The following is a 559,311-nucleotide window of genomic DNA, read 5'->3' as shown; positions in this document are numbered from 1 at the left end:
TTTATTTGCCCCCCTCCTTGTGTTCTTTTTTGCTGCTCTCTTGTGCTAATCAGCAGGTTGCAGAGAGAAGGCATTTTAAACTATTTACCAGTGGGCCTGTTACACAGTTTAGTGTTGGATTGACAAGGTGATTCTGAAAGAGTGCCTAAAATATTTCAGTGGGGCACTGGAAATGGGAAAGGCAAAATTCCACTTGCATCAGCTGAGTAAAACTAGTATTTTCCTTCTGCTGGCCATGACATGGATTATCAGCTTTCTGTTTGTCTGTCCTAGCAGAGCAAGCCATTGAAGACGTTGCAGAGTTACACCAAGGGCTTGCTAAGCTTTGTGAACTGTGAATCTCTCTCAGCATGTGGTAACTGCAGCAGCTCTGCTACTGGTCATGGTAGTCGAAGGTATCTTCTATTACCCTAAACTGGCATTCTGTGTTAACATTTGAACTTTTTTACCTGTACCATTCAGCGTGGCAGAATCTAAGGGATGTAGCCTGTAGTCATTTTGCCTCTGAAATGCAAGGTGAGATGAGATGTGCGTTTAGCAGTGGCTCCTAGCATTGCTTAGTGCAGAATGGGAACTGCATGACTAAAATGACCTGAGAAGTGTTGGTAGTAGTATCTGCATTGGAGTTTGGCCTACATGGCAGTACCTTTAACTCTATGAGCCACAGTAGTGGAACTATTCAGGTGATAACAAGTGCTAATTTCCCTGAGGGATTTCTTCAGGAAGCACAAGCAGCAGGTTGAGAACACTTTAAAGCCAGTTGCACAGGAGAGGACCAAACAGGCCAAATAATTAGCACATTGCTGGACTTGCATTACCTTTAACCCAGGTTTAATATCTCAGGTTCCCCTGTCAGCGTTTGTCAGTAAGGGTCAGTTTAAGGGAAAAACCAGGAATCTGTACTCTTTTGCTTGAATAGGATGGCAAAGAGCTTTAGAAAACAATCTCTGTTGTACTAAGGAACAGTAATTGCTGTCTGTAGATCAGCGACTCTCCCATGCTCTCCACTGACAGTTCCATTAAATTTTCCAGTAGAGGGATAGATCTTTTTGTACACTTGTTGCTGTCAATGGAAATAGGAATTTGCATTTTTAGCTGTCTTTCCCCTCAAAGGCTAAGGAAAAGCTTTTGTCTGAGACCATCCAGGTTGAAAAAGCAGCATTCCAGACAAAGGGGAGGAGGACAGCATCTGTTCCTTGAGAACAGAAGGGATTTGAGGAGGGTCTATCCATTTGCATAACCTTTGCAACATGGCAGCATATGCACATTTTCTCACAGAGATACTTTAGTGGACTGTAGAATATAAAACTGAATTTAAAAGGAGGAGAGGCAGTTCCAAGGCTATAAATCAACTAACCAAAGAAGCATCTCTAGCACAGAGCATTGGGAGGTAGGGCATAGTGTGCTTTGAGTTTGCCCTGAAAGCAATCTGCAGGAGTCTAACCTTCCAACATTCCCCCTCTCTTTCCTGACCTGTTTTTACTGACTGGTAGACAGTGGAATTTTTTAGTTGTATATTTAGGAGGCTAAACTATACTGAGCAGAATTTTATTTAAATATTTATGATAGCTGGGTATTTATTTGCAATAACTTGAATTTACAGCATTGTTTTTGTTTGGTTTTCTTTTTTCCTTCAGACTTGCATCATTGGAGTACAACTATTTATTGCATCAATAAGTTGGGTACTTGGTAGTTTTATCTGAGGATCTCTGGGATACAGAATAAATGGTCAGAAAAGCAAAAGAAACCATCAGTTCAGTGGTGAAAAATCTTGACCGTAACGGACTAAGATAAACTTTTCCTTATATGTTGCATTTCTGTGCTATCCACAAGTGCCCAATAATGGTTTTTTGGTTTTGTTTGTGGGGTTTTTTCCCCAAAAGAATTCAGATACATTCATAGCTCTAGTCAAATTGGCTTAGACACTCCCTAAGAAAACTTTTTGTTTGCTTTCATAATGGCTAGGTTCTAGTTTCAGATTCTAGGTTCTAGATTCAGATTCTAGGTTCAGCTTCTACAAGATAACATCTTGGGTTGTTTGTGTTGGTTTTTTTACTGTGACTTTTTAGTAAGTATTGTTTTCTTTAAAAAAAAAAAATCAAACCACCAACTTCTTTTGGTAGCCTCAATTTGTGTCAGTCACTCGTTCAGTCCTTTCATGGATCTCTAGATGTAATTGTTTTGTCTTCCTCACTTAGGTTTATGGCTGCAATTCCCGAGGCTGTAACGAATTCTGTCGAATTGTTTTCACTTTGATACATGAAATGTTGCATTCCTTCTGGGTTTGATTGTTCAGTAGCTTTCATGTTCTCACAGCTCTCCTTGCTGGCCGTGCATGTTCCGTTGTAGCTCAGCAGTCAGCGTTGTTCAGGTTTGAAGCTGTTGCTCCTTTTTTTTTCTCCCGGCGGCAGTGTGTGTTGCTGGCTGTTGTGAATGAGGAATGTGATGGATTGTTTTCTTCTCTCAAAGCCACCCTTTGTACAAATGGGATATTAAAAAGCATTCAGAGTTTTGGCTGTACTGAATGGTAATGTTTATCTACACCATGGTATTATACCCTAAATAGAATCACAGAACTGTCAGGGTTGGAAGGCACCTCAAGGATCATCCAGTTCCAACCCCCCTGCCATGGGCAGGGACACCTCACACTAGATCAGGTTGCTCAGAGCCACATCCAACCTGGCCTTAAAAACCTCCAGGGATGGGTTTATATTTGGTAGCCTATCCATTGCCATTGGTGTTCACTAGTTGCACTTCAGTCCAAGAAGTGTTGCCTTGCCTTTGTTTCTTTTTGGGTTTAATGCTGACTATTTTCCACAGGAAATTACTAAAGAATTCTTCTCTTTCCAGGTAAGCTCATTATATGTGTTTATATATCTAGAAGATATTTTTACTGGGAAAAACAATGCAACAAAATAAGTAGGGTTATTTAGATTTGTATCTTCTGCTCCAGTTGCTGTGAATTCAAATTCCCTCTGAAGTTCAATTTACAGCCTTTTAAAATTGTTTTCCATTTATGTGGAATTTATAACTGAATTGATATAAATTCCATTTACATGGAATTTGTGGCTGAATTTATAACTCCTTCCAGAAGCAAAAAAACATGTGTCCCAAGGTGCCATTCAGTGCTCATTCTGGAATGTCTGCTGTGTCTTTGCATCCAAGAACAGGCCAGGACATTTTTAACTCTTGCTTTCACCCTCCCAGCATCATTCTGACTGTAATTAGCCATATTCCTTAGCAATTTGTAGCTCAGTAAAAACTGCTTATGTGCTGAGCAGATGCTTGCATTTTCTGCCACGAGTAATACTTTTAGCCTTTTCTAAAGGTTTGTCTTTATTGTCAGGTCTGTTTTAAATTATTTTAGATATGAGACCAAATAGAAATAAACAAATGTTGTAGCAGCATTTTAAAGGTAGTCTTAGGATTTGTTTATCTGTTGATGTTGATATTTTTGTGTGTGTGATCACACTGAATACACTTCTAATATACAGTGTTTCCAGACAGGTTGGGAAAAGGTTCCTTTTTTTCTGGTATAACACTGATGAACCATAGACTCATAGAATTGTCAGGGTTGGAAGGGACCTCAAGGATCATCTAGCTCCAACCCCCCTGCCATGGACAGGGACACCTCACACTACATCAGGTTGCTCAAAGCCACATCCAGCCTGGCCTTAAAAACCTCCAGGGATGAGGCTTCTACCACCTCCCTGAGCAACCTGTTGTCACCACCCTCATGGGGAAGAATTTCTTCCTAATGTCTAATCTAAATCTCCCCTCCTCTAGCTTGGATCCATTCCCCCTAAGTCCTGTCACCAGCTCTCTTGTAGCCCCCTTCAGATACTGGAAGGCCACAATAAGGTCTCCTTGGAGCCTTCTCTTCTCCAGAGTGAACAACCCCAACTCTCTCAGACTGTCTCCCTAGCAGAGGAGCTCCAGCCCTCTGCTCATCCTCATGGCCCTTCTCTGGACACGTTCAGCATGTCCAGATCCTCCTTGAAATAGGGGCCTCAAAACTGGATGCAGTAATCCAGTTGGGGTCTCACCAGAGTGCGTCTCCCATGACCTAATATATGATTTCTTTTTAATCCATATTGAGATAAAGTGCTGTGTTTTTTTCTTCTTCTGTATGTGTAGATAATGTCACCATGTTAATAAACTGTTTTAAATTAAGCACTGGCTTTATGAAGAACATGATATAAAACTGAGAGCTCTGTAACTGGAGAGGGCTGCCTTATGCATATTTTAGCAGAAATAAAGCAATGTTTTAATTAATGTTTGTTATTTCAGAATATGATATTTTTGGGTATAAAGAAAAGGCTATTGTGAGATATGTTAATGGTGTCTTACAGCATACAGAACTTTGCCTGAGACACGCTTCTGTGTGACCACTGCATCGTGACTTCATGTGATCTGCATTTGAGCACTGCTCCTGAGGCTTGCTGTCTCCTCACTGTTGTGGTCTGAAAACCCTCTCATCTCCTTGCTCAGAGCTGCAGCTCCTCAGCTGGAGGTGGGAAGGAGCATCTGGGTATCAAGTACCAAGTTAGTGTCGTGTGCCGCTTCAAAACATTACAGTCCTCTGTGGAAGAGTTTATTGCCGCACGTTACCAGGAGGCAGGTGGTGATTCACTTGCTCACCACCACCTGCCCATGTTAAATATTTAATTTTGATAGCAGTGGGCTGTACTCTATACTATACCCTTTAGAATATTGATCCATTGGTTCATGATACAAGTTAGAAGCTGAGCTTTTCTATAGCTGCAATTTACAACCTGCCAAAGCCCTGAGCAGAGGGCACAAAGGCATTGCTGTCACTGGTGGATGACATGTTTCCCTGTCCTCTCCAGAGGTGGAGGTAATAAAGTCAGGTAATTTCACCAGTTATGCACCAGTAACTTTCAGGACACTTCATTCCTGACAGCAACTCTTGTCAGTTCTATTCTGGTTTTGGTGATCACACGCAGCATGCTTTAAACGGAAATGTGTAGGGAGTAGGGGACAGAAATTAATTATTCATGAAGCAGCCAAAGGAGCATAGCTGGAACAGAGGACTGGGCTGCAAGGGACAGTGTTCCTCAGATTTGGCCTAAAAGTGGTCCTAACTGAGACCACTGAAACCATCACAGAATCACAGAATTAACCAGGTTGGAAAAGACCTGAGAGACCATCAAGTCCAACCTATCACCCAGCTCTATCTAATAATCAACAAAACCATGGCACTAAGTGCCTCATCCAGTCTCTTTTAAACACTTCCAGGGATGGTGACTCTACTACCTCCCTGGGCAGCCCATTCCAATGGCCAATCTCTCTTTCTGTGAAGAATTTCTTCCTAGCACCCAGCCTAAACCCCTGGCACAGCTTGAGACTGGATCCTTCTGTCACTGTTGCCTGGGAGAAGAGACCAAACCCCACCTGGCTACAACCTCCCTTCAGGTAGTTCTAGAGAGCCATACGGTCTCCCCTGAGCCTCTCCAGGCTAACCACCCCCAGCTCCCTCAGCCTCTCCTCACAGGGCTGTGCTCCAGACGAGGCCCAGCCTTCTTGCCCTTCTCTGGACACGTTCCAGCATCTCTGTGCTTTAGAATGAAGGGCTTCCCTTGGGGAGATGAAAAGTACACTGTCCATCTTCAATCTGCTTCCACAAAGATGGCAATAATCTTCTGCAACTAGTGGCTAGTGTTATGTGTTTACTTTGTGTACAAGTTCGAACACTATGGGTGTTTAGATGTGGCAGACAATTGTTGTTTCTCTTCCAGGATTAAATGTTTGTCTCTCAGTCAAATAATGGCAGCTAGAACTTGAGCAGGTAAGTGGAGCTTGGCATTTGAAAAGGTATGGCTTGCTGAAATCAATGACAGCTACAGCAAGTCATATTTATCCAGCATTTATTCCACATTCAAGAGTTTCTACTTGAACTGTCTGCTCAGCCTACATGAGCAAACTTGGTGTTTAAGATGCACTTAATTTGAGACACTAACAGGGATTAATCTAACATGAAGATGTAGGTAGAAACCCCACTGTGTAATCAGCCTAGTTAGTGAAATGGCTCTGCTGAGATGTAGTTAACTTTTTAATGCGAGTTCCTGCCGTGTCTGTATGTGTTCCCACCAAAATGTAACAGCACTGTCTCCACCAGTAGACTTGAAACCCTGCCAGATTTTTAGGATCCCTTTCCTTTTCAAGTGAAAGCACTGAGAAACCCTGAAACAGATCTGTCACATGCTTGGCGTAACTTAGTAAAACTTGTAACAAATGACTGATGATAGCAATGGCTGCAAACATCCTTGTTCCCCTATGGATAACCCAGCAGAGCCATCCTTCCTGTCATGCGCTAGAGTCCATTTGCCTTTGTCTCACTGTAAGACCAGATTAGATTCATTAGTCTGAGCAGGGCTACACTTCACTGAAGTCTGAATGCCTTGAAAGCTGCATCATTATGATGAGATAAGAGGGTGCTTGGTGTTAAGGCTATTAAGCCCACATGATCTTAGGTAGTGAGTGAGTGCCGTAAGGGAGCAAGAGAGCAGGTCTGTAGGGTAGGGTTGAGCTTTGGCAGAGCAGCCACTGTTGATGTGGTCAGGGAAGATGTCAATACATGACCAAGGTTTTAAGGGAAACAGGGATGTCACAGAGGCCTGGGAGATGATAGGCATAGGCAGTAACAGGGTCAGAAGGTGGGAGGATGGTGTGAAAAAGTGTAAGGACTGGTATGTGGCCACAGAGAGGCATCTGAGTTTGTGAATTTAGTAGTCCTGGATGTGGACAGATGTTGCTCCACTGCAACAGCAGTAAGGGAATTACATTTAAAAAATAATAATAGTACACGTTTCTAAAAGATTTCCTCTGCTAAGATGTGTGATGCTTTGGGAATGCTGGTATGTTACCATGTGCAGGCAGTGTGGTAAACCAGAACCCGAAATGGCCCTGCCCCTTTCAAGTTGTGAAAGCTTTCATAAACCACCCTTACAATGTAAAGAAAGCAGAGAGTCCCCACGTTGCATTCTTAGGATGGATTAGATCTGTGGTTATGTACTTTGAAAAAATCTTCTGATTCCTAACAGGCATGTCCAGCGAGAAACACTTCCCACCCCCTTTTTCAGGCTGAGGGAGCGAGGGAAAAGCTGTAAACAAGCCTTTAGGTTCTGTTGAGAAGGGGCAGGCACAAGCTCTGAGGATTGAGGGGTACGAGCCGAGGCTCCTAAAGGTAACAAAAGGTCTATTTTGAAATGCCATGGGTGGCGGTACGGGGGGGGTGAAAGGTGTCTCCAGCAACGGAGGCGGGGGTCAGTGTGCCTAAAGATGGGAGTTTGGTTCAGGGAGAGGTGGCACAGAATGCCGGGGGGGTCTGTCATTTCCTGGGGCGCTCCGGCCGGGCCGGCTGGCCGGGCCGGGGCAGGCACCGCCGCTGCCAGCCCGCTGCCAGGGCCCGGGGCGAAGCGCAGGCCGCCGGCAGCACAGGGCCCCATTTCCCGTACATGTGCGGCGCTTCCCCGGCTGCGGCCAGCGAGCAGGCGGAGGGGCGGCCGCGGCCTTCGCGTGCGGCACGTCCTGCGCACGTGAGCGGCGCCGGCCAATGGGGCGATCGCGTGATGCGCGGCGGCGGCTGCGCCCGGGGCTGGCCGGGCAAGATGGCGGCGGGAGCCTGAGCGCTGCCGGCGGCCGCGCGGGGAGGGCAGGCGAAGGCCCGGCTGCTGGGGAGGGTCCGCTGCTGCCCCCGCTCCCCCCCGGGGCTGTAGGATGGTAAAATGACCCAGGGGGGGAAGAAGAAGAAACGCGCCGTGAACCGCAGTATCATGTTGGCCAAGAAGATCATCATTAAGGACGGCGGGACGGTGAGGCCGGGCGGGGCCGGGGAGCGGCGGGTCGGCTTCAGGGCATGGGGGGCGGGCTGGCTGTGGGGCTAGCTGGTGGCTGTGGGTCCCAAGGAGTCGCGGCCGTGCGGAGGGCTGGCAACGATCGGGCAGGGTGCCGAAGCAGGTGCGGCTGGGCCCGGTGCGGGGATGGGCGGGCGGTGGGCCCGAGGGCCTGTGGCAGTCGCGGCTGGCGGCCTGCGAGCGGGCCGAGCTCCCGCCGCGGCTCCGGGCGGAGTCGTGTGGCGAGCTTGCGGTTTCCTCTGTGCGGAGAGTTGCCGCAGCGCCGATAGCTTGCTTCCGGCGTTTCGGGCTGGCTGCCTTGAGGCAGGAGCCCGAGAAACACCTGTGAGGGTGTCATGCCCGTTCCGATCGTTCTCGGAAATGCTCCTTCTCAGGGCAGGCCGAGTTGTAGGGCTCGGGAGCAAGCGTCGTCTTCAGGAGTTTGTCATCGCTAAGAGCAGATCGCCTGCGTTTGTCCGCGATCACGGACAAACTGCCGTGCGGCTGCGTGTCCAAAGCCAGCTGTACGTTGGAAGTTATTTAAATGAATCTTTGCGTGAGGAATCGCTGCTGGAAAGCCAGCTGCATGCTTGGGAGCAGCAGTTGGCCGCACAATAGCCTGGGACGGTGCGAGCTGGCGGTTGGCCATTGTAAAGGGAGGCAGGAAGCGCCGAGTATTGTTGTTAGGACGCAGTTTTGGTGGTGCGAGGGCCAGCTGGGATGGGCCTTGACCGCAGGCTGAATGAATCGCCATCGAAGCAGCCTTCTGTCCTCATAGTCAGAGAAGGAGCAGGGCAGTGAGTGGTGGGACTATTTCTTGAATTGGAGAAGTCCACAGAGGGTGCTGGGCAGGAAGTGCTGTTCAGTTGCCTCCCGGTATCTCGGCTTCCTCTTAAATGTATGAATTTTTAAAAGAAAGGAGGCTCTTAAGTGTTTTAACTGCTGGAATTTGTTTGGGGTTTTTAATTGTTGAGTAGCAGTACTTCCAGCGTATCACTGGGGTTGGATTTCTTTTTTTCCCTTCTGTGTAGCATTGTGTCGCTTTGATACACACTTTTCTAACTGCAGTGTCAGTGTTTCAAATAAAGAGCCATCCTGACAGGCTGGATCACAGCTGGCCCTTCAGTTTGTCTTTGGGGAACAATAGCAGACAAGAGGGAGATGTCTGAGGGGGTTGTTCCCTGAACTGGTGACCGGCAGTCTGGACTGCTTAGTGGTAAGAAGCAAAACTAATGCCAGTGATGGATGTTGATGTTTTCAAGACACATGTCCCTGCTGTTTGTGAAGATAGAAATGTGTGGGATTGTCCTGTACCAGTGTTAAATGCAAATAATTGAGAATGAGTGACAGAAGCAGAGTAAATGTTGTTACTGGTGGGACATGGCGCTTCAGAGATTTCCTCTGGAGTAATCTTTGATTGAAATACTTACAAGCATCCTTTATCTCTTAACTTTGTTAACTTTCTTTTGCCAAGAGAGGAGAAAGGAGGTTACAGTAGCTGCACTCAGTGATACCTAGGGTACTGCATTCATTGCCTCCCACCAGTTTCAAAAGCAGAGTGCAAACTCATCTGAGTCCTGTACAGTTTTCAGCTGTTTTTAAAACGGGGGGGGGGGGGGGATATGCATTGCATAACAAAAATACCTGTTTGATATTTTTCTGCCTTCAAATAAATTTTTCAGAATTTATTTTTAATGTGTTTTGAAGTCAGGTATCACAGTAATTTTTTTATAATGACAGCCAAACTGTAAGCTCTGGCAGGGGGGGGTTGGAGTGGATGATCTTTCGAGGTCCCTTCCAGCCCCTGACATTCTGTGATATTTTGTTTGGTCCCTTTGCAGAAACGTTTAAGTAGCCTTCTGCACTCGGTTTCTTTCTTAGTTTGCTTACCCAACGTGCTCTGTGACATTATGGGAAACAGGTAAATGAAAATGGCCCGTGTGGTGAATGTCTCTGTCAAAGCAGTCATTAATCAAGCCTCTGTGTGTACAGTTTCCAGCCTGATCGGTTTAATTTGAAACTGTTTGGCACCAAAGAAGGTTGTGTGAGTCTTGCTGGCAAGAATGCACAGCTGTTTTAACAAGGCAGTGTCACAAGCAAGAAGAGTTTACTGATGGGCAACTTCAATCAATTTCATTTGCACTTCTGACTGCCGATGCTGTTAGCAAAGGCCTGCAGTGACAGGATGAGGGGCAATGGCTTTAAGCTGGAAAAGAGCAGATTTATATAGGATGTAAGGAACAAGTTCTTTACTATGAAGGTGGTGGAACACTGCAACAGGTTTCCCAGGGAGGTGGTTGAGCCCCTTCTCTGGACATATTCAGGGTGAGGCTGGACAGGGCTCTGGGCAGCCTGATCTAGTTGAGGATGTCCCTGCTGACTGCAGGGAGGTCGGACTGGATGACCTTTGGAGGTCCCTTCTGGCCTGGCCCATTCTATGATTCTGCTGTGGAAGCTCAAAAACAAGCAAAAGAGGAAAAACTCTGCCTGCCTCTGCAAAGCCTTTCCTCACGCTGCAGGTTATGCTGGATCCCCTTGGCGAAGTGGTGGGCATGCAGGGGGTTGGGTGCATGGTGGCATTTTTGTGTGAGTCATCTCTGAAGGCTTTGCAGCTGCATCACAAACCCCCCATGTAATGGTGTGTGTTCTCAGCTCTGTGTGGTCAGCTTCACCGGAGGAGAAGCACTAACCACCAGTGAAGCGGTTTCAGCAGTCCCAAGATTTTGCTTTCCTTTATGACCAGTTGGAATTAACCTTATGTAAGATTGTGCTTTTTTGAAGTGGTCATGAAACGTACAGGGGGTACAGGCCTGGGCAGTGCTGCAGCACATTAGAGCTTAGTGCTTTATTTTGATGTCTCCTCCTTTGCAGCAGAGGAGCAGCAGCTGTGCTCTTGTATCTGGCACGCCGTCGCTTTGATGGTTACTCTGCTGTTGTCAGTTGTGTGTTCTTAGGGTTGCCTGGCATATATACTTTTTATCGCTGGTGTGACTGACATTAAAGACATTTCCTCTCTACCTAGAGAAAGGGGCATTCTTGGAGCATTATTTTATGCCCCCAACTCTGTACAACATAAATCTGCTCAGCTCTGGCTCCGCAGTTGCAGGGCAGGGTTGCTATTACTCTGATGGGAACATCTCATTTCCAGGTTGTTCACAGAAAGCCTCCTTATCTTTTATCTCCAGGTGCAAGGCCTTTTGATTCGGTTGCACTTAGGTTGTTACATTACACTCCATTAGCCAGCTTGTAAAGCACAGCAGGGCAGGTTTACAGAGTAAGACAGGGCTGAAAACCCAACACCTGTGCTGGGCAGGTTGCGGGAGGAGGACCAGCACTTAAGTCTTGTGGACTGAATGCATATAATGTACATTAATGCCCAGTAATGTAACCACCTACTAATCTCCTTCCCTCTTTCTTCCACCTCAGGAACACTTTTGCTACTTTCCAGTTGCAGTCATCTTTAAAAATGGCTGGAGGTGATGATGTGAATGTGACTACATCTTTACTGGTTTTTTTCATCTAGACAAGACCAGTGTGTGTGATAAGCAAGCTGCACAGGACAGGCACAGCTTTCAGTCTGTGAAACTGATTTGTGCACATGGTCTCCAAGTAGCTGCCCTGAACTGGACAAGGGCAGCACCGAGACAAGTGGCTTCTGAGCTTGCATTTGCTCTGTATAAACAGAAAGGAATACTTTTGACCCCTAGTGCTTGGAAGGGCAGGGACAGTTCATGATTTCTGCTTCACCATCTGCAATACCTGGGGAAGGGGAGTGGTGTTTTCAGTCTGTAACTTCACAGGAATCTGGGAACTGTGAGAATGAACCTGATTTGCTGTAGCTGACTGAGCCAAGCAGCCAAGATTGTTACTCACAGTTTGTGCAGAGCTGGATAAATTTTTAACCCAAAACTAGAGTAATGGTTGTGAGTGGAAAGGGAAAAGAGTTGGGGGAAATGAAGGTAATTACAGCCACTTTCTGTACCTATAAAGACTGTCAATTGAAATAGGCTAAAAACCCAGCAGAAATACCTGTGTGGTGTTACTGAAGAGAGCTTAGGAAAGAAAAACATCACATTGTTGAGGCACTTTTGTGCCTCATCTTTTACATATGGCTATGGTTACTTTTGCAACTTATGATCATTCCTAGCAAAAGGGGGGAATGGTTTCTGTAGCTGTTTCCTAAACTGCTCAAAAGGCTTCTCCCCTCCTCTGCCCCCCCAGCTTCTCTGTTGGAAATACTGGAATCTGGAGGTGTGACTTGCATAAAGAAAGAATCTGTTACCCAACTGAAACTTAAAGTTGTGTAGTATTTGAGGTTGGGAGGCACCTCTGAACATCTCAAATCCAGCTATCCACTCTTCCTCAGAACAGGGTCATCCAGAGCAGTTTGATCAGGGCCAGACCCAGTCAGGTCAGTGATGGAGACTATACAACCTCACAGAGGTCTGTTTTGTTCGAGATTTAAGTAGAATTTTCTGGTTTTCAGTGTGTGCCTCCAGTTCTGTCACTGATGCTTCTGAGAAGAGTCTTTACTTCATCCCATCAGATACTTGCACATGTTGATAAGATCCCCCTGAGCCTTCTTGATAAGTAGCTGAGGGCCTTAACCTGCATGTGTTTGCTCAGTAGAAGTGCTGGGTCTAATCACTGATTGTAGCTCACCTTCACACAAAGCTGGGAAAGTAGATGTTAAGGCAGCACTTGTAAGCTTGAAGCAAGTGTGTGATGTTTCTGATGAGTTATTTATGAAAATAGGAATGTGAAAATTATTAGTGCAGTTTGCCCAGCTTGCAAACGATGAGCTGTGGCATGTTGTTTAACAGGGTGGCATTTACAGTGTATGAGAGGAGCAGGTTGTCCCACTTAGCCTCTTTTTGTTCTCTTCAGAAGTTCCTTCTGAATATGCTAAACCACTGAAGAATTTCAGGTTCCTTGTTTCAGATCTGTTATGCAGACCTCTACCTACATCTGAAGCAAGCTGTAGCTAATGGGACTGCTCTCAGTGTTCGGGAAGCTATCAGTGCTGTTCCCAGAACTCACCTCTGGGATTCACTGGTTCAGGTTTTTCTTTCCTATCAGTGTTTTGTATGTAGCCATGGTGCCATTTACTATCAGAAGGGCTATAGAGCAGGTGCTTAGACTTTGGGATAGCTGAGTGTGACCACTGCCATGTTTGAAAGGCACGAAAACTTGATTTGCATGCAGCATTGTGTTGGCTTAGGCATTCTTCTTAAGCAACTAATGCTCAGGAAGAGTCTGCTTCCGCTTGCAGTCGCACCCTCGTTTCCCACACTGGCAGTGTAAGTGGTTTGTTTTGTCATTGCAGGTGGGAGTGTGCTTTGTAGTCTGTAGAGGACTAAGACACTTGAGAATGTTAGCAGCAAAGGGTTAAAAAAGGAATTCCACTCAGTACCTGATAGCTTGAGTAACAGTTTTCTGGAGTTTTGAGACCTGTTTAATTTCTTACTTCTGTTTGTAATGTTCAGATGCATTCTTATGATTGTGATAGGTGGTTACCTGTTTTCATCCCCTGTTGTTCCTCTTGTTTCAGCCTCAAGGAATAGGTTCACCTAGCGTCTACCACGCTGTTATCGTGATCTTCTTGGAGTTCTTTGCTTGGGGACTTTTGACAGCACCCACTCTGGTGGTAAGTGATAGGCCTGAGCGTTTGCCTGCTGTGTTTGGGAGACAGGGCAGTTACTGGGGAGGCACTGAACACCTGAATTCAGTCACCATTGTGCAAGTGAAAAGTTCTGCGTTTTCCCGTGGAGCTGGGAGTTTAAAATGACTTCCTTGAAGCAGTGCAATGATCCAGCAGAGCTGTTTGTCTGCTGCTGTGCTGAGACTCAAGCTTACATGTAAATATTTTCTGACTTTGAAACAAGTAAGACAGTAATTAAATCTTTCCTTTCAAGATGCTAGCAGAAGTTGGCACACTGCAAAAGTAAGGACAAAAACAACACTTTGGTAACATTATGCATGCGTTGTCTGTGTGTAGGTAGGACATGGCTGTGCTCTAAACAGAGGCTTCCAAGTGCAGACCCTGTTATACCAGTCAAAGCTGCCCTCTGATGAGTGAGACACACCAACATGCTTGTACCAAATCATTTTCTGATGTGGCTGGCTGCTTTCCATTTGGATTTAATCTTGTGAGAGTGATACATGCTTACAAATTAAAAGGAGGAGAAGCCTGAAAGATTGCTAAGTGGGCTCCACCTAAAACGCAGTCTCGGTGAGCTCTGTAAGCTGATGTTTGTGGCAATGCCAGTGATGAGCAGTGTGAGCAATCTGGCAGTGCAGGCCTAGAGCCTGACATGGTGGTAGGCCATGCTCAGCATAAGTGCAGAGCCAGCTAGCAGTGTACCAAACAGTGCTGTACCTGCAGCATGTAACTAAAGCAGGATGCTGGTAGCTATAAACACAGCAAGTTATCTTGGGACAACAGGACATGCACCCGCAACAACAAACCTCGTGTGTCATCAGTAGTTGGACCAATAATCTATAACAGTGTGATGTGTGGTCACTCATAGGCAACCAGTGAGTCCATGCCAACAAGGCACTCTGAGTTTGTGTAAGTTGTAGCAGTTTCCTTGCTACGCACTTCTGCCTTTCCTATCCCCTCTTCTTCCATGCTTTACTGTGCTATACTCACAAGTTAGGCCTGTGCCATAGGCCTGCAATACTGGAACAATAAAGGATCGATACTTGATCACATTGGTCAGCTGTATTGATTCCAATCATCTCCGCCGCCGATAGAGGTTCATAAAGAGTCTCTTGCATACAAAAGATGGAAGCCATCTCATGTAACACAAATCAGACTGAAGGAGGTGCATACATCAACCCCTGTATCTAGGCTCTGGTCACCAAATTGAGAGGCACTACAGTGTGACAGTGTCTCTTCCCTGCAGATGTCAGAGTGGTGTGTAGAGTCTGTTCTGAGATAATTTTCTAGGATCTCTAAAGTATGTTCAGATTTCAGACACTGAAGTTGTGAATCCTTCCCAAAGTTGAGAGAACTGAAGCTTCTACCAAGTAAATCTGAAATCTCCAAGTAACCTCCATGTGATTTAAGGATTATTTGTGGTGTGCCACCGTAGAAGTTGGATGCATTTTGAACCAATACTTCCAGTTAATATTGTGTAAATGACACTGCTTGCATTTCTCCTCCAGGTTCTGCATGAAACCTTCCCAAAACATACCTTTCTAATGAATGGTCTCATTCAAGGAGTAAAGGTAAGGCAACAGGAGCCACAAATTAAAGTGAATGGTGGGAGGAGTACAGGAATGGTCAGGAGGTTTTTCAGTATGGCATTCATGCTATAAATAAAGTGGGAATCAATTATTGCTAAGAAAGCAAATGTGCATCATCTTACTTCTAGTAAGATACTGCTTGGCCTGTAGCCACTGCTTGGCTTCAGCAAGTAAGAGGTGGTTGACTAATCCCAAATGTGAGAACTTGTTACTTGGAGCTTGTTGATCCAGCAGAGTACGTTCAATTGCTTAAGTTTATGTGAATGCTGACTATATTAAGCTATGAAACATGTTTTGTAATGCTGGTAGTGTTGCTGGATAACCTATATTTTGCATTTTGTGTACTTCTGAAGTAATAAATCTCAAATTTGATGTCATGGAACGTGGGACAGCAGATCAGTAATGCCTGACCATGCATTTGCGCTACAGTCACCAACGTTACCAGAGCCCAGGCCGCTGTCGGATGTGGTATGCTCTGCTGTCACCATTCTAACTACTGAATTCCACCTTCAAATGTTTTCTGTCATTTAGGGCTTATTATCGTTCCTCAGTGCCCCACTCATAGGTGCCCTGTCTGACGTGTGGGGTCGGAAGTCCTTCTTGCTGCTAACAGTATTTTTCACCTGTGCACCCATACCACTAATGAAGATCAGCCCATGGTTAGTAAACTCTTTAACGCTAGGTTTGTGGTTCCTTCTCAAGGTTGCCTAATGTTTGTAACAGTGTTGGTAAAACACTGGCTGTGCTCCACGGAAGTTTTAGGCTTTTGTATTCCTTCTGTGCAAAGCTGGAACAGCAGAGTCACTTGGAAGTAGATGCTGTAAGGCCAAGCGCCACGCACAGAACTTGAAGAGCTTCTGGTTTTGAGCTCTGTGCTGTAGGTCTCACTTCCTGCTTCAGCACCCTTGCAAAAGGTACTGGAATGCCATCCAGTAAGCTGGAGGGGGGTGTCTTCATTGTGGCTGTGTTACTCAAACAGTAACCAACTATAAAGAAATGGAAACCTTAGCTAGTGCTAGCTAGTGTGGGAAGTATCCATTTGTAGCCTAGAGCGTGGCTGCAGTTGTATACTCTTCTTTCTCAGGCTTTAAAATCCACCAGCTTTGAGGCTGTGTGCAGGTTAGTCAGCTCTCAGCTGGCACCTACGTGCCCCAGGTGGTGCCCCTGTCAGAACTCCCAGTGGTGCTGGACAGCCCATGTGCTGCACCTGAGGGTGCAGCTGAACTAACACAGACTGCAGCACTCCAGATAGCCCCATCAGCCTTCTCTCTTTGCTCTTCAGTCACACAGAGTGTCCATGGACTCTTTGCCCCTTTTCAGGGAAGCAGCTTGTTTCTAAATGTAGATCAGTTTCACATGGCAAGGGCTGGGGTCTGCAGCATAAAGGCAAGGCTGAAGCTGAGATCCCTCAGTGACCAGAGTCTCACAGAGTGTTAGGGGTTGGAAGGGACCTCAAGAGATCATCCAGTCCAACCCCCTGCCAGAGCCGGAGCACCTAGAGCAGATTACATGGGAAGGCACCCAGGCAGATCCCCAGAGAGGGAGACTCCACAACCCCCCTGGGCAGCCTGTTCCAGTGTTCTGTCACCCTCAAAGTGAACATTTTTTTCCCTCATGTTTCCACAGAACTTCCTATACCTCAACTTCCACCATTGCCCCTTGTGCTGTCATTGGGCATCACCCAGCAGAGCCTGGCTCCAGCCTCTGTGCACTCACCCTGCACACCTTTATAAATGTGAATGAGGTCTGCCCTTGAGTCTTCTCCTCTCCAAGTTAGAGAACCCTCAGCTCCCTCAGGCTCTCCTCATAAGGAAGATGTTCCACTCCCTTAATCATTTATGTAGCTCTGTGCTGGACTCTGAAGCAGTTCCCCAAGGTCCTTCCTGGACTGAGTGGCCCAGAACTGGACACAATATTCCAGATGCAGCCTCACCAGGGCAGAGTGGAGGGGGAGGAGAACCTCTCCTGACCCTTCTAATCCACCCTGGGATGCCAGTGGCCTTCTTGGCCACAAGAGCACCGTGCTGGCTCGTGGTCATCCTCCCATCTGCTAGGACCCCCAGGTCCTTTTCCCCTTCACTGCTCTCCAACAGGTCTCAAAATACTGAAGTTGCTAACTTGCTTTGGACCCCAGGGAGCCAGTTGAAGTTAGTCTAACATCTCACTTCCTTGAAGTACTTTTTATAGTCATTAGAAAATGATGCTGTTTGGTTTTGTACTCTGGGCACTAAGGTGGAGCAGGTTCACCTCTGGCTCTACCCAAATTTATCTTAATCCTTGTCAGGAGAAGTTGGATGAGATGTCTTGCTGTTGAATTGTACTTGGACTGTAAGTACAGGCCTTTTGTTTCTGTGTAGCTGTCTTACTGTTTCTCCTGCTGTTCTCAGGTGGTACTTCGCTGTCATCTCTGTCTCTGGAGTGTTTGCAGTGACGTTTTCTGTAGTCTTTGCCTACGTAGCAGACATAACCCAAGAACATGAGAGGAGCATGGCCTATGGCTTGGTACGTATGGCTTGGCTCTGGCCCTCTGGGGGGTTCAGTAAAGCTGTTCAGAATTCTGGATCTCTTTCTTCTGGGGCGAGTTGATTTTTAGCTTGCAGTAAGGCTTTCCTGTTTAATTGTTCTGGGCATCCAATCCTCTATCTCCTGTACACTCTGCTTCTAACTTAAAATACCACCATATTAAAAGCTGTCTTTCAGATGTCTGCTTTAACAGCTGTTATCAGTGCAAATGACACCACTTGAGGGGCTGTAGTTTTTCTTCCATTGTACTACTCCATCGTCTTTTGAAAGGATCATTTTGGAGCTGCCATTGTATGGTATCTTGACTATTACTGCTCCTGTCTGCAGTCACACTGCCCTTCAGAGCAAACACAGTGCAGTAACTTCTCTGTCTCAAATTCTTGCAACTCAGCTGCATTTCCCCATCACCTCTCGCTAACCCCCAGGTCTCAGGAGCTTTCACAGCCCTGTGAGAGATGGATTAGCAGAATTTTTGTTGCATTCAAGTTACAGAATCCTTTATCTTCAGCAGGAAGAGCCCAGAGGAACAGATACAGAACTACAGTTTCTGTCTGCCTGTACACATCAGGGATTGGGATATGCTGAGACAGTTCCTTCAGTTGTAGAGCTAACATCTTTCACAGCAAGGCCAACTAGTTAACTGGAAACTGCTTTCTGAAGATGCTCTGTGCTGGCTGGGATTAACCAGTACAAGTAATTTAATATGCCCTTGATAGATGTGCTTGTGTCATCTACTGCGCTGGGACTGTTGGGCTTGCTTTCATTCTCTTTTATATGGCCATTCCTATGTGTCAGGATCTGAGCAGAATATGTCCAGTGCCAAGCTACTCCATGGTCTGTTTTTCTGCATTCTCACATTGAGAAATACTAAGTCACAGCAAACTTTAAGCTTGATCTTAGACTTGATCTTAGAAAGAAGTTCTTCATAGAAAGAGAGATTGCCCATTAGAATGGGCTGCCCAGGGGGGTGGTGGGGTCAGCATCCCTGGAGGTGTAAGAAAAGCCTGGCTGAGACACTTAGTGCCATGGTTTAGTTGATTGGTTAGGTTGGGTGATTGGTTGGACTTGGACTTGGTGATCTTGGGGGTCTCTTCCAACCTGGTTGATTCTGTTAATTGGTCTCTTTTTTTAATTGCATATTTCACTAATCCAAAGATTAAATACAGTCCTCACTTCCCAGAGATAGCACCAGGCTGTGTAGTTAATTAGGCTTGTTTGGGGCACTACTTGCAAGAGTGCTGTGAGCCTCCACTGCTGTCCGGTTTTCCTTGTGGAACTGGCTGTCTGAAACACAGAGTTGCTGCCATGTAGTCACAGGGGAAAGGGTGCTGTTAGGCACTGCCTGACTGCAGTGGTTAGGCTTCTGACAACCAGAGCAAGTGAGACTGGTGCTGTTGGTTCTGTGGTTGGACATCTCACCGACCGTTCTGTGTTCCAGGTTTCAGCAACTTTCGCGGCAAGTTTAGTTACCAGCCCTGCAATCGGTGCCTACCTTGGTCGAGTCTATGGAGACAGCGTGGTGGTGGTGCTGGCTACAGCAATAGCCTTGTTGGACATCTGTTTCATCCTTGTTGCCGTGCCAGAATCGCTGCCAGAGAAGATGAGGCCAGCATCCTGGGGAGCACCCATTTCGTGGGAACAGGCTGACCCCTTTGCAGTAAGCTGTTCAACGTGGAGTATTTTGTCATTCCCAGATGCTGAGCTTCTGGAAGTTACTGTGTTTCAAGCTCCAAAAACAAAGCCTGTGACTTTACAGGTGTAACGCTGCATTGCACTAGTACTTTTGCCAGCAGCCTTGCTAAGCATGCAGGGAATGGTTTGGAATGACACTGATGAGGGGATAGGCAGACAGAGTCTGCTCAGCAAGTTTGCTGACAATACCAACTGGAAGGCTTGGCTGAGACACCTGAAGGCTGTGCAGCCATTCAGAGACTTGGTCAGACTGAGAGCTGGGCAGAGGAACCTAATGAGGTTCAACAAGGATAAGTGCAGAGTCCTGCACCTCCTGCACCAGTACAGGTTAGGAGGTGATCTGCTAGAGAGCAGCCCTGTGGAGAAGGACCTGGGAGTCCTGGTGGACAGGTTCTGCCATGGGTCAGCAGTGTGCCCTTGTGGCCAAGAAGGCCAATGGGATCCTGGGGTGCATTCAGAGGAGTGTGTCCAGCAGATCCAGGGAGGTTCTCCTCCCCACTCTACTCTGTTCTGGTGGGGCCTCACCTGGAATATTGCATCCAGTTCTGGGTTCCCCAGTTCAAGAGGGAAAGGGGTCTGCTTGAGAGGTCTACAAGGATGATGGAGGGACTGGAGCACTGCCTGATGAGGAGAGGCTGAGAGCCCTGGGGCTGTTTAGTCTGGAGAGAAGACTGTGGGGGGATCTGATCACTGTCTACAACTATCTGAGGGCGGGGTGTCAGGAAGGAAGGGGCAGGGACAGCCTCTGTTCACTTGTGCCCTGGGATAGGACAAGGTGCAATGGATACAAACTACACCTCAACATGAGGAAGAACTTCTTTACCGTGAGGGTCACAGAGCACTGGAACAGGCTGCCCAGAGAGCTTGTGGAGTCTCCTTCTCTGGAGCCTTTCCAGCCCTGTCTGGATGTGTTCATGTGTGACCTGAGCTAGATTCTGTGTTCCTTCTCTGGCAGGGGGTGGGTGGAGTGGAAGATCTCCAGAGGTCCCTTCCAACCCCTAACATCCTGGGAGCCTGTGGTGTGCACCTAACAGCTCCATTAGTGGGCCTGCTCTGCAGATTTGTGCTGGGTACACTTCTCTCACTATGAAGATTAAAGGGTTTATAACTTTTCTCTTGCCACAGTCACTGAAGAAAGTCGGCCAGGACTCAGTTGTGCTGCTAATCTGCATAACTGTCTTTCTCTCCTACCTCCCAGAGGCAGGTCAATATTCCAGCTTCTTCCTATACCTCAGACAGGTAACTTGAACATTTTCATAGACTTTAACGAAAGTAAATTTACAGGGAAGTTTGTAATGTTGCTGAATCAACCCAGAAAGTGTAGATAACTAAACCACTGTAATGCCAGCAGCTACTCTCAGTCCTATGGCTGTTCTGTTTGGCTGGGTGGGGTTTTTTTAGAGACAAAAAGATTGATGAATGAGTTATAAGGGTTTGCCTTATTCTTGGCCTGTGGGGTTTGCTGTTAACCGGTTTGGGGTTTGTTTGAGGGAGCCATTTTCTTGTTTTCTATTCATGCCCCTTTATTTATGTATACTTGCTTGATTTAATGGGGGGAAAAGCCACCAAAACACAACTCTCTTTGTGTAAGTTAGGGAGGAGTGGAGTATACCAGAGTTGTGCACTCCTCCCCTGCTGAGCTTTGCGACATCATGGCACAGCCAATAATCACACTGCCTTTTCTTGACACAGATCATGGGGTTTTCCTCTGAAAGTGTTGCAGCATTTATAGCTGTCCTTGGGATTCTCTCCATCATTGCACAGGTGAGTCACTGCTCTCCATTTCCAAAGAGCTGAGCACTGTGGAGTCCCAGCAGAGGGGCTCTCCTTTGCTGTGGCTGCGTGTTGAGTCTCTCGCAGTGCATTAGCAGCCTTACTGTAACTTGGCTGGAACAGCAGCTCAGCTTTGCCAGCCAGGCTCTGCTTCCTTTGGGTCCTTTGTGCAGCAGGGAGGGGGTGGGTGACAGGTTGTTAATATTACTTGCTAAGTGGGTGCTGTTTGCAGGGTAGAGGCTTGGCAAATACTGCTTTGGGAGATGTTTTTGTTACTATTTGCATGCATTTAGCATTTCAAACAAAATGTGTTTGTCTTTGAAAGTTTTTTACTCTCCTCCTTTTTTCCCCCTGTCAGACAATAGTTTTGAGTTTACTTATGCGTTCCATTGGAAACAAAAACACCATCCTGCTGGGGCTGGGCTTTCAGATACTCCAGCTGGCCTGGTATGGCTTTGGATCAGAGCCCTGGTATGTACATTTTCTTTTCAAAGCTGGATGATACAGGAGCTTTCTCTTTAATTGTTCCTGGCATCCAGTCCTTTCTCTCCTCTGCACTCTGCTTGTAACTTAAAATATCACCATGGTAAAGGTTGTCTTTCAGCTGTCTGCTTCAGCAGCTGTCATCAGTGCTAATGACATCATGTGAGGGGCTGTAGTTTTTCTTCTGTTGTTTCTCACACTAGTTCTACCCTGTCCTCTTTTGAATGGATCATTTTGGTGCTGCCTTTCTATGGCATCTTGACTACTACTCCTGTCTGTAGTCACACCGCCCTTCAGAGCAAAGAGTGGAGTAACTTCTCTGTCTCAAATTCTTACAGTTCATCTGTTTCTCCATTACCTCTCAATAACCCCCAGGTCTCAGGAGCTTTCACAGCCCTCTGTGCCCTGACACAACCCATTTACTCTGAGCCTGTCTCTCTTGCAGGATGATGTGGGCAGCTGGTGCTGTTGCAGCCATGTCCAGTATTACTTTCCCAGCTGTCAGCGCACTGGTTTCACGAACTGCTGATGCTGACCAGCAGGGTAGGTTTGCCTCTCATATTTTGAATTCTGGTCAAAGAATACTGTGAAGACAGACATGTCAGGATGATGGCTTAGTGCTAGTCAGCCAGCCTGATTCTTGGCACAGAGTAGCCCATACAGCTGAGCACAGGTCACAAAACATGAGGATCATAGAATGATCACAGGATGTTAGGGGTTGGAAGGGACCTCTGGAGACCTTCCACTCCAACGCCCCCCCACCCCGAGCAGGACCATAGAATCTTGCACAGGTCACACAGGAACACATCCAGACAGGCCTTCAAAGTCTGCAGAGAAGGAGACTCCACAAGCTCTCTGGGGAGCCTGTTCCAGTGCTCTGTGACGCTCACAGTAAAGAGGTTCTTCTTCACATTGAGGTAGAACTTCCTGTACGTAATCCAAGTTACCTGGAAGTTGTAATAGGGATGTGCATACCACCTGCTTCTGGCACAGAGGGCAAACATTCATCAGGTCCCAACAACAGCTAAGTGCCTCTGGTGCTGGTGTTCCTTGCTTTGGACACATTGCTCAGCTGTCCAGGTTGTGCTTTGTCTCCCAGGTGAGGCGCTGAGAGCAGGGCTACCACGTGTGTGCTGCTCTCTGAGCACAGAGCAAGCTGTACCACCCTATGGTGCTGGGGAGACAGAAGCAAGCCTTGACCCGACCTGGGTTTCCAAGCCCCTTGGTGGTTGCTCCCCACAGTGCAATGCCTTCCACCAGCTTGAAGTGGAAGTGACTTGTCTGATCCATTCAAAATAGCTAGTTGTGTGTGTACAGATACAGAGAGGTGACTGTGCTTTCCTTCTCCCAGGTGTTGTTCAGGGGATGATAACAGGAATTCGTGGGCTGTGCAACGGTTTGGGACCAGCACTTTATGGTTTTATATTCTATATATTCCATGTCGAACTGAACGAGCTCCCCATGCCCGAATCGCCAGCAGGAGGGAGCGTGGTCACACAGTACCACCTACAACAGGTATCTGCTTAGTTATGATGGAAAAAAAGAGGAAGGGAGCCTCTGCCCACCAGTTCTTGTCTTAGGTAGATGGTTTAGTTCACCTTCCAAAGAGATGCAGCCCATAGTCCTGCACAGTACAGACAAGCCCTGACCCTTGCAAAGAGACTGGAATGAGGGAAGGATGGGCTGGCAGCAGCAGCCCCCTCTTCTCCTCTCCTTGCTGTTCTATTTACCTTTCATGTGTCTGCTTTTCTTTCATTGCCCTTTCACCAAGTTCATTTTTAAAGTTTTTTAGTAAGCAATAGACAATAATTTGTTGAGGACACTCAGCAGGAACAACCTGCCCTAGCCAAGGAAGCTGGCACACATCAGCAAGAACCAGATGCTCTTTCTCTCCTCTACATCTTACAGGGTAACAGTCTCTACCTTTCCTCTAGAAGACTTTTCCCTAGGGCAAGTCACAGAATCACAGAACGTTGGAGGCTGGAAGGGCCCTCAAAAGCTCATCCAGTCCAACCCCCCTGCCAGAGCAGGTCACACATGAACACATGCAGGCAGGTTTTGAATATCTCCAGAGGAGGAGACTTTACAACCCCCCTGAGCAGCCTGTTCCAGTGTTCCACCACCCTCAGGGAAGAAATGTTTCCTCATGTTTCCACAGAGCTTCCTGTGCCTCAGCTTCCACCCTTGCCCCTTGTACTGTCATTGGGCATCAGCCAGCAGAGCCTGGCTCCATCCTCTTGGCACTCACCCTTCATATCTTTATCAATATGAGTAAGGTCACCTCTCAGGCTCCTCCTCTCCAAGCTACAGAGCCCCAACCCCCTCAGGCTCCCCTCATAAGGAAGATGTTCCCACTCTTCTTGTGTGTAACTAGCACCTCTTACCCTGTGTCTGCAGAGTCATTAATGGTTTGTTCCTGTTCTTTCAGAATTCTATAATCCCTGGGCCCCCCTTCTTATTTGGAGCCTGCTCTGTGCTGCTGGCACTGCTCGTGGCCTTGTTTATCCCTGAACACACAAACCTGAACGTACGCTCCAGCAACTGGAAGAAACACTGCAGCAGCCACGGCCACCCCCACAGCCCGCAAGCTCCTGGGGAAGCTAAGGAACCATTGCTGCAAGACACAAACGTATGACACACATCACAGGGGAGCTTTCAGACTCTTTCATCAACGGTTTGGGATACACATTCCAATGCCATCCAAAATAGAGTTTCTTAAGGTAGTCTTAAGAAGTTTCTTTCTGCATGAAATCCATAGGAATTTATCAAAACAAAGTTTCTCCAAAGATGTTGCCATTGAATTCATCATTTTCTTTCAAAACCGGTTCCATCCTGGTCCCTTGCCATGAAATCCTGTTACTGCTCAACTTTCCATTCTCAGAGACAAGCCTAGAGCCAAGGCATGAGCATGTGTCCTTCTGTTTCCTTAAGGTGGTGAGCTTTAATCCTAGTCATGCTGAGTCTCAATGAGACAGGTGAGCACCCACATGGACCCATTCATTTTAACGTTGTAAAATCTTGGGTCAGATGATTCAAAGCCTTAATGTAAATGTAGTGGAGGAGGGAGGAGGCGAGTTGGTATCCTTTGTTTTCAGAGTCCCAGGGCAGGTTGGGTGGAAGTTTGTCCTGCTAGAAGAATCACACAAGCACGCTGGCTGCAGTTGTTATTCTGTAAGTGCATTTACTCTTTCTCAATGAACGGTAGTAGGGAACACTTAAATTTGAGTACCAAGGAGCAGGTGTTTTGAGCCTGCAGCTTTGAATGCTGGCTCTGCACCTCTGCTTTCCTCAGCACCGTTTGTTGCACCACTCTCTCTCTGCTGTGTCATCCTAAAGGACCTCGAAACTTGAACACAGACTGAAATACAAGCTGATAGCCTTGAACATGTCCATCTGCTATACAGTGGCCTTTGAGGACTGTCACAAGAACCCTTTTGCATTACAGAGATGATGTTTTAGTCCTAACTTTTCAGGACCCTTACTCTAGAGAAGAGAGCTTTATACAATGACTGATGTGAATTTCTCTCAAAGTGTATATTTTTGTGTCCAGTTGTATTATTTAAGTGTTCCTTTGTACAAATTTGTGTATAAAGTACTGTATAGGTTTAAAATGTTTTCATCTTGTGGTTATTGCTTAATGCTTTTTTACCTTTGAACATTCACCGTGGTTGACCAAGAGCAGAAAGGAAAAAAAAAGTATATTCTGTAAATAGAATGTTAATAAAGTTGAATATTTTAATGAATTTTTAAATCAGTGTTAATGGCTCTTTAAAGCTTAACTGAAGCTGCTGTACTGCAGCAGGCAGGGAAAGAAGGCTCAGTGCATGTTGCTATCCTCCCTCCTCTTCAGCAGCACAGGCTGGCTGCAGCTTGCTGCCGTTTTCCTCAGGGATCTGATGAGATGGGAGCGAGATCCAGGCTCCAAGCCTGCCAGTAACAGAGGAGTCACCTTTACTAGCTGCAGTTGCTGCCTCCCCAGCATTATGAGGCTGTTAGTTTTCCCAGGTCATTGTAGGTATGAACAGGACTGGGAGAGCTGGAAGGCTACCTACCACCTTTAATTGCCTGCATCCTGCTTGCCAGCAGCTTCAAGAGAAATTAGACCAAATTCACGTTGCTACACACCTATTAAAACTGACCTAGAAACAGCATGAGCACAGACCTTTGCAGGGGGTGGCTGCTGTCTGGGAATTGTACTGCATCAGTGCTGGTCCAGGAGTGCTGCCTTGTGTGGGGAAATCAATAAGCTGGGAAGAACACTCTAGAAAAAGCTGAGGTGAATAAAAGCAAGTACTGTTCCACACTGCTTCACTTACCTCCTTTGGGTTTACTGAGCAGAGGGGTTGGATAAAAACCATTTAATGTTTCTATTGAAACTTACAGGTGCCAAAACAAGCGAACATACATAAACACTGTGCTCATTTACAAACACACATTTTGCACTGCAAAACCAACCACTTGCACAGCCAAGCCCCTGGATGCACTTAAAACAGCTATGGTAAAAGGTATGAAATATCTTCAACAACAGTAGGTAAAGTATGTTTTGTGTTACAAATACAGGGGTGCCAGCTCTGTATTGGGACAGCAAATGGGAGACGGCACCGAATGAACTCGTTACATGATTCCCTCAGGAAAAGCTGAACAGGCTCAGTTCACCTACACTGGAACACTTAACATTTCTGTATGGTTTTACAAGCTGCAAAGTGGGATTAGGAAACATAAAGCAGCTTATGGAAAACAATACTGAGAATGTTCAGGTAACCGAGAGTGAGAATTGTAAATGATGATTTTATACCATCAGTATAACAGTTTTGCTGTTAGATGTTTGTAAGTCCACATGCAATCCAAATCAGCTGGTTTCAAAATGAATCAAGTTTTTAAGTTGAAAATGGTGAAGGAGTAGTGAGACATGAAGTCATGCTGAGCCAGGAGCTTGATCACTTAAGATCAATGGTATGTCCCTGTTCTGCAGCACTTTGTTTGCATCATCCTTTCTCTGAAAGGAGTCAGGAGAGCTGATCCCAGAGAAATGGGGTGTCTCTCAGGGATGCTAGGGTGTACATTTCATCTGTTACAGAGCCACGCTTCTCAATTCCTGTAACAAAGCCAGGGCCCTTGGGTGGGCTTTTAGGAAGACTACAGGGTCTCTGGTGTGCCAAGAGAAAAGTCTACACAGCCCCCGTGACAACTACAGTGGTGTTCCCACTAAGGCTGGGGCTGCTTAAGAGTTTATCTTCTTTCTGTTCCTCCATCCTGGAAAGTCAAGATACACTCTCTCTCAACCAGATTCAGACTTACAAGATTATGTCAGTTCACATCAATACTTTACTAATACATTAAAAGACATCCAAAAATCCCCCAAATGGTTAAAACAAGACTCTTCCTTGAAGAGCCCTGTCTGCTATCCAGGAAAATAAGCTGAGGCAGGTGTTCCTGCAGCTTTGGGTGATGGTTGGGCTTTTGTTGCTAGGTAGGGTTTCAGGTACTCTGTGGAAGAGCAGAAAGAGAACACCGTTCATAGTACCTTAGCTATCATTACCTCTTTAAGTACATCGCCAACAAGGTGTCCTGGCGCTCTGCCCATACCTACCTGAGCTAAGTGTATTCTGGCTGAGCCCTCGTAAAGGAATGCTGTCATCTTTTTTCTTCAGATACTTTGATTCCAGCCCCAAATTGCCACCACTAGAAATGAAAAGACTAATTAACATTTCAAAGAGGTACTTAGTGCATTAACAAGCGTGGATACAGAAAAGTCTGCACTGCAAGTGGAACTACTGCATTCCTAGCCTGTTTATTGTTTAAAGGTGAGCCTTCGATCTGGCACCAAGAGGGACAATGAGCTTTTGTTTCTTGGAACCTACTCTGGAAACCATGGCTCTTCACCTGCTATCTACAAACCATACTCAGGGACCAACAGAATCAACCAGGTTGGAAGAGACCCCCAAGATCAGCAAGTCCAACCAATCACCCAACCTAACCAATCAACTAAACCATGGCACTAAGTGCCTCAGCCAGGCTTTCCTTAAACACCTCCAGGGACGTTGACCCCACCACCCCCCTGGGCAGCCCATTCCAATGGGCAATCTCTCTCTGTGAAGAACTTCTTTCTAGGATCAAGCTTAAAGTTTGCTGTGACTTAGTGTTTCTCAATGTGAGAATGCAGAAAGATAGACCATGGAGTAGCTTGGCACTGGACATGTTCTGCTCGGGTCCTGACACATAGGAACGGCCATATAAAAGAGAATGAAAGCAAGCCCAACAGTCCCAGTGCAGCAGATGACACTCACTTCTCCTTGTTTGCTGGATGGCCAGTTGCAGTCACTGTCTGGCCATCTGGACCTCGATTCATCCTGGAAAGCTGAATCTGCAGAACCAGAAGAGCTGGAGGGTTAAAAAAGAGCTACTCCTGCCAAATAGGAAGAGTTTTTGGAGAGGGAACTCAGCAGGGATTAATGTCTCTGTACCTTGCTACAGCACTTCTGTGCAGCAAAGCATGAAGAGTAAGCAACCTAAAAACAAGCACTGGCTCTTACCAACACTGATGACATTCAAGAAGGGGAGTTTCAGAGTGCTAGGATATACAGGAGTACATTTGGATGTGTTTAGAGACACACACTGAACATGATACTTTACTATTCTATGCTATCAGAGTTACATGCACAGTTCAAATGGTTCTGCAAATGTAACTTTAAATACAGCACATAACAGAATCACAGAAAGGTAGGAGTGGGAAGGGACCTCTGCAGATCACTGAGTCCAACTCCCCTGCCAAGATCATCTAGAGAAGATCACACAGGAACATGCCCAGGCAGGTTTGGAATGTCTCCACCATCTCTCTGGGCAGCCTGTTCCAGGGCTCTGTCACCCTTTAGTTAAATAAGTTCCTCCTCGTGTTCAGATGGAACTTCCTATGTCCAAGTTTGTGTCCATTACCCCTTGTCCTGTCACCAGGCACCACTGAAAAAAAGCCTGGTGCCATCCTCCTGCTACCCACCTTTTAAGTCTTGGTCAGCATTGATATGAGATCCCCCTCACTCTGCTCTTCTCCAGACTAAAAAGCCCCAGTTCTCTCAGCCTTTCCTCACAGAGATGTTCAGTCCCCTAGTCATTCATGAACTCTCATACTCTTACTCAAACAGCAAAGTCAAAGGGCTGACCTTTGGTACTGCACATTGTGAAGTGATGTTTCTGTTGTGCACTGGTTCTGGAAGGCTCTGGAAGGAGTATGGAGAAGAAGTGTGGTGACTGATTCCTGAGCTGGGAAAGTATGGTCGGTCAGGCTGCAAGAGAAACAGAACATAGCCATGAAGGAGAAAACCAAATCCTTGATGCAGTTGTGGAGATTCAAAATGGGAAAAGTAATTAGGAGAAAGCTAACACTCCTTTGAGCCTCCCTGATGGGCAGATATCACTTTTCCTAGATGCACATCCTTAAGAAGCTTTTAACTTCAACAAGTAGATGAGGTGAGCACACTTTAGCTAACAATTACAAACTTGTTATAGCCAGGCACCCTGTAATGGATTCATACAGAAAACCAGAGACTCCTTGGGGTACATGTGCCCTTCCACCACTGAAGAAGCAGCTCATCAGCTGCTGAGGCAGGAAGAGACCTCTGCACACATGGACAACAAAGTAAGAACCAGTATGGTATGGAAAAGGACAACCCTGTGGAGCAGCATAAGTTGGGACTGACCTGTTGGAGAGCAGTGAAGAGAAGCTGGGAGTCCTAGTGGATGGGAGGTTGACCATAAGTCAGCAATGTGCTCTGGTGGCCAAGAAGGACAATGCCATTCTGGGATGGACAAGGAGTGTGGTTGGTAGGGTTGAGAGAGGTTCTCCTTCCCCTCTGCTCTGCCCTGGTGAGGCCACATCTGGAATATTGTGTCCAGTTCTGGGTCCCCCAATTCAGGAAGGACCTCAGGGAACTGCTTGAAAGAGTGCAGTGCAGAGCCACAAAAATGATTAGGGGAGTGGAACATCTTCCTTATGAGGAGAGCCTGAGGGAGCTGAGGGCTCTTTAGCTTGGACAGGAGGAGCCTGAGAGGTGACCTCATTCATGTTGATAAAGATGTGCAGGGTGAGTGTCAGGAGGATGGAGCCAGGCTCTGCTGGGTGATGCCCAATGACAGCACAAGGGGCACTGGGTGGAAGTTGAGGCAGAGGAAGTTCCATGGAAACAGGAGAAATTTTTTTGCTTTGAGGGTGACAGAAGACTGGGACAGGCTGCTCAGGGGGGTTGTGGAGTCTCCCTCTGGAGATACTCAAAACCTGCCTGGATGTGTTCCTGTGTGATCTGCTCAAGGTGCTCCTGCTCTGGCAGGGGGGTGGGACTGGATGACCTTTCAAGGTCCCTTCCAGCCCCTAACATTTTGTGACTTCAAAGACAGGAGTTAATGTTTCTCACCCCTTATTTTCATGTGTGCAAACATCACTAATCAGAGCATTCAAACAGTACCCTCTATACGAAGCTGATTAGTGTGCAAGTTAACCCCACACCAAAAATGCCTTCTTTCTTTCCCCCTCCACAGTGTGCCTCATCTTTCAAAAGCCAATTTTGCATTGCTTTGAATGTTTTAATAAATGCCACTTTCAAAACCAAAACCAAACCACACCCACTGGAAACTATAGTGCCCAAAGACGACAAAAGTTTGGGGCTTTACTTCCTTTTGGGAGCATGCATTTGAGGGAACAGTGATCCCACCACAACCAGGTGATTTCCAGTCGTATCTTACCATGGCATGAGGCGAAATGCCAGTCCTAACACCGCCATGAGCGCCACCAGGAGTCTCCAGCTTCTTAGCCATCTGAATTTCATTCATCTGTTTGTTTAGCCATGTGATTACTGAAGAGAGAAGGAGAAGGTCAAGCTCACTTCCTACCTCTTGTGAGCTGTCTGAAACAGCAAGTAGCCCTTCCTCAAAAAACATAGCAGCCTGGGGGGCTGTTTTTCCTCCCTAAGCTCAAGCATCACTAGAAGTCCTACTCCTATGAATAGCTTTTAGTTCAAGCTTCCCATATGCTGCCTACATTTGGTTCCTTCCTCCGGTTAGCCCACCACATGCACACTACTCCAAGTATCCACAAGCACCAGCTGCCAAAGAAGTCTTCCCTGCTTGCAGCTGCGGGCTGCTGCATACGTGCAACAGACAGCAGCTTATTTTCCACCAATGACAGCAAGTGTGGCTCTTTCCAGGAAACCAAACAAAGGGAAGGCAATGCAGCTGCTTCCATTGATTTTCTGCAGCAGCTAGGATACCAGGGCACTTTCACAGGGAGAGAGATGAAATTGCATAAACCTACCATTTTCATTGGTTTTCAGCAGCTGCTTACTTTCTTCCAGTTTTTGCAGTGTAGTTTCAAGCTGTTCCTGCAGCTTGCAAACCTGCAAGATTCCCATGATAATTATTAACACCATCAGGACCTACTAGTAACCACAAACTGAAGGGGAAAAAAAGAATGTAAAAATGTAAAGAGTTCTAAAATTACAGAATGAGTGTGTCCAGCAGATGCAGAGAGGTTCCCCTCCCCCTCTACTCTGCCCCAGTGAGGCCCCACCTGGAAGCTCTGGGCTCCCCAGTTCAAGAGGGACAGGGATCTACTCAAGACAGTCCAACAGAAGGCTACAAGAATGATGAAGGGACTGGAGCACTGCCTGATGAGGAGAGGCTGAGAGACCTGGGGCTGTTTAGTCTGGAGAGGAGAAGATGAGAGGGGATCTAATCAATGTCTATCAATATCTGAGGGCTGGGGGGTCAGGAAGGAAGGGACTGCCTCTGCTCACTTGTGCCTGTGACAGGACAAGGGGCAATGGATGTAAACTGCAGCACAGGAAGTTCCATCTCAACATGAGGAAGAACTTCTTTAACTGTGAGGGTCACAAAGCACTAGAACAGGCTGTCCAGAGAGGTTATGGAGTCTCCTCCTCTGGAGACTTGCAAGCCCTGTCTGGATCATAGAATCAACCAGGCTGGAAGAGGCCTTCAATATCATCAAGTCCAGCCTATCCCCCAGCCCTATCCAATCAATCAGACCATGGCTCTAAGTGTCTCATCCAGGCTTTTCTTGAAGATCTCCAGGGACAGCAACTCCACCACCTCCCTGGCAGCACATTCCAATGGCAAATCACTCTCTCTCTGAAGAACTTCATCCTAATATGCAGCCTGAACCTTCCCTGGCACAGCTTAAGACTGTGTCCCCTCATTCTGCTGCTGGCTGCCTGGGAGAAGAGACCAACCCCCACCTGACTACAACCTGCCTTCAGGTAGTTGTAATGAGCAAGAACGTCTCCCCTGAGCCTCCTCCAGACTAAACATCCCCAGCTCCCTCATGAGCCTCTCCTCATAGGGCTTGTGTTCCTATGTGACCTGTGCTAGATTCTGTGGTCCTGCTCTGGCAGGAGGGTTGCACTCAAAGCACCTCCAGAGCTCCCTTCCCACCCCTACCATCCTGTGAGCTCATTTTTTCAGCAGTGCAATTCTTCTAAAATAAGCCCTACTTCTAGCTAGGGTCTTCCCTGGAGATATTCATGGTGAGGCTAGACAGGGCCCTGGGCAACCTGATCTAGTTGGGTACGTCCCTGCTGACTGTGGGGAGGTCAGACTGGATGACTTTTGGAGGTCCCTTCTGGCCTAGACCATTCTGTGTTTCTAAGATGACAGCCAGAAACTTTGTCAATCTCAATTCTTCTGTGACTAAACAAGCAAGGACTCTGAACAGGGGAATATAGTTAATGGAAGAAAAAGTGCACTCTGTTTTTGGCTCCCTCACCAAGTTGGACAGGAATCTGCCTGTTAAAGAATGCTTATTCTTTTGTACTCAATACAGTTTCACTTCCCTTCAGCACGGATGGGCTGCACTTACAAATCACTAACAAAAAAAACCAATCAAAAACTGATTACAGATTTAAACACAACATTAACCAAGAGCAGATTCTCTGCTGGACCTTAGTAAAACATCCACAAAGCACCACATGCAGTGGCGTTTACAGGACAGAGGATTAACCTCACAGTACCTCCTGCTCTTTCACTCGAAGAGATTGGCCCAGCTCCTGCAATTCCCTCTGCTCTTTCTGAAGTCTCTCCTCCTTCTCTGCCAATAGTTTCTCCTGCTGGATTGTTACTGTATTTTTCAACTTCAGTTTACCCATGAGAGTCTTCAAGTCTCCTTGTAACTTCTTGATAATTTCATTAGCCTATTCAAAACAACAAATAAAATCATAAATCAGACATTCCCAACAAGAAAGAGCTGAAGATGAGGAAGGAATTTCACAAAGACAACGGCATGCTCAAACAAACCTTGAGAAGTTCAGCTGACAGTGACTTAATTGTTGACTCCAGCTTCTCAACGTGACTTCGTTTTTTCTCAGTGCTCTCTTCCAGTATTGCCTTTAGAGAGTATTAAAAGCATTCAGGCTGTGAGGGTTTCAAGTAGAACCTCAGTAATTCTCTGAGAAGTAATCCCTGCTTTTCAAGTGACACAGGACCTCAACTAGTCCATGGGGCTTGTTAACAAAAAGTTGCACTAACTTCCCTCTGGTAGCACAACACTGAAACAGCAACTTCACACTTTGTAAAATTGAATCCAATAGACTTTTGAAGCCATAATTGAGAATAGAATAAACCAGGTTGGAAGAGACCTTCAAGATCATCGTGTCCAACCTATCATCCAACACCACCTAATCAACCAGCTTATTTACACAGAATTTACCAGGTTGGAAAAGGCCTTTGAGGTCATCAAGTCCAACCTATCACCCAACACATCTAATCAACTAAACCATGGCACCAAGTGCCTCATACAAGCTGTTTTTGAACACCTCCAGTGACAGTGACTCCACCACCTCCCTGGGCAGCACATTCCAATGGCCAATCTCTCTTTCTGGGAAGAATTTCTTCCTCACATCCAGCCCAAACCTCCCCTGGTGCAGCTTGAGACTGTGTCCTCTTGTTCTGTCACTGGCTGCCTGGGAGAAGAGACCAATCCCCACCTGGCTAAAGCCACCCTTCAGGTAGTTGTAGACAGCAATAAGGTCTCCCCTGAGCCTCCTCTTCTCCAGACTAAACACCCTCAGCTCTCTCAGCCTCTTCTCATAGGGCTGTGCTCCAGACCCCTCCCCAGCCTTGTTGCCCTTCTCTGGACACATTCCAGCAGCTCAGCAGCTTTCTTAAATGAAGGGGCCCAGAACTGGACACAGGACTCAAGGTGTGGCCTAACCAGTGCTGAGCACAGGGCAGAATGACTTCCCTACTCCTGCTGGCCACACTATTGCTGATCCAGGCCAGGATGCCATTGGCCTTCTTGGCCACCTGGGCACACTGCTGGCTTGTGTTCAGCTGCTGTCAGTCAGTACCCCCAGATCCCTTTCTGCTTGGCTGCTCTCCAGCCACTCTGAACCTAGCCTGCATGGGGTTGCTGTGGCCAAAGTACTCTTTTGCTGCATTCATAAAAACTGCTCAGCTGCCAATCCATAGAGACTGCAATTAGAAGGTTCTACAGAGCATTAGAGCAAATCATTTTGAAACTGGAAGGAACCTTTTGTTCTTGGGTGGCATCTAAGACTTCTTTGGTTCTGACCACGAGCTGATCTTTATCCTTGATCTCCTGTTCCAGGACAGCAACCCGTGTCTGTAACTGATTAATGAGCTTCTCCTTCTCGTGGCATTCAGCATCCAGAGTGGTGTTCTCCCGACGCAGGGACATCACCTCCTGCTTTGCTCTTTGGCATTCCTAGCACAGTGGGAAAGAATTTAATTTAGAATTGCTTGGTTGCTGTGTTGGTTTTGCCTTTTTTTTAAAGCAACCCTGTAATTTCAGCAGCTATATCTGTACAGCATGCAGTATGGCATGAAGGGGAGCCGAACAGACTCCATCTGCTGATATTTTCTGTTACATGCATAGGCAGGCTGTAAAAACAATCAAGTTTGCTGTGGAAATAAGCAAGCCATACATCTTCTACTCCAGAAAGCTTTGCTTTCAGTTCTCTGACTGTGGAGTCTCCTTTGTATCTCCTTTCTGTCAGATCTTTATTGATGACCTCGAGTTCTGAAAGCCTGTTCTGCAGCTGCTGAATACTTTTCTGGTGCAAACTTTCCAGCTCCTTTTTCTGTTGTTCGTGCTGCTGTTGGTACTGAGCTTGTGCCTGGGAGAGGCAAAGGAACAAAGAATGTGTTAAATGAATCTGAAAACTGAGCCTGAAACTGCTCACATTGTCAGTTCTTTTCTGCTGTCATACCTGGAGAGCTCTCTCTTTTTCATTTGTCATCTCCTGCGTGTGTTTGTTTGTCAGAGCTGCAGTGTACGAGGTCCATTCATTCTTCAGTTTGTCTAATTCTCGGCTCTTCTCAGACAAGTTCTGTGGGACAAAGCAGAGAGAGGTTTTAACAACTTAAGCATCAGTCCATACATTCACTCTTTACTGCTATTTCCTTAAAAGGACATGGAACTGTTTTAAAAGAACAAATTTCAGCACCAGATGCCAAAGTATCTGTCCATTCTGCAACCAGGAGAAGCTACAGAGCACTTTTCTGACACTGCAGAAAATAACTTCATTTCCCATTGTATGGCAGCCACTGTAAGAGTGAAAACACACCACAAAACAGGCTGCTGATCTTCCTTCCTTCTGTAACACAAAGTAAGGGGAAAAAGCTCATCAGCATCCTCTCCTCTTGTTGGTTTGTAATTCTGCATTCCAATTCGCCAAGCCCATTCCAGCCACTGCAATTCAAACTGCACAGATGAGGTAAATGAGCATTCCATTAAAAAAGCCACCCTCCATCATATAACTAATGGAATATGTCTGTTTCACTCTAGTCAGAGAGGTCACCTTGACACAAATCATCCTCTTGAAACACAAAGGTGAAGTCATTACTGGGCTGACTGCAAAACAATAATCACAAAGAGGCAGAGTAAGAGGAACTCCAAGGCTTCTGATTTATTTACCCTGGTTTCACAATTTTTCCAAATACAAGGATTGCCAACTGTTTACAGAATACACAGAGCACACATTTAGCTTCACACCACCATACAGCTGTGGCAGTATACATGACTATTGTCTGTGTGTGCATTTACAGACCCTGTCCTAAATAAAGTTAAAATTCTGCTTAGTGTTGTAAGAATTCAGTTTTCTTCTTTGGTTGCACGCTTCACTCATTCTTAAGACAAGCTACAGCAGATCACTTTTCTTCTGTTCACTCACTCCCAAGTCAACTACCTTGGCTAGGCAGTGGCTCCACAATCAGCCCACAAGAAGATACATGTCACAGAATGTCAGGGGCTGGAAGGGACCTCAAAACATCATCCAGTCCAACCCCCCTGCCAGAGCAGCATCAGCTAGAGCAGATCACACAGGAACACATCCAGGCAGGTCTTGAATATCTCCAGAGGGAGAATCCACAACGTCCCTGGGCAGCCTGTCCCAGTCTTCTGTCACCCTCACAGAGAAAAAATTCTTCCTCATGTTTCCATGGAACTTCCTCTGCCTCAGCTTCCACCATTGCCCCTTGTGCTGTCATTGGGCATCACCCAGCAGAGCCTGGCTCCAGCCTCCTGACACTCACCCTGCACATCTTTATCAACATGAATGAGGTCACCTCTCAGGCTCCTCCTCTCCAAGCTAAAGAGCCCTCAGCTCCCTCAGGCTCTCCTCATAAGGAAGATGTTCCACTCCCCTAATCATTTTTGTGGCTCTGCACTGCACTCTTTCAAGCAGTTCCCTGAGGTACTTCCTGAACTGGAAGTCCCATCCACTAGGATCCCCCTGGTCCTTTTCCCCTTCATTGCTCTCCAACAGGTCAGTCCCCAGCCTATACTGCTCCATGGGGTTGTTCTGTCTCAAGTGCAAGACTCCACCCTTACCCTTGCTGAATTTCAATTTCTCCCTGCCCTGTCAGCTACTTCACCCAGTTTTGTGTCCAATTTGCTGACAGTGCTCTCTGTGCTCTCATCCAGGTCATTGATGAATATATTGAGCAGCTCTGGTCCCAGTACCAACCCCTGAGTGGCTCTACTAGACACAAGTCTCTAACTGGACTCCACCCCATTCACCCCAACTCTGACTTCTTCCCTTCAAGCAGTTCCCATTCACTTCACTCCCTGATCATCCAGACCACACTTGCTCAGTTTAGCTGTCAGGATGCTGTGGCAGATGGTGTCAAATGCTTTACTTAAGACAAACCACATCCATTGCTCTGCCATCATCTACCCACCTGGTTATGTCCTCATAAAAGGCTATCAGGTTGGTCAGACTTTTTCCACAGATCAAAAAAAAGTGCAACTTACACCAGGCACATTAAAAACCTACATTACCTGTTGAGTGTAGCTAAGTTGTCTGGTAAGATCCTCCTCAGTCTTTCTAAGTTTTTCTTCCAAGAGGGTTTTGTCTTCCTGTGTACAAAGTGACACAAAGACAAATCCTTAGCTCCCAAAACACAGGTAGTGTTTAGCTCCCATTTTATCAGCATACCCTGCCTAAGCAGCCACATAACCACCACGTTTGAGGAAAGTTTGTTTAATAAACTGTTTTTAATATTGACTAAGATATAGTAAATGTAAAAAGAAAGTGCACAGGCTAGCATGGTAAAAGCCCTGCATTAAATGCTTACCAACTTTCTATAAGGAAATAGTATCATAAACATCTGTTTACAAAGCAGTTGCATGAACAGCAAACAGATGCTGCAAATTGCTTTCAGCTGGCTGTAAACATGACAGCACAGGAGCAGAGACAAATCCCAGGTTATGAAACTGGAACAGACAACAGTGAAGCCATGAGGCCATTCATTTCTCATTAAGTAAAACCTAGCATGCTACCAACTGCATCAACATTCCAATTCAATCTGTGGTTAATAGCTACTAGCCCCTTTGAAGTCTACAAAGCCTTATAACTCCAGGCACAAGCAAGCTTTCCTAAAGCCAACTGCCATCCCAATGTCTGTTCTCAGCAATCAGCACAGGGCTATGAAGCAGGAAACACTGAAGTATGAATAAACATCCCAGAGCTGCACAGGACATACACTGCAGGTATGAATACCCTGTTTGCTGCCAGCTGAAACTACAGTGCTTGGCTGAACAGACAGAACATTGTCACTGCTAGAGTGACAGCAACAGTTTTATAACATGCACCCAAACAACTGCATGCAGTTGGCTATTAAGTACACACAGAGTCAAGGCTTTCATTTTACCTTAAGGCATTTCAAACAGCTGGCTAAAAACTTCTTTATTTCTGTGTCATTTCCTGGTAGGAATTTGAGAGAGAGATGGGTGAGATGTTTAAAAGGGTTGGTTTCCACTATATTCAGACAGACAGGTGTGTGATCTAGGACAGATGCTGAAGAAACCAACTGCAGCAAAAACCTAGGGGGAAAAAAAAACAAACCAATATTTAGCATATTTCTTTTGGTGAAATTACCTGTGGATTGGGCAAGCTATTTTCAATTCAAGTAGGCTATTATACATGCAGTAAAAGGTTGTCCAGCTTTTGATTGAAAAATAACTATGAATCTCAATCCCTATGTCATAGTTAATGCCATGAACAAATAAACTGCTTGCCCCTTCTAGTAAGAAATGTACAACACCAATGCCTTTGTCTATCTGTACATTTTCAAAAGCCCTTCTCAGACTTAGGAATTCAAAACATGGCCAAATTCAAAAGGAAAACAGACTCCTGACTTTCACATATCCTACAATCTAGTAAAATTCAGTGCCACACATTTTCCTTCAGGAAATGGCCTGACTACTGGAGTAGGGAAATCACAGGCTCACAGGATGTTAGGGGTTGGAAGGCACCTCTGGAGATCTTCCACTCCAACCCTGTGCCAGAGCAGGACTGTAGAATCTAGAGCAGGTCACACAGGAACACATCCAGACAGGGATGGAAAGTCTCCAGAGAAGCAGACTCCACAACCTCTCTGGGCAGCCAGTGCTCTGGGACCCTTACAGTAAAGAAGTTCCTCCTCATGTTGAAGTGGAACTTCCTGTGCTGCAGTTTACATCCATTGTTCCTTGTCCTATCCCAGGGCACAAGTGAGCAGAGGCTGGCCCTTCCTTCCTGACCCCCAGCCCTCAGATATTGATAGACATTAATTAGATCCCTTCTCAGTCCTCCCCTCTCCAGACTAAACAGCTCCAGGTTATCTGCAAGCAAAAGATGCACAACAGCAGCAGATCTAAACACTAACCTCTTTTACTCATTGCCACCCTGCACTGGAGCCTAAACTCCAATGCACACCAACAGCACCCCTGTAAGCCATGCCTGGATTTCCTCAGTACCCACATGAACAAAAATAATTTATGAGAAGGCCACTACAGGGAAGAGTGGACCTCGGGTCTCCCCCTGCACATCTTAACAGCTAAGCAATGACATTAAAGGAAACCAGCAACAGAAGAAAAATCCTTGTCAGAATGCCTTAAAACTTTGGCTTCTGCTGTGAGACAGAATGATTTACACCTTGATCCCTCAAATTCAGATTAACTCTCCAGCATTAACTAAAAAACAATGCAAAAATAAAGAGACCAGTGCTGCATCCTTGCACACCTCCTCAGGTCTGAAGATTGCCAGCTTTAACTTGAACTGGAGATTTCATACTAGACAACTCCACTGCTCACTTCTCCCAAGACTTAGGTTTTGTCACTAACATCCACTGACTGATGCATCCAGAGGAAGGTTGAATCACCCTTGCCCTACTGACCCTTCTCAGTCTGTGTGGCTGACAAGTGCTTTAAGAACATGGCACTCGCTTATTACCTACCTTGGCATATCTTTGCTCTGCTCCTGAATGCATTGCTGAAGCAGATCTATGAATTTTTGTGGGAAAGCAGAGAAGTCTACCAAGAGACCTTGCTGGGATTTTAAACTGTATGAACAAATTGGAGAAATAAAGTCTTAGCAATGTATTGAAAGTGATTTATTTCCTATCAAAGCATTTTGTTTACACTCATAGAAAGAATGAATTCTGAGAGCATCACTGAAGTGTGCTAGCATGCTATCCTCAATCCTGAACACAGAACAAATCATGTCTTGGATGACCATCAGAGAACATTTCTGATTATGAGGGTTCTTGAAAAAGGTTTGCACAAGGGAAAAAGTTACTGAGGCCAAACAAATGTGCTCCTTTGAGTGGACTTCCTTACAGCAAAGAGTGGTACAGTTAGTAGATGGGGGTGCAAGGGAGAAGCAAAACATGAGGGGATACTCAACCATTATCAAGACTTTACCTGCCTGCTTATTTAATTGTGCACCTTCACCACTGACACAGCAAAGACAAAACCAGACATTCATGTATGCACAAAGGCATACCCACCATACCACCACACTTCTTCTGTGTATCTGTTCTACCAACACTGTTTTACTTTTGACCCCCACACAGATCACTTTAAAATCAAAAGAAAAAAAATCAAATCAAACAAACAAACAAAAAACCCCAAACCACAACCACCAAATCACAAAGCAGAAAGCTGAACTGTTTGTGCCTAGTGCCCAGATTTCATCAAGTCCTGAGCAAATAAAATGAGACCCAAACATACAATTACTGTGCAGCAAACCCTTTAAGGCAAAGGCTCTAGTCTGTGAATCCCCATCAACAGGCTTTCCTGTTGCAAGTATTCCTTGGAATAGTTCACACATACAATAGTCTGTAAGAAGTAGCTGTGATACACAGAAAATGCAAATAGCAACACAAACTGTGGCACTGTTACTGTGCAGGGAACTTAACTGCAGGATTCCATCACTCATCTGCACAATCCTGAACCAATCACCTTTCTTTGCTTGGCTGTTTCACCACCTGGTCAGAGAACAAACCCACCAAAACACTGCCAAAACTCCAGGAGTGAAAAATGCTAGAATCTAAACTCTAAGATGGACCATTCTAAGCTAAAAATACTACCTTCCCCACCCCCCCCACCCCCATTTAGAAACACCTCATGGACAAGACATCACTGTACTTACCTTTGAAAGTCTTCCTCAGATATGACAAGGTTATAAAGGAAAAAAGGATCAGTATCATCAGTCAATCTAACAGCTAAATCCTGGAAAAGACAGACATTTAAATAAGATTTAAAAATACTGTAAGCCACCCTGCAGGATTGTTTAAATGTTGTAAGCCAATGATGCAAACAGGATTTAATGTGGGGTTTTTTTGCTGCTTAACCAAAAATATGACAGAACCCATTTAGAAAACAGAAAACATTAATGTTTTGCACAACTTCAGCAGCGGGACACACACACACACAAAAAATACTTCTCAAAACCCATCCCAAATAAAAGCCTTCCACTCTGAGCAGCAGTTCTCAAAATTCCATGTGTCTTCATCAGAAATAAAACCCTTTGCTATTTTTTCCCTATCATGAAGTAGAAGTGTAGCACTAGCAGTCTGTTGCAGTGGATGACAAAAACATCATCCCCCATAACTGGAAGCTTTTCAGAGCATACTGCTCCTGAAAGCTTAAGAAACCATCTTCTGAAGAGTTTGTGTATTTGAACACAGAGCTTCACAAAGCAAACATAAAATGGGCACAGCTGAAGCTGGTAAGGCAAACTGTAGCATCATGCTGCTTAGCTTTTAAAACATAAACTCGTTGGCCCCTCAGTTTAGGAAGGACATCGAGACACTTGAACATGTCCAGAGAAGGGCAACAAGGCTGGGGAGAGGCCTCAAGCACAGCCCTGTGAGGAGAGGCTGAGGGAGCTGGGATTGTTTAGCCTGGAGAGGAGGAGGAGGCTCAGGGGAGACCTTATTGCTCTCTACAACTACCTGAAGGGTGGCTGTAGCCAGGAAGGGGTTGGTCTTTTCTCTCTAGCAACCAGCACCAGAATAAGAGGACACAGTCTCAAGCTGCACCAGGGGAAGTTTAGACTTGAGGAGAGGAGAAAGTTCTTCACTGAGAGTCGTTTGTCATTGGAATGTGCTGCCCAGGGAGGTGGTGGAGTCACCATCCCTGGAGGTGTTCAAGAGGGGATTGGATGTGGCACTTGGTGCCATGGTTTAGTCCTGGGGTCTGTGGTGACAGGTTGGACTCGATGATCTTTGAGGTCTCTTCCAACCTTGGTGATTCTGTGATTTGCTGGAAGTCTACACAGTGTTTTGTCATTAAAGGTTCTGCAGAGCACCTGGCATCAGGCACCAGCTCTCTTTAACGAGGCACAAACCTGTGTGAAGACTCTAATACTCCTTCACAGAGGGAAAATGAAATCTAAACCTAACAGCTCTTCTAACATAACCAAAGTGTGATCACAGCACATGTGGTCACACAGAACTGAAGTGTGTTTCAGTAGTTTAGATACCAGTAACATGAACTCTCAGAGATGCATAAACAAACTTGGGGATCAACACATGCAGCTAGTTTATGTTAAAACTAATGCCAGCTGGAGCATGGCTATGGGGTAGGACAAGAACACCTGCTTGGTTTGGTGTCCCATTAAGTGATCCAAGCATGTAAATTTAGTTACCTTTTTAGACTGATCACTCACCACTGTCTGTAGCCAGCTTTACTTCCACACTCCTCCTTACAGAGGCTGCAACTTGGGACACACTTCTTAACTGAACTGCTTCTTCACACTTAATACTGTCACAACCAGCAGAACCATGCTGTACTCCTTTTACAAACAAGTCTTTACTCAGTAATACTGTACCCAACTAACAACCACTCTTAAACTGTACATCCACCTACCACAACATTAAGTAACAAATTAGACACTAAACAGAGGTTTTATAGTCTACAGTAGTCACACCACTGATATTTTTCCTGAGAAAGAAGATTGTATGTAGTTTTTTACTGCAAATTAATGACATTACCTCCTTCCAAATACTCAAGGACTAACACACTTATCAATAAAAAGCAAAATGATAGATTAAGAGACAAGCTGTCATTTTTGCTAGTTAGGATGAGGACTTTGCAAAGAGAACTGCTGCTCTACATTCTTAAATAGCATTGACTTCAAGTGAGACTCCTCTTCAACTTGCAACACAGGTTTTTCTGAGGCTTTCCAAATACTTTTAATTTGCAAGTTTATTAAGACCCAGACTAAAAGAGAGGCATAAAAAGGCTAAGGAAAAACAACCAAACCCAAACCAACAAAATTACTCAAGAAGTGATATCAAAATAAAGTGACAAACATAGTGAAATGCTATTTTGCTTTTCCTTTGCCAATTCATCCTTTTAAACAACAAAAATGAGATAATACCTAAGGAATGTTACAAATATAGCAAATCCACAAACCTTTTTATGGACAGGATTTGAAATTGACAGCAGCTCGATATTCACTCGAACATTTAGCCTCCTGCATGCAAAGAGATGAAACTTAGTAACAAATGGAGAAAACATTCTCTCAATAGCATATGTTGCCAGCCACCTTACAGGAAACAAACGATAGCCTAAAACCAAACAACTTTAGGCTGATAGCTGGAGGTTCCCCTTGATGACTACTAGCAGTATCTGAAAGCCCCCCAGTTTCAGTTACTATCACAGCTCCTCAGTCAGCTCAGGGTTTTTCTGGGGTTTTTTTTTTGTTGCTTATTATCCATAGCAAGGCAGAATTTTTGTAACTTTGTCCACAGCCTAGAACCTATTGAAAAGCTTGGTGACATTTATTAGCGATTGCTGAAACTTTTGCTGATCACCTGTACCCTGTACCCTGTCTTCATTAACTTCTTGCTGAGTACCTGTGAAGTTACTGGCACTACAAAACACAGCCACAGACACCAGCCTTTCTGTGCCTTCCACCGCAGGCGAGCCGCAGGAGCCCCAACGCCTGCACACACCATCTAATCCAGACGAGACCTGTGTCACTCCACATCACCGCATTTTGAGCGAGCAACGCACGGAAGATTCCTGGGCTTGCCCAAACACCACTGCTAAGCCGTGCGCATGGAGGAGCCCAAACCGACCTACTCCTCTACAAGCCGATCGCGACAGATACGTGGGCCGGCCCCTGCCGTAGGGACAGTAAAGAGGGAGCTGGCAGTGCCCAAGAGGGCCTCAGTAAGGCTGGTGAGGAGGCGAGGAGGCCGGGCCTGCCGCGGGGCAACCGCCGCGGCCCGGGAGACGCGCAAACATCAGCCCGGCCTGCCAGCGCTGCCAGGGCCTGTGCGGGGCCGGGACAGACATCCCGGGACAGAAATCCCGGCCCTCGGATCGCCTGCGGAGGAAGCGAGTTTGTCCCTGAAGCCCCACAGCGCTTCTGCAAAGCCCCCGCGCGTTTTCTCCGCTCCTGGAGCTCCCTCCATCCCCTCTGCCCTGGCAAGGCACCCGCGGCACCCGCTCCAGCCCTCGCTCCCTACCTCCCGCCTTGCTGCGACCACGTCCCCTCTCCTCTGACCCAGAGGATCCTGACTACCAGCAGCCCCAAAGGACGAGCAAAGCGGGCAGCTAGTCAGCTCACCCCTCGCAGAAAGCGCAGGGCCCCGGTAAAGAGCCCCGCAGCCTGTCTCCTAAGGAAAGAGACAAAGCTCCCGCACAGGTACCGAGGAAAGCGAGCCAGAGCCCGCCGCGCAAGCCAGCGCCTCACCTCTCCTCGCAGCCCTGGCAGCGCAGCTGCACACAGACCGGCCGGTTGAACAGGCTCTCCACCGCCATCTTGCGCTTCGAGTTTGGCGCCCGGCTCCCGCGGAGGAGGGGCCTCAAGATGGAGCCGAGGCGGCGCCCGCAGGGGATGCTGGGACGGACATGGCGGCGCAGCAGCCGGCGCCGGGCCGCGGCTCCCCGCTCCCGGGACGATGTGCCTACTTCGTGCAAAGGAAGAACCGCTTCTGCAAGATGATCCCGGCTCCCGGGAGGCGGTTTTGTGGAGAGCATGGGCAGCAGGAGGTACTGGGCCATGCCGGGCGGTGTAGCGGGTCCCCTTCTCCGGCGGGGGAGGATGGGGAAGCCTTAGGGAGAGCCTCGGGTCCCTGCGAGGCGCTCGGACACACGGGAAGCGCCGGTGACACGCCAGGGTGCCGGGGGGGCATGTCCGCCTCACCCAGCCCCCCAACAGGCAGGGGAGGCAGCGCCCGCACCTTCCTTTGAGCCCTGGATGTGCTAAAGCCATCGCTTCAGCCCAGCAGTAGCGTTGCCATTACATTATAGGTTTATTCTTTTAGGATCCCTTGAGGTATTAAAGTCGTGTCTCAGTTTCTCCATTCCGATTCCCTCCCCTACATCAGGCTAGATGTTTTATGAAACTAAGATGTCCCACAACAGTTTTTTCTAAAACGGGAACACTGAATGCATGCTGAAGTGCTGTCTTAAAACTTTTCTTTCATAACTAGAAAGAAAACGACAGAAAAAGAATTCCCTGCCCTCTTGATCCCAAACAGTAAGTACATGTAAATGCTTTTCTTATGCTGTCTCCGAGCTCACGTGATGTGTGCTGGTAATTGACTTCTCTTTCCATCTGGATTTTAGCACTGTGTATGAGGACCAGCTGCAGAAGCATTTAAAAAAATGTAATTCAAGAGAGAAGCCAAAACCTGTAAGTGTGGCATGAATTCAGCACTACTTCCTCTCAGATGAAAGCCCTAAACAGTGCAGCTCTGCAGAGAATTTCCTGTGCTGACAGTAACTGTGAACTGGAGGGCAGAAGCCTTAACAAGCCCTACAGTAAGGACAGTGTTGAAGCTGATGAAGGCCAGGCTGGATGTGGCTTTGAGCAACCTGATCTAGTGTGAGGTGTCCCTGCCCATGGCAGGAGGATTAGTCATGGAGTCTGTGGTGACAGGTTGGACTTGATGATCTTTGAGGTCTCTTCCAACCTTGGTGATTCTGTGATTGGAACTAGATGATCCTTGTGGTCCTTTGCAACCCAGACAATTCTATGATTCTATGATAAGTGCTTGCTGAAATGAAATTCACATTCCAGTCTCCTCATCCTCTATGTTCTCCCCTCACTCTATTTCAGTACAGCTTTTCAGTTCTCTTAGTTACAAATGAAAAGGATGAATTAATTTTTCTCAGAAGCATGCTCTAAGAAGTATCACTTAATGCCATTGATTTGAGAGACTTGATGAGAAATTGTCTTTGGAAAGCAGAACTAGGAGGGAGGCTCTAGGCTTTTTCCCACCTCTGTCTGCTGCCCTAGCCCACTGCCAGCTTCACTCAAGCTTGCAACGAATTATGGAAGTCTAGGCTGACAGCTGCTGAGGGTTGGATCAGGATCTATGTCTTAACAGACATCTGCCTTTCTGCCTTCTCAGTATTATGTGGAAACCTTAGAATAGTCTCTAGTCCAGCAAGCATCAACAGCTTATGAACGTGTTCAATCATGTGAAAACAGAACAAGCATTTCTGCTGGAGATTTGGGATCAGATTACCAAATTACTTGGAACAACTTCTTCTGCTATGTCCCTTGATAAAAACACTGAAAGATGCAGCTTTTTGTTTCCTGGTAATTAACAGAATCCGGTTGCTTCTGATTTCTAAAGGTCTACTTTGTTCAAGACATCAATGCAGGTTTAAAGGATGCAGCAGAAATAACAGAAAAACAAGTGAGTATATTTATTTGTCCTAAAATTCAGTTCCTGCATGCCATGTTGATGATCTGGATGAGGGGATAGAGACAGCCATCAGCAAATTTGCAGATGACACCAAGTTAGGAGCAGATGCTGGTCAGTTAGAGGGCAGAAGGGCTCTGCAGAGGGACCTCGACCAACTGGACAGATGGGCAGAGTCCAATGGGATGGCATTTAACAAGTCCAAGTGCCAGGTGCTGCACTTTGGCCACGGCAACCCCATGCAGAGCTACAGGCTGGGGTCAGAGTGGCTGGAGAGCTGCCAAACAGAGAGGGACCTGGGGGTGCTGATTGACACCTGCCTAAACATGAGCCAGCAGTGTGCCCAGGTGGCCAAGAGGGCCAATGGCATCCTGGCCTGAATCAGCAATAGTGTGGCCAGCAGGAGCAGGGAAGTCATTGTGCCCCTGTACTCTGCATTGGTTAGGCCACACCTTGAGTCCTGCGTCCAGTTCTGGGCCCCTCAGTTTAGGAAGGACATCAAGACACTTGAGCGTGTCCAGAGAAGGGCAACAAGGCTGGGGAGAGGCCTTGAGCACAGCCCTGTGAGGAGAGGCTGAGGGAGCTGGGGTTGTTTAGCCTGGAGAAGAGGAGGCTCAGGGGTGACCTCATTGCCCTCTACAACTACCTGAAAGTAGAGGACACAGTCTCAAGCTGTGCCAGGGGAAGTTTAGGCTCAAGGTGAGGAGAAAGTTCTTCTCAGAGAGAGTTGTTGGCCATTGGAATGTGCTGTCCCTGGAGGTGTTCAAGAAGGGATTGGACGTGGCACTTGGTGCCATGGTTTAGTAGCCAGGAGGTGCTGGGTGACAGGTTGGACTTGATGATCTTGGAGGTCTTTTCCAACCTTATTAATTCTGTGTGATTCTGTGTGTGAAAGTTGGTTGTAGCCAGGAAGGGGTTGGTCTCTTCTCCCAGGCAACCAGCACCAGAACAGGGGGACACAGTCTCAAGCTGCACCAGGGGAAGTTTAGGCTCAAGGTAAGGAGAAAGTTCTTCACTGAGCGAGTCGTTCGCCATTGGAATGTGCTGCCCAGGGAGGTGGTGGAGTCACCATCCCTGGAGGTGTTCAAGAGGGGATTGGATGTGGCACTTGGTGCCATGGTCTAGTCATGAGGTCTGTGGAGACAAGTTGGACTCGATGATCCTCGAGGTCTCTTCCAACCTTAGTGATACCTTGATACTGTTGCAGTTTCCCCTGTAACTAAAGAACTAGCAAAACCAAAAAGATCTTCTATTTATGGGTGGCATTGTTTGTTTATTTGCTTTTTTGTCTTCAAAAGGTACCAATCTCTTTTCTGTCCAAAGAGGATCTGGAGAACCTAATTATCAAGTTGCAAAAAGCAAGTAATGGTGAGCTTATTTATTACTGAAAATGAGATGCTTTAAACTGAATTAAATATTGCATTGTTATTTTTCTTGTTAGGCATCCAGGAAAATGTCAGACATTTGGCACTAAACACATCTGAAGTAATTACCACCAAGATGTAGGCAATCCTCCAATAGCTAAATTCTACTCAGAAGAATAAACTAGATCAAGAGAATGACAGAACACTGATCCTTTATTGATATAGCTAATTTCCTTTCATTTTGTGTTGTTTCCCACTCAGATATCTGCAAAGGCCTGCAGTGACAGGTAGAGGGGTAATGGCTTCAAACTGGAGAAGAACAGATTTAGGTTGGATGTGAGGAAGAAGTTCTTTACTATGAGGGTGGTGGAACACTGGAACAGGTTGCCCAGGGAGGTGGTTGAGGCCCCTTCCCTGTAGATATTCAAGGTGAGGCTTGACAAGGCCCTGGGCAACCTGATCTAGTTAGGGATGTCCCTGCTGACTGCAGGGGGGGTCAGACTGGATGACCCCTGGAGGTCCCTTCCAACCCAGACCATTCTGTGATTCTGTGATCTCAGTACAGGCAAAAATGCAGCTGTTATAAACATGATGACAGGTTTATGTTCCCAATAGACTATTTTGTTAGTGCTTGTGTCTGAATATCCTGACATCTGTGTGGAAAACCCAGGAACTCTTGAAAACCTGTGCCTACAAGTTTTGCATTTGCATGCAGGCCTGGAACGTAGCCTGAAGGAACAAGTACTGTCCCACCAAGCCCTACAAGAAGCCTTAAATGACCCAAAGAATGGGGAATCTGCTTTCAAGCACTTGAAGCAACAGGTATGTTTTATCTTTATTTGTTATCTTTACTAGGTTGTGCTGATTTTAGGCTGGAATAAAGTGAATTTTCTTCATAGTAGCTCGTGCAGTGCTGTGGTTTTGGTTTAGGATAAGAATAATGTTGATAACACCCTGATGTTTTAGTTGGTATCTAACACTGCTTAGCTGCAGGTCAAGGACTTTCCAGCTTCTCATATGGCTTTGCCAGCAGAGGCTGGGAGTGCACAAGAAGGCAGATCACAGCCTGGACTGCATCAAAAGATGCATTGCCAGCAGATCCAGAGAGATGATTCTGACACTTTGCTCTGCTCTAGTGAGACCTCACCTGCAGTACTGTGTACAGGTCTGGAGCCCTCAATATAGGAAAGACATGGAACTGATGGAGCAGGTCGAGAGGAGGGCTACAAAAATGATCAGGAGGCTGGGGCACCTCTGCTGTGACAGGTTGAGGGAGCTGGGGGTGTTCAGCCTGGAGAGGAAAAAGCTCTGGGAAGACCTAATAGCAGCCTTCCCATACCTGAAGGGAGCTTATAATAAGGATGAGGAGCAGTGGCTTCAAGCTAGAGCAGAGCAGATTTGGATTGAATGTGAGGAACAAGTTGTTTACTATGAGGGTGGTGGAACACTGGAACAGGTTGCCCAGGGAGGTGGTTGAGGCCCCTTCCCTGGACATATTCAAGGTGAGGCTGGACAGGACTCTGGGCAACCTGATCTAATTTGGGATGTCCCTGCTGACTGCAGAGGGGGTTGGACCAGATGACCTTTGGAAGTCACAGGATTGTAGAATCAATCAGGTTGGAAAAGACCTCAGAGTTCAAGTCCAACCTATTACCTAATACCTCACACCTCATGACAGCTAAACCATGGCTCCAAGTGTCACATACAATCCTTTTTTGAACACCTTCAGGGTCGGTGACTCCACCACCTCCACTGGCCAATTACTCTTTCTGTGAAGAACTTTCTCCTCACCTTGAGCCTAAGCTTCCCCTGGCGCAGCTTGAGACTGTGTCCTCTTGTTCTGTCACTGGTTGCCAATCCCTCCCTGTCTTGTAATTTACTTTTTTTCCCCACCACACTGAGGGGCAGGGGAGTGAGTGATGACAGTATGGTGCTTAACTGCCAGCTGGGGTTTAACCATGACATAGCTCTAGATGTTTTGAAACCTGTAACTCTGCTGCTGTAACTGTGGGGGACTGTGCATGCATGATGCTAGTTACTCCACACAGAGGCAATCTGGTAACACTATGTAACTGGTAACTCTATAACTATGCTTTTCAAATAACAGCATGCATATAACCTTGAAATGGATGCTTTGTTAAATACACAGTAAGAAAAGTTTATTAGGGTACAGAAATGACAAGTTGGGTGGTGTTCATCTCAATTTTTGCTTGTATATTATAGCAACTCATAATAAACCTGAGCTACAAAAGGCAGAATAGAATAGAATAGAATAGAATAGAATAGAATAGAATAGAATAGAATAGAATAGAATAGACCAGGCCAGGTTGGAAGAGACCTTCGAGATCATCGAGTCCAACCTATCATCCAACACCACCTAATCAACTAAACCATGGCACCAAGCACCCTGTCAAGTCTCCTCCTAAACACCTCCAGTCATGGTGACTCCACCACCTCCTCGGGAGCCCATTCCAATGGGCAGTCACTCTCTCTGTGTAAAACTTCCTCCTAACCTCCAGCCTAAACCTCCCCTGGCACAGCCTGAGACTGTGTCCTCTTGTTCTGGTGCTGGTTGCCTGGGAGAAGAGACCAACCTCTGCCTGTCTACAACCTCCCTTAAGGTAGTAGTAGAGAGCAATAAGGTCACCCCTGAGTCTCCTCTTCTCCAGGCTAAGCAGCCCCAGCTCCCTCAGTGTCTCCTCACAGGGCTGTGTTCCAAACCCCTCCCCAACTTCATTGCCCTTCTCTGGACTCGTTCCAGCAAGTCAACCTCCTTCCTAAACTGAGGGGCCCAGAACTGGACACAGTACTCGAGGTGTGGCCTAACCAGTGCAGTGTACAGGGGCAGAATGACCTCCCTGTTCCTGCTGGCCACACTGTTCCTGATGCAGGCCAGGATGCCATTGGCCCTCCTGGCTGCCTGGGCACACTGCAGGCTCATGTTCAGCCTACCATCAGCCAGCACCCCCAGGTCCCTCTCTGCCTGGCTGCTCTCCAGCCACTCTGACCCCAGCCTGTAGCTCTGCATGGGGTTGCTGTGGCCAATGTGCAGAACCTGGCACTTGGATGTGTTCAATCTCATGCCCTTGGACTCTGCCCATCTGCCCAGCCTGTCGAGGTCCCTCTGCAGAGCCTCTCTACCCTCCAGCATTGTTGCACTTGCTAAAAAAGCACAAGGAATTGTTTACATTTTTCTGTAAGAGGTGGTCCTAGATTTCCTGGTAGTGTAACAGATGCACCAAAAAATGTATATTGAATTCTTCATGTGTATTGAACAGCAGGAATGTTAAAAGGAGATGGGTTCCATACTGCAGCAAAACAGAAGGTACTGGGAAGAAACATTTGAAAGTGAAAAGCATCTGTTTTCTCTACTTTCTTCCCATGCTCTACACTCCCAAAATGGGTAAATGCAGCAGAGTGAGTGAGCTCTGGAGGCACTGATGCTTCACAGAAAACCCACTGTTGTACTCTATTTTGGATGGCTACTTTGAGAGTCAGCAGCAAATAATGTTATGATGTGCACTTGATCCTAAAAAGCCATTCCAAAAACTTCTGGGTGAGCAGTTGTGTGAGCAGTGGAAGAAGAGCAGGGTGATGCTGACCAGCCATAATTCATAACCATTTTCCTCACAAGATCTATTCCCCAATCCCTCATGGAAGGGAAGCCTCGATAAAGTTTTCTGCAGTTTGGTGAAGCAATCATTTTCTATCAGTGTGGTGGATACACTGCAATACACAGTGTACACATTTGCATGCTTCAGAATAACCTTTTGATATTTATAGGCTTCTATTTTAGGTAACATGGAAAAATTACATTTACTTGGCCCTGGAAGATGCTTTGTTGAGTTTGGAGCTGGACGAGGAAAGCTGTCTCACTGGGTTGATGTTGCCTTGCAGGATGCTGACAACGTTCAGTTTTTACTCGTAGAAAGGGCAACTACAAGATTTAAGGTATGAAAGGGCATTGCCACATTAGCAGAGCATGATTTTTAAACCTTTGCCATGGAAGCTGTTAGTATTTGCTTTTTTCTCTCCCAAAATAACATAAAGCCTTTATAAATGTTAAGGTTTGGAAGGACAATTGCTTACATTCCACACTTTGCCAATAGCAAATGTGTTAGAAGAAAGTCCAGGTGTATAATGATGGAAATGTGCAAATGTTAGCTTGGCAGGAAAAAAGTCTGCCATGAATACCTGGAGCAAAGTTAGGGGTTGGAAGTGACCTCTGGAGATCTTCCACCCCAACCCCCCCTGCCAGAGCAGGACCATAGACTCTAGTGCAGGTCACACAGGAATGCATCCAGATGGGTCTTGAAAGGCTCCAGAGAAGGAGGCTCCACAGCCTCTTTGGGGAGCCTCTTCCAGTGCTCTGGGACCCTTACAGTAAAGAAGTTCCTCCTCATGTTGAGGTGGAACTTCCTGTGCTGCAGTTTACATCCATTGCCCCTTGTCCTATCCCAGGGCACAAGTGAGCAGAGGCTGGCCCTTCCTTCCTGACCCCCAGCCCTCAGATATTGATAGACATTTATTAAATCCCCTCTCAGTCTTCTCCTCTCCAGACTAAACAGCCCCAGGGCTCTTGGCCTCTCCTCATCAGGCAGTGCTCCAGTCCCTTCATCATCCTTGTAGCTCTACATTGGACTCTCTCAAGTAGATCCCTGTCCCTCTTGAACTGGGGAGCTCAGAGTTGGATGCAATATTTCAGGTGGGGCCCCACAAGAGCAGAGTAGAGGGAGAGGAGAACTTCCCTCCATCAGCTGGACACACTCTTCTTACTCATCTTACTCTGTTTGTGTAGGTGGATGGAAAACATAAAAGGAAAGATTCTGTGTTTGAAAGGCTTCAAGTTGACATTCAACATTTATGTTTGAGTAAGTTCCTTCACAGCTTGCACAATGCTGAAGCAGAGGCTTAATTTTAGATTTATGAATGCTGGAGCTTAAGTCAGGTTGTCAGTAGCATGCTCCCCAAAGTACTTGGCTTTGAAGCTTATTCTTAGTGCTAACAAATAAATACCCAAACAAAACCACGATGAAGGTCTTTGAGAGCTTGCAGGACTAAACACCCTTGCCTTGTTTGTTTTAGATGTGCAGACTGAAGCAAGTCCTGCATATCCTTGATGTGTTAAGCATAGCTACTATGTGAGAGTGCCTTTTATCAGTAGATGTATTCATTGCTTGTTTCATATGCAGAAGAGAAAAGCTGAAATGGTTAAATAGGCTTCTCAGCCACAGCACCCAATTCCCTTCATTTGTTTTAGAAGAAGAATCTTTCTTTTTAATAGCTTATAACTGCCTGTACAGACCACTGTGTTGTTCCATAGTGGGAAACATTTGTTTTAAGTGTGCTGAAATTGTATCATCCAGGAAAAATATTGCTCCAACTAGAACAACAGAGTTTCTGAGGTGGTTGTGGATTCTCTGTATGTTTCTTTTTCCTTTCTTCCCCCCCAGATAAAGTACCTGTTCTGGTGAAGAAAAAGCTGCCAGTGGTAGGAATTGGGAAGCATTTGTGTGGTGCTGCCACAGGTATGAATTATACATGTGTTAACAGCAGGAAGTTAGGATACTCAGTGTTAGAATCTGAATGGACTGATCTTCCAAACTCTCCTTTCTAAGCCCTTCTTGGCCTCTAACCCTTTGTCTTTTAATGTAGCAACTACATTCTAAAAATACCTATGGACTTCAGTGGAACAGCAAATGAATCACAGAATTATTGAGGCTGGAATAGACCTCTGAGATCATCAAGTCCAGTCTATGACCTGACCACACCATGGCACAAAGTGCCACATCCAATCTTTCCTTAAACACCTCTAAGGACGGCAACTCCACCACCTCCCTGGGCAGTCCATCCCAGTGTCTGATTCCCCTTTCCATGAGGAAGGTTCTTCTCCCCCTCTACTCTGTCCTGGTGAGACCACACCTGCAATCCTGTGTCCAGTTTTGGGCTCCCCAGTTCAGGAGACACAGAGACCTGCTGGAGAGAGTCCAACGGAGAGCAGTGAGGATGATCAGGGGGCTTGAGCATCTCCCCTGTGAAGAGAAACTGAGAGCCCTGGGGCTGTTCAGTCTGGAGAAGAGAAGGCTGAGAGGGGATCTGATCAATGTCTATCAATAGCTGAGGGATGGGTGTCAAGTGGAGGAGGCCGAGCTCTTTTTCACTATTGCACAGCAATAAGACAAGGAACAACAGGCACAAGCTTGAACATAGAAGGTTTCAGCTCAACATGAGGAGAAGCTTCTTTACAGTGAGGGCAACAGAGCACTGGAGCAGGATGCCCAGAGTGCTTGTGGAGTCTCCTCCTCTGGAGACTTCAAAACCCCCTGGATGTGATCCTGTGCAGACTACCCTGGGTGATCCTGCTTTTGTCAGGGGGGTTGGACTGGATGATCTCTGGAGGTCCCTTCCAACCTGTAACATTCTGTGATTGTGTGATTCTGTAGTATTCATTTAGCATTTAGGGCTTTCATGTTTTCAAAGCATGCTTGTTAATTTTTAGTCATCCTTAAAACTGCATTTTGGCCCAGTCTGTAATGTATACTTCTATTCTTCCTGTGGGAAGTGCATTCCCAACCATGATAGAGCCTGTATAAATAATGGTATGCTACTCATTGCTCTCTTTTTTTGGTGGGTATATATGTTGGGGTTATTTTTTCCCCCCCCCCAGATCTTGCTTTGAGATGCTTGGTTGAAAGTTACACAGCTTGCTGTGATGGGGAAAATGAAGAGCCTGCACCAAAGCGCTCCAGGAGTGATAAGGCAGAGGAGGCTTCAGACAGTTCTTCTGATAAGGAATGCAATCAAGACGACTGTAAGCCTGTAGCTGGAATTGTAATAGCACTGTGTTGCCATCACAAGTGTGACTGGACACATTATGTAGGCAGAGAGTTCTTTAAATCAGTAGGACTGGGGCCAGTAGAATTCCATTATTTCCAGAGAATGAGCAGCTGGGCCACTTGTGGCATGCGAGAAACCACAGCCAAAGCCTCTAAAAGTGAAGAATGCGAAGAGCAAACTAATGACACAGAAGAACATGACCAAACATTCAGCAACACAGAGAGTGCTTCTGACACTTTACAAGGGTATGTAAGTTGGTGGGGTTTTTTTCATGTCAAATGGAGTTCTGCAGAAAAGCAGAATGATGTATAGTGGTATGGGAAACTGCTTTGGGTCCACAAAATCACTCAGATGACACCAAGCTGAATGGCGCTGTTGATACAGCAGAGGGACAGGATGTCATCCAGAGGGACCTGGAGAGCTGGGCCCAGGTGAACCTCATGAAATTCAACAAGAGCAAGTGCAGGGTCCTGCACCTGGGCTGGAAGAATCCTCATTATCAGTACAGGCTAGGGGAGGAGGTGATAGAAAGCAGCCCTGAGGAAAAGCACTTGGGGGTGCTGATGGATGAGAAGGTGGACCTGAGCAGGCAGGGTGAGCTTGCAGCCCAGAAGGCAAATCACATCCTGGGCTGCATCAAAAGATGTGTTGCCAGCAGATCCACAGAGATGATTCTGACACTTTGCTCTGGTGAGACCTCACCAGAGGTACTGTGTCCAAGTCTGGAGCCCCCAATATAGGAAGGGCATGGACACGATGGAGAGGGTCCAGAGGAGGGCCACAAAAATGATCTGGGGGTTGGAGCACCTCTGCTACGAGGACAGGCTGAGGGAGCTGGGGGTGTTCAGCCTGGAGAAGATGAGGCTCTGGGGAGACCTAATAGCAGCCTGCCAGTACCTGAATGGAACTTAAAGAATTGGGAGAGACTGTTTACAAAGGCCTGCAGTGACAGGATGAGAGGTAATGGCTTCAAACTAGAGCAGAGCAGATTTGGATTGAATGTGAGGAACAAGTTGTTTACTATGAGGGTGGTGGAACACTGGAACAGGGTGCCCAGGTAGGTGGTTCAATCTTCTTCCCTGGAGATATTAAAGGTGAGGCTGAATGAGGCCCTGGGCAACCTGATCTAGTTGGGGATGTCCCTGCTGACTGTGGGGAGGTGGGACTGGATGACCTTTGGAGGTCCCTTCCAGCCTGGACCATTGTGTGATTTTACAGAAAGCCTTTCCTACATGTGCAGAAATCTCCCACTTCAAAAACGCATCTGTGCATGGACATGTGTCTCAAAACATTTCAGCAGTCATGCTTGCCTGAAGAGTAGTTTTTCTACACTTAATACTAACTAACAAAACTATTGTGACACATGTCATTTGTTCTTGCCTCCTCTTCATGAAACCAGGATTCTTACTGTTGAAGAACGGAAGCGAATAGGCTGCCTCTGCAAACTGCTGATTGACCACGGGCGGGTTGAATACTTACAGCAACGAGGATACCAAGCTGCACTGCAGTATTATACAGAGCCTGCTGTGTCCTTGGAGAATGTCCTGCTGACAGCTGTCCCAAGTTCATCTTTGGTACCAGAGCCAACTAAGTGACAGGAGATAGATTTTTTAATTGGCAGGAAAAAAAAAGAAACTTAATCTGGATTTTTGAAGAAAAGCTAATGAATTGCTTACAAACCACCACCACCCCACCTGCCTTCATCTTTCAGATTACTGAAGCTGAAACAGACCTCTGAGATCACCAAGTCCAGCCTGTGACCCAACACCACAACATGGCCAGACCATGGCACTGAGACAGATCCAATCTTTCCTTAAACACCTCCAGAGATATCAACTCCACCACCTCCCTGGGCAGTCCCAAGCGATCTTCGGTGCTACACAAAGCTTTCTTGACTAGATCCTCAGCTGATTTACACAGTATGGTGTCCACCTCTCCAACTTTGCATAGGCCTCTCCCACTTCCTTAGTATCACTTTATGATTATACAGCTCAAGGTAGGCTTTAAAACCTATCTTCTAGTATTTTTATCTGTGTTTCTGTTGTTTCTTCTTAACTCAGATTTGTCATATCCTTCATACAAGCTGGAATATCTTTTAAAGTTTGTTGTTGCTGAGAATAAGAGTATTAAGATTCTTCATATTCTTCAATGGTTTCTAGCAAAGAGTTTTAGGAGCCATAAAGTGTGGAGACTTTCCATTCTGTAAAATAGGTATTTGGGCAGTTGTCCAGGTTTAGAAAATTAATCTCATGAATTGTTAATATAAAGTAATTGATTCAACTTTACACCCCCAAGAACACAGCAATTCTCCAAGAACCCCAGATACCCAAGATAACCACCCAGTGAGGTATCACTGGCAAAAAAATGATACCAAATTGATGGGGTTTTGAAGGTATTATTGCAGCTCATCCAAAATCATACAGGACCAGAGGATGTTAGGGGTTGGAAGGGACCACTGGGGATCTTCCAAATCCAACCCCGCTGCCCCAGCAGGACCATAGAATCCAGCACAGGTCACACAGGAACACATCCAGACAGGGCTTCAAAGTCTCCAGAAAGGGAGATTCCAAAACCCCTCTGGGCAGCCTGTCCCAGTGCTCTGGGATCCTTACAGTAAAGAAGTCCCTCATGTTGAGGTGGAACTTCTGTGCTGCAGTTTACATCCATTGCCCCTTGTCCTATCCTAGGGCACAAGTGAGCAGAGGCTGGCCCTTCCTGACACCCAGCTCACAGATATTTGAAGACATCGATTAGATCCCCTCTCAGTCTTCTCTTACCTACACTGAACAGCCCCAGAGCTCTCAGCCTTTCCTCATCAGGCAGTGCTCCAGTCACTTCATCATCCTTGTAGCTCTACATTGGACTCTCTGCAGCAGATCTGATCTCTGACCCTCTTGAACTGGGGAGCCTAGAGCTAGATGCAGTATTCCAGGTGAGGTCTCACTAGGGCAGAGTACAGGGGGAGGAGAACCTCCCTCAATCTGCTGGACATAGTCCTCTGAATGCACCCCAGGATCCCACTGGCCTTGGCTACAAGGGCACATTGCTGTCCCATGCAGAACTTGCCCACCAGAACTCCACATTAGAATTGGTAAATCTTAAGTTTGCAGCGAGCTTAATATTAAAACAATATTTTGAAGTAGGATTTAGTAATTATAACTTCAACGCAACGAAACAGATGAAAATGTGGGCTTTGGACTTTATTTACCTGTAAATTGCATCAGGAAGCTCCCGGAATCCTGTTGCACGTTATTTCCTGGGAAGGACTTGGAGGGCACAGGGGTGACACTGGGACCATGGGGAGGGAGGTGCTAGGCACTGGAAGCACCAGGGAGGGGATCTGGGGGTTAATGAGAGCACTGGAAGGACACTGGGGCCATACTGGGACCACCACGAGGGACTGGAAGAACATTTGGGCCATACTGGAAGCACTGGGAGATCACTGGGAGAAAGACTTGGGTGTTAGTGGGAGCACTGGGAAGGAATTTTCAGGTTACTAGGAGTGACTGTGTAATATTGGGAGGCAGTGGCAAGACTGGGAAACAAAACCAAATATTAAAAACCTGCTGTGTCTGGTCTGGGCAAACAACCTGCATCTGCAAACAGCCCAAAGTGCTCTTTGAGAGCAGAGAGCAGCGCGGTTCGCTTAGGGCAGCGAGCAGTGCCCGCCCGTGGCCACACGGCGGCAGCAGGGAGCGCCACAGCGCCCAGCACGGGGCCGCAGCAAGGCGCGGGGCTGTACCCCCTGCAGGGGAAAGGGCCCCTAGGGGGCGATCGGCCCCAAATCGGGAGGCGAAAGGAGGAAGTGGAGGCTTTCGAACGGGTTTCTTTATCTGAGAGAGAGGGTCAAGGGTTTCAATCACAGAATTAACCAGGTTGGAAAAGACCTTCGAGATCATCAAGCCCAACCTATCACCCAACACATCTAATCAACTACACCATGGCACCAAGTGCCCCATCCAGGCTGCTTTTAAACTCCTCCAGCGATGGTGACTCCACCACCTCCCTGGGCAGCACATTCCAATGGCCAATCTCTCTTTCTGGGAAGAATTTCTTCCTCACATCCAGCCAAAACCTCCCCTGGCACAGCTTGAGACTGTGTCATTTCTGTCACTGCTGCCTGGGAGAAGAGACCAACCCCCACTTGGCTACAACCTCCCTTCAGGTAGCTGTAGAGAGCAGTAAGGTCTGCCCTGAGCCTCCTCTTCTCCAGGCTAAGCAACCCCAGCTCCCTCAGCCTCTCCTCACAGGGCTGTGCTCCAGACCCCTCACCAGCCTAGCTGCCCTTCTCTGGACATGTTCCAGCATCTCAACATTGTTCCTAAACTGAGGGGCCCAGAACTGGACACAGGACTCAAGGTGTGGCCTAACCAATGCTGAGTACAGGGGCACAATGACCTCCCTGCTCCTGCTGGCCACACTGTTCCTGATGCAGGCCAGGATGCCATTGGCCTTCTTGGCCACCTGGGCACACTGCTGGCTCATGTTCAGCCTACTATCAACCAGTACCCCCAGGTCCCTCTCTGTCTGGCTGCTCTCCAGCCACTCTGTCCCCAGCCTGTAGCACTGCATGGGGTTGCTGTGGCCAATGTGCAGAACCCAGCACTTAGACTTTTTCAGTCTCATGCCCTTGGACTCTGCCCATCTGTGCAGCCTGTCAAGGTTGCTCTGCAGAGCTCTCCTACCCTCTAACAGACCAACACCTGCCCCCAGCTTGGTGTCATCTGCAAATTTACTGATGATGGAGTCAATCCCCTCATCCAGATCATCAATAAAGATACTGAACAAGATTGGGTCCAACACTGATCCTTGCCATAAATAGCATTTGTGGGCAGTTTAGAAACCTACCTACAATATCAGACAAGCTTAATTCTGTAGTTTCACTTATCTACAGTCTCTAGGCTGCACAGAACAGTGCAGCCAGCTCTGTTCTGACGTTTTTTTCTGTTTAAACTAACAGGAAGCTATATACAAAGCAACTTCACAGTCCATTACTTACATCAGTTCTTCTAAAACGTGTCTCATACCCATCACATCTGATAACTGATTTGCTGAATCCTTGTGTAAGGGAGAAAAACACTTCTCTCAGTGAATGTGTGAGGTCTTCCTTACCCCCCTGAAAGGACAGCAGCTCACAGGCACCCAGGGCTGCTCAGAACCCTACCAGATCACAGAATCCCAGAAACATTCAGGTTGGAAAAGACCCTCAGGATCACCAAGTCCAACCCAGAGCCCTACTCTGCAAGGTTCACCCCTAAACCAGATCCCCAAGCACCACATCTAAACCACCTTTAAACACATCCAGGGTTGGGGACTCCACCACCTCCCTGGGCAGCACATTCCAATGCCTGACCACTCTTGATGGGAAAAACTTCCTATTGTCCAGTCTGAACCTCCCCAGTCACAGCTTGAGGCCATTCCCTCTTGTTCTATCACTAATCTCCTGTGAGAAGAGACCAGCACCAGCCTCTCTACAAACCCCTTTCAGGTAGTTGTAGACAGCCATGAGGTCTCCCCTCAGCCTCCTCTTTTTCAAACCAAACAGTCCCAGCTCCCTCAGTCGTTCCAGATGCCGGGGCTCTCCATGATCCCTCTGCTCCCATGGCAGAGGATCCCCCATAGCAGCACGGGTTTCCATCTTGTAAAATGCTTTTTAGAATACAGTAGATTCAGGCTTTTTATTTTTAGACCTTTTTCAACTCTAAATTAACACCATTTTTTTTAATGTCGAGATAAAACCAAGAGCTTTCTGTCCAGTTGACTCCTCACACTATTATCTACAAATTTAAAACATTTTTTTTAACCTCTCTCTCTCCTTCCTCCTCCTCCTCCTCCGTCCCCCCAAGAATTTTCAGGCATTTGACGCATTGCTGGACAGATGGGCAGAGTCCAAGGGCATGAGATTTAACACATCCAAGTGCCGGGTTCTGCACATTGGCCACAGCAACCCCATGCAGAGCTACAAGCTGGGGTCAGAGTGGCTGGAGAGCAGCCAGGCTGAGAGAGACCTGGGGGTGCTGGTTGATGGTAGGCTGAACATGAGCCTGCAGTGTGCCCAGGCAGCTAAGAGGGCCAGTGGCATCCTGGCCTGCATCAGGAACAGTGTGGCCAGCAGGAGCAGGGAGGTCATTGTGCCCCTGTACACTGCACTGGTTAGGCCACACCTTGAGTCCTGTGTCCAGTTCTGGGCCCCTCAGTTTAGGAAGGAGGTTGACTTGCTGGAGCGTGTCCAGAAAAGGGCAACAAGGTTGGTGAGGGGCTTGGAGCACAAGCCCTATGAGGAGAGATTGAGGGAGCTGGGGTTGCTTAGTCTGGAGAAGAGGAGACTCAGGGGTGACCTTATTGCTCTCTACAACTACCTGAAGGGGGGTTGTAGTGAGGCGGGGGTTGGTCTCTTCTCCCAGGCAACCAGTATCAGAACAAGAGGACACAGTCTCAGGCTGCGTCAGGGGAGGTTTAGGCTGGAGGTTAGGAGGAAGTTTTACACAGAGAGAGTGATTGCCCACTGGAATGGGCTGCCTGAGGAGGTGGTGGGGTCGCTGTCGCTGGGGGTGTTCAGGGCGAGGCTTGACAGGATGCTTGGTTGTATGGTTTAGTTGATTGGGTGGTGTCGGATGATAAGTTGGACATGATGATCTCGAAGGTCTCTTCCAACCTGGTTAATTCTATTCTATTCAATTCAATTCAATTCTATTCTATTCTATTCATTCAGAGCGTTGAGAGACGAGGCAGCAGCGCACCCGCAGTGCCGACAGTTAAACGGCAGGCGGCAGCACTGAGCGCGGCAGGCGGCAGCACTGAGCGCCGCCGGCGCATCTCCGGCGCCCCTTAGCGCGGGGAGCAGCTCGGCTGCTTCCCCTCGGGTTCTTCTAGTCACATTTCAAACAAACAAAAAGACCAAAAAGGAAAATCCACTCACTTTCATTTTTATATACACAATTCATATTTCAAAACCCTACTTAAGGGGTTTTTTATGTTCTAAAAAAACTTTAATACAGGGGATACAGTGGGATCATTTCAACATCTTTTTTTTACATCTAAATTAACACAGTTCTTCAGTAGCTACGTTAAAATGGTATTTTTCCCCCTCCATTTCCACATTTCACACCCATACTTACAGTTTTAAACATCTGTCGACCTCCTCCTGCAATGTTCACACATTTCAAGCATTCAGGGTTGCAAGCACCCTTCTTGGGGGGTGTCCCCATCCCTCACTCACCCGCTCCTGTGCTGCATCATCACCCTCCCCCCCCCAGATTTGACATCATCACTTCACCCAGAACCCCCCACTCCTTTTTATTCACCCCCAGAAAAAGGCACAAAAGGAGGGAAACGACCCAGCCAGCAGCTCATTATGTTACATAACGCACGCATCCTCCCCCCGTGCAAAAGGGGAGCTCTGCTAGAGAAATAAAGGACTCCAGACCCTGTCCCACAGGCTGGTGGCTGCCCCAAAGGAGGAAACGTGCCAGAGGATGGTGCCACATCTCTCACACCCTATTTTGGTTGGACTCTTCAGCAGCCACACTCATCCTGAGGCACCCGTCACACTTGCCAGGCAGGATGCTCCTGCAGTGGTGCCCAGTATGTCCAGTGGTGCCTGGCTCAAGAGGACAAGATTTTAATCCTCCAGCAGCCTCCACCCATGCACCAGGTCTGCAGATCAAAGAGGAAACTGCAGCAGGACCAGACTCCCAATCCAGTTCCTGGCAAAAACTGGGGACAACAGTGGGGCGAACACAGACATGTCACCTGCACATGCTGCTTATCAGAACCATGCTTTGCCTTGGAGGGGAGCTTCAGAGGTCAGCACCAGTTTTCTGTTACCAACTACATGTGCTTCAAACTTCCCTTCAGTGGAGCTCCCTGCCTCCAGTATCTAGAGGAGCTTTGGAAAGACAACCAGAGGCATCTCATCAGGCTTTTAGCCTCTGTTGGTGAACCTGAACATCATCTGACACGGAGGTGGTGTTTTACAAGTGTTCTGTTTCATTTGGTTCCCACCAGCCACAGCTCTTACACCTTTTTAGTGGGAGTGCACAAATAAATGCTTGCATTGATCCCTCAGCTCAGCCACCTTTTGTTCTGGTCACGACTTAAGAGATGTGTGCCACTAACAAGTGCTTCAAAGCCACAGAGAGAAGGCTCTGACTAATGCTTTTGGTTGTTTATCTCCAAAACGGTTTAGCACTGTCCAGAAACACCATCAGGCTTTTGGATTGCTAATTACACAAAGCCCTTTTCTTGACCATTCTCTTTGCCTTCCTCCTTTGGTTTCAGGCATGAATTCTACGAATCCTGCAAGTCCAAGGGAATTTACTCCCCAGAGCCCCTCTCCTGTGGTTCTCCCTGGGGCTCCCCCCAAAAGCAAACCTCCCTGAGGTGACTTGGTCACCCTGTACAGAATCCACACAGACAGATGTCATTTCTCAAGAACATCATCTCTGGCTGAACACTGCTCAAATTGTGTCCCAGCATAGTCTCCTCACTATAGCATCTTCCTGAGCTCCAGCATTCCCAGGATCTGCAGCCACAGAGCTTTTCCCCACCTAGTACTATCACAGTATCACAGTACATTAGAGATTGGAAGGGACCTCAGCCATCATCTGGTCAAATCCTCTGCCAAAGCAGGATCACAGAGGGTAGTCTGCACAGGAACACATCCAGGTGGGTTTTGAAAGTCTCCAGAGGAGGAGACTCCACAAGCACTCTGGGCAGCCTGATCCAGTGCTCTGTCACCCTCACTGTAGAGAAGCTTCTCCTCATGTAGAGGTGAAACCTTCTGTGTTCAAGCCTGTACCTGTTGTTCCTTTGTCTTATTACTGTGCACCACTGAAAAGAGCTTGGCCCCTTCCACTTGACACCCACCCCTCAGATACTGATAGACATTGATCAGATCCCCTCTCAGTCTTCTCCAGACTGAACAGCCCCAAGACTCCCAGTCTCTCTTCATAGGGGAGATGCTCAAGTCCCCTAATCATCCTCCTGCCTCTCTGTAGGACTCTCTCCAGCAGGTCTCTGTCTCTCTAGAACTGGGGAGCCCAAAACTGGACACAGTATTGCAGGTGTGGTCTCACCATCAATATTAGTCACTTGTGATTTAGAGATAAAGGTGGCATTTCAGGGGACACCAGGTCTCCTCTATTTAAAAGGCTTGAGCTAGAGGATCAGCTCTTTGCCCAGTGCTTTCTTCTGGTACCACTTGATGGCACAGTTGCATCAGCACACAGCAGGCTGAAGGCAGGACAAATCAGCACATCCTGTCCACAGCTGTTCCAATTAATTTTGCATCACAAATGAACCTGTTTAATTAAAAGAACCTCACACTGCAATACTGACTAGGAACAAGCAGGGCATGCAAAAAAATTACACTCTGTATTTAGCCACTTCAGTCCCAGAGATTGCCTTGATAAGTCAGTGCTTTTTTTCCATGCAGATGGGGCTTGAAAGTCTCCAGAGAAGGAGACTCCACAGCCTCTCTGGGCAGCCTGCTCCAGTGCTCTGTGACCTTGACAATGAAGAAGTTCCTCCTCATGTTGAGGTGGAACCTCCTGTGCTGTAGTTCATATCCACTGCCCCTTGTCCTATCCCAGGGTGCAAGTGAGCAGAGCCTGTCCCCTCCCTCTTGACACCCAGCCCTCAGGTATTTATAGACATTTATCAACCCCCCCCCTCAGTCTTCTCCACACTAAACAGCCCCAGAGCTCTCAGCCTCTCCTCATCAGGCAGTGCTCCAATCCCTTCACCATCCTTGTAGCCCTCCATTGGACTCTCTCCAGCAGATCCCTGTCCCTCATGAACTGGGGAGCCCAGAACTGGATGCAATATTCCAGGTGAGGTCTCACCAGGGCAGAGTGGAGTGAGAGGAGAATCTCTCTCGATCTGCAGGACACACTCCTCTTAATGCACCCCAGGATGCTATTGGTATGAGAATTCCTTGTTCCCCAAACTAAGCAAGGGAAGCAAAACCCAGAGAGAAGTGAAATGGTGAAAGTGTCCTACGGTTCTGCTGGAACTGAAGAACTGCTCCAGTGAACCACATCCTCGAAACAAAAGAGGCCATATAAAACCTACTTGTGAGCCTCCAAATCTGTATGGAATGAAGATCTCCTACAGCATGACCACCTCATAAACAGGGGCCAGTTTTGGCTTGGTCTATATGCTATTGGGTTCATAGTTACCACTACTCCCTGCATGTGTAAGGATCACCTCTGTGTCCATTTCCTCAACACCAGATCCTTCTAAACAGTCTCTGTGCTGATTATCTACAGAAAGCAGGTACAGCGAAGCTTCCCAGGCCTGTTCAATTTTCTGTAACTTAATATCAAGAAATGGTGAAAACATTTTCATGATCTAGCCAGGGAGATCAAAGGGAACAGTAAAAATTTCTACAGGTACATTAATGGTAAAAAGAAGACCAGGGAAGGTGTGGGCCCCCTGAGAAAGGAAACAAGTGAGCTGGTGGCAAGTGACATGGAGAAGGCTGAGGCTCTCAATGAGTCTTTACCTCAGTCTTCACTGGCAAGGGCTCCACACACTCCCAGAATAATGGAAGATAATGGCAGGGACTGGAAGAAGGAACTGCCCATGGTGAGTGAAGATCAGGTTCATGACCATCTGAAGAAAGTATTCAACTCCATGGGACCCGATGGGATACACCCATGGGTGCTGAGGGAACTGGCAGATGAGGTTGCTAGGCCACTCTCCATCATATTCCAAAAGTCCTGGCAGTCTGGGGAGGTCCCCACTGACTGGAAAAGGGGAAACATAACTCCCATTTTCAAGAAGAGAAAGAAAGAGGGATGACCCAGGGAACTATGGGCCTGCCAGTCTCACCTGCAGTGTCACAACATCAATAGATGAAGGCCAAGCAACTGATATCATTTACCTGGACCTGAGCAAAGCCTTTGACACTGTCCTGCACCACATCCTGGTCTCCAGGCTGGTGCAGGATGTGTTCCATGGATGGATCATTCAGTGGATACAGAACTGGCTTGATGACCACACTCAAAGGGTGGCTGTCCTTGTCCAAGTGGAGGCCAGTGACAAGCGGTGTCCCTCAGGGCTCAGTCCTGGGCCCAGGCTTGTTTGACATCTTTGTTAGTGACATGGACAGTGGCATTGAGTGTACCCTCAGCAGGTTTGCTGATGACACCAAGCTGTGTGGTGCAGCAGACAGGCTGGAGGGAAGGGATCCATCCAGAAAGACCTTGACAGGCTGGAGAGGTGAACCCATGACAACCTCACGAGGTTCAACAAGACCAAGTGAGCCTCCAAATCTGTATGGAATGAAGATCTCCTACAGCATGACCACCTCATAAATAGGGGCCAGTTGTGGCTTGGTCTATATGCTTGGTCCTGCATCAGGGTCGGGGCAATCCCAAGCACCAATACAGGCTGGGCAGGGACTGGCTTGAGAGCAGCCCTGAATAAAAGGACCTGGGGGTGCTGGTGGATGGGAAGCTCAACATGAGCCAGCAGTGTGCACTTGCAGCCCAGAAAGCTAATCACATCCTGGGCTGCATCAAGAGAAGTGTGGTCAGCAGGTCGAGGGAGGTGATTCTCCCCCTTCTGCTCTCACTCTGGTGAGACCCCACCTGGAGCACTGTGTCCAGTTCTGGAGCCTCTATTACAGGAAGGATCTGGAGGTGCTGGAGCATGTCCAGAGAAGGGCCACGAGGATGATTAGAGGGCTTGGAGCTCCTCTCCTGTGAGGACAGACTGAGGCAATTGGGACTGATCAGTCTGGAGAAGAGAAGGCTCCAAGGAGACCTAATTGTGGCCTTCCAATATCTGAAGGGGGCTACAAGAAAGCTGGGGAGGGACTTTTTAGGGTGTCAGGGAGTGACAGGACTGGGGGGAATGGGAAAAAAAACTAGAAACGGGTAGATTCAGATTGGATGTTAGGAAGAAGTTCTTCCCCTTGAGGGTGGTGAGACACTGGCACAGGCTGCCCAGGGAGGTGGTAGAAGTCTTATCCCTGGAGGTTTTTAAGGCCAGGCTGGATGTGGCTCTGGACAACCTGCTCTAGTGTGAGGTTCCCCCTGTCCATGGTAGGGGGCTTGGAACTGGATGATCCTTGAGGTCCTTTACAACCCTGACAATTCTGTGGTTCTGCAAGTTTTGAGCTGGTGGCTCAAAGCCATTACTAACCATCTATTGACACTACAGGAATTAATGGCTTAGAAAAACAAGTGGCTTAAACCATCCCTCCCCTGAAGAACCCAGTAATGACTGGGAAATAGCTCTTCCTTATTCAGAGCTCTCAGTGGGGCAGAGCCTGCCATGTTGCAAAGTTGAACATGAACTGCTACTTCCTCTTCAGTCTCCGAGTCCACCATGATGTTCTTCCAACATCTGACAAGTCTCCATCTTTCAAATGTCTGGCTCCCAGATTAGACCCATCCTGTACTTACTAATGGGAAAGTTTTAGCTGGGCTTAGCAGTTACTCCTTTTGGAGATCCGCCTCAAGGTGAGTGAGTACATCTGCACTGTGGGACCCCAGAGCACTCGCCAGGATGAGGCCAAAGACTCATGCTTGCAGGCTGGTTTCCAAAGAAAGGAAATCCTGGCATGCCAGCCAGCAGGAAGGCACCATACATTCCCACAGGACTTGCACACTCTACAGGATCAGGATTGCAAGGCAGACCGCAGCACGTGCCCGTGGTCTTCGGAGCGCTACGCCAATGACGCAGGCTGAGGTTCCACACAGAAAATAAACCATTAAATGACAGCTGAATAAGTAAGTCTCTCTAGCTGCCAGTAACCTTGTCCCTGATGTTGCCACTTCACAACTGAAAATACCAGTCACTGAGCTGGAGCCTCACCACCAGGCTCTCACAGCAGACAGCTCGGACATTGCCTTAACCTTGAAATCAGGACCGGGTGAAGCAATGGCTCGCTGGATCCTCTCCAACAATTGCTTGCCTAATTCTCCTATTAAACTGAGTCAACACACTCACAGGATAAACACTCACATGACCAAATAATCTACAGCCATCATTATTATTTACAGTAGGCCACTGCAAAGCCTCTCCATCATGAGCCATGCACCCAATTTGTGAATAACTTTTATTCTGTTTCTTAGAGTAGCCTAAAACTATGTTTGAAGCCCACAGCTTTTCTGCTGTTACAGACTTCACGCTGGGGCTGTTCAGGTTATCCACTGAGAAGCAGCAAAACAAAGCAATGAAATTAAACATTCAGGGAAGAACATGGCAAGGTCTGTTCCCAGGCTGAGAGGTCCACCCCCCGACCTCCTGAGTGCTTAAGTAAAGGCTGTAGAGACAAATATCTCATCGTGGGCAACTGGTTTGTAGATACTTTGACCCGAGATGGAAGCCTGAGTTCAAACCAGGGCTGACACTGATCACCAGAGAAGACTGTGGTCGAGACTGGCCATGCTGTACTGCATTATAGCCCATACCTCCCAGCTCTACCCATCTGCATGGAATTTACTTCACTTGAAAAAAGGAACTAGAGCACCAAAAAAAAGATTTAAAAATATACTCCACAGTATGAATCTGAAAGCTGAGGGAGGATTGTGAGGAATTGTCCTCCATGCCAAAGCTTTAAAGGACACTGAAAGGATCACCTTGCAATGAAATAGCGCCGTTCCCTTCTGTGGGGGTCTGCACTAGCATGTAAAGAGGGGCACTCACTTAAAAGTTACATTTATACACAGGTATATACATATATACACACACACAGATGTATATACTTGTATTTAAATCCAAATGTATTTTTTTTTTCTATGGAGGAAAAAAAAATAAAAAGAGCTAGGTAGGTTTTATTTTAGTATCTACTTACCACATACAAAGCCTGAAGGGCTACCTTCAGAAACACAAAACTGCTACGAGAAGTGCCTGTTGCCTTTTTTGCTTCTCACTCGGGGTTCAGTGCCCTGCCCCTCCAGTTACAAAGTGTGTCCACCCTTGTAACGCCAGCGACAAGCACCAGAGGAGCCTCTTTTTGCCCGGAGAAACAACCCAGTGATGAGCCGCGGGCTCCTCGGCCTCAGACCGGGGCGGGCTCCCCGGCCCCGCCGCGCCGCCATGCCCGGGAAACAAACAACTACAAAGCGCTGCCGGGGGTGGAGCAAAGCGGCACCCTCCATTTTGGGGGCAAGGGGGAGCCCACCGCGCCGCAGGCGGCAGCAGCTGGACAGGCCCGGCCCGGCCTCCCCTGCCCCACTTCGCCTCGTCCCGTCGGGGGTGGGCAGGGCTCGCCCCGCCGTGAGGCCGGGGCCGGGCGCGGCAGAGTGGGGCCTTGCGGCTTCCAGCCTGCTCCGGCGGGGAGGAGTGAGAGGAGGAGCCACAGCGGCCTGTGCGACAAAGCTCAGTGCGCAGGGAGTTGGTGACCAGGAAGCAGAACAGCGCCGGGCTGCCGCGGGGCGGGGGGGACCCCGCCGGAGCCTGCTGCCCCACGCCGCCGCCCCCCCGGGGGGTGGGAGGCCAGTCCTGCCGCCCCCCTGGCTCGGGGGTCGGGGCGGCTGCGGAGCGAAGCGGGAGGCGGTCGGGCTGCTGCTAAGCCGCTTAGGGCCGGGGCTGGCATGAGCCTCCCCGGCGGGGCGGCTGCGGGCTGCGCGCTGCGGCGGGGAGGCTGAGGGCTCGGAACCGCCGCCGGCGGGGGCTGGCGGTCTCTCCCTGAGGAGGAGGCGAAGAGGGAGCCCTGCTCCCCGGGGGAAAGATGGGGAACTGCCTCAAGTCCCCCACCTCCGATGACATCTCGCTGCTGCACGAGTCCCAGTCGGACAGAGCCAGCTACGGGGACGGGGCCGAGCCGGATCAGGAGCCGCCGCCGCCATATCAGGTAGGGAAAGGGCAGGGAGGGCCGCGGCGGAGAGCGGAGGCTGGAGGGGGCATAGAGGAAGCGGGATAGGCAGCGGGAGGCGACGGGGGCCGGGGGAAGGGGGTGAGGGACGAGGGGGCCGCGGTGCGGGGCAGCGACAGGCCACTCGCCGTGAGGGCCGGGTCGGGGTCTGCCGCTGACTCCCTCCCTCTCTTCCTCCTCGCCGCCGCTCCTGCGCTGGGCGGCCGCCCGAACCTCTCCCTTTCCGCTCACGCGTACCGGGGGGAAGCCGCTTTGTCTCTTCCAGGCTCCCAGCTTGGGCCTCTCGGCAGTGGGGAGGCGAGGTTCTGGCGGCGGTGAGAGTCGGCCGGGCCAAGCCCGGCGGGGGTCGGGGAGGCTCGGTCGCGCTGCCGGTCGGGGGTCAGCTGCGGGGTCACGGGGGAGAAGGAGGATAGGGGCCGGTCCTCAGGCCAGTGCCGCGTCCTTTGTTGCCTGTCTGCGGTGACATCACCGTCTGGCGTTGCGCTGCTCGGGTGACGCTCCGGGACGGGCACCGCGGGCGGGTGCACTGCCCGGGCTTTGTCCGGGCGCATTCACGCTCGCCCGGGCTTCGCTCCCGTATTTTTAGCACCGCCTGATACCCAGTAAGTAACTCTCCCAGCCCGGTGGATCCTGTTTCCCCCGGTCGTGTGGGGCACCGGCAGGGAAGTTACTGCCCATTGTTCGGTTTCTCTGTCTCTGCGAGAATCTGTTAATTTGTATCTTGGTGATGAAGCGGCGGGGGGAAAGGTCGGGTGTGTTCCTTTACCCCTTTCCTCGCAGCCGAGGATCACGCTGATGTCGAGTGCTGATGGCGTTGGTACAAAAGCCCTGCTCTCGGCCACTTCAAGGAGGGATGGACGTGGGAAGGAGAAGTTTGAACTTGGGGTTGCACTTGTCTGCTCCTTATCTTCTCCATCCCTATATATATATGAGAACGTATATTACCCGAAACAAATTGTCCACAGTAAACATTTTACAGCACTAAAAGAAAACAAAACAACACCCACAAGAATATAAGTAGTACCACTGGAATTTATTTTAACGTTTTGGAGTAACAGATTCACAGATTGTTTTTTGTTTAAGTTCTAAAAGTATTTTCCTGTCTGAGAGAATAGGATACATTCCCCAGAAACATACAGGAGTGACAGTTGAGACACAAATTCTGCAGGGTGACTTGAGTGATCTCTTTCTGAGGCTGGGAGTCATTCAGTAGTTGCAGCCTTGATGTATAATTAGTAAAATCGCAGGAAGTGTTTAACTGGGCAGGTGTGTGATCTACAAAATGCTTTAACAAGTTTAGGAATTACAGCCTTGATAGGACGCTCTGTACGTGTTCAAGGGGAGCCCCACAAGTAGCAGCCCTTTCTGAGGCGGTGAAGCTCTGCTGGTGTTGGTTGGGGGTGTGTGCCTGTTTATTTTGTTTTGGTGCAAAAGCTTAATATTAGAAGAGGTTTCATGATGTGGGGGAATTTTTTCCCGAGTTCTGAACTGCATCTGCTGAAGTCCACTAAACTGAAAGAGCTAGGTGGCAGATTAAAGGTTGTGTTGTTCTAAATCAAGCCTGAATTGTCCTTGCGGATTAGGAACGTCAAGTAAACAGCTGAAGTTTGACTGTTTGCGCTGTTGTATTTACATCTGTGATTCTAGGAAGACTTGAGGAGTTGCTTCCCCCCTCGTGGAACCAACCTGTTAGCTCTTGTAAGAGTCACAGATCAAGCATGTGCCTCACACAGGCCTTCTTGTGTGGATTTCAGTATAAGTGCTCTTCTTCTGTCAGTGTTTGGTTGGTTTTTCCCTTGATGAGGAACTTCTTGTTCATTGTGGATGCTTGACTGAGAACATAGCAGACAGTAAAATAAAATCAGTTAGACAGTAAAATAAGTTAGAGGTGTCTGATACCCAGTAAGTGTATTCTAGCAAATCCTCCCTTGCTTGAGCAGAGCTGTGTAGTATCAGGTGATGTGCCCACAGGCGTTTTGCAGTCTTAAGCATCCCTGGCTGTCCAGAGAGTCTCTCTGCTGATCCCAGCAACTCCTAAAGCTTTGCCTTAAGGTGGCACTTTGTGGCTCACACAGTCAAAACTCAGAGCTGTTCTTTCCATAGGCTTTTGAACCACAATGGTTTGTGATTATTTCAATTTTTTTTTAATCACAATTTATTTATTTTTAATAACAAGACCTTCCCTACAATATTACATAGCATTTTATGCACTTTGGGCTCAAGAGGATTTATAATTTGGGGTTATACGAGATGCATAGTTGAGACTCTGAATGTGAGCTGATTGCTTATGCTCTGTTATTGCAGTAGGTCGCTGTCTTAGTTCTAACTTTCCTGTGGCACCTTGGATTCTGTGTTACAAATGGGCATTTAGGAGTTTTGGCCTTGTTTGTGCTAATTACTCCTTTTGCAGTGTCTCTCCACCAGAATTAGTGTGTGTAACAGAAGTAAAGGAAGTAAAGCAAGGAAGAGGATACAGAACTCAGAAACTTGCTGGTGGCAACTAGTAGTGTGTGCAAGAAACTAGGAAAAGAACAATTTGAAATCTAGCTGTTGAAATTTCAGCCAGGGAGAGTAAGATTTGGTATGCTTGCTTCTCTTGCAGCAAAGTGTCTGCTTCCTGAAGAGCTCTTGCAAGGCACACAAGCTAGGAGAAGGAATCTTGTTGGGTGAAGATACACAGATGTAGAAAAATCACTTCTCTGTCTCTTGTAACTGACCTCTGTATTATTCTGACATATTGGAATACTAAGAAGTGTTTTATGGGATTGTGCTGTGGACATCCATATGGGAATCTTGTTAAGCCATAGTTCTTAATTAGCTATTTATTTCTAACTGCAACTTGTGCCCCCATTGCATGTCAAGCTTGTTTTATTAGTGAGTGCTATCGAGCCACCTATGTGAAATTCTTGCTTCTGAAAATGAGATAGAGAATTGGAATTGGGGCAATGGACACATGGAGTAATGGGGAATATGCCTGGAAATCAGAATCTCTGCATGTACCTGTCTCTGCTGTCAGTTCCTGTGGCGGCAGGTGTTGTATGCTGCAGCAGAAAGGCTTCTGGGGGAAAGCATCTTTTTAAACAGGTATCGGAGTTAATGAGGAAGTGGTCCATTAAAGCACCCAGACATTTCCCAGTGCATTAAACTTAACGTCTAACATGGCAAGTCATTAAAACATGCCCATAAAAGAGTGTGTCTGTGCGATGGTAGGGAAAGGAAGTGATTTCAGGAGTGGACCAGCATTTTCACGAGCAGATGCTATTTTTGGATGCCTCCAGTTTAGAACCCAGGAATTACAACTGCTTTCCCAAGTGCTAAGCACATGCAACTCCCATTTTTACCCAGCAAATCTGTGATTAGGAGTTTGGTTTTTTTCCTCAAGTCCTCAAAACTGAGTCTGCTTTCGAGTTTGTTTTCTGAGTGTGACTTCTTTGCCCTCTGTTGGCAGTATGCCTCCTGCTGTTTTTCCCTACACGTTGACTTTTTTCCTGGTGTATCTTCTGTTAGTTCTCCTCAAAAGACTGCTTTGCACAACAGACGTACCCCTTAGCTTCTGTATCCTGTTTCTGTTCTTAAATAGTTCCTTAATAGTTGCAGGAAGTAATTTGCCAGTTTATTAAACCCTGGAACTGTGCCAAGTAAAAGTACGGAATACCTCAGAAACTTGGGGAGAAAAGCTGCTAAAAAGTCTGGCTGTGGACAAAATACACTGCAGTCTTCTAAAAACAATGTATACCACTTGCTAAATGAATAAGCTAAAAGCATGAGAAGGAATCCCAAGTTCTTGGTGTTGATGCTGAACTTGTAAAAGCACACTTAATACGTTGACGTGGCAGGCAGACTAATAAGATATTATCCCTTTACCTGAAGAGATCCAAGGCACACTCCAGCACTCGGCACTACCCTGTGTTTTCTTACAGGCTCAGTTGAAATATTTCAGTGGATCTAGTGGACTTTATTATTATTATTTTTTCCTTTTAATTATTATTCTTTGGAGGGATTAATTTAAAACCTATTGACCTGGATACTCCTTTCGTTAGGCTGCAAGCACAAAAGGGATGAGGGATCACAAACGTGAGTTTAATCCAATGTCGTGTTCCCATAATCTTCCAATAGCTGTTGGGGCCAACAAGTTTTGAGATCACAGTTTAGAATGTCTCTTGGCATCTCTTAACCTGAGGTTGCAGTACCCTCCTTCAGCCTTCCCTGTTAACTGAGCATTGCCTGTAGGCTTTGTACCCTCATCCCCATCCGTCTTTCTTGTTGCTCTTTGTTCTAGCCATCTCCAGTTCACGGTGGTGGCACAGCAGCTTGCGATGATGGAGCCCTAGGTCCCTAGCAGACCATCCTCTAGGATCCCCTCACCCTAAATGTGCAGCCCTGGAGTGTCACTTATCCAAGACACTACTTAGTCTACAGTTTGAACAGTCAGAAAATTTTCCTGAGACAATCTGCTGCGTTTCTGTGTGAAACTTGCTCCTGCAGATGCATGCGGTGGATGTGTTTTGCTCAACAGAGAAGCAAAAAGTTGGTTATGCTCTTGTCCTGACTTAAGTAATACACTATCTTGGTGTTCCAGTGCTGTCTTTTCAAAGCCATGGTAATAAATAGCTTTCAAAACTGCAAACCAAATTAATTCTGATATAGGAGTTGCACACACACATATATATATATAAGCATTTGTATGAAATTCTCCTGGGCCACAAACGAGAGGATTTCTCATCTGTGGTTGCATGTATTGGTAGAGAAGGACTATAGCCATGTAGCATGTTAGGATTTACCACTGAGTGATTGCACATTGAACTGTTGGCATACATGGAAGCAATGTAAGAGGAGGAAAGATGAAATGGGAATACCTTACTTGCAGAAAGCTAGCCATGGGAAAAAAGGCAAACCAGCTGGTACATTTTACTGACATGTAAGAGAAAGAAGTGTATTTAAAAGTTGCCTGTGCCAGCCTTGCCCTTTCTTTTCTGCCTGTCTGCCACATCACAATGGTGACACATCTGAGTTACAGCTGTATTGGTGGATGTGGACTGTAATACTGCTGCAGTCCACAACTCCTCAGTCTGCTTGAGACTTCAAAGGGCTTCAGTCAAGAGTTTCTCTTTGTTGTTGTGTTGCTGGTTAGTGCTTACTGGCAGTAGTGCCCTAGGTGAAGGATCAGCTACAGTAAATGATGGAGGAGTGTGCTGCATGGGTAAGAAATGGTAGAGCGAGGCAGTGACATTTTGTGTTTAACTCTTGTCAAGAACGATTGCTGAAGGTACCTTATACACCCCCTGCTCAGAAATGGCCAAGGGCCATAGTAGTATTAGGGAATAATATCCCTAACTGTGAAGGCCCAAGTACTAAGTGTTAAAGTCACTCCTGTTAAATAGTTATAAAATCAGATGGCTGCATTTAGAAAATCTCTAAACCCTCCATGTCTTATGGTGCAGTCCTGGTAAATTATTTATATATGCAGAGCAATAATAAACTTTTTTTTTTTTACCATCTGTGTGGGGGTGTACAATTTATTTATCCAGACAGTAATGAAATATGTATTAGGAACTTCATTGTAATAGCATTCAAGATTCTCCCAGGCAACTTGTGACAAGACGAGAGAGCATGGCTTGAAGCTGTGCCAGGGGAGGTTTAGGTTGGATGTTAGGAAGCACTTCCTCAGGGAAAGGGGAATCAGACACTGGGATGGACTGCCCAGGGAGGTGTTTAAGGAAAGGTTTGATGTGGCACTTCGTGACATGGCCTAGTCAGTGTGGTGGTATTAGGTCATAGGCTGAACTTGATGATCTCAGAGGTCTATTCCAGCCTCAATAATTCTGTGATTGCTTGGTTAGTGCACAATATGCCATGAAACTTCAGACTCCTTCCGTGTCTGTAGAACTTAGCAAGTTGCCTAGAGAGTTGTGTACCTGGTGATCAGTGCTAGGTAGAAAGTTTACTGAAGAGTGCTGATCAAACCTCTTTTCTAGATAACAGGTAAAAATGTGTACCTGTATTTCCTGTCCTAACTCATACTGGTTTCAGCATATCCTGACAGCCTGGCTGATAAGCACTGTCTTCCATTTTACTAGTGAAAAAAGCTGGGGGAGAAGAGGAGGGAAGGCAAAACCTGACAATAAAAGGATACCATCTGGTGATGGTGTCAGAGTTGAGTAGCTTTGTTCTTGAAAATACCCATTCATAAACTGGTTTTAATGACTATTTTAATAAATATTGGCTGAATATTGCATTTCTCCAGCTGCTTTAAAACAGTTTCTTAACTCCAGTTGGTTACAAATAGGTGTTTGACATGGCTGGAGGTAATGAGAAGTGTATGCTGATGTTCAAGTTCTCTGTGTTGCCATCTTTCTATTACCTAAATTAGTTCTAGTTTCTGGACATAGTGCTGTTGGGTTGGCAATTGGCAAAGATCTGTTCCTAACCATTCTGACCACAAGGCCTTCCAAGAGGGATTTTGAAAAGAAGAGAGTGTTTGTGACATTTGATGGAGTACTGCTTACTGTTTTACCCAGATTGCTGGAAGAAATGTTTTAAGTTAGAGATCAATGTTCTGTACAAGGTTCTCCCCCTGTCACGCCATGTCCCTGTTATCACTTCAACAAAGGAAAGAAGCTTGGTTTAATGAACACTTCTGCAGAGCTTGATAATGGTTGTAGTCAAACTGCTTGCAGAATGTGAGGTCAGAAAACCAGAAATGCCACCACTTGCTGGTGGCAGCCAGGTGTCTTCAGCCGTCGTGCTTGTCCTTTGTATTGCCTCCCTATAGACACACAAAGATAAACATGTTTATGTTTTGAAGAGGTAACGATCTGTGGAATAGACTAAAACAAATCAGCCCTGACTTTTTTATCAGCTAATGAAACTGTTCCTGAGAGGCCAAAGAATCAGAAAATGAGCAGGTTTTTCAGGATGTTATGGCTGAGTTAGATTAAAACTTCTTCAGGGGGAAAAAAAAACAAATGCAGAGTCACTTGTTGTTTGACTCTGAATTGCAAAGCAAGATTCAGTCTTTATTTAGACTGTAAGAAAACTTTGCCCTGACATTGTGCACGTCTCAGAGGTGAAGGTATCTTGCTTCTTGAAGGTAGGATGTGGCTTTGTAGATGATGCTATCTTTCTTCTTGTTCTGCCAGCCTTTTGGGGACAGCTGTCCCAATAGAGCTAGAGTGGTGTGTAGCTTCTTGTTGGCTAGAACTGCATTGTGGACTTCAACTCCCTCCCAAACTAAACAAAATACACCAAACCATCGCCCTAGCAGCCCTAGCATAAGCCATTGTCATTTCTAGTTCAGTCTTCTGTTTAGTCTAACTTTAACCAAATCACTTAACTGGTCTGTGCCTTCGTTTCCTCACTATGAAATGAGGAGTAAAGGACTAATAAAGTTTATCTTCAGGGCAGGCATGCTTAGTGATTTGATTAATGTTTGTAAAGTGTTCCCTAATTTGATTTTAATAAAATATTCCTCCATTATAAGATCAACCTCTGCAGGAATTCATAAGAAGCCTGCTGTAGAGAGGGATCTTTATCAGAAGATCTGTTTAAGTCAGTAGATAAGTCTCCTAAAATCTGGTTTGGAATCTGATAGTTCAGCATTTATTTGGCAGCCCTCATTCCAGATGCTGGGTTGATATGAGTGAAGTGGCTGTGGAGATGGTAATAAGAAATCTTGCCTTATCTTCATTTTGCTGGGAGATTATGCACTCTTTCAGCCAAGCCAACCTAAACAAGGACTACCACCCTCCCCAAAATCTACGACCACCGTGCGTTTTGGAAGCTCTTGTGCTTCCTGCGGACGCCACTGGCTCGTTGCTGTGAGGAGCAGCTGTGACTGGCTGCTCATCTGTGCTTCACTTTCTGAACCACGGAAAACAAAAGTTAGTTTTATGGACTGAAGCAAATCACCTTTGACTTTCCTACCAAGTAATGAAGCAATTGCCAAGAGTCCAAACAGTTCTAAAGGGGTGGTGGTTGTATTTTCCAGTCCTCTACCAGCCGCTGTTTCTGATCAGTGAAGAGTAAGTCAGAATGCCAGTGACACGAAAGCCGCTGAGCTATCCGCGTACTGTGATATGGGCAAACAGCAGATGCGTGCAGCAACTGGAGGAGGAGATAAAAGAGCTGTCCTTTCCACCACAGTTGCATCAGCCAAATCACAACCAGCTGCTTTGTTGCATGGGGCACTCATTTCTGCTGATGCCCCAGAACGCTTACGCCCGTTCTCCACCTTGCACGCGCATGCACCCGTACCCTCCCATCTAAGCTGGGCTGAGTTGTGAGCCTTCTCATCCTGCCTCTGGCTTTAGCCACTGCTTTAGTATAGGGATGATGTAGACTTGAGGTGCCTGGGGGAAGAATGAGAGAAACTGACTCAAATTCAGTTCCTCCCTTAGCCCCAGCGTGCAGCGATGAATGTGCAAACTGCTGTCCCTGCAGTACTGAAGCCTGTTTCCCCTGATAATATTTTGTGGATGTTGGAGGGGTCTCTCTGTCCTCTTACCTGCTTTTTCCCTGCTTGGAGCAATTTGTGTATCTATAGGTATAGTTCAGATGTAGGCCTTGGGTGTAGCTCACTGAACTCCAAGGCCAAATGCACAGACAGGGACAACCACATCCTTTGTCAAAGACAGATCTCAGCGGGCTGACAATGTCAAGTTTTCCAGCACTTGGGACTCTGGCTAGTCCATGTGCCATTGTAGTTTGGACTGCTGAAAAGTCACAAAGCATTAAAGAAATGCCTGATTTATGACTAATAAAATTTAATGAAGTCCCATGAACATCCAGTGACAAGCGAAAAACATCATCACTCAGTCACTGCAGGTTTGGAGAGCAGTGAGGAATCTGCTGTCTTGCAGCCATGATTAAAACCATTAAATGTACCACTTGCTAATCTTCATGGGAGCAAAACTATTTTTTTTTTTTAAAATGAGGCTAGAATATAATCCAGAAACACATCTAGCTATATATACACTGGGGCAGTAGTTCAGAGTCACAGAAACGGGTTGGAAAAGACCCTCAGGATCACCAAGTCCAACCCAGAACCCTATTCTACAAGAGTCACCCCTAAACCATAGCCCCAAGCACCTCATCCAAACTCCTTTTAAACATATTCAGGCTTGGTGACTCAGCCACCTCCCTGGGCAGCACATTCCAATGCCTGACCACTCTTGCTGGGAAAAAATTCTTCCTAATGTCCAGTCTAAACCTCACCACTCACAGCTTCAGGCTGTTCCCTCTTGTTCTGTCACTAATTACCCATGAGAAGAGACCAGAACCAGCCTCTCCAGAGCATCCTTTCAGGTAGTTGTAGAGAGCCATGAGGTCTCCCCTCAGCCTCCTCTTCTCCAAACTAAGCAGCCCCAGCTCTTTCAGTTGCTCTTCATCAGATTTATTCTCCAGGCCCTTCCCCAGCTCCCTTGCCCTCCTCTGCACTGGCTTCAGCACCTCCACATCCCTCTTGGATTGAGGTGCCCAAAACTGGACACAATACTCAAGGTGTGGCCTCCCCAGAGCTGAGTACAAGGGGCTAATCCCCTCCCTGCTCCTGCTGGACACAGCATTTCTAATCCCAGCCAGGATGCCATTGGCTTTCTTGGCCACTGCTGGCTCCTATGCAGGTGCTTGTCCATTAGAACAATCAGCTGCAGAGACTATAATGTTTCTCTGTAGTCCTCACCATTCTCACTCTGTCTGGTTCCCCTGATGATTTGTACACAAGCTGTAGCCAGAAGGAAATGGAGCAATATTTATCTAACTTTATTGACGCAGGATGCATCTTGGTGGCAGGGGCATAGGAAGCTCTGACTCAGTGTGAACGCTGCAGATTTGGTTGAGCCTGGGTGCTCTCGGCCTTTCTGTTTCAGAGCTGTGGGAGGCTTATCCAAGAGATCAAAGTGCATTGGATTCCATTATATCAGTGTCTGTGGGACAGTGTAATGCATGACTACTCCAGGGTGATGCCTGTGTCTGACATCTATTCGTCACTGTAACTAAACCCAGATGCAGAGTTTGTTCTGTGCACTGGGCGTTAATCGCAGTGCTGTATTAGCACACTTGTCAAAGTCTAATCCAGGCAGAGGTAGAATTTTGCAGTATAGATTAAAGCAAATGTTGATGGGTTATTTTTTTCACCTGAATAAATTTTTATTAGAAGTTTAGGAAGAGGAGTGATTGGTCTCAGGTTTTGAGCAAAGGGCTGCAAGCATTGCTTGACTACAGACATCCCAAACTGCTAAACTGGTTTGGGCTGTACTGCTGCTTAACAGACAGCAGTTAAGGTCTGTATTGAGTAGGAACTGTATAAAAAGGCTCAAATCAGCAAGCTAATGCTCTAAATTAAGGTTTAGTTAAGAGACTGGAGTTAACATTTCAACACATGTAGACTTTAAGCGCTGTAGCAGCACTTAATTGTCATTGCAGTGGGGGCTGTGAAAGGGGATTTCTCTTCAGGTGTGATATGTATTGCAGTTGCATTCATATTTCTTCAGTTTAGCTTATGAAATATGCCAAAGTCATTGCTCTAGTGTCTGCTTTAGAGGTCTGTTATGTTGTATCTATATACTTGGACACCGTAAGGCAGTTATGGATTGTCCTGGTGAGAGTGGCATCCTTGGAAGTATATTGCCCTTTTCAGAAGGAAACAATATCGCTTCTAAAATCCAAGCAGAAACTCATGAGTTAAACTAACTGTTGATTCTTACTTGGATTACTCTTCTTTCACTTCTTTGTTCCTGGGTATCTTGAGTCTCTGTGGGCTCTCCAGAGCTAATAAAATCCCAGCTGTAGTCACTAAACTGGGAATACACAGAATCACAGAAACATGCAGGTTGGAAAAGACCCTCAGGATCACCAAGTCCAACCCAGAACCCTACTCTACAGGGTTCAACCCTAAACCAGGTCCCCAGGCAGCACATCCTAACCACCTTTAAACACATCCAAGCTTGGTGACTCCACCACCTCCCTGGGCAGCACATTCCAATGCCTGACCACTCTTGATGGGAAAAAATTCTTCCTAATGTCCAGTGTAAACCTCCCCAGTCACAGCTTGAGGCCATGCCCTCTTGTTCTATCACTAATCACCTGTGAGAAGAGACCAGCACCAACCTCTCCACAAGGTCCTTTCAGGTAGTTGTAGAGAGCCAGGAGGTCTCCCCTCAGCCTCCTCTTTTCCAAACTAACCATTCCCAACTCCTTCAGTTGCTCTTTATCAGATTTATTCTGCAGGCCCTTCCCCAGCTTCCTTGCCCTCCTCTGCACTGGCTCCAGCACCTCCACATCTCTCTTGGATTGAGGTGCCCAAAACTGAACACAACATTCGAAGTGTGGCCTCCCCAGAGCTGAGTACAAGGGGACAATCCCCTCCCTGCTTCTGCTGGACACAGCATTTCTGATCCCAGCCAGGATGCCATTGGCTTTCTTGGCCACCTGGGCACACTGCTGGCTTCTATTCAGCTGCTTGTCCATTAGCACCCCCAGGTCCCTTTCTGCCAGGCAGCTTTCCAGCCACACAGGTCCATTCCTCTACTTGACAATTTTTAGGGATCTGCAAATTGGAAACTAGTAAGGGGCACTACACAGGTGGTGCCTCCAGCAGCTGGACTGAGTTAGCTTATGGCCTTTGGTCCAAACAGGAGTGAGATGCTCGGTTGCTTTCCCACCCTGCTGTTGATTGGAAGTAGTAGTGTTTCACTTTCATCTGTCAGAGTGGATTCATACAGTAACTGGCCTGGAGCTCTGCTGATTTGTATCTAATCCTTCCAGTCAGTCGTCTGTAAGAGCCAAAAGTGAAGTGCAAGGAAGGCTTTTACATTATGTCTGAATTTAGGCAGTCTGGGATTTATAAGAATTCAAGCTGTAATTATTTTACTGTGTGGCTAAAGCACTGAAAGTAAGTTGATCAGAGAATGCCCTTTCCTTTTGTTTTGGTTCCTTAGTCTACAGTAGATGGAGTCAGGTAGAGGCACAGTGTTAAATGACCTTTTTTTGGTGTGGGTTTTTTTAACTTCTGAAAATCCTTTAGAAAAAACCCCACAAACCAACTACTATGCTCTCAGGATGTCATGTTCCAAGTAATCTTCATTTTCCTCCATAAACTGTATTCCTGTTCAATAAGTAACCTGCTTCTCCCAACCTCCTAGAAGCAGCAAGGCGACCTAGATCTGGAGTTTCCTGGGGAAAAGTTCACTTCAGCCTATATATAGCTTCTCCTGAAGTGTCTTTATGGAGCTGTCACCTACTCTGAGCTGAAACTCAGGAGAAGAAAGCTGTAGTTTTAGGCTGAGTTAGGAAAGTAAGGTGTTTTATCCATCCTTCTTCTGGTTTTGAGTCTATTAAATACATCTTAAGCACACGCCACTATCTGATGGATGAGAAGCTGGACATGAGCAGGCAGTATGATTTTGCAGCCCAGAAGGCCAATGGCAGCCTGGGCTGCCTCAAAAGCAACGTTGCCAGCAGATCCAGAAAGGTGATTTTGATGCTTTACTTGGCTCTGCTGAGACCCTACCTGGAATACTGTGTAAAGGTCTAGAGCCCTCAAGATAGGAAGGACGTAGTCCTCATGGAGAGGGTCCAGAGGAGGGCCACAAAAATGATGAGGGGGTTGGAGCACCTCTGCCATGAGGACAGGCTGAGGGAGCCGGGGGTGTTCAGCCTGGAGAAGAGGAGGCTCCAGGCAGACCTCAGAGCAGCCTGCCAGTAGCTGAAGGGGGCCTACAGGAACGTTGGAGAGAGACTGTTTACAAAGGCCTGCAGTGACAGGATGAGGGGTAATGGCTTCAAACTAGAGAAGGGCAGATTTAGATTGGATGTTAGGAAGAAGCTCTTTACTATGAGGGTGGTGGAATGCTGCAACAGGTTGCCCAGGGAGGTGGTTGAGGCCCCTTCCCTGGAGATATTCAAGGTGAGGCTTGATGAGGCCCTGGGCAACCTGATCTAGTTGGGGATGTCCCTGCTCATGCAGGGAGATCAGAGTGGATGACCTTTGGAGGTCCCTTGCAGCCTGGACCATTCTATGATTCTGTGAATTCCAGCAGGGTGAAGGCCAGGTTTCCAAACTCCCCAGCTGCAACACACAGAACTTCCTGTGTCTCCTGTGGCTGAATAATGCCCAAGTTATCTCTTGGTTAATGAGGAAATTCAGTCACATCTTCATGCTGCAGGAGTTTCTGCAGTGGGCTCTGGACAGGGTATCCACATGGTCAATGTGTTCTTAGCTCTGGTCCGATCACGCAGGTGGAGATTCCTCCAAGCAGCGCTGCTGGCACCGTGGTGCTTTTATTGGAAAGCAAAACCTGGGAAAAAATGGTACAGTAACAACTATGTAACAGATGCTACCAAACAGGCTGCTGGTGTTGAGGGATCAGACAAATTTTTCCACCTCAGGGTAGCAAGTCAAGTGATGCAAAGTACTGTAGGCTGAGGGAAACTGCCCCATCCCTTTTTTCTTAAACACAGGGAGTTTACCTCAGTCAGTGCATCAGCAGCTTGGGCTGTTTGGACTTCTGCAGCCTTTCCAGGGATGCAAGGGTGATGAGGGGCAGTGGCTTCAAACTAGAGAAGAGCAGATTTAGATTGGATGTTAGGAACAAGTTCTGTACCACGAGGGTGGTGGAACGCTGCAGCAGGTTGCCCAGGGAGGTGGTTGAGGCTCCTTCCCTGGAGATACTCAAGGTGAGGCTGAACAGGACTCTGGGCAGCCTGATCTAGTGGAGGATGCCCCTGCTGACTGCAGAGGGGGTTGGACTGGATGAGCTTTGGAGGTCCCTTCCAATCCAGACTATTCTATGATTCTGTGTCCTTAAACAAAGTGCCACTGTCTAATGAATCTTCATTCTCTTCTCTTGGGCCTCCACCGCACAGGGAACAGGTGCCCGTAGAGCCCAACAGTGCTGCTGTGTCGGGGTGCACACACCTGGCATGTAGGGAAGCTAGCATCTGCATTTGCTTTTCCTTGATTTGAGACAGGGTTCTGTGCCAGCACTTAAAACAAATGGCTTTGACAGACTCTACTTGGGAGCACTGAGGCCACAAGAGAGGCTCGGGGGTTAGCTTTGTGTTCAGCAGACCATGAGATGAAACCAGGCAAAAATGCACTGTGCCTCGTGATTGGCATTGTGTGCATCCATGTTTCTGGCACAGGGAGATCTGATCTAACTATCCACTGCTGCCAAAAGGGATTGCTTTGCTTTGCCTTTCCCTCCTGTTTTCCACTTGCTGCCATGTACTCTGCAGTTGCTTTGTGGTGGCTTCGGTGCTTACCTGTTCCCTTAGTGCATCAGCTCCTACCCTTCAAGTGCCAGAAATGGGTGCTCTTGCACTTATTTTCCTCCTGTCAGATTAGTGAACTGCTTTCCTGGTGAAGATTTGGTTTATCTGCACTCTTTACCACCTGTACAGCATTTTACTTGGTGACATCTGTGGAAAGGTCTGGAGGTGTTGGGTATTAGATGTGTGCTGTTATCACCAAGTATTACAGGAGTGTTGGCTTCTCCAAGTTGTAATTAAGGATATACTTGGACTTTAAGTACCAGAGCATGCACAAATGAGTATCTGATACTGGTTGGGGCTGAGTGTATTTGGGAATGGTCTGTACAGGAACTGCAGTCTCCAGGTGCTGTCTCTAGCTGCAGTGTGGTGGGGATTTCAGTTGGAGGGACTTCAGCACTGCAGAACAAATCTCCAATATAGAAAAAACCAAACCACCCAACCCAACAAACTTAAGGAAAACAGAATAAAACAGAATTAAATGCAGTCTTCATGAATGTCACCTAAAAGTTCATGAGCATATTTGGTGAGCACAGGAATGGGTGAAGACTTCCACAGCCTGCTCGCCTTGTGCAGCAGGCTGTGAGCTCCCTTGGGACGCGACTGAGTACAGTAACATCATTCATCCGCATCGTGGGGTGCTGCTGTGCCTCTTCCTTCACACAAGCCTTCCAGTTTTGACTCCATGGATAGCTTCCAAAGTCTGAGCATTACTTGGCAAGTTTTGTCATTGCTGTTAGGAGTTTGATTACCTTTGTGCATATGTATGTGAGGGCTGCCAGTTGATGTGGCTTCCAATAAAACAACCATTCTGTTGTCTGCAATGTTTAGAATGAAGAAGTCGTCGAAGCGTGCAGGAGCAGAGCTAAGCTGGCTACCTCAAGCTGGTTGTCCTGTTTCAGCTGTTATGTCTCCTTACTACAGTTCAGCATTCCTTAGGACAGGCCACCCTTTTCCTGCTGAATCCAGTCTGTCTTCGTGCAGCTTGAGGAACAAAACGCTGTTTCATGACATAAACTTGGGCATCAAGTCTTGCTGCTTCTTCATGCATCCACTAACGCAGTGTTGCCAGCTCTTGTTCTTTCTGCAGTCAAGCCATGCTCTTGCATAGCTTCGAGCCCTCTTGCTCAGCACCTTTCTGTTCAGTTTTGTGAATTCAGAACCAGTAATACTGAACATGAACAGTAAAAATCGAGAGTGTTTTTGGGTCTTGTGAACTGAGTCAGGTAAAGCTCAGTTGTTTGTCTTGGAGATGTAAAAAGCCACAGGCAATGCGGCTGCTAGGGCAGTGAGAGACAGCTCTCCTTGTCTGGCCCAGCATGTTCTTGGGGCTGTGGGGCACTGGAAAGCTGTAGAAATGGTTTTCTGAATGAGGCTGCTTGCTCCCATTAAGCTTTCCTTCGTTATTTGACAAAATATGCTGGCCATGTCTCAGTTTGAACACTGTGAGGCATTTCACCTGGGCAGAATAAGCTTTGCCCTTGCTGCTCTGCTCCTACAGGAGGTTTCTTTTGATCATCTGAGAACTAAGGCTTAAGAAGCTCTTTCACATTTCTAGATTATTTATGGCAGACTTGCACCTGTTATTCTTGTACCAAACAGATCTTGAGTTGTTGGGGTTTTTTTTTTTCTGATGTTTTACTCCTCTGATTTATTTAGATACCAGTCTTTGCCTGCCTTTCAGCTTTTGTTTTTCTAGGCTAATGCTGCTATTTTTATTTTGTTTGTTAGTGAATCTGATAGTCAGGTGACTTGGTTTCCCTGAAAAACAAAATCTGCCTCATCTACAGCCAGTGAAACCAAACTGAAAAGCAACCCCCCCAAAAAAAGCAAACCAAAAAACCCCAACCCTCTCCAAACCCCTCAAAAAAAAACCCCCAAGCAATAACTACAAAATAACCCCACACAAGGAATATTTAAAGTGATTAAGGGATCACTGGCTGACTGCTCAGTATCTTGCAGTGTTTTTTGTCATGGTGACTGATAAAGCAAATATTGTCTGTGACTTCCATTAAATTTGCAGCATATGCAGCCCAGGAGTCCAAGGGGCAAGTACCTTTTCATGCACTGTTAGCCATTATTCTTACCCATTGAGGTAAAGGCTCTGAGGTGACCTGATTGTGGCCTTCCAGTATCTGAAGGGGGCCTACAAGAAGGCTGGGGAGGGACTTCTCAGGATCTCAGGTAGTGATAGGACTAGGGGGAATGGAATGAAGCTGGAGGTGGGGAGATCCAGGCTGGATGTGAGGAGGAAGTTCTTCCCCATGAGAGTGGTGAAGCCCTGGAATGGGTTGTCCAGGGAGGTGTTTAAGCCCAGGCTGGATGAGGCTCTGGCCAACCTGATCTAGTGTGGGGTGTCCCTGCCCATGGCAGGGGGGTTGGAACTAGATGATCCTTGTGGTCCCTTCCAACCCTGACTGATACTACCATACTAAACCATTCCATCCCATGCTGAAGACCTCACCAAGTTAGTGTTACATGAGAAGTGAATTAAAAATCAGGACCAGGCCTATAAGTTATTTCAAGGCTAATTTCTGTGCAAAGCTTCAGTGGCACAAAGAAATTTTCTTTAACTTGATCTGCCAGTCTGAAATTGCTCCACAGGGTACTTGCTGTATGGCTTTCAGCAGATTTCATTTGATGAACATCAGACTCATTTCTGCCAAGAGTTTATGGAGACAGCCATGCCTGGCCCCTTCTCTGCCCTTAAGGAAGCCTCTAAGGCTGCCCATCTTCCAGAACAATTGGCTTATTTCTGCTTCTCCTGTCTGATTCACAACCACAAATGAAGGGACAAAAGAAGTTGTTTGCTGCAATAATTTCTGTTCATGCAGTGGAGATCCATCTACAGGGAAGGAGGTATCCCAAATAAAGACAGGAATTGAGACTCATCCTGTTACCCTGCCTTTTTGTTTCAGAGATTACATGAGAAGTCTATCAGTGTCCCCAGAGAAGCACCTTCCCTGACTTCACTTGGTTGCAGCCAGGAGACAATGTGAATTCAGTCCTCTAGGTCCTCAGGCTTGGAGAAGCGATGCTAAATGCCATCTGCTTCCCTGTCTGCTGCATCCACTGCCTCTCAGTGATGGATTTGAGAGGTGTGCTTTCAGGGACTGCATGGTGAATGAAAAAGGCTAGAAAAATCACTACCTTTTTTGAGTGATGATATTCTTGCTTATGGAGAAGCTTCTTTTTCTCTTTGAGCTTATGTAGCTATTCATTACCTCTGTAGTTAGACCCAAATGGCTCACAAGATAACAATCATACAATTGTAAGGGACCTCAAGGATCATCCAGTTCCAAGCCCCCTGCCATGGGCAGGGACACCTCACACTACATCAGCTTGCTCAGGTTGCACATCCAGCCTGGCCTTAAAAACCTCCAGGGATGAGGCTTCCACCACCTCCCTGGGCAACCTGTTCCAGTGTCTCACCACCCTCACGGGGAAGAACTTCTCCCTAACATCCAATCTGAATCTACCCATTTCTAGTTTTGCTCCATTCCCCCCAGGCCTATCACTCCCTGACACCCTAAAAACTTCTTGTAGCCCCCTTCATATACTGGAAGGCTACAATAAGGGCTCCTGGGAGCCTTCTCCCTTTCAGAATGAACAGCCCCAACTCTGTCTGTCCTCAGAGGAGGACAATGAAAATAATTAGGGGTTTGAAGCACCTCTGCTATGAGGACAGGATGAGGGTGCTGGGGGTGTTCAGCCTGGAGAAGAGGAGGCTCCAGGGAGACTTAATAGGAACCTGCCTGTACCTGAAGGGGGCTTACAGTAAGGATGGAGAGAGACTGTTTGCAAAGGCCTGCAGTGACAGGAAGAGGGACAATGGCTTTAAGCTGGAGAAGAACAGATTTAGATTGGATGTGAGGAAGCAGTTTTTTACTATGAGGGTGGTGGAACACTGGAACAGGTTGCCCAGGGAGGTGGCTGAGCCTCCTTCCCTGGAGATACTCAAGGTGAGGCTGGATGAGGCCCTGGGCAACCTGATCTCGTTGGGGATGTCCCTGCTAACTGCAGGGAGGTCGGAATGGATGACCTTTGGAAGTCCCTTCTGGCCTGGACCGTTCCATGATTCTATGATGTTAATGTCATCAGGCAATCATTTCTGCCTCTGGGGAACATGGAAAGTAGCATGTAGCTCACCTAAGGTGGGGTTACACTTCAGTGCAGGGCCTGAGTGCTTTCCTTGTACCCACCTGTCTAACTTGGAGCGTTTGAAATTCACAGGTAATGTTCTTGGGACATTAGTGCTTTAAAATTTGTGTAGATGGCCTTTGTGTTTCCATGTGATCTTCTCAGTTCCAGCTGTAAAACTGTGTCATATCTATCCCTGTATGAGGTGTCTGGGGTCTCTGGTGAACTTCACCCGGCCTTACAGATCTCTATTTACATGAATGAGCTAAGGCTGGGAATCTGCAGCTTCGCAGCTGCTGGCATATGGCTGTGTTGGGGTGAAGCAGGGCTTTGTCTGCCAGCCAGTCAGTCCATAGTCAGAAAAATGAGCTCTCTGTTTTCATGTGCCTCCTCTCAAATGCTTTTCTGTTCTGCTGAGATTTGGTAGCAGGCTGAGCCTTAATTCAAGCAAGTACTTAAGTAGATGCTCAAGTGCTGTGTCCCTGGTAGCATTCAGCGTCCTTACTTAGCATGCTACTGGGGTAGTTGTGGGGACATTTGGAGATCTCACTATCTGACACTTGCAATCAGCAGGATGAATCCATTGCAGAAAGCCAGTTTCAATGTAAACTGAGGGAACAAACAGCACTGTCAGCAAGTTTGCTGATGACACAAAACTGGGTGGTGTGGCTGACACACCAAAGGGCTGTGCTGCCATTCAGCCAGGCTTAAAATGTCCAAGAGCTGGGCAGGGAGACATGGAATGAAATTCAACAAGGGCAGGTGTAGAGTCATGCACCTGGGAAAGAACAACCCCATGGACCAGGATAGGTTGGGGACTGACCTGCTGGAGAGCAGTGAATGGGAAAAGGACCTGGGATTCCTAAGGGATGGGAGGTTGACCATGAGCCAGCAATGTGCTCTTGTGGCTAAGAAGGCCAATGCCATTCTGGGCTGGATTAGAAGGGGTTAGTAGGTCCAGAGAGGTTCTCCTCCCCCTGTACTCTGCCCTGGTGAGGCCACATCTGGAATATTGTGTCCTGTTCTGGGTCCCTCTGTTCAAGAGGGACAGGGAGCTACTAGAGAGAGTCCAGCACAGAGCCACAAAAATTAAGGGAGTGGAACATCTTCCTTATGAGGAGAGCCTGAGGGAGCTGAGGGCTCTGGAGCTTGCAGAGGAGGAGACTGAGAGGTAACTTCATTCATGTTTATAAAGATGTGCAGGGTGAGTGCCAAGAGGATGGAGCCAGGCTCTGCTGGGTGATGCCCAATGACAGCACAGGGGGCAATGGTGGAAGCTGAGGCATAGGAAGTTCCATGTGAACATGAGGAGAAATGTTTTCCCTGTGAGGGTGACACAACACTAGAACAGGGTGACAGAAGACTGGAACAGGCTGCCCAGGGGGGTTGTGGAGTCTCCCTGCATGTGTTCCTGTGTGATCTGCTCTAGGTGCTCCTGCTCTGGCAGAGGGGTTGGACTGGAGGAGCTTTCAAGGTCCCTTCCAGCCCCTGACATTGTGATTCTGTAAACAAGGCTCTTGCCACCTTCCATGAGAGTGGGTGTAAGCAGATGAATGGCCTGGTGAAATAGAGAGTTTTCTTCCTCCCATTGGGGCTGAACAAGGTGAGACGGAGTCCTGGCAGCTGCAAGGGCTGGGCTGAGCTCTGTGCTCTCCATCTTCCCCCCTGGCCCTTGCAGAGCCTTGGACCTGCTTCTGTTCCCCCTTCAAACCACCTACTCCGAAAGCAGCTGTGTTGAAAGGAACAGGAATGTTTTTCATGTGAAATTGGCACAGGCAAGAGTCAGAGAGAAGTAGTTTAAAAAACCACCAAACCATAGACTGAAAATGCTGATTGGACAGGTGGCTGCTTGCTTATACAGTTGGCAGTGGATGTTGTGCTTTATTCATCTGTGAAGTCAAACCTATGTGGTCTGTCCTGGCTGCATCAGCAACTGGCTGTGTTTCATACACAGCAGTAATATGAACCTGTGTTTTCTGCTGACAGATAAAAGAAATGACCAAGTGCTCTCTGAACTGCCTCTAGGAATTAGAAGCTTCAAAAAAGTACAACCCCCCCCCCATATTCTGGAAGCATTTTGCTTGTATCACCAACTCCTGAGAGAGCTGCTTATGGTTTTTCTACCTGCTCTTGGCACAGACTTCTTCTTTCTGTTGGAGGAGGTCTGACAGTTGCATGAGGTCACACTTGGATTTATGCCCCGAGAGCTGAAAACGCAGAGTCACTGCTTGTAAGGACAGGACTCTGCTGGAAAAAATAGAAACACTGCCCTTCTGTTCACTGCTAATACTGCATGAAACAAAGTGTGGAGCTTCTCTAGTGTGCCTTAAACTTCTTACAGTCACACCTGGCATTTTACAGAGAGCACTGCCTTAAAAAAACCACCACTAAACCAGCCATCAGCTTCAGTAATGATTTCACGTCTGAGGCATTCCTTCAAGATTAATAAATGACCAGCAGAGATGAACTGATAGCTTGAATCAATGCCTCTGCTTGATCACAGCAGCTGCTTATTGACTCAGACTTGAAATAATTAATGTTATTACCAAGTGATACTAGACAAATACCTGCATGGCATTTTTTGTGTGCTCACTGAAGGGGGAGATGGCAGTGAGTGTGTGCTCAGGAGATGTGACTGTGTCCACCCCCTGCAAGCATCCTGAGGTGTGCCCAAATCTCCTGTCTGCAGCCTACCCATTCATAGAAACATAGAATGGGCTGGGCTGGAAGGGACCTCCAAAGGTTATCCAGTCCAACCTCCCCACAGGCAGCAAGGACATCCCCAACTAGATCAGGTTGCCCAGGGCTTCATTGAGCCTTGCCTTGAATATCTCCAGGCATGGGGCCTCAACTACCTCCCTGGGCAACCTGTTGCAGTGTTCCACCACACTCATACTAAAGAACCTGTTCCTCACATCCAATCTAAATCTGCTCTTGTCTAGTTTGAAGCCATTGTCCCTCATGCTGTCACTGCAGGCCTTTGTAAACAGTCTCTCTCTGTCCTTACTGTAAGCCTCCTAAGTACCTAAGTACTGGCAGGCTGCTATTAGGTCTCCCTGGAGCCTCCTCTTCTCCAGGCTGAACACCCCCAGCTCCCTCAGCCTGTCCTCATAGCAGAGGTGCTCCAACCCCCTGATCATTTCTGAGGCCCTCCTCTGGACCCTCTCCATCAGGTCCATGTCCTTCCTATATTGGGGGCTCCAGACCTGGACGCAGTACTGCAGGTGAGGTCTCATGGAGCAGAGTGAAGTGGCAGAATCAGCACTCTGGATTTCTGGCAACACATCTTTTGATGCAGCCCAGGATGCAACTGGCCTTCTGGGGTGGATGCTGTCATTACCCTCTGACTCAAGCCCCATTTCTAGCTTCAAAACATGGAAGAAATTGCAGAAGTGTCCCCTTCCAGTTGCCCAGGATCTGGTGGAAGGGAGGAGCTGCTGGCTGAGCGGATGGTGAGGACATCCTCACCAAGTCAGCAAGCCACCACAGGCAAAACCTGGGACAGCTACACACAGTCTTATGCTCTTTGAGGTACCCTAATCTATGGCAGGTGTATGGGAGGCTTTTGTCTCCCTGTGGCTTTCTAGCAGGCTAATGCAGAAACATGCTTTAAAAAAGCTGTGCTTAGGCTGTTTCAAAAGGCAGCCTTGATTATATCCTTTAATTGGCCTCAGGAAGCCTCCTGGCTGCCTCTGCCCAGCCCAGTTCCCTGCTGCACTGTCTAAGCTGTGACTTGATCCTGTGGCATCCACTTAGTGTTAGAAAGTCAGGCACCACTAAGAAAAGAAAAAGGGCTGTGGGTCAGGGTGTGCCATCAAGCTGCCAAGCTGGGACAGCTTCCTGCTCAAGAAGGCCTTCATAATTGAATATGGCCTTGTCAAAAAGGCAATTAAAACATCTCAAATTGAGCTCTAAGTTATGAGCAAGTGAAGGGTAGCAGATTCCTGCATTTGTAACCTATCCCTGCTGTCATGGTCTCAAAGCAGGTGCCCCACACCTAGTCTCTCTGCTTCATCTGTTCTTGTGTTCTCTTGTCACTCAGACCCAGCTGATTGTCATCAGTCCCATCTGATTTTTGAAGCTGTTCTGCAATGGGACATGGCCTGGTCCAGTCCATGGGCTCAGCCTGGTGTAGCTGGGGATGTCCTTGCTGACTGCAGTGAGGTTGGACTGGAGGAGCTTGGGAGGTCCCTTCCGGCCCAGACCATTCCATGCTTGGGTAGCCTTTCTCCCCTCGCTCATTTGCCCTTAGTAACCTGTTTTCTCTCCTTTCTTTGTGGTCTGGCAGGGGTTTGTACTTTTCAAGAGTCCCTCTGCTGAGTCCCTGCTTTCTGTGAGGCCTGATTAGGTGGTGTTGGATGATGGGTTGGACTCAATGATCTCAAAGGTCTCTTCCAACCTGGTCTAGTCTAGTCTATTCTAGTCTATTCTGATGGCAAATTGCTCATTAGGTTTTTGCTTGTCTCACCTTGCTGGAGGAAGCTTTTTGCTGGGCCACCAGAATGCTGAGATAAGGCTGAGCCTAGAGGTGAGATCATTTGTCACTGGATTTCACTGACCCTTTGATATCCTGCTCATACCTATCTAAAACACAGCCCTAGTTAAGCCTAATATTTCTCTGCTACATGTTACTATGTTCATTACTAGTTCAAACTAGTACATTAAATATATCCATCTTCAATTGGCACACAGAAGCAGGGCCTGTATTTGCACTTCAGCAGGCCTCCCCTGATGGATTGCTCATGCCTTTTTGTCTTTACTCCCTCTTTTGGCCCTTCCCTCTTCCCCTCCCTCCCCCCCTGCTTTTTCTTCTTGGCTAATTGGGGCCATTTCCTATAATTCTGCTACCTTGTTCTTGAAGTGCTCAGAAGGGCTGTTTTGCTCTTAGGATTGCCTTCAAGCTGACCCCACTCCTGCCAAAAGAGACATTTTAGCACTCTTGCTATTTTTAAAGTGCTTGGAGTCAGGATTTCACAATTGGCTGAAGTCCCAACAGGGGCACTCCTTCCTTTGCCTTGCAGTGACTCAGAGGGATCACACAGCCAATGCTAATGGCTTGGTTTGCTCTGCATGAGGTGAAGAATTGGTCAGAGCAGTGTCCTCCCAGCCAGTGCAAGGGAAGCAGCAGGACCTGTTGGTTCAGAGGCAGCAGTGCTTTAGTCATCTGGAGTCAACAGCATGAGATTTAACACATCTAAGTGCTGGGTTCTACACATTGGCCACAACAACCCCATGCAGAGCTACAGGCTGGGGACAGAGTGGCTGGAGAGCAGCCAGGCAGAGAGGGGCCTGGGGGTGCTGGTTGACAGCAGCTGAACAAGGGTAGTGTGCTCATGTGGCCAATGGCATCCTGGCCTGGATCAGGAATAGTGTGGCCAGCAGGAGCAGGGAAGTCTTGCCCTGTACTCAGCACTGGTTAGGCCACACCTCTAGTCCTGTGTCCACTTCTGGGCTCCTCAGTTTAAGAAAGATGTTGAGATGCTGGAACCTGTCCAGAGAAGGGCAACAAGGCAGGGGAAGGGTCTGGAGCACAGCCCTGTGAGGAGAGGCTGAGGGAGCTGGGGGTCCTGGAGGAGGCTCAGGGCAGACCTTATTGCTGTCTACAACTACCTGAAGGGAGGTTGTGGACAGGTGGGGGTTGGGCTCTTCTCCCAGGCAACCACCAACAGAACAAGAGGACACAGTCTCAAGCTGTGCCAGGGGAGGTTTTGGCTGGATGTGAGGAAGAAATTCTTCCCAGAAAGAGAGACTGGCCATTGGAATGTGCTGCCCAGGGAGGTGGTGGAGTCACCATCACTGGAAGTGTTTAAAAAGAGACTGGATGAGGCACTTAGTGCCATGCTTTAATTGATTAGATGTTGTTGGGTGATAGGTTGGGCTTGATGATTTCACAGGCCTTTTCCAACCTGGTTAGTTCTGTATTAGTTCTGAGTCAGCTGCACCCTGACCCCAAATTTCCCTGAAGCAGCACCAGGAAGTTAGCAGGGGCCATATGTGCTTAGCTTGGCTGTGCTGACTCTCTGGGCTCAGGAGACAGGTGAGGGCACACGTGGTGCTGCTCCTAGTGTGTTGTGTTGCCCACCTGAAGTGAGTGCTCTGGATGCCTTTACTCTTCACTGGGTGCCTGCCTGTCCTGTAATTTAGGTCAGCCCTTCCCTTAAAGGACTTGTATGGAATTGTCTGAGTGATGCAATGGTGTGGGGGTTATAGGATGGTAGATTTGGGCCAACTTGGTGTTTTGGGAGGCAGAAGCACATGCAAGCTTTAGCTTTTTCTTCTGCTGTAGCCTGAGGTGTGAGTCAAAGCCTTCAAGTGTGTGGTTAGGGCAGTTGTGCCTGAGGGACAGTGACCAGGACAAATCCCATGTGTGAGACGAGGGGATGAGCAGGACAGGTAGTGAGCAAGCTTCTGCTGCACTGCCTCTGTCACCTGGCACAGCGAGGCTCCAGGCTGCTTGCAGACCTTGTTGTTCAGGGTGATCAATACCTGCGTTTTTAGCTGTTCTCCCTTTCATTTACCCTGCAATCAGATGGCACTGACTGATGTTTACCCTTTCCAGAAAGGGAAAGGAAGTGTGAGTGATTCCCCTGCTTCTGTGTGCACTGTTGGCATTCTGTCAGCTTTCCCATCCTAGCTCCAGAGAGTTTCTCCCATTTCTTGTGCTCGAAGGCAGCTTCCAGAACACACATGGTAACTGGATTGGGTTTGGGGTTTTTGTTCTACTGCTTGCTTCCTGCTAGCCAGCAGTTGCACAGCACTGAGTGAACAGGGCACTTTCACTCTGTACCATCACAGAAGCACCAAGGTTGGAAGAGACCTCAAAGATCATCGAGTCCAACCTGTCACCACAGACCCCATGACTAAACCATGGCACCAAGTGCCACATCCAGCCTCCTCTTGAACACCTCCAGGGATGGTGACTCCACCACCTCCCTGGGCAGCACATTCCAATGGCGAACGACTCTCTCGGTGAAGAACTTTCTCCTCACCTTGAGCCTAAACCTCCCCTGGTGCAGCTTGAGACTGTGTCCCCTTGTTCTGGTGCTGGTTGCCCAGGAGAAGAGACCAACCCCTTCCTGGCTACAACCACCCTTCAGGTAGTTGTAGAGGGCAATGAGGTCACCCCTGAGCATCCCCTTCTCCAGGCTAAACAATCCCAGCTCCCTCAGCCTCTCCTCACAGGGCTGTGCTCAAGGCCTCTCCCCAGCCTTGTTGGCCTTCTCTGGACATGTTCAAGTGTCTCAATGTCCTTCTTAAACTGAGGGACCTTTCAGCAGAGGAGACTGACAGAGATTTTTGGGTTTTTTTAAGCCTCTTCCACTGCAGAACTGTTTTCTTCTCCCCAAATTTGTATTTGCTGTTCATTCTGCTTCTCATGTCTCCAGCAGCCATCTTAGTTGCACCATAGGTGCTGCATTTAATGTAGCTACAGCACTCTGTTAACCCTCTGTGCTTGCCAGCCATGAGAAGGGCTTTCTGCAGAGATAACCACTTGGCATGGCAGGAGAGAAGGAACCAGTAGTGCAGATGTTGTGGTGTGCTTATGGGGCAGGGTGACCCATGTACATGTGCTGGTCTTCTACCACCAGCTGGCCCCTTCTGATACATTTTTCTCCTTACCTGGCTGCTTTGCTTTATAGTCCCTGGGGCCTCCAAGTCTCAGGAGGCTGCATTTTGTGCCTGATTGTCCTGAACAAAATGTTGAGGGGTAGCTGTTCTTTCCTGGCTTTGCTCACTGCAGCAACTTCACAGAAAAGCATGAATTTTTGTAGTTGGTTATGGATCTCTTCCCTTCCTGTACAAATCCCCCAACCCTATTCAAAGAAACATGCCAAGAGCTGTAATAAGAGGACTTTGTTATCACTCAGAAGTTGTGGCCTGGTGCTGCAAGTGGAGCTGTCAGTGGGACTCTTTAGAGAGATGGAGTCAGTTCTCTGGTGAGCAATTTAATGGCCTGGGAGGTGTTGGTGTTTGTGTTATCCACTTCCCTGAAGAAATTCACACTCTGAGGTTTGATGAGGTCACTGCAGAAGGAAACAGGGGCAGCTCAAACTGACATGAAGCTGGTGAACAAGAATTCAGTTGGTGGAATTGTACCCAAGGAAATGGCCCTTGAGTCAGAGAACCCTGCCATGCAGTCTGCAAGTGTAAAATCTGCTTGATTGTGTCAGGAGCTTGTGCTTCCAGGGATTCATTACTGTTTTTTAATTACTGCTGTTCTTCTACACCTCCTCCTTGCTAATCTTCTGTATTTAGGTTTGCATTGGTGGTTTCAGAGCAGCAGGTGATTTCCATCTGCCACACAGGGTTGGGTTTGCACTGGCCAAGCTGAAAAGGGCACCATCAACAGTTTGTCTTGGGAGTCAGTAACCTTTCTGGGTTTGTGTGGCAGCACAGGGAAGGAAGCTTGAAAGCCAAGTAGCTTTCTCTTGTCCCTGTCTAGGAAAGGAGCAGGCAGGATGCATCTGGTTTGTACCTCCTCTCTTTCTGCCCCAGCTCTACTTTGGTAGCAAAGCTGAGCTCAGGGTTTGTTTTTTTTTCCAGCTCTTCAGATACACTTATTGCCCAGAAATTTCAGCGGGATAACCATGAAAAATGCAAAGGACTATTTTACAGTTGTAGTAATAGCTTACATGAGGCTATGCCATCACTGCAGAACCACTGTGGCTTTCCCTAAACCCTACCTCCCTCTCACATGATCACAGGCTCACAGGATGTTAGGGGTTGGAAGGGACCTCTGGAGATCCTTGAGTCCAACCCCCCTGCCAGAGCAGGACCATAGAGTCTAACACAGGTCACACAGGAACACATCCAGACAGGCCTTCAAAGTCTCCAGAGAAGGAGACTCCACAACTTCTCTGGGCAGCCTGCTCCAGACCTCTGTGACCCTTACAGGAAAGTTCCTCCTCATACTGATGTGTAATGCAACCTGGGTGTTGCTTCTTCCTTGGTGTTAGCAGCTGGAGAAATGCTGTGCAGGTTCTGCAGGTTTGTCTCCTCTGCTGCAGCCTGGTTCCTTAGTCTGCAGTGTTAATTACTGACCAGACCTACAGTGCCCAGTTCCTACAATGCCAGACCTTGTTAAAATCTTCCTGAGGAGCATCCTGGTGGGAAGCACCTATGAACCTGACCCCATTCCAGGAGCAGGGGCACACTTGCTGAGTTTTGGCACGTTACTCTTGTGTTGGCTGTGGCTCCAGTAAAATGTTAGTGTACCCTTCTATTTCTGCATGAAAACTCTCTAGTTAATATTGGTGCCATGGGTTAGTTGTTAAGGTGGGTTGGATTGGTTGATGGGTTGGATGCGATGATCTTGAAGGTCTCTTCCAACCTGGTGTATTCTATGTATATTCTATTCTATGTAAATTATAAATCTCAGAATCATAGAATTGTTAGGGTTGGAAGGGACCTCAAGGATCATCTCGTTCCAAGATCTCCACCAGGGGCAGGGACACCTCAAACTACATCAGGTTGCTCAAAGCCACATCCAGCCTGGCCTTAAAACCTACGGGGATGAGGCTTCTACCACCTCCCTTCCAGTGTCTCACCACCCTCATGGGGAAGGACTTCCTCCTAACATCCAATCTGAATCCACCCATTTCTAGTTTTGTTCCATGCCCCCTAGTCCTATCACTGCCTGACACCCTAAAAAGTTCCTCACCAGCTTTCTTGTGGGCTCCCTTCAGGTACTGGGAGGCCACAATAAGGGAAGCCTGTGATGTGGCATTTTGTATGCTGTGGGTTTCAGGGTGTTAGTTGGTTTTTTGTCCTTCATTTGCCCTTCAGTGCTGACAAACTTTCCAAGGAATCTGTCAAGCAAAGGGAAGTACAAAGTGAAGTGGCTTTGTTCAAAGGGGTCACAAAGAGTTAAACTCTCTCCAGCAAGCAGTGGTACCAGAACATATACTTCATTTTTAAGATTAAGTTACTATTTATTGGCCATGGAGTCCCAGATGAGTCAAATACACTTTTGAAAGTGTAAGTTATGTGGTCAGTCTCCCTAGGAAGGAATGTGGGAATCCTGAGAAGTGCAAGCACTCAGAACTGCATTCTAGAGGTGGGGGTGTATTTAGTAGAGTAGTGCAATGAATCCCTTTGGAAATGTGTTATTTGTTGGGAGAGAGCTACTTGCATCTTCCCACTCTTTGTATGAACAAAGGGAATCAGTCTCTGAAAACGTGGTGAAGGGTCAGTTAGAGTTTTGCTTCACACAGTGTGAATTTAATGCTTCATCTGCTAGCCAAACCCATGCTTCAGATTACAGCTTGTACCAGAATGGGTCCTCTTGGACCTGTGTGTGTCTCTGATCTGGCTCTCCATGCTAGGAGTCCCCTCTAAATGGGAGAGGTGAAAGCAGAGGGTTTTTCTTTCAAAAGAGCTTTTCAGCCTGAGCCTTCAGCTGATATTTATACTGAGTGGCTACCTGGGAGCAGGGAAAGACTGGGTAAGGGTTTCATTGCATCGTGTTTTATAGCAGCTGGCATTCAGCTTCATAAATGAGCTGTTCTCTTCTCTGGGGTGGAAAAAGGGTTTTTATAGTTGGCAGGCTGCTCACAATACTCTAAGGGTTGTTAAAGTAAGCTGCAGTTGTCGTTTAATACACGTTATGGCGGCGAATGGGCTTACATTCAGGTGTCTGGGGGAGGCTATTATTCCAGCATGTGGAGTCACACACAGGTGGGGGTTGAGGTTTGCTCTCAGATCAGAATGGCATTCACAGAAAAGGCCTCTGCACCATCACCCCAGCAAGTTCCTCATGAGTAGTGAGTAGAAACTGTTTCATAAAACTGAGCAGAGGTTTTGCAGAAACAACAACAAAACCCCAACCAAACAAAACCCCCACCCCAAAGGCCCCAACCAAGCAAAACCCCACCAAAGGCCCCAAAACCCAACCCAAAAAAGCACCATTTCTTCTTTCTTTTTCCTCACCTCCTGACTTTACAGACTTCACAGTTGTGCTTGTCTGGATCAGTGATTTAGGCTTCCTGCTAAGCATCTCACCTTAGAGGTGAGAACACGGGGGATGAGCGAGGCTGAAGGATTGGCGTAGTGCCGATGAGCGCTGCGACGGGCGGCCATGCTGCTGGCCAGGCCACTTCGCGGCTCAGTGTTGGAGGGGGCTGGCGAGCTGTGAAGCATCTGTGGCCCTGCTGCAGCTGTATGGGAACCAGTGCAGCTGCTTTCAGACAACAGGTTTGAAGGCAGACATTTGCATATTGAAAGGGGTTCCAAAAAGGAGCCGTGGGAATGGCTGGGGACATTGAATCGGAACTGTGATATTGGCATTAATGAATCGGGCGGCAGCAGCCGCAAGCAGCGCGGGCACTGTACCTACTCCTTTCAAAACATGGGAAAGACTTAGCATTGACAGAGCTGGGGAGATGTTTGTTTCCTTTGGCAGACTCAAGTAGCAGATAGGCTGCTCAGCTGGTGCTAAAAGGCAAATATTTCAGGGTGAGGCACGCCGAGAGTGGTGGATGACATGAGGAAGAAAATTTAGAGAGAGGAACTGAGCAAAGCAGTCAATAGTGCAAAGCAGGTGGCTGTGGAAGGGACCTTGAGGACAGCAGTGAAGCTTTAACCTCTGCAGTCATAGAATTGGAGGTCTGTTCTGGCCTGGACCAAAGTCATCCAGTTCAACCTCCCCACAGTCAGCAGGGACATCCCCAACTAGATCAGGTTGCCCAGGGCCTTGTCAAGCCTCACCTTGACTATCTCCAGGCATGGGGCTTCAACCACCTCCCTGGGCAACCTGTTCCAGTGATCCACCACCCTTACAGTGAAGAATTTCCTGATACCCAATCTAAATCTACCCTTCTCTAGTTTGAAGCCATTGCCCCATGTCCTGCCACTGCAGGCCTCTGCAAACAGTCTCTCTGCAGCCCCCTTCAGGTACTGGCAGGCTGCTATTAGGTCTCCCTGAAGCCTTCTCATGGCTTTCCTCTGGCCCCTCTCCATCAGGTCCATGTCCTTCCTATATTGAGGGCTCCTGTACACAGTAGTCCAGGTGAGGTCTCACCAGAGCACAGTGGCAGAATCACATCTCTGGATCTGCTGGCCATGCTTTTGATGCAGCCCAGGCTGCGATTGGCCTATTAGATGTTAGGCATTATTTGTCTGACCTTTGACCTTCCACGTTGGTGCCATTACTCAAATAGATAAATAAAATGCCAGAACCAGCCCAGAGCCCTGACAAGGCACTGCCGAAACGTGGCGTGGAGGGATCTTAAAATAATCTTTATCCGGGGATTAAGAGTTTCTGATCTAGCACTGACCTGTTTTCAGAGCATTGCAAACTCACTGCACTTGCAGAAACACCATGGAAGTGCTGCAGAGCAAAGAGGAAAGCAGCTTTGCAGCAGCACAAGTACCCAAGATACGTTGTGTGGATGAGAGAATGTCACATGGAAAACGATGTTTGCTGGAACCTCCTTTCTCCCGGGGAAAACCCGAGGGGAACTCGAGAGTCTGCACGCAGAAACAGAGCGTCTGGGCCTCTCGGGCCCTGTGTGACAATGTTTTCATTAGAAAGGAAAAATGCAGGCCTCCAGATGCACTCTGACTCCCCCACCCCTCTAAAGATGTTAACTCGGCTCTCAAACACAGGATTGTAGGGGTTGGAAAGGACCTCTGGAGATCTTCCACTCCAATCCCTCTGCCAGAGCACAACCACAGAATCTAGCACAGGTCACACAGGAACACATCCAGACAGGGCTTCAAAGTCTCCAGAGAAGGAGACTCCACAACCTCTCTGTGCAGCCTGTTCCAGTGCTGACTCTTAACAGTAAAGAAGTTCTTCCTCACGTTGAGGTGGAACCTCCTGTGCTGTAGTTTCTATCCATTGCCCCTTGTCTATCACAGTGCACAAGTGAGCAGAGGCTGTCCCTGTCCCTTCCTTCCTGACCCCCAGCCCTCAGATGTTTATAAACACTTACTAAATCCCCTCTCAGTCTTCTCCAGACTAAACAGCCCCAAGGCTCTCAGGCTCTTCTCATCAGGCAGTGCTCCAGTCCCTTCAGCATCCTTGTAGCCCTCTATTGGACTCTCTCCAGCACATCCCTGTCCCTCTTGAACTGGGGAGCCCAGAACTGGATGCAGTATTCCAGGTGAGGTCTCACCAGGGCAGAGTAGAGGGGGAGGAGAACCTCCCTGGATCTGCTGGACACACTCTCAATGCACCCCAGGATGGTGATGGAGACACACACCCTGCTGTAGTCCTGAAGTGACACTGTTGTTCAAGGGCTGCATAAACATCAGCAACAAATGATTTCTGTGCACAGAAAGCCAGGGAAACTTTTGCTGACACCACTTTGAGAACAAGAAAAATGTTGTGTTTCTGCAGGACTGTGGCCATCTGAGTTGTTCCATCATTGCTGAATTAATATGGGGGGTAAGGAACTGATTGAGGCAAATTAAAGCGATAGGATGTGATTCTTATTTCATTGCTTGATGCTAATACTTAAGTATTTTGAGACCTGTTGGAGAGAAGGGGAAAAGGACCTGGGGGTCCTTGTGGATGGAATCTGAACAGGAGCCAGCAATGTGCTCTTGTGGCCAAGAAGGCCAATGCCATTCTGGGCTGGATTAGAAGGGCTGTGGTTAGTAGGTCCAGAGAGGTTCTTCTCCTGCTCTGCTCTGCCCTGGTGAGGCCACATCTGGAATACTGTGTTCAATTCTGGGCCACTCAGTTCAGGAAGGACCTCAGGGAACTGCTTGAGAGGGTCCAGTGCAGAGCCACAAAAACTAAGGGGGTGGAACATCTTCCTTATGAGGAGAGACTGAGGGCTCTTTAGCTTGGTGAAAAGGAGACTCAGAGGTGACCTCATTCATGTTTATCAAGATGTGCAGGGTGAGTGCCAAGAGGCTGGAGCCAGGCTCTGCTGGGTGATGCCCAATGACAGCACAAGGGGCAATGGTGGAAGCTGAGGCATAGGAAGTTCCATGGAAACACAAGGAAAAATGTTTTCCCTGTGAGGGTGACAGAAGACTGGAACAGGCTGCCCAGGGGCATTGTGGAGTCTCCCTCTCTGGAGATACTCAAGACCTGCCTGGATGTGTTCCTGTGTGACCTGCTCAAGGTCCTCCTGCTCTGGCAGGGGGTTGGACTGGATGATCTTTTGAAGACCTTTCCAGCCCCTGGCATTCTGTGATTCTGTGACTGATTGTTTTGGCCTTTTTTAAGGTTTTTTGGATGGAGGACTAGAGTTAACATGAAACTTCATCTTAGTTTGAAGTGCTTGACATCTTTATCAAATCCTAAATAACATCCTTTGGCTGTAAGTTCAGCACTTCATAACTGTGACTGCAGAAAACCCAACCATTTTCCATGGTAGATGGGCAATGTGAGATGTAAGTGCAATAAATTTCTGCTCATCTTTGGAGCAAGATACTATCTGCTTGGGCATTACAGTATCTGTAGATGTCAGGAAGCCTCCTGCTGCAAATGTAAGTTGACTGAAGTCTGAAATTCTCACGTGGTTACCCTTGCACATTCCTTGTGGAGTGGGCAGGACCTTGCCTTAGCATGGGCTGATAAAAGTCACCATTGTAAACTGTGGAGGCTTTGCAGAGGGTGATTAACCTGCACGGACACGGCTGCACTCTGGCCTGGCAGGCAGCTTCCAATTGCTGCCTGACAAGCTCAAGTTCCAGAACTGCTTCAGGGATTTGGTGGTGGAGAAACCAGAGGATGCAGCTGCCAGTGTGGTGATGTGGTGGCTGCTGCAGGTGGGGCCAGGCTGGGTGCGTGCCAGCAAGTCTGCCAGGGCTGGAGCAGCCCTGAGGAGCGGTGCTCAAATGTTAGGGTGGTGGCCAGGGTGTAGTTGCGAGGGCATTTCATGCAGTCTGTTCCATCCTGTAGTTTGACCCCTCTGGGTATAGCAGCTGGCACTTCAGTGAGGTAAGTCAGAGAACTCACAGTATCACTGAGGTTGGAAGAGACCTTGAGGATCATCAAGTCCAACCTGTCACCACAGACCTCATGACTAGACCATGGCACCAAGTGCCACGTCCAATCCCCTCTTGAACACCTCCAGGGATGGTGACTCCACCACCGCCCTGGGCAGCACATTCCAATGGCGAATGACTCGCTCAGTGAAGAACTTTCTCCTCACCTCGAGTCTAAACTTCCCCTGGTGCAGCTTGAGACTGTGTCCTCTTGTTCTGGTGCTGGTTGCCTGGGAGAAGAGACCAACCCCTTCCTGGCTACAACCACCTTTCAGGTAGTTGTAGAGCGCAATGAGGTCTCCCCTGAGCCTCCTCTTCTCCAGGCTAAACAATCCCAGCTCCCTCAGCCTCTCCTCACAGGGCTGTGCTCAAGGCCTCTCCCCAGCCTCGTTGCCCTTCTCTGGACACGTTCAAGTGTCTCGATGCCCTTCTTAAACTGAGGGCCCAGAACTGGACACAGGACTCAAGGTGTGGCCTAACCAGTGCAGAGTACAGGGGCACAATGACTTCCCTGCTCCTGCTGGCCACACTATTCCTAATGCAGGCCACGTCTCGTGAATAAATAGTTTAAAAGGTACAAACAGCTTCTCTGGAGGGGAGGGGACTGGTTTGAACAGGTCCTTGTCTGTGTGTCTGCAATGTGTGCAGCTGTGCTCTTCCATGTCACTGCTATGCTCAGATGCAGGGGACTGCTAGCACAGTTCAGGCAGGCCTTGACTGGCAGCTGGGGGAGGAGCCTGAAGTGCCACCCCAGAGTCTGTGAAGGAAGTGCCCCCCAGGATGTGTACTGTGCGGTCACTTTGTGCCCTCTCCTCAACAGCTCGGCAGCCACACAGACCCAGATGGCTTATATTCACAAGCATGAAACTGTGGGTGAGAGCCCACCCCCCATGTTTGCCCAGGGGTACTCATCTGACAAGAGATTCTGGTCTAGTGTGTGAAACTGGAGAAGCCCACAGCTGGCAACTGCACATTTCTGCCTGAAGTGGTTACATCAGACATGCAGCACAGGGTGGTGGCTCTGTGGGGAGGGAACCCAAGACCGGACCCAAGAGGAGTGTTTCCATGCAGCACTGGGAGTCAGGAAAGGAAAAGGATCTGTGTATTTGGCATGGGAACGAGGTTAGCAGACCCCTCTTCTTCAGGTCTCCACAGGGAAGATGAGAAGGGTACTTGGATTCTCCAAGCACATTGTCCCTGGCTGGTTGCTTGCAGCAAGTGCCTGTAAAAAGATTAAGACATGAGGAGGAGGTTTCTTTCTTGTTTGGCTTATTACAGGCTTAAAAGCCATGTTAATTTCCTGTCCAAAACCCAACTGGAGCAGCTGTCAGTCAGTGTGACTGATTTCTCATTTCAGAGTTGTCCAAACGTGGTAGTTTGAACTTGCAACCAAGTCTTACTCAGCTGTAGTTTCCTTCTGCCCTGGAGCTGCTGCCCAGAAGATCAACTGTTGCCCTTCTGCTGCAGGCAGTTGCTGCCACTTGTCACTGCTGCTTTGAGGCATTTGGAGAGTTTCTTTGATCTTCTTCCCTTTTCCTGTTCTTGCCTTTCCTTCTATTTCTGCATCATCACTGGCAGTCAGTGTTTTGCCAAGGGGAGCTATATTAACTACAGCAGCCTCTGCCCCTTGTGCCCTTACTGGCACCTGCCTGTGCCATGCATGCAGTCAGTGACACTGCTGCCCTTTCCCAGTGAGCTGGGACAGAAGGTGCAGCTCTCTCTCCAGGTGCTAAGAGATGTGTTTGGCTTTGTAACAAAGAAAGGAAGTGCAGTAATGTATTCTGCTGCTGATTTGATCATCTGTCCAAAGAAGTATAGCAAAGCCTTGGGGAAAAATTAGTTACTGATGGTTTGTGGTGTTAAGTTCTTGAAACTTAAAACCAGGACTGGACTCTTCCTTTAGTTGATGTGTTCAGTGCAGAGGAGCTGCAGCATTTGGGAGGGGAAAAAATGCTTTTGTTTTACTGGCACCAAAGGTTGCAGAGCCACATCACAGATACTGTCACATCTGATAGGTCCCTACCTTCAGCTTGTGCTTTTCCATGCCCAAACAATGATTAGGGTGTACTTGAGATAACTGAAACCATTAAAAGGCAGCTGATTTGAAGTTGTCTGTGAGTGCACTTTAGAGTAGTCAGGAAGTTAAATCAACCTTGCAGATCTGCCTGCAGTCTCTCGTAACCCCTCTGAGTTCTGCTAGGAAATCAGAAGGGAAAGTCCTAGCATGGATAAATGAACAGAAGGCTGTGAATTTTACCCCCCAGCTGAGCTGCAAGTGATAGGCACTATGTTAGAAGAACAACTGCCAGGCAGACTTGGATTTTTCATTACTACTTCTAGTTAGCAAAGACTTCCACTGCTGGGTACCCCCAGCTCCGGCTGGTGAGGGGCTGCATGCTCCTCACACTGCTCTCTCCCAGCCTTCAAGAGTCCTGCCTGTCCTTCCACTTGCCCTGCTTCCTAGCAGTGAAGGAAGAATGGCTTAATCAGGTTTGACTAGCATGGTGTTAGGGGTGCTCAGCCCCGTATCTGCCCCTTGTCAGGTGCTGCTATCAGTTGAGCACTGCATGCTCTGCACTGGACCGGTGCCGGAGCAGCCTGAAAGGCAAAGGGAGAAAGGGAGATGCCCACAGCAGTCCATGCTCTTTAGGGACACACATTCAAGCAACTGAATATGAGCCAGCAGTGTACCCAGGTGGCCAAGAAAGCCAATGGTATCCTGGCTGGGATTAGAAATGCTGTGTCCAGCAGGAGCAGGGAGGGGATTGTCCCCTTGTACTCAGCTCTGGGGAGGCCACACTTCGAATGTTCAGTTTTGGGCACCTCAATCCAAGAGAGATGTGGAGGTGCTGGAGCCAGTGCAGAGGAGAGCCAGGAAGTTGGGGAAGGACCTGGAGAATAAATCTGATGAAGAGCAACTGAAGGAGCTGGGGATGGTTAGTTTGCAGAAGAGGAGGCCAAAGGGAGACCTCACAGCTCTCTACAACTACCTGAAGGGACCTTGTGGAGAGGGAACAGCCTCAGGCTGTGACTGGGTAGGTTTAGATGGGACACTAGGAAGAATTTTTTCCAGCAAGAGTGGTCAGAGTGGAATGAGCTGCCCAGGGAGGTGGTGGAGTCACCAAGCCTGGATGTGTTTAAAGGTGGTTTGGATGTGGTGCTTGGGCTATGGTTTAGGGGTGAACCTTGTAGAGTAGGGTTCTGGGTTGGACTTGGTGATCCTGAGAGTCTTTTCCAACCTGAGTGTTTCTGTTTTCAGGGGGGGTTGCTCTATCAGACAGCAAAACCCCACACCTTCCCCAAGTTGGGGATGAGCAAGCAGGCAGTGGGCAGCTGGTGGGAGGTGGTGTGTGCTGCATCAGTGCTTCCCGTGGCGCAGGTGCACGCTCCTGCAGTCTGCTTGTTCTGCAGCAGTGTCCTCTGAAACATCAACTTCTGCATTTTTCAGACAGATGAGTCAGTGGTGTTGTCTGTGATGCACCAGGTGTGTTTGGAGAGCGCATCTAACAGCTGAATGTTTAATTCCTGCTGTTCAAGTACCACCATTAAAACAGGCCCCTTGCAAGAAACGGGCTCACTCTGAACAGCAGATTCATTGCTACAGGCCAGCACGGTCCTAAGAGCCTCTCTAGTTTGTGGTTTAAAAGGCAAGTGAAATTATTCGAAGTATTATGTTCATATACATGCAGGTGAAGATATCTAAAGCTTGTCCCTAGTCAAAAGAAGCTGCTGAGGAGGTGACACAGGAAGGGATGCCTCATAGCTATGTGCTGCCTCTTTTTCCTTTGGGAAATGTGTGCCTTAACCATAGAGCTGTGGAAGTCCAGCTTGGGAGGACTTGAAAATACATGTGAATGGATTAGAAGAAACATAAACCTTGGACTCCTTACTTAAGCTTTGCTCTTCTCTGGGTGACATCTTTTGAACACACAAGAATGAAAACTACAGTTACAGGTTGGAGCTTGTGTGGCCCAGAACAGTTCACATCAATTTTAGTTACTACAGAACCAATGAAGCCTCCCTCTCTAAAGGCCTTAAGAACAGCCTCCCTCTCTAAAGCCCTTCAGTACAGGCATTTTCCTCATCTTTGCAAATAACTCTTCCTAAATGTCAAAAAGGCAAATCTACTTTTCATTGCAGATCCTGGGGACTCAGTATCTGCAGCCTTCTGTGGACTGTGGCCTCCCACTATCTGAAGGGGGCTATAAGAAAGCTGGGGAGGGACTTTTTAGGGTGTCAGGGATTAATAGGACTGGGGGGAATGGAACAAAACTAGAAATGGGTAGATTCAGATTGGATGTTAGGAAGAAGTTCTTCCCCATGAGGGTGGTGAGACACTGGCACAGGTTGCCCAGGGAGGTGCTGGAAGCCTCATCCCTGGAGGTTTTGAAGGCCAGGCTGGATGTGGCTGTGAGCAACCTGCTGTAGTGTGAGGTGTCCCTGCCCATGGCAGGGGGGTTGGAACTGGATGATCCTTGAGGTCCCTTTCAACCCTGACAATTCTATGATTCTGTGGCTTTCCCTTTGCCATTACAGTGCTCAGTTCAGTATCTTAGCACTCCTCCAGGTGCCTCTCCAGGTGATTTTCCTGCTGTTGGAGTTTCTATGTGTGCATGATGATTCTTGGAAATAAAAACCTTTTGCAGAGGAAAGACTATAAGCAGACACTAGCTTGAGATACTGCGCTCAATTCTTCATCCCATTCTCAATATAATTATAGCCTCCAAAATTGCAAAGTAGGAGTGAGAGATCCTAGAAGCATTTGTAGTCCTAGGAGGAAAAGTTCACTACTCTGCCTGTACTGTGCTACAATGGAGGGGGTCCAGAGGAGCACATGAGAATGATCAGGGGGTTGGAGCACCTCTGCTACGAGGACAAGCTGAGGGAGCTGGGGGTATTCAGCCAGGGGAAGAGGAGGCTCTGGGGAGACCTGATAGCAGCCTGCCAGTGCTGTTTGCAAAGGCCTGCAGTGACAGGAGGAGGGCCAATGGCTTTAAGCTGGAGAAGAGCAGATTTAGATTGGATATCGGAACAAGCTCTTTACTATGAGGGTGGTGGAACACTGGGGCAGGTTGCCCAGGGAGGTGGTTGAGGCCCCTTCCCTGGAGATAACTCACAGTATAACTAGGGCTGGAAGAGACCCCAAGGATCATCGAGTCCAACCTGTCACCACAGACCTCACGACTAGACCATGGCACCAAGTGCCACGTCCAATCTCCCCTTGAACACCTCCATGGATGGTGACTCCACCACCTCCCTGGGCAGCACATTCCAATGGCGAATGACTCGCTCAGTGAGGAACTTTTTCCTCACCTCAAGTCTAAACATCCCCTGGCACAGCTTGAGACTGTGTCCCCTTGTTCTGGTGCTGGTTGCCTGGGAGGTATTCAAGGTGATGCTCGATGAGGCCCTGGACAACCTGATCAGGTTGGGGATGTCCCTGCTGACTGTGGGGAGGTCCCTTCTGGCCTGGACCATTCTATGAAATGCTATGAAAGCCTCTCTGTTTGCTTTAACTGAAGTATTTCAATTTTAGGAGCAGGTCCCTGTTCCTGTTTATCACCCAACTCCTAGCCAGACTCGGCTGGCAACACAGCTGACAGAAGAGGAACAGATCAGAATAGCGCAGAGGATAGGCCTTATTCAGCATCTACCCAAAGGAGTCTATGATCCTGGAAGAGACGGCTCCGAGAAGAAGATCAGAGAGTAAGTGACAGAAGCACAGCTCGGCTCATGTGGCTGTTGCACTACTTTATGATGCCTGGTCTTGTCCTCCTGGTTTTGCCTCCTTTTCAGGGACTGTAATTTAATGTAGCTTTATGGAAGACCATGACCATACAGCAGGCTCTTCCCTTTATCCTTGCTGCCTTTCCTGTTCCAGGAGGCCCATGGAATTGACACCCATACAGGTGTTTGGGGTTTTCCTATTTATCCTCCCTTCATGGGGAAATAATGTCAGTTACTCACCGTTATGACTCCCCTTTCTAACTTGATGCTCTCTGCCGAGGTGCCCCTGCCCTTCCTGCAGGAGGCTTCCTGCCCTCCCTAAGGCTGTAACCGTGGGCGGGTAATGCTACAAACCACAAACAAATCCACCACTGACAGAGCTCAGAACTCCTCCTCGTAGTCACCTACAAGTACTAACAGTTTGACTCAAACATATCATCCAGGAGTGAAACACTGCTCTCTTTTCACGGCTGTGTAACGTTTTTTGTTCCCCCAGATGTGTCATTTGTATGATGGACTTTGTTTATGGGGACCCTATCCGATTTCTGCCCTGCATGCACATTTACCACCTGGACTGTATAGATGACTGGTTGATGAGATCCTTTACCTGTCCATCCTGCATGGAGCCAGTGGATGCAGCACTGCTCTCATCTTATGAAACTAACTGAGCCAGGGGTTTCTCCGCTGAACCTTCGAGGACACCATCCACTTCCAATGGGTTTGATCCTTTTGTCATTCAGCCCACAGAGCCAGGAATTAGGAAATTAAGATCATGCACAGAGTATACCTTTCCTGATAAATAAAACACACAAAAAAATCCTGAATGGCTGCAAATATTGGAGAGGAAAAAAAAACAACACACAACAACATAGTATTTTAGAGACTCTAGAGAAGTAGGTTGTTATTTTTAATGTAAAGCCTTGACCCACCATTGTCTTTTAATGTTTGTTCTTACACCCATATATAGGAATTGTGTAAAGTGTTACAGCAACTGTAGATGTTTGAACTGCCTGTAGCCAATTTTATTAGCAGAAAGATAAGAGTACTTTTTTTTTGCCCTTCCTCCCCCCACCCCCTTCCCCAAATAAAGTAAACCAGTTTTGTTCTGATTTCTTTCCACAAGTCCTGGCATTGGGGTCAAGGCTTTATTGAAATCTACATCCATTTTATAACACTGGCACAAAGAAATAGTTTTAAGCTTGTTTGCACAGTTCCCTTTTTTTGTTGTTGTTGTTGTTGGTTTTTTTGTTTGTTTGTTTCCCCCCCCTCCCCCTTCCATTGGAGATGGAATTCATTGCCTTAGGTCTTTTTAATAGTGTATTGTTACTGTTGGGCTGGCTCTATGCTTGAAAACCAGTTTATTTATAACCTGTTTAAAAGTGCTATATATTTTGTTTTGTTTTGTTTTGTTTGCAGTTAGGAATATGCAGACTTTAAAGTGATCTCCTAGCTTGTAAGCAGACTTGAGATGCATTATCCCTTTTCTACAAGCCACGTGGCATAGGCAGGTCTGACACAAGCCCGAGGGGGGAAATTGTGGGTTCGTGATTTTCTGATGAAACAACAGGCCTGAAACCTTTACTATGTCACCTTGAACTTGATCAGCTTAAATGTGGGCCAGATGGATGATAAATAGCTAAGCTGCCACGACTGGATAAAAATTGGAGCTAATGTAGTGTTGACGTTGATCACTTCCTCTGCTTCCCCCCCAGCCCCCCTAAAAATGGTTGTCTTGAATCATAGTAAATGGATACTGCATCTCTTGTTCTTGTAGTTCTTAGGTTACCAGAAGTTAAGAATAAACATACTGTATCTCAGTCTCCTGCATTAAATGTATCTGTTAAGCCCTGCTGGCTGACACATCAGGCCACCAGAGATGAAATCAGAGATGAGAAAAATGTCTTTTGTTCTGCTGGGAAATGCAAAGTGTACCTAAGCACAGGCTGTCGTGCTGGCAGCTGAGGGGGACAACAGGACTGCTGTAGTGACACAGGGAGCAAATCTCTGTGGCCAGCAGCGTCTGCTTGTTAAGAGATGGCCTAGCAAAGATGGGAGCTGTAAAGACCTTTCAGCCACTTAACAGAGTTTCTTTTCTTTTCATTTTCTCTTTTTCCTCCCTTACCATACCCTGCTGTGACTGGTAATGCAGGGCTGACACGTTGAAGCCCTGCTCTTGCAAAATCAGCTGCAGTCTGAAGTTAGCCACAAGAAGTTGAGGAACATTCTTGATTTGGTTTTCATACAGAGTTTGAGTACTTGCTAAAAGAAGATCTGTGCAGAGCCCCAAGTACTTTGATGACTCCGTGTGTGGCAGAGCAGAACCCTGCCTGGTGTGGCTAATGTTTGAAGGGTTGCTCAGCCAAAGGGAGAGTCAACATCTTGATTGGTTATTCCTGCAGCTGACAGCAACCTGCTCTCTTAAGAGGAGAACTCCAAGTAGCAGTCAGAAGAAACTGAAGGCAGCCTGCAGTTCTAGATTCACTCAAACTGCTACACATTTATCTGGACAGAGTGTTTTGCTGGCTTCATTCATACCTAATTCCATGGAACAAAACCTGGGAAGAGAAACCTGAGATTGTGCAATATCACTGTTCCTTTTCATCATTCCATGTGTGTTCCTTTGTGTCCTTTCTTTTGTGTGTCTGGGGAGTTTGGTTTCTTTTTTTCTGGTAAAACAATGTCCACATGAAGTATCATTTCCTTCTCTTTCTCTTGTTAAAAACTGGCAAATGAACAGTTTGACCAAACCCAATTGCCAACCTTGGTATTCACTCTTTATTTGCTACCTGACTTACTGAAGAAAGATTTGAAAGCAGCATGAAGTGACCAGTTACTGGTAGGAATGCTTTCCTAGGTGCTTTGTATAGCTGAACTCAAGTGATCTGCTTACTGGCTAAGGGGAAGAAGTTACAGCACTCAGAGCTGATTACAGGGGGGAGGGGGAAATCCAGAAAGTTAAAATTTGAGCTTAAAGAAAAATGTGTAAATATAACAAAGCAAATGATTCCCCCCTCCCCCCCACCCCCAGTCTTTAGGTGTAACATTATTCTGGATGGTTTCTAATTCAGAGAAGTAATTGAGCACAAAATAATGATGTGTAACCTGAATTTCAGCTACAGTTGTGAAGCCACATCTGTCTGAATTCCACCATGTGTAAGATAAAGATAATGTTTGCTTCCTGGCTCTGAGGTGTCTAATAAATTACTGTTAGATGTTCCACTTAGAGCACAGCTCTTCCCTAACTACAGTAAGAATGAGGGCTGACTCCTATTCATTTAGACCTGTTTCCTCACCTCCCTTCTTGGAATCATAGAATGGTCCAGGTTGGAAGGGACCTCCAATGGTCATCCAGCCTGATCTCCCTGCAGTCAGCAGGGACATCCCCAACTAGATCAGGCTGCCCAGGGCCTCATCCAGCCTCACCTGGAATATCTCCAGGGAAGGGGCCTCAACCACCTCCCTGAGAAACCTGTTTCAGTGTTCCACCACCCTCATAGTAAAGAACTTGTTCCTGATAATCCAATCTAAATCTGCCCTTCTCCAGTTTGAAGCCATTGCCCCTCGTCCTGTCACTGCAGGCCTTTGCAAACAGTCTCTCCATCCTTACTGTAGCCCCCTTCAGGTACTGGCAGTCTGCTATTAGGTCTCCCTGGAGCCTCCTCCTCTCCAGTCTGAACACCCCCCAGCTCTCTTAGCCTGTCCTCATAGCAGAGGTGCTCCAGCCCCCTAATCATTTTCAGGTGCCAGGGCTGTATGTTCCAGGGAGGACAGGCCCATAATAAAATGACTGCAAAGCATTTTGAAGGGGGAAGGTGTGGGGGCGACACCAACCAAACCAAACCACCCAAAACCAAACAAAAAAATCCCCTCTCCCCTCTGCTCTAAGTAGCCAAGCAAACAGCCATCCAAAAAAATGTTCCTTTCAGGCACTACACACAGGCTATGCAATGCAATGAAAACCTTTCATGAAACAGTATTTGTATTTCAGAACCATGACTGCAAAACAACTCTGGCACAGACTTGGAAGCAGCCCAGTGGATCACCATGCTCAGCTCTCTGCCATTTCAGGCAGCAGCACAAGAGACACTGAGTGTGAAAGTGCACACATCCCCAGTCACTGACAGACACTGCAGCATCTCATAGCACACTCCCCCTTAAAGGGTAAGATCTGCCACAGAAGTAAGCAGAGCAGGTGGGGACCAAAAGCACCAACAACATCCCTGAAGCTGCCACAGCAGGCAAATTCTTAGGTTACATCTCTGTTGTACAGCAGGCAAACCCCAAACCCCCACGACTGTGAGGCAAGAGCAATGCAATGACAGGTAATGAATACTCAATTTTCTGGGGACCTTTCTGCTGAAAAACTCCTGCATGCTGCTTGGATTCTACCTAAGGATGCTAAACCCTTGTGACTTGTGCTCAGGTCATTATCTAAATCTGTGAGAGCACTGTAAAATGTAAACATAAAGCAGTCCAAAGAAGGTCGAGAGAATGTCTGTGTGACGAGCTAGTGCTGCAGAGGAGTTTTTAAGCACCTTGGTTTTAACAGTTCCAACTGGCTCACAGCTTCCCAGGATTGAAAGCAAACAGGTGTTGGAAAGGCTCTTCACAGTGGCAGCAGTGTGCTTTTGGAGGCTGAGGGATTGTGAAATACCTGAACTTACTTCAGCTGCCACAGTTTCAAGCCTGCCACGTTTCCTGTCCTTGTGCAACGGTGGTGAAGATGCCAATTCTTCCGAGTCAGGCTGTGGGGGGGTCAGTAAATGGCAAGAAAGCTGAAACAAAACACACAGAACCTCCCATCAGCTAAATCCTGGGTTAAAAGGGACATGGAAACAAAAGGGCTGCTGGCTGATTACAGACAGAGTTTATTGCAGACACCTCATTTTTATTTAAAACATATAGAGTAGTGGATGACCTATAAAAACAAACAACCCATGCAGAAAATCTGTGCTGAAGAACCTTTCTTAAGACCCAGAATACAATTTCACTGCAAGGATTAACTTCTCCTTTTATCCAGCATTTAAAGAACATAATTTATGCTGTCCCTCCCTTGAAGATGATCTTGCTTCTAGACTTGTTCTGGGATAAGAGTTAGGGGCTTGGGCATTCTTGGTATGAAATGCAAAGGTAATTAATGCCTTTTGGGAAAAAAGAAGAGGCTAAGCATAGTCTCCAAAAGCCCATTTTTGATGTAGACAGCCACAATTTGCATGCTGGCACCTAATTTATTAGAGTCTCCTCTCTGCACTGGCAGTTAGCTAAGGAAAAGCTGCAAAGAGAAATGTGGAATGAAGAAAAGGTTTATGCAGATGCCTGCACACGTTCCCAGCAGCATGAAGGGGTTTCCTCAGCAAGGGGGCACTGACCATGCCACAAACAAACCTGAAACCCTCACTCCTCCTATCCTCTCAGCTGGACAACAAGCAGCAGTAACATCATAAACCATAGACTCAGAGAATTGTCAGGGTTGGAAGGGACCTCAAGGATCATCCAGTTCCAATGCCCCTGCCATGGGCAGGGACACCTCACTACATCAAGTTGCTCAGAGCCTCATCCAGCTTTGCATTAAAAACCTCCAGGGATGAGGCTTCCACCACCTCCCTGGGCAACCTCTTCCAGCGTCTCACCACCCTCATGGGGAAGAATTTCTTCCTGACATCCTGACATAAACTTCTTTGCAGTACCAACCCCTCAAATATTTTTGCCTTCATTTAAAATAAGGCATTTCATCAACTCAGCACCCAACAGTGACTGCTCAGTCCACTGCACATGCCGCAGGCAGCTTGCCTGGCCAGGCATTTTCCATGGACACTACAGGCCCTGCTCTTGCTTACTCAGAGGCACTTTTGCCAGGGTTCTCACTGCAAAAAGACAAATTTCCCTTTTTTTACCATCTTTTCCCTACCTGTGGTGGTGAGTGTGACCTAAAACAGTCACACTGCCCTTCTGCCATGTGAGTGTTAGCTGCTTGTCTCATCAAGAATTCACACTGGGTAAGCAGATGCAGATGGACAAGGCAGAAATCCAAGGGGCAGGGGGGAAAATCTCCAGCCCTCCAAAACTGTTTTCTGAGCAGGATGGAGCTGTCTCAGGCACTGTCCCTCTGAGGCAGAGCTCTGCCCTTACAGAGTAAAAACTGATGCCCTTCAACTGTGCAGCCTAAAACTGCTGTTTTGGTGAGGTTACCTCACTGAGGGGCTCTTGGCTAGACTGCCTGTCTTGGGATTTCTCCCTGCAGAAGGCTATGGACACTGCACACCATCTGCATGATCCCACAGCAAACTGTTAGCAAAGGTTTTTAACTTCCCCATGTCCTCCTCAGCCATCACCTGCAAAGGTGTCAAACCTTTGTCAAAACTGTACCTCACCTTTTTAAAGTGCTGAGTGTAACAGTTCCAGTGGTTCTGATACCTCTTCCAGCAGCTTTGGCTACATCCCTGCATGCCCTTTCTTCACCTGTCCATGTGACAGACCACACACTTCCATGCACATGGAGCAAAGGCACTGCACCTGGGATTGCTGCTGATCCTCACAATACCAACCATGACTTGCATCAGCAATGAGCCCAGCACCACAGAACCAACAGAAACTGACAGAGGACCCAGATAGCCAGCCACAAGCCAGAATGAAAACAAAGCAGGTTTTTCACACCAAGTACAATCAGCCATTGGAATACTCTCCCCTGGGCAGTGGTGGAGTCCCCAACATTGGATGGTTCTAAGATTTGGCTGGACAGGGTACTGGGCTTTTGCCGGGAAAGGTTGGGCCAGATGATCCTTGAGATCCTTTCCAACCTGGGATCCTATGACTGAAATACCAGAATTGAAACTGCCCCTTCTGGGTGCTTCTAAAAGGCTTTGCAGCTGCCCAACAGAAGGTGTGCTGCAACCTGGGTAGTGATGCCAGCAGTACTAGGTCCATGAAGATGACGGTGAACATGAGCCAGCTATGTTCTCTTCCAGTGTTAAATGACATTGCTTCAGCTCCCTCCACTGATGTACTGAACTCTGCTAACTGCTGGAGATCAAGTTCCCATTCTGCATTTCTGGATAGCAGAGACTGTCTTCAAAGCTCACACCACCACCTTTCCCAAGATGTCAGGAAAAGCATCACATTCTCCAATAAAACAAAACACCAGCTCAGCCTACAACTGCACCTGTGACACCAACAGCACCAAACAGCAGCCCCTGTGACTCCAGCACTGCAGACCACCAGTGCTAAGGAAGCTGATTCTATGGCCCTGCTCTGGCAGGGGGGTTGGACTCCAAGATCTCCAGAGGTCCCTTCCAACCTCTAGCATCCTGTGATCCTGTGTGCCTTCCCTCCACACCCTGTGTGCTGCAGGATCACAGGAACAGTGAGAGGAAACTGGCCAGAAGATTACAGCTTCTACCTAGCCTCTTAGTCTCACCACATTGCTACACTGATTGTCAGCCATGGGCCTGCAGCTGTTGTTATGGCACCTAACTAACATGAGAGAATTTGGGGGGTTGGAGGGTTTTTTCCCCCTTTTTTTACCCTTTTAAATTTAAGCAGCCCATAAGGAGAACATGCCAGGGGTGGGGCTCGTGACTGTTTTGGTTGTGTTCTTTCTGTGAAACAGCCAAGGAGACAGCAGAATTTACATGCAAGCAGAATTCCAAATAAACATTTTTAGCCTATGTTTAGCCAGCAATGCAAGGGAAAAGGGCCAGAGATGTAAAAACCCCAGAAAATTACAGAATCATAGACTGGTCCAGGCAGGAAAGGACCTCCAAAGGTCATCCAGTCTGACCTCCCCACAGTCAGCAGAGACACCCCCAACCAGATCAGGTTGCCCAGGGCCTCATCCAGCTTCACCTTTGAGTATCTCCAGGGATGGGGCCTCAACCACCTCCCTGAGAAACCTGTTTCAGTGATCCACCATCCTCATAAGTAAAAAACTTGTTCCTAACATCCAATCTAAATTTGCCCTTCTCCAGCTTAAAGCCATTGCCCCTGGTCCTGTCACTGCAGGCCTTTGCAAACAGTCTCTCTGCAGCCTTCCTGTAGCCCCCTTCAGCTACTGGCAGGCTGCTATTAGGTCTCCCCGGAGCCTCCTCCTCTCCAGGCTGAACACCCCCAGCTCCCTCAGCCTGTCCTCATAGCAGAGGTGCTCCAACCCCCTCATCATTTTTGTGGCCATCCTCTGGACCTGTTCCATCAGGTCCATGTCCTTCCTAATGGCACAGCAGCCCAGTCCTAGGCTTAAGAGCAAACACCACACAGAATGTCACCACAGTGCAACACAGGTATTGGCTGCTTTGCTGTTCATACATCTTGGAGACAAGGGATTGTCTTTTGTTAAACACCTGCAGGAAACCTAGATAGCATCTTTAAAAGAAGTATTTTGTGCTGCCAAAGCACACTGGCATGCAGCCTGTCACAGGGCGCCAGCTGCAGACGTCACGAGAGATGCAGCAAGCTCAGGTTTTTCCCTCTTGTTCACGGGTGACATTTCCAGCTGTTAACCATTCCCCTGTGCAGCAGTAAACAATGTGACTCACCTCTTTATCTTCTCCTCTTCCTCCCCGAGGGGCAGCTGTGCCTTGGTCATCTCCTGGTCATCACATTTGCTGCTGTGTTCTCGTGCTTGAGGAGGCAAAGAAATGCATCCCGCAGGTGGAAGCGGAGGGCGAGAGAGTTGTATTTAAACTCCTGGGAGGGCCATTTGCATTCTGGGACCGACCTCTAGGCAAGCCCTGTTCAACACTGAGGAGCAGTACACAATGCTTCTGTTGGGCCAGAGGCATGCAAGCTGTCAAAGCTACCATCCCATCACCTTTGGACCCAGTAATCTAGGACCCAGGCCACAGATAATTGAAAGTACTAAAGGCACTCAGTGTAGAGTTTAATGCTCAACCCAGTGTGAAATGGGAGGAAATGTTTGCTCTGCTCCTGTTCTGTGCTGCTGTGCTTTTTAAAAGGCAGTTTCCCAAGCAAAGCTTTGAGTGCTGTATTACTACAGTGGGAGGCAACCTGAGGCTAGGCACTGCCAGAATGGGTGAGTCTGTAAATGAACCATCCGTGACAGGATGTGTTCAGTGTAGATTGTAATAGAGCTGTGTCAGTAATGAATCAAAGCATGATCCTGTGCTACTGGTTTATCTGAACAATCACAACTGGGTGTTTCCAAGTCACAGTAGTTGGATCCAAGTTTATGACTTCATCAAAATCTCTCCTGATTGTCAAGGAAACCTGTGACCAGGTTCAGCTTCAGCCCAACATTCTTCACCCAACAGCTTACCTCACCTGGTGTTATTTGGGCTCATCAGACCTCAGCCTCCCTCAGCCCATATCCTCCCTTCAGTTTAATGCCAGACCATACATACATGGATTCCATGGAGTAGATAGAATTGATGATCATTTCATTGCTCTTTCCTTCCAGGCCACTTGAATTTTCTGACGTGGCTGCACTATCACTTGGGGCATCACAGCCACTGCTGCAGACATCCAGGAAACTGAGCAGGAATTTCTACCCCTCCTCAGTGACTGGATGGAAACCCCTTTGCAGTGCTACTAAAAAAAATACACAGAAAAATAAATACAGTTTCTAAACTTTCTGATAAATATCTAACTAAGTGCAGTAAACTATTTTCTACTAATGATTTAGTAGCTTCCCTTCGGTTAACTTCTCCAGAACTGCTGAGAAGAGTTGCTAGCAGCAGCCACTGGCTAAAGCCTAGTAGGCTTCCCTAGCATTCATTAGTCAGACAAGTCAATGTTTGAAAGCAGAAGTGCTCCTTCTGCAAAGGCCATGATGAAAATCCTTGATTTGTTATTCCAAGAGGGTATCTGCTGGTTTCTGGTAGGTGAATATGGGAATACTGAAGCTGTCCAAGAACTTGCACCAGTTGTGCTCTCCCTAACTCATTGTACCTGGGACTCCTTGTAGCTGGGACTCCAGACTGATGAAGCAATTTACCACACTGCAGAGCTGATTCAGGCAGACTGCAGCAGCTTCAGGAGAAGCAATAATGGGCAGACAACCCCAGCACAGACCTTCCAGCCCAGGCTGACACCTGAGTTTTAGACCCCTGCCATGCAAGAGCATCAAAATGAAGTATGTTGAAGAACAAAGAGTAATGGTGAGCAACTCAGTATCTAACACATTGAAAAAGGTATAGTGACAACATTCCAGGCTTTCTGCTCATCCTTTAGCAAGCAAGATGTTACTCTTCCTCAGTGAGTTCACCATGTTAGTCCACAGATCTTTGTTGTTGAGTCAGGAAGGTATTTCCTATTGGTTGGGAGTTAAAACGTCAGAGTGAAAGCTATGTGCTCATGGGTAATGACAAAGTTCTCAGCTGCAGCCAGAGATCAGGTCCATGATGTAACTGGTGCTGATGCTCCACCAAAGCTGACTATGAAAATGGGAGGATCTCCATTGCTGCAAAGACTGGGGAAAGCAAACTGCCTGCTGCACAGTGTGTCCTTTGTGCACTGCAGCTCAGATGAGGCAACACTTGAGCGTGGGTGACACTTCCAAGAGCTTTTCAGTGGCCTCAAGAGCTGAATCCATAGTCAGAAGGACTGTTCATTTGCTGCAGAGTGCAATCCATGCTAATTTTCATGGCATCACTTGCTTCCAAGGTGCTAAGGTGCCAAAATATTTGGAAAGGACACAGCTGGAAGAAGAGGCATCAGAGGCATGAACTAGAACAAGAATCTCTTTTTATTCTGTACAAAGAGCAACTGGATTTTTACACTTAAGCTTTGCTGTGCAATGTGTAAGTAAGTGTAACTCCTCATAACTAGTTTTATCTGAACTGAATTTATCTGAGAAAGCCATTTAAAAGAAAAACCAAAGGGCATTTTTCATCTAACTTGGGAAGACTTTTGTAAAGGGTGTCTATTTTTAAGACAAAGCAAGTTCCCTGCGCCGAGGAACAAGCGGTTCTGTCTCCTTGCATATTCATTTGCTATGATACAACAGTGTCATTTCCTTAAGGGAGGTAAAAGCAGAGCTAGAAACTGCCACTCTTTTCTTCTGGTGGGAACAATCACTTTAGAAAGAATATTCAGTGTGAGGTACAGAGACAGCAGACTTCCTGAAGAACATCTCCATTGGAGAAAAAGGGCTGTCAGAAGACCTCCCATCTCCACGTATCATAATGGATCACGGGGAAGAAGCTCTTTCAAAAGGGAGGTAGAAGTGTCCCTTGAAAACCAACAGGCACACAAACATGGAGCTAGCCTGGAGAACAGTAAATAGGAGTCAAATATGTCTAACCACCAGTCCTGCAGAGATGCCTGGCCACCAGTTCTGTGGGGAAGCAGCAATCCTATGGCAGACAGCACTGGAAAGCAGACCTAGATCACCACTCTAGCCTCAAAGCCCCTTCACATAGAAATTCCCCCCTCAAAAAAATCAAGACAGCAAAAAGATCAAGGGCTCTCCTTATGAAAAGCAGAGCACTTGTGCCACAGGAGCTCACTCCAACCCCAGCTTCCTAACACAGGAAACACTACCACACAGTCTCCTTAAACCTGGACAACTCCAAGTTAGGCAAACCTAAGAACAACCATTTCAACAAAGAATCAACTGTCACAGGAACTCCTGTGCTGTTGTGCAGAGGTGCAGCATCACTGGTTCTTAAGTGACCTTCAAGGACTTGTGCTTCAAGTCTGATATAAACCTCAGATCATGTTCATCCTGATGAAAACAAACCCCTGTTTGCTAAGGGCCTCCCATTTTTAAACTTGTCAAAGAAGAAGTGATGCAGTTTTGTACTTTCACCACCTTCCCCCCCCTCCCCCCCACTCAAATCCTTAGGCAAATTATTCAGCAGACTTGACATGAAAATAAAATTAAGGGAAAACGGAAGCTACTTCCCTAAGGGAGACCATTGTTTTCACCTAAAGGTTTCTTCTAGAAGCAAAAATGTGACTGGTTAAAAAAAAAAGAGAGAGAAAGAGAAGCTTTCTGTCCACAACTAGAAATGCCCAAGCCTCAGAGCTCCTCCCTGCTGTGTTTCTGGTGCACAGAGATTTTTCTCACAACATTTCAACTAAGCAGGCCCTTGGAAAAAGTGATGCTTCCTTCTCAGGTGCTTCAAACAAACTTTTACAGCTAACTGAGACTACAGCTGTGAACCTTTCAAGTTTAGCTTCTTTCAGCTGTTCCCCATAATGCTGTAGAGCTTGCTGAGTAAGCGTGGTGAACACCAGGAAAAGGCAGACAGGACTGAAAAAGGAGTTACACAGCTGTGAGCATTCAAAATGCCACTGCTGGCAAAACAATGCTGTCAGGGTGGGGGTTTGCCATGTTATTACACCAGATTCATGTTTTATGCATCAACCTTGAAAGTTTTGTAAATTATTTGGTTTCTCACTGACTTGAAAGAGAAAGGGGGGGGAGGGAAAAATAGTCTAAAGTGTCAGTGATTTTCTGCACTGAAATCTGCAACAAACAGGACATCAAAGAAGAAAAAGTTACGACACCGCTGAGGCTCCAGAGTGCATTCCATTTTCTGGGGCGGATTTGGCTTGGTGCAGGGCAGCTTGAATTCTGAAATGTGTTCTTGTTTCCATGGAGTAATTCTTGTAGTTTTGTCTGAAACAAAAGCAGACCCACTCTGATCAATAGGCATTTTAGGAACGTGCTCAAGTTATCTTTTATGTTACTGTTCTAAGCAAAACAACTGTAAGGCAGCAAAAAAGCCTTTCTTCACCAGCTTCTTTGTTGCCTCCTCTAAAATACCAGCCATGTGTTCCTGGCCAGACAATGCAGCTCTTTGTACTTCAATGTGGCTCCACTGTCTGACAATTACCAGAAAAATACAGCTTCATAAGAAATTAAACCTGCTCCACTCAATCAAAATAGTGACTGTTGAGCTTCCCCTGGTTCGGGGGCCGTTGGGTGAGGAATGAAGGCACAAACTCTGCTGCCACAGAGCAATGAGATTCCAGAAAAGCAGAGAATCTCAGAAGTTCTCCCAGAAGTCTTTTATTGCAGCATTGAAGAATTCCTTGCATTACAGAGTCTTCAAGTGTCCTTAAGAGCAGAAGTCCTGGAAGCCCTCAACAGACAAAGCATCTAAAAGTCCTGAGCATATCCCTAGCAGCATCCCTACGCTGAAGCCCTGACCAGAAGTAGCTCTCCGTTGCACCCTGTGATAGGACAGTATCACAGTATCACTAAGGTTGGAAGAGACCCCAAGGATCATCAAGTCCAACCTGTCACCACAGACCTCATGACTAGACCATGGCACCAAGTGCCACGTCCAATCCCCTCTTGAACACCTCCAGGGACTGTGACTCCATCACCTCCCTGGGCAGCACATTCCATTGGCAAACGACCCTCTCATGGAAGAACTTTCTCCTCACCTCCAGACTAAACTTCCCCTGGCACAACTTGAGACCATGTCCTCTTGTTCTGGTGCTGGTTGCTAGAGAGAAGAGACCAAGGGGCAATGGATGGAAACTGCAGCACAGAAGGTTCCACCTCAACATGAGGAAAACTTCTTTACTGTAAGGGTCCCAGAGCACAGGAAGAGGCTGCCCAGAGAGGTTGTGGAGTCTCCTTCTCTGGTGACTTTCCAGACCCATCTGGATGTGTTCCTGTGTGACCTGTGCTAGATTCGATGGCCCTGCTCTGGCAGGGGGGTTGGACTCGAAGACCTCCAGAAGTCCCTTCCAACCCTTAACATCCTGTGATGCTCTATGTATTGTACACTGATGGGTAGGCTTGTGCTGAGGGTGGTGGAACACTGGAACAGGTTGCTCAGGGAGGTGGTTGAGGTCCCTTCCCTGGAGATATTCAAGGTAAGGCTCAATGAGGCCCTGGGCAACCTGTTCTAGCTGGGGATGTCCCTGCTGACTGTGGGGAGGTTGGACTGGATGAGCTTTGGAGGTCCCTTCCAGCCCAGCCCATTCTATAATTGTATGATTCTCCTGTGGGATGGATACAGAATCCAGACACCAAAGAGGATTAGACCATGTTAATTTTCTTTCAGAAGATACTGGTCAGCTTTACACCACGCTTTAAAAGCATTTCACTGCAGAATTCATATGGAGCACAGAAACATGGCATCTGTCACTATGGCAGCAGCAGTCTCTTGGTGAAAACAAGGGATTCCACATCCATCCTACACCAGCTCATCATTTTCTGTGTGCAGCACCCAAGAGGTTGACTGAGGAAAGGAGGTGACTGGGTTCTGCTGCATGCTGAGCTGACAGAGAGCTGTCCTTAAACGAAGCAGATTTTGCCATGCAGGTATTGTACTTCTCATCAGGAGGCTGACAGCCTTGCTTGTAGCTTACAGTTACACAAATAGAAATGCATGACCAAGCCAAAAGTGTTTATCATCTCATTCCACTCTTTCTCCCAGAGCTGCAACGGTCCAGCCAGCAGCACTCTGTGGATTTAGGTCAAGCAAATCAGGCGTCATGCACAAGCCAAGCTCTCCTCTGTGCTCCTGCCAATGGCAAACACAGTTCTGCAGTCCTGACCCCAGCAGGGACAAGGCATCCTCCCTCTGCCGGCTGCACAGGCCAGCAGCCTTTTCAGCTGAAAGCTTATCAGCCACCAGCATTCTGATGAGGTGCAGCAGCTACTAGGACTGCACCTTTGGTTTTTTTACTGACTGATACCAGGGGGAGGTTGTGGTGCTGGGGGTTGTTTCGTGTGTGTATCATTACAGCTTCCCTGAGTGCTTTCAGCAGAGCAAAGTCTGAATATTAGCTTTTCATACACCATACACATACATCATACACATACAACAAAGTTTTAAGAGCTGCTGTCTGCTGTTGCTCTTTAAGGCAAACATTTTCCCTTGAGAGGGCCTGTGGCTGGGCCATGTGGAGCCACCAGGAAAAAGGTGCCATGGCTGAGCAGGAAGAGACAGAAGAAAAGTACCAGCTGGAACTGGAAGCTCAGAATCACTGATTTCTAGATCTCTCCTTTAGAGAGATTTGAACAAAGGAAATGAGGACAGGAGGAGAGGCATGCTTTGAGGAATGTGAAACCAAGTGAAATATTTTCCATGGTGTTTTGCTAAAGCAATCAGGGTCATAAGCACAGGAACCTAAGAATTGCAATGCTTGAATTTTTGTGTTGACAGGCTTTTGGCATAGTCTCTGGCAGGCTGATTCACCACCCTCTGCCTCGCAGAGGGGACTGACTTGGACAAAAGCTCAACACAAAAACTCTGACCCCTTCCAAGCTTGGGGCCAGGCCTCAGTTTTGTAGCTACTCACACCTGTGGCAGTGACTGGCATGACTCTGCACTTGGAAAGATGCAGACATCTGCACTGAATCATTGTCTAACCTGCTGCAGGATGCCTGAAGAGGGCAGGGGCTGTTGGGTTTGGATTCCCTCCCCTCAAGAAATTTTGGCTCATTGGAGAAGTAAAGCCTGAGAGAGAGGCAAAAATGGTATTTTGATAAACAGCACTGCCAGCCATCAGTGTGAGTAATGTTAGCCAAAGCACAAGAGCTTGGACTTCATTGACTACATCTGTTATGAATAAGTAAATAGACTATAAAGATTATTGCATTTTGCTACACATGGATTATTTCTCATGGAAGCCTTTGACATTCCTATTAACATCTTGTTTTTCCTCTTAGCAGAATGGATGTGTCAGTCACAGGCTGAATAAAGTCTAGCAAAGAGTCCCAACAGAAACCAAGGCCTCTGTGCTTATACCAAAAAAAATGCAATGAGTTTCCATGGTATTCATGAAATGGTTCTGCTTCCTGCTACCCAGTGAGACACCAGACTGACCCAGCAGACATCAGCACAGAGCTTTTCACTCACTTACTTTGCTCTTTCCAGCAGTTTTATTGCTTCTTCTCTTCTGTCCTGGTCTAGATACAGTATTGCCAGCTCCAGCATGGCATTTGGAATTAGATAATGATCATACTTTATCTTCTTCTCACTGCATTGGAAAAGAAATAGCCTCAAGACCTTGAAATGATGTTTCCCTCATGTAACAGCTCCAAACACAAATGAACAGGAGATTAGTGAAGCTCAGAAAGAGTCATCAATCTATTACAACACTTCTCTATCCAAAGCCACCTTCCGGCTTGTAAATGTGCACGGTGCACAACCATCCTGCACGTCCTACTGTTTCTCAGGATTGCAAAACACTGCCTTTGTTATCAGGGAAGAATTAGAAAAGATGAAGTATTATGAGCTCTGTACATGTGATCTGACAAAAACAGATGCCATGAGGTACAGAAGTTCCAAGTGTAATCATCTGTCTCTGCAGACTGCATTTGTGTTTTGGGTACAGCTTTCTCAACCACTAGTAAGAGGAACAGGGCACAAAAAGGGAAGAGGTATCTCAAACATTTTATGCACCTATAGTTCTTTAAAAGGAGAAAATATATCAGCAAAAGGTTCATCTTCTTCCATACATGGCTAAAATTTCAATTCCTTGACACCACAGCAACTGAGATAAATACTACAGCCACTGTAGTGCTCTCCCTTCTATTCCTATCATGGTTGCACCTCTCTTTGCTTGAAATGAACAGTTACTGAGAAATTCAAGAGCTCTCCTGTATGCCAGGCATCAAAACTTACTTGAAACAGATGTAATTAAAATGGTCTTCTGCGTCTGAGATCTTGCCCAAATGCTTGAGGCATAAGCCCTTCAACAGCTTTATCACACACTGGTCGTCTGCTAGCAATTCTGTAGCTGCAAGGGAAAGCAAATGGCATATTTCAGAAAACTCCAGAGCAGCAGGGACTTTCCCACCTGTAGATAAACTTTTACACAGGTAGGTGTGAGCACAATGGGTTTCTTGGAGCACAGGACAGAAGGAACTAACTGATCTATTTAGTTCCTTTAACGCAGACAAACACACACCAAGGTTTTCATCAAAGGATCAAACTTGCTCTACAAATTGCTGGGCTGCTCTTTCCTTCCCTACACTCCCTGAAAGGCTATCCCACAATCTTCTTGTTCTGCCTCCTAAACACTAATTCAAGGTGTCCACTTTGGAAACACTGACTCACCTGACCTCTTCATATGCATGAGTTTCAGAAGCTCTCCATCTTTGTTTGCCTAAATAAAAATGCTCCAGGCTTTGCTCCCTGCACCTCACATCCCTTCATCTTCTGATTAATAGCTGCTTCCCTTTGGACTGTGCAGCTGGAGGTCTTGATCCTGTAACTGGAGTCACTCCTATTGCTAAGCCCCACAGAGACCCCTACATACATAGGTCACCAAAGCAAAGCCCAGGGAAAATGCCCAAAAGCCATGGAGCAAACTAAACTGGAAGGAAAAAGGAAGAGGGCAGAAGTTGGCACAGTAAGTATGTACAGAGTGAGATGATTGAGGGCCACAGAAGAGTTACTTCATAAGAATTAAAAAACCCCCAAACAGATCAATTGTCTCTTCTGGACATCTGGCCCAAGAACATGCTCACTTGTCTCTACTTACAACTTGCCCTACAAACTGTCCTGGTCTGTCTAAGCAAACATTTAGGGACCTATCCTAAATGCAAAACTGATCTGCATAGGACTGGATTTGTACGTGTTACTTCCTCTAGCAGACTTCCTTTCACCATCTTCTACCACAGAATCATAGGATGGTTTGGGTTGGAAGGGACCTCCAAAGGTCATCTAGCAGATACCATAAAAAATAACATTGATACAAAAAAATCTGGGTCAAACTATTTACAGTTCTGCTTTTAAAGGTTCAGGCACTCAGTTGTGGAATTCTATACACAAAATAGCCTACAGTTAGCAGTTCAAAGCAATCTGGAGCAAATGGAAATTTAATACAATCATTAAAGTCCTGGAAGGAAAGGAGGCTGCAATTTTAGAGGGTAGGAGGGCTCTCCAGAGGGACCTTGACAGGCTGGACAGACGGGCAGAGTCCAACAGGATGGCATTTAACAAGTCCAAGTGCCAGGTGCTGCACTTTGGTCACAACAACTCCATGCAGTGCTACAGGCTGGGGTCAGAGTGGCTGGAGAGCAGCCAGGCAGAAAGGGACCTGGGGGTGCTGGTTGACAGCAGCTGAACATGAGCCAGCTGTGTGCCCAGGTGGCCAAGAAGGCCAATGGCATCCTGGCCTGCATCAGAAAGTGTGGCCAGCAGGAGCAGGGAAGTCATTCTGCCCAGTACTCAGCACTGGTTAGGCCACACCTTGAGTCCTGTGTTCAGTTCTGGGCCCCTCAGTTTAAGAAAGATGTTGAGATGCTGGAAGGTGTCCAGAGAAGGGCAATGAGGCTGGGGAGAGGCCTCGAGCACAGCCCTGTGAGGAGAGGCTGAGGGAGCTGGGGTTGCTTAGCCTGGAGAAGAGGAGGCTCAGGGGATACCTTACTGCTGTCTACAACTACCTGAAGGGAGGTTGTGGACAGGTGGGGGTTAGTCTCTTCTCCTGGGCAACCAGCACCAGAACAAGAGGACAGAGTCTCAAGCTGCACCAGGGGAAGTTTAGGCTAGAGGAGAGGAGAAAGTTCCTCACAGAAAGAGAGATTGGTCATTGGAATGTGCTGCCCAGGGAGGTGGTAGAGTCACCATCCCTGGAGGTGATCAAGAAGGGATTGGACGTGGCACTTGAAGCCATGGTTTAGTTAGTCACGTGGTGTTGGGTGATAGGTTGGACTTGATGATCTCTGAGGTCTTTTCCAACCTTACTGATTCTATGACCTAGTCCAACCCTCTCTGCAGTTGGCAGGGGCATCCTCAAGTAGATCAGGTTGCCCAGAGCCCTGTCCAGCCTCACCTTGAATATCTCCGGGGATGGGGTCCCAAACACCTCCCAAGGCAACCTGTTCCAGCATTCCACTACCCTCATAGCAAAGAACTTGTTCCTAACATCCAATCTAAATCTGCCCTTCTCTAATTTGAAGTCACTGTCCCTTGTCCTGTCACTGCAGGCCTTTGCAAACAGTCTCTCTGCAACCTCCTTGTAGTTCCCTTCAGGTACTGGCAGGCTGCTATTAGTTTTCCCCAGAGCCTTCTCTTCTCCAGGCTGAACATCTCCTGTTCCCTCAGCCTGTCCTCAGAGCCCCCTGATCATTTCTTCATGACCCTCTTCTAGACTCTCTCCATCAGGTCCATGCCCTACTGATGCCGAGGGCTCCAGAACTGGATGCAGTGCTCCAGGTGTGGTCTCACCAGAGCAATGTGGCAGAATCACCTCTTTCAACCTGCTGCCCACGCTGCTTTTGATGCAGCCCAGGCTGCCATTGGCTTTCTGGGCTCCGAGTGCACATTGCTGGCTCACACCCAGCTTCTCACCCACCAGAAGCCACAAGTCCTTTTCCACAGGGCTGCCTTCTCTGACCTCATCCCCCAGCCTGTATTGAGGGTGAGGATTGTTCTGGCCCAGAACTGTTAGCACTGATTACCTGAACTTTTTGCCAATGCTTCTTCTGCTTCATTTAAAGTCTCTAACATGCCTTCTGTTAACTTGGGACATTTTCCAATTACAGCATAGCCATTCCAGATATACATCATTTCCTAGGATCAGGGAGAAATGATAGCATCATTAATTGCAGCACCAGGTAAATGCAGTTATCAAAAGCTTTCGTTTGTCTCAGCGTGATGAAAAAGTTACAGATCCCTTAAACAAACAGGCAGTCTGTCAAAACATATTTTCATTGCAATTGAAATCTTGTCACATTGGTTTTCAGAACAAATTAGCCCTGGAAGACAACTAAAGAGCCAGTTACACAATGCAGGGATTGCTTTAGCAGAATACAAACACAGTCTCGCTCGTAGATGAAGGCAAATACCAACAAGATAGGCAGACTTAAAACATTCATGTCATATGGCTAAGTGTCAATGGGTTAAGGTACTTGGCTTTCTGTTGTGTCCTACCCAAAGCAGTAATCACAGAATCACAGAATGTTAGGGGCTGGAAGGGACCTCGAAAAGTTCATCCAGTCCAACCCCCCTGCCAGAGCAGCATCACCTAGAGCAGATCACACCAGAACATATCCAGGCAGAGTATCTCAGAGAGGGAGACTCCACAACCCCCCTGGGCAGCCTGTTCCAGTCTTCTGTCACCCTCACAGGGAAAAAGTTTTCCTCCTGTTTCCATGGAACTTCCTATGCCTCAGCTTCTACCACTGCCCCTTGAGCTGTCATTGGGTATCACCCAGCAGAGCTTGGCTCCAGCCTCTTAGCACTTGCCCTTTACATCTTTATAAACATGAAGTCAAATAATAATAGTAACTGACTGTAATGTAATAATAACTGACTGTCATGCATTGCTGTCACAGGAAAACAAAACAAACCACCCAAATCTCAGGACAGCAAAGCAAAATAAAACCCAACCTTTAGGCCAGGCTTCCAAACAACCAAGAGTATTTGAAAGCTGAACTGTATATCCCTTGAATTCTTCAAGTCTGACATTCCCACAGAAAGTAACTTTTCTTATTTGACTGTTCTTAAGAGCAAATGTTACTAAAAACTACTGCTTTAATTCCAATTGAAGTGCTCCCTTCAGAGTTTAGTTCCAGATCAAATGTGCCCCCTACCCCTAGCAATCATAAAGATGGAAATATTACATACACACTTACCATTGGTCCTCATGATGAGCTATTTGTTCTGTTTGATTATGCATATGACCTAGTCTGCATTTGACAATTTCAAGCTTTTTGATAAAAATTCTGTGCAGGATAACTGAGTTTTGGAACCACAGTAGAAAAAGGTGTCAGCCTAGCAGAGCTGGAACGGCATGCTCACCCCAGCGCTGCTGCTCTCAGCATCTGGAAAACAAGTACTGAACTTACTGTATCCAGGGCAGATTTGTTAAATGGTTTTGAAACAGAATCACAGAATTGTTAGGGTTGGAAGGGACCTCAAGGATCATCTAGTTCCAACCCCGCTGCCATGGGCAGGGACACCTCACACTAGAGCAGGTTGCTCACAGCCACATCCAGCCTGGCCTTAAAAACCTCCAGGGATGAGGCTTCCACCACCTCCCTGAGCATCCTGTTCCAGTGTCTCACCGCCCTCACAGGGAAGAACTTCATTGGAACATCTAATCTAAATCTCCCCTCCTCTAGCTTGTATCCATTCCCCCCAGCCATATCACTCCCTGACACCCTAAAAAGACCCTCCCCAGCTTTCTTGCAGGCCCCCTTCAGATAGGCCACAATAAGATCTCCTCAGAGCCTCCTCCTCTCCAGACTGAATAACCCCAACTCCCTCAGTCTGTCTCCATAGGAGAGGAGCTCCAGCCCTCTGCTTATCCTCGTGGCCCTTCTCTGGACACGTTCCAGCACCTCCAAATCCTTCTCGTAATAGGTGCTGCAGAACTGGACGCAGCGCTCCAGGTGGGGTCTCACGAGAGCGGCGTAGATGGAACCAGAAGGATTCAGGATTCACACGACATTTACTCTAGGCTGCATCTCCGAGCTGTGACTCGCCTGAGGACACGCTTCCCTCAGCAAGGCCATTCCCAGCGCATAGAAAATCCCAGCCGTGGGATTCTGCCCCCTGCGCTACAGCCTCGGACGGCCGTTAACTGCTCAGCTGCGCCACCTGCTGTCTTCGAGAAGCAACTGCAACGGCACCAGGGGACGCGGCGCCCAGCCCCGCCAGGGAGCGCGCTGGGTGCAGACTCCCCTCTGCTAAACCCCAGCCCAGCGCGAAGCGCGTTCGATTCCTCTCTACAATCTCTGAAACCTGCACCAACCAACAACGTAACCTGAGCATTGGTCTCATTTCAGATTTAAGACTTAGGGGAACGTGACCCCCAGTGAAGAAGAGCGTGTCCAGCAGATCAAGGGAGGTTTTCCTCCCCATCTGCTCTGGCCTAGTGCGGCCACATCTGTAATACTGCATCCAGTTCTGGGCTCCCCAGTTCAGGAGGGATAGGGCTCTACTTGAGAGAGTCCAAGGGAGGGCTACAAGGAGGATGAAGGGACTGGAGCACTGCCTGATGAGGAGAGGCTGAGAGACCTGGGGCTGTTTAGTCTGCAGAGGAGAAGACTGAGAGGGGAATTAACAACTGTCTATATAAATATCTAGGGCTGGAGGTCAGGTCAGGAAGAAAGGGACAGGGACAGATTCCACTCACTTGCAACCTGTGATTAGACAAGGGACAATGGATGCGAACTACAGCACAGAAAGCTCCACTTCAACATGAGGAGGAACTTAATTGTGAGGGTCACAGAGCATTGGAACAGGCTCCCCAGAGAGATTATGGAGTCTCCTTCTCTTTCAAGACTCTCAAGCCCTGTCTGCATGTGTTCCTGTGCGACCTGTGCTAGATTCTATGGTCCTGCTGTGGCAGCAGGGTTGGACAGGAAGATCTTCAGAGGTCCCTTCCAACCCCTAACATCCGGTGATCCTGCAAAGACCCAGGCTGTGCTGTAACAACTGCATCTCTTCAGGAAGCACAATGTCACATGCCCAGCTGCTGGGCTGGGAAATTACTACTCTGGTGTCTCCAACAGGCTCTCCTTCTTCAGGCATTTTCTTGAAGAGCATCTATGGTTATCATGTTTCTACAAAGACAATGGCTCAAAGCACTGCAAATGTTGACACCACTACACTTGGCAGACCTTTGGACTCTAAGTTCTTTTATACTCTTCTACATGTTCTTTGCAGACAGATTGTTCCAAGTGCACCATAAGCAAGGGAAGAGGTGTTTTATGCAGCTGTTCTCATCTGGCCATAGCAAACTGGCCAGCATGATGGGGGGGAAATAAATACATACATACATACCAACAAAATAAGCAACAGTATGCAATAGTTTTCTGGAGCAACTAAAGGAATTTTTTCATCCCAACACTCCTGAGAGTTCTGGAGAGCACTGCATTGCAAACACTCAGTGGCACCTTAAGCAGAATCTTACACAAAGTCCTCACACCTTGCATTGTTTCCATTGCATTTCTGCCCCCATCCCCCAACAATTTGTACCTTAAAGTCCTCTTAGTAGCCTCAATAAATGATACAGGATCACAGGATGTTAGGGGTTGGAAAGGACCTCTGGATATCTTCCAGCCCAACCCCCCTGCCAGAGCAGGACCATAGAATCTAGTGCAGGTCACAGAGTAACACTTCCACAACACTTCCAGACAGTCTGGAAAGTCCCCAGAGAAGAAATCTCCACAACCTCTCTGGGGAGCCTGTTCCAGTGCTCTGGGACCCTTACAATACAGAAGTTCTTCCTCATGTTGAGGTGGAACTTCCTGTGCTGTAGTTTACATCCATTGCCCCTTCGTCCTATCCCAGGGCACAAGTGAGCAGAGGCAGTCCCTTCCTTCCTGACCCCCAGCCCTCAGATATTTATAGACATTGATTAGATTCCCTCTCAGTCTTCTCTCCAGACTAAACAGCCCCAGGTGTCTCAGCCTTTCCTCCTAAGGCAGTGCTCCAGGCCATTCATCGTCCTTGTAGCCCTCTGTTGGACTCTCAAGTAGATACATGACAGAAAAGACCTAGGGCAAACTTCCTCAAAACAGAATCCAAAGCAAGCTGTTAGGAGCATGCTGTTCTAGAGCTGGAACGATGAGCTACACAGGAGCACATTGATGTGTCACAACCAGCTGGCTTAGCTCCCGTGGCTGGTGCATGCCCCCCATTTTACAGCATTCCTCACATTCATTTGCCTTTGCCTTGGGAACATTCCAGTCTCCTGCAGAGGTTTTACCTTAGAAACGTGGAAAGATGCTATTCAAATTATCTTGATTTTATTTCCATACATTAAAAACATGGTAATAAGGAGGAGGGGGTGGCTATTTCTAACTCACCAGAGGTGGAACGGGCAAAGGAATGGGGTTTGCAGAGAGATACCGTCGTGCTTTCCGAATTGCAAACTTCTCTGTAGGGAGAGACTTCCCTGCAATTTTCAGTTTCAAACTGGGAACAATCCTGAAAGTTTAAAGGGAAATGTAAGGAATTTTTCCTCTGTAAACCTCTGGGGGAAAAAGAAAAGCCACACACATTCAAACTTTAAAGAAAAAAACAAAACCCAAACCAAGCCAACCCACACCAGAGAGAATTTAAACTGTAACACACTGCTGCTACCTCTGGGGAAGCCAAGCAATACATATTCACAACATCTGTCTTAATTCAGGGCACACATATCTCCAGGCTTCCTCTTCAACCAAGCATGAGGAAGAGGGACTCTTCCCCACTCAAAGAATAAATTAGATGATGCCCCTGACTTAAAAAGGGCACATCTCTCTTCACAGACTAAGAAAGGTTTTGTCACTGTTCCTCCCATTCTTTCAAAGATCAAAGCTATTCCATTCGTAATGGATCCCAAACCCAGTGAGATCTGCTTGTAATGATTATGTAAGAGACAGAAAACCCCCAAAATATCAATATGTTGTAAACACAAAAAAAAAAAAAGATATATATTTCCATTTTATAGAAAGATTGTGAAAATCAGTAATCACTTTTCTTTGCCCCAGCAAGGTCTAGGCTTTTTTGAGCTTGAACCTTCCAGCTGGGTTATCTCATGGTGTTAATAATGCATGCATTCACTTGTATATTTAACTATTTCACATCTTCTAGCATAATCCATTGAAGGCTTTCACCTCTTACATGCCATTTTCATTAAAGGAAATAACTGGAAGAGAGTGTGAACATTACATGCACCAGCAGCAGCCACTGCATGGCTGACAGACCTAATGGTGCTGCCCGTGAAGTATTTCCAGCCCAGGGGAAATCTGCTTTCTGAACCCAGGGTCCACTTTAGTGTAAGGGTCTGTTCCATTCTGCATTTTCTCACAAAAATCCCATGCTATTGTTGCTCAGATCTTCCAAACTGCACAATGAATCCTTTTGCCTTTCTTCCCCCAGCACTGTGACAGGAAACTGTAAACTGGGAGCTTACCTAAACAATTCAACTTCACTGTCGCCAAAAGGACTGCAGTCTTCTGGTCCAAACATACTGAGATAAGCAGCTTTCATGTAAATGTAAGTAGCCTGCAAGTGCAATCAAGAACATCTATACAGAAAAACTGCATTTACAGCATCCCCAGTATTGAGATAGAGCACAAAAACAGCAAAGAGGAAGAAGCTGATGCTTTTGAGCACAAACAGAAGTAACCTTAGGAAATTCTGAGCACGAGGTGCATTATTTCAGAGAGTGAAGCAAACACATTATTATCAGGTGTGTCTTCAGAGGATCAAAGGATGTTAGGGATTGGAAGAGACCTATGGAGATCATCAAATCCACCCCCCCTGCCAGAGCAGGACCACAGAATCTAGCACAGGTTGCAGAGGAATGCATCCAGATGGGTATAGGAAGTCTCCTGAGAAGGAGACTCCACAACCTCTCTGGGCAGCCTGGTCCAGTGCTCTGCAGCCTTCAAAGTAAAGAAATTCCTCCTTATGTTGAGGTGGAACCTCCTGCACTGTAGTTTGTATCCACTGGTTTACTTTGCATCATCTTAGAATTTACGTCCAAATTCCCAGAACAAATGTTCTGTTTGTGTAAAGTTAACTTTTATTAGTGTCAGGAATACATGCTGGAAAACTTACAAGAAGGTGATGCTCAGAGGAAAAAAAGAAATAAATTACTCTACAGTCTCTCTGTGAAATCACAACTTGGTGGCATATCTGAAAGGAGGCTGGTGGGGGACTTTTTGGGGTGTCAGGGAGTGATAGGATTAGGGGGAAGTGGAAAAAAACACTAGAAATGAGTAGATTCAGATTGGATGTTAGGAAGAAGTTCTTCCCCATGAGGGTGGTGAGACACTGGCACAGGTTGCCCAGGGAGGTGGTGGAAGCCTCATCCCTGGAGGGTTTTAAGGCCAGGCTGGATGTGGCTCTGAGCAACCTGCTGTAGTGTGAGGTGTCCCTGCCCATGGCAGGGGGGTTGGAACTGGATGGTCCTTGAGGTCCCTTCCAACCCTAACAATTCTATGATTCTAAATTTTAGGCTCTAGAGGGTTTTGAAGTGTTTCATTATTTCAGTTTATGAAAAGTACTGATTCCATGGAGATTCCTGAGCAACTAAAGAAAGCAAAGCAGCAGACAACCTTACAACTTTTCCAATAGCAGAGAAAAGCAGTTGGTGAGTTCTCAAGTGCTGCCTTGAGGAGTCTACAGTAACCATAAGTTCCAGGACTTTTCTGGACCATTTTAAGCTGTGATTATTTATTTACACTGGAATCTAACAGTGCATACACATGATCACCTTTCCTTTAGCTCATGAAGTTACTAACATGCTACTTCTACGTATTTGTGTGTCTGCAATTGACAGTGGTCTCTAAGAGCCACAGCAGGCCACTTTTGTTATACAATCCTTGTCTTCAAAGCTACACAAAATATCAGCCCAATCTGATTGAAAGTTCAGAGACACTTACAGGGTGTTCTGCCCTTCTGTTCTGCTTAACTCACCTTTGACCAAGTGTTTTCTTTGCTTAGCAGGTCTGCATAGAAGAAAGCCATCTTCCACTGACGCTTGTAGGTGAAGCACCACATCAGCTCCCAGTAACACATGTGGTGAAACTGCTTCCAGTACTGCTGAGCCTCACAACATTCTTCATACCTATTAACTGCCTGAACACAGAGATTTCCAAACACTGCCTTAGTAAATGCACAAACACCAGTGTTGTAACAGATCTGCCAGCATGGTTCCTGCAAACTATTGGTAGCCCAATCAACATCTGTTGGCTTCATATTCTTATTCATATTCTTGGCTCCACAGTCATCTTGGTGCTAGCAAGTTCACCCATGCTACAGAGCTTCCCCCTTCCTGGAAGTTACATTAAGTAGTAAGCATGGGAAGAATGAATTTTTGTCTCTAGTAAAATTAGAAAACTGAAGTCAGAAGACAGATGCTGAGATGACATTTATTGTTGCAGCTCCAAAGAAGCCCTTTCAAGGGAGCTACTGCACTGCACACCAGCTGATACTCTGTGTCAGCATATTATGGACCTCCCTACTTCTTTCAAGTCATGTATGACTCCACTCAGACTGATGGCAAATGATTATGACTGGATGCTATCAAAGGCACAACTTGCCACAGGACAGGAAAGACAGTGAGAAAATTGTCATTAATACTGGTGGAATAGATTAGCACCAGAAATTAGGAAGGGCAGCAAAACTAACTGGTCAAACAAGTTAGTCAAAAGAGGTTTCAAAACTCCTACTTGTAATTCATAAACTACAAATTACATGTAGACCAAAATAACACCAAGCACTAGCCAAAAGTGAAACATTGTTCCTGTAGGAGTTTTTTTTCTGAAGCTTGTGAAACTGCCTTTCCCCAGAGCAAAAGGATTACTTACCTCATCAATATTACCCTTCAGTGTCTCTATCCTGCCTGCAAAAAACAGGAATATGGCTCCCTGTAATAAATAATAATAAAAATGCAAGTATTCCATAACAGTTCTCAAGCTGACCATACAGTCCAGATCTTTGTTATTTGGCAAGAAAACATGAAACAATCATAGAATTGTGAGGGTTGGAAGGGACCTCAAGGATCATCCAGTTCCAACCCCCCTGCCATGGGCAGGGACACCTCACACTACATCAGGCTGCTCAGAGCCACATCCAGCCTGGCCTTAAAACCCTCCAGGGATGAGGCTTCCACCACCTCACTGGGCAACCTGTGCCAGTAACTCACCACCCTCATGGGGAAGAACTTCTTCCTAATGTCCAATCTAAATCTACCCATTTCTAGTTTTTAGTATTAATTTTATTTTAATCTTATTTATTCCTTTTATTATTTATTCCATCAAATTAAATTATGATTCATTTTACCTTTGGATAGCGAGCCAAGTAAGGCTTAAGTAGTTTTTCTGCCTCTTCAACATCTCCTTTCCCTGTCCCTAGAATGCATAAAAACACAAGTCATAGGAACAGTAAGAAAAGGATAAAAACCAACCTAACACAGCCATCCTCATCTGGCCACTGTGTCACTTCCCCTCTCTGCTAAGGAAGGTGTAAATACAGTTTGGTGATGCACTGTGCCAGCCACCAGCACAACCTGACAGCACTGCACTTGTGTGCAGACCTGCATGGGCTTGCAGAATGCTTCAGCTGGAGAGAAGAGGGTAGTGTCTCAGTGGCAGGTTATCACCTCCCAAGATGTCAGAGACAACACATAACATGGAAACTTTCAGCCATTATTTTACCCTCCCAAATAACACACCTGACTATTTGTTGCAGTTTGAGCTAGTCCCCAGCTTAAACACTAATTGTAAATGGGAAATTTCCAGATACTTCAAGTAGAAGATAAATTATGTGAGGATTGGACACAGAATTATAATAATAGATAGGTTAATATAATTCCATTAGACTACTAGCAACATTATCTCTTGATCACAGTTTGTTCCTTCTCTTGGATGCTTGCTTTCACTGTTTTGCTTTGCATTTCAGACTGTGCTATTCTCCCTCTGACCTTGGGCTTCTCTATTTTGGATGCTCTAAGGCACAGCAGAGGTGGAGAGGGAGTGTGTGTAGTTTAATAGCCTTCTGGAGGCCCTTTTGTCCCTAGGAAGGGATAGAAGAGCTACTTGGGGTGCAGGGATGGGGGCTGTGATGTTGTTAAGCTGTGTATATATATGCAAATACACTTTGTACATGGCTATTACCTTTTATACTTCTACATGTATATCCTTTTGTAAACACAATTCCATATTTACTTCCAAATTCTGACTGTGGTGAATTTGCTCTTTGGGGCAGATTCTAAAACAGTTATTGGGGGAATCCAATCCAACCCACAACACTACTGAAGCCAGATTCAGTTCTCAGAGCTTCCTCTGCTATGCCCCATTGTCTCCTTTCTTACATGTTGAGCCTCCACCTTTAAGATTAAACACTCTCTTCAGCTGTGATCAGTACTGTAAAACTACCCACAAATGAGTCATATTTAACCTGGTCATGGACAAGTAATTCACCAACAAATAGGTGATGGAAGCATCTTTTTTTTCCCCCGCTGGGTCCCACAAGAACTAAGCAAATCCAAGAGTTATTATAAACAATCTTACCTAACACAAAGGTCATGAAAGTATGATAGCAAAGCAACAGCATGGTACACAGCACCGACCTAAAGCTGTATGATGATGCTCCCTCTTGAAGCTGCAGCAGACCACGCTCCTGTGCAAACAGAGATGAGGAGGACAAAGTAATGGGAAAGAACCAAAGTTATGTTTCACTCATTTGTTAAGGTCTGCAGTGGCATCTACAGACTGCTACAGATTCCTGGAAAGCACTGACACACTCTGAGATAAAAATACATATATGAAGTTATCTTGCAATAATTCATGGAGCCGCTGCTTAGCCTGGAACACATCTGATGACATAACAGCAACTTAGGAGGTTATTGCATGGTGAACGTTAACAGAAGGTGAGACAACTTATCACCATCATCCAAGTGCTGCTAAACAGCATTCCAGGAACAAAAATCAGGGAGCTTTGGAATGCCAGGCAAATAACCTATGGGCACTGTGCAGCGGATCCGTGTTGGGTAGTCACTGCACGAGCTAGGTAAAGAGGCGAAGAAAAGCAATTGAATCTGCAACTAGCTAGGCAAAGGATGACAGGGCAAGAGGACAAAAGGACAGGGCTAAGAACAAAGGAGCTTTGCAATGATGCTGGTCTACTACCACCAGTGAAAAAATATGATGAAAAGAATACATCTGTTTGGGAAACGATCATGTCTAAGGCTGCATTCGTATTCAGCACCAACATCATGGATAATCAGCCCTAAGGATTCAAGCTCCTGAGGCAGTAGCCCACTCCTGCACTAGATTTATGATAGCAAGACTATAAATATACAAATGTATTAAAATTGAGATCTGCCTGCTAGGAAATATGTACAGTGAGGTGTCCACTGTGTGCTGGGGAGAATTCTGCTTAAAAGTTACACCGTGAGTGCAATGGAAAGTTACTGGAACATGATCTGTGTGACCCCACGGACATCCCTTCCAATCAGCTACCCTATAAATAAGGACCCTGGGGGATGTCTATGAGAATCACTGCAAAAAGTATCAGAGAGAGCACTCAAAACATGACTTGCACACAGATTCTCATCTTTTCTGTGTCCTTGCTGATATAAAGGTGAGCTACCTCACCTTTACCACTTGCTGTGTAAACCCTGACACCTGTAATCATAGAATCGTCAGGGTTGGAAGGGACCTCAAGGATCATCTAGTTCCAATTCCCCTGCTATGGGCAGGGACACTTCACACTAGATCAGGTTGCTCAGAGCCACATCCAGCCTGGCCTTCAAAACCTCCAGGGATGAGGCTTCCACCACCTCCCTGGACAACCTGTGCCAGTGTCTCACCACCCTCATGGGGAAGCACTTCTTCTTAACATCCAATTTGAATCTGCCCATTTCTAGTTTTGTTCCATCCCCCCTAATCCTATCACTCCCTGACACCCTAAAAAGTCCTTCCCCAGCTTTCTTATAGGCTTCCTTAAGATACTGGAAGGCCACAATGCAGTTTCCTCTGAGCCTTTTCTTCTTATTTTCACCACAGATCTATGTTTTCACTTAACTAGCATGGTTAAGTGTTTTCACATAAACACACTTATTTTATGTTTTAAAAAGCCAAACCAATAATCTTCATTTATTACATTCAGTACTGCTACAAGGGAAGGTACCATTAGCACACATATTTGCAGGTCAATTAATATAACATCCAGTCTGGACAGAATAATGAAAATCCTCACTTGCATGGCACTTCAGAGGAAATTAAGAGAGAGTAAAATCATTACAGAAAATTAATGACTTGTTGGAAACAGAGCATTAGTCAAAACAAAGCCAACTTCTTTCCCTGCTGAGAGCATAAGTTTCACTGATACAGGTTGTGGCAGTACATCCAAAACCTCTCCTCTCCACCCCCTGAGCAAAGATGGGATGGAGGGAAATGACCTGGAGGAGAGCACAGAGGGCACTGTCAGCAGGTTTGCTGATGACACCAAGCTGGGAGGAGTGGTTGACACAGGAGGGTTGTGCTGCCATTCAGCCAGACTTAGACAGGACGGAGAATTGGGCAGGGAGAAATTTAAGGAAGTTCAACAAGGGCAAGTGTAAAGTCTTGCACCTGAGACAGAGCAACCCCATGGAGCAGGATAGGTTGGGGATTGACCTCTTGGAAAGCAGTGAAGGCAAAAAGGACCTGGGGGTCCTAGCGGATGGGAGGTTGACCATGAGTCAGCAATGTGCTCTGGTGGCCAAGGTGGCCAAGGGCATCCTGGGTTGTATTAGAAGGACTGTGGTCAGTAGGTTGAGAGAGGATTTCCTCCCTCTCTACTCTGCCCTGGTGAGGCCACATCTGGAATATTGTGTCCAGTTCTGGGCCCCTCAGTTTAAGAAGGAGCTCAGGGAACTGCTTTGAGAGAGTCCAGCACAGAGCCATGAAAACTATTAATGGAGTGGAACATCTTCCTTATGAGCAGAGACTGAGGGAGCTGAGGGCTCTTTAGCTTGGAGAGGAGAAGACTAAGGGCTGACCTCATTCATGTTTATAAATACGTAAAGGGTGAGAGCCCCCTCAAACCCCCCTGTCCCAGGAGAGAGAATGGAGTTGAGAGACAGCAGAGGGTTACTTATCCCAAGGTCAGCCAGAAGCACGTTCTCTCCCAAGCAAAGCAGTAACAGCCAAGATCAGAAGAAAAGACAAAAGGAACAGGAATGTGAAATGTGAAGAATTGTTATGATACAGCTTCTCTTATCCCAGACATTTATCCAATGAATTTGTTTAGAATAGTATTTTGTTTTCCTTTGTACACCCAATAGTGATTTATCTATATTCTCCTACTTTTCTGCTCAAAATCTGCAGCTAAATTTTAAAGGCATAGCCTATAACCACCACACTGGGTGATGCACAATGACAGCACAAGGGACAACGGGGGAAGCTGAGGCATAGGAAGTTCCATGGAAACAGAAGGAAGAAGAATTTTAGTGTGAGGGTGACAGAAGACTGGAACAGGCTGCCTAGGGGGGTTGTGGAGTCTCCCTCTCTGGAGATATTCAAGACCTGCCTGGATGTGTTCCTGTGTGATCTGCTCTAGGTGATCCTGCTCTGGGAGGGGGGTTAGACTGGATGATCTCTCGAGGTCCCTTCCAGCCCTAACATTCTGTGATTCTGTGAAACAGAGAAGCTGGGAAGAGGGGAGACAGAGGAGCTAACCTCACAGGGCTGTGGTCAGTGGGCACACATGGGCCCTTCCCCAAAGGCACAGAATCCCATGGTATGGCAACTCTGGGCATATTTGGGTAGAGAACTGATGGTTATTGGTTTCTGGCCTTTTGATTCAGCTTTGGGCATGCTTTATGGTAATGTGTGACATAAAAACAAGCCTGGCTTGATAAAACAGGTAAGCTGCAGAGCACAAGGCTCATCTCTCTCAGGTCTTTGCCCACTGCCCGCCCCCACCCCATGGATTATAAGCAGCAGCAGCAGTTCAGGAGAATTTAAAAAGAGACAATAAGAGGAATTACTACAAGCAGCAAGCAGCATTGTGAGTAACTGACATATTTCTTAAAGTCTCTGGGAACTTCCTCTCTTTTGTTATGGGGTAATACTGACTGCTTTTAGAGTCATCTTTTCCCCAATACTATTCTCTAACCATCTGTAACCATGCCTGTTCTGAAGGTAATCTCAACCAAATACCAAACCTTTATAACCTTTCCAACGTAGTTACGTGGGAGGCAGCGTCAAACTAATAAATGATTCATATATTATTATGAACTTCTCACCCTATTACCCCTTTATTTGTAACCCAGGTAAGTAACCTTTATACATAACCTTTATACCAAACCTTTACAACCTTTGTTACATAGTTATGTGGGAGGCAGAGTCAAACTAATAAATAATTCATGTATTATTATTAACTTCTCACCCTATTACCCCTTTATTTGTAACCCAGGTAAAGTAACAAAATATGATGCATTCAGCTCCTTTAATCTGCCCAGATGAAAACCACAAATGTTTGGGTTCAAAAACAAGTAGGACTACAGTAGTGCAAGGTTCAAGACAGACAGAACTGATCTGTGGCATGAACTGCTGGCAGGAAAAAAAACTCCAAAGTAGATTTCCAAAGTACATTTATTTGAAGTGAAAAAAATCTTCAGGCTGGATTATTGCACTGAGCCTTTACTGATATCAGTACCAAGCCTTAACATAATTATGAAGTACACAGGATATAAAACTGTTACCTACAATGACTGGTGATCACATTTGTGAGCAGCACTAAGTGACACAGAAACTCTGTTAGTCATACAGGATAACAGCATCTCTTGCCAAGGTGATCTCACTTACATATTTTGGTCTCAAATGTGTGTTTTTAAAACATCCAAACACAAAGTTAGCATCTGTACAGACAAGGAATGCAACCCACACTCACCCTCCATAGGGCTGCACCCTGTAAAGGAGCAACTGTGAAGTAACTACATTAAAATATTGCCCATTCAGCCGAAGAGGGCTGCAAACCTGGCACACTTGAGCCTAAATTCTTAAACAGAGTAGCTGCACAGGTATGGGAAGCTCTCGGAGAAGTCAGTTCACTCTGTGGTATGTCCATAATCCTATTTTGTCCATTAAAGAGAGCTTAATTTTTGTTCAGTCCCAGGACTGTCCCTACATCATATTACATGAGCATCTTACCAATTTGACCCTTCTCCCCAGGCACCTGTTGCTGCATTCAGGAGCAGTGGGGGGGGATTCCCACAGTGAATGCAGGATGAACAAGGACAGTGCTCAAAGCCATTATCAGGCAGTGCTGAGTGTTTCTTTCAGCTGCCATTGACTAAAATCCATCTACTTTCCTGAAGTGAAAGCTCTCCAAGGGTACTTTTACATCACTGTCTTTTAATTAGGGATCTTGACAATTAAATCAGATCAAGGTCATCATTCATGTCCCATGACCTGACCACAGCACTGCAAATTTAGCAAGAAGGATGGATACCACTAACAGCTTTTATGAAGAGCAAATTGAAGTGGTAGATGGGGCATTTAAATGCCTCCTACAAATAACTGCAGCTGTAACTTCTAAAGTCTGCAGAAGAGAGCAAAATGCAATCAAAAAAGACACTCAGTGGGAAAATGGAATCTAATTTATTACAAATTGACACATCAAAAATATTCTTCAGCTCAGTTGCTTTGGGAAAAATGTCCTCCCACATCAGACAGTATAATTTGGAAGAAATTAGTTCTATCTGAGAGTTTTCCAGCCTTCCCCTGAAAATGTGCTGTCATCTGACCCTCTGAGAGATTGCACTAACAAATGGTGGGCTGATGGCAAATGTTTCTGCAGCTCAGGAGCATGGTATCTGCAAGTCCCTACAAAATAACACCATCAGTAAATATCAGCCTGAGGCCTGACAGAGGAATCCTAGAATTGTTAGGGTGGGAAGGGACCTCAAGGATCATCCAGTTCCAACCCCCCTGCCACAGGCAGGGACACCTCACACTACAGCAGGTTGCTCACAGCCACATCCAGCCTGGCCTTCAAAACCTCCAAGGGATGAGACTTTCACCACCTCCCTGGGCAACCAGTGTCTCCAGTGTCTCACCACCACCATGGGAAAGCACTTCTTCCTAACATCCAATCTGAATCTACCCATTCCTAGTTTTGCTCCATTCCCCCCAATCCTATCACTCCCTGACACCCTACAAAGTCCCTCCCCAGCTTTCTTGTAGCCCCCTTCAGATACTGGAAGGCCACAATTAGGTCTCCTCAGAGCCTTCTCTTTTCCAGACTAAACAGCCCCAACTCCCTCAGTCTGTCCTCATAGCAGAGGAGCTCCAGCCCTCTGATCATCCTCATGGCCCTTCTCTGGACACCTTCCAGCACCTCCAAATCCTTCTTGTAATAGGGGCTCCAGAACTGGATGCAGTGCTCCAGGTGGGGTCTCACCAGAGTGGAGTAGAGGGGAAGAATCACCTCCCTCAACCTGCTGGCCACACTTCTCTTGATGCAGCCCAGGCCCTGGTTGGCTCTCTGGGCTGCAAGTACACACTGGAGGCTCATGTTGAGCTTCTCATCCACCAGCACCATCAAGTCCTTTTCTTCAGGGCTGCTCTCTCAAGCCAGTCACTGCCCAGCTAGGGTTTGGTGCTTATATGGAAGACAGTGCAGGGACACTTCTGATCTGGCATCAGCAGTCAGTTATCACTACAGACATATTTAAGTGCAGATGGGACACACAGTGCACTTCCTGCCCAGTGAGTGAGTCGGGCATGCCTCTCCAGCACAGCCTACCCATCAGTGTACAATACATACAGCATCACAGGATGTTAAGGGTTGGAAAGGACCTCTGGAGATCTTCTACTCCAACCCCTCTGCCAGAGCAGGACCATAGAATCTAGCACAGGTTGCACAGGAATGCATCCAGACAGGGCTGGAAAGTCTCCAGAGAAGGAGACTCCACAACCTCTCTGGGCAGCCTCTTCCAGTGCTCTGGGACCCTTACAGTAAAGAAGTTCTTCCTCATGTTGAGGTGAAACTTCCAGTGCTGTAGTTCACATCCATTGCCCCTTGTCCTGTCACAAGGTGCAAGTGAGCAGAGACTGTCCCTTCCTTCCTGACCCCCAGCCCTCAGATATTTATAGACATTCATATTTACATACTTTTGCCCACAAAAAATTTCTCACTAAAGGGGGGGCAAAACTGCATTGACCCTCCATGTTCAAATGCAGAGCCTATGCCATGAAACATAAATGAGGCTGTATTTTGATTAATGATACAGGGGAAAGGAGCTTGAGCAGTGAGAAGGGCACAACTGGCACATATTGGACTGAAAGGGAACAAACACAGCCTTGGGCAACTTCTATACTTCCTTATCTTATCCTACCTACTATTTTGAGACTCCAGACTGCTGTTAAGTTGATCATGCTGTCCACAGTGCCCACAAATGGCTTAGGAATTAATGGAGCTTCAGGCTTGTCCTCATTTACTATCAGACATGACATGTCTGAGAGACAAGAAGAGTCCCTCAGGGCAAACCTGCTGGCGTCAGGGCAGATTAATGCTGGGGAAGATATCGCAACACAATTTCTACCACTTTGGATAAATGCAGGGACCACACCTGAAGCAGGCTGTCCTCCAGTGCAGGCTCAGGCAGACTGTAAACAGCTCACAACACTAACCATGATTCTCTTGACTTTTGCACAATCTGATGCTCCCCATGAGCACTTAATGGAAACGACTGCAAGATGAGCAGGCAGCCTGAGCTTGTGGCCTAGACGGCAAATCACATCCTGGGCTGCATCAAAAGATGCATTGCCAGCAGATCCAGAGAGGTGATTCTGCCACTTTGCTTGGCTCTGCTGAGACCTCACCTGGAGTACTGTGTCCAGGTCTGGAGCCCTCAAGATAGAAAGGACATGGACCTGATGAAACATGTCCAGAGGAGGGCCATGAAAAATACCAGGGGCTTGGAGCACCTCTGCTACAAGGACAGCCTGAGGGAGCTTGGGGTGTTCAGCCTGGAGAAGAGGAGGCTCTGGGGAGACCTAATAGCAGCCTGCCAGTACCTGAAGAAGACCTTTAAGAAGGAAGGGGAGAGTCTGTTTGCAAGGGCTTGAAGGGACAGGACAAGGGGCCATGGCTTTAAGCTGCAGAAGGGCAGATTTACATTGGATGTTAGGGACAAGTTCTTTACTGTGAGGGTGGTGAAACACTGGAACAGGTTGCCCAGGGAGGTGGTTGAGGTCCCATCCCTGGAGATACTCAAGGTGAGGCCCTGGGCAATCTGATCTACTTGGGGATGTCCCTGCTGACTGCAGGGAGACTGGACTGGATGACCTTTGAAGGTGCCTTCTAGCCCAGACCATTCTACGATGCCCATGTATTCCAAACTCCTTTGGGATACACAAACTCTCCCTCTCCTCCTCTGTCACTGCTTCTTCACCTTCTACACTCTTGCCTGTACTGCAGGGGACAGCTGGAAAGGACTGCAAATGCAACTGCAATTTTGCTTTTGCCTTTAGACACCTGACTCACAAATGTTAAATGCAGAAGGCCTTTTTTTTTATAATAGCATTTTAAAATAAAGGACCATCAGTGACCTTTGAGCAATGTATTTAAAATACTCCTTTTTTGTTGTGTGCAGAGAGAAAGGTTTTGCTTAAATTTATGGTAATTTAGGTCATGTTTCAGTGTATTATTAAAAGCTGGAATCAGAAGCTGACTCATCAGCACAAATATCAGCCCACTCATAGCCATACAAGAAATCCCAGGGCCAAATGAAAACAACAGAAAATCAATTAGAGAGGCAATTTTCATCCAAAGCAGTAAGATGAGTGCTCAGCAAGGTATTCTCAGAACTCTGCTGGTACATGAATTGCCCTTACAGTTCCAGAATAGTGTTTATATATATTATATATATCCTGAATATATATATTCAGGAGCAGGGAAGTCATTGTGCCCCTGTACTCTGCATTGGTTAGGCCACACCTTGAGTCCTGTGTCCAGTTCTGGGCCCCTCAGTTTAGGAAGGACATCGAGACACTTGAACGTGTCCAGAGAAGGGCAACGAGGCTGGGGAGAGGCCTCGAGCACAGCCCTGTGAGGAGAGGCTGAGGGAGCTGGGGTTGTTTAGCCTGGAAAAGAGGAGGCTCAGGGGTGACCTCATTGCCCTCTACAACTACCTGAAAGGTGGTTGTAGCCAGGTGGGGGTTGGTCTCTTCTCCCAGGCAACCAGCACCAGAACAAGAGGACACAGTCTCAAGCTGTGCCAGGGGAAGTTTAGGTTCGAGGTGAGGAGGAAGTTCTTCACCGAGAGAGTCATTCGCCATTGGAATGTGCTGCCCAGGGAGGTGGTGGAGTCACCGTCCCTGGAGGTGTTCAAGAGGGGATTGGATGTGGCACTTGGTGCCACAGTCCAGTCATGAGGTCTGTGGTGACAGGTTGGACTCAATGATCTTTGAGGTCTCTTCCAACCTTGGTGATACTGTGATACTGTGATTTTGCTTTAGATGCTCTTTGTTTTCATTGCTGACAGAGTAGAACTATTTGACTTTTTGCCCATACTTGTGAAATTGCTCCTGGTCAGCTCCTGGAACTTTTCAAGTCCTTAGCTTTTAAAGCAGGCATTGTATTTTCAGATTTAAGATTCTTCCTGTAAACGAACACAATGCTGATGACACTTACCCACTTACAGCCCTGGCTAAGGAAACATTTTTCTCCTCAAAATCTAAATTAAACACCATCACTAAACAGTTGAGTTTTAACTTGTTGATACAGCTTTTGTTGGGTCTACAGGACATCAAACATTTAGATGAACTTTTGAGGTCCCTTCCAGCCCCTAACCTTCTGTGATTCACCTTACCCAGCAGCTGTTGAATGAATGAGAGTAATGGTTTAGGTTAAAGGGACTGGGTTTTCTTTATCCAGGAACTCGGCTCTGTGTGAACCTCATGTTCTGTTGCTAGAATGAGAGACAAGATATCAAACTAAGATATTACCATCAATTTAGTGCCTTATTTTGAAGCAAAAAAAAAAAATCCACAAAAACCTAACACAGCTCTTTCTGTGTATCTGTCCTGAAGAATAACTCAGGCTCAGGCAAGTTCACTGCTGCCTCATCCCTAAACTCTTGTCCTTAAACTGCAAGCACGAACAACACAGGTCAGACTGGTTAGTCACTAGGCAAAAAAAGTGCTTACTCTTTAAGCAAATAGAATGTAGGTGCCACCCTCAAGTTATCAGTTGCTATTAAAGACATGGAGAGGAAAAAAAAGGAGAAGAAAAAGAATGAATCAGAAATTAAATTGATTGGGTTTTTTTCCCCCCAATTGGATGTCATGCAGGAACCTGTCAGGGACATTCAGATACCATAATGATAGCAACTATCAAGTCAGCTAATATATTAGAGCCTAAGAATGCACTTCTGGCTATGGATTTCAAAGCACAAGCATACATCACAAGATCAGTGACAAAAACACTAAATATGTAGACACCATTGTATCAGCCACTGTCATTATCAGGCTTCACAAGTATATCATCCTTTTGAACAATGGTATCACAGTCACTGTTATCAGCCACTGTCTTTATCAGGCTTCACAGGTTTCACAAGCAGACATGCTGGAGAAAAGGCATGCCCATCCAGAGGGACCTGGACAGTCTGGAGAGGTGGGCCCAAACCAACCTCATGACGTTCAACAATACCAAGTGCAACATACTGCATCTGGGTCAGGGCAATCCCAAGCACCAATACAGGTTGGGCAGGGACTGGCTTGAGAGCAGCCCTGAAAAAAAGGACTTGATGGTGCTGGTGGATGAGAAGCTCAACATGAGCCAGCAGTGTGCACTTGCAGCCCAGAAGGCAACTCACATCCTGGGCTGCATCAAGAGAAGCATAGCCAGCAAGTTGAGGGAGGTGATTCTCCCCCTCTGCTCCACTCTGGTGAGATTCCACCTGGAGTACTGTGTCCAGTGCTGGAGCCCCTATTACATGAAGGATCTGGACATGCTGGAACATGTCCAGAGAAGGGCCATGAGGATGATTAGAGAGCTTGGAGCTCCTCTCCTGTGAGGACAGACTGAGGGAGTTGGGGTTGTTCAGACTGGAGAAGAGAAGGCTCCAAGGAGACCTAATTGTGGCCTTCCAGTAACTGAAGGGGGCTACAAGAAAGCTGGGGGAGGGACTTTTTAGGGTGTCAGGGAGTGATAGGACTGGGAGGAATGGAAAAAAAAAACTGAAATAGGTAGATTCAGCTTGGATGTTAGGAAGAAATTCTTCCCAATGAGGGTGGTGAGACACTGGCACAGGTTGCCCAGGGATGTGGTAGAAGCCCCATCCTTGGAGGTTTTTAAGGCCAAGCTGGATGTGGCTGAGAGCAACCTGCTGTAGTGTGAGGAGTCCCTGCCTGTGACAGGGGAGATGGAACTAGATGATCCTTGAGGTCCCTTCCAACCCTAACAATTCCATGATTCCAAGTGTATGGTCCTTGAACAAGGGTGTCACAACCACTGTCTTAGCCACTGTCTTTATCAGATTTCACAAGTGTATCACCTTTGAGCAATGGTGACACAATCTCTGAAGTGCAATACTTCAGACAAAAAAATAAAGGACAACTGAGCTGCAGAAACACATCAGTGCCAGCAGTGCACATGTGATCCCAATCAGAGTGTTTCAGAGGGTTCAGTGCTGATGTGAGGAATAAGACAGAAACTCCTGTCTCCAGTTTTTAATTTAAGAGGGCAATATACCAATAATACTTCAGCTGACACTCACCTTGTTTCCAGAAAACCCAACAAACTCCAGTAGTCTCAGAATCCGTGCAGGAAACATGGACAATGTCTACAGAGAGAAACGTGGCAGTTATACAGTAAGAGACTTTCTGCCCCTCAGCTACCAGCTGCCTCCTACAGCTTCTCCAAACACAAGAAATGATCACTACAATTACTGGAAACATCTTCATATGGCTGACAGTTTCCTGGGTAAATGCTGACATCTGCTGTATTTTACATACAAATGGAACAAAAACATGTGTTCAACAGAGAGCCCCTGCCCAGGATTCCCTGCACAGGGATACGTTTACACAGCGTGTGCTTAGTAACTCCACTACCTCTCAGCTGCTTCAGAAACAGTGGGTGCAGACCACACCTTACACACAGTTATTTGTGCAGGAAATCTGACCCCTGGGCACATGCCAGGTTCACATCAAGTAATGCAAAGAAGTGAAATCACCATGCACTTTCTACAGCCCATCCCCTGAACAGCCATGTCACCCCTTGCCATCTCTGGGTCAGAGCCTCTCTGACACACCAAGAGCCACCCTGTACCATTTCTGACCAGAACACAAGCAACAACAGCCAGCAGCAGCCTGACCATCAACTGCCCTGCTAACAGCCAAGTCCCTGGTTACTTACATAGAATACATAGAATAAACCAGGTTGGAAGAGACCTTCAAGATCATCACGTCCAACCCATCAACCAATCCAACACCACCTAAACAACTAACCCACGGCACCAAGCACCCCATCAAGTCTCCTCCTGAAAACCTCCAATGATGGTGACTCCACCACCTCCTCAGGCAGCCCATTCCAATGGGCAATCACTCTCTCTGTATAGAACTTCCTCCTAACCTCCAGCCTAAACCTCCCCTGGCGCAGCCTGAGACTGTGTCCTCTTGTTCTGGTACTGGCTGCCTGGGAGAAGAGACCAACCTCCGCCTGTCTACAACCACCCTTCAGGTAGTTGTAGAGATCAATAAGGTCACCCCTGAGTCTCCTCTTCTCCAGGCTAAGCAACCCCAGCTCCCTCAGCCTCTCCTCATAGGGCTTGTGTTCCAAACCCCTCACCAACTTTGTTGCCCTTCTCTGGACACGCTCCAGCAAGTCAACCTCCTTCCTAAACTGAGGGGCCCAGAACTGGACACAGGACTCGAGGTGCAGCCTAACCAGTGCAGTGTACAGGGGCAGAATGATCTCCCTGCTCCTGCACTCCGTAGTGCCAGTCCAACAGTAACTATAAGTCAACAAGCACAGGCTCCTGCACAAGACTTCTCCAGCTCTCATGCCACTGGGTCCTGTTCATGAGCCTTCCCAACTACTGGTTGCCTGGCTACTGAACAGCCTTACTGGCAGGTGGGCACAGGCCCTCAGCAGCATTCTCAGGAGCATGCCCTTAGCCCTTGTCAGATGAGCTCATTTCTAGGCTGAGAATCTCCCCACAAGGCTGGGTCTGCAAACACAAAGCAATGTTGCCCATGCTGCAGGTAGTAGTTTCTTTATTTCTGAAGTGTATTTGCTATCTATTGTTCTTGCACCAGAGGCTGGGATCCTACAAGTGCCAGCACACATACCTATGTTTAATTGCAAGATTAGTGACACTCAGGTCAGCAGAACTTCTCAGGTGTTTAAGTAAAAAACATTTTCACAAGGTTGCAGAACTTTAGCTCAAGAGGACTGTTGGTACATACCAGATTAAATGCTCCAACTCCAAGTTTTACACCCCCCTCAAAATGAAGATGGTTTTCTCCTTTGACATAATGTGGAGACTGTATGAGACTGTCCAGCTCCCTGCAAACACACAGCATTCAGTCTGTCAGTAAATAAACTGATTCACTACAATTCAGTAAGAAAGCAACCCCCACTAACTTGAATTACACAGTAGTTCAAAACAAACAGGTCACCAGCATCAGTACAGGTTGAGGTGATCTCCTAAAGAGCAGCACTGTGGAGAAAGACCTGGGAGTCCTGGTGGACAACAAGTTCCCAATGGGACAGCAACGTGCTCTTGTGGCCAAGACGACCAATGGGATCCAGCAGATTGGGGGAGGTTCTTCTCCCCATCTACTCTGCCCTAGTGAGGCCCCACCTGGAATACTGCATCCAGTTCTGGGCTCCCCAGTTCAAGAGGAACAGAGCTCTATCTACTCAAGAGAGTCCAACAGAGGCTACAATGATGATGAAGGGACTGGAGCAGTGCCTCATGAGGAGAGGCTGAGAGCCCTGGGGCTGTTTAGTCTGGAGAAGAGAAGACTGAGAGGGGATCTGATCAATGTCTATCAATATCTGTCTGAGGGCTGGGTGTCAGGAAGGAAGGGACTGCCTCTGCTCACTTGTGCCTTGTGATAGGACAAGGGGCAATGGATGTAAACTACAGCACAGGAAGTTCCACCTCAACATGAGGAAGAACTTCTTCCCTGTAAGGGTCCCAGAGCACTGGAACAGGCTGCCCAGAGAAGTTGTGGAGTCATCTCCTCTGGAGACTTTCCAGCCCTGTCTGGATGCATTCCTGTGCAACCTGTGCTAGATTCTATGGTCCTGCTCTGGCAGAGGGGCTGGACTCAGAGATCTCCAAAGTCCCTTCCAGCCCCTTAACATCCTGTGAGCCTGTGATCTGTGACCTCGCCAGGTGAACAGCACCTACAATAGTTTGTTGGATTTAGTTGACAAAGTATTTACAACTTCTCTCACAGGACTATCCATGAAAAACACATGGAGTCTTGGAGAGCAATTCCTGCCCAACAGACACAGCCAACTTGCAACCATTTGTGCATGATAAAGAGCATTCCTCTGAAGATCACCCTATGGCGACTGGATGTGTAATGCTTTGTGTTCACATGCACTTGATCAGAACCCCTCTTGGTCTTCTCCTCACCAGACTAAACAGCCCCAGGTCTCTCAGCCTTTTCAACATCAAACACCCTCTCCTTAGAGCAGAACAACTGCCATACTTAACCAGATCAAAAGTCTGGATAACCAGATGTTTCACTCAGAGAGTGGCATAAGCTTGGAAAAGCATCCTCTAGGAATTGCCTGTTCAGGGACTTTGTGATGCTGAGAGACTGCATCTGTTCTACTGTGCTAGCCAGCCCCTATAAACCTATTTCCTGTAACACTGATTAGTCTTTGTTTTAAGCCAATGTCTGAAGCCATTTATACTTTCCATTGCAAGCTCTTCAACTTACTCTCTCTTTAATTTTGTTTGTGTTTCATCCATTTTTTAATGGGATTACTTTTGCTTCAGCTACTGGTTTTGAATGTCCCCAAAAGCTGCAGCTAGGACTATAAAGAAATGCCCTTTCATATACCTAATGCCTGCCAAGACCTCCAAAATGTGCTCTGCAGTCACAGGCAGCACTACACCATGGAGAAGAATTATGTTTTGCCATAACGTCAGGATACAGTATTTGGGCAAACCCCAGGAGTTAATAGGGATAGGGTCCACTACCTTTACAACCAAAATCAACTACAATATGCAGTGGTCTTTGCTATGCAGAGGAGGAACTTGTGTGGGATGAGAAAAGCCACAGACATGAGGTCCCAGTGAAGGCTGCAATAAATTGATCAGTTGTGAAGTAGACAATTTGTCCAGCAGCACTTTTTACTGAGCGAGCATCCTAGCTCACATTATCCCCCCTGCCACTTACCTGTATGTTTGGTAACTGTTTCGGACTTTGATGCCTCCTTTGATGAAGCTAACCATATTCTCATCCTGTAAGAGAGGAAATACATTAGCAAGATGAGTTACAAGCATTAGGAAGAGGTTTTGTCTTCTTGAGGTGGAACTGTGCCTTGAGCATCTCCATTGTGACACGGACAACGTAAGTCTCTGAGAACCAAAACATGGATTCAGGATTTCCTCTCTCTATTAAAGTATTGTTACCCTGTTCAGACATACAGACTTTATTCTGATGCCTTCTGGGATTATTTTAGCCCTTGTGAGCTTTGGACCATCTGAATTTGCATCATTGATGGGGATTATGCTAATGAACAGCACTTCAAGGTACTGATAGCTTCCTCTCACCTGTCCTACAGCACAGTTAGGATCTGACTATCAGAACTAGAGACCAGCACTTACTTGTCCTCAGGAGACTACAGTGTAGGGTTTAACATCCTAAAAAGGAAACAGGGTAAGTGAAGTTGTGCAGGCTATGTCCTTTCTGGATCAATTAATCAAGTATCTGTGAGATCCATGCTAACATGGGTGGTGCTCAATGGCTCGAAGGCCAGATGAAGAGCAGCGACAGTGGTGTCCCTCAGGGGTCTGTACTGGGACCCTGCTCTTTAATATTCTTATCAATGCTATGGACAGCAGGCTCAAGACACCATCAGCAAGTCTGCAGATGACACCAAGCTGTGTGGTGGTGTCCATACATCAGAAGGACAGGATGGCATCCAGAGGGACCTTGACAAGCTGGAGAGCTGGGCCCAGATGAACCTCATGAGGTTCAACAAGAGCAAGTGCAGGGTCCTGCACCCGGGCTGGAACAATCCTCACTATCCATACAGACTGGGGAGGAGATGATAGAAAGCAGTCCTGAGGAAAAGGACTTGGGGGTGCTGATGGGTGAGAAGCTGGACATGAGCAGGCAGGGTGAGCTTGCAGCCTAGAAGGTAAATCACATCCTGGGCTGCATCAAAAGATGCATTGCCAGCAGATCCAGAGAGGTGATTCTGCCACTTTGCTTTGCTCTGCTGAGACCTCACCTGGAGTACTGTGTCCAGGTCTGGAGCCCTCAAGACAGGAAGGACATGGACCTGATCCATAAGAATCCATACCTGGAGGAATGTGAGTGCTGCTCTCTGAAGTAAACATTCAGCATAGCAAATCTCTGCATGGATTTCCTCTAGTATCACACAGAAGGGAGAAGAAAAATCAGTCAGGAAAAAAAAACTACTTAGAAAACACAGCCACTTAACACAGGAATAAAATCTCAAAGTTCAAACTGAGCAAAGCCTTTCCCACATTCACTGTAGTCTCTCAGCTCTGGGTTACTGAACTAACTCCAAACAGAAATAACAGAGTTCTAGAAACTTTGTAGGATTTTGTTTTTCCTAGTGCATTCCAAGAACTCCTGGATCTAGAACATTTCTAGGCATTTCAAGACTCCTTTCTTCTTCTGGGTATTTCTTTACGCAGGAATGTTGGGAAATGCTGAGTCAGCGCTCAACAAAATAAAACAGTGCTCTGGGATGTGGTGGCACAGCAACTGCCACAACACTGATCCAGCAATTCTGGAAATACCCAATCATCAGTTGTGCCAGTGAACTCACAACCTGCAAAGAAAACACTGGGTGAACAATTCTACACAGTTCAAACTGCAGGGGAAAAGAAAACAAGAGGAAAAGAGGATGCATTGAGGGATGATGTTACCTTCAGTAAAGTGTTCAAGGCTTTGTCTATGCACAAGGTTGGTGATAGAATCAGCTACTGTAGATTTCTTCCTAAATCTGCACAGAAATTGTTTGGTCATTCCCCACATGAAGCATCAACAACACAGAACCACTTCTTTCAGCTGGCCACCCATACAGTCACTAATACACCTCCAGTGCTGCTCACCAACCCTCTGTCATCTTACCACACATTCAGCACATTCCATACAGAAGTTAGTCAACATGATTCTCCTGGGATCCATCTTTTACTCTTTCTGTGCAGAAATCTGTCTTGAGGAAGGAAGGGGCCAAGGGGGCTCTTTTGCTTTATTCTGTATGTGTGCTTGTGCATGTGTGTACAGAAGCATGGTGGACTCAGGTGGCTTACAGTACAACCATCACCAAGTGGGAGGATTCTGTAGTGTCTGTAAATGGGAAAGAGCTTCCAGACATTGCAGAAGTGGGATGGGGCTACAGTTAGGACAAAAACCTAACTGACAGGAAAAATCAGATATTGCAGTAAAACAAAGTTTTCAAGACTAGACTGCTGAAAAACCTGTTATGTGGTGTGACCTCACAACTGACCCTCCTCTGAGCAGGAGGCTGGACTAGATGACCTCCTGATGACCCTTCCCACCTCACTTTTCCTATGACATTTTCACCTCCTATTCCTTAACTTGTTAATCCTAAAGTCAAATTAAAAAAAACCAACCAAGACCACCCCACTAGCTAACAGAAAACATTTCACAGCTAGAAGTGGGAGCAAGGTAAAGGCTCTTCTCTGCTTTAAAAGCCCCTGTATGTCTTTCCAAACTTTCCCATGAAAAAACTCTTTATTGACTGAATTGATCCACACTTACTTTTGACAAGTGGCTTGAGCTTCCTTCATTGTGTTTCCAGCATTTAAAATGTCCTGAGGATCAAATGTCATCATAGCTTGCATTTCCAATATGGTGGCATAAGTCAGTGCATGATACATGCTATCTTTAGTTCTGAAAGGAAACATCAGATGCAAAGCACAGCTGATTGGATTGCATTATTGCTTTGGAAAAAACATTACTACAAATCCAATTCCAGCCTGGGATGGCCATGAGGTCCAAAGGAACTGAAGATCAAACACGAAGCACACAAAATAATCAAGAAACACTAACGCCTAGAGATTTGTACCAGAAATCACATCTGCAGCTCCAGTTTCAGTAACTGGCCTAAAATGTTCCAATTGTGAGTTGAGGGTAGGGTTTTAACATAAAGGAAAGGAATCAACCATGTGGCCAACCATCCAGAAATGACAGAATCATAGAACTGTCAGGGTTGAATGGGACCTCAAGGATCATCTAGTTCCAATTCCCCTGCTATGGGCAGGGACACCTCTCAGTGGAGCAGGTTGCTCAGAGCCACATCCAGCCTGGCCTTAAAAACCTACAGGGATGAGGCTTCTACCACCTCCCTGGACCACCTGTTCCAGTGTCTCACCACCCTCATGGGGAAGAATTTCTTCCTAACATCCAATCTGATTCTACCCATTTCTAGTTTTGTTCCATTCCCCTTAGTCCTATCATTACCTGACACCCTAAAATCATGGTGGGATTTTTAATGGAGTATCTAATGACTACTACAACATGGGATACAAATCCACACATTCCTCTTCACATCTGAGACAGTTTCTCAGGACAGAGTCAGGGAGATAAATAATACAATACTGTAACAGGGCCAAAGCAGAATCATTGTCAAACAGATATTCCCACCAGAAGCATTCCAGCCTGTATCAAACATTATTACATCATTGTCCTCCTAGCCAACCTTTCACCGCAGTCTGATCACCTTAAATATTACTCTGTGGGATTTCAGATGGTGCCACTTATACAGAATGTAAAACAGTCTGACATTGCTGCAAGGAAAACAATCAATCCTACTTGCAGCTATCACCAGCACCTTTCCCCTGGCAGGAAGCAGGGTTTATATATTGCACATAGCTGCTGCAGCCAGACAGTACCAGTGTGTGTGGCATCATCCTCTGCAAATGAATCAAAATAGCTTCAGGCATAGAGGGTCAATAAAGATGACTTGAAAAATATGTTAAAAGGCAAGCCCAGATGAATTCCTGCCACAGAAACTCTTTGCAGACCTTGCTAATCCACCCTTGACAAACAGCACGACTTAGACAAACACTGCTAAAGAGCAACAACTGCTGTTTCAATTGTCCACCCTTTTAGGATGGATCAGATGGTTCTACATGGCAGACCACATTCCAAAATACTTGCAGTCAAACAAGGATGTGCTTTCAACAAAAGCTCCACCCTTAGCACACCTGTTCTTAAGATATGTAATCCAGGTGTTTGTTCTTTAAAATAAGCCACTTCCTTCTCTTTCCAGGAGAAAGCTGTGTGCCAGCAGTGCACCCTTGCTTCAGAGAGGGCTCATGGGCTGCATTAAGAGGAGTGCAGCTGCCAGCAGGTTGAGGCAGGTGATCCTTCCCCTCTGCTCAGTACTGGTGAGGCCAAGCCTGGAGTGCTGTGTCCAGTTCTGGGCTCCTCAGTACATGGACATACTTGAGAAAGGGTGATGAGGATGATCATAGGACTAAAATATCTCTTCCATGAGGAAAGGCCAAGAGAACTGGGACTGCTCTGCCCAGACAAGAAAAAGCTCAAGGGAGTCCTGTAACATAGAAATACCTGAAGGGAGGATGAAGCCAGGCCTCTTTTCATTGGTGCCCAGTGACAGGAAGAGGCAATGGGCACAAACTGCAACACAGGAGGCTCATCAGGAACATCAGGAAACGCTTATTTCCTACCAGGGTGACCAAGCGCTGACACAGGTCGCCCAGAATGCCTCTTAGAGTCCTGGCCTCTTAAGTACCCTCAGGAGCTCCTGCTGTTGGATTCATGTCTTTCCAGAAACAAAAAATAACCTTGTCTACAACTGAAGTCACCTCTTCTCAATGACAGCATGCAATAAAATCACCAAAGCAAAATTCATGTGATGGTATGAGCCTGACTTACTTTGTGTATGTATTTTTTTGAGCACTGGGGGTTACAATAATAGCCAGTGCTGGCACAGACACCTGGTGCTTCTGTTTCCAGACTTCATGCTGACATTTTCCAACATACCCAGCAAAGAGCAGGTTGGCTGTACTGCAGAAATTTGCAGTGTACATATTTAAATCCCACTGCAGTCTCCGTTTTCTGGCTGCCCTTAATTTGTGTTTGCCCTCCCCATGCCCACAGGTTACCTAACAAGCTGCTCTAACCAACATCTAAACCAGACTAGCAAAAAAACAACCAAACATTTTGGTAATTCACTACCACTGTAAGTGCCAAGAAACCCACACTCCGTGCTAACACCCATCTCATCTCCAAAAAGAAGAGCAGACAGATGACAATGAAATTAACAGTGAAATAAAGGACTTAGGGGTACTGATGGATGAGAAGCTGGTCATGAGCAGACAGTCTGAGCTTGCAGACCAGAAGGCCAATTACATCCTGGGCTGCATCAAAAGCAGCATTGCCAGCAGATCCAGAGAGGTGATTCCACCACTTTGCTCTGGCAAGACCTCACCTGGAGTATGTGTACAGGTCTGGAGCACTCAAGATAGGAAGGACATGGACCTGATGGAGCAGGTCCAGAGGAGGCCACAAAAATTATCAGGGGGTTGGAGCATTGGGGGTGTTCAGCCTGGAGAGGAGGAGGCTTTGGGAAGACCTGAAAGCAGCCTTCCAGTACCTGAAGGGGGCTATAGGAAGGATGGAGAGAGACTGTTTGCAAAGGCCTACAGTGACAGGCAATGGCTTCAAACTAGAGAAGGGCAGATTTAGATTGGATATCAGGAAGAAGCTCTTTACTATGAGGGTGGTGGAACACTGGAACAGGTTGCCCAGGGAGGTGGTTGAGGTCCCTTCCCTGGAGATATTCAAGGTGAGGCTCAATGAGGCCCTGGGCAACCTGATCTAGCTGGGGATGTCCCTGCTGACTGTGAGGATGTCTGACTGTATGACCCATGGAGGTGCCTTCCTGCCCAGACCACTATGTGATTCTGTGAAATTAGTTTAAAATCCATCAGAGTCAGGACAGCTCTTCTAGGCCTCCTACACCACAATTCTTTCAGTAGATTGATAAAGCTGATTGACACCCGCCTAAACATGAGCCAGCAGTGTGCCCAGGTGGCCAAGAAGGCCAATGGCATCCTGGCCTGCATTAGGAATAGTGTGGCCAGCAGGAGCAGGGAGGTCATTGTGCCCCTGTACTCTGCATTGGTTAGGCCACACCTTGAGTACTGTGTCCAGTTCTGGGCCCCTCAGTTTAAGAAGGACATTGAGACACTTGAACGTGTCCAGAGAAGGGCAACCAGGCTGGGGAGAGGCCTTGAGCACAAGCCCTGTGAGGAGAGGCTGAGGGAGCTGGGATTGTTTAGCCTGGAGAAGAGAAGGATCAGAGGCGACCTCATTGCCCTCTACAACTACCTGAAGGGTGGTTGTAGCCAGGTGGGGGTTGGTCTCTTCTCCCAGGCAACCAGCACCAGAACAAGGGGACACAGTCTCAAGTTGTGTCAGGGGAGGTTTAGACTCGAGGTGAGGAAAAAGTTCTTCACTGAGCGAGTCATTCGTCATTGGAATGGGCTGCCCAGGGAGGTGGTGGAGTCGCCGTCCCTGGAGGTGTTCAAGGGGAGATTGGACGTGGCGCTTGGTGCTATGATCTAGTTGTGAGGTCTGTTGGAACAGGTTGGACTTGATGATCCTTGGGGTCTCTTCCAACCTTAGTTACTGTGATACTGTGATACTGTGTGAAAGCAAGGGGGGGCGGGAAAAGGAGCATAGAATAAAATGCCAGCCTGATGAAGTGTTCCTGTTCATTCCATTACTCATCAGCCTCAGCGGGCACAGAGAAACACTCTTCATCATTCATTTATTTAAGTAAAACCCTTCCAAAGGTTCAAACACAAGGTACAGGGAAGGCACTGAAATAGTCCCCTTCCAAAAGTATGGAAATTTGCTTTCAAAATCGTAACAGAAAAATCAAGAAATTGATTGCACTAAAAGTTTCTACTTCTCACATATATATATAGAGAGAGATATGGTGAAGAGGGATTTCCCTCTCCAGTAATTCACTTCTGATCCCAAATCCCCCCTGCTCTAATCAATGGTTTCATCTACGTTGCTTCTGATATTTGAGGGAGATAACAACGTCTATCATTAGCTAAGGAGGGTTTATCAGCACTCAAATGAACTCTGCTTTTCCAGGGGCTGGGAGGTGCGCAGGAGCACAGCCCATAAAATAGTCACCCCTGCTGTTTACACTAACCACACAATTACAGTTGCCAGTTACATCCTGGCACACTGCCAGACGTTTTGAGGCCTGTGTTTTACCCAGCCCATATGGAATGGAACTTGAGACCTGTGTGCTTTTTCCTTTGGAGTCCTCAGCAGCACTTTCCCCACAACACCGCTGGAATTAACAAGCCTTTACCACATAACTACAACCAATACTCTGATTAATGCCTTATCCCAGCAGTTGGTATCAGGGTGAGAGGTGGGTAAGAGGATTATGAGTAATATCTTTAGGCCCCTATGGAGTTATGCCATGAGCCTCTTCTCCTGCTAAGGTGCAACCACCACCATCTTGCAGCACTGCCCTGCCTCAAGAGCTCTTGGAGGACATTTTCATCTCCGCTTGAAAACAAGTACCTAAGCGAGGATGGTGACAGCTCTCCCCCTCTTGCTGAAGTATGAAAACCACAGAATCATGGAATTGTTTCAGTTGGAAAAGACCACTAAGATCATCGAGTCCAACTGGCAAGCTAAGACCACCATGGCCATTAAACCATCTCCTGAAGTGCTGTGTCCACACATTTCTTGAACACCCCCAGGGATGGGGACTCCAGCACCTCCCCGGGCAGCCTGTTCCAATGCCTGACCACTCTTGCAGCAAATCATTTTCCCCAACATCCAGCCTAAACCTCCCTCAGCAGAATTTCAGGCCAGACTGTCAGGTCACACAGAGAGCCAGCTTCACTAGCACTGGTATGTGCTCCCAGGGCTGGAAGTGCTATGGAGAAGACATCCAGCAGGCAGGACATGCACCACCAGGTTACAAAGAGCCCAGGTTCAAGCCCAGGCTCTGATTTAGTAGCAAGATGCTTCTAACAAGTAAAACAAATCCAACAGCACAGAAAGATCCTCCACAGAGCAGCCAACAGTCCATTCATCCCAGCATATCCAAGACTGAGGTGTCAAGGCCCAAATCAAATGTGCATCAGGAGGATGTGGTCACGCGGGGCCTGAAGGCTTTTGTCACCCTCCATCAGAAGTTCCACCCAACATCCACAGAACACACCAGACTCTCTGTGCAGGCTCTCTCTGGTTGGATGGATTGGCATTTTCCAAGAAACTCCTGTTTCCTATGAAAACTCCTCACTAGCAATAATTTTACAACTAGAAAAGACTACTTCCATCAACCTGGTTCCCTGATCACCACAAGCCACCATAATGGTCTATGTCTGGTCTAACTCAAAAGCTGCAGTTCACGGAGGAACACCTCAGCCTTTTTGATCTAAGCTACTCTGCAAAGCTCAGAATTCAGGATGTTTTAACAGCTAGGAGGTGAAACCAGGAAGTAAGCCACGTTGTGGCAGAATGGTATGCATTTACAAAGATTACAGAAGCTGTGCTCTTCCTAACTCCAGGCATAGAATGATGAAAACATCCTAGAAGTAATTCCCTTCTTGCTGTTCTTGACATGCTTTACAATAGATAGCAGCAGTATGCACCATCTTTATCCTAACACTGTCTGGAGTTTCACTCTACCTCCATGTGCTTTCCTTTACTCTTTCAACACTCTCAGTTGAACAATTACACACTATCTTCTCTCCCAGAGAGAACCTTTCCACCCTACTGAACAACCTCATGTTTGATTTTGTTCTACGAGGGCAAGAACATTTCACTGCATCATGAAGGCAGCCATTACAAAATACTTCCACTCCTTAGTACCCTCTGTAAAATTTTTGCCTACATTTAGCCCATATCTAGGGCTACACTACAGCAGTTGCGCTATCGCCCCATGACTCCTCCCGAGCTGAGAAGGGAAACTGGGAAAGGACAGAGGACCCCTGGGTTGATATTAAGCACAGAATCACAGAATGGTCTGGGCTGGAAGGGACCTCCAAACCTTATCCAGCCTGACCTCTCTGCAGTCAGCAGGGACATCCCCAACTAAATCAGGTTGCCCAGGGCCTTGTTGAGCCTCGAGTATCTCCAGGGAAGGGGCCTTAACCACCTCCCTGAAGTGCTCCATCACCCTCACAGTTGTTCCTAACATCCAAATGAAGCCGCCAAACTGACACCAATACCAAGATCAAGTTTACAAAGTTAGGCTCAGCCCAGCAAAAGTACTGTGGTCACAATAAATGGGGAGACAGTCCTCAAAAGCAGCAGAAAGGGTGAGGAGAAGCCCAAGCAGGAAGAACCACCCTGTGGTCCCCCATTTTCAGCAAATTTCCTCCTTTCCAAGGAACATGATGCATATGGTCTGGGATATACTTGTAGCCAACTCACTTCAAAGAGCAGAATACACAGACAACACTGAATATTGTACACTTGCCTCACGTTAACAATTCCAGTGACAGCACATAGGTAGCAGCCTAATTCCAGTCAGACCTGCACGAATAACTAGCAGAGCAGTAACACCACCTCTTCACATGCCCCTGTGACGCTCCATCAAAGGACTGAATTTACTTTTCAGACACAGTCATTCTAGAATTAAGATTCCACCAAAGAACCCCAAATGTTCCTTGAGACTCTTTCAAGAAGAAAGTCAACTTCCCAGAATGAATCATTCTCATATTGTTCTTGTAACACCACAAGCAGCAGCGCAGATGTGCTGCAGCTCACCCAACGATCCAGATTACTCCACACCATGAATTGATCTTTACTGTTTACCATTCTTCCAAGCAATTAGGCATCAGCAAACTATCAGGTGATCCATGCCATGCTTTCCCTCAGGATAATTATTAAAGCATTAAACATTTCTCTGGGGGAAGCTAAGAGGCTACTTCACCAGAATCAGCTCCTTTATTTGTGATGATCTGTGCTCAATCATGTCCTGGGTTTGAGGACAAGCTACTCAGGACCAGAGGACAGAAATTTAACTCCTGTTGGGGGGAGGAAAAATGCAGGGGGGGGGGAAATAATGCTGCACATCTGGATTGGAAGTTTAAATGGAGATTCTGTTTACAAGTATATATACAAAAGGCAGTTGGGTAGAATGAATACATTCACAAACAAGGCTGAGCCTACCAGGCCAAAACACTTGCAGAAGCCTCCATTCCACCCAGGCTCCTCAGGCCTGGAGGAGCACAGGACTGGATCCCCCACCTCAGCCCTACCAGGTTTCACCAGACCCTGGGGCAGAGCTCAAATTCCCCTAACAGCCAAAGCCATCTCTCCCACACACAAACCATGACTCTCTTCCCCAGGAAGAGAGAGAAGAGAGGGATATCAGTTATGTATTCCCTTAAATAGAGGAAACATCAGGAAATCTTAGAATCATAGAATTGTCAGGGTTGGAAGGGACCTCAAGGATCATCCAGTTCCAACCCCCCTCACTAGTTCCAACACCTCACACTACAGCAGGTTGCTCACAGCCACATCCAGCCTGGCCTTAAAAACCTCCAGGGATGAGGCTTCCACCACCTCCCTGGGCAACCTGTTCCAGAGTCTCACCACCCTCATGGGGAAGAATTTCTTCCCAACATTCAATCTGAATCTACCCATTTCTAGTTTTGCTCCATTCTCCCCAATCCTATCACTACCTAACACCCTAAGAAGTCCATCCCTAGATTTCTTGTAGCCTCCTTCAGATACTGGAAGGCCACAATAAGGTCTCCTTGGAGCCTTCTCTTCTCCAGACTAAACAGTCCCAACTGTCTCAGTCTGTCCTCATAGCAGAGGAGCTCCAGCCCTCTGATCATCCTCGTGGCCCTTCTCTGGACACCTTCCAGCACCTCCAGATCCTTCCTGTAATAGGGGCTCCAGAACTGGACACAGTGCTCCAGGTGGAGTCTCACCAGAGTGGATTACAAGGAGAAAATCACCTCCCTCGACCTGCTGGCTATGCTTCTCTTGATGCAGCCCAGGCTCTGGTTGGCTTTCTGGGCTACAAGTGCACACTGCTGGCTCATGTTGAGCTTCTCATACACCAGCACCCCCAAGTCCTTTTCTTCAGGGCTGCTCTCAAGCCAGTTCCTGCCCTGCCTTGATCAGTGCTTGGGACTGCCCTGACCCAGGTGCAGGACCTCGCACTTGGTCTTGTTGAACCTCATGAGGCTGTCACGGCCTCACCTCTCCAGCCTGTCCAGGTCCCTCTGGATGGATCCCTTCCCTCCACTGTGTCAGCTGCACCACACAGCTTGCCGTCATCGGTGAACTTGCTGAGGGTGCCTCATTGCCACTGTCCATGGCACCAACAAAGATGTTAAACAGGACTGGTCCTAGTACTCATCTCTGAGGGACTCCAAATGGAACAGAAACACATATCACAATACTCTGGGACGACTTGTTTGTCCCTGTGACTTTCTGTCTTTTGGAGGACTTTGTGGTTATCCTAAAGGCACCTGAGCCTCAAACCCACCACAAATCAGACGAGGGATAAAATCTAGCCTGCTATTAATTGATTTACTCTATGCATCTTGATGTGCAGAAGGAAGAGGATTTTTTTTTCCTCCCCACTTCAGTGACTAGACAGTTTCAGTGTTATTCACTGTCATGGTTAACAGCTCACAAACTGAAAGCCACCACTGTGTTTGGCAATTAAATCTAAGGAATTTCTTAAAAGCTCTTAGACCTCCTGTGAACACTACAGATAAAAGATTAATTAAACTTACTTCAGAAACTGCAAGATACTTGGAGTCCACTATTGTATACTGATTGCTAGTGATAAAGAAAACTGACTCAAAAACCTGAAAGATAGATGAGGATAACAGGATCATGCTAGGGGTTGGAAGGGACCTCTGGAGACCTTTGAGGCCAACCCCCCTGCCAGAGCAGGACCATAGAATCTAGTGCAGGTTGCAAAGGAATGCATCCAGATGGGTCTTGAGAGTCTCCAGAGAAGGAGACTCCCAAACCTCTGTGGGCAGCCTTTTCCAGTGCTCTGGGACCCTTACAGTAAAGAAGTTCTTCCTCATGTTGAGGTGAAACTTCCTGTGCTGTAGTTTACATCCATTGCCCTTCATCCTATCACAGGCACAAGTGAGCAGAGGCAGTCCCTTCCTTCCTGACACCCAGTCCCCAGATATTTATATTGATCAGATTCCCTCTCAGTCTTCTCCTCTCCAGACTAAACAGCCCCCAGTCTCTCAGCCTCTCCTCACCAGGCAGTGCTCCAGTCCCTTCAGCATCCTTGTAGCCCTCTGTTGGACTCTCTCCAGTAGATCCCTGTCCCTCTTGAACTGGGGAGCCCAGAACTGGATTCAGCATTCCAAGTGGGGCCTCACCAGGGCAGAGTAGAGTGGGAGGAGAACCTGCCTCAATCTGCTGGACACACTCCTCTTAATGCACCTCATTGGCCATCTAGGCCACAGGGGCACATTGCTGTCCCATGCAGAACTTGTCCACAAGGACTCCCAGGTCCTTCTCCACAGGGCTGCTTTCTAGCAGATCACCTCCTAACCTGTACTGCTGCAGTTTACTATGTATTGAAAAACCAAGAAAAACTATTTAAAACGAAGCAAAAACATCAGATCCATTTTTTTAATGAAATCAGATCTCTTCCTGCTGCATTTGCTTTTACAAGAGGAAAAGCTTTGCTTCCACACATGTCTAGATATCCTCCACAGATGTTTATTTTAAAGCTGCTAAGAAAGATTTATCGATTTTAACTCGTGTTCATTGCCAGATCTGCTCTCACCTACAAATGGCACAAATCAGTTGAAAATACACTTATTGTGGAAGCCAAAAGTGAGCAACTTAGTGACTCTGCAATGATGTGACACAGAGCAGAGTATGTCCTCCAGTGTAAACTGCGAATCTGAGGCATCTAGGATACAAATCACAGAATTGTCAGGGTTGGAAGGGGCCTCAAGGATCATCCAGTTCCAAACCCCCTGCCATGGGCAGGGACACCTCACACTACAGCAGGTTGCTCACAGCCACATCCAGCCTGGCCTTAAAAACCTACAGGGATGAGGCTTCTATCACCTTCCTGGGCAACCTGTTTCAGAGTCTCACCACCCTCATGGGAAAGAACTACTTCTGAACATCCAATCTGAATCTACTCATTTCTATTTTTTTTCCCATTGCCCTCAGTCCTATCACTCCCTGACACCCTAAAAAGTCCCTCCCCAGCTTTCTTGTAGTCCCCTTCAGATACTGTAAGGCCACAATTAGGTCTCCTCAGAGCCTTCTCTTTTCCAGACTGAACAGCACCAACTTCCTCAGTCTGTCCTCTTAACAGAGGAGCTCCAGCCCTCTAATTGTCCTTGTGGCCCTTCTCTGGACATGCTCCAGCACATCCAGATTCTTTACAAGCATGTGAAAACAGAAGAGTCACAGAATCATAGAATGTTAGGGGCTGGAAGGGACCTCAAAAGCTCATCCAGTCCAACCCCCCTGCCAAAGCAGGGTCACCTAGAGCAGGTAACACAAGAACACATCCAGGAAGGTTTTTGAGTATCTCCAGAGAGGGAGACTTCACAACCCCCTTGGCAGCCTGTTCTTAAAACAAAGATCGATGGTTATGGTCTGTCAAAATTGGTTTCAAATCTCAGCATGCTAAAAGGCAACAGTGGGGAACTGGTGACCCCTAAAGAAAACACTCAGCATTGCCACACATGCCCCCACTACAGCTTTTTCCTTCCCTAAAGAGGTGGACTGTGTCCATAACGGATATCATCTGCAGGGAAATTTTGTATCCTGTTTCTGCATTACATTCACAAATCTCTTAAGTCTGTGCTTCCCTCACTGCCAAAGGCAACAGGAATAAGGACCCTCTCATAACAACAAGACAAAATGAAAAAAAATCAGTTTCAAAATGGTTTTGAAGCACGGAATTTAGTCAGGTATAAAACCAGAGGATCAGCTCACGAAATATGTTATGCAGGGCCCAACAAAAGCTGAAGGAAACCCTGTGCAGTAGAAGCAAAACAAACTCCCCAGCCTCCCTAGCTTTTGCAGAGCTTTGGAAACCCCCTTCAATAAAACATCTCCCTGTTTTCAATTAAGCACCTAGTAAGCATTTCCAGATGGGCACAGGGGCTTTACTGTCAGAATTTAATGACAACAGTTACTCTTCTTACCATTTTTATGATCTCCTCTGATGATATAGAAACACAAAACAACACTGCTGTGAATAAAACCAGTATTATTAATGTATCTCAGCCTCCAATTTATCATCAATGTCTGTCACAGAGTCTGCTGACATGGTTAAGCTACAGCTTTGTGGCAGTAAAAAAAAGGGAGGCTGGTACCTCAGCAAAGCAAATGTGGTGCACTGACTACAGTTACCTGTGAGGCCTATCAGACACACTGTACTGCATGACCTATGAATTTGACTTGATTCAGATTCCAGGGGTCTGAAAGAAGGCACAATGTAATTTGCCTGTGGCTCAGAAAAATACATGGAGCAAATCAGAAAGAAAACTGAATTAAACATAGACTCAACAAGCCGAGAACACAGGTAGCTTTAGGACAGGGTATGAAAAGTGACAGGTGCTGCAAAGACACAACAATTCTGAGAAGCCATTGCATGACTTCACGGCTTGCAGCTGGGCCACTCCCTACATGCTGCCCTGCAATGCAATCAGGAAAAGGCCTGCACAACCACAACACCAAGTTGCAAAAGAAGCTGTGAGAAAGTTTCTGCCAGGGGTTATTTAAAAATAACAGAAAGTAAATGTGTCTCAATTCTTGGTCAGTTTTTCTTCTAGATACAAACCTATACATTCTCAAATATGAAAACAAAAAATACTGGGGGAGAGTGGGAGAAGCAACAGAACTTACTTTCCTTTTAAAGAAGCCAAAGCATCCGAGAACTTGTTGTTAAGAAATAAATCCAAAGCTGCCATACACTCATGCAGTGCCACATTGAGGTCTGATGTAGGTGACCTGTCAGGAGAAGAGAATAAACTCAGCACATCTGTCCTACTGCATTACTGCAACATTTCACAGAATCACAGAATGTTAGGGGCTGGAAGGGACCTCCAAAGATCATCCAGTCCAACCCCCCTGCCAGAGCAGCATCACCTAGAGCAGCTCACACAGGAACACATCCAGGTGGGTTTTGAATATCTCCAGAGAGGGAGACTCCACATTTGAACTGATTTTATTTCTAGGCTTATTCCCATGTATAATCTGCTATTATATTTCTAGTGACTGCAAGAACTGAAAGTGACTTCCATTCTGTCTTTGTCTTGGGGTTTTTTAACTATGCCCTTACCCTGTGACATGTGGAAAGCAAATCAAGTTCCGTACTTTCTGACAGTAAGACAAACTGCACTTAGTGTAACTAAGAGCCTGGCCATGCTGAAGTTATCATGTGGGAGTGTTGCAATTTGATACTCAGGCATCAGGAACATAGAAGCACTGGGTGACAACATCACACATCGGACTTCAAGGCTGACAGAGCCTACAGGCTAGTGACATTCTGATCATGCTGTCACTTTAAGGATGAGACACTGTTGAACTGCATTAGGTTAGGATATCGACTGCTGCTGGAACATCCGCTGCAGGTCACTACAGACTTACAGGTGGGTTAAAATTTCACATGGTGCATGCTCCTAGGAACATCACTGTCCCTCAGAAGTGCAGTATCTCAAAGTCTGAAGATTCTCAGTGGCTTACTCTGGCTGTACTTCACCCCTTCACAAGATTCAGATGTCAGCCTGACCCATCACAAGGGTTCTCAGCTGGTCTTTGGATTACTGGCAAGAGTTTGGCCCAATTTCATCACCAGAACTGCTGGACAAAAAAAGCCCACAAATTAAAAAAAAATCCACAGGAAAAACAGGAAGGCCTTGCACTAACAAAATTAAGGCCACATGGCCAAGGTTTGGGCAGCTGAAACACCTGTGTCTAAAGATGAGAGAGCTCTACTACACCAACATGTCGTACACCAGTCTGTACAAGAAAAGTTCCCCCAACAAAATACAAACAAATCCTCATCATACTCCTAACTCCAAACAGCTTTAACTGATGTCATCTGTCTTGTGATTCAGAAACTATGTTACTTCCTTAAAATAATGGCACGGCACACAGCTGGCTGCAAGGAACACCAGAAAGCAAAGTCTCAGTATCTCTTAAGGAAAGGACAGAGGAGCACAGAACAGATAACATCATCAATAACCACTGACTGCAGCAGTTGTTTGCATGTGAAGAAAAAAATGACTGCAAAGGGAAGGGGGGGGAAAAAAGAACATAATTATGTATGTAAAAACAGGATTATAAATGAGAGAAACATCTTCTGACTCTTCATAGTGGTTGTTGTCATCACACTTCACACACACTGTAAACCCTTCTGGACTCAAGAGACTCTCCGAGTGCTTTGTAAATGCTGTTTAACCAAGTCTTGGCATCTGTTTCACACCACATGCAGTACCCTGCCTGCCCAGCTATTCTGAGCCTTGCTTACCGTAGTAATTACAACTTTGCCAATTATTGTGGACATGGACTGCAACTCTTACCTGCCTTTTCAAAAATCTGTGCCCCTGAACCCAACAGCACATTTGGCACTATATGAAACACATTCTCAGCTGCTTTACAATGTTTAGACTGGCATCATTTTTCCTGGTTGGTTTGTTTCTTGTCATGCAGGAGAGTTACCCCATTCAATACAAACCAACCTTTTCAAAATACTCCTTTGAAACAGAAAGGTGGCAAGCAAAAATACACTGTTGAAGCTCAAAGCACAAGTAAGACATATTCACTACCTGGCATCTTTTCTGGAGTAGGAATTATTAACACCCCCAGCAGCAGCAGCCCCAAATACAAGTTGCACGCTTCCCTCACGCTCCGAGGAAAGCTGACATTTGATGCAGGTCCCAATTAAAGGGCTTAAGATCTGAACACAATCTGCACCCTATATAAATGCTACAAATCATCGCTTGTTGCCGTTAACAATGGGGCAGAAATACTTTAACCTGGAGAGTGCTAAGCACATGAGCAAACTGATTAGTCATGCTTCAGTGGGCTGCAGATTCTCTCCTGCTTTCAACAGCAAGATCAGAACTGCCTCCGAGGCCAACGCAAAACGCTGTGCACTGCTACTTACCTCTCTGCCACACCTCTCGTGTTTTCTGACATCGTCATTTGTGTGCCCGCTCAGCACCCTGGGCACGATCATCCAGCAGCAGCACTCGGTGCTACTAGCCCGGCTCGGAGCGGCACTCGCTGCGAGCACAGGGCAGGGAAGTGCCTGCCTGCGACGCCTCCTCTCTGATTGGTCCTCACGGATGACAGGAGGAGAGTTCCGAGCACGGCCAGTTCGCTTGCAGCGTACTACAAACCAGTAAGGTGGAAGCCAGTCCGAGACACGTGAAGTTCATATATCTCTGCACACACTGTGCCGTGGGACAGCAATGTGCCCTTGCGGCCAAGAGAGCCAAGGGGATCCTGGGGTGCATCAAGAAAGTTTGTGGTCAGCAGGTTTAGAGAGGTTCCTCTCCCCCTCCACTCTGCCCTGCTGAGACCACGCCTGCAAAACTGTGAGCAGTTTTGGGCTCCCCAGCTCAAGAGACAAGAGACCTGATGGAGAGAGCCCAAGGGAAAGCCACGAGGATGATTAGGGGATGTGAACATCTCCCCTGTGAAGAGAGACCGAGAGCCCTGGGGCTGTTTAGTCTTGAGAAGACTGAGAGGGGATCTGATCAGTATCTATAATAAACACTTGACGGGTGGGTGTCAAGTGGAGGGGGACAAGCTCTTTTTAGGGGTGCACAATAATAAGACAAGGAACAACAGGTACAAGCTTGAACATAGCAGGTTTCACCTCAACATGAGGAGAAACTTCTTTACAGTGAGGGTGCCCAGGCTGCCCACAAAGGTTGTGAAGTAGTATCCTTCTCTGGAGGCTTTCAACACGTACCTGGATGCATTCCTGAGTGGAATTCCCTGGGTGATCCTGCTTTGGCAGGGAAGCTGGACCTGATGATCTCTGGAGGTCCCTTCCAACCTCTAATGTACTGTGATACTACTAATGCAGGAGGTGCTGGCAGCTGCCAGTGTATCTTGGATCTATGGATCTGTCTGCAATTAGTGGCAGCATCAGCTGTCCTTTCTTCAGTACATGCCAGGCACAGGTCAAGCATCCCCATCCTTACAGATGTAGAACAACAGAGTTGTTGTAGTGTGTTTAAATTACCCCCCAGTTGATTTGGAGAATCTACCCCCAGAAATAAAATCACCAGATCAGCTCAGTTTGGGAGGGAAGCAAACGAAGCTCTATTTACAAGCAAACTTAAATATATATATGTGTATGTGTGTGTATTTATATATATATGTGTGTGTGCGTAATTTTATATATATATATTTACAATTTATAAACAACACACAAACTCCTCAGACCCCCACGGGATGGCTCCAGGGGGACTGTTCACCTGTTCCCCCACTCCCTTCCTCCTTCCCATTACCTCACACAGTAGTCAAAACAGAGATCCCCTGCAAGGCCACCAAAAGGGAGAGAGGAAAGTTGCAAGCAGAAGTGACAAAAAGAAAAGAGAGAATTGTTTATGCCTTTGCTCTATATCCCATTAGCAAGTCAATGAATTATATAGACCATATAACTATTTTTCTTCTAAATCTGATGGTAATTTATTTTACTTTCACTCTTTGCAGTCAGGGACTAGGCTAAAGTTCCCCCTTCAAACTGTAGCAGCAGTGAACCAGAACCGAGTCAAACAAGGTTGGCTGGCAGGCAGAACAGGGAAACACGAGAGAGAGGTGAGAGAGACAAGACAGTCTGCCCAGCCAAGGAAAAACAAGCTCCCATCCACCAGCCAAAACACTGTTTTCTATTGGTTCCGGTAACTTCAGGGAGTAGCAAGGCTTTGCATGTTCTTGGTAAAAGCCTCTCTTTAATGTCATGCAAAATGAAGTTGGTTAAATATTTTGATCAGGGGAGCGAGCTCATCGAGCTGATTTTGTCCCAAATGAAATCACCTATACGCTCCCAAACTGCTTGGCTGGCACAGTGGCAGTACTGCTCCCGCCACAAGAGCAGTTACACGCAGCAGAAGCAGTCATCTTTGCTCATCACAACAGCTGGGCTGTGGAAGCTGATCAGCTATGATCTACTTAAATAAGTTGGCTCCTCCAAGAGCATTTAATGTTAAAAATTACACACCTCTTTTCTCCTACATGTGGTCTTGTTCGTGAGATTACACAAAGCGGTACCAATAAGAAGACATCAGCTGCCGAAGGAAGAGCCAAAAATGATAAACAAGTGAAGCATAATTTCTGGAAGGTACTCTCAAGACATTAATATCCCTGATGGTATCTTTCACTGGTTTTATGACAACCTGCACAGGAAAAACCTCTGCTGCATTTGGCATAAGAATTATTGCAAGAGATCCACAGGCTGCCCTGTTAATGACTCAATTACATGACTGTAACAACACGATGTACCTGGGCCACAGCAGGAGATAAAAGATGTGTCTGGCTGGGGTTTTTTCCCCCCCAGTTGGGAATAATTACTAGTGACAACTTAAAATTAAGCAGAATGCTTCGATGGCAGTATCATGAGCTGCTCTGAAAAGATTATACCTCATCTTCACCAGCTTTTTATAAAATTTCTAACTGACTCTGCACTTCTCCAAAATGTCTTTGAAGTTCTGCATGGTGAAGGCTCAGGCTGTTTCTGCCAAGTTCTTCAAGTTTTGAGCTGGCAGGTTTTTACTTGAAACAATTATACAACCTCTCTGTCTTTATTAAGAGATTGTAGAGGGTTACTTAGAATCACAGAGTTGTCAGGGTTGGAAGGGACCTCTAATTCCAAGGCCCCCTGTCATGGGCAGGGACTCCTCACAATAGATCACCTTGCTCAGGGCCACATCCAGCCTGGCCTTAACCACCAGGGATGAGGCTTCCACCACCTCCCTGGGCAACTTGTTCCAGTGTCTCACTACTCTCATGGTGAAAAACTTCTTCCTAACATGTAACTGCTTCCAACCACATAGTCAGAAAAACCAAATTAATAAATTCTTAAACTACTTCTTCACAGACTATGAAATGGAACCAAAGAGAAACTAGACTCAGGTGCTCAAAGAGGCTCCATTTCTTCCAAAGAGGAAGGAGTAGTAAATCATATTGCTCCCTACAAACACCGTGCCACTTGGGCTACAAAAGCTTCACCAGCACAAACACTTCAACCATTCACAGGTATGAAGAGCATCCCAAAACACATTTCAAGGGTCTGCATTTCAGCTCTTAACAAAGAAACATCTAAAGACACCTCCACCACAGGAACCCAAACTGGCTTGCTGATATGCAGGCCACCATGTGGCTGACACCCAGGTGCCCCTCTCCTTCCATGTTACCAGAAATAGCACCACTGACACAGAAATTCTTGCCCTGGCAAGGCTTTCTGTTCTCACCAAGGCAGGATAACCACACAGCCCTTACCAGAAAGCAGGATGCACCAGGGGTTACTCTCCTTAGCCTTTTCAGATTTGACAGGTCACTCCTGGATTGATGACTCCTGTTTTTCTGAACAGACAACTGCTCCCAACAACACAAATGGCCTGAGCCTGACCAAAGGACTACACAAAGAAAACAACAAGCACCTCACTTGGGAAGAATGCTTTTCTCAGAACCACCGGAGATCAGAAACCTCTCTCTCATTAGCATGAAAAGGAGAAGCAGTTCTCACAATAATTTGTTACTATTCAGTTTTCAGACAATATAGGAATCTCTTCACAATTCAAAAGCAAGTAAGTTAATGCAAGAAAATGAACGCTATCATGACCTGTCCTGTTTTCTGTGCCAAGCCACTAACACTTCTTTTTTTCCCCTTCTCCCCCCCACAATTGTTTTGGTTTGTTTTTTTTGCTGTTTCTGAACAGGTTTCTGGTCTGTGCCTAAGACTCCTCTGCGATGCAGACAAGCCATTACTCCTAACAACAAAGCAACTCGAAAAGTTTCGGTGTTTCAGTTCTCCAAACACTCCCCATAGAGGCATAACAGTGATGCAATTCTGGAATTCAGAAGATCTTAGTATTTCAAGTTGTACGTGGAGCAGAACAGAGTTTATTTTAGATGTTAGCTCTCAAACACAGGATTACAGGATGTTAGGGGTTGGAAGGGACCTCGGGAGTCCAAACCCCCTGCCAGAGCAGGACCATAGAATCTAGCACAGGTTGCACAGGAATGCATCCAGACAGGGCTTCGAAGTCTCCACAACCTCTCTGGAGAGCCTGTAGCAGTGCTCTGGGACTCTCACAGTAAAGAAGTTCTTCCCCATGGTGAGATGGAACTTCCTGTGTTGCAGTTCACACCTGTTGCCCCTTGTCCTATCACAAGGCACAAGTGCACAGAGGCTGTCCCTTCCTTCCTGAAACCCACCCTCATATTTATAAACATTTATTAGATCCCCTCTCAGTTTTCTCTCCTCTCCAGACTAAACAGCTCCCAGGCCTCTTAGCCTTTCCTCACCAGGCAGTGCTCCAGTCCCTTCATCATCCTTGCAGCTCTCCATTGGACTCTCTCCAGCAGATCCCTGTCCCTCTTGAACTGGGGAGCCCAGAACTGGATGCAATATTCCAGATGGGGCTTCACTAGGGCAGAGTAGCGGGGGAGAAGAACCTCTCTCGATCCGCTGGACACACACTTCTTAATGTACCTCAGGACCCCATTGGCCTTCTTGGCCACAAGGGCACATTGCTGTCCCACCCATGGAGAACTTGTCGTCCATGGGACAAGTTATTGATGGGTCAGCAACGTCAGAGGTCTTTCATTAAATGGTGCTCAGGGTCTCAGCCTTTCTGTTTCAGCAAAGGCTCACAAAACACAGGGATGTGGCAGAGCAGACAAGTGAGCAGAACAAAGTCCAGGGAATCAGTAGACTTGTGCTCTGCCCTTGGTTCCACTGATGTTTAACTTGCATCAAGCAGGATCTAGGTTGCATTACGTTCACAGTTAGGCAAACAATGCAATAAATTCATTAGAATAGGTTTGCTTGGATAAATAAAAAGCATTGGTGGTATTTCTGCAGTTCCCTTTCCGTGTTGTACTGCCATGAATGCACCACGGTGGGCTAGTATTCCCAGTTAGTAGGACTGGCTACATCAAATGGTAAGGAAAACAAACAAGCAACAAAAAAGCCCAAATCATGCACACACAATGTAGTCTGGCAAGCTACAAGCTATCAACCCCAGGATCCTGGACCTTCACTAACCTATTGGAATGTATGAAGAAAAATTTAGCTCTCACAGGGTCAGAATTAAACCAAATTCATCCAGCAGCACACAACTTCACAGGACCGCAGCAATTAAAAGGAAATTGTGATGTGCTTTACATAGAATACATAGAATAAACCAGGTTGGAAGAGACCTTCAAGATCATAGCGTCCAACCCATCAACCAATCCAACACCGCCCAAACAACTAACCCACGGCACCAAGCACCCCGTCAAGTCTTCTCCTGAAAACCTCCAGTGATGGCGACTCCACCACCTCCCCAGGCAGCCCATTCCAATGGGCAATCACTCTTTCTGTATAGAACTTGTTTCTAACATCCAGCCTGAACCTCCCCTGGCGCAGCCTGAGACTGTGTCCTCTTGTTCTGGTACTGCCTGCCTGGGAGAAGAGACCAACATCCGTCATTTGCAACATCCGTTTATTGCAACATAAAAAGAACTAAATATGCCTTTGTTTCACAGAATCACAGAAACATTCAGGTTGGAAAAGACCCTCAGGATCACCAAGTCCAACCCAGAACCCTACTCTACAAGGTTCACCCCTAAACCACAGCCCCAAGCACCGCATCCAAACCACCTTTAAACACATCCAGACTTGGTGACTCCACCACCTGCCTGGGTAGCACATTCCAATGCCTGCCCAGTCACAGCTGGAGGCTGTTCCCTCTTGTTCTATCACTAATCACTTGTGAGAAGAGACCAGCACCAGCCTCTCTACAAGGTCCTTTCAGATAGTTGCAGACAGCAATGAGTTCTCTTCTCCAAACTAACCATCCCCAGCTCCTTCAGTCGCTCTTCATCAGATTTATTCTCCAGGCCCTTCCCCAGCTTCCTTGCCCTCCTCTGCACTGGCTCCAGCACCTCCACATCTCTCCTGTATTGAGGTGCACAGAATTGGACACAATGCTCAAGGTGTGGCCTCCCCAGAGCTGAGTACAAGGGGACAATCACCTCCCTGCTCCTGCTGGGCACAGCATTTCTAATGCCACCCAGGATGCCATTGTCTCTCTTGGCCACCTGGGCACACTGCTGGCTCCTATTCAGCTGCTTGTCCATTAGAACCCCCGGGTCCCTTTCTGCCAGGCAGCTTTCCAGCCATGCTGCCCCAAGCCTGTAGCATTGCTTGGGGTTGTTGTGACCCAAGTGCAGGCCCTGGCATTTGGCCTTGTTGAAGCTCATCCTGTTAACATCTACCATGGATCCAAGTCCCTCTGTAGAGCCTCCCTACCCTGGTGAAGATCAACTCTGCCACCTAACCTGGTGTCATCTGCACACTTACTGCTGACACACTCTGTGTCTTCATCAAGGTCATCAAAGATGTTAAACAGAAGTGGTCCCAACACTAAACCCTGAGGAACATCACTTGTGCCCAGCTGCCAGCTGGATTTAACTCCATTGAGCACCACTCTTTGGGCCTGTTTGTCCAGCCAGTGCTGTATCCAGCAGACACCACACTCTGCTGGATAAATCCATTGTCAAACACTATTCTGGGTTTTCATAAAGAATAGAATAAATCAAATAAACCCCAGGAATGACCCAAAAATACTTGAACAAATGGGGCATTGTTGCTTTGCCTTTAATCGCTGCTTTACATGACATTTCAGATTATGCTTCCCTGACAGCTTCCAACAAAGTGACTTCATATTTCAGAAGTCATCTGCACAGCATACTTCACAGCACCTTGACCAATAACAATGCCACCTTCTCTCCAATTAAATAAAAACTCAAGCACAGCACTTCAATAGGCCTTTTAACTCCCTTAGATCTGCCTATTGAACCAATCATAAAAATCACAGAATGTACTGGGTTGGAAGGGACCTTTAAAGGTCATCCAGTCCTACCCAGGAAGCAGGGACATCCCCAGCTAGATTAGGCTGCTCGAACCTCAATCAAGCCTGACCATGAATATCTCCAGGGCTGGGGCCTCCACCACCTTCCTGGGCAACCTGTTCCAGTGTTCCACCAGCCTCATAGCAAAGAGCTTCTTCCTAATGTCCAGTCTAAATCTACCCTGCTCCAGTTTAAAACCATTGCAAAATCATTACTCAAAACAGGGAAACAGTACTAGTAGGAAGCTTTCTTGGCACTCCATATTTCTAAAGCCACATTGTAATGCAGACTGGCTTCAAGAAGCAGACAGTTACTATCCCCTCCATTTCAGAGTGCAAAAGCAACTAAGCAAGCTACCTGAGGAGGAAAAAGACAATTAAAACCACAATCAAGGAAAAATAAGCACCAACAACCAAACAAAACCAACACAACAACAAAAACACAAACCAAAACCCACACAACAACCCACAATAAAACCCAAAGAAACAAAGCCAGGCTGATTTTGAACTCTGCATCAGAGGAGTTCAGGATCTTTCTGGCCTGTTTTTCACCAGAGTTCCATTTCCCAAATAAGAAACTTTTATGCAGATGTAGTGAGAATGTGCTGCCCAGGGCGGTGGTGGAGTCACCATCCCTGGAGGTGGTCAAGAGGAGATTGGACGTGGCACTTGGTGCCATGGTCTAGTCATGAGGTCTGTGGTGACAGGTTGGACTCCATGATCCTCGAGGTCTCTTCCAACCCTAGTGATACTGTGATTGAACATTTCATCAGCACAGGACAACAAAGCAAAGAAAGATAAAATTACCTGCAAGTGCAGTACTGTATTCTATTTCAGCTGCATTTGTGATTCAAGCCATTAAATCAAGAGCACATGGAAGACCATCCCAACATTCAGGCTCTCTTCAAGCAATTGGGTGATGTGCAGTAATAAGACAAGGAACGAGGGACACAAAATTGAACATAGAAGATTTCACCTCAATACGAGGAGAAACTTCTTTAGGGGGAGGGTGACAGAGCACTGGAGCAGGCTGCCCATGGGGGTTGTGGAGGCTCCTTTAGAGACTTGCAAGACACATCTGGATGCATCCCTGTGTGGACTACCCTGGGTGATCCTGCTTTGGCAGCGGGGCTGCACCCGTTCCAACCTCTAATGTTCTATGACCCCGTGAAATGGTTTTTCCACAAAAGATGAATCAAAGTTTTATTACTGATGTGAAGACAAAAGCTGAAAACCTGCAGACTGGGAGGTCATTTTTTATCACTCCTACTAAAAAAAATAAAAGCTGACATTTACTTTTCAGTTCCAACTGCTGCTAGTATCATTAGAGTATCATACTGTGAGGGTCACAGAGCACTGGAACAGGCTGCCCAGAGAGCTTGTGGAGTCTCTTCCTCTGGAGAGTTTCAAGACCCATCTGGAAGTGTTCCTGTGTGACCTGTGCTAGATTCTATGGTCCTGCTCTGGCAGGGAGGTTGGACTGGAAGATTTCCTGAGGTCCCTTCCAACCCCTAACATCCTGTGACCCTGTGATTGCCCTCTGACTATGAGCTAATAATGTCAATCTATTCCCCAAATGCATCTGAAACCTAAGAAACCACAAGCTCAGCCTTGCAGAAACATTGTCCAGGAGCCTGACTAGAGATTTTTAAAAGCCTTTTAAGTAAGATGCAGACTAGAATAAGGGGAATAGCAGTATTTTAGGACAGAATAGAATAGACCAGACCAGGTTGGAAGAGACCTTCGAGATCATCGAGTCCAACCTATTATCCAACCCACCTAATCAACTAAACCATGCAACCAAGCACCCTATCAAGCCTCCTCCTAAACACCTCCAATGATGGTGACTCCACCAACTCCCCAGGCAGGTTTTTTTTTCTAAAACAAGCAAACAAACAATTCCTGAGGTATATGCTTTTAGCATTTTGTGGTACAGTAACTGAACACCTGAAGCGCTCCTCATCCTGGCGCGGCACGGGAAGTGTGGCAGCTGGCTCCAGCAGATGGAGCTGCAGAAAGCTGATGAGGACCCAGCACTTAGCTAAGCTCTCCAGCAGTTTCAGCAACACAGCCTGCACAATCCAGCCGAATTCAGCAAACTCCTTCCTGCTTGCTTCTGAACGTTTTCGCAAACGTTTCTCTGCACATCCAAAACCGCCAGAAGCACAGTGCGACTGCAATTGATCAGCCTTTCTTTGCTGCCGCTGCTATTGCCAGTACAAGCACAAGACCTGGAAGTCATTTCATGATGTGGTTTAAAATCATTATTCCAAACATGCAGAAACAGAGTTGTTCGGGTTGGAAGGGACCTCAAGGATCATCTAGTTCCAACCCCCCTGCCATGGGCAGGGACTCCTCACACTATAGCAGGTTGCTCAGAGCCACATCCAGCCTGGCCTGAAAAACCTCCAGGGATGAGGCTTCCACCACCTCCCTGGGCAGCCTGTTCCAGTCTCACCACCCTCATGGGCAAGAACTTCTTCCTAATATCCAATCTGAATCTACGTATTTCTATTTTTTTCCATTCCCCCCAGTCCTATCACTCCCTGACACCCTAAAAAGTCCCTCCCCAGCTTTCTTGTAGCCCCTTTCAGATACCAGAAGGCCACAATTAGGTCTCTTTGGAGCCTTCTCTTCTCCAGACTGAATAGCTCCAACTCTTTCAGTCTGTCCTCGTAAGAGACGTGCTCCAGCCCTCTGATCATCCTTCCCAATGTGGAGAGTTAAAAAAATGTTAATTAAAAAGCTGCTGGCCCATTAAAGAGCTTTCAAGACAGGACAGGCCATCAAAGCTGAGTAAAGCTACTACAGATGCTAATACAGGTGCAATTCTGGATCATTATCAGATCTACTAGTGAGTGGTTTATTTAATCCTACAGGACTTTGCTGGTTTAAGTGGTACTAAGCCACCTCCCTCCACTCTGCTCTGTCATAACTCTAACATTAATATAGCTTCCACTTAAAGTTGAGCGCTATTGTGTGTCTTATACAATCTAAAGTTCAGAGAACATTTTCCATTATGGATTCTCCAGGCCAATTAACATCTTTGGCTGATGCTTACTGCTGTCAACTTTCACAAAATCACAGAAACATTCAGATTGGAAAAGACCCTCAGGACCACCAAGTCTAACCCAGAACCCTACTCTACAAGGTTCACCCCTAAACCATAGCTCCAAGCACCACATCCAAACCACCTTTAAACACATCCAGGCTTGGGGACTTCACCACCTCCATGGGCAGCTCATTCCAATGCCTGACCACTCTTGCTGTACTAAAATTCTTCCTAATGCCCCGTCTAATCCTACCCAGCGGCAGCTTGAGGCTGTTCCCTCTTGTTCTATCCCTAATTATCTGTGAGAAGAGACACAGGGAAAGCACGTTGGCAAAGACACTGCTTCCTACACATCACAGAGAGCCACAACGGGGTCCTTTACCACTCTTCTAAGCAGCAAACGGTTTGCTGGCCTCTCAAACACCTGCACCTTCAGAAGCTTCTACTCCTGCGTGGCTTACCAAGCAGATAATTTCAAAAGCCTGATGTCAGATGGGGAATCCACAAACAGGCCTTTCACACAGCCACGTCTCAGTGCTAACATGCCATTCTCACCAGGGAAGAACGGTATTTGCACACTGATTCAGCCTCTGGAAAAACAACTGCCTCACACGCACACAATGGAAGTTGATGTATTTTATGGGCAGCGGGACTGCACACGTGGAAAGGAGGAAGGGAAGTTAAGCACCTGCAGCTCGTCCAGGAGGGCGAGCACAAGGCATCGAGTTACAGCCGTTCGGGATCAGCGTTTGGCGGTCAAGGCGCGGCGCGAGCTGTGCAAACAGGAGCCCAAGGAAAAGGGCTTGAGCCGCCCCGCGCCTCAGAGACACCGCGCCGCGCTTAAAAATGCCACTTTGAAAACCAGCTAGTTTGCATGTGCCTGTGGAAAGGCTGCCGCACAGGTACGTAATTTGCTTAATGGTTTTGTCTAAGATTCACCAAAAAAAAAAAAAAGCCCTGAAAAGTGCAAACAAGAGGCTCCCGCCCCTGCAGCTGCTGCGCGCAAATGGAGAGAGTCCTCTGCCCTCTGCCCCCAGACTGTGTGCAGTCTGGTGGCAGAAGAGGATCCATGGGCGGCTCGGTCCCGCTTTGGGCTGCACCTGGCCAGCACTTGCCTGGCGCTCCCCAAACCCACAGCGACCAGGCAGGCTGAAACTACAAAGGCACCGACTCGTCACTGCCCGCCAGAGCGCTGAAAGGTAACGAACTCGATTTACAGGCTTCGAACCAAGGCAGGCTGTTATCCGGGAAACAAACTGCCCTCAACCCCCTCCACCGGGGCACTTGGCGCCTCTTGCGACCAGCCCCTCGGCTTCGGCCGGCACCGGGACAGGTGTACCCGCCACGCCGGCCAGAACGGAGCACTCCCACAGCCCCAGGGAAAGAAGTGATGCTCCCAAGGGAAGTCCCATCCGGCCCCTGCAGGCGTTGCTTGTGACGGGAGAGACCCCACTCCTACTCCAGGCCCGAAGTGACAGCCGCAACCCTCCCGCCCCGCCTGAGCCCCGTACCGGGCGTCGCCGCTCCCGCTGCTGGCCGCGCGGGAGTCCATGAAGGCGTCGCGAAGCGCTCCAGAAGCCGTGAGAGGGGAGGCCGGGGCCGAGAGCTGGCAACGCTACTGTTCCCCGGCGCGGGCTGCATCCGCAGTCACCTCGCATGGTGTGAAGCAGCGGCGAGCCTCGGCGCATGTTCGGGCAGGGCCGGCCCCGGGCGCAGGAGCCGCCTCCGCAGGTGAGCGGCTGCGGCGGTGCCCGCCCCTCCTCCGGCTCTGCGCCCGCCCCGGGAGCCTGCTCGAGCCCGCGGGGGGCGGCGTAGGGGGTCTGCTGCCTTCGTGCCAGAGGGGAGGCTGCGGGGCGGGGGAAGCCCAGGGCAGAGCGCGGGGCTGGGTTACGATGATAAGGCAGCGCTTGGGCTGGAGCCGGACGGTTCACTGGTGCGGCCCAAGAGGCCTTTGCTGGGGAGAGCTGTTACATGAGGGGAGGGAGGCCTGCGGTGAGCCTGGGCGAGCCCCGGCCCAGGTGAGCGGAAAGCGTGGCGTTAGTAGTGGTGCTGGAATGGATTCCTCCTGGGAGAAGGAAACAATTTAAAACTTGACTAAATAGCAATCCTATTCGTTCGTGCTATACTGAGACCCCCGGGGCTGTTTAGTCTTGAGAAGACTCAGATAGAATATATAAATATCTAAGGTTGGGTGCCAAGTGGAGGGGGCCAAGCTCTTTTCGGTGGTGCAGAGTAATAAGGAACAACAGGTGCAAGCTTGAACATGGAAGGTTTCACCTCAACATGAGGAGAAACTTCTTTACAGTGAGGGTGACAGAACCCTGAAGCAGGCTGCCCAGAGAGATTGTGGAGTCTCCTTCTCTGGAGACTTTCAACACGTACCTGGATGCATTCCTAAATGGAATACCCTGGGTGATCCTGCTCTGGCAGGGGGGTTAGACTTGATGCTCTCTGGAGGTCCCTTCCAACCTCTAATGTACTGTGATACTAACCTGCACCTGAGAAAGTGGTTGCCTGGGTGGCGTTCGCTGCCCCAAAACACAATGGTCAGGTAATTAATTGTACGTGAGCAACAACACCCAAGGGTGTTTACTCTTCAAGTTTCTCAGTTTACAAACAAATAACACACGGAGTTTAAACCCTAAACCAATTGAAATAGTGAATAGGTATGCAAAGCAGGAGAAAAAATAAGCTATTTGGCCATTTCCTGTATTACAATCGTACCAATGATGCAGGGATAATAACACTTCAGAAGAGATTAACAAAAGAGGCTGTCGAAGGAAGTTAACAGGGAGAGAGAAGGCAAAGGTATACACAGGGCAGAGGGAGTGGCAGGGCAAACAGAAGACCTTGGCTGACATCAAGAAACAATGGGCACGTTAATGAGAACAGTGGGTGTATAAGGGTAAAAAAAGGGGGAAAAATGATTAGCTGAGCACCAACAATGCGGTTCGTGATGCGCGGAAGGGGAGGTAGGCGGCAGGCCTGCCGCACGCTCCGGTGCGCGGGGAGCAGCTGCTCCCAGAGAGGAACAGAAGACCTTACTGATTCACTTCAGCATGATCCTCTAGGCCAGCAGCAGGCAAAATCAAACGTTTTAGAATGATGTGGGACGTTGGAAGGAGCGGTGACAAACACCCTTCCAAGAGCTGCGAAGCCACGTTTTTTTCAGCACAAAATATCTGTTGGATTTAGTTCTTTGGATTGTGAAGCTCGCACGTTCCAGCTCACAGCTTTTGGGATGGAGAGGGACTTAACCATCTTTTTCTGCTCTTCAGATGTGACTGTTTTCAACAGCCTGTGACACTGAACCTAAAGAATATTTTTATTAGGAACCACCTGTGGGCATTTAGGCTTCAAAGTTATTGTCTCTCTCTTTTTTCCCCTCTCTGCTCCCGTGTGATAGAGATTCTCTCCCATATCTGGTAATAATGGAGGAGTATCCCAGGCCTCTTTGGCCTGAGTAACTCCTTTTTTTCCTGTGCAATCTTAGCCTGTTTAGGGTAAAAAGGGGGGTAGGGGGGGCAGTTCAGGCCTGGCCAGTGTGAAACCAGCCTAGCAATGGTGAGGGTTGAAGAAAGAGCCCTGAGGCTTTTGGTGAACCTCAGGTGGGGACAATGGGAGTGCTGGGTTTTTTTTTTATCTGGTGTAAAGGAACTTGTGTGTTAAGATTAGACTGGGGATTTCTTTGAACTTGATATGCTCTGCTATGCTCACCACTATGCTTTGTAGTTTTTGTAGTCTATGAATTGGTTTTCCAGTTAACCTTTCCATGACTATCCAATCCATTTGTGTGAGCATTACTCTTCTGGCCCTTTAGGAGCAATAGAGCAATCTGTCCCAATCTAAACTAGGACACCACCCCAGAATGTACCCTAAATTGACTTTTAGGAATTCTGTGTTGCAGAGACTAAGTTGAGAAAGCTAAACCAGAAGGACAAATTTGCATCATTAGCTTAAGTACAGCTTAAATTATTCTCCTGAGCATATTACTGTAGGTTCATGAACAGAACAGTTGTGCTTTCTAGGATCTGATGCTAAAACCTAAGTATTTTAAGATAAAGTGGTAGCATATTAAGGAGACAGAGAGAGTTTAAATCTACAACCCTTATCATGCAACCAGCACTTTTACATGTGATTTTCAAGATTCTGGGTCACTGCCTTGAACCCTGAGTTATTTATTGATTAAAAGTTACTACTGGATGGGGGCCTAAAATGGGATTCATACTCCAAACTCTCCAGAACTGTTTAGAACTCAAAGACTAAAGAAAAGCATTTAAGAACAAAGAGGTATTAACAGATTTGGTTTGGTTGGTTTTAAGGGTACCAGAGGGCTTTTATCTAAAAATCCCTTGAGCCTTTCCAAATTAAGTCTTTGGTAGTATTTTTTCATTCCAAGAGCCCCCCACCTGTTCATGTGAACATTTCAAGAGACACTGCATTCTGGGGAAAACAACCCTAAAGACTTTGTCTATTTTATTTGAGTATAAGAAGTTGAATACTACATAGCTCAGCAGAATAAATATTGAATCTGTCCATACAGGAAGATGAGTGTGTGGATCAGGAAGGATGAATCCTGTTATTGACTTGATACAAACTTGAGACAGCTGACAGCTTGCAGACAGTGCACCAAGGATCTCTTGCTGACCAATGCCAGCCTGTACAGACCTCTGAAGTCAAAATAATTTCACCCTGTATTATCAGCAAACTAAATCTTCACTGAGCAAGATATTTTCCTTGCAGCACTTCTGTCAAATTCTTATTTCCAGTTATTTGCATAGTCCTGGAGTGTAACTACCTGCTCATACTATTTAGGTTGGACATGATGATCTTGAAGGTCTCTTCCAACCTGGTCTATTCTAATCTTATTCTATTCTATCAGAGAAAACACATTTTCACACCTCTCCTACCTATAAGATACAAGTCAAATAAAATTGCTTTACTCTGCACAATCACCTTTCCAAAGCCCAGCACTGAGGTTAATGTACTACCAGACCCATTGTCCTTCAGAAAACAGGAAGCAGATTACCATGAAGAAGAGGTTTGTCCAAAAATCACTTAATAAATCAGCAAGAGATAACCAGAAACAACATTCTGACCTCTTGAATATACATCCAAACAATGCAGCATTTTCCCCTTTATCTGCTAGCTACCAGATCACCTGCCTTAAATGCCTTAATGCCCACTTGTTTCTAATTATTTTTTTTCAGTTTAAAAATCTAAGGTCCTAGCAGCTCTAGATCACTCAATTTTAGCACAACAGAAATTCTTGAGTATTCTGGACAACTGTCATGATTTATGGTGGTGGAGGTGGTTTGTTTTGGTGTGTTTTTTGTTTTGTTTGGGGTTTCTTGTTCATGTTTTTAAAGAGATTTCAGGAAATTATTTCACTTTGAGGATTTTACTGACCTACACCCAATGGATTATCACCTGAGAAATTAAAAGTTCTTTCCCATCTTGTCTGGGATAACAGACAGGCCAAAATTTACTGTGAAGCTTCCCACAGAAATCTACAACCAAGGTATTCTCACACTCATCTACAAGTCTGTAAGCACAAGAGGAAAGTATTTTTACTCCCCCCCCCCCCCCCCCCCCCCCCCCCCCCCCCATATGGGACTCCCCAAGATGCTGCTGCCTTCCCTCCCTGCACAGATAAGAGTTACAGTTCTATAATGAGTGCAGACAGCAGCTTCCTCCATTTCAGCCTCAGAGCTCCCTGGAAACACAAGCATGAGAGTTCAATAAGTGCAACAAATTGCAGAGATGTAATTGGGGCAGAAAGATGCAAAGACTGTTTGGTTGTTGAACTAAGGCTTAGGTGCTACAAGCTTGGAAAGTCTGTCTCTCTCCAGTTGATACCTGTCCCCTTCACCACCACTTCAGAGATCAGTTTCACTTCCTTCTCTCTTGCTTTTAAATTTCAATACCTGCACCTTGCTGGGAACAAGGAAGACAACAGAAGCAATCTGTTCTGCAGGGAGCTCAAGAGTTCAGTAACACACTAGAGCTCCATTCTGCCTACCAAAACATTCAATCTCAAGCTTGCCTCAAGAAAGATCTTCATTTTGTGACAATTAATGTCTACTTCCAGAACATACTCTGTTTGCTATGTGCTTTTCATTTGACATTGTTTTACATTTGGTAATTGCAGGAGGCAAACATCATCTTCCCCTTTATAATTAAAACAAAACAAAATGGATGCCTCTGGAAGGCAACATTCCTGTATGTTCCAGCTGGCAGTCAGACCTCAAGAACATGTGTGAACCTCACAGAATTAATGCAGATGTTACATAGCCTAATGCAGCTGATGTCTCATTGAAAGAAAACAGGCAAAGAGGTTTGGGTCCACTTAAATGAACCTATTGGAATCTAGCACTACTGTAACAAAAGGATCAAAACCACATGTGAATGGTTGTTGTGCCTTCTAACCCTCTGAGCAAGCAGTCTGTGCCTTGACATAAGAGACATTATTAGAATTGTAGCCTTGTTAGGGTTGGAAGGGACCTCAAGGATCATCTAATTCAAACACCCCTGCCATGGGCAGGGACATCTCACATTAGAGCAGGATACTCACAGCCACATCCAGCCCAGCCTTAAAAACCTCCAGGGATGAGGCTTCCACCACCTCCCTGTGCAACCTGTTCCAGTGTCTCACCATCCTCACGGTGAAGAACTTCTTCCTAATATCCAATCTGAATCTACCCATTTCTAGTTCTGCTTCATTCCCCCTAGTCCTATCACTCTCCATATACCAGCATGCCAACACCCTAAAAAGTCCCTCCCCAGCTTTCTTGTAGGCTCCCTTCAGATAATGGAAGGCCACAATAAGGTCTCCTTGGGGCCTTCTCTTCTCCAAGCTGAAGAACTCCAACTCTCTCAGTCTGTCTCCATAGGAGAGGCGCTCCAGCCCTCTGCTCATCCTTGCGGCCCTTCTCTGGACACATTCCAGCACCTCCTCTTTCCTGTAACAGGGCTCCACAACTGGACACAGTGCTCCAGGTGGGGTCTCATCGGAGTGTAGCAGAGGGGGAGAATCACCTCCTCCTACCTGCTGGCCACACTTCTCTAGATGCAGCCCAGGCCCTGTTTGGCTTTCTGGGCTGCAAGTGCACACTGCTGGCTCATGTGAGCTTCTCATGCACCAGCACCATCAAGTCCGTTTCTTCAGGGCTGCTCTCAAGCCAGTCCCTGCCCAGCCTATATCAGTGCTTGGGATCACCCTGACCCAGATGCTGCCAGTCAGAAGAATCGTATATGCTGGCTCAAACTGCAGGTCTAAGCCCTGTATGCTGACAGCAGTAGAGAATGCTTACATCTTCAGACAAATCACAAGTATCTAAACACTGGGGCTCTGCAACCCTCATGCAGGCAAAAAGCTTTGGGCAAGAGCAGCCTGAGGTTTTTTCTCTGAACCTGCCACAACTCCTAGTGCAGGAGGTGACAGCTGGGATTAGTGTGCACTGCAGCTAACCTCAAGATCCAGGCAACTTTTTTCACTGAAAGTTAACCCACTCCCATCCAGCTACAGTCAGACCTCTTCATAACTGTCTATATTGTCTGCATTTCCTTTATGCGTTGCTCTGCAGGTCACAGCATCCTTTTGGAAAGAAAAACAAAGGAACCAAAAACCAGGCAAATGGTTCACACTTTATGTACTTAAACTTTATTTATTCATAATTACAGGCTATTGTTAGAATTTTTAAACAAAAGAGATGTCTATAAATAGAGGCTAAATCCCACCCTGAACAAGTTGTTTTAAAAACAAACAAACAAAAAAGCCCCAAACAACAAATAGTTAAAACTTCATAAAAGTAATGCCATTTAGCTCACAGCAGTGGTTCGTTGGTAGTCTGAGTAAAAGTACTATAGTCAGAGTCAGTAACATGAAATGTAACATCCAGTGACTCAGAAGTTGACATCCCATAAAGGAAAGCAGGCACATATATATAATATATACACAGGGTAGCGTGTTGGTCCACTGAGGATACATTTTGAACACAAGGTAAGAAACCAGGTAATCCAGTTCAGCATACGATTGCCAAGATTAGTGTACACTCCTTACAAAGATGTATAGATAAGTTATAACTATTTAATACGTTGCAAGATTTTAAGTTACTCTTCTTTTTTTTGTTTGTTTGTTTTGAGCAGGTGTTTGAATGCTCATTTCCCAGTGCAAAAGGACAAAAAAAAACCAACCCCAGAAACAAAAAACCCACACACATCCCAGTCAGGTTATCCATTTTTCCTGAAAAGAGCTGAAAGCTACCCTCAACAAAAATTATAACAATAATAAAATCACAACACAGCAACATTGAGAGGTAAGGGGAAGAGCTTAAATATAGTGAAGCATGGCTGAGACCTCCCCTTCTCCCCCTCAGTGCTGTGTGTTGAAACACTTCCATTTCCTCAACAGAAATACCACAGGTTAAAAGTGCAAGGAAAACCAACATTTTTTTTAAATGCTTGATGTTTATGCTGTTGCCATCCATTTTTCTTAGGTAGGGCAAAACTTTTCTTTTTGAAAAGTATTTAGTGAAACTGCCTTTTCTAGAATAGAGTTCTTTCACAAACAAACAAATAACTTAATTTGCATTAACATTCTATCCATCCTACTCTGAACTCAGTGACCATAAAGAAATCATTCGGTTTAAGGTGCAACTCTTCAGTTGGCATACAATAAATTACACAAACAGAAGACAACTGTGGGTTAAAAGAAAGAAAGAACAGAAAGAAAGAAAGAAAAAAGCAGACTGCCTGTTTCTCCTTTCTATTCTCAGTCCTATTTCAAATTGATCTTAGGAAGTCGCCAGTCGAGCTGCGTATTTCACAGGCAAAAGTGGTTCACACAGAAGTGGGGTCTCCTTGGCGGTCATCCTGGCCAACAGCAAGCACAGGAATCTTCAGCTTACTTGCTTTACAAAACAAAACAACAAGTCTGGCTTAAAACCTATGCCCATGCAAGAGAAGCACTGAAAGGTTTCAGAAAGTCTCACTCTTTCTGACGTAGACTTGACGTAGATGTGAAGCTTGTTTCAAATCCAAATGCAGAATCTTCCATGAGGAGGAAAAAGAAATATGAATCTATATTGCATACATACAAAATGAATCACTCCACAGCTCTGGCATTACTAAAGTTTCTTTAGAGGGGTAAAGGTAACAAATGACTAACCGCTTGATGGGCGACAGTCAGCCACGGCAGAGTAATCGCTGTGTTCACTTTACGCTCAATTACCAACTGCTGGCAGATCACAGTCAAGCTACAACCTCACTAACTGCATTTTAAACTGATTTGTTTACAGCTGGGAGAAGTACTCCTGAAAACTTGAGAGAACTTGAATGTTCAACTTAACCAAAAGGATTAAATTTAGCAGAAACATTCACACCACTTCCAGGAATTTCAATCTTTCCATAGTTTCTCCTATAGGTTAATTTTCTGATTAACATTTCAATAGGTTAGGTATTCAGAAAAAAGGACAAAACAGTTGATTTCAGACAAAAATCTTATTCTAAACTTCATGCTTCTGATATTTCAGATTTACTCAGTGCAATAGCCAGTTCCAGGTCTTCTTGCTCCTGCTGTTTTAACCTTGCCAATCTTTCTTTCTCTTCTCTCTCGCTTTCCCTCTTGGCCCATTCAATCATGTCTTCCTCAGTGGAATACTGCATTTTTAAAAGACAAAACAAATGACATGAGTAGCACAATGGTAATAATACTGTCCAAGCCCTTGGCTTAAGGCACTGCTGCACTTGTATCTATTCTAGTCTTCAGGTATTACTTATTACTTCAGATTAGTTTAAGGTTTAGCTATCAAGAACTGCAACTGAAGCCACAAAACAGATGTATTACTCTGAAATATGACACGTTTCAAAACTCAGTTTCTAAGAAGTTACTGAGCAGAAAACATCATTTACATTCAAACTAACTTGGATAAAACCCAGTCTATACAAGAAAAAACTTTGAGTAAATCAGGAGAACACTTTGCAGAACACCCACGCCCATCCACACTGTGGGACATCCCGATTTAGCCTGCTCTCAGTGGGGATGATTTTTCCAGGTGACAATAACTGCACAAGTTAGCTGGAGAATTTTAATGGTTTTAACTGTGCAGATGAAAAATACTTCTACCAATGAGCAGCAAAATAAAGGTGACTGTACAGTTAGAAGCCTAGCAGGAACACAAAGAAAGGTCAGTGTGATACAAGGAGAAAATAAAGAACAGATCCTTTCCATGTATGCGACTAGAACGTGAGCTACTTTTCTGTGGCACAATGATTACAAATCAGAGACAGGTAAGGGTATGAAATAAAGTGCAAAAAGATTATGCTACAAGTTGTTTCTATTCAGCATGCAAAAAGGAAAAAAAGCTAAGAGGCAGGTGAAGCCCACAGCTTCTTGGGACACCCCACGTTAAGTCCGAGTGTTACAATGAACTCCAGCTAGTTTTTGCTTTGAGTTGTTTCTGTGGGAAACAGAGAGCAAAGCTTGGCTTTCCACCACAGTTCCCTTACTATTTTCAGTAACTGCAGCTGGAAAAGAATAGTTTTTTTACTTTATAAAGATAATTAATATTTTTGCTTTCTCTTCTACATTTTCAGATGCTCTCCTCCAAACTGGCTTCTCAGTCCCTTTAACTAATAACAGTGTTCCAGAAATTCTGCTGCAGTGCAAGTCAGTTTTGAAAGCCTGTCAATCATCACTTTGCTTCAATGAAGCACATAGCTTATTAGACCTGAAACCAAAAATAAGCAGTATGATGAAGACACTGTCAATGCAGTTTGCATTTAACAGGTGTCCTGGCTTGAGCTGGATCTGCTGCTGCTATTCAGTCCCATGCTGTGTCATGCCATCTTCAAACTCCAAAGTGCTGGTTGCATCAAAGCACCCTGGGGCTTGAAGTTCAGGTTGGAACATGAGAGCCTTCCTGGTTGGGTTGCTGCTGCCAGTTTCTGTGTTTGGGGGGTTGGTTGCTGCTTCTGCATTTTGCTGCACTTCTCTGCAATTAGGCTCAAGTCACTGTGCACTGGATCATTTCCAGTAAAACTTTTCATTACAACTCTACCTCAGCCCAGAGAGTATTTTCTGTGTTACTTTCCCTCCTGTCTGTGGTGGGGAGAGAGGGGGGCTTGTGAGAGCAGTGTTAACCCAGGACAAGCAGGTATGGAGCTTGAAAGCAAGATGATGCCTTTCAAAACTCCTACTGGCAAAAGCTCAGGGGAAAAAAAAAAAAGGGAAATAAATATATAGGCATGCACAAACCTTTAGATTTGCTTCTACTGCTTGGGCACCATGCCTTCTATGGAATGGATTCTGGTTATAAAGAGACACTTACTACTTTTTACTTAATTGTATATAAGTGTGGCATATCCTAGCTGTTCAAAACTCACCACATGGTATTCCTTAACACACACCTCCCGACCCCCACCCCCATTGTGAGGCTGTTGATCAGGATTTTAGTACACTGAAATGATGGCCCAACAGTTGGGGGACAGCTAAACTAAAAATCACACCTTTCAGTTTTAATAGGGTCATTAATATGCTTGTTAGAGACCATTTATATCTGATGCATGCAGTGATCAAATGCCTATCACTAGAGCATGACTTACACCTCCTATTTCCTAAGAGCTAGGAGGTTTTCATTAAAAAAAGACTTGCAAAAGCAATGCAATTTAAACATTACAACACTTGGCAGTATTTTGGTCTAGGACAGCCTCAGCTGTAAAGGAAATGTCAATCCTGCTTTAACTGCAGGTGATCTCCCTTTTGTACATGGGATACGATTTAGTATCTGAAATTAGACTGAAGACTTCAGTGTGAACGATTCAAAGCTGTCATTATACTGAAACAAATGGAAAAAGTGTTTACTCACAGTACTGAAGTTTGCAAAATTGTTGGGGTCAGCCTCTTTACTGATGCTGGTGGGAGCAAATGGATCACAGAATAGATCTGCTTCTTGTTCTTTGGGAATGTCTGGGGTGGGGAAAGGCTGAAATGGATCGCTCGGTTTAAAGGAATCTGAAGAGTCTATTTGATTGATAGGTCTTTTCCCTTAGAAAATTTAAAATGGATTTAAGATAGTAGGTAGCAACGTGCCAAAAGGAGAAACAAACAGAAACCAAAACCCCACCAAACCACAAATTCAAAAGCTACTTGGAAAGCAACCTCATCTAGTGGAGTTGCAGTGAAATCAGAGGAAGCCAATTTAAAAAATGAGGCTATGGTCCCCCAGTTTCTAAAGGAGTGACTCGGGCATGTTAATGACTCAAGCACCCAGTTATGTGCCTCTCAGCTATGTGGGGAGGAGTTTTGAACTCTTATTCTATCAGCACTACATTTCTTTGATTTGCTTATGAGCTGTCTGTGATCATTCCAGCAAGGCTTTTTTATTTGTTGGCTCAAGTTAACACAATTTCATTCAGAAGCCAGAAACAGCTTTGTAAGTCTTCAAAGCACCCTATCCCCTCTCTCTGCTAACACCTGGAACTTCTGTATTTTCTAAACTAACAGAACAAAAGAACAGGAGAACAAGAACACAAAGACCTATTTTGTTAATCCTTGCCAAAGGAACCACAGATAGAACAGAATAAGGTCTAAGTCCCCACTTTTTCAGCTTCCTTTTTCAGCTTAACCATAGTCAGCTTTCATAGAATCATTAGGGTTGGAAGGGACCTCAAGGATCATCCAGTTCCAACCCCCCTGCCATGGGCAGGGACACCTCACACTACAGCAGGTTGCTCACAGCCACATCCAGCCTGGCCTTAACCTCCACCACCTCCCTGGGCAACCTGTGCCAGTCTCTCACCACCCTCATGGGGAAATGTCTTCTTCCTCACATCCAATCTGAATCTACCCATTTCTATTTTTTCTCCATTCCCCCCAACCCTATCACTACCTGACACCCTAAAAAGTCCCTCCCCAGCTTCTTGTAGGCCCCTTTTAAGATACTGTAAGTTCACAATTAGATCTCTTTGGAGCCTTCCCTTCTTGCAACACCAGGGGAGGATTAGACTGGATGTTAGGAAGAAGTTCTTCACATAAAGAGAGATTGGCCATTGGAATGGGCTGCCCAGGGATGTGGTGAAGTCACCATCACTGGAGATGTTTAGGAAGAGACTGGATGGGGCTTGGTGCCATGGTTTAGTTGATTAGATGCTGCTGGATGATAGGCTGGACTCTCTGATCTCAAAGGTCTTTTCCAACCTGGTTTATTCTATTCTATTCTCCAGACTGAACAGCCCCAACTCCCTCAGTCTGTCCTCATGGCAGAGGTGCTCCAGCCCTCTGCTCATCCTCATGGCCCTTCTCTGGACATGCTCCAGCACCTCCAGATCCTTCCTGTAATAGGGGCTCCAGACTTGAGGACATTAACCCAAATACTTCCAAGCAAAGTTTCATCCAACCATTCTCTCCCTATGTTACTGCTTACAGAAAAGGCTTCATTGCAGTTTTTTTGAATTCAACTAGTGGGTTTGCAAGAGGTTTGACACTTCAAATGGTTGTACATCAAAACTTGCTTCTGCTGCCAGTTTAGACTAAAACTACAGAATGAATCCCCAGTGTTTATTATTTTGTGTATCACTGGTGCAAGTTAGCAAAGGTCTTCTTTCACAGACCACAGTGATTTAGGAAATGGGATTTACTTAGACACTTCCCAGATAGCTTTGCCACCAGAGCTCTCACTCCCTGTTAGGTTCTGTTACTGGAAAACAAAGCATGTGGAAGAAGGAACTTCAAATGGCATGTAGGTAATTTTATTTCTACACATTAAGGATTAGTACTGTAGAAAATACAAAGTGTACAACCTCCAAATCTGCCCCCAAAAAAGCATTGAATGAAGATGGCTTATCAGTATCTGGAAAAGCAGTGGATTTCAGAGGCAAGCAAACAGCTTGCTGCTGCACACTGTCCCACAGCACGACTCTCTTCTGGAAACACACCCGTAGGAAAAAGGAATTCGGGGCTAAGCAATTTTCCGAGCATGACAAAGAACAGAATGCTCCAAGGAGACCACCTTGTGGCCTTCCAGTATCTGAAGGGGACTACAGGAAAGCTGGGGAGGGACTTTTTAGGGTGTCAGGGAGTGATAGGACTGGGGGGAATACAGCAAAACTAGAAATGGGTAGATTCGGATTGGATGTTAGGAAGAAGTTCTTCCCCATGAGGGTGGTGAGACACTGGAAGAGGTTACCCAGGGAGGTGGTGGAAGCCTCATCCCTGGAGGGTTTTAAGGCCAGGCTGGATGTGGCTGTGAGCAACCTGCTGTAGTGTGAGGTGTCCCTGCCCATGGCAAGGGGGTTGGAACTGGATGATCCTTGAGGCCCCTTCCAACCCTGATGATTCCATATTAAGAGAAAGATTTTGGGCTATCTCTTTGAATAAGTGTTACCTTGTGAATCAGAGCAAAGGAGCAGTTAAATCACAGAATGCATCAGGTTAGCAGGGACCCTTGAAGGTCATCTTGCCCAACCCCCCCTGTAGTGAATAGGGACACCTCCAGATACACTTGGGTATCTCCATCAGGAAAATAATTTGCTGGGAATGATTATCAAGCTAGCCCCAGTATAATACTACTCAGCTAATACTTGCTGATTGAACAGGCCACCTCTCTCTCAGTCATCTATGCTCAGGAGTCTGTTCCACTGGCATTCTAGAAGTGGATCTGCATACCACATCACAGCCACTGACCTCAGAAATCCTTCTTTTGGCTTAAGTAAGGACCAGCACAAGGGAAAACACTTGCAAACAGTCAAATTACCATCACTTGTCATGCCAGCTGTCCTGAAGTTATCTGCTATGGAACTGATTATGTGCATGACAAGCATGAACCAGGTGTCACAACAACACTGGAAATCAAACAGCAGAGTTTAGACTTCTGTGTTGTTACTTCTACATTTACTGTGTTCCCTTTCTTTTGAGGACAAAGATGAATACATTTTTAAGTTTCATGCTATAGTTTTCCAAAGGACCTTAAGATTCATCCAGAAAGTGTAAGGGGGAGAAAGTGATGCAGTAGAGGCTTTGAAGAAAATGAAGCAGGACAGAAACTTCAAAAGGAACTCTAGTGATGCCAGTGCACTGAAAAAAATCTGAGAGTGAGGTGTGTGTTGTAACATTGGCCTGTCACAGCCACAAGAAGGTATGGTTAGAATGATGGCCTTTTCTGGAAAGCAGAGTGGCTTGTGTCATGGAGTAGACCAGAGAATTCAGCTATCACTAAACAGAAAAGCCACTATAGGAAACTGGGTTTATTACTCCTACATGGGGAAGGCTTACATCTACAGACCTTCAGAAAGGCCACCTGGAAAAAGCTTGTCTGAAAACCTGAGGCAGTCATTTAACCTTATTGAATTCATTTTGGCATCAAACCCAGAGGTCTTGCAATAATAAAACACTGAACTCTCACTTTAAGCATAATTTAATGCCAGGTTCACATTGTAGCACATTGGCAACCACTTACTGTGCAGCCATGCTATGTTTTTGCAGATCTTTTATTATCTACTTTTTCCTGGTTTCTAAATCCTTCATCTCTTAAAAAAAAAAACCAAACTACAATCCCAAACATCAGGCACAGTCTAGCTCTGAGAAAAACCCCAGTGGCTCAGGAACAGACCCATTTCCCATCGTGCTCATTCACTCTCAATTCAAAAGACTTCACCATCCCCTCCCAATTATTGCCCCACTGCTAATATTTAACAAGCTAATTGTTAACAACACCTCAGTGTCTTACCAGGTGGTGGTGGACAGGGCCTTGTGGGAGTTCCTGTTTTAGGGGGCAATGCAGGAGGCACATCCTCATTTTTAGCTGGTGGCTCCTCAAACACATTTTTAGTTATGATCACATTGCTGACAGAACTTGATGTGGCTGAGTTAAAGGGATCCTCGTTGTTGGCCTTCAACAAAGAAAAACAGCAACATACACATTTACACAAGTGCTGTACTTGCCTTCAGGACAATAATGCAGCACTTAGTTAGAACTGAACTTTGGGACCAAGATAAAACAAAACCACTTTTGTTTTTACACCTATCATCCACGTAAGTCCAGAAGACTGAAAATAGGCAACTCAGAGATGGTGTAGTGATTTAGACTGGATGCCTCCAAAAAAGAAGCCAGAGAGTTGAGACCTCCAACGTGTAGACTGCCCAGCCCAGTGGGTGGACACAGGCAATAGTCTATTTCTACCCTTAAATCCTGCACCCTTATCAATCTGGCTGCAAAGTTATTGTCTTGCTCTTTCTTCCCTCTGCTTCTGGGAGAGACACTCTCTTGTCCAGTAGCAATGGGGGAGTATCAGGGGTCTCTTTGCATTGAATAATTCTTTTTTTTCCCAGCATAATCTTGGCCTGTTTCAGCTTAATGCCAGGGTAAAAAGCAGAGGGCAGCTCAAGCCTGGCCAGCCTAGCAATGGGGGAGGGGGGGGGTGCAGGGAGAAAGAGCCCTGAGTTTTTTTGGTGAACCTGAGGTGGGGACAAGGGGAGTGTTGGGTTTTGTTGATCTGGTGTAAAGGAACTTGTGTGTTGAGATTAGACTGGGGATTTCTTTGAACTTGATAGCTTTGCTATGCTCATCACTGTGCTTTGTGGGTTTTGTAGTCTATGAATGGCTTTTCCATTTATCCTTTCCATGCCTCTCCAATCCATTTGGGTGAGCCTTATTCTTTTGCCCCTTTTGGAACAATAGGGCAATCTGTCCCACTCCGAACTCGGACACCCAGTGCAAGTAAAACATGCAAAAGTAGTTTCACTCTTACACATGGCCAATTTTAAAAACAAGAATTAGGACAGCACTTCAAATAGAGAAGCAATACTTAGAAGGCCACAAAGGTGACTCTGCATTCTTCACACTGGAGTTGCAGGACAATTTACTATGAAGTTGGCCATTAGCAATTCTTAGCAGCAGCCAAATTGTCTCGAAGCGGCTGTGTCTTGTCACCGCAGAGCGCGGCAATTAGCAGTAGCTTCTTATTACCTTTGACAGGGTGGTGAAGTCAGCAAAGCCACTTCCAAAGGATTCACTTCCAAAGAGAGAGGCAAAGGGATCTGCAGCTAAAAACACAGAAATCAAGCAATCAGAATGAGAAATTAAATAGGAAAGGGACTGGAAAAAAAAATCCCACAACAAAAAGCAACTGTTCCATGCTCTGCAGCACAGAGAACTAACTCAAGAGAAATGTTTTATGAGCTGGGCACTTGAAGTTCTTAGGCAGCCTTCACAAAAAACTGTCACAAATGTGCTCTTGGGGCCAAGAAGGCCAATGCCATTCTGGGCTGGATTAGAAGGGCTGTGGTTAGTAGGTTGAGAGAGGTTCTCCTCCTCTACTCTGCCCTGGTGAGGCTGCATCTGGAATATCGTGTCCAGTTCTGGGCCTCTCAGTTCGGGAAGGATCACAGGGAACTGCTTGAGAGAGTCCAGTGCAGAGACACAAAAATGAAGGGAGTGGAACATCTTCCTTATGAGGAGAGACTGAGGGAGCTGAGAGCTCTTTAGCTTGGAGAGGAGGAGACCGAGAGGTGACCTCATTCACATTTATAAAGAGGTGAGCAGATGCCCAATGACAGCACAAAGGACAATGGTAGAAGCTGAGGCAGAGGAAGTTCCATAGAAATATGAGGAAGGTTTTTTTCCCTGTGAGGGTGAAAGACCACTGGAACAGGCTGCCCAGGGGGGTTGTGGAATCCCCTTGGGAGATATCCAAACTCACCTGGATGTGTTCCTGTGTGATCTGCTCTAGGTGATCCTGCTCTGGCAGGGAAGTTGGACTGGATGAGCTTTCAAGGTCACTTCCAACCCCTAACATTCTGTGATTCCATGAAATAACAACTCTCTGAGCAGGGAGCCATTCAAAAGAAACACTGATGTTCTGGTTTGCTACATTAAGAAGTTAAACTCCACTGTGAGTATCAATACTACTACTGGATGTTCTGCCAAGTATGCATATACACACAAGTATTTTTGTGTACAGACCTCTGTTTTATATGGAAACAGGAATAAGGGGTCACTCTGGACTGCAGACCCTTGTAGAAGTGAGTGTCTAAACCTCACAGGATATTAGGGGTTGGAAGGGACCTTTGGAGATCTTCAAGTCCAATCCCCCTGCAGGCACAGGGCCATAGAATCTAGCAGAGGTCACACAGGAACACATCCAGATGGATCTTGAAAGTCTCCAGAGAAAGAGACTCCACAACCTCTCTGGGGAGCCTGTTCCAGTGCTCTGTGACCCTTACAGTAAAGAAGTTCTTCCTCATGTTAAGGTGGAACTTCCTGACTTCCTGTCAGCTCAGTCTAATTCAACAGCAGCCTTTCATTCTTATGTTCCTCAAAGTATGTGAGAACTGCTTGTGTGCTGTAAAGCAAGAGTGCCCTATCCATATCAGTGCCTGCACACAGTGTCCTGTCAGTATCAGTGCTCTCTGATACTGCATCTCTAGAAAATGACTTTTTTTCCCTACCATTAAACTGAACAGTTCAGTTTAACTGAACTGTTACCAAAATACTTCCCAAATTACCCATCTTCATGAGGGTAGAGAGGCTCTAGAGAGGGACTTGGATAAATTGGATCTATGGTCAACGTTAACAGGAGGAGCTTCAACAAGGCCAAATGCCGGGTCCTGCACTTGGGTCACAACAACCCCAAGCAATGCTACAGGCTTGGAGCAGTGGGGCTGGAAAGCTGCCTGGCAGAAAGGGACCTGGGGGTTCTAATGGACAAGCAGCTGAGCAGGAGCCAGCAGTGTGCCCAGGTGGCCAAGAAAGCCAAAAGCATCCTGGCTAGGACTAGAAATGCTGTGTCCAGCAGGAGCAGGGAGGTGATTGTCCCCTTGTACTCAGCTCTGGGGAGGCCACACCTTGAGTGTTGTGTCCAATTTTGTGCGGCTCAATACAGGATAGATGTGGAGGTGCTGGAGCCAGTGCAGAGGAGGGCAAGGAAGCTGGGGAAGAGCCTGGAGAATAAATCTGAGGAAGAGCAACTGAAGGAGCCGGGGGTGGTTAGTTTGAAAAAGAGGAGCATGAGGGGAGACCTCATGGCTCTCTATAACTACCTGAAAGGACCTTGTGGAGAGGTTGGTGCTGGTCTCTTCTCACAGGTGAGTTAGTGATAGAACAAGAGGGAACAGCCTCAAGCTGCAGCTCAGTAGGTTTCAACTGGACATTAGGAGGAATTTTTTCCCAGCAAGAGTGGTCAGGCATTGGAATGTGCTGCCCAGGGAGGTGGTGGAGTCTCCAAGCCTGGGTGTGTTTAAAGGTGGTTTGGATGTGGTGCTTGGGGCTATGGTTTAGGGGCGAACCTTGCGGACTAGGGTTCTGGGTTGGACTTGGCGATCCTGAGGGTCTTTTCCAACCCAAATATTTTCTGTGATATTCAGTTAAAAGATTACAAAGAAGAGTAAGCAAAAGCAAACAAAACCCAACTCCAAGAAGTCTGTGTCTTGTCTGTTTTACCTAAATCACTTGATGCAGCAACAGCTGTTCCCCCAGGAGCAAAAGGGTCGTTCTTCTTCGAGAGCTCTGCCTAAAAATAAAAATAAGGCTCTGAGAGGTAACTTTGGTTTTCATCTTCCAAGATTCCTCTTTTTAAGAGTACAATCACAATTTATTTTAGTTTAGAAATTGTGGGAGTAGCTTTTATCAGCAACAAGTCTGTCAACAGAACATCCTCAAAACCTTAGGACCCTTTGTACTTTCCTAGGGCAGAAAGAAGCTACGAAACTTTTAACGTGCTGAGTAACCACTAATGCAATGCTAGAGAGAGTATCTACCACTCATTTTGGGCTCAGATTTCTACCACCAGAACCACCTTCAAGAAGGTGTAACTGCAAGTTACCAACACCACAAAGCTGCCTTAAAGTACTTCACATGAATGAATAACTTCACCTGATCTCCAGAATCCACTGCTAAGCATCCCCCCGCTTTGTTTCCTTCTCTTCTGTACTCTTACAGCGTACTGTGGCCAACAACTGCTTCTAGCAAAATGTCAAGACTTGGGAGAGAACAGTTGTGCTAAGTATTGAAGAGTGGAGAAAAGTAATTGAAGGCTGGAGGTGTAGGCTGTGTCGTATAGGATGATCTGTGAAGTGTACACACCACACAGAAGGACACCACCACTGTTAGGTGCAGTGACTTCTCACCGTCGTGGCTGTGCTGCTTCCCACCAGGCAGTCCCTGCAGCCACTTGTCTCCTAATCCACAAGCATAGCTTTAACTTTTGTGTATGCAGAAAAACTGGAAGCGAGGCATGAAGAGAAGCAGCCCCAGGCAGGAAAGGAGGTGTCAAAGAGAGATGAAGACAAACTTCCACCATGAAGAACTTCAGCTTCCTGCTTTGTTTTGTCTGTCAGCCCTAAATATTACCTCGTCTTCATCACGTTCTGTCTTATATCAGAGATTTCATGCCCAACTCTACCCTTATTATGGGCTCAAGACTAATCAAGCAACTGCTTAACTATAAAGTGAACAGCTAAAAGCTACACCCCAAGGACACCTGAAAGAGGTACATTCAGTTAGAAATAATGCCCACACGATAAGAGGGCTTCAGTGACTTCCTGAAAAACCATCCCAACAACATCCAAACAACAGACAGCTACTGAACAATTTATCTTCTCAGAGGGGACCCCCATACCACATCAGACTTCAGACAAGACACAGAACATACTTATTAACATATAGCACATACTTATTAACCCTGTAAGCTTCTCAGGCAAAAAATCATGTCCTGACACATCTTGGTCAGCTTAATCTTGGGGTTTTTTCAACGTTATTTAAGTTCCACCAGCTACCAACTGAGCTTAGCTCATTGTTCTCAAAGGTTTTTAACCTGTGGAGCAATGAAGCTCCTCACTAAAACATTTTATAAAACGTTTGGTATTTCATCTGTGACTGTTTCTAAAAGGTAGGACACGTTGACAAGGCAGAGCCATGGGGTAAGAAGTAACCTTCTATCTATGCGATTTCGGTACATCAATTCAGCGTTTCCAAGCATCACGTGCAAGTACACAAAGCTGCTTATTTTGCCCAGATCACATCTGGAAGTGAAAGGTTTGTTACCCAACTTACTGTGGTATTATTGCTGTTGTCTGCAGTGCTAAATGGATCAGTGCCAGCAGTCACAAAGGGATCAGTGGAAGATTGCTTGAAAAAACAGTCGGCTGCAAAAGGATCTGAACCTTTGAAGGGATCACCACCAAAGGGATCTAAAAAGCAAGCATCTCATTATCACTTCTGGCTTCACTGAATTCGATGTCTGCAAAATGAAACACTGTATTGCTTTTTTCAGATGGCAATAAGGCAACACATCTAAGACCAAGGATCTTTGACGTGTGAACTTCGTCTGTGAATTAATTTGTATTTGTGATTCAAAACATTAGAGATAAAGCCAAAATTTTCTGTACGTCATGAAAACTTGGGATAGTGCCAGTGGTTCAGGTCCAGAAATATCTGAGCATTTAGGTGCTTGAACCAAGCCCTTCTTTTTACCCTAAAAATAAAGAATCTTACAAAACCTAGCAGTTCTCTCAACTCTCCTGCCTTCCTCTTTCCTTCACTCCCCCCCCTCCCCTCACAGCTCATGTTTTGTTATTCAGCTGTTGGCACTCAAGCCTGTTTTGCCATAAACCTTCCTTCTGGCCATTCTGCTGCTTTTGTCATCAGTGACTCCATTCAGGGTCAAGCAAATAATGCAATGGCACTGTCTGTACAGCCAGGCTACAGAGAGGCCTCCCACCTTTCTCAGTATTTAGTTCTAAAGAAAGTTGGTAAACTGAGAGCCTTCAAAAGAGCACAATCCTGCTTGGCATGGAAAACAGACAGCAGGAGACTGAGGTCTTCTGTTCACCACCTTCACATTCTTGAATCCCAATTGAGGATGCTTCAAACAGCTATTCTGAAAAGGTTTAACTCAGCTGGCCTGCTGCTACTGCCATGTATGTGTCTATCCATGGAGATATCCTACAGCCTAGCCACCTTTCTGTGTTGGAAGTGTGATAATTGTCCCATAGTCAGGATCATTTAGAACAACACATGAGAAGTTACAAAGTTACTTACCAATTTTCCCAAAAGGGTCATCTTTGAAGGGATCACCTGTTGTGTTTGGGGGTTTTTGTTAAAAAAAGGAAAAGTTACTTGTCATGAAGCATGCATTCAGTTGAAGTCTTCTGGACACAAACTCACTTCTACAGCTTGAATTCAAAACTCTCAGAGGAGCAGTTTCCCTGTTTGCAGTGGAACTACAAGAGCTAGCATTACATAAAGCAAATACTCATTAAGCAGCACTTTACCCTGCTGAAACACAGGAGCAGCTATCTCGGAGACGTTGCTGCTGGCTGTTGTCCAGAAACACCCACATTACAGCATTCACCACCACAGCAATCCAGGCTAGCCACTGGTACAAGCTTAGCCCCGCTTTTAATTAATTCTCACAGGCGCCATGGATCTTAGCTCCTCTGTGTTACTGTCTGGACTGGACGCAAGGGCCTAGTTGCATCAGCTCATAGGATTACTGGATGTCAGCAGTTGGAAGGGACCTCTGGAAATAGAGTGCAACCCCCCTGCCAGAGCAGGACCACAGAATCCAGCACAGGTCACACAGGAACGCATCCAGATGGGGTTTGGAAGTCTCCAGAGAAGAAGACTCCACAACCTCTCTGGGCAGCCTGTTCCAGTGCTCTGGGACCCTCACAGTGAAGTTCCTCATGCTGAGAGGGAACGTCCTGTATATCCATTACCCCTTGTCCTATCACAGGGAGCAAGTGAGCAGAGGCTGTCCCCTCCCTCTTGACACCCAGCCCTCAGATATCTATAAACATTTATTATATCCCCTCTCGGTCTTCTCTTTTCCAGACTAAAAAGTCCCAGGGCTCTCAGCCTCTCCTCACTGGGCATGTGGTCCAGCTCTGCTCTCTCACTTACACTTGAGAGACAGAGGTACCATCTCTCAGCTGTAGGTGTCTGCCTCTGAACACAGTGAGCACACAAAGCCCAAAAGGTTGGCTACCAACACATAATAAATATCCTTTTCCTCTGAAAGAAAGGCCTTGTCGTGCGCTCTACATAGGAACACCAGCTGAGAAAGAAATAACACTCAAGCAATATCTATATGGAAACATTCAAGATGTTTTAAATTTGATTTGTGAATGAAAAGTATTGCATCTGCACTGACAGTCTTTCAAGAAGCCAAATCATCAAATTTTGTTTAGTTTAAATTTTGATGTGATACAAGCTAAACTCATCAGTCCACACCGATTCTGAAAGCATAGAAAAATCAGATTCATGTGGCTGAAAACATCTGCTTGAGGAGCTAATCCCAATTAACTCTCCAAGTGGTTCCACACAGACAGACCACTGCCTCCAATAAAAAAAAATACAATTAAATTTAGAAAAATAATAAAATTAAAGCTGAGCAACAGCATTTGTAAGTGGCAAGTGCTTAAAATAAAGCATAGCACTTCCATGGCTGAGCAGATGGTGCAGTTCCACATTACCTTTTCCCGAGTGCCAAACTCGCCCTAAGTAGGCCACAGCCATTCATTCTCAACCACCCACAGCCACCCCACACCACATCTCTACTGAACCTTCAGCTGATCTGTTTGGGGAACTGTGCTGCAAATTACATTAGAGACACCACATGCATCACAAGTATGCCCACACCTTTAAGACCAAAATGCAGCTCAGGAGGCAGAGGGGCAAGGAAAGCAGTCAGGAATAGCAGGAAGGGAAGGGTGCCATTTTCACAGCCGTTTAGAAAGTCCACAGATGAAGGAGAAAGAAACGCCCTGGAAAGATCACTCCTGTAATTTCTATTTTTGTAATGCTGCTGGCTCTACACTCCTGTCACTCAAACACCTTAACCTATATTCTAGAAAGAACAGCTCTGAGGTGAAGATTAGTCTGAGATGTGCTTGTGCAAGACCTGTTTCTGCAAATCTGCACTTAGAAAGAGAAGTTTACTTACTGCCAACAAAAGGGTCAGACTGGAAGAACTCTAAACTGCTTTCAGAAACCAGATCAGGCAATGGATGAGATTCAGCATCAAATGGATCTTCCTGGGAAGTGCAAAAGTAGAGAAAGGTATTAAATTTTTAAAGACCTACAGGGTGGAAAACACTTCTGTCATCTTGTGTTACCACTTAGAGGCTTCTTAGAACTGGGAGAAAAAACAAAAAGAAGAACCCACACACAACAAAGAAAGAGAGAGCTAGAATTCTTCATGGTTCATCAATGAAGATACAAAGAGTTTTCAACAACTACTTGCTTGCTGTACCAGATGAAATGTTTTTCAAGACATCGCACTCTAAATAAAAACAACAAAACCCTGAAAATGTTCTTTCCCTATAGCTCTCTAACCATGAGGCAAGGGACATGCTACAAGCCTGAAATGGTTTAACTAGCTTGAATTTCTTCTTTCCTTCCCTAGATCTGAGCACACTCACTTTTTTGGTAACAGTTGCAGCTGGGGTCTCTTTCTCTTCTTCCACAGCAGAGGCTGTCGTTTCAGGACTATTCCGTATCTATAGAAGGACAAAATGAAGTAAATAGAACAGAATTTGAAGTATTAAATAGCTAAAAGAATATACTGAAAGATACTGCAAGAGGTTCACACTTGAACAGAACACATTGGTGTTCCCTGGGAAAGTTTCTGGGAAACAAACACTACCACAAGGTAGCAAGAATCTGCTTGGGCATACAGAGGAGCACTGAAAGGAGGACAGCTTTAGATTCTCTGTGCTGTTCCTTACTGCATTGTTCTTGCACCATCAGCAGACAGCTGTTCTCCTTTAATGTTAGTTCTACTATTCAATTTGGGGTATTTTTTAATGTATGTCTCTAAAGCACATCCTTATTGCCACTTTCTAGCCAAGCTAAATTTGCCTCTTTTTCTGTTTATCAGCTTTCTGCAATCTGAAACTCAATCCCCTCAGGAACACCAGAAGCACAGCCCCACCACCTCCACCCCCCACCCAGAACACCCTGACATTCCACTTGGTGCAACTGTTTAAAAACATGCTCAATCTTGAGCCATTAACTTATTCCAACTTCACAGCTGCATTGCATCATGATCAAGCAGGCAAAACAACTCACTGAAGACACACTGTTAATTTGTTCCTCTTCTGCTATACTTTCCCTTTCAGCATTCTCGTTGAGGTTGGTGGTTTCGCTGCTGCTGTTGCTAAGACTAGGGTGATCCACAGCTCCATTAACCAGTGCATTCTGTGGCTTAGAGTTCCAAGCAAGCTGGTTATTTTCCAGTTCTTTCAGCTCAAGAAGTTTTGTCTGCACCTGTAGAACACAAATAATTGTGTGTTCGGGAGTACACAGAATCACACAGGATCACAGGATGTTAGGGGTTGGAAGGGACGTCTGGAGATCATTGAGATCTTCGAGTCCAACCCTCCTGCCAGAGCAGGACCACAGAATCCAGCGCAGGTCACACAGGAATGTATCTAGACAGGGCTAGAAAGTCTCCAGAGAAGGAGACTCCACAATCTCTCTGGGCAGCCTGTTGCAGTCTTCTGGGACCCTCACAGAGAAGTTCCTCCTCATGCTGAGGTGGAACCTCCTGTGCTGTAGTTTATATTCATTACCCCTTGTCCTATCACAAGGTGCAACTCAGCAGAGCCTGTCCCCTCCCTCTTGACCCCCCAGCCCTCAGATATTGATAAACATTGATTAAATCCCTTCTCAGGCTTCTCCTCTCCAGACTAAACGGCCCCAAGGCTCTCAGCCTCTCTTCATCAGGCAATGCCCCAGTCCCTTCAGCATCCTCTTAACCCTCCATTGGGTTTTCTTATGCAGATCCCTGTCCCTCTTGAACTGGGGAGCCCAGAACAGGATGCAATATTCCAGGTGGGACCCCACCAGGGCAGAGTAGAAGGGGAGGAGAACCTCCCTGGATCTGCTGGACACACTCCTCTGAATGCACCACAGGATGCCATTGGCCCTCTTGGGCACAAGGGCACATTGCTGTCCCATGCAGAACTTGCCCCCCAGGACTCCCAGGTCCTTCTCCACAGGGCTGCTCTCTAGCATATAACCATCTAGCTAGCATATATCCATCCCCTCTGAAATGTAAGGCAGAAGATGTGTCCAAAAGTCTCAATTTCAAAAGCAGATGCAACAAACCCACCATTCCTTCAGTCAAGGGGTGCAATTTGAGACTTGAACCCAAATGTCATCCAGAAGAAATGCAATATGGCTGTTGAAGGACAGACCTGAGAACCTTCTGCAGCCTGCATCAGTGGCAGCATAGAGACTTTTTGCTTTATTTCTACCCAAACTCCCAAAATAAGCTGCAAAGCTTTCAGGGCTTCCTTCCTTCAGTTTTACTTGGGGCTTTTGTTGGAGGAAGTGCTCTGGGGGGGTGTTAATTATATATTGGCATATGTAAGGCTGCTTCCAAGAAGGAAAATTACAAACCATTATTGTCTCTTTCAGGACTTTTGGAGTCTACAAAGCCCCCAGTGTTCCTTCCTGAGCAGAGAGTTACATTCACCTGCTACTGTTTCAGCAACCTGATTCAAGAAGGAAGGGCCTTACAGCAAATTTTTCCAACCAACCTTTCAGCTATAAAGAAATTATTTGATTTGGCAGATTATGCAGAAGGAGGGGCATATAGCACATATTTAACTGTCTGAATTCCACTGACTTCTGCTAGGTCAGTCACCTTAATAGAGTTTTTATAGCCTTGCACATGTCACAAGCCAGGTGGCAAAGACAACATCAGGAGTCTTTCAAATACACTGTTCTCAGACCGACCATTAGAGGATGGAACCTATTGCTCATCATTTGAGAGCCAAGAGCAATAAAATCAGGAGTACTGATATAAAACCTATAAAATAAAGCAGCTTGTAGTAGAGTCAAGCACACTCAATGATCAGCCTCAAATCTGTGCACGACAGGTACCTCTTGCTGCTATATTGAAACAGCACAAACCTTCTCCCCACCTGCAGTGAAACAATGGAAAACCCATTTGTTTACTTGCCAGTTCCTAAACCTCAAAGCCAAACTGAAAACTTATGAATGTGTTCTAAGGCCCTTTGAGAGAAGAAAGTGTTCTTGCATGAACACCAGCTGGGAGTGGGGGGAAAGGAATTGTTAGCAAATTACAGACATGAATTGTGTGAAATGACCAAGCCAAAAAAAATCAACCATTTCCAGGGTTCAAAGTTAATAGGAAGGCTTTTCATTTTGTTTTTCACTTGGTAACAAGGTGACTCTGGCTAATACACCAGTCAGAAGGCAAGTTAGAGAAGGAGAAGAATGAGGAGGAAAGGGTGTGCCAACTAACACATCACTGAAGTAATCAATCACTGGTTACAGACAGGAGCTAAAAGGGTTTCTTTAAGGCATGAGCTGACCATTCAAAGCACAATGCTTAAAACCCAGTTTGAAGCTTCTCAGTGTCTAGTCTCAATCCAATTTAGTCTTGCATTCACTGCACTCTCCCCCTTCAACAATGCACTAAGTAAATGTTATATTACTAATTTTATATTAGCTTCACACCAATTAAAGATTAGTGAGAACATGCCCCAGGCCACAGCTAGGAAAGAAAGCTTAAGTAACTACTGGACAGGATTTAAACAGGCCTCATGCATTTTGCATGCATTACAGTAAGACAAATTATTTATGAAATCTAATGAATTAATCCCTTTTTATTAACAAAACATGGGAGAAAAATCATGAAGTACCTTGAGTGACTTGAGTCACCCTCTAAGAATCCTAACAACTACTGGCACAGAACACAAATGTAAGCAACTAAAGACCAGCAAACAGAGAAGAAAGAAACTTTCCCTTTAAAGAAAACCACGCTAAAGGTTGTCAGCTACAACTTTTTTGGGGGGTGGTGGTGGGGTGTGTCGTCCACACTGCCTTACTGAATTGATTTCCTGTTGTGAATCCTGCAGATGTTGCTGCAGAGGTCCCAGCTGTGCTTTCCCAGACTCTATGCAATGCTCCAGCTCTGCAGTTTCTTGCTGCAAGCGACTCAGCTCCTCTTGAGCTTTGGTCAGTTCATCTTCATAGGCTGAAATCTTTGATTCCTGGCTTGTTATTTCAGCCTTCAGCATAGCAATCTAAAGCACAAACAGTATTTCAAAAGCCAAGCAAAAAACCCCAAAATAAAACAAAACCAAACCCCACCACAATTTCCAAATACCATTAGTTATGACCAGAAAAACAACCTTATAGCTATTGTAGGGACTAGACCTGAACAAAAGGTTAAGTCCCTCTTGGTTACAAGATCACAGCACTCTGTTTTCCTGAGCAACACAGATATTTCTAACACTGAAAATACCATTTTGCACCTCAAAAAAATTACTGTTGTTTTATATTAGACAAAAATCTACATAGTTATGACTTGTTTTAAGCATTAAACACATCATTCCCAGTACTTAATGCTTCTAACTACACTCACAATCCTACATGGCTTGTTTGCACTTACCCTTGCTTTTGTGCAAGTGTGTCTCAGTGTATTGATTGACAACACACTGATACCAAATCAGGAGGTTACTCAAGTGAGTGAACATTTCCTCTTCTCTCTTGGGCATACAGTCTTGACACTGACCATATTAAAGTTTTTTTTCCTGCCCCCACAACTCTGACACTGCAAGGCTGAATTCTTCAATATGAGGCCTAAGCCACTAGACCTTACCAAACGGGCCTCCTCTGCACATTTTTGCCTGATATCATTCAGTTGCTCTTCCAACTTGGCCTTCTGCTCATCAAGATCATTGAGGATTTCCTGTGCCTCCTGCTTCTGAGCTTGCAGCTTTTGCAGGTTACTGCTCTCCTGCTTTACTTCATCTTGTAGATCCTGTAACAAAACAGAGGAGCTTTGTGCTTGTTCCCTCCTTCCTCCTAGATACTAAACTACAGCATAAGCTGCAGTGCTAATTCAAAGCATCAACAAATTATCTTCCAAAAGCTAGAATTTATGACATGCCACACAAGGCAGCATTCTCTAACATGCAAAAATAATCAGGTGGGTCGGGGTTTTTCCTTCAGCAAAAGCATCCTCTCTTAAGATTGTGCATCAACACATTAACTACTTCACTCAGGATCACAGGATGTTAGGGGTTGGAAGGGACCTCTGGAGATCTTCGAGTCCAATGTCCCTGCCAGAGCAGGACCATAGAATCCAGCACAGATCACAAAGGAACACATCCAGATGGGTCTTGAAAGTCTCCAGAGAAGGAGACTCCACAACTTCTCTGGGCAGCCTGTTCCAGTGCTCTGTGACCCTCACAGTGAAGTTGTTCCCCCTCACGCTGAGGTGGAACCTCCTGTGCTGTAGTTGATATTCATTACCCCTTGTCCTATCACAGGGTGCAACTGAGCAGAGGCTGTCCCCTCCCTCCTGACCCCCAGCTCTCAGATACTGGTAACCATTGATTAGATTCCCTCTCAGTCTTCTCTTCAGACTGAAAAGCCCCAGGAGAAAGTTGGTATTTCATTTTGGATTTAAAGTTGTCTTTATTCAGGGTGCTACATTGTCTCTCTCCTGTGTTTTAGCAGTATGTTTTACTGAGCTCCTTAATAACAGAAATTCTTCATTCTGCTCCTTCCCCCTTCAAAAAACACTGCCAAAAATAGGAACCTGTTTTAGCAACACAATAAAACCCCCCCAAATTGGTGCATTATTAACCCAAATCCACTCTCTAGAATGTTTGCCAAAAAAATCAGCCAAAACCTTAAATTTTCCACATAACAGCACTGGTAATAAATGTAAACTGCATACACAGCAGCATGGCATCTTTTAATTTATGAAAGACCAGTAAGCATGTCCCATGTGTGCCAAGTACAGTAAGCAGCATCACATCACTAGTTCATTTCTGAGCCACAGGAACAGTTATACCCCAAACTGCTGGGACAGCACTGAAAAAAAAGTCAAGAAAACACTTGGGGAAGAAGAAAGAATCAAAGTCAAGAGGAAGAGATAATGCAGGGAGATTTAAAAGGATGTATATAAAAGGAAAAGTATTAGATGAAAAGAGAAGATTGCAGCCTGAGAAAATGTAGCAATTGAAGGAAGAATCATGAACAGTTAAAAACTGATAAGAGATAAAAATCAAGGAGGATAAGAAAAACTGACATGAATTTGGGATTAGATCATTGTGTGCTGCTCTAAGCTAAGACCCTGTTGTCCATTCTTAGTTTGGCTGGTGGTAGGTTTTTTTTGTTTGGTTTGGGTTTTTTGTTGGGTTGGTTGGGTTTTTTTTGGTGAGGGCTGTATTTTACCCATCTGTGCTAGCACCTTCAGATGATCAGGCCAAAAAACTCCAGACAGAAATAGAAAGAAAGGCATATGGTGCAGCAGACAGGTGCCAGAGAAACAGGAAACCTCAGGATAAATGGAAGACTACCTAAAGGGAGAGATTAATAACAACAAAGGGGAAAAAAACCCCAACAACCACCACCACAAACCACACCCAAAACCACAACAGCAAAAACCCCACACAAACTCTCTCAAATCAAATCTGGAGTTCAGTAAAGGGTGTATGAGTGATATACAGCAGGCAGACCAGATGCATCACTGGTTATTTCTAATCCATGAAAGAAATAGCTCCTCCAGCAGCTACTAACTTGGATAACTGGGGCACTCTTGATCCACTCCTCTTTTTTTACATCACTTTGAAAAGCCAGTATCTGATGGCCTCCAATGAAGCAGCAGGGGGAAAAGTAACAGCTTAAAAGAGATTTCAGTCTCCTTTCTTTGAAAGGAAGCAGGAATTCACATGCACACAAGCTAAATATAGATCACCTCAAATCTCACTGCTCCTGAATCCCAATGTCTGTCCTAGGCACAGCAGCGGAGCAGCACTGTGGAGACCTGAGTAGGCCTCATGGGGCTGCCAGGAAAAAGAAAAGGAAAAAACCCAACCAAAACAAAATACCAAACACATTCAGATAATCACCCCAAAAATTAAAGGTTGAAGTAAACACACAACTAAGGATACTCAAAGATGTCAGAAAGTAAACCAGGCTCCAACTAAGCTTCGCTTTCAAAGAACACTCTCAGCAGAGAGGCATCATCTTAAGTGTTCAAGCACTGAATGAGATTCATAACTGCATTTGAGGTGGCATAAACTAACACTTTGACAATAATAGTAATCTTTCTATTAGATTTATAATCATTAATCCTCCATGCTAACTTAGGAGAGGAAAGGAAAGTCCAGAGGTCTGTATTTCCCAGGGAGGTGGTTAAGTCCCAGGGAGGTGCTTGAATCACCAAGCCTGGATGTGTTTAAAAGTGGTTTGGATGTGGTGCTTGGGCATATGGTTTAGGGGTGAGCCTTGTGAAGTAGGGTTTGCAGTTGGACTTGGTGATCCTGAGGGTCTTTTCCAACCTGAATGTTTCTGTGATGCTGTGATTTGCACACATAGTCAGTGGATTTCATAGCTTGCTAGTCTGTACTTCACCAAACTTAGGTGCTAAGAACTGTTAAGCCTGAAGGAGCCACTTTCCAATGGCTTTAAAGACTAGAGAAAATTCAATGCTGAGTGTGATACCTGAAACAAATCTGATCTGAAAAGCCTCAGGCCAACAGGAAGATTAAAAGGCTGTAAGAGAAGACCAGAAACATTCTGGAATACTTAGAAGCCCACAATCCCAAAACACTTCAACTTCTCATCCCTTCACCCCTGCCCTCCTTGAAGTAGTGTCTGCCATGCAGCTCCTTTTTCCCCCCAGCTGACATAACCATGCAGTGTGCTTTGCTCAGGAGTTAGAGGCTTTTGTTCTGAAGATTTCTTTACAAAGTTCCATGTTGTACTGACAAGCTAAACAGACCTTTTGACTTCAGCTGGGTAAAAATTCTAGGGCAAACCTGTTGGAAAGCCAAGAGAATCACCACTTATTTGCAGAGTCTTAGCAAGCAGACAGTCTGACAAACCATGCCCATGGATTTTAAGTGCTAGATGGAAGATGAGAGCCTTATGACTGTGTCCAAAGCCCAGTGCCTGAGGCAGTGTTGTAGCTGCTGGAGCTCCAACATTTGTGTCTGGAAGAGCCGGTTAGAGATGAGAATGCAAGGAGACAGCCAGGTAAAGGCACTGACAGATGCCACTTGGTCAAAATCTTATGATTTACACATTAACTCTGAAAAAGTTCTCTGCTGCCAAGAGGGGCATTTTATATCTGAGTTTTTTACTCTTATATTTATAAGAAAATACTAATCCAGTCACTTGAGTGAATGAATGAAATGGTGTTTTAGAAGTTTCTACTCCCTCATAGTCTGCCCATAACTAGGAGCAGCAAAGACTAAGAAGTGATTTGTCTTAGAGAGTTGATAATTTAATAAACCTATCAGTTCACTCTGCTTTCTTTCCAAGTCTTTGTCTTTGCTTTTTAGTAGGTATTTACACAGTATATAAATTAACTTATGGAAGAAAAAGCTGTCATTCTCTCCCTCCTGCCATGTAAATCAATTTGTTCCATCACAGACCAAGGCTGTATTTGAGGTTATAACCTGTGCCCACAGAAATCGTTCTGGTATGGGAAACGCTGGTGTGTGATGTCACAAAATGAGCTTGATCCAGGGTCTCAGGTTAAAATGCACTGGTTTTGCACATCTTCAGAAATATCACCATTAGAATAAAACCAGAAGGAAGGGGGGAAAAAAAACAAAACCCAACAAACAACATGATGTAAAGATCCTTTGCCTGTCACCACCGTTCTCTGAAGTTCTAGAAAGTTTCCTGAAACATACAGGTCCTCTAACATTTGGAAGCAAGAAAGAGACCAGAGATAAAAGGGCCACCAGCTTAAATAAATGCTGCAGCCATTTCCTCTTTGATCCTGACAGCTGCTCCTTTTCCTGACAAGCCAGTATAGACTGCTCCTTCTCTGTAGGGCTGACAGAGCTCTGTAACTCTGTTTAACAAGGGACAAGCAGCCTGTGTGAGCACTAGGAGGTTAAAGACCTGAGATGGTTGCTTCCATCATGACTGCTGTAGATACAATGACTTAACCACTTCTTTATCAAACACTAAACTGACGTAGAAAGCTATCGGATGACACCAACGCTGTAACATCAAAGGGAAGGGATTTATTTAGCTTTATGCACCTTTTGGACAAAGGTACCAGAGCACTTAGCCTACACACACACAAATTCAGGACACATCAACAAAAGCATCATCTTGTGTGCAAAGCCGGGAAGCCCCATAAGGGTTTTGCAGCGTGAGAAAAGGCAAGGCGCAGAGCAGGAGCAGAATCACAGGCATGGGCAACTCCTGTGTGCATTCCTGCAGCCGCTGAATCCGGCTGCTGCCGTCAGGACTGACAGGCCAGCATCTGATTAGCATCTTAAAGGTCAGACTATTAATTATCACCCAGGCTTGAAGGATATTAAATAGCCAAGCCCAAAATTCAGACAATTTTAACACATTGGCTCTCCTGCTCTTTCACCTTGTGTCGGGCAGGGAAAAACCTTGCGTTTGCTCTTAATCAAATAAAGATTATTTAAAATGATAAAGACTCCTAAAATAAATGCAGACATAAATGTAAATGATCAGGTATCACAATGAAGGTTTGTTGGGTTTTTTCCCCTGGAAGCAGCAACTCCAGCTGCTTTTGCAGCTCGAAATTCGACCGAAATATTGCCTTGCAGCATTTTATTCAGAGCCTGGCTAGACTGTAGCACCCTCAACGCTGATGCTGACTGTAGCATCTTTAATCCCTGTCAAGCACTTGCAACATTTCACATTTTCCAGCATTATGGAAAGTCAATGTAATCCTTTAAAAAAGATAAAATAAAGAATCAACCAGATTATTTTTTAAATTCACTTGAGGCAGCATCCCTGCCAAGCTGGTAATTACTGTGGCTCTTAAGAAGCAGCCCCATATACAAGCCCTTTGAATTCAGCCACTTAAGTTTACTGATTGGTACTGCCAGTGTCTTTCTTCAGTTTTCATTATACATTAGAAAGCCTTGCTGAAACAAACCACCACCAAAACAACCCCACAAACAACCAACCCAAAAAAACCTGTTCCTTTGTAATATTTTCCATTTACAACTTCATGCAGGCTACCAAATCTGAGAAACTGGCACACAGATATAAATACACACACCTACACCAACCCACATTCGTCTAGAAAACACACTTCAGAGTGCTTTCATTTTCTTAGCCGCCGAGATTTTTCATAGCACTAATTGATGTGCTCTTAAAAGACTCAGCAATTCCATTGCCATTAAAGCACCACATGGGGCAGTTATCAGGTGCCCAAACAGGAATTTTTGTGTCTTATTTACCTGGACCTCACTTGTCCTCTGCTTGATGGTATCTTCTTTCTCCTTCAGGTCTTGCTCTACATTAGTCTTTTCCCTAGAAGACCAGCAAACAATGCAAGAATACTTCAGAACATCAGCTACAGCAGGTACAGTTATCCAGCCCCCTAATCCTGCGTCTCTCTTTAAATACATAGCGGAACATTAAACACAAAGGACGTGAGGGATTTCTGCTTCCCAAATGATTTACAAGACAGAGCCCACGCGAGTGTCCTGCACAAACCGGCCCCCTCCTCTCTTCACCCAGCTGCACTTGGGCGATAAGGAGGCTCAGAAATGGGAGGGGGCGGGAGGGCGGAATCAATGAAGTGCTGTCTGCAGTGATCTCACTGTTGCTATGGAGCCTCCTCTAATGAAGCTGCTGGCCAAAGGGGGAGGGATTGCATCAGATTCCAGCTCTTAACCCCTGCAGACACGGCGATTGCTATGCTAAGGGCAGCTGGAGAACACTTCCAGCAGGCCAGCCTTGCTGCTTACCCAGCTCTGCCTGTCAGATTTCAAGCACAAGAGAGGTTGGCTTGCAGGGGGGCTGGCTGCTCACAGGCTCTGCAGGGAGGGCTGTGCTGTGTCATCGCAAGGCTGGCTCTACAGACACCTTTATTCAAGTTTAACAGTGACTACTGATGACAGGGAAATTATCTGCAATAAATTCTTGGCAATCAGAGATAAAAATAGCTTTAAGAATGGGGGGGGGGGGGGAACAAACAAACAAACATAAGACTGGAAGAAAGTTCATGTTTTAAACAATGAATGTTGCTCTCCAGACAGCCCAACGACTCTCTTTTTCCCCTCACAGGTGCAGGAAAGTATTAAGCTTCACAGTTTTAAGACTACCTTCTGCAAACAGGTATTTGCTTTCACAAAGAGTTTGTTGGCAATAACTCAGCACACACCTTAAAAGTTAAAATTTGAAAAATGATAAGCCTAACACTTCTAAATGAAAGAGCAGAGTGAAATGCTATCAAATTACAGCATACTGAAATTCAGTTAACTTTGTATTTTAATAACAGCAGGTTAATAATTAAGCTGAAATGATTAATGTTATTGTTTACTCAAATACAGCAGGAAAGCATTTCTGTCTCCAACATGAAGCAGGTCTACCCTAAGTTCTCTTTACTCAAGCTGAGGAATTCTTGTTTACTGCTAAACCAGGTACAATGGAAATTAAGAGAGAGAGAAGTAATAAATTCAGGTGTCACAGATCTTGAATGCAGAAAAAGGAGCTTTGAAGGAAAAAGGAGTTTCGAACCTTCCAGTTCCATCAAATTCTGCACTCTCCATTCATCAGAAAAAAACATCACAGAAATTCCAAGCAAGTCTTTACCATTTCCAAAGCTACAGCACACTCCTCTAGCTCAACAAACTAGTACTTGTAGCATAACTAACTCCATATTTAAAACATTGAAACAACTTCTGTTGATTTTGCCTTCCACATCTTTGCATGAACCAAGGGCCTCAATCTCCATAAAGCCCTTCCACAGATCAAGATGAAAAATACCTTCAAGCCCTCAGACATGCACCAAGCACAACAAACATTCAGGCATATTATTCCTGATTGAAGATAAAAGAGACTAACTGAGTAGGTAAACAAATGCTTGTCACTTTGCCTGCTGAGGTATGAAAAGTGAGCAAAAAATAGCAATGCAAGCATCTATAAATGCTTTAATAGACAGCCTTTCCACACTACTGTCACTGACCTGCCTAAGGGACTGTCAGAGATCAAGATCACTTCCCTTTTAATTCCAATGGAAGCCAGGTACCAAACCTTGCCACGTGGACTATGCTAAGCAAGCAACAGGATACAATACCCACCCACAGTAGCTTACTCTGGCCAAATCACAACACAAACAATGAACTTGAAAAAAAAAATCCAATCAAGTGAAAGACGTATTGTCAGGCAGAACAAGAAAAGCTAAGGCAGCAGTCTTGGGCAAAGCAAAACAAGCTGAGTGTACATAGTCTGCACACAACACATCCCCTCCTCCCCTCCCAGTAAGGCCTCTTTGTTTCAAAAACAGAAAGACAACACAGACCTACTTAATTCACTAATTCTTCTGAATGCCTCCATTTCTTTTACAAACTATCAGTTGCTGAGCATTCCTACAGGGCATACCAGAAAGAACCAAAAAAACCAAGTAACAGAAGTTGATTTTTTGGACAGGAAAGATTTCCTAGATCAGAAAATCCCTTTCCACAGGAGCACTTGAAAAAATAAACAACAACAACAAAAAGCCACAACAGAAAAAAGAACTGTGGTCTCACCAGTAAGGGGCAGGTGTAACCAATTCTGTTCCTGAACACAAACCCATTTCCTTATGGATTCTAATAGCATTCGTGTCAGAGGAATTCAGAATCATAGCATTGTTAGGGCTGCAAGGGACCTCAAGGACCATCCAGTTCCAACCCCCCCTGCCATGGACAGGGACACCTCACACTACAGCAGGTTGCTCACAGCCACATCCAGCCTGCCCTTAAAACACTCCAGGAATGAGGCTTTCACCCCCTCCCTGGGCAACCTGTGCCAGTGTCTCACCACCCTCATGGGGAGGAACTTCTTCCTGACATCCAATAGGAATTTCACATCAAAGAAAAAAAGCAATGATTAAAAACAAAGATATCCACAACTAATAGATGGGTTTCCAAATACAGGCATTTGATGGTTTCTAACCAAATAGTATAAAACTGAGAAAAATCCCCCAGATGAATTTGTGAATGGAGCAATTTGTAAATGGGATCCAGTGCATGGCAAACGTTCATTGAAGCTGACAGCTGCAGAGTCCCCAGGGCAGCAGAACACTGAAACCAACCAGGAAACAATCCTGGCCAGGCTTCTTTGAACACCTTAGTTAGGGGGGGAAAAAAAAACAACTACACTAACCAAACTTTTCCATAAGCATTTTTCTGAGGGTGTTTGGCTTCTTCCTTACTGTTGAGAGGCAAACCTAGCAGTTTTACAGTCCTTTTAACCTGATCTATACTCAAACTAATCTTACTGTTGCTGTCCAAGATATGTATCCTTGGTGAGATACACCAAGTTCTTGAACTCCAACTACCTCACATGCTTAGAGAGAAATGGAGTACTGGTAAAGCTTGAATGAAACCTAATGAGGTTCAACAAGGATAAGTGCAGAGTCCTGCAGCTGGGAAGGAAGAATAAACTGCAGCAGTACAGGCTGGGAGGTGATCTGCTAGAGAGCAGCCCTGTGGAGAAGGACCTGGGAGTGCTGGTGGACAAGTTCTGCATGGGACAGCAATGTGCCCTTGTGGTCAAGAAGGCCAGTGAGATCCTGGGGTGCATTAAGAGGACTGTGCCCAGCAGATCCAGGGAGGTTGTTCTCCCAAATCTACTCCGGAATATTGCATCCAATTTTGGCTCCCCAGTTCAAGAGGGACAAGGATCTACTGGAGAGAGTCCAATGGAGAGCTACCAGGATGACTGAGGGACTGGAGCATGTGCCCTATGAGGAGAGGCTGAGAGCCCTGGGGCTGTTGAGTCTGGAGAGAAGAAGACTGAGAGGGGATTTAATAAATGTTTATAAATATCTGAGGGCTGGGGGTCAAGAGGGAGGGGACAGGCTCTGCTCACTTGCACCCTGGGATAGGACAAGGGGCAGTGGATATGAACTACAGCACAGGAGGTTCCACCTCAACATGAGGAGGAACTTCTTCACTGTGAGGGTCCCAGAGCACTGGAAGAGGCTGCCCAGAGAGGTTGTGGAGTCTCCTTCTCTGGATACTTTCCAGCCCCACCTGGATGCATTCCTCTGCAGACTACCCTGGGTGATCCTGCTTTTGGCAGGGGGTTGGACTTGATGATGGCTGAGGTCCCTTCCAACCTCTGATGTACTGTGATACTGTCAAGACCTGTCTGGATGTATTCCTGTGTATCCTGTGCTGGATTCTATGGTCCTGCTCTGGCAGGGGGGTTGGACTTGATGATCTTTGAATGTCCCTTCCGACCCCTAACATCCTATCATCTGGTCTAACCTCTCACAATGCTGATCAAGAAAGCTTCAGCTTTCTAATCATGTAGGGCTTCTGAAACAGAACTCACAAGCAGCAGGGCTAGAAGGCCAGAAAGATGCAGATACACAATGGCCCTAGGCAAATCACTGCCCCTACCACAAGGGAATTATCCTCACTAATAAGTGAGCATTTTAGGCCTTCATCTGATCCTCAACCTCCACCTTCCTGATGTTGTTTCTATTGAATCAAACTAAAAAGCTCTTTGCTAACAGAAACCTTTTCCAAACAAACTGAGCCACAAACACACCTTGCTCAGACTCCAGAAGCTGTGTTTTCCACACACACTCATTCCTTTGGGCGCTTCTTCTGCTGCCTTTCAAGTACACTTCAAAATCAGGTTCAACTTCTAATGCTCTCAAAGGAATCATGGATCAGAATTATCTTGCACTGAGTTCAAAACCTGAACAAGGCATCTTGTTTAATAACAAACAAGAAAAATTTAAATTACATTTTTAGATGATAACTATCAAGACCGAAAGCACACTTCCCCATTTAGAACAGAAAGGTAGATTAGCCAAAGACAACGAGAATAGAATAGAAGAAGAATAAAATAAACCAGGTGGAAGAGACCTTCAAGATCATCACATCCAACCTATCAACCAATCCAACCCACCTAAACAACTAACCCATGGCACCAAGCACCCCATCAAGTCTCCTCCTGAACACCTCCAATGATGGTGACTCCACCACCTTCCCAGGCAGCCCATTCCAATGGGCAATTGCTCTCTCTGTATCAAACTTCTTCCTAACATCCAGCCTAAACTTCCCCTGGCACAGCCTGAGACTGTGTCCTCTTGTTCTGGTGCTGGCTGCCTGGGAGAAGAGCCCAACCTCTGCCTGTCTACAACCTTCCTTCAGGTAGTTGTAGACAGCAATAAGGTCACCCCTGAGTCTCCTCCTCTCCAGGCTAAGCAACCCCAGCTCCCTCAGCCTCTCCTCACAGGGCTGTGTTCCAAACCCCTCACCAACTTCGATGCCCTTCTCTGGACATGCTCCAGGCAAGTCAACATTCTGCCTAAACTGAGGGGCCCAGAACTGGACACAGGACTCAAGGTGTGGCCTAACCAGTGCAGTGTACAGGGGCAGAATGACCTCCCTGCTCCTGCTGGCCACACTGTTCCTGATGCAGGCCAGGATGCCATTGGCCTTCTTGGCTGCCTGGGCACACTGCAGGCTCATGTTCAGCCTACCATCAACCAGCACCCCCAGGTCCCTCTCTACCTGGCCACTCTCCAGCCACTCTGACCCCAGCCTGTAGCTCTGCATGGGGTTGTTGTGGCCAATGTGCAGAACCTGGCACTTGGATGTGTTCAATCTCATGCCCTTGGACTCTGCCCATCTGTCCGGCCTGTCGAGGTCCCTCTGCAGAGCCTCTCTACCTTCCAGCAGATCAACTCCTGCCCCCAGCTTGGTGTCATCTGCAAATTTACTGATGATGGACTCAATGCCCTCATCCAGATCATCAATGAAGATGTTAAAGAGCATGGGGCCCAGCACTGATCCAGCACTGAAAACCACGTTGCCTACATTTACCACAAAGATCAACCTGCCGCTGAGCACTGCAGCCTGTGCTTAGGAAAAGCACAGAGAAGTAACATTTAATCTGCTACCAAATTAACTCTTCTGCAGTGGCTAAAAGACTTCCAAGTAATCAAAAACTAATTTCCTCAAAAAAAAATTTAAAATGAAAACAATTTTGTTTGAGCCACAACTTGTTTCATGACACTGAGAGTTTATTGCATTCATTCTCAATGAACCCACACAAACCTCTGTTTTGCTTCAGTTTGACCACACAGGCTTAAGCCTCTGTCTGTGAGCCTCTAAAGCACACCCATGCAAATTTCAGCTTTCTAAAAATGCATACATACTAGCAGTTGCCCCTACCATCCATTCAACAACCTAATCACATTCAAATGTCTCTTCAAGAATGTGCCTGCAGAAACAGAAGCACTGACTGTCAAAGGTTGTGGGTTCCTGAGACACAAACAGAGCAGCTTGCATGGATGGCTACCACAAACCACCTTCACTTGAAAACTCATGCTAGTGAACAATCTATTTCCCTAAGAGCAAATACATATGGTTGTAACTGATATTCCAGGTTATTAAGTGTGAGAGTCCAAAACTGGAATGAACACAACACAAAGAACAGCAGGGGAAGGCAGAGCAGGGAGTAGCGAGGAGACAGCGGAATAAGAGAGAGAACAAGCAGCTGAAGTGCAAAGCATTTCTGTATTTAGGAAACAGACTGTGCTGTGGCACAGTGCCAAATTGAATCATTCCTGCAAGTGACAAGGATAAGGCAGGCAGATTTCATCACGACAAAGCACCCTCACTTATAAATTAGCAGAAATAACTGTGCTTAGTAGAGGTTCCAGTAGATTCATGATAGACTGAAGGCAAAGATCTGCTGTAACTTGAGAGTATGAGGAAGACAGTGAGGACTTGATTTCTTCTAGTATCTTGAAGTTACCTTCTTAATTACCTTAGAACTAATTAATGGAAGGCTCTGCAGACCTCAATTAAAACATTTTTTCTCAGTGCAACAGTTTTTTCCTAAACATGAGAGGCATGTCTCTCTTTACCACCACCAAAAGCCTAACACACTCTACATACTTTTTAAATCTTTCCCTTCTCACTTCATTACTGCCACCAGAAAAAAGTCCTTAGAATTCCCACTGCAAATCAGACAACTAATACCAATTCACATCATAGTTCCAGCATCCAAAAGATCTGCTGCATTCTCATCTGCCAATAAAGACAACAGGGAAAAGTATCTCAAGATCCTAAGATGTGCAGAAGGCATGATGGACAGACTTTTCAGTGTCTTACTGTTATTAAATGCACTCATCTGAGTGAGCAAAGAGTAGAAATGTTAAACAGCATCACAGACATTTACAGACTTGATAAGCTTTTGTTTTAGCAAAGCAGACTACTGCCACCTCATACGCATTGAGCTGTGGTTTTCTACAAGAAACAGTCAATAGTACAACTGAATTGAAGGCAGCTATGACTATTCCCCCTTCACCTACCTTTGCAGATCTACTATTTCATTGTTTAATGTATCCAGTTCTTTAATTGCAGAAAAATCTGCTACAGAACTCGGTCCTTGAGCAGCCTGAAAGATAAAACAATCAATACTGTTAGCGTAGTGTTGGTGCACTCCGACATCCTTATTCACTTCACTTTGTGACAAGTGTTGGCAGCATTGCGTTTCAAATCCTCAGTCTTAAAAACCCCCAAACAGTCCAGATGCTATATTCACAGAGCAAAACACATCCAATGCAGCTCCTGTAAATTCTTGAAGGCAACTTCCACAACAGCACAGGACTACCTGAGCATACTAAAAAACCCAAACTCAGCCAAGCCAAAATCTAGTTCTAAAATCAGATTTATCTTACAGTTAACACTTAGCTTGGCTTCCTTTAAGAGCAGTTTGGTTTAATTTACTACTTGTACAGATTTTTTCACCTTGGTGATCCTCCTGTTGCAGAGCATAGACCCCCTACTTGCAATGCTTTAATTGATACTGAGCTAGTTTAATGTGGATCTCCAGAGTACTGCAGGAAACTTCAATAATGGTAAATTACATCCACGAGTTCCCATTTACTCAATGGCTTCATAATAAGCTGACTGCAATTACTCATTTTTACTTTTTGAAGTACACAAATACAAGAGAACAAATTAAGACAAATTAGCAAATGCTGTAAATTGTTCTGCTGGACCTTAGAACACCACAAACACGTTTAGGAAGCCACAGTCACTTTATCTGCCTCCTATAAATACATCAGTTTCTTGAAGTCCTGAATAAAGTCAGCCAGGACCAAACAAAACTCAGAGGCAAAGAACATAATTAAATATATATATATATATCCCCAAACAACACAGGAGTCTTTAAAGGATGAAGTTTCTCTAAAAATAAATCAAGGTGTCATGAACCACATTTATGCAAGGAAGAAACACAACAAACCAACCCAACAAGAAGAGACTTAAGCAGGAAATCCGAACACAGAAATTATTACTCAAACACAGCTATAGACCAATCCTGCATATTTTACTAGAACAAATAGCATGAACTGAGGTAAAAAACACTGGCAAGGCAAGAACAAGGCAAACCAGCTACAAAGGTCAATCCTGTTCTAAAGGAACTACACAGGAGTTTTGCAGAGTTTTCCAATGAGAAAGTTTTTACTTCCCCTAGGAAGGGAACAGAAGGAAAATGTGGAGCTACTAGCTGCAAGACCAAATTCTTCCCAGGCTTCCTCCTCTCCTCAGTTAGAGAAATTTTGCACACTACAGCCAGCAGTAAACTCCAAAAAAGATGTAGTTCATTCTTATTTTCAGTTCAATCTTATGTTCAGGACAACAGTATCTTAAGGGGGCCTACAGGAGAGTTAGTGAGGGACTTTTTAGGGTGTCAGGTAGTGATAGGACATGGGGGAATGGAGCAAAAATAGAAATGGGTAGATTCAGATTGGATGTTAGGAAGAATTCTTCACCATGAGGGTGCTGAGACGCTGGAACAGGTTGCCCAGGGAACTGCTGGAAGCCTCAACCCTGGAGGTTTTTAAGGCCAGGCTGGATGTGGCTGTGAGCAACCTGCTGTAGTGTGAGGTGTCCCTGCCCATGGCAGGGGGGCTTGGAACTAGATGATCCTTGAGATCCCTTCCAGCCCTAACAGTTCTATGATTCTATGGTGTGGGGGAAGAACATGAGCGCAAACAATTTTAGCTTCAATGCACAAAGTAGCAAAGACAAAGGTTAGAACTATTTGCTATGTTAGAACTATTTGCTATGTTAGAACTATTTGCTATGTTAGAACTATTTTGCTATTTGCAAAATGCATACAAACAGCACTTGGAATTTTTAACTCTAAATAGTAATAAAAGTCAATTCCTGTCAAAAATCCTTGAAGAAAAACTTTCATGCAAGTTTTGCATTTGCATCACCAGCTGTGAAATGTATTTGGTGACTATAAACAGTCCTAGGTCAGGAGAGAGCAACAAGCACCAGACTGCTGCTCTCATTCATGGCATCTGCCTTCAGCCCTCAAAACTGCAAGAAGAATTACCCTGCCATAGAAACAGAACTCTGCAAGGAAACCAAACAGCAGGTAACAACAAATGCATACACAGGCATTATGAACATCTACCAAGAAGGATCACAAGGTAACTTTCCCTACATAAACATAAGGGATGACCATGATACTTACTGATGCTGGTTGTACCTTTATAGAGGGCAGTCCAGAAGACGCAGCCTAAGTTGGCTTCTGGGGGATTGCGGGTTTTAGGGGGAGGGGGAAGCTGGCTTGTTTGGGTCTGGTTTTCATTTGTTTATCTTGACAATGTAAGCCATCACTTCAAGAACACAAGCAAAAAAAGCCTATTGCTGCCTAGCTCTCTTATCCTTGGGGCTCGATTCTTGAGCTGTAATCTTGGGCAAACGGGTTCTTTCATGTCAAAAGGCAACATCTCTTTTGAAAAGCTCAAGATGAACTGAAGGTTCAGCTCCATCTACTACAACAAATCCTTGGTGAAAATTTACAGGGCTATCTAAAAGCTAATTTACCTCCTTGCACAATATTCTACTCTTACCCTTTATGTTAGCAATGGGAAACCAAACAAAACACACTGAAGTCTTCAAGCATTCCATAAAACCAGCTTCCACAGAACAGCAGCTACCAGCACTGAGCTCATCTAATATGGGCTAATCACTGAATCTTTGCAATTAGTGAAACCATGGGTATTAGCCCTAATAACAACTGTCACATCAGGCTACTACTATCATCACTTCCCCAATATTTGAAGCAGGAGAGGACATAGCATTTTCTCTATTTAGTCTAAGCAGCACAGATTAATTACCACAGGTAACAGGCACAGAGGTCTGGGCTCAAGGAAGAACCCTGGGGCCCTTCCAGATGAACAACACTGGAAATCAGCAATAATCTGACATCATAACACAACTGTGACACCTCAGAGAAGTGCTGTGCTACTTCAATGGTTAGGCAAGAGTCTTAGAAGGCTGTTCATTATTAAACCAACAGACAGTAAATATTAGAAAAGCAAAGATTCTCTAACCTTGAGAAAGCAGAGTTAACAAACTGACAGAATAATAAGGATGAAAAGCAGAGTGGTGCAGAATGGAAAAAACAGTCCAAACTAGAAAAGAGACATAGAAAGGAAAGCAAACATACAAAAAAAAAAGATTAGTAGAGTTGCAAATAAAGCCATTACTTTTTAAAAACAGAATGTAAAAGGAAGTTAGATCCCAGTTACAGAAACTCAAAAGCAGTGCCAAAATCTGAGTTTCCGGTTTTGGTCAGGAGCGAATTGTTCATTCTGTTTGAGAAAGTTGTAGAATTAGGTCAATGTTTTGCACAACCAAGAAAAGGTAACTCACAGCAGACTTCACATGTCAAGTAAGAATTTGAGATGACTTCTACCACTCTGGTAACTACCACTTGGACTGCTGAGGGACAGTCTGCCGCTGGATTATGATACATGGCAATCAACAGACTATGGAGACAGTTATGCTATCTGTGAAGTACAAAGGGAGGACCACTTACTTTTAAGACTTCAAATGATTCTAAACTCTATTTAGTCCACACTGTTTCCAGACCACTTAAAAAAGATCAATGTGAAAAAAGTAACTGTGAACACATCAGGGGAAAGACAGTGAACTTGTGCAGGTTATTTCAGGTGCAACCCAACATCTCTTTAGATACTAAGGCAGCAGAAGGATTGTTCTATCAAAAGAAACAATGATGCTTTCTCAACATAAGATCTCTCTGCTTGGTTAGCAGACATAATAAATGGCAGCTTCATTTTGGAGCATGGATGGTATAGTTTTTTGTCAATTCTCTGCACTTAAGACTTGGGGGTTTTCTCACTATTATGATAGATTTAAGGCAGGCCAGTACTTGAGGTGCTTCTTGCATGGCTTTGGAACTTAACATTTTTTGTTTGAGATATATACCAAAAATGCCAACCCCCTCCTTACCTTCTGTAAACTGACACCCCTGTCTGAAGGTGGAATCATTTCTGGAGTCAGAGCCTGAGGTGGATCAATACCCTTTGTTAACTTCTGATTAATCAAGTAGAAAGCCAAAGCAAACTGTTCCTTTGAAAGCTTTCCACAGTCCTTTGTGTCACAAAGAGCCCTGTAGAGAGATGCACATGAAATAAATCCCTATTTGTGCAAGTGCAGCCCTGTTTACTTGCTGTCATGTTAAGATGTGAAAAACACTAGTGTGTACCACAGCATCACAGAATGTCAGGGGCTGGAAGGGACCTTGAAAGCTCATCCAGTCCAACTCCCCTGCCAGAGCAGAATCACCTACAGCAGATAACACAGGAATACATCCAGGTGGGCATTGAATATACAATCATAGAATTGTCAGGGTTGGAAGGGACCTCAAGATCATCAAGTTCTAATCCCCCTGCCATGGGCAGGGACTCCTCACACTACATCAGGTTGCTCACAGCCACATCCAGCCTGGCTGCAAAAACCTCCAGGGATGAGGCTTCCACCACCTCCCTGGGCAACCTGTTCCAGTATCTCACCACCCTCATGGGGAAGAATTTCTTCCTAACATCCAATCTGAATCTACCCATTTCTAGTTTTGCTCCTTCCCCCTAGTCACTCTAAAAAGACCCTCAGCAGCTTTCTTGTAGGTTCCCTTCAGATATTAGAAGGCCAATAAGGTCTCCTCGGAGCCTTCTGTTCTTTGTCGTGCCAGGAAAATTGCTTAGCCCCAAATTCCTTTTTCCTATGGGTGTGTTTCCTACAGAACTTCCTATGCCTCAACCTCCACCATTGCCCCTTGTGCTGTCATTGGGCATCACTGAGAAGAGCCTGGCTCCATCCTCTCTCCTCTAAAAAAATGCAAAATAGAATAATGGCATGGGGTAATAAATAGACAACATTACCCAAACATACACAATCAGGGCTCTAAATCACTAACAGCAACGGAGCACCTGTAACTGAAGTTCCTTCTAAATGCAAGAACTTTTCACAACCTTCACAGTTCACCTACATTTTCCTACATTAGAGGGCTGTGTTCACCAGCCTTTGAAATAGGAAAAAAATGCTCTGTTTTTTTTTAATCTGAGTGCCCTACAATAGCTTAGAGTGGGGAAAGAATCAAAAAGCAGCAGGTGTCATTACTAGCTGGAATGAAAGACAAGGGAATTGCAGAATGAGATGGGACATAAAAGTCTCACATGGTAAGAATTCTACACAGGTAATTCTCTTTACCACTGCATGGACAGCATCAGTGTTCAGATACACAGCAACACCATCATGCCCTGAATACACAGATTTAGCTGTTACAACAATCTGCGTTCAGGCACTTCACCTCCTCCCCTAAGACACGACATGCTGGAGTGTGTCCAGAGAAGGGCCATGAGGATGATTAGAGGGCCAGAGCACCTCTCCTGTGAGGACAGACTGAGGGAGATTGGGCTGTTCAGTCTGGAGAAGAGAAGGCTCTGAGGAGACCTTACTGTGGCCTTCCAGTATCTGAAGGGGGCCTGCAAGAAAGCTGGGGAGGGACTTTTTAGAGTGTCAGGGAGTGATAGGACTAGGGGGAATGGGAAAAAAACAGAAATAGTCAGATTCAGATTGGATGTTAGGAAGACGTTCTTCCTCATGAGGGTGGTGAGACACTGGAACAGGTTGCCCAGGGAGGAAGTGGAAGCCTCATCCCTGGAGGTTTTTGTAGCCAGGGTGGATGTGGCTGTGAGCAACCTGCTGTAGTGTGAGGTGTCCCTGCCCATAGCAGGGGGGTTGGAACTGGATGATCCCTGAGGTCCCTTCCAATCCCAACAATTCTATGATTCTATGATGCATAGCATGGACCTGTTTACCCTTCATTTCTGTCAAAAGCAGAATCAACTGAATTTCCACTGCTTATACAGAGGCCATGCTAAGATACACAAAGCACAACTTCCACTTCCCAGAAATGTCAACACAACACTTTGCAGGAAAGCTACAAGGCAGGAGCCAGAACCATGCCATCATCTGAACAGCTGTCATGGAAAAAAGGGGGGAAAAAAAAAAGCACCTACCAGATATGTGCAAGAAGAGCAGAAGGCAGTCCTGTCTTCAGGAATAGCTCTCTGGCTTCCACACCTGACACAAATCCATCCATGTCCTTGTCAGTCTTCACAAAGATCTCATCATACTTCATTTTGTCTGCAGGCGATACAACCCACTGGGGGGGTAGGGGGGAAGTAAAACTCAAAGCCACAGTACTAAGAGAAGCAGCTCTGTCTGCAGTTACAGGGAATCAAGGACTGCAGCACAGACCTAACAACTAGTACAAGTGCCTAGTTCATGAACTAGTTTCACCCACCAAAATAGAGACACAGATCCACAAGCAACACCAAAAGCAGACACAGTATTTACAGCAGTGAAGCACTGAGGCTGGCTGGCACAACTCTGCCTCCATCTAGACATTGAAAGTGCTCCCTGGAGCCAGATCTCTCAGCATGAGTTTGTGCCCTCATCACTGTACTCAGTCACAGTCCTGCTTACTGTCTGGCTCTATCCATTTTATTCCTCTTTACACAGCTGGAGAGCCTTCTGAAGAACTGCTCAAGCCCAGACTGTTCAGAGTTGGCACCTTCTAAATTGTACAGTTTACCTCCCATGAGGTTAAAGAAGGGAATTAAAGCTACTTCCCTTATTTCAGCAACTCTTTCAGACACTGAGCTGCTATAAAGATGGCTGGGATTTTTGGAGTGAAAATGGCTTCAAGTGCATGCTTATGAACACTAATTAATTTCAGCACACAAGGACACTTAACAGATGAATACCAAATGGTGCTCTACACAAAATACTGCAACATGCATCCAGAGTGGCACTGCTTTGTGCTATGTACAGCAACACTTACCATTACCCAGTAAACTGCCACATGAAAACCTTGGCACCTCCAGAATTAAAAGGCCAGTTTCTTACTGGTGACTCAAATATGGATCACCAAATGTCCAAGCAGCATCTTATGCATTAAGTACTGCAGTTCTTACCTTAGATCCCCTTCTCAATTTTCTTTCTTGTTTTGAACAGAACAAGTTAGTTATCATCTACTTGGAAAGATGTTTTCCCAAACTCTGGATTCTAACAGAACCAGCATTAAACAAGATGCCTGGGAGACGGGTGGAAGGCATCAAGCTTCATAATAATCACATTTGAAGCAAGCACCAAATCTGGTTTGTTTAGGTGGGCATCCCAGACTTTTTGCTTCCTTGTCCCACTGCTTGTATTTCTCTGTTCCATCTTCACTGCTGGAAACTGCATGCCTGCTGACACACCAGACTGCACACACACACACCTGCCACAATTTAACAACCTCCCCATATTCAAACCAGGCTTCAGCCAGAAGGTTCTGCAGACCTCTGCCTGCAGCACATTTTTGGAACTGCTTCCTTAATATTCTGACCTTTGGGGCGAGCTTGGTGCCTTCAAGACTCTTTGTACTGGCAGTCTCCAAAGCAGAGCATTAAAAGCAAGAATCAGTCTCACAACCCCAGGTTAACTTCAGAACCCTACCTGTGTTAATGGTGTTTTGGCAGCTAGAATGCCTACAGGTGGCAGCGACTGATGAGACTCTTTGGTAGGTGCTGAAGATGGAATTAATGGCATTGCTCCTGGAAAACTGATAGGTTTTCTCTTGGATGGTGGCACCAAAGCTGCAGGCAAGGACATTGGCACCGGCTCTTTCTCCAAAGCACAGTAGACCAAAAACATGGCCTGAATGAGAAAACACAGCATGTGGATGGAAAGAAATAACAACTATGTACAAAGAATCAGCTAAGATACCATTCAGGAGTGGGGTTTGCATTATGCTTCTCCTTTACAAGCACCCTCAACTGAACTGCAGCCTACTGCCTGTTGACCTGTGTTTTCCATTACTCATGTCTTTGGAGGTTCAGTGCTCAGCATGTGAAGGTCTGCATCTTTCAGAACATCAAAAAGATTCTCCTAAATACTACAAAGCCTGTACCACCAGTCTGGGAATTTTGTTTGAGAAAACACTTCAAATGCTTGATTTTAATGCATTCAGTGCTTTCCCCACCCCCCAGGAATTGCTTCATTTACCATTTACTCTTTTGTGGTGGCTGCACGTTAACAATTTTATGGCTGCTGTTCAACATGGAACTGCATATTAAAGGCATTTGATAACTGATCTCAAACATTTCCCTAGAGCACCTCAATCCTCTGATCTCAAAGCTAAATTTCTGCAGGATGACAGCATAAAGGCAGGAAATCAGATATACCAAGTGTTAACTACTAGGGTCTTAAGAGGGTTTGGTTTCAAAAGCAACTGAAGCGTACAGGTGCCTGAAGATGACCAGAACAGCATGCAAGAAAGCAAATTTTGACACTTTTATCATTTCTCAAAGACTGCAGAAAAAGGAAAATCCATGGCATTTATATGACAAAGGAACAAAGCAAGGGTCTGATGTCATCCATGACACATTTGTGGCAATTAAAGAGTTGGGGTTTTTTTTAATTGTATTTATTTTCTCTTTGACTCTGAAAGGATGAGAAGTTTAGCATGTAGAAATTCAAAGTGAAGGCTGCCTTCAGTCCCAGCTGAGGACAGAGATATCACATGACTTGTTCAAGAGTCCTGCAGTGCAAAACACTGGCTTGATATTTCTCTACATCAAATCAGAGCCTGTCTTCCAAAAGGGGAATACATAATTACTTCCTCTTCAATTCACTTCCATAGAAGAACAAGCACCAAGTTTTGTGACAGATGAGTGAGTACTATCCCCTTGAAAGCTTGTCAAAAACAAAAGCCCCTCACTCTCTTCTCACATTATCACAGTACATTACAGGTTGGAAGGGACCTCCGAAGAGCATCAAGTCCAACCCCCCTGCCAAAGTAGGATCACCCAGGGTAGTCCACACAGGAATGCATCCAGGCAGGTTTTGAATGTCTCCAGAGGAGACTCCACAACCTCTCTGGGCAGCCTGCTCCAGGGCTCTGTCACCCTCACTGTAAAGAAGTTTCTCCTCACGTTGAGGTGAAACCTTCTATGTTCAATTTTGTATCCATTGTTCCTTGGCTGATTACTGTGCACCACCAGAAAGAGCTTGGCCCCATCCACCTGACACACACCCTTCAGATATTGATAGACATTGATCAGATCCTCTCTCGGCCTTCTCTTCAGTCTAAACAGCCCCAGGGCTCTCAGTCTCTCTTCATAGGGGAGGTGCTCAAGTCCCCTAATCATCCTCACGGCCCTCCATTGGATGAACATGAGTGAACCTCATTTACTGCTTCTCACAGTTACTTAACCAGTCCTGCCATTAAGAGTGTTAAAATTCTACCTTGCTACACACTTTTGAAGAGTTCTATATACAAGTTCTTTAAAGCTTTCCTCAAAGGTATCTTGAGGCATCCAAGTACTTATGTACACTGACAGCTAAGGCGAAACTTCTTCAGTGAAAACACTCAGACTCTTGTAGCACAGCAGATCACAGATATGTTTTTAATGGCACAAAAATACCATCCCTGCTGTGTACTGAGAGACACTCATCCAAACAAACTAATAGAAATGTTAAACAGTACTAAAACTTGATTAAAGGTCTCTGAGTAAAGGCAGTAAATGAACCATACAGTCAAAAAGGAACACACAATGCATCTGGTTTAAATCCCTGCCATTAGGCTTTCAAAATGCCAAGGGACAAAAGATACTTACGACTGCAAACTCATCTCGATCCAACATTCCATCACGGTCAATATCACTCAATTCCCACACCTACCAATAAAAAGCAGATTATATGGATGCTTGCCTGAACTGCAGCAGTTTCCTATTTAAAACCTCCTTATAAAGAAATATGAAAGCAACCTCCCCTCCAACATATCCTCAGTTCTCTTACTCTTAACAGCCTTAGTCTTCACTGAGCGACACACAGTATCACAGTATCACCAAGGTTGGAAGAGACCTCGAGGATCATCGAGTCCAACCTGACACCACAAACCCCATGACTAGACCATGGCACCAAGTGCCACGTCCAATCTCCTCTTGAACACCTCCAGGGATGGTGACTCCACCACCTCCCTGGGCAGCACATTCCAATGACCAATGACTCCCTCGGTGAAGAACTTTCTCCTCACCTCGAACCTAAACTTCTCCTGGTGCAGCTTGAGACTGTGTCCCCTTGTTCTGGTGCTAGTTGCCTGGGAGAAGAGACCAACCCCTTCCTGGCCACAACCACCTTTCAGGTAGTTGTAGAGGGCAATAAGGTCTCCCCTGAGCATCCTCTTCTCCAGGCTAAACAATCCCAGCTCCCTCAGCCTCTCCTCATAGGGCTGTGCTCAAGGCCTCTCCCCAGCCTTGTTGCCCTTCTCTGGACACCTTCAAGTCTCTCAATGTCCTTCTTAAACTGAGGGGCCCAGAACTGGACACAGGACTCAAGGTGTGGCCTAACCAATGCAGAGTACAGGGGCACAATGACTTCCCTGCTCCTGCTGGCCACACTGTTCCTCATGCAGGCCAGGATGCCATTGGCCTTCTTGGCCACCTGGGCACACTGCTGGCTCATGTTTAGGCAGCTGTCAATCAGCACCCTCAGGTCACTCTCTGTTTGGGAGCTCTCCAGCCACTCTGGCCCCAGCCTGTAGCTCTGCATGGGGTTGCTGTGGCCAAAGTGCAGCACCCAGCACTTGGACTTGTTAAATGCCGTACACTCATATAAACCATGCACAAGCAGAGAGATTCTCAAGCTCACAAGAGCACTATAGGCAGCCTGCCCCTAACCCAGTGTTAAACAATTAACCAGCACAATGTGTGGCCACTCCCTAAGACAGCTTTTAACAGTTCAGCTCAGTACTACAATCTTCAGTTAGAAAAAGAGATATTGCTGAGTGTAGCACAGTTATCACTGGTGAATGAACTATTAAAAAGAAAGATCATCTTACTCGTCCTAAGATATCCACAGGCAGTTTTGAGTTCAGGAGCACAGGTTTCACCTTGTCACCTGACAACAGTCCATTAACAGGATTTAGGCTGTCAAAAATAGAATCATACTTGGCCTTGTCTTCCAGCTGCAGGAAGAAAAAGAAAGTTACTTATGGAAACAGTCACACTCGTAGCCTAAGCAGCAGTAGTTCATTCAAAAGTGTGAACTTTTAAGCTATAGGGGGAAACACACACATTGCAGTTCCTGATCCTTCTGAGTTGGCCAGAAACACATCCAAAACCCAGCCAGATTTACTACAGAATGTTAGGGGTTAGAAGAGACCTCCAAAGATCATCCAGTCCAACCCCCCTGACAGAGCAGCATCAGGTCACACAGGAACACATGTAGGTAGGTTTTGAATATCTCCAGAGAGGGAGACTCCACAACCCCCCAGGCAGCCTGTTCCAGTGTTCTGTCACCCTCACAGGGAAATAATTCTTCTACATGTTTCCATGGAACTTCCTATGCCTCATCTTCCACCCATTGCCCCTTGTGCTGTCCTTGGGCATCACCCAGCAGAGCCTGGCTCCATCCTCCTGGCACTCACCCTGAACATCTTTATCAACATGAATGAGGTCACCTCTTAGTCTCCTCCTCTCCAAGCTAATGAGACCCAGATCCCTAGGTCTCTCCTCATTTATTCTTCAAGTACTTTCACAGCCCCAGGTAACTATTCTTTTTTGTTGTTGTTATCTTCCACATCTCTAAATGTGAAGAGATTTCCCAAGGGTCAAGTGCTTTTATCCCATTAGGTCTACCAGCCCAATTACAGATCTGACATGAATGGTAATTCAGCACACTTTATAAACTACATCTACCAGCAGCACTCTATTTGTCTCAAAAAGATTCAGGCTTTCTTGCAAGCCACATCACTGTTCTAGGTGGAGCTTGAGCTTCAGTTTACCTTAACAGCCCATGGTACATCACTTGATGCTGATGCACTGAGTAGCAAAGGACTATTAGTATCAGTCTGAGGAAAAACAGGAAAAGAGAAACATGAACAGAGATGCAGTTCTGACCTTGCAAAGTCACTCCCTCACCCTTCTCAAAGTCACTTCAGGCACTCTTATCTTAATTAGAGTAAGAAATTTAAAGTGTTTCCTCCTTGGAGGATAACACTAAGCAAACCAATACCATATAGATATATTCACAATTGTACACCAATTTATATCAAATCCCCACTAGAACACGTGGCACTTGATTCCACATTGCTTAATCTTCCCATTGTAGAGGCCTATCGCCCTTCAACATCACTTCCAGCAGGGTTTGGTGTTTATATCACACCTTCCTAACTGTTCCCTTCAAAGCAATTCTTACTGATGAGTTGGTATGTTCAATTGGGAAAAAAAAAAAAAGAGAGAAATCTTACAAATCTTGGTGGAGGAACAGGCAAACTAAGACTGCTCAGGGAAACATCCAGTCCATTCTGTGCACATGCGACGAGTCGTAAAGCCACAAAGAATTCCTAAAGGAAAAATGGAATTTTAAAGGGTTGAATAAATGAAAACACTCAGATCTCAGGAGAGCCAAGAGCTTTGTCAGGGTGGCTGCAGAGGGCTTCAAAGGGGGTGGGCGTGGTGTCACAAAGTGACAGAGAACAGCAGTGAAGCACTGCTGCATTCCTCCAGCCCGGCAGTGTTTGTCATTACTAGCTCCAAGCAGGCTGAAGCTTCCTGGCTAGCAGAGTCAGTTCTCAGCATTCAGTTCTGTGCTCATCTTGGATGAGCTGAGTTGATCCCAGAGATGCAGTTATAGAATCACAGAATGGTCTGGGCTGGAAAGGACCTCTGAAGGTCACCCAGTCCGACCTCCCTGCAGTCAGCAGGGACATCCCCAACTAGATCAGGTTGCCCAGGGCCTCTTTGAGCCTCACCTTGAGTATCTCCAGGGAAGGAGACTCAACCACCTCCCTGGCAACCTGTTCCAGTGTTCCACCACCCTCATGGTAAAGAACTTGTTCTTATCATCCAACCTAAATCTGTTCTTCTCCAGCTTAAAGCCATTGCCTCTTGTCCTGTCACTGCAGGCCTTTGCAAACAGTCTCTCTCTATCCTTCTTGTAGTCCCCTTAGTGCACTGGCAGGCTGCTATTAGCTCTCCCCAGCGCCTCCTCTTCTCCAGGCTGAACACCCCCAGCTCCCTCAGCTTGTCCTCGTAGCAGAGGTGCTCCAACCCCCTGATCATTCTCGTGGCCCTCCTCTGGACCTGTTCCATCAGGTCCCTGTCCTTTGTTTAAAGAAGGGCTCCAGACCTGCACACAGTGCTCCAGGTGAGGTCTCACCACAGCAGAGTAAAGTGACAGAATCACCTCTCCAGGTCTGCTGGCCACACATCTTTTGATGCAGCCCAGGCTGCCGTTGGCCTTCAGGGCTGCAAGCTCACACTGCCTGCTCATGTCCAGCTTCCCATCCATCAGCAGAGGGGAAAGGAGTCAGGGGGAAAAAAAACCCAACCACAACCACAAAACACCACAACCCAAAACAACTGAAAGCCTGTTTTGATAGATACTACAAGCTCCTCCTTTTCCTACCATGGGATGGAGCACTTTCCTCTCCACAAGCCATTATTTGAGTAACTGTACTTCAGCCAAACAGCAACACACATCAGAGCTTTCCAGCAGACCACCAACACACGTTTGACTGCCACACTGCTCATTACTGCAATGTTGGGAGAACAACTCCAAACAACATGTGCTCACATCAAGGCCAGCAACACGAGAAAAGGAAGAAGTTTTAAGATTTGACTACAATTTCTTCCTTGTTTCCTCCAAGACTAAGAAAAAAAGTCAACCTTTGTAGCAAACAGAGCTCATCAACCCTCAAATCACTTCTCAGTATGCTGTATTTCACAGCTATGCAGTAGCTCATTTTGTGATTCAAGGGAAGACTGCTGAGGCAGCTGAAGGCTGCTTCATTTATTGTAGCTTACATTTAAGTGGGAAGTACAAAACACAGAATTGGGAGGCACATAACATGGAAGTGGGAAGTACATATTTAGTTCCAATTAGAAAACTCTGAAAGGTGTTAGTGAGAAACCCTGCCATCCTGAACCAGCAATCTTATGTCAAGGTTTGCTAATGGTTAAGAGTACCCTCATATATGATATAAAATAATCATACCTGCTTATTCAGGATACCTTTGCCATCAGTGTCGGCCAAGTCCCAAATCTGAAACACAAAAGCAACAGACACAAAAGTGGTGCACAGCACTGAAAAGAAGCTGGCAAGTTCTCACTCCATTTAACAATGTGTTCTTGGATCAAAGCTTAGATCTTAACTGTCATTCTAGCACTGATTTGGGTGACAAATTTCAGCAGTGTTTTAACTTCCCCCAGAAGCTGCACACACAACCGAGTTAGCAAGGACACCGACACTGGAAATTACCAGACAGCACAGCTGCAAACACAAGGGCAGATGAAGTATCCTGCAGTACCACCATGGATTTTAATTCACAGTGGCTACTAACTGAAGCGAGACAGGATAATTAATCAAGTGTTGTTAAATACCTTTCCAAGTACCAAATCTGTCAATCCAGATCTCTTCAAGAAAACAGCTGCATCAGAAGCTAACACTCTTCCAGTATTGGCAGAGTCAACCTGGGGAGAGAAAAACACCCTCAAACAAAACAGCTTTGGAACTGATGTAACCTCTCCACCCAGGCTCTCAAAAACTAAAGAAGAATGAAGAATGTCCAGTGAATGTGGTCACTTTGAGAACAACCTTCAGACGTCTTAAAAAACCACAGAATGTTAGGGCCTGGAAGGGACCTCAAAAGCTCAGCCAGTCCAACCCCCCTGCTAGAGCAGATCACACAGGAACACATCCAGGTGGGTTCTGAATACCTCCAGAGGGGAAGTTCCACAACCCCCCTGGGCAGCCTGTTCCAGTGTTCTGTCACCTTCAGAGGGAAAAATTCTTCCTCATGTTCACATGGAACTTCCAATGCCTCAGCTTCCACCCATTGCCCCTTGTGCTGTTATCAGGCATCACCGAGGAGAGTCTGGCTCCACCCTCTTGGCATCCCCCCTTTAAATAAACTCTCTTTCATTAAAATCTCTTCTCACATTACAATTAAGACATTTTGAACTAGGGACTCCAGATTTAGCATTAACAGACAGGCTTTGAAAGTTGGTGTCTTAAATGAACACTGGCAAATTAAAGATACATCTGTAGCTCAGCTTCTTTCACACTCTAACACATTTTCCAGTGCACCAGAACAACACACCACTACGTTCAACTGTATGTACACAACTAAAACACAGGGAGGGACAAATCTTGCCTAGGTGAATCTGTTTGGGGCAGAAGCAAGGAAGGCAACCCAGGTCACCCAAGCCACAAAATGGCATCCCAGCACTAGCTTACTCTTTCAAGTCATCAGTGAAGATTTAGATTAATTCCAATTACAAATAGGGGGAAAACCTTTAATAGACATGCAAACAATCAAATGTTCACTGCTCAGTTTCCAAGAATGGCCTATGCCTGGATTTCAAGGTCTCTAGCAGTAAGATTCAACTACAAAGGCCCAGGAATTTCTCACATTATGCCGTAGATAGGAAGTCATAGAATGGTCTGGGTTGGAAAGGACCTCTGAAGGTCATCAAGTCCAACCCCCTCCACAGTCAGCAGGGACATCCCCAACTAGATCAACATTGCCCAGAGCCTTATCCAGCCTCATCTTGAATATCTCCAGGGATGTGGCCCCAAACACCTCCCAAGGCAACCTGTTCCAGTGTTTCACCACCCTCATAGTAAAGAACTTGGTCCTAACATCCAATCTCCATCTGGTCTTCTCTAGCTTGAAGCCATTTCCCCTCATCCTGTCACTGCAGGCCTTTGCAAACAGTCTCTCTCCAGCCTTCTTGTAGCCCCCTTCAGGTACTGGCAGGCTGCTACTAGGTCTTCTCCAGAGCCTCCTCTTCTCCAGGCTGAACAGCCCCAGCTCCCTCAGTCTGTCCTCATAGCAGAGGTGCTCCAACTCCCTGATCATTTTCATGGCCCTCCTCTGGACCTGTTCCATCAGGTTCATAACCTTCCTATATCAAGGGCTCCTTGCTCACATCAGGCCATCATCTGAACCTATCTAATTAACCCTTCACAACCACAGGATTTTCTTTTTGATGCCTGCAAAACATTCTATTTGTAAGGGAGAAATCTCAGTGTTTGGCTACATTTAATTTTCCAGCTTTGAATTCATTACTCTTATGGTCTATAAAAGAAGGCTCTGCTTCCAGATATCTTCCCTACCCTAAGAAGCAGGGAGTGGTTACTCCCTAAAGTGAAAATGATGTACAGAATGAAGTTGTTGTTGATAGTTTTGTCAGAATATCAAACAGCATATGCGTGTTTTCTGCAGTCAAGAGGGAGGTCATTAAAAAAGATCCTTATTCAAATTCCTCACCTACACCTTCAAGGGGAAGAAGTGAGCAGTAGCTTGTGTCAGCTACGCAAGGACATGGGATAGAGAGGAAAAACTGCCAGGCTTTGAGAGTCTAAAGCAAAAGGATGTCTAAAGAGGGCACAGAATAGAGAAGATGACTAAGGGTATCTTCAGTCAATTCAAACTGTCAAGCTTACTGCATCAGTCAGGTAGATGTACAGGGTCTATAAGATCTAGAGATCAAATAATACATTGCATTTTATAGATAAAAATGATATAGCATTATCTAATAAACAGTCTTCCCATCTATGATCAGCTGAGATGCCCTGAAACTCTGATGAATTTGTAACCTGACAAACATTTCAAAGGACAGGAAAGAGGCAACAGAGGTCATTAACTTTCCAGTCTTTCTGGGCAGAAGGAGACAGAGCATCAGAACCAAAACGGTTCACATAAACAAGCATGCATGGACAGCCAAAGCAATGCACAGAAGGAATAATCTGATGCTAGCATTAGGTTTCCCAGTACCCCTTTTGAAGATAGCTTTTGAAAGATAACTGGTTTTGGAGCTCTTGCTGAACACTGAGTCATCATGGCTGTCTTTGAAATGCCTAGTGAAAACTAGTGCTTCAGAGAGGACAGAAAATGTGGGTACTCAAACAGCCCACAGACAGGCTTAGAACTAGCTAGTGGAAGACTGTGGGGAATTGATCATCTGGAAAGCATGCTGCAGCAGACAAAGCTTGCCTCTAGGCACTTCTGAAACCAAAGAGGAGAAACTCACAAAGCAATCCCCAAAGCATCATTTAATACGGAAGTGAAAACATCCTTTGTTTCCAACAGACCTGATGTGATTTTAATTAGGAGTGGTTGTTTCCTAGAACTGAGGAGTCCCAGGGCAAGGCAGCAAGATTACCCACACAACAAAGGGTAGTCAGCCTGCTCCTCAGATTTTTAGAAACAGCTAAGTCAATCTCCATGGGAGAGTTCATCATGTTACAGGAAAAAAGTAGCCAAGGCTCTGCACCAGATCTTCTTTTTGGTTAGTGGAGCCAACCTTGCAGGTTAGCACAGCCACCCTGGCACCCACACAGGAACCCTCCAGCCCAGGACTTCTCTACTCTCTAGCACAAGTCACAAAGCAACACCGCTGCATTTACTTTTTACTGCTCCATCTCCAACCCAGAGGGAGGTGATTTTGATGGATTTAGGCAGGATTCTTACTTAACCCAATGTGGATACCATTAAATTTTGAGCAACTAATTACCTAAATTTCAGTAACTTTTTTCAACCTTCTTGAACTTAAGTTTCTTTATAAATTCCTGGAGCCTTGCAGGCTGGGATGGGAGTACTTGCTAGACACTCAAAACACTGCAGAAAACTGGCTGTGGCAGCTAGTAACTCTCTTGCAGCAAGTTGTCTCCAGTAGAGTCAGAAACAATTAAAAATTCCAAAGTGGATCTGATGCCATTAGGTCACAAGGGACCAGTGAGAAGGACTTCAGCTCTACATTCATCAAGAATTAATCAGCAGCTCAGGCATCCTGCTTATCTGCTGCACTAGATCACATGAAGCAGTAATTTCCTACTACTTTATCAAACTTTAAGTTTATCCTTTAACCTTGCTGTGCTTTACTACTTTACCATAAGTACTTAAACATACCCTTTCATCTCACCCTGCTTTGACTCAGTCTAGAAAAGGTTAAACAGAAAACCAAACTTATTTGAAAGAAATACATCCCCCACTGAAAAATGAAACTTTCAGTGGGTACCAAGCACAAGGGCCAGGGTTTACAGCTCTTGCACAGCACGTTCTGCTAGTTACTTGAAGACTCTGACAGAACTGAAGGTGTACTAAGCATTAGAGCTGTTTCAGGTGATTAACTTGAGATTCTCGAGTTGCATGGAAGGCTCTGAAGTGCTTCTGGCACAGAAGAACAAACAGCATCACAGGACAACACGTGGCATGTCTTTCTAAGGTTTCTGTTCCCAAAGGTGACACGTCCTTATTTAAGGGAGAGAAGGAAAACGTCACCTACTGCCACTGGAGGCTTTCAGACAGTACATTCGAAAGCTACTCTTTAGGATGAATGCCTGCAGAAGAGAGTTTGGATGAGCAAGTAACAAAACTGATCTTCTGGAATGCAAATGCATTGGCCCTTCACTAACAGTGACACCAGGTTTAAGGAATCCCCATGCCTATATTGAGACTGCAGGGCAACAAACAGTGCTCCAGTTTCAGGAGGCTGTAAGTTCCAATGAATGCAAGACACGAAGTGACTTAGAAACATATTTGTGCTTAAATACAGCTTCTTTATCCAAGCTTGTGCATAACACTTCAGTGGTTAGACAACTCCAGGCACATGGCAAAAATGATAGGGGACAGCAACAGTAGCATTGAGCTAGGAAATCTAACATGCAAAGCAATTAGTTGCTTGACTTTTCTGTGACCTTGTCACGGCTTGAAGGGGGAACTTTAGCCTAGTCCCTGACTGCAAAGACTGAAAGTAAAATGAAGTACCATTGGATGTAAAAGGAAAATAATGATAAGGTCTATATAGTTCATTGGCTTGCTAATGGGGATATAGAGCAGAGGCATAAACAGTTCTTGCTCTCTCATCTCCTTCTGTCGCTTATGCTTGCAATTTTCTCTCTGGGAAAACAGGGGATCTCTGTTTTGACTATTGTGTGAGGTAATGGGAAGGAGGGAGGGAGTGGGGGAGGAGGTGAATGAACCCTCCTGAATCCATCCAGAGGGGGTCTTAGGAGTTTGTGTTGTTTATAAATTGTGACTATATATAGTAAATCTATTGTACATGTATTTTGTACATATTCATTGCATTTCATATTCCTAGATTTTAATTTGCTTGTAAATGGAGCTTCATTTGCTTCCATCCTAACCTGAGCTGGTCTGGCACTTTATTTTGGGGGTAGTTTTCTCCCCATTAGTTGAGGGGTAATATCAACCCACCACACTTGTAATGACCACCACGATGTCAGAGACTCTCCTAAGGCCTTTAATCCAATGCCTACCGATGGATACACAGTGGATTTGTCCACCAAACAGGGGGAGAAGGTTGTGAGGGTGGTACTGTCTTCTTCAATCTTTAGGAGCTACCTAAACTTGGACCACAGTAAACTCTCTTCTGGTTTAGCAATTTCAAACCTGCTACTCTCCTGTAGTGGAGAACAACTCTTGTTCAAATCAAACAGAGAGCATAAACTTCCCAGGCATTACAGGACATGCTTTAACAGCTGATTTATGTGCTAATCCTCCAAGCACAATCCAAAACTCGAGTGTGGGCAGAAATCATGGTCTTGTCTCTTCCCCAGCTGATAAGCTTACATTCTAATGTTGACACTCCAAAGAAATAAAGAGGTCATGCACAATATATCCTGGTTTAGGACAAAGAGGCAGGAAAATTGGCAGCTGCACAATGAAAAGAACTTCCCATGTGTTGTTTGGTTTTGGTTTTGTTTGCCCCTCCTCCCCTTTATTTTATTCCCCCCTCCCCCCACCCAGGGTTCATCAATTACTCATCAGATCCTTCTATTAAGAAAATAAATCTATTGAGCTGTTTTAGACAGTCACTGATTCAGTTTGCTTTGCCTAAAAAGCTTTCACCTTACCTGTTTGCACAACGGTGTGCATTATGCACAGAATACAACACACTGCCAATGACCAGAGTAGTTGAAAAGAGCTCTTTCTGAACAAAAGTTTCATTTGAATTACTACACCTTATTTATTTTTGGTGTGCCTGAATATGAAAGTGAGGTGATAAATAAAATCAATGTTATTATTTTTACATTAAAGTCTGAAGATTTGTATCTTTTGAGTGAAGCTGCAAACACTGCACACATTCCTTTGGCATTCAGTGGCCTTCCATCCAAATTCCACTTCTTACAGCATCCTGTAAGAATCCCTGGGGATCCTCTGGGAAAGAGATACAAGACTTGTGTAACACTAACTGCACTACAAACTCAAGAAACCCAGCTTTGTTTGTACAAAGGAACAAAGAATGTGCCAAGAGAGTATTTTGCAAGAGTCTGCTCCACTCCAAGAGCTAACAGCCTGCTCTAGCTGTAAGGTGATGTATGTCACACATACCTGGTGCCTAGGAAAATTCCAGAGACCCTAAGTAGAAAACAGCTAAAGGTAAATAAATTACCACTGGATATAAAAGAAAAATAATGGTAAGGTCTAAATAATTCTGTTGGCTTGCTAATAAGGATAAAAAGTAGTTGCATAAACATTTCTGTCTCTTTTCAACTCTTTAGCTGCTACTAGCTGGTCCTTTTGCTTAGCTTTGATGACCTTGGCTGTGTTCCTTGGTGTTGCTAAGTACTAGCAGGCCATACTAACTGCTTTCTCCTCTTTCCCTTGTACAGGGAGGAAAGGGAGGAATGGTGGGGAGGGAGAAGGAAGCTGTTGGTAGCCCCCTGGCTTGTCCAGAGGGGTCTTGGTGTTATTTATAAATTGTGAATATATTTGGTGCATACTCATTGCATTTCATATGTCTAGATTATAGTTTGCTTGTAAGTATAGTTTCATTTGCTTCCAAACCTTCTGAGCTAGTCTGGTGATTTATTTTGGGGGTCATTCTCAAAATTCATGGTGTGGGGGGTAATTCCCAAACCCACCACAGGCAGCTCCTCAGCAAAGTAAGCAAGCCATCATACAACCAGTATTAAAGTTCCACTGATACAGCCCAGACATGTCAGTTACTACAGAAATAACTTGTGAAGCAAAACAACTGTCCTTGAACTTTTGTTTATGTACATCTGGCCACGCTGCTGTCCACAGCCAAAGAATCTGACTTCACCTCAAGCCAACCCCAAGGAGCAGATACACACCTGCCGGTAGAACTTCTCATACACCGGATTTGCACTCGACAGCTGTGAAAAAGAGAGAGAGAGAATTAACCCTAAGGATCCATATTTCTGTTTCACTCTCCCTAGATAAGTAGCTAAACCACTTCTCACTAGTCTTCAAACAAGCATTAAGCATTTCTGTAATGGTGTTCGAGGTCCACCACAGCTCTTCATGCTGCAGCTTCCACAAGACTAAGGTCCTGTTGTGAGCTCAGTGATACTGACCAGTACCAGATCATCACCAGACAGGTCGGCAGGGTAAGCACTACGAAACAAGGATTCCTGAGCACGATCATCTACAGGCAAAAGAAGAGACCTGAAATGATGCAGGCTGGGAAGCGCTCTCTAATGAGTGCAAAGCAGTAAAGTTTTACTTTGGTATCCACTACATCATTCTTTTGATTTCAGCATGATATGCAGCTGGCTGGTACGCAGTTCTCAGATACACAGAGGAACTCCTGGATTCATAACCGAACCCACAGCAATGCTACCAAATAAAGACAGAGCAGCATTTAAACCGAGGTATTTTCTAACTGGAACCCTTGCAGTAATGTCTCCCTTAACTGCACTGCCATCTAGCAGGCACAGTGCTCACCTGAACAAGGATGGCACAGACCTTCCTTACCAGCTTTTTAAAGCACTCAGTCTGTGAGGCCTGAAACCTCGGAAGCCTTAACATCTTGGCCTACACCAAATACACTCCCAGGAAATGGGCTGTCAGGGGCACAAACCCGGACGCTGTTTGCATGAGGCTCCTGCTGCCTAGCCCCAAGACTGCACACACAGCTGGGTGCATTTATGCAGAAGATAACCCTGGAATCATTGCAATGTGCTGCCCTCACAAACCCAGCTGGAAGAACTGAGCATAATACAAGTTTATTACACAATACCCACAAAAAAACACCCCAAACCACCTAACGCAAGTACGATCCAAACTCCACGTCTCTCCCTCTAGGGGAAGACGATCTTAAACCCTAGGCTTTACAGACCTTGGTACAAACCAAAGCCAACAAGCTAGCTTGACTTGAAAATTTGGAAGCTTGCACTGAAATATGGAGTCCAAGAGTCCTGCAGGTCTGTAAATCACACAGCTGTAGGAGACACTTTGCTACAGCAGGCACAAACGGTTACAACTCAAGAAACGCCACACACGTTCTCGCCCGGCGACAGCTAGCGCAGCTGCTCTTTCCGCCAGGCTCCTGGGTGTCCCCAAACGCCAGGTAGCAAAGAACACTGGAAGAGGATGCTTGGTAGGAGTCAAGGGTTTAGCGTGATCCTGCTCAACTACAGAAAGCATGCAGTATCACCAGAACATGCTGAAAGAAAAATGACAGAGAACTGCTAGAAATCACAGAACTTTCATTCGGAGCTCGGCACCTGCTTGCTCAGTAAGCACACTGCCCTTGGGACAGGCAGTTTCTTCTAGAGACACACCATGTTTCTGATTCTCTGCTGTTTTGGGCTTTGTTGCTTGCTTGCTTATGGCTGCAGAGGGATCACAGGGTGTTAGGGGTTGGAAGGGACCTTTGGAGATCAAGTCCAATGTCCCTGCCAGAGCAGGACCATAGAATCTAGCACAGGTCACACAGGAACACATCCAGATGGGTCTTGAAAGTCTCCAGAGAGGGAGACTCTGCAACCTCTCTGGGCAGCCTGTTCCAGTGCTCTAGGACCCTCACAGTAAAAATGTTCTTCCTCACGTTGAGGTGGAATCTCCTGTGCTGTAGTTTATATCCATTGCCCCTTGTCCTATCACAGGGTGCAAGTGAGCAGAGGCTCTCCCCTCCCTCTTGACCCCCAGCCCTCAGATATTTATAGACATTTATTAAATCCCCTCTCAGTCTTCTCCTCTCCTGACTGAACAGCCCCAGGTCTCTCAGCCTCTCCTCATCAGGCACTGCTCCAGTCCCTTAATCATCCTTGTAGCCTCTGTTGGACTCTCTTGAGTAGATCCCTGTCCCCTTGAACTGGGAAGCTCATAACTGGACACAATATTCCAGGTGAGATCTCACTGGGGCAGAGGGAGAGGAGAATCTCCCTGGATCTGCTGGACACAGTCCTCTTAATGCAACCCAGGATCCCATTCTCTCTTGGCCAGAAGGGCACATTGCTGACTCATGAAGAACTCTTTGTCCACCAGGACTCCCAGGTTCTTCTCCATAGGGCTGCTCTCTAGCAGATCACCTCCTAATCTGTACTAGTGGGGGAAAAGCCAGTGAGTTTGTCAGGAGGGGTGAGGGAAGCATCTCCTGCATTATTATGTCTGCTGAGAAACCATGATTGGTATTCACTGTAACACCTCCATTTACACAGCTTAACCTGGGTCTGACTTTGCTGTGGTACCCAAAGAAGTTCAGTCATCAAGGAAGCATGCACTGACACATCCCTTAAAATAGCTAAATGAATACACCCGAGTTCTGCCAAACCTCTCACCACCACACCACCAGCACAACAAACACCACTTCCAATCCCTTTCTGGCACACTCCAAACCACACTGAATTTTCTGAACAAAACCCCAAACACTGCACTGATGTTAAGGGTCAAGGCTGAGCCAGGCACTAAATGATGCTAACTCCTCTCTCTTCCCAGAAGGGAAAAGATTAAGGGATAGAGACTAACAGGTCAGGGGGGGTGTGGAAACTAGAACAGCTCTAACAAAATAGTATCCACAGAAAGAAAATGATGTTAATAAGAAAGTAATTAAATATTTACAAATATACACAGAGAACAAATATCAAATTCCCCTAGAGTCCAGGCTGGACTCAGCAGCAGATGGGAATGGGATTCAGAAAATGGATCTGAGAAATGGATTTGGGAGCTCACAGGTGGGCATCAAAGGCAGAAGAGAGTCTTCCTCAGACACTGGCCACAGTACAAGAGGCTTTGACCCTCGTGATCCCTCAGGTTTATACTAAATATGACACACATGGAAGGGAGTATTTTGTTCATTAGGTTTGGGTCACCTGCCCTGTCACTCCTCCCCACAAGTGCAACTGGTTTACATACTTATGACCCTCTTCCTTATGACCCCCATACCATGGCACACAAGATTTAGCACTGAGCTTGGTCTCTACAGAAGCATAGGCAAGAGCCTTTCTACATACCAGCCCTTGGTAGTTACCATAAACATCAAACACCACCACTTCTGGAAGCAGACACTGACTGCAAAATCTTGCTATTAACTACAGAAAGCAAAGTCACTTTGAGAAGAGATATACCTGAAAAGTAAAATCCCCGAATAGAGAACCGGTTCTGCTCTAGCTCAAACCTGTGAGCACAGCTCACCAACTCAGCCACACTTTGAGCAGCATTCTAGAGGGAGAGTTCTAAATACTCACATCTTTTATTTACCAAGTCTTATTTCATTACAGTGTGAAAATACAGGCAGAGAATCAAATCAAAGCTATGAGAAGAAAAGCAGAACAGAGCTGGCCAGCACATGTGCTGAAAGTCTCAGCTGTCATGCATCATCCCTCTTGCCCAGTATCACCCTTTGTTCAGCCAAATGTTTCTTTCATTCCTACAGCCAAACTGATCATTGGCACTCCTGAACAGGAAACATTCTGTTCAAGTCCTGCAATGAAAACAACTACAGGCAAAACAATCTTTTTGTTCCGCACTTGAGAGCGCACACCAGTAATTCTTTTTCATTTCATCAGTGTTCCCAATATTCATTTTAACATGTGATGTGCCCTTGAGGCCAACAGGGACAACCATATGCTGGGGTGCATTAACAGGAGATTAGCAGATCCAGGGAGGTTCTCCTCCCCATCTACTCTGCCCTGGTGAGACCATGAGGTCTGTGGTGATAGGTTGGACTCGATGATCTTTGAGGTCTCCTCCAACCCTGGTGACACTGTGATACTGTGACCTCACCTGGAATACTGCACCCACTTTTTGGGCTCCAAGCTCAAGAGGGACAGGGATGTACTCAACAGAGCGCTACAAGGATGATGGAGGGACTGGAGCACTGCCTGATGAGGAGAGGCTGAGAGACCTGGGGCTGTTTAGTCTGGAGAGGAGAAGACTGAGAGGGGATTTAATAAATGCCTATAAATATCTGAAGGCTGGGGGTCAGGAAGGAGGGGACAGGCTCTGCTCAGTTGCACCCTTGTGATAGGACAAGGGGCAATGCATATAAACTACAGCACAGGAGGTTCCACCTCAACATGAGGAGAAACATCTTCACTGTGAATGTCCCAGAGCACTGGAATGGGCTGCCCAGGGAGGCTGTGGAGTCTCCTTCTCTGGAGACTTTCAAGCCCTGTCTGGATGTGTTCCTGTGAGACCTGCGCTAGATTCTATGGTCCTGCTCTGGCAGGGACATCTCTGGAGGTCCCTTCCAACCCCTAACATCCTGTGATCCTATGAACACCAGTATCACAGCAGTCACTAGAATTTCCTGTGACACCAAATAAAAGAACAGCAGTGAAGACGTTTCCCAAGGTGTTTTACTAGTGACAGCCTTGGTTTTCCTTCAAAGTACACATCACAATAAAACAACAGATACAACTATAGACGATATGGGTGCTGTGCTGAGCAACTGAGTACCCTCCATGGCTGCTGTGGGCCTATCATCCCTATGAGAACTTTCTAGGGGTGAATATGGGTGCTGTGGTCCCAACTGAAGAACTAAGCACCTGCTATGGATGCTGTGGATTCCCTCCTCATGGTCCCATTACCCCAAGAGGCACTCTCCACACCAGCCCAGTCCCAGGAAGGACCCTCAGCAGAAAGTGAGGCTGGGAACGTGCCAGTTAGGGGCAGGTGGAACAGCAAACCCCAGCTCTGGGGAAGCAGAGCTGGACAGCACCCAAGCCACAGTTACATAAATATCCAAGGGCTGGGGGTCAAGAGGGAGGGAACAGGATCTGCTCAGTTGCACCCTGGGATAGGACAAGGGCCAGTGGATATAAACTACAGCACAGGAGGTTCCACCTCAATGTGAGGAGGAACTTCTTTGCTATGAGGGTCCTAGAGCACTGGAACAGGCTGCCCAGAGAGGTTGTGGAGTCTCCTTCTCTGGAGACTTTCAAAACCCATCTGGACGCGTTCCTGTGCGACCTGTGCAAGATTCCAACCTGGTATTCTGTGATTCTGTAACTATAGTCTAAGATACTCTTCTGGGAGAAGAAGAGCAATGCTCAAGATCTTTCACAGTGTTGCTGTACAACTTACCTGGCAAAATTCTTTTCACAGGATTTGTAACAACCAATTGCAGAGAGCAAATTCAATCCATTCACAATGTGGAAAGGAAGGAGATAGAAGAGTTCAGACTCCACAGTACAGGAAAACAGAAACATTATGATGATTCCATCTAAAAGTTTCTCACTTCATGAGAGCAGCATCTGTTCCAGTAATTACAACCTTTGCAGCAAACCTATGAACTTGAGAGTACTGACCTAGAAATCAAACCACCTTCAGGAACAGCAGCACTCAGGTTTTTCATCTTCTGTTGTCAATCAAGCTTTTAGAGCCCCATGTTTTCATCCCTCTGGCACACGAGCATTTAAGTGTAATAAGGTATGACTCCCAGTCTGCCCACTCCATCCATCCACAAGCTTCTTTGCACAAAAAAAGTGTAACAAACAAACAAAAGCTGTCCACTGAGGCAAAAACCCAAACCACCAACGAAACCACACCTTTCTCTTCCAACCCGAAGGAGAAAGAGGAGAAACAAGCTATTCCATCTTGATTAAGATCAAAAATACTCTATCGTGATGCAAAGCTCTAGGATTCATTTTAGGAGTTTCCAGGTCAAAATACACAATCTGGTTGTAAGTGTTCCCCAGGCAGTCAGCCAGACAAAATCAGGGAAGTTCAGGGCAAGCTGGTTTCCTTACAATGCCCTTTACAAACAACAATTTGTCTTTGCCCCTCTCTTGCTTTACTGTCTCATCTGAAGTTTCACGGCAAAGCTTTCTAGCACTTTCCACTATATAAGCCTTCACATCTCCTACAGCAAGAACATCAGTAAAGATAATAAAGTATTTACTACAAATTTGTGTACAAAAATTACCAAGTACTTCTCAAATTCAACACTTTCATTCTCACTGAACAGCTGAACCATGCACAGAGACTCCACTGCCTTCTCTCTGCTTAAGTATCTGTCACTGCATAATTCAGAACGGTTCCGTTTCATTTCCAAATCGCTCCAGGAAACCTCCGTCGTCTTGGACTGAACAAAGCCTGGAGGTATGAAAGAGTAGCATGAAAGAGTTGCTCCATCTCCTCTCTAGATGTAGCTACTCTAACACAGTTGATACAATACCCATCACAAAATTAAGTCCTACCTGCCTCCACTACCCACAAGTTAAAACACGCACACAACTGCGTACTGGGATTGTCTCACCTTCCATGGAGGACAGAAAGGATCTCTGCAGTAAAGAGAATAAGCCAAGGTCTTGATTTTACCATTTTGTTGGTACATTAAAAAGAAATTAAGGTAAAATAAAAATCAGAACTTTGCCAGAGACCTCAAAAGCTTTGGCTCTACACTGCATGTAACACATACATGACTGTGGCAGTGTCACTCATTCTGCAGCACTGACATCCTGCACCAAGACATTAACCTGGCTCTGTGTGCATTAGACAGGCATCTGTCCAGCTTAGCCTCAGCTTAAGCTCTGGGCCCCTCAGTTTAGGAAAGATGTTGAGTTGCTGGAACATGTCAAAAGGGCAACAAAGATGGTAAGAGGTCTCAAGAACAAGCCCTATGAGGAGAGGCTGAGGGAGCTTGGGTTGCTTAGCCTGGAGGAGGCTCAGGGGAGACCTTATTGCTGTCTACAACTACCTGAAGGGAGGTTGTAGCCAGGTGGGGTTTGGTCTCTTCTCCCAGGCAAGCAGCACCAGAACAAGAGGACACAGTCTCAAGCTGCACCAGGGGAAGTTTAGGCTGGATCTTAGGAAGAAATTCTTCACAGAAAGAGATTGCCCATTGGAATGTGCTGCCCAGGGAGGTGGGAGTCACCATCACTGGAGGTGTTTAGGAAGAGCCTGGATGAGGCACTTGGTGCCATGGTTTAGTTGATTAGTTGGTGTTGGGTGACAGGTTGGACTCGATCTCGAAGGTCTTCTCCAACCTGGTTAATTCTATTCTATTATGCTTCCCTTCAACAGCACAGCACAATGATCTGGGCTGAGGTTTAAAGTGAGACCTGCAGTTCATCGGGATACAAACTGGCATGACTTGGGTGCATTAAGCAAGTTGGCTCCTAACCACTTTAAGATGACCACATTTTTCACAAAAAGTGTTTCATGATATCAGGAAGACAAACACCAGAAGTTACCATCCTATTCTCCCTAACTGAACTGTGAGCTTCCCCCTCCAGCACACAGAGGCAGTTTTTCCGAAGAAGCCACAAGTTCAATTTTCAGGAGCAACAAGAAGCTTTTGAATGTCCTCATCCAACAGCAGCAACTCCCCCACTCTCAACATGCATCTTCCACATCTTCACTTTTCACAGACTCACAGGATGTTAGGGGAGGGAAGGGACCTCTGGGGATCATGAAGTCCAATCCCCCTGCCAGAGCAGGGCCATACAAGAATGCATCCAGACAGGGCTTGAAAGTCTCCAGAGAAGGAGACTCCACAGCCTCCCCAGGCAGCCTGTTTCAGTGCTCTGGGACCCTTACAGAGAAGAAGTTCTTCCTCATGTTGAGGTGGAACCTCCTTTGCTGTAGTTTATATCCATTGCCCCATGTCCTATCACAAGGGTGCAACTGAGCAGAGCCTGTCCCCTCCCTCCTGACCCCCAGCCCTCAGATATTTATAGGCATTGATCAGATCCCCTCTCAGTCTTCCCCTCTCCAGACTACACAGCCCCAGAGGTCTCAGCCTCTCCTCATCAGGCAGTGCTCCAGTCCCTTCAGCATCCTCACAGCCCTCCTTTAGACTCTCTCAACTAGGTCCCTGTCCCTCTTGAACTGGAGAACCCAGAACTGACTGCAATATTCCAGGTGGGGCCTCACTAGGGCAGAGTAGAGGGGGAGGAGAACCTCCCTCAATCTGCTGGACACACTTTTCTGCTCTTCCTCCCTTAGTGACACAGGCCAGGTAAGCAACCATACAACTTCTCATCTTGGCTATAGCTTAATTTGAGTTTTCTGACAACAGATGACAATGTGTGAGACAGGAGGGGTTCCTCCTCACCGATGGTGCTGCCACAGTTAAACTTTCATTTGGTAGAAGTTTCCTTAGAGGTTCTTTATTAAATTGACAGTCATGCTCAGACCGTAACCCTTACTGAACAAATGCAAGTGGCAACCAGATGCTGCAGGATGGGTTCAAAATGGGAAGACAGAAGATGCCTCTGATTATTACTGAACTGGGAGGAGGAGGGGGAGATCATCGCCTTCAGTCTGCAACACTCTTTCAAGCATAGCTGATGTAATCAATTTTACTACAGCTGAAGTGAATACAGTCCTGAAGTACTTTTTGATGCTAATTTTATTCTGTTGGTTGATTAGTAGAACTTCCAAATTATTTAAACAGAGCTTTGAAACTCAAATGAAGGATGTGCAGCCCTCTCAGGCACTGCAGCTGCAAAACCATCTGAAAGTACCCTAGTCTCATTTGGAAATACCCTACTTCCTAGCCACCTTAAATGGCAGTCAAAACAAACATGGGGAGGGGAAAAGAAAATGTGACAGTTGTGAGCTTGACTGCAGGTTAATATGCCTTTTACTCTCTGCATGTGGTCTTCCCTCTTGACACCCAGCCTTCAGATATTTATAAGCATTTATTAAATCCCCTCCCTGTCTTCTGTTCTCCAGACTAAAAAGGCCCAGGTCCCTCAGCCTCTCCTCATCAGGCAGTGCTTCATCATCCTTGCAGCCCTCCATTGGACTCTCTCCAGTAGATCCCTGTCCCTCTTGAAATGGGGAGTCCAGAACTTGATGTAATATTCCAGGTGAGGTCTCATTAGGACAGAGTAGAGGGGGAGAAGAACCTCCCTCGATCTGCTGGCCCTATCTGCATACTTTTTATTGCCGGTGTTAGTAACTGATCTAACTGCAGTCAGTCTCCCTGCCCCCATGTCATTTTCACTTCCTCATACCCATATAAAATTTAGAACACTTGATTTGTTAGGGTTTTTCACAAGCCTGAAATTCCAGAAGTCAGAGCCCCCCACAAATGGTCAACAGAGAAAGCTTCCTCAATTGAGCCACTGGTGTAAGCCACAGGCACAATGGTTTTAAGGATACTGGTGATTTTTTCTGCTTCTGTCAACATTATCACACTTGTATTTAGTTCCCCTTCCATGTGACTAAAAAAAGTAAACAAACTCTACAATGAAAGGATTACAGAGCCTATAAGCAGAGCCTATGTCTTGCTGTAGAACACACCAGAGCAGACACTCCTCTCCCCAGATAAAAAGCCAGAATATCCTATGACTTTAGACTAACAGAATTAAGGTTGCTGGTGTATGAAAACACTTTCTGCTCCCCAGTTAAGGAGATGTTTTAAACATTGACCTTTTGTTTGAAAATAATGTTGGAAAAGAAACACAGAAAAGGCTAACCTGACTTTTAATATTAAAGCAGGCACTACACTTCATCAATAGAAATCTTTACACCTTTAAAGGCACTTGCTTTCTCCACATACTGGAAGCTCATCTCTTCAATGTCTTGAAAAACTAGTGACATAAGAAACTGCAAGTTGAGAAGCCTTGCTGCCACCTCTGAAAATTTACTTCTGTATGCTTAAGCCATTCACCCCCATTTACCTGCTGCAATTTCTGTACCTGTGACAACTGATTGTCACAGCCAAGCATCCCAAAGCAGTAACTCGAGCACCCACAGGCCCACCTCAGGCTTACGTCAGGCAAAAATGTGAATTCCACATGTCACTGCTAAAAGAAACAAACGATCCAATAAAAAGCATCAAATCCTACAGTTTATTAGCAATCAAATCTCCAGGGAATTAAGTGTAGTCCTAACAGCATAGAATAACTTGTATGAAGAGATGCTACTACCACGAGGAAAAAAATGAAAGCAATGAAGGTTTTGTCAAAGGGAGAACACCTGAGCATGAAATGGTGCCAAGAGTCTCCAAATCTTAGGACTATCACCCCAAAAGTTGTTCACTACTAGGCACCTGCACAGGCAGTCTGCAAACACGGCGTCCTTACACCATGGCTCCCTGTCCCGCTCCCCTCTCCAAAAGGGTAAAACGACTTCCAAGCACTATCTTCGGAGTCAAGCTTCTGTTAAAACAAGGAATTAAGCTCTCCCTTACAAACTAATCTTGCATACTGCCCATTAACAGGCTGCCACTTGCCTCCAGAGCACCCGTCCCGGTTCCTCCCCGCGCTGTCAGCTGCCGGGCTCCGGGAAGCGGGCAGGGAGCTTGGGCAGGCGGCTGCCCGCTTAGGCACCGGGGCACAGTTACCCAACCCAGGGGTATCGCGTTTCAAACCCTCAGCGAACACTGCCCCCGCCTCCAACTTGACCACCTGCCTTCCAAATCTACGGGGCGGATTTTCTTGTTCTTTAAACCTGGCGCCCCATACCTAGAAGACAAAAAGACCAACCGCGATTACAGCCGCCGCAGCCCAGACCTCTGCGGGCTGCCAGGCGCGACCGCGGTGTTGCCCGGCCGGAGAGCCGCTCCCCAGCCAGGGGGACGCTGGCGGCTCCTCCACACTCCGGCGGGCCGGGTTCCCCCCTCCCGGTCCCGGGCAGAGGCAGCTGCAGGCGGGCACGATCTCGCTTACCGCCCCGCGGCACCCCCGGGCGGCGGCTCGGGGCTGAGCTCCCAGCCGCCGCTGCCCCTCTCTCCCACAGAGACACCGTGCCCGCACCAGCCGCGCCTCAGCCGCCGCCTGACAGCGCCGGCGGCAGTTAGCGCGGCCGTTAGCGCGGCGGGGCAGGGCTGAGGGGCGGCGGCGGACAGCACACAAAGCCGCGCCGCCCGGGGGCCCCCTAGCAAGCACCCAGCCGCTCCCCGGCGGCGTCCAGGCGCCCCGCCACCCACCCCAGCGCCACGGGACCCGGGCAGTTCCAGGCCCTGCTCCTGTCCCGACCCCGGGAGGCACCAGGCCTCGAAGCACACCGGCGGAGGGAGGCGAGCGGCGGGCAAGGGCGGAGAGCCCCATGCCTGCGCGGGGGGAGGACGCCGGGAGGTACCTGTGTCAGGGAGAGGTGGGCGGCCATGCTGCTTCCATCATGCACCGGCCGGGCCGCAGGAAGGACGCGCCGCGGGCACGGCACTCACGGCCCAACTTCAGCAACTTCCCCAGCCGGCGCCGGCCAAAACCCGGCACCGGATCCACGCCCGCCCGACGGCCGGAGCTGGCGCCTCCTCCGCCCGCTCACGGCAACGGGAGCCGCACGCAAAACCGGGCGCCGGAGCGCGCTCGGCGGAGCCGGAGCCTGCTCGGGGCAGCTGCAACAAAAACCCGGAGCCGGAGCTCTTGGCCTCCCATGGCAGCTAACAGCCCCGCCCCCAGCGCCCAGGCTTTCCTTTACCTTTTCTGTTGGCCCAGCTTCTGCTGGAAACGCTTCAAGCATTTTGAAGGGTTATAGTCTCCCAACTGAGTCATGACACAGGTAGGAGAGGTCCCAAAACAGGAGGGGCATCAGGTCTGGGCTCAGTTGCAACAGAATTGGGCACAGGGCCCAGGAGGAAGCGTGTGAGCCCAGCAGGATGTGCTGACCCAACACATCCTCTCCTGGCTCAGCAGAAGCGAGGGGCAGCCCTGGCCCCTTGTCTCTCTCCACTCAGGAAGCTGGTGTCCTGCTCCTGTCAGGCTGCGCTGGTGGAGCAGCTTGGGGAGCAGTGGGTCTGCTGGGCCCTGAAAGCAGAAGGAATGGGGCACAACCCCTGTGACAGGAGAAGCCGTGACATTCAGCAAGTGACAGAGGAGCAAGCTGGAGTGGGAAGCAAACTGCGCCTCATTCTCTTAACCTGTGAGAAAGTTGAGTACAACCTGACTGGAAGCTGTATTTGTGGGGATGCTTATTTTCCTGCTCTCTCCCACATAGGGCTTTGGCTTCACTGAGGCAAACCTCCCTCTGCCGCAGGAGCCAGGGGACAGAAGAGCAGGTGCTGATCCTCCTGTACCTGCTCACACCCACACCCTGCCTGTTTCAGCTGCTGTTGTGAGCTGCATCATGCATCATTACCAGGCGTGGAGGGAAAAGAACATTGCCTTTTTTCTATTTTTTTTTACTTTACCCCAGGAAGAATTAGGCACAAATTTAAACCTGAAATGCACGTTTGGGCCAGTAAGAGGAAAACACCTAGAATCAGACTTGATCATTGGAAAGGTTTGACAATGTGCTTTGGTTTCCTTCTTTGTTCTTCATTCTCAATCGCTCTTCATTTTTCTCCTGTGCTTTCCAGCTCAGTTTCATGCTCATGCTGATGTTCATGCCCCACCTCTGAATCCTGTCGTTCCCCAGCTGGCTGTCATTTTGAGCTGCTGCTTCTCATCATTCCCATGAACATGTGGGATCACTCCTTCCCACCTGTTCTCTAAAAAGGGTTTTCAGAAGCTCTGCTTCACCAGCCTGTTTCTCAGTTATTGTTTCAGCAAGAAGAAGAAGATATGGAGAATATAAAAAGCAAACAGAATAGATGTAAAACCATTCACACCATTCACTTATTCCCTGCCATACCTCACACTCATTTCCTCCTAAATAAAAACAGCACAGACTGGGTTGATGTTTTCTTCTTTGATTACAGTTGGAATACTATCCCACAGTAATTAACGCCTGCAAATTAAACCAGAAGACTGTCAAAAGCACAGCTGTGTCTCCTGGGGACAGCAATATTTGAGGAGGGGTCATGGAGATTCAGAGGGCCTGGGTTCCTCTCAGCTCTGACCTCACGTAGATGCCCTTTGCTCTGGCAATTTGTTTTCTGTTTCTCTCAGTCTCCTCTTCCCAGGCGAGGAGAACAGCTACAGCTTGGCAGCAGGCTGGTGGCGTCTCAGGAGAGAGGTTACACCCAGGCTGCTATCTCCTCACAGCAAACAGAAGGAAAATGGCTGGCTCTGGAGTCAGAGGCTTGATGTGCAGAGCTGCTGTGAGCAGGGTTGTGTAGGGAAGCTGATCCAGCTGCTGTTCCCTTTGCCAGGCATTGCATCAAGCATTTCCCATCTGGTTCAGGACTAGACCCACAGCTGCAGTAAGGCTACTGAAATAAGGGTGTTTGGTCAAGGAACACAAGGGACTTGAAGTTACAAGTACTCACCTCTCCCAGCAGAGCCCTTCATGCAGGGCAGCCTCACCCAGACGACAATTAAATGTCTCCACTGAGAAGAATGTTGTGGTCTGGGTGAATGACTGTCACTGAAGGCCTGATACAACAAACCCCACAATTTTTCTCCCTCAACCTGTGAAGTGCACAGCAGTCCAGAGAGACTTTTCATAGTGATTTGGAGCTCTCCTAAGCAGCAGCAGCAGACTATGAGTTGCACTTGCTGCTTAGGAACCAGCAGGCAGTGACAGGCATCTGTTTACACCCTGAGTATGTATATAGCACATGTGGCTCCTCTGAGAGGTGGATGGAGATCCAAACCACAGTCATCATGCATGACCACTCTGTTCAGAGTGCAAGAATCACTGCAAATTAAAATGAGTTCCATTCAATCAGTGGCCACATAGATCTTTCCAGTTGCTGACCAAGCAGTGTGCCCAGGTGGCCAAGAAAGCCAACGGCATCCTGGCTGGCATTAGAAATGCTGTGTCCAGCAGCAGTAGTGAGTTAATTGTCGCCTTGGACTCAGCTCTGGGGAGGCTACACTGAGTCCAGTTTTGGGGACCTCAATCCAAGAGAGATGTGGAGGTGCTGGAGCCAGTGCAGAGGAGGGCAAGGAAGCTGGGGAAGGGCCTGGAGAAGAGCAACTGAAGGAGCTGGGGATGGTTAGTTTGGAAAAGAGGAGGCTGAAGGGAGACCTCATTGCTGTCTACAACTACCTGAAAGGAGGTTGTGGAGAGGCTGGTGCTAGTCTCTTCTCACAGGTAATAGAACAAGAGGGAACAGCCTCAAACTACAACAGGGTAGATTTAGACTGGACATTAGGAAGATTTTTTTTTCATGGCAAGAGTGGTCAGGCATTGGAATGCGTTGCCCAGGGAGGTGGCTGAGTCACCAGCCCTGGATGTGTTTAAAGACAGTTTAGATGTGGTGCTTGGGGATCTGATTTAGGGGTGAACCTTGTAGAGTAGGGTTCTGGGTTGGACTTGGTGATCCTGAGGGTCTTTTCCAACCTGCATCTTTCTGGGATTCTGGGATTCTGTGACATAGAAAGGCCTTACACAAGTCAGAATCAGACATTAATGACCTCTGTGCTTTATAAATCCCTTATGATCACCAAAGATCTTTGTTAGTGAAGCTAATAACATTTTAATCCTATCCACTGGTCTCCCTGGAAATACCTTCTTAAGTGGCCATCCCTTCCTTCTTTACAGCAGTGTTTACATGATGGATCAAGACACAGGAAGCCCATTCCTTTTCTCCAAAACAACAGGCATTTAGTGTGACTCGTTCTGCTAGTTGCAGGAAAAGGATCATTACCGTGCAGAAGCAGGAGGGTGACTAGAGGAATGACTCACTCCTGCCCGCTGCATACCTGAGCACGAAATGAGGTACCCAGCTTCTGGGAACTTCAGTGCAAAGCAAATTAGTAGCTCCCAGTACTACACACACAGAAGGATTGCACCATTTTGAGTTTTACTGAGCAAAACGAACCACATGCAAGAATAGACAAATCCCAGCACAAAGGAACTCCTGCTCTATGACCAAAGAATGAAATGGAAGGGAAACAGGTCACAGGCAAACACTGTCCCGTGTTGCTCAGCTTTCAGAAAGCCACACAACAGCCCTGCTCCTGATACACAGAAGCATCTTCCCACACTTAGATCACAGTATCACAGTACATCAGAGGTTGGAAGGGACCTCAGCCATCACCAAGTCCAACCCCCTGCCAAAAGCAGGATCACCCAGGGTAGTCTGCAGAGGAATGCATCCAGGTGGGGCCGGAAAGTATCCAGAGAAGAAGACTCCACAACCTCTCTGGGCAGCCTGCTCCAAGGCTCTGTCACCCTCACTGTAAAGAAGTTTCTCCTCACTTTGAGGTGGAACCTTCTGTGTTCAAGTTTGTATCCATTGTTCCTTGTCATATTACTGCACATCACCAAAAGGAGCTTGCCCCCATCCACCTGACATGCACCCCTCAGATATTGATAGACATTGATCAGATCTCTCAGTCTTCCCTTCTCCAGACTTAACAGCCCCAGGACTCTCAGTCTCTCTTCACAGGGGAGATGCTCAAGTCCCCTATCATCCTCATGGCTCTCCATTGGATTCTCTCCAGCAGGTCTCTGTCTCTCTTGAATTGGGGAGCCCAAAACTGGACACAGTATTGCAGGTGTGGTCTCAGCAAGGTGTGGTGGATTGACATTCCCCACACACACACACATTAAATTTGCCAGACCAGCTCAGATGGAAGTAAATGAAAGTTGTCTTTACCAGCAAAACTACAATCTACAATGGAAAGCAATGAATATGTATAAATATACAATATTTACAGATATTGATAATTAATAAACAACACAAGAACCCCTGTGACCAAGGGCCAGGGGAAGCTATTAGCTTCTCCCTCCCTGCCTCCCCCTTATTCCCCTGCACAGAAGGGACAGAAGCAGAGAAGTTAATACCAGTCACAACAAAAGCAGTGCAGCCAAGGTCAAGCAGAGCACCAAGTTAGTATCTGCCAGCCCGAGAAAGTGGGAAGATAACTCTCCAAAGGGATTGTTTAGAACTATCTTTATTTCCCTCTTTACACCCAATAGTGATTTCTTTGCATTTTAACACTTTCTGTTCAAGATCTGTAGGGGGAAAAAAAATTAAAGGCATAGCCTGAAACCACCACACCAGGACTACTGACACAAGTTGGTTTAGGAAGTGCCTGTTGTGGGCATGTCCTCAACTAGAAATACACCCTGGGTTATGCTTTGTGTGCTCTGTTACGAAGCTGCAGGTTTTCTAGACATGGGGTTACTGATAGGCTGGTATGTTCTAAGGCCACAAGAGCCCATTATGATAATCTAGCCTGACCTTCTTCAGCAGATCTTCCACAGAGATCTGGCAACTTTGTACCTCACACCTGCAGTGTGTGAGTTCTACAGTGTAGCTCCTAGGAGGATGTCCAGTACTAGAATATGTGCATTGATCATTATGAAACTGCAGACTTTCAAACTTACAGCTGCCTTAAAAGTGTTTTAAAGTGGGTGGTTGGATGATTCTTCCCCTTTACTTTGCTCTGGCAAAACCCCACCTTGAATACTATGTCCAGTTCTGGTGTCCCCATGACATTACAAGTACATGGAACCGTTGGAGCAAGTACAGAGGAGGGCCATAAGGACCATCCAAGGGCTGGAGCACCTCTGCTGTAAGGATAGCCTGAGGGAGCTGGGGTTGTTCAGCCCAGAGAAGAGAAGACTCCAGGGAAACCTTAGAGCTGTCTTCCAGTACCCAAAGGGAATCTGCAGGAAGGCTGGAGGGGAACTTTTCATGAGAGTGTCTAGAGACAGGACAAAGGGGAGTGATTTGAAACTGAGAGAGAGTAGGTTTAAACTGGCTCTTAGGAAGAATTCAGTACTAGGGTGGTGAGACTCTGGAATAGGTTCCCCAGGATGCCTCCTCCCCAGTGGTGTTCAAGGCCAAGCTGGATGAGGCCTTAAGGAGCTGAGTCTAGTTGAGAGGTGTCCTTGCCCATGGCGTGGAGGTTGGGGCAGATGATCTCTAATGTCCTTTACAACCTAAGGCATTCTAGGATTCTATGATCAAATTTATACAAAACTGTAGCAGTATTAAGGAAGCACAAACTAGGCTATGAAAGGTATCTTTGCATAGTTCTTAATATGAATGTTTTCTGTTTTGGACTTGAGGATCTTTGAGGTCTCTTCCAACCTTGGTGATTTGGTGATTCTGTGTGATTCCATGAATATATGTGAATTTAATTTCTTCACCTGGCAGTCTTGTGTCACACAGAAACAGAGTACAGCATGAAATAATTGTACCTCATAGTTTTTTTTAAAGATGATGTCATTGACAGTGCAAATATTCACAATCCCAAAGGGCAGAACCAATTTTGAACTGTAACAATCAGAAAGGACAATCTTGAACTTCTATTAAGAGATTGGAATGCTACAGCTGACAATAACCTGAATAAGGCTCAAGTGAACCTCTTCAAAACACTTAGGCTAGATGGAAGAGTTGGCAAATTAAAAATGCAGCACTACAGACCCACTTAAAAACATATACAATTTAACTTTTCAGTAAGACTGTAAGCATATTCTCTCCAACTGATTTGTGTGAGCCAACTGCATGGGGCTAAACCTCATGCCCCAAAGGAATTAGAGAAAATGTAGATATGTATAAGAAGTAAGCCTGACCTCTTTATAAGCTAGATGGATGACACAGAGCAGTGACATTTTGCACATAGGATTTAACTTTAAATTCAAGATCATATCTGAAACCCAGAGAACCCTTCAGAAGACACTACTGTGACATGATGTCCAGATAATAGAGCAGTAGATTTAGCTGTTCCTTGGTACATCTTAATGTATGCTCTGACAGAAATAGAGCAAGTGATACCACTGCTGAAGAAGCAACAATCTTCATTATAAATTAAACACATCAATATTGTAATGTGTATTGCATACACATTGGAGAGCAGTGAAGGGGAAAAGGACCTGGGGGTCCTAGTGGATGGGAGGTTTACCATGAGCCAGCAATGTGCTCTGGTGGCCAACAAGGCCAATGCCATCCTGGGGTGTATTAGAATGTTAGTAGGGTAGTAGGTCAAGAGAGGTTCTCCTCCCCCTCTACTCTGCACTGGTGAGGCCTCATCTGGAATATTGTGTCCAGCTCTGGACCCCTCAGTTTAAGAAGGACTTCAGGGAACAGTGAAGGCATGAGCTAGAAGGCTTAACAATAGTGGAAAAGCAATCATATTTGGAAGGGTGTCCATTCTTTTGCTCCCAGAGTAGACAAGGACAGAGATGATTTGACCATGTTAGTTAACTGTGATTAAGCCACATTTTAAAGGGTTGTGGCAGTTTAGGCTGGGTGCCTCCTGTTACTGCCACATAAGTTACACCTCCAGTGTCCTGAGTGTCCAACCCAGTAGGTGGACACAGGAAACAGCCTATTTCATACCCACAAATCCTGTGCCCTATAAATCCATCTGCAAAGTCCTTCTCTTCCTCTTTCTTCTCTCTCTGCTCCCATGGGAGATGCTCCCTATCAGGTAACGGTGGGGGAGTATCTCAAGGCCTCTTAGGTCTGTCTAGGCCTAATGCCAGGAGGAGAAGGGGCGGGGGGGGGGGGGGAGGAGTCTCAGACCTGGCCATCCTGAGACTAGCCTAGCAGTGGGTGAGAAGAAAGAGCCCTGAGGGTTTTGGGAATACCCTCAGGTGGGGAGAAGGGAAGTGTTGGAAGGCCTTTGGGTGTGCTGTAAGGGACTCTGTAGGCTTTGGGATTCTTTGCCACTGTGCTTTGCAATTTCTGTAAAACACCAATTGCTTTTCCATTGAAACTTTCCTTCACTTTGCAATCCATTTGTGAGTGTCATTCTTTTGCCCCTTTCAGGGGCAACAGAGGATCTGTCTGGCCTCAAACCAGGACAAGGGTGCCAGTTGAAACAGATGTTTTGGTGCCTTTGTTGCTGTGGAGAAAGATCACAAATGACTGACCAATACAGTGAGTACAGGCATTGCTTGCCTACATCTGTATCCGTCCTGCACGCTGTAAGGGAGGCTGCAGGTTGAGCTTTGGGAAAGCTATCAGACACCATATTGCAGCATTCTTTCTTCAGGAAGAAGGAATTTGGTGTGAGTCCGTAGGAATCTCTACAGATTCTCATTCTGCTGCACTTCCCTGTCTCACAACCACAATCCTGCTCTAAGTCCACAAATGAGAAACCACCCTGTGGGATCATTTTTGATTTACAGCTCTGTAGCAGGGCAAGGAATCCATTCTGTTACTCAGCCAACTATTGCACAGCACTGGCTGCCAAAATGTTTCTTTAAGTGCAAAACATAAAATCCCACTGGTGTCGACATGTAAGACTGAGGAATGTTGCTTAAAAACCTCTCTTTGTCTTCTGGACTCCTGAATTATTGATGTGTAATTAAATATTTTCATTCTCCTAAATCAGTTTGGTACTATCAGTGACAGTAACTTGACTGATGAGATAGCACCAAAGATGTTTTCCTTCATGACAAATGTTTTAAACAATAAATATCACTGCTGAATATCACAGACTGAACATTACTTCACTGCAGAGAATTGTTCACAACTGATGAAGTCGCCAAACCACTGCCCATCTTTGGACAGGCTGAGGGAGCTGGGGGTCTTCAGCCTGGAGAGGAGGAGGCTCTGGGGAGACCTAATAACAGCCTGCCAGTACCTGAAGGAAGCTTATAATAAGGGTGGGGAGAGGCTGTTTGCAAAGGCCTGCAGTGACAGGATGAGGGACAATGGCTTCAAACTAGAGCAGAGCAGATTTCGATTGAATGTGAGGAACAGGTTCTTTACTATGAGGGTAGTGGAACATTGCAGCAGGTTGCCCAGGGAGGTGGTTGAGGCCCCATCCCTGGAGATATTCAAAGTGAGGCTCAACAAGGCTCTGGGCAACATGATCTAGATGGGGATGTCCCAGCTGACTGCAGAGGGGGTTGGACTGGATGACCTATGGAGGTCCCTTCCAACCCAGACCGTTCTATGATTCTATGACGTTCTTGTTTGGTTGCACACACAAAGAATACATAGAATAGAATAGAATAGAATACATAGAATAAACCAGGTTGGAAGAGACCTTCAAGATCATCGCATCCAACCCCTCAACCAATCCAACACCACCTAAACAGCTAACCTATGGCACCAAGCATCCCATCAAGTCTTCTCCTGAACACCTCCAATGACGGCGACTCCACCACCTCCCCAGGCAGCCCATTCCAATGGGCAATCACTCTCTCTGTATAGAACTTCTTCCTAACATCCAACCTAAACCTCCCCTGGCGCAGCCTGAGACTGTGTCCTCTTGTTCTGGTACTGGCTATTTGGGAGAAGAGACCAACATCTGTCTGTCCACAACCTCCCTTCAGGTAGTTGTAGAGAGCAATAAGGTCACCCCTGAGTCTCCTCTTCTCCAGGCTAAGCAACCCCATCTCCCTCAGCCTCTCCTCATAGGGCTTGTGTTATGTTCCTAGCAGCAAGGACAACACCCAAAAAACCTGGAAACCAGAGGGAAGCCTCCTATGTTGCAATCTGAGCTTCAAGCCCAGTAACAGTTTGCTCCAGTCAGCAGTTTCACTTTTGAAGCTGGCATGCCTGCAGCATGGCACAGGTAACAGCAGCAGGTTCAATTCACTGAGCTGCATGGCATCTCAGAAAGAGGAGTTACTAATTGAAAGAATGAGGCATCAGACCTGGAGGAGGCGGGGAGTGGAGTCTGGGTTTGGGTTTTTAACTGTGTTTGTCACGTACATTTGACAGCAAATTGGAGCCCATCCGACAGCCAGGCTTTTTTTGGCTCTCGGGAGCTCGAAAGGGGAAAAGTATCACCAAAATTGCTTCAGGAAGTGGATCAGGAAACTTTTGACTGAAGTCTCTGATAGAAGCATAGAAGCTTGGAGAGCTTCCTTGTGTTACTAAATCATTTAATAGGTATGTTTCCAGTCAGCTGACTGGGAATCACTGCATTTTTAAGGTAGTTTCTGTCTCAACATATATGGTAGAGGCAGGACAGGAGGCCTGGCCTATTAACAACTGGCACAGACAAAAGCCAGCCAGATGGTGTTGGTCTAAAAGAGCTCTCTTGTCCACAATGCAGCATCCACATCCTTGGCAGACTGTAAAATGAGCAGCCCTGTGGAAAAGGACCTGGGAGTCCTGGTGGACAACAAGTTCTGCATGGGACAGCAATGTGACAATAGGATCCTGAGGTGCATTAAGAGGAGTGTGTCCAGCAGATCAAGGGAGGTTCTCCTCCCCCTCTACTCTGCCCTGGTGAGACCTCACCTGGAATACTGCATCCAGTTCTGGGCTCCCCGGTTCAAGAGGGACAGGGATCTGATGAAGAGAGTCCAAGGGAGGGCTACAAGGATGATGAAGGGACTGGAGCAGTGCCTGATGAGGAGAGGCTGAGAGACCTGGGGCTGTTCAGTCAGGAGAGGAGAAGACTGAGAGGGAATTTAATACATGTTTATAAATACCTGAAGGCTGGGGGTCAAGAGGGAGCGGACAGGCTCTGCTCAATTGCACCCTGTGATAGGACAAGGGGGAATGGATAGAAACTACAGCACAGGAGGTTCTACCTCAATATGAGGAGGAACTTCTTTACTGTGAGGGTCCCAAAGCAGTGAAACGTGCTCCCCAGAGAGGTTGTGGAGTCTCCTTCTCTGGAGACATTCAAGACCCATCTGGATGCATTCCTGTGTGACCTGTGCTGGATTCTGTGGTCCTGCTCTGGCAGGGGGGTTGGACTCGATGATCACCAAAGGTCCCTTCCAACACCTAACATCCTGTGATCCTGTGTGATCCTGTGTGAATCTCTCCTTATCCCCTTTACCACTTTTATACATCTGTCTTTTCCACCTGTCTGTAGTTCTATCTCCTGCCCTATCTCCTGCCCTATTCTGCTAAGGAGATTCAAAAAGTCAGAATGCTCATGAGACTTTACCTTCCAGTTGCCTCAGTTTTGTACCACTGCTGAAGTAATGTTCATCAACTACTCTATCTCATTTGGGATTGCTAATTTAAAAAGTAATAGAACTTCATACTTGAGTAAGCAATGTAATATGAAGAGCTATTTTTGTGGAGATGAAATGTGTTAGAAAACTGTAAAATTCCTAAAGTTTTACATGTGCAAATTGAGCATATGTAATTATTTCATGAACTGTGTGTGCTTCTTCAGGCAGAGAGAAATATTTCCAAGTACCTCACTCAGCCTAATGTTGTAATTTGAGTCTTCATGCACATTGAGTAAGATCTGCCCAAACAATAGAACAGGTCTACATTTAGTCAATGCAGTTTTCACAGTTTATTATAAACTGTATTAGTTAGGTCTGATTCTCAACACTAGGGGACTCAACCTTTGCTGATGATGCAAACAGTCTGGGGGTTTGGCTAATGTGAAAGCCTACAAAAAGGAAATATAATAATCTAGAATCTATGACAGAATTACATTTAGCCCACAAGTCTCCCAGCTGGTTCTAGATTTACCACTACTTTCATCACTGCATTATGTGAGCCCAGTTCCCTTCCCTTGTAGGCTGCTGCACAACTGCAACAGAAGTCCATAGTTTCACTTTACTCTATGAGGAGAACCATAGAATTGTTAGGGTTGGAAGAGACCTCAAGGATCATCTAGTTCCAAAACCCCTGCCATGGGCAGGGACACCTCACACTACAGCAGGTTGCTCAGAGCCACATCCAGCCTGGCCTTAAAAACCTCCAGGGATGAGGCTTCCAGCACCTCCCTGGGCAACCTGTTCCAGTGTCTCACCATCCTCATGGAGAAGAACTTCTTCCTACCAACCAATCTGAAGCTATCCATTTCTAGTTTTGCTCCATTCCCCCTCAGTCATATCACTACCTGCCACCCTAAAAAGTCCCTCTCCAGATTTTTTGTAGGCCCTCTTCCCATACTGGAAGGCCACAAGAAGGTCTCCTCGGAGCCTTCTCTTCTCCAGACTGAACAGCCCCAACTCTCTCAGTCTGTCTCCATAGGAGAGGAGCTCCAGCCCTCTGATCATCCTTGTGGCCCTTCTCTAGACACATTCCAGCACCTCCAGGTCCTTCCTGTAATAGGGGCTCCAGAACTGGATGCAGTACTCCAGGTGGGGTCTCACCAGAGTGGAGTAGAGGGGGAGAGTCACCTCCCTCGCCCTGCTGGCTATGAAGATGCTCTTATGTCAGTATCTACTGATTGTAAAGAAATCTCTTCCATCTCCAGCCAACATGTTATTCAGCAGCTTCAACAGATCTGCACAGTGCTGGTGAGAGGAAAGTAAAGGTCTTGCTCTGGAAACCAGACAAGGAAATGCCTAAAACTGTGAGCTGACTGAAAGAGTAAAAGGAATTGAGTCAGCATTCTGGAGAAAGGAAGGAACAGGGAGGGGTGGCACAAGAAGTGTATTCTTCCAAATAGAACTATGTTCAAAGCAGATAACGTATGGGAAAGAGAAGTACTACTAGCAAGCCATAAATATCATCAAATTGATCTAATGCACCATTAAAGTTCGTGGATCAAATCCTGGTTCCTGGCCAAAATGCACCTGCTCACCAAAGCCTCTCAGAGAACTGGTTGTAGTTTTCTGATTCACTGCCCAGCTCATCTCTAGCAATGTGATGGGGATGGAGATGATTCATTAGCAGGGGGAGCCAAACTGCAGCTTCTCTCTTCCACAATGCCTTTAACACTGTTCAGATGGGCTGTAAAATGGGTTAGTATCTCAGCTCTTAGACCATTAAGAATTTTGCAGTCTGAAGGAGAAATTTCCTAGATGGGAACCTTGGGTGGTTTCCTCTTCTTTTGTGCTGCCTGACAACTGTGCAGGGGACACAGGACAGTGACAATGGCCTAAGGCTTTCCACTTACAACTTTCCTCAGCTTTCTCCAGCTGTGTGAACCCTTCCATTTCTCCAAAATAAACAGTGTTTGTTTAGCTATATGGTTGCAGGTCTGTATTTACAGATCACTAAGCTGCAAACCCAATTCAGATTTCTTGTGTTTGGGGGAACTATATCCCTGGCTGCTGTATGCCCTCTGATCATGCATAATTTAGAACAGATGGCTCAGCAGCTGAGCTGCCAAACACACCAGGTCAATTCAAATGCCATCCAAAAGTAAAAGTTAAGTGGGATAAAACTTTTCCTTCCACCACTGTAGATAAACCTGGCCTATCTGCTTGGAAGATGCTCTCTTTTTTTCCTTCATTTTCTGCCTTCCTACTTATTTTGTTTTCAAATAGAACAGGCTCCTGGGGGAAAAAAAAAAGTCAGTTTTACTGGCTATGAACATTTTGTTGCATATTTTCCATTCATTTATGTATTTAGTTAGTTATTTCCTGCTTTACTTTAAAATAAAGATACAGCCTCTGGAGCTAAGAGCTTACATGGTTTATTTGAGCTTTCATTTTAAAAGCCAACAAGAAAGCAGCAAAAGAGAGGCCCTTTCTGGCTTTCAAGGTTGCCCAGAAAAGCTTGAAAAATGTGAACCCTGAAGGTTCAGAGACCAAAATTCTTCTTTAACTTATGCTTTGGTTGGCAGAGCTTAAGCACAAATAAATAATTTAAAATACCTGTAATATGAAGCCTAATGATTTTCCCATTTCAGCAATCTGATATAGAAACAGCTCCCAGAAAGTTCTCCCCAGCTTGTAATACATCCTGGCCTTTCCACAGGACCCCCTGCAAAAGACTTGGTACATGGCTTGGGTAAGTGGAGGCATTACAGGATCACAAGATCACAATCACACAGAATCACAGGATGTTAGGGGTTGGGAGAGACCCCTGGAGATCATCAAGTCCAACCCCCCTGCCAGAGCAGGGCCATAGAATCCAGCACAGGTCACACAGCAACACATCCAGACAGGGCTCCAAAGTCTCCAGAGAAGGAGACTCCACAACCTCTCAGGGGAGCCTGTAATTGTTCCTGCAGGTGTTACTATGCCTTAGGCAATGCCTTAAGTGGAAAGCAAACCTGATTTAAATCTACCATATGTCTTCATTTTCCCAGCTCTGCCAGCTTTTTTTCCATATGGATTTTCTTCCTGAGGATATATATCTCTGTCTATTAATCTGTCCATCTCCCCAAAATGATGTGTCTAGATGTCTGAATTTCTTAGCATCAGGAATCCCGACACAACACATCCAAAAAAATGGCAGATTGCATACTGCAGAGTTTCTCTGTGCATGACAAAAATCAAACATTTCCAAGAAGTAATTACAATGTCTGAGCATCCACAGCACAGGAAATGCCCACGTTGCTATGGGGAACAGCAATGACAGCCATCACTAGAGTCATAGAATCATAGAACTGGTAGGAAGGATTGGAAAGGACCTCAAGGATTATCTAGTTCCAACTCCCCTGCCATGGGCAGGGACACCTCACACTACAGCAGGTTGCTCAGAGCCACATCCAGCCTGGCCTTAGAAACCTCCAAGGATGAGGCTTCCACCACCTCCCTGGGCAACCTGTTCCAGTGTCTCACCACCCTCATTGGGAAGAACTTCTTCCTAACATCCAATCTGAATCTACCCATTTCTATGTTGAATCCATTCCTCCCAGCCCTATCACTGCCTGACACCCTAAAAAGTCCCTCCCCAGTCAAGCACTACTGAGATCAGTTAGGCCACACAGCATTACCTGTGCTCCACACAGCCACCACCATCAGCGGGCACTGCACCAATTATCCCCTTTGAACAAACCTTTGAACTGCTACAATGCCACAATGAAGGATTTGTGGGGGTAGAGGATTCAAGTTAAAAACCACAGAGAAATTGTAGGTCCAGTTAACTCTCCTGCCAAGACAAATACTTGTGGTACAAGGGCTCCACTACCCACAAGCAAAAGAACATCGTCCTCCTCGTGTTTTAGACGCTGGGTGCAATGAGTGAATTGAATGCAGGGACTCCATAGCAATTAAATATATGAGGCATCCCCCCAACACCTATTTAACTTGGGGTATTTGCATGCTTTAATCTTTCAGTCACTTTGCCCTGAGTACCATCAGCCTCATCCATGCCAACGGAACAACACAAGTAAGAAGAGCTTCTGGTCTGTTCAGCCAGAAGTGGAAACACCCAACTAACCTCATGCTTTCCTTTGTTGCTATCTTAATTCCAGAGACTTAAGGCTGCTAATCTGTGAACTATGTTGCAAACCTGTCCAGCAAATTAAACCAAGCCTGAGTAAATACACAACTGTAAGAAACCACATCCTCCTAAACACAGAATCACAGAATTGTTAGGGTTGGAAGGGACCTCAAGGATCATCTAGTTCCAAACCCCCTGCCATGGGCAGGGACACCTCACACTACATCAGGTTGCTCAGAGCCACATCCAGCTTGGCCTTAAAAACCTCCAGGGATGAGGCTTCCACCACTTCCCTGTTCCAGTGTCTCACTACCCTCATGGGGAAGAATTTCTTTTTAACATCCAATCTGAATCTACCCATTTCTAGGTTTTTTCCATTCCCCCCAGTCCTATCACTCCCTGACACCCTAAAAAGTCCCTCCCCAGCTTTCTTGTAGCCCCCTTCAGATACTGGAAGGCCACAATAAGGTCTCCTCGGAGCCTTCTCTTCTCCAGACTAAATAGCCCCAACTCCCTCAGTCTGTCCTCACAGGAGAGGTGCTCCAGCCCTCTGATCATCCTCCTGGCCCCCATTACCAGCTTCAGCTCATGCTATGGAAATCAAAGTCTCACTGAGTACTGCAGAGTATTTTAATTTGGTCTTGCTCCTCAGCCTGTTCCTCACAAGTTGATTTTCAAGAATGAATTCCCTTAGGCAATGGAAAGCCAAATGATGTCACTCTGCATTTTGACAATTGTCTGGAAAAGCTGGCTAACTCCAGAAGCATTTTACAGATTTTAATATTAAAGCAACTGCTTAGAAGTCACCATTGCAGTTACTGTTCAAATTGAACAGTTTAACAGGGCACTGGGCAGTATGAGCAGACTGAACTTCTGAAACTTGGAACCAAAGAGGTGCAACAAGGTCTGGATTTTCACCAGGTTCTCGGCTCACAGAGAGAGTAACAGAGCTGCCCTCTGTGTGTTGCTGCCTACAAGCTGAGTAGGATTCCCTTTGTTGCAGTCCGTGACATCTGGGTGTATTTCATCAGTTCTGAGCAACTTCAGCTCCATCACAAGTCAGTGAAACTGATCATGTTAGAGAATGGGTACAATTAGGCTATAAGATCTTTAAGGATCCCTACAGGAATTCCACTCTTACTGGAAAAAAGGGGAAAAAACAAACCCTAAACCCAAACAAAACCCCACTCAAACAAACCAATCCAAACCTCTCCTTGAAAGGATATCTATAAAGCTCCTCAGCTGACTCTGAAAATAAGATCAGAACACAAGAATGGAGGTAGTGGCTCAGAACAAAGGTTCAAATAGCCTGGTGTTCCATCTCCAGCAGTGGGGGTACCTAGTAGCTATGGAAGAAGCAGGAATAGGTAAGCATGGAATTAGACTGTTCTGGTGTAGTTTGCAAACCTCTAACATTAAAGCTACAGCCCAGAAGTCACCTGAGCTGGAGTTTTTTAATTGGTGTGAGTGGTTGTGTTTAGTCTGTAGAGCTGATGGACATGTCCTCTAATATGTCCAGGGCTTTTGTCTTCATATGATTTGGGTTGGAAACCTATTGAGGATGGGCTGGGGATTTGCCCTGGTTTTTGAACATGGGTTTTCTTCCTGCTGATACCAAACTGATGAAGCTGCAGGAGGTGCTGCTGTCAACCATAGTCTCACTTCATCTGGAAATCAGGCATGGCTGCATTCTGCACGAGTCTGCTAGTTCACACATAGCCAGAATAGTCTCCTGACAGCTCCTCAGAGTTGTCAGAGTAGTGAAAGACCCATCTGCTCTCTAAACTGAGGTCCAAGTGCAGATTATGATTTTCAGAGAGCAATTTGAGTTTATTCTGCCAGTTCTAGTAGCTACTTGTTTTTTCTTCTACTAAATCAATCCTCCACTTCTTTCTCCATTTCCCAGGGAAGGGAAAAGAGACAACTGAGTAGGAGGTAAAAATAATGTCTGCCTTTTTGCTTCCATCAGAACAAGGAGGAAGCAAACCCTTTAAGCAGGCACCAAGGAGGATTATTTTAATTCTCAGATAAGAAGAAGAAGATTTCTCCAGTTTTTGGAAAGCTAAACCTTGCTACCTTTGTCTCCCATCCTTATAAGAAGAAACAGTAACCCTAAAGTTCTTTTTGGCTTGCCAAATTGGGACAGTATTAAGTGAGGGGTTATGCTGCAGATAGGGCTTCTCTTATCTACAAATCATTGGAAGTGGCTCTAGTTCTAAAGGAAAATTAATTGGCCTTAAACCCCGGAATGAAACATAGGAGTCAGAAACTGACACTAAATTTTCACAGCTGAAATGTATTTTTAAGGGATACCCCCTTAATACTTCTAGCTATGGAAATAAAATGAGTAACAGAAGCACTCCTGGGATAGCTCATTCCATACACTTCTGTTTCATGATTGATTGCTCAGCTCTAGATCTTCCTGACTTTTCTTTTCTCCTGTCATGTTGTTTGATTTCTCACCCTAGTACCTCCGAAACTGCCATACTCAGATGTATTTCTAATTTTGTATTTTCCTGGGGAGAACCAAACCAAACAAACACACCATAAAACCCCCACAACAACCAAAACATAAAGGAAAATACATTATTCCCCTAGATTTTAATGAGACTTTGTGCCAGACAGCATGGATACTGTTCCCAACAGCCTAAGAATATGCATATATTTTGGAACCTGCTTGTGAATACATATCCACTAGCTTTAAATACTAGCTTTGATATGCCTGTATCTATTAATAACAAATAAATACAGCGTGGAAAGAAAAATAAGCACTCCTTACTGAACATAAACATAGCTTATAACCCTTGTGATTAAGGAAAATATCTAATCAGTTCTTACCTTCTAACTTGCTAAATTTGCTACACATCAACTGCTGTGAACAGTTTAAATTTTCTGAGAAGACAGCATCTAGTGCACTCTTGCAAAGCAAATGGCCTACAAAGAGCAAATATCTTTGAAAGGTATTAACAAGCTAAACACTTTGGAAAGAGGTGATGGTGGGAAAGCTTTGGGAGAAGAGATTATGCTTATTTGCCTTTCTGTACCAGTGGGCTGCATACCACGGCTGCAGTGAAGTTAACATTCCAGTTGAGCAGCATTCCTCTATAGCTTTTTCAAAGTCTCTGTGGAGACCAACGTAGAAATCCCTTACTTGTGGTTAAGAAAACATCAGGGAATTGTGCATGACATTTGAAATAAAGGCTGCCCACAGGAGAAGAAGATGCTTAAAGCAAATGAGGAGCTGTGACCCACCTAAGCAATGCATTAGGAGTGCCACATGTCATTCAGCATGCTGGGAACTCTGAACTCTTGTACTCAGTATCACAGTATCACAGTATAACTAAGGTTGGAAGAGACCCCAAGGATCATCAAGTCCAACCTGTCTCCACAGACCTCATAACTAGACCATGGCACCAAGTGCCACATCCAATCCCCTCTTGATCACCTCCAGGAACGGCGACTCCACCACCTCCCTGGGCAGCACATTCCAATGACGAATGACTCGCTCAGTGAAGAACTTTCTCCTCACCTCGAGTCTAAACCTCCCCTGGCGCAGCTTGAGACTGTGTCCCCTTGTTCTGGTGCTGGTTGCCTGGGAGAAGAGACCAACCCCTTCCTGGCTACAACCACCTTCCAGGTAGTTGTAGAGGGCAATTAGGTCACCCCTGAGCCTCCTCTTCTCCAGGCTAAACAATCCCAGCTCCCTCAACCTCTCCTCACAGGGCTGTGCTCAAGGCCTCTCCCCAGCCTCGTTGCCCTTCTCTGGACACATTCAAGTGTCTCAATGTCCTTCTTAAACTGAGGGGCCCAGAACTGGACACAGGACTCAAGGTGTGGCCTAACCAATGCAGAGTACAGGGGCACAATGACTTCCCTGCTCTTGCTGGCCACACTATTCCTAATACAGGCCAGGATGCCATTGGCCCTCTTGGCCACCTGGGCACACTGCTGGCTCATGTTTAGGCGGCAAAGACACCAGGCCTGATGTTCTCAAGAGCAAATGATAACTTCTTGTAAGTTTTACAATAAAATAATACCAGGGTCACAGTGAATTTTTCACCCTGCAAAATAATTAAAGCATTTTTTTCTGGTTGCTTGACTGATTTCCACATTACCAGAGCTATGTGCAGGCAGAAAACATCTCCTGTAACTATTCCCGCAGTGTGAAGGGCTGGGCAAATCTTCTCATTCTTCTGGGATAGATTTATAGTACATTAAAGTTACAGATTTTGTTAGGAGGTGCTTTCCCTATTAAATCTGTATTGCTGTTCATGCCTTCATCTCTGAGCACTGAAAGATCTCAAATGTGGGAGAAATTGTCCTCCTGGGTGCAGCGAGAGCACGGAAGATCCCCACATATCTAAATGGCAAAGCCCCTCAGTGAATTCAGAACCATTCCTCTGGAAGTAATGTTGGGTCCTAAAATGTCAGCTTCCAATGTCTTGCTACTCCCAGGTAAGGTTAAATCAAACTGTCCTGCAAAACTGTAACTCAAATTTCCTCTTTCATGAACCCGTAACAAAATGTAAGTTAACTTACTGTTATAAAGCTACTCAAACCTACAATGCTAGTAAAAATTGCTTCTCTGTAGTCCTTGTAATAGGATTTGGCCAGTGAGTGAGTCACTTGGACTGTTTAACTGAATACCATCTCACTCTGTTTTCAGGGCTCATGGTTGGGACCACTTCTGTTTTACATCTTTATTGATGCCCTTGATGAAGACACAGAGTGTGTCGGCAGTAAGTGTGCAGATGACACCAAGTCAAGTGGCAGTGTTGATCTGCACCAGGGTAGGGAGGCACTTGGATAAACTGGATCCATGGCCAACATTAACAGGATGAGCTTCAACAAGGCCAAATGCCCTTGGACCCAAATGCACTTGGGTCACAACAACCCCAAGCAATGCTACAGGCTTGGGGCAGCGTGGCTGGAAAGCTGCCTGGCAGAAAGGGACCTGGGGGTTCTAATGGACAAGCAGCTGAACAGGAGCCAGCAGTCTGCCCAGGTGGCTAAGGTAGCCAGTGGCATCCTGGCTGGGATTAGAAATGCTGTGTCCAGCAGGAGCAGGGAGGATATTATGCCCTTGTACTCAGCTCTAGGGAGGCCACGCCTCAAGTATTGTGTCAGTTTTGGGCACCTCAATCCAAGAGAGATGTGGAGGTGCTGGAGCCAGTGCAGAGGAGGGCAAGGAAGCTGGGGAAGGGCCTGGAGAATAAATCTGATGAAGGGCAACTGAAGGAGCTGGGGATGGTTAGTTTGAAAAGGAGGAGGGGAGGCTGAGGGGAGACCTCATTGCTGTCTACAACTACCCGAAAGGAGGTTGTGGAGAAGTTGGTGCTGGTCTTTTCTCACAGGTAATTAGTGATAGAACAAGAGGGAACAGCCTCAAGCTACAACTGGGTAGGTTTAGACTGGACATTAGGAAGATTTTTTTCATGGCAAGAGTGGTCAGGCATTGGAATGTGCTGCCCAGGGAGGTGGTGGAGTCACCAAGCCTGGATGTGTTTAAAGGTGGTTTGGATGTGGTGCTTAGGGCTATGGTTTAGGGGTGAACCTTGTAGAGTAGGGTTCTGGGTTGGACTTGGTGATCCTGAGAGTCTTTTCCAACCTGAATGTTTCTGAGATTCTGTAACAAATACTGCCAACACCTGACAAACCTCTCCTAGTTCTGTAATGTATTGGTGCCAGACAGGGCAGTCAAAGGTCTCTGTGCTGCATCATCTTCCAGACACACTGGTTTAAATGAGTAAAGATAAAATAAATCTTAGTTTTAAAACAGTATCTGCTTTAAATGTAACAGAGATTCTTCAGCTCTTAAACATTCCCACATTTTGGCTGAACACATTCCATGTGTTTTGGGGAAATGGCTCCACGAACATAACACTCTAAGCATGCAGGGAAAAGATGAGAATCTGGACAATAATAAGGTAAATTTTATAATGTTCTGAAAGGAAAGTCCCTTATGAAACACAGTCACAAGCTCTAAGTAGAAATGAAACAGGGACTCTGAGGCCTGAGGACTTCAATTCCATTTAATGTGATTTCTTCTGGTATATGCCAATATAGAGTAATTTAGAAGACAGGGAAGGTCTGATTAGCCCTCAGCAAGGTTCCTCTACCCTAACCAAAAGGAACTGATGGCAATTCATTACAATCAGAGAAAAAGTAGGTTAAAACGGACATGATTTGGAACATTTGGAACACTTATTGCTAATGGTTTGTATTTGCTGGATTCACACAGGAATTGCCAAAAAAGACCCAAGATAGAATTATTTGTTTGCCTCAGAAAGACAGAGAAGCAGCTACTGTTTTTGTTCCACCTTAATGCTTTTTTTTTTCCCCATAAATATTTATTAACAGTGATGGTGTAATAAATCTGTTTAGAAAACCTACTTATGATGGCACTTACTCATACACTCTATTGACTGCTTGTAGAGTAAAGGAGATTCTCTTCCATCTATCTTCCTCTCCACAGCCCCCTAAACCAGACATAATTCTGTCAAATGAAATGAAAAAATGCTTGAGCTCTGTCATTGTTCCTGCCCTTAGTGTAGTTGGCATGCACATAGAAGGACTGGAAAATACCTTTAAAGGACAGTGGCAGGGGACTGAAGATGAGACAGAAGGCTTCATCTTCTGTTTGACTGTAGCTTAGTAGTGCATTTGTTAACCATTATTAAAAAAAAAATCAAATGGAGGACTTTTTTTTTCCTTGAAGGTACAAATAAAAGGCAATACCTGCTGCCTACAAGCAGGAAAAGAATCATAGAATCACTGAACATGAGGGGTTGGAGGGGACCTCCAGAGATCATCCAGTTCAACCCCCCCCTACCAGTGCAGGACCAGGGAGGGCAGGTCACACAGGAACATGTCCAGGTGGGTTTTGAATGTCTCCAGAGAAGGAGACTCCAAAATTAGGCTGTAACATAATTTCTTAATTATGATGATTATGTTGTCAATAGCTGACATCGTGACCTGATAGGACAAGAAATGCAAAATGAAGCTACCAGCTCAGTCCTGAAGTGAGAAAAGGAAACGTCATTTATTCTTTTCTCAAATGGCTTCCTTATGTTCTACAGAACCTCAAGCAATTGCAGCTGTTGGAAGAAGCTAAAGCTACTTTCACTGCTGCTGGCCACACTCCCAGACACCCTTAAAGAAACCCACAAGCCACACCACTTCATCACTGGAAAATTTACAATTGCAAAGCATTTTCCTCCTAAAGAATCAGACTTCCAGCATGCTCCTGTTTCTCATTCCTTCTACTCAGGTCCTTCACAGATATTTAAATCAGCAGTGCCTTCTTCTTGCCCAGAAACCACAGAGATTTAAACTGAAATGTCCTAAAACCCCTAGATGTAATTTGTTGGACAAACTTGGACAAAGGAAAAGAACGCAGGAGGAATTTTTTAGATATGCAATTCGGATGTCCTGGAAAACACAGCAAGGATTTGGCATATCAGAGGTTTCCCCCACACATTCCTGCTGGGACAGTCCAGGTACCTCAGAGGACACTTTATGGGATGAATGTTGTGGCTGGAAATCAGTGTGAAAACGGGAAGCTCTTCTGTCAAGAATTTCATGGAGAATGCTCTGCCTACAGACAGCCCTTTCACCATCAAGACCAGAAGGTTTTTGCACAAGCTGTGTGCAAGAGTTTCGACTCTTATTGTGGTATAATACAGTCAAAGGAGTGATCTGAGATGATAAAGCTCCAGTCCAACTACAGCTTTAAATGGTAGTACTAGTCATGTTCTGGCACCATCTGATGTTTTTTGTTTTGCTTGCCTGTGTATAATCTCTAGGCAGCCCACTTTGGTCAGTGAAACTGAAGACGAAAACAGGCTACAAAGGTCACATGCAGCTTGAAAAAGAACATCATCAAAATCAACAGAGCTAGGGTTCAAGACTGAGTTGTGCACATGCTAGATTGAACTGGTTAACACACCACCCAGGAACACAGCACCAGGTGACTCCAAGGGGTATATAAAAACAATGCTACAAATTCCACTGGGTAATGAACTGGTAAGCAATGTGCCATTTAAAATAGCAGGATCAATTAGAAGCATGGAAGTATTTCTTATTTCCTAAAACCAAACACAAGGACTGTGCTTTTGAGTGCTTCTTTTTTTCACGTAAGGGGCAACTGGGGTCATCCCTCTATTAAAATTAGCTTAACTTAGTATAAAGGTGCAACAATTTAAGACACTAAACCTCTCTCAGTCCTACTATAAAAGATTTTATATTGAAGGAAAACATTAGTTTTTGGTGGTGGTTTTTTTTTTAATATTAAATAAATTTTTGTTGTTGTTGTTTTGAAGTTAGTTCATGGATGCTGTTAAGGACTACATGACAAACACACACCTCGTGGCAAAAGCAGTTTTTGCTGTTGTCTTGTCAAGTCACAGGAAGCAACACGAGTATCTCCGTGGGGCCTTTGAAGTTTTTGTGCCAAGAGTACAACTGAAGTTCTGTACTTATGTCAGAAATGATCAGTGCCAAAGAACGAGTCTTGCACTGAAGGAATTGCCTGTAACTCCTGGGGAATTCATTCCACATTCTTGGATCAGACCACAGGGAACTGTGTCCCCTTGAAAGCAGCCTTACCCTTAAAAGGTTATCCCAAGTCATGAATGTTTTTTATACCCTCTAGTCATGTAGCCCCTTCAGGCAAAGACCCGGACCCCTGGACTCCACTGGCGAGTTCAAGAGGCTTTTTGGATAGGGAAACAAGGGAGAGGCAAAGGGACAATCACAACGGCGAAATCACGAAGCGCCTTGGTGCTGTGTGTGAGGCAAGAGGCTAACGCCCTCCCACCCTCCCGCAGCCGAGCACCAGGGCTCTCACCACCTCCCTGTCGCCGCGCCTCATCCTCCGCCCGCCCTGAGCCGTGAGGGGAAGCCGCCTCACTGCACGGACTAGGTCCTTCAGGCAGCACGCCCAAGGACAAGTGCCACACACACCCTGGGCCCCGCTCTCCTCTCCCCTCACCTCCTCCCCCTCGTCTCTCCTCACCGCACCTCCACTCCCTAGCGCTGCCCTCCCCGGCGCGGCTCAGCCCCTCCCCTCCCCCGGCGCGCGCGCGCAGAGCACGCCCCCTCCCCGCCCGCCCCGCGGGAAGCGTGGCAGCCGCGCCCGCCCCTCGCTGCGTGCCCCGCCCGTCCCCGCTGGCGCGCGCCCTGTCTCTCGCCGGCTCCCCTCACCGAGCAGGCGGTGTGTGTGTGTGGTGGTGCCGGTTCGGTGCCTAAGATGGCGTCTATCATGGAGGGCCCGCTGAGCAAATGGACCAATGTCATGAAGGGCTGGCAGTACCGCTGGTTCGTGCTGGACTACAACGCCGGGCTCCTCTCCTACTACACGGTGAGGGGTAGCGGCGGGCCGGGCAGGCGAGGAGCCGGGAGAGCGGCTGAGGCGCAGGGTGGGGGCGGGGAGGGGACTCGGGGCGGTGTGAGCGCTCGGGTGGCCAATGGGGAAGGAGGAGGCGGCGGAAGCAGCCAATGGGGTGGCCCTGCGGGGAGATCTCGCCGTGGGGGCGAGCGGCGCTGTTATTGTTGGCGGCCGGCGCGGGGGGAGGGGGCGGCTCCGGGGCGGGGTCGTTGGCGGGCAGTGGCCGTTGGCGGGCAGTGGCAGTTTCCCTGGCGCAGGGAGTACGCTGCGGGCGGTGGATCCGGAGCCGCTTCTGGAGTCTCCTAAGAGTGGGTGGCTCCTGGGGCTTCACACCTGCCCCTGGGCGGGTGACGACCCCGCTGCCCCGGGGGAGCGGGGCTGGCCCGCTCCCTCTGGGTGGTGCAGAGGCTCGCTCGGTAATGGCCTCGGGCTCCCGGCTCCTGCCGCCCTAGCGCTCCCCTCTCTGTCCAGCGGAACTTGTCCTCATTCGTCCGGTGACTGTGTCGCCTTCCCGGGCGGCTGGCTCAGAAACGTCTGCGCGGAGCAGCCGTCACCGGTCACCCCTTGCCGAGCGCCCGGGCGCGGTACAGCCGAGCTCGCTGCCTCAGCCGCGGGTCGCTTCCGCGCTTGAGACTTTCCCTGAGCGCTTCCTACTTGCAAGCTCGAACTTTCGAAGTGCAGCCTATTAAGGAGACAGCGATGTTCTCCTTGCCACCTTGGGGCTTTTTGTGTAACCACTGACAGATCCTGACTTTCTAGCTGGTTCAACTGCCTCTATAAAAATCCGAATTCATTGACAAATATTTCAAGAGTACTGATGATTTTTTTTTTTTTATTATTCCTTTACTTGAGAAGGTGAACTGGCTGAGCCACCTGCCTGCACCATTGAGTTTTCTTTGGTGTCTGTGTCAGTCTGGATAATACACAAACATTTAACCTGTAGTAAGCTGCAACAGATTTCCAGCAAATCACTTCGAGTAGTAGTATCAGGTTGTCTGCGAAAGCGTGTTCATACAGAAGTACTGCATAGAATAAAATATTCCCCTCTAAATCTGGATTTTTAGCCCTACTGGGAGAGAGTTTGCCCTGCCAGACATAGCAGTTTATGAGGCTCTCAGCATAAACCAGTTACAGACTCTCAAAACAGTTTTGGTTCGTGCAGGTTGAAAATCTCTCACCTGGAATAGGGGTGAAGAAATAAAAGTTTATATTTTACTGGCTGTTCAAATGTCAACTGTTTGACTGAGATGAATTTTAGTGACTGTAGTCTAGGTAAGTAGAGATCCAAGGTGCAAAGTCATTTAATGCTCCACCTACAGAAACAGCAGCGCTGGCTGGTGACTGATGCGTACAGTAATCATTCTGGCTATGGCAATGGCTTTCCTTCTGTGGCCTTCACCTGCTTAATAAAACTCAATTCTTGTACTTCATGATTTCCTGTCACTGGGTATCCCTACATATTATTACACTTTGTTGTAATTTATGAAGACAGATTGAAGACAGACTGAGAGAGTTGGGGCTACTCACTCGAGAAGGCTCTGAGGAGACCTCGTTGTGGCCTTCCAGTATGTGAAGGGGGCCTACAAGAAAGCTCGGGAGGGACTTTTTAGGGTGTCAGGTAGTGATAGGACTGAGGGGGGATGGAGCAAAATAGAAATGGGTAGCTTCAGATTGGATGTTAGGAAGAAGTTCTTCCCCGTGAGGGTGGTGAGACACTGGCACAGGTTGCCCAGGGAGGTGGTGGAAGCCTCATCCTTGGAGGGTTTTAAGGCCAGGCTGGATGTGGCTCTGAGCAACCTGCTGTAGTGTGAGGTGTCCCTCCCCATGGCAGGGGGGTTGGAATTAGATGATCCCTGAGGTCCCTTCCAATCCTAACAATTATATGATTCTATTATGTTCTTTGTTATTATAATGACTTATAATTCACATTTTTCCCCCCTTAACTACCTGTCCTAAAAAAATTCAAGTTGGGTACAAGAAATCAAATCATGTTCTCTTCTTTGTGTGCCTTTGCCACTAAGAAATGTCTGTAGTTAACATTTACTTGAAAATGCTTTCCTTATGCTTGTGCTGCCTGTTCTGCACATGTCTGTGAAATACATGTTGTGCTATTCTCTAGACATTTGCATTCGCTCTTGTACCTGAGGGTACCAGCTACCAAAGGAGCTGGCCCTTCAGCAGACAGGCTTCTTCGTGTCTGTTGACATGGCTGCAGCATGAGTTTGAAAGGTAATTCAAATCCAGTGCCAGCTGACCACAAGCCTTTCAAAGTGCTAATATTAGTATTGAGAAGTCAGTGGGATGCTGTTTCTTTCAGCTCTACCTCTAGTTTTAGAGTCCTAATTCCTGAACAGTAGTTTATAAGGCTGTGATAGGTAAGCAACATGCACCTGGAATGTCAGCACGTTTGGGGGCATTATTTATGTGGGAAAAGGCCCTGTTGTGATTCTGTACATGCAGACTACTCTGCCCTGGTGAGACCACAACTGGAATATTGCATCCAGTTCTGGGCTTCCCACTTCAAGAGAGACAAGAATCTAATTGAGAGACTCCAATGGAGGGCTACAAGGATGATGAAGGGACTGGAGCACTGCCTAATGAGGAGAGGCTGACAGACCTGGGGCTGTGTAGTCTGGAGAGAAGACTGAGAGGGAATCTGATCAATGTCTATCAACATCTGAGGGCTGGGGGTCAAGAGGGAAGGGAACAACCTCTGCTCACTTGTGCCCTGTGATAGGACAAGGGGAAATGGATGGAAACTACAATACAGGAAGTTCCACCTCAATGTAAGGAAGAACTTCTTTACTGTAAGGGTCACAGAGCACTGGAGCAGGCTGCCCAGAAAAGGTTGTGGAGTCTCCTTCTCTGGAGACTTTCCAGTCCTCTCTGGATATCTTCCTGTGCAACCGGTGCTGGATTCTATGGCCTTGCTCTGGCAGGGGGGTTGGACTCCAGAGGTCCCTTCCAACCCCAACACTCTCTGATCCTGTGACTTGTGTTTTGATTTAAGGCTTTCCAATGCACGCAGACCAGCATGCTCTGTGTGCTTGGAGCCAATTTCAGTCTGAAACCATAGAGTTGCTTTGCTGTGCCTGCATGTTACAATGATTTTTGAGCCTGAAACCAGCCCTTCCCTAGGAGTGCAATGCATGGGTGGGGTAGGCTGAGGCTGTTTCAGCCTGGCTTTAATAGCTCTGGAATCTGGCAACAGTTTTGCTGATAGGAGAGATTACAATTAACTGATCAGCATTTACCTGCTCATCACCTTAGTGCATTGCAGTCCAGAAAGTTACACTTTCTTCAGCAGATCTACTAGCCAAGTAACCTTTGGCAGAGGAACTGCAGAAAACAGCAGGGTAGTAACTTCTTATGCAGCTGAACTTTCCATCCAAGCTACATCCAGAAACCTGCTCTTCAGAGATGTGTTCTTGCACTGTTGTATTTAGTTGTCATTGGGAGTAACTTAAAAGAGATTGCAGAGAAGTTTGCCCTTAGTGTGGATTAAACATTCAAACACAAGTAGTATGCAATAGTATTGCACCTGTGGAGAAAAAAAAAAGGGCACCTAAATTAGCAGGCTTTGCCTTTTGGTAAAATGAATAGATGTTAACCTAAATATGCTTTGGAAACATACATCAAAAGCCAATTATTTCAATTACTGCATTTCTGACATGGTCAGGACTTTCAAGGAGCAAGGCAAAAAGATTTTACATCAAAGTCTGAGCCAGGAAGAAGAAAAAAAGAAGATTAAAAATGTAATGTTCACACTTACTTGTGTTTTCATCCTCACATTTCCCCCTATATTTGCATTTATTTAAGTTGATTTCTGAGCTCTATTCCAGAGAGTATTGTCTGGACTTGTCATGCAAATATCGTGGATGACAGCAATTGGGTAAATGGTTATCTGGTATCAATATTTATTTTCTTCTTAATAAGGAGCAAAATATGAAGTAAATGACCATGTGCCATTTTGGATCATTTTGACCAATGGTTTGACAAATTCCTTCTTTTCCCTCCTCAATATTCTTTGACTGAGGACTCCACCAATGTCTTCTCTTGAGGGTATAGCAAATACAAGTCTGTTGAAGCACTGTGGGTTTTCCATTGTGTGGTTGGCTGCACTGACAACATTTAACAGGAGAATCTCAAAAGTGGCTTCTTTCTGCCTTCTGCTGGCACAAGAGCTGTAAAGTTGTTCTGTGTGCTGGATTCCAGCTGGAAAATAGCTTTCTGCTTGGAAGGAAAAAATTCTCTCGATTTATAAGTTCCTGTTCACAACGGAGACGGGAGTTCAGTAAAACTTGATTCAAATGGGAGAGTCCACAGGAAAGCCAATCAGATCCTGGGCTGCAGCAAGAGAAGTGTGGCCAGCAGGTCAAGGGAGGTGATTCTCCCCCTCTACTCAGCTCTGGTGAGACCCCAGCTGGAGTACTGTGTCCAGTTCTGGAGCCCCTATTACAAAAGGGATATGGACATGTTGGAACGTGTTCAGAGGAGGCCCATGAGGATGATCAGAGGGCTGGAGCTCCTCTCCTATGAGGACAGACTGAAAGAGTTTGGGCTGTTCAGTCTGGGGAAGGGAAGGCTCTGAGGTGACCTAATTGTGGCCTTCCAGTATCTGAAGGGGGCTACAAGAAGGCTGGGGAGGGACTTCTCAGGATATCAGGTAGTGATAGGACTAGGGGGAATGGAATGAAGCTGGAGGTGGGGAGATTCAGGCTGGATGTGAGGAGGAAGTTCTTCACCATGAGAATGGTGAAGCCCTGGAATGGGTTGTCCAGGGAGGTGGTTGAGGCCCCGTCCCTGGAGGTGTTTCAAGACCAGGCTGGATGAGGCTCTGGCCAGCCTGATCTAGTGTGAAGTGTCCCTGCCCGTGGCAGGGGGTTTGGAACTAGATGATCCTTGTGGTCCCTTCCAACTCTGACTGATACTATACTATGATACAATTCCTTGTGGGGTCTCTCAACTTGCTGGGAGACGTGGCTCCCCTTTTATCCTAAATTCCCAGGCACAATTTTCCCTCTCCCTTTCCCCATCGGCTCAGGTACTCAGGATTTACAGTCATTCCTGAAACGCCTACTACATGACCCCCTTCACATGCAACCTTCCCTGCATCATACAGCATTTGTTCATTTAAATTAGGTTCTTCACTTCTCTGGGTGGAGAAGTTAATATTTAGTAGTCTGTTAAGCCTGCACTCTGGCCTGAAAGTTCAAAAGTTTAGGCTGTGTTCAGTGTCTTGTCATCCTCAGACAGACTCCCACTGATCCACAGTGACTTTAAGGTAAGATACTTTGCAGCTGCCCCTTTGTTGTTTATGCACATAGATAAGGGGAACTGTTTGGTTTCCCCCTTCCTCCTCCAACCCCCCCTCTTAGACAATTGTTCCTTTGTAAAGACACTGGTTACTTTTTAATCCCATCATGCTGATGTATTTTTTTCAGCTGAATTTGTCCTGTCATTTGTTTCCTTCATTTCAGTATAAAAAAAAAAAAGTGTTGGCATTATACTGAAAAAAATAACATGAAGACAAAGAAATGGCTAGGGAGGAAGAGGGAGTTGGAAGCAATTTGCTCTTTGTTTATGTTTCCTGGTAGAAGTGCTGTCTTAAATACACATCAGCTGTAGCCGTGATTACCCTTGGGAATCATAGAATCGTCAGGGTTGGAAGGGACCTCAAGGATCATCTAGTTCCAAGCCCCCTGCCATGGGCAGGGACACCTCACACTACAGCAGGTTGCTCACAGCCACATCCAGCCTGCCCTTCAAAACCTCCAGGGATGAGGCTTCCACCACCTCCTTGGGCAACCTGTTCCAGTGTCTCACCACCCTCATGGGGAAGAACTTCTTCCTGACATCCAATCTGAACCTATCCATTTCTATTTTTGCTCCATTCCCCCTAGTCCTGTCACCCCCTGACAAGTCCCTCCCCAGCTTTTGTGTGGAAAGAATCCACACAACCCCTCAAGGTCGCAATTCTGATGACAGTTCTTGGTTTATGTGTGTTGTAAATCGAAAGCACAACTGGCACAGCTGTGGAAGCAATGATAAAGGCAGGGCCAGCAGACAGGAAAGGTGGTCAGTTCCTGAAGATGTTTCCTAAAGCTGTGGATATTTGCCATGTGGTGGCATTGAAAGGAGAGCTGTTCAGAGTGTCGTGGACTCAAGCAGCTGCCCTGCACAGCAAGTCAGGCTGGAAGGAAAAACGGTTGTGCACAGCACCACTGTAACTCTTGAAGCATCACTGGGATGAAGTAGTTGTGGGGTGTGAAAATATTTTTCCCCCCCTCTTCCTTTTTGAAGATTGCTGCTGGTTTGCAACTTGCATCCTGGTTGTACTGTGCTGAAGATCTGCTTGTGGACTGTGGAGTCTAGATAGCGAGGAGAGGGCCTGAACTTCGGCAGTGGTTTGACCAACCTTTAATGGTGAACTGAGAGCAAATGTTCTTAACTTGATTTCAAATGATGCTTCTGAAGCTGGAGTCATGGCTCAGTGCCCCTATGGTAGAGACTTCCAGGTGAATGGATTTTCCTGCTTTTTCCAAATATGATTTCTCAGACAACAGCTGTGTGAAAAAAAATCCCCAGAAAAGGGGCAGGGGGGAAGAGTCTGCACAAACATTCTGGGGTGTATTAGAGCCATTCTGGGGTGTATTAGAAGGGTGTGGTTAGTAGGTCAAGAGAGATTCTCCTCCCCCTCTACTCTGCTCTCATGAGACTGCATGTGGAGTGTTGTGTCCAGTTCTAGGCCCCTCACTTCGGGAAGGACCCCAGGGAACTGCTTGAAAGAGTCCAGCGCAGAGCCACAAAGATGACTGGGGGGTGGAACATCTTCCTTATGAGGAGAGACTGAGGGAGCTGGAGAGGAGGACACTGACAGGTGTCCTTGTTCTTGTTGACAGAGATGTGCAGGGTGAGTGCCAAGAGGATGGAGCCAGCCTCTGCTGGGTGATGCCCAGTGACAGCACAAGGGGCAAGGGTGGAAGTTGAGGCAGAGGAAGTTCCATGGAAACAGGAGGAAATATGTTTCCCCTGTGAGGGTGACAAAACACTGTAACAGGCTGCCCAGGGGGGGTGTGGAGTCTCCCTCTCTGGAGATACTCAAAACCCACCTGGATGTGTTCCTGTGTGACCTGATAGTGCTCTGTCAGGGGGTTTGGACTGGATGATCTTTTGAGGTCCCTTCCAGCCCCTAACATTCTGTGATTCCCTTTGCAGTCTCTTGCTTTCCATTCTCAGCTGGGGTGATCTGTCACAGGCACTGCAAACAGCTCAGTGAATCTAACACTAACAAACAAAACTATAGGCCAAGTAGGTACAGTGAGAAAAAGAATAATGAATTTATGGACACAGGATAAAAAATATTGATGGCTATTAGGCAGCACTAAATTGACTTTTGTATTTAGTATTAAATTTGTACCACAGGCTTTGATGCACTGAATAAATTGTTGCAGGATTATAGTTGAGGTGGTTAACTCCTCTTTAGAGTGGGGCTATGGGTCTGGTTTTAGACCTCCCAATAGCTGGTTATCACTTAGAAATGTGTTTCTCATCCAGTAGAAACTTGTTGTTCCTGTTCAGATGTGTTCAAAAATATCTGATGGGTTAATTTTGTACTGCCAGTCTGAACTGTGTGTCATCAGTCCTCTCAAAGCCAGCCATATTGTCTGCTCCATTAATTTGATGAACTGGGTGCTCCTCTAGGATCTGGATCAGGATGGGTAACGTGTGGCGAATCAGATCAGTACAGATTGTGGATGTAAGAAAAAAAACAGTTCAGTACTGCCTCTGTTCACTTCCCTGCAAGTCACAGGCTCACAGGATGTTAGGGGTTGGAAGGGGCATCTGGAGATCATCGAGTCCAACCCCCCTGCCAGAACAGGACCATAGAATCCAGCACAGGTCACACAGAAACACATCCAGATCTTGAAGGTCTCCAGAGGAGACTCCACAACCTCTCTGGGGAGCCCGTTCCAGTGCACTGGGACCCTCACAATGAAGTTCCTCCTCATGTTGAGGTGGAATCTCCTGTGCTGTGGTTTATATCCAGGGTACAACTGAGCAGAGCCTGTCCCCTCAGATATTGATAAACATTTACTAAATCCCCTCTCAGTTTGCTCTTCCTCAAACTAAGCCCCAGGGCTCTCAGCCTCTCCTCATCAGGCAGTGCTCTAGTCCCTTCATCATTCTTGTAGCTCTCCACTGGACTCTCTCAAGTAGATCCCTATCCCTCCTGAACTGGGGAGCCTGAACTGGGTGCAGTATTCCAGATAGGGCCTTACTAGGGCAGAGTAGAAGCAGGGAGAGGAGAACCTATTGGAAGTTTTTGATATTTACTTTGTGAGGTGTGCAAAATAAAACCAGTAGCAATCTAGAGGTTCAGTTTCTGTTGCTAGATTACAATTTAGTTTATGGTTTCTCACTATTAAAGTCTTTTGTTGATGCAGGTTGGGAATGAAGCAGTTAAGCTGAGTCTAATGAGCTAATGAATTGTCAGGTAAGAGAGGATTTAATGACTGGCCTTTAATTTTAATTTCATGTATGAACTTTTAGTAACAGTCAAGTATTTAGGAATTTGTAAAGATGAAGCTGGTGATCAGATACCCACTCCTGCTGCAGATACAGCTGCTTCCTGGGAAGGAGGCTGAAGGCAGAGTCCTAGCATTGTGCTGTATCTTTCATAACTTGATCTAGTTAAGATCTCCCATGCATTAATTTCTTATAGTGTTTTATAAGCACTGTAGTGCTTTCCCATGTCAGGAACTGTAAATTGTCACTGTAACTTTTTTCAGCTATACATGGCATCCACTGGGGTTAAATGAGCCCCAGTGGTATCCTCAGTTACTGCTGCAGTCTTGTGGCTCCTGCTTTGTGACTGCATCCTCCACAGTCGGAGCTTTAGCTGCAGAAGCAACATGGCTGTTTGGTGCTGTCCCTGTGCTCTAGGAGGTCCTCCTCTGAGACTGCAGTGTACCTTGCAAGGGAGCTGGAGGAATGGTGGGCTGGGAACAGCATGTGAGATTTTTGATTTGTTGGGGTTTATTTCTGCTGCCTTAGTGTTTGATGAGAACAATGACTCGTAGGGAAAGTGATCCAAACTAAAGCTGCTTCTGCAGATGTAGCTCAAGTGCAAATATCACTCTTTATAAATAGAGCTTGGTTCTTCATCCCTAATGGGAAATAAATGTCATAAGTGGTTTTGCTCATCTGTGTATTTATGCTAGAGATTACCCTAACAGAATTGTGTGAGTCAAAAATGTACCTCTTCAAGTTCTGAGCACTTCTGCACAAGCAGAACTGGTGCCTGGGAAGGCAGAGACAGCAGCTGGCTTTTATGCTGGTGTCTGAAACTTCCCTTGCAACAGCCAAAACTCATATGAAATAGCAGTAGTGCTAAAGAGGGCTGTGGGCCTTTGAGGGCTTAGGATATAAATTTTGGTTTGGTTTGGTTTTTTTCCCTTTTTCTTTCTACTAGACAAAGGCATTATTTTAATTTCTCTAAGAAGCTGTGGGTTGCCTGAAATGCCTTATGTTAGATCAGTTCTGGATTTGATAGATTCCCCTGTGTGGACACAGAGAAGGCAAACCCACAAAGGCCATGTGGTGGGTTGGAATGGAATGGAATGGAATAGAATAGAATAGAATAGAATAGACCAGGTTGGAAGAGACCTTCAAGATCATCATGTCCAACCTATCATCCAACACCACCTAATCAACTAAACCATGCAACAAAGCATCCTGTCAAGCCTTGCCCTGAACACCCCCAGCGACAGCGACCCCACCACCTCCTTGGGCAGGCCATTCCAATGGGCAGTCACTCTCCCCCAACTAATTTGAGAGAACTACTCCCCAAAATAAAATTGCCAGACTAGCTCAGAAGGTTATGGAAGCAAATGAAGCTCCATTTACAAGCAAACTAAACTCTGGAAATACTAAATGCAATGAATAGGTACAAAATATATAATATATATATATACAATTTATATCACAGTATCACCAAGGTTGGAAGAGACCTCGAGGATCATCAAGTCCAACCTGTCTCCACAGACCTCATGACTAGACCATGGCACCAAGTGCTACATCCAGTCTCCTCTTGAACACCTCCAGGGATGGTGACTCCACCACCTCCCTGGGCAGCACATTCCAATGACGAATGACTCGCTCGGTGAAGAACTTTCTCCTCACCTCCAGCCTAAACTTCCCCTGGCACAGCTTGAGCCTGTGTCCCCTTATTCTGGTGCTAGTTGCCTGGGAGAAGTTGTTGTAGAGGGCAATGAGGTCACCCCTGAGCCTTCTCTTCTCCAGGCTAAACAATCCCAGCTCCCTCAGCCTCTCCTCACAGGGCTGTGCTCAAGGCCTCTCCCCAGCCTTGTTGCCCTTCTCTGGACACGTTCAAGTGTCTCAATGTCCTTCCTAAACTGAGGGGCCCAGAACTGGACACAGGACTCAAGGTGCGGCCTAACCAGTGCAGAGTACAGGGGCACAATGACCTCCCTGCTCCTGCTGGCCACACTATTCCTAATGCAGGCCAGGATGCCATTGGCCCTCTTGGCCACCTGGGCACACTGCTGGCTCATGTTTAGGTGGGTGTCAATCAGCACCCCCAGGTCCCTCTCTGTTTGGGAGCTCTCCAGCCACTCTGACCCCAGCCTGTAGCTCTGCGTGGGGTTGCCGTGGCCAAAGTGCAGCACCCATGAATGAATGCCATCCCATTGGACTCTGCCCATCTGTCCAGTCAGTTTAGGTCCCTCTGCAGAGCCTTTCTACCCTCTAACTGACCAACACCTGCTCCTAACTTGGTGTCATCTGCAAATTTGGTGATGACTGACTCAACCCCCTCATCCATATCATCAATGAAGATGTTAAAGAGCATGGGGCCCAGCACCGATCCCTGGGGGACGCCACTGGTGACTGGCCGCCAGCCGGATGTGGCACCATTCACCACCACTCTCTGGGCTCGGCCCTCCAGCCAGTTCCTAACCCAGCACAGAGTGTTGCTGTCCAAGCCACGAGCTGACAGCTTAGACAGCAGTCTGCTGTGGGGGACGGTGTCAAAGGCCTTGCTGAAGTCCAGGCAGACCACATCCACAGGCCTCCCCACATCCACCAGATGGGTCACCTGATCATAGAAGGAGATCAGGTTGGAGAGGCAGGACCTGCCCTTCCTAAATCCATGTTGGCTGGACCTGAGCCCTTGGCCATCCTTCAGGTGTGCAGTTATTGCCACCAGGATAATCTGCTCCATCACTTTCCCTGGCACTGAGGTCAGGCTGACTGGTCTGTAGTTTCCAGGTTCCTCCATCCGTCCCTTCTTGTGGATGGGGACCACATTGGCCAGTTTCCAGTCACCTGGGACCTCTCCAGTGAGCCAGGACTGGAGGAAAATGATGGAGAGCGGCTTGGGCAGCTCATCTGCCAGCTCTCTCAGCACCCTAGGATGGATCCCATCTGGTCCCATGACTTGTGAGTGTCCAAGTGGCTCAGCAGGCCCCGAACTAATTCCTCATAGATTTCCAGGGCATCACACTGCTCCCCGACCCTATTACCCAGCTCAGGAGGCCACTCGTCCTGAACACAAGCCCTGTGAGGAGAGGCTGAGGGAGCTGGGATTGTTTAGCCTGGAGAAGAGGAGGCTCAGGGGAGACCTCATTGCCCTCTACAACTACCTGAAAGGTGGTTGTAGCCAGGAAGGGGTTGGTCTCTTCTCCCAGACAACCAGTACCAGAACAAGGGGACACAGTCTCAAGCTGCACCAGGGGAAGTTTAGGCTGGAGGTGAGGAGAAAGTTCTTCACCAAGAGAGTCATTCGTCATTGGAATGGGCTGCCCAGGTAGGTGGTGGCATCACCGTCCCTGGAGGTGTTCAAGAGGAGACTGGACGTGGCACTTGGTGCCATGGTCTAGTCATGAGGTCTGTGGAGACAGGTCGATGATCCTTGGGGTCTCTTCCAACCTTAGTTATACTGTGATACTGTGAACTCCTGCCTTGCTGTTAAAAATTGATATATACACAGAAACTCCTCAACCCCGCCCTGGATGGCTCCAGAGGACCTTTTCACCTCCTCCCCCACTCCCTCCCTCCTTCCTTGACCTCACAGAGCAGTCAAAACAGAAATCCCCTGGCAAGGCTATGGAAGAGGGAGAGAAGTTGTAAGCAGAAGCAACAGGAGAAGAAAAGAGAGCAAGAACTGTTTATGTCTCTGTTCTATATTCCCATTATCAAGCCAATGAATTATATAGACCTTATCATTATTTTTCTTTTACATCCAATAGTATTTTATTTTACTTTCAGTCTTTGCAGTCAGGGACTAGGCTAAAGTTCCCCCTTCAAACAGCAAGAGGCCATGCTTGTGGGGGGAGATATCCATGTTCCCTCTGCAGTAATACTGCATAGCTTTGTTCAATTTGCAAACTGTTCTTTGAGTTTCAGCTGAAATTTATCTCCTGTTGCTGTCTGCTCGTAACCTGTTCAAGTTCCATTATCATCAAAATCAGTGTGCTGTGTACTGGAAGTTTATTGGAAATGTCATTTTGTCTGGGTATAAAACTGATCACACACACACAAATAGCTGCATGTGAGAACTTTGAATGTGAAAAGAAAATAAAATGTGACTTTATTAGCCATTCAAAGAGGTCTTTCTGCTAGATGAGCTTTTGTTCAGTGAAATAGAACCATTCCTCAAAACAGTTATGGGTTGGCTTTATTTATCTGAGCTGCTTAACCACATACAGGACACAGAGGGTGTCCATGCCTAATTTCAACTCAAGGGTAAAACATAATGCTCTGCACGAGGATGATCAGGGGGCTGGAGCACCTCTCCTGTGAGGACAGACTGAAAGAGTTGGGGCTGTTCAGTCTGGAGAAGAGAAGGCTCTGAGGTGACCTGAATGTGGCCGTCCAGTATCTGAAGGGGGCCTACAAGAAGGCTGGGGAGGGACTTGATGATCTGGATGAGGGCATTGAGTCCATCATCAGTAAATTTGCGGACAACACCAAGCTGAGGACAGGAGTTGATCTGCTGGAGGGTAGAGAGGCTCTGCAGAGGGACCTCGACAGGCTGGACAGATGGGCAGAGTCCAAGGGCAGGAGATTGAACACATCCAAGTGCCGGGTTCTGCACAGGTGTTCAAGGGGAGATTGGATGTGGCACTTGGTGCCATGGTCTAGTTGTGAGGTCTGTTGGAACAGGTTGGACTTGATGATCCTTGGGGTCTCTTCCAACTTTAGTTACTGTGATACTGTGTGTGATACATTGGCCACAGCAACCCCATGCAGAGCTACAGGCTGGGGTCAGAGTGGCTGGAGAGCAGCCAGGTAGAGAGGGACCTGGGGGTGCTGGTTGATGGTAGGCTGAACATGAGCCTGCAGTGTGCCCAGGCAGCCAGGTGGGCCAATGGCATCCTGGCCTGCATCAGGAACAGTGTGGCCAGCAGGAGCAGGGAGGTCATTCTGCCCCTGTACACTGCACTGGTTAGGCCACACCTCGAGTCCTGTGTCCAGTTCTGGGCCCCTCAGTTTAGGAAGGAGGTTGACTTGCTGGAGCGAGTCCAGAGAAGGGCAACAAAGTTGGTGAGGTGCTTGGAACACAAGCCCTATGAGGAGAGGCTGAGGGAGCTGGGGTTGCTTACCCTGGAGAAGAGGAGACTCAGGGGTGACCTTATTGCTCTCTACAACTACCTGAAAGGTGGTTGTAGCCAGGAAGGGGTTGGTCTCTTCTCCCAGGCCACCAGTACCAGAACAAGAGGACACAGTCTCAGGCTGCGCCACGGGAGGTTTAGGCTGGAGGTTAGGAGGAAGTTTTACACAGAGAGAGTGATTGCCCACTGGGATGGGCTGCCCGGGGAGATGGCAGAGTCACCATCACTGGAGGTGTCCAGAAGGAGACTTGACAGGGTGCTTGGTGCCATGGTTTAGTTGATTAGGTGGTGTTGGATGATAGGTTAGACACGATGATCTTGAAGGTCTCTTCCAACCTGGTCTATTCTATTCTATTCTATTCTATTCTATTCTATTCTATTCTATTCTATTCTATTCTATTCTATTCTATTCTATTCTATTCTCAGGATATGAGGTAGTGATAGGACTAGGTGGAATGCCATGTAGCTGGAGGTGGGGAGATTCAGGCTGGATGTGAGGGGGAAGTTCTTCACCGTGAGAGTGGTGAAGCTCTGGAATGGGTTGTCCAGGGAGGTGGTTGAGGCCCTGTCCCTGGAGGTGTTTAAGCCCAGGCTGGATGAGGCTCTGGCCAGCCTGATCTAGTGTGAGGTGTCCCTGCCCATGGCAGAGGGGTTGGAACTAGATGATCCTTATGGTCCTTTCCAACCCTGACTGATTCTATGAGTCTATGATTCTCTGAGGAGAAGCTGTCACTGCTTGAATTGCATTTTTAATATAAGTCTTGCTTTTAGAGGGCAGAGCAAATCTAAGATGTCAGCTGAGTTCTGTTTTAAAGTACTGCAGCAACAGGACTCTCTGAGGGTGGCTGCATGCTTTAATGCAGAGGGAGCTCAGGTCCTGGAACGTTTGGTGCTATGTTCTGCTGAGGAAGAATGAAGCTGGGTTGCACTTGCATTATTAGTGGCATTAACCAATTAAAGCTGTCTGAAGATGGTCATGCTCTGGGATTTATCTACATAGGACTATGCTATAGGACCACTCTCTGAACCTGTCATTTATCTTACGAATCTTTTTGCAGATGACAACATGATAATGTTTAACCTTAGCTCCCACTGCATTACAAAGCGAAAGGAAGGCTTTCACAGCATCTCTGGGAGCTGCGTGGACAGTTAACGTGCACCGTGGAAACTGGGGTCCTAGGGATCTTGCCCTCCCTTGCAACTAGGACTGCTTCTTGTCTTCTCTGCACGTAGCTGCTTGAGGGGATCTAAACCGAACCAAAAGTCTCTTCTGTTCCCTTTGCTCTTTGCCTGGTTTGGTGTCCGTCCCCGCCAGCTCCGCGCTCGGTGCCGTGAGCTGGGGGATGGGGCTGTGCCTGGACCGCTTGAGCCGGGCGGGCAGCCCCGGCAGGGCTCTTCAGGCCGCCGCAGAGACATCCTCAGAGACGACTCTTTCTGCTAAGGTGATGCTGATGTTCCTGCTCAGACCGCCAGGGGGAGCCAGAAGCTGTCGGTGGTGCCGAGCTCTCATATAATGCATGCTCATTTAAATTAGGCTCTTCACTTTTCTGGGTGGAGAAGTTAGTATTTAGTAGCCTATTAAGCCTGTGCTCTGTCCTGAAAATTCAGGCTGTGTTCAGTGTCTGTTGTCTTCAGACAGCCCCTCCACTGATTTACAGCAAGACCCCAGATGAGGCCCTTAGCAGAGGCCATTTGTGATTTACATACACATAGATAAAGTGACCTGCCTGGTTCATTCTTGGTTATTTCAACTCCCTCTTAGCCAATTCTTCACTTTGTAAAGACACTACCCACCTTAATCCTATCAAAGCCCTATTGCTGCATTTTAAAATTATCTTTAGTGAATTTGCTGTGACTGCTTCATGCTTTCATTGTTGCTACACCAATGCATAGCAGATGAATAATAATTTGTTACTGTTAAGATTGATGCTTCTTATTCCCATCTTTTTGTTTGTTTGTTTTGTTCTTGGTTTTCCAGTGATAGTATTGCTGCCCTGTCCTGGGGCAGCAGAAGGTAGCCCCAGATGCCCTTTGATGTGACAAATGGTGGGGGAAGAACCCTGCCACTGCTGCAAGAAGATTTCCAGAAATGCAGAGTAGAGAATCTCAGAAGTCTTCTCAGAAGTCCTATTATAGCATTGTAGAATCCCTAGCATTACAGAGTCACAGAGTGTCCTTAGGAGAAATCCCAGAGCCCTTAACAGAAGAAGCAGGTAACAGAAGAAGTTTTGAGCACGTCCCTAGCAGTATATCCCTAGCAGTATAGAAGTTCCTAGAGAAGCCCTAAACAGCGCCCCCCTCCCCCCAATCTCCAGTATTGCTCTGAATAGCTGCTTAAATTCTATTTCTTACCAAGCACTTAACCAGTAAAAGCCAACCACACAGATAAGCTAAATGCATTCTTCCAATGAGAGGTGCCAGTGTGTCAAGTAGGTGGCTTCTGCAGCATGTTCCAATCCAAGGGTGCCAATGTGAGGATGCTGTTCTTGGCACACAGGGAATGTGATTGTTTTGCTCTTCTCAGTGTGCAATTAGAATTGTAGAGCCATAGAATTGTGAGGGTTGGAAGGCACCCCAAGGATCATCCAGTTCCAAGCCCCCTGCCATGGGCAGGGACACTTCACACTACAGCAGGTTGCTCACAGCCACATCCAGCCTGGCCTTAAAAACCTCCAGGGATGAGGCTTCTACCACCTCCCTGTGCAACCTTTGCCAGTGTCTCACCACCCTTATGGGGAAGACTTTTTCCCAACATCCAATCTGTATCTGCCCATTTCTATTTTTTCTCCATTGCCTCCTAGTCCCTGACACCCTAAAAAGTCCCTCTCCAGCTTTCTTGTAGCCCCCTTCAGATACTGGAAGGCCACAATAAGGTCTCCTCAGAATCTTCCCTTCTCCACACTGAACAACCCCAACTCTCTCAGTCTGCCTGGAGAGGAGCTCCAGCCCTCTGCTCATCCTTGTGGCCCTTCTCTGGACACCTTCCAGCACCTCCAGATCCTTCTTGTAATAAGGGCTCCAGAACTGGACGCCATACTCCAGGTCAGCTAGAGAGTATTTTGCATTCCCATGCACTCTGCACACCTCCAGCAGCTGCCCTCAGAACAGTGGCTGCAACAGATAGCAATAAGATTGCACTGTCTGATGGCTTTGGTGAAAACAGGGCAGGTCATAATCACATCACAATCACACACCTAGATGGAACTGCTAAGATACTGATGTAAATAAGTTGATGTTTCTGAAGCTAACAGCAAGAGAATCTGCTCAGAAGGCATCAGTGATAGCTGTGTTTTTGTGACCTGGAAGAATGTAGCTGGAATATTTGGACAGTAAGAGAGAAGGGTTCACATTGGACAGGATTGCCTTTGCAGGGAAGGCTGCAACAGCACATAATTCATTGCAGTTCACTTTGGTTCATCTCATTCAACCCCCAGAAAGTGTATGGAGTTAAAAAACAGATGATGTTCTTGCATCTGTCAGAAAACTGAGCATTGAAGAGGGCTCTGCAGAGGGACCTTGGCAGGCTGGGCAGATGGGCAGAAACCAAGGGCATGAGATTTAACACATCTAAGTGCCAGGTTCTACACAGTGGCCACAACAACCCCACGCAGGCTGGGGACAGAGTGGCTGGAGAGCAACCAGGCAGAAAGGAACCTAGGGGTACTGGTTGACAGGAGGCTGAACATGAGCCAGCAGTGTGCCCAGGTGGCCAAGGAGGCCAATGGCAGCCTGGCCTGCATCAGGAACAGTGTGGCCAGCAGGAGCAGGAAAGTCATTCTGCTCTGTACTTGGCACTGGTTAGGCCACACCTTGAGTCCTGTGTCCAGTTCTGGGCCCCTCAGTTTAGGAAGGAGGTTGAGCTGCTGGAGCGTGTCCAGAGAAGGGCAATAGAGCTGGTGAGGGGTTTGGTGCATAGCCCTGAGAGGACAGGCTGAGGAAGGTGGGGTTGTTTAGCCTGGAGAAGAGGAGGCTCAGGGGAGACCTTATTGCTGTCTACAACTACCTGAAGGGAGGTTATAGCCAGATGGGGATTGGTGTCTTCTCCCAGGCAACCAGTGACAGAACAAGAGGACACGGTCTCAAGCAGCACCAGGGGAGTTGTAGGCTGGATGTGAAGAAGAAGTTGTTCCCAGAGAGATTGGCCATTGGAATGTGCTGCCCAGGGAGGTGGTGGAGTCACCATCACTGGAGGTGTTTAGGAAGGGATTGGATGAGGCACTTGTTGCCATGGTTTAGTTGATATGACGGCGTTGGGTGATAGGTTGGACTTGATGACCTCAAAGGTCTTTTCCAACCTGGTTAATTCTGATGGAAAGATGTTTTCTTTTTTTTTTCCTTTCTTTATGTTAAAGAGTTTGTGTGCTTGCTCCTTGGCCCTGCCACCACTGTTCAGTAGCACAGCAGAAAGTTACTGACAGGTCTGCCTGAGCCAGTGCTGGCAACAGCTGAAAGTTGAAGGTATCACAGTTTCAACTGGCAGCAAGTTAGCTGTGTACAATTGCCTGTTTGTTGAGGCTTTTTTCCCCTGGAATTTGCTTGTCAGTGCTTCAAGCAGATACTAAAGATGAGGTTCAGTATCTGTCTGCCAGGTAGGCTAGGCTGCAGGTCTGAGCACTGGTTATACACAGAGCAATCCTGAGCTGGTCTCTTACTGCTCCAGTGGCTGTGCTAAGGAACGCAGGCTGTGCTATCTAGAAGGCAGGCACAGACACCTGTTTAAACATGACATCTGTGTGAAAAGGGCTGTGAATCTGGAAACAGATATACTTTCCTTTGCACAATTGTGCCTGCACAGCTGGATTTTGCAATGTGGCCATTTTTCTCAGAGTAAGGGAAGGAGGAAGATGTCAATCAACACACTGCCAAAGTTTTTGATATTTCCAAACTCCTTTCTTCTTCACTTCTTGTTTTACTTTCTGTAAAGGTGTGGAATGCACCCTCTAAGTATTTATTCAAATGTCTGCAAAACTTCTTGTAGCAGGGTCACAGGATCACAGAATGTTAGGGGTTGGAAGGGACTCAGGAGATCATTGAGTCCAACCCCCCTGCCAGAGCAGGGCCATAGAATCTAGAGCAGGTCACACAGGAATGCATCCAGATGGGGCTGGAAAGTCTCCAGAGACGGAGTCTCCACAGCCTCTGGGCAGGCTGTTCCACTGCTCTGTGACCCTCACAGTGAAGAAGTTCCTCCTCATGTTGAGGTGGAACATCCTGTGCTATAGTTCATATCCACTGCTCCTTGTCCTATCCCAGGGTGCAACTGAGCAGAGCCTGTCCCCTCCCTCTTGACCCCCAAACCTCAGGTATTTATAGACATTGATTAAATCCCCTCTCAGTCTTCTCAAGACTCACCAGCCGCAAGGCTCTCAGCCTCTCCTCATCAGGCAGTGCTCCAGACCCTTCATCATCCTTGTAGCCCTCCATTGGACTCTCTCCAGCAGATCCCTGTCCCTTCTGAACTGGAGAGCCCAGAACTGGATGCAATATTCCAGATGAGGTCTCACCAGGGCAGAGTAGAGGGGGAGGAGAACCTCCCTGGATCTGCTGGACACGCTCTTCATAATGCACCCCAGCATCCCATTGGCCCTCTTGGCCACAAGGGCACATTGCTGACCCATGGATAACTTGTCCAGCAGGGCTCCCAGGTCCTGCACAGGGCAGCTCTTCTTGCAGGATTACCTTGTCATTCCATGGAGGTGAGTTTTCTGCTGGGCAAGAGCTAACCTATTTGGTAACAGGAGTCGCATCGCAGTCGATCAGTCCAGACAGCTTTTTTGTTTTCTCAGCTCCTTTGAATGGCTAATTCTCTCCTTGCACTTCTTACAGTATTTGTTAACCCAGTGATCTTCTTTTTTTTCCTCTCTTTTTTCTCTTTCAGTCAAAAGACAAAATGATGAGAGGATCACGCCGAGGGTGTGTTAGACTCAGGGTAAGTGCTGTTGAATTTGTGACTCACTGTCTGTAAGATGGGAGATATGCAAGGAGGCTTCTGAGGTTTGGGCTCTCTTCCTGGCTCTGCAAAATACTGAAATAGTAGAAGTATTTGAGGAAAGAAAATGTGAGAGGCCAAGTGACATGCTGTGCTAATGACATCCTGTAATTTTCTACCTGGTGTAAGGAAGCGTTGTCCAACAGAGCAGGATGGGTTAGTAGGAGCTATGAGGAAGCTGCTGTTTGCCACTCTCGTTTCTGTGTGTGGAGATACAGGATGTGGTGGGCTGAAAATTCCCCCCCCCAACATTGAATTTGCCAGACCAGCTCGGTTGGAAGCAGATGAAAGCTGTATTTACAAGCAAAACTACAAGCTGCAATGGAATGCAATGAATATGTACAAATATAGACAGCATTTGCAATAGTTAGAGATATTTACAATTACTAAACAGCACAAGGATCTTTGACCAGGGGAAGCTACTAGCTTCTCCCTCTCTGCCTCCCCCTTTCCCCCCTGTACAAAAGAAGGAGAAGAGAAAGGAGCAGAGAAGTTAGACTAACCCAAACAATGCAGCCAAGGTCAAGCAGAAGCAAGTTAATATCTTTCCCAGAGCAAAGAAGCAAGAAGAGAAGAGAGATTGTTTTGGCACAACTAGTTTTAGTCCCTTATCTCTCCAATGGGATTGTCTAGGATTATCATTGTTTTCCTTTTTACACCCAATAGTGACTTATTTACATTTTTACTACTTTCTATGCAAGAACTGTGAAAAAATTTTAAAGGCATAGCCTAAAACTACCACACAGGAATATACACACCTGTGCTCTCTACCTGCAGGATTCATTGCAGAGCTGCTTACTCTTGTCCTTCTGACTTAGCCTTATTCTCTGACTGTGGCCTCTGTTCTGCCAGTTTGGACACTCTTTGGGCCTGCCACTTAAGCTGTGCTTGATCTTTAGTGAAACAAAGGAGGACTGGAAAAGGAAGGAAGAAGACAGCAGGCAAAGGCTTTGAAATAACAACTGGAGAGGGAATAAATTAGGGTAACAGAGGTGAGAACATGCAGGGTGTGATAGCTGAGTGTTACCTGTTTGAGACACTCTGGCTTAGGAACCTTGAGTGCTGCTGTTGTAGCTCAAAACGACAGCGCCGAAGTGAGGTGGGAATGCTCTGATGTCTTTGCAAATGTCCAGTTTCTACCTTCTGGTCATGCACATGCCAAAGTGCTGCAGAAGTTCTTTTCCTGCATTTTCCCCATTCCTTACAGAATCTGTGCTTCCACTATCCAACAGTCTTGTGAAGAGCTGATGTAAACAGGGGGAAGGAGCCAGGAGGATAATGGGTATAAATGGGAGCATTTTGAGTCTTAAAGGAGGAGGAGCATAGGGAAGGTGAGCTGTGGTCTGACACACAATGTGATGAGTTGCATCAGAACTCTGTTCTTTCCAGTTATTCCTTCCTTCTGTTGCTACCCCTCTCTAGTCTTTCTGTGGGCCTAATAAAGGGGTGCCAATAGCACTTTGAGACTCACACAGAGAATCTCCATTCATATGAATTCCAGATGACTCTTTTTTTTTGCACTTTCTCTTGCTTAATATATTGGTGTCTTATTTTAGAATTTCTTTAGGGGTGATGTAAACTCAAATCACTGTCTAGAGCATAACATTCCCAAGGATTCACTGAAGATGTTTTCTGCATTGCGTGGAAAAATTTACTCTGTTAAAGATGTGCAGGGTGAGTGCCAAGAGGATGGAGCCAGGCTCTGCTGGGTGATGCCCAATGACAGCACAAAGGGCAATGGTGGAAGCTGAGGCAGAGGAAGTTCCATGGAAACAGGAGGGAAATGCTTTTTCACTGTGAGGGTGACAGAACACTGGAACAGGCTGCCCAGGGCGCTTGTGGAGTCTCCTTCTCTGGAGATATTCAAAACCTGCCTGGATGAGTTCCTGTGTGCTCACAGTATATTAGAGCTTGGAAGGGACATCCAAAGATCGTCCAGTCCAACTTCCCTGACAAAGCAGAGTCACCCAGGGTAGACTGCACAGGAATGCATCCAGGTGGGTTTTGAATGTGTGCAGAGGAGACTCCACAACCTCTGTGGGAAGCCTGTGCCAGGGCTCTGTCACTCTCACTGTAAAGAAGTTTCTCCTCATGTTGAGGTGAAACCTTCTATGTTCAAGCTTGTACCTGTTGTTCCTTGTCTTATTACTGTGCAACACCAAAAAGAGCTTGGCCCCCTCCACTTGACTCCCAATTCTTAGATATTTGTACACATTGATGAGATGCCTTCTCAGTCTTCTCCAGACTAAACAGCCCCAGGTCTCAGTCTCTCTTCACAGGGAAGGTGCTCAAGTCCCCTAATCATTCTTGTGGCTCTCCTTTGGATTCTCTCCAGCAAGTCTCTGTCTCTCCTGAACTGGTGTAGGTGATCCTGCTCTGGCAGGGGGGTTGGACTTGATGGTCTTTCAAGGTCCCTTCCAACCCCTAACATCCTGTGATTCTGTTAAACCCCATGCCTGCTTTTAGTAGTGCCGTGAGGCTGTCAGTGCGGAGGCTGGCCTCAGCCTGTCCGTGTGGGCAGTATTAAAAGTGAACAATCCATTCCATATTCCATGGTCCACTTTTATATGTACTTAACATAAGCCAATTCCTCTCTCTTTCCTCATCTATGCCACTCTCCCACCCCAAATTACTCTCTGGAGTTTTGCTGACTCCCCCATCCTTCCTTTGAATGTGTGGCTTTTTTTATGAGGAAGGAATCTTTCTTCTTTCTTTGTAAAGCAGCTCTTCTGGCAGATGACAGCGATACTGATAGCTGAGCAGATGGGCTCCTGCAGTCTGAAATGATATCCAAGATGTTTTCTGTTTAGAGCAATTGTTGATTGGTGACTGGAGGTGTGAATATAAACAAACATGTAATTTAGGCAGCTTGGCTACAATACTTCCCTTTTTTCTTGAGTGGATTTATAAAGCTTTTTCCTCACCTTTTTGCTCCTGATACAAAGTTCATAGGCCTGAAGTTTCATCTTCAAATTCCTTTGTTGATTGTCATAATGTACTTGGGAGGTGTGTTCACAGAGGACTGTGTGTCATCTGTACAGGACCACAGGATGTTAGGGATTGGAAGACACCTCCAGAGATCATTGAGTCCAAGCCCCCTGCCAAACCAGGACCATAGAATCTAACACAGGTCTCACAGGAATGCATCCAGATGGGTCTTGAAAGTCTTCAGAGAGGGAGACTCCACAACCTCTCTGGGCAGCCTGTTCCAGTGCTCTGTGACCTTCACAGGGAAGAAGTTCTTCCTCATGCTGAGGTAGAACTTTTTGTGCTGTAGTTTACATCCATTGCCCCTTGTCCTATCCCACGGTGCAACTGAGCAGAGCCTGTTTCCTCCCTCTTGACACCCAGCTCACAGATATTTATAAACATTTATTAAATCCCCTCTCAGTCTTCTCTTCTTCAAACTAAACAGCCCCAGGGCTCTCAGCTTCTCCTCACAAGGCAGTGCTCCAGACCTTTCATCATCCTTGTAGCCCTCTCTTGGACTCTCTCGATCCTGTCCCTCTTGAACCGGAGAGCCCAGAACTGGATGCAATATTCCAGGTGAGGTGCTACTAGAGCAGAGTAGAGGGGGAAGAGAACCTCCCTCAGTCTGCTGGACACACTCCTTTTAATGCACTCCAGCATCCCATTGGCCTTCTTGGCCACAAGGGCACATTGCTGTCCCATGGGGAACTTGTCGACCAGGACTCCCAGGTCTGCTCTCCACAGGGGTGCTCTCCAGCAGATCATCTCTTAACCTGTACTGGTGCAGTTTATTATTCCTTCCTCCTATGCCTTAAATCCTGCCTAAGCTTTCTGCAATATACACTTCAACTTTCACGATGTAGCTTCTGGGTGTTTTTTTTTAGCTTGTTCATGTGTATTATATGCATGGCAAAAAAGCATCTCCTGTCCTTATGCTCAAACCCTGTGTCTCAACATTGCAGGTGGAGTGTGTGCACTTCATGCAGCTTTGGGCTGAGATCACAGACAGGGGGGTGCTCTTCCTGCTCCTCAGTTTCCTCCCACCACTTGGGCTGGAGGTGGGACTTAGCTGTCCTCCCTGACCTTTTTGGCTTTCTGTTAGATGTACCTGTACTGTCTGGAGTGATTACCTTGGTCGTGTTCTTGGTGTCTGACTTCCAGAGTGTTGATAGCTGGCGATGAGAGCAATATTGTACAACTTGCAGTGATCTTCTGAGTTACTGCATGGCAAAACATACACTGCAAGTGCCAGACACTTTTTATCTGTTGGTGTATTTAAAAAGCCCTCTTTCTGGCAGCATGACTGACCCACAATGTCACATCCCTGGCACACTGCATGATTACATATAGTCTCCAAATGCAGTGGCTAGTCAGTTGGTGGTTGTTGTGTCTTGGCAATAAAAGTATTCAGCATTATACTGGCTTGGATACACATTGTAGGTGCCTCATACAGTGATCACAGAATACCAGAAAGATGCAGGTTGGAAAAGACCCTCAGGATCACCAAGTCCAACCCAGAACCCTACTCTACAGGTCACCCCTAAACCATAGCCCCAAGCACCACATCCAAACCACCTTTAAACACATCCAGGCTTGGTGACTCCACCACCTCCCTGGGCAGCACATTCCAATGCCTGACCACTCTTGATGGGAAAAAATTCTTCCTAATGTCCAGTCTGAACCTACCCAGCTGCAGATTGAGGCTGTTCCCTCTTGTTCTATCACTAATGACCTGTGAGAGGAGACCAGCACCAGCCTTTCTACAATGTCCTTTCAGGTAGTTGTAGAAAGCAATGAGGTCTCCCCCCAGCCTCCTCTTTTCCAAACTAACCACCCCCAGCTCCTTCAGTTGCTCTTCATCAGATTTATTCTCCAGGCCCTTCCCCAGCTTCCTTGCCCTCCTCTGCACTGGCTCCAGCACCTTCACATCTCTCTTGGATTGAGGTGCCCAAAACTGGACACAGCACTCGAGGTGTGGCCTCACCAGAGGGGACAATCACCTCCCTGCTTCTGCTGGACACAGCACTTCTAATCCCAGCCAGGATGCCCTTGGCTTTCTTGGCCACCTGGGCACACTGCTGGCTCCTGTTCAGTTGCTGAATTCAGAGCTGTGCTTGAAAAGCCTATGTGAGAGATACTCTTTTGGAGGAATGGAAGGAAGGGGAAACTAGTTTGGAGTCATCCTTTCCTGCTGTGTAGCCTTGAATTACACATGGTTGGTGCTGTTCTGAAACAGGACATGTTTCATCTGATCTGTATTGTGTTGCCTGAGAAGGTCTCAGCTATACACGAGCCAGAAACCTCACATAGAAGAATGTGCAAGAGTGAGACTGATTCAGCTCCTTCTGCCCCTAAGTCTTATGTTTTGGCCAGCCTGGATACACACCTGCCCCCTGGCTCTTGTAGTTACTGGATGGAGCACTTGTTGGAACTGATGCTCTGCTGTTAACTTGCTGTTTACTCTGAGAGTAAAGGTGGAATTTATCAAGTGAGTGCCCCTCCCAGGGCTGTCTGTCTGTTTTGTGGGAGAGGGAAGGATAAAACAGGTGCTGTGCCTGCTGGAGAGGAGGAGAGAAACTGAGCAAATCCAGTGGTGATTTCTGAAGTAAATGTTGTCATTTGCTGGAGCTGGCAGAAGCCTTTTCTTCAGTGTTGTCTTCTCCTATTGCTTGTGGTGGCAGGAGCGAAGATGTGGATAGCTTTGTAAATAGCCAAGCACAGATGGCCTTTAACTCTGCAATTTATTTGCATTTCCTTCTCATCATTCACGAGGAATTAGAAGAGAAAGCTTTTGATATCTCCTGATGCCTTACTGTTGATTTTTACTTAGGGGACTGCAAATCAGATCACGCAGTGTACCAGTGACATGACACGATGCACCAAATTCATTCTGCTGGGATGATTTGTTATTATTTTTCATAGGCTGGCAGATAAAAATCAGGTCAGGAGCTTCTTTTTACAGAGCATCTACAAATTAGTATTTTTATCCACGCAGAGCAGGTACCAAACAGTGCTTCCTCACTCCTTTTGAAAGCATGAGGTGGAACGTAGTGGAAAACTGCTTGCTTCAGTGATGCCGTAGCCTAACGCCACCTCCACTGCACAGATAAAAGCTGCATTTCATTAGCTGGAAAATCACAGCTGCACAAATAACTCCTGGGTTTGGTGGTGGTTTGGGGCTTTTTTTCCCCCCGCCCCCTGCAACTAAAAATATCATTTTAAGAACCCAGTTGCATCCTGTGACTAAACAGAGACTCTTTCTGCTCTTGTTTGCTTCTCATTTGCCGATGCTTTTTCAATGCCAGGGGTGTAGTGATAGAGTGTGTGCTGCTGATGTCACTGCTTGCCTTATCAGGATTTTGTTCTTTGTTTCACAGGGAGCTGTGATTGGTATAGACGATGAGGACGACAGCACCTTCACGATAACTGTTGATCAGAAAACCTTCCATTTTCAGGGTGAGCTGACAGAAGAGATTGTTTGTTGGTTTTGGTGGTGGTGGTTTTTCCCCCCCCCCCCCCCTTTCTTATAATAGATTCCACTTGTGTTTGATGGATGATTTAAAATGTTTGGCAGCAGAACAGCGTGAATGAGCACGCTGAGAACGTTCTGGATCCAGGAGTGCTGCAGGTTAGGCAGGGATTTTGCATCTGCAGTGGACACATACGTGATAGAAAAAGACTGTAGCTCTGGCAGGATTTGGAGATTAAAAATGTAAAGAATAAATCACTCCAGGGGAGGAAGTGATGGGCTTCTGATGATGGGTTTTGCTTACAAACTGTTTCTGCTCTCCGATATCAAGATGCGATTGTGCACTTCCCTGTGAAGAGAATCAAGACCGGTCTGAAGGTTGCAATTTGTATCCCAATAGAACTTAATGCTCTATTATGAGGAGACTAGAGGCAACACTTGCCTTAAAGGTGGAGCTTTGCTTCAAGACTTAACCAGCTTGCGTTCATTTCATCTACATTTCTGTGTCTTGTCTGCCAGTCACCATTTCTCTGCTGCTATCCTTTTATTCACATTTACTAACACCAATGCCATCTGTCACTGCTATGTTCCGTCATTGCATGCTATGGTTCACCGGTAGAAAGGGTAAGGTGCTCTTATCATTGTTATCTTACTCCTTACATTGTTTTCTCTGCAGCAGCAGCTCGGCGTGCTGTAGTAATACTGACCAGGGAACCTCTTTGCTGAATGTTAAAATCTGAGGGAAGTGGGGTGAAAATATTTTGCAGCTACCCTTGGTTAGTCCTTCTGCTTTTTCTGCACAAAATGCAGTGACTAAGTCGTTTAATTGCTTTGCATGGAGCAGGAAACTGTAAATATCCAAGAGGCATGTTTGCATTTAAGCAGTCAGGTTAATTTATGTGAAGTGGAAGAATTCTGTAACCTATATTGTATTGTGATCAGTGATTTGGAAGTGGGACTTACCATTAATATCATTAATCATCCTGCTGTGTTGGGGAGAGTACAGCTAATGATAAATATTAATTGCACACCATATTGTCACTGGCATCTGTATTCCTTGTGCTACAATTCTTCCTACATGCTGCTGCTGTGCACTTACTGGCTTTTCACTGCATTAAGCCTCACAAACATACCTCCATAATGCTGAGCACACAGCAATACTTAAATCTGCTGTTCCCAAGGATAAAATGCAAGGTAATTGCTAATGCAGTCATGGGAAGCTGTACTGTGGCAGCCTTTCAATACTATGAAGCTAAATACTGCTGAATATCTGAGAACTTGATACAGGTAAATCTAGAAATCTCTCATCTTTAGTTACTAAGATAAGCCTCTTTAAGGATGTGTTACTTGCACTGATTTCTTACAAGCTGTAGTCTCCTTTGAGTAGTCAGATGCCTGAAAGGAAGACTGATAGTATCTGATACAAGTAGTGTAATGCTCTAAGTAATATTGATAATTTTTGAACACCAGCTATGTCAGATAACATCTGATGCTTTAGAATCCCAATCTGTGTGCATTTCCTACCAGGTCAGGATTTGTGTATGCTCCTTCAGTGGAGAGCTAAGGTGTTCCATTTTTCTGTTAGGCAGCTAAAATCCTTGGTATCCAGAAAACTGTAATGATACAAGAACAGTAGCAATGTATGTCTGTAAAGCAGAAATGTAAAAAGCCAGGGAAGATGCCAGTGCTGGGACATTTCAGTATAAAACAGCTCTGTGGAACTGCATCTGTAGTTCTTCTGGTCACTGTACATGTATCTCCACTTCATGCAACCCTTAGGTCACATAAATAGAAAATGTTTGTTCATTAGATTCATTCAGTATTGCACAGGCTTTAATGGGTGGGGAGTACAGGTCACTGTCAGCCATGAGTGGGGAATGGGTGATAATGTAAATACTGTATACAGAATAATCCAGGAAAACCTGCAGTGTTCACTACAAGATACATGATCCAGACAGAGCTTTTGTTCTGTGCAATAGCCACAGCTATAACTGCATTCACTCTTTATGAAAGAAGCCTTGTAAAAGGGAAGACTGCTGCAGAAATGGCAACTTTTTTTAAAGGTGTAATTTCTTCCTTCCTTCTTACTGCCTTCTCTTTAATCTTAAGGGCAAGCAGAGATCCAAACAACCTGGAGCCTAGCTGGGAAGACAATAGAACTTTAAAATACAGAGATTTCAAAGATCTGCTGACATGTGTCTAAATTAGGGCTCCATCTGCACTGGAGCAGTTTATTTTTCAGGCTCCAAAGCTTGTCCTCAGGCTTTAAGTACTGATTAGTGAAGAGCTGAATTTTCTTTGGCCTCAGGGAAATTTTGCTGACAGGCAGTGACAGAATTTGAAATTGAGTAAAGAAGGGAACACTTCCTACTGGATTCATTAATTATTTCTTACTGCCAGTTGCTCAAAATTGCACATTTGTCTTAACACTCTATAGATGAAGGGCAGAGAAGTAATTTCAAGATGCCTGATCAGCTTCTCACAGGGATACTGTTCCCATGTGTGTGTGTTACTGAATTTTCAAAGCAGTAAACCTCCAGCATCTCCCACTAAGATTTGCTTGTCACTGGCTCTTGGTAAATTCTGAGCAATGTGCTCTTGTAGCCAAGAAGGCCAATGCCATTCCCGGCTGGATTAGAAGGGCTGTGGTTAGTAGGTCAGAGAGGTTCTCTTCCCCCTCTGCTCTGCCCTGGTGAGGCCACATCTGGAATATTGTGTTCAGTTCTGGGCCCCTCAGTTCAGGAAGGGCCTCAGGGAACTGCTTGAAAGACTCCAGCACAGAGCCACAAACATCTTCCTTATGAGGAGAAACTGAGGGAGCTGGGGCTCTTGAGCTTGGAGAAAAGGAGACTAACGGGTGACCTCACTCATGTTTATAAAGATGTGCAGGGTGAGTGCCAAGAGAATGGAGCCAGGCTCTGCTCAGTGATGCCCCATGACAGCACAAGGGGCAATGGTGGAAGCTGAGGCATAGGAAGTTCCATGGAAACAGGAGGAAAATTTTTTTCCCTGTGAGGGTGACAGAACACTGGAACAGGCTACCCTGGGGGGTTGTGGAGCCTCCCTCTCTAGAGATATTCCAAACCCTCCTGGATGCATTCCTGTGTGATCTGCTCTAGGTGATCCTGCTCTGGCAGGGGTCTTGGGCTGGATGATCCTTTGAGGTCTCTTCCAGCCCCTGACATTCTGTGTGTGATTCTGTGTAGCCTTCCCAGCGTGTAGTTTGCATTTTTTTTCCTGCCTCTGACAATCTCCCTCTATTCTGTCAGCAGCTGTGCTTCCTAGAGGCCATCCCTGTTTGAACATCAGTAAAAGTTAAAACATTTGTAATGCAAAGCAAATGCAGGGTATGCATGGTGACTGCATACACATCAAATGGTATCCATGCACTTAGTGTCTGGGTACAGAGGGAAGAGGTGAATTGAATAAATACGGACAATAAAACAAGCAGCATGTTTTGGGTTTCCTTGCCAGCTTAACTTCAGCTCTGCCAGAGTGCCCAGCAGACATTTTTTCCTCTTTATTTTATTGCTTCATATGATTCTGTTGATGCCTGTTCACACTGGAGGGGGAAGAGAGGGACAGAAACTCCACAGCAGTTTGAAAATATATTTTGAAGTCATGGATTTTGTCTCCCAGTTGGTCCTTGCTTGGTCATGCTGTATACCCAGTTTCATGGCTTGATTCTAAGGCTTCTGACTTAGGTAGATCTCAAAGCACTTCCTTATGGGTTTCTTAAGATTAGATGCAAAAATCCATTTGAGTTGCTGCAAGACATTTGGGATAATACTCACAGTCTAAGGCACCTTCCTCTCAGGAAGCTCTTCCTGATAATATGTTTTGTCTTGCTGTAATACATGTCCCTGTTCTAAATGATCCATGACCTTCAAACACTGTGGGGCTTTTCTTTGGTTGGTTGGTTGGTTGGGTTTGGTTGGTTGGGTTTTTTTCTCTCTTCCCATCTTCCTGTCATCACCTAGCAAGAAGCTCTTTCCATTAGGAAAAATCACTATTTCTATCCTTCCAATCACTTAGCTGCTCTTTCTGCTCACTAGATGTTTGTGGCTTGAATTCAAGAGTGGGAACATGATGTTCAGGGTAGTCTGTCAATGGTGTTGTTTGTCGTCTTGATGCTCAAATTGCTGCCTAACCTGAAGCAGTAATGGCTTTTATTTGGACTGAAATAATTCACTGAACACACATATTGTAAAGCAGAAACAAGAATTCAGATCTTTCAACTCCTGCCCTGAAAACCCAGCTCTTATTTTTACAACCTGCAGCAGAGTTCCTTGGCAGGCCAATCAGCCTTGTCTCCACTGTTTTGTGTTATCAGAGGACTGAAATATTGGAAGCAGTCCAGTGCATTGATCTGAGATGATTTTGCTTTAGCTTTTGTCTTTCCTTTCTTATTCCTGCCACAGAAGTACCGGAGAAATTAAGCATGGATGTTGCTGTGCAACTTGCTCTCCTCTAACATGAATGCTGTCAGCTGATGAAGCTGCATTTCTCCTTCTTGCCCATCCTGCCCCAGTTTCTAGCTTTATTTGTGACTGCTGAGGAAGAGAGAGATGTGCACAGCAGTGGGTTGTCTTAATGCTGTAAAAGCAGGGATGTGGGACACAGCCATCACTGAGGACACACTGAGGTCCCCAAAGGCCTTAGCTGCTGAGCAGTATCAGAAACTGAGATTTTAAATATTTATATGAAGTATCAAAATGAAGTATAATGGCTTTAGATCTGCATCTCACGACTGCTTGGGGAAATAGTCAATATTTATGGTCCTCTATAAAACCTTAGCGTTGTCCACCAACTAGATGCCAGGACGCAGATTGCCCTTGTGGCAGAGGGAGGCACTTAGCCTATCAGATTACACAGTGGCAGCCTTTTCCCCCCCAAAAAAAAGTTTGGAGAGGTTTTTTTAATTTGCTATTGACAAATGCCTAGCAAGAGGTCTGGGTGTGGAATCTCAGCCTGTGCTGGGTTTCTCAGTGATGTTTGTAACTGGTGACCACAGACGGAGCAGCCAAGTGATAGGATAGAAAGAGTGACTTTCCAAATGGAAAGAGCTTCTAGCTAGGTGATGACAGGAACATGTGGAGAGGGGGGGAAAAAGGGCACCCAAACAAAACAAAACCAAACAAAAACCCAACAAAGAAAAACCCTACAGTGTTTGAAGGTTATGGACCACTTAGAATAGGGATGTATTACAGCAAGACAAAATACATTATCAAGAACAGCTTGGGGGGGATTCCAGGGATGCTGAATTCCTCTCTGCCATGCCCAGAGGTGCTTTGATGTCACAGAGGAGGATGAGCATCTATGTTAAGAATGAACTTCCAGCCTTGCCTCTCTGTACATTTACATCAGAGCTGAGCTACTGGTCCTCCTCCTGTTAACTGACCACAAAGCTCTGGGCTCCATCTCATCCTCTCCTTCCTCACCAAACTGTGGAAATTCCTCAGTGAAACAGAACTAGATTTAGGTTTTGCAGTATGGTCTTGAACTCTTTTGCTCTCTCCTTCATCTATTAATGTTTTGGGTAGCTGAAACTTGTGACCAGAGCACAGGGCATGGTGCATGGCTGTGCTTCTGCTGCTCCATGCAGTTCCTTCTTGCAGCCTCAGTGCCCCGTCCCAGGTGGGCTGGTTTCTGATCACTCCATGAGGGTGTCAGATAATGACAGGACTAGGGGGAATGGGAAAAAAATAGAAATGAGTAGATTCAGATTGGGTGTTAGGAAGAAGTTCTTCACCATGAAGTGGTGAGACACTGGAACAGGTTGCCCAGGGAGGTGGTGGATGCCTCATCCCTGGAGGTTTTGAAGGCCAGGCTGGATGTGGCTCTGAGCAACCTGCGTAGTGTGAGGTGTCCCTGCCCATGTCAGGGGGGTTGGAACTGGATGATCCTTGAGGTCCCTTCCAACCCTAACATGATTCTATAATGCTGTTTGCAATGAGGCTGTGTGCACCCTGGTCTTAGGGTTGTATAGAAACACCTCTTGGGTTTCCATTTCTTGAGGCTGAACCAGCAGATTTCAAAATGTATATTAAACTTGACAGTAGTGAAGAAAACAACAGCTTGAAATAATGTGTGATGTGTCCAGGGGCTTTGTTTTTTCTTTCCTCTAGAAGAAACAGTATTTATTACTCACTGCATTTAGCATCAGTAGGAATCGAGACTCAACTGAATGTGTATGATGGCTGCATCCAGGGGGGATCTCAATGGCTTGAAGTGTAGATGGAGAGCAGTGACAGTGGGGTCCCTCAGGGGTCTGTACTGGGACCTGTGCTCTTTAATGTTTTTATCAGTGATATAGACAGGGGGATTGAGGGCACCATCAGCAAGTGTGCAGATGATACCAAGCTGTGTGGTGTTGATGATACACCAGAGGGACAGGATAGCATCCAGAGGGACCAGGACAAGCTGGAGAGCTGGGCCCAGGTGAACCTCGTGAGGTCCAACAAGAGCAAGTGCAGGGTTCTGCATCTGGGCCAGAATAAGCCTCACTATCAATACAGGCTGGGGGAGGAGGTGATAGAAAGGAGCCCTGAGGAAAAGGACTTGGGGGTGCTGATGGATGAAAAGCTGGACATGAGCAGGCAGTGTGAGCTTGCAGCAAAGAAGGCAAATCACATCCTGGGATGCATCAAAAGCAGCGTTGCCAGCAGATCCAGAGAGGTGATTCTGCCACTTTGCTCTGGTGAGACCTCACCTGGAGTACTGTGTCCAGGTCTGGAGAGCTCAGTATAGGAAGGACATGGACATGATGGAGCAGGTCCAGAGGAGGGCCACAAAAATGATCTGGGGTTTGGAGCACCTCTGCTACGAGGACAGGCTGAGGGAGCTGGGGGTGTTCAGCCTGGAGAAGTGGAGGCTCCAGGGAGACCTAATAGCAGCCTGCCAGTACCTGAAGGGGGCTACAGGAAGGCTGGAGAGAGACTGTTTGCAAAGGCCTGCAGTGACAGGATGAAGGGCAATGGCTTCAAACTAAAGAGCAGATTTAGATTGGATATTAGGAACAAGTTTTTTTACTGTGAGGGTGGTGGATTACTCAAACAGGTTTGCCAGGGAGGTGGTTGAGGCCCCTTCCCTGAAGATTTTCTAGGTGAGGCTCGGTGAGGCCCTGGGCAACCTGATCTAGTTGGGGATGTCCCTGCTGACTCTGGGGAGGTTGGACTGGATGACCTTTGGAGGTCCCTTTCAACCCAGACCATTCTATGATTCCATGATATGTGACAACTGTTTTGGAAGGGGAGAGATGGTTGGGAAAGGTCTCACTATAAGGAGGGAAGGGATGCTAGGAAGTTCCACACTCTTCCTTCTGTTTAACAGGAAATTCTGAGCAGCAATAAACAAGAGTATGATGTGTTATGGGAAGGACTCTGTTCCTGGCTAAGGAAAACAGTTATAGTTTTGTTCCTCTACTTTGATTTTTATTTTTAAGCCATAAGGTATTTTGTACTTGAACCTAGTAGTCTCTGAGCTACCCAGTGGCCTTTAAATGCAAACCATAGCTTGACAGCCAATTCCACAGCATACACTACATAAAGCTTTATTTGGTGTTACTGTTATTAATACTGAAATACAGACATTCTCCAGTAAAATCTCAGATACTTGCAGGCTGCCCCTCAGACAACTAATAACATCTTGATCATGAATTTCCTTTGTTGGATGGGTTGCCACCCGAGGATATGCTTATGGGCTGATTACAAAGCCTGTCACAAAAGATTAGGTAATAATGGAACAGCAGTTAAGTTGCTTTCCCAAGATCACAGATTGATTTTACTTGTACATTGCATGCAGGAGGCCATTTGATGCTCCCTCTTTGGACCAGATGAGGTTTTTCTCTGTCTGCACAGAGTATTCTGTAGGCACAGAGAGATTGGGCAGGTCAAAAATCTGCAGAAGAGAAGGAGGATTGATTTACATGTGTAGGGGGAGATTGGCATCAGGAAGAAGGTTAACAGAAGGGAGAATAATTGTGATGACTCCACAATTCTGCTACAGAGGAAATAAGGCACTGAGACAATGTTCAGCCTGCTGCCAGATGTGAGGACAGTTATTTGTAAGCAAGGAATCTACAGTGCTTTGGAAGGCGTTGATGAAACCCTGCTTCATCTTGCATTTTTCTATGGTTTGAAAGGCCTTCAGTGATGTTTAAAAGCCATTTATTTAGCCACGAGATAGCCCTTTTTGTGTGTGACTTTTCCACTTTATGGGGCAGTGCTTCGGTCACAGCAACCCCATGCAGTGCTACAGGCTGGGACAGAGTGGCTGGAGAGCGGCCAGGCAGAAAGGGACCTGGGGGTACTGGTCAGCAGCAGCTGAACATGAGCCAGCAGTGTGCCCAGGTGGCCAAGAAGGCCAATGGCATCCTGGCCTGGATCAGAAAGAGTGTGGCCAGCAGGAGCAGGGAAGTCGTCGTGCCCTGTACTCAGCACTGGTTAGGCCACAGCTTGAGTCCTATGTCCAGTTCTGGGCTCCTCAGTTTAAGAAAGATGTGGAGATGCTGAAATGTGGCCAGAGGCTGGGGAGGGGTCTGGAGCACAGCCCTGTGAGGAGAAGCTGAGGGAGCTGGGGTTGTTTAGCCTGGAGAAGAGGAGGCTCAGGGGAGACCTTATTGCTCTCTACAACTATCTGCAGGGAGGTTGTAGCCAGGTGGGGGTTGGTCTCTTTTCCCAGACCACAGTGCCAGAATGAGAGGACTGAGTCTCAAGCTGCACCAGGGGAGGTTTGGGCTGGATGTGAGGAAGAAATTCTTCACAGACAGAGTGAATGGCCATTGGAATGGGCTGCCCAGGGAGTTACCATCCCTGGAAGTGCTTAAAAAGAAACTGGATGAGGCACTTGGTGCCATGGTTTAGTTGATTAGATGGTGTAGGGTGATAGGTTGGACTTGGTGATCTCAAAGGTCTTTTCCAACCTGATTAATAATGTGACTCTGTAATAACCATCTCCCTCCACTGAGACTGGTAGCAAAAATCCTATCAAGCTCAATAGAGTCAGAATTTTCATCTCTCCCAGCTGGTTACTTGTGTGTAAAGACACTACATTAGTTCTGCACTGGGCTGAGGAAGTACAGGCATTTGGCATACAAATCAGTGGCAATTTTGTCAGAGTGAAGGCTGCATAATTGACTCTATTGACTCTCTGAGCCTAATGGATTTTAGTTTTTTTGACTGAGTCCTGCCTGCAATTAGGTCACAGTGAATGAAAATAGAAGATGCATTTCATTTTGTGACGGTGTGGGGCAGTGATAAGCAGTGCAGTGCTTTAAAAAACCTAATTCTCAAGGTTTCCCTTTCATCCTCGTGCCCAAATAAGATGTACAGACAGGGGGGAAAACAACCCAAACCAGAACAGCAGCACCAGTGTGCTAATTCTGAGGTGACAAGCTTGGTGTGTTCTGTCTTCCCAGGGCTGCTTGTGCATGACCTAGAAATGCCAGTGGTGGCTGCTGTATGGCGGAGCAGAGTTGTTAGACTTGTTTGTACCTAATCTTTAGATGCTGTCAAGCTTAGGATTGGGGGGGAAGCAATCTGGTTTATGCTGTACTTTAACATTTGGTATAGGTTATATAAACACATATAATCTCTTCCAAAGACAGCAAATATTACAGGAACTCTCAAAACTACAAAATGTATTCTCCGTTGGGGAAATTGACAGAGGCTGAGAGCGTTGGCTGTTGTTGCATTTCATTTGCCTGCTCATTCTCACCCAACAGAAGTCTTCACAATCTCCCCCAGCCGCTGTATCTGCCTGGGCACTTTGAGCAATTCAAAGGCTGCTCTCAGAGGAGTGTGTCCAGCAGATGCAGGGAGGTTCTCCTCCCCCTCTACTCTGCCCTGGTGAGACCTCACCTGGAATACTTCACTAAACTCTGGGCTCCGCAGTTCAAGAGGGACAGGGATCTGCTAGAGAGAGTCCAATGGAGGGTTACAAGGATGCTGAGGGGTCTGGAGCACTGCCTGATGAGGAGAGGCTGAGATCCCTGGGGCTGTTTAGTCTGGAGAAGAGAAGACTGAGAGTGGATTTAATAAGTGTTTATAAATATCTGAGGGCTGGGTGTCAAGAGTGAGGGGACAGGCTCTGCTCACTAGCTCCCTGTGGTAGGACAAGGGGCAATGGATATAAACTACAGCACAGGAGGTTTCATCTCAACATGAGGAAGAACTTCTTCCCTGTGAGGGCCCCAGAGCACTGGAACAGCCTGCCCAGAGAAGTTGTGAGATTGTGGAGTCTCCTTCTCTGGAGACTTCAAGCCCTGTCTGGATGCATTCCTGTGTGACCTGCACTAGATTCTATGGTCCTGCTCTGGTAGGGGGGTTGGACTCGAAGATCTCTGGAGGTCCCTTCCAACCCCTAACATCCTGTGATCCTGTGATAAGTGACTACTTCAGCAGTTGTGAAAGAGAATTTCTCTGAGTTACAGAAATTCCTCAGCAGAAGCAATGATTCTTGTCTTTAATGGGCTTTGGTTTTCTTTCTAGCATTTTCTCCTTGTTAAAATAAATACTTTTCTCCCCTCCTCTAGAAAAGAGTGGAGAAGCTTTTTCCTAGTATAAACTGGCTGTTAGAATAATCTCCTGAATAATCTCAATAAGCCATCACCAAACATGCACCTATTAAAGAATATTATTAGCACATTCAATCTCACTGTAATGTAATTGCATACTCCTTGAGTATGTTCTTAACGAGTCATGGATGGAACTGTAATTGTGTTAAGTACCCTGTGGTCGCCCCTGAGGTGCCTGAGATGTCACAGTCAATTACACAGGCACCTTCTTGAGGGATGCACAATAGGCACTGAAGACTGAAAGGTTAAGTGCATGGAAACAAACTGTAATCTGGCTCATAAATACTAATTCTGCTAGGAAAATGTAACAAGAGCTTAACTGACATATGCATGGCAAATTTGCAATGTTTCAGCCACTAAAGGCCCTGGCCTCTTGCATAGAGCAGGGATTGTATAGCTCTGTGTGGATTTAGCTGCTTCCATGTGCAAATGTTCACTGCTTGAACTCATCTTGAGTACTGCATTCGGTTTGGGGTTCCCCAGTTTAAGAGGGACAGGGATCTGCTGGAGAGGATCCAGCAGAGGGCTCTGAGGATGATGAGGGGACTGGAGCACTTCCTGATGAGAAGAGGCTGAGAGCCCTGGGGCTGTTGAGTCTGGAAAAGAGAAGACTTAGAGGAGATTTAATAAGTGTTTATAAATATCTGAGGGCTGGGGGTCAAGAGGGAGGGGACAGGCTCTGCTCACTTGCACCCTGGGATAGGACAAGGGGCAATGGATGTAAGCTGCAGCACAGGAGGTTCCATCTCAACACAAGGGGGAACTTCTTTACTGTAAGGCTCAGAGACCACTGGAATAGGCTGCCCGGAGAGGTTCTGGAGTCTCCTTCTCTGGCGACTTTCAAGGCCCATCTGGATGTGTTCCTCTGTGACCTGAGCTAGATTGTATGGTACTGCTCTGGCAGGGGGGGTGGAATCGATGATCTCTTTGGGTCCTTTCCAAGCCCTGACATCCTGTGATCCTGTGACTCTCAAAGAAAAGCTCAGGGACTGTTGGTGTTCTCTCCACTGCAGACAGTTGGCATTTGTGTGGATAGTTGATGCTCTAGTACAATTTGATTTTTCAGATGACAAGGTAGCTATTGCAGTAACACCTGAGAACCACAATGAATGTTCATGTAGTGTAGTGGGCTCCTCTATTCAATTTATTTTTCTAATTAGTGTAAACAACATTGGAATTGCTTATAAACAGCTGAAATCACACTTTTATGTTTTTACATGGCAGGGGTTTCTCTTGTAGATGTCTCACGGCTTCTTACCTGTCTTGTGGAATTCTGGCACAGCCAGCAGGTCAAGGGAGGTGATCCTCTCCCTCTACTCTGCTCTGGTGAGACCTATCTGGAGTGCTGGGTCCAGTTCTGGAGCCCCTATTACAGGAAGGATCTGGAGGTGCTGGAACATGTCCAGAGAAGGACCATGAGGATGATCAGAGGGCTGGAGCTCCTCTCCTATGAGGACAGACTGAGGGAGTTGGGACTGTTCAGTCTGGAGAAGAGAAGGCTCCAAGGAGACCTAATTGTGGCCTTCCAGTATCTGAAGGGGGCCTACAAGAAAGTTGGTGAGGGACTTTTTAGGGTGCCAGGGAGTGATAGGACTGGGGGGAATGGAGCAAACTACAAATGGGTAGATTCAGACTGGATGTTAGGAAGAAGTTTTTCCTCATGAGAGGGTGGTGAGACACTGGCACAGGTTGCCCAGGGAAGTGGTAGAAGCCTCATCCCTGGAAGTTTTGAAGGCCAGGCTGGATGTGGCTGTGAGCAACCTGCTGTAGTGTGAGGTGTCCCTGCCCATGTCAGGGGGGTTGGAACTGGATGATCCTTGAGGTCCCTTCCAACCCTAACAATTCTATGATTCTGATATTCCAGAGCCAGCCTAAGAAGAAATAACTTGCTTCTCTCTCTTGCCCCCTGCCCTTTCTTCTCTTTCGAGAAGTTTTGAGTCAGGAAGGACTAGAGATTATTCCTCTGTTTTTATACAAGCACAGATAGTAGAGAAATGCCTTGGACTAGATAGCAATTGCCTTACCCCAAATATGTTGGCAGTCCCCATAGGAACTGGAGCGGGAATTAACTTAAAGATGGAGCCTGGACAAACTGTGAAGAAGGTTGGAGTGGATTCCAGGGTACTTGAGACACAGGACTAATGAGCAAGGTGTTCTTGTCCCCTGTCTGCTGAAGAAAGCTTCCAGCATTTGCTGATGCAGATTGGATTTGATGTCATGTGCATCACAGATCTTTTAGATTAACAGATACTGGGAGCTTTTTCCTTGGCCAAAGTTGCCCTCTTTAAATGAAAACTAGCTTTGGATCCCTAGCTTCCCCTGCCGGTGGGTGGATAATGATCTCTGACCATTGTGTGTAGCCTTTTCCCATAAACTGTTTCTGAGTGTATTGGCTAATCTCTTTTTTTTGAATGTTGCTATTGATTTATTTTATTTTATTTTATTTTTCCCCACCAGTGATCTTTTGGCAGCTGTTCAGTTCCAAATTGCTTTTACCATCAGGGAGCTTTTACTTGCACCTAATCTCACAGCAGCCATTTTGATTAGATTGAATACAACTTTTCTCACATCCTGCTTTACCAAAAACTGCATCCTACTGTCTTCTCCATGGTTTTCTGAAGAGTGTGTGGAGGAGAGCCAGGGGAGGAGGCCTGAGCCCTGGGCAGAGTGCTTACGAGGTTGCAGTGCTGTGTCTTTCTGTGCAGTGAGCAGGCTTCCCCTGCAGTGCTCCTGGATTTATTATGGCTGAGACTTTGTTTTACCATGTGTGTTCATGAGATCCACGTGTTCTGCCTGAGGACTGGTCATGCTGTGCCAACATTTGCAAAGTCTAGCACATGAGGGAGAAATAAAGCTTTGTTCCTTCTGCTGAGCTCGGGTAGAAAAAGCCCCCCTGTAAAGCGGCTTTTAGCAGAACAGAAGCTTCAGAAGATTGTTTCTGAGCGTGGGAAAGTCAGATCAGTTTGGGATCTGTACTGACTGGTTGGTTTCTGGGTCTTCTCTGGTGCTGCAAGCCTTCTCTGGTCTGTCAGTGGCTCATCTACACACTTTAAAGTGATAACAGAATCACAGAATCAATCAGATTGGAACCAATATCATCAAGTCCAACCAATCATCCAACCCTATCTAATCAACTAGACCATGGCACTAAGTGCCTCATCCAGGCTTTTCTTAAACACCTCCAGGGACATCAACCCCACCACCTCTCTGGGCAGCACATTCCAATGGCCAATCTCTCTTTCTGGGAAGAACTTTTAAGATCAAGCCTAAGCTTCCCCCTGCACAGTTTGAGACTGTGTCCTCTTCTTCTGTTGCTGGTTGCCTGGGAGAAGAGACCAACCCCACCTGGCTACAGCCTCCCTTCAGGTAGTTGTAGACAGCAAGAAGGTCTCCCCTGAGCCTCCTCTTCTCCAGGCTAAACACCCCCAGGTCCCTCAGCCTCTCCTCACAGGGCTGTGCTCCAGACCCCTCCCCAGCTTTGTTGCCCTTCTCTGGACACATTTGAACACTTCATTAATGGGCTACTATACACTGAGAACAGTGTTGAACTAATAACAGTAACCTCTTTTTGCTGGCAGCATGGAAGGTCATAAGAAGTCTGTTGCAAATACAAGGATTAATTCACTGCCCTGCAGCTTGATTGCTTCTTTTTAAAATTCAAATTTAAATAAAATTACATTAAAATTACATTAAAAAAATAAAATTAAATTAAAATTAAAATTTAAATAGCGGGCAAAAAAATTGAACTCAGGACTTTTGTACCCTGAGGATTTCATCTACCTCTTCAGCATCTTGTCTCCCAGTAAGATCACAGAATCAGAAACATTCAGGTTGGAAAAGACCCTCAGGATCACCAAGTCCAACCCAGAACCCTACTCCACAAGGTTCACCCCTAAATCACAGCCCCAAGCACCACATCCAAAACACATCCAGGGTTTGTCACTCCACCACCTCCCTGCACAGCACATGCCAATGCCTGACCATTATACTGGGAAAAAATTCTCCCTAATGTCCAGTCTACACCTACCCAGTCATAGGTTGAGGCCATTCCCTCTTGTTCTATCACTAATGACCTGTGAGAAGAGACCAGCACCAACCTCTCCACAATGTTCTTTCAGGTGGTTGTAGACAGCAATGAGGTCTCCTCTCAGCCTCCTCTTTTTCAAACAAAGCAGCCCCAGTTCCTTCAGTTGCTCTTCACAAGATTTATTCTCCAGGCCCTTCCCCAGCTTCCTTGCCCTCCTCTGCACTGGCTCCAGCACCTCCACATCTCTCTTGGATTGAGGTGCCCAAAACTGACACAATACTTAAGGTGTGGCCTCCCCAGAGCTGAGTACAAGGGCGCAGTCACCTCCCTGCTCCTGCTGGACACAGCATTTCTGATCCCAGCCAGGATGCCATTGGCTTTCTTGGCCACCTGGGCACAGTGCTGGCTCATGTTCATTTGCTTGTCCATTAGAACCCCCAGGTCCCTTTCTGCCAAGCAGCTTTCCAGCCACACTGCCCCAAGCCTGTAGCATTGCTTGGGGCTGTTGTGACCCAAGTGCAGCACCTGGCTCTTGGCCTTGTTGAAGCTCATCCTGTTAAGGTTGGCCATGGATCCAATCTATCCAAGTCCCTTTGTAGAGCCTCCCTACCTTGGTGCAGAACAACACTCCACCTAACTTGGTGTCATCTGCACACTTACTGCCGACACACTCTGTGTCTTCATCAAGGGCATCAATAAAGATGTTAAACAGAAGTGGTCCCAGCACTGAGCCCTGAGGAACACCACTTGTGCCCAGCCACCAGCTGGATTTCACTCCACTGACCACCAAAATTTTCTTTTTCTGGGTACTAGGAGGTGGTTGATTAAAAAACAGCAACAGACCACAGAAAACCAGAGAACAGACCCAAGAAACCTTAACACATTTAAATATGTTAATCAGTGCCACTTTGAACACACAGTTGAGAAGTTGAAGCAGTTATGTATGTTAAGTATTGGTAGATTATTAACATATTATTTCTTCCTAGGCTGACTCTGGAATATCAGAATCATAGAATTGTTAGGGTTGGAAGGGACCTCAAGGATCATCTAGTTCCAACCCCACTGCCTTGGGCAGGGACACCTCACACTACAGCAGGTTGCTCACAGCCACATCCAGCCTGGCCTTCAAAACTTCCAGGGATGAGGCTTCCACCACTTCCCTGGGCAACCTGTTCCAGTGTCTCACCACCCTGTATATGCTACATCTCCATACTTTGAATGTTAAATGGTGATATGTTCAGTGTTCCATGATTGAGAAGCATAAGCTTGATTAATGTGTGTGTCAGGACTGGGCAAAGGAGCTAGCAGAAGCAGAGAAGCTAATCAGCACTGAAATTGCTGTCAGAGGAGAGGGTACCAGATTGTAATTGACTAATGCAGTAATTGAAATCAGTGTAAGCTGTGCTGTGAAAACCCCCAGGTATTTGCATGCCTGGACCTAGTGTGAAAATGTATGACCTGCACACTGCAGAATGTGTTTGCTTAATGCAGCCACCTGGGCAGAGTGCACCAGGTTCCTGTCTCTCCCTCCTGTCCACCATCGCTGCATTATAAACTTGTCCTCAGCACCTGCTTCGGCTTCTCAGTTAAGTTACAGAGAACTACTGGGAACAACCTCTGCTTCTAAGCATAGCTCAGAAGTTATTTCTAATGAATTTTTCAGACTATTACAGAATACCAGCTGCAGCTCCTGCAGGAAAGTTACTTACCTGCTGTTCCAAGTCACATTTAATTACCCAGCTTCCTGCAGACTTCCTTTGTGCATAGGAGAGCACTTTGGGCAGCCACTTTCCATGATGTGTCCTTTTGATTTGTGCAGGTTAATGGTATCCTTACCAGAATGACTATGGCAATTGATCACCCTTCACTGTTTTAAATGATCAATGAGTAGGGATTGACTTGGAGTATCTGGGAAAATGTGTATTAAAGGAAAACTTTGCTGGATGTGGTGGGTTGAAATTACCCCCCAACTAATTTGGACAAACTACCCCTAAAATAAAATTGTCAGCCCAGCTCAGTTTGGGATGGAAGCAAATGAAGCTCTATTGACAAGCAAACTACAATCTAGAAATATGAAATGAATATGTACAAAATGTACAATAAATGTACAATATAGAGATATTTACCATTTATAAACAACACAGAAACTCCCCAGAACCCCCCTGGATGGATCCAGGGAACCCTTCACCTGCTTCCCTACTCCCTCCCTCCTTCCTGTTACCTCACACAGTAGTCAAAACAGAGATCCCCTGGCAAGGCCACGGAAGAGAGAGAGAGAGGGAAGTTGCAAGCAGAAGTGACAGAAGAAGAAAAAGGAGAGCAAGAACTGTTTGTGCCTCTGCTCTATAACCCATTAGCAATCCAATGAATTATATAGACCTTACCTTTATTATTCTTGTCATCCAATGGTAATTTATTTTCAGTCTTTGCATTCAGGGACTAGGCTAAAGTTCCCCCTTCAAACTGCTAACACTAGATTTCAAACTAGGCTTAAACTTTTACATTGTGTGCAGTGGAGGTTTTGCCCCACTACTTTATGAGGCCACCTCCTTAGGTAGACTTGCAGCAAGCATTCTTGCCATCTCTCACCCACACAGAGCTGTCATCTCTCTCCTAATGGCTCTGTTAATACAGCACAGTTAGAGTGGATCTGCTGCAGTGAACTGGGCAGTGCTCATATTGATATGGATAGGCTTTTGTGTGGGGAGGCTGGAAAAATCTGTCTTCCTCTACCTAAAGGCTAAGGGACATCAGGGAGGAATTATTCTGTGAATTTCTGATTCTCCTTCCCTCATCCTGCACCTGGGAAGGAAGAATAAACTGCACCAGTACAGGTTAGGAGGTGATCTGCTAGAGAGCAGCCCTGTGGAGAAGGACCTGGGAGTCCTGGTGGACAAGAAGTTCTCCATGGGACAGAAACGTGCCCTTGTGGCCAAGAAGGCCAGTTCTGGGCCAGTTTAAGAAGGACATCGAGACACTTGAACGTGTCCAGAGAAGGGCAACAAGGCTGGGGAGAGGCCTTGAGCACAAGCCCTATGAGGAGAGGCTGAGGGAGCTGGGATTGTTTAGCCTGGAGAAGAGAAGGATCAGAGGTGACCTCATTGCCCTCTACAACTACCTGAAAGGTGGTTGTAGACAGGAGGGGGTTGGTCTCTTCTCCCAGGCAACCAGCACCAGAACAAGGGGACACAGTCTCAAGCTGTGCCAGGGGAGGTTTAGACTCGAGGTGAGGAAAAAGTTCTTCACTGAGCGAGTCATTTGTCATTGGAATGTGCTGCCCAGGGAGGTGGTGGAGTCGCCGTCCCTGGAGGTGTTCAAGGGGAGATTGGACATGGCACTTGGTGCCATGGTCTAGTTGTGAGGTCTGTTGGAACAGGTTGGACTTGATAATCCTTGGGGTCTCTTCCAACCTTAGTTACTGTGATACTGTGATACTGGGATCCTGGGGTGCATTAAGAGGAGTGTGTCCAGCAGACTGAGGGAGGTTCTGCTCCCCCTCTACTCTGCCCTACTGAGGCCACACCTAGAATATTGCATCCAGTTCTGAGCTCCCCAGTTCAAGAGGGACAGGGATCTGCTGGAGAGAGTCCAGTGGAGGGCTACAAGGATGATGAAGGGACTGGAGCACTGCCTGATGAGGAGAGGCTGAGAGCCCTGGGGCTGTTGAGTCTGGAGAAGAGAAGACTGAGAGGGGATTTAATAAATGTTTATAAATATCTGAGGGCTGGGGGTCAGGAAGGAAGGGACAGGGCAGGCTCTGCTCACTTGTGCCCTGTGATAGGACAAGGGGGAATGGATATAAACTACAGCACAGGAGGTTCCACCTCAACGTGAGGAGTAACTTCTTTACTGTTAGGGTCACAGAGCATTGGAACAGGCTGCCCCGAGAGGTTGTGGAGCCTCCTCTGGAGACTTTCCATACCCTTCTAGATGCATTCCTGTGTGACCTGTGCTGGATTCTATGGTCCTGCTCTAGCAGGGGGGTTGGACTCGATCTCCAGAGGTCCCTTCCAACCCCTAACATCCTGTGATCCTGTGATCCCTTCCTGTGGCCAATGAAAGATCCCTCATAGGACTGAATGTGCAAGCAAGTAATAAATAAATTCTTAGAGAAGAGTTTATTTAACATATTGGAAAGATCTGGTGGTGAGTTTGGTACTGATGGGTTTGAGCTGCAGAATTCCAAAGAATAAAAGCAATGGAAACATGAGAAAGGGAACATTGAAAACAAAGCATTCTGAGGCTGGAGAGTACATTTCAGAAGAATAACTTACAGGTATTTCCTCTGACCTCCATAACAAGTAAGTCAGATAGCAATCTTAATTCTCTCTTTCATAATAGGAGCTATCTCACTTAAGCTTTCCTTGCTTTTAACAGACTTCCTGTTTCTTTTAAATACCTTCCATTTGAATGAGGAACTGGAAACAATCGTCAATAACTGTTCTAAATCTGTATAGGGGCCAGCTTGTTTACAGCCTATTTAATGCCTGCCAGTTTTTATCATCTTTCTTCACCTGGAGTCCACTGACTCTGTCTGCTCCTGATTTGCAAACACTCAAGAGCACAGCAAGGAACTCTTCAAACTAGCAAAGCAGGGGTGGTGTGTCGATGGCGGGAGCAGGGGGAAGGAAAGCAGTATTGGGGAAACACAAAAAGGTCTAAGTCTCTTTTGATGTGTTCTTCGTCTTCCTTCTCAAGCTCCCCTCCTCTTCCTTGTCACCATGCACTGTCTCCTACAATCATCACTTCAATCATCATCTTTGACTGAGAAGCATAATCATCACACCCTGACTTGGATTGTTAATTAAAACCATAGTATCATAGAATGGTCTGGGCTGAAAGAGACCCCCAAAGGTCCAATCTCTCCGCAGTCAGCAGGGACATCCCCAACTAGATCAGGTTGCCCTGGGCCTCATTGAGCCTCACCTTGAATATCTCCAGGGAAGAGGCCTCAACCACCTCCTCGAGCATCCTGTTCCAGTGTTCCACTACCCTCATGGTAAAGAACGTCTTCCTGATACCCAATCTAAATCTGCCCTTCTCCAGTTTGAAGCCCTTGCCCCTCGTCCTGTCACTTGCAGGCCTTTGCAAGCAGTCTCTCTCCATCCTTCCTGTAGCCCCCTTCAGGTTGAACACCCCCAGCTCCCTCAGCCTGTCCTTGTAGCAGAGGTGCTACACTTTTGTAGCCCTCCTCTGGATCCTCTCCATCAGGTCTATGTCCTTCCTATACTGAGCCTCTCAGTACTCCAGGTGAGGTTTCAGCAAAGCGGCAGAATCACCTCCCTGGATCTGCTGGCAGCACATCTTTTGATGCAGCCCAGGATGTTATTTGCCTTCTTGGCTGCAAGCTCATGCTGCCTGCTCACGTCCAGCTTCTCATATGGTGGCTTGTTGCAGAAGTACAAAAGTGCTGTTGTGTGTGTGTTGTTTACACAGGAATCAGGATTTACTCAGCTTTAGAGCAGGATTGTCTTGAGTTTAAAAAACATTTCTTCTATACTTCAGATTACTCTTCATGCTTCATTATAAGGTCACAGTGATTACCTGTTCAGAGTGTTTATCTTGTTTCAAGAATCCCTACCTGAAAGGCTAACTCATTCAAAGCTACTGTTGCCATACTGAAATAGAATTACTGGGTAATGTATTACAGGTTGAACAGCTTCTCATAACTAAGAACATTTAAAAATGACTTTATGAATTGAGTGAGGAATGTCTGTGCAAACTCTCATTGCTCACAAGTCTTTGCCCCTAAGGATGGATGGGCAAGGGACAGATAACCACAACTAGCTGTAATGCAGCACTCTTCTTATATTTGTAGTATATATTTTTGCATATATGGTACAGAGGTCATTGGTAAAATAAAATTCCTAGCAAAACATAAAAGCTTTTTGCATGTGTGGTTATTTCAAACACCTCTCCAGTACCACAGAGTAGATTAACAGAATGTTACAGAGCTGTAACCACAGAATAATGAACAGGATATTAAGACAATAGTGGAATTATGCCCCTGGTGACTTAACAAAGAGACTGTGGTTTAATTTCTGTTTGCTTTAGTATGTAAGACTGCAAATAACTTAACAATGTGTTTTGAATACTTTTTCAGCTCGAGATGCTGATGAGAGAGAGAAGTGGATTCATGCTTTAGAGGACACCATTCTCCGCCATACCCTCCAGCTTCAGGCAAGTTTCACTTACATTTCTGCCCCATTTTACTTTCTTTTCAAAGCAATGAAATACAGTGGCATGACTGCTAATATCAACCAAATCTTGTATTATATCTGGCCATTCTATAGCCTGTACAGCCAGATGTTGTAAGACATCTGTATGGGTAGCCAAGGTTAGGTTTGAGTCTTTCTCTTACTCGTGTCTCACCAGCATGAAAAGTTAGTGTAAAACCTCCCTTTATTAATTCATATTTTTAATTGATGGTTCCAGACTTACTGTTGTACATTTAGCTATTGCAAGTTTTTTTCTTAAACTGGGAGTTAGTCCTTTTTTTTTTTTTGGGCAAGCCTGTTGTGTGTGCAGCAGCTAATTCTGAAATTAAAATGAGACAGCAGCACTGGATTTCTTTCTGGAGGACAAAAATGGTAAATGCCTTAGGTTTGAATCCACTGTGTAAGCTGGGTGGCTTTCTGGTTCTAAAAACAGGTGGTTGGACTGAAGGTGGTTCTGAGCACTAGTTATCTGAGATCAGTTTCTGCTGTATTCTAGACCTAAACATGTCTAAACCTTTGTTGTTGCCCTGGAGAGAAAGCCAGACTCTTCATGAAAGGGATTTTCTCAAGCTTACTTTGTACCACAAAGGTGTTTGATGACAGTGGAGAAATCTTCAAACTGGTATTCATGATTTGTGTTGAGTATAGGTCTGCGATGCTTCTGGAGTAGAAGAGAATTAGGTCTCTTAATGACTGACACTGTGAAGAAAGATAAAGTCAGATTCCTAATAACCAGAGAAAGAGAAAAAGCTTATGGAGACTGATTTAGATTGTATTTGCCGGTTCTAAAGAGTTAGAACAAGCTTGAATTTATGCCATCCACCTTCAGACATTCATGCTGTCTCAGTCCACTTACCTTAATGTCCTGCTGAACAGTAGTCTTTAACCTTTTTTGACTTAGGAAAGACCACTGCAAATTTTCTAGTGGTTAGCAGATCCCTGGATAAAAATTCAAGTTTGACAATCAGCTTTGTATCCCTAGTAACATGCCATGGTTATTTTAGAAGTAATCTCTCCATCTGGACGCAGTAGCTGACCACAGGCTGGAGAACTCTGCTCTGCAGTGAATGTGAGCAGACAGATTTATCTGTGGACTTAGAAGGGCCAAGCTGCCTCCCCAGGGGATGCCTTCTCCCCATCCCCAGACTGGAGGGTGAAAGTGAATAGGTTAACTGAGGAATCCTGTTTAGGGTCTGACATGAAACAGGAGGAATCTGTGCAGTTTTCTTTGTCCAGAAGATTTTTATGGCTTGGAGATGAAGAGTCATGAATGAAACACCAGAATATACTGTGGGTTTAGCAAGATGTACATGTCCATGCCCTCTGGACATTGTAATTGTCAGATTTCATGATTGCAGCTAATACTGGAACTGTTTCCTTTTACATAATCTGTTTGCATTCCAGATTTTCAAATAGGTAAGGCATAACTAGATGAAAAAGCCGAAGTTAGTGAATGAGTTAGTGATGCTTGAGGGAGTAATTTAAAACTTAGAACTGATTACTAAGCAACACATCCTCAACCCCTCTAAGTGTGTTCACTATTGAGTTGAATCACAGAATTGTCAGGGTTGGAAAGTACTTCTAGTTCCAACCCCCTTGCCATAGGCAGGGATACCTCACACTAGATCAGGTTGCCCAGAGCCACATCCAGCCTGGCCTTAAAAACGTCCAGGGATAGAGCTTTCACCACCTCTCTGCGCAATCTATTCCAGTGTCTCCCCACCCTCATGGTGAAGAACTTCCCAACATCCTATCTGAATCTACCCATCCCTAGTTTTGCTCCATTCCCCCCAGTCCTATCCCTACCTGACACCCTAAAAAGTCCCTCACCAGCTTTCTTCTAGGCCCCCTTCAGATACTGGAAGGCCACAATAAGGTCTCCTCGAAGCTTTCTTTTCTCCAGAATGAACAACCCCAACTCTCTCAGTCTGTCCTCATAGGAGAGGATCATCCTTGTGGCCCTTCTCTGGACATGTTCCAGCACCTCCAGATCCTTCCTGTAATAGGAGCTCCAGAACTGGACACAGTGCTCTAGGTGAGGTCTCACCAGAGTGGTGTAGGGGTGGGAGAATCACCCCTTTCAACCTGCTGGCCACACTTCTCTTGATGCAGCCCGGGATACAGTTGGCTATCTGGGCTGCAAGTGTATACTGGCAGTTCACGTTGGGCTTCTCATCCACCAGCACCCCCAAGTCCTTTTCTTAATACCTTCATTTTGAAGACCCTTCCATGTGTCAGTTGCGTACCTGGTTTTGTTTCCAAAGCCCTTATATTAAAACTAGCTGGAATACCGTTCACTTACACCCAGCTCGGGAACTGCCAAGGGGCTCCTTTGACAGGGGCCATTGAGCGGGTAGTGGTTGAACACTGGGCACAAGGCTGCACCTCCTTGCAAAACGCCGTTCTCTCCCGAGTTAGCGAGGGCCGTCCCAGTTACTGCGCTCCTGCGCTCCCGCCTCGGCGGTGGGACGTGCGGGCGGAACGCACAGCTCTTGGAGCCTAGGCTGAAGTTACTAGGGGTGCCTGCGGGGCCCAGCTCAGGGCTGTCCGAGCAGGAACGCCTCCCTTCTGACAGCCATTGTAAGCGCGCTTGCCGCTGTCCAAGCCGGAGGTTTTTTCTCACGGGGTCACCGCGAAGCCGCGTTCCCGGCGCCCCGCCCGCTCCTCAGGATGGTTTTTGTGTCAGGGCCGGGACTGGCGGCGCTGAGCCCGCTCTGCCTCCCCGTGGCCTGCGGGCCGGGCTGCCCTCTCCGCGGGGCCGCCACGGCCGCCCGACCCCCGCCCGCTGACCGCCATTCTCCGCCGGCGGCCGCGCTCCGCTCCCTGGCCAATGGGTGGCCGCCTTGTTCGTGATGCGAGCCGCGGGGGCCCGGCCTAACCCTGCCCTTCGCTTCCCTCTCCGCCCCGTCGGCCCTGCTCCCCGCGCCGGAGGCGGCGCTGTTGGGGCCCGGCGGGCGGCCAGCCAGCCCCTCAGCTCCGCACGCCCCGTTTCCCTTCGCCGCACCGAGGCGGAATGGCCGGTGTGAGTACACGGGGCGGGGGGGGAGGCAGGTGTCAGGGCTGCTGGGTGTCCTTATCCGGGGCAGGTTCCCTCCCCGCCGCAGCCCTTTCCCTGACTGGGAGCCAAGCGCTGCCTCCTGCCTGCGGCGGCCGAGCGGCTCTGGCTGCTGCCCTGCCCCGCCCGAGCGGCCGCTCGGAGCGGTCCCGGGGAACAGACGGTGGAGGTAGGCGTTGGGCAGCCCCCTGGGGAGCGCGGACACGGGCTGCCTGCGCGGGGGGCCTGGCGGAATCTCCGGGAGAGGTTTGGATTCCTCACCGGAGCGCCGCCGAGCTTCCGTGCGCCCTGCGTGCCTGCAGGGATGCTTTCATCCGGTACGAGAGTGCCTTGTATACAAACACGCCTTGGCCGCGGTTAACATTTAAGACGCCGCTTCATGCACTCGATGTTCTTTTGCTTTCCTTTTTATTTGACATTAAAGTCAGATGAGTTCTTTGGGAGGATTATTGGCTCAGCGGGCAGGGCCGAGGGGTTGAGTGCCGTGGCAGATTATTTTCTGTGAGGATATTTTCTTAGGGTCTTAGTTTCAGTGGCAGGCGGAAACGTGGTTATCTGTCATTTAAAACCTTCACGCATCTGTTGTTCTCCAGAGATGCACATCTTTTCTGAGTGTGTTTTCATGCTGCTTTCAGTCAGCCTGGTGTGGTACTGGAGCATTCAAGTTTGGAAAGTCAGACTCGAAGTTTTCTTTGTCAGACACCCCTGTTAGACGTGAGAAAGTTCACCGCAGCCTAGGCAGTGCTCATGTTGTGTGAACCGGCTTGGAAAGGATAAGGAATTAATAGGAGGTGGAGAGGTGAAGTGGTGTCTGGGTGTTCTCTAGTCTGATTAGTCTTGCTAATTTCGTGGTTACCTAAATGCCTTACTGTGTTGTCTTTAAGTCTTTATAACGGATGTGTTTTTGAACCACTTAAAAATAATTAAACACACCTCCTCCCCCACACCCTAAACTTGCAAGAATGAGCTACAGTCAAGGAGCACAGGGAGAACTGAGTCATAAAATGACAGAATGAGGAAAGGAACCTTAGCTGTCCAAAGCTGTACTCAAAAGAACCTAGATTAGGGAAGAAATATTTCAGGTACACCTCTGATCTAATTTCTCTGAGTTTTGAAACAAGTCTCATGTTCTGCTTCCTGTGTTTTTCTATGTTCTTATATTAAAGGCATTGCTAAAGCTATTCATAGTTTTTCTAGTATTAGCTTTGCCTATTGAAAGCTCCTTGAGCAGTATATGATGCGACAGTTTTGGAAGTACCGTTCAGTGTTTTCTCCCTGACCCCTCATTGTTCTGTCATTAGCAGGTCAGTGGCTTTGCAGTGGCAGCACCTGAGTTGCTTTATACCCACAAGAGATAAGGAGAAGTTTGTGCATGGATTGAAAGTGTATTGCGGCTTGGGTTCCTTGTTTTTCTGGGCAGAGGTAGGAGGGTGGTAAATTATCTCAATTTTCCTTTTGCTCCTCGCTAGTGTCTGGTAAAGCAGCAATCCCATTCAGGCATGAAGTGCTTCTAGTCTTCTTGTTTAGCTTAAGTGTCTTGTTTTCCTCTTCTGTCATTCAAGTGGCACTGTGTGGTTCTGGAATTCTCCCATGTAAAACTCCCTTGAAGATTACTCATGTCATTTAGGGCCATGGTAGCTTTCTTTGATCTGAAAAGTGCAAGACAGCTGTTAAGATACAAATGTGCCTAAAACCTGCTAGTGACTTTACTCTTTTTATGCCTCAAGAAACTTTAAAATTCAGCCCTGAATGTGTGCATTTACTCTAGTAGTGTTAAGATCCTATCTGTAGGAGTCGTGCTTACCCTGAGCTGCAGGCATGAGTTTTCCCTCCTCCTCCTCCTTCCTCCTATTAGCTGAGTCTTTCACACTCATTCTTGCTTTAAATCCCTTGTCTTACCCTGTACTTTTCTCCTCTACTCTTCTAATGTTGCCAGTGCATCTTGAGAGGTGACTTAAAAGTGGTAGGTAAAGAGGCTGTTGAGAATTGCAAGAAAAGGCAACTAATTACCAACTTGCTATTAAAAAACAATAATTAACATACAAAGCTGAAATGTGCACATTCTACAAATAAGATGTCTTTTCATGCTTTCTGAGTAGATCTGACAGTCACTCCACATTAGAGTCTTTAAATACGAGAAGGCTACAAAGGATTTCCTACCCTAACTTAAGGAAACACTTCAGGTAATACTTTAAACTATTTCAGCCTCTAAGTGGTTTCACTCTAGAGACAAAGAAACTGAAATTACTGTCAGTACAAAGGTGGGCAGTTTCCTACCACAGTAAAAGTGAAAGGAATTTAAAGAAGAATTGAAAATTGCTCTCTAGCTTGATGCCTCTGTAATTTAAACAAGTGGTTTACTTCCCAAGGAACAACTAATAGGGCAAGAAAATGGTAAGACGTGGATCTGGAATGGTTGCTGTGAAGAGTGATAAAATGGCTGGAGTATGAAGAGTTTCATTGTGGCTTCACCAGTTCTGAAGAGCTGGTGCTGCTGCTGGAAGCAGTCCTGTCTCACTTCCAGCAGAAATGAAGAGGTGGTGTGGCAGGAATAGCTGAGCTTGGAACCAGATTCACAACTGCCCCGAATTAAAACTTCTTTTCCTGCTGCCTTCCTTTTCTGAGTTTCGTTTTAACCTGGAGTAATACAGTTAAGTGACAAAATAAATGTTTGTGTTGACTCAAAAGAAAAGAGTAGGCTAAGTGTGAAAATAAACAGCTTGATGACTGATTGCTTTCTCTTTCACTTGGGCCAAAGTGTTTGTGAGAGTGCCTGGCTAGTAATGGTTCACTTAGTGTCACCTTACCAGCATTTTTGATGATCTTTCTACAGTTGCAAGCAAGGAAGAAAGCTGAAACTTCCATATATGACATTGTTCCTTGCTGGTTTTCCAGTGTGAGTCGTGAATGCTTGCATAGAGCTAAGATCAGGTTATTTTGCATTGAGAATATACCTGGTGTAGATGTGGTGGTGGAAAGGTGTAGAGTTAACAGTCCTGCTGCCCTTCTTCAGATGTGACTAAGAAAGTAGCTAGGAGGGTCAGTAAGCACATCAGTACGTGTGCATGATCTGCATCCATGGTAAATCATGCACTGAACAAGTGGGACTCCAGGATACACTTGGCATTTGTCAGAGTTCAGAATTTTAGCCTAGGCTTCAGAGACAAATTTTACATCAGTGTAATCAAGGGATTGAAGCACCTCTGCTAAGAGGACAGGCTGATGGAACTGGGGTTGTTCAGCCTGGAGAAGAGGAGGCTTCAGGGAGGTCTAATAGCAGCCTTCTAGTACCTGAAGGGGGGTACAGGAGGGCTGGAGAGAGACTGTTTGCAAAGGCCTGCAGTGACAGAATGAAGGGCAATGGCTTCAAACTAGAGAAGAGCAGATTTAGACTGGATGTGAGGAACAAGCTCTTTACTATGAGGGTGTTTGAACACTGGAACAGGTTGCCCAGGGAGGTGGCTAAGGCTCCTTCCCTCAAGATATTCAAGGTGAGGCTTGATGAGGCCCTGGGCAACCTGTTCTTGTTGGGGATGTCCCTGCTGACTGCTGGGAGGTTGGTCTGGATGACCTTTGGAGGTCCCTTCTGGCCCAGACCTTTCTGTTATGCCATGTGAATATTTCTGGGTTTTGAACTCTAATTTTCCTAGAAGACCTGATAATACCTGTAGCCACACAGTCTTGCTAAGGATTTTGTGTTTTGCAAAGCAGAAATACTTTTTCTTTCCTTTTTTTTTTTCTCCCTAAAGAAGTGCAATATTCAGAGTGTTCAGGAGGCTTCCAGAACTCATGCACTTGTTTTAAAGCTGCTTTGGAGACATTTACATCCTGAGCGTTAAATGCTGCTTAAAAAGCTATCAGATGAAAAGAATGCAGTTGTCTTTCCACATCTAAAAGGACAAGAAGGTGCCATTCTTTGATGGCTTCCTAGCTGGTTATTTGTTGTTCTTCAGTTTTCTGTCAGTGGTTCTTACAAGCAATACCCTGCTTGACTGTCAAATGTGCTGTAGGCAGGGGGTGTTTCTGATGAGGTATGGCAGATGGAGGGGAAAATGCTTTTATTTGCTCCTTTAAACTTAACTTGGACTTGGAATCCTAATTAGATGAAGAATACAGCATCAGGATCTTGAGAAAGATAAAGATGTTTACTCTCTACAGCTTTCTCTTTTCCTCCCCCATGAAAGCTCTTCTATAAGGACAGCTCTTGTCAAGTCTTCGCTCTTGCCTCCCTTTTCTTTCTTTCCCTGCCTTCACCACTGTTCATTTTCCACAGAAGTTATTATTGTAATGCTTTTCTTTGAGAAATATATTTGAATTTTTCTGCTATGCTTCCTCTAAGGCATTTAATTTCATTCTGGTTTGAAAGAACTGGCTTAGGTGAGACTAGAATTGCTTCTCAGCATGGACAACTTTTGCATGCAAGTGTATTAGTGATCTGTGTGACTTCTGCTTTGGAGGACAAGGAGGGAACAGCATAGAAGCACCCTTAATACCATCAATTCTATAATGAAACAAGGCTCATAATGAGTGTTTTTAATTGGATTAGATTTTGTTGTTGCCTTCCTGTTTACCCCCTCTAAAGAAGAGGGTTGGATCTGATGGTCTTAGAGGTCTTTTCCAACTGAAACAATTCTGTGATTCTGTGAAGGGAATAATTTTGCAGGATTCATAGTGTGAGAGTTCTCTACTCAGCCCCAAATAGGCATGTGAACACTCTCCTAGGGTAACCATGCTGTCTGCTCCAAGTTCCTGGGTATCATGCAGGATCACACTGGGAGAGCACTGCCTGGGTACATCATTGTGCTGCTGGGTCCTGCTTTCCCCTTTCTACCTATAAACGTGAGGATCGGCATGTGTCCTATAGAGTCTGATCTCTTAAGTTTCTTCTGGGAGATGTTGCAGGAGGGAGGAATGAGGGAAAGAATGCTGAGGTACCTCTTCTCTTTTCTTTGTGGGGAAGAATCAAATACCAAATGTATTGTTCTGGGAGGTGGTGGGCAGATAAGAAGGTACATAAAGTAGCTGCTTCTGCAGCTATTTCATCTGATAATGTAACTAATTCCTTAAAACCTATTTGCACACTGAGTTGTGGTCATTTGAGGGGAGTAAAGTGCACTTGCCAATATGGGTTGGTGCTGGCAATAGGAAGGAGTCAGTTTCTGAAGATCTAAACCACTCTGGGTTCCATTTCTTTTTCATAATTTGAAGATACTTATTTTAGGATCGCAGCATAATTTCAGCTGGAGAAGACCTCTGGAGGTCACCTGGTCCAAGCCCCTGCTGATAGTGAGCCCAACTTCTGTGCTAGCTCAAGTTGTCTAGGGTCAAATCTAGTTGAGTTTTTAACTCTGCCCTTGGGGTGGAGGTTCAGTAATACCTGCAGGCAGCCTCTTCTATTGGTTTATGAATAGGTGAGCAGCATATAATACAAGTTTCTCATAAAGATTTGATTGGTAGTTCTGATGTGCAGCTGCCTAATTTCCAATTTTAATGAGCTGCTAAATGCTGTTCTCTTGACTGCTCCCCCATTTCTTTTGAGGCCTCATTTCCTACATGGCAGGGGAAGGAAAGAAAGTGACCCCTTTTTTCCTCTGCTGTGTCTTGGGGTGACTGGGAAATGAAGAAATAAGGATTTGTTATGCAAATCTACACTTTGTATATCTGCTCTTTCTAGATCACTGCAGGGTTTGAAATACTGATTGATTTTTGTGTTTTCTGGGCTATTGCTGCCTGCAGTGTTCTTAACTTTCCAATTATCTTGTGGTTTTCGATTGTAAAACTGAGTGAATTTCCCATTATTAACCTAATCTCATATATAATACAGACCAGTAAGAGCAAATTAGTGAAGTGCTGCAGCTTTTAGCATAGGCTTTCCAGACTTCTCACATTTCATCTCTGTGCTGTGTCGACTGGGCACTAAACTTGGTTTTATGCCTTTCTCTTTATGATGATTGAAGTTTTAGCTTCTGAACAGAACTTTGTAGGTCCATTTGATGTGGTTATTGTGGTGGGTTGAAATTACCCACCCACCCCCCAACTATTTTGGAGAAAACTACCCCCAAAATAAAATGGCCAGACCAGCTCAGTTGATGGGAGCAAGTGGAGCTCTATGTACAAGCAAAACTAAATCCTGGAAATACAGAATGATGTGAATATGTACAAAATATACAATATCTACAGTTTATAAACAACACAAGGACCCCCCTGGACAAATCCAGGAGGCTACCTGTAGCTTCCCCCTCTCTGCCTCCTCCCCCCTGTACAAGGGAAAAGAGAAAAGCAGAGTGTAGCTTGTTAGTACAAGCCAAGCAAAAGCCACCAGCTGGTTATCTGCTAGAGTGAAGAAGCCAAGAAAAAGTTAGTTTACCCAACTAACTTTGTTAGTTATGGGATTATTTAGACCTTACAATTATTTCCCCTTTACATCCAGCTACACAAGATCTGTGGAAATTTTCACAGAATTCAGCCAGGTTGGATAAAACCTCAGAGATCATCAAGTCCAACCTATTATCTAATACCCAACACCTCATGACAACTAAACCATGGCTCCAAGTACCACATCCAATCCTTTTTTGAGCACCTGCAGGGACGGTGACTCCACCACCTCCCTGGGCAGCACATTCCCATGGCCAATTACTCTCTGGGAAGAACTTTCTCCTCACCTTGAGCCTAAACCTCCCCTGGCACAGCTTGAGACTGTCCTCTAAATTTTCTAGGTGTCAGCCTAAATCTGCCACAGTTATCTGCTCAGTTGTAACCCAAAATGTTTTAATCAGCTTTTCCCTTACTGCTGGGCAGCTGAAGTTTAAGAATGGCATTTAATCTTTAAGTCACCACAAGAAGTACCTGATGGTTACACATTTGTAGTCACAGACTGATAGCCAGAATAAAACTCAGCATTTGGATGCAGCATACAGGTAACTTGCATCGTTAATTACTTTTCCCTGTGTAGTATCTTTAGGCAGAGTCTTTCTGTAGGATCCACACAGTTCTGATGCATGAAACCTGACCTCCAGGGTTTGACTGAGCATCCTGGACCGTTTGCTGCAGTGATGCTGTTGGCTGCTAGCCGTGCAGACAATTCCATTTGCAGCAAGGGAAGGCAATACTCACTTTTCAAGCTTTTCAGATCTGGTTTCATTGTATTTTTACACAGTTTGAGGGAGTGTCAAAACTTTCTTGCTTTTGCCTATTAGTTTAGTAACCTGTTACACTTGAGTGGCTTTTTGTCTTCCTCGCTTAGGCAAAATCATTGCTTTCTTCTGTTCTCCCTTCTCCTGTTTCAAGACACTATTTCTACCTTTGTCCAGTGTGGCCTGGCAAATACAGGGCAAAATACCAATTTCAAGAACCCTCTGCTTTCTTTTGTGTAATTAAAGCTGTGGTGACCCAGCTGGGGTTTGTTCAGATCTTTAAATACAATGGTTTATCAGTTTAAATGTGGGGATTCAGTTATATGCAGAAATATGTTTTGAGTCTTACATCAAGGCTGGGGGGAGAAGTGGAACAGATTGCCTGGGGAGATTGTGGATGCCTCCTCCCTGAGGGTGTTCAAGGCAGGTTGGATGAGGCCTTGAGCAGCTGAGCCTACTTGAGATCTATCCCTGTGCATGGCCAGGAAGTTGGGGTAGGTGATCTCTGAGGCCCCTTCCAGCCTGAGCCATTCTATATTTGCAAGGAGGACAATATGAAAGAAAGAACTTTCATGGCACTAGCTTGTCCTTGTTGGCATATCCATATTTAAGAAGAGCTTTAGCACTCATTACTTCAGGTCTTCACTAAGAAGCTGTGAGCTGAGCAAGGCTGTCTGCAGAGTGAAAAGTGCAGTTCAGTTGGGTTTTGTCTTTCTTAACTGGAATATGGCATCACAAGACAGCCTTCAGGGAAAAAAAACCCCTTGAGTTCCCCTTTATATTTTCAAAGAAATTTTAATTAGTGTAATTTAAGGGGATTCATTCAATGGCAAGTAATGAAATACTCTGGTGTGTGATGATTATACCCCAGCTGAAAATGTGTGGCAATTTAGGGTTGGTGATTCAGCTGCAAATAGAAGGCAAATGCGTTCAGCTGGCTGCTGGTGTTTGCACGTGGCAGGAGAGGCAGGGCAGCGTTTTATCAGTCACTTGGCAGGCAAAATGATAGTTTTGTTACCTCTCTTCCTCCTCTGAAAGTCTAATTATATATTTGCTCTTTATTTATTTATATCTAGGGTGTGGATTCAGGATTTGTTCCCAGCGTTCATGATTTTGACAAGAAACTTACCGAGGCTGATGCTTACTTACAGATCTTGATAGACCAGTTGAAGGTATGGTAACTAACTGGTGTGTTTACTGCATTGGGAGTCTGCCTTGCTTCAAGGTCTGGTTGAAAGGGAGCTCAGCAGAGAGTCATGGTATGTGTTCTGGTAGATGTGGGATGCAGAGAACACTCTCTGGTTGAGCTGCCTGTGACCTGCAGAAGATGTATCCCTAATGCAGGATGTTATCTAACTGCTTCTGAAATAAAGTCTTCCTAGAAGGATGAAAAAACTCTGCTAAGCTAAGAGGTGAGAGAAGCTGAAAATGGCTTTCTCTCAGAATGAATCTTGAGGGTGTTAAGTTAGAACATTTGAATAACTCATTTTATATAGAATATTTTACTGAAACATTCCTTTGCATACATGGCTTCATGGAAATGACAGTGATGACCTAAGTTTAACTTTGAATCATTGTCTTGCTCATGCCATTTTAGAGTTTATCTTGAAAACACTTAGTCAAGTCATGTGTACCTCCAGCTGCAGGTTCTTTCAGCCTTTGCAGCAGTAGATAATCTGTCCTTGCCTGAAAACATTCTGTAGCAGTGGTGTATGAACACAGTCCTTCTACACTACCTGCATGTATTGTCAGAGTGGGTGGGAAGGTGAGGAATGATGAGGTCATATCTCAGTTCTCACCTTATCAAGAAAAACAGGTTCTGCTGCTGCTCAGGGCACTCTTTCCCCATGACTCAGCAGGTTAAATTTGCTGTTAAGATTGCTTCAGTTCTGCTGGTTTAATTATTTTTCTTTCCTGATAACAATGGGCAAGTATTATTGCATGTGGGAGACTCAGCAAAACTTCAGCTGCAGGAGAGGGCAGAGAGGGGGGAAAAGCATACCCCCCTGAAAATGAAAGGAGGAAGAAGCAGTACAAACAAAATTCAAAGCTAAATTGCAAAGACTTGGTCAGGAGTCAGCTTTGTCTCCTGTTCCACAGCCATCCTGTACACTTCACTGAAAGAAGGTATTTACATCTTCACACCACCTGGCTGGTGCTTCAGGCCAGCTGGGAGGGTGATATAGGACTTAGTTAATAATGAAAGCAGAGTGAATTTGACTACAGACTTTTTTTTAGACCCTCAAGGGAAAATGAACACCTGAGCAGGATTTAGGCAGGCAGTTGGGTGAGGAACTGTAGCTTACCTACTACAAAATGACAAGCTCTTTTCTGAGCAAGGGGAGATGTGGTGAACTTTTGAGCACTATATTTAATGTCTGGGGTGTTTTTTTTGATTCCTTCAACAGCTTGCACTTAGTGTTTATTTGTGCCTGCACCTTAGAGAGCTCTGGGAGGCAACTTTTAACTGTTTCAGCTCGGCATGTGTTAAACACAGGTGCAGGCTTTTCAGTGAGAATTTGTGTTCAGTTTGTTTAGCTGCATCTCATATTCCACTTCTAAGGAAATAAATGGAAGTTAGTGCTGGGAAGTCTCTAGATTTTTGCAAAAGGTGTGCTTCCAGATCTTACATGACTTGTATCTGAATGCAAATTAAGGATTCTGTGAATACCTAAATACCAAGGTACCCAGAGGGGTTGGTAAGTGTGGAGGCCATCCTGGTAAGCCCCAAAGATCTTTGCTGAAATAAAAGAGAAGCAGTTTGAGGTGCTGACTGTCACTTTTATCACTTAACCTCACCTTCTCCTCCAAACCATAGCTGAACCATGCCAGACTGAGCTGTGGAACTAGCTAGGAGCTGAGATTTGGTCTTCTGCCATAATGTGAGGCATCAGTAACGAATTTGTTCTATCACAAATGCTATAAAGAAATGCTAGACTAAGACTGCCTCGGGTTGTAATACCAAGGTGATAAAATGAAGTGCTTATGAAATGCTTTTGGTTTTGAAATGTCAGTGTTTGTGCATGATCTGATATGAAAAAGTAACACACTCAGTATTTTCACAACTCTCTCTTTTAGCTCTTTGATGACAAACTCCAGAACTGCAAAGATGATGACCAGAGAAAAGCAAGTATATTTTGCCTTAAATATTGCTTATTTCACTTAAATATTGATTAATTTGCTTATTTTACACCAGATCAATGTAGTCTGTGGAAATTTAAAGTACAGTTCAAATTCATCAAGTTGTCAAAACCACTTAAAGCAGATTGAGTAACTGATAATGTTTGCTGTGTTGTAAACGGGTCCCAGACAGAAGCTTTAGTAATGCTGGGTCTCATAACCCTGAAAAAGGTTTCAGTCTGTAGGAAATGATTACTCCTGCTCATCTATCTAAGGCAATTTTAACTTAGATGTTTTGGGTTTTAATCTTTAACAAGGGTGAGTGTTTAATGTTTGTAAACATAACAAAGCTATTCTGAATGAAAAAATAATGTAGTGAGAATGACATACTTAGCATCATCAGCTTGCATCCTGTGTGGCTCTGGGACTGGCATGCCACATGTTAGAACTCTTGAGAATTCCAGCATTCATTCACCTTAGGAGAGTAGATACCAAAACTGTAGCTTGCAGTGCTTTTTTGGCAAGGTTGTGATTCACTTCAGCGTTGTGTGGTTTTTTGCATCCTACCCTGTTCCATTTCAAAGTCTGTAGGTCGGAGTTCGCCTAGCATGTACCTTTGGTGGTGTGGGTTTGGCATTAAGGAGCATGCTGGTGTATGGGGAGTGATTGGACAGGGGGCAATGGAGCAAAAGCAGAAATGGGTAGATTCAGATTGGATGTTAGGAAGAAGTTCTTCACCATGAGGGTAGTGAGACACTGGAGCAGGTTGCCCAGGGAGGTGGTGGAAGCCTCATTCCTGGAGGTTTTCAAGGTCAAGCTGGATGTGGCTCTGTAGTGTTGGGTGTCCCTGCCCACGGCAGGGGGGTTGGAACTGGATGATCCTTGAGATCCCTTCCAACCCGAACAATTCTGTGATTCTCTGAAGGAGAGATTTAAGAGTTCCTTATGAAAGGTTTGTTACTGAGGAGGTGCTTTTATTTTCAGCAAATGCAGACATTTCAGTGTCAGGAAGCAGTGGTGTATTTCATCCTCGTTCCTTCTCTCCCCCAAATTTCACTTAGGAAGAACAAGTGGTTGGTTCCAGTTTTGAAGAGAGTTTGATGCTTTCTGTGATTGGTTTACTTCTTTAGAATGGTTGTGACCTTCCATGTGTTACCCACAGTTTGGTTTGTTATGTAGTGTCTTAGGGAGTTCACAAGTGGTGGTCTTTCTGGAGTTCGTTTGCACGTGCAGGCTTTTAAAATAGCTTTGAATTAAAGTGCTCTCTGGGTGAGTTTAATCTGTAGACAACTGACCAAACGAGTAAGATTAAAGACCATGTATTTCTCCTTCAGTGCATCTTGCTGGGAAGAGTTCTCCTTCAATTTTGACCTCCCTCCAGATGCTACTTTGCAGATCAGGCAGTACTTCCTTTTGCTCTGTGCCAGGGTTTCAAAACCCCAGAGGCTTTCCGCATGTCGTGCTGATTTCTGTCTTTATCTCTGCAAGGTATCTATGAAGCAGACAGATTGAGTTTACAGAGAAAGCAGGAGGCTTGTTTAGAAGAGGTCAGCATCCTCTGGCTTTAAATCTTGATGAGTGTTGCTGTTACTATAGATTCCACATTATTCTCATATTAAAAATGAAAAAGACTTGGCAAAGCACTTTTTGGTCATGTCTCTTCCTGTACTAAAGCAGCTAAGAGGCTTTTTTGATCCTGTATTTAGCAATTTTCTTGTTTCTTTATGGCAGTATGGTTCACTGAGCTCAGTGGAACCTGCAAGATTCAGCCCATTGGGGTTTTTTTCCCCTTCTGAGGAAACAGGATTTTATTAAGTGTTACTTGGTTCTCAGCTAGCTGGGTGCTGTTTTCTGTCACTGTCCATGGCCAGACATTTGAAACCTGAGCTCTTGTTTTTCACAGAATGTTAGGGGTAGGAAGGGACACCAAAAGCTCATCCAGTCCAACCCCTCTGCCCGGGCAGGAGCACCCAGAGCAGATCACACAGGAATACATCCAGGAGGGTTTTGAATACCTCTAGAGAGGGAGACTCCACAACCCCCCTGGGCAGCCTGTTCCAATGTTCTGTCACCCTCACGATGAAATAATTCTTCCTCCTGTTTCCATGGAACTTCCTATATCTCAACTTCCACCATTGCCCCTTGTGCTGTCACTGGGCATCACTGAGTAGAGCCTGGCTCCATCCTCTTGGCACTCACCCTGCACATCTTCATCAATACGAATGAGGTCACCTCTCAGGCTCCTCCTCTCCAAGCTACAGAGCCCTTGGCTCCCTCAGTCTCTCCTCATAAGGAAGATACTCCACTCCCTTCATCATTTCTGTGGCTCTGCACTGGATTTTTTCAAGCAGTTCCCTGAGGTCCTTCTTGAACTGAGGGGCCCAGAACTGGACACAATATTCCAGATACAGTCTCACTAGTGCAGAGTAGAGGGGGAGGAGAACCTCTCTGACCTACTAACCACAGCCCTTCTAATCTACCCCAGAATAGCATTGGCCTTCTTGGCCACAAGAGCACATTGCTGGCCCATGGTCCACTTTCCATCTGCTAGGACCCCCAGGTCCTTTTCCCCTTCACAGCTCTCCAGCAGGTCAGTCCCCAGCCTATCCTGCTCCATGGGGTTGTCTTTTCCCAGGTGCAAGACTCTATGCTTGCCCTTGTTGAATTTCATTTCCTTTTTCCCTGCCCAGCTCTCCAGTCTGTCTAAGTCTCACTGAATGGCAGCACAATATTGCATGAGTTGGTGTTTAGGTACAGAATATCTGGCCTTTTGGAGATAATGGTGTAGGGGATAGGTGTTCTGAGATTCTTCAGGATCACTTGGGTGTCTTCTTTCTGAGACAGGATCATCTTGGAAGAAGGCAGTGCAGCTGTAGACTTAATGAATTTTGAGGAGTGAGAAATACTGTGACTCTCACAAGTGCCCTGTGTTAGATCCAGACTCCAGGCAGAAGTACAGCTGGCAGTGTACAGTGGGATCCTGCTGTCCTGCAAGCATCCTGCAACCAGCAGTGCTGCCAGGATTGCAGAGCCTGCTGGTGGAGTGTCTGTGTCCAGTGATGTAGGAGGTGAAGGATGGGGCATGAGCTGAGGGTCCTGGTGTTTCAAGGTGAGGATGAGATAGGACCTTGATTTCTTACAATGTTAGCAGTATTGTTGGTGAGAGCTTTCCTGGTCAGGTTGGTGACGTTGCCTTGACTGCAAAGATCAGGGAGCACAAAAGTGTAAGCATTCAAAAGTACCAGAGGAGTGAAGAGGCACACTTGGGCAGGCTGGAGCAAAGCTGGCATTACATAAGTTTTTGGAGGCAAGTGTAGCCTGCTTAAGCTGTTTGGCTCACCAGAAGTACTTTTTGTGAAGTAAATCCAGTGCTGAGCACACAAATTCAGGGTGCACCTGACTGGTTCTGCCCATGAGTCGGCTTCCATTGCATAACTGCCACGTGGCTGTGCTGGGCAAGCCAATCGCCCTACAGGCACAGAGGTCACAGGATGTTAGGGCTTGGAAGGGACCTCTGGAGATCTTCAAGTCCAACCTCCTGCCAGAGCAGGACCATAGAATCTAGGACAGGTCACACAGGAACTCATCCAGACAGGGCTTGAGAGTCTCCAGAGAAGGAGACTTCACCACCTCTCTGGGGGAGCCTGTTCCAATGCTCTGTGACCCTCACAATAAAGAAGCTTTTCCTCATGTTGAGGTGGAACTTCCTGTGCTGTAGTTTCCATCCATTGGCCTTTGTCCTATCATAGAGCACAAATGAGCAGAGGCTGTCCCTTCCTTCCTGACACCCAGCCCTCAGATATTGACAGACATTGATTAGATCCCCCCTCAGTCTTTCCCTCTCCAGACTAAACAGCCCCAGGGCTCTCAGCCTCTCCTCATGAGGCAGTGCTCCAGTCCCTTCATCATCCTTGTAGCCCTCCATTGGACTCTATCCAGTAGATCCCTGTCCCTTCTGAACTGGAGAGCCCAGAACTGGATGCAATATTCCAGGTGAGGTCTCACTAGGGCAGAGTAGAGGGGGAGGAGAACCTCCCTGCATCTGCTGGACACACTCCTCTTAGTGCATCCCAGGATCCCATTGGCCTACTTGGCCACAAGAGCTCATTGCTGTCCTGTGGGGATCTTATTGTCCACCAGGACTCCCAGGTCCTTGTCCACAGGGCTGCTTTCTAGCAGATCACCTCCTAACTTGTACTGGTGCAGTTTATTTTTCCCTCCCAGGTGCAGGACTCTGCACTTATCCTTGTTGAACCTCTTTAAGTTCCTCTTTGCCCAACTCTTGGTCTGTCCAAGTCTCACTGAATGGCTGCACAGCCTTCAGATGTGTCAGCTGAATGAGGCAGAAATCCTGCTCAGTGAAAGAGCATCAGCTACCTGTTTCATCACCAGTGGCTTCATGGAACGTCAGCAGTCAAGGAGGGGCAAGAAGCATCAAGTAGGTGCAGTAGTTTGAGCAGCACCTTGCAATTTGGTTAAGTTAGATATCGAGCACATGGCTGCATTCTGCAAAGGTAAGTCTGCAGGAAATGGATTCTTCACTTGAAAATAGATGAAGACATAACCTAAAGCTGGGGAAACTGGCTTCATAAAGTGGTACCTTCATTAGTTTTCAGAGAGTAGGATGGTTAAAGAGAGAAAATGGTGATAACTTCTAGTAGTAAATTATATCTTTGCTTTTATTGGTGAAGTTTTTTATCCTCAGCATACCTATTTATACTGGCCTTTGGCTTCCCTTACAGTTTAGTGCTTTCTAAATGATCTTACTTACTTTAATGCAAGTTTAAGATACTAAGAGTGAAGTTAAAAGGACTTTAGCAGTCTGTATGCACAGCAGTCTGGTTCTTTACACCTGATGAGATAGAATCATTTCCCTAACTTCTACAAACCAACCACTCTTGTAAGCATGTTAGGTTTGTGGTGGTTGTCCACTTGTTTTTACTCCCTCCCTCCCCCCGCCCCCATTTCACGTCTACAGTTTCTTCATACAAGGTCTTCCAGGGGGGGAATTCAGACTTTATTTGATGCCTGCCTACATCACCATTCTAGAATAACACATTGCCTATGAAAGCCCAGAGAATTCCATATCAGCATTTGCTTTGCCCTAGAGAACAGGGCAAGACTATGTCTGACTTTGCATGCATTCTTCTCTCCAGAGAAGAATGCAGGTTCTGGAGCCCCTATTACAAGAAGGATCTAGACATGCTGGAGTGTGTCCAGAGAAGGGCCATCAGAATGATTTAGAGGGCTGAAGCTCCTGTGCTATGGAGACAGACTGAGAATTAGGAGTCTCGAGAAGAGAAGGCTCCGAGGAGACCTTTTTGTGGCCTTCCAGTATCTGAAAGCTGGGGAGGGACTTTTTAAGGTGTCAGGTAGTGGGAGGACTCGGGGGAATGGAACAGAACTAGAAATGGGTAGATTCAGATTGGATGTTAGGAAGAAATTCTTCCCCATGAGGGTGGTGAAACACTGGAACAGGTTGCCTAGGGAGGTGGTGGAAGCTTCATCCCTGGAGGTTTTGAAGGCCAGGCTGGATGTGGCTCTGAGCAACCTGCTCTAGTGTGAGGTGTCCCTGCCCATGGCAGGGGGCTTGGAACTAGATGATGCTTGAGGTCCCTTCTAACCCTAACAATTCCATGATTCTCATCATTTTTGGGTAGCTATGAAACAGAGAGGTTTCCAGTTCGCTGTGCAAGGTGGCCATGTAGTTTAAATGTGGAAAACAGTGGATTTTGTGCTGCTGCTGCTAAACCTGGCCAGCTCACAGAGAGTTCATTTCCACAGAGGTATAAAACAAATTATGGTTGTGTAATTTGTTGATAGGCCTTGGAAGAAAAGTGTCTGGATGTTTTTCCCCCATCTCATATTTCCAGCAAGGATGGTATCAATGAGGGGAATGAAACACCAGTTTGTTTGGTGTGTAAATATTCTGTAACATGTTGGGGGGAGAAATAGCTAACAAATAGTCAAAGCTGCTGATGGCTGCCTACAGTTGGCACTAAAGCTTTGAGAGTGATTGGTTTCAACTGCATGATCTTTCATCTGACAAGATCTGCACATTGCCTATTCTGTTTTGCTGCTAAAAGGCTCCAAACTTCGCTGCTGTCGTATTTAAAATGTTTGGGGTTTTTTTTCCCCAGTGTGTTGCTAAAATTTGGGTTGGAAGTGTAGTAGAGACATGAAATGCAAACCAAAACAAAGGAATTTTTAGCTGTTGGCACATCTCTAGCTGCAAAAGGAAATATAAGAAAACTTTGTGATATAACATCCCTGAAATGCTGCTAACTACATCAACATGGTTCAGTCTTTTAAGTGGAAAAGGCTGAGTGTGGTTTGTCTGCTCTTGCCAGTTAATCATGAATAAAATGTCTAGCATCCTTATATATACAGGACAGAGCATAACTGAAATAAATTCTACCAGGTATTGCCTGGGAAGCTGTCACTGCATTTATTTTGTTTTTAATCCACTAAATGAGATTGTCAAAGAGAACAAGAGACACCTATAACTCTTCAGAAATTAACAATGTAGAACTGGGCTTGCAGTGCTCTGTGGGGAGAAAAAAGTTCCTTACACACAGTTTGATTATTCAAGCATGGAGACAACTGGGACCCAAGCCACATGAGCCACTTACATTAATCAGAACACAGAGGTCCTGAAATTGAATGAGTGGAGAGTCAGTGCTGAGTGCAACGTGATGGTTTTGCCTTCTGCAGAGAGGCCCAGAGACATCAACAAGGTGCATATGCTGCTTGTGTGTAAAATGGCTTGCAGGTGCCTTTTGCATGCCTCAAGTGTTATTCCAGGCAGGAAATCTATCTAGAAACACTGGTTCATAAAAAATGAAGTGGGCAGATTTCCAGATGCACTGTTCCTGGATGCTTAGAGCAAGAACATATGTGCACTGGGAGGGATTTCTTTGGGGTGTTTTGTAATTGATTTTTTTTTTATCCATGCCTGACTACTCATCTTCATTACACCTGCATGATGGTCATTTCTAGTACTGTGGATTGTTGAAACATGTCACTATCCAGGACAATGACAGTGGTCAATGGAGTGAAATCCACACAAGTGGTGTTCCTCAGGGCTCAGTGCTGGGACCATTTCTGTTTAACATCTTTATTGATGCCCTTGATGAAGACACAGAGTGTGTCAGCAGTAAGTGTGCAGATGACACCAGGTTAGGTGGCAGTGTTGATCTGCACCAGGGTAGGGAGGCTTTGCAGAGGCACTTGGATAGATTGGATCCATGGCCAACCTTAACAGGATGAGCTTCAACAAGGCCAAGTGCCAGGTGCTGCACTTGGGTCACAACAACCCCAAAGCAAAACTACAGGCTTGGGGCAGTGTGGCTGGAAAGCTGCCTGGCAGAAAGGGACCTGGAGATTCTAAAGGCCAAGCAGCTGAACAGGAGCTAGCAGTCTGCCCAGGTGGCTGAGAAAGCCAATGGCATCCTGGCTGGGATTAGAAATGCTGTGTCCAGCAGGAGCAGGGAGGTGACTGTGCCTTTGTACTCAGCTCTGGGGAGGCCACACCTTGAGTATTGTGTCAGTTTTGGGCACCTCAATCCAAGAGAGATGTGGAGGTGCTGGAGCCAGTGCAGAGGAGGGCAAGGAAGCTGGGGAAGGGCCTGGAGAATAAATCTTGTGAAGAGCAACTGAAGGAGCTTGGCATGGTTAGTTTGGAAAAGAGGAGGCTGAGAGGAGACCTCATTGCTGTCTACAACTACCTGAAAGGACATTAATGGAGAGGCTGGTGCTGGTCTCTTCTCACAGGATATTAGTGATAGAACAAGAGGGAATGGCCTTAACCTGTCACTGGGTAGGTTCAGACTGGACATTAGGAAGATTTTTTTCCCATCAAGAGTGGTCAGGCATGGGAATGTGCTGCCCAGGGAAGTGGTTGAGTCACTAAGCCTGAATGTGTTTAAAGGTGGTTTGGATGTGGTGCTTGGGGTTTAGGGGTGAACCTTGTAGAGTAGGGTTGTGGGTTGGACTTGGTGATCCTGAGGGTCTGCTTCTGTGACACTGTGCAAGGATGCAAGCTGACCCTGAAATGAATCTTCATGCTGCATTGAATTTTTTGTTGGTGATATACAAAACTGTAGTGAAATGTGTAATGCCACTGCTTAGAAATTCCTAACCTTGTCATCTCTGTTTTAATTAGCAGCTTGATATCTTTCTTGTCAATTACAAAATTAAATTTATGTCTATATATGGAAATACCTTTAACATGTTAGTTGCTCCCCCCCCACTCCCCCCAATTTAAGATCAAATCTAGTGCTTGTATAGTCTGTAGGTCAAACTAGATGCTTGAAAGCCTGCCTTTAACCACTCTGTTTTGATTTTTCTTTACAGAAAATTGAAAGTCTCAAAGAAACAACCAGTGTAAGTTTATTACACTTTGTGCCTGTTGTCTGTAGATTTTGCACTTCACCTTATTTGCTTGTGGCCAGCAGAACCAGGGAGGTGATTCTGCCACTCTGCACTGATCTGGTGTGTCCAGCTACGGGGCTCCCAACAGAGGAGAGGCATGGACCTGCTGGAGCAGGTCCAGAAGGGGGGCTACAAAGATGTCCCTTCCAACGATGCAATCTGTGACTCTGTGGAAGTTTTTAAAGCTTTTTACAGAAAAGTGGGAATCTATCTGAGGTCCTGCAGTGTAGTGGCAGAGGCAGCCTGGTTGGTTCTGGTGCTGTTTTTTCAGATTTTATGGTCCTCTGGTGCTAGAAATAAATTGTACAGTAGTCGAGGTTGTGGCCAAGAAGGCCAACAGCATCCTGGCCTGCATCAAGAATAGTGTGGCCAGCAGGAGCAGGGAAGTCATTGTGCCCCTGTACTCTGCACTGGTTAGGCCACACCTTGAGTCCTGTGTCCAGTTCTGGGCCCCTCAGTTTAGGAAGGACATCGAGACACTTGAACGTGTCCAGAGAAGGGCAATGAGGCTGGGGAGAGGCCTTGAGCACAGCCCTGTGAGGAGAGGCTGAGGGAGCTGGGGTTGTTTAGCCTGGAGAAGAGGAGGCTCAGGGGAGACCTTATTGCTCTCTACAACTACCTGAAAGGTGGTTGTAACCAGGAGGGAGTTGGTCTCTTCTCTCAAGCAACCAGCACCAGAACAAGAGGACACAGACTCAAGTTGTGCCAGGCTGGAGGTGAGGAGAAAGTTCTTCACCGAGCGAGTCATTCATTGGAATGTGCTGCCCAGGGAGGTGGTGGAGTCACCATCCCTGGAGGTGTTCAAGAGGGGATTGGATGTGGCACTTGGTGCCGTGGTCTGTTCATGAGGTCTGTGGTGACAGGTTGGACTTGATAATCTTTGAGGTCTCTTCCAACCTTGGTGATACTGTGATACTGTAAGGGACCTCCAAAGGTCTGTAGTCAGTGTGGTCAGCAAGAGGAGGTTGCCCAGGACCAGATCTACCTGGGTTTGAGTAACTCCCAAGGGTGAAGGCTCTCTATGCCCCCGTGCCAGTCATCCCTAGAGTAAAAATGGTTTCTTTTGTTTAAGATGAATTTCCTGTATTTCAGTTTGTGGCCATTGCTGTTGTCCTGTCACTGGCCACCACTGAGCTCTTCACGTTCTGCCAGCCCAATCAGTCCTTGATGCCCACTGAGCCTTTTCTTCTCCAGATGAAACAAACGCAGCTCTCAGCCTATCTTCACATGACAGTTTACCTACCTCAGAGCTCTGCAGGTTTGCAGCTGACCTCCAGCCTGAGAGCCTGTGCTGTGCCTGGCTGTTGGAAACTTAGTTTCCTCTCTGCTCTTGTGTCTGGGAAAAAAAAATATAAAATGGGAAGGGGTAGTAGGGGCTCTGCAGAAGCAAATATCCACTTAGTTCTCACCCAATATTTCAGTCAACAGTTTGTGTAACTAGTGAAAACAGCTGTAAATATAAAACATGGCAGTAATGCAAGGCTTTTTAATGTTGTTTTTTGTTTTCCTAGAGCATGGTAGAGTCAATAAAACACTGCATTGTGTTGCTACAGATTGCTAAGGTAAGTACTCTGTAAACCATTCTGCATTTTAATTATACAGCAATACTCTGTGTGAAAGCAGTTGAAATCTGCAAGTGCCTTCTGCATGGTTCAGGACATAGAAGTGGGTAGAAGTTTCTTTGTGCTGTTGTTTTGATGAAGGGTTTGAAATCCTGAGTTCCATAGCAGCCAGTCCTGGTCACATTGATGGTAGCAGTTGGGTTGATGGCATTGCTTTTCCTTTTGAAGGATGCTTTCTTTTGCAGAGTTTGCTGTTAGACTGAGCCAGAGAAGGATGACAGAATAGAATCTTGACAGCCCCCTTCTTTCTGCTTCCTTTGAGAATGTGACTAAGAAATAGAAAAAGGAAAGCTCATGATGTTAGGAATCTAAACTGCTTTGGCCAAGACTGAAGTTGGTAATGCAGGTGGAACTCGGTGAAGTAAGACTCACAGGAGTTGAGTATGCAATATGGGTAATGCACTAACACCTTTCACCTAAATGTTTTGCTGCTTTGAAAAATTTAGTGATTTGGATTTGCCTCCTTCCCCCTCTAGCCACCCAGAGCTCCCAAGCTCTGTTCTAACAGACCTTTGTGTACTGTATGTAGGATGTGTTAATTATGAGCTGCTGATTTTTGTCTTGCAACCGCAGTGAAGACAGACAGCGTTTTGCAAAGAGGCTGAACTGTGGTGCTTCCTGAATTTAAGGCTGAGATTCATCAGAACACATTCTCACTTACTCAGAAATAGGCATAGACTTTTCAGTTTCACTTTTTTCCCCTGTGGTCTGGATGAACTTTTGTCACTTTCAAATAGAACACTGCTCTTTTGTCTCCATTGGAATTGCTAGATACCTTGCACAACATTTTGAGATCAGTGAAAATTGAAGAAGGCAGGATGGTAGGGGTTGGAAGGGACCTCTGGAGATCTTTGAGTCCAACCCCCCTGCCAGAGCCATGGAATCTAGCACAGGTCACACAGGAACACATCCAGATGGGTCTTGAAAGTCTCTAGAGAGGAAGACTCCACAACCTCTCTGGGCTGCCTATTCCAGTGCTGCTTGACTGTCACAGTGAAGAAGTTCCTCCTTAGGGTGAGGTGGAACCTCCTGTGCTGTAGTTTATATCCATTGCCCCTTGTCCTATCACAGGGTGCAGCTGAGCAGAGTCTGCCCCTCTTGACACCCAGGCCTCAGATATTTATAAACATTTATTAAATTTCCCTCTTGGTCTTCTCTTCTGCACACTAAACAGCCCCAGGGCTCTCAGCCTCTCCTCACCAGGCAGTGCTCCAATCCCTTCATCATCCTTGCAGCACTCTGTTGGGCTCCCTCCAGTAGATCCCTGTCCCTCTTGAACTGGGGTGCCCAGATGGAGTATTCTAGGTGGGGCCTCACCAGGGCAGAGCAAAGTAGAAATTCAGAATTCATATCAATAGCTTTAAAATGCTGAAGAAAACTTGTTAGCTAACAGGCTTACACAAAGCCAAGCCAAAAGTACTTTACAGGTAGTAGTAGTAGTAGTATGCATTGAAATACTTTTGTGATTTGCTGTTATTTAGTACTGGGTATGTTTAGAATTGGTTTGATACTCCAATTGATTGGAACACTGTGTGCAGTTCTGGAGCCCCTATTACAAGAAGGATCTGGACATGCTGGATGGAGTGTATCCAGAGAAGGGCCACAAGGATGATGCAAGGTCTGGAGCACCTGTCCTATAAAGACAGAGAGACTTGGGGATGTTCAGTCTGGAGAAGGCTCCAAGGAGACCTTATTGTGGCCTTCCAGTATCTGAAGTGGGCTACAGAAAAGCTGGGGAGGGACTTTTTAGGGTGTCAGGGAGTGATAGGACTGGGGGCAATGGAGCAAAAGTAGAAATGGGTAGATTCAGATTGGATGCTAGGAAGAAGTTCTTCCCCATGAGGGTGGTGAGACACTGGAACAGGTTGCCCAGGGAGGTGGTGGAAGCCTCATCCCTGGAGGTTTTTGCAGCCAGGCTGGGTGTGGCTGTGAGCAACCTGCTGTAGTGTGAGGTGTGCCTGCCCATGGCCTGGGGGTTGGAACTGGATGATCTGCGGGGTCCCTTCCAGCCCTGACAATTCCATGATGCAGTGAAACTAGCAGAGTGTGTGTCCTTCTGTGGGGCTCTGGTGGTGTCAGTTACAGATCAGAGGGCAGTCTGCTGATTTTCTCACAGCTATATGTGCCTTGCTCTTTTAAAGCAGCTGCTGGATAACTGTGCAAGAAATGACTCTGGTTTTGTTAATTACTATAGAAATCTATTTAATAGTTGCTCTTTTCACTGAGGTTTAGTTTCTATGAATTTTTGCTCTTAAAAAGGAAGAAAAAGCTGTGCTATGCAGTTAGCAAATCCAAAAGGGCAGAGTTAGAATCTGCTTCTCAGTCTTAATCAGAGCTGGTGGTAGGTGTCTGAGTTAGCTTCCTTGTTTCTATGGAGTAGCAAATTCCATTTCCCCTGCAGGTAAGTTTACTGGGGGACAGATGACTGTGGCTGCTTTTCTTGTGCTGATGTTGTTTAGATGGTTTGCTCAACTTGCAATGGCAGATGCAGTCATTTTTGAGCAGGTTCAGTGCTTTACTGCTCCAACTACCCCCAAAGATTCCAAGGCTTGGTTTCTGTCCCATACAGTGCTACAGACTGGGGTACAGGTGGCTGGAGAGCAGCCTGGCAGAGAGGGACCTGGCAGTGCTGGGTGACAACAGCTGGACATGAGCCAGCAGTGTGCCCAGGGGGCATGGAAGGCATCTTGGCCTGGATCAGGAATAGTGTGGCCAGCAGGACTAGGGATGGAATTCTGCCCTGTGCTCAGCACTGGTGAGGCCTCACCTGGAGCACTGTGTGCAGCTCTGGGCCACTCACTTCAGGAAGGATATTGAGGTGCTGGAGCAGGTCCAGAGGAGAGCAACCAGACTGGGGAGGGGGCTGGAGGGAAAGTCTGATGAGGAGAGGCTGAGGGAGCTGGGGGTTTTCAGCCTGGAGAAGAGGAGACTCAGGGGGACCTTATCACACTCTATAAACTACCTGAAGGGAAGTTGTTGCCTGGGAGCTGGGGGTTTTCAGCCTGGAGAAGAGGAGACTCAGGGGGACCTTATCACACTCTATAAACTACCTGAAGGGAAGTTGTTGCCTGGGAGAAGAGTTTGACCCCCACCGGGCTACTTGTGGCAAGATGAGAGGACCTGGCCTAAAGCTGTGCCAAGAGAGGTTTAGGTTGGATGTTAGGAAGCACTTCCTCAGGGAAAGGGAAATCAGACACTGGAATGGACTGCCCAGGGAGGTGGTGGGGTCACTGTCACTAGAGGTGTTTAAGGCAAGATTGGATGTGGCACTTAGTGACATGGTCTGGTTGGTATGGTGATGGTGGGTCATAGGCTGGACTTGATCTCAGAGGTCTCTTCTAGCCTCAATAATTCTGTGATTCTGTAACACTAAATCAGCCCTTGAAGTCCTTCTTTCCATGGCAGTGTAAACAGGTGGGTTCATCTAGTGGGGACTGGAGGGGATTTGTTTGGCTGCCCTGTTCTTTTTATTTGCCAAAACCACCTGGTCTAAAGCTCTTGCAGCTATTGAAGCTAAGTTTGTGCAGCTAATTGGGATAAGTTGATCCACTATAAAATACCCTCTATAAATCTTCCTGCCATTTAAAAGTAACCTTTATTCTGCTTCATCTCTTTGTCTTCTTCCTCTCTGAGGCATCTATACTTGTTGACTACATGGCTGACTACGTAGCACTTCTGTTTGGCACCAGACCCTGCCCTCTTTCTGTCAGCTGGTGGCATCTTGATTTTGTACTGCTGCAGGAAATTAAGAACACAGGGGTTTGTTTTGTTGGCTTTTTTTCAGCTCTTTGTTGCATGTGTGTGAAGCATTAAAGAAGTTCAGATGTGTTGTGTGTCTGACAGCCTTCTTTTCTCCAGTGTAGAACCTTCTGAGGTTCTGCAAGGCTTTTTTCCCCCCAAAGTTGTAAGGCTGCTGACTTCCATTGCTGAAAATAAATCATATTAATGCCACCTCTGCCCTCCATTTTTTTTTCTTCTACAGTTTGTTTCTCATTAGGAGACAGACCAGAATTACCTTGAAAATCATGCTCATTTCTCCACACACTCAGACCATCTCTGTTTCCAGCACACAGCCCTTTGTTATTTGGAGGACTCAGGGGGCAAACCTGGGGTTTTTAACAGGTTTGAGGGGGTTTTGGAGGTGGGTTTTTTGTTTCTCATTTTGTTTGTTTGGTTGGTTGGTTTTTAAACTTTCTTGTTGACCTATTTTGTGGGCTCTTCAAGCAACCTATCTTAGGACTTGGACAGTTAAATTTGCAGTAACCCTACTGGTAAATCAAGTGTGTAATCACGGTGCTCCTACGTGAGATGACCCAAGCCTTTTCAAGTGTCCCGATCCAAAAGCGCAAAGGCTCAGCAGCAATAAATGCCAGCCTGATCATTACCCCTTGAGCACAGATTTTATGGCATTGTCTATCCATCCTTCAACTGCACATCACCCTGTTTGAGCATTCCCTGTGATCTCTGCACTGTTTCAGTGTGTCAAACCGAGAAACAGATTTTTAGATCTCTTTCTGGTCTAGTGGAAGGCATCCCTGCCAACAGGGGGGTTGGAACTAGATGATCTGCAGGGGCCCTCCAACCCAAACCAATCTATGAGTCTATGGAAATAACAAAGCAAATAGCAGCTAACTAGGAATATATTCCAGTGCATGTAGCACTTGCCAAAAAGCAATCCAAATGAGCCAAGCAGGATGGGTAGGTGCGGAGTTTGGCTCGGCTTGTGCTCTTCGCACGTGTGGCAGTTGAAGCTGTCCAGCTTCCAGCTGTCTGGGTGTGTTGTCCAGTGTATGTAATTGTTTGTCCAATATGTATTGTGGTAGTGATTTAGTGAACTGCAGTCTTGGAAATACACAACACATGTTTCATGGATGAGCTTTTATAACTTAGATGTTTAGTTTTACATCATTGCCTCCCTCTTTTCACTCCATCAGTCCTAGTTCTGTAGTTTGTGCCTTTGTTGCCTCAACAGCATCCCACCTGTGGATGTTGATTATGCATTACTGAGACAAATGCAGCACCTCTGTGGTTTGTTTCTTAGGTCTTGGAGATGATAGCATAAGATGGAAGTTGTGCATGTTGAGAAAAAACTGTTTGGACTCCAGTGTAAATCTTTCTCGTCTGTATGCTTGCAACCCATTGCCCTTGGTGTCATTTTGTGCTGGAAAGGCTTCCTTAAGAAGTGTCAGCTAGCAGAGATGAAATGTGAGCAGCCTGTTGCCAGCTATGTAAGCTAAGGGAGAACGTGTGAAGTAGCAAATCAAATAAGTGCCAACAATCTTAATAGTATTGACAGCTTTTTGTCTTGTTCCTATTTCACAACTGGAAATCTGGGGAAGTACTCTGCAGAGAAGTCTTAAGGTTTGCACTGAATGAACAAGATTCTGGGCTTGGCAATAGGAACTTTGCAGCAGAAGTGAAGAGATTTGGCTTAGTGCCCAGTAAACTTGATACCTTTGTTGGTATAGTGTTAGAACCCTGCTAACTGTGGGCTGGCATTAACTTGGCCTTGGTCATTTCCCCTGATGACAGCTTTATTCCTTGTACTGCCTGCCTTTTCACATGTGCTTCTAGGCTAAAACCCCCAAATCCTAGATTGTAAATAATCTAAACCCTTTTTCATTATCTAGTAGATACCAGAAAGCAAAAGTTAAACATTTCACTTATGAAGGGCACTTCTGCCCTTCAACAGCAAAAAGTGCTTTTGAGAACTTGACCTCTCTGCTCATGGTAGCTCTTCAGAAACTGAGAGCTTCCTGTCTTTGGTGTGCAGGGACTCTGTGGGGCTGCAGTTTTGAGGGGCTCTTGGCTGTTTGGGCAGAACCCACTCTGTAAAGCTTAATTGTGTTCTGCAGTGCAGAGATTTGAGAACTTCTTCAGGCTTGTATGGCCAAGTGCTGAGCAAATGTTGACCTCAAGAGCTGCAGGGACTACGCACAGAACTTCCTTCTAATGTAGTTATGGTACCACATGAGGAAGGACATTTTATGGCTGAAAATGTGAACCATTCCTGAGAGAAACTTGCTGTTCTCACTTAGCACAACTGATAAGTCATACAAGATGGTTATGTTGACATTTTTAACGTTTTTTCCTTAAGGATCAAAATAATGAGGAGAAGCACGCAGATGGACTTATAGTAAGTTTGAATCTGATCTCTATCTCCCTTCATTTCTGCAGAACATGTGAACACAGACCTGAATTTCCACTCATTCTGCAACGTACCTCTTCCTTTCTCTGATTTACTGCTTCAAAGTGTCTTGTTAAATATGGCTCAAATGATCGTCCGGTCTTCACCTTCTGATGTTGGCTAACACCTTTGCCTTTAAAATCTAACAGTGATCAGTGTTACACTGAGTGTATCCAATGACAGTGTCACAACTGAGCACTTAGAAAAAAATTCTGCCCTCTGAACAGCTGAAAGGGAAATGATTGGGCTAGAAGTAGTTGTGTGTTCCATCTGAAGTGTCACCTGTCCGTGTGCTTCAAGTAGTTTGCCTTTCTGCAGCGCTGCTTGTTTGATGCCAGGCTGTACTGTCTGCTCAAGCAATGTTTCTTCTTTAGTAGAGCTTCTGCTTTTTAAATGTAACTTCTGTCCTCTTTGGTTTCAGTCACTTCTGACTTCTCTTTCTTCCTTCTCTTTTTGTCACTTGAGTACATTTCAGATACTTTTAATAGGAGGTTGGTTTCGGTAAAACGTAACTCCAAATCGTGCTACGTTTTCATTACAGCTGACAACAATTCCCAAGCTTTGTCTTTCCATTACACAGCTTTTAGCAGTTGGATTTTTCTGCTGTGAACTTTGAAGTAATGATGCACATGCAGATTTTGGTTTCATGCTTGCTGTAAAGAAATGAATGATTACCCTGTGGATAGTCACATCATTCAGGTCTTAGTGTCATGGGAGAGGTACTGTTCTGTGTCCTGGGAAAGAGGTTATGCAGCTAGACACTGCCACAGGCAGAGGTGGTATGCACAGGTCTGGTGTTTGGAAATTTGGTATAGATGTTAGAACTTACTGCAGTCTGAATTTGGTTAGTCACTCTTCTCATCATTTGTGGGCTGGCTTGTACTGGGGAGGAACAAAAAAAAGTGTTTCTTGTTAACTGATGCATCAGTGATTGTGAAAAGTCGAGGCTACAGAGGCCAGCATCACCTTGGGCTGAAGGTCAGGGTTCCTTAGGCAAGAATGCGGTGAGTGTTTGATCCCTTGGTGGGGTGATGGTCTCCTCATTTCATCATCATTGCTTCTAAGCTGTTAAACTGAGAGTAGGAAACTTGTAGGTCTGCCTTCACTTGTTTCTGAACCGTGAAGGCATACCCCAGAACATCCAACAGGAAAATCCAGTGCACGTTGCAGGGTGGAGCATTCCTTAAGGATATGGTTCCAGTCCTGCAGACAAAGCCAGAGTTGCTTTGTGGTTTGTCACAGCAGTTCTCTGTATCATGTGGAAAGCAGCAGAAGTAAAGAGAGCAATAGGAATCTGTACTTTATAGGACCAGCTTGAGGTTTAAAGTTTCTTAATTCTGAAAAAGGAATGGGGGTTTTTGAGCTGTGAGACATGTAGGACAAGGACTTGGCTGTGCTGCGTGCATAATGGCACAGACAGCTGAAGTAATGCCTGAGGGACATGGGGTTTGGTGCTGGTATAGCCTGGAGTAACAGCACTGGGTTATGGGGTAGTAACATCAGCACAAAGTGTAGGCAGCAATTTTTAATGCCTCTTTTTCATTTCTTTTAATGAGAGATTTAAAAGACAAACAGGGATAGTTTGGGTTTCAGTTAAGTCAATCTTGTGCTATAAAAATAATAGAAAATGGTACTGTTTTTTAATGTAGGATAAAGTGCAGACTTGCAGTTAACCAGGAGGAAGAGGCAAGAAAGAGGTAGGAAAATGGAAGGAAGAAGGTCAGAATTGAGCCTATTTCCCTCAGTCTATATGCAGATCGAAGTTACAGGCTAAAAGGAGGAAGACAAGTTGGAATCTGTTGTCTTTTTAAAATACTGATCTAAAAAGAGGATAGTGGAAGGTAAAACTCCTCTACCTTTTTTAAAAGCAAAACATTTTTGAAGTAGGCCTTGCACTGCGTGGCCTTCCTGTGCTTGATGCTCTTCAAATTAACCACAGTGGTGACATTTCCTTGAAAATGAAGGCAAAGGTTTGCACAGTTCTGATGCAGATCAATGGCTTTAAAGTGCAAGGTGTTTGGAAAAGAGATTCATGTGCCTCTTACCCCAATGAGCAACCCCGGAGAAAGTTCTGGCTGTCATATGTAAGTGTACACTGCAAGTAATGCTTAGATGATAGGACCATAGGCCAGTGGAGGGAGGCTGGAGTCAAAGCCATTGGAGTTTAGATTCCCAAGAGGTGTAAAAGCCAAGAACTTGTCCTGAAGTCAGTGGCTTTTGGGAGTGTTGGGTTGAGCTGGTGCTTCAGTCTGGAAGTGCCCAAGTTCATAAGTGGATGGAAATGTCCTGTACTGGAGACAGGCTGAAAACAGCTTGCATTGGACAAGAGATGTGGGAGCAAAGCCACTTGATGGCTGTAAGCATCCTGATGATTCTTGCCTTGATCCGTGGGTGATGTACTGGACAAATGAATGTATTTTTCAAAAGGAGTTTGTTAAAATGCAGATTACCTGTCCCAGTTCTTGCTGGATAACTTGCATCTGACTGCCCACTCTCTCCATGCAATATTTATTCATGGATCTCAGAAGGAATTCCCTCTTTCAGGAGTTCTGAAATAAGAATTGTTGCTAAGACAAATCCAACCTGTAGCAAGTTCAGCTTCAGGCGTCAGCACTTGGAAAGTATTTCTCATGTCCTCAACTGTCAGTTTGTGTTTGACTTTCTCTCTCAGGAATTAGCTGTCTCGTATTTGGGCATCTCTTGTGCCCACAGTGTTCTTGCTCTCTGCTCTAGTGGTGTGGTTTGAACTGAGGTGAGCTGTGCTTCTCTCTGTCCCAGAGCACCATCAACCCAGTGGATGCGGTGTACCAGCCCAGTCCCCTGGAGCAGGCTGTGATCAGCACCATGCCTTCCCAAGCAGTCTTACCTCCAGGTATGGTGTGCAGCAGGAGCAGCGTGGGGTGCATTTGCAGGCTGGGTGGTGGGGGCTGCACAGTGGTGGATAGCTTCTGGGTCACTGTAATAAAATGTGTATTTTGATATATTTTACTACTTAATGTCTTGGGCAGTGGTGTCTTCAAACACTGCTGTAAGTGACTTACAAAGTATATTCACAGGTTCTATTTGGTTGTGAGTGTTACATTCCACAGCTGAATGATTCAAGCACAGATCTAACATTTCCAATTGGAAATACAGGTGATATGATCTGTAATTTTCCCACCAAAGGGATTCTGTGGCAGATTAGCTGGGGTCTCAGGACTTGCTCCTCTGTCTGTTATCTTCCCAGATGCTGTGGCTATAATTTGAGCAGTCCTTGGCTCAGAGAGGGCTAGGAGGCCTCCCTCTTGTGTGCACCATTGCTGGGCTGTAGCCTCTTCTGGGATTCAGTTCCCTTGGAGCTTTTCCCCTTTCTGCCTTGGTCCCGGTGTGAGGCCTGGGTGTAGTCGTTACCTGTTAGGACAAGTTCTTCAGCTGCTGCTCTGGGAGCATTTGGCTCTTCTTGCTGTCTGGGTGAGAACAAGGCAAGTTGCCTAACTTCTCAGCTGGTTTAAATACTGTCCCAAGACAATTAATGCCCTTTGGTAACACAGAACCCTGATAACTGGACCTGTAGGATGGGGCATATCCAGACAAGGCCTGGGACACACACAGTTCACAGCTGTGGCACAAAGTTAAATCACATGTGCTACCTGTTTATCTGGACCCCAGGAAGTGTCCAGGTTTGCATATTCAGGAGTGCTTACAAGGTTAATTACACGTGCTATACATTTGCCTTGGCCTTCTGGACCCCAGGAACTGACCAGGTTAGCACAGGTGCACACTGCACTTGGTGGTGCAAAGGAAGGGAAAGGAGTGGAAGGTGTGGAGCTTCCCACCAGGTGGTCCCTTGGAGAAGCTGATACACTTTCCTTGCTTACATTTGTAATATACTTTCTTTTAAAAACAGTGTAATTTTCAGAGAAGAGAAATGCTTTCCAGCTAAATAGCTGCAGGTTTTAAATGCTTTTTGCTTGATAATAAAGAAGAGCTGGGTAACAATGACAGAAACATTTTTCTCTCTGAATGCCTTTTGTAGAAAGGGGTTTCATTGTTGAAGGTGTGGTGAAATAATGTGGAATCTCCTTCCCAACACAGGGATCATTCTTTAATTTAACATGGATTTTGGGTTTAACATCTTCACAATATCTCCTAGAACCTGCTCAGCTGTGCAAGTCGGAGCAGCGACCCTCATCACTGCCAGTGGGACCTGTAGTAGCATCACTTGGAAATCAGACTCCAACACCAAATAGTACAGGTATTGCTGTGTGTAACTGTCCTACTGAAGTACAAGAAATAAAGCCTCAGTATCTATTGTCTATAACCTCATATCATCAGCTATTCAGATGACATTGTACTGGCTTACATCTTGCTTTCCATCAATGGTTATTTCATGGTTCTGTTAAAATCAGCTATTCTGTTCTTCCTCCCCCCTCTGGTACTCAGAATCAATAGGAGTACTCCAGCTTCATTTCTTACCTCAGTCACTGCAACCTTGCACAGAGTGCAGTTGCTGCTGCTGGAAAAGAGGAGGCTGAGGGGAGACCTCATGGCTCTCTACAACTATCTGAAAGGAGGTCGTAGAGAGGTTGGTGCTGGTCTCTTCTCACAGGTGATTAGTGATAGAACAAGAGGGAATGGCCTCAAGCTGTGACTGGGTAGGTTTAGACTGGACGTTACAAAGCATTTTTTCAGGGCAAGAGTGGCCAGGCATTGGAATGTGCTGCCCAGGGAGGTGGTGGAGTCACCAAGCCTGGATGTGTTTAAAGGTGGTTTGGATGTGGTGCTTAGGGCTATGGTTTAGGGCTGACCCTTATAGAGTAGGGTTCTGTGTTGGACTTGGTGATCCTGAGGGTCCTTTCCAGCCCGAATGCTTCTGGGATTCTGCGAATACATCAGGTGTAGCCTTTGGAGTTTTTAATTCATTGATTCTTTCCTTTCCCCCTTAAATAACAGCATTCATTGGACTTTAAAAACTGCAACAGCTACTTGAAGGCAAAAGTTGCTGTTGGGTGTGTGTGAGGTTTGCTGTGCTTTCTCCAGTTCTTATATTTTAAGGGTTGATTATTTATGATTTTTTTTTAAGTCTTAATTTTTAATGCTCCATAGGCAGTGGGCAGTCGGCGCCTAGCAGCAGTCTCACCTCTCCAAGCCATGTCAACCTGTCTCCAAATACAGTCCCAGATTTCTCTTACTCAAGCAGTGAGGATGAGTTCTATGATGCTGATGAGTTCTACCAGAGCAGTTCTTCCCCAAAGCGCTGCATGGAGTAAGTAGTTGAGAGCAGGTGGTGCGTGCTGAATACAAGGGCATGGCTCCTCCACAGACATTGCTTAAATTAAGCAAGCAAATAATTACAAGGGAATGCAATGATAAACATTTGGTCTGAATTACTGCACTGTGAATTGTGAGGATGTGTTCCTCTAGTTCTTCAGGGTCTGCTGCAGTCCTGACTCGGAGCAGCACAGGAAGCAGCCTGAAGCGTCCAGACACCACGGAGTCCCTCAACTCTTCCATATCTAGCGGGACAAATGATGCTGGTAGGTGGACTGCGTGAACTTCCAGCGGGAGCCGCTCTGTGTGTGTGTGTGTGTGCAAGCTGTGTCAGTGTGTGGATGGGCACATATCCACGTGTGTTGCTGTGGTTACCGGGCAAGCCAGCTTCAGACCATCCTTCCGGAGAGGCAGCGGCACCGAGACCGGCTCTGGCAGAGCGGCGATTAAACTGACTCAGCTTTGCTGTTCAGGTGGACAGGGCGCTTCCCAGAGGCAGAGGCACCGGCAGCAGGGTGGGAGGGGCAGCAGGGTGGGCTCCCTCATGCACCTGCGTGGGGAACGAGGTGGCTGGGGGTGTTGCTGTGGTTACCACATGAGGTAAAACGTGGGCAAGGCAGCTGGAGACCGTCCTCCCAGAGAGGCAGCTGTGGCCGACTCACCCCATCACAGCCAGTGGTGCACCAGCATAAGAAATGCCCAAAAAACATAAAACCAGAAAAGGAATAAACAAAAAAGGTGTAGGGGTGAGTGAGTAGGGCAAGCAGGAAGCAGCAAACAGTGGCTGGTTCCTTCCTGGGCAGAGATAAGGTCATGGTCACAATATGGCCAAGAACCGCAGGGTGAAGGACTGTGGGGACTCAGACTGAGCTCCCTTGCAAACAAGCAGCTGTGCAGGTCTCTGGCTGCAGCGCGTGCCTGAGCCTGGCGCTTGAAGGGGTCCAAGACACCACTTGTGTACGGTGTGAGCAAACGACCTGCCCAGGCAGGTGGTCAAACTGAGGGGGTGGGTAGAGAGACTGAGAACAGTCAGAGACTGTGAAAGTGAGATAGATTGGTGGAGCCATATTGGTGGAGCCTGAGGCCGAGGCAGCAGAAGGAGGCTGTACGAGTGGTGGAGGATCCCCACTCCTCCTGTCACCAGACAGGAGGAGGGGACATAATGGGCAAGGGGGAATGGAAAGAGATCCCTCCTCAGAGAACCTCCTCAGCCACCCTCACTTGCCCAGCTGCCTTCATGCAACAGATATGGGGCTTTGGGATTTGGCAGCCAGGAGAATGAAGATGGAGACCAGGACAGGTACAGTGCTCTGCAAGGGGAACTGGACAGTAACAAGGATGATCATTCCTCCTGCTTAGAGGAGTCACCCAAGTCTAGTCAAACTGCCCCCTGCATTAAAACCTCCTCCATAAGGAGTAAGAGACAGGTCGCTGCCATTGGTGACTCACTGCTTAAGGGAGCAGAAGGCCTGATACGCAGACTGGACCTGGCGGTCTGCTGCCTCCTAGGGGCCCGTGTTAAAGATGTAAGGGAGAATTTCAGGGTCTGGAAGGGACCTCGAAAGCTCATCCAGTCCATCCCCCCTGCCAGTGCAGGATCACCTACACCAGCTCACACAGGAACATATCTCAGAGAGATTGGCCATTGGGATGTGCTTCACTGCTCTCCAGCAGGTCAGTCCCCAACCTGTCCTGCTCCATGGGGTTGTCTTTTCCCAGGTGCAAGACTCTACACTTACCCTTGTTGAATTTCATTCCATTTCTCCCTGCCCAGCTCTCCAGCCTGTCCAAGTCTCACTGAATGGCAGCACAACCTTCTGGTGTGTCAGCCACTCCACCCAGCTTTGTGTCTTCAGTAAACTTGTTGACAGGGCACTCTGTGCCCTCATCCAGGTCATTGACGAATATATTGAACAGCTCTGGTCCCAGTACTGACCCCTGAGGGACTCCACTAGATACAGACCTCCAACTGGACTCCATCCCATTGACCAGAACTCTCTGACTACTTTCCTTCAACCAGTTCCTATCCACCTCACTCCCTGATCATCCAGAGCACACTGCCTCAGTGTAATTGCAAGGATGCTGTGTGAGACAGTGTCAAATGCCTTATTGAAATCAAGATAGACCACATCCACCGCTCTACCATCATCTGTCCAGCTTCTGTTCTCATAAAAGGCTATCAAGTTGGTCAAACATGACTTCCCTTTGGTAAAGCCATGTTGACTACTTCTAATGACCCTCTTGTCCTTGATATGCCTATGGAGAGTGCCAAGGATAAGTTGCTCCATCACCTTTCCAGGGATGGTCTATAGTTACCTGGGTCCTCCATTTTACCCTTTTTGAAGTCCCTAGTACAGCCCTCAGATTATTATTCCCTTTTGTTGTTCCAAGAGGGCAGTGATGAACTAGGAAGAACTCCTCCAAGGACAATGAAGAAGGACCTCAGAGCCTTGGGACACCTGTCAAGGGCTTGAGAGCACAGTTTGTGTTCTCTTCTATCCCTCCAGTTGTGGGCAATGATGAGGGATTAGGCAGGATATCCTAGCAGATTAATACTTGGCTCTAAGCCTGGTGTCACCAGCAGGGAGTTGGGTTTGTTGACCACGGCTCGATTTACAAGAGGCCAGGCCTGTTGGCAACTGATGGGAATAGCCTATTCTACAGGGGAAAAAGGGTTTGAGGAAGGGAGTTGGCAGGGCTCCTTGACAGGGCCTTAAACTAGACTTGAAGGGGAAAGGGGATGAAACCAGTCTCTGCAGACAGGAGACTGAGGATGGTGAGAGTCAGAGGTGAAACCAGCATCCTGACTGAAGTGCAGGTGCACTAATGCACACAGTATGGGTAACAAATGAGGAGCTGGAAACCTTGGTGCAGCAGGAAAGCTATGATGTAGTCACCAGAAACATGGTGGGATGACTCTCACAACTGCAGCGCTGTAGTTGATGGCTACAGGCTCTTCAGGAGAGACCAGTCAGAGAGAAGGGATGGAGGGGTGGCCTTATACATTAGGGAGGCTCTAGACACCATTGAACTAGAGATTGAAGATGATTGGGTTGAGTGCCTGTGGGTGAGAATTAAGAGGGAAAGCCACTAAGGCTGACATTCTGTTTGGAGCCTGTTATAGACCACCCAACCAGGATGAAGAGGACACAGTCTCAAGCTGTGCCAGGGGAGGTTTAGGCTGGATGTGAGGAAGAAATTCTTCTCAGAAAGAGAGATTGGTCATTGGGATGTGCTGCCCAGGGAGGTGGTGGAGTCGCTGTCACTGGGAGTGTTTAAAAAGAGACTGGATGAGGCACTCAGTGCCATGGTTTAGTTGATTTAGATGGTGTTGGGTGATAGGTTGGACTTGATGATCTCAAAGGTCTTTTCCACCTGCTTAATTCTGTATTCTGTAAGAGGTTGATGAATTATTCTAAAAGCAGCTGGAGGCTGTCTCAAGATCACCAGACCTTGTTCTTACGGGCAACTTTAACCTGCCAGATACCTGCTGGGAACTTAACACAGCAGAGAGAAGCCAATCTAGAAGGTTCTCAGAGTGTATGGAGGATAGCTTCTTGTCACAGCTGCTGAGTGAGCCTGCCAGGGGTGAGGCTTTGCTTGATCTTCTTTTTACCAATAGAAAAGGGCTGGTGGGAGATGTGTTGGTTGGAGGCTGTCTGGGGTCCAGTGACCATGAGATAATTGAGTGTTCAATATGCAGTCAAGCTAAGAGGGGCAGCAACAAAACCTCCACTCTGGACTTCCAGAGGGTGGACTTTAGATTATTTTAGGAGCTAACTCAGAAGGTACCTTGGGAAACAGCCCTTAAAAACAAAGGGCTTCAGGAGGGCTGGACCTACTTCAAGAAAGAACTCTTGAAGGCTCAGAACAGGCTGTGCCAGTGTGCTGGAAGATGAGCTGCTGGGGCAGATGGCCAGCCTGGATGGGCAACAAGCTTGTGAATGAATTAAGGGGAAAAAAGAGGGTGTACCATCTTAGGAAGAAAGGTGAGGTAATGCAGGAAATGTTTAAGGATGTTGCTAGGTTGTGTAGGAAAAAAATTACAGAGGCAAAAGCCCACTTAGAGCTTAGACTGGCCTCTGCTTAGACTGGCCTCTGCTGTGAAGGACAACAAAAAATCCTTCTATAAATATATTAATGGCAAAAGGAGGGGCAAGGACATGGAGGGGAATATTGTAACTAAAGATGAGGAAAAGGCAGAGGTACTTAATGCCTTCTTTGCCTCAATCTTCAATAGCAGGATAGGTTATCTGCAGGACAACTGGCCTCCTGAGCTGGCAGATGGAGTCGGGGAGCAGTGTAGTTCTGCTGTAATCCAGGAGGAAGAAGTTTGAGACCTGCTCAGCCACTTGGATCCCCACAAGTCCATGGGACCAGATGGGATCCACCCTAGGGTGCAGAGAGAGCTGGCAGATGAGCTCTCCAAACTGCTCTCCATCATCATTCAACAGTCCTGGCTCACTGGAGAGGTCCTGGATGACTGGAAGCTGGCCAACACAGTCTCAAGTTGTGCCAGGGGAGGTTTGAGCTGGATGTGAGGAAGAAATTCTTCCCAGAAAGAGAGATTGGCCATTGGAATGGGCTGCCCAGGGAGGTGGTGGAGTCACTGTCCCTGGAAGTGTTGGAAAAGATACTGGATGAGGCACTCAGTGCTATGGTTTAGTTGATAAGGTGGTGTTGGGTGATAGCTGGGACTCGATGGTCATTTCCAACCTGGTTAATTCTGTGCTTCTGTGTGCATGACAAGGTACTGCTGCAGAGTGATTGACCTGCTGTTTCTTTGCCAGGGGAAGCTGGTTAACTGTGGTCTTTAAAAAGCCTCATTTACAAATAAGACTCTGTTTGATAGCTAATTAAATACAGTCAGTCTGTGAAGGTTTAGAGGAAAACAAAAGCAATTTGGTCTTTTCTAGATCTCTTCGATCCTCCTGACGATCGAGATGATGATGGGGAAGGAGAGTCGGTGGAAGAACACAAGAGTGTCATTATGCATCTGCTGTCACAAGTTAGGTTAGGAATGGATCTAACAAAGGTAAACTTGCCTGTGGGGAAGGGAGAGTGAGCCCTGAGTTCTGTGTGAATCAGTTCAGTGTTAAAGTAACAATGAAAGTGGTTTTTTTCCTAGAGCTCCATAAGCTGGGATCTCTTTAACATGGGATCTTTTTTAATTGGAGTTGTTACTGGCAGGTGAAAAATGAATACAGAATAACTATATCCAACTGCTGAACTCAGTCTGGGGATAGTAGTTTGCTGTGGAAAGTAGCTGTTTGTCCTCCTTGAGCTCCTCTTTGGAGTGCCTCTAAAGCTGGGATAGGAGGAATGCTCCCTGCAGTAGCAATGTCCTGTCTTTAGCTTTAGCAAGATCCTGTGTTTGGTGACACTCAGGAAGATACAGAGAAACCAGCAGGTGTAAAGAAGCATAGAGTGGAATGCTTGGCTTAGCTGGGCAAGGAAAGAGTTGGGATTTTGTGTGAATGTGATTCATGTTGGTGTTTGTCTTAAAGGCTGAAGGAACAGCATTCTGAAGGTGTTGATCTTCCTAGGCAGCTTGGTTAAATTCAAGCAAGTGATTCTAGACCCCAAAAAAAGGGGGAGAGGTCAACCCTGTTACTACTTTCCTGAAGTGGTTGATACCAAGTGTCCAATCTGCAACTCAAAATAGACAATGAAAAGAAGCTTTCAGCTTTGCTGGAGAAATACCCAGCAGCTCACAAGCAAACTATGGAAGTTCCTTGGCAGTTATGATTAGCAGTTGATCCCCAATGTGTCTGTTTTGGCAACTCCTGGGACAGTTGGAAGTTACCCCTCTCAAGCTGCCAAGGAGCACTTTGAGCATGCATTTTGTCTGCACCCCTTTAAAGTCAGCAGCAGCACTCAGCACTGCTCTCAATAGTGGTCTGTAGCAGGTCCACAAGAATGGAGCCCTGCAAGTGATGTTGGGGAAGATCTTTGCCTCAGTAAGGGGACACTAAAGGGCAGTTGACTCCATGACTATAACAAGGAATTGGCAGTGTGTACATAGATGAACCTAATCAGTGTGCCTGTAATTAAGAACAGCTTTTGATCAGCTCAGCCATGTAGCTGGATGTGCTCTAAGTAGGACAAGAGATGGTTCCTCCTGAATCTTTGGGTTTATACAGGATGCCAGCTAGGCCTGCACGTCAGAACTCAGGGGTGGGTCTGAGAGCACAATCAGCTTACAGGCACCAAGGCCTTGAGTTCTGTGTGTGCTATTTCCAGCACCTCTGGGTGCTCCTCTGCAGGATGCTAGCCTGTTTCAACTGCAGGTGGTGTTTTTCTTCACCCAGGTGGTGCTCCCAACTTTCATCCTCGAGCGAAGATCGCTGCTGGAAATGTATGCTGACTTCTTTGCACATCCAGATCTATTTGTCAGGTATTTGAGTTTTGAAGTGGAGCATTAACTGGTTCTGGTGCTGCTTGTGGCCTTTGTGGGCTCCCAAAAGTTGGTTGTTTTGAAGAATATCGCTTGGGAGTTTGAGCCAAGCGTCAAAGCAACCAAACTTCTAGTCGCAAAACCAACCAACCATCCAAAAAGCTTTCCTGGGTTTAAAGGACCTGCTTGTACTTCATTTTGCCTGTCCTTTCCTCTCTTTTGGCCCCTGTAGCATCAGTGACCAGAAGGACCCGAAGGACCGCATGGTTCAGGTGGTGAAATGGTACCTGTCAGCCTTCCATGCCGGCAGAAAAGGGTCGGTCGCTAAGAAGCCTTACAACCCCATCCTGGGCGAGATCTTCCGCTGTCACTGGGTGCTGCCGGGCACTGAAGGTGAAGATGACGTGGTGAGTTTCCTGTGGCATAGTTCTCCTTGCCTAGAATGCATCCCAGTAATTGCCAAACATGGATGAATGTCCTGACCAAAATGGCTCATGCTGTGTTCAAGCAGTAAAATCAACAATCCGTGGCAATTTCTTAACTGCTTTCCCCGTCTCCATCCTCCTTTGCTTTAGACAGAGGTCTAAAATATCTTGCCTAACAACATTTGAGCTATTAGTGTAATAACTATTTGACATGTTGACAATGCTTCCCTTTTTCCTGAACTGCTTTATAGCCCTGACTGAGAACTCCTTCCTTTCCAGAGCTCTGATTTATGATTTTCCCACTTCCCTAACCCCTTGTGTTTTTAACAGTGGGGTTTCTCTTCCTCACTTAAAACCCATGAAGCAGTGCACTTTCTCCAGTATATTGAATTACAAATCTTTTTGTAGCCTTCTCAGAGCTTGGATAATATTTCAGTTGTCAGGCCACTCCTCCCCCTTTTGTTTTCTCAGGGTATGTTTGGTGAAGGAAAGGGCTCTTGAGAGTAGCGCCACTTGTGATCTGCAATCCTCTGCCAGTGGATGAGCTGCTCTTTTATTTGCCAGGGTCTCAATGAGACTCAAGGATGGATCAGACTTTTCTGCACATGAACCATAACCACTGATTGCAGAGAACAGCTCTAACACTTGCAGGGCAGCCTGCAGGAAGTGCTTTTGTTGTTTTATTTTCACACCTAGGAAGTTGCAAATGAAGATGTGGGAAGCGCTGTTGTGAGATACCTCAGGCAGCCTCAGCAGATGTCAGCATGGTTGTTCAGACACAAACCATGCACTTCTTTCCCCATTTGATCCACCTCCCCCCCCATTAGTTTGCTCAAATCTTTCAGGGTTTAGGTTCCCATTTGCTGCCATAAGGATGAGACTGTATTTGTGCTTCCATTGCTTCTAATGCTGACCTGATGCTTTTCATGATTTGCCACTCTGGTTTCAGGAGTTACTCTCCACCAGGTCAGTAAACTGACAAAGTTGTTGGAATCACTGCAGTGTTGTCTTTGGAAGCCTTTAGACATGGAAACCGCTTCTCTGGGCAGCATCCAGTGTCCCCTAAGCACTGGCACTGATGCAAATCCTTTCTCCTCTCATGCAGGAACCAGTTTCAGAAGGACCAGTCCCTTGGGTCAGCAAAAGCAATGTAACATTTGTGGCAGAGCAGGTCTCTCACCATCCTCCAAGTAAGTTGTCGGTAGCTTTGCTGACAGAGATGGCATCTGGATAGGAGCCACAGTGAGGTCAGCTCCTGGTTGACATCTTGGATATCCACTTGCTCTCCAAATTTAAATGCTGAAAAGTTTTTCCCCTGGAGATTGCTTTTGTGAGAGAAAAATTGCAGGCTCAGTCGCCACATCGGTGGGAGGCGTTTTGAGATGCTTTTGGGGAGTGGATTTGGCAGTAGTAGCATTCATGACTTGTGCTGCTCTCTTTAATGCCTCTTCCTGCAGTTTCAGCGTTTTACGCAGAGTGCTTTAACAAGAGGATCCAGTTCAATGCTCACATATGGACCAAGTCCAAGTTCTTGGGAATGTCCATCGGGGTGCACAACATCGGGCAAGGTGAGTGTGCCTGCTCTGAGCTGCCACCCTGCCACCAGCCTGCTGGCAGAAAATACTCAACATCGTCCTACGAGATGCAGGGCATGTTTGAGCTGATCTAACTGGAGCTTGCCTGCCTACGAGTTGGTGATGCCTTTTCCACACTTTGTGTGTTGAAAGCATTTAGGGCCCAACTCTTCACATAAACACACCTCTCCCTGTCCTCACAGGATGGTAGGGGTTGGAAGGGACCTCTGGAGATCTTCCAGAGCAGGACCATAGAATCTAGCACAGGTCGTACAGGAACACATCCGGACAGGACTGGAAAGTCTCCAGAGAAGGAGACTCCACAACCTCTCTGGGCAGCCTCTTCCAGTGCTCTGACTCCTTTACTTTAAAGAAGTTCTTCCTCATGTTGAGGTGGAACTTCCTGTGCTGTAGTTTACATCCACTGCCCCTTGTCCTATCCTAGGGCACAAGTGAGCAGAGGCTGGCCCTCCCTTCCTGACACTCAGCCCTCAGATACTGATAGACATTGATCAGATCCTCTCTCAGTCTTGTCCTCTCCACACTAAACAGCCCCAAGTCTCTCAGCCTCTCCTCACAAGGCAGTGCTCCAGTTACATCCTTGTAGCCCTCTGTTGAACTTTTAAGTCCCTCCTGAACTGGGGATGCAGAACTGGATGCAGTATTCCAGGTGGGGCCTCACCAGTGCAGAGTAGAGGGGGAGGAGAACCTCCCTCGATCTACTGGACACACTCTTCCTAATGCATCCCAGGATCCCATTGGCCTACTTGGCCACAAGGGCACATTGCTGTCCCATGCAGAACTTGTTGTGCACCAGCAGTCCCAGGTCCTTCTCCACAGGGCTGCTCTCCAGCAGATCACCTCCCAGCCTCTTCTGGTGCAGTTTATTCTTCCTTCCCAGATGCAGGACTCTGCACTTAACCTTGTTGAACCTCTCTCACTGCTGGGCATTCTCAGCCTCTAACCCAAGCTCTTCACCTTTCCTTTTATGGTATCTCTTTGTAGGGAACAATTTCAGGACATAACAGAAAGTTTGTCAAGATTTTGCTTAATGTTTCTTGAATCTGTTTTTACTTCTGACAGGCTGTGTCACTTGCCTAGACTATGATGAACACTACATTTTGACCTTCCCTAATGGCTATGGAAGGTGAGTAAATGCTGTGTTTGGCATTTCCATCTGTAATGCCTTGCAATATTTAATGCTTAGTATTCATTGTTTAAAGGGTGACACACACATCTACCTCTTTGTAACTGCAGGTCTATCCTCACTGTGCCATGGATAGAACTGGGAGGAGAGTGCAGCATTAATTGCTCCAAGACTGGCTACAATGCTTCCATCGTCTTCCACACAAAACCATTTTATGGAGGGAAGAAACACAGAATTACAGCTGACATTTTGTAAGCAGCTTCCCTCAGTTCATCTCACTTGTTCTTCACTTTAATTACTGACAGGCAGGAGTGTGAAATACTGCAACAGCTGCATCCAGTCATTAATCTGATGGGTACCTGTCAGGGGATGCTACTTACAGCCAAGCTTTGTCAGGAGATCTGCACAGGCCTGTGTCCTGCCTTGTCCTGCTCTAGAGTGCTCTCAGCTCTTCACCAAGAGGAATTTACACTTTCACTCCTGAATTATTTGAAATGTCTTCATCATTGTTTCTCCTAAAAACACTGAAGCAAGCCTGGTAAGGCTGCTGTTTGCAGCGTGTCATTGCACCTCTGCTGCAGATGCCCGGGCAGGGAACTCGGCACAGGTTCTCACTCCTGTTCTGCTGTAATGTAACCAAATGGGACTGACAGAACGAGGGTCAGAGCTGGGCCTTAAATCCCTTCTGGACACACACTGGTGGATGTCATTTGTGAACCAGAGTGTCTGTGCTTCCCAAGAGCCTGGGGAAACAGCTTTGAGATCGTGAAACCTTTTCTAAGCTGACCACTCTATAAATCTGTCTCCAAAGCTTGTAACAAGCTTCCTAAACTCCAAGCTTAAACTCCAAGCGCCCTAGGGCAAGCCCTGCCTTACCCTGCACGAGCACTGCGTACCAAGGGTGAGCCACTCAGAGCAGCCAGTGCAAAACTTCCTGCGTACAGAACCCTCCTTTCTTTGCAAGCCATGGACATGTCGAGGGCTGATTAAACCAGTCTGTACAGCAGCTAGGATGAAATTTTGATCCTTGAGAGTCTTCCAGTTGCTGAGCAATGCCTGTTTCTTCCTCCTCAGTTCCCCCAACGACAAGAAGCCCTTCTGCTCCATCGAAGGCGAATGGAACGGCGTCATGTACGCAAAGTACACCACGGGGGTAACGCAGCTTCTTCTCCTTTGCATCAGAAATGGAGGCTCAGACTTGAAAAGTTTGGGGGGGGGTGGGGGGGGTGTGTGTACTTTTTGTGTTGTTTTTGTTCTTTTTTTTTCTTTCTGTTATTCAAACAAGCATTAAGAGTTGAGCCCTTCCTGTGAAGCTGCCCCAAAAGAGCTCCTGAGATCCTGAATTCAGGATCAGAGTCCGGAAGTTTCTTTGCTGATTTAGTCTTAAGGCCACCTGACTGTTACAGCATGAAGAGAAGGCAGAGTTGGTGTTTGGTTTTGTGTTTCCTGACCACCAGTGTACCAGAGTGTGGGTGGATATACATTTTAAGCCTAGCTAAACAACTGATTCTTATTCTCTCTAGGAGAATACTGTCTTCATAGATACCAAGAAGATGCCTATAATTAAGAAGAAGGTGAGGAAACTAGAGGACCAAGATGACTTTGAGTCTCGCTGGTAAGGACTTCAGTTAAATGCACAAATGAAGACTTGTTTTTAGTTAAGACTCAAGTGTGTAGTGAGTCTGGCCCATGCTACCCTTAATCCATGCACTGCTTGGTCACCTGTGCTCTTCAGGAGCCTGCACTGCAGGACAGAGCTGAGGTACAAAAGCAGGCTGGAGCTTTAAGGGGGAACAGGAGACCTGCAATTCTCGGTCACATCCTTGTGGCCACCAATGTTCCAGGGAGGTCTGCAGCACTTTGCTATGGCCTCAGTGCTGGCACTAGACTGTGAGGGAGACTGGGGGGAGTTGATGAAGCTCTGGGTTAATAGATATGGGGGGGATTGATAAAGTGAAACCAACCTTAATTCAAACCAGTGTGTTTTTCCAACCTCATAGCACTTTGCTTCTCTAAAGCAGTCTCTGTTCCACTTTCTCTTCCAAGCTTATGGAAGGATGTTACCTACAACTTAAAAATCCGAGACATCGACGCAGCCACGGCGGCAAAGCACGCGCTGGAGGAGAGGCAGAGAGCTGAAGCCAGAGCCAGGAAGGAGAAGGAGACGTCATGGGAAACAAGGGTGAGCGTTAGTGGCACAGTGCAAATGCCCTCTTCCCTCTGGCAGCTGCCATCAGGGACTCACAGCTGCTTGTTGCCTTGTTTCTAGCTATTCCATGAGGATGGGGAGTGCTGGGTGTACGATGAGCCACTGCTGAAGCGCCTGGCTGCCAGCAAACACTAAGTGGGTTCAAACCAGCCAGCAGGGGAGCCTTGGCTCTGCCAAGTTTACAGCTGACACCCGAGAGGCACCAGTTCACGTATGTACCCTCTGGAGAGCCTGACCCCCTCCCACTGCAGTGGTTCCTATCTCAGGGATACTGGACTTACTGATGCAGATAAGCAATTAAATTGGCTGTACAGTAATTCAGACTGGACTGTGCTCTGTTGGTAGTGCAAAGGCAGGCTCCTGGAGCCCTGTTACTGCTGCTCTAAAGCGTGGAGAATCAGGACAGTAAAGCATAGACACTCTGTATAACCACTGTGAAGGCCACGGCCTCGGTATCAGTCGCAGAATATTCCTGGGTCCTCCGTATTTAAACACCAAGAAGCAAGCTGCAAGACATCATTTAAACCTAGCTACTGTTTGCCATCTGTACATAGGAGGAGTCCTTCAAGGGACAGTGGTTAGAAACTGCTACCTAACTGTTACCTTCCCACCTGTATGATAATCAGACCTTCTGGCATCTCCGTGTCTTGCCCAAAGTAACTTTTGTTATTTTGAGATTAAAATGTACCCATAGAGAATTCTACTCAGTTCATCTTAAAGCTTCATAAAATAGATTTTTTCAAACTTCTCTTATGGACATTTTATTTATTTCATAATAAACCTTTGCAGCAAGACTGTTTCCAGCTGAGTGATGATCCAGTGTGTGTTTGATGTGGAAGGGGGTAGTGTCTCCTGACTGGCATCCTTGCAGCTAAACCCACTTCCTGAAGTAGCAAAAGCAGCAGAACTTGCAGCACCCACAGGGTAAGTCTCCTGGGCTCTACAGCCAAGCCTTGCTTCAGCTGAGGAGCTCCCTCTGCTTTAGAAATCTTTGCCTTTCTGTGCTTTAGCCTGAGGTTCAGCACTGGTCACCTAAGTGGCTGCATGAAGCACTCAAACTCTATCTTCCCCCAGTTCTAGCTGGCTTTTATTTGATTTCATCTCAGTTGTGCCTGTCTTGCACATACAGAAAAACTGAGGAGGGGGGGGGAAAAGAAGGTGGGGAGAGAGAAGCCTGAGGGAATTTTTCCTCTCCCACCCACACTCTTAACTCCTCTAGGAGAACTGTGGAATGTTTTCTTTGAGGAGCTGCAACTGGTCCAGCTCTGCAGGAGTGATGCTCAGGACAGTCTGAACAAAAAGGTGCAGCCCAACCCTTCCGAGAGCTGGAGGGGAGAATGTGGAATCTTTGTGGTGGTGGTGGTGGAGGAACTCTCCCTTTGCTCCAGATAGAAGTGGGGACTGTGGTGTTCTTAATGAGCCCAGGAGATGAATGGGAAAGGATGGCTGGAAGCTTGCTTGAGGAAAGCTTCCTCAGGATCCAAATGGCCACCTCCAGCCGCAGCCCTGTTCTAGCAGCCGCAGGTTTGTAACGGTTGGCGTTGCAGGAAGCAGCTGCACTACACAGCACTGCGGGGCACCACCTCGGTTTTATTTGAGTATCTTATGGTAAGGGAGAACATTGAGAGTTGATATGTAAGCTTTGATGTCCTTGATGGAAGTAACATTAGTCAAAGAAGATGGGGGCAAGAAAACAAGATGAGGTATTTCACCAGATGAAGAGTTCTGTACTCCTGGGACAGCTGTACTCTCAGAGTCCCCTTCGTGTCTGCCATACCCGACCACCTGCAAAGAGAGTGACCAAAGTGGTGTTCACCTGCCCCAGGCACAACAGACACAGTTAGGTGCAACTGACATAGCAACAGGAATTAGCAATGTAAGAACTGGGAACAGCACCCAGTGCAGACTTAAGATTAGAGCTCTTCTGGCCCCACCCTCCTGGGCTCTGCAAAGTTTGGCATAGCAGAAGGTGACAATGACTCACGTGGACGCTGAGCACTTTCCTCTTGCTGGTCCTGTGAGCTTGGAACCAGCTGACCAGGTCTGATTTGGTAACAGACTTCAGAGCTTCAATCTGAAACCCAAAGGAAGGAGGTTTAAAGTAGCACAGGGATGACTCTCTACCACCTCCCATGAGACAAAAGCACCTTCACAGAATCACAGAATGTTAGGGGCTAGAAAGGACCTTGACAGCTCATCCAGTCCAACCCCCCCTGCCAGAGCAGGGTCACCTAGAGCAGATCACACAGGAACACATCCAGGTGGGGTTTGAGTATCTCTAGAGGGAGACTTCACAACCCTCCTGGGCAGACTGTGCCAGTCTTCTGTCACCCTCACAGTGGAATTTTCTTCCCTCCTGTTTCCAGGGAACTTCCTATTCCTCAGCTTCTACCATTGCCCCTTGTGCTGTCTTTGGGCATCACCCAGCAGAGCCTGGCTCCATCCTCTCAGCACTCACTCTTTACATATATAACAGAGTACATTTTTCTACACAATGCAGAAAAGCTCTTCCTTTAATCTTTGGGAATATGCTCTAGCCAGTGGCACTGTCAGCACTCACTCCTTATAAACATATTGAGATATCTTTATAAACATGAATGAGGCCCCAGCTCCTTCAGGCTCTCCTTGCAAGAGAGATGCTCCACTCCCCTTTTTAGTCTAGAGTGGAGTTTTAAGTAGTAGCATGAATCTCTCTTTTTAAGCTTTGCTTTTAGAGCTGCTGCAAAAGGGAACCTGTGAGTGTTGCATGTGCCATCCCCTAAAACCAACAAGAGACCACCAACCTCCCGGGCAAGCCTGTCAAAGAGATACTGCTGTGTCACAACTTCATTCCAGTTCCTGTCTACTTCTTCTCCAAGATGGGAGTCCTCACATTCTTTAAGTTTGATCAGTGCTGTAACCTGCATTTGAAAAAGACCATTAGGAAATGGAGGCATTTTAAGCCTTTGACACTGACAGTTACAGTGAAAGACACCCCCCCCCCCCCCCCCCAGTGCCATGCAGAAGGTGGTTCCTTGCTTTCAGACCTCAGTGTTAAGTGACCAGAGAATGACTGCAGAGCAGGCTAAGTGGCAGCATTCACAGAGTCCTGTGTGCAGATAAAGCTCAGAAACACACCAGAGGTGTAACTGAAGCCTTCTCCAGTCTGGCTGTCACTTAGCAGTGCAAGGAAAAGCTTTTCAAGAGGAGTTTTACCTGGGTGCTAAAAGCCTCTTCAGTTAAATGCTTGATTTTCTCTTCAAAGCAGGAAAGAAACTCTTCTATTTTCTTGTCAACCAATTCAGAACTAGAAGAGAGTTCAATAATTAAATCAGGCAGGAAAAAAAGGGAACAAAATCAAACCAAGCCAAAAAGCAAATACTGCAGGGTAAAGCAGCAGAACAACCCTCCACTGATGGAGGACTGTTTAAGACAGGCTTGCTCCCCCCCTATCCTTCAACACCAACCTTCCTCCTCCTCCTCCTGGTGTTGAGGAAAAGAACCAGTGCTGACTTTGAGCTGTATTCAGCACTGTTCAAGCACAAGGGCTCCAGCTAAGCAGGGAGTGGGTGGTGATACACCCAACAGCAGCAGGTGTCAGACTGCTCTGTCAGGCCTGAGCCCTGCACAGGGCCAGCTCTGCTCTGTTGGACTAAGACAAAGGAAAATGTGCTGCATGCACTGTGAGGTTTCTAAACCTTTCAGAGGACGCAGCCCTCACTACTGGAAGTGCCATCCAAATGTAACAACTAGAGGCAGCAGTGGCCTGTGCTAATTAAGCTCTCAGCACCACAGCAGCAGCTGTCAACAGTTGTTCTTCACAGAACCTTCCAGTCTGGCAGGTCAGATACCTGCAGCTGGCCCCAGCTTGGAACAAACCCACATGAGGATTCTGCCTGCTCTGCAGGATGGCTTTGGTGACGGCTTGTGTTCTTCTGGCAGAGGCTCCTCAGACCTTCTGTGTCATGTTTTACCTCCTCTTTGGATTACTTCTCCCTGTTATAGTCAGGCCTGCTGCAGTGTTAAGAAGCTTAAGGCTTTATTTAGAGGGTGGTTTTCAGTCACTATCTTGCAAGTTGCAGCAGCCTCACAAGCCAAAGCCAGGGTGACTCTAGTGACATTCCCTTTGGGCTCACAGAAAAACAAAAACCCTCTCCATGGGTTGACATAGGTGTGACCTCCTAATGAGGGCAGGTGCACAGAAAAGCTCAAGCAAGAGCAAACTGGTATCAGCTGTGACCTAATCAAACAGAGCGAGCAAAGACTAAGGGGAGGTCTGCTGTCCCTCCAGCTGCCTGCTGTGTAAATACCCAATTACACACAGGAGAAACACGGGCACAGAGCTGGCTGCATACCTCACTAGACCCCCGGAGGCTCCCATGTCCAATGCCTGAACGTGCAAGGGCCACTGGGCATCTTGTATAAGCTTCACTCCTCTAAAACCAGCTGCCATAAGGTGCTGAAGTCCTTACTGAGCTGACAGCAGCAGCCCCTGCTGTCCCAGAGGTGCTCTGTGCTGCAAACCAGCAAGGAACACCCAGCTGACTGGAGTCCAGGCGGTCAGACCCATGCAACACCTTCTGGAGCAGAGCAGGTCTGCAGCAGTCAGGAGGATGTGGTGGACACGGTGCAGAAGGGTCACCAGAAACGGGCACTGGCAGCTCAGGGGCCACTCCCATGGCCCAAGCGTGGGAGTGGTGACCAACATTAACCACAGAGGAGCACTTACTTGTATTTAGTTGCCTGGGTTGCTACTGTGACTGAGAAGCCAAGAATCCCAGAGGTGTTCCTGCAGGTAGGGTACACGTGGTAGCTTCAAGAGAAAACAAAACAGGAAAGGGAGTTGCCAAAGCAGCCACTCCACAAGCACAACTACAGTTCCATTTACAGCAGCCTCGTGCTGCAAGTTGGAAGTGTTGGCACTTCAGAAAGGAGAACCTGCCCTGTCAGTTCTCAGCAGGCTTCCTGCATCCCTGCACCTCAGCTTTTCTCATTTGCAGGAAAGGCTTTTGAAGTTTGGCAGAGAATTTGTGTTTGTGCTGCCACAAACCAGTTCAGCAGTGACACACCTAGGGCTGTGAAAAGCTTGCTCCAGTTCCCTGAGGAGGAAGGGTGGCTCTGAGGAACTGGGAGCTGATTTGGGAAGGGGAGGAAGCACCTGATGCTGAGTAATTCCAACTTAACACTCTGGTAATAAATGCAAACCTCAAGAGGACTTGGAAGCAGCTGGGCTGCAGCTTACACTGGGTCTGCTCGTGGCTTTGATGAGGTCATGCTGTGGTCTGCATGGCACTAATGCAGGAATCTGCCACTGTCCAGAGGGAACAGCAAGAGCAGGTACAGAGGAGCTCCACAGTGAACTCACCCCAGGGTCTGCTTGGTTCTCAGGAAGTCAAAGCATGGCTCTTCCATGTGCATCTGAAACACAGCACAGATGTGTTACAGCAGAAGTGATGCTCCTCTGCAGGCACAAACATCAGCACAGGGTGAGCACCACTGAAGCGTGGCCCTGCCCACTGAATTCAGAGATCTAAGTCACCTGGTAGCTAAGGCAATGGTCTTCCAGACTGTCTGTCACTGCAGCACTGGGGGAATCCTGTCCCCAGCGCTCTCATCAGTGAGCAACAGCTCTCAGCTGTCCCTCTCCTACCATTTCCCCCATGCACTGTTTCCAGGGCAGACACCTGGATGAGTTACAAGAGAAACACTAACATACCACAAGCAGCTCCATGAGGGTATATTCTCTTAGGTTCCTGGCACCTGACTGGAGAGAAAAGGGAGAATTTAGGCTGATTCCATGGAGGTCAATGCTGCAGGTCAGGCTAAGGAGACAGCTGCAGCACACAGCTCAGCCTGGGCTGCAGCACTGCAGTACAGTTCTCAGCAAGGACAGATGGGAAGGTCTTGGTTTCTGCAGGGGCCTCAATAATGGCCTTCAGGAGAGAGGGCTGAGCCCAGGATCATGACATCAGTGGTAAGGACACCAGAAAATCACCAGCCCAGGTCTAGCACAGGCAGGGAGGGGAAGGTGCCAGTTTCAAGGAACCACAGAGCTGTGAGAGCCCAGCTGGGTTTGGCCTCTTAGGCCAAGGGCATGCACTCACATGAGGCTTTGGTGCACTCTTAACATTCCTGCCCAGGGAATGCTCTCAGTGCTGGGGCACCAGCAGAGGGAGCAGGCCCAAAGAGCTGCTGGTACCTGGTAGTAGACGGTCACCTCCGAGTTGGCATCGCCTCTGTTGAGCGTTTTCACCTTGCAGAGCAGGTGTGTGCTTGGCAAGTCCACCACCCGGAACTGCACAGGGCAGGGATGGGCCAGGGGAGCAAACTGGAGCTTTCTGAAGGGAGCACAAACAGCAAAGCATCAATCCCTTGCTCACATCTTAGCCAAAACCAGTAACAGACCTAGGCCGTGATGCCCTTGGTCTGACCTTTCCCTTCCCGTTCCCTAAAGCCCAGCACTGTCCTGCTTGAACTGCCACGAGGAGCAGCCACCTCCCACAAACACTCAGGAGGGGTGAAGGGAGCTTCTGAATTGCTCCCAGCCTGGCCCCCTTCTCCAGAAATGGATCTTGCCTTGATAGCACTTTCCACATCACAAATGATGCAAGAGCCAAGAGATACTCACCCAATGACACACTTGAGAAAATCCTTGGCTTCCTAGGAAAGCATAAAGGAGCTTTATTTGTAAGAGAATTATTACCCCAGCTCACTGCCTGCTGGAGAAAGTGACCCCAAGCAGGGCACAGCTGAGCCCTCTCACCCACACAGATCCCTGCCCCCTTGCCCTGTTCCACTCCCTGGGACACCTCTGCACCGCACTGCAAAGCAAAACGAGCTCCAGGCAGCTTCCTGCCCTGCAGCTGCTCCAGCAGGAGCACACAGAAGCCAGAGAAACAGCATCAGACACCACCACAACACAGCACGAGGTATGGCCCTTCCTGGGCAAGAACTTGGGAGCTCAGGGAAGGAAATTCTTGGGCTTCAGTGGAAGAAACGTGAGGAAGAGACACAGTAAAAGTGATGTGGGAGTTGGGGTGCGTGTGCCACACTGTGAAAGGAGCTTAGGTCAAAGAGGGGCATTTTGAGTGAAGATCCTCAGGTGCTCTCCACAGCTGACATTACACTGCTCTGCACCTTTTCTTTAGGAGGATTTAAAGAGTGTAAGGACAAACCACAGCCTAAGACAAACATCTTGGCACAAGTCCTAATCGCAGAAGGTTCCTCTCCCGTGCCACGCACAGGCACTCTGGGGCACTGGGTACACGGAGCTAAGCCTCTTTCCAGAAGCCCAACAGGAGCTATGTGTGACCCAGTCCCAGCACAGCTGTCTGATGAACACTGCAGGTGTTTGACAGGGCTGAGGATGATTGGCCCTCAGCAAGGTTTGATCAAACCATGCAAGCAGTGCAGTTTCCAGGATAGCTGCACTGGGAGGGGAGCTTCCCGGTGTGGGCACAGCTGTGGCAGTTTCTCATTATCAAATGCAGCAAAGCAACAGAGCAAACACCACAAAACCAGTGCCAGCTGGGGAAGCAGCCCACAGCTGGATTTCTACTATGCATTTCCCTTCTGCAGTTTAAATCTAAACTCCTGGAAACTTCTGTTCACACTGGCACCCATGGAGTGCCCCGAGGCTTCTCCAGACCAGCACTGCTGAGCTGTTAAGAGGTGAAGCCTCCAGGTGAGCACTGGAGTTCTGGCAATCAAGTTCAAGCACATCTGAAGAATCATAGAATTGTCAGGGTTGGAAGGGCCCTCAAGGATCATCCAGTTCCAAGCCCCCTGCCATGGGCAGGGACACCTCACACTACAGCAGGTTGCTCACAGCCACATCCAGCCTGGCTGCAAAAACCTCCAGGGATGAGGCTCCCACCACCTCCCTGGGCAACCTGTGCCAGTGTCTCACCACCCTCATTGTGAAGAGCTTCTTCCTAACATCCAATCTCAATCTACCCATTTCTAGTTTTTTCCATTCCCCCCAGTCCTATCACTCCCTGATACCCTACAAAGTCCCTCCCCAGCTTTCTTGCAGCCCCCTTCAGATACTGGAAGGCCACAATTAGGTCTCCTCAGAGCCTTCTCTTCTCCAGACTGAACAGCCCCAGCTCCCTCAGTCTGTCCCCACAGGAGAGGGGCTCCAGGCCTCTGGAGTGCTGCAGCTGCACTTACCTTGCTGGTGAAGTTTCCCTGCACCAGACCCTCTACGAAGAGCTGTGACTTGAAGGCCTTGACGAAGGAGGCCAGGGACTCCACGGAGAGGCCTTTCATCAGAGCCTGGTATTTGTCTGTCATGGACCACCTGCCGTGCTCCAGGATCAGCAGGCGCACATCCCTGCCACGCGAGAGGCAAAGCACAACCACAGCCCATCAACTGCTTTTAAAGACATCCCATTTCTGACTCAGGGTCATACTGGGGACAGGGAGAGGGTCCCCAGGAGCATTGCTGTGGGCTAACTCTGCCCTCCCTCCACATCTGCTGTTGTCTACAGGTTGCTTCAGAATCACAGAATGTTAGGGGCTGGATGAGACTTCCAAAGATCATCCAGTCCAATCCCCTGCCAGAGGAGATCACACAGGAGCACATCCAGGTGGGTTTTGAATATCTCCAGAGAAGGACACTCCACAGCCTCCCTGGGCCACCTGTTCCAGTGTTCTGTCACCCTAACAAGGAAAAAATTCTTCCTCCTGTTTCCATGGAACTTCCTCTGCCTCAGCTTCCACCATTGCCCCCTGTGCTGTCATTGGGCATCACCCAGCAGAGCCTGGCTCCAGCCTCTGGGCGCTCACCCTGCACATCTTTATCAACATGAATGGGGTCAGCCTCCTCCTCTCCAAGCTAAAGAGCCCACAGCTCCCTCAGGCTCTTAAGGAAGATGTTCCACTCCATTATTTTCATGGCTCTGCACTGGACTCTTTCAAGCAGTTTTCTGAGGGGCCCAGAACTGGACACAATACCCCAGATGGAGCCTCACCAGAGCAGAAGGGGAGGAGAGCCTCTCTGACCTACTAACCACAGTCCTTCTAATCCAGCCCAGAATGGTATTGACCTTCTTGGCCACAAGAGCACATTGCTGGCTCATGTCAACATCCCATCCACTAGGACTCTCAGGTCCTTTTCCCCTTCACAGCTCTCCAACAGGTCTGTCCCCAGCCTATCCTGCTCCATGGGGTTGTCCTTTCCCAGGTGTAAGACTCTACCCTTGCCCTTGTTGAATTCCATTCAGTTTCTCCCTGCCCAGCTCTCAGCCTAAGTCTGGCTGAAAGGCAGCACAACCCTCCTGTGTCAGCCACTCCTCCCAGTTTGGTGTCATCAGCAAACCTGCTGGCAGTGCCCTCTGTGCCCTCCTCCAGGTCATTGATGAATATATTGACTAGGTCGAAGTGGTGTGGCTCAGTTGGTAGCACATAAGACCCCTAATAGGAAGGTTGTGAGTTCAAGCCTGCAGTGGGCAGTAGTGACAGGTTGGACTCGATGATCTTTGAGGTCTCTTCCAACCTTAGTAATACTGAAACATACTGAACTGGTCCCAGTATTGACCCCTGAGGGACTGCACTAGATACAGGCCTCCAACTAGACTGCCCATCTTCCATGTCCAATCTAATCCACACATCTGATGTGCTGGTTGCAGAGCTGCTTGAGCTAAGCTACAAACTCACTCTGGAACAAGTCTCTACCAGCACAGAGCAGCAATTCCTGAGCTCTGCAGCTGAACCTCAGCACTCAGTGTGCAGTCACCTTTTGCCCTCCCCCAAAACTTACTTGGACAGAGTCTCAGGTTTGATGAGGATGTTGAAGTAAGTTTTCTTCAGCTGCTCTGTTATCATTTCAAAAACTGCTGGAGTAAAGCTGAAGTCAGACAAGTAATCAATGATGAGCTGAAATAGAAGCTGTAAAAGAAACAGTTTTAAGTCAGGAGGTTTTGGGTTGGTTTTGGTGTGGGTTGGTTTGTTAGGAGCCAATTTAAAGTTAGTGCTAATGCAGTAACAACAAATACCATCGTTACCTGGTTAACATCAGAGACACACCCCGTGCTCAAAGTCAGCTCTGAGCAGCCCAACAAAGGAAAACTACACCCCAAGTATATTCAGAAGCTGTACCTCCAAAGTCAAATTGTGACCAAGCCCCTTTCCAGACACTTCTCCAGACAGTGTGCAGATCACAGGATGTTGGAGGTGGGAAGGGACCTCCAGAGATCGAGTCCCACCCCCCTGCCAAAGCAGGATCACCCAGGGCAGGCTGCACAGGAATGCATCCAGGTGGGTTTGGAAACTCTTCAGAGAAGGAGACCCCAAAACCACTCTGGGCAGCCTGTTCCAGGGCTCTGTCACCCTCACTGGGAAGAAGTTTCTCCTCATGTTGAGGTGAAACCTTCTGTGTTCAAGTTTGTATCCATTGTTCCTTGTCTTATTACTGCACACCAGTGAAAAGAGCTTGGCCCCCTCCACCTGACACCCACCCCTCAGATATTGATGGACATTGATCAGATCCCCTCTCATTCTTCTCAAGACTACACAGCCCCAGGTCTCTCAGTCTCTCTTTACAGGGGAGATGCTTAAGTCCCCTGACCATCCTTGTGGCTCTAAATAGCCTTAGCTTGTAGATGGAGAGGCTCTAACACTCCAATGGAGACACATAGCTCCTTTTAAGGAACAGCAGTTGAAGCCTTAGTGGAGATACAGTTATGAACATGAGGATGATTTCTCTTAAGTCAGCTTAAGGTCAGTCACTGGAGCTTGTGTGAGTTAGCAAACCACCTCTTTATACACATCAGCACAGCAGAAAGCATTTGCTGCATTCCCCTCTCCTCCAGTTTTCAGTAGCCCATCCCAAAAGCCAGCCAGGCTCCAGTGCCAGGAGCACCAGCTCCCGAGGTGAGGAGCAGCACAGCCAGAGCTGCTCAGCAGCACTTACAGGTAGTTTGTGGTTGAATCCTTTCACTCTTATGACCAAGCCGTGCTCCCCAGCCACCAGCTTGTACTCCAGCTGAGCCACGTCTGCCTCGTAGGCTGGCTCACCCAGGTTGTGGGACAGGATGTTTACAAACGTATCAAACAGAACTATGCTGGAGGGGGGGAAAAGGGCAGAGTGAGACAAGCAGCATGAAATAAACACCAAACCCCAATATGCTCAGTGCTTCACACACAACTTCTCCAGCAGAAATTAATACTTGACCACAACCAGATTCAGAAAGAACCTGCCAATAAGCCTGAGAAGGCAGAGGGGAAGTTTCCTTTTGCCAGAAAGCTCCTGACACTACTTCAGCTTTCTTTGGCCATTCAAATATCCTTTGCAGTGAATCAGATTTCAGCTTCCCACGATTTCAGATTTCTTCAAGGTAGGAATGCACCTGGTAATGTGCTAATACTCAACACAGTGATTAATACAGAGGAATACAGAATTAACCAGGGTGGAAAAGACCTTTGAGATCATCAAGTCCAACCTACCACCCAGCACCCTCTAATCAACTAAACCATGGCACCAAGTGCCTCATCCAGGCTGTTTCTAAACACTTCCAGGGATGGTGACTCCACCACCTCCCCAGGCAGCCCATCCCAATGGCCAGTCACTCCAAGCAGCTGTGTGCTCCAGTAAGGACCTGCTGCAGAACCACCCTACACAACCACAAATAAACCCAGGAGCAAAACTAAGAAGATGAGAAAAGGAGGCCTTCTGTTCTGGCTTTAAATTCCTCTCTCTCCATGGTTTCTCTCTAGGCATGGTAAATGAGTGGCTCTGCAAGACAAGCAGCAATAACACAATCCTCACTTCTCTGCAGACTGCTGGATCAGCGGCGAGATGAGATGGAATCGAACATAACCTGGGGGGTGGAGAAGGGAAAGGAAACTCCAGTGAGCAACTGTATCCAAAGGGACAGCCTCTGAAGTCATCAGATGGATTTCCATCAGGCTGTCCTTTGGGCACAGTCTGAGTCTAACCAAAAAGGTTATTCAGCTTAAGAAGAGATTCTTGCTCACGTTAAGTCACCATCACACATCACTTTTCCGCTCCAAAGCCTTCCCTTCACATTTCCCAAAGAGGAGCCAGCACAGAGCTGTGCTTTGCAGAGTACTAACTCAGGAGGTGTGACTAACACAAACACACACTCCACAGGACATGTGTTTAACAGACACCAAAACTGTGGCAATCTGCTCGAAAGCAGCAATGTTTTCCCCACATTAGTCTCAGATCCAGGCTGCATTCTCTCTGCTTGCAGTCACTTCTGATTAATGTGCTCCTTGGTCCTCAAGCCCTTGTCTCAGTGTTGGACTCTGCCTGCCCACAGTCCAGCAGTCAGCAAATCCCAGTGACTCCACTTTTGAACCTGAGGTAGGTTTCCTTTGCTGAGAGGTAGCTGAACTGCTTTTTTTGTTGCAGCTGACAAGCACACCAAAAGGAATGGGAAAGAGCTGACAGCAAACACTGGGTTTAAATGGAGAGCACTGTCAGGGGTTCACAGGATCACAGAATTATTGAGGCTGGAAAAGACCTCTGAGATCATCAAGTCCAGCCTAGGACCTAACACCAGCACAGCAGCTAAACCAGGCCACCAAGTGCCACATCCAAGCTTTTCTTAAAGACCTCCAGGGATGGCCACTCCACCACCCCCCTGGGCAGTCCATCCCAGTGCCCAATCAGCCTTTCTGTCAGGAAGTGCTTCCTAATATCCAACCTAAACCTCCCCTGGCACAGCTTCAGGCCATGCCCTCTTGTCCTGTCACAAGCTGCCTGGGAGAAGAGCCTGACCCCCACCTGACTACAACTTCCTTTGAGGTAGTTGTAGAGAGTGATAAGGTCCCCTCTAAGTCTCCTCCAGGCTGAACACCCCCAGCTCCCTCAGCCTCTCCTCATCAGACTTTCCCTCCAGCCCCCTCACCAGTCTGGTTGCTCTCCTCTGGACCTGCTCCAGCACCTCAATATCCTTCCTGAAGTGAGGGGCCCAGAGCTGCACACAGTGCTCCAGGTGAGGCCTCACCAGCGCTGAGCACAGGGCAGAATTCCATCCCTGTTCCTGCTGGCCACACCGTTCCTGATCCAGGCCAAGATGCCATTGGCCTTCCATGCCCCCTGGGCACACTGCTGGCTCATGTCCAGCTGCTGTCACCCAGCACTGTCAGGTCCCTCTCTGCCAGGCTGCCCTCCAGCCACTCACCCCCAGCCTGTAGCCTGCATGAGGTTACTGTAGCCAGAGTGCAGGACCCAGCACTTGGCCTTGTTGAATCTCATACCACTGGCCTCAGCCCACTGACCCAGCCTGGCCAGGTCCCTCTGCAGCACCCTCCTACCCTCCAGGGTTATTTGCCTTCACACAAAGCAGAGGGAATGCCCTGTTCTTCACAAGGCCCTCAGGCACTTACCTTTGGGGATTTTGAATTTATCATCCTTCCTGTACCAGAGGCAGCCTTGTTGGGTGCTGACTGTTTTGACTGGGTATTCTGTTTCAGGGCAGTCAGCAACTTTCAAAGCAAAGTCAGTGGCTATAAAAAACAAGACAACAACAAACAACACACAAGCAAAAAGTTAGTAGGCTTTACAGATACAGCCAAGGCTACACTCATGGAGGTCTTCCAAATCACCACCACCACACATTTTCCCTCTCCCAGTTTGCCAGATGATAATGCAATAATGCTTCCTTCCCATTTGTTTGGGCAACAAAGCCAGATGGTACTTAGATGTCTGCAAACCCAGCAGGACCAAGCAAATAAAACTGCTCCTCTAGGGTGCCTGGAGCTCTGCAGTAACTCTGAGTGTCTGAGGCCTGCTGTGGCTATGTGAGCTGCACTTTTACACCTCAAAACCCCAAACCAAACAGTTCTCAAGCTCATACATAAAAGAATACTAACTAAAAGTCAAATGAACAGAGGGGGTTGTGTTTGTTTAGGGTTGTTTTTCATTTGGGTGTTTTGGTTTAATTTTTATGGTGCCAAAGCAGGCTGATGTTCAGACAAAAATGAAGCTTGCTTCCACACCACAGAAAATGCTCAAGTGAATGACTGGAACACTTCATCCATGCTCAAGTGCCTTACCTATGTATTTGTTTTCTTCTGGAAGGTGCAAATCCTGATTTAACTCGAAGTCACTGGCCCATAAGTCACTCCAGTACTTGTCAATGTCTATTAGGAACCATAAAACACATTTAGTCCAGCAGGCAGGTGATGCTGTCCCCTTTCCTAGGCCACTCCTGTCATCTTTCAGCTGTCTCCATGAAGATCTACAAGAGGTGTTTCCCATCACCTTGGTCATTGTGACTGCTAAATCCTTTCCCAAACACCCCCCTGGAGCAGGACTGAAGCAGTCCTATTACAAAGTAAATCAAGCCTGCCTGCATAATAATCCAGCTCCCAACATGCTCTGGCCCTCACTGTTTGTGTTCTTCTGCCTGTCTAGGGCTTGAATGGCAGCCAAGATGAGGGCTGGCTGGGATCCCCACATCCTGAAACCACACTAAATTAGAGAGTGGGAATCAACTGATAGCAAACAAAGGACAACATCTGACTGCTGACAGGGCAGTAAAGCACTGAGGGCTCATTGCCCTCCTTCCATATGATACTGTTTGGTGTTGTCACCTTTTACTCTCTCTAAGCAGGACCCAGAGTTCTCCAAGTTGCTGCTGCTGTTTACCTTCTACGCTGTACTGTGTTCCAAACCACCTCTCATTCAGCTGGCATTGGCCTTCGTTGGCAGCAGACAGCAAAACCAGGTTGGCTCTCTGAGGACTGAGCTGGTTAAGGGCATCAGCAATGATCTACAAGGTCAAGACATATTTCAGTTCAGTACAACTCTGGCAGCCTTCCTGCTCTGACCACATGAAGAACAAGACACAAGGAGTCTACAAGAAGGGGAGATTTGCTTTCTGAGCACGTGTGGCAGCTTCAGGCTATGCCTTTAGCATTGTTCACAGATCTCCAGCAGAAAGTAGTAAAAATGTAAATAAATCACTACTGGGCATGAAAAGGAAAATAAAGATAAGTCTAAACAATCCCAGTGGAGAGATAAAGGACTAAAACTGGTTGTACCAAAACAATCTCTCTCCTTGCTTCTTCGCTCTGGGAGGGATACCAACTTGCTTCTGCTTGATCTTGGCTGCACTGTTTCTGTTAAGTCTAACATTCCTCTGCTCCTCTCTCTTTTCCCTTCTGTACAGGGGGATAAGGGGGAGCAGAGAGGAAGAAGCTAGTAGCTTCCCCTGGTCTTTGGCTGTCTGTTAATTGTAAGTTGTGCTGTCTGTTAATTGTAAGTATCTGTAACTAGTGTAAATCCTGTATGTTTGTACACACTCACTGCATTCCATTGTAGAGTGTAGTTTTGCTTGTAAAATACAGCCTTCATTTGCTTCCAACTGAGCTGCTCAGGCAAATTTAATGTTGGGGGGGAGGGGATTTCAACCCACCACAGCATGAGAAGAGAGTGACTTAATTAACACAAACCCTGTATGATGCTTAACATCATGCCTACATCATATAGGATGCCTGGGTCTTCTCTACATCCAAACATGTACTCAAGAGTTCCAAGAACAGTTACCTCAGGCTTGTATTCAAACAAGAGCTGGTCTCCTGTCAGAAAATCCTCCTTCTGAAACAGCTGCATGTTCTCACAAAGGCTTTCCACATAGTCAACTGGATCTGTCTGTAGGCAAATGGGCAAAGCTATTTTTCACATCATCACCAAACATAACACATCTGAGAAGAGCCTGGCTGGCCAGGTTTGTTGAGCATGAGTTGCACACTCTGCTTGTTGCAGCCTTCAGTTTTTGTTATTAAACTTAAATAGGTTTCATAAGCATACCTAATGGTCAGGACTCCTCTGAGAATCCCCAAGTATCAGACATCAGCTTTACAGAAGAAAGGGCCTTGAGCACACATTTGCAGTCATTACACCTACGAGGTTAAAGACCCAGTGGAATGCACTCCTTGGCCCCAGGGAACACCAGCAGGGTCACACCATGCAAGGTTTAAAGTGATATGGAAGCTGGAAAGAGCAAGCTGAAGAACTGCTGCTGCTACAGGAGCACCTCTGATACTGCTCCTGACCCAAATTCTCTGCCAAGATGCACAGGAAGAGCTCCTCCCACTTGGACATACAAGTTGCTGGAACATGCCCAGAGAAGGGAAAAAAGGCTGAGGAGGGGTCTGGAGCACAGCCCTGTGAGGAGAGGCTGAGGGACCTGGGGGTGTTTAGCCTGGAGAAGTGGAGGCTCAGGGGAGACCTTATTGCTGTCTACAACTACCTGAAGGGAAGTTGTAGACAGGCAGAGGTTGGTCTCTTCTCCCAGGCAACCAGCACCAGAACAAGAGAACACAGTCTCAAGCTGTGCAGGGGGAAGTTTAGGCTTGACCTTATCAAGAAGTTCTTCACAGAGAGATTGGCCATTGGAATGGGCTGCCCAGGGAAGTGGTGGGGTTGATGTCCCTGGAGGTGTTTAAGAAAAGCCTGGATGAGGCACTTAGTGCCATGGTCCAGTTAGGGTTGGGTGATTGGTTGGATGTGATGATCTTGGAGGTCTCATCCAACCTGGTTGATTCTGTGATTCTGTATGGGTTGCCTTTTAACTGTTTAGGACTGCCTGGTGGAGAGCTACTGGCTGAGTGCTTTTTGAGCCACACAGAGCAGTTTGCCTGAAAAGGGGCCAGCTTGGTGCATCTGCATCTTGCTCACGTTTTACACAACGTTTACAAGACTTTCTAAAGGCACTGCCTATCTGAGGAAACATGAAACCACTCCTGGAAGCACCCAACTGCTTATCCAAACATATGCCTCTGTCACCATGCCAGGGTGGCCACGTACCAGCTCCTTCCATCCACCAGAAGCCCAGCAAGCCACAACCAAGTCCTTTGCCTGTCCCCAAGATGCACAACGCTGCCAACAAAGTGCACACACACCTCTCTGATCCTTGCTTTGCAAGTTAAATGCCTGTAATCTTAGGCTGGAGGTTAGGAGGAAGGTCTACACAGAGAGAGTGATTGCCCATTGGAATGGGCTGCCCAGGGAGGTGGTGGAGTCACCATCACTGGCGGTGTTCAGGAGGAGACTTGATAGGGTGCTTGGTGCCATGGTTTAGTTGATTCGGTGGTGTTGGATGATAGGTTGGACATGATGATCTTGAAGGTCTCTTCCAACCTGGTCTATTCTATTCTATTCATGACAACTCACAATCAACTGGCCAAGCAGCCAGGACTCTCAAGAGCAGGGATTTCCCCAAGGGAACTCAGGTGTTTTCTGCTCTGCCCCAACCTGACACTGCCAGGTGTGGAGCCTGTCAGAGCAGGTACGGTTCTGGGGGACAGAAAACTCTGTCTGAGAGGACTAAAAGAACCAGGAAGACTTAAAAGAACCTTTCAGGATTAAATAGCTTAATTTTGATGAAAAAGTCAACCTGGACAACTCTGCTGTGCCTGAAGACAGAATGTAACAATTGTATGCAGGGCAACAGATCCTCAACTCCTGCTGCATCCAGCAGCCTGCCTGCGTGGAGCCGCAGCTCTTCTCCACTGTTCTGAGGAAAGCTTTTGTTAGGAGAAGACAGTCTGTTGTAATTTTGTAGCAGCTGTGCTCCACTAAAAACCCCACCACATGCCATGTTAAAAGGCACTTGTCCATCAGGATGAACTCCTTCACACCAAAGGAATCTACGGCTCCCATCTCGCGCTGGGGTCTGCTGGCAGCAGTTCCTGCTCCCTGCAGCGCTTGCCAAGATCACTTCTGCTATTCAAAGGCCACTCAAGACACTCCAGATCCTCCATATGCTATTCTGAAGGCAGAGCTACAGATGCAAGGATTTACTAAAAATGTCCTTTCTAACATCTTGATGCTCACAGCAGACTGGCAGGTCTGAAGAGCATCTGGGAAGACAAACCCCTCCGCTTCCAATCGCGGATCCAGGGAGGTTCTCCTCCCCCTCTGCTCTGCCCTAGGCAGGCCCCACCTGGAATACTGCATCCAGTTCTGGGCTCCCCAGTTCAAGAGGGGCAGGAATCTACTTGAGAGAGTCCAAGGGAGTTCTACAAGGATGCTGAAGGGACTGGAGCACTGCCTGATGAGGAGAGGCTGAGAGCCCTGGGGCTGTTTAGTCTGGAGAGGAGAAGACTGAGAGGGGATTTAATCAAAGTATAAATATCTGAGGGCTGGGGGTCAGGAAGGAAGGGACAGGACAGGCTCTGCTCACTTGTGCCCTGTGATAGGACAAGGGGCAATGGACAGAAACTGCAGCACAAGAAGTTCCACCTCAGCATGAGGAATAACTTTACTGTGAGGGTCCCAGAGCACTGGAAGAGGCTGCCCAGAGAGGTTGTGGAGTCTCCTTCTCTGGAGACTTTCCAGCCCTGTCTGGATGCACTCCTGTGCAACCTGTGCTAGATTCTATGCTCTGACAGAGGGGTTGGAACTGAAGATCTCCAGAGGTTCCTTCCAACCCCTAACATCCTGTGATCCAACACCTCCTTGTTCTTTTCCCCCTTCACTCCAGGGCACCACCAGCAAGCCACCCAGCTGTGCTTGCCCATTCCCCTAAATGAGCAGTGCTGGAACACTTGAACAAAAGTGAAAATCAAGCAAAAACTACTGGAAGGCTCCAATCTGCACCACCAGTGGGCACAGAGCTTCACCCACAAGGGCCACATGATTCTCTGCCTTCTAGGCAATGAAAAAGCTCCTGTTGTATTCTGTCCAAGTCACTCACTCCATTACTCTGCCTGAAAGACAATTTTTTTCAGCAAACTACAGCCTCATGAAGTGCAAAGTCTGTTTCTGCCTCAATGGAACTTTGAACATGTGTTTCAGAACTGAAAAGAGGAGGGCAGGGAGGAGACAGAGAGACACTCACAGAGGACAAGTGATTAAACACAGTGAAAGTTCAGAGTATGACACACAGATTAGTCAGCCTTGTTCTGAAGCCAGCAAAATAAGAGTGAATTCAAATCATCAGCTAATGCTCCTAGGAGGTTTGCTTTCACCTCACCTGGGTGCACACAAATAATGGCAAAAGACCTTCTCCCTCCCTGGAGGTCACAGAACCACAGAAACATTCAGGTTGGAAAAGACCCTCAGGATCACCAAGTCCAATCCACAACCCTACTCTACAAGGTTCACCCTTAATCCAGATTCCCAAGCACTTCATCCAAACACACCCAGGGTTAGTGACTCCACCACCTCCCTGGGCAGCACATGCCAATGCCTGACCACTCTTGCCATGAAAAAGATATTCCTAATGTCCAGTCTAAACCTCCCCAGTCACAGCTTGAGGCTGTTCCCTCTTGTTCTGTCACTAATCACCTGTGAGAGGAGACCAGCACCAGCCTCTCCACAACCTCCTTTCAGGTAGTTGTAGAGAGCCATGAGGTCTCCTCTCAGCCTCCTCTTTTCCAAACTAACCATCCCCAGCTCCTTCAGTTGCCCTTTATCAGATTTATTCTCCAGGCCCTTCCCCAGCTTCCTTGCCCTCCTCTGCACTGGCTCCAGCACCTCTTGCACTGAAGTGCCCAAAACTGGACACAATACTTGAGGTGTGGCCCCCCCAGAGCTGAGTACAAGGGGACAATCCCCTCCCTGCTCCTGCTGGACACAGCATTTCTAATCCCAGCCAGGATGCCGTTGGCTTTCTTGGCCACCTGGGCACACTGCTGCCTCCTATTCAGTTGCTTGTCCTTTAGAACCCTCAGGTCCCTCTCTTTCAGGCAGCTCTCCAGCCACACTGCCCCAAACCATTCAAGGCCAGGCTGGATGAGGCCTTGAGCAACCTGGTCTGGTGTGAGGAGTCCCTGTCCATCAGAGAGGTTGGAGTAGATGACCTCTAAGGTGCCTTCCAACCTAAAGCCTTTTCACAGTTTACCTACAATCAACACAAAAGAGTGGCTGAATACCTGTTCCTGGTAGTGAAATTCATTATCCTCAATCTTCTGGATTTCTTCCCATATCCTGTAAAGCAGGGAGAAGAGAATAAAAGTGTATTTCCTTCATTATTCCACAACATTCATGAAGACTCTGAAAGGCATCAATGGGGAGCTCAGTGACTCATTCAGGTACAGGACACAGAGGCCAGCATTATATACACTGCCCTTCCATCTTCTTAACTGACAGAGAATCAATCACAGAATGTCAGGGGCTGGAAGGGACCTGAAGAGATCATCCAGTCCAACCTCCTGCCAGAACAGGAGCACCTAGAGCAGATCACACAGCAACTCATCCAGGCAGGTGTTGAGGTATCTCCAGAGAGGGGGAGACTACAACCCCCCTGGTCAGCCTGTTCCACTGTTCTGTCACCCTCACAGCACAAAAATTTTTCCTCCTATTTCCATGGAACTTCCTCTGCCTCAACTTCCACCCAGTGCCCCTTGTGCTGTCATTGGGCATCACCCAGCAGAGCCTGGCTCCATCCTCTTGGCACTCACCCTGCACATCTTTATCAACATGAATGAGGTCACTCCTCAGGCTCCTTCTCTCCAAGCTAAGAGCCCTCAGCTCCCTCAGGCTCTCCTCATAAGGAAGATGTTCCTCTCCATTAACAATTTATGTGGCTCCATGCTAGACTCTTTCAAGTAGTTCCCTGAGGTCCTTCCTGAACTGAGTGGCCCAGAACTGGACACAATACTCCAGATGCAGCCTCACCAGAGCAGAGTAAAGGGGGAGGAGAACATCTCAACCTGCTAACCATAGCCCAGAATGGCATTGGCCTTCCTGGCCACAAGAGCATGTTGTTGGCTCATGGTCAACCTCCCATCCACTAGGACCCTCAGGTCCTCTTCCCCTCCAACAGGTCAGTCCCCAACCTCCACTGCTCCATGTTGTTGTTCTTTCCCAGGTGCAAGACTCCACACTTACCCTTGTTGAACTTCATTAAATTTCTCCCTGCTGTTTCCCAGCAAGGAATACTGAGCTCCAAGGAGTAAAAACTTGATACAGAATTGACCTGAAGACTAAGCTCAGAACACTGCAGTCCTGACTGCCAGAGATGTGGCTCAACAGATGTATTTAAACCACAGGCAGAACTGCACCTTATACCTACACTAGTTCAGCTCATTACTGTCAGAAACCTGATCACCACAAATCAAACTACAAGAGCCTGCAAAACAAGAGAGACTGATTCACATTTTACCACTTTCTGTTCAGGATCTGTGAACAATTTTTAAAGGTAGAGCCTAAAACTACCACACACAAACAAATGAAACTGACACTCCACTCCCAGCAGCCTTGCTGCTGGCTCCCCCATTCATGCCATGGGGAAGGGACCGCCTTCCAAAGAGCTGAGGCAGAGGCAAACACTTACCTTTTATCTGGCCCTCTGTTCTGCAGCATCTTCACATACTGAAACACAATGTGGGCCACCTGCAGACAGGAAGGAACAGATTAACTCCTCCAAACACCAGGCAAGCAGTGGGCAAAAAATCAACTTGCAGCAAAACATACCTCGTAGAAGTGCTTGTAACCTTCATCAGTCAAAGTCACAGAGATGCTGAAGATTGAGTAAGTGGAGTTCTGTTCAAAGCCAGTCTCACCATTTCCTCCATACAATGCAAGAGCCCAGCACCTATGGATGGAGTTAAATGCACTTATTAATGACCCATTTTAGCTCTAGGTCAGCTTTGCTGCAATTAGCATTATCAGAGCTTTACTCCAGTGGCCTTCCACCTGTTTGTAGCTTACACAAAGCTTTTCCCACATGAAGAGGTGAATCTCAGGATACAGAATTCAAGAACAACAGTTAAAAACAAAACAAAACAAAATCTAAGTTATCTCTGGGACACCTCTTAAAAATCAGTCACAGGTATTGCTGATCACAAACCAGAAACCAACTTATTTCTTAGTTGGGTCTATCATCAATTTAAATGTCACTGAAAAATGCTGTGACAAGAAAGCAGGCCCAGTCTGCTTTGACACACCTAGGAAAAACAGAGACACAGGACAGAGTTTGCCTTTCTTTTAATCACAGCAAAGCACTTTGCTCTGGTGAGACCTCACCTGGAGTACTGTGTCCAGGTGTGGAGCACTCAGTATAGGAAGGACATGGACCTGAAGGAACAGGCCCAGAGGAGGGCCATGAAAATGATCAGGGGGTTTGGAGCACCTCTGCTATGAGAACAGGCTGAGGGAGCTGGGGGTGTTCAGCCTGGAGAAGAGGAGGCTCCAGGGAGACCTAATAGCAGCCTGCCAGTACCTGAAGGGGGCTACAGGAAGGATGGGAAGAGACTGTTTGCAAAGGCCTGCAGTGACAGGACAAGGGGCAATGGCTTCACACTGGAGAAGAGCAGATGTAGATAGGATATTAAGAACAAGTTCTTTACTATGAGGGTGGTGGAACACTGGAACAGGTTGCCCAGGGAGGTGGTTGAGGCCCCATGCCTGGAGATACTCAAGGTGAGGCTCAACGAGGCCCTGGGCAACCTGATCGAGCTGGGGATGTCCCTGCTGACTGTGGGGAGGTTGGACTGGAAGACCCTGGGAGGTCCCTTCCAGCCTGGACCAGTCTATGATTCAATGATTTATTATCCTTATTAAAAAAAATACATACTTTTTCCTAAGAAGAGACAGAACACTGCCTTTGCCTTCGTGTCCCACCAACCAGGAAATATAATGGAGAGGCTTCACCCTAAAAGAAAACGTGAAGGAGATGAAACATCAGCAGTAGTATTTCACAGAAAGAACTCAACCACTAGAAAAATGACTAAAATAAGCACTGTCTATTCCTTCAAGCCAAGTTTTGCATGGAGGCAGCATTAGGATAATAAGCTAAAAACGTGGGAGCTGAGAACATAATGACTGCTGTGAGTCAGTGAGGAATGACATTCATCAGCTGTGCCCCAGCTCCACTCCATTTGTAACAGGAACCATATCTGCATCAGTTCATTTTTAAAAGTGTTCTCCTAGCTGAACCAAAGTGATGTGAATGGATCCAGGCTAGAGGAGGGGAGACTTAGATAGACCTTAGGAAGAAGTTCTTCCCCATGAGGGTGGTGAGACACTGGCACAGGTTGCCCAGGGAGGTGGTGGAAACTTTATCCCTGGAGGTTTTGAAGGCCAGGCTGGATGTGGCTGTGAGCAACCTGATGTAGTGTGAGGTGTCCCTGCCCATGGCAGGGGTGTGGAACTAGATGATCCTTGAGGTCCCTTCCAACCCTAACAATGCTATGATTCTGAATAGCCACTGGCTCTGCAGGTCTGGGCCACTTCACCCACCCTGCAGTCAGAGGTGACCTCCTCAGCACTGGTCTGTCAGTCTGTATCTTAATTCATCATGGGGGAACCAGCTGGACCAGGATCACTATCTTTCTCACCACGTGGTGGCAAGCCCACACCATTCAGTACAGGAACACAGTAAGGAAATGCAGCACCACTGTACCTGTAATACTGCTGCTGTGGTGGAAGTGCCCAAGTGATACTCAGTGAATGAACCTTCCTGATGGGAACAACTGAACACAAAGAAATTGATGAGTGTTAATGACTTAGAGATGAGAATTGTTACAGGATTCAGAACCACAGAGAGCTCTTCTACAAAGAATTCACATCACACAGCTTAGAAGGCATGGAAAGCATTCACTTTCTACTTACCCCTGTAAAGCCTGTGGAATTCTGGGGTGTCAAAAGGCTGAGTCAGGTGGGCAAAGCTGGGTTTGGGTAAACCACTTCAAAGCAAAATTAAGAGTATGATGTTACTGGCAAGGATTCAGGCTTCACTGAGATAATCACCAGAAAGCACCCATAGCTCTGGCTTGACAGAGGCAGTAGAGCAGACAAGCAGAACATGGCCCTCCAGGAGAGCAGCCAGGATCCACAACCCAGCCCAAACTGGAAGGCAGCCTGGCACTTGCCTTCTGCCTGCACAGAGCAACAGCCCAAGACTAGGACACCCCCACCACCTCCTCCCTCTCCTCCTTTCCAAGGCAGTAACAGCAAAAAGCTTGCCTTCATTACAGGGGAAAGACAAGCACAGCAAACAACTCCCTGTGTTGGCCCTGGATCACAAAACCCTGATGGATTGTCTTGTGGGGAAGGAGGAACTACAAGGACACCCCTCTGGGATGGCATTGAGCTTCACAAGCACATGTCCATGCAACACAGAAACAAACACCTTTGCAGAAGCAGAAAATGAAGGGGAAGTAAAATGCTTTTCAAGTCAGCAAACATTCACATTGGAATGAACTGTCAACAAAAGGGGCCAAGTTCTGAGCAGCTGCCACCCCAAGATAGGATGTTCATTTACTTTCTTCATTGTTTTTGACACAGAGCAAAAATAATAATCCAGGTTTGAGTGATTTTCATAAAAACCAAGGCATCAGCAGAGGTTAAGCAAAGGCTGCTGCAAGTTAGCACCAGACAGCTTGCAGGCTAAGTAATTGTTAAGCATAAACAAAGCCTTTCTGAAAGCCAAAACCAAAAATGAATTCCAGTCTTTCATTCCCCTCTTTTCTGCACAGGGAAGTTAATGAACAAAGCCTCATTTCCTTAGTTTCTCTGTTAAGGGATCTCCCCTCCCCCCCTCTCAAAGCCATCACTGAGAATAGATCATTTCATAATTTGTAATGCCTTTATCCATCAAAAACCTCTTACTTATTGGGGATCTTGGAGAAGATCTCTGTCACCCACTTTTCCAAGGTATCCAGTGTCTCTAACGAGGAGAGAGAAAGAGAACACAGAAAGCCAGCAATGCAATTTCCTGAAGATCCACCACAAAGCCTTTTATCTTATCTCACCAGCTGTTGGTCCAAAGAGGCTGCAAGTCAGTCCACTTTCAAATTCCAGAGTTCTAAATCAAAAGCCACAGACCTGCTGGCTTCAGCCTGTTTGTAATTGCCACCAAACTTGGGCCACAGCTCTGGCTCTGTATCTAGTGCTGAACTCTTAGGCTGATTGAAAAAGGATGTAAAGTCCAGCAGCATCTGGTGTGAAAATGAATTAGTGACCTCAGGATCTACTGGATCACCAGCAGTTCAAAGACTCATTCCATGACTGTGTCCAGAGCACACACAGAGGAATGTTCACACCCAAGTGCAGTCTTGCACTGCTAAGAATTCATTTTTCTCATCCTCTTCTAGGAAAGAAATTATCAGGGAACAGAAGTTCCAGGTTTTCACAGGTGACCAATTGGAAATTGCTTGTTTAAGCAAGTGCTCTGAACTCTCAAGTGATGCTGTACATCACAGGATCAGAGGATGTTAGGGTTTGGAAGGGACCTGAGGAGATCATAGAGTCCAACCCCCCCTGCCAGGGCAGGACCATAGAATTTAGCACAGGTCACACAAGAACATACCCAGACAGGGCTGGAAAGTCTCCAGAGAAGGAGACTCCACAACCTCTCTGGGGCAGCCTGTTCTAATGCTCTGTGACCCTCACAGTGAAGAAGTTCCTCCTCATGTTGAGGTGGAACCTCCTGTGCTGTAGTTTACATCCACTGCCCCTTGTCCTATCACAGGGTGCAAGTGAGCAGAGCCTGTCCCCTCCCTCTTGACACCCAGCCCTCAGATATTTATAGACATTGATCAAATCCCCTCTCAATCTTCTCCAGACTACACAGCCTCAGGGCTCTCAGCCTCTCCTCACCAGGCAGTGCTCCAGACCCTTCTTCATCCTTGCAGCCCTCCATTGGACTCTCTCCAGCAGATCCCTGTCCCTTCTGAACTGGAGAGCCCAGAACTGGATGCAATATTCCAGGTGAGGTCTCACCAGGGCAGAGCAGAGGGGGAGGAGAACCTCCCTGAATCTGCTGGGCACACTCCTCTTAATGCACCCCAGGATCCCATTGGCCTTCCTGGCCACAAGGCCACACTACTGTCCTATGCAGAACTTGTTGTGCACCAGCAGTCCCAGGTCCTCCTCCACAGGGCTGCTTTCTAGCAGATCACCTCCTAACCTGTATTGCTGCAGTTTATTCTTCCTTCCCAGCTGCAGGACTCTGCACTTAGCCTTGATGAACCTCATTAGGTTCCTCTCTGCCCAGCTATCAGTCTGTCCAAGTCTCACTGAATGGCCACACAGCCTTCAGGTATCTCAGCCAAGCCTCCCACTTTGGTATTATCAGCAAACTTAATGAGCAGACACATGTTAAACAGCAACCAAGAGGAGGGGGAAAATCATGCTTTCTTCTGTATTAACAGACAGAAATACAAAGTTGGCCTGGCTGCCCATCAGCTACATGATGCTCCCAATCACCAGAAGAAACATCACCATGTAAATTATTATTCAAGAGGCATTCAGTACTTTACAGTCTAGACAGAAAAGAAAAAGCACAGAAGGAAAGAATTACCACCACTGTTATTCCCACTTCCACTTTACAGATGGGAACTGCAATCAGTTTGAGCACTCAGTAAAACCCCCAAGCACATCCATAACTTGGATACACACACAGCTATTTACTTCCAGCACAGGTCTCTACTGCATGCTTCACTTGTAAGACATGTCTTCTCAGCAGCAGCAACCCAGAGGGCTGAAGTCTGCTGAAATGAAACTCAATCCACTTGCAAAGAATGTTTCAGTCTATGGTGGGGGAAAAGCCAGAAGCCCTTCGACCTGTACTCCTCCTAGAGAAATGTGTTTTAACAGCTCATGCCAAACAAGGCAACTGGGAGCACCCCTGTCAGGCTCCCCATCATGTTCTGTGGAGGTTCACAGTTGATGGCAGAGAAATCAGTACCATGAAGTTGTTCAAGTGGTCTGACTCTACATTCCAACAAGATTCTGTTTGAATCAGATCTTGGACATTTTACCTCCTGTGTTAATCTGGAACGGATTCAACAGCTCCAGTCAGAAGTTTCTCAAGAGGCAGGCTGACAGTAACACAGCACAGCTGGTCAAGGCTTGTTTCACTTGCAAATCAGGAAGGAACAGACAAAGTTACCTTTAGATTGCACAACCAAAGTCATGTAGTGAGCAGAGTAATGGCGCTGCCAGAAGTCCCTCAGCCTGGTGTAGGTGTCAATGTTGTTCCTTACGGGCTCGTGTTTGAGCGTCTCCGCGTTACCTGCGGGCAGAAATCACACAATGGTCCAGGCCAAAAGGGACCTCCAAAGGTCATCCAGCCTGACCTCCCTGCAGTCAGCAGGGACATCCCCAACTAGATCAGGCTGCCCAGGGCCTTGTCGAGCGTTACCTTGAATATCTCCAGGGATGGGGCCTCAACCACCTCCCTGGGCAACCTGTTGCAGTGTTCCAGCACCCTCACAGTAAAGATCCTGTTCCTAACATCCAATCTAAATCTGCCCTTCTCTAGTTTGGAGCCATTATCCCTTTTGTCCTGTCACTGCAGGCCTTTGCTAACAGTCTCTCTCCAGCCTTCCTGTAGTCCCCTTCAGGCACTGGCAGGCTGCTATTAGGTCTCCCTGAAGCCTCCTCTTCTCCAGGCTCCAGCTCCCTCAGCCTGTCCTCATAGCAGAGGTGCTCCAACCCCCTGATCACTTTCACGGCCTCCTCTGGACCCTCTTCATCAGGTCCATGTCCTTCCTATATTGAGGACTCCAGAGCAAAGTGTCAGAATCACCTCTCTGGATCTGCTGGCAACACATCTTTGGATACAGCCCAGGCTGTGATTGGCCCAGTACCTAGACCCTGGTTACTGTAAGGCCACATATACCAAGGATCTCTTTTCCTCCCCTTATACTGAACATGATCACAGTCACATGTTAAAAACACCTGACAGAACTCTGGAGTTAAAGGACTGTGAACTGAAATTTAGCATCTCCCAGTCTCTAGTTCCTATGAGAAGGGAGGACAGAGCCCCTCCTGCACTACTGATCACCTGTACCATGCACTGCACAGCTCACTGCATGTTGCAAGCTCTTCCCTCACCAATGGAACTTGCAGAACCAGGGAGGGAAAGAGAGAGGAAAAATGTATGCTGTACAGTACAGGTCACTAGAGACCTGTATGAAAATTCTCAGCTAACTCTGCTGCCCACCACATTACATGCTCCCCAGCACCATGAGGGTGAGGGAGCCAGGACTCTCTGCTGTCCAGGATGTAAAGAACCAACTTGCTTTCTGCTCTCGTCACACAGCTGTGTACTTCTGCAAGTCCAGCAGTGAATTCCTGACTTTGAAAAGCTTCCTTAGGCACAAACCAAGAAACACTTCCCCCCCCCACCCCAGGAAATTTGAATAGCAAAAAAAAAAAGCAAGCTTAAGCAAGACAGAGATGACTCAGAGGGCACCACCTTTACATTAACATCAAGTTACAGGATTTCACCTCTAGGGCAAACTGGCAGCAAAAAGCAGTGCCAGAATGAAAAGCACCTTACACAGCAGGCAGCTGCTTTTGTTCTCAAGCACTGTGCTGTGAAATGAGTAGCCACTTTAATACTTCTGAGAAAGGTTAGTGTTTGCTGTGATAAGACAGCTCATGGTAGTGCACCTTTTCAGTGGTGAAAAGTTCATCACTGCTTGATAACATCAATTCAGAACTCACCCCAAAAAAACTTCTTCATTGGATGTCCAGGCTTGGCAAGACTCCCAAAGAGCATCTCCTTTCTGTTTGCATCAGAGGGTCTTGCCAGCTGATACTCTGTCAATGGAAACGATTTTCAGTGGCATGCATGGAAATTTGAGGTCATGTTCTCACAGAACAAAGCAAAGCACAAACCTCAACCAAACTGAGAAGCAGACACACCAGATGTGACCTGCAATGTGCTTTAATGTAGGATGGAGTGGGGAAACAGGGTAAGAAGCAGGACTTGCTAACAACAGTGAACTTCAGTCAAGAGAAGGGGAAAAGCACAGCTCCTTCCTGAGAAGTGAAGATAAGGATAAGGAGGGGAAGCATGTAAAGCCCCAACCTGCCCTGTTTGGACATTCTCCATCTGTTCAATTTGATGGGAACCAAAGGCTACTGACATTCTACAGGGTCAGGCCTTGCAGAAAGGGACAGAGAACAAATTACAAACCTGCTGCCCCTGTACAGCACACAGAAAAACTTCTGGCCCAGTAACAAAATAAGAAATGGAAAGCTTAACAAGGTACTGCAAAAAAATGCAGTTCTGCAATCAGTTTACACCAGTTTGGGTGTTCTGCCAAAATTTTACCTTCTTGAGCTGCATTTTCTTGTTCCTGTTTCTGCTGGTAATAAGAGAGGTGCAGAGGAGAGCTCTTTTGGCTGGGTTATGCTGCAGCCAGCTGATCAAGCTGACAATTTACCAGGCAGCTCATTAGTATAGTGTCAGTACAAGGGAAGGAGAAGATTTGCATGACCAAGGCAGGGCAAGTGAAGGCATAAACTGGCTTAAGCTGTTGAAGAACCACACCTTAATCGACAGGCCCTTGCTTATATTGACACTGAATCACTAAGATCAAATTGCTCTTTTTCCCTTGCCAGAAGAGGAGGTCTTGGAGCAGATATTTGAACCACTTGGTGTATCTGCCAACAGCAGGGCTTCTTCTAAACCTGTGTATTTTTATAGGTAGTCTGAGGGTATTTGTTATATCTTGGGGAAAACCCAGTGACCACTCCACTCACTTCTACACCTGGCTCAATTTCTTTCTGTGAAGCAGTTGTGCAGTCAGGTGTTAGAAGGAGACAAGTACAAGCACCTCGATTTATTGCATCAACTCCACATAGGACTGAAAAGAGCACTGGGGCTACAGGGATGTAGTTCCCTGAAGGACATCCACATGTTCAAGTAACTGCCCCACCAGTTACTGCCAAACCACTTGAAACTCTTAACTTCTAATTCAAGAAATGAGAGGATAAACTTCTGCAGTGATGGCCTCCCATTCAGTCTCTCTCGTCTAACGGCCACTGATATCGGTTGAACTTAAACTGAAGAGCTAGCTCTCTGTCAAGTTAGTTGAACTAGACTGAAGCTCAGAAGGGAACCCCATGACCAGTGTCACCAAACAGGTTTAGGAAGATGAGCTAAACATAAAGGAAAAGGTACTTTTACTTACCACTGTCTACAGCCTCGACTTCTCGGTCTATTGCATCCCTGATCATTAGTGGGTGAATAAAGAACTGTGCCCACCTAGGAAACAAAAGAATCACACATTTCTCTTCAGTGTCTACTGAAGTAGGGCAAAACCCCAGTAATTAAACCCAGCATCTGCTATTTCAGTTTATAATGTTGCTTGTCTCACTACAAATGATGTAACCCCTGACTACACTGTCTTGAGGAACGCCAAGTGCCAGTTGTGCGACACTAGCCGAAACCAAAGGGAGAGGGTTCCCTGCACACCACATGGCAATGAATTGGTTGGACACAGCAGGGTGCAGGACTGTCTGCACTTACAACCCAAGAATGATCATACCAGGTCAAGACAAGACCTAGTCTGGGACCAGTATCAGATGCTTCAGATGAAATCCTCAGCTCTTCATTAGGAACAATCATAGAATCACAGAATCAACCAGGTTGGAAAAGACCTCAGAGATCATCAAGTCCAACCTATTACCTAACACCTCCTGACAACTAAACCATGGCTCCAAGTGCCATGTCCAACCCTCTACTGAACACCTCCAGTGATGGTGACTCCACCACCTCCCTGGGCAGCACATTCCAATGGCCAATCTCTCTTTCTGTGAAGAGCTTCTTGAGGAAAAAGTTCTTCACCGAGCGAGTCGTTCGCCATTGGAATGTGCTGCCCAGGGAGGTGGTGGAGTCACCGTCCCTGGAGGTGTTCAAGGGGAGATTGGACGTGGCACTTGGTGCCATGGTCTAGTCATGAAGTCTGTTGGGACAGGTTGGACTTGATGATCCTTGGGGTCTCTTCCAACCTTGGTTATACTGTGATAAGGTCAAGCCTAAACTTCGCCCTGCACAGCTTGAGACTGTGTCCTCTTGTTCTGGTGCTGGTTGCCTGGGAGAAGAGACCAACTCCCACCTGGATACAACCTCCTTTCAGGTAGTTGTAGAGAGCAATAAGGTCTCCCCTGAGCCTCCTCCTCTCCATGCTAAACACCCCCAGCTCCCTCAACCTCTCCTGACAGGGTAATACTGCCCTAAGGAATGTTCCTTCCTAACTGCAGGCAACAAATTATTGATTTATGTCCTGAAATGTAGTCTTTTTAATATCCAATTTTACTGTCTACTACTGTCTACAGTGTTGTCATCTGGATCCATCTCCTCTCCTGTACACATAGAGAGCAGAGCAACAGAAAGGGACAGATCTACAGTGAAAACTCTACAAGGGAAAGGGACAGATCTACAGTGAAAACTCTGCAGATGGCTGACAGAGAACCTAGAATGTGTTTAATTTTTGATCTAGGATGTGTTTAATTTGCTGATGCATTGAACTGACTGAAGCATGAGGTTAACAGTAATACAGAAATGCAGAATACAGAATTAGAATACATAGAATACATAGAATAAACCAGGTTGGAAGAGACCTTCAAGATCATCGCGTCCAACCCATCAACCAATCCAACTCCGCCCAAGCAACTAACCCACGGCACCAAGCACCCCGTCAAGTCTTCTCCTAAAAACCTCCAGTGATGGTGACTCCACCACCTCCCCAGGCAGCCCATTCCAATGTGCAATCACTCTTTCTGTATAGAACTTTTTTCTAACATCCAGCCTGAATCTCCCCTGGCGCAGCCTGAGACTGTGTCCTCTTGTTCTGGTACTGCTTGCCTGGGAGAAGAGACCAACATCCGTCTGTCTACAACTTCCCTTCAGGTAGTTGTAGAGAGTAATAAGGTCACCCCTCAGTCTCCTCTTCTCCAGGCTAAGCAACCCCAGCTCCCTCAGCCTCTCCTCGTAGGGCTTATGTTCCAAACCCCTCACCAACTTTGTTGCCCTTTTCTGGACTCGTTCCAGCAAGTCAACCTCCTTCCTAAACTGAGGGGCCCAGAACTGGACACAGTACTCGAGGTGCGGCCTAACCAGTGCAGTGTACAGGGGCAGAATGACCTCCCTGCTCCTGCTGGCCACACTGTTCCTGATGCAGGCCAGGATGCCATTGGCCCTCTTAGCTGCCTGGGCACACTGCAGGCTCATGTTCAGTCTACCGTCGACCAGCACCCCCAGGTCCCTCTCAGCCTGACTGCTCTCCAGCCACTCTGACCCCAGCCTGTAGCTCTGCATGGGGTTGCTGTGGCCAATGTGCAGAACCCGGCACTTGGATGTGTTAAATCTCATGCCATTGGACTCTGCCCAACTGCCCAGCCTGTCGAGGTCCCTCTGCAGAGCCTCTCTACCCTCCAGCAGATCAACTCCTGCCCCCAGCTTGGTGTCGTCAGCAAATTTACTGATGATGGACTCGATGCCCTCGTCCAGATCATCAATAAAGATGTTAAAGAGCAAGGGGCCCAGCACTGATCCCTGGGGCACACCACTGGTGACTGGCTGCCAGCTGGATGTGGCACCATTCACTACCACTCTCTGGGCTCGGCCCTCCAGCCAGTTCCTAACCCATCTCAGTGTGCTCCCATCCAAGCCATGGGCTGACAGCTTGGCCAGGAGTTTGCTATGGGGAACGGTGTCAAAGGCCTTGCTGAGGTCCAGGTAGACTACATCCACAGGCCTCCCCACATCCACCAGGCGGGTCACCTGATCATAGAAGGAGATCAGGTTGGTCAGGCAGGACCTGCCCTTCCTAAACCCATGCTGGCTGGGCCTGATCCCTTGGCCATCCTCTAAGTGTTGCGTGATTGCACTCAGGATGACCTGCTCCATAATCTTTCCTGGCACTGAGGTCAGGCGGTTGGAAAAGACCTTTGAGATCAGCAAGTCCATTCTACCACCCAACACCATCTGATCAACTAAACCATGGCACCGAGTGCCTCATCCAGTCTCTTTTATGGCTGGCAGCTCTACAGATACAGGACTCCCTAAGCTAGATTAAAGTGCAAATGAAAACTGAATTTGGCCCAGTGAAGTAAGATTTAGGCAACACATGGTGAAATGTGCAAACACTTGTTCTGGGTGTCCCTGCAGGAATCTGGTTTGTGGAAGTACATTGGCAGTGGAGGCTGCTGTCCCACAAGGATACTCGGCTGCCATGCCCCCATGAGCGAGTCATCTCCTTCCCCTCGAGGAAACCATGCCAAGAGCTGGACCTGTCTTGTCCCAGTATACCCCACAGCACAGACCAACATATCTAATACCTTTTGGCAAGAGATATGCACCTAACTGACTAACCTGTATCGTGAGCACAGCATCCTTTTGAAGCACATTCTGAACTGCAGCTCTCAAGGCTGCCCTCCCACCTGCCATGAGGGCTTACACCCAGGAACAAAGAAACTTGGGAAAAACCACTCACTCTCTCAGGACAGAGGATGAGTCCATGGGACTCTGAGACCACAAAATCATAGAATGGTCTGGGCTGAAAGGGACCTCCAAAGGTCACCCAGTCCAACCTCCCCACAGTCAGCAGGGACATCCCCAACTAGATCAGGTTGCCCAGAGCCTTGTCGAGCATCACCTTGAATATCTCCAGGCATGGGGCCTCAATCACCTCCCTGGGCAACCTGTTCCAGTGTTCCATCACCCTCATACTAAAGAACTTGTTCCTCACATCCAATCTAAATCTGCTCTGCTCTATTTTGAAGCCATCGCCCCTTGTCCTGTCACTGCAGGCCTTTGCAAGCAGTCTCTCTGCAGCCTTCCTATAGCCCCCTTCAGGTACTGGCAGGCTGCTATTAGGTCTCCCTGGAGCCTCCTCCTCTTCTCCAGGCTGAACACCCCCAGCTCCCTCAGCCTGTCCTTGCAGCACAGGTGCTCCAAAACCCTGATCATTTTCATGGCCCTCCTCTGGACCTTCTCCATCAGGTCCATGTCCTTCCTATCTTGAGGACTCCAGACCTGGACACAGTACTCCAGGTGAGGTCTCACCAGAGAAGAGCAAAGTGGCATAATCACCTCTCTGGATCTGCTGGCCACACATCTTTTGGTGCAGCCCAGGCTGTGATTTGCTTTCTGTGCTGCAAGCTCACACTGCCTACTCATGTCCAGCTTCTCATCCATCAGCCCCCCAAGTCCTTTTCCACAGGGCTGCTTTCTAACATCTCATCCCCCAGTGTCTATTGATAGTGAGGATTGTCCTGGCCACTTCCCCCTAAACAGCTGTCATGCTGCATAAGATTTATTCTGCCACCAATGCTACTTAAAAAAAACAAATCCAAAAGCATGAAGACTTAGACATGGATCCTAGACACCCCACTGCACTGGCTCTGCCTCACAAACATTAACCTGCCCAAAGGGAAATAGTCTTTCCTTGGATCCAAGGGCCACTGTTGCAGGGTGAGTACCTACGGACGTTGAGCAACAGCCTTCTTCAGCCCAAAATGAAGAAGAGCTACACCCAAGCTCCTGAGGCACACAAACATTCCTGCACACCTAGTCACCATTCCTGTGAAGTTACCTATCCAGTGCTTCTTTGAAGTACTTCCTCTGCACATCAAACTGGAAGACGGTGCGCTCGCAGTCGGTCGAAGCGTTGTCACTGCCCCCATGCTTCTTCAGGAACACGTCAAACCCATTCTCATCTGGGTACTTCAAGCTGCCCATAAAAACCACTGGGGGGGAGGGAAAGAAAATCAGCAAGGTTACCAAAGTGACATTAATTTGCTGTCCCAACTGGCAGCTACAGCTATCCTTCCTCAGCACAGTGCTACCTACAATTGACTCACAGCTCACACGCAGAGGTTAACTACTGACCAGCAATAGACTGTGTGCGACTGCTGTGACCTGCCTTCAGCAGGGGGCTTAAAGAGACTGCAAACAGCAGTGCCTTTCTAGGCATGTTTGGCTTCCCTAAGTCAAGACTTGTATTTTAGAGAGGTCTAGACAGAAATTTCATGGGGGTCCTGGCCCTGCTTTTCTTTGCTAGGGACAAAGGTGTGCAGCACCAGCCTCGTTCATAAAGCCACTGGTAACGTGCACATTGCACAAAGAGCAGTAACGTGTACCTGAGGACACAACCTGACAGGGAGTGAGAGGCACCTTCTCTTCTTCCAGGTGGGGTCTCACTAGGGCAGAACAGAGCGGGAGGAGAACCCCCCTGCATCCCCACACTCCTCTTAATGCACCCCAGGGTCCCATTGGCTGCCTTGGCCACAAGGGCACATTGCTGTCCTATGCAGAACTTGCTGTCCACCAGGACTCCCAGGTCCTTCTCCACAGGGCTGCTCTCCAGCAGATCACCTCCTAACCTGTACTGCTGCAGTTTATTCTTCCTTCCCAGGTGCAGGACTCTGCACTTAGCCTTGATGAACCTCATTAGGTTCCTCTCTGCCCAGCTCAAAGTCTGTCCAAGTCTTGCTGAAAACAGCAAAGCACACCTGAGGACACAGCCTGACAGGGAGTATGGGGCACCTTCTGAACAGCAAAGAGCACCTGAAGACACAGCCTGACAGGGAGTGTGGGGCACCTTCTGAACAGCAAAGAGCACCTGAAGACACAGCCTGACAGGGAGTGTGGGGCACCTTCTGAACAGCAAAGCACACCTGAAGACACAGCCTGACAGGGAGTGTGGGGCACCTTCTGAACAGCAAAGAGCACCTGAGGACACAGCCTGACAGGGAGTGTGGGGCACCTTCTGAACAGCAAAGAGCACCTGAGGACACAGCCTGACAGGGAGTGTGGGGCACCTTCTGAACAGCAAAGAGCACCTGAAGACACAGCCTGACAGGGAGTGTGGGGCACCTTCTGAACAGCAAAGAGCACCTGAAGACACAGCCTGACAGGGAGTGTGGGGCACCTTCTGAACAGCAAAGAGCACCTGAGGACACAGCCTGACAGGGAGTGTGGGGCACCTTCTAAACAGCAAAGAGCACCTGAGGACACAGCCTGACAGGGAGTGTGGGGCACCTTCTGAACAGCAAAGAGCACCTGAAGACACAGCCTGACAGGCACCTTCTGAACAGCAAAGAGCACCTGAGGACACAGCCTGACAGGGAGTATGGGGCACCTTCTGAACAGCAAAGAGCACCTGAGGACACAGCCTGACAGGGAGTGTGGGGCACCTGAACAGCAAAGAGCACCTGAAGACACAGCCTGACAGGGAGTATGGGGCACCTTCTGAACAGCAAAGAGCACCTGAGGACACAGCCTGACAGGGAGTGTGGGGCACCTTCTGAACAGCAAAGCACACCTGAGGACACAGCCTGACAGGGAGTGTGGGGCACCTTCTGAACAGCAAAGAGCACCTGAGGACACAGCCTGACAGGGAGTGTGGGGCACCTTCTGAACAGCAAAGAGCACCTGAAGACACAGCCTGACAGGGAGTGTGGGGCACCTTCTGAACAGCAAAGAGCACCTGAAGACACAGCCTGACAGGGAGTGTGGGGCACCTTCTGAACAGCAAAGAGCACCTGAGGACACAGCCTGACAGGGAGTGTGGGGCACCTTCTGAACAGCAAAGAGCACCTGAAGACACAGCCTGACAGGGAGTGTGGGGCACCTTCTGAACAGCAAAGAGCACCTGAAGACACAGCCTGACAGGGAGTATGGGGCACCTTCTGAACAGCAAAGAGCACCTGAAGACACAGCCTGACAGGGAGTATGGGGCACCTTCTGAACAGCAAAGAGCACCTGAAGACACAGCCTGACAGGGAGTATGGGGCACCTTCTCCCACAGTAAGAGTTTCTTACAAATCAGTATACATTTCTTTAACTAATGGAAACAGATGATAGGGCAGCTGACACCATACTAAAAGACTACAGAAATTCAGAGCTAGACAGCAGTTATTTTGCACTGAAGCTGGAGCAGATAAAGGAGGAGCAAACACATACTATGTTCCAGGAAGTGTGCTAATCCAGGCAGGTCTTCAGGATCAGAGAAGCTGCCAACACCAATGGCAAGGGCTGCTGCAGACTAGAGAAAATAAAACACACTCAGAAAAAAAATGCTTCAAGAAACACTTCAGGCAAATGACAGAAGCAGGAGATAAATCAGTCAGGACATGCACAAGACAAAACTCTAGTTTGAAGGCCCAGTCACAAGCTTTCAAACAACAAGAAAGTTCCCCACCTGTCTTTTCACCCTACAGCTTTAAGCACTCACCTGCTTTTCTGTAGAGCCTCTCTTTCTTGCTTCTTCAGCTAACTCTTCTAATTCACTGTCATCACTGAAATCTCCATCCTTGTCCTCATCCTCCTCATCACAGTCCTCATCACCAAAGCCTTCTCTATCATCTTCAGTCTCGGATCCAGAGTCCTCACCTTCATTGCTTTCTTCTTCAGACCCATCAGAGTCTTCCTCCCCCTCAGACAAAGCCGCTGGGGCAAGATCCAAGTAATTCAAATCCGAAATCAGAAGTGCAGATAAGCCATTCTGCAGCTTGATGTACCTGAAAGAAGGATCATTGGCAGAGACTGTGCTCATTTCCCCAGCCTCAATTGCCAGGATTGATCGAGTTCCTGCACTTTCTCCAACAGTTCTTCTGCTACTCAACAGCTACATGCATAAGAAAGATGCACTTTGAGGTAACAGCAGAAGCCCTTCTCCCCACAAGGTCAGGGAGGTTGATTTGGGCTTTAATTTCTCTCTCTGTGAAATCTTCAAGCTACTAACACCCCCAGAGAAAAAGACTCATGTCCTCTGAACATGCAAACCCAAACTTCCACAGCCTGTTACGCTTGTCAGGCTCTGGGAAACATCAGGATGTGACACAATTAAGATCTTAGTCTTTGCCTCCAAATAGGGCCCAGAGACTGCACTGTATTTGATTTTATCAATGCTTCCCATTAAATGAGGCCCACAGACACTGCAGGCATGTGTCAGAAAGGAGAGATCTCCACTGCAGGCTTCATAAAATAAGTCCCAGTGGGTTGGTTGGGGTGCTACCAAGCAGCAGGATGGGCTTGTGTCTGTGTGTACATTCACACATACAGGTTCCTAGGGATCTGTGTGCACACAGGGGTAAAAAAGACCCACAAGCCTCCTGTTCAGCACCAGTCTACAACTTTTCAGGCTGAGGAGTGCAGGCACCAATGCTCTGCACTGTAAGGATCACAGGATGTCAGAGGTTGGAAAGGACCTCTGGAGATTGAGTCCCACCCCCCTGCCAGAGCAGGAACACAGAATCTAGCTCAGGCCGCACAGGAGCACATCCAGACGGGTCTTGAAACTCTCCAGAGAAGGAGACTCCACAACCCCTCTGAGGGGTCTGTTCCAGTGCTCTGGGACCCTCAGTGTTGAGGTGGAACCTCCTGTGCTGTAGTGTATATCCATTACTGCTTGTCCTATGACAGGGTACAAGTGAGCAGAGGCTGTCCCCTCCTTGACACCCAGCGCTCAGATACTGATAAACATTTATTAGAGCCCCTCTCAGTCTTCTCTTCCCCAGTCTAAACAGCCCCAGGGCTCTCAGCCTCTCCTCACCAGGCAGTGCTCCAGTCCCTTAATGCAAGATCTCTCTGCAGCATCAGACCCACATCAGATCAGGACTAGACAGTCACAGTTTGTCCAGCTAGCCAGAGCTCCTCTCCTGGAGCTCACGCTGGCTAGCACACCAGCTGTGGAAAGGAAGGAATGCTAGATCCAGAAAATGCTTGACCCAACCAAAGAACCAGTGTGATGTGGACAGGTTGTATCTGATCCAGCAAAAACCCCAAAGATGCTAGCATAAACCAAGCCCATGCTCACATCCCACACCCCCAGAAAAATCAGGATTACAAAGCAAGTCTGTAGCAGAGCAGGGTAGGGAAGCTTTGCAGTGGGGCCTGGACAGGTTAGACCAATGGGCCAAGGCTAACTGTATGAAGTTTAACAAGGTCAAGTGCCAGGTCCTGCACCTGGGTCACAACAACCCCATGGTAAGCTACAGACTTGGGGATGTGTGCTTGGAAAGCTGTGACTCAGAGAGGGCCCTGGGGGTTCTGGCTGACAGTCAATTAAATATGAGCCAGCAGTGCCCAGGTGGCCAAGAAAGCCAATGGCATCCTGGCTTGGGTTAGAAAGAGGGAGGCCAGCAGGAAGAGGGAGGGGATCATCCCCCTGTGCTCAGCATTGGTGAGGCCACACCTTGAGTGTTGTGTTCAGTTCTGTGCCACTCACTACAGGAAGGATATTGAGGGGACAGAGTGTGTCCAGAAAAGGGCCTGGAGCACCTGGGCTACAAGGAGGGGCTGATGGAGCTGGGGATGTTCAGGCTGGAGAAGAGGAGGCTGAGGTGGGACCTCATTGCTCTCTACAACTCCCTGAAGGGAGGTGGAGTGAGGAGGGGGCAGCCCCTCCTCTGTGGTGGCAAGCAACAGGACCAGAGAAAATGGTTCCAAGCTGTGTCAGGGGAGGTTCAGGCTGGATGCTAGCAAATCTTTCTTCCCAGAGAGGGTTCTCAGACATTGGAATGGTCTGCCCAGGACAGTGCTGGAGTCACTATCCCTGGGGGTGTTGAAGCAGTGTGTGGGACATGGTTTAGGATTGACCCTAAACTGGGTCAAAGATTGGACTAGATGAGCTTGGGAGGTCTCTTCCAACTGGATGTTTTCTGTGATTCTATTATCCTGGAGCTCCTGTTGATCCTTTCCAAGTCACTCCATAAATGCAGCAGATGACACTAATTTTACATTACTCATCTCCAGTGTCATGGGTGTTACACACTGGGACAGAAAACACATGGCAGCAAGGCAACAATTGAAGCAAACCACTGCTGGAAGCTATCAGATTGCACTTCAGCAGAATCTAGAACAGTTTAGGTCATACTGAGCAGAGGCAGCAACTGGCATGGGTGCTCTTTCCTTTTTCCATGTTTCAGCCCAGTGGAAAAGGACAAGTGTAAGCAATACAGGAGCATCAGCTAGTGTGCAAAACACAGACCAAAAAGCAAGCCCAGCCCAGCTGCTCTTCTGCAGAGCTGCAGAAGCACTGATACAAAGAAAACTGAAATGCAGAATTCACATTTTTAAGGTACTGTTTAAACATCTTGGACAAGTTTAAACAGGATTGCCTAGCACCAAGGGTTTTGTTGGATCAATGATGACACAAGAACGCATCAAAAGATGCCTTGCCGGCAGAGCCAGAGAGGTGATTCTGCCACTTTGCTCTTCTCTGGTGAGACCTCACCTGGAGTACTGTGTACAGGTCTGGAGCACTCAAGACAGGAAGGAGCAGGACCAGAGGAGAGCCACAAAAATGATCAAGGGGTTGGAACACCTCTGCTACGAGGACAGGCTGAGGGAGCTGGGGGTGTTCAGCCTGGAGAAGAGGAGGCTCCAGGGAGACCTAATAGCAGCCTGCCAGTACCTGAAGGGGGTCTACAGGAAGGCCTGCACTGACAAGACAGGAGGCAATGGCCTCAAGCTAGAGCAGAGCAGATTTAGATTGGACCTGAGGAACAAGTTCTTTAGTATGAGGGTGGTGGAACACTGCAGCAGGTTGCCCAGGGAGGTGATTGAGGCCCCTGCCCTGGAGATATTCAAGGTGAGGCTCGACAAGGCCCTGGGCAACCTGATCTAGTTGGGGATGTCCCTGCTGACTGCAGGGCGGGTCAGACTGGATGGCCTTTGGAGGTCCCTTCCTGGACCACTCCACAGTTCTGTCCTGTGATGGATTTTTAGCAGTTCAGTAAATACTGAAACACACACTGATGCACAGTCTGCACTGAAATACTTTAATTTTCCAAGCTACCCAAAGCAGGCAGGGCAAGCCCATGGAATTCCCTATATGGAGCAATTCAAACAGAGCACACCTTTTGGTAAAGGTAAGTACCCACTCACAGCTCTAATGAGCAAAGCCAACTTGCATTGTGACAATCATTTTTATCCCAACAAATTCACTTTTGAAGACAGGCTCTGCAATCCCTGTCAGGACTCTTTTGATTTATGCTCACTATATCTGAGAAGAGAATACAACTTTTGCATTAAGATTCATGTCACCAGATGGACACATGAAGCTTGCTGTGACTGGGCTGCATGCATGAAGAGGGAAGTGCTAGGTGCATCTTCCAATCACCCACCATCACCTTCACAACTTTTGCATTAAGATTCATGTCACCAGATGGACACATGAAGCTTGCTGTGACTGGGCTGCATGCATAAAGAGGGAAGTGCTAGGTGCATCTTCCAATCACCCACCATCACCTTCACTTAGGAGGCCTGGTGGATAGTTGTGGACACAGGGATTCTCCTTCTTAAAGCTAATGCTACCACCTCATCATCGTTACAATGCAGACACAATCTGCCCTGTGCAAGGCTCACTTCCCCACACAGAAATCAGCCTGGAAAGATACAGCTCTGACCTCCACCTATTAAGAACATGCAGCAGGGGTTGGGGAAGATTTTGGTGTAAGTTTGTCTTACACTATAAGCAAATGTACTCTCCCATTCTCTACATGCAGAGAAGGCTCCTGAGCCTCCAAACAGACAGAGAGCCAGTGGTAGTCTTCAGTGGAGGCTCCTGAGCCTCCAAACAGACAGAGAGCCAGTGGTAGTCTTCAGCGGAGGCTCCTGAGCCTCCAAACAGACAGAGAGCCAGTGGCAGTCTTCAGTGGATTTTCCCAAGCTTCATCACTGTGCTGCTTCAGAGAGCAAAAGCAGAAGTTTCCTAAGCTGACAGCATCTGCAACTCCGGAATGTGCAGAAAGACAAGCCTCCTGCAAAGCAGGGGATGAGTAAGAATGCCACAGAGAGGCAGGCAGAGATCCAGAGGAAGTAGCAAGGAAGTAGGGCAAGAAAGGAGGGAGCAAGTTTCTCCCTAAGCCAATGAGCACGGTCTTCTTCACACAGCCAGCAGGGAATTCCACTGTCAGACAGTGTCACTGCAAACCCAAAATTCAGTTCCAGGCTTAGGCAGATTCTCAACTGGCTGCAGAGATCAGACATCACGAGAATAAAGATTAAGAAAACCCACATCTCTAACAAGGGCAGAATAATCTCCTACCCAGCAAAAAGAAGTTACAAGAGCATTCCTTCAAGAATGACTGAACAGCTCAGCCTCCACTCGAGTCCTCAGCTGAGTCCCTCGCTGTGGGAGGGCCACAGAGGCCACCCGCAGGAAAGGTGAAGGTGATCATTTCAGCAGTTCTAGGGGGTATTACTTAGAAACATAAAATGAAAACACAAGCAAAATGGCAGCACAAAAGTAATTTTTGTCTCAAGCCACAGGCATATTTATTACAAACTGGCAGCTCATCTAAACCAGGCAGATCAACAGACTTTTTCAAAGTCGGCATCTCCGCTACAATACTTCAAGTGCATTTTGCACTTCAGCTTAACACTCAGAGATCAAGGCTGCAAACGAACGATTCAGTACTGCTGTGCCCTGAACACGTACTGCCTCAACACAGCCTTTAAATAAGTCATGATTTTTCCTTTCTGTGCAAGCCTAGCCCCATCACCGTACACAAACCACATGGCCTGTTCCAGTGCTCTGGGACCCATACAGTAAGGAAGTTCCCCCTTGTGTTGAGGTGGAAGCTCCTGTGCTGCAGCTTACATCCACTGCTCCTTGTCCTATCACAGGGAGCAAGTGAGAAGAGCCTGTGACCCTGTGATCAAGGAGCCCGGCTTCAAGCACCTGAGGTTACAGCGCTGCCAGAGTGCTGGGGACACGGGGCAGGCTGGCACCCAGCCCCGCACGCTCCCGACCCAGCCCCTCCCGCCGGCCGGGTCCGGTTCCCCGTGGGCAGGCGGGGAGAGGCCGCCCCAGCCTACCCCAGAGAGCGGCCGGGGGCTGTGTCATGTTGTCGTGTTCCCCCCCGCCGTAAGCCTTCCCGTGCCTCTAGAACGAGTCTCGGCGCCGCCAGCCCTCACCTGTACTGCTTAGGGTCACTAGGAGACTTGACGATATCAGGGTCGCCGAGATTGGTGCCGGGACCGACGTCCCCGCGGTCCTCCTCTTCTCCATGAGGCGAGCGGCCTCTGGCGTCGCGACTGCCCTCTCCGGCCTGCTGCCCCACCGCCAGCTCCGGGCGGCTGTAGCTGGACGTCGCCTTGTTCCTACCGGGCATGACGGCGGTTGCACCGCACCACCGTGGGTGGGCAACGGCACGCAGCAGCTGGCCGCGCACCGCCAGGCCGCGGGCCGCCGCCCGCACCGCTCGGACGCTCCGTGCGAAGGCGGCCGCCACACTACGCATGCGCCGGCGGCGGCGGCCGCCCTCGCCCCGCCGCCAGCCGGTCAGCTTCCGCCGCACGAGGAAGTAACTGTGACGATAACGACGGCTACAGGCCCGCACCAGTCAGCGCCCGCCGCCGCGCCAGGTGGAGAAAAGCGACCAATCCCAGGCCCTCACTTGGTCGGGAAATGGCTCTGATTGGCGGAGAGAAGGCTGGCGGCATGGTCGGGGTGGAGGAACCCGCAGATGGGGATATAGGTGGAGAGAAAGGCAGCTCCTTGCATCAGTCAGGCCGGGAGAACAGAGAACTCAATGGCAGAAAGGAAAGCCCGGAAGAGCAGAGCCCGAGCCCGGGAACTCCTCTCTGTGTCCTACCACTCCGGTATTAATGTCCCCTTGCTCTTACGTTGTAATAGTCCAACTGCCGGGCCGAGGGGGCCAGCCTTCTCCTCTCATTGCCTTCGACTATTGGTCCAAATAGCTGTCGCTCACTCGTGACAGGACCAATCCGCTCGCGCACGCCTGTCAGCGTAGGGTGCGGCGGCAGTGGAGGAGGCGCAGCTGAGGGGTGCGCCTCTCGCTCCGGCGGACGAGCCGGTGTACGGCCGGGGTCTGTCTGCCACCCCAGCTGCCCAGACCGGCTAAGTCCCCTGGTTGGGTAGAGCCAAAAGCGCTGAACTCAAGACCAAAACTTGTCAAGAAGAAGGGGGCTCGTAGTCATCGGCCTCCCTCGGCGGTCGTTGGCACAGCCAAGCACTATGGAGCGCACACCGAATCGGAGCTCTCCGCACAACTGTTCCCAGCTGGCTTTTTCCCGCGCGTAAGGGAGCTACGCGCAGCTCGCCACCAGTACCGCCGCCTTTGGAGACATCCAGTGCGTGCCTGCTGCTGATTACTGATTGGAATCTTTCTTCCCCTAACGGTAGCCGTGATGGCCGAGAGTTTGTACATGTGACAACCACCTGTCTGCTCTGTCGTGGCCGAGCCTTGGCCACATGCTTGAAAAAGCATTGCCCAGCTCCCCGTGATGAAGCTGCAGTGCTGATGCAGTGATTTCAAACCCTGGCAATAGGAGCACCGTTATTCCTCTTGGCTTAAATGTCTTTGAAGCTGACACCCGATACCAAGATCCTTCGTGTAATGCCAGGAGAGCTGTTAGGGCGCTTGCCACTGCATTTGTCACATCCTTTTTTGCACTGTTCCCTTAACACCAGTGCTGTTCAGCTATTGCGTGTGTGTAAGTCCATGTCGTCTGCAAAAAAAAAAATAATAAAAGATGATGAAAGCAAAGTTAAAGGATGAGAGGGGGCTGTCTGAGGGACAGGGGTGACACTGACGCTGGCTAGGAAGGGAATTCAGGCTGGTCAGCCACCTCATGCTTTAGTGCTTTGTTCGTCCACCAGATGGAAGCCAAGGCCCATCTCTAACCCAGAGCCTCCGGTACGGCTTACAGGCGGTGCTGTGTTAACGCAAGCCGCAGAGAAACTTGCGAAGAGCAGTCACCCTGTTACTTTGCAGTACCCTTTACTCATGTTGTAACCATACTGCTCCGTGAGCACTGCCACTCCCAGGCCACTGCCAGCCAAGTGCAATGCTCTATAAAAGACCTCATGGAGAATTTCAGGTCCGTCCAGTTTCTTTCCCTCACCCTGACAAATTACTGTCTTGCACTTTGCCATTAGGAGTTCACGCAAGTAACAATTACTATTTATTGACTCACTGGTGACACTGAAAAATAAGCTGCATGTCACTCAAGGCAAAAGGTTTCCTCTGTGTTTTCACAGATTTTGATGCAAATGTAAGCTGGTGAGACACATCTCTCCATCAATACGTATTTTATGTATCAGTTGTGTGTCAGGATTTGATTTCTTATTTGAAATAAACTCTGCAGGGATTTATGCATGCATGCAGTGCAGGGCAAGGTCTAATTCATAACCATCTTCTCCAGCTCTTCAGACTATACTTGCTGGCTTGTGCTGTGAAAAAACAATTCTGCCATCCTAGCTTGATGGGTCTGGAACATACTTGTGGCTTGACTGGATCACAATGAAACGCAATGATATACTGAGTAGAAAAAGGAAAGATCTTCTTTGCTAGGAAAAAAAAAATTAAAAAGAGACTGCTTGAAAGAAAATAAAAGAAACTCCATTTCTGCTGAATCCATTTTCTTTCAACCATTGGGTTGCTGAGCTGAAAAATCATTATTTGCACTGATGCACTTCATTATATCTGCACAACTCAAAGTCATTACTCCCTACTGGGAAAGCTTTGCTTTCTTTCTGCTGCCCTCAAACCTGCTTCTGTTACACTTAGAACAATGCACTGCAGGTTTATTGGCCAAATAATCCTTCTCTTCATGCTGTTTTAAATCTGCAGGGTGATTCCTGGTCGCTGGGATCGAGGATTGTCTCCCTGTTGAAAAATATTGATGTAGTTTGGTGACGTGTTTTAAAAGCATTAAAGAAACCTTTGTAGAAGCACATCACTGCCTGATGCTAGCAATGCAGCTCACACAAGCTCTCTGGTCACACTCAGTGGCTACATTTCTCTTTATTTTGCAGTTTTCAGAGCTTTAGAGATACAGGAACCACATTCCTAGCACTGCACAAATCACTCTTCCAGCAGTGGATCACACATGCCCAAAACACGTCACAGGAAAGATTTCTGAAAGCAGCATACAAAGAGACAGAGCCTTTAGCACAAGGAGCTCAAACCACACCAGTGGAGTTGCATTTTCCTCCAGAATATTGTGCCTGTTCTCTTAGAACTATTACACTGCCAGAAGCAACAGAGCAAAGTTACAAAGGCGATCACTAGTGTCCTGATCCAGCAAATCTCAGTGCAGGGGGCAGATACCGACACCAGAAAGTCTCCTCAGTCAGAGAAGCTCCCAGTCCTAAGGTAAAGCCACACAACTTGTCAGAATTTTCACCTTGGCACAGCAAACTCTGCATTCCCACCTGGTTTACACCGGCAGGCACAGTTTGCAGCCACCACGTGGAGCAGGGATGCAAAGAGTGTGCGCTCACAAAGGTACACAGTGTAGTAGGCAAGGTCACAGACTCACCAAAGTAGTTCCCTCCTCTACCCACAGCTCTGCCTGGGGACAGTGCACAGGGTTCTGGACAAAGATGGAAAGGTATTTGTCATTTTAGAGCTGTGGGAAGTATCAGAATACATTAGATGTCAGGCATTAAAAATTCTTCCTCCCTCCAAAGAGGGTTACTACAAAGAGTTACTACTCCAAAGAGTTACTACAAAGTAACTCTCAGCAGGACATCTTCACCATTTTTGGCAGGTGGCTTTCTGTAATCAATCTTCCTTTTATTTCGAATCATACTTTGTGGTTGAATCCAAAACCAGGAAAAAAATCCCCCCACACCACCCAGCACAACATCTAAAATCTAAATCAACACAAAATGCAGAGGGGAAAAAAAATATCTGTTCATACTGGCACTAACAGTGGCCAGCACTCACATTTCAGTGCTCCTGATACTTTTATCTTTCTGAGGCAGTGCTCTCCAAGTCTTACAGATTTTGCTTCCAACTAAGCACACAGTAGCCAGTTCCTCCTCTCCTTCATCCTGAAACCAGTCACAGGATCACACAGAATCACAGGCTGTTAGAAGTTGGAAGGGACCTCCAGGGATCATCGAGTCCAATGCCCCTGCCAGAGCAGGACCACAGAATCCAGCACAGGTCACAGAGGAATGCATCCAGATGGGGCTGGAAAATCTCCAGAAAAGGAGACTCCACAACCTCTCTGGGCAGCCTGTTCCAGTGCTCTGTGAGCAGCACAGTGAAGAAGTTCCTCCTCATGCTGAGGTAGAACCTCCTGTGCTGTAGTTCATGTCCACTGCCCCTTGTCCTATCCCAGGGTGCAAGTGAGCAGAGCCTGTCCCCTCCCTCTTGACACCCAGCCCTCAGATATTTATAAACATTTATTAAATCCCCTCTCAGTCTTCTCCTCTCCTGACTAAACAGCCCCAGGGCTCTCAGCCTCTCCTCACCAGGCAGTGCTCCAGTCCCTTCATCATCCTTGTAGCCCTCCATTGGACTCTCTCCAGCAGATCCCTGTCCCTTCTGAACTGGAGAGCCCAGAACTGGATGCAATATTCCAGGTGAGGTCTCACTAGGATAGAACAGAGTGGGAGAAGAACCTCCCTGGATCTGCTGGACACACTCCTCTTAATGCACCCCAGGATCCCATTGGCCTTCTTGGCCACAAGGGCACATTGCTGTCTCATGCAGAACATGTTGTGCACCAGCAGTCCCAGATCGTTCTCCACAGGGCTGCTCTCCAGCAGATCACCTCCCAACCTGTCCTGCTGCAGTTTATTCTTCCTTCCCAGCTGCAGGACTCTGCCCTTATCCTTGCTGAACCTCATTAGGTTCCTCTCTGCCCAGATACAGAACTCTTCTTCAGTGTAAGATTACCACCAGGTGCACTCACAATATTTATTCAGATTTTTGGGGTGTTGGTTTGTTGATTGGATGAGGAGATACAGAACATCAACACTCCAGCACATTCCACAAAGATACCAGTTTCCTACAACAGAGGCTTCTGCCTTTTGGGCTACATGACAACGCATCACCACAAACGGAGAGACGGAAGCAGGAGGCTGTTTCCCCGGGGAGCAAGGTCTCTAGCAGGAGCAGTTGTGCTGTGCCGGCGGGGGGTTGTCTGTCAGCCGCATGCCCCTGCCAGAGGTGCCCCTGCCAGGGTCTGACTCTATGCTCTCCGACATCTTCTCGCAGATGATGTCCACCAGGCGCTCAAACACCTGCCTTACGTTGATGTTTTCTTTGGCACTAGCTTCAAAATAGTCAAAACCTGCGAGGAAGAAGCGGAAAAAGACCCCAAAGAGATCAATAGAGGCTGACAGCAATGGCCATGGTTTGTCACATACTGACCACAGAATCACAGCACCAACCAGGTTGGAAGAGACTTCAGAGATCATCAAGTCCAACCCATCACCCAACCCTATCTAATCAACCTATCAACCTATCTAATCACTAAGTGCCTCATCCAGGCTTATTTTAAACACTTCCAGGGACGCTGCCCCCACCACCTCCCTGGGCAGCTCATTCCAATGGCCAATCTCTCTTTCTGTGAAGAATTGCTTCCTAATATCCAGCCTAAACTTCCCCCTGCACAGCTTGAGACTGTGTCCTTTCCTTCTGTCACTGTTTCCTGGGAGAAGAAACCAACCCCCACCTGGCTACAACCTGCCTTCAGGTAATTGTACAGAGCAATGAGAACTTTCCCCTCACCTCGAGCCTAAACTTCCCCTGGTGCAGCTTGAGACTGTGTCCCCTTGTTCTGGTGCTGGTTGCCTGGGAGAAGAGACCAATCCCTTCCTGGCTGCAACCACCTTTCAGGTAGTTGTAGAGGGCAATGAGGTCCCCCCGAGCCTCCTCTTCTCCAGGCTAAACAATCCCAGCTCCCTCAGCCTCTCCTCACAGAGTTTGGGCTCCAGACCCCTCCCCAACCTTGTTGCCCTTCTCTGGACACATTCCAGCATCTCAACATCTTTCTTGAATTGAGGGGCCCAGAACTGGACACAGTACTCAAAAATGTGGCCTAACCAGTGCTGAATACAGGACCATGACTGTCAGAAGTCACCTGAAGAGAACAAGACATCAGAGAATTCTCAGCTCAGCTGATTCCCACAGGCTCAGAAAACTGAGCAGAAATACTTCTAAAATCTATCAAGCATCAGTAAAAGTCAAATGCAAAAATGGATCTCTACCATAGCCCTAGTAAACACATCTGACAAGGATCCAGACCTGGACAAGCCCAGGATGAGGGAGTCAAATTCTCCCAGTGTCATCAACTGGTAATGTTCAGATGGGCTCTGTGCACACCTGCATGACAGCTCCAGGCTTAGTCTGAACCACTACAGCAGCCTGGCAGAAGGAGACCAGAAAGAGAAGCATGAATATGGTTGTATTTCTTCTGCTAACTAACTTCTGCCCTCGTGAGCAAAACACTCCATAATTTTGGCCCTGTTTTTCTCATTCCTTATCTGATTAGACAGAAAGCTCTTCAGGGTAATTAATACTTGTACAGCTCATGTCATGACCAGAGCACCCTAACAAGGGCTATTCAGCACTGCTGAATTACAAATTATGTTGAGTGCCTCCTACTAGTGTCCACTCACCAGCTCTTGGCTGCACTGATGAGTAAATAGTCTCCAACACCAACCCTTTCTGATTAAAAAACTCCAGAACCATCAAGGCTGGAGTTGTGCCAAGGTGGGGGTGGCAGAGACAGCTCTTCCTGCTGCCTCCAGTGACACCCTGTGCTACAGGAGACCCAACCTGCTGACAGACGAGCCTGAACCCTGCCTCAGCCAGCAGGAAGGCACTCAAGTGTGAAGCATTTCTTTTATCTTTCTAACCCCAGGGACCTCAAAGGCCAACCATCACTTACAATGGCTGTTGCTTCTGTTCTGCCAGGTTATTATATTGCCAACAGCAAGAGCTCCAGCACCACAGAGAGTTCATTTTGCAGTGAGCTTCATTCTGTTGTGTTTCTTTTGTTTGGTTTGGTTTGAGGTTTTTTTGGGGGGTGCATTCTGCATTGCATCAGTTTGCTTTGATTCTGCCACAAAGAAAGAGAAGTCATCTTACCTGATGTGTCTGTCTGTCACTGCTGGTGGACTGAGTCCCCAAGGGTGATGTGCAAGATGACAAGCAGGTAGCCAGCCCAACCCAGCACTCTAAAAATCATGGAGCAGTAGGTGTAGTGGTACTGGAGATGTTCACTGCAGTACTAAGTAAGGACGGCTGCCCTGCATCTGACAAGGGTCCTGTCTGCCCCATTTGCTCTTTGGTGGTGACTAGGAATGCATGCAGAATGCACAATAAATTCTGTGAATCACAGAATTTCAGGGGCTGGAAGGGACCTCGAAAGCTCATCCAGTCCAACCCCCCTGCCAGAGCAGGGTCACCTACACCAGGTCACACAGGAACACATCCAGGGAGTTTTGAATATCTCCAGAGCAGGAGACTCCACAACCTCCCTGGGCAGCCTGTTCCAGTCTTCTGTCACCCTCACAGGGAAAACATTTGTCCTCATATTTACATGGAACTTCCTATGCCTCAACTTCCACCATTGCCCCTTGTCATTGGGCATCAGCCAGCAGAGCCTGGCTCCATCCTCTCACGACTCACCCTGCACATCTTCATAAACAGGAATGAGGTCACTTCTCAGTCTCCTCTAAACTAAAGAGCCCTCAGCTCCGTGTCTCTCTTTGTACAGAAGATGTTCCACTCCCTGAATCATCCTGGTGGTATTTCTCAGTCCAACACTGGCTCAGCCTCTGCTGTGGCCGAATCTGGTTTGATTTAGTTTGTGTTCAGGCCAATAACAATTTCTTGGTCTGATTAGGAAATTATTTCAGTGATGTTAATGTTACTATACCAGCTTGGTCAAACATGCTGAAAGACAACCTTCCTGTGATCATTATGTTAAAAGCTAGCACTTTGGGCAGTCAATAGTCAATGAAAGACATTTCAACCACCTCACACACAAAGTCATTTCAGACATGCTGGAGGGAAGGGATGCCACCCAGAGGGACCTTGACAGGCTGGAGAGGTGAGCCCAAGCCAGTCTAATGAGGTTCAACAAAACCAAGTGCAAGGTCCTGCATCTGGGTTGGGACAATCCATACAGGCTGGGCAGGGTCTGGCTTGAGAGCAGCCCTGAAGAAAAGGACTTGGGGGTGCTGGGGGATGAGAAGCTCAACATGAGCCACCAGTGTGCACTTGCAGCCCAGTGAGCCAACCAGATCCTGGGCTGCATCAAGAAAAGTGTGGCCGGCAGGGCGAGGGAGGTGATGCTCCCCCTCTACTCCACTCTGGTGAGACCCCACCTGGAGCACTGTGTCCAGCCCTGGAGCCCCTGTTACAAGAAGGATATGAAGCTGAGCGATAAAAACTAGCTATGTTTTTTGCCCTTTTTAAAATGAGCAGGTAGTGTTTTGGGAGGCCACAGAAGAGGAAGACTGAGACAGCACTTTCCACAGGCACAGCTGCCTTTTGCTCTGCTTTGCAATGGGGCATGTTTCTCCAGGGTGAGCGGGGCACATACAGAACAGGTCTGGGGCAGGGCTGGGGATTCTTCAGCAGAACAGTTCCCTACTGAAGGAGTCAGTTGCTATGGAAACTCTGTGTGCTTTGAAGGTCCCATACAGAAAGGATTCAGATTCTAGATACCAAGTTTGCATTTAGGCAAACAGATGAATTTTGAGGGGAGGAAAACCCCCAAAACATTAGAAGTCCAAACAGGAATGGGAGTTCTAGTAAAACTCACTTTTTACATTTACATGGTTCTGGACACATTTTCAACTACTGACAGGGTCATTCTTGTTACAGCAGCATCTGAGGGCACAGGTATTCACAACAGGTTTGTAAGCCAGGAACTGAGTTTCTTCACATTCATATTTCAAAAGCAAACAGGGAGCCTGTAACTGGTTTTGCAGACCATAAGGTAGCATTCATCACAAAGCAAGTAAAATATGGACCTAGAATATGTCATGCTTCTTACTTGTGATCCCATGATTTAGGTATTACTGCTTGCAGGACTTCTTGTGGTACAAATTAAAAGGAACATGGTATAAAGAAACACAAGAGAAAGAGTAGAAAGAAAAGCTTTGGCATGTACCTAACTGATCTGCCAGATGTTTCCCTTTCTCCACAGGAACAATCCTTTCATCCTCCATGTCACATTTGTTTCCAACCAGGATCACTTGGGCATTGTCCCAGGAGTAAGTCTTGATTTGTGTGGCCCTACAGCAGGTCAGAAAATGATTATTAGCTTCCATCAGCCATGGCACAACACAATCATGTATCACTTGTGAAAACAAGCACCACTGGTAACAGCATCAGCATCTCTAAAGAGTGTGATGGCCTGCAGACAAATTACAGAACCACAGAATGTTAGGGGCTGGAAGGGACCTCTAAAGATCATCCAGTCCAACCCCCCTGCCAGAGCAGCATCACCCAGGGCAGGTCACACAGGAACACATCCAGGCAGGTTTTGAATATCTCCAGAGAGGGAGACTCCACAACCCCCCTGGGCAGCCTGTTCCAGTCTTCTGTCACCCTCACAGGGAAAAAGTTTTCCTCCTGTTTCCATGGAACTTCCTCTGCCTCAGCTTCCACCCTTGCCCCTTGTGCTGTCATTGGGCATCACCCAGCAGAGCCTGGCTCCAGCCTCTTGGCACTTACCCTTTACAAACATGAAGGAGGTCACCCCTCAGTCTCCTCCTGTCCAAGCTAAAGAGCCCTAGCTCCCTCGGTGTCTCCTCTCCTTGGTCTCTGACCAGGCTGACACACAAAGCAAGAATGCAGACTGGGATGTATAGCACTGCTCTAGTTTACTACTCCTTAACTCTGTGTTACAATTAAGCTTTTCTGTTAAGGCTTTGCAAGTGTTCTAAAGATGATGAGACCTGGACAAAAAAAATGAGTAATTTTTGAAGTCTAAGGACAGAAAAGCATTTTTCTCAGGCTTATTCTCCTTCAACTGCTGTCTGCCCAATAACCAATCACACCTCTTAAGGATATTGTCCCTGCAGAGAACGCCATACAAGAGATACACACATCATGCTAGGTTTACAACTTCTTGTAAACCACAGCACAACAACAATTCAGAGCAAACAAAAGAGATGCTCATTTGCTGCAGCACATTTGCTGTGCTGTTTCAGTAACACCACAAAAAAATCCCTGTGTTTTGAGAGTCAAGCAGATGGAAGCATCAAGTCATCTTTTCCTGGAACAGGAAAAGGGGTTCACAGAGATTGAAAACTGCATAGAAATGTGGAAACAATTGCTGGAGAGAAGGAGAAATTCACCAGATTGAGAAGATGTGGGATGAAGGTAAGGCTCTGTGAGCTAATATTTGAACCCAGCCAGATTAAGAGATACCTGAAGCAGGAAGCAGCAGCTGCGAGGACAGACGGCGTGCCTCAGACAAATGCTAACTCCAGTGACAGAGGGATCAAGTACAGGAAGGCTTAAGCAAGAGAACTGGGATGAACTTGCAGTCTCTAAAGCCTTCTGTGGCTCATGTGCTGGATGGAACTGCAATGGAGCTACCTGTGGATCTCAGGAGCCTGACTTTACATTTAGCCTCTTTCTATTTTTTCTTTGACAAAACCATAGATTATGTTTTTTTTCCTGTTTATGCTGAGGAGCCAGTATCAGATGAGAATAGAATAGAATAAACCAGGTTGGAAGAGACTTTCAAGATCATCGCATCCAACCCATCAACCAATCCAACACCACCTAAACAACTAACCCATGGCACCAAGCACCCTATCAAGTCTCCTCCTGAACACCTCCAGTGATGGTGACTCCACCACCTCCTCAGGCAGCCCATTCCAATGGGCAATCACTCCCTCTGTGTAGAACTTCTTCCTAACCTCCAGCCTAAACCTCCCCTGGCACAGCCTGAGACTGTGTCCTCTTGTTCTGGTGCTGGTTGCCTGGGAGAAGAGACCAACCTCTGCCTGACTACAACCTCCCTTAAGGTAGTTGTAGAGAGCAGTAAGGTCACCCCTGAGTCTCCTCTTCTCCAGGCTAAGCAGCCCCAGCTCCTTCAGCCTCTCCTCACAGGGCTGTGTTCCAAACCCCTCATCAGCTTTGTTGCCCTTTTCTGGACACGCTCCAGCAAGTCAACCTCCTTCCTAAACTGAGGGGCCCAGAACTGGACACAGTACTCAAGGTGTGGCCTAACCAGTGCAGTGTACAGGGGCACAATGACCTCCCTGCTCCTGCTGGCCACACTGTTCCTGATGTAGGCCAGGATGCCATTGGCCCTCTTGGCTGCCTGGGCACACTGCAGGCTCATGTTCAGCCTACCATCAACCAGCACCCCCAGGTCCCTCTCTGCCTGGCCGCTCTCCAGCCACTCTGACCCCAGCCTGTAGCACTGCATGGGGTTGTTGTGGTCAGTGTGCTGAACCCAGCACTTGGATGTGTTCAATCTCATGCTGTTGGATTCTGCCCACCTGTCCAGCCTGTACTTTCCCATCACCCTTGGTGAGGTGTCCCAGAGCCAGCAGCAGAACAGTATTAACTTGGCAGCATTAATTTTCATCAATTTTTTTCAGACAGGCCCAATCTATTTTACCTTCACCAACCCAGTTCTATCTTCTAAGGCTCCCTCCTTCCCAAAGGTAATTAGGCTGCTCTGCCAGAAGCAACACATTCCCTAACTACTCCATTCCTCCTCCAGTCCCTAACTCATCCTCCCACACTTTGTCCCTACTCACCACCCTTCCACACAGGACACTGCAGTTCCAGACAAATCTGCCATTTCCCAGGAGAGCCAAGACAGCCCTCAGATTTTCACTTCTGTTTCATCTGCTTGAGCTCCCTTCACAAGCACTTGGGTCCTTCTCTTTTGAATGAACAGCAGCCTCCAGCTCTGATCTAATGAAGAAAATTCTTAGTTAGTGGGAGTAGCCTGCTTGCTTTTTCCAGGGAAAGCAGCCAGTCACATTACTCCACAGCTCTCTGTGACAAAGGAGTCACTTTGCTGTGTCGCTTGCCTTTAAGCAGCAGTTTGTTTGGATTGCTCTGGAAAACAGACAGCGAAATGAAGCCCACGGCATAAGCCCCGACCCACACGGCAACACACATAAACAACCATGGACTTTGTGCATGCAGTGAGCCTTTTGACTCATCTCAGTGTCCTCCTGGACAGGCACTCCTCCAGTCCCAGCTTTGGCTCCTCCACTTGATCCCTTCGGAGTGCAAGCCCTGTGAGAGCTCATAGAGTCTCAAGGAGTTTATGTGGTCCTTTGGGTTTCTCAAAGTCATCCCAGAAACGGACCAAAACCCAGGAAGGCTCAATCTCCCTTGGCTCCCTCCATAAACAATAGAGAGAAACAAAGCCTTTCCAGCTTCAATTTCAAACACCCTTTAACCAGGCTTTCCTTCTAACCTACCAGGCCTCTCTCAGGACTAATTTCAGCCCCTGAAGGGTCATGCAGGGACACACTGCCAAATCTTAGCTGTTTAAACAGAATTACTTAACAAATGAGAAAGATGAAATGAGCATGATGAAGGATCTGCCCACAGAAACCCATCCTTCTCAAGAAGGATATGGACATGCTGGAACATGTCCAGAGAAGGGCCATGAGGATGATCAGAGGGCTGGAGCTCCTCTCCTGTGAGGGCAGACTGAGAGTTGGGGTTATTCAGTCTGGAGAGGACAAGACTCTGAGGAGACCTTATTGTGGCCTTCCAGTATCTGAAGGGAGCTACAAGGAAGCTGGGGAGGAATCAGATAGTAATAGGACTGGGGAGAAATGGAGCAAAACTAGAAGTGGGGAGATTCAGATTGGATGTTAGGACGAAGCTCTTCCCCATGAGGGTGGTGAGACACTGGCACAGGTTGCCCAGGGAGGTGGTGGAAGCCTCATCCCTGGAGGGTTTTAAGGCCAGGCTGGATGTGGCTGTGAGCAACCTGATAAAGTGAGGTGTCCCTGCCCATGGCAGGGGGGTTGGAACTAGAGCACAGTATCACAGTATAACTAAGGTTGGAAGAGACCCCAAGGATCATCAAGTCCAACCTGTCCCAACAGACCTCCTTGAGATGATCCTTGAGGTCCCTTTCAGCCCTAACAATTCTGTGATTTCACACAAGTTAGAGAAAATTCTCTCTCACAAACACTAACACTTAGATCAGGAATTGAATAAAAACCCACCAACCCACCAACCTTATGAAGAAGAATGGCTAAAAGAAGCCCTGAGCCTCACAGGATGGGGGAGGGGGGGAAAGAAAAAAGGAGAAAAGGCAAGACACTGATGCTTCTGGAAAGGCAGGTAGTTACATAAATGAACAGGCTTGTGCAGAAATGGAGGTGTCTCAACAGCTCTCAGCAGTCCAGCACACAGACTCAGAAAAGCAGACCTCTGAGCCACAACAACAATGCTGTGCTTTATTTGAGCTCAGCTCCCCAAATTAACAATAAGGATGGGTTTGTGTCTCACGCTTGGAAGGAAAACAGTCTCGGGTTCACCGTTACATGGATGTGTCAGCAGCCTAATTTGGAGACCAGTCTGAGAGATAAAGGAAGCTGATGATTTGTGAACCCAGCTGTCTCTTAAATCTATGTTAAATTTAACCTATTTCTTCTTCCCTTCTATGAAATTACCCAGACTGGCCAAAGCAGAGTTGCCATGTTATTTTCTTTTTACTTTACAGTTATCAAATGCTGAGCAGATTCTAGTCTCAGCTTTGTGTCCAATGAGGTATGAACCACTGATTTATCTACCTGCAGAACTGCCAAGCCAATGTCAAATATTAACTGTCACAGGAGCCTGTCAAAAAAAAACCAAAACCCAAACCTAGACACTGAGCTGAAAGCTGTGGAAGCTCATTTAACCCTTTCACTTACCCTGCAGGAAACACAGCTGCTTCTTCAAACAAAAGAATCAGTTACTTTCAAATATCCAGTAAAATCCAACTTTGCTTTTACCAATTGATGCTTTTTCTTCTAAGAGAACCTGACTGCACTCTTGCCACACTGCAGCAAGGAAAAATTACTCAGGCTTGCTCTCTTAAGGCATCTCATACAATCTTCTGTACCTTTCCCAGTGAAGGAACAAGAGAACATGTCCAGGATATTCCCAAATGCATTCTAATTCTGTATCTTACTCTTTCTCAGCTGCTTTAAGATGATTGCCATCAATCAGGGTGATTCACATGAAGGAAGGAAAGGCTGTACCTAACATTCATAAGCTACCCTGAAAGCTTGTCTGAATGCAGCCAGCAGCCATGGCCAAGAGAAAGAGCCCTTACTGGGGTTAAGAGAAGTCTTTCTGGAGGGACACAAGCCTGTTTTTAGAACATCCATCTGTAAGAAGGGTGCAGTAAAAAGATCACCCAAGGAAAGAATTACAGAGCCGACTGGCAGAGACAACCCTATGCAGTGCTAGAGGCTGGGGACACAATGGCTGGAGAGCACCCAGGCAGAAAGGGACCTGGGGGTACTGGTTGACAGCAGCTGAACAGGAGCCAGCAGTGTGCCCAGGTGGCCAAGAAGGCCAATGGCATCCTGGCCTGGATCAGGAAGAGTGGGGCCAGCAGGAGCAGGGAGGTCATTCTGCCCTGTAGTCAGCACTGGTTAGGCCACACCTTGAGTCCTGTGTCCAGTTCTGGGCTCCTCAGTTTAAGAAAGATGTTGAGATACTGGAATGTGTCCAGAAAAGGACAACAAGGCTGAGAGGGGTTTGGAGCACAGCCCTGAGAGGAGAGGCTGAGGGAGCTAGGGGTGTTTAGCCTGGAGAAAAGGAGGCTCAGGGAAGATCCTACTGCTCTCTACAACTACCTGAAGGGTGGTTGTAGCCAGGAGGGGGTCAGTCTCTTCTCCCAGGAAACGGTGACAGAAGGAGAGGACACAGTCTCAAGTTGTGCCAGGGGAGGTTTGGGCTGGAAGTGAGGAAGAAATTCTTTCCAGAGAGAGAGATTGGCCATTGGAATGGGCTGCCCAGGGAGGTGGTGGAGTCACCACCACTGGAAGTGTTTAAAACAAGACTGGATGAGGCACTTGGTGCCATGGTTTAGTTGATTAGATGGTGCTGGGTGAGAGGTTGGAATTGATGATCTCAAAGGTCTTTTCCAAGCAGGTTAATTCTGTATTCTGTATTCTCCACTCCACTGTTATCCTAAAGGTCTTCTCCAATCCAAACCATTCTGTGATTAGAATGAAAGGGAAAACAAGAAAACTCAGGCAGAATGTGCTGCCCTGGCTTGGTATTGCCATGGGAAACAGGCTGAAAATCTTGTAATAAAGATTAAAAAGAACACAAGTTACCATGGCACCATTGTTCCTGCCAGCTTCATGTTTTCAACACAAAACAGAATGCTTTTAAGGCAACAGACACAGAGCTGTACTTCCTCCACTGGCAACTCATTCATCCTTTCCTCTGGGAAGCTGCAGCAACCAGCAGAGCGTTTTTTGGACTGGTTCTCTGGTCACAGGAGCCACCAGTTTGTTATTCATAATTGATTACACTTTGAAAGCAAAACAATTTGTGGAAGCACTTGGCCAAAGTAACTTCAGACCAAGTGTCCAAAGCACATTCTGCTCTTGGGCTTGCTGCAGTAGAAGCTGCAGCTTCCCAGGTTTGTCTGATCTCAGCTGAGAGCAGCAGCTGATCCAGGCTTGATTCACTTGCTGTCAGCTCCAAAGCATGCTCTGTCACCTGGGATGGACAGCACCAGAGAGGCAGCTTAGAGGAGAAGAGAGAGTGTGGCAGGCAGTGTGAGCGCAAGGGAGAACAGAGCTCATTGCCAGCACCTTCTAGGATTCTGCTGAGCTGGGGTGAGGACTCTGCTCTCTCCACTGACCTTTAACTTGCCCTCCCAACTACACCTTCCTGCCTCCATTGATTACTTCACAGAATCACAGCAACATTCAGATTGGAAAAGACCCTCAGGATCACAAAGTCAAATCCACAACCCTGCTCTACAAGGTTCACCCCTAAACCACCACTGGAAGTGTTTAAAATAAGACTGGGTGAGGCACTTAGTGCCATGGTCTAGTTGATTAGATGGTGCTGGGTGATGGATTGGACTTGATGATCTTGAAGCTCTTTTCCAACCTGGTTAGTTCTGTATTCTCATTTCCCTCGTGGCCAGGCAAGGCCAGGTCAGGAGGCTGTTGCAACAGTCACATGCCAGTGAGCCAGAGAGAAGTCAGCTGCACTTTACACAGTGGGAGGCAGTTTTAGATGATGGTGGAGCTTCATGGCCTGGGGAATAATGAGGCCAGAGAGCACAACCTGCTGTGGCAATTCCTCAGCTAGAGGAAGGATGCTGGAGATTGTACAGAAGGGAGCTGACTTTGCACAGGGCTACGTTCCCATAACTCCAGGTAATTATGAAGGGAAATTTTGAGGTCTATGCACACCTCTATGAGACCAACAGAAGAACTTGTCATGGACAAGAGCTTACTTGGAGTGCTAGATCTCTGCTTTTGGCTTGTTTCCTCTAGGGAACTCTGCAGGAAGAGATGGTGCAGGAGGAAGCAGTGAGGTGGGCTGAGATTCACATTGGCAGCCTGCTTACAGAGCATCTTTAAACATCTGAGTCACTAAACACATTAGAGAGGGGGCCAGCAAGAAGGAACAAGACTTGGCAAGACTTAGACTGTCCTCCTGTAGAAGACACAGATGACCACTGCACACAGCTTGACCCATTCCAAGGTTTTGTGAATGGGTACAACTCTTGGATCCAGGAATTATGTTCGTGTGGGAAATTCTTGCCAGACAATAACAGAATGGAAAGCAGCCAAAAGGGCATCACTTCATAATTAATTTGCTGATGATTTCCTTGAGGTATCCTCGAGACATAAAGCTTGAGTCTGTCTGCTTTATGAATCCAGTCCCATGATCATGTGGCAGATGCCTTACTCATCTTTTTATGCCAGAGAAACTCTCAAACTCCATCCACACATGGCATTTTAGAAGTAGCAGGGAAGGTGAACAAGCTTCTTACTGGATTTAATTCACATTACCTGAGTACTGCTGCTTTACTCTCAAAGTCTAAGAGGCCAAGCTCGGCTACTGTTCTACATCACTGCATTTAAAACAAACTATTCAGCCATACACAGCTGGTGTAGCTGGACACTGAAGAATGCATGGCTAGCCAGCTAGGACAACAGAACACTTGAAAGAAAGGATGTGTGGGATTGATGGTGGTAATGTCTCGCAGGCTGCAGGATGTAAGATGACCTGGGATGGGCTCTGCTATCAGTTTTTGCATATATTCTAGGCAGATGCTGCATTTCATTTCAGTGAGGGTTGAAGTAAGCACTTAGGACTAGTGTGGTTTATTGCAGCCTCACCTAAACCTCTGCAAGCAGAGAGGCACCTCATGTGTCAGGCTGCACTCCTTCCTTGCACGGTAAAAAGCAGCTTGCAGCTTGGCCATTTCCTGGGAATCTAGGAGCAACACTACTGAGGGTAGCAGCTTCATTCATGGAGAAGAAGAGGTGGTTCAGGCATTTGTTCTCCCAACTCATATCACATATCCCAAACATTCTGAGCCCACTCACTCCTCATGGGCACAACAGGCAGAGCAGGAAGGCTTGTCCCATCCACATGTGATGGATGAAACAAGGCAGGACTGAGCAGCAGAGGCCTTCCCAAGTGCTGCCACTCCATCCTTTCACCAGCACTGCACAGAAGCACTTCAGCACTGCTAGGGCTCTGTTTGTACCATTAGGCATGCTGTTGCTGTCTTGCACTTGACTCACATAGACAAAAACTCTGAGCTAGAGAAGCTCAATCGACAGACACCTTAACTTTCCACGGAAAACAGTCCCTGACTGAAGACCAGATCCAGTGTAATGTTGTGGGGCCTTTTTTAAAGCGTATCACCCACCATGATGAAAAACCAAACCAAGACAAACCAAGCCAAACCATACTAAACCAAACCAAGGCAAACGAAACCAAGCCAAGCCAAACTAAACCAATCCAAACCAATCAATTCTACGTACTTGCTGTGCTGGCACCTGTCAGAAGCTGCCACAGCAGCACCAGACAAACGTCCTTCCCCGCGGAAGGTTAGGCAGCAATCCTGCAGCCGCCTGTTCGCGGCGCCGCCACTAGAGGGCTCTGCTGGCCCAGCGATGCTGCTCAGCCGCAGCTCCATCGCCTCTCCCGCGGGCCGGCCGCACCTGCCGCGCTGCACGGCCCCGGCCTGGCACGGTAGCACCGACGGCTGGAAAGATTCCTGGCACAGAGAGTACAGACCAACCGCGATGAGTCACCTCTGTCCTTTGGCTGACAAGGTGCTCTTAGCAGAAATACTCATGAAGCCCCTGTAGCACAGGGAGATGTGAAGACACAGAATGTTCTGGGTTGGAAGGGACCTTTAAAGGTCATCGAGTCCAACTCCCACAGATACACAAATCTGACCTTTCCTAATTCTTGCACCCTGGCACCACTGCCTTTGATGCTAGAACATCTCCAATACTAAGCTTCAGGTTGAACTTCACCTGCTTAAACTTTAAAACAGCAGCTGCTCCCAGTGGCAGCTCAGACATTGAGATTTGGGGTTTTTTGGTTAAGGCTGCTAAGTAACACTGATTGAAGAGGAGCCAACAGACAGATGAATTGATCATATTATGCTTTGTTTTATCAAAGAATCAAGCTGAAAACGTTTCTAGTTTAGTGAAAGATATGGCCCTAGTTCAGATGCCTGGTGTGCAGATACCTGCAGAAACAGCTTCACCTGAGCTTGGGGAGGGTGTGCTGCACTGAGGAGCCTTTTGGCAAAGCCTCTGGGTCTTTGTTTCCAGCAAAGAAAAGATATATTCCTCTATCAGGTGCTGAAGGACAGCTCAAGGCAAGTGTTGCAATTCACCTCCTGCAGCATGGTGTGATGATGGTGGAGATGGGGTGAAAGTGGAGACTACACCTTTAGGTGTGATGACCATGACCAACTGCTTCAGTGGACAGCAAGAACAAACAGTGAGCAGCCTTGGATGAAGGCCAAATTACCAGAAACAGCAAACCAGGTTGCTGTGGCTTTGGAGTCACAGCCTAGGTTAGAGGGTACATAATAATGTTCAACAAAAAGCCAGACTGAGCTGGATGCTAAGAGCCAGTTCCATGGCCAGCACATGTCACATGCTTTCAGGAGGTCACTGAGATCATAGCAAATCAATCTGTCAGGCTTGGGAGACTACATTAACCATTGCACTGCCTTGCTTTGCACGCTGACAATCCCTATCTTCAGGACACGGCACCAGCGTGAGGAGAAATGACTGCAAGACATCTGAGGGCAGGGAGAGGGGTACCACTGCTGAGGATAAACACAGCCTTCCCCCAGCCTCATAGAGCCCTGCTTTTCTTGCACAAGTCTGGCACCCCTTTGGGAGGATGCCATGCCAGAACGTGAGCTCCAGCCACAGGGTCCAGCCCTCTGTGTATCTGTGCTGTGCCTGCAGTCACTGCCTCACTGCAGCACCTCAGATGTCTCCACCTCAGGCATTGTGCTGGATCCACTGATGGGGCTGCAGGCACTGTCCTTGGCCACAGCAAGGACCTGGCTCTGGCTCTTCTGGGAGGCCAACTGCTCTTCCCACTCTGCACACTTGTCTGGAAGGCAGAAGAGCAGGAAGCAGGTCTGGGCCACAGTTCCACTTCCAAAAGCAGACCACAGTGTGGGGTGAGATAGGACGTTTCTTCCTATGGCATGAACTACAAGGGGAGCCTCCAGGTGGGAAAGGGCAAGTCCTTTATCCTCATCCCACCACTCCACCCTGAGCACTGCCTTACAAAGTTGTTCAGACGTTTTCTGTAGTCAGTGGTAGCAGACAGGCCCCTTCTAAAGGACGTGTTTGCCTTCTGTCTAGACCTTGAACTTCCTCCTCCTATTACAACTACAACTCATTTAAATGCCACAAGTTTTAAACAGGTGAAGTTAGATGTTTAATTATCTCAGTTCGGGGAAGCTGAATGCTGTTCCATGTCTCTACACTTGAAGGCTCCAAAACAACAACAAAACCTCACAAAACCACCACCACCAAAAGAATAATTAAAAAATAACCCCCAAGCTTTTAAGGCACTTTGGAAACATTTAGCCTGATGAGATTTTTTTTAATGAAACTTGACTCAAACCACCACTGTTAAACTGGATTGTTTTAGCAGCATAGACAGAGACCTTGTAAGCCCAAATACCACATTAAAGGATTGATTTCTTTACAAGAATGAGACATTTTAAGAGCAACAACTGCTCTGGTATGCCACTATATCTGAATAGGACAGTTGTCATTAAAGTGAAGCTGTAAAACTTTTTCTAAGGAGAGTTTAAAACAACAAATTATTTCTCCAAAAGATTAGATGAAGAGGACAGAATCTGACAATGCAAAGCACTGTGGAGAGTGGGATGTTCACAGAATATCTCCAGAATCATAGAATGGTCCAGGCTGGAAGGGACCTCCAAAGGTCATCCAGTCTGACCTCCCTGCAGTCAGCAGGGACATCCCCAGCTAGATCAGGTTGCCCAGGGTCTCGTTGAGCCTCACCTTGAATATCTCCAGGGATGTGGCCTCAACCACCTCCCTGGGCAACCTGCCCCAGGGTTCCACCACTCTCATAGCAAAAAGCCTCTTCCTAATATCCAGTGTAAATCTGCCCTTCTACAGCTTAAAGCCATTGTCCCTCAACCGGTCACTGCAGGCCTTTGCAAACAGTCTCTCTCCATCCTTCTTGTAGGCCCCTGCAGGTACTGGAAAGTTGCTATTAGGGTTCCACAGGGTACTCCACAGCCAGCTCTAAGGAGAGAACTGGCAAAGTCCCCCCAGCTGAAGGCAGCAATAAGAACATTTCCTACCAGTCCTGCACTGCGTTGAAGGAGTCTTCACTGGTGATGTCGTACATCAGGACGAAGCCCATTGCTCCTCGGTAGTAGGCTGTAGTGATGGTCCTGTACCTCTCCTGTCCAGCTGTGTCCTGCAACAGAAAGGAATGCCTGGGTTTGAAGACTTCAGTTCTCAGAAGCAGGTCACAGGATCACAGGATGCCAGGGGTTGGAAGGGACCACTGGATATCATTGAGTCCAACCCCGCTGCCAGAGCAGGACCAGAGAATCCAGCACAGGTTGCACAGGAATGCATCCAGATGGGGCTGTGAAGTCTCCAGAGAAGGAGACTCCACAATCTCTCTGGGCAGCCTGTCCCAGTGCTCTGGGACCCTTACAGTAAAGAAGTCCCTCATGTTGAGGAGAAACCTCCTGTGCTGTAGTTTCCATCCACTGCCCCTTGTCCTATCACAGGGCGCAAGTGAGCAGAGCCTGTCCCTTCCTTCCTGACACCCAGCCCTCAGATATTTATTAAATCCCCTCTCAGTCTTCTCTTCTCCAGACTAAAAAGACCAGATCTCTCAGCCTCTCCTCATCAGGCAGTACTCCAGTACTTTCAGCATCCTTGTAGCCCTCCCTTAGACCCTCTCGAGTAGATCCCTCTTCCTCTTGAACTGGGGAGCCCAGAACTGGATGCAGTATTCTTGATGGGGCCTCACTAGGGCAGAGTAGAGGGGGAGGAGAACCTCCCTGGATCTGCTGGACACTCCTCTTACTGCACCCCACCTTGGCCACAAGGGCACATTGCTGTCCTATGCAGAACTTGTCACCCAGGATTCCCAGGTCCTTCTCCACAGGGCTGCTCTCCAGCAGATCACCTCCTAACCTGTACTGCTGCAATTTATTCTTCCTTCCCAGGTGCAGGACTCTGCACTCAGCCTTGGTGAACCTCATTAGGTTCCTCTCTGCCCAGCTCAAAGTCTGTCCAAGTCTCACTGAATGGCTGCACAGCCGTCAGGTGTCTCAGCCAAGCATTCCAGTTTGGTACCATCAGCAAACTTGCCGAGCAGACTCTGTCTGTCCCATCATTGATGTCATTGGTGAGGATGTTGAACAGGACTGGACCCAGCTCTGATCCCTGGGGGACTCCACTAGTCACAGCTCTCCAGCTGGACTTGGCACCACTGACCACCACTCTTTGGACTCTGTTTTGTAACCAGTTCCTAATCCCTCTCACTCTCTGTTACTCTGTCCCACACTTCCTGAGCTTGCTCAAGGATGTTATGGGAGACACTGTCAAAAGCCCTGCTAAGGTCAAGGTAGACTACACCCTTTGGTCTCCCTGCATCTACCCATTCAGTTAGGACATTACAGAAGGCTATCAGATTAGTCAAGCATGACTTCCCCTTGGTAAATCCCTGCTGACTGCTCTTGATCATCCTGTTCCCTTCCAAGTGCCTAGAGATGACCTCCAGAATGAGGTCCTACATCTAAACTAAGGCAAACAGGCTTTTTTGTAATACACTATAAAATTCTCATTTGCTCCCAACTGACATAAACTCTACTTGCATTTTGGCATTGATTGGGCTTTTGCATCAACTGTGACTTGTTCAATGCAGTTTGACACATGTGCTGTTACAAAAATACCAAAGATGTCAACCCTTTAATTGTTCTTCTCTGCCTCAGCCTCAGTGCAATAATGAAATGTTAGCAGAGTTCACTGGAAGCTGGCACTTCAAAGCAGAGGCAACAGAAAGCAGTGCAGGGCTACCAGGCAAAAGGCATTACACATTGCAGTTTCATGTCACAGTCAGGAAAACGACCTTGAAATAGATGCTGCAGGTGACTCCACTCTTACCCTGAGCTTAAAGACAACAGTTAACCATTTGATGCAATGGCAGTTGTTCTGCAAGCTGAGTTTATTGCAGAATATCCCAGCTGTGATGCCTGAGGTGCACACACTCATTTGGGATTTGCTAATTCTTTTTCTGCTTGTTCAGCCTAATTATTTTTCTTTCACCTCCAGAGTGCTAACCCCCAGCTGTCATTTCTGTGTTCAGCCTGGCAGCACAAAGGTGAAACTCTGGCATATACAAGAGAAGGATTTTGAAAGACTTGTGACAGCTAGAAAACAAGTCAGCTTCAACAGCATTTATGCTTCCCCTTTTTGCATGTCTGCTCTCGCACCCAGCAATACTTCTACATTAAACCAGCAGTCCTGCAGCCAATCCATTCCCTCTGGACTGTCATCTGAACCCAGGAGAGAAGTCATGTGCTTGGTGCATCTTTAATTGGGGAGGTCTCTGTCACTTGAACAAGCACATTTCATCCAGCTTCTGGCAAATGACAACTCTGAAACAGCTGCAGGGAGGCAAAAAGACCTTCTCTCTTTTAAAGCACAGGTCCAGCATGAGGTGTTGACTGCCAGTTACTCTTAGGAGTTAGCAGTTCTGAAACGAATGGTCCTATAGTCCTCCAAACCCCCCCACTTAAGAGAGCATTTAGAATAGAATCATAGAATCAACCAGGTTGGGAAAGACCTCAGAGATCATCAAGTCCAACCTGTCACCTAACACCTCATGACAATTAAACCATGGCTCCAAGCGCCACATCCAATCCCCTTTGAACACCTCCAGGCAGGGGGGACTCCACCACCTCCCTGGGCAGCACATTCCAATGGCCAATCCCTCTTTCTGTGAAGAACTTTCTCCTTACCTCGAGCCTAAACTTCCCCTGGTGCAGCTTCAGACTGTGTCCCCTTGTTCTGCCACTGGTTGCCTGGGAGAAGAGACCAATGCCCACCTGGCTACACCCTCCTTTCAGGTAGTTGTAGACAGTAATAAGGTCTCCCCAGAGCCTCCTCTTCTCCAGGCTAAACAACCCCAGCTCCCTTAGCCTCCCCTCACAGGACTGTGCTCGAGGCCTCTCCCCAGCCTCAATGCCCTTCTCTGGACACATTCAAGCATCTCAATGTCCTTCTTAAATTGAGGGGCCCAGAACTTGACACAGTACTCACAGTACTGCCCCTGGTTTCAAATGTGATTATAAAGTTTCTCTTCTCCAGAGGGGCAAAAAAAAAAATGACTTCTCAACCCTACAGCTGTTTGCAAGAGTGAAATAAATCCATGTAGAGCACTCTTTCCAGAGTACAGACCCAGCTTCTGATCAGAAACAGCACATCACCACAACCCCAGAAAAAAACCCATAAGGTGCAGTGGGTGGAAAACTGCTCAGCTTTAAAATCCTCCTGTCCATCATTGCCATGCAAGCAGCCCTGTTATTGCTGCTTGCATGAGACAGTCTTGGCCCTTCCAGAACACATGCTAGCCAGTCTGTCAGAGGGGACAACATCAATGACCCCCTGTTATTCTGCACCAAAATCTCACAGGGGCTCTCTGTAGGAGGACAGATCTGGAAAATAAGCTCCCTACAGCTTTCTTAAAAGGTTCTGCCTATTGCACTACCATGAGACTACCCACAGCTGTAACACACTGCCAGTTTCCTAGGACAGAGATTATGCAGCAGGAATCTTGCTGTTGCTGCACCAATCCCAAGGAAAAAGAAGGGGTTGGATAGGTTGGAACTAGATGATCGCTGAGGTCCCTTCCAACACTGACAATTCTACAATTCTATGATTTTTCCTTGATATTCCTGCATTTATTTCAAGGCAGGGTAGTCCATTGGCTGATCAGAGTAGGCACTGCACACTGACTGAGAAACAGTCCTCCTGTTCTCTCCTGACAAAAAGGAGCGGAATGAGCTGGACCACACCAAGTGGGCAGAGCAACCATTTCTTCTCCTAGCACTGATAAATGCATCACAGAGCACTCTGGTATTCACTGACACCACAGCCCTGCTCAGCTGCTGAACACACTGCAGCCTACCTGCATTTCTCCAGGTGGGGAAGGTCTCAGCAGCAATGGATTCTTCTCTTTAGTTAGAGCACTGTGAGAGTTGCTTCATTTTAACCTGATTTCACATGGACAGGAGGCTTATCAAATCATCAGCCTCCACAGGTGTGTGTGCTCATGGTAACTCTTCTGACTTAGGGTCAGGTTGGACTGAGGGGAAACAACCCCCCCCAAAGCTGCATTCCTACAAGTGTCACCGATACGGTCAGTAATGTGAAAAGAGACAGACCTGAAGCATACTTTAGCTGGGGAAGGGGAAAAAAGCTTAAGTGCAATGCTTATCTCTTTCCAGCATCCAAGAAACCCAAGCAGAGAGACTTACTTCATGCCTCATTAGGAGAAAGACCTAAATTAGTAACTTCTCAGATTCTGCAACCAACAAAAGGAAACAAATGTAAAGGAGGCCAGGCCTCTTCCTTGCTCATGCTCTCTGTTACTCTTTCCTATCTGCATTCCCAGCTTCTTTTGTCTCCCAGATCTCACCTCCTATTTTGTGCTCTGCATTTAACTAGGATTCATTTTGGCTTTGGGCATGAGGCTGCTGAGCAGGCAGTAAGCAGCTGCAAGGAACATTGCCTAGCTATACACAGAATGATTTGGAAAGAAACAGAGAATCAACCAGGTTGGAAAAGACCTCAGAGATCATCAAGTCCAACCTAATGCCTAACACCTCATGACAACTAAACCATGGCTCCAAGTGCCACATCCAATCCTTATTTGAACACCTCCAGGGACGGTGACTCCACCACCGCCCTGGGCAGCCCATCCCAATGGCCAATCCCTCTTTCTGTGAAGAACTTTCTCCTAACCTCAAGCCTAAACTTCCCCTGGCACAGCTTGAGACTGTGTCCTCTTATTCTGCCACTGGTTGCCTGGGAGAAGAGACCAACCCCCACTTGGCTACAACCTTCTTTCAGGTAGCTGTAGAGAGCACTAAGGTCTCCCCTGAGCCTCCTCTTCTTCAGGCTAAACAACCCCAGTTCCCTCAGCCTCTCTACGTCTAGAAGCAAGAAGCTGTTAGCTTTGTGGATGCACAGTCAGGCTGCCCTGGATAAAAAGCCTCAAGAGTCTCTCAGGGTGCCTTCCAAACCCTGTCCTCATAGCAGCTTAGTGAGGAACTGGAGTCAGCCCACAGAGTTAGCAACCTGTGCTATCGCCTGAAAGCTCTGAAATTCAGTAGTTCTGGCTTGTTGATCTCAGTATTTTGCCTGCGAACCCCTGTGTGGGGGCGAGCCCTGATTGATTAGTTTGCAAGAGGCAGGGATGTGTCTGCAGGAAACAGAATCCCAAGGGCTGCGTGCCTTTGCTGCTCTCGGTGGACAATGCACTCACCTCATTAGGAAGGTGATTTGCATATTCATCGCCCGGAAGCCTTCTCAGGTTACCACAGGGAGTGTGTGCAGGAAAAGGCACTCTATATTTCATGGTATGTAAAGTTTATTCATAACCTTTCCCTCGTAGCCTGTGCTACGAGGCAGAGATGTGATTCATCTTGATGTGAGTCACTGCTGGATTCCTGGCTCGGTTTTTATGTGCAGGTAAAGAGCATGTCATCTCCCCTTAAAGGGCTTTAGTTGCCTTTCTCCAAATCCATTTGGAGCTTTGTAATATCACCCCGAAGTGATTTTTTTTTTTTCCTCAGGCTATGTTAGCTTCTTAGAGAGCTATAAACTGGCTTAATTTTCTCGGCTCACACCACATATTATGCTACCTTCCAAGTGAACACCCCTCCCCCTCAGATACTTCGGCATAAATAAAACAAAGTGCAAAAATCTAAGCTCAGCTTCTTCGGTGTTTACAGTAGCTGCCTTTGAATTGTTTAAAGCACCACAAACCGTGGGTAATTGGGCATTTCAGGGGGTGATGTGCAGGACGATTATCTAATGAAGGAGAAAGCAACCGTTGCAGATTGCTCCCTCCTCAACCCCCCAAGTTCTTGGCAAGATTTTCAGGTAGACCACAAACTCATTAGAAGGCAAAGTAGCTGAGGCGCAGGCAGGGATCAGCAGAAGCTCTAATTAGCAGTCTAGCCAAATGCCTAGGAAGAGTAGTCTGAGTCTTCAGCATCCTGAAGCCTGCTTAGCCCTCTCCAGTGAAGAATCAGAAAGGTTTGTTGCAACCAGGCACGGCAGGGTCCCTGACAGATATGTTTACAGTAAGGTACTAAGAATTCTGTTCTTCTGCAGCTTACCTATGTGCCTGTCCTTGACAGAAACGATTAGAAACCTCCACCAGACCAGAAGTTGGTAGCGTGCAACAAAAAAATGTTGAGCTTTCGCGTTAATGAGCAATCAAAATTCAGTGCTTATCAGAGAAGACAAAGACCTAAATGCATTAGCATTATGTGCAGGTTGCCCTCTACTTACAAGATCTATCAGCCAAACATTTAAGAAAAGCTGTTTGTGCTGCTGTTGCGAACTTAACTTGGCTGCCAGCAGAAGCAGCGAGGCCCTGTCGCGGGAAATGAATGGATTTGTGGGGTTTAAATCACTCCAAACGCTCATCGCTGCGGGTCTGAAAAACAAGAATCCCTCACTCTGAACCATCCTTCTTCTAGGGAAGAGTTTCCCAGCCACAAGCTCTTTGTTCCAAACAAAATGTCACCGAAGCTTCTCATCCGCGCCAGATTTAATCCCCTCAGTACCGCAGCAGCTTTAGCAGCCTGTGTGACAAACGGAGCGGTAAGCCTTGCGGTTTGTTGAAAGGATTGTGGTTTGAGTTTGCTGCTTGGGTTTGGTGGTGTTTGTTTTGAAAGGAATATTATGTAAGGGTAAGAGTCACCTGTTGCCCAGACTGCTGGTGAATGAGAGGTCTCTCCTTCCCCATGCTGACACCTCTGATATTTTGCTCCTTGATCAGAGTTTGGTCAGCCTTGCAGACAGGATGACGGACTTCAGGGCCCCATGGTTATGGGGGCAGCAAGCTGTTAAATGCCCAAGTGTCAGGGAAGATCTGAATCCCTGCACACACTGCTCAGTTCTTACACTAGTCATCTCAGCTCCTCTTCTCTGCCTGACAGACGATCTGGGTAAGCAGAAATAAATGCATATGCTGAAGGCAGAGAGCTGATTGCTCTGTTGCAGACCAGCCTGGGAATCAGACTAGGGAATGAGGTGCTAGAAAGCAGCCCTGAGGAAAAGGACTTGGGGGTGTTGATGGATGAGAAGCTGGACATGAGCAGGCAGTGTGAGCTTGCAGTCCAGAAGGCAAATGGCAGCCTGGGCTGCATCAAAAGATGTCTTTGCCAGCAGATCCGGAGAGCTGATTCTGACACTTTGCTCTGGTGAGACCTCACCTGGAGTACTGTGTGCAGGTCTGGAGCCCTCAAGATAGGAAGGACATGGACCTGATAGAGAAGGTCCAGAGGAGGGCCACAAAAATGATCAGGGGGTTGGAGCACCTCTGCTATGAGGACAGGCTGAGAGAGATGGGGGTGTTCAGCCTGGAGAAGAAGCTCTAGGGAGACCTAATAGCAGCCTGCCAGTACCTGAGGGGGAGCCTACAGGAAGGCTGCAGAGAGACTGTTTACAAAGGCCTGCAGTGACAGGATGAGGGACAATGGCTTCAAACTAGAGAAGGGCAGATTTAGATTGGATGTTAGGAACAAGTTCTTTACTATGAGGGTGGTGGAACACCGGAGCAGGCTGCCCAGGGAGGTGGTTGAGGCCCCATCCCTGGAAATACTCAAGGTGATGCTCGACAAGGCCCTGGGCAGCCTGATCTAGTTGGGGATGTCCCTGCTGACTGCAGGGAGGTCAGACTGGATGACCTTTGGAGGTCCCTTCCAGCCTGGACCATTCTATGATCCTGTGATTCACCTCTTCATGCCCAAGACTTGTAGCTGGCTGCTCAGAGATGCACTTCCTTACCTTGCTGGACTGTTGCAATGTAGAGGGTTAAATTTCTCCTGACCTCGAGAAGTTCTAGTTGTGTTGGTTAATGTTATTGATGTCTGCTCTGAGGTGGCTGGTGTGCTCCCATCCCACTACTGTTATGTCAGGATATGCATTACAGACTCTGGTGCTGAGACTTCTTTAGCCAACCTCATGAGGTTCAACAAGACCAAGTGCAAGGTCCTGCATCTGGGTCAGGGCAATCCCAAGCACTGATATAGGCTGGGCAGGGACTGGCTTGAGAGCAGCCCTAAAGAAAAGGACTTGGGGGTGCTGGGGGATGAGCCAGCAGTGTGCACTTGCAGCCCAGAAAGCCAACCAGAGCCTGGGCCGCATCAAGAGAAGCTTAGCCAGCAGGGCGAGGGAGGTGACTCTCCCCCTCTGCTCTGGTGAGACCCCACCTGGAGCACTGTGTCCAGTTCTGGAGGCCCTAATACAAGAAGAATCTGGATGTGCTGGAACATGTCCAGAGAAGGGCCATGAGGGCTGGAGCTCCTCTCCTATGAGGACAGACTGAGAGACCTAGGACTATTCCAGAACAAGAGGACACAGTCTCAAGCTGTGCCAGGGGAAGCTTAGGCTCGAGCTGAGGAGTAAGTTCTTCACAGAGAGAGTTGTTAGCTGTTGGAATGTGCTGCCCAGGGAGGTGGTGGAGTCACCATCCCTGGAGGTGTTCAAGAGGGGATTGGACATGGCACTTGGTGCCATAGTTTAGTAGTCATGAGGTCTTGGGTGACAGGTTGGACTTGATGATCCCTGAGGTCTCTTCCAACCTTATTGATTATATGATTCAGTCTGGAGAAGAGAAGGCTCTGAGGAGACCTTACTGTGGCCTTTCAGTATCTGAAGGGGGCTACAAGAAAGCTGGGGAGGGATTTTTAGGGTGTCAGGGAGTGATATGTCTGGAGGGGGGGATGCAGCAAAACAAGAAATGGGTAGATTCAGACTGGATGTTAGGAAGAAGTTTTTCACCATGAGAGTGGTGAGACACTGGAAGAGGTTGCACAGGGAGGTGGTGGAAGCCTCATCCCTGGAGGCTGGATGTGTCTCTGAGCAACCTGATGTAGTGTGAGGTGTCCCTGCCCATGGCAGGGGAGTTGGAACTGAATGATCCTTGAGGTCCCTTCTAACCCTGACAATTCTATGATTCTATGTGTTTGCTCAGTGCAGAAGGGCTCTGCTCTGCAGCTGGAGCTCCTGCAAATTACAGTAATGCACACACACAAACGTTTCCTCTGCAAAAGCACACAAAACTCTGAGTGGAAGCCACAAAGAAATCAGCTAAACAAAAGCCACCTTGACAAAGAGGAAGGGGAAGAGAAACAACCCACCAAGAACCAAAAAAGTGTGCAAAGACAATGGCCTTGGGCAGACAAGTATGTGTCATTAAGAGGAGAATGATGACATTGAGCTTACTGCTCCTTCTGGCAGCTAGAAATAGGAACAAACAGGCAAGCAAGATGAGTCACTGGTTAAGACATGGCAAAGACGTGATGTCATGAAAAGCCTGTGAAGTTTCAGTTGCTGCCAGGAGCAAAATAACACCTGGCTCCTTCAGAGCTCAGCTCTGATTAAAATGCTCCAGTTCACCAGATCATATTAAGCATGTTTTTTATCTTTTTATCTCATGTTATTGAGTGCTCCCGTTGCCTGAGAGCCACAGGAACCTACTCAGACACATTTAGATGCCTTGAGAGGCAGTTCCATTTGAGCAGCATTAGCACTGTGCAGCAAAACATTTCTGTTGTGAAAGAAAACAAACCACCACAACACACACCCCCCCCTGCCTTTATTGATAAAAGGTTCTGTCCTTGCAAAGTGTTCTTTAAATATTTCCCCAGTCTCACTAGCTTCACTTCAGCTCTTTTAAGGTAGTAAAACCAGAAGCCTTGGATAATCTCACAACCACTAATTGCAGAAGCTTCACTTTTCCCATTCTATTTTGCATACCCTGTATGGAAGCTTCTACCACCCTGTTTTCTCTAACATTTCCACACTACTGTTCCCACCAAGGAGCTGGAAATTAAAAGAGACTTTTAATACATGCACAGCCTACACAAGCTCACCAGTGTCTGGTCAGGCACCAGAGGGCTCAGCCTTTCTCAATACACACACGCTTTTGAAGCTGTCCCCTGGAATTCAGTGGCTGAGTGTCCCTTCAGGTAAGGCACTGGAGAGCAGCCCTGTGGAGAAGGACCTGGGAGTCCTGGTGGACAACAAGTTCTGCATGGGACAGCAATGTGCCCTTGTGGCCTACATGGCCAATGGGGTGCATTAAGAGGAGTGTGTCCAGCAGATGCAGGGACGTTCTCCTCCCCCTCTACTCTGCCCTAGTGAGGCCACACCTGGAATATTGCATCCAGTTCTGAGCTCCTCTGTTCAAGAGGGACAGGGATCTGTTGAGGGGAACCCAATGGAGGGCTAAGAGGATGATGAAGAGACTGGAGCACTGCCTGATGAGGAGAGGCTGAGAGCCCTGGGGTCATTTAGTCTGGAGAAGAGAAGACTAAGAGGGGATTTAATAAATGTCTATAAATACCTGAGGGCAGGGGATCAAGAAGGGGAGGACAGGCTCTGCTCAGTTGCACTCTGTGATAGGACAAGGGGCAATGGATATGAACTACAGTACAGGAAGTTCCACCTCAGCATGAGAGGGAACTTCACTGTGAGGGTCCCAGAGCACTGGAACAGGCTCCCCAGAGAGCTTGCGGAGTCTCATTCTCTGGAGGCTTTCAAGCCCCATCTGGATGTGTTCCTGTGTGACCTGTGCTGGATTTTGTGGTCCTGCTCTGGCAGAGGGGTTGGGTTTGATGATCTTCAGAGGTCCCTTCCAACCCCTAACATCCTGTGATCCTCTGATCCTATGATGAAGCTTTTGGACAAGCAGGAAAAGTTAGCATGAGTTCAGCTCAGACACCACTAGGATCTTTCTGGTAGTTGGGAAGCCCCCAGCTTTTTAACTTTGCTCAGCAACTCCAAACCATGTTAAGACAAAAAAAGTGAATCACTGAAAATGCCATGGGGGGCATTTGCTCAGCAAAATGTAACTTCCAAGCTGGAATCAGGCCAAGGTACTGTGATTCACACTACTGCCCATGACCTGCTAAGACGTTAAAATAAATTATTTCCATTTCCCCAGGTGCCTTGAGATTGCAGTGAAGATTAGCAGCAGCTGCCCTTCCTGATCTGTCAAATGGTAAGGAGGACTGAAATAGAGCTGCTTGCTTATGAACACTACCTGCTCTTCTCATCTTCTCCATGAGGGTACGGAGGCTCTACGGAGGGACTTGGACAGATTGGATCCATGGCCAATGTTAACAGGATGAGCTTCAAAAAGGCCAAGTGCCAGGTCCTGCACTTGGGTCACAACAACCTCAAGCAATGTTACAGGGTTGAGGTAGTGTGGCTGGAAAGCTGTCTGGCAGAAAGGGACCTGGGGGTTCCAATGGACAAGCAAGTGAATATGAGCCAGCACTGTGTCCAGGTGGCCAAGAAAGCCAATGGTGTCCTGGGTTAGATGAGAAATGCAGGAGCAGGGAGGCGATTGTCTCCTTGTACTCAGCTGGGGGGAGGCCACACCTCAAGTATTGTGTTCAGTTTGGGGCACCTCAATCCAAGAGAGATGTGGAGGTGCTGGAGCCAGTGCAGAGGAGGGCAAGGAAGCTGGGGAAGAGCCTGGAGAATAAATCTGATGAAGAGTGACTTAAGGAGCTGGGGATGGTTTGAAAAAGAGGAGGCTGAGGGGAGACCTCATGGCTCTCTACAACTACCTGAAAGGACATTGTGAAGAGGTTGGTGCTGGTCTCTTCTCACAGGTCATTAATGATAGAACAAGAGGGAATGGCCTCAAGCTGTGACTGGGGAGGTTTAGACTGGACATTAGGAAGACTTTTTTCCCAGCAAGAGTGGTCAGGGATTAGAATGTGCTGCCCAGGGAGGTGGTGGAGTTACCAACCCTGGATGTGTTTAAAGGTGGTCTGGATGTGGTGCTTGGGGCTACGGTTTAGTGGTGAACCTTGTAGAGTAGGGTTCTGGTTTGGACTTGGTGATCCTGAGGGTCTTTTCCAACCAGAATGTTTCTGTGATGTGATCTTTTTGTAGGCTGAATTTCTCTGACAGGGTATCTAAAAGATATTGGCCACAAAAATGAAATTACATGAAGGCATACACAAGAATACTACACTCATTGTGAACATTTCCTAACTCTTATAGAAATGAAAAGTCTCCCTTTTCATGACTTAGAATTAACATGCAGATCGGTCTGATATGTTTTGGTTCCTCCTGATCCAGTTACCTCGACAGAAAAACACAGAAATTGCAGTAATAAAAACATGCAGCATCCTCCTTTCAGCTTCCATTTCCCTGCCTGCAAATAAACAGCAATGTTCAAGAGGTATAATGCATCTGAAAGGCCATCCACTGTGGGGGAGTGATAAAATCAGCAATGCTACCATAAAGATGAAAAAAAGAGAAAATTAAAGACAAATTTCAGAGGCTGAGATCCTAGAATCAGAAGCATTTTAGTCACTTTTGCCAGTTTTTCTACTCTGTCTGGTTGTCTGTCTTAATTTAGAGTAAGACAGATTTGTTATTTTGCCTCTTCCAAAAGGGGCGAAAGAGAAACGCTCGCACAAAGGATTGGATAGAATTGGGAGGTTTAAATGGAAATGCTATTCACAGCTACACAAAACAGTCCAAGGCATATAAAATACACTAAAATCCATACTTTGGGCTTAACACAGAGGCTCATTAAGCCAAAGCTTTCAGAAACCTCCCTTTACAGTGTCACAGTGTTGCCAAGGTTGGAAGAGACCTCGAGGCTCATCGAGTCCAACCTGTCACCACAGACCTCATGACTAGACCATGGCACCAAGTGCCACGTCCAATCCCCTCTTGAACACCTCCAGGGATGGTGACTCCACCACCTCCCTGGGCAGCACATTCCAATGACAAACGACTCTCTCGGTGAAGAACTTTCTCCTCACTTCAAGCCTAAACTTCCCCTGGTGCAGCTTGAGACTGTGTCCCCTTGCTCTGGTGCTGGTTGCCTGAGAGAAGAGACCAACCCCCTCCTGTCTACAACCACCTTTCAGGTAGTTGTAGAGGGCAATGAGGTCCCCCCTGAGTCTCCTCTTCTCCAGGCTACACAATCCCAGCTCCCTCAGCCTCTCCTCACAGGGCTGTGCTCAAGGCCTCTCCCCAGCCTCGTTGCCCTTCTCTGGACACGTTCAAGTGTCTCAATGTCCTTCTTAAACTGAGGGGCTCAGAACTGGACAGAGGACTCAAGGTGCAGCCTAACCAGTGCAGAGTACAGGGGCACAATGACTTCTCTGCTCCTGCTGGCCACACTATTCCTCATGCAGGCCAGGATGCCATTGGCCTCCTTGGCCACCTGGGCACACTGCTGGCTCATGTTCAGCCAGCTGTCAATCATCACCCCCAGGTCCCTCTCTGTTTGGCAGCTCTCCAGCCACTCTGACCCCAGCCTGTAGCTCTGCATGGGGTTGCCGTGGCCAAAGTGCAGCACCTGGCACTTGGACTTGTTGAATGCCATCCCATTGGACTCTGCCCATCTGTCCAGTTGGTCGAGGTCCCTCTGCAGGGACCCTTTAAACCAGGCCAACAAACCCAAGCCTTCATGCCCCGCCACTATGAGGCCTCTCTGCATCCCCCAGACCAAACCAATGTGACACAGCATGAAATGCAGCTTGGCAGCTCCAGGTCCTGGCCTAATTGGCAATATTGCCAAGGCCAAACTCCAGGCCTCAGTGCCCCCAGAAGGAGGTAACAGCCTGCATGTCCTCCCAGGAGCAGAGAGGGAGGGAAAAGGGAAGAAAAGTGAAACTACAGCCAGTTTTATAGGGATGCAGGACTTATGGGAATGAAATACACTTTTCTGGTCCACCTCCTGGAGGTCTGTAACTTTATGGTTCTTAAAGGGCACCTAATCTCTAAACCATCACATTGTCCCACAGGTTTCACAGAATAGTTTGGGTTGGAAGGGATCTCTAAAGGTCATCTAGTCCAAGCCCTCTGCCATGGTCAGGCATATCCTTTAATTCTATCACTCAGCTACTGAAAGAAGAGCTGTATAGTGCACAGACTTCTGAGCAATGTTAGCCACTGTAAGTGATCTCAGAAGGATAAAATAAAAAACTTTTAGTTTGAATAAGCCTATAATGAACTGGTCTGAAACCAGAATAACAAGAATGGAAGGACTGTAACAGCAAAGGCCAGAAGAGACTGAAAGGTTAAAATAATCAGAAACAAGACACAGTAATTAAGAGAAGCAGACAAAGACAGTAAAATTCTATCAACCTTTGTAGAAGATGCCTCATTATGGCTTCTTTCCATAAACACAAAGACAGATTTGGACAAAGATCAATACATCCAGGTGGCTCCTACATCAGCTATGGTGGGAAAGTTTAAATGCAAATGTAGGACCCACCTTAGCATAATGAATTAGGTAACAGTATAGTGAATTAGGTAATTGATGGAGCAGTATAATGAATTAGGTAATTGATGTAAGCAATCAGGTGCAATGTCTTTGTTATTTGTACTTGATATAAACTGCTGCTGCTTGAGCTGGCAGTGTGCTGGGGCTGTGATTTATCTCCTAGCACCTGCTTCTGCAGAGCCAAAGCACAGCAAGCATCTCCACTCCGTGCCGACGGGCTTTGCAGAGCGGAGAAAGGACTCTTTTATGGGGAATACATAAGCATTATTAATTAGCTAAGGTTGCTGAGAAGCAGATTAATTAATCTCAGGCAGAGCACTAAAGAAAAAGAGCTGCACTCTCATGGGTGAGCAAGCACAGGCACCCTGCCACAGTCCTGCAGTGCAGAGATGTGTTAGAGATGGGTCCAGTACCACCATGTGGGTCAGCACAGCATCCCGCCAGCCCCTGCAGGTGTGCAGCAGAAAGGAAAACCTCAGAATGTTATGAATCAGCTGCCAAAAAAAACCCCCACAGATGCAAAATGCATGAGGAGGACGATAAAAGATCTGTGGTACAAATCTGTCTGCATTCAGTAGCCTGGGTCTTTGATCTGGAAAGGAACAAGGACAGGTTGAGGATCTTGGCATTAGAGTGCTACCAGCCCACTCCTCCTTCTCCTTTTCCTCCTCCTCCCCCACCTCAAAGGTCCATAAGCAAAACAGAGCAAAACCCAGCTCCAGAGCTGCAGAACAAGACCCAGACTTCCCAGAACCTATTTCTAGGTGATCAAATGTCATGGCAACCAGCAAGGGAGCCAGCCGACAGAGGGGCTCCTCAGCTCCATGCTTCCCGGGCTCTGCCCAAGGCTGCTCCCAGCCCTGGCCTGGCTGCACAGCTCCAGGCCAGGCCTGCAAGTCACTCTGTAGGGCTCATGGAGCTCAGTAACTTTGTGTGTTGCATGAAAATGTAGTCCTCTGCTACGAGCATCACTCTTAGAGCTTGCTCTCATCAAGGGAGGATTTCAGTTTATTTAGTAGTGGACTAGGGATCATGGGATCATAGAATCATAGAATTGTCAGGGTTGGAAGGCACCTCAAAGATCATCTAGTTTCAACCCCCCTGCCATGGGCAGGGACACCTCACATGAGATCAGGTTGCTCAGAGCCACATCCAGCCTGGCCTTCAAAACCTCCAGGGATGAGGCTTCCACCACCTCCCTGGGCAACCTGTTCCAGAGTCTCACTACCCTCATGGGGAAGATCTTCTTCCTAACATCCAATCTGAATTTACCCATTTCTAGTTTTTTTTTCCCATTCCCTCAGTCCTTTTGCTACCTAACACCCTAAACAGTCCCTCCCCAGCTTTCTTGTAGCCCCCTTCAGATACTGGAAGGCCACAAGAAGGTCTCCTCAGAGCCTTCTCTTCTCCAGACTGAAGAGCCCCAACTCTCTCAGTCTGTCTGCATAGGAGAGGAGCTCCAGCCCTCTGATCATCCTTGTGGCCCTCCTCTGGACATGTTGCAGCACATCCATATCTTGAGCCTCATCCCTCCCAAGAACCCCCTAGTGATACTTGTCAAGGAGGCCATGCCATGATAAGAGTGATCAGAAATTCAGGGAAGGTGTTTCTAAGATATTTCTAAGATTAAAATACCAAATCAAACTATAACCAGGAGGCAAGCACACATTGTAAATTGAAGTAGAGCTACAAGACACAAAGAAAACAACCAAACATAGTCTATACTAAGAACCACATGCTAATTAAAATATTATAATAATAATAAAAAGTACTCTTGAAGTCTTTAAAACCATAAGGTGTAATTTTTCACTATTTGACAGAAATTAAGAGTTGATCAAGCAACTTCCAACTTATTACCTTGTGAAGAGGGAAAAAAGTGTCACTGCTAACTTCAGGTGAACATTAAACAAAAATATAAAGACATCACACAGTATCACAGCATCACTAAGTCTGGAAGAGACCTCGAGGATCGTCAAGTCCAACCTGTCACCACAGACCTCATGACCAGACCATGGCACCAAGTGCCATGTCCAATCCCCTCTTGAGCACCTCCAGGGATGGTGACTCCACCACCTCCCTGGGCAGCACATTCCAATGACGAATGACTCTCTCCCTGAAGAACTTTCTCCTCACCTCCAGCCTAACCTTCCCCTGGCACAGCTTGAGACTGTGTCCCCTTGTTCTGGTGCTGGTTGCCTGGGAGAAGAGACCAACCCCTTCCTGGCTACAACCTCCCTTCAGGTAGTTGTAGAGGGCAATGAGGTCCCCCCTGAGCCTCCTCTTCTCCAGGCTAAACAATCCCAGCTCCCTCAGCCTCTCCTCACAGGGCTGTGCTCAAGGCCTCTCCCCAGCCTCATTGCCCTTCTCTGGACACGTTCAAGTGTCTCGATGTCCTTCCTAAACTGAGGGGCCCAGAGCTGGACACAGGACTCAAGGTGTGGCCTAACCAGTGCAGAGTACAGGGGCACAATGACTTCCCTGCTCCTGCTGGCCACACTATTCCTAATGCATGTAAGGTTCCAGCACTTAAGAAGGTATAACAAAAGCTGAAAACCAACAAAACCTATGAACAAACTGAAGCTCATCAATCAGAAGGCAAATAAAAAGGAAACTAACAAGGTGTTGGACTGGATGATCTCAAAGGTCTTTTCCAACCTGGTTAATTCCATTCCATTCTACTCCACTCCACTCTATCCTATCTCCCTGCAGCAGAGCTTGAAATACCTTTCCCCAATGCTGGGATTAGCAGTAACAGAGATTGCTCTACATTATAAGGCTGTTATTTGATAGAGATGTGCAGACTGAAAAGCCATGCAGTAAATCCATCTGATACCAGTCTGCACTGGAACACGGTGGAGCTTTTGTTTAAATTCACAACAATGTGAAAAACAAAACCCAAACCCAACAGTCAAATGGAATCTGAAATTTTCCAAGTAAACCCACATCTCTGCTGAGAATAGAAAGGAAGACTTTCAGCTAAAGGACAACTATTTTGGAATAGTCATAAGCACCTTAAAATAGAGACTTGGAGCTGAAGGTTTCTTGTCAACCCCAACAGGACCTGCAGGATGATGCTCAGTCATAACACAAAACAAAGAAAATAACCTGTTACCATTTACTGCAATATTTTCTCTTATAACCACACAATCCTGATGCTAAATCCAGAAATGCTATTGTGTAGCAGCTGCAGATGGCTCTACTGCGCTCCTGAGGCAGTTCAGTGAGCAGCTGTGAGGTCCCTGTGATTGCACATTGCCTACGGGTTTCGTGGTGTTAGGACCTCTTGCACACAGCCTGGCCTTCAAAACCTCCAGGGATGAAGCCTCCACCACCTCCCTGGGCAACCTGTGCCAGTGCCTCACCACCCACATGGGGAAGAACTTCTTACTAACATCCAATCTGAATCTACCCACTTCTACTTTTTTCCCATTGCACCCAGTCCTATCACCACCTGACACCCTAAAAACTCTCTCCCCAGCTTTCTTGTAGCCCCCTTCAGATACTGGAAGGCCACAATAAGGTCTCCTTGGAGCCCTCTCTTCTCCAAACTGGACAGCCCCAACTCCCTCAGTCTGTCTCCATAGGAGAGGAGCTCCAGCCCTCTGATCATCCTCCTGGCCCTTCTCTGGACACCTTCCAACATGCCCAGATCCTTCTTGTAATAGGGGCTCTTGAACAGGGCACAATGATCCAGGTGGGGTCTCCCCAGAATGGACTAGAGGGGGAGAATCATAGCATGGGGGAGAATCATAGTAGAGGGCTCAACCATAGCATGTTCTGCAAGCTGGTTTGTAAGTCCAATACTACTGAGAGTATCATGTCAGCACTTCAGATGACCAGGATTTCAGTGGGAAATTCTGGCCCAAATTCAGGACAGGTGCTGCTGGGCCCACTTTGTATTGCCATTGAGTATAATCTGCTGGAAAATGAGCACTAAGGGGTGACTGCACCAGAGTGCATCTTGTGCAGCTGACATCAACCAGTGTAAAGAATGAGCACCGACCAAACCATGGGTGGAGGACTCAAATCATATTTCTAGTGATTTATTGAGCAATGGGAGTGTGGTGGGTTGAGATTATCCCCCCAGTTAATTGGAAATTACCCCCAGAGTAAAATCCACAAACTCAGCAGTAAAATGGAACTTATATTTACAAAAGGTAAACTCAAATCCAGAAGTATAAAATGCAATGACTGTGTACAAAATGTATTTGCATACATTTACTATTCAGAGGGGAAAAAGCAATACAAGGACCTCCTTGGGTTATTCCACACCCACCCTGGACAGCTCAGAGGGCTGTTAGCAACCTCCTCCCCCCTCCCTTCCCTGGTGCCTTCAGAGACACAACTCAAGTCAGTTCAGCCAGCAGAAGGTCAGGAAAGAGGTAAGGGAGCAATGCAAAGCAGTATTGCAGAGAGAAGAGGTGAAAAGGAGAGAAAACAATCCATGCAGCAAACTTCACCCTGATCAGCAACTCAATGGAATGATACAGACATATCATTATTACTCCTCTGTATCCAATGGCTACCTTTACCTTTTACTGTTTTCTGCTCAGATACTGGAAGTCTCTGGAGTTTTCCTATTGCTGTTTACAATCAAGACACTAGGCTAAAGCATCAGCCTCAAACTACAACAGTGAGACATAAACCCAACACATCATTTCAAACTCAGCTTGCTAGTAGGCTACGATGTGCACATGTATGCAAGCAGTAAGGGGCAAAGACTCCAGTGCTTTATGCTGTCAGGCAGTGACAGCTGCTGCAGAACAGAATGATTTCCAGTCCAGGAAATGGTTGGTTTCACTGGGATACTCCTACCACAAGTCACCATTCTAGCAAGAGCAGGTTTCCCAAAGCCCCTGCTCGAACACTTCCAGGGAAAGGGAACTGTAATATCAATCCTCCACAAAGAGTCTTTACCAGAGCTGAGTGGTGCTTTGTGCTAGCCCTCCTGATACTTGGTGACTTGGTTCTAGTTATCCTCATCCAGTACAGTGTAAATAAATGCATTGCAATATTTCATCCAGCATGACAGCCACCTCCTGAGCCAAACACTCAGACAAGAAGCCTTAGATGCTAAAGAACATGCAGTGCTCTAATCTCAGAGTGTCCTTCCATGTCACTGCTCTAATCTCAGAGTGTCCTTCCATATCACTGCTGATATCACAGCAAGTCAGCCCTGCATTCACTAGGCCAGTTCCATCAACAGACAGCAAAAGTCCTGTTAAATCTCTTAGATAAGAACAGGCAACATTCTGCTGCATGTTTACTTTCTGTTAATTAATGAACAGACAAGCTGCAGTCTATCTCATGAAATGAGATGTAAACATAAGTGACCTCCACATATGTCCTCATTTTTATAGCAGCCTGTATGAGGACAGCTGCCAGAACAACATTTCATCCACACTTTCTTCACAGAAATGAATCACAGAATTGTCAGGGTAGGAAGGGACCTCAAGGATCACCTATTTCCAACCCCCCTGCCATGGGCAGGGACACCTCACACTACATCAGGTTGCACAGAGCCACATCCAGCTTGGCTTTAAAAACATTCAAGGATGGGACTTACCACCACTTCCCTGGGCAACCTGTTCCAACATCTCACCAGCCTCATGGGGAAGAACTTTTTCCTAACATCCAGTCTGAATCTCCAGGTTCCAGGTTGCCTGGGAGAAGAGACCAACCCCTTCCTGGCCACAACCACCTTTCAGGTAGTTGTAGAGGGCAATGAGGTCAGCCCTGAGCCTCCTCTTCTCCAGGCTAAACAATCCCAGCTCCCTCAGCCTCTCCTCACAGGGCTGTGCTCAAGGCCTCTCCCCAGCCTTGTTGCCCTTCTCTGGACACGTTCAAGTGTCTCAATGTCCTTCTGAAACTGAGGGGCCCAGAACTGGACACAATACTCAAGGTGTGGCCTAACCAATGCAGAGTCCAGGGGCACAATGACCTCCCTGCTCCTGCTGGCCACACTATTCCTAATGCAGGCCAGGATGCCATTGGCCTTCTTGGCCACCTGGGCACACTGCTGGCTCATGTTTAGGCAGCTGTCAATCAGCACCCCCAGGTCCCTCTCTGTTTGGCAGCTCTCCAGCCACTCTGGCCCCAGCCTGTAGCTCTGCATTGGGTTGCCGTGGCCAAAGTGCAGCACCAGTGCACACACTGCACTGAGAGTTAACAGCACGCTCTGGAGAAGCAGAGTTCTCACCACCTTTACATCCATGTGGTTACTGAAAAGATGTTTCTCAGGCATTATTCTCAAGTTTCAGGAGCCAATGATAGAAACACAATTAATGAACATATGTAATGAAAACAGAAACCCAATTACAGGCTTCACATTGTGTCTCAATTAGGCTGTGCTTAGGTCAGAATGCTGAGGTGTTAATAGGATTGTTAAAACAAAAAAAATTAACATGTGAAGGAGAAACAAAAATATCAACCAGGCTTAGTAATAAAAATGCTCATAATTAGCATCTTTCTTTGGTTGAAGGTATTGCCAACAGCAATTCAACAGCAGTGTATGTCAGAGGGACCTTGACAGGCTGGACAGATGGGCAGAGTCCAATGGCATGAGATTTCGCACATCGAAGTGCTGGGTTCTACACAGTGGCCACAACAACCCCATGCAGAGCTATAGGCTGGGGACACAAGGGCTGGAGAGCAGCCAGGCAGAAAGGGACCTGGGGGTGCTGATCGACAGCTGCCTAAACATGAGCCAGCAGTGTGCCCAGGTGGTCAAGAAGGCCAATGGCATCTGGCCTGGATCAGGAAGAGTGTGGCCAGCAGGAGCAGGGAGGTCATTCTGCCCTGTAGTCAGCACTGGTTAGGCCACACCTTGAGTCCTGTGTCCAGTTCTGGGCTCCTCAGTTTGAGAAAGATGTTGAGATGCTGGAATGTGTCCAGAGAAGGGCAACAAGGCTGGGAGGGGTTTGGAGCACTGCCCTGTGAGAAGAGGCTGAGGGAGCTGGGGGTATTTAGCCTGGAGAAGAGGAGGCTCAGGGGAGACCTTATTGCTGTCTACAACTACCTGAAGGGAGCTTATAACCAGGAGGGGGTTGACTCTTCTCCCAGGAAACGGTGACAGAAGGAGAGGACACAGTCTCAAGTTGTGCCAGGGGAGGTTTGGGCTGGATGTGAGGAAGAAATTCTTCCCAGAGAGAGAGATTGGCCATTGGAATGGGCTGCCCAGGGAGGTGGTGGAGTCACCACCACTGGAAGTGTTTAAAACAAGACTGGATGAGGCACTTGGTGCCATGGTTTAGTTGATTAGATGGTGCTGGGTGAGAGGTTGGAATTGATGATCTCAAAGGTCTTTTCCAAGCAGGTTAATTCTGTATTCTCCACTCCACTGTTATCCTAAAGGTCTTCTCCAATCCAAACCATTCTGTGATTAGAATGAAAGGGAAAACAAGAAAACTCAGGCAGAATGTGCTGCCCTGGCTTGGTATTGCCATGGGAAACAGGCTGAAAATCTTGTAATAAAGATTAAAAAGAACACAAGTTACCATGGCACCATTGTTCCTGCCAGCTTCATGTTTTCAACACAAAACAGAATGCTTTAAAGGCAACAAACACAGAGCTGTACTTCCTCCACTGGCAACTCATTCATCCTTTCCTCTGGGAAGCTGCAGCAACCAGCACAGCGTTTTTTGGACTGGTTCTCTGGTCACAGGAGCCACCAGTTTGTTATTCATAATTGATTACACTTTGAAAGCAAAACAATTTGTGGAAGCACTTGGCCAAAGTAACTTCAGACCAAGTGTCCAAAGCACATTCTGCTCTTGGGCTTGCTGCAGTAGAAGCTGCAGCTTCCCAGGTTTGTCTGATCTCGGCTGAGAGCAGCAGCTGATCCAGGCTTGATTCACTTGCTGTCAGCTCCAAAGCATGCTCTGTCACCTGGGATGGACAGCACCAGAGAGGCAGCTTAGAGGAGAAGAGAGAGTGTGGCAGGCAGTGTGAGCGCAAGGGAGAACAGAGCTCATTGCCAGCACCTTCTAGGATTCTGCTGAGCTGGGGTGAGGACTCTGCTCTCTCCACTGACCTTTAACTTGCCCTCCCAACTACACCTTCCTGCCTCCATTGATTACTTCACAGAATCACAGCAACATTCAGGTTGGAAAAGACCCTCAGGATCACCAAGTCCAATCCACAACCCTACTCTACAAGGCTCACCCCTAAACCATAGCCTCAAGCACCACATCCAAGCCACCTTTAAATGCATCCAGGGTTGGGTGACTCCACCACCTCCCTGGACAGCACATTCCCATGCCTGACCACTCTTGCTGGGAAAAAAAATCTAGTGCCCACAGTATGTTTTTATCCCATACTGTCCTTGCAGAGAAGACATTTGGGGCATGTGAGAGAGACACATACAAACACAGGTATGACAAAGCCACATCCACAACTACATTATGCAGGACTACTTGAAGTGAAAGAGGAAATAACTTTCCAGGAGTTAATCTACAGAAGGAAAATTACAAGAACCCCAAGTCTGGAAGCAGCTATTCAGGTATATTAAAATACAGATTGCTTTGGCCACAGAGAAACATTGGGTGTCATCAGCCGGCATTAAGAGCGTCCTTCCTTTGCCGTTCTTGCCTGCCTGCTCATCCACCTGAATGAACCCAGTTGTCAACTGACAAGCTGTGCTTCCCAAAGAGCAGATACAAACTGCATCACACATAGCAGGGCTGTCATCTGCTTCATCTATGAGGAGCTGCCACCCTGCCACTTGATAGGTGCAGATGAAATATCAGCAAACCTCTTCCCAGTCTTAGCTGCTGTGCTCACCTCACCTCCTGCAAAACACAGAGCAACAGCAGGGAAGTCAGGCCGCCGTGTTCTGTGCCCAGGCAGGAGATCACACCCAGCTATGGCAGCAGGACTTTCTCCTTCACAGGAGTGCCATCTCCTCCTCTCAACTCATCACACTGCCTGAAGGCAAGAGAACTCCAGAGTTCTTTTCACACAGAATTACAGAAACATTTGGAAAAGAGCCTCAGGATCACCAAGTCCAACCCAGAACCCTACTCTACAAGGTTCACCCCAAAACCATAACCCCAAGCACCACATCCTGACCACCTTTAAACACATCCAGGGTTGGTGACTCAACCACCTCCCTGGGCAGCACATTCCAATGCCTGACTACTCTTGATGGGAAAAATGCTTCTTAATGTCCAGTCTAAACCTACCCAGGTGCAGCTTGAGGCTGTTCCCTCTTGTTCTGTCACTAATGACCTGTGAGAAGGGACCAGCACCAACTTCTCCACAACCTCCTTTTCAACTCCAGAGACCCAAAAGCAGCCTCACTGGCACTGCTAACAGCACAAGCAGCACTGTGCTTGCCTTGGAGCTGCCCCAGAATGTAGCAGCTCTGCCATCTGTGGGCACTCACCAGCTTCCTCTACCTGTGAGTTTCTTCTCCATGGGGGATAGTTTCCTGTCCAAGCACAAACCCTGACCACTCGAAGGATTTATGGGAAGGAAAAAAAGCAGCAGAGCTCCCCTCCTCCTGCTCAGGCTCAATACAAGAGACCCTTGTCTACTTAATCACCACCTGTATGGCTCACCTTGGTAGCACAGGCAGTGTGATCACTCAGAAACCTGGCAGAGAGAGCTGCAAAACAGCTCCCTCTTGCTCCTCCTGCAGCAGCTGTGTCTATAGTGATTATCTGCCTAAGGCACTCAGGTCAGTTGCAGTTAATGATGTGTGGTGGGTTATCACTTCATGTCTCTGGACAAATAAGGGTTTCACCTCCTTGACAAAATGAGTATTTGGCAAGGTGGAAAAACACTTCAGGGCCTAGATATCAGGCAAGTCTCCACTAAGGAGAGAAGCTGACTTGCTAGAACAGGAGTAACTGGTCATTCAGAACTGCTTTTGTTTCAGTTCTGTGCTCCTGAGGCAAGAACAGTGGAGCAGGGTACTTCACCCCATGTATTTAGAGCAGCACAGGTGTATGAAGCATCTGCAGGATCACAACCCAGGTAAGCTGAGGTGACATTTTGGGAGCACAGAAGGAACAGCTACACCAAGACATGACTGATCACTTTTAGTTACTTTACAAAGGACAGCACTTCATACTTTGGCTGATTTACACTTGCACAGTACAACAGGAAGGCTTCCTACCTAAAGCTCACAAGAAAAGCTCACAAAGGAAAAAAAAAAGCTCACAAGAAAAAACTTTTCAGCCCCAGGTCTGAGATGCTGTATCCAACAATCTGCTTTCTCTTAAAATTCCCCACTATGGTATTATCCTTTTTCTTCCTACACAACATGCACACAAACATCCAGAATGAACATGCTCCAGTAAATTACACAGAATCACAGAATTATCAGGGTTGGCAAGGATCTCAAGGATCATCCAGTTCCAACTCTGCCATGGGTAGGGACACCTCACACTACAGCAGGTTGCTCACAGCCACATCCAGCCTGGCCTGAAAAACCTCCAGGGATGAGGCTTCCACCACCTCCCTGGGCAACCTGTGCCAGTGCCTCACCACCCTCATGGGGAAGAACTTCTTCCTAACACACAAGCTGAATCTAGCCACTTCTAGTTTTGTTCCATTCCCCCTAATCCTACCATTACCTGACACCCTAAAAAGTCCCTCCCCAGCTTTCTTGTAGCCCCCTTCAGATACTGGAAGTCCAGAAGAAGGTCCCCTCGAAGCTTTCTCTTCCCCAAACTGAACAATCTCGAATCTCTCAGCCTGTCCTCACAAGATATTAGCAAGTAAAGGACCAATGTCAAAGACATGGGTGTGAGCTGTGTGCCTAGACTTCACACATCATTAGTGGGAGGTTAGTGCTGCATTCGAATCACCTCCTTCTGAAACTTCTTGCATATGAGAGGCTCTTTGGCTCCTCTCTTTCAACACGTCCTGCTGACCCACAGGCAGACATTTTGCTGTGGAACAGTATTGGGCTACCCTGTTCCACCACAAAGTGCAGCTGCAGAAGGCTGCAGCTGTCCAGCAGCTGGAGGCTTTCACACACCTAAACATGGAGGTGCAAAGCACACTCCACACCACTGCCAGGCTAGCAGGGGGCTGTGGCTGGTTGGGTCTTGTTTGGTGCTTATGGGGTGTTGGGCTTTTTTTACAACTAGCAGTATTAACCATTTCCTGAGGCAATAAACATCTATCTATCCTAGCTAGGATATATTCAGCATTCTTCATTTGCACAGACAATGTGTTGCCAAGCTGCAATCAGAAGGATGCCTCTCCTCCTGTTCATCAAGGAGAAACCACAGAGAAAAACTTCAAAACAGTCCAACACTTTTTTCCCTTGTCCTTTCCATGCATGTCACACAAGCACTGTCAGCTGTGCTAGAAACTGAAACAGTCTTTTAGACATGATGGATTGGTTCTTGTTAGCATATCCTCATGTCAGTAATCAAAATCAATCAACTTAGATCAAATTATTTCTCCATGTGCTCAGTTAAAATGTGTACCATATGCTGGCTGAAATGTACACTGAAGGAAGAGACTGCTGCTGTCAAAAGCCTCTTTCTGCAGCTACATCCAACACCAATGTTGGGTCAATTTCACAGAATCATAGAATTACAGAGTTGATCAGCCAGTTCCACCCCCCCCTGCCATGGGCAGGGACACCTCACACTACAGCAGGCTGCTCGCTCACAGCCACATCCAGCCTGGCCTTAAAACCCTCCAGGGATGAGGCTTCCACCACCTCCCTGGGCAACCTGTGCCAGTGTCTCACCACCCTCATGGGGAAGAACTTCTTCCTAACATCCAATCTGAATCTACCCATTTCTAGTTTTGCTCCATTCCCCCTAGTCCTATCACTCCCTGACACCCTAAAAAGTCCCTCCCCAGCTTTCTGGTAGGCCCCCTTCCCATACTGGAAGGCCACAATAAGGTCTCCTTGGAGCCTTCTCTTCTCCAGACTGAATAGTCCTAGCTCTCTCAGTCTGTCCTCATAGGAGAGGAGCTCCAGCCCTCTGACCACCCCCATGGCCCTTCTCTGGACATGTTCCAGCACATCCAGATCCTTCTTGTAATAGAGGCTCCAGAACTGGACACAGTGTTCCAGGTGGGGTCTCACCGGAGTGGAGTAGAGGGGGAGAGTCACCTCCCTCGCCCTGCTGGCTATGCTTCTCTTGATGCAGCCCAGGCTCTGGTTGGCTTTCTGGGCTGCAAGTGCACACTGGTAGCTCACGTTAAGCTTCTCATCCACCAGCACCCCCAAGTTCTTTTCTTCAGGGCTGCTCTCAAGCCAGTCACTTCCATTCAAATAGGCAGAAAATCTCTGTATAACCACTTTCAACCAGCCTTGTGCAGCTCCAAAGGAGCAGTTAACTGACTTGCTGACACCAGCCCTTACTGACCCATATGTGCTGTCTTGGCTGGGCCCAATCAAGGGTCAAAGACAGAAGCTTACCTTCTGATCCAACAGGACCCCTGAGAAATCACAGTTCACCATGTGTATCTGTAGTCTCAGCAACAGTTCTATGATAGCATTTAGAGCCATTATTTACTCTGCCTAGTTAAACATCTGGCTGCTGTCAAACTGTCAAGGTTTGCAGAGCCAGAGTACATCTGCTCACCATGCCAACTGCTTCTGACCATCACTGCTGTTACAAGAGCCCTTAGGACCTTTTGGCCTGAAGCCACAGTGGAAGGTAACTCAGAATGGCTATGCAGCACCTCCTCCAGCCTGGAGTTGCATGTGGCCAGGAGGCTCAGCAGCAAGCTCTGACAGCCACAGAGCTGCAGGAGCCACCACCCCACTCAGCACTGGAGTTGCCTCCTCCATACGAGGCTGTCTGCCCTGCATTCATGGAAGGCACCGAGCAGACAGCTCCTTGCAGATCCCCCTTTGTTTTCATCCCACATTTAGCTGCAGAATCAGCACCAAGGTGAGACTGCATCTCACACATCCCAAGGGACCAGGTGAGAGCCAAGCTACCCTAAGGTCCATTCAGCCCCCAGCCAAGTGCTAACCAAAGCAGCTGCAGTGCAGAGTGAAGCTGGCTGGGAAGTGGACAGACCTGGAGCCAAGCTTTTATATCAAACCTATGTCAGTTATTTTAACAGCCCTGGTCTAACTTCATTTCAAATAGCAGGAAACCTTTGCTTGCCTCTCCACTCTCCTTACTAGAAGCCTGGATTTGTGCTCAATGAGACTTGTTTTTCTCCCAACCAATCACTGTCATATGCCTAACTAAATGTGTCAGGCAAATGGTATTAGAAGAGATTCATAAATGCTAAACCTCTAAGAAGCTTAGGAATGAGAAACATAATCGAGTGTCACTGCCAGAGGCAGAAGAGTTGTTTAAGAATTCTGATAAGCACCAATTCAGCAGACCCTCATTTTTATGCTAGTTAAGCACAGAAACAGAGGGCTTCAGGGAACAGAAACGCTGCTCTGCCCCTGTGCTCATTCACCATGGGGCAGAGAAATCACCAGGCCGCCTCAGACCAGCAGCGTGCTTCAGCATCTGGGCTGAACAGTACAAGCTGCTGATGCAAATGGCTACCCAAACAAACCAGACACAAAATTGCTGTCATGTACAATTGTGTCAATCTTTTCCAAGAGGGGAAACATCTTCCTACATTCCATGAACCAGGCGGTGGTGGACCTACTTCTCGATACTGTTTCATGTATACCTGAAACACTGAAACCTCTCCTCCTCCTCCTCCTCCTCCTCCTCCTCCTCCTCCTTCTCCTCCCCTCTGGCCTGTATGGCCAAACATGCAGAAAAACTCCACAGACTCTTTTTGTGACAGGATGCTTTCAGTTTAAAACTTGTTCTTAACCCCATAGGTGCACTATAAAGGACCTCACCTCTCACCGGTCGTTCCCTCCCTGGTAGAAGTGTCTGCTGTGACTGCAAGGGGATCATGCTCAGTTGGAAGCTTCAGAAAGCCACTGTCATTACATACCTCAGGCAAATTCTCTTAACAGCCCACTTGATGATAAATTTTCAGTCACATTATCTATCATCACTGCCTGGGTCTTTTCTGTAATGGTGACCAGGAAGTTATGACAGAAGGAGGGCTGGAAATTGATGAGGTTTGCCCGTGCTCCCAGAAGCAGCCTGTGGATAGAGACCGAGCCCAGGGATGGGCTCACTTGGGTGTCCCCAGCAGCTGACAGGAATGCCAGCTCACAAGGAAGCTTTTCTTTGGTATTTCTATTCACAGAACACTAGTTTCAAGAGCCAGAACTGCTTCCATGGCACTCTTCTCAGCTTCCAAGCACAAATAGGTTTTGCACAGAGTAGCCAGTCCTGACGTACCTTCAAGCTCCTACTGGCTGCCTGCAGATAAATCCAGCCCGTATTTCATCATGAAATTTGAAGTGATCAAAGGATGTTAGGGGTTGGAAGGGACCTCCAGAGATTATCAAGTCCAAGACTCCAGACAGAGCAGGACCACAGAATCCAGCACAGGTCACACAGGAACACATCCAGATGGGGCTTGAAAGTCTCCAGAGAAGGAGACTCCACAACCCCTCTGGGCAGCCTGTTCCAGTGCTCTGGGACCCTCACAGTGAAGAAGTTCCTCCTCATGTTGAGGTGGAACTTCCTGTACTGCAATTCACATCCATTGCCCTTTGTCCTATCCCAGGGTGCAAGTGAGCAGAGACTGTCCCCTCCCTCTTGACCCCCAACCCTCAGGCATTTATAGACATTGATCAAATCCCCTCTAGGTCTTCTCCAGACTAAACAACCACAGGGCTCTCAGCCTCTCCTCATCGAGCAGTGCCCCAGTCCTTCAGTCATCCTCTTAGCCCTCCATTGGACTCTCTCTAGCAGATCCCTGTCCCTCTTGAACTGGAGAGCCCAGAACTGGATGCAATATTCCAGGTGAGGTCTCACTAGGGCAGAGTAGAGGGGGAGGAGAATCTCCCTGGATCTGCTGGACACACTTCCCTTAATGCACCCTAGGATCCCATTGACCTTCATGGCCCCAAGGGCACATTGCTGACCCATGGATAACTTCTGATGTTTCTTGTTTATTTTCATACTGGCCTTGACTGCAAGATTCCATGCACTGGGACATGCTATGCCACCAATCTGTAAATGTACTTTCTACAGAACTCTGTCAAAAGGCTTTCTTCAGAGCCAGAAAGGCTCCTGAGCACAGCAGCACAGACAAGGGGATGGAGGCATTCACTTTGCTGTCCTGATCTAGTTAACCAGCAATCACATCACCTTGCTCCCTCAGTACCCCTGAGCTCAATTCAATTCACTTTGCTCTCTCTGAACTTGACACTGTTGTATCTCCTGCTCTAAGATGTTCTGCAGACCAGAGTTTGACTTTACAAAGGGATCAACATCTTCAATTTCTTTAACGCCACTGGAAATGTTCAGGCAAAACACATCTCCGGCGAGTGATCACCGCAGCACTATTAATTAACAACTAATGCAGGAGACCAGTGAGCTGTCTGAGTGGAGGCAGGACAAGAGAGTCAACAAGTGTCCCAGTTACCTGTCAGCTCTGAACTGCCCTGTTTGTTAAAGCCAAAACACTCATTCCCAGAGCAGTGTTCGGCACTGGTAAGCTAACAGCAAATGATTTCCCTTCGTTTAGGAACTTTTTGCTCTCTTCTTACTACACCTATAGGAAGTTTCAGTAGCACCATCACTACAGATACACCATCTGCATGCACTGAACTTCAAAACAGTATTACTGCTTCCTAAGAGAGAAATGTTTCATGTTGTCAAAATCATTCTTAAGACATATGGACTTCCACGACTTCTTGCTCCTTTCAAAATTCAGCTCTCTCCCACAAACAATCAAAGATCTCTAAACAGGTCCACAGTTGTCTTTCATTGTAAACCCCATAAACCTTACAATGCTGCCTTGGAGAAGGAGTTCTGCAAAAGCAGAGCTAGAAAGCTGAGCATGAGAAGTTGAACAGGCTGGGAGTGAGCTGTCATTCATTTCCATCGCTTCCAAAGCAATTTCGGTTTAATCTGCTGAAGGCAAATTTCAGTGTAAAGTATGAAAGCTCAGGATCATCCAGTTACTGAGATGAATGCCTCTTACATCTTCAGTTGGGACTATTGCCTTCATTTATAAAAACACAATTTCTTCTCCAACAACAGAATTAGCATAAGTGCCCTTACATCCTTGCTCACAGGATCCGCCAGCTGTATCTGCTTTCTTATTTCAATCTGAGATTGACGTCAGCAGCATTCACAACCTTTTGAGAACTCATTCTCCGCTTTCTACTTCATTTGAGGTCTCAGAACATTTATGTGACTCACAAAATTTGGTGCTCAAAGCTTCAGGGCACAAAGATGGAAAGAAATCCAAAGGAGGAAGAAAAGAAAAGGGATTGTGTTTAATATAGCAAAATAAAAAGAGCCAGAGAAAAATAGAGTCAGGTGTTATTTCTGGCAAGGCGTGTGTGGTAGGAGCAGTGCATTTTCCTCTCTCACTACTCAATAAAACAAAGAGAGACAATTTTCTCTTCCATTCACTACCCACAGTGAATGAAGAGGTCAGTTATAAAAGTGGTGTTAAATGCATAGGATTTGGCAGCAACCTGCAAGAGCTGAGCGATGCTCTGGGACGCCAGAGCAAGGAAGCAATGCCTCAAGCCACCCAGCAGTGGGTTCCGAGCACTTCTTTGCTCGGAACACAAAAACCTGACATTATCTGGAAGAAAGCTTCTCTACAGTCCTAAGTCCCTGCTGGAAACAGCTTCAAATTGCAAGTCCTGCTTCAAAGTGCAAACTCTGCTGTGAAGTGCAAAACCTGAGAACTCCTCATTCCTGTGGCTTAGGAAGCAGGATGTAATCGCTGCTGCCAGCATGGGTTTCACCCCTGCAAACCCTGTCCCTTGCTCACAGATGCACAGGCACTGTACATCCTCCAGATGAAGGGAAGACCATGCAGGTGGGGAGATCATTCCTGATTGCACTTCACAGGGGGACAATCTACTGCAGTGCTTCTGGTGGTCTCCAGTTCCAAACCTGAGTCTGTGGCAAGAGCCCCTCTGGGAAAAACCAAACTATCCCTAGCCCACCGTTTCTGAATAAAGACACCGGCTTGAGGAATCTCTCAAATCTTGCCACAGTGCCAAATTAGCACTCTCCTTGTTATTAATCAAGGACCTAACAGAGAAGATCTTAAAATTAACAGGTCTTGGGGATCTTTTCACTGACAAAACTGAGACTCAATGAACCAGGACTGCAAAAGTCATTCAGCATCGTCCCTGGTGAGGCTGGTTTGAACAAGTACTTTATTGAGCAGAACACACATGACTCACCTGTGGCAGAAGGGCAATTACATCTTTGTGATCTTTGGTATTTATATCCATAAAAGAAGAAGACAGGTGAGAAGTGAAACATTATTCTCCAATTTCCTACTAACAGTTCCAGATTAGTTAGAGAAGCACAGCCAGCACATCGAGGGATGTGATTCTCCCCTCTACTCCACTCTGGTGGGACCCCACCTGGAGCACTGTGCCCAGTTCTGGAGCCACTATTACAAGAAAGATAGGGACATGCTGGAACATGTCCAGACAAGGGCCAGGAGGGTCCTATGAGGACAGACTAAGAGAGCTGGGGTTGTTTAGTCTGGGGAAGAGAAGGCTCTGAGGAGATCTTATTATCGTGGTCTTCCAGTGTCTGAAAGGGACTACAAGAAAGCTGGGGAGGAACTTTTTAGGGTGTCAGGGAGTGACAGGACTGGGGGGAATGGAAAAAACTAGAAATGGGTAGATTGAGTTTGGATGTTAGGAAGAAGTTCTTCACCATGAGGGTGGTGAGATGCTGGAACAGGTTGCCCAGGGAGGTGGTGGAAGCCTCATCCCTGGAGGTTTTTAAGGCCAGGCTGGATGTGGATCTGAGCAACCTGATGTAGTGTGAGGTGTCCCTGCCCATAGCAGGGGGGTTGGAACTGGATGATCCTCAAACACAAACTACAGCTGAAGGGAACAAAAAAAAAAAAGGAAAAAGGGTCACACTGCACAGATTCATAGAAACATTCAGGTTGGAAAGACCCTCAGGATCACCAAGTCCAGCTCAGAACCCTACTCTACAAGGTTCACCCCTAAACCAGATCCCCAAGCATCACATCCAAATCACCTTTAAACACATCCAGGGTTGGTGACTCCACCACCTCCCTGGGCAGCACATTCCAATGCCTGACCACTCTTGCCATGAAAAAAGTCTTCCTAATGTCCAGTTTAAACCTACCAAGTTGCAGCTTGAGGTTGTTCCCTCTTGTTCTATCCTTAATTACATATGAGAAGAGACCAGCACCAACCTCTCCACAACCTCCTTTCAGGTAGTTGCAGACAGCAATGAGGTCTCCCCTCAGCCTCCTCTTTTCCAAACTAACCATCCCCAGCTCCTTCAGTTGCTCTTCATCAGATTTATTCTCCAGGCCCTTCCCCAGCTTCCTTGCCCTCCTCTGCACTGGCTCCAGCACCTCCACATCTCTCTTGGATTGAGGTGCCCAAAACTGGACACAATATTCAAGGTGTGGCTGCACCAGAGCTGAGTACAAGGGGAAAATCTCCTCCCTGTTCCTGGTGGACACAGCATTTCTGATCTAACCCAGGACACCATTGGCTTTCTTGGCCACCTGGGCACACTGCTGGCTAATATTCAGCTGTTTGTCGATTCTGGCACAAGCAATGAAATACCACCTCTTCTCTGCCTTTGTCTTAGGTGACAGACAACCCAGAGAGGTTGTGGAGTCTGTTTCTCTGGAGACTTTCCATCCCTTTCTGGATGCATTCCTGTGCAACCTGTGCTTTTTATGGTCCTCCTCTGGCAGGGGGAGGTTGGAGTGGAAGATCTCCAGAGGTCCCTTCCAACCCCTAACATCCTGTGATCCTGTGATACAAAGCAGATTAAAAAACCCCAAAAAGTCTGTTGTTTGGGGTTTTTTGAATCTTTTTTGAATCTTCAAACTGACTCCACTGACTCCTTTGCAGCTGGGAGGTAATATATGTCCTCAGGCAGGATGAGTGGCTGCTGCTGCAGGAGCTTCAAAACTCTGCAGATCCCAGCTAGAGCCAAAGGGATGCATAAGCTCAGAGCTCTCAGTACTGGAATGAACAGACACTTGTCTGCACTTAGTAGGAAATAAAGCCTTTCATTTCCTTCTGTTTATGCACTTGGATTTGTAAATGGGATAGGCAAGTGACAATATCAACTGTTGACACGCAGCTGGAGCTCCTGTGCTCCTCCCTTTCCCAGCCCTGTGCAGAGGACTTCCACAGCCCACACTGCAGATGGGACACCTGCCACAAGACTGAGCCAACAACACAGGGATGCAAAGATGTTGTTGTGCCTACGTTACAGCCAGATTCTCCAGGTTCCACTGATTCAGGTGAAATTGCCCATCAAACCAGTAAACATCTGAAAGACCAAGACTGCTTCTAGATTTAATTGATAAGAGTTTATCAAATGACAGCTCTGTCATGACAAAGGTGTGCATTATTTCTGCTGGATTTGCTCCCTTTGGATTTCTTGCCGACTCCTGGCATAAGTAAGTAGCTCCTATGGAGATTTACAGCACAGCTGTAGCTGGAATGGAATGGAATGGAATGGAATGGAATGGAATGGAATGGAATGGAATAGAATAGGAGAATAGACCAGGTTGGAAGAGACCTTCAAGATCATCATGTCCAACCTATCATCCAACACCACCTAAACAACTAACCCAAGGCACCAAGCACCCCATCAAGTCTCCTCCTGAACACCTCCAATGATGGTGACTCCACCACCTCCCCGGGCAGCCCATTCCAATGGGCAATCACTCTCTCTGTGTAGAACTTCTTCCTAACCTCCAGCCTAAACCTCCCCTGGCACAGCCTGAGACTGTGTCCTCTTGTTCTGGTGCTGGGTGCCTGGGAGAAGAGACCAACCTCTGCCTGTCTACAACCTCCCTTAAGGTAGTTGCAGAGAGCAATAAGGTCACCCCTGAGTCTACTTTTCTACAGGCTAAGCAACCCCAGCTCCCTCAGTCTCTCAACATAGGTCTTGTGTTCCAAACCCCTCACCAACTTTGTTGCCCTTCTCTGGACACGCTCCAGCAAGTCAACCTCCTTCCTAAACTGAGGGGCCCAGAACTGGACACAGTACTCAAGGTGTGGCCTAACCAGTGCAGTGTACAGGGGCAGAATGACCTCCCTGCTCCTGCTGGCCACACTGTTCCTGATGTAGGCCAGGATGCCATTGGCAATGTGAAATCATTTCAAACATGTCCAAGACTTCACATTGATGGCTACAGCTTTGAACAGGCTACTGTGGAGTGGGGCACGTGCAACCCTGAACAGTAGCAAGCACACCATGGGACCAGAAATTTATGCAGATTCTCCCCTTGGAAGAGCTCACTTTCCCCTAAATAAATCTTTAACTAGCACAAGTGAAAGGAAATAATTAATTTTACACTGCTGATGCCCCAAGACTGAGCAAGGACCAAGCAATTCTCACAGATTTAGCTCACTTCCTATCTTTGCAGCAGTGACTTTCTGTGCAAGCTATTTCCGAGCTGAAAGGCATCCTTGTAGAAGAGGAGATCCATTTTAGATAAGGTAGGGAGCCTTCAACAGGTATGGATTTTCAGCTGTGTGCTGAGTTGAAATTTCCACCCCCCCCAACTTTAAATTAGCCAGAGCAGCTCAGCTGGAAGCAGATGAAAGCTGTATTTCCAAGTAAAACTACAATCTACAATGGAATGCAATGAATATGCACAAATATACAATAGTTACAGATATTCACAATTAATAAGCAGCACAAGAATCCCCCCTGGTCAAAGACCAGGGGAAGCTACTACCTTCTCCCTCTTTGCCATGTACAAAAGAAGAAGAGGCAGAAGCAGAGAAATTAATATCAGTCACCACAAAAGCAGTGCAGCCAAGGTCAAGCAGAAGCAAGTGAGTATCTCTCCCAGAGCAAAGAAGTGAGAAGAGAGAGGGAGGTTATTTTGGTACTACTAGTTTTAGTCCCCTATCTCTCCAGTGGGATTGTTTAGAATCATCATTCTTTTCCTTTTTACACCCAATAGTGATTTGTTTACATTTTTTACTACTTTCTGTTCAAGACCAGTGAAAAATTCTTAAAGGCATAGCCTAAAACTACCACGAGCTGTCACACAATTATAGCCCAAGATGGAATGAGCATCAAGATAAAATACTGCTCATCTGCAGCCCTGAGTTCCTCTATCAGCCAACCCAGCCAGGTGCCTTTTGTGCTTTACATCACGTCTCACACTTCAGAAAACAACCCAGGCAGTGGCTTCATAAAAACAGACTGAAGAGCTTTCCAAATGCATACCTTCCTCCTCACAGGAAAAGCTAAGCCCAGGCATCAGCCACCTCGCAGGAAGGCTGGAGCCCACCTGGTGTTTGTGCAGACTGACACTGCTGCACCTGCAGCTCCATCCCAGCAGGAACCAACCCTCCTGCGCTTGCTGCTTGCAGCCACTCCTGGCAAGCCAGCATTTACAAGCACTGCTTCTTCAGTGGTGCTTTCCACTGTAATTAATGGCATCATCAAAAGCACTGGGGTATTTTTGGGTTTGATCTCATGGTCCTGCTTTGGTTGTACTCTATTTTTCTGCCAGTTTTCACTCCACTCACTCATGGGCATGGCAGCACTGCGCAGCAGGGTTGTCTACACAGGCCTAGCTCCAGAAGTGGAGACGGCACAGCTCTGTCAGCATCATCTTGTGGTCCCTTCCAACCCTGACTGATACTGATCATTGCAGAGACAACTCCAGAGAGGGCTGATTCAGTCCACCAAGTTGCCAAGACATTACATGACTGCACACCCCACGGCACACAACCTCAGTTAACCTCTGCAGAGCTGTCCCTGTTACCACAGGTGAAGTTGGTAACAACAAAAGTACCTCTTCAGAAACTGCTCACACACACAGCGAGGTCTGATTTGCTTCACAGTTTTGGTAGTTCTGCAAGCCAGCAAGGGCTGAGAGAGGGTAAGAGAAACAAAAATGTTAAGGCCCATCATTCCACTCTTAGGCAAGGGAGACCTTTAAAATGCATTCCTTAATTAGCTTTGCCTGGCTGTAACTCCCCAGCATAGTTATTCCATGCAATCAACTGAGGCACCAGTCTGCTGTAATTAGCCAGAATATTGCTTCTCTGAAATGCAAAAAACTAAATTGACTTCCTCACTTTCCCCCAGCTCTCCTTGTTCATACATACATACAGCTCCATTACTGCAAACTTTGTGACCCCAGAACTCTGCAGGAACTATGCCTGCAGTTCACAAAATCACAGAATATAAGGGGCTGGAAGGGATCTCAAAAGATCTTCTAGTCCACCCCCACTGCCAGGGCAGGATCACGTACACCAGATTACACAGGAACACATCCAGGAGGGTTTTAAGTATCTCCAGAGTTTTAAGTATCTCCACAACCCCCCTGGGCAGCCTGTTCCAGTGTTCTGTCACCCTCACAGGGAAACATTTTTCTTCATATTTATGTGAAACTTCCTCTGCCTCAACTTCCACCATTGCCCCTTGTGCTGTCATTGGGCATCACCCAGCAGAGCCTGGCTCCATCCTCTTGGCACTCACCCTGCACACCTTTATCAACATGAATGAGGTCACCTCTCAGGCTCCTCCTCTCCAAGCTCAAGAGCCCCAGCTCCCTCAGGCTCTCCTCATAAGGAAGATGTTCCACTCTGTTCCACATCTGTGACTCTGCACTGGACTCTCTCAAGTAGTTCCTTAAGGTCATTCTTGAACTGAGGGGCCCAGAACTGGACACAGTACTCCAGATGCAGCCTCACCAGCGCAGAGTAAAGGGGGAGGAGAACCCCTCTGGACCTACTGGTCACACCCTTTTTAATTCACCCCAGAATGGCATTGGCCTTCCTGGCCACAAGAGCACATTGCTGGCTCACGGTCATCCTTCCATCCACCAAGACCCCCAGGTCCCTTTCCCCTTCACTGCTCTCCAGCAGGTCCATCCCAAACCTATACCTGTGCATGGAGTTGTTCTTTCCCAGGGGCAAGACTCTACACTTGCCTTTGTTGAACTTCATCTAATTTCTCCCTGCCCAGTTAATGCAGAGGTGTTTGCAGAGCTGCTGCCTGATTGCACCGGAGCAAGGCAGGGTGCACAACGCAGAGGCAGCAGAAACCCACACATGAAGTATCACAGTATCACAGTATCACAGTAACTAAGGTTGGAAGAGACCCCAAGGGATCATCAAGTCCAACCTGTTCCAACAGACCTCACAACTAGACCGGCACCAAGTGCCACGTCCAATCTCCCCTTGAACACCTCCAGGGACGGCGACTCCACCACCTCCCTGGGCAGCACATTCCAATGATGAATGACTCGCTCAGTGAAGAACTTTTTCCTCACCTCGAGTCTAAACCTCCCCTGGCACAACTTGAGACTGTGTCCCCTTGTTCTGGTGCTGGTTGCCTGGGAGAAGAGACCAACCCCCTCCTGTCTACAACCACCTTTCAGGTAGTTGTAGAGGGCAATGAGGTCACCTCTGAGTCTCCTCTTCTCCAGGCTAAACAATCCCAGCTCCCTCAGCCTCTCCTCACAGGGCTGTGCTCAAGGCCTCTCCCCAGCCTTGTTGCCCTTCTCTGGACACGTTCAAGTGTCTCGATGTCCTTCTTAAACTGAGGGGCCCAGAACTGGACACAGGACTCAAGGTGTGGCCTAACCAATGCAGAGTCCAGGGGCACAATGACCTCCCTGCTCCTGCTGGCCACACTATTCCTAATGCAGGCCAGGATGCCATTGGCCTTCTTGGCCACCTGGGCACACTGCTGGCTCATGTTTAGGCAGCTGTCAATCAGCACCCCCAGGTCCCTCTCTGTTTGGCAGCTCTCCAGCCACTCTGACCCCAGCCTGTAGCTCTGCATGGGGTTGCCGTGGCCAAAGTGCAGCACCTGGCACTTGGACTTGTTAAATGCCATCCCATTGGACTCTGCCCATCTGTCCAGTCGGTCAAGGTCCCTCTGCAGAGCCTTTCCACCCTCTAACTGACTAACATCTGTTCCCAGCTTGGTGTCATCTGCAAACTTGCTGATGACTGACTGAGTGGCATAAGCCTTAATGCAATGTGTACAGCGTGAGGCTGAAATGCACAGCAGGGAAGCAATTTACCATTTGATGGCAATTTCAATGGGAAGACAACTTTATTTTTAGCCTTTCAGTCACGTGTGACCGTTTCAGAGTTCTTAAAACATCCAAAGCACGTTTGAGGGGAGTTGTTTCTTCCCTCAAAAAAACAGAAAGGAAAGAGAGAGAGCCTGTGGTAGCTTTAGGCTCTGCTGAGAAAATTTTCCATGGATCTTGAGCAGAAAGTGATAGAATGTAAATAGATTACCTTTGGATGTAAAAAGGAAAATAATGATAAGCTCTAAATAGTCCCATTGGTCTGATTACCAACATAAAGCTCGTTTTGTACACTAACTCACTCTCTTTTTGGCTTCCTTCACTCTAGCAGGCATTAGCTCTGGCTTCTGCTGGCTTTGCTGACCTTGGCTGTGTTTGTTGTTGTGGTTAAGTACTGACAGCAACTCTCTGCTCTTTCTCTTCTCCCACGTACAGGGGGGAAAGGAAGGCAACAGGGAAGGAGAAGCTGTTGGTAGCCCCCTGGTTTTGTCCAGAGGGATTCTTGTGCTGTTTATAAATTGTATATATGTAAATATTGTACATTTTATACATATTCATTGCACTCCACAGACTGTAGTTGTGCTTGTAAATACAGCTTCATTTGCTTTCAACTGAGCTGGTCTGGCAATTTTAAGTTGGGGGGGGGGGGTAATTTCAACCCACCACAGAGCTGCAGTCATAGAATCATAAGGGTTGGAAGGGACTTCAAGGATCATCCAGTTCCAATAAGGGTTGGAAGGGTTGGAAGGACTTCAAGGATCGTCCAGTTCCAAGCCCCCTGCCATGGGCAGGGACACGTCACACTACAGCAAGTTGCTCACAGCCACATCCAGCCTGGCCTTAAAAACCTCCAGGGATGAGGCTTCCACCACCTCTCTGGGCAACCTGTTCCAGCATCTCACCACCCTCATTGGGAAGAACTTTTTCCTAACATCCAGTCTGAATCTACCCATTCCTAGTTTTGTTCTATTTTCCCCAGTCCTATCACTCCCTGACACCCTAAAAAGTCCCTCCCCAGCTTTCTTGTAGCCCCCTTCAGATACTGGAAGGCCACAAGAAGGTCTCCTCGGAGCCTTCTCTTCTCCAAACTGAACAACCCCAACTTTCTCAGTCCGTCCTCATAGGAGGAGCTCCAGCCCTCTGATCATCCTTGTGGCCCTTCCCTGGACATGGACTATCCGTGGGCTTATGGAAGCTGATTCACACCAGCCTGCCACACTCTGGCAGTTGGAACATTGCTTCCTCGCAGAGCTGGGCAGAGTTCGGTGCCTGCTGGATGCAGTTACCATGGCACTCGACGCTTGGTGACTTCAGAGCTGCCGCAGCATCATCACCCAGGTAAGGACCAAAGGAGAGGAGGCAGCAGGTGGATCATGGAATAAGTGCATGCAAAAGCAGTAAAAAGCATCTTTGGGAATATCCTGCCTAACAAACATCCTATGCACAGATCCCTGCTCTGCTCCATTTCATTGCTCTGTCAGACAGACGAGCAGCAGTGTACATCAGTGCACAGAGGTACCCACACACGCCGCTCTCTCCCATCCCTCTACCATCCAGCTCTGGTACAGATGTCTGTGCCAATTTGTCAGAGCCACTGGGCAGCCAGAATCTGGCTGAGAAAATATCACTACTGAGCCTTCATTAGTATCCCCATTGAACCTTCTTTAAACAGTGCACAAATTTTAATCATAGAAACATAGAATGGGCTGGGCTGGAAGGGACCTCCAAAGGTCATCCAGTTCAACCCCCTCTGCATCAGCAGGGACATCCTCAGCTGGATCAGGTTGCCCAGGGCCTCACTGAGCATCACCTTGAATATCTCCAGGGATGGGACCTCAACCACCTCCCTGGGCAACCTGTTCCAGTGTTCCACCACCCTCATACTAAAGAACCTGTTCCTAACATCCAATCTAAATCTGCTCTTCTCTACTTTGAAGCCATTGCCCCTTGTCCTGTCACTGCAGGCCTTTGCAAGCAGTCTCTCTGCAGCCTTCCTGTAGGCTCCCTTCAGGTACTGGCAGGCTGCTATTAGGTCTCCCTGGAGCTTCCTCTTTGCCAGGCTGAACACCCTCAGCTCCCTCAGCCTGTCCTCATAGCAGAGGTGCTCCAAACCCCTGATCATTTTTTGTGGCCCTCTCTGGAACTGCTCTATCAGGTTCATGCCCTTCCTATATTGAGGTCTCCAGACTTGCACACAGTACTCCAGGTGAGGTCTCACCAGAGCAAAGTGTCAGAATCACCTCTCTGAATCTGCTGGCAATACATCTTTGGGTGCAGCCCAGGCTGTGATTCGCCTTCTGGGCTGCAAGCTCACGCTGCCTGCTCATGTTCAGCTTCTTGTCCATCAGGCCAGCTTCTCATCCCTCAAGTCTTGCACCCTATGAAATTCTCCCAGTTACTAAAGCAGAACAGCTCACAGTGCATCTGTCTGCTCCACACAGAGCTGCTGCCCCCAAGGTTCAAGCACTGTTGCTGCCTCCTGTTCAGTCTCTAACATAATTTAGTGGCAAAGCAGTGAGCACTTGACTTACAAGTAGCAAGGGAATGGATGTGAAGGAGAACTTGCAAAACTAGAGAACTTTTTAAACAAGATGAGAGTGCACAGCAGAAGCACAGGATGCCATATGTGAGCCAGGTAAAAGACTTGGGATTGGCAGATCCATTTGGAAGGAGGAACATCTTAACAACACCACAAAGCCCAGACTGCAACAGAAGCAGAGACAGAAGGATACACTAGGATGTCTAGGTTACACTCTCAGGCTGCAGTGGCCCCTGCCTGTAAAATGCAAGGGTCTGAGCTGCTACTGAAAGATAAATCCATTCCCAGACAGGATTTATGTTTCCTGTTTTGCCACTCCCATTAATACTTGCTGGGCAGCCAGAACAGCTGACCAGAAACCTAGCTAGGGATCAGCATCTCCTGGTAAACACTGTGGTGTTCTGCTGGTGGGAGGACCTGACCTGTGAGCCACAGCCTCCCATACTGCAGAAGTGTGCTGCATTTTGGTCCAGTTTCTGTTGCTTCTCACTAGTGTTTCCTTCTGTAAGGAACTTCCTTCTGCAAGTGCACAGAGTCCCACACTGCTGCCCTCCAACACAACTGTAGGCAGTGGTCAGGTGGATCTCTCAGCACACTGTGGCTACACTGCAGCTCCAGCACAATTCAACTACAATAACTAGGTAAGATGTCACTTTGGGGACCTGCTTATTGAAAGAAAAGGAACAACACAGCTGATTTTACCTTGTGGAGAGGGAACAGCATTCCCATTTTCTCTGTGCTGGAAAGGATTGTCAACTCAATCACCTTTCTAAGGATTCAAAAGCTGCTTCATGCAGCAGAGGAAGTTCCATGTGAGAGGGACAGAGCTCTGGAGCAGGTTGCTCAGAGAGGCTGTGGAGTCTCCTTCTCTGGAGACATTCAAAACCCACCTGGATGTGTTCCTGGGTGACCTGCTCTAGGTGATCCTGCTCTGGCAGGGCTGGGAGTGGACTCGATGATCTTTTGAGGTCCCTTCCAACCCCTAACATTCTGTGATACTCACACAACCTTCCCTCCACAACAGCTTCCCAACAGCAACGCTGCTCTACATCTTGGAGCTCAGTTCACACTGTTTAATGACTCAGGATGACATTAAATAGCTAGAGAATGGGAAATAAATTACCTGGCACCCACTGCTAAATTCCAGAGCACTGCCCTTGTGCTACAGGGTACAATTCCTCACACCTGATAAACAGGTTTGGTGGTCCTGGGGTCCTGTTTTCCTCTCTATAAGCAGCCACTCAGTGTTGCATAAACATGACCCTGCAGTAGGCCACACAATGCATGTAAGTTATAAATGAGAATAAGATCAATAAATTAGTTGGTTTATAGTCATTTGACCCAAAACTTATGACACAGTTCCAGTCCATGCTCACTAGAGACAAGCACTCTGAGAACTCCCAAATTCCACCTACAGCACTACCTCATTAACTGCTCACAATGCAGCCAGACATTTAAACCCAGGATACAGATGACCACCATGCAGAAGGTAACACTGGGAAAGTGAATCTTAGTGAGCAAGGCAAGGACAGCAGCAAAACGTTCTGAGGCACAGAAGACCATATGTAATCACAAAACATCTGTTCTGAAAAAGCATTCAATCCAAGCTGTCAGGATGCAAGCAACCTGTTTAACCCTTTCAAAGCTTAACTGCCTTACTACTATACCAACTGAGACTTCCCTTGGAATGTCTCACAGAATGTCAGGGGCCAGAAGGGACCTCAAAAGCTCATCCAGTCCAACCCCCTGCCAGAGCAGGAGCACCTCCAGCAGATCACAGGAACACATCCAGGCAAGTTTTGAATATCTCCAGAGAGAAAGACCCCATAGCCCCCCTGAGTAGCCTGTTCCAGTCTTCTGTCACCCTCACAGGGAAACATTTTTCCTCCTGTTTCCATGGAACTTCTTCTGCCTCAGCTTCCACCATTGCCTCTTGTGCTGTCATTGGGCATCACCCAGCAGAGCCTGGCTCCATCCTCTTGGCACTCACCCTGCACACCTTTATCAACATGAATGAGGTCACCTCTCAGACTCCTCCTCTCCAAGCTGAAGAGCCTCAGCTCCCTCAGGCTCTCCTAACAAGGAAGATGTGCCACTCCCTTAATCATCTATGTGGCTCTGTGCTGGACTCTTTCAAGCAGCAGCCTGAGGTCATTCTTGAACTGAGGGGCTCAGAATTGGACACAGTATGCCATGTGGCCCCACCAGGGGGAGGAGACCCTCTCTGACCTACTAACCACAGTCCTTCTAATCCACCCCAGAATGGCATTGGCCTTCTTGGCCACAAGAGCACATTGCTGGCTCATGGTCAACCTCCCATCCACTAGGACCCCCAGGGCCTTTCCCCCTTCACTGCTCTCCTGCGGGTCAGTCCCCAACCTATCCTGCTCCATGGGGTTGTCCTTTCCCAGGTGCAAGATTCTTCCCTTGCCTTTGCTGAATTTCATCTTTCCCTGCCCAATTCTCCAGTCTCTGTAAGTCTGGGTGAATGGCAGCACAACCCTCCTGTGTCAGCCACTCCTCCCATTTGGTGTCCTCAGCAAACCTGCTGGCAGTGCTCTCTGTGCCCTCACCCAGGTCAATAATGAATGTACTGAACAGCTCTGGTCCCAGTACGGACCCCTGAGGGACTCCACTAGACACAGGTCTCCAACTAGACTTTGTCCCATTGATCACAACTCTCTGACTTCTTTCCTTCAACCAGCTCCCATCCACCTCTCTACCTGGTCATCCAGAGCACACTGCCTCAGTTTAGCTGCAAGGATGATGTGGGAGATGGTGTCAAATGCTTTACTGAAATCAAGAGAATCCCTTCTCAGCCTTTTGGCTAAGGTAAGTGCAGTGTGTAGTCTCATGCACAGGTTGTCCTCTACTGCTCAGCCAGTTAACACTGGCCTGCTTTCTCTAAACAACGTGCAAGCCTTCGAACTACCAGCAGATCCTAACTAACACAGATACACTCAGTGATGCTCCTGGGTACAACCTTGTACCTCTGAATGCAACACAAACATTTGCATTGTACTGAAAATTCATTTTACTATCTCCATGTGCCTAGCAGCTCTGCAAAGGTGTAGCACAGGAAGAGACACTGTACCTTGCAGTGAGAGCAAAGCCAGCATGGTAAGCAGGAGCAACTCCGGCAGCGACTGAGCTTAGGCTGCAGTTGAATTTGACCTTCACTGTAATATGAAGTTATAAGGAGCTAACAATGGGATTGAGGTGATCAGCTCTAAGCAGAATTAAACCTTTCCTGCCTGCTGTTGAACTGCAAACACAGGAATGCCCTGCTCAGAGAGCTTTGGCTCTAATTGAGCAGTGAGCAGAATAACTAACTGCAAGGGACTAAATCTGGTCTCTCTTGATGTGAACCAACAAAGATAAAATCACCTTTGCTCCTCACCCAGGCAACAGCTGCCCAGGGAGGGGATGGTGAAAAAGACCTTCTGGAGTGTCCAACAAAAGGTAAGATTGCTGTGAATGACCTGCCTGATGAGTCAGCTCTGCCCACTGCCAGCACACCTGGCAGTCCCATACGCATTAATGTGACTGGGGTGTGGGTCAGGGGGAGCCGCCATTCACTGAGTAAAAGGCACTGAGTTTTAGCAGCTCAGACTGAGAGAGAAAAGACATCACCATGCAACCTGGAAGCCACAGTCCAGGAAGCCTCTCTACACCATGAAGAGAAGAACTCCTGAAGAAGGTAAAAGACATCTTTACTGAAGACACCATATGGTGGAGGCTGCTCAGAGAAGGACTTGGACTTTAGGATCTCTCCCTCCCTTCTCCAGAGAGGACAGCACAAGACAACACAGATGACATCTCCTCCAAGCCATAGCAGCAGCACCCTTCCTCGGACCTAAATCGTCTTGGGGTGGGGTTGGGGGGTGGCAATGGAATTCCTTTCCTGCCCTCTCTGTCCATTTAGTCTCTCTCTCCCCGTTCTTCTGTTCTTTCCACTTCAGCTGTTAATAAATAGCCTCACTTTTGATATTTGACCTCATTTGTGTCTTTAATTTCACAACACAGCAATGTTCAAAAAAGAACCGAGTCTCTCTCTCCCCCTCCAGACTGAGACACTATCCACCCAGGTTTTTATTTTTCTCTCCTTTGTAGCACTCTTGCATTTCTAATCTCAAAGACCTTTCAGAGTGGCATGAACACCAAGTTCTTCCCAAAGCAAGAGTATTGTTACTTGAGATATAACCAAGACCTTGGAATTGAATTATAAATGCTCTTATTATATCTCTTTTCCACTCTGCATTGTGTTTTAACACCATAAGTAGTACTTTACATTCACTCAGCCCTGGTAATTTTCATTCCTGGGACCCAGTAAGCCCTCAGTGCTGCAACTGAGATGTAATCTTTGCTTCTCTTATAAGAATCAATCTGTTCTTTTCATTGTCATGACTTTGTCCATTTTAGTTCTTTGTCTGAACAGCAAATCAGAGGATTTCACAATGGCTGTGAACCTGCTGAAGAGATGCAGGCCCATTAGAGCTTCAGAGACATCCATTGCTATGCATTTCTATACTGAACCTCCTGAACAGCTTCAGGTCCATTAGATCTTTAGAGACATCCATTCCTGTTGCCTCTGTATACTGAATTACAAAACTCTTACTGCCTCTTGGTTGAGAAACAACTTTTGTGAAAGCATTCAAGGCACTGCTTATAAAGAACTTAGCAAAAACATGATGGGGATGGGATGTCAGGGGAATAGGGGATTCTCTCATCTGAAATGCATAATTAGCTTTTGGTTAAGTGTGCAATTAACATTAAAATTTGCAATCAAGTATGATGGTGTTCTAATTTTACCTCCTTCAAATGAAGGGGGGAAAAAAAGAAAAGGAGGAAAAGAAGAACTTCGTTACCAGCACAGTTTCACTGAATCTCTTCCCTTACGAGGCCAGCTCAACAGTGACATCCTGTCACCCAGGAGACAACCCATACAAAAAGCTGCTTAAAATACTGCAGACCTGCCTTCTGGACAGCCAGGGGGTCATTTTGGTTTACAGGGTTTTGTTTTGCAGTGGTAGCTGCCACTCAGCATAATTAGCAGTTGTCACATTTCTGCTCGCAAAGATCCTTCCCACAAAAACAGGGTGATGTTGCTTTCCACCCTCTGCCCAGCTGTGCCTGAAAGCTCTAACATCCCCTACAGCTAATCGCAAACCCCTGCAGGTTTCAGCAGTTAAGCCACGGAACACTTTTGTAAATGGGGAAGGAAAACCTATACTTATCTTAGCAGTTTAAATCTGATAAGCAGCACCTTGAAAGAAAAGGAAAAATATCACACTGCGGTCTAAATAAGCTGCCTCCATCGGAACATCACATCCTTTATGCCTTTGGACCTGTACATTTAACTTCTATTTGCCTTTTAAAAAAGGGCTTCAAAGCTGTGTCAACTGCAACAGCAGCTGCCAAGCCCTGTGTTCAATGTCTTGTTGTTAATCAGGTGTGTGTTTGTGTTATGTGTCGTGCAACAGAAGTGAGACTCCTCTGTACAGGGCGCTTAGCAAAAGGCTAAGGAAATCCCTCACTCCCTGCAGACACTGGGTGGTGGTGTGCAAAGTGTCACGGTATGCAAATGCCTCGGGCTAAACATTGCCAATGATTTACAATCAGTAAACGGATTGGACAATCAGTAAATGGATTGGAATTAACCTAGAGCTCACAGAATTAACCCAGGCTGGGCCTTTTTCCCCTCAAAGCCTTCAAAGAGCTATCATTAAAATCACTCTGCGCTTCATTTAACCCCAGTAGCTCTGCAAAACCCCAAATAGTTCGTGGTGCTGTTCTGATCGAGGCACTCATTTTACATCAAAGGTGGTCCAACAATTAATGGACAGTTTGGGCATACATTGGGAACTTCATACCCCCTGGCACCCACAGAGCTCAGGGAGAGTAGAAAGAATGAACCAAACACTGAAACAAACCCTTACTAAATTAATGATTGAGACCCAAATGACATGGGTTAAGTGCCTGCCCTTGGCCCTGCTCCGGATCAGGACACAGCCGAGATCTGATGTTGGTGTATCACCTTATGAAATTATGTTTGGGTTACCTTATTTACAAGGTGGGAGGGAAATGGCTAATTATGAATTGGGGGTCAAAAACATTAGAAACTATGTGATGGCAATTGGGAGAACATTACAACATTTACGGGCTCAAGGGATGTTATCTCAGTCAGTTCCTTTAGATTTCCAAATCCACGAATTTAAACCAGGAGATTGGGTTATGATAAAGATGTGGAAAGAACAAACACTTACACCTCAGTGGGAAGGACCCCTTCAGGTCTTGCTTACTACAGAGACTGCAGTGCGGACAGCCGAGAGAGGATGGACACACGCCACAAGAGTTAAAGGACCTGTGGATGCTTCGGAGCAAGTTTGAGGCCTTTTTGTCCACTCAGGACAGATGGTCTTTAGCTGCTGATGGGGGCTGCAAACCATTCTTTTTACCTAAACCCAAAATTAAATCCCAAGTTTCACACCACCTTAGCTGGATTAGTTTCAATGCCAGAATTCTGCAACACAAAGAGGACCTTTAATTAAATACTTTGTAGTACCTTTTAGCCAGCATCACAGAAATAAAATTAATCACTTTCTTGCAGCTCTTCATTTTAGAGTCTGTTTTATTGTGACTATTTACTTAAGGCAACCACAATAAACATAAACCCCCAAGGTGGATACTACAATATCACACTTAAATGCAGTACTTAACGTTTAATTCTAAATCAAGTGTATTTTAGATCAATTAGAAGACTATGCTGGAGCAGGGTTTGGGTAGAAACACTACAGAGTTTCAGCTCATCTTCAGCCTGAACTTTAAGCCTAAGTTGTGGAAGAAACCCCTAAGCAGCCAGCTATTTCCAGTGAGGAAGCTAACTCCTTTGAAACCGTTTAAGAGAGCATTAGCCTCATAGCTTCTCTCTGAGATCTTTTTATGCAAGGCAAAAGAGAAGATCCTTGCAGACTGGAATTCCAGCTGGATCCCTGGGGTACTTTAAACACAGCAACATGAGGTCGATTCTTTCTGAGCTCCCTCAGTGATTCACACAGGGTTTAAGCACCATCAGGATAAACTGGACTTGCACCCGAGGGTTTAACTCCCTTGCCAGCAAGCAGAATAACAGTAAGCTGTTGTTTTCACTAAGGAGGAGCATCATGGGCTACTGTCAAATGCTTGGCCTGTGTCTGCCACTCTGTAGCTCAGGAACTTGTCTTTTTCAAACTAGATTAGGTTGCTGTAATCCAAAAAGGCTGAAGATGTCCCATGACTAGGTGTTTGAGCAGACAGAGCTTTCACCTTACCTGCATAACCTATCTTCCCATTTCATTACCAAAAAGTTGTGTCAGCAGAGATAGAATGATACAATTGTTAGGGTTGGAAGGGACCTCAAGCATCATCCAGTTCCAATCCCCCTGCCATGGGCAGGGATCCCTCAGATGAGATCAGGTTGCTACTGTGTAGCAGTTGCAGATGGCTCTACTGCACTCCTGAAGCAGTTCAGTGAGCAGCTGTGAGGTCCCTGTGATTGCACATTGCCTACGGGTTTCCTGGTGTTAGGACCTCTCCCACACAGCCTGGCCTTAAAAACCTCCAGGGACAGGGCTTCCACCACCTCCCTGGGCAACCTGTTCCAGAGTCTCACACCCCCCCTTGGGGATGAAGCTCAATTACAGGCTTCACACTGCATCTCAGTGAGGCTGTGCTTAGGTCAGAATGCTGAGGTGTTAATAGGATTGTTAAAACACAAAAAATTAACATGTGAAGGAGAAAAAAAAAACCAACCAGGCTGATGGACTGAATTTAGGGAGTAGAACCTCAAGCAATGCTCAGCTGATAGAAGGAAATGTTTTACTCTTGTGGGCCACATGCCTTGGGGAAAAACTGCAACTGTGTAGAGAGAAAAAAGCATTTAGCTGATTACCAACGGCCATTGTGACTCAGGGAAGCCACACAACGAGCTGAGAATAAGAGCTGGTAAACATTGTAATAGTCTTTTGTCTTCTCTCTGAATTTAGGTAAGAGATGTGTGATCATTTGTCTTTTGTCTAACACCTGCCTGAGCCCTGCTCAGGGATGTGTGCTCCCCGGCATTTCCTCGGCAGCCAGTCGTGAATCTGTAACTGTTGCACAGACACATCTAATTACCAATCACAAGCTGCTTTTGATTCTGTTAGCCTATATAAAGACTTTGTACAATAAAGTAGACACTTTGCTTGCATCAAGCTTTGTCTCCATCTCTCAATCACGGTACCAGGCTTAGTCATAAAAATGCTCATAATTAATTCCAATCCCCCTGGCCATGGGCAGGGACACCTCACATGAGATCAGGTTGCTCAGAACCACATCCAGCCTGGCTTTAAAAACCTCCTGGGATGAGGCTTCCACCACCTCCCCGGGCAACCTGTTCCAGTGTCTCACCACCCTTGTGGGGAAGAAGTTCTTCCTAATATCCAATCTGAATCTACTCATTTCTTGGTTTGCTGCAGAAAACGGTGGTTTGAGGCATACCTCTGTCTTCCTCCAAGGACTCCTGGATGGATGAAATTAGCTGAGCAGGTAGGCAAGTTGTAGCAAGATACAACTATCTTACTTGGAGGACATAAACTGATATCAGTAGCTATGTGCAGTTCACTCACTGAGGGCTCACCAAGTTGCTTCACCTACTAGAGCTCACTCAAAAAGCACTACTCAAGGGCTCTAGCCTGCTCTGGGTTTAATAGAGCTGACTTCTGAGAACACAGAGCAGCTGCCCAAGACCGTATCAGGAGTCCCACCACTGGAGCAAGGCAGCAACACAAAGAGAACTTATTGTAGGGCCTCAAACAATGCAGTCAACAAAACCCACCAACAACCAAAATCTACACAAATCCAAACAGGCTATTTTTTTACCATTGTGTCCTTGTTGGGGTTAAGGAAAGCACTTCTGAAGCTATGTGCAGAGTTTACTCACTGAGTTGCCTCACCTACTAGAGCTCACTTAAAAAGCACTACTCAAGGGCTCCCCAGCCAGCTCTGACTTTGCTACAGTTTATAGCAGCTGACTTCTGAGAACACAGAGCAGCTTGCTCAACCCCTATCAGGAGCCCCACCATTCAACAAAGGCAGCAAAACAAAGAGAACTTACTGCAGGGCCACAAACAATGCAGCCAACAAAACACACCAGCAACCAAAATCTACATGAATCAAAACCCCACTTCCAAACAGGCCAATGTTTTACCATCGTGTCCTTGCCGGGGTTAAGGAAAGCACTTTAGAAACCACTGGCACTTACCCAGATCTGCAGCTTCACCCTCTTGTCGTTCCTGTACACTGTTTTCACCTTGAAGTCAATCCCCACAGTGCTGACGAAGGCTGGTGTGAAGGTGTCATCAGCGTATCTGAAGAGGAAGGAGGTTTTGCCCACGCTGCTGTTGCCGATGATCAGGAGCTTGAACATGTAATCAAAATTTTGATCTGAAGTATCTTTCTGCCTGTATCTGGCATCTGTTACTGAAGCCATCTAAGAAAATTACAAACATTGGAAAAGAACAGATTTAAGAGCAGTTCAGCGCTTGTTTGCCTTGACTGTGCACCATATGTTTAGCTTCTCTCTTCTCTTTAATTCCATACCCACTCTATCTGCTGCATAAAGAGCAACACAGCCTCAAAACTTTTAAATCCTGGCTTCAGATTTCTATTATCCACTTGCACTGTTGAGATTTCCAACCCCCCCCAAATACACCTGTTGTACCACTCGGTGTTTAAAAGAGTAACAGATGGCTATTGCAGATTGTTCAAACACTGGCAGGGAAGCAGCACTCATGACTCCTGTGGCAGGATGCCACTTCTGGTACTCCAATAACCTGGAGTACTGCAACCAAGAGCTGTAATCTTTCATGGTGCACCCAACTGTGCAATTCATTAAGCAGCCTCCAAGTCAGGTAAACCTAAATAATTCCTTTTACAACAGCTAGGGAAAAACCTGCATGTCTAGCACAGGCACCACCAGCATTTTAGCCTGAGGAAAGTTCTGTCCAGTTACAGGAAAAAAAACAAACAATTAAAACCCCCACCACTAAAGCAACCCCACCACAAACCCACCACTAAAGCAACCCCACCACAAACCCACCACTAAAGCAACCCCACCACAAACCCACCACTAAAGCAACCCCACCACAAACCCACCACTAAAGCAACCCCACCACAAACCCACCACTAAAGCAACCCCACCACAAACTCACCACTAAAGCAACCCCACCACAAACTCACCACTAAAGCAACCCCACCACAAACCCACCACTAAAGCAACCCCACCACAAACCCACCACTAAAGCAACCCCACCACAAACCCACCACTAAAGCAATCCCACCACAAACCCACCACTAAAGCAATCCCACCACAAACCCACCACTAAAGCAATCCCACCACAAACCCACCACTAAAGCAATCCCACCACAAACCCACCACTAAAGCAACCCCACCACAAACCCACCACTAAAGCAACCCCACCACAAACCCACCACTAAAGCAACCCCACCACAAACTCACCACTAAAGCAACCCCACCACAAACCCACCACTAAAGCAACCCCACCACAAACCCACCACTAAAGCAACCCCACCACAAACCCACCACTAAAGCAACCCCACCACAAACCCACCACTAAAGCAACCCCACCACAAACCCACCACTAAAGCAACCCCACCACAAACCCACCACAAAAAAAAACCCAACAACTAACCACTAAAAAAATGCAACAAGCAACTAAAAAATCTAATACAACAAACAATGGGAGAAGAGGAAAGATCAGGAATTTCAACTGAAAACTTTTAATCCATCCAACACTGATCTGCTCTCAAGACTTCAGTTAAAACAAACAGAACCGGCATAAAACACCGGGGCTCAGTGAGGCTGCAGGCAGCATTTGGAATGGAGAAATGATCCCTTTTGATTATGGGGGAGGTGAGAATTAGGGATGTTTGTGGAGTGGGGAGGGAGGAAGATGGAGCCTCAAAGACTCTGCCTTTTCTTGTGGCCTTGCACTGGATTCTGTAACCAAGAACGAGTGCAGAATCTGAAATACCAGGGGAGGTGGAACTCCCTGAGCAGCTTGGCTGCTCCAAGGCATACAGCTCAGACACTCCCTGAGAAAAAGCAGGCCTCTGACTTCTCGTCTCTGTACAGAGCAGAGGACAGCTAAGTAGACCAAATTACTACTGAGGTATTATAGTTTGACTGTTAAATGATAAATAAATTTTCCCAGAGAATTCAAAAGAGTCCAGGGGATGGACACTGCAAAGGGGCTGAACAAGAAGATCAGAGATACATTTATCTCATTTCATTGGCCTTCTATATAGTTTGCAGCACATCTTGTTTCCCTGACCTTGCTTGCTTGGCCTGATCATTCCTGTTTGGGTTATTGGTAAGGAGCAGCAATGGGGTAGAGGTAACTTGTTAGTTACTGTGATAAATGGAATGATAATTCCTGTCAATTAGATGATTTTGATTAAAGCAAAAGCAGGAGCATGAATGATGAGAAAAGGGATCAGACACTGGGAACTTACATATGTAACTAGAATGAGATTCTTTTTAGGCCTTATTATAATCAGTTGTTTATGATTAATTTGACTTGTTTTAGTAGAGAGTAAGATTTTAGGTTCTATTATAACCTGTTGTTCATTAATTTTAGTTGCTTTAATGTATGTATACTAATGCCCTAGTGAAATGTTAGGAATTAACAGCTCGCAGTTGAAGTATTATGAAATAATAAGTTCTTCAAGGATGAGGAAAGAAGAGAAGTTGCTACAGAGGATGTAAACACAAAGGACGATTGTGAGAATCAACAGAACAAAACCCATCTCCGGGAAAGACTTTGATTGTAACCACAGAACTAAAAAGACACAATCACAAGGGCTTAGCACACAGCCCACCGGCTGTGCTGATTAGAGGATGACATCACTGAAAGACCACCAGAAGGACAAACTAATTTAAACAAACCCACCTTTATATGCATATGTGTTAAGGGTAGACTATTTAAAGGGTAGTTAGAAAGCCATTGTTGTGCACTGTTGCACCCAGCGCTGTTTTGCATGTCTCTTACTGCTTTAAAATTGCTCTTTTCAAATTAAAACTATATCCAATTGACTTTAATTGGCTCGGGCATTTATAACAGCTACTAACAGCCCTCTGGGTTCTTTGTCACAGAATCACAAAATTAACCAGGTTGGAAAAGACCTTGGAGAACATCCCGGGTGGGAGGGGGTCTGGGTCTGTACAGGGTCTGGGTCTATACAAGGGGGTTAACTGGGCTATTGTTTAGTTGTGTGTGTGTGTGTGTATATATTTCATATATATATGTTTATTATCTTTCATGCTTTTTATATTTAGCTTGCTTTTTGTAAATAATAATATCATTTTACTTCCAAATTCTGCATGGTGTGGCAATTTACTTCTTGGTAAACTCCATATTCAGCCTGGTGTCAAACCACCACAAGAGGGGAGAATAAGGACATTTTACCTTTTAACAGACATACCTCGCTTTTCATCTCTAATGCTGTTTCAAAACCTACCCTGCATCAAATGAGCAAAGGTCTTGGCTCCTTATAGCCAGTCAGGGCTTTGTGCAAACTGGGGCAACGACAGCACAGGTCTAATTAGCAGCCATTCCTCCATCAAACTAGGACACACGCTACTTGTGAGCAGTGTCAGAAATCACTCAGTGGAGACCAAAGTCTCCTCATCCCCCAGAATCCAAAGAAAAAAAGTTAATTTTCCCCTCAACTCAGATTGGTGGAGAACAAGGCTCCCAGTAATGTCTATTTTCTCCACATACCCAGATGCTTCCTTCCTTGGCAAGTCTCACCTGCACACAAGACCTCACAGCAAACCAACAAAACCAAACCAAAGAGCTCACGTCTCACAGCAGTTAAAAAGCTGCAAACCAAAATGTTTCCCAAAGGCAACTTAAATTGGGATGTCAGCATTTAACTTAAATTCCCAGCAGAGGAGACACAAATCAAACCCAAGCCAGTTTTAGCTTCAGCACAACACGCACCACTGCTTCTCTCCAACTAACCACGTGCACCTTTCTCACAGCCAAGGGCTGCTGCAGCAGGCATTTTATTTACAGACTGCATTGACAAAGACAGCTTCTGAAGAACTTTATATGCACCTGCACTGCATGCAGGAAAATCTTCTCCCAAGCAGTGCTGTACAGGAGACAACACATCTGCGATACGCAATCTGCTGAGCTTCAGCTGCCATTCAGAACACAGAATTAACCAGGTTGGTTAAGACCTTCGAGATGAAGTCCAACCTATCACCCAACACCATCTAATCAACCAAACCATGGCAACAAGTGCCTCATCCAGTCTCTTTTAAACACTTCCAGTGATGGTGACTCCACCACCTCCCTGGGCAGTACATTCCAGTGGCCAATCTCTCTTTCCGTGAAGAATTTCTTCCTCACATCCAGCCTAAACCTCCACTGGTGCAGCTTGAGACTGTGTCCTCTTGTTCTTGTGCTGGTTGCCTGGGAGAAGAGACCAACCCCCACCTGGCTACAACCTCCCTTCAGGTAGTTGTAGACAGCAACAAGGTCTCCCCTGAGCCTCCTCCATGCTAAACAATGGGGACTACAGTCCCTTGCAAGCACTCCAGAAAACTCAAGTACAGTTTGCTTCCTCCCCAGTGTACCTGGAGAGGGTTGCTCTGCTCATGCCTTGTGGTTCTCACATGGAATTTCTAAACTGAAGAATTCAGCATGCAGCTGACTTCCACCAGAACCCACTACCTCAGCTCAAATATTGGAAATCTCAGCTGCAAAAATTACGAGTTCAGATAATCACAAGCTCACAGGATGTTAAGGGTTGGAAGGGACCTCCAGAGATCTTTGAGTCCAAGGCCCCTGCCAGAGCAGGACCATAGAATCCAGCACAGGTCGCACAGCAATGTCTCCAGATGGGGCTGGAAATTCTCCAGAGAAGACGACTCCACAGTCTCTCTGGGCAGCCTGTTCTAGTGCTGTGAGACCCTCAAAGTGAAGAAGTTCCTCCTCATGCTGAGGTGGAACCTCCTGTGCTGTAGTTTATATCCATTGCCCCTATCACAAGGTGCAATTGCTCAGAGCCTGTCCCCTCCCTCTTGACCCCCAGCCCTCAGATATTGATAGACATTGATTAAATCCCCTCCCAGTCTTCTCTTCTCCTGACTAAACAGCCCCAGGGCTCTCAGCCTCTCCGCGTCAGGCTGTGCTCCTTTCCTTTCATCATCCTTGTAGCTCCCTGCTGGACTCTCTCAAGTAGATGCCTGTTGACCTGTACCATTACCAAGCTGAAAGACAGCAAGAAGTTCTCTATTTGAACAATTCATCTTCCTCTTACACATAAATAACCTCCACAAACACCCCTGAGAACTCCTGCACACTTACTAAAGGAGAAGGAAGAATCCAAAAATCTTCACTTCTCCATTCTGCTCACTAAAGGCTTGGAAAAAGTGAGATGCCCAGACATTGACAGATTCAGAGGGAGGCATTCAACAAATTATTGAACTAATCACACAGGAATCAATATCTTCTCTCTACCCCTGCTCTTGCAGAACACAGCCACACACTCCAAGCTGATCTTTTCAATGAAACACTGCTGCTTCTATTAACCCCTCCCGCCCCAGACTGCTATGATCAGAAGCATACATAGCCACAATCCTGGTCTCCGTTAGAAAAGCAATTACAGAGCCTGGCCAGCTGGAGCAGCTTTGTCAGAGGCACAAAGCAGAAAACAAGATCAGATGATACCTGCACAGAGCGTGGGGCTGTTGTCATAGAAGCACAACCCTGGCTGGCCTGTGCCTGCCTCTGTGCTTCACTGAAGATGCTGCAGGTCGGCTCCTGCCACTCATCAGAGGCAGGCTCAGAGTGCAAACATTCCACAGAAAATTCCAACCCCATGCTTAAATCTGACTTTTCCCTTTCCCCTCCTCTGGACAGTAGTGTGAAACTGAAAGGACTGTAGTACTAATTACTGATGACTCCTCTGATTGCAGCTCCTTACTGAAGCTGTACTCCAGCAGTATTTGGGCTGCCCCTGAATTTGTGCTTGAATTGTGAAGCCAGGAACTGGCAGAGCTTTCTCCCAATTCTCCTCACCTCCCTTCCCCTTCCCCACCTGGTGTGCCACCCCTGCTGCAAGCACTCCCTAGTTGTGCCAGTCCTGGGGACTGTGCAGAGACCTGGTTCAGAGAACAGAGAGATCCTAGTCAAAAATAAATCCTCCTACAACTTCTCCTGTTTTTCAGGGCTGTTTTGAAAGTTGGTTCAGCTCCTGATCCAGCACAGCTGAGGAAGCCAAGCAGAGGGGACGAAGTGGTGGGATGCAATGGTAGTTGCTATGCTACTGAGAGAAAGGTCCATGAAATTACATCTCCTGCAGGCCCTCTGCACCTGGCCAAGATTCAGCACCAGCAGTGGAAGGAAAAGGCAACAACACAGCAGTGCTGGACAGCACCTGTACAACTCATCATGGCTCTGATAGGGTTTTATGCCTTCCTTGGGGAGGAAAGGACACTGAGCTGGCAGTGGAACCCCTTGCTCTCTGGGTACACAGCTCTTTGCTCAGGATGATTCCAAATACAGCAGAATCTCTGGTGGCTTACAAGCATGTGCCTCTACAGACTCACCAGAGTTTTGTTACAGAAGACCAAGTCAAAAACAACTGGCATGCAGAGTGCAAAAGAGAGGCTTGGCACTGCTTCTGGTCTGGCTGCCTTGGAATAATCCTCAAGAAAATACCTATACAGGAAAGATTTAGCTGGAGGACAGGAAATGCACTACACAGAGGAAGAAAAAAGTACCAATCAGGTTGCCTTTAAGAACATTTCTGTGAGACCTTCTGTCTTCAGCTCTTTGCCTGGGTACTCCACAACTCTGTAACGAAGAGCACACCAATACTGACAACCTGTTTTCCCCAGAGGCTTCAGCAATTGGAACAAGTTCTCAAACACATCCACTTCCACCCAGCTTTGTGAGAATAGGCAGCTATGTAGCTATGAGATCCCTCATTATTTCCCTGTTGGGGAAAAAGCCTGCAGTGTGAGCTTAGCTTAGATTAGACAGAGAAACCACACAGGAGGAAGATGCTACAATTGCTCTAAAGCAATAAAATCTTAATCAGAGCTTATTAGCCACCAAAGAATACATTCCTCAGTCAAGGTGTGTATCTCCTGCCTTTATTTTCTATTTGTCTGATGAAGTTGGGGAAAAAAGCACATCCCTGTGAGATACCTCTTTGGGAAACCAGCCTTTGAAGCTTTCAGTGCTCACTGAAACATAGATCATAGAAATTGTGGTTGGAAGACAACACTAAGATCATGAAGTCCAGCCATCATCCTAACACTGCCACTGCCATGACCATTAAACCATGTTCCAAAGTGAAGAAACTCATTCCCCAAAGATGTCTCTGTGGACACAATCTCAAGTGAGCCAGGGGAGGTTTAGGCTGGAGGTTAGGAAGAAATTCTTCACAGAAAGAGAGACTGGCCATTGGAATGGGCTGCCCAGGGAGGTGGTGCAGTCACCATCACTGGAGGTGTTTAAGACTGGATGAGGCACTTGGTGCCATGGTTTAGTTGATTAGATGGTGCTGGGTGAGAGGTTGGACCTGATGATCTCGAAGGTCTTTTCTAACCTGGTTAATTCTGTAATTCTGTCTATCCCAGCTGTAAAGGCAAAAGAGCAGTTGGGATGGGGGAGCCTCAGGTAAGATTGCTGCACAGTTGAAGAAGCTACATCTGTATTAATGAACTGGAAAACAGCCAGGGAGTCCTGCTGCCCTAGTTCTGCAGTATTTGCTTCCTACAGCCAACATCAGTGAAAAGCAGTACAAGAGCTGTCTGAAGCTGGTGGTGTTGGCCAAAACCCACCTGCTGTATCTCACCATCTAGTTATTTCCAGAAAAAAACAAACTAAGGTTGACTCCAGGTGTCACCAGCCCTTATGGATTTGGCTACAAACTAACTGATGGCTGCTCTCCATCCACTCAGGCAAGAAATGCCAAATTAGAAAGATATGTATTGGCTGGGTGGACTGTTCAGTGGGTAAGGAATTGGCTGGATGGTCACATCCAGAGGGTGGTGCTCAGTGGCTTGAAGTGCAGATGGAGAGCAGTGACAGTGGTGTCCCTCAGGGGTCTCTACTGGGACCTGTGCTCTTTAATGTTTTTATCAATGACATAGTGAGATTGAATGCATTGTGTGCAAAGGACACCAAGCTGTGTGTGTTGATACACCAGAGGGGCACAATGGCATCCAGAGGCACCTGAACAGGCTGGAGAGGTGAGCCCAGGTGAAGCTCATGAGGTTCAACAAGAACAAGTGCAGGGCCCTGCATCTGGGCAGGAACAATCCTCACTCTCAATACAGACCAGGGGAGGAGATGATAGAAAGCAGCCCTGAGGAAAAGGACTTGGGGGTGCTGATGGGTGAGAAGCTGGACATGAGCAGGCAGGGTGAGCTTGCAGTCCAGAAGGGCAGTCACAGTCTGGGCTGCATCAAAAGCAGCATTGCCAGCAGATCCAGAGAGGTGATTCTCCACTTTGCTCTTCTCTGGTGACACTTCACTTGGAGTACTGTGTCCAGGTCTGAAGCCCTCAGTATAGGAAGGACATGGACCTGATGGAGAGGATCCAGAGGAGGGCCATGAAAATGATCAGGGGTTTGGAGCACCTCTGCTATGAGGACAGGCTGAGAGAGCTGGGGATGTTCAGCCTAGAGAAGAGAAGGCTCCAGGGAGGCCTTATTGTGGACTTCCAGTATGAAGAGAGACTGTTTGCAAAGGTCTGCAGTCATAGAACAAGGGGCAATAGCTTCACACTATAGTAGAGCAGATCTAGATTGGAAATTAGGAACAAGCTCTTTGCTATGAAGGTGGTGGAACACTGGAACAGGTTGCCCAGGAAGGTGGTTGAGGCCCCTTCCCTGGAGATATTCAAGGTGAGGCTCAATGAGGCTTTGGGCAACCTGATCTAGTTGAGGATGTCCCTGCTGACTACAGAGGGGGTTGGACTGGATGACCATTGGAGGTCCCTTCCAGCTCAGACCCTTCTATGAAACAAAAGATCTGCTCATTACCTTGGGAACTTAGGCGTCTCCACATTAGCAACTGTCAGACTGCATGCACAGACTCCCTTGTTGGTGAAGCAGGAATCATTTATTGGTACAGAGCAAGCAGCTTATATAGGACAAATCAAGCAGGCTAAGCAATTCCCTGTAATTTTTGCACCCCTTGTTGCTAATTGAGTTTTCTTCTTTGATATGCAGCTGTCCATTGTTACCTTCATCCTGCATCAGGTTGAGCCTGTGACCAGGAAGGGGTTGGTCTCTTCTCCCAGGCAACCAGCACCAGAACAAGGGGACACAGTCTCAAGCTGTGCCAGGGGAGGTTTAGACTCGAGGTGAGGAGAAAGTTCTTCACTGAGCGAGTCATTCGTCATTGGAATGGGCTGCCCAGGGAGGTGGTGGAGTCACCATCCCTGGAGGTGGCACTTGGTGCCATGGTCTAGTCATGAGGTCTGTGGTGACAGGTTGGATTTGATGATCCTCAAGGTCTCTTCCAACCTTAGTTATACTGTGATACTGTTATCTACCACACGTGTTAGCTAGAGCCAGCAAGTTAAACTTGCCTGTTTAACTGCTCCATCATCACACATGAGCCACCACGCATTTCTTTCCCCAGGCAGGTGAGAAGGTGGGGATGAAACTGCCCATCTGTACATCTAAAAGTCAAAGACCTTATGATCAGAGGGCTGGAGCACCTCTACTATGAAGACAGACTGAGAGAGCTGGGATTCTTCAGTCTGGAGAAGAGAAAGCTCCAAGGAGACCTTATTGTGGCCTTCCAGTATCTGAAGGAGGCTACAAGAAAGCTGGGGAGGTAATTTTTAGGGTGTCAGGGAGTGATAGGACTGGAGGGAATGGAAAAAAAATAGAAATGGTTAGATTCAGATCAGAAGTTCTTCCTCATGAGGGTGGTGAGACACTGGAACAGGTTGCCCAGGGAGGTGGTGGAAGCCGCATCCCAGGAGGTTTTTAAGGGCAGGCTGAATGGGACTCTGAGCAACCTGCTGTAGTTACACAACTACATCCATTTTCTGTTATAAAAACTCACTCCTTTATGTGCTCTGTCATCTGAAAACAAACACACACAAGCTTTCATTTTTCAGGCATCCAGTTAAATCCTGAATCAGCTTCATAACAAGTAATTTCTTAAACAGCCAATGCATGCTGTACTAAGAATAAAGCCTATAAAGCAGCTGGGGGCTGTGACCTTAAGGAGTCTTACATGAAACCACTACTGCTACAGGAGAGATTTATCAGAAGCAGAGAACACAGCAGGAGCAAGTAACAGAACTGCTAATAAATATTGCAAGCAAGTGATAGTTACCAATTTAGATCTATAATCCATGGGACAGATGAAGGCTTTGCTGTGAGTGTAGGAACCAAGAGAGTGGTCACAGTGCTGAACCTGCGATGCAGAAGCAGAAGGATTACAATGTTTGTGATACAGAGGGACAAGGAGAAAAGGATGACAGAGGCTAGCAGGTAGGCAGGGATGGCTGCAAGCACCATGCTGGGTGCGGGCCTGACCTTCACTGCAGGCAAAGGGGAAAGCCACTGCTTGAGCTAGTGACAGATATTACAGAATCACAGAAACATCCAGGTTGGAAAAGACCCTCAGGATCACCAAGCCCAACCCAGAACCCTACTCTACAAGGTTCACCCCTAAACCAGATCCACAAGCACCACATCCAAACCACCTTTAAACACATCCAGGCTTGGGGACTCCACCACCTCCCTGGGCAGCACATTCCAATGTCTGACCACTCTTGCTGGGCAAAATTTTTTCCTCATGTCCAGTCTAAACCTACCCAGTCACAGCTGGAGGCTGTTCCCTCTTGTTCTATCACTAATTACCTGTGAGAAGAGACCAGCACCAACCTCTCCACAATCTCCTTTCAGGTAGTTGTAGAGAGCCATGAGATCTCCCCTTAGCCTCCTCTTTTACAAACTAACCATCCCCAGCTCCTTCAGTTGCTCTTCATCAGATTTATTCTCCAGGCCCTTCCCCAGCTTCCTTGCCCTCCTCTGCACTGGCTCCAGCACCTCCACATCCCTCTTGGATTGGGGTGCCCAAAACTGGACACAACACTCAAGGTGTGACCTCCCCAGAGCTGAGTACAAGGGGACAATCTCCTCCCTGCTCCTGCTGGACACAGCATTTCTAATCCCAGCCAGGATGCCATTGGCTTTCTCGGCCACCTGGGCACACTGCTGGCTCATATTCAGCTGCTTGTCTATTAGAACCCTCAGGTCCCTTTCTGCCAGACAGCCTTCCAGCCACATTGCCCTAAGGTAACACCAGGTATTTGCAGCCATCAGTTTAAAGTTTATTGAAGATAGATTAACATAAAAGTTCCAGGTAAATCCTACAGGTGGATGCAAAACCTCAGGCAGGAATCACTGCACACCTGTCATGCAGAACAGCAGCAAAGCAAACAGAAGCAAGGAGCAGCTGCACTGCATCTGTGTACACTGGTGATGTGCACAAAGCCTGGGTCAAAGTCTGCTGTGCTGCAAAGACAAACTGCCACAGGACATGGAAACCACGGCAACTTACAGCACATCTACACAAAAGTGACTGCCCCAAAGTAAGGTTATTCCAGACTTACAGCAGAAAATCAGAACAATATTTAGCCCTCTTTTTCTTGGCCAACACAATTGAAAGGCCAACTCTTGTCTCCTCTCCAGGAAGCAAGGAAAAGTCAGTTTGTCATCTTGACACCCATTATTTTGCCTTCTGGAGACTGCCAAAACACATGGCCAGACTCAGCCCTTATGTAGAATAGAATAGAATATTATAGAATAGAATAGAATAGAATAGAATAGAATAGAATAGAATAGAATAGACCAGACCAGGTTGGAAGAGACCTTCAAGATCATCATGTCCAACCTATCATCCAACACTACCCAATCAACTAAACCATGGAACCAAGCATCCTGTCAAGCCTCGCCCTGAACACCCCCAACGACGGCGACCCCACCACCTCCTCAGGCAGCCCATTCCAGTGGGCAATCACTCTCTCTGTGTAAAACTTCCTCCTAACCTCCAGCCTAAACCTCCCCTGATGCAGCCTGAGACTGTGCCCTCTTGTTCTGGTACTGGTTGCCTGGGAGAAGAGACCAACCTCTGCCTCACTACAACCCTCCTTCAGGTAGTTGTAGAGAGCAATAAGGTCACCCCTGAGTCTCCTCTTCTCCAGACTAAGCAACCCCAGCTCCCTCAATCTCTCCTCATAGGGCTTGTGCTCCAAGCCCCTCACCAACAGATGACAAGCTACAGCCACCTACTGCAGGTCAGAATTTCCAGATTAGAATACATAGAATAAACCAGGTTGGAAGAGACCTTCAAGATCATCGCGTCCAACCCATCAACCAATCCAACACCGCCCAAGCAACTAACCCACAGCACCAAGCACCCTGTCAAGTCTTCTCCTAAAAACCTCCAGTGATGGCGACTCCACCACCTCCCCAGGCAGCCCATTCCAATGTGCAATCACTCTTTCTGTATAGAACTTTTTTCTAACATCCAGCCTGAATCTCCCCTGGCGCAGCCTGAGACTGTGTCCTCTTGTTCTGGTACTGCTTGCCTGGGAGAAGAGACCAACATCCGTCTGTCTACAACCTCCCTTCAGGTAGTTGTAGAGAGTAATAAGGTCACCCCTGAGTCTCCTCTTCTCCAGGCTAAGCAACCCCAGCTCCTTCAGCCTCTCCTCGTAGGGCTTACAAGGCCAAATCCTTTCTCACAGTTCACACAATTGACAACTGAATAGGAGCCAGCAGTGTGCCCAGGTGGCCAGGAAAGCCAATGACATGCTGGCTGGGATTAGAAATGCTGTGTCCAGCAGGAGCAGGGAGGGGATTGTCCCCTTGTGCTCAGCTCTGGACAGGCCACACCTCGAGTATTGTGTCCAGTTGTGGGCACCTCAATCCAAGAGAGATGTGGAGGTGCTGGAGCCAGTGCAGAGGAGGGCAAGGAAGCTGGGTGTGGTAGTTTCAGGCTGTACCTTTAAAATTTTCCACAGATCTTGAACAGAAAGGGGTAGAATGTAAATAAGTCACCATTGGGCATAACAAGGAATATAATGATAGTTCTAAACAATCCCATTGGAGAGATAAATACCATAATTAGTTTGGTAAACTTTCTCTCTTTTGGCTTCTTCGCTGCAGGAGATACCAACTTTGTGCTCTGCTGGCTTCTGCTTGACCTTGGCAGCATTGTTTTGCCTAAGTGCTAACAACCCTCTGCTTTTTTCTCTCGTCTCTTTGGTGTCCAGCAGGGTAAGGAGGTTGGCAGGGAGTGGGAAGCTATTAGCAGTCCCCTTGTTTTTTGGCCAGGGGGATTCTTGTGCTGTTTATAAATTGCAAATACCTGTAAATATTGTAAATCCCATATATTTTGTACATATTCATTGCATTCCATTATAGCTTGTAAATACAGCTTTCATTTGCTTCCAACTGAGCTGGTCTGGCAAACTGAAGGTTGGGGGGAATTTTCAACCCACCACAGTGAGGAAGGGCCTGGAGAATAAATCTGATGAAGAGCAATTGAAGGAGCTGGGGATGGTTAGTTTGAAAAAGAGGAGGCTGAGGGGAGACCTCCTGGCTCTCTACAACTACCTGAAAGGACCTTGTGGAGAGGCTGGTGCTGGTCTCTTCTCACAGGTAATTAGTGATAGAACAAGAGGGAATGGCCTCAAGCAGCGACTGGGGAGGTTTAGACTGATCATTAGGGAGAATTTTCTCCCAGCAAGAGTGGTCAGGCATTGGAATGTGCTGCCCAGGGAGGTGGTGGAGTCACCAAGCCTGGATGTGTTTAAGGGTGGTTTGGATGTGGTGCTTGTGGATCTGGTTTAGGGGTGAACCTTGCAGAGTAGGGCTCTGGGTTGGACTTGGTGATCCTGAGGGTCTTTTCTAACCTGAATGGTTCTGTGATTCTGTGACAATCAACCTCACTTCGCCACACACCAGCACCTTGCTCTTGCCCCACGTGTGACATGTTCTGCAGTACCAGTGACACTGCCTTCTGTTCTCACAACCCTGCCCTCTGCAACAGCTGCTCCCAGTGACAGCCTCTGGCTTTCACTTCAACACTGTCCACATAACTTCATTGACAAATCTAGAACAAAACTCATTTGTTTAAACAAATCAAATTACGTTTCTGGGGTTTACTTTTACAGGCTCAGGGGAGTCTCAGGGGAGATCTTATTGCTGTCTACAACTACCTGAAAGGAGGTTGTAGCCAGGAGGGGTTTAGTCTCTTCTCCCAGGCAACCAGCACCAGAACAAGAGGACACAGTCTCAATCTGTGCCAGGGGAAGTTTAGGCTCAAGGTGTGGAGAAAGTTCTTCGCAGAGAGAGCTGTTAGCTATTGGAATGTGCTGCCCAGGGAGGTGGTGGAGTCACCATCCCTGGAGGTGTTCAAGAGGGGACTGGACGTGGCACTTGGTGCCATGGTCTAGTAGTCATGAGGTACTGGGTGACAGGTTGGACTTGATGATCTTTGAGGTCTTTTCCAACCTTGTTGATTCTATGATTCTATGAAATGTGAACCCCAAAGTCTGAAAGCAAAAACTAAAATTCATAGCGTGGCTTGGGTTGACAGGGACCTTAAAGGCCACCTAATTCCAACCTCCCTGACATGGGCAAGGACACCTATTCCTAGACCAGGTTGCCCAAGAGTCCATCCAACCTGGCTTTGAATACTTCCAGGCTTAGAGCCTCCACAGGTTCTCTGGGAAACCTGTTTCAGTGCCTCTCCAGCCTCACAGGGGATAATCACAGAATGACAGGGGCTGAAAGGGACCTTGAAAGATTATCCAGTCCAACCCCTCTCCTAGAGCAGGATCACCTATACCAGGTCACTGAGGAAGGTATCCAGGTGGGTTTTGAATATCTCCAAAGAGGGAGAATCCACTACGCCCCCTGGACAGCCTGTTTACATTCATTTGACCCAAAACTTATGACACAGTTCCAGTCCATGCTTACTAGAGACAAGCACTCTGAGAACTCCCAAATTCCACCTACAGCACTACCTCATTAACTGCTCACAATGCAGCCAGACATTTAAACCCAGGATACAGATGACCACCATGCAGAAGGTAACACTGGGAAAGTGAATCTTAGTGAGCAAGGCAAGGACAGCAGCAAAACGTTCTGAGGCACAGAAGACCATATGTAATCACAAAACATCTGTTCTGAAAAAGCATTCAATCCAAGCTGTCAGGATGCAAGCAACCTGTTTAACCCTTTCAAAGCTTAACTGCCTTACTACTATACCAACTGAGACTTCCCTTGGAATGTCTCACAGAATCACAGAATGTCAGGGGCTGGAAGGGACCTCAAAAGCTCATCCAGTCCAACCCCCTGCCAGAGCAGAATTACCTCCAGCAGATCACAGGAACACATCCAGGCAGGTTTTGATTATCTCCAGAGAGGGAGACTCCACAACCCCCCTGAGTAGCCTGTTCCAGTCTTCTGTCACCCTCACAGGGAAAACATTTTTTCCTCCTGTTTCCATGGAACTTCCTCTGCCTCAGCTTGCACCATTGCCCCTTGTGCTGTCATTGGGCATCACCCAGCAGAGCCTGGCTCCATCCTCTTGGCACTCACCCTGCACACCTTTATCAACATGAATGAGGTCACCTCTCAGTCTCCTCCTCTCCAAGCTGAAGAGCCTCAGCTCTCTCAGTCTCTCCTCATAAGGAAGATGTTCCACTTCCTTATCATTTCTGTGACTCTGTGCTGGACTCTCTCAAGCAGTTCCCTAAGGTCATTCTTGAACTGAGTGGCCCAGAACTGGACACAGTACTCCACATGGCCTCACCAGGGCAGAGTAGAGGGAAAGGAGATCCTCTCTCAACCTACTAACCACAGCCCTTCTAACCACTGGCCTTCTTGGCCACAAGAGCACACTTTCCTTGATAATCTAAACTGAGCTTCTTCCAGTCTGAAGGCATTGCCCTTGTCTTAGTGCTCCATGCCTTTCTATAAAGTCCCTCCTCAGCTCTCCTGTAGGTCCACTTCAAATACTGGAAAGGCTGCTATAAGGTCTCCCTGGATTGATTAACATTGAATTGATTTACTAAGGAGTCCAGAAGTCTTTGTAAGAAGATGTTTGTAGTGGATCTGGTCTGGAATTCATATGCTACAAATGAGTTCAATATATGCATGACAACTGAAGGATAAAAGCCTCTGAACTCTGGTTATTGACTATTATCCATTCAGATTCAGGAACACAGACTTTAAAAAGTCTTCTAAGAATTTTCTGGGTGTAGAATAGAAGTCAGGAACCTGTGGCTGTCTCCCCTTTCCCATCAATTCTCCACTTCACAGCTACACTTTGCCAGGCAGCAGGCTGAGACTGCTATTAGAAAGATTTCCTCAAGCCAATGTCTGTCTGGAGCCAGGCCTCTCCCACTTCCTGCATAATGTTCCATATCCTTAAAGTCCATCCTAGAGCCACCAAAAAAAACTCTCAGGAAGAAGGTGTTAGTCACTCTCATTTTCAAATGAGAAGGGACCTCAAGGACCATCCAGTTCCAACCCCCTTGGCAGGGACACCTCACACTAGATAAGGCTGCTCAGACCCACATCCAGCCTGGCCTGAAAAACCTCCAGGGATGAGGCTTCCACCACCTCCCTGGGCAACCTGTGCCAATCTCTCACCACCCTCATGGGGAAGAACTTCTTCCTGACATCCAGTCTGAATCTACCCATTTCTAGTTTTTTCCCATTCCCCCCAGTCCTGTCACTCCTTGACACCCTAAAAAGTCCCTCCCCAGCTTTCTTGTAGTAGTCCCCTTCAGATACTGGAAGGCCACAATAAGGTCTCCTCAGAGCCTTCTCTTCTCCAGACTGAACAACCCCAACTGTCTCAGACTGTCCTCAGAGGAGCTCTAGCCCTCTGCTCGTCCTCCTGGCCCTTCTCTGGACACCTTCCAGCACATCCATATCCTCTTTGTAATAAATCAAAGCCTCTGTGTTTTCCCTCTCTCCTGCGAGTGCTTTCGTTGTGGCTCTTTCACCTCACACAGCTCCACACCTGCTGCCAAAGGTTTCTCCAGGAGACACAGAGAGAAACATTTACTAGTACAAAGATATAAACATTTAAGAGTGCAGAGATGTCCCCTTTCCAAGGGAGCCGCTGCCCGAGCCCAGCTCAGCTCACTTCCGGAGGATGCATGGAACAGGAGATTCACATCCTCCTCATGCCTAAAGAGCGGATGCAGGGATTTCCACAGTCCCCACAACACCCCACTAAGTTTGGGAAGGCCCAGCAGGAGCCACCTTATTTCCAGACCTACAGAACCACTATGTGAGGCTGACCCTGAAGCCAGCTCTGTCTCCAGAGAACAGTGCAAGGCGCAGAGGCTGGTTGCTCTTCCAAAATGTCCTGTCACTAAAAGATCTTGCTCCTGGCTGCTGCAGCCATGGCTAGGGTAACAGATCTCAGTGCCCTTCTCACAGGCTCCCAGCCCTGCAGCTGGGGAGAACATGATTTACAACAGATGTCAGGAAGAAGTTCTTCCTCATGAGGGTGGTGAGACACTGGAACAGGCTGCCCAAGGAGGTGCTAGAATCCCCATCCCTGGATGTTCTCAGGTCCTCTGAGAACAAACTGGCAAGAGTGAAATGCTTCTGAGCATCTCACTGCTGAGCACACTGAAGTAGCAGTGATATAAAAGCACTGCAAGCAGCACACCAGACAATCGGCAAGCACTCTGCTACCAGCCAGCTGTAACTCCCTGCTGGTCCTTCCCCAGCTGGAAGACTCTGTGCTGGGATACAGTCCTTCATGGAGACAGCTGTGACCATGTCCTCCCATGGTGGAGGAAGGTAAGGCAAGTTCAGGTACTCTGGGTGGAAATCACTACCTAGAGCTTGTCAGGCCACAAGCAGATTGTTGTGCACACCCTTCCACCAGTGCACAGGAGATAGAGCTACAGATTTTTCTGCATCACCAGCTCTAAAACCTTTCATTTATAGGTAAAAGCAAGCTGCTGTGCTGACCACATGAGGTGACTGGAGACTGGTATCGTCATGTAGTAACCACCTGTAAACCAGAACCACATGGAAACGGGGCCAGCTCAGGATGCCTCTGAAGCACAGAAAGTTGTTTAATTTGCTGCCTTTTTTGACTCCTCCTCCAAGCAGAAATCCTGTGATGAACAAGCCATTTCATTTCTCTGTGTTACGGTGTACTCCATGATGTTCGTACTGCAAAGTCAGCCACCTGTTAACCAGGATTAGAAACAAGCACCTTTGCAATTCCCATGTTTTAATGAGCTAACACTTCCAAACACAGGTCTGATTGCTCACGTCAAAGATCAAACAGTACCACGCTGCACTAAGCTAAGCACACATTCACAACAGCTCAACTAAAGGCTGCAGGATTTGCCATTGGAATGGGCTGCCCAGGGAGGTGGTGGAGTCACCCTCACTGGAGGTGTTTAGGAAGAGACTTGATAGGGTGCTTGGTGCCATGGTTTAGTTGATTAGATGGTGTTGGATGATAGGTTGGACTCGATGATCTCAAAGGTCTCTTCCAACCTGGTTAATTCTATTCTATATGTTTTTACAGCAAGAAGCATACCCAAGATGACCAGGTCAAGACATTTCTCAATCCTTAGCCATTGAGGACTGTCCCACATAAAACTACCTAGAGAGCACAGACATGGACTTACTGGGGAGACTCAAGGGGATGTGAGTGCCCTTCCCTGGCACTGCCACCAGCCAGGGCAATGCAGCACCCTGAAATGTGACGCTGTGACCTGCCCACTGGGATCTGCAGCTGCATCATGTGAAAATTAGAACAGGATAAACTCTCTGAAGCACATGCAAGCCAGCTAACATGGCTATTGCAGAACAAGGACAGCTAGCACGCTAATGAACACTACATGCACTGCTTTGCTACACCTAGAGGCAACAAGAACTACTGCTGGGAGAACTTACAGGGAGTAAGTCTTCACAATTTGTTACTCAAAAGCGGACTGGGTCCACACAGAGGGCAGCACAGTTTTGTCAAGGCTGCAAAGGAAGAGCAATTTGAAGATTGGTCTATTTGCCTCTACCCTGACTTATACTACAAATTGTCCTGATGAAGCAGTCCTGAAGGCAGTGATCACACCAAGGTCCCAGTAAATGCCTGTGGAAGCATTTCCAGGACAGCAAACACAAGTAACAGGAAATAAACATGTTTTAAGTGTACACCTGTGTATGGCAGCACCTGGGTTCAATCTTGTAGCCACTCTAATCAAATATTCCCTTGACCTTGGTATGCTTAACAAACAACATTTAAGAGAGGGGGATTATTTGAACCTAGAGCTAATCTGGGCTACCATAAAGCCCCACAAACTGTTATTAGCACAACTGATTGTGTAGCGCTGGGTAAGCGATGAAGGCCAAAACGGGAGAGGCTGAAACCAGGTTTGCCATCAAGAAAAGGCATAGAAACAGGAATTAAACTTCAGAGCCCACGGTCTTATAGTGCTTCAGGCAAAGGGAAAACACAGGTTAAAATTAAACCCCCTCTTTTTTCTTTTTCTTTTTTTTTTTCTCTCCCATGAGGTTAGCCTTAATTTAGGTCAGATCAACCTGATGCACTGCACAAACACACACTGCTCAGGCTGTAAGGAGAGGACAGCAAGGAAGCAGAACGGTGGGAGCACAAAGGTAGAAAGGCTCATGCTGGGGTTAGCAATAACCAGTGTGCACTTGCAGCCCAGAGAGCCAACCAGATCCTGGGCTGCATCAAGAAAAGTGTGGCCAGCAGGTCGAGGGTGGTGATTCTCCCCCTCTACTCCACTCTGGTGAGACCCCACCTGGAACACTGTGTCCAGTTCTGGAGCCCCTATTACAGGAAGGCCATGGACGTGCTGGAACATGTCCAGAGAAGGGCCACAAGGATGAGCAGAGGGCTGGAACTCCTCTGCTGTGAGGACAGATTGAGAGAGTTGGGGTTCTTCACTCTGGAGAAGAGAAGGCTCTGAGGAGACCTTATTGTGGCCTTCCAGTATCTGAAGGGGGCTACAAGAAAGCTGGGGAGGGACTTTTTAGGGTGTCAGGTAGTGAGGGAATGGACCCACGCTGGAGGAGGGTAGATTCAGCTTGGATGTTTGGAAGAAGTTCTTCCCTATGAGGGTGGTGAGACAGGTTGCCCAGGGAGGTGGTAGAAGCCTCATCCCCGGAGGTTTTTAAGTCCAGGCTGGATATGACTCTGAGCAACCTGATCTAGTGTGAGGTGTCCCTGCCCATGGCAGGGGGGTTGGAACTGGATGATCCTTGAGGTCCCTGCCAACCCTAACAATTCTATGATTCTATAATACTGCCCTACGCCACTCTGTGCACCAGGCGACGCTGCCTTGCTGCTGGCAAGCACTGGGGAGAAACACCAGAGCAACACCAACGCCCCGCCTCAAGAACGTACGACATAAAGGCCACCTGTACGTGCACCGGTGACACCAAGAGTTTATACTTCTGGTGAATTAAATGAGAGCGACTGATCCGTTGGGCTTTGTGCAACGGGCTGTAGGGCAGCGTGGATGCACTCACAGCCTGTACGTCCACTCTTCACCTGCCCGGCGAGAAGCAAACCCGCGGGTGGGCGTTCTGCAGCAGCCAGCGTCCGGCAGCAGCCGGCGTCCGCTCCCTTCGAAGAGCGGCATCAAACCCGAAGCCCTGCGTTCCCCGGCAGCCTGTTCTGCTGCTCAACAGTGGTGTTTTGGGTTTTTTTTGTTTTAATTGCTGCAACTACCTGAGCAGAAAGCAACCGCCCAGGGCGCCGGGAACCGGCAAAGGTTACGCACCAGCCGGGAAACAGCCGGCAAGGCCCCGCTCTGCAGCCTCCCCTCCTCCGCCCCGCCCGGGGTGTTTTCAAGGCAAAACGTTACCGGATCGCCTCTCGCCACCGACCGATGTTTGGTTCGGAGAGCTCAGTGCCAGTACGTCCCGCTCCTCGCCGCTCCGGAGGTTCTGTCTCTCACACCACGCTCATCCCGCCGCCGGCACTGCAGCTCACGCCCGCCCCGCGGGGGCTCTGACCTCCCGCCGTCCCACGGAGCCCGGCCACAGCCCCTGACACCAGGAGCCGAGGAGGGCGGGAAGAGCGTTGAGGCCCCCGGAGGGGTCGGTGAGGCGAGGTGCGGTTCCCACCCCACAGCAGTAGCCTGAGGAATTGGCGACGTCCCGCTGGCCGGCCCCCCTTCACCGTTACTTTGGAAGGGGAAGACTGCGCCCCGACGGCGCGCACCTCACGGGAGGAAACCCCCCGCGGCTCTTACCTGAGGCAGAGGAGCGGGAGAAGCGAAGCTGAGCCGAGCCGAGCCGAGCCGAGCCGTGTGGGTCCCGCGACAGCTGCTCGCGTGGCGGGAGCCGCCCCCCCGCCGGCACCTGGGGCGGCCCCGGGGGCGGAGCCGCGACTGGGCGCGGTGGCCGGTGGCGGGAGCGCGGGAACCTCGGTCGGGGCTGAGGGGTGTCCCGGCCGTGCGCGGAATCACTCCGTTGGCCGCACGAACCCTGTGGGGACACCGTGCAGGTGTTCGCCCTCTGCCCCTACCCCGCGCTCCGCTCCCGGGACTGGAAATACCTTTGGCGTTCCTGGAGCCCCTTTGGCAGCGAACGATGTCCAGGTGCGAGCCTAGCTTGTTCTTGCACTCTCTACACGGTCTGGAATTGAGAACTGTTGCTCCTGATGCCTGGTGACGATGTCTGTGGCATCAGGAACTACAGCAGAGGCTGCTAAGAAGAGCAGGCAAGTGAGGTAGTAGCTGTGATCAAGTTGCTTGCCTGAAGGAAGTCTGATGGAGAGGCTGTGGCAGACTTTCTTGGCTTTCAAATCCTACAAACGGACCTCAAGTTCAAAACCAGAGACCTGACTGTGGCCTGTTCCTTGCTGGGAAACCAAAACCATTAGAGATGATTGCCTGGGAAAGTAACTAAAATCATGGGTGTGGAAAGTCACTAACCTAACTGAAAGGTGCTTCCCCCACAGCCAGACAAGGTGGCAACGCAGTTTTATCACTGCTGGGGGCTGGGCAAGCGCCGAGCTTCACAGACAAGGTTCTCATTCAGCCTCAGGAGAGACTGTCTCCTTGCAAGGGGAGGCTGGAGTAGGAGCCAGCTGAGACACTGGAGTGTGTAGCATGCCTGTCATATCTCACTGACTGGCTGAACAGCCTCCAGGGATCACCTCTGAGGAGCACCATTCCCCTCCTACCCATTCTCATTGTGGTGTGCCTTTGGTGTGTCTGATGTGCAGCACTTTGACTCGACTCGGACATTGCCAAGGCAGGACGGAGATGGCTTTGTCTACTTGTACAATTTCTGCACATCTGGTGATGTTCAGGAACCATCTTTGGACTGGCTTGCAGGTCAACCAGCCCTTGGACAAGCTTTAAGCACTCTAAGGACTCTGTAAACTGCTTTTATTGCTACATTTAGCCTGCGGTAGCTGACTAGTTAACAGTACCATGAGATGTAGAAATCCAGGGAGCGTGGCAGTGCTGTATACCTGTGCCTAGACAACGTCCACATTTTAGGAGCAACCACAGAGAGATGCAGAGGAGTTTCAAGGAACACCTCACTGCAGATCAGAGATGTCATCCATCTTCTCCTTTTATTCAAGCCAGAGCTATCTGTCATGTGGCCTGGGGGACAGCTCTGCCCAGCCCCCAAGTGATTTCCTACCCTCATCTAGAATGACCAAGTTTATTTGCCATCAAGACTGCAACTAAAGACACTGCTACATAAGCCAGGCCCTGATTTGAGCCCTAAGCAAGGTATCAGCCTTGTGTAACCAACCTGCAATAATCAATAGCATGACAAAATCCCAGGCTTATTACAACAGTTATTTCAAAGGCAGCCTGACAGGCTTGACCCCCTCAATCTTCTCATTGCTCCTTGCAATCTTCTCATTGCTCCAGGAAATGTGATTTCTGCCTTTTCCAAAGCCTGACTTGCCTTCTCCCCAGCACAGTGTCTGTGGTGACACTGATAATGTTTTTCACTGTCTGCTGTCTGACGCTCAATCGAGAAAACCACTGCAAGCCAACAGCTCTATAAAGCACCAAGTATTGCTGGGCAGATTCTCACAGCTCTGATGGAAAGGGCAGGTTATGATTGATGTTTACTTGGGTACCTGCTCGGTGATCACCTGATTTAACATGCCACGGTGCAGCCAAAAGCGCAGAGCCACTTTTGAGCCTGGTTTCCAGAGGCTTTGGCAGATGCCATGTCATTCCCTGAAATGCCAGTGCTTATATGCAAGCCCTTTCTTAGTCAGGGCTGACCAAAAGGAGAAGGGATGCAGGCAGGTAATTAGGAGGCAGGGGAATTTGCAGAGATTCTGTCTATCACTTTGCTTAGCCACGTTTCTTTAATTGATGAAGTGAGTGTTGTGAGCTCTCTCTGTGCACTTCCCTTCAGCCCTGAGCTGCTTACACAACTCCCAGTGAGGGAGGTCTGTATTTCAGATTTGCAGATGGGCAAATGAGGGAACAGAGAGAACTCCCACCAGCTTGGGGAGGTGGAAGGGATGTGCAGATGTTAGGCTCTGCCTTTTTTCCAACATGTGGCTGTATCTCCCTCTCTCCCAGCAGCCATGCAAGCACAACAGGCACACTCTTCTACTCTCCCAACGCTTCCAGTTCAAGTTACTGTATCCTCAGAGTGCAGCTGATCTAAGGAAACCATTTTACTCTTTTCAGATCCTTCTTTTCTAAAAGCAGAAATTTATTCAGTGTCTATTACTATACCAGGAGCAACACCAAAGCTCTTAAATCAAGGGTGATGGTCTGATATGTGCAATCACAGAATCATAGAATTGTTAGGGTTGGAAGGGACCTCAAGGATCATCTAGTTCCAACCCCGCTGACATGGGCAGGGACACCTCACACTACAGCAGGTTGTTCAAAGCCACATGCAGCCTGGCCTTAGAAACCTCCAGGGATGAGGCTTCTACCACATCTTCCTACCATCCAATCTGAATCTACCTATTTCTACTTTTTTGTCCATTCCCCCTAGTCCTGTAATTACCTGACACCCTAAAAAGTCCCTCACCAGCTTTCTTGTAGGTCCTGTAATAATAGTACTGAAAACCCTGAGTCTGAAAGACCCAATGGCTAAGCTCCTGCTAGGCCTTGGGCTTACCCAGGCAAAACTGTATCCCAAAGAAGCACAGCTTGAGCACAGAGCAGTGGTTTCAGCTCATTACCAGCTGTTGTCCAGGGCAGCTAGATGAAAACATGCCATCCACAAGGAGAAAACAAAATCCTCCTCATTTGAATAGGTATCACTCACCCAGGAGCATCTTCACTGTGGAACAAACAGCACATAGGCCCCATGCTGTGTCTGAGATGTGTATGGATTTCACTCTCTCCAACAAGGCTAATGCACCAAATCCTGACAAATGGGATTTTGAAAACTGCTCACATTCAAGTGACATCCAAATTTCACTGCACTGCCAATGCACAGCACTGCACAGCTTCTTTTATGCACAGCATCTTCTGTTGTGTCCTGAAACACACTCACAAAGTGAGAAAGAACACCTGCAGCCCTTATCACTTAACATTTCTGCAGCACATCTACCAGCCCCAGGCTGTGCATGTGCAAAATGGTCCAAAAATTAGTATATACCAACAAACAATCCCATCAGCAGCTAGTTAGTTACACTCACAGCCAGATTCAGTCCAGACTGCCCTGCCTTTGCAGCCCTGCCCTGGCTCCTCCTGCCGCTCCAGTGGGTCTTGGTTCCCTTATCCTGGCTTGGAAGGGCAGCAATGGATCATGGCCTTCTGAGAAGGAAGGAGCTCTAGGAACTTGTCACTCCTTCATCTCCCACATTGTGGCAGGGACATGGGAAATGGAGGAGTGCACACATGTGCTGGTCAGAGGAAAGCAAAACTTGGGAGCAGCTCAGAAACACTGCGTTGTTGTTACAGCGCCCACCAGCTCCATGATTCTGTGCCCCGGGACGTACCCTGCCTGCTCCCTGCACCTTCCCTGAAGGGCCATTCTGCCCTGTCCTGGGACGAGTGCCAGCACAGGGTGGTGTGTAACAGCCTCTCAGGCTGTTCTGAGTCAGACCTTGGAATGCTGGTAAGCACAGGTCAGCCAGTCCCTGCTTCCAGCATACTCATGAACAGAGAAGAGCTTGAGGTCTTTCTTCTTTTTGGTCCCCAAGTGAAGGAACCTAGTGCAATTACAAAGTTGTGCCATGATATTTGTCACAGCCTGGAGAGGATCACTAAAGTCTTGGTCCCTGTCCCCACTGCCTGTGTGAAGCCACAGCAGCTGGCTGGAAGCTGTCAGTGGACATTCCTCCTCCTTGGGGCATGCTGACGTGGTGGCACCAGGCTGGCAGTGAATCAGGACCTCCTGTAGGAGTGGTGCTTCTGGGACAATGGCAGGCCTGGGAACTGCAGCCTGCAGCCACTCCTTTCACTAGACAAACTTTGACAGGGAAAGCAAACTGAGTTTATTTAACTTACAAATCAGCAGCTTTCTTGGAGGCAGCAAGGGGGAATGAGTTAACATGCCATAATAGTTTTGAGACAAAAGTGACTTTCCCCATTCTGACAGACCTTCATGATTATTTCCTGGTTCCTCCAGGCAGCAAGCTCCCCTGTCCAGTTAGTCCCAAAGACAACTTACACAGCTGTCTGCAAGTGTGGTGCAACCTTTTAGATAAGCTTTACCCTTTGGCTTTGAGATGAGCAGGAACTTGCAACAAAGTGCCCTTTGTTTCCCCACTGCTCAGTGTAATCCCACTTTTATTCCTTGCTGAATCTCCATTCTCAGGTCTCAGGTTTTGATCTACCTATAGCCACAGCTGTCAAGGAATAGCCCTGGAGTGGTCCTCTGGTTGGCCAAACCCAGTCAGGCACAATACTGGGTGAGCTGCAAATAAACATCACAGCATGATGCAAATTCAAATGCCTTTCCTCTGGCCAAAGGTGAGTTTCATCACCTCTAAGGAGCAATGGCCTTGCACTCCTAGGGGTTTACAAACACCTCACTTCAAAGCTATTCATTACACAAGCTGTGAGGACAATGACTGAAGCTCATTAGCAGTTTGATGCAGGCTGGACAGGATGGCAGACAAGCAGCCACGGGGACAAAAGTGCATTTGAAGTAGAAGATTCCTAAACTCAGCCTGCCAGGATGACAGCCAGGCCCCTTTAGCTGTGCTGGCATTCTTGGTTGTTGTGCTTTTGTTTCCTGCTGCTGAACATGGCAAGGGATAAGCTTCCTGAGTCTCTGGCTGACACTTCCTTAAAGCCTATTCGGCTCCAGGTGCACAAAGCAACTTCTGCTCCCAAGCAGCCAGATGGCTAGCTGCAATCCAGTCACTCTTTAATTAACTTCGGGGGTTTGCCTCTGTAGGTTGTTTCTGGGAGAAAGGGAAGCTGACAGCAGGTTTGTTTACATGAGATTGATTTGGCCTGGCAGTTCCCTGGGTCTCTCCTAAGAATTTTGAAGTGTCTTTGGGGTTTATTATTGCCATAAAAGGAACAGAAGATGAGAATCCAAAGAGATTTCTAGGAAGTGATGTAAATATGCAGGTTACTGCAAGTCATATACAGATGGGCAGCACACAAAGCAAAGCTGATGTGGACAAGCTAGCCTGCAGCCTTGGTTACTGCATGCTGTTGAGCTGCTGCAACATATAATTAACTTGAACCACAACTGCAACAAACACTGAGCTGTAGCAGGCCCTCTAAACCCTGTGGAGTTGCTCAGGTGCATAAAGTTACACCATACACATAAAACAACTGTTGGATGGAAGGTTCAAGATGTATCCCTCTCTTCTGAGCAGAAGAAAAATGCCAACCAGCAGTATCACCTTAAAAAGCAGAAGGGTGTAAAGAATCTGCATTAGAAGCTAGGAACTAAAATGTCCAGGTATAAAACTAAGAGGATAGAAAGAGAAATACAGAAGCAGATCTAAAGTCAGTTTACCCTGCAAGCCAGAGATATGACACAGCTTTTACACTTAACTGGCTGCTGCCAGCCATCAAGCTGTGGCAGCACCTGTATCATACTCTACTGAGACCCCAGCTAAACACCCAGCAGGATAGCAGTGGCAAGATCCATCTTGCTACAGAGGACAAAAGCATGGTCTAGAAAAGAGCAAGAGAAAGGGAGGGTGGGGAAGGGTGCACTCTACTATTTTGCATCAGAAATTGTTTGGTTTAATTATTTATTGAATCCTATCCCAGATGAACAAGCAGGGTCCTCCCTCTGGTGGCAAGTGAGAAAGACGTAGCAAAGGCTTTTTACAGTCATGACAGTGGAAGGCTATAGATGAAATAAGGAGCATCAGACAGGACCTGGTTTTTATTAGGTCAGCTGATACAGGTGGAGCAAAAAAGGAAAGAAGAGTTTTGCAAAACACAAATCCTTTTTCAGGGCTTGCACAGAATTATTTACTTTGAAGGCTGATACACATTTAGACTTCTATTTCATTGTTAATTTATCAGACAATTTGCAAGAGAAGCAGAGGATAAAACCTGTAAGAGCAAGTTTTAGTAGCTGAGCAGGGCAATTGTAATGTGCACTAATCCCATTATTTCCACTGAGTCCCTGCCTTGTAATGCCCTGGAAAGCAGAATTCATAACACTTAAGGAACAGTAAAAATGGACTCAGTAGACAAGTTTGGTTTAGTGTGTACAATTTACCCCAACTAATGTCCTGAGCTCTTCAACAAGTACCTGTAAAAAATTCTCTCTGTTAAGGGAAGCTATGGCAAGCAGCTTTTGGACCAGATTTTCTTCCTTTAGATGACTAGCTTGGTGGATGAGGGGAGAGCAGGAGGTGGTGCTTATTTTGGCTTTACTAAGGCTTTTGACCTGTCTGCTACAGCATTCTCACAGGCAAACTGATGAAATAGGCAGTGAGGTGAACAGAAAACTGGCCAAACTGTTGGGCTGGAAGGGGCTCATCACTAATGGAGTAACCCTGGGGCTGATACTTTAACACCTTCATTAACAACCTGGATGAACAGGTAGAGTCCTCTCTCAACAGCTCAGATACAAAGCCAGAGAGTGGCCGACAACCAGATGGTTGTGCAGAAGGACCTTGACAGGCTGGAGAAATGAGCAGAGAGGGTTGTCAGGAAGTTCAAGAAGGGGAAATGCGAAGTCTTTTAGCTGGGGAGGAATAACCTGTGCACCAGTACAGGCTGGGGGCTGACAGTCTGGAAGGTAGCTTTGCAGAGGAGGAGGTGGGAGCGCAAGTGGAGGCCAAGCTGCCCATGAGCCAGCAACGCACCCTTGTGGCAAAGAATGCCAACAGCATCCTGGGCTGTGCTGGAAACGTTATCGGCAGGTCACGAAGAGGGAGCTTTTTCCCCTTCAGTTTTCTTCTCAGTTCCAGTAGATAAACACTAGGTATTAATTCTGCCCTCAACAGTACAGATAGTGCAAGAATGGCTGAATTGTAGTTGAATTATAATCAGGAGAAACCTTCTTCAGCTGTGACATTCAACATTAACAACCACTGCAACATAAAAATATATTCCTCCCCCCCCCATCCTGTGGTAGTTTTAAGAATGGAAAGCTACACCCTTTAGCACAGAACACTGTCTGCATGCTTCTGTTTAAAAAGGTTTAATTTTTCACCCTGGTACAAAAGTACAGTACAATGTGATGGCAAGGCATTCACCAAGAAACATTCAGAGAATCAAGGGAAACCCCCCCCGTAAAGCTTCGCTATAACCCACCCTCACCTGGGCAGCAATCAAAAGGTGAGAAAGTTACACTGCTGCCCAGAGGCAAAGAAAAATGAACCACACAGGTTTACACACATACAAAAAAATATGTTTGCAGAGCTAATAGTTTCACATGCTGCTTGGACATTCATGACATTTAGTCTACTTGGCTTAGTGGCAGAATTCATGGTTTGGGAGGTCTAGAAAACACCTGGCCTGGGAACATGTCCTGTTCATAGGAATTCCCAGTAAAAACTATGGGATCACATAATACCAGTGAGGAAGGAGGGATCTGACCCTGATTAAGTGTCAAAACGTCAGCTGCTCTGTAGTTACTCCAATCATACTGCCCTCAAATGAAGGTTCTGTCCTCCACACCTCCCTTTTAACACCAAGTATTAGTGGCTGCTCAAACACAAGAAGTGATGTGTTTGCACATTACCTACTTGCAAATAACCATTAAGAGCACAAACTGCCAGGCAGAGGAGATAACACTGCAATCAATGATGTGTGTGAACTCTGAGCAGGGGATTAACCTAACGTTGTGGACCGGAGAATGATGTCCCTCCAATGCACCTACATTCTTGCTCTGTTTAATCATTTCCGTTGAGGGTTTTGAAGTGACAGAAAAGCCCCATTCAGTGTATTCATTATAGTTCATCTCCCAGGTGTTTTTGTTTGAAAGCATCACCTGTTAGCTTCTCCTGGGCCTCCTTCATCCCTTGGACAACTGAAAGATTAGGCAGAGAGATACCAACTGTTAATCTCAACATGAAAACATCAAGATGGACTGGTATTGAAAGTGTTTTAAAACAACACAGGTACAGAATGCAGATCTACAAATTAGCCTGTGGCGAAAACCCCAAGCAATTCTACAGCCTTTTCCCAACTCCTTGTAGCTGGGAAAGGCACCATATTCCATGCCACAGCTGGAGACAACATCTAGGTCCCACAAACATTACAGAAGGTAGTGAGGTGAATCATGATTATGAATCATGAGGTGAATCGAGAAGGATCTGAACATGCTGGAATGTGTCCAGAGAAGGGCCACGAGGATGAGCAGAGGGGCTGGAGCTGCTCTTCTCTGAGGACAAACTGACAGAGTTGAGGCTGTTCAGTCTGCAGACGAGAAGGCTCCAAGGAGACCTTATTGTGGCCTTCCAGTATGTGAAGGGGGCCTACAAGAAAGCTGGGGAGGGACTTCTTAGGGTGTCAGGCAGTGATAGGACTGGGGGGAATGGGAAAAAATAGAAATGGGTAGATTCAGATTGGATGTTAGGAAGAAATTCTTCACCACAAGGGTAGTTAGACACTGGAACAGGTTGCCCAAGGAGGTGATAGAAGCCTCATCCCTAGAGGTTTTTAAGGCCAGGCTGGATGTGGCTCTGAGCAAACTGAGGTGTCCCTGCCCATGGCAGAGAAGTTGGAACTAGATGATCCTTGAGGTCCATTCCAACCCCAACAATTCCATGATTCTATAATGATTCTGAATGATTCTAAAAGCACTTCAAACTACTTAGCACCCACCTTGATCAGCGTTGGTATAGAAGTACTTGTAGCTGGGGTTTCCTTTCTCATTTATGATTTCTGGGTGAACTTTTCCACTGGGGTCTATGAAACAAGAAATCAAACAGGACATTTAGATAAGACAACAACAACACAATCCTGTGAGAAGATACAACAGCTGTAGATGCCCTACCCATGAAGAGGATTCTGGGAATGTAACCTCCATCAGGACTAAAGGCTTCATCCTTTGGCTCTTCATCATCCTATTAAAGCAAGACAGGAGAGGGAGAACACATGAGCAAGGTATGTAACAAAACACAGCACTCCTTTTAAACCAACAAGCTGTTGCCTTCAGATTCCATTTACCCTGATCAATTTACACTCTGAGCAGAGCCTAGGTAAGTGCAGCATCTTCCACTCTCAAAGGGAAGGAAGTTTTATGCCTAAACAAGTATCATTTGTGAAAATTCTGTGTAGGAATGTTTGATATGTCATGACAGAGTGAATGTAAATTCCTTTACTGCAGGAACAGAATGGCACAAGGCACAAACTGTTAGAGACCATGATAGAGCCAGGTTTGTAAACGCAACTGAAATAACCAGACTGAAGACACAAACCAGGGTGCAACCAAATGGTTAATTTCTAGGCAGTAGCATGAATACAAATCAGAGGGCAGCATACCTCAAGGTTGACCATAACAAAATTATGGGCAAGTTCAGAGATCTCCTTGGATTCAGCAAACTTCGGCTTTAAGGCTAATTGAGGAGGAGGGAAAAGAAAAAATGAAAAGGAGTGTGATGACAGTGGAAAAGATTTCAGATTTGCAGGCAAGCCAGCATTCAAATTCTCAACTTCACTGCTCCCTCTGGAGTGCTGGTACTCTTCCATAAGCAGTAAGCAAATGGAATAGAAGTATCTACCTGCTCAAGCCAGGCTCAGAACAGCAGGGAACTGAGGCTTGCTGGGCAACCATATGATGAAGCCTGCCTGGCCAACAGACAGATTTGAACCAATGGAACAGAAACAAAAAGCTCTCACTCAATTAGCTCATCCTTTAAGCTTAGCCATTATACCCAAATACTGAAAGAGCATGGCAATTCACACTGAATTCTTGAAAACCACTCCTTCTGTTCCATTTTTCAGAGCTAAGTGCAGGAGAAACTGCAGCCACGACACAAGTGCACTATTACAGCTGATTATTTTGCTGCATTTAGGCATGGTTGGCTTTAGACAGTGCTAAGAGGTAGGTGAGGTGGTGTAATATCATACCACCCTAAATGAAACACAAATACCTTTAGCTACATTTTGAATGCAGAGAGTTCAGGTTTCTCGTGGTTACACGATATGCATACAGCAGCTCCCTAGAAATTTCAACGAGTTCTAATACTTACCTTTGCAAGCTCCACACCAAGACTTGTGGATGATAACCATAAGAGGCAAACCACTGGAAAATAAAAGAAAACAAGAGAAAAATAAAAACACCACCAAAACCATCAAAGAAAGCTTGCAGTTGAACTTGTGTTACATTTCAACAGATTTCTGCAAAGGCTAAACTGAACAGCAAACGAGGGATGTAAAGAGATTCTGCTGTCATTTAAGGTTGTCTTGCAGGAAGACTTCCCAATCTTCAAACATGTGCAATAACAATTCATTTTAACTGCCAGCCAATAGCTCTTGTAGAGACTTTAGTATCTATCCCTGTCCTTCAAAAAATCTCTTTAGCAGTTCACCTCCTTACCAAGTTCAGCTTCTCGAGGCTCCTTGACAATGTATCCAGACTGCATTGTGATTAGACAGAGGCACTGAAGACATCTCACATACTCCCTGTTGTTAGTGTGGGTGATTCAGTTAATCCACCACTTCACTGCTCCTGGCTATTATGCATCAATTTTACCTGACAATAGAGGTGAAACAACTACAGGTGACTTCCTTTTCCTATTGAGCACATCCAGGTAGTACAACACTTACCTCCATGCTTTCTGCATGAGGAAATCCTTCCTAACACTGCCATTGTTTCTACCATCCAGCAGTTGAACTGGTGAATCCTGACTAGGCCAGAAAGCTAAGTAACACTAAGAACAAGGAATTGGGAATCTCATCCCTTTCCTCTTACCAATAAAACCTTTAAACTAAGGACTAGTATCCAAGGGACGCTGGTAATGATACAGCTCCCAGATCAGTAAAACCAGCCTAATACTAGGTGAAGGGAAGGAAGTAATCTAGAGAGAATGTACAACCTGGCTACTTCTTTCAGGATATGCCAAACAAAGCAAGCTGTGAGCTTTCTGCCACTGTTAACTCATTGGGCTCTTAGGGGGTAAAAATAAAGTGAAATTTTCACAAGCAGCTTTGTGCACAATCAGTGACTGAATGAATTACTACCAGGACTGATGTATGAGTTTAGCTGCAAAGAGCTACAAAAGACATCTTTGCAGCGTTCAGTTCTGGCCTTTGGAAGCCAGAATGGGTAGAGAGGAAGCCATTACCACTTAGAGTAGTTCACAAGAAGTCTGCCCCTTGGAACCAATCAGTGGTACCATCTTCTTTACATAGGACTGTTTGCAGTAAGGAGCAAAGCTTGGGCTGTATCACCATCCTCTCCTGATGATGAAATGCACCTTTTCCCCCATTGTTTCCATATAACCCAACATGATTTTGCCTCCTTCTTGAGCATAGGCTGACCTAAGCCTGGGAAACACACATTGTTCTTATCATCAAAGATCAGTGCTTCACTTTAGAAGAGTGAAATCATCTGGTAATCAGTACTGGCACACACCTTTTGTTTCTAAAGTTAAATTTTCAAAGCAGATTTGAAACAGATGTGCTTGTAGTCTTGGAATACCAACTCTTAGTGAGAACTCACAGAGGTTTTCAAGATACTGAACCTATTTTCACAGCTTTATTCTCTTTGACTGGGAAAACAACCTTATATCAGTTTTTGCAGTCGCTCCTCAGCCCTGCAATGTGTACAACCAGCTAGCAGCTGATACCTGCACAGCCACTCTAACTGCAGGAAGCCTTCCTGCCTCACAGCAGCTCTGCCTCCCAGGCAGCACTGCTCATACCATTAAACCCAACACACACAGGTTATTAAAGACAGGGATTAAGTATCCACCAGGAAGTGAAAAGCTTCTATTAGCTGTATATGTGGTATAGCAAAGACTGAAATAGCTGAAGCCAAGTGCAGAATTAAGTTACCCATTACAGCTGGTGCAGACTCATCAGAGTTTCACCCAGCACAAACTGACGTTTTAGCCCAGTCTTCCTGTGGGAGCACCCATTCTTAAACAATTGTGTGTTTTCAAAGGCATTTGATGTTGACCTTGCACAGAAAAGACATAGCCTCCATTTAAGGCACACATTTTATTGTTAAACCTGAAACAGAGGTTTGAGTTTGCCAAGCCAGCACCTTTCTGTTTGTGCAGAGCTTGCAAATCTATCTCTTGTGTTCAGCAGGGTTTTATGAAACAGTCACACCCTAAAAACACAGCCTGGTGCAGTTCTGGACTTGAAGTTTCTTCTGCAGCTTGACATAATCTGGAGACAATCTTGGAAAAGCAATCTTCTTATTCAAGACATACACATGCCAACACGGAAGGGAAAGGTTTTCCTTTCAGGTTTTCATGCTCAGACACTGTTTGCTTACTGTGGTTTATGTCTCCATAGGAGACTTCACTTGCTTGGGGATGAAACAGTAACTCTTCCTTTCAAAGGATGCAACTGGGGAGGTGGGACAACAGCATCCCAGTAGATCCTCTTAGCAATATAGCTTGCACAGCTGTTGCAAGGACACAGCATCCATCCTCTCAGAGCTGCTGCTGCCACATGATCCAATATGTGATCTGCTGGCCCCGAGCTCTGCCAGGTCCGTGGCTGGAAGGCGTGTTCCTCCTGTTGCAAGTACTTTGGGACCAAATCGTGGCCACTGCCGTGTGCACCACAGGTGACAGGGCTCACTGGATGCTGCGGCTCAGGTACTGCAGGAACATGCTGGCCAGCTGGGGCAAGTTTTCGTCACTGGGCTGCATCTTGGTGTAGCTGATGAACTGCCTCCGCAGACGGCTCAGCTCAGCCATGCTCACGGGCCGGTTCAGCACCAGCCCTTCTGCGACGCCGGGGACGCGGACCAGCTCCCCGGGCTGCGCCCCGCTCCTCTGGGCGGCCATGACGGCAGCCAGCACCTCCTGGGTGACGCGGTCGAGGTGGTGAAGGAAGCTGCAGGACTGCAGGGGCTGGGTGCGGGTGGCGCGGTGCGGCGGCGGCGGGGCGCTCTCGAAGAGGGCGGCGCGGATGTCGGCCAGCGGCAGCGGCTCCTCGCCGTGCACGGTGAAGAGCGGCCGGTCCCAGCGGTTGCCCGGGTCGGGAGCCTCGAAGGGCGGCTCGTCGGGGCGGCCCGCGCCGCCGGCGCAGTGCAGGAGGCAGCGCGCCGTGCCCGCCTGCCGCGCCGCGCAGTACAGCTCGTAGCGGATGCTCCGCAGCTCGTTACCCGCGTCCACGATCACCACGTCCCGCCGGCTAAGCAGCCGCTCCACCTCGGCCCGCAGCGCAGACCGGCCGCCCTCCGCCTCGGCCACGACATGCGCCTGCCTCTCGGGCCCGCCCAGAGCCTCCTGCAGCTCCGCGGCCCGCCGGCTCTTCCCGCTGCCCGGCCGCCCGCACAACACCACCAGCGGCATGCCCCGTCCGCCCCGCCGCCGTTCCGACCCGGACGGACACGGCGACTGCTTCCGCTCGGGGCAGGCCGCACCACACCACCCCACCCCCGCTGTCGGTCGCCCAGGCAACCGCGGCCTGCGCGTCGCAGCCCCACGCCTCGCAGCCCCACGCCTCGCAGCCCCGCGCCTCCGCTGCTTCCCGGGCTCGGCAGCGCGGGCTCGGCAGCCCGGCGCAAGCGCCTATCCCAAGGGCAATCGCCTCCCTGCAGAGCGCGCCTGGCCCAGGGGCACCGTCCTGCCAGGCCTCCCGCTGAAAAGCGCTTTCGTACCAGCTGAGAACCAGGCGCCCACTAATTGTACGGGAGCTGTATCCCTTCCTTTGCCCACAGGAAACGTTAAAACAAGGCGTCTCCAGCCATCTCTCCTTCCTCCATCTCACTTTAAAGCTGCCTCTGCTTCACTGCAACGTCATACTGCAATTATTCATCCAGATACTGAAATAATATATATTTTTATGCAATTGTATCAAATAAACATTAAAATATCCCATTGTAAAAACCACGCTGTCTGGGTTTATTTGGTGTCTACACTAGAGTGCAGAACTTAACAGGTGCCTCAGTCTGAGAGCAGAATTCAATGAAAGCAAACCTGGAAAGCAGATGGAATTTCTGCCCATGCCAGCACTGTCAGATCTAGGTTATGCTTTTAAATAAGTACAAGCAGAACCTACAAGCATACAATTTTCCTTCTCAAGCATATAGTATAAGCAGACAACTTTCCTTTTCAACAAGAAACAGAAGAAATCCTGAGGAAAGAAATGTGTCAGAATGCCATTTTTAACCTTTTCACAGAGAATTTAAGCTTAGCCCCAGAAAGTTTCTGCTTAAACAACTGATCCCCTTAAACATGCGTTTGGGGATCCAAGAACCACGTCTTTCTTGACTCAATTATTTTATCTTCAAAGACATGCTGGGAATTCCATCATCTAATCAGACCAGCGATTGAACTCAGGTAGTCTCAGCAAAGTTACAAAATTCCACATTTTCTCCCTAATGAGCTCTAAGGATCTAAGCAGTCTCCTAAGCCACCTTCATGCTTGTCAAAGACTCCTCTCTTTTCTGTGAATTAATTTGGGAGTGAGAGGGAACCTTTGTGAATGTCTTTAAAGACGTTTTTCTGTATTTAGTCAACTTACCTGGCTGCTGCCTCTTTCTTCCCATCTTCCAGTGTTCTCCAGTGAATATGATCTCCAAAACCTGCCAGAGAGAAGGGTTTATAAATGCTGCATAATTTAACGTGGCAACTAACAGAGGAAACCAGTCTGACCCTTAGGAATATTTCCACCTCATTTTATGTTCTTTTTTTTTTCCCCTTCATTTTAAGCCAACTATAATCCCAGTCCTGGCAAGGCTTCTGCAAAAAAACCCAACCCACACAGCCTTATGGGGAAAATCCCACTGAAATTAATTAACAGAGACATGCCACACTCATGAATATTTTTATGTATGCAAATGTCACTTAAATTCCCCAAGCATAGATTAAAACTGAAGGGGTTTCTGGTTACTCCTCAGTTGTTAACGTTTATTAACTGGTTAGTGACAAATCAAACATGTCAGCATTTGTCTTCCTCAACTGCTCTGAATTTGAAACTAAAAAATGTTTAGGCCCACATAAGATCATTAATGGCTCTCGAACTATCATGCTAAGCATTACTGCTGCTGAGAATGCTGTCAGAAGAGTAAGCAAGAACTCCATGACTGAACGCTGCAGGGAATAGCCCACATCAAGGCAACGAGTCTTCTTATGTCAGGTGAGAAGAGTCAGTGATTGTACAGGGGCTGACTGATTTTTTTGACCCTATACCCAACACAGCACATGGCTGAAAACAACAAAAAAGCTGAGATGAAGGAGATCCAGGAACTGTTCATAGGGGAACTCCCCTGGGAGACCTCCTCAAAGGCCTAAAGGCTCCAGTAATTCACGCCTGTACTGAATGACAAATTATCAGCCTCTGTTTGCCACTTCCCATCCCTGAGGGTCTGGCTTAGTCAACAACCCCCAGTGCCTAGGGCAGATTTGGGGAGCTATAGAGGGGTTGGGAGCTGCAGACTGCCCAGTGCTGGCACAGCGGGGAGTGGATATTGTCTGCAACAGGCAAGTATGGCAAAGAAGCTGGAGAAAGCCAAAAACAAAGTCAGCAAAACCTTGAGGCATCCTAGTTCAGCATCCAGGAGCAGTGAACAGCTGGCACAGTATCTTTATTGCCCTCTCTTCTCTCCTGATATGATCAACTATGCACATATATGATGCAACATATCAAATATTTAGTTGTGCTATGTGGGGTAACTGCCTAGCTTACCATGGGACAGGAATTCAGGCTAATAGAATGCGCTTCACGGGCAAGGTCATTTTACAACCAAGAGCCCTCTATGTTAACTGAAGACCCATGAAGCTCACCTGCCATATGGCTGAAGGAAGCAGTCTTGTGAAGACAAGACAGCCCTGTTTTGGCTAAAACTACTGAAGCACGGCTAAACCAACAAACCCCCTCAGCTTTGAAACAGATTTTGAAGGCTATAGTGCTTGGGTGAAGACATTTGCCTAATTAACTGCAATTTTAATGTTAAAGTTGACACCCCTCAGTACAATAAGCCAGGTGAAGCACATGCTAAGCACACATGACTCAACTCTCCCCCCAAATCATGCTAAACCTCAACCAGAAGGCAGAGACAGACAGGTTAGAGTGCAAAAAACCATGACAGGAACATATCTCTGCAGCAGCATGGCGGGGAAGACTGGACAAGGACAGTGGATAGGCTGTGATCCTTTTCCTCTACCCAAGGCAGGGATACCTTCTTAGTAAGAACTGCACCTTCAATGTATGGCTTCGCTTTTGCTGCATTTCCACTATATATCACCACTATTGCAAAGATTTCTGTCTGTGGTTTTGTTGTATGTTACCTAGGGTTTATGAACTTGAGCTCAATCCCCTGCAGCCAGTGCACTTCTCCTTGGCAATCCCCAATCTCTTGTGTCTGACTCTTTAATAAATTAAACTTTTGAATTACTTTAACTTTCTGAACCTTTGTCAGTGCAAGTCTTTATTGGGGCAGTGGGGGAAAAATGAGGCAAATGTTAATTTTGTCAAAGAGCTGCAGTAAGAGTCATGGATTCCAGGACTGACAGGAGCTGGGGTCTTACCCCTACCACAGCAGTTATGGGTAAGGTGAGGACGTCTGGTCCATGTCCTGTCACACACATACCAGACACAATGTTTGTAGCAGAGCAAATAGCAGATAAGTTAGCACATGGGATCACAGGATGGTAGAGGTTGGAAGGGACCTTCAGAGATTGTTGAGTCGCAGTATCACAGTATCACCAAGGTTGGAAGAGACCTCGAGGATCATTGAGTCCAACCTGTCACCACTAGACCATGGCACCAAGTGCCACATCCAATCTCCTCTTGAACACCTCCAGGGATGGTGACTCCACCACCTCCCTGGGCAGCACATTCCAATGACGAATGACTCGCTCACTTTGAGTCTAAACCTTCCCTGGTGCAGCTTGAGACTGTGTCCCCTTGTTCTGGTGCTGGTTGCCTGGGAGAAGAGACCAACCCCCACCTGGCTACAACCACCTTTCAGATAGTTGTAGAGAGCAATGAGGTCTCCCCTGAGCCTCCTCTTCTCCAGGCTAAACAATCCCAGCTCCCTCAGCCTCTCCTCGTAGGGCTTGTGCTCAAGGCATCTCCCCAGCCTTGTTGCCCTTCTCTGGACACGTTCAAGTGTCTTGATGTCCTTCTTAAACTGAGGGGCCCAGAACTGGACACAGGACTCAAGGTGCGGCCTAACCAATGCAGAGTCCAGGGGCACAATGACCTCCCTGCTCCTGCTGGCCACACTATTCCAACGCCCCTGCCAGAGCAGGACCATAGAATCTAGTGCAGGTGGCACAGGAACACATCCAGATGTGTCTTGAAAGTCTCCAGCGAGGGGAGACTCCACAGCCTCTCTGGGCAGCCTGTTCCAGTGCTGCATGGCCCTCAAGTTCCTCCTCAAGTTGAGGTGGAACCTCCTGTGCTGGAGTTTATATCAACGTGCTGGAGTTAATATCCATAAGCAGAAGTCATGCTTACTCAGAACATTAACAGAGCAGCTATTTCACTTAAAGGCCAACATTTAAAACGGGGAAAAGCTTGGACTGTTCCAGCTAGGAAACACTTACACTGTTTTTTTTTTTTTTTTTTAATTTTAATTATTCTTTCTTTTCCTTTTTTCCCTTTTTTTTTTTCTTTTTTTTTTTCTTTTTTTTTCTTTTTTTCCCCTTCTTTTTCTTTTTTTTTCTTTTTCTTTTTTCCCCCTTCTTTTTCTTTTTTTTTTTTTCTTTTTCTTTTTTTCCCCCCTTCTTTTTCTTTTTTCTTTTTTTTCCCCCTTCTTTTTCTTTTTTTTCCCTTTCTTTTTTCTTCTTTTGTTTGGTTGTTTGTTGTGGTTTTTGTTTTTAAATTAAACCTCACTGCGTGGTGAGTTTCAGTACGTTTTTTAAAAGCACCACACAACACATACTGGAGTGTTTCTTTTTGAATGAAAGTCACCTGAGGAATTAACTGTAAAGCAAATGGGAGCGCCTGGCAATGCACACCACAAAGCCTTGCGGTCATTGATCACACTGCGTTAGACGAGATCGATCCCTCAGACGGGCTGAAGCCACCACCCGGGGCGAAGCAGGGGGCCGTGGCGCAGCCTGACTGAACCGGGCTATCGGACATGGCAATCACACAGGGAGGCTTCGGCGTGCCAGAGGAGAGGTGAGGAGCGGTCGGAAAGGAAAAGGGAAGCCGAGGGCGGGAAGCAAGAGCCATTCACCGTCTAGCAGGAGCCTGCAGACAGGGGCCGGCAGAGGCTAAGAGGAGCTGACGGGCAGCCCCAGCCAGGGCGGGAGCACTGAGGGGCTGCGTTTCCCCCCCCCACTCCCCCCTTGCCTTCGCCACGGGAAAGCGGGCCCCCTCGAAACTTCTCGGGGTTTAGCTAGAACAGAACCACGACACTAAAGATCGGTTAAAGACTTCCCCCTCGTCTTTAAAGTCCAAAGGCGGCGGTATTCCGCTAAACGGTGGCGGCAGTGCCAGGCCAGCCCGCCCCCCCCCCGCCCTCACGGCCCCTGCCCGCTGCGGGCTGTGAGAACCGGCCCGACCCAGGAGAACCCATTCGCGACAATGACAAAAGTTGAGAGGAAAGCCCAAAGAAAACGTTTGCCTGACCCTTTCCGAGACCTTCCGCGACGGAGGCTGCGGAGGCCGCCAGCACCAGGCACAGGCAGAAGATGGACGCTGCCGCGGGCTGAGCCTTCATGGTGTCGGCGCGGGCAGCAGCGGCACCTTGGGCGCAGCCACTAAGCCTCCGAAACGGGACCGGATCAGCTTAGGTGATTTTTTTTTTTTTTTTTTTTAAAAGCTCCCTTTTTTTTTTTTTTTTTTTTTTCCTTGGGCCCAGGAAGTGATGTGAGGCGGATGTGGGCGGTGCGCCGGCCGCACCGCTGTGCTCGGTGGTGCTGCGGAAGGAAAGGGGTGGTGGGGAGTTGCTGTATGGGTTTCTCAACGCGGCCCTGCAACCGTGTCCGTCTCGGTCAGGACAGTTCGGTTCCGCACAGGTAGCGGAGGTCTCCCTGGGTAGGAATACCTCAGTCTCACCGGCTTTCCAGACCCCTGCCTATTGTCGTGAAGAAAATCAAGGGTTACCCTGGCGGGAGCAGGCTAAGAAGGATAAATTTTCTCCAGGTTTACTTCCTTTTCCCAAATAAACCCTTTTATCCCGATTTTTGACCACCTTGTTGGAAAAGTCAGACCGACCGCAAGCAAGGGGGGACTGTGCACCGAATAGTGCGTGGTGACGCTTGGAGCCTCTGCGTCTCCTGTTTGGGGTCCCCGGTTTGGGTTAACCGGCATGGGTGCCCGCCCTGAAGCGGCGGTGCCCGCCTCGGGGCACGGGTCAGTGCTGGCCTGACTACAACTCCCAGGGGGCCTCGCACGCAGCGCGCACGCGCGCCGTGGCACCACTCCTGGCGCTGCGGGGTGTGGCTCCGCGGCTCCGCCAATCCGCGGGCGCGCTGGTGCCGTCACGTGGCGCGAAGCTTCCTTTCTCTGTGCTCCTCTCTTTCCTTCCTTGGCCGCCATCTTGTTCTCACCGCGTGTTGGGCTGCGGAGGATCCGCCGCGCTTAGGTGAGACTTTCCCCGCGCTCCTCGGCGCCGGGCCGCCAGCAGGGCCTCCTCTCCTTTCTCTGCCGCCTCCGTGCGCGGGGCGTTGCAGAATTTCGGCCCCGTCCGTCCGTGGCGTGCTGTGGTGGGGCCGTGGCCGCCGACCGCTCTCCGAAGAGAGGAAGGGGGAGCGAGGCCTGGCGCCGAGCGTGCGGGGTCAGCCCTTGCACGGGCGGGGGGCCTGCGAATCTTGCCTCATGCCGCGGCACCTCAGCCAGGCGGTATTGCCTTGTCTCCCGAGGGACGGGGACTTGATCCTCTCCCGCTCCCCATTCTGTGGGGGTGGCCAGCGAACTGCACCGGTGCGCTGAGTTCCTGCTGCTTCCTCGGCAGTCTCTGGCTGTATGGCCTCGCTGAGTCTCCACTCACCCGCGGGAGGCCCGTCCTCCCCGGCACATCGCAAACGCAGAGGGCTTTTTTTCCTTCATTCAGGGGAGCACTGGTGACTTACTGGGAACAGGGAGATGCCGGCCTTGTGCTGGAATCCTTAAGGCGTTTTTACACCCCTTTCGGACTTTCCGGCCTTCCAGCCTTTGAAGGGCCTTCACGACCCATTGTAGAAGCTACTTGGTTAACTTTCCAGTCATTGAATTGGATGAATAGCTTGCCAGAGGTTCATATGGGAAGTCTGTCAAGATGTGAACTTCATCGAATTTGGAGCTGGTTTATTAGCTAAAAGTATCAGAGATTAATTTTTTGGAAGTAGCATTCCAAGTAGTGTAGTGTAGTTTTTAGTCCTCTTAAAGGAGTTTTCCTGGAAGCAGCTGTGCTGTGTGTGTTCTGAAGTCAGTAGATCAGTCAAATGGTTCCAGCAGTGTACTGGTGTATTTGGAATTCTCAGTAGCTCAGACTGATGCAGAACCTTTTGATTTGCCTCATCATGGCACAGACACTTCAGCTAGACCATGCTGTGTTGCTTAGGTGGTGTGGCTTCAAAGCTTTTTGTTTGTCTGGTTGCTTGCACTGTTTTGGCCGATTTTCTGTAAGGTTAACAGCCCTCTGCAATTTCAGGACTACTTCCCCCCCCCCCCCCCCCCCTTAATATTTTGATGGTTAATTTGTGTCTTTTTCTTACTTTTTAGACGCAGCACCATGAACCAAGAAAAACTGGCCAAGCTTCAGGCACAGGTCCGAATAGGAGGAAAGGTAAGAAAGCCATCAGAGACTGACTGTTTCTTGTCAGTTCAAAGGACAAATTTATTTCTCAAAACAACCTTTAGCTCATGAGAGGCAGGGGGGAAGTAGCCTTTGAAGCCTGAAAAGTAGAGTTTTCCAGTGGTCATAACTCTTGTACTAGTGCCTGAACAGTGCACAACTGCTGGGTGAGTGGCTTCCAGCATGTAAGCTTCCTTTTTAATTCAGTGACTTGTTGTGACCTGTGAAAACTCAAGCCAAGCTTTACCTCTTGGTTGTTCCAGTTCTGCCTTTCTCTTTTCCTTTTTGAGGAGTTCCTCCCTTTGTGCCAGCTCCAGGGCTTATCTGACTCTTGAGCTGTTTCTTTGAGCCAGCAGGTAGCTCATATGACCAAAAAGCCTGTAATTGTTCAGTGGAGGTGTTAATCACCTAACTGTAGGTGGGGTCAGAGAAAAACTTGCAGAGTAGCAATTCCAAAATTGCTCTCTGTGCAAGAGTTTCAAAATGTTTCATTACTTGGTGATGAAAGTCTGATCTTTTCAATTCACTGTATTTGGTCTTCATCTGGGGGGGGGAGGGAGGAGGTTCTTACATATTGTCAGATATTTACTATTTTTATAATTATTTTGTGGGAAGGGAGAATGCTGCTGCTGTCTAATGTCTTTTTGGTCTTCTAAGAAAGATCTTCAAATTGAGACTGACAGCTGAGGCTGTAGGTGAAGGGAAGTAAGTTGAGAAGCATGTTTGACTGGAGAGCTTTCTCATATTTTAAAGACAGGTTGATCAGAGTGCAGTATGACTTTCAAACGTTGAGGTGGTGTGATACTTGGAGGACATCTGACTGTTGGTTCTTTTGCAGGGAACAGCTCGCAGAAAGAAGAAGGTAGTGCACAGAACAGCTACAGCTGATGATAAAAAACTTCAGAGTTCTCTCAAAAAACTGGCAGTAAATAACATTGCTGGCATTGAAGAGGTATGGTGACGAAATAACTTCTTCCTCTTTGAAATTGAGCTCACTATATTGTTGGATTTTTAAAAAAAAACAGTTTTCTCTCTTTCCTGCACAAAGTTGCAGGTCTGGTTACTGATAGGTGAAATTATTTGAATTAGTTGAATGTTGTCTCATTCCCATTAATGGTTAGAAGGGAGAAGGCTCTCCTGGCCAGAGGGTGACAATAGAACCCAGTAAGCTGCTTGTCATGTCTGTGGCTTGTGTTTGTTGCAGAGCAAAACTCCTGATTCATGAACTTGGACTACCTGCATTAAAGCCAAGAGCACTACACATGTGTACTGTGCAGGCACATTGAAAGGAAGGGGTTTGTGGTGCAGAATGTGAAGGAAGGCATAAGAATACCCGGGGTAGGAACTTTGTGTTATTAAAATTAGGTCCCTTTGCTGCACAAAAATGACCAGGATTGTTTGTGGTAATCACAGGAAGTGACATTTCTTGGAATACAGCCAAGACTCTACAGGCCTAGCTTCTCTAGGAATATAAAAGATTCAGGTTCTCCTACAGTATGTCTGCTCAGCACCTATCAAATATGAACTCGTATTTTCCATACCATTGTGGAGACTGATGCCCCTGTGTGAGAGGGGGGAGATGTTTCTTCATCATGGACTCAATATTACTGTAGTACTCAGAGAAACACAGTAGTTAATCTGTGATTAATTTAAGCAGGATTGCAAGGTGCTTCCAGAGGTCACTTAGTATCTGCCTCTCTTCAAAGGCAGATGCAGTGTAGTAGTGTGGTTTGTCTCAGCTTTCACACCTCTGCTATATATGCTCATCCATGCAAACCCCATGAGACACAGTTTTTGTTCTGGCTTGGATTTATCTTTCTTGTCCCTGCAGAACATCAGCTCTTTATTCAGACACAGTCAGTTAAGGATTTTAAATGTCTCCATATAGAATCATAGAATTGTTAGGGTTGGAAGGGACCTCAAGGATCATCCAGTTCCACCCCCCCCCGCCATGGGCAGGGACACCTCACACTACATCAGGCTGCTCACAGCCACATCCAGCCTGGCCTTAAAAATCTCCAGGGATGAGGCTTCCACCACCTCCCTGGGCAACCTGTTCCAGTGTCTCAGCACCCTCAAGGGGAAGAACATTTCCTAATATCCAATCTGAATCTACCCATTTCTATTTTTTTCCATTCCCCCTAGTCCTGTCACTCCCTGACACCCTAGAAAGTCCCTCCCCAGCATTCTTGTAGCTCTCTTCAGATACTTGAAGGCCACAATAAAGTCTCCTTGGAGCCTTCTCTTCTCCAAACTGATCAGCCCAAACTCCCTCAGTCTGTCCTCATAGGAGGAGCTCCAGCCCTCTCATAGTCCTCGTGGCCCTTCCCTAGACTCACTCCAGCACATCCAGAAAGAAGATAATGCAACATGCTTCCACCTCCATTACTGGGTTCATAATCACAGGATGTTGTGTTCAGGTGGACACAAGTTGACCTTTGTGTAGATGGAGTTTGGGAAGACAAGTAATGTTGAGTCAAACAGTAGTAGTTCTTCTTTGGCATTGAAGAGGATGACAGTGCTTGAAGCCTTCACCATTTCCCCAGGTGTAAGGGACAGGACATCTTCAGTTCTGCAGGAAGGCAACACACCTGGCTTTCCTGTTCAAACTGATGCTTTGTGAAGATTGGTAACTCACATGGTGTCATATTTTAGATCTTTAGGTTCCAAATGGCTATTTCCTCCCTGTAAAACAACCAGTATTTACCAGTTTTAGTGGCAGAAGTTTATTGCAGTTGTTTGGTTCCTCTCTTCCTTTTTTTTTCCAAACAAAATTATTTTCCACTTAGCCATAGTTCAGCCATGCCCAGAAGAAAAAAACCAACTATTTTAACTCCCCTTTTAAGTTAAGAACCATAAACCAAATCAGATATGCCACTATAAACATTGACAGTAGGAGCAAAGCAAGCCACTATACTGGCTGTAAAATCTAATTCTTGGTGCCTCAGAAGATGAAGGAAGAGAATGGTGTCACACTGTGATGCTCCTAGTCTTAAAAGAGTTGCAGTGGAATTGCTGTGCAGTGGGTGAATAAACCTCCAGTTGTGTGTGTCTGTGTCAGGAGGCATCCTTGCCTTGGGCAGCTTCAGCAACTAGGCCACACTGTGAATCTTGTGCCTTTGCCAGTTCTGCTGCAGAAGTGTTGCCCTGATAGGTGGGCACAGATAGCTGCAAGGGGTGATGTCTTAAACTTATTTGGGACGACTCTGCTGTTAGAGCTTTGAGTTTGTGAAGTGTTAACTACACAGCTAAAGGCTTTGGTGCTATTTTCCCCCTGCAAGTTCCTGATACTAGGTTGTTCTAGCTTACAGTCTAATAACTTGTGCATGGTTTTGCCTTTGTTAACAGCCATGAGCTGCGTGGTAGGGTTTATTACATTCAAATGGAAGAAGTGTATTTCACATAGTGTGTATGAACCTGTATTTCACCTTTACCTTGTATTTTCAGTTCAGGTGGTGTCACTTCCAGGTGCATTTATCATGGTTGTATTTTTCTCCTGGAGGAGTGCTGCTTTGGTAGATTCTTAGATGTAGAATGTACTTTTTTATCATGCTCATTAAGAAGGTGCTGCAATGCTTTGGTAAATGTTCTTGGTGTGTTTAACCAGGTGAACATGATAAAAGATGATGGAACAGTCATTCACTTCAACAACCCCAAGGTTCAAGCTTCCCTCTCTGCTAACACTTTTGCAATCACTGGTCATGCAGAGGCTAAACCGATCACAGAAATGCTTCCAGGCATCTTAAGCCAGCTTGGTGCTGACAGCTTAACAAGTCTCAGGAAGTTAGCTGAACAGTTCCCAAGACAAGGTAGGTCTTTTTGGACTCTTTCATTGTTTTTTGAATGTATGAAGTATTGAAAGTTACAACCCAGATTTCACATGCAACGTAAAAGCACACGTGGTTTTGACCACTTTGCTTGTCACTGTTGTGAAAATACAGCAGGTTTAACAAAGCTTTCGGTTTGTTTTTCTTCTTACTGAGTCCAGATTGCTTTAGGAAAGGCCCTGGTTTAAGATACAGTTGGTGTCAGACAAGCTATGATTCCAGGTGTGCAGCTGTGTATGACAAAACACAAGTCCCTTTTTTTGTTGTTGCCTGGAAGAACGTAACAGGTTCTTTTTGCCAGGGAAGCAATTCTGTTTTCTTTGTTCATTCCAAACATGGTTCTGTTGTGAATGCAGGAGAAGCAGCATTCTCTAATTCCCCTTGCAGTTAAACTGAGACTTGTAAAAATGACTCAAAATCAAAGATGTAATTCAAAATACAGTATTTTTAAAAATCAGTTTTTAATGCCACTATTTCCTATTCATTTAAAAGCCATGGGAGGTGTGTGGTGTAACTAGGAGAGTAGTTATACAGTGAGGAAATGGACTCTGAAGCTGGCCATTCAAACGACTGTGATGGATGTGTTGCACTTAGGACAGACAGTTTCTTTGGTACAACCTTGACACCAATGGATACTTACTCTGCTCTCTGTAGATAGTGCAGTCAGACCAAGAAGAAATACTTCTATTGTTAAATGGTTGCATTTCTTTAGATGAACTGTAACATGTTCCATGCCTTACAGTAGGCTGTTTGATGCAGGACCCTTGATACAGAAATACTTTTTCTACAGTTGTGGCCCTGTTATAGTTGAATTGTGTGTGGTGGTCTGTGTTGAGGCACATGACTCCAGTTAGAAGATTTAGTCACACTGGTTGTTTTCCTGTATCATTTGGTCCTCTGCTAGCTCTGCATTCATAGCCCTAAGCATTTGGGGATGACTCTGCTGATACTTTGGTATAGGAATGTTCACTGGCAGACCTTCTGGTCGTGCTGGTTGCTGTTGATACCCAGTCCTTTGTCTGCTTGTCACTGTTAGGGATTGGGGAGATGCTGGCTTCTTTCACCTGTTTGTTGTGTGATTGTCCCTAATTCTTTGTAATGAGCACTGGGCACCAAATTTGTTTTTACAGTGTTGGATAGTAAGGCGCCGAAATCTGAAGATATTGATGAAGAAGATGACGACGTCCCAGGTAGGCACATAGGCATTTGTATGGCTATTTAATGTCTGTGTACTACAACTCGTGCATTCAACTATTTAGCTCCTGATGTGATTATACTCTCACTTGCTCAGAGAGGCTTTGGGCATCACTAAAACATGACTTTGGATTCTAGCTTTCGGAAAAAAGGTTTGCTTTCTTCAATTGGTGTAATTCTGGTGTGCAAATACATTAAAATACTTGGGAGGGCTGTTGGAGCAGGTAACCTAAATATCCACATGGGGTTTAGGGCTGCAAAATCTCATGATTGACATAGTCATCAGCTGGTCTTTAAATCAGTGTGTGGAATGGGGATTTCTATTTCTGTCATAGAAGAAACAATGGAAGTGTCTTGAAAGTTCCTCAGTGAATAAATATTGTCAGTTCTTAGTCAATGAATAGCTGTCTAGCTAAATAACCACATTCTGCTGTAACTCTGTGTGGTGTCTCACCTAAAACAACAAACCCAGAGGTTCAGTTCCTCGTGCCCTGGCACTGGTTTATGTCTTTGTGACCTTCCATAAAAACTCAGTTCTCTAAAATGTTCTGTTTGTTAGAGCACAACAGTTAAGGGGTGCCTAACTTCAGGTATTGTTCAAGAACGCTGATGGCTCAAGACTCAGCTGCAGCTAGTAGAGCAGCTGCAGAAATCCAGTCTTAATCACTTCATGTTCGAACTTCCACTGATCTGAGTCTTCCTGCAGTTCTAGTGCTTTGTGTATGTTCAACCAAACCATACTTCCTAAAGCCCTTTGAAATCTGCCTGTAAATAATGGTGTACAAAAGTATAGTTAAAAAAGTACTTACCTTTCTCTGTAACATGCATTTGCATTAAAGCTGCTGAGGGTGGTGTTCCTGGGCATTACTGTATAATGCATATCTTCATCTCTTTCAGATCTCGTAGAAAACTTTGATGAAGCATCAAAGAATGAAGCTAACTAAAACATTGATAGTTCTGGAAGCTGGCATGGACTAGATTTAAGAAATCAGCTATGTGGTTCCAAAGTTCTAAAGAAACAGTGAACATCATCTGTTAATAGTTCAGTAATATAAATATTTTGTATTTTTATGATGCTGTTTGGTCAGCATTTTCTGTCAGTTGATTTTGCATTTTGCACTTACTCCCAGGATCTACTCTCTTGGTCAAAAAGAAAACGTCAGTGCAGTTGGAGGGGTGTGTGCATGTGGGTGTGTGTCTGTGTGTGGGTGTACATATAGTGGAGAACTAATTGGAGGACACTTATTTAACCTTTTCCCCCTTTCCTTTGGAAGTAGAAAGAACACCAATCTTCAGCACTGTTACTTTGATTGTCACCAAATAGTGCACAGAAGAAGGTATTTGAGATTAAAACTTTGTCCACGTTACGTGACCTGAAGTCATAACCTGGGTTGAATTTGCTGTTCACAGTTGTGCTTGGGGATGTTTCTTGTACACATGAGAATTGGCAGCCTTCTGCTGGTCCCAGCTGGCAGTGGAGGTGAGCTGCTTCACCAGCTCACTTGGTACAGTAACTTGTTAAAAAACAAAACTTGGTCTTGGAAAAGGGTGCTTTGTTTTTTTTAACTTTCCTCTATTTTTCTTTGTGTTTTTTTTTCCCCCCTAGTCTCTCTATAAACTTTTGGGACAAGCTAATGTTTGACTCTCTTCATGTAGGCTTAGCAGTATGTTCTTCTGTTGATTATGTAGAGTATTTCCCATCTCAAAAAAGGAAGCAAACACTTTGGTTCTTTACCATCATGTCACTTCCCGAACTTGGAGGTCTAGCTGGTAACGGTCCAGTGCATCACTTTTGCACAGTAACAGATTTTTCTCTTGAGTAATTTCAAGCTGTCCTCTCGGCATGACTGCATTTACTAGCAGCTGATGATCCCCTGTCATTCTTGAGGCACTAGGAATCAAGTGCACGGTGGGAGCAACATGGAAGGTGGGAGGAAAGAGTTGTTGGCATTTTGCCTCGCATCCTGCTGGGCAGTTTGAGCGATGACTGGCTCTGAAGGGATATTTTCTTTTATGTTTGTTTGTTTGTTTTGCCTGTAACTTACCTTTGCCTATAACCTACCTCTAGGTTTGGTGTCACCTATGTAGTAGCTTCTCAAAAACCACAAATGCTCCTCAGGCATAAGGAGGACATTGGGAGGTACTGTTGGTACAGTGCAGTATTTATGACCTTTCTTTAAAGTGCTTAATGTGAACCTGTTTTCTCAGAGGCTCTTTCAAGGTTCTTGATGTAATGTGCATTATGGTATAGTTAGACATCCTTGTAACCTGTGTCAAGGGCAGCTGTGGCTTAACAAAGCCATTTTTTTCCCCCTCTACATCTGTCACTTCACTATGGCTTAATTGGAACATACCAGCTTTTTATGTAGGTTCCTATGCTTAGAGAACTAAAAGTACAAGGCAAGCAGTACCTGAGTTCTGGTGACATCATCATGGAACCACAAAAGTGGTTCATCACCTGAACTCCTGCATTTATTTTATAGGCTTTGTTCAGTTTTCCTGTTCTATTTTCTATACTACATGGACCTTACTACCAAATAAAATACCAATACAAAAGAGGAACCGCTGCCTCTGGTGTGTTGTCTCCTCCTCCCTGTGGCACTAGCCAAGGACCGGCAGGTGGATGGCAGCAGCTGTTTCTATTCCATCCTTGCTGGCAGTGTCTGAGGGAGATAAAACCAGGACTAAGGAGGAGCTTTAGGATTTCACACTCCCATGAACCCACCCTCCTGTTTTCCTTGCAGTGTTGAATGAAACTTGGGTTTGTTGTATGGCTGACCTTAATGCAGCTGCATTTGATCTGTGGATAAGGAAGAGATACCTTCATGAATGTGTGCACGGGCACACTGAATTGCCTTCTGCTGCCTCTGCAAGCTCGAGGAGCAAATGAGGGATGCTAGGAAACAGTGTGTGCAGTGTTCTTCATTTGCTCAAGGGCCATGAGTGAAGAATGTTTCAAAGTAGCAGCTGCTCCGAGTTGATGTATGGGATGTCCCCTCCCCCTAAATTCTGTAATCAGAGACTGAAAACTTGTGCTGATAGGTTTCTGATGTAGGAAGTGTGTCAAAAGTAGTTTTGTGAGAGCTTGAGAGTAAGCATTGGAAATGATTATTCCATAAGCTTGTACAGCTGAACTTAACAGACTCCTACAGAACACTCACTAATTTTTGCTCTTGGTCATGACAACTTACATGTTAAAGCCTCACTCTTTCCTGTGTTTGCCAACCAGTAAACTAACGTAAATATGCTAGCTTATGTAGTTACTATCTTCAGTTTCTCACTGTATCTGGAAAAAGTCAACCACTGCTGGAAATACTAGAGCTTATCAATCATTAAACTGATTCTAATTAAAAGTAACCCATCAAGGCTGTTGTGGGAAAAGCTCTTTCTCTTTGTATTTATTCTTGGTATAATGCAGACAGCGTTTGTACGTGCTGGTGGAAATGCTAAGGGGAGTGTTGGTGCAGGAGAAACTACCTTCTGAGGGTGAAGGGCCACAAGGATGATCAGAGGGCTGGAGCTCCTCTCCTGTGAGGACAGGGGCTGTTCAGTCTGTAGAGGAGAAGGGTCTGAGGAGACCTTGTTGTGGCCTTCTAGTATCTGAAGGGGGCCTAAAAGAAAGCTGGGGAGGGACTTTTTAGGGTGTCAGGTAGTGATAGGACTGGGGGAATGGAGCCTCCCTGGAGGTTTTGAAGGCCAGGCTGGATGTGGCTCTGAGCAACCTGATCTAGTGTGAGGTGTCCCTGCCCACGGCAGGGGGTTTGGAATGAGATGATCCTTGAGGTCCCTTCCAACCCTGACAATTCTATGATTCTGTGCTTGGCTTGAAGCAGGATAAGTGCTGTACTTCTGAAGCTTTTGAACTCACTTGCCCACTACTAAATACTTGACATATTAAAGAGCGTGGCAGTGGTCTGAAAGTAGGAAGATGGAGCAGAAAGTAGGTTTAAACATCCTTTGGACTGTATGGGAGAGAATTCCAGCTGCATATCAAAGAATGGAGAATGTGGCAAACATTGAAGAGCTGAAGCTGGTCTTCCTGCCCTGACTGAGAGTAGATCTGTGTAGTTCCTTGGTGTATGGAAGAGAAACTTGGGACTGGCAGGCTACTCCTGGGCAGAAGAGCAAGGCTGTGCAAACCTGCAGTTGCGGTGCATCTGGTCTATGAAAAGCAATGCCCCTGTGTGGCAGAGATGGCTGTGCAGTCCCTGGCACTGAGTGCTGCTGAGGGATTACTCCTGCAGCACTTGGTAACAAAACTGCAGCTCCGTGCTGGTATGGTGGAAGAAGCTGAGAGAACATTAGGCATGCAATACAGACCTTGTCAAAATAGGGCTCAACTGAATTTCTTGCCTTTGAACTCCATGTAGAAATACTGGAAGAGTGACCAAAGATGATAGGGGTGAATATTAGAATGCTGCCTGAGTTCTGCTGAACTGTGCAGGTAATTCACTAGTGCTTGCCACCTTTCCATGGGAACTGGAGTTGCTGTCAGTTGCCTTCTGCTGGGATCTTCACAAATGTTTCAGATTTTCTGTGTGTGCAAAATGAGCACTGGAGGTCATGCAGTTTAATTGCTGAGAAGTGTATTGCTGTTAACAGCAAGGAACTGAGGAAGTTGTGGCAGCACTAAGTCTGTGCTGTCTGTAAGATGAAGTCATGCCTCTGCTGAGGAATACCCAGGAAGTCATCCTCCTAAGCTTCCCTTTAATCAGACTACACAGCTCCAAACTCAGGGCTGTATGGAGGGGCAGGGCAAGCTGTGCTGTAGGTGAAGGTGACTGAGCAAATTCTTCCATCTGCCTTTAAGATGAGTTTTCCCTTGCTGTTTGAAGTCAGTGCTGGTTTGTTCAGCATAATGAGTTCTGGAGATCATGATGACACTGATCCAATGATCTGTGTTTTGTGCTTGAGCAAGAGTATTGATGCAGGACAGAAGCACATCACAGCACTAGCCATGGCAACTTAGGGAAGTGGTAGCAGAGCTACAGGGAATGGTTATTCACTGTCAGCTGTTTGCTTTTTTGGGTTTTGGTGGGGTTTTAAACTATTCTAATCCCACACCCTTCTTTCAAAGAGCAGCTTGCAGACATTGAAGAACTTCATGGATTTCTGCAGAAACATGGGTGCTGCAGTGTCAATCAAGGATTCAGGTAGCCAAGCAGAGCAAGTGAAGCAACTAATGCAACAGCTGCTGGTCCCGGTATGTTTGGGTGGGAGCTTGGGTTGGTGTTTGGAGCAGGGTTATTGGGAACTGGGCTTTCAGGTCAAGCTGGTGCTGTACCTGGCAAGGAAAAAAAGCCCCAAACTTGCACATCTTCCAGTGCCTTGGTTTGCATTTCAGGGGTGCTGCTCTACCTCCTAGGAGCATGTGTGAGGTGAATTAACAAACATAGAACCTGGATGATGCTTGAGAAAAAAGAGCTGCATCTGTGCCAGTGGCATAAAGAAGCTACTTCCATGTGATGATAGCTGCTATTTGATGGGCTGCCTGTTGAACACCCTCTCACTGAACAGCCCCACAGCTTGCTCAGACTCTATTTTCTCTTTGTCATATTCTCAAACATTAGGCAGAGCTTCCTTGAGCTTTGCATTGCAGATGGATTCTGTAACTCATAAACCAGTTTCCTTCTTGGAGTAGGAGATTATCCATTCATTTGAGGTTTGAAGTTGCTTTTGATGGTTTTTTGATGAAGTATCAATGCAAAGGCAAACCTCCAAACAATCCTCTTGCAAGGTCTGCTGACCTTTCAGTGCACACATCCCATCTCAATAAAAGGATTTCTGTGACCTCTTGCCCTTTCTTGCAACATCCTTGCAGCTACAGTAACTGCTTATGTCAAAATGTAATACTAGCAAGTATTTAATGTATTTTTAGATCCTGTGGTAATGCAACTTAGCTGACAAGAGCCAGTGCCATATGACAGCTTTCTACAGACACTGGGAGATGTGTCACAAGCTACATTGGGAGAACATCAGACCTGGTTTGGAGGCCATGTGTGAAGCTGGAAATTTCCAGGCAATGCAAATTCCTGCCAGATGTAGGCAAGGGAAGACTTAAGATCTCAACATACTGTCAGCAGGATACCAGACCCGAAAGGCCTTCACCAAGGGACAAGTCTTTCTCTGCTCTCCCAAGCACCAGCAGTAGGAGGCGATGGCTGAGGCCATCTGGATCAGCTTCCTCAGCTGGCTGTAAGCTCCATTTTGCAGTGTTGGTCTTCAGGTGGTTCCCAGCTCACCTTGCTGTTGAGGCTGACCAGCAGCTGTGCACATGCTAAGAGCTCAATCATTTTCCCTAGCAGCTTGCTTTTGTCTGCTTGGCCAGCTTGTGAAAAACTGTATTCTGAGCTGTGGTAGCGGTGTCTAACCCTGCAGCTGCCACAGCGCATTCTGTGAGTGGGTGCCTGCAGAGGAAGCTGTGTCTCTGGGGCCCACCCTGAGTGCCTTTGCCTTACAGCTAAATTGCTGTGCCATGAAGGGTGAGCTGCCTTTTCAAGGACAGCACTTGCACATTGTCCTCCTGGGCAGGCTTGGCTGGGATGACTATCACTCATGCCAGCCTCCCACTGAATGAACCTCTGCTGCTGCTTGCCCTGCTTCTGAGGCTTGTCTTGGCGAGGCAGTGTGTGGGAACTTGCGGTGCTGCCGCTGGGGTCATGCAGAGCTTGGGAAGAAGGGAGGCATTTCCATAGCGATGCCTTGGGTCAGAGACTGTAACCTGCAGGTTGGTTGAGTTGTGAAACAGGTTCAGCATGATTCACTATGTCTTGTGAGATGTTGGATGATAGGTTGGACACGATGATCTTGAAGGTCTCTTCCAACCTGGTTTATTCTATTCTAAATGTGGGCATTGCCTGCATCCTGAGCTGATGAGCTGCAGTGTGTGATGCCAGCATGCCCCCCTCTGCCCTAGCCATCCCACCATGCTGCAGCTGCACAGCCCCCAGCTCAGCCCTTCCCCAGGGGCCCATTCTACATGTCTCTTTTTAGGTGAACAGTTATTAATTTGGGGGGCAAGCTGTTGAAGTTTAGATTCATGCTGCAGGTTCTTGAGCACTGAAAAATTACTGAGATCTTTTAATAGGGAATTTTCCATTTTTGTGACAAGATCAGGTTTCAGATGGTTTCTGGCACTCTGGTGTTTAATTTGAAACAGCTGTAACTTGCTTAGAGCATTTTTGCAGGCTCCAGGGAATAATGCGACTGAAGTTTCTGCTCTGTTCATTTTGCAACAGTGCTCTGATGCTGGGGACTCTGCTCTGTGTGATTGGCAGTTGCAGTTAGCGATGGCTTGCATTTTTGCATGTTTCTGAGAGAAAGCAAATAGGAACTAAAATGGTTTTTACTTTGAATAAGGATTTCTTCTCCTGTCTGTCTTCAATTTCCCACCACCTGCTTCCTCAGTTTGACTGCAAGACACCAGGTTTTCTCGTAATCTGCTGCTGGGTACTAGGGTGTTTGGCTGGATGTCTATTTTGCCACAGGTGATGCCAGTTTTCTGAACAATAGGGAGTGTCTTTCCTTTTCTAGCTCTTTGTGCATCACCTTTCTCTTAGCTGCATGATGTGTGTGGCAGTGTAAATGACTAACTCCTCAACACAAGGATATTGTTACCTCCATCTCTTCTGCTGCCCTTTGAGTTGCAGGATTGCTTTTGTTGGCAGCGTGCTCTGTGAAGTGAGGCTGGCCACTTCCAGCCCTGAAATGTAATGGTTGCTCCCATTACATGGTGATTTTTCCATCTCATTTCTGAGAATCTTGAAATGAGTTTTCCCTAAAAATACTCCATCCACTGTTTTTCCCCCTCTAAAGGCTCTAGTTTAAGTTGAAGGGATCATCTAGGTATTGTTGCTTAGTGCTATGAGTGATCTAGCCTGGTGGTTTGTTAGGTTACAGAGGATTTTTGTAGTGCAGGCTGGGTCACTGAGAACTTCGTGACTCCTTGGAATGAGCTTGCTGCTGCTTCAAGAGCAAGCAGAGGCATGGCATTAGCACCCTGACTGATGGAAACTCTTCCATGAGAAATGCATACACCTTTAATGGGTTTAACCTGCACAGGAACACCAGGAGTTTGCAGTAAGCTGCAGTGAAAGGTTTAGATGGCTCACAGGAGCAGCATCAGGCATGTATACCAAGTGCCTGTGTGACTGCTGGTTTTGTCGTTTCCTTTCTCTGTGTCTGTAGTGAGTGTTGGAATTTCATAGAGGCACAGAATGTGGGCTGCCTGATATCACAGGATGCTCACACTCCCAAACTGCTTGGGCCCTTGGGTTCAGGATGGGCCAGGATTTGTCAGGAAGGAACAAATGAACAAGTAGCTGCTCAAAAGATTTCACTTGCATTGAGTAAACATGGTGAGAAATAATTTTTATTAAATATGTGCCTTGGTTCAACTTTTACCCTTTTGTGTGGTGTCTTAGATAAGTCAGGGTAAGAGAGGCAACTAAATACTTGTCCTTAATTAGCCTTCTGTGTATTTAAGCAGTGCAGGTGGTAGGTGTCAACAGTGCAGATGCAGTGTCAACTTGCACAACAAAACCAAGCTTTAACAGTTATTACCACTATAGTTAAGTAATTCTGCTACAACAAAGACTCCTGTAGGTTTTATACCCATGGTGTCTCTCTGATTTGGTAAAATCAAGATAAAGAGCAGATGTCAAGGATGCCCAAGAGCCAAAGATGCCCCCTGAAGAAAGCAGCTCCTACTTGCTGTGCGGCTATTTACTGTGCCCTGTTCTGTTGGCTGACGTTGTGCTTAATCCTGTATCCCAGTCAGAATTGTTTTCCAAGGGGTCTGGCAGTTCAGCTGACTGATTTGAGTTACAAACCTGAACAAACTTAAATCTCTCGCTGAGATGTTGAGGAAGTATCTGGTCAGGGCTTTCCAAGTGCTCTGACTCACAGCACTTCACTTCATGATCTCAATCATGTGATTTAGCGAGGTAGAAATAAGCCTGGGGATTTTTCTTTACAGGATAATTACACCCAGTGAAGCAACGTCCTTTTGCTTGAGCAGGGAGTTGCCACACTGCCAGAACAGGAAGGTTCAAGCAGAGCCATCACGTTCATAGGGCAAGCAGGAGTGTGTGTGCTCATGACCCTGTTCTCTCTACACGTGTTCACTTCCATGGGCTTTAGTGGTGGGGTTTGTGATGGTCAGACTGAGTGATTCCCTGTTTGCCATCACTGCTGGCTTCATAAAGGACAGGATCAAAATGAGCACATGTGTGTTGTTTGTTTATTTTCCTCCCCTCGCATGTAGTGGTGAAAGAAAAATGAACTGATGGAGAAAAAGGTTATTCCACTTGGAATAAGCAGTGCCTGGTATTCATCTTTACATGAGGTCAGGCTGCTGCTTGTTTCATTTGATTTTTCTCTGATTCAGTGTCTAGATGTCAATGCCTGCAGGATTCCAGACTCTTCCAGTCCATGTTCAGCACCACACCTGGCAAATGGGGATTTTAGGTATGCTTTCATGAATAAGGAGGCTAGCACAGGCTGACAGCTGAAGCATTTGCTGAGCCAATGCAGCTGCCACTGATGGGATCTCTTCCACCATGGTGAATGGGGAAGGAGTGGAAATGGGTGTAGCCAGTGCCGCTGCAGCCAGTGTTGGGCTGGTGCTTGCATCTCCAGGATAGTCTGTTAAACACTGCAGGTAAGAGCTCTGGGGAGAACAGCATGCAAGTAATGTTGCATCATCATATTGTGTAATGGGCAGTGCTGAGTATTAACTCCTTGTCAGACTCGTTTCTCTAAAGCCAGATACTAGGAGTTGGCCCTCTCCCTGTAGAGGTTCTTTCAGGTACAGTCAGAGGAGGGCCAAGAAAATGATCACGGGGTTGGAGCACCTCTCCTATGAGGACAGACTGAGGGAGCTGGGGGTGTTCAGCCAGGAGAAGAGAAGGCTCCAGGGACACCTAATAACAGCCTTCCAGTACCTGAAGAGGGCTACAAGAAAGGTGGAGAGAGACTGTTTGCAAGGGCCTGCACTGACAGGACAAGGAGCAATAGCTTCAAACTGGAGAAGAGCAGATTTAGATTGGATGTTAGGAACAAGTTCTTTACTATGAGGGTGGTGGAACACTGGGACAGGTGCTAAACTGAGACAGGTTGCCCAGGGAGGTGTTTGGGGCTCTTTCCCTGGAGACAGTCAAGATGAGGCTCAATGAGGCCCTGGGCAACTTGATCTAGTTGGGGATGTCCCTGCTGACTGTGGGGAGGTTGGACTGGATGATCTGTGGAGGTCCCTTCTGGTCCAGACCATTCTGTGATCAAGTCTGGCTGCACTTTACCTTGGCTCCTCTCTGCAGCCCAAAGCCAGGATTTCGTTGTTCTGAAGGTGCTCAGCTTTTTGCAACCATAGGGGGAGACGTTTGCTCATGAGTTTCAGTGGTAAGGACTCGCTTTGGCTGGGGAGGGGGAAGCAGCGAATTCCTGAACTCTTCTTTCTGGCTGTCAGATGAAAGGACCACCTTGTTACCAGAGAAATAACAAGGGAGAGGGGCTGTGCTGTTTCCATTTTGGTTTCAAGGTATTTGGCTTAATTCTGTGTTTGTGCACTGTTCTGATGCTGTGATGGCTGGCTGAGGCATGAGCTTCCTATCTAGTCTGCCTTGCAGTACATTCTTCTTTTGCTTTGCTATAATTTATACAAAATCCTCACCTTGTAGAATTCACACACAATCATTCATTTGAGCAGGCTGCCCTACAAGGACTGTAAGGGGTTTGGTGCCAGGTGTAATAAAACAGGTAAACCAATCCCATCATTTTCCAGGGTTATTCAAACATTATTCCCTCTGCAGAGAGTTTTCTGTGGTGCCCTGTCCACTACTCCAGGATCAACCAACACGGTTTTTCCAAAGGGAAGTTGCGTCTGACCAACCTGATAGCCTTCTATGAGGACATAACCAGGTGGATAGATGACAGCAGAGCCGTGGATGTGGTTTATCTTGATTTCAGTAAAGCATTTGGCACTGTCTCCCATAGCATCCTGATGGCTAAACTGAGGCAGTGTGCTCTTGATGATCAGGTAGTGAGGTGGATGGGAACTGGTGTAAGGAAAGAAGTCAGAGTTGTGGTCCATGGGACGACGTCTAGTTGGAGGCCTGTGTCTAGTGGAGTCCCTCAGGGGTCAGTACTGGGACCAGTTTTATTCAGTATATTCATCAATGACCTGGATGAGGGCACAGAGAGTACTGTCAGCAAGTTTGCTGATGACACCAAACTGTGAGGGTCCAGTGCTCTGTGACCCTCACAGTGAAGAAGTTCCTCCTCACGTTGGGTTTCACATCAGCTCAGCTGGCTGCCTCATTTTCCAAGGGGCTTCACTGTGGGTTTGACATTTCCAGTTGAGCTGCTGCTATTTAGAAAGATGACTTCCATGTCATTTGCAAAGCATCTAGAAGCTGGAGGCACTTCAGCATTTTGACACTCTTAATTAACTGATGGCCTGTCATGAAAGGAGGTTGTGATTAAATGCTGTGGTAATGTTGACCGTGCTGCTTTTCAAACTTTGCTTTCTTTCATATCCTAACCCAGCATAATAATTCAGGTGGTGACATCATGCTGGTGAATGTGCTTCTCCTTCCTCAATGCCTACTCAAGGATTGTTGCTCATGGTTCAAAATAGCTTTAAGAAAATAAATTCCAACCTGTTCTTGGTGGAATGAGGAAATGGGAATGTTAAAAATTTCCTGTCACAGACTGTGGCCTGTCATCCTGTTGGGGTCTGTGAAGATGATGTGTAATATGTGGCAACCTACACGTCCTGTGAGAGAGATTCACACGTTCAGAGATCTGCAGGGTTGCTAGGGCAATCCTGTTGGATCTGTGAGAAAAGACTGGAGAAAGCAGCGAGGCTTGGACGGACTGGGAGAGAAAAGACTGGAGAAAGCAGCGAGGCTTGGACAGACTGGGAGCTGGGCAAAGAGGAACCTGATGAGGTTCAACAAAGATAAGTGTAGAGTCCTGCAGCTGGGAAGGAAGAATAAACTGCACCAGCACAGGTTAGGAGGTGATCTGCTGGAGGAGCAGCCCTGTGGAGAAGGACCTGGGAGTGCTGGTGGACAAGTTCTGCATGGATCAGCAATGTGCCCTTGTGTCCAGGAAGGCCAATGGGATCCTGGAGTGTATTAAGAGGAGTGTGTCCAGCAGATCCAGGGAGGTTCTTCTCCCTGTCTTCTCTGCCCTGATGAGACCTCACCTGGAATACTGCATCCAGTTCTGGGCTCTCCAGTTCACGAGGGACAGGGATCTACTGGAGAGAGTCCAAGGGAGGGCTACTAGGATGTTGAAGGGACTGGAGCACTGCCTGATGAGGAGAGGCTGAGATCCCTGGGGCTGTTCAGTCTGGAGAAGAGAAGACTGAGAGGGGATTTAATAAATGTCTACCAATATCTGAGGGCTGGGCATCAAGAGGGAGGGGACAGGCTCTGCTCACTTGCACCCTGTGATAGGACAAGGAGAAATGGATATCAACTACAACACAGGAGGTTCCCTCTCAGTTCTTCACTGAGAGAGTTGTTAGCCATTGGAATGTGCTGCCCAGGGAGGTGGTGGAGTCACCATCCCTGGAGGTGTTCAAGAGGGGATGGGACATGGCACTTGGTGCCATGGTTTAGTCCTGAGGTCTGTGGTGACAGGTTGGACTTGATGATCTTTGAGGTCTCTTCCAACCTTGGTGATTCTGTGAACAGGAGGAGGAACTTCTTCGCTGTAAGGGTCCCAGAGCACTGGAACAGGCTGCCCAGAGAGGTTGTGGAGTCTCCTTCTCTGGAGACTTTCAAGACCCATCTGGATGTGTTCCTGTGTGACCTGTGCTAGATTATATGGTCCTGCTCTGGCAGGGGAGTTAGACTCAATGATCTCAGGAGGTCCCTTCCAACCCCTAACATCCTGTGTGATAACGTCTGTGTGTGTGAAAGCAAAGGCAAGTGTTGAAATGGGAATGCTGTTACTGGAGAAGGTAACCTGGGGTGGATGTGACTCTGAACAGTGTTACTGTTCAGAGATGAGTGGCACTTGCTAGAAGCTAGTGACACTGCATTTTGAGCCAGGTTCCTTTGATGTCCATTTTCTGCTGTGCTGCCCTGGGGACATGTGCCATCTATTCATCTCTTCAGTCTTTTAATAACATCCCTTGTGCCAGTAACATCATACTGCTGCATGCCATGGCTGAGATGTTCCTAGGGATATGCTGAAGATCCTTGCTTGGTGTGTGATGAAATGATCTTTGGGGAGTAAGTGAAACAAAAGAGCATGTAGGATATCCTTTAATTCAATGGGGAATGTGGGTGGAGGAGCAATTGAAATGAACAAGATGCTTTGGGGTTTCTTTAATGCCTCAAATACTTCAGGCTGTATTTAAATGCCTGTGTGTGTGAACAGCTTCCCTGCTGGAAGAACCAATGCAAGCAGGAGGAGCCTGTGGGTTTTAACCACATCCTTCTCTACCTGCCCTCCATCACACCTTTCCCCTGAGGTGTGGGCACTGCATCCCCCATGGTGGTGCTGACAGGACAGAGATAACTGTATGAAGAAGTCCTAGACCTCCAAGTGGCTGACTAAAAGCAGTTTGAGTGGCTGCCTTCCCTCAGCTGTACCCTTGGTACTGGCAGTCATGTGCAGCTTTCTCCTCTAGCAGTCACCAGTTGTCTCTTACTGAACTTGAGCAAGCACATTCCTGAACTGTTCCAAAGGAGAGGAAGATGTACCTGCTCTGCAGCACAGCTGTGGCAGCCTTCCTCTAAAAGCCTTGGCTTCAAAAAGCTGTGTGCAGAAAAGGTGGTGGGTTTGATGCCCACTCACCCACTATCATTAAGGAGAATTAGGGTGGAAAAGATTAGTGTGACAACAGCAGATAACCCAAGACAGTGTGGCAAAAGCAGTACCTGATGGATCCCTTCAACAATAAAATCCCCATTGCTGGAGTTTGACTCTGTCATGCACTGGATGATTTAGTCACAATAAAAAGTCATGAAGCAGAGCTGGGGAAACTAAGTGTGTCCATGCATAGCAGTTGTTCCTTTATCTCCAGCACAACAAAGAAAGGAAATTCTTCAGATAACAATGAGCCAGCTACATCTCTCACTTCCTTTTGAGTATGTTTCAGTTCTTGTGGTTTCTAAAGAAAACCCAACTCTTCCTTTGAATCCAGAAAGACCATTCAGAGGTAAGTTAGATGAAACCCTTTACAGAAGCACTGAAAGAAACACAAAGATATCCCAGATTGAAGTTTATACTTCTGCTTGCTTGCATCCTCTGGGCACACTGGAAATATGCAGCTGCAAGTCTGTAGTCATCGTGACAACTCTACACTTGGGCTGGAAACCTTTTCTGAAATGTATTTCCCACCTCAGCAAGAAGGTATGAGCTTCATGCAAGATGTGTGCCCTTGCTGCTCCAGCAGTCCCTCATTCTCTGCCTTCCTATGTCCCAGGCCTCACTGGAATCCTTCTCCCTGTGTCCTCCCTTCTTCTGAGACGGACACAGACCTTTAGAGCTGGAGGAAGGGATCTCTGTAGGTTGCTGACCCTCTGCTCAAGTGAGGTCAGCTAAGGCATATTGCCCTGGGCCACATCCAGTAGGCTTCTTAATATCTCCAAGGGCTGAGCCTCTGCAATCACTGGGGGCAAACTGTGACAGTGTTTGGCCACCATCAGAGTAGAGATTTCCCCCCTGATATTTAAGGTGGATTTACAGAAGGTGGAATGTTTTTGGCAAAAGCAAATGGAAGTTGTTTAGGGCTGTTCCAGAAGGATGCATTAACTCTCAGGGTTGACCACAAAAGAAGAATCCCTATTTTTTGATACAATCACAGAATGGTCTGGGGTGGAAGGGACCTCCAAAGGTCATCCAATGTGACCTCCCTGCAGTCAGCAGGGACATACCCAGCTGGATCAGGTTGCCCAGGGCCTCGCTGAGTCTCACCTTGAATATCTCCAGGGATGGGGTCTCAACCACCTCCCTGGGAAACCTGTTCCAGTGTTCCACCACACTCATAGTAAAGAACTTCTTCCTGATATCCAATCTAAATCTGCCTTTCTCTAGTTTGAAGCCATTGCTCCTTGTCCTGTCACTGCAGGCCTTTGCAAACAGTCTCTCTCCGTTCTTCCTGTAACCCCCTTCAGGCACTGGCAGGCTGCTATTAGGTCTCCCCAGATCCTCCTCTTCTTCAGGCTGAACACCCCCAGCTCCCTCAGCCTGTCCTCATAGCAGAGGTGCTCCAACCCCCTGATCATTTTTGTGGCCCTCCTCTGGACCTGCTCCATCAGGTCCATGTCCTTCCTATCTTGGGGGCTCCTTGATGCAGTACTCCAGGTGAGGTCTCACCAGAGTAAAGTGTCAGAATCACCCCTCTGGAGGTGCACCTCTCACAGATGCTCTGGTGCACAGGTGGATAACTCTGCCTGTTGCTGGTTAGCTGTTGTGCTCCAAAAGAGAAGGCAGTGACACTGATGCTGTGCTAGTACTCCTCCAGCCAGGTGACGTGGCCCTCTCGGCTCTGGCCATAAACTTCAGCTTGCCTAGAAGGCTCTAAAAGCTGAAAATGACACCATACCAAGATGCAGGGAAACTTGTGATTTAAAGAGAAATGGAAAATGTCCCAATTATTTTGCAGAACAAAGATGAATCGGGAGGAACCCAGCAGAAATAAACAGGACAGAGTAAAGTTGATGGTTCCTGTCTGAGGGAAAGAGGGTGTTCAACTAAATTGTGCAGTAGAGGATTTGCAGCTGATGAAAGACAACTCTTCTAAAGTACCACATGTAATGCATAGGGCTCATTGTTATGAGGCATCACAGATTTAAAAAGGATTTTAAGAGGCTTAGATTGGTTTTGTGTATAAAACCTGTGTCCATTCATAGGAGATAGGTACAACAACAAACCGATTTATTTGGATAGTGCATCTGTAAAAAAGGAAACCTGGCAGCTTTTTTTGGCCACAGAATATAGTTCCATTGGAAGAAACAAGAGACCAGAGTCTCACATCAAAGGATACCACTTCAGCACTTAATAATGGGCTAATTAATAACACCCATGTTGATATGGTTTTTCAATTGGAAATGGTTTGATTTTGTACTATGTATAATGAAAATTCAGTCAAGACTTAATTGTAGTGCTTGGAGTTCTCTGAATCATAGAATTGTCAGGGTTGGAAGGGACCTCAAGGATCATCTAGTTCCAACCCTTCAGGCCATGGTCAGGGACACCTCACACTACATCAGGTGGCTCAGAGCCATATCCAGCCTGCCCTTAAAAACCTCCAGGGGTGAGGCTTCTACCACCTCCCTGGGCAACCTGTTCCAGTGCCTTACCACCCCCATGGGGAAGAACTTCTTCCTAACATCCAATCTGAATCTACCCATTCCTAGTTTTGCTCGATTCCCCCTAGTCTTATCACCCCCTGACACCCTAAAAAGTCCCTCCCCAGCTTTCTTGTAGCCCCATTCAGATACTGGATGGCCACAAGAAGGTCTCCTCGGAGCATTCTCTTCTGCAGCCTGAACAGCCCCAACTCTCTCAGCCTGTCTCCACAGGAGAGGAGCTCCAGCCCTCTGATCATCCTTGTGGCCCTTCTCTGGACACCCTCCAGCATGTCTGAAGTTGTTTTGTTCTTAGAATTTTCCTTGCATCTGAAGTGTTGACGTTGGAGGGAGTGGGTTTCTGTTCACAAAACCAGTCATTCAAAAATCCTCCACAAAACATCCTCTGTGCTACTGTTTGCTGGTGGAATTCCTTTCTGAAGTGTCTGATGCCAGCATATGGAACAAGTCTTGCCTCTATGAGTGAGTGCACTGAGTACATTCACTGAAGCCCACATGTAAATGCCTGAGATTGATATTTATGTAGACCTAGCTTGTGAGCCTGTAAGCTGCCTGCAGGCCTGTCTCTGATCTGGGTTTGGAGTATAAAAATCACCTGTTCTGCACCATTGTGCTTTCCATTGGCCATGAAGCACAGGTATGTTGATGCCACGCATGAGGCTTTCTAGAAAGAACTACCAACAACTCAGAAACTTCCTTCTAGAAGCTGTGAGATATGCTGGTCCCTCCCTCCTCACCAATGTATCATACTGGAAGCAGACTTTTTTAGACCAAACTGATCTGAATTAAGACTTTTATCCAAACAATGAGAATCTCACTTCTACCTTCCACCACGCTCCGGCACAGCTCCAGCATTACTCTGGGAGTGCTATCACCTTTGATGGAAGCTTTTATATGAATGAGGACTAAACTAAATCATGTCACAGCCAAGTGATGTACAGGGGACAGGATGTGAAAGCAGGACTTCTATGAAGTTGCTCAGAACCACATACAGTCTGCCCTTAAAAACCTCCAGGGGTGAGGCTTCCACCACCTCCCTGTGCAACCTGTTCCAGTGTCTCACCACTGCCATGGGGAAGAACTTCTTCCTAACATCCAATCTGAATCTACCCATTTCTAGTTTTGCTGCATTCCCCCCAGTCCTATCACTCCCTGACACCCTAAGAAGTCCCTCCCCAGCTTTCTTGTTCAGATACTGGATGGCCACAATAAGGTATCCTCAGAGCATTCTCTTTTCCAGACTGAACAGCCCCAACCCCCTCAGTCTGTCTCCATAGCAGAGGAGCTCTGCCCCTCTGCTCATTCTTGTGACCCTTCTCTGGACACCTTCCAGCATGTCCAGATCCCTCTTGTAAGAGGGGCTCCAGACCTTTGTAAGGTCTCATGCAATTCTTACTTATGGTGTAAATATAACTACTTGTACTGGGAGAGAAGGATCAGACAGGTTAAATGCCACTCAGCATGTCAGCTAAAGAGTTGAACAAGAACCTGTTTCTCCCAGTTGCAAATCCTGGCAGGCTTTTTGTTCCTGAGCACAGACATGTTCATCTGGAATGCTCACAAATCCTTGAGCCCCACAGGGATTCACTAAAGGCATTTTCAGCCTCTGGCCAGACCAGAAATGCAATCAAAAAGGTGCTTGAGCATTTCCAGGGCTTCCAAACCCAGATGAATAGCAAAATAAACACTAAGAATTAAATTATCACAATGTTTATTGCTTTCTTGTCAACAAGGACTACTAAATCCTGTAATGTGACTTCTTGCTTAGCAGAGGCTTTCAGATTACCTCCCTGTCACATCCCAGTCTCAAATACTGAATCCAAACCACAGCCCTTGCAAAGCTGTCCTGTGAGTATTGGAAAACCAGCCCTGGTTTGCACGTGGATTTGTCTCTTCCCTGTCTGATCTCCTCCGTGTGCAGTGCTCTGAGGCTGAAGCAGCTTAGGTGGGTGTGGTGGGTTGAAATGACCCCCCAAAATAAAATTGCCAGACTAGCTCAGATGGAAGCAAATGAAGCTCTATTTACAAGCAAAACTACAATCTAGAAATATGTAATGCAATGAATCTGTACAAAATACACAATGTTTACATGTATTTACAATTCATAAACAACACAAGAACTCTCCTGGGCAAAACCAGGGTGCTACCAACATCTTCCCATTCTCCACTCCCTTCCCCCCTGTACAAGGTAAAAGGGAGAGAAGAGCAGAGAGTAGCTGTTAGTACTTAGCCATAACAGGAATGCAGCCAAGGTCAGCAAGCCACCAGCTAGTGTCTGCCAGAGCAAAGAAACCACAAAGAGACAAGAGTTTACACAACTAACTTTATAGAATCCTAGAATCATAGAATCAATAAAGTTGGAAAAGACCTCAGAGATCACCAAGCCCAACCTATCAACCAACACCTCATGACTAACTAAACCATGGCTTTAAGTGCCACATCCAGTTCTTTTTTGAACACCTCCAAGGAGGGGGACTCCATCACCTCCCTGGGCAGCACATTCCAATGGCAAATAACTCTTTCTGTGAAGAAATTTCTCCTCACCTCGAGCCTAAACTTCTGGTGCAGCCTGAGACTGTGTCCTCTTGTTCTGGTGCTGGTTGCCTGGGAGAAGAGACCAACCCCCACCTGGCTACAACCTCCTTTCAGGTAGTTGTAGACAGCAAGAAGGTCTCCCCTGAGCCTCCTCCTCTCCAGGCTAAACAATGCCAGCTCCCTCAGCCTCTCCTCACAGGGCTGTGCTCCAGACCCCTCCCCAGCCTTGTTGCCCTTCTCTGGACACCTTCAAGTGTCTCGATGTCCTTCTTAAACTGAGGGGCCCAGAACTGGCCACAGGACTCAAGGTGTGGCCTAACCAGTGCTGAGCACAGGGCAGAATGACTTCCCTGCTCCTGCTGGCCACACTATTTCTGATGCAGGCCAGGATGCCATTGGCCTTCTTGGCCACCTGGGCACACTGCTGGCTCATGTTCAGACCAACAGGATGATTTAGACTTTATCATTATTTTCCTTTTTACATGCAATGGTAATTTATTTACATTCTACCACTTTTCTACCACTTTTCCACCACTGTGGAAAATTTTCCTAGGCATCAGCCTAAAACTACTGCAGTGGGGTAGGGAACACATGGTCGTGCCTGCACACTGCCCAGGCAGCCAAAGCAGGCATGATGAACAACCGGGCTGCTGCTACGCTCAGTGTGCACCAGGGGTGCTGCAGAGCTTTGGCTCATCCCCTCGCTGTCTGGCCATGGGTTGCCACAGCACTTGTAAGAACTTCATTCCCTTTGAGGCTTACCAGTTTTGTAGCTGTGGCAGAAATTGGCCAAGAGATCCTAAAGATAGAGGAAGGAGGGAGGGGAACGAGAAAGACCAACGTTGTAATTGTGTAAGTGGTGTGTGCTGCTGAAGCTTGGGCTCCTAAGTTAAAATGGGTGCCAGAGGGAGAGAAAAAGAATAAACCAAGAAGTAATTAAAGTCCAGAGCTCTTGCTCAAGCTCACACAGGTGCAGACACAGGGCTTTTAGAGCCTCTAGGCCAGTGTCTGGAATACAGAGACGCGAAAGGTTTAACCAGCACAGACAGGAAGTTATGGTTATGCTTCCTTTTGAAGGCTATAACCAGTGTGAGTTTGCTGCTGGAAAGGATGAAAATGCCATCTGCTTTTGTACTCCTAGGAATATATGGCATGGTGGAAATTTAAACTGGATAATATAAGGAGAGGTATTCAACATGGAATGGCTCCAAAGTGACCCAGACTGACCAAAGGAACTGGGGGTGCTGCTGACCAAACTGACCAAAGGACTTGGGGGGTGCTGGTGGATGAGAAGCTCAACATGAGCCACTAGTGTGCACTTGCAGCCCAGAGAGCCAACCAGATCCTGGGCAGCATCAAGAGAAGCACAGCCAGCAGGTCAAGGAAGGTGATTCTCCCCTCTGCTCCACTCTGGTGAGACCCCACCTGGAGTACTGTGTCCAGTTCTGGAGCCCCTATTACAGGAAGGATCTGGAGGTGCTGGAACATGTCCCGAGAAGGGCCACAAGGATGATCAGAGGGCTGGAGCTCCTCTCCTATACAGACAGATTGAGACTGAGTTGGGGTTGTTCAATCTGGAGAAGAGAAGGCTCCAAGGAGACCTTATTGTGGCCTTCCAGTATCTGAAGGGGGCTACAAGAAAGCTGGGGAGGGACTTTTTAGGGTGTCAGGGAGTGATAGGACTGGGGGGAATACAGCAAAACTAGAAATGGGTAGATCCAGATTGGATATTAGGAAGAAATTCTACCTCATGAGGGTGGTGAGACACTGGAACAGGTTGCCCAGGGAGGTGGTGGAAGCCTCATCCCTAGAGGTTTTAAGGCCAGGCTGGATGTGGCTGTGAGCAACCTGCTGTAGTGTGAGGTGTCCCTGCCCATGGCAGGTGGGTTGGAACTGGATGATCCTTGATGTCCCTTCTAACTCCAACAATTCTATGACCCACAGAACGAGAGGGGCTAGCAGGGCTTTTTCTTTTCAAGAGATTAAGTGATATCTAGTGGAAAATGCATCACAGATTAAGAGGCTATATTGTGTGACTCACTAATACTGAGATAGCCTTAATATAGGATTCTGAGGCTGTTTAGCCAAGCATTTTTATTGATTCAGATTGTTCCAGTGCAGATAGTACTTGAGTATAATAGATGAAGCTTCTAAACACTTGAGAAGCATGAAAGATTCAATGCTGATGAGGTCATCAAGATGTATGAAGACAGATGCCACAGGAACTGGACCAGTCACTCAGGCACTAGAGGGCAAATTCAGGACATTGTCACCTTCATTGCAGGTCTCTTGGTGTCAGTGGAAAGGTGTAGTAAGAACAGGGTTTTGACAGCAGAAGCTGGTTAAAGACCACTGGGCATTCGACTGGCAGTGTTGGTAGTAATTAATACCTAGGAGTGTGGTTTCTGTCAGTGCAGGATGCAAGCAGTTGGCAGCAACTGTAGGGAAGAAAGCCAACAGTTCATTCCATGAAACTGAGCAAAAGCTTCAGTTGCCCAAGAGACTGGGATGTGTTGGTCCAGATCTTGCATGTCAGGAGAAAGCTGAGTATTTGTATCAGGAACTATACTTGGAAAGTAATTAACATTTTGCTGCAAGGTTTCCTAACTGTTTGATGATACCTGATCAGACCAGGAGACTACTGAACGTTTCAGTCAGTGCCAGATTCTGGAGAGGTCCAAAGCCTCACATAGAATCCTCTACCCAAGTCAGTCCCTGACCTTTAAGTGTTCCTTGGTTCTTGCCCTCTGCCTGTGCCTGTTTATTATGAAGTGTCTGTTCTCTGCTCCCACTAAAACTCCCACTCCACTACATAAGAGGTGAGGGGTGGGTCAGCCTCAGCACGGACCAGAGAGAATGCTTGGCAGAGGAAAGCTCAGCATCCTGCCTGCGACAGTGTCCAGAAGTAGATGCCAGAGGAAGAGCTCAGCAGCAGGATAATTGTATAGTCACACTTGTCAGGAGCAACCTCCCAGCTTCCAGGAATGTATGTCTCAGACTTCCTGAGTGAGAAAAGTTATCTTTGCATGCAATATGCTTCAAAGGATTTGCCTTCTGCGAAAGAGTCCACCCTTCCCTCCAGACCCCAGAAACATTGCCCTCCCCCGCCCCAGGCTGCTCCCATCATGTGCTCAGCAACACATGATCTGTGTCAGATGATGCTGGAAGGGATGACAGGTTGTTACTTCTTAGTGCCCGATGAGACAGGCTTCTGCATAGACTAGTAAAGAGCATCCACAGCCATGGTCACAGGGTTGTATCTCATGGGTAACAGACTTACAGGCCTGAACTCTTGCTTGTGTTAAAGTATGTTTTTATCAAGCACTTGATTTTGACATTTCCAGTGCTGGGAAATCTTAACCTGTTCCTCCCTGCAATGTCTCAGTGCCTTCACTGGTAGAAAACCTCACCAGGAAGCTGAGCATATCTGCCTTTAGCATACAGACACTGAATTTGCCACTGAATTTTGGAAGTACTTAAAACCTGTGATTGAGTCACCCCTTCACCTTCTTGTCTGACACTGAAATAGTCTGAATCTTTTAACTTTCAATCTAAGTAAGTTGTATTGGTCTTCTCTGAACCATCTCTTTTCCTGCTTCTTTTAAAGAATTAAGAAATTCAGAATTCAGGAGCATTTAGACTGGCACCAGCAAAAGAAATGAAGATATCTTTCCACACTCTCTTCCTTAGAAACCTGAGGACTGCACTAACCTGGTAGTCACAGCACCACACCACCACTTTGGAGCTGTTTATGACCATTAGCTCATTAGAACACAAATTCTCCCCTCCTGTAACCACTGTCTTTACTCTTTGGATCTTGTTTCTGAGTATTAACCTACTAGAACACAAATTCTCCCCTCCTTTAACCCCTGGTTTTACTCTTTGGAGCTTGTTTCTGAGCATTAACCTGTTAGAACACAAATTCTCCCCTCCTTTAACCCCTGGTTTTACTCTTTGGAGCTTGTTTCTGAGCATTAACCTGCTAGAACACAAATTCTCCCTTCCTGTAAGCATTGTCTTTACTCTTTGGAGCTTGTTTCTGAGCATTAACCTGTTAGAACACAAATTCTCCCCTCCTGTAAGCATTGTCTTTACTCTTTGGAGCTTGTTTCTGAGCATTAACCTGTTAGAACACAAATTCTCCCCTCCTTTAACCCCTGGTTTTACTCTTTGGAGCTTGTTTCTGAGCATTAACCTGCTAGAACACAAATTCTCCCCTCCTGTAACCCCTGGTTTTACTCTTTGGAGCTTGTTTCTGAGCATTAACCTGCTAGAACACAAATTCTCCCCTCCTTTAACCCCTGGTTTTACTCTTTGGAGCTTGTTTCTGAGCATTAACCTGTTAGAACACAAATTCTCCCCTCCTTTAACCCCTGGTTTTACTCTTTGGAGCTTGTTTCTGAGCATTAACCTGTTAGAACACAAATTCTCCCCTCCTGTAAGCATTGTCTTTACTCTTTGGAGCTTGTTTCTGAGCATTAACCTGTTAGAACACAAATTCTCCCCTCCTGTAAGCATTGTCTTTACTCTTTGGAGCTTGTTTCTGAGCATTAACCTGCTAGAACACAAATTCTCCCTTCCTGTAAGCACCGCCTTTACTCTTTGGAGCTTGTTTTTCACATCTGGCTGTACAGCAATGCATTCTCTGTTTTACCAAGCTGTCTCAGATACTTTCCATCATGACTTGTTATTTATGACTCCCTATTGTTTACATCAATTGGAAGCTTTGTGATGATTTTACACTCTCCATAGAGCCCTTAACAGCAGCCCAATATAGCGTGGAACTAATTGCATTGGACCAAGAAACACATTCTTTGATCATGACTTCTTATTTCCCCACTTTGTAACTGTCACTTATCTGGAGTTTGAAACAGCTTAATATGTGCTGTGATGAGTCTGTATCATTCTGGCTTCTTAATTAAAATGCTGCAAGATACCAAAGCAAATATTTTGCAGACCTCCTTGCCTCGATCAACCAAATTTGTAATGCCATTAAAAAAAAATCAAATCAAATTATTTGGGCAGAAGATTTATTCCCCACATTAACTGGAATTTATTGTGTTGCCATCCTTTAATTCTTTTTTAATCAAGTAATGGAGATAATGTCCCATTACCCAGAACTCTTGACTGGCTGGCAGGTCGTAATTGGCCTGCTCACCTTGTTTAGCCTTTTGATAATGTTGGTACAGTATTTCATCCACTTCTCTGGAACTTGAGCAGCAACTCCAAGATTTATTGAAAATCAACATTAATGGTCTGAAGATACTCTGTGCCAGTGCTTTTAAAACTTTTGGATGCAAGATACCTGGACCTGCTGCTGTACAACTTTATTAGCTTCTGTTTAACATCCTCCCCAGTGCCTGCTGTAATGGAATGTATTTCTTCATCATCATCATCATCATCATCTGATATTCATATATCATCTGGCTCTTCCCCAGATACAGACCAGAAATAGTCATTGAGCTCTCCTGACTTTTCCTACATTGTTGTTAACCATTCTGCTTTTTCCATCTACTGATAGACTGAAGCCATCTCTAAGCTGCCTTTTTTGGGGGTTTTTCCCCCCAAGTTTCAGCAAGTTTTGCCAAGTCATTATAAAATCCACTTATTTGTCCTTAACTCTCTTGTTCATAGATCACTCTTGTATCAGTTTGGATCCTGTATCAACTGCCCTTAGCTCCCAGTGTGTCATACATTGGTGCAGACACACCAATCATTGTATTGACCCCATGACACTCTGCTCCCTTCTTCAAACAGGGCATCTCACAACATCCCTTCACCTTTCTAGCTGTTGTCTCTCACTCTATTTCCCTGCCTTCTGCAAACTGGAGTCTTCTGTATATTTTCCTCTATTTCTCCTGCTTGGCTTCTTCTCTGTACTCTGCACTGGTTAGGGCACACCTTGAGTCCTGTGGCCAGTTCTGGGCCCCTCAATTTAAGAAGGACATTGAGACACTTTAACATGTCCAGAGAAGGGCAGTGAAGCTGGGGAGAGGTCTGGAGCACAAGCCTATTGAGGAGAGTCTGAGTGAGCTGTGGGTGTTTAGTCTGGAGGAGAAGAGGCTCAGGGGAGACCTTCTTGCTCTCTACAACTGAAAGGAGGTTGTAGCCAGGTGGGGGTTGGTCTCTTCTCCCAGGAAACCAGCACCAGAACAAGAGGACACAGTCTCAAGCTGCACCAGGAGAAGTTTAGGCTCGAGGTGAGGAGAAATTTCTTCACAGAGTTATTTGCCATTGGAATGTGCTGCCCAGGGAGGTGATGGAGTCCCCCTCCCTGGAGGTGTTCAAAAAAGGATTGGATGTGGCACTTGAAGCCATGGTTTAGTTGTCAGGAGGTGTTAGGTAATAGGTTGGACTTGATGATCTCTGAGGTCTTTTCCAACTTTATTGATTCTATGATTCTATGATTCTCATAAAAACGTGGGCAAATGTGGTAAAAGACTTGGGAAAAGAGGTGGCAAACTGAGTACCACATGTGCATTCTGTTGGTGGGGTACTGTTAGGCATAATTTCTTATGACAATGCCATTGAGGTCCACTGATGTGAGCCTGATGTACGTGGAAGAACTGAAAATACTTTTCAGAGATTTTCTGACTCTTGACACTTGCACTGAATGTGTCAAGTAGGAGGTCATGGCCCATGTCTTACAGCCTTGCTAGGGCCTGGGATCAAAATTACTGCATTGGTTTGTAGGTCATGCTTCTCACTATACACACCAAAGCATTTCCTGCTTGGGCAGATACTAGCAGAAGGAGCACACAAGACAGGAGGCCTCCCTGCTTTGAGCTCAGATGTCTGGCACAACTGCCTGGAGCGGCAGCCTGAGCTTTGCTGAGTTCCTGCTCTTCTAGACACATCTTCACTGAGAACAAGTCATGTGTCATACACAGAGCTACTGAGAAGGTAGGGGGCATGAAGCTGTGGCCCCTGTCACCTTTCCCAATTCCTCCTAGCAACTTTTATCACAGTATCAAAGGATCACAGGCTCACAGGATGTTAGGGGTTGGAAGGGACCTCTGGAGAGCATCGTCCAACCCCCCTGCCACAGCAGGACCATAGAATCTAGTGCAGGTCACACAGGAATGCATCCTGATGGGTCTGGAAAGTCTCCAGAGAAGGAGACTCCACAACCTCTCTGGGCAGCCTCTTCCAGTGCTCTGTGACCCTCACAGTGAAGAAGTTCCTCCTCATAGAATCATAGAATCAACCAGGGTGGAAAAGACCTCAGAGATCATCAAGTCCAATCTATCACCCAGCACCATCTAATCAACTAAACCATGGCACCAAGCACCCCATCCAGGCTCTTCCTAAACACCTCCAGTGATGGTGACTCCATCACCTCCCTGGGCAGCACATTCCAATGGCAAATAACTCTTTCTGTGAAGAAATTTCTCCTCACCTCGAGCCGAAACCTCCCCTGGTGCAGCTTGAGACTGTGTCCTCTTGTTCTGGTGCTGGTTGCCTGAGAGAAGAGACCAAGACCCATCTGGCTACAGCCTCCCTTCAGGTAGTTGTAGAGAGCAAGAAGGTCTCTCCTGAGCCTCCTCTTCTCCAGGCTAAACAACCCCAGCTCCCTCAGCCTCTCCTCATAGGGCTGTACTCCAGACCTCTCCCCAGCCTCACTGCCCTTCTCTGGACATGTTCAAGTGTCTCAATGTCCTTCTTAAATTGAGTGGCCCAGAACTGGCCACAGGATTCAAGGTGTGGCCTAACCAGTGCTGAGCATCGGGCAGAATGACTTCCCTGCTCCTGCTGGCCACACTATTTCTGATGCAGGCCAGGATGCCATTGGCCTTCTTGGCCACCTGGGCACACTGCTGGCTCATGTTCAGCTGCTGTCCACCAGTACCCCCAGGTCCCTTTCTGCCTGGCTACTCTCCAGTCACTCCGACCCCAGCCTGTAGCACTGCATGGGGTTGTTGTGACCAAAGTGCAGCATCTGACACTTGGACTTGTTAAATGCCATCTTGTTGGACTCAAGGTGGAACTTCCTGTGCTTTAGTTTATATCCATTGCCCATTGTCCCATGCTTTCATGAGCTGGCCTTCTTGCAGAACAGCCAATTGTGTTATCCTTCAGGTAAAACCTCTGTGTTTGGTGAGAAAACATTCCAATGAATGGTGGTATGCAGAGAGCTTGAAGTGCAACAAAAATACAGTAGTGATATGCCTCTGTGAGACAGACAGAGATGTGCTTGCCTGTGTTTGGCCAGAGGGGACAAAGTGTTACACTGCTCATCCTTTAGCTTATTTCCTTTCTGTGTGTCAGGCATATTGTGTGTCTGAGGTGTTTCATGAGAACTGCTTTGAGGACAGTAATTGTGTATTGGACTCATCTGAACTCCTCTAATGCCATTGATTGCTAGAGAGAGCCAGTGGGGGTTAACTGGGAATGCTTTGTGGGAGAAAATAAATTCCATCTGCATTAACATGGCACTACCAGCTATGATTGATTAGCATTTTTTAATCTCCTCAGCTCTTTGCCCATGGACTGATGATTCAGTGGGTTAGGAGTATCTTGTATTTTCTGCTTGAAAAGCACATAGTTCTACCAGAATCAATGAATAAACATCAAGTGCTTCCCTTTCATTGGGAGCAGGATGAGCTGATGCTCTTGGCAAGAAAGCCTCCACTTGATCACCAGTGCTCATCACATTGCATTCACTGCCACACATAAGAATCACAGAAACATTCAGGTTGGAAAAGAACCTCAGGATCACCAAGCCCAACCCAGAACCCTACTCTACAAGGTTCACCACTAAATCATAGCCCTGAGAAGCACATCCAAACCACCTTTAAACACATCCAGGCTTGGGGACTTCACCACCTCCCTGGGCAGCACATTCCAATGCCTGACCACTCTTGCTGGCAAAAACTTCTTCCTAATGTCCAGTCTAAACCTCACCACTCACAGCTTGAGGCCATTCCCTCTTGTTCTATCACTAATTACCTGTGAGAAGAGACCAGCACCAGCCTCTCTACAAGGTCCTTTCAGGTAGTTGTAGACAGCCTCTTATTCTCCAAACTAAGCAGCCCCAGCCCCTTCAGTTGCTTTTCAAAAGATTTATTCTCCAGGCCCTTCCCCAGCTTCCTTGCCCTCCTCTGCACTGGCTCCAGCACCTCCACATCTCTCTTGGATTGAGGTGCCCAAAACTGGACACAATACTCGAGATGTGGCCTGTCCAGAGCTGAGCACAAGGGGACAATCCCCTCCCTGCTCCTGCTGGACACAGCATTTCCAACCCCAGCCAGGATGCCATTGGCTTTCTTGGCTACCTGGACACACTGCTGGCTCATGTTCAGTTGCTTGTCCATTAGAACCCCCAGGTCCCTTTCTGCCAGACAGCTTTCCAGTTACACTGCCCCAAGCCTGTAGCATTGCTTGGGGCTGTTGTGACCCAAGTGCAGCACCTGGCACTTGGCCTTGTTGAAGCTCATCCTGTTAACATTGGCCATGGATCCAATCTATCCAAGTCCCTCTGTAGAGCCTCCCTACCCTGGTGCAGATCAACACTGCCACCTAACTTGGTGTCATCTGCACACTTACTGCTTGACACACTCTGTGTCTTTGTCAAGGTAATAAATCAAGATGTTAAACAGAAGTGGTCCCAACACTGATCCATGAGGAACACTGCTTGGAACACCATCTGGATTTAACTCCATTGACCACCAGGAAGTTAATTGAGAACGCCAGTTTGCTGCAAAGCCATATCCTGTGAGGGCAAAGAGATGGGAATGGCAATACAACTGCATCAGCAGCCACTTGCCTTTGGTGCTCTCCTAGGGGTGACATGATGCTCCATGGCTGGAAGAAGGGCAGAGTGCTGCTTAAAGTTGAGGGGACAGTGGCTCTCCTCTGCTTCTCCTGGTGC

The 559,311-nt window shown here is 46.9% G+C and overlaps 12 protein-coding genes and 1 long non-coding RNA gene across 19 annotated transcripts; 6 read left to right on the top strand and 7 right to left on the bottom strand.

Moving 5' to 3' along the window:
- Positions 1-7,745: 7,745 nt before the first annotated feature.
- Positions 7,746-25,293, top strand: MFSD14A (major facilitator superfamily domain containing 14A). The gene is made up of 12 exons (XM_054165122.1): positions 7,746-7,835; positions 13,408-13,503; positions 15,027-15,089; positions 15,639-15,766; positions 17,495-17,609; positions 19,069-19,287; positions 20,448-20,561; positions 21,015-21,086; positions 21,454-21,566; positions 22,024-22,121; positions 22,930-23,093; positions 24,007-25,293. Exons 1-12 carry the CDS (start codon positions 7,749-7,751, stop codon positions 24,211-24,213), a joined length of 1,476 nt encoding a protein of 491 aa, XP_054021097.1. The 5' UTR covers positions 7,746-7,748; the 3' UTR covers positions 24,214-25,293.
- Positions 25,294-26,421: 1,128 nt separating this feature from the next.
- Positions 26,422-44,358, bottom strand: SASS6 (SAS-6 centriolar assembly protein). The gene is made up of 17 exons (XM_054165121.1): positions 44,072-44,358; positions 42,784-42,844; positions 40,514-40,593; positions 39,318-39,422; positions 37,752-37,923; positions 36,880-36,957; positions 34,808-34,927; positions 34,523-34,714; positions 34,108-34,302; positions 32,874-32,963; positions 32,591-32,770; positions 30,880-30,961; positions 30,312-30,421; positions 28,736-28,858; positions 27,866-27,942; positions 27,169-27,260; positions 26,422-27,065 (listed from the first exon to the last, which is right to left on the bottom strand). Exons 1-17 carry the CDS (start codon positions 44,356-44,358, stop codon positions 26,980-26,982), a joined length of 2,130 nt encoding a protein of 709 aa, XP_054021096.1. The 3' UTR covers positions 26,422-26,979.
- Positions 44,255-45,015, top strand: LOC128897537 (uncharacterized). The gene is made up of 3 exons (XR_008462433.1): positions 44,255-44,370; positions 44,814-44,860; positions 44,950-45,015. It is a non-coding gene; the product is annotated as an uncharacterized LOC128897537 (long non-coding RNA).
- A 941-nt stretch (positions 45,016-45,956) lies between these two features.
- On the top strand, positions 45,957-55,849 carry TRMT13 (tRNA methyltransferase 13 homolog; the record flags this gene model as incomplete). The annotated part of the gene is made up of 8 exons (XM_009908086.2): positions 45,957-46,028; positions 47,333-47,402; positions 48,114-48,220; positions 51,182-51,349; positions 52,197-52,269; positions 52,852-52,926; positions 54,066-54,480; positions 55,635-55,849. Coding segments are annotated over 8 exons (1,176 nt in total), but the record flags the coding sequence as incomplete, so codon positions are not given.
- A 12,606-nt stretch (positions 55,850-68,455) lies between these two features.
- On the top strand, positions 68,456-108,953 carry RNF11 (ring finger protein 11). Its single transcript, XM_054165117.1, has 3 exons — positions 68,456-69,047; positions 107,959-108,128; positions 108,646-108,953. The coding sequence occupies exons 1-3, from the start codon at positions 68,925-68,927 to the stop codon at positions 108,815-108,817; spliced, it is 465 nt and encodes a 154-aa protein (XP_054021092.1). The 5' UTR covers positions 68,456-68,924; the 3' UTR covers positions 108,818-108,953.
- A 23,969-nt stretch (positions 108,954-132,922) lies between these two features.
- Positions 132,923-180,500, bottom strand: TTC39A (tetratricopeptide repeat domain 39A). Its single transcript, XM_054165123.1, has 13 exons — positions 180,402-180,500; positions 166,606-166,710; positions 154,477-154,608; positions 153,618-153,694; positions 153,023-153,090; positions 151,891-151,955; positions 149,935-150,034; positions 148,245-148,310; positions 137,041-137,149; positions 135,812-135,879; positions 135,337-135,396; positions 134,444-134,605; positions 132,923-133,024 (listed from the first exon to the last, which is right to left on the bottom strand). The coding sequence occupies exons 1-13, from the start codon at positions 180,440-180,442 to the stop codon at positions 132,929-132,931; spliced, it is 1,149 nt and encodes a 382-aa protein (XP_054021098.1). The 5' UTR covers positions 180,443-180,500; the 3' UTR covers positions 132,923-132,928.
- A 7,421-nt stretch (positions 180,501-187,921) lies between these two features.
- EPS15 (epidermal growth factor receptor pathway substrate 15) lies at positions 187,922-213,445 on the bottom strand. The gene is made up of 13 exons (XM_009908058.2): positions 213,125-213,445; positions 207,526-207,687; positions 206,750-206,947; positions 203,958-204,155; positions 203,309-203,386; positions 202,831-202,921; positions 200,925-200,960; positions 199,938-200,074; positions 198,327-198,396; positions 195,855-195,931; positions 194,616-194,778; positions 190,758-190,936; positions 187,922-188,550 (listed from the first exon to the last, which is right to left on the bottom strand). The coding sequence occupies exons 1-13, from the start codon at positions 213,293-213,295 to the stop codon at positions 188,404-188,406; spliced, it is 1,707 nt and encodes a 568-aa protein (XP_009906360.1). The 5' UTR covers positions 213,296-213,445; the 3' UTR covers positions 187,922-188,403.
- A 62,949-nt stretch (positions 213,446-276,394) lies between these two features.
- Positions 276,395-370,860, top strand: OSBPL9 (oxysterol binding protein like 9). 4 transcript variants are annotated; one of them, XM_054165105.1, is made up of 24 exons: positions 276,395-276,607; positions 296,150-296,200; positions 302,608-302,686; positions 323,406-323,482; positions 334,785-334,880; positions 336,787-336,834; positions 345,184-345,213; positions 346,773-346,823; positions 352,981-353,019; positions 355,849-355,942; positions 357,203-357,304; positions 358,156-358,315; positions 358,474-358,586; positions 363,237-363,355; positions 364,632-364,717; positions 364,950-365,124; positions 366,248-366,332; positions 366,600-366,710; positions 367,800-367,863; positions 367,974-368,114; positions 368,938-369,016; positions 369,387-369,478; positions 369,910-370,045; positions 370,133-370,860. In XM_054165105.1, exons 1-24 carry the CDS (start codon positions 276,497-276,499, stop codon positions 370,205-370,207), a joined length of 2,214 nt encoding a protein of 737 aa, XP_054021080.1. In that variant the 5' UTR covers positions 276,395-276,496; the 3' UTR covers positions 370,208-370,860. The 4 variants fall into 4 exon arrangements, with proteins under 4 accessions (XP_054021080.1, XP_054021081.1, XP_054021082.1 ...); XM_054165106.1 differs by lacking the exon at positions 352,981-353,019; XM_054165107.1 differs by lacking the exons at positions 276,395-276,607; positions 296,150-296,200; positions 302,608-302,686 and adding an exon at positions 302,769-303,148.
- A 752-nt stretch (positions 370,861-371,612) lies between these two features.
- Positions 371,613-413,010, bottom strand: NRDC (nardilysin convertase). Its single transcript, XM_054165118.1, has 31 exons — positions 412,651-413,010; positions 406,961-407,246; positions 406,690-406,771; positions 404,318-404,471; positions 399,911-399,984; positions 398,436-398,531; positions 396,874-396,996; positions 394,590-394,647; positions 393,591-393,664; positions 393,382-393,451; positions 392,554-392,631; positions 391,452-391,572; positions 391,312-391,370; positions 389,909-389,963; positions 385,575-385,679; positions 384,675-384,798; positions 384,080-384,166; positions 383,411-383,530; positions 381,822-381,873; positions 380,967-381,117; positions 379,815-379,942; positions 378,224-378,386; positions 376,680-376,711; positions 376,251-376,389; positions 375,768-375,815; positions 375,417-375,469; positions 374,781-374,864; positions 373,268-373,358; positions 372,856-372,972; positions 372,057-372,146; positions 371,613-371,857 (listed from the first exon to the last, which is right to left on the bottom strand). Exons 1-31 carry the CDS (start codon positions 412,974-412,976, stop codon positions 371,663-371,665), a joined length of 3,435 nt encoding a protein of 1,144 aa, XP_054021093.1. The 5' UTR covers positions 412,977-413,010; the 3' UTR covers positions 371,613-371,662.
- Positions 413,011-417,298: 4,288 nt separating this feature from the next.
- On the bottom strand, positions 417,299-504,652 carry RAB3B (RAB3B, member RAS oncogene family). 3 transcript variants are annotated; one of them, XM_054165113.1, is made up of 5 exons: positions 504,559-504,652; positions 483,464-483,691; positions 433,324-433,442; positions 421,627-421,751; positions 417,299-417,789 (listed from the first exon to the last, which is right to left on the bottom strand). In XM_054165113.1, exons 2-5 carry the CDS (start codon positions 483,689-483,691, stop codon positions 417,602-417,604), a joined length of 660 nt encoding a protein of 219 aa, XP_054021088.1. In that variant the 5' UTR covers positions 504,559-504,652; the 3' UTR covers positions 417,299-417,601. The 3 variants fall into 3 exon arrangements, with proteins under 3 accessions (XP_054021088.1, XP_054021089.1, XP_054021087.1); XM_054165114.1 differs by lacking the exon at positions 504,559-504,652 and adding an exon at positions 502,232-502,288; XM_054165112.1 differs by lacking the exon at positions 504,559-504,652 and adding an exon at positions 493,605-493,675.
- A 6,010-nt stretch (positions 504,653-510,662) lies between these two features.
- Positions 510,663-523,577, bottom strand: TXNDC12 (thioredoxin domain containing 12). Its single transcript, XM_054165116.1, has 7 exons — positions 523,405-523,577; positions 519,343-519,403; positions 514,884-514,936; positions 514,174-514,247; positions 513,686-513,755; positions 513,514-513,597; positions 510,663-512,716 (listed from the first exon to the last, which is right to left on the bottom strand). Exons 1-7 carry the CDS (start codon positions 523,493-523,495, stop codon positions 512,637-512,639), a joined length of 513 nt encoding a protein of 170 aa, XP_054021091.1. The 5' UTR covers positions 523,496-523,577; the 3' UTR covers positions 510,663-512,636.
- KTI12 (KTI12 chromatin associated homolog) lies at positions 516,813-518,234 on the bottom strand. Its single transcript, XM_054165111.1, has one exon. It carries the CDS (start codon positions 518,166-518,168, stop codon positions 517,446-517,448), a length of 723 nt encoding a protein of 240 aa, XP_054021086.1. The 5' UTR covers positions 518,169-518,234; the 3' UTR covers positions 516,813-517,445.
- Positions 522,728-532,169, top strand: BTF3L4 (basic transcription factor 3 like 4). 2 transcript variants are annotated; one of them, XM_054165115.1, is made up of 6 exons: positions 522,728-522,951; positions 525,481-525,544; positions 526,392-526,505; positions 529,161-529,362; positions 530,511-530,570; positions 531,472-532,169. In XM_054165115.1, the coding sequence occupies exons 1-6, from the start codon at positions 522,911-522,913 to the stop codon at positions 531,516-531,518; spliced, it is 528 nt and encodes a 175-aa protein (XP_054021090.1). In that variant the 5' UTR covers positions 522,728-522,910; the 3' UTR covers positions 531,519-532,169. The 2 variants fall into 2 exon arrangements, with proteins under 2 accessions (XP_054021090.1, XP_009906355.1); XM_009908053.2 differs by lacking the exon at positions 522,728-522,951 and adding an exon at positions 524,252-524,362.
- The last annotated feature ends 27,142 nt before the right edge of the window (positions 532,170-559,311 follow it).

The sequence above is a fragment of the Dryobates pubescens genome, chromosome 11 (assembly GCF_014839835.1).
Source record: "Dryobates pubescens isolate bDryPub1 chromosome 11, bDryPub1.pri, whole genome shotgun sequence".
NCBI lineage: Eukaryota > Metazoa > Chordata > Aves > Piciformes > Picidae > Dryobates > Dryobates pubescens.
The sequence above is the reverse complement of the archived record's forward strand: the minus strand, read 5'-3'. Positions and strand labels throughout refer to the sequence as shown.

Excerpts from the sequence above, each read along its gene's own strand:
- MFSD14A (XM_054165122.1), top strand. The coding sequence starts at position 7,749 with ATGACCCAGGGGGGGAAGAAGAAGAAACGCGCCGTGAACCGCAGTATC. Across the intron at positions 20,562-21,014 it reads TCTTCCTATACCTCAGACAG|ATCATGGGGTTTTCCTCTGA; the intron begins GTAACTTGAACA and ends TTCTTGACACAG. Across the intron at positions 21,567-22,023 it reads GGCTTTGGATCAGAGCCCTG|GATGATGTGGGCAGCTGGTG; the intron begins GTATGTACATTT and ends TCTCTCTTGCAG.
- KTI12 (XM_054165111.1), bottom strand. The coding sequence starts at position 518,168 with ATGCCGCTGGTGGTGTTGTGCGGGCGGCCGGGCAGCGGGAAGAGCCGG.
- BTF3L4 (XM_054165115.1), top strand. The coding sequence starts at position 522,911 with ATGGCAATCACACAGGGAGGCTTCGGCGTGCCAGAGGAGAG. Across the intron at positions 522,952-525,480 it reads TTCGGCGTGCCAGAGGAGAG|ACGCAGCACCATGAACCAAG; the intron begins GTGAGGAGCGGT and ends CTTACTTTTTAG. Across the intron at positions 530,571-531,471 it reads AGAAGATGACGACGTCCCAG|ATCTCGTAGAAAACTTTGAT; the intron begins GTAGGCACATAG and ends CATCTCTTTCAG.
- SASS6 (XM_054165121.1), bottom strand. The coding sequence starts at position 44,358 with ATGCTCTCCACAAAACCGCCTCCCGGGAGCCGGGATCATCTTGCAGAA. Across the intron at positions 42,845-44,071 it reads TGCCAGGGCTGCGAGGAGAG|GAGGCTAAATGTTCGAGTGA; the intron begins GTGAGGCGCTGG and ends CTTTGCATGCAG. Across the intron at positions 27,943-28,735 it reads CACAATGTGCAGTACCAAAG|ATTCAGCTTTCCAGGATGAA; the intron begins GTCAGCCCTTTG and ends CTGGTTCTGCAG.
- TTC39A (XM_054165123.1), bottom strand. The coding sequence starts at position 180,442 with ATGGACTCCCGCGCGGCCAGCAGCGGGAGCGGCGACGCCCG. Across the intron at positions 151,956-153,022 it reads CAGCACTCACATTCCTCCAG|GATGAGAATATGGTTAGCTT; the intron begins GTATGGATTCTT and ends CCTCTCTTACAG. Across the intron at positions 133,025-134,443 it reads AAGAAAACACTTGGTCAAAG|GCTACTTACATTTACATGAA; the intron begins GTGAGTTAAGCA and ends TTGCACTTGCAG.
- RNF11 (XM_054165117.1), top strand. The coding sequence starts at position 68,925 with ATGGGGAACTGCCTCAAGTCCCCCACCTCCGATGACATCTCGCTGCTG. Across the intron at positions 69,048-107,958 it reads AGCCGCCGCCGCCATATCAG|GAGCAGGTCCCTGTTCCTGT; the intron begins GTAGGGAAAGGG and ends TTTCAATTTTAG. Across the intron at positions 108,129-108,645 it reads TCCGAGAAGAAGATCAGAGA|ATGTGTCATTTGTATGATGG; the intron begins GTAAGTGACAGA and ends TTGTTCCCCCAG.
- EPS15 (XM_009908058.2), bottom strand. The coding sequence starts at position 213,295 with ATGTATTTAAAGAGAGACGCAGGATTAGGGGGCTGGATAACTGTACCT. Across the intron at positions 194,779-195,854 it reads ACTTCACCACCCTGTCAAAG|GCCAACAACGAGGATCCCTT; the intron begins GTAATAAGAAGC and ends TCTTTGTTGAAG. Across the intron at positions 190,937-194,615 it reads GCCCTGTCCACCACCACCTG|GGAAAAGACCTATCAATCAA; the intron begins GTAAGACACTGA and ends AAATTTTCTAAG.
- NRDC (XM_054165118.1), bottom strand. The coding sequence starts at position 412,976 with ATGCGTAGTGTGGCGGCCGCCTTCGCACGGAGCGTCCGAGCGGTGCGG. Across the intron at positions 379,943-380,966 it reads GATTCAACCACAAACTACCT|CTTCTATTTCAGCTCATCAT; the intron begins GTAAGTGCTGCT and ends TTTCTTTTACAG. Across the intron at positions 378,387-379,814 it reads AAACCTGAGACTCTGTCCAA|GGATGTGCGCCTGCTGATCC; the intron begins GTAAGTTTTGGG and ends CTCGCGTGGCAG.
- TXNDC12 (XM_054165116.1), bottom strand. The coding sequence starts at position 523,495 with ATGAAGGCTCAGCCCGCGGCAGCGTCCATCTTCTGCCTGTGCCTGGTG. Across the intron at positions 514,937-519,342 it reads AAGAAAGAGGCAGCAGCCAG|TGGTTTGCCTCTTATGGTTA; the intron begins GTAAGTTGACTA and ends TTTATTTTCCAG. Across the intron at positions 512,717-513,513 it reads CTATACCAACGCTGATCAAG|TTGTCCAAGGGATGAAGGAG; the intron begins GTGGGTGCTAAG and ends CTAATCTTTCAG.
- OSBPL9 (XM_054165105.1), top strand. The coding sequence starts at position 276,497 with ATGGCGTCTATCATGGAGGGCCCGCTGAGCAAATGGACCAATGTCATG. Across the intron at positions 365,125-366,247 it reads CTGAAGGTGAAGATGACGTG|GAACCAGTTTCAGAAGGACC; the intron begins GTGAGTTTCCTG and ends CCTCTCATGCAG. Across the intron at positions 366,711-367,799 it reads GGTGCACAACATCGGGCAAG|GCTGTGTCACTTGCCTAGAC; the intron begins GTGAGTGTGCCT and ends TACTTCTGACAG.
- RAB3B (XM_054165112.1), bottom strand. The coding sequence starts at position 493,625 with ATGGATTATAGATCTAAATTG. Across the intron at positions 483,692-493,604 it reads TGGATTATAGATCTAAATTG|ATGGCTTCAGTAACAGATGC; the intron begins GTAACTATCACT and ends TAATTTTCTTAG. Across the intron at positions 417,790-421,626 it reads ACATCTGGCAGATCAGTTAG|GTTTTGACTATTTTGAAGCT; the intron begins GTACATGCCAAA and ends TCTTCCTCGCAG.